The following is a 568676-nucleotide window of genomic DNA, read 5'->3' as shown; positions in this document are numbered from 1 at the left end:
ATACAATGAGAGACAAATACAAGTCCCAATTTGTTCCTACAGGTTCTAGTTTGTCCTCATGGGTTCCAGCTTATCCTCACCAATCCCAATCATTTTTTTATTCTCCCCCATTTCATGACCATCTTTCCTTCCTGACTGTTGTTCCTCCTGACTTCAGGCCCAACACCAGACATAGACTGCTTCAGAAGCCCCTACAATTATGTAAGGGCTAATGCCCATAGCAATCCCATATTCTTCATCATTCATAGGGCTTCTGATTCTGCTTCCTAAGTAAACTCTAACTGATACAGGACTAGTGGTTAGTTGTTAGAGAATTAAATTATTCTTTTTCAGCTTTACTTAGACTCGAAGTCATATAAATTGTTTGTGCACTGCAACTCTATTATAAAGATACATTAACACTCAGGTTAGAGGTATGAAGACAATAGAATGGGATTACAAGGAGAGAAATATTACTTATAACTGAGATGATTTGTCTGAATGCTAAGCAAAGAGGTTTGAGCTTTATTTGGAAGTTGTAGATAGTTCCTAAAGGCCTTGGACTAAGACGATGACCTGATCACTCACAGAGTATTATATTCTCCAGTACTGTATTAGGATGAGGTTCATATTTCACCACATGATATAAATAATCTGTATTTCAGATGGCAACTAAAATCAGAGAAATTTCTGAGGGAGATGGAGGAAATCTACCAGATTAAAAGGATAAGTGCTAGCCACTGGAAGGCTGGCCACAGGATGATTAATGTCACTGACAATGACACCTATTTATAGACTTCTGAGAGATGAAACAGCAAAGATACAATACAATTGAAAAAAGGTAAATTAGCTACTGTGACAAATGAGAATATTTTGAGAATAAGTTATAAAATGATCACCCAAAAAGGAAATATAGCAAAACTCATCAAATCAGACTACTTGAAAACAGAGCATTTCAAGTAATAGATAGCACACTGTCACCAGTCTGCCTGGACTATCCACAGGATAAAAGTCATACAATAGGACTTCCCATGTTTAATAGATGTGACCTCAATGAATAATAAATATGATAATAATACCCATGTATATAACATTATCTATTTGTGAATAGAAAGTTGATATTTATGCTATAATCATTTGCCCCGCCCCTCTTATAAACATTTTGTGACTTTTTTCTATTTCACATGTGCTAAAATGGAAAATTTGGCATGAGCTAACACCTAATATTAGCATAAATAATTTGTATGGCTGAAAAAACTATATTTCTGAGCTTCAATTTTTCATTGATAAAAATAGGAATAATAATGATAAATACTAATAGAGGAAATTCCCATATTTTAAAAGAAAAAATGGGAAAAATTAAAATAAGAAAGATTTTTTGGCTTCCAAAAATCCTAAACTTGCCGTTACTTGTCCAATCACTATTATACCATTCTACATAGGCAAAACAAAATGTATATTCTATGGACAAAGGAATACTTCTTGATTTTTTTTAAATGAAGACTACTAATCAATAAGCAAATTCTGAAAAGAATTGAAATGTAGATGATTTTAGGCAATGTGTGATAAGGTAGTTAGCCAACTCACCTCACACAAAGATTAATTTAAAATGGATTGTAGAACTAAATCTAGAAGTAAAAACTATAAAGCCTCCAGAAGCTTTTAAAACATGTTTTCAAACATAAGAGAGAAATCTTGTGATATTCAGGTTAAGCATATATTTCTTAGGACACAAAAAGCATAAATTATTGAAGTTAAAAATGTGATAAATGGGACTTTATCAAAATTTAAAAGTTTTGCTCTTCAAAAACACCATTAAGAAATGAAAAAGAAAGACACAGAACAGGAACAACAGCTCCACAACCCCCTTGATTCCTACCCATTTCCAAGTCTTAGTTTCCCAGTTCCCATTACTCCGTATGCTTCCTAACCATCTTCCAATAATTCCCTTCTCCTTAAGATAGCTCAAGTCAATATCTGTAGTCTTGTCTGCTTACAACTTTGTAAAACAACTAAAAGTCAGACTAGTGTGGTGGCATACAATGAGGCTATACATCTTCCCATCCCATTATCAGAGAATAAACTTGAGCATTAAGGAGAAACACTTAAATCCTAGCTTTAGTTAGTCAGGTGGCTTAAGCAGAGCCATGTGCAATTAATGTGAGGGTCCTTTGAAATGAAAACCAGAAAAAGAAAGGGGCAAATGCCAGTAGGAAGATTAGACATTTCTAATGTAGATTAGATTGCATAGTCCTAGAATAGAAATCAGTCCTCATAAGAGCATACTAAATTGAGGTATTTTAGGAGAAAACCACCTGCAGCTGGGAACCACTCAATGGATTCCCCTTGCTCTCCCCCACTTTACAGAACCTCTCTGCCTGCAGAGAAAAATGGGGGAGAAAAGAAGGACCATGTGTATACATCTAATGAGTAGATTATGCAAGAGAATTTATGAGACACAAAAGAAACTAGGGGTTAAAACTTCTTTATTCTGTGGATTGAAGAGTGGCTTGTTCAAAAGACAAAGAAACAAGGAGGATCTCTCCTGAGATATTCTATTCCTTTAGGTTTATGCAGTTAGGTCTAGCTCTGCTCTTGTACACGGCAAGGGAGTTAACTAGACCAAAAGCCTAATGCCTGCTCCCTGGCTATGGACTCCATATGACTTTGAAACAGTAAGTTGACCTGTTAATTAAGAACAACGTAAAGTTCTATAAAGGTCTAATGTGTACTCAGAGAGAAGACTGCATTTGGTATAGGGAAACAGAACTCTACTCCATGACTGCTGACAGCTTATCAAGTCTTTCTTTCATGGATCATGCCTTTGGCATATCTAAAAAGTCATTGCCACACCTAAGGTCATTAAGATTTTCTCCTATGTTGTCTTCTAGGAATTTCAGTTTCATACTTTGTATTTAGGTCTATTATCCATTTTAGGTTAATTTTTGTGATGGGTATAAAGTCTGTGTCCAGATTCTTTTTTGTGTGTGAATGAGCAGTTGTTTTGGCACCATTTGTTGAAGAAACTATCTTTGCTCCATTGTATTGCCTTTGCTCCTTTGCCAAAGATCAGTTGACTGTATTTCTGTGGGTCTATTTCTGGGCTCTCTGTTCTGCCTCACTATCTATTTGTCAATTCTTTTGCCAATACCACACTGTCTTGATTACTATAGCTTTATAGTAAGTGTTGGAGTTGGACACTATCAGTCCACCAACTTTGTTCTTTTTTGACATTGAATTGGCTCTTCTGGGTCTTTTGCCTCTTCATATGGACTTTAGAATCAGTTTGTTGATATCCACAAAGTTACTTGCTGATATTTTAATGGGATTGCATTAAATCAATAAATCAAGTTAGGAAGAACTGACATCTTGACAACATTGTGTCGTCCTATCCATGAACATCCTATTTTCATACTATTTCCTTTTCTTGTCTTATTGCATTAACTAGGACTTCCAGTACAATTGAAAAGGAGTGGTGAGAGGAGACATCCTTGTCTTGTTCCTAATCTTAGCAGGAAAGCTTCTAGTTTTTTACCATTAAGTATGATGTTAACTGTAGGGTTTTTGTAGGTGTTCTTTATCAAGTTGAGGATGTTACCCTTTACTCCTAGTTTGCTGAGAATTATTATTATGAATGGATGTTGAATTTCGTCAAATTTTTTTCTATACCTATTGAAATGATTATGTGATTTTTCTTCTTTAACCTATTGATGTGATAGATTACATCATTTGATTTTCAAATATTGAACCAGCCTTAAATACCTGGCTTAAATCCCACATGGTCATGGCATATAATTCTTTTTATACATTGTTGAATTCATTCACTAATATTTTTTTGAGGATTTTTGCATCTGTGTTCATGAGGGATGTTGATCTGTAGTTTCTTTACTTGTAATGTCTTTGTCTGGTTTTAGGATGATGCAGGCCTTAAAATGAGTTAGGAAGTATTCCCCCTGCTTCTATTTTCTGGAAGAGACTGTAGATAATCAGTATAATTTCTTCATTAAATATTCTATTGCAGGGCGCCTGGATGGCTCAGTCATTAAGTGTCTGCCTTCTGCTCAGGTCATGATCCCGGGATCCTGGGATCGAGCCCCGCATCAGGCTCTCTGCTCAGCGGGAAGCCTGCTTCTCCCTCTCCCACTCCCCCTGCTTGTGTTCCCTCTCTTGCTGTCTCTCTCTCTGTCAAATAAATAAATAAAATCTTTTTAAAAAAATTCTGTTGCAGACCTCACCAGTGAACTCAGTAGGCCTGGTGCTTTCTGTTTTGGAAGATTATTAATAATTTACTTTCTTTAATAGATATAGACCCATATAGATTGTCTATTCTTCCTTTTGTTTTTCTCCAAATTGACTCCCAAGTTTTGAAGGACTTTTATCTACCACTATCTTTTCCATTTTTCTCAAACCCCAAGTACAAATACCACATGAAGGAAATAAAATTCCAAACAAGAAATATATATTATAGTTGTTCTAAGCAGCCTCATTATTTATGCAATTTCCTTTAAATATACAATACATACCTAGTATTCTAATAGTTATCAGTCATTTCAGCATTCAAAAGAAGGCCAAAAGGTATGACAATTTGTTCTTTGAAGCTGGTATATGATGGTAGGTCACTTCATCAATGAGTGACCCTGGCTGATACCCCACCTGGTAGATTTTAATAATTTGATTTCTGATACTTAGTGAACACTTAGTATATGAGTTTTATGTAAATTAACTCATTTGTACCTTACAATGTGCCTCTAAGGTAGATACCGTTGTCACTTCATTTTACAGATGAGAAAACTAAGACACAGAGAGGCAAAGTAAGTTGATAAAATCACATCAGTAAGTAAATGGTAAAGCCAGGTTTTGAACCCCAGTTATGTGGCTCTAGAGGCCATTACCTTGACCACTTTAAATGATTCAGTTTTATTGTCCTCTATGCATCCTTGCAAAAACAAAAAGCAAAGCAAAACAAAACAAAACAAAAAACAGAAAACAGAAACAAAAACACAACTTTGTGTCTTTGGGAAAAGAAACTGCTAGTGCTAAGAAAACTGTGGCTCCTGGCTGGAAAATATTAGGTTTTTATCAATTAAATACAGAAAAGTTGAATCTGGTGATGGCTCAGATGTCTAATACATATTGGTCCACAATGGGTTCTAAATGGAAAAAAAGGAACAGTAGGTCCTGAAACTGTTTCAGTGAGTGTTTGAGCCAGAACATGTATAAGTAAATTTTATTTCACATTTAAACTTATTGTCTGACAGAGGCAATTAAATTTCTCTTTCATCTCTGCATTTGCCAAAGGGAAATTAAAATGGAGTTCTATAGTCAAATAAGCTAGAAAAACATCAAGTTAAACAAATTTAAATAGGTTTCTTTACTAAGGGTTTTGCAGAGACTTTAGTATGTAACTACATAGTAACATGAATTTTAAGAGGTGGGAAGATTATGCTGTGTTTCTTAAACTATTTGATCATAGAAGCTTTTCTTCACAGCATCTAGCAGACTTAGTGTTTTATGGTATGCATATTAAAAAACATATTATGCCATATTCAATAAATTCGTATTCCATGTGATACTCATATATCATACTCAAAAAACTGGGAATAAACTGAGGTCTTGGAAAGTATCATTCCCTAGTGAAAACAAAGCCCAAAACACCTCTCATACCTCAATTTCTTCCTTTGTGGATCCTTCTGAAACTCTAAAGTTGGAAGCTACTAGGGAAGCTTAATCAGGGAAGCACTCACATCTCCACAAAGCATACTGTCTTCATATCTTGTTCACCCTTTCAAAAAAAAAAAAAAATCTATTGAGCATCTACTATTTGCTAACAATTAAAAAGATAGTTCCTGACCTCAAGAAGTTGACGGTCTATCCGGTTAAAAAGACAAGTAAATAGGCACTAATAATTTAGCATGATTAGATGCCACAGAATGCTATAGGAGAAAAGAAAAAAAAGAAAAGAAAAGATTATCTAGTCTTGAGGAGTTAAAGAAGGCTTCTCAGGGAGAGTGATATCAAAGCTGAGACCTAAGGAGGGATTATAGGAACAAAGGGAATGGAAGAAGAGCATATCATGCAGAACAGAAAAACACATGCAAAGACCCCTTCAAACCATACACACACAGAATATGAGCAAGTTGGGGTGGGGAAGATGAGTATTAGGAAATAAAGCTGAAGAGGTAAGGAGGATCTCTAATGAATCCCTACTTCATTCTGAAATCGAGAAATTGAAGTATATTAAGCTAGGAATTGAGATGATCAGATTTACATATTATACAGATCACTCCAACTGCAGTGTGGCAAACAGGTTAGAGGAAGGAAGGATTCAAAGCAGCAGAGAGACTCTTTAAAAGACTCTCTCCAGGAAGGGTTTACTTCTTATTCAAAATGTCATCAGTGCAACCGCAGCAGCAATGGCAGCACCACCTGGAAGCCTGGAAGTGCCGGCCCATCCCAGGCCTACTGAATCAGAATCTACATTTATTTATAAGGGCCCCAGAAGATTTGTTGGTACAGTAGAGTTTGAGAGGTACTGGCCTAAACTGCACAGTAGATGTAAAAATAAAGAAGTAAACACATTTAAGAACTATTTGGAGGAAGACATAATAGTACTTAGCATAACCATTGATTGGATAGGGCAAGGAGAAAAGAGAAATCAGTAAGGTAAAGAAGCCTGATAGAAATTAATGCAATTTCCTAAAATAAGGGACACTGGGAACAGAGAGACAGAGGAAAGAGATGAGTTCTGTTTTGTATACAGTTGATCCTTGAACAACATGGGTTTTAACTGTGCAGATCCATTTATATATGGATTTTTAAAAATAAATACAATACAGTGCTGCAAATCTAATTTCCTGATTATTTTTTCTTATGATTTTCTTAATAACATTTTCTTTACTCTAGCTTACTTCATTCTAAGAATATAGTATATAATACACATAACATACAAAATATGTGTTAGTCAACTGTTGACAGTATGGTTTCCAGTCAATAGTAGGCTATTAGTGGCTAAGTTTTTGGAGAGTCAACATTTATAAGTTTTCGACTTTTATTTGACCGGGGGTAGGGGGACTTGGTGCCACTAACCCCTGCATTATTCAAGGGTCAGCTAAAAATCAGTACATTCTTAAGTTCCTATAGGACATGAAGCTTTTCAGGAAACAGCTGGAAGTAAAACTCTGGAGTTGAAAAAAGAGATCTGGAGTGATCAGAATGTGTTGAAATAGATTAGATCACTCTAGAGCTGCACTTTCTAATATGGTAGCCTCTAGCCTCATGTGAGGACATGAAATGGGATTACTGTGACTGAGAAACTGAATTTTAAAATTTTATTTATTTTTAATTTAAATTTAAAAGTCGGGGCCCCTGGGTGGCACAGTCGGTTAAGCAACCGACTCTTGGTTTTGGCTTAGGTCATGATCTCAGGGTCATGAGATCGAGTTCCGAGTCGGGCTCCTTGCTCAGTGGGGAGTCTGCTTCTCCCTCTGCCTGCCACTCTCCCTCTCCCCCTCTCTGTCAAATAAATAAATAAAAATCTTTAAAAACAAAAATAAAATAAAATAAAAGATTTTATTTGACAGAGAGACACAGCAAGAGAGGGAACACAAGCAGGGGGAGTGGGAGAGGGAGAAGCAGGCCTCCCACAGAGCAGAGAGCCTGATGCGGGGCCCGATCCCAGGACCCTGAGATCATGACCTGAGCCAAAGGCAGAATGCTTAACGACTGAACCACCCAGGCACCCCTATAAATAAAATCTTTTAAAAAAAATAAAAATAAAAATAAAGGGAACATATACAGGCAGAATCCCTGAGAAGTTAAATCAGGATGGGCTTTGAAATGAAGATGAGCCTTGGACAGCTAGAGAGAGCACTCCATCCCCAGTGACAGGAAGAATGGAGAAAAGGATAGGTACAGATGTTGGGCTGCAGAAAGTAGCAAACATTCCCATCTGATAATGTCTACTTTCTCAGAAAGTGACCGGTTGTCAGCTGATGAGAGGGATGTAATGAGTAGGAAATATATAAAGAGATCAGGAGAATTTTAAAAATTGTCATGGGACTTCTGGTGTCCTTTTAGGGATGCAGAAACCTGGACAAAGAGATGCTGCCAAACTTACCATGAGCAAACAAACAAACAACAAATTCAGAACTTTCTTTAATCCATCCAAGTGTTGAGGTTGCCCGGTAACCAACAGAGAGACAAGACGTGACACTGGCTTATCTAGACAAAGCTGAACAAGAAGAGAAGTTCAGCTAAGATGATTGGTTAGAAAGGGTGAAGCCTCTGGAGCTGCAAACACAGGGAGTCTCAACACTCTTACGAGCTTTTCCTCCATGAACCAACTGGGTGGTCACACAAAAGATTTGGAGAATACTGGGAAGGTCTCCTTATTGTGCAAAACTTGGGAGAGGAACAGTAGCCCTTGCTGGAGGACTTGCTGCAATAGCTTGCTAGGACTCTCCACTCCTATCTTCGAGGGAACAAAAGCCTTAATTTGTGGCAGACAAAAACTGTCACTCTTAGGGCTCTTGTAAAGAGAAGGCCAAGAGAAGAGAACAGGAGGAAAAAAAAAAAAATCTATCCCAGGTACAGAGGCAGAAAAATGTGTTGGGCTTAGAACTATGCTAGTGGAGGCAGGAGCACTGAGAAAACCCACACCCCCAAGAGCCAGGGATGGTGACTGCCTAAGAGTGAGTCTTAATTAGAACAGAGAACATCTCCACCCCAACTCCCAATCCCCACTGTCAGTTAACTAGCATCAAGCAATAATTAACTTGTAAGACTTTCTCTGAGGTGCAACAAAAACTGCAAATCTAAATGTGAGAGTGGAGAAAAGTAAACCTCTGGTAAACTACCCCTACCCCAAAATACAAAGTACAGTTAGAGAAATTTTAAGCCTGTGGTACACTGACAGTAATCTCAAACCCAGCTCAATTACTAACTCTATACTAAAGGCCTAGTAGAAGGACAGGTGTGCTTATTTCCAGGCACACAAATTATTTATCTCAGTCTCTATGCTACAGTAGATGTCTGGCTTTCAAAAAAACAAACAAAAAAAAATGATAAAGAATACAAAAGGTCCAGAAAAAAACAATACCTTCCTACAACAGTACCTTCCTAAGAGACAAAGTAATCATCAGAATTAGAGTTAGATGAATGGATAAAGAAAATGTGATATATATATATATATATATATATATATATATATATATATAATGGAATATTACACACCCATCAAAAAAGAAATCTTGCCACTTGCAATGATGTGGACAGAACTAGAGGGTATTATGCTAAGCGAAATAAGTCAATCAGAGAAAGATAATTATCATAGGATCTCACTGATATGTGGAATTTAAGAAACAAGGCAGAGGATCATAGGGGAAGAGACGAAAAAATGAAACAAGATGAAACCAGAGAGGGAGACAAACCATAAGAGATTTTAATCTTAGGAAACAAACTGAGGGTTGCTGGAGGGGAGGGGGGTGGATGGATGGGGTAACTGGGTGATGGACACTGAGGAGTGTATGTGTTGTATTGAGCACTGGGTATTATGTAAGACTGAAGAATCACAGACCTGTACCCCTGAAACAAATAATACATTATATGTTAATTTAAAAAAAAAGAACTAGAGTCAGATAAAGTAAATAGGCACATATATGTTGGAACTGATAGGGAATTAAAAATAAGTATGTTAAGTCTCCAATGGAAGAGATGGACAATATATAAGATCAGATAGATAATATCAACAAAGGAATGGAAACTATAGGAAAAAAAATGAATGAAAATACTAGAAAGGAGCCCTGGGTGGCACAGTTGGTTAAGCATCCAACTCTTGTCTTTGGCTCAGGTTGTGATCTCAGGGTTGTGAGACTGAGCTGCACGTTGGGCTTCATGCTCAGCAGGGAGCCTGCTTGAGATTCTCTCTCCCTCTCCCTCTGCTCCCACCCTCTGCTCACGCAAACACTTTTTCTCCCTAAAATAAATAAATCTTTAAAAAAGAAAATACTAGACAAGAAAAGACCCCGAATAGCCAGAGGAATGTTGAAAAAGAAAAGCAAAGCTGGGGCATCACAATTCCGGACTTCAAGCTCTATTACAAAGCTGTCATCATCAAGACAGTATGGTACTGGCACAAAAACAGACACATAGATCAATGGAACAGAATAGAGAACCCAGAAATGGACCCTCAACTCTATGGTCAACTAATCTTTGACAAAGCAGGAAAGAATGTCCAATGGAAAAAAGTCTCTTCAACAAATGGTGTTGGGAAAATTGGACAGCCACATGCAGAAGAATGAAACTGGACCATTTCCTTACACCACACACAAAAATAGACTCAAAATGGATGAAAGACCTAAGTGTGACACAGGAATCCATCAAAATCCTAGAGGAGAACACAGGCAGCAACCTCTTTGACCTCAGCCGCAGCAACTTCTTCCTGGACACATCACCAAAGGCAAGGGAAGCAAGGGCAAAACTATTGGGACTTCATCAAGATAAAAAGCTTTTGCACAGCAAAGGAAACAGTCAACAAAACCAAAGACAACTGACAGAATGGGAGAAGATATTTGCAAATGACATATCAGATAAAGGGCTAGTATCCAAAATCTATAAAGAACTTCTCAAACTCAAAACCCAAAGAACAAATAATCCAATAAAGAAATAGGCAGAAGACATGAACAGACATTTCTGCAAAGAAGACACCCAAATGGCCAACAGACACATGAAAAACTGCTCAACATCACTCAGCATCAGGGAAATACAAATCCTCAATGAGATACCACCTCACACCAGTCAGAATGGCTAAAATTAACAAGTCAGGAAACAACAGATGTTGGCGAGGATGCAGAGAAAGGGGAACCCTCCTACACTGTTGGTGGGAATGCAAGTTGGTGCAGCCACTCTGGAAAATAGTATGGAGGTTCTTCAAAAAGTTGAACATAGAGTTACCCTATGATCCAGCAGTTGCACTACTGGGTATTTACCCCAAAGATACAAATGTAGTGATCCAAAGGGGTATGTGCACCCCAATGTTTATAGCAGCAATGTCCACAATAGCTAAACTATGGAAAGAGCCAGGATGTCCATCAACAGATGAATGGATAAAGAAGATGTGGTCACACACACACACACACACACACACACACACACACACAATGGAATATTATGCAGCCATCAAAAAAACAAAATCTTGCCATTTGCAATGACGTGGATGGAACTAGAGGGTATTATCCTAAGCGAAATAAGTCAATCAGAGAAAGACAAATATCATATGATCTCACTGATATGAAGAATTCAAGAAACAAGACAGAGGATCATAGGGGAAGGGAGGAAAAAATGAAACAAGATGAAACCAGAGAGGGAAACAAACCATAAAAGACTCTTAATCTCAGGAAACAAACTGAGGGTTGTTGGCGTGGTGGGGGGGGTGGGAGGGATGGGGTGGCTGGGTCATGGACATTGGGGAGGGCATGTGCTATGTGAGTGCTGTGAATTGTGTAGGACTGATGAATCACAGACCTGTACCTCTGAAACAAATAATACATTGTATGTTAAAAAAAAAAAAAAGAGGATAGTAGGAAGGGAGAAATGACGGGGGAGAAATTGGAGAGGGAGACGAACCATGAGAGACTATGGATTCTGAGAAACAAACTGAGGGTTTTAGAGGGGAGGGGGTGGGGGGATGGGTTAGCCAGGTGATGGGTATTAAGGAGGGTGAGTATTGCATGGAGCACTGGGTGTTATACGCAAACAATGAATCATGGGACACTACATCAAAAACTAATGATGTAATGTATGGTGACTAACATAACATAATAAAATAAAATAAAATAATTAATTAAAAAAAAAGAAAATACTGGAAATTTAAAACTCAGCCATAGAGATGAAGAATGCCTCCACCAGCTTATTAGTAGACTTAACAAGCCAAGGAAAAATTTAGTGTACTTGAATATAGGTCTGTTGAAAATTACCAAACTGAAACACAAAGAGAGAAAAACGTGAAAATAAACAGAAAAGAGCTGTGAGACAAAATCAGTGGTCTAACACACACATAACTAGAATCATAGAAAGAACGAGACAGGGATGCCTGGGTGGCTCAGTTGTTAAGCATCTGCCTTTGGCTCAGGTCATGGTCCCAGGGTCCTGGGATGGAGTCCCATATCGGGCTCCCTGCTCAGCAGGGAGTCTACTTCTCCCTCTGCCTGCCACTCCTGCCTGTGCGCTCTCTCTCTCTGACAAATAAATAAAATCTTAAAAAAAAAAAAGAACGAGACAAAAAATTGAAAGATAATACTGACCAAGAATTTTCCAAAATTAATTATAGACATCAAATCACAGATCCAAGAAGCTCAGAAAACACTAAGCAGGACTAAAAAAAAAAAAAAACAAAATAAAAAACGACTTAGGCAAATCATTTGCAAACCGTTGAAAACAAAAGACAAGGGAAAACCTTAAAAGCAGCCAGAGGATAAAATAATGGTTGTGGTGAATGAGATAAAAGTTTATCAAAAAATATAAGTTAGAGATTGTGGTTACAGGTTTTCTTATGCAACATTCACTGGCCTTTTACAAAAAAAAAAAAAGGCACATATATTGGACTTATTCAGAATTCAGGTTGATAGGTGATAGAAGGTGATAGAAAAGGAATGGGACAAGCGTACTGAGAAACCGAATATGCCAAATAATCAGTTGAAGTAAAAAAATGTCTGAAAACATCTAACTCTACAGGCCACAATGTAATGCAAAATATTATCTCACTATACTTTCAAGAAACTATTTTTAGTGAAATTAATTTTTTATTTCCTTTTAATGTTGAGCAAGAAAGGATGCAATACATGGTAAATTGTGAAGGAGGATAACATTCTGTGGTTTTCCCAAAGACTAATTAGAGATTAGATTGATTTCAATATTTAAGTAACGAAAGGATCTTTTAAATCATACAAGAATTGGTAAGCAGCAGACACAACAATTCTGCCAACATTATAAGGCTCTTTAAACATAGCCACCACTGAAATAATAGTCCTTCTCTCCATTTCCATTAATGCAGGCCAGAGATCAAGTAAGGAAGATAAAGTACATAAGCCTAACCAATTTCACATGCTTTAGTCTAGATTTAATACCTGACTATTGTAATGATCGTAGGAAAAACCCTGAAATCAATATGAACTAGCTTCAATAACAAAACAAATCTCAGTTAAGAAAAATAGAATCTATAAAGAGAAAAGTGCACATAATGAAACCAAAGGAGATATCCTCAAATGTCACCAACAAATGTTCATAATTCCATGACCTGATGCATTATTAAGATACCACTGAAAATCTAAACTAAGACTAAAATAATACCCAAAAAAATATGCTAAAGACCACCACTCTAAGTTATGCAATAAATGTCTTAGTCTATAAATGTTGTCTTTTTGAACTATGGATATTTTCTTGGAGTACTGAGAATTCAAACAGAAACTCCAACTTGCCAAACATATATACATGATTCTCAAGAGAGAAACTGTATCAAACCTTAACATGCAAAACAAATCATCTAAGCTCATACAGACCTATATATTCTAAGACCTCAAACAAACTGGTGTAACATTAACCTTACCTGGGTTCATGTGTTCTAAAGACCACTGACTTTTCCTTCCTCCAAATTTGTATTTAAATTCCAGTTAGTTAACATACAGTATATTAGTTTCAGGTGTAGAATTTTGTGATTCATCACTTACATACAACACTCTAAAGACCACTGTTTCAACAGTGTGTCCCTGCCAAAATAATCCAAGACTAACTCTAGCTCCCAAAACCCCCTCCCAATTCTTCCCATTTGAGATGCCCTATTGTTCCCTTAGTGTACACTCTCCCTTGCTACAGCATCCTAATAAACCTAACTTTGAGTAAGAGTTTATGCCTAGTGGTCTTTGTATTATAGACCTTAATAGGTTTTAGGTTCCCCTGAGATCCTTGGTATTGTGGTGTGGACCATCAACTGGTAGCAGTGTGCACGTCTGAACCCCCTTTAGCTTCCCCTTGCTCAGAGTCAATCTTGAGCTGAAATTACATTCCAGTTATTTCAATGAGTTATTCAGTGTTGAGTTTTGGGTTTTGTCCTGGGAAGAAATTCCCCTGGGACTCCTTGGCTAGCTAATTAGATATTTAATCATTTTCCTTGGTAAAGATCTGACAAATCTTTGATTTATCATTGGCCATTTTGCCTGTCTATTGTCTATAGTACTGTTGCATGTCCAAAAAAGAAGTTCATGGACAGTTAAAGATCCATTAAATCTGTCTTCCAAACTTCCCTCTGAAGGACTCATGAATTCACGAGATCTTAATAATCTGGCATCATTTAGGCAAACTTCTTAAAATTTAACCTTTTTAAGACCATATAAGAATGCTCTTTAGTCTTGTCTGTGTGAAATATTGGCTTTAGGAAAGATACTCTCTTAATATTCCACTTGCCAGGAGGCTGTTGAGCAATGACCCTAGAGACTCACACAAGCAAAACTTTCCCTTTCAACCTAAGTCAGCCTGGTTGTCTTATGGCTCATCTGCAAAACACCTGAGCTACCTCTTGGCAGAATTCTGACCTCTATGTTCTCATTTTTGCACATACCTTTCTCAATGACAAATTCACCAAAGGCAATTTGGAATTACAAGTGGCCACTTAGGGAAATTTTTGACATGAACAAAATTGTTTATTTGAGAAGCACCCTAAATCAGAAGAGGAATGAATCAGATAATAAGGGATTTTTTAAAAATCTATAGAAGCTCCTGTGCTAATTGGTTTATATTAAATACCCACATAAATTTAAAGAAATAATTCAAGAAACTCCAAAAAGGGGGGAAAAATCTCCTAATTCTTCACATTTTTGGTTCTTCTAAGGAAAAACATCTGTTACATCTGCAGCTCTGAAAAAAAGATTTTAACTGTCATTAGTTAAGCCAATAGTTATGAGAAAAAAGAAAAGCAAAGCAGAGCTTTTAGCCGTAATTTAAAGTCTTTTAAATTTGATTTATGAACACAGGTTTATAAATTACATTAGAAAATTTTCATTTAATATTCTTGAAATATAGATGCTTCTGTACAAACTTGAGTTAATATCACTTTTCTTCCTTACTTTACCACAATGTAAAAATATTCTAGTTGGGGGGTGCCAGGATGGCTCAGTTGGTTAAGGGGCTGAGGTCATGGTCTCAGGGTCCTGGGATGGAGCCCCACGTTGAGTTCCCTCCTCAGCAGGGAGTCTGCTTCTCCCTCTGCCCCTCCCCCCTCATGCTTGTTCTCTCTCTCAAATAAATAAAATCTTAAAGAAATATATTCTAGTTGGTACAAGCTTAGGGTTTTTTCCTCCCATAGTTTAAAGTGTCTATTATATTTATTATATAGGTTTATTATTTATAGATTTATATCATTTATATTATTTATAAATTTATTATACAGGTTATATGGGTTAACATCGTTTCCACAAGTCATTTAAATTACAAAAAACTAAAATGTGTCTAACAAAATGAAATTATATAATAAAAGTCTTTTTAGAGATTTTAAATTTATGGAATTCTTACGCTACAACCAAAAGGACTTCCTCCAGCAGCTTAATTTGTGATTTCCAGAGTGTTAGTTAACTTTAAGAATATAAATATATATTTAATTAATAAATAATCTTTAACAACTAGGCAATATAATTTTGCCAAACATGCTTCTTATTTATAAATTTTATTTATTTATATGAGAGAGAGTACACGAGCAGTGGGGGTGGGGGGGAGGAGAAGAGGGGGAGGGAGAAGGAGAGGGAAAGAATAGCAAGCAGATTCGGCACAAAGCACAGAGTCGGAAGCAGGGCTCAATCCCACGAACTTGAGATCATGACCTGAGCCAAAACCAAGAGTCAGATGCCCAACCAACTGAGCCACCCAGGTGCCCCACATGTGCTTTTATTTAATAAATGGAGTAGAGGCCTTTAGATTATGTTCATTTTGAAGGAATATAAAAGAATTTGTGTAGGGGGGATGCGCAGGTCATAATCTCAGGCTTGTGAATACATTCATTACATTTAACCAACTTTGTCAAAAGTTTTAACACATTCATTGATCCTTTCCAAACTATTACTTGTACCTCATTATAAACCCAGATGAATAAAGTTTACCCCTCAAACCTTCTACACTTTCTGTACACTCTTAAATTTGTCTTTCAAAAAAGTACTCTTTTATAACCTCGCACAACCAGACTCTTTTTAAGGCAAAATAATTTTTTTATCTAGGTAGAAAAAGTGTTCATTACTACTCTACATATACATCCTCTTACCTATACAAATTCTTGTGCTTTTTTTAAAGATTTTATTTATTTATTTGTCAGAGAGAGAGCACAAGCAGGGGGAGTGGCAGGCAGAGGGAAAGCAGGCCTCCCGCTGAGCAGGGAGCCTGATGTGGGACTTGATCCCAGGACCCTGGGATCATGACCTGAACTGAAGGCAGATGCTCAACTGACCAAGCCACCCAGGCATCCCCCTTACAAAAATTCTTCACGACAGGCTCGTGAAGCCGTTACTAGGTGTTGTTACAAAAAAAATAAAATGAGTAATACTATAATTTGGATTTTCTTTCTGGTAAAACAGCAAAGCTATCACTGTGCTGAGATCAATGAGGCTTCTTTTCACACTAAATATTCTATGAGCACTTTGATATATACTGTTAAATCGTTTTTGAAAAAAGCTACCCACTTTTGAAAAGATTAAAGTTCCTGATAATCCTAGTCACCTATTCTTCCATCTTTTATGCTGGTGCACCAAAATTAGCAAAAGTAGACAATGGTATTAGGACAACTGGATATCCACCTGCAAAAGAGTGAACTTGGAGCCCTACCCAACACTGTTCATAAAGATTAACTCAAAATGGATCAAAGACCTAAATGAAGAGCTGAAACTATACAACTCTTAAAAGAAAACGTAGGAATTGGGGCGCCTGGGTGGCTCAGTCATTAAGCGTCTGCCTTCGGCTCAGGTCATGATCCCAGGGTCCTGGGATCAAGCCCCGCATGGGCTCCCTGCTCCACGGGGAAGCCTGCTTCTCCCTCTCCCACTCCCCCTGCTTGTGTTCTCTCTCTCACTGTGTCTCTCTCTGTCAAATAAATAAATAAAATCTTTATAAAAAAAAAAAAAGAAAACGTAGGAATAAATCATTACAACCGTGGGTAAGTCCTTTGTTTCTTCAATATGACACCAAACGCATAAGTGACAAAAAAAAAAAAAAAGATAAATTGGTCTATATCAAAACTAAAAACTTCTGTGCTGCAACTAATATTATCATCAAGAAAATGAAGACAATCCATAGAATGGGAGGTGATATTTGCAAATCATATATCTGATAAGGGATTTGTGTCTAGAATATATAACAGTAAGAAAACAACCCAATTAAAAAATGGGCAAGGAATTTGAATATTTTTTTCAGAGAACATAAACAAATGGCCAATAAGCACATAAAAATACTCAACATCATTAGTCATTAGAAAATTGCAAATCAAAACCAAAATGAGATATCACTTCATACCCACTTGAATGGCCACAATCAAGAGACAATAACTAGTGTTGACAGGATGTAGAGAAATCAAAACCTTCATACATTGCTCATGGGAATGTAAAATGGTACAAATGCTCTGGAAAACAGTCCAGCAGCTCTTTAAAAAGTTAAACAGTTACCATATAATCCAGTAACTCTTTTTTTTTTTTTCACTCCACTCTTCTATACCCAAGAGAAATGAAAGCATAAATCCACGTAAGAATTTGTAGACAAGGGCGCCTGCATGGCTCAACTGGTTAAGCATCTGCCTTCAGCTCAGGTCCCAGTCTCAGCATCCTGGGATCGAGCCGCATGCTGGGCTCTCCACTCAGTGGGGAGCCTGCTTCTCCCTCTGCCTCTGCCCTCTGTGTGCTCTCTCTCTCTCAAACAAAATCTTAGAAAAGAAAAAAATTTGTAGATGAATGCTAAAAGCAGCATTGTTCATAGTAGCCAAAAAATGGAGGGGGGGATGTCCATCGACTAATGTATAGATTAAATGTATATATTTATACAATGGAATAATATCAGCAATAAAAAGGAAAGAAGTACTGATATCCTGTAACATGGATGAATCTAATGATGGGTATGGAACTTCTAGGGGATATGAAAATGTTCTAAAATTAGATTGATGGTGGTTGCACAAACATGTACACTGAATTGTACACTTTGAGCAAATGTGATGGTATGTGAATTATATCTCAATAAAGCTCTTTTTTTAAATAGGCAAATGCTGAAATAGATGTGTACACAAAGTTATGGAAAGAAATAGGAGACACAGAATGAAAAATTATTTGATCATTCTAACATGTAGTTATAAATCTAAAAATGATAATGTCTTATAACTATGGAGCTAAGAAGACAGCCACTCTCTTTTCAACAAAATCATTTGCTGTCAGTTTTCAATTAATTCTTCAAGTATTTGCATTTTGCTGATACAAGAACCAGAAAGTAATGATAAGGTAGACCCTATTAGAGATGTATTTGAAATCTAAAATCAACATTTACAAGATGGACATGTTCCAGGTTCATACATAACAACTGAGTTACATTCAGGAGACAATGCCCTTATCAGGTACATATGGCAACAAATCTATGAAAATATGAAACATAGTTTGCTCCTTTCTCATTATTTAAAATTCTAATAAAGTTGTTTACCATCCTTTTACTTGTTCAAGTGACTTAGAAGCATTTATAAAAAAAGATCCATGGGGCACAGATGGTAAATGGTGTTACTCTTTTTCCTAGTATACTGAATATAGATATTGGCTGAGATTATTTCTTGCCTTTGGATATTTTTGACTCATGTTCATATCTTGTCTCCTCTGACATCTCTTTATGATTTTGCCTTTCCCAAATTCAGGCATAATAAAACTGTTAAGATGTCTTTTTTGCATGAACTCTTTGGGTTTCCTTCACTTTATAGAAGAAAGAATAATAGGAAAAATTAAGTTTAATTGACATTCTCCAAATTTTATTTTTTTTAATTTTTTTTTTTAAGATTTTTATTTATTTATTTGACAGAGAGAGATAGCGAGAGCAGAAACACAAGCAGGGGGAGTGGGAGAGGGAGAAGCAAGCTTCCTGCCGAGCAGGGAGCCCGATGTGGGACTCGATCCCAGGACCCTGGGATTATGACCTGAGCTGAAGGCAGACGCTTAACGACTGAGCCACCCAGGTGCCCATTCTCCAAATTTTAATTAATTCAAAACTATTGTTAAGTTTTTAAAAATCAAAAGAAAAAAACTTGGAAAATCAAGAGTTCAGCCTTCCTAGATTAAATTATGCATAAGTAAAATGTGTTAATAAAAATGTTTCAGGGTGTCTTAGTCCATTCTAGCTGCAGTAACAAAATACCAGAGTCTAGGTAGCTTATTATCAACAAAAATTTGTTTCTCACAGTTCTGGAGGCTGGAAGCCCAAGATCAGGGTGCCCAGTGTGGTCAGGTGAAGGCCCTCTTGCAAGTCACAGACTTTTCCATGTATCCTCACACAGTGGACGGGGCAAAGGAGCTCTTCAGGGTCTCTTTTATAAGGGCATTAATCTTATGACCTAATCATTTGCCAAAGGCCCTAGTACCATCACACTGGGCATTAGGATTTCAACATATAAATTTTGTGGGAACATACACATTCAGACCAGAGCAAATGACTGTGTACATTTCAGGTAAAAAGAAATATGCTTACATAAAGACTGATACAAGAACTGTCTCTAAAAAACATATACTTTATGGGATAAATTACAGGCCTAGAAAACTGTCACTGTCCATAATACCTTTGTCGTCTAATAATAATAATAATAACTTACAATAATCTTATATTTGTGCTATACCGCAACAGTGAATTCAACTCTCCTCCATTCTACAAAAACATCAATGTTCGTAACATCCTCAATCTTCGGCAAATATAGTCTTCTGGAAGAGACATCAGAGAAATGAAAATTGCCTTCAATGAAAAATAAGCTTATCAGATACTGTAACTAGGATGGCAGTGAAAGTCCAAGACAATGACTCCTGGATTCATGTTTCCCAACTAAATGACAAGTATCTTCTCCAAACAGCTGGACAACCACTCCATCAGGAGACTTTCAGCGAGTGATTCTCAGGGATTCTCCAGAAGCCATTGTATTTTTTTTTTCCTTCCAATTTTTAATTTAAATTCTAGTTAGTTAACATACAGTTTAACATTGGTTTCAGGAGCAGAATTTAGTGATTCATCACTTACATATAACACCCAGTGCTCATAACAAGTGTCCTCCTTACAGAAGCCATTATCTTTGAAGGAAAACTGCTAATCAAACCCTCAAGTCAAGCAGGTAACAGAAAATGAACTGCTTCTGCCCAAGGCAAAAAACATGATCAATTTTCTGATACCTTTGCTCTTTTCCCCTCTTTTGCTTACTATAGTTTGGCACCTCCTAGAGATAAAGGTTTCTCAATATGTTCTTACGTATTTAAGGATTTTATTCTAACATATTTAAGGATCTTATTCTTAATCCTCTGTGGTCTTTTTTGGCCACCTTAAGAATGCAAAACTTTTCCGTTTTCTAGACCACAGCTACTCTTTGAAACTGTCAAATTCCACTGTAAAAGATGTAATATCTATTCCTTTAAACTCCTGAGACCAATTTCTTCCCAAAGGTCTCTTCTGATATTTGAATTTTCCTCTTAATCGGTAGCCGCAGCCTTCATTCTTGTAAAAACTGAGTTTACTCCAAGTCAACAAAATGCTTCTACTATAATCATAACAGCATTGTCAGCAGAACCAGATTCATCAGGGAAGGGAACAAATGCTATTCTCACTGCACTAGTCATTTTCTCCAAAGATCTTCCAAACTTCTATGCAGGAACTAAACTCCACAGACAATGTGGTCAGCTCAAGGAAACAATTATTCGACTCATGCTGTGGAAGCCCAAGAAACCAGTTTAAGTTCACTACCCAGGATTGTCATGGGCAATGACATAGTCTTCTATTTCCTTGTGGCAAGCCAAAGGGCAGTTCCATTTATTATATATAAAGGTCTATAAAAATCATTAGACAGGTACAATAGTCTTTGACTAAGCTAAAGAAAGAAGCTACCTGACTCTATAGAATAGACCCACCTGGACTTTGGGATATGTTTTTGTAGCTTGGGTTTTGTAACCTAGCCTCCTGGCTTTGCATTCTAGTAGGATACTCATTTTGCCTCTGATAATTTTATTACAGTTGGCAGATGCTTTCTGTTCTGAGCCTTAAATGCTGTTGTGTAGCCACTCCCAAGTCACATGATTTAACAACAATCAACTATTATTAACATGAAGACCTGAGACTAAGAACTACCATTGGATACTTGATACTCAATTCTAACCCAGTAAAGAGCAATACTAATCTGTCTTGATCACAACTCCAGAAGATAATGGTCTATCCTTCAACACAGGCTGAAGAAAGACCAGAGGAGAATTGAGAATTGAAAGAGAAACTACAATTTGCAAAAATGTACAGCTTGTAAAACGCCTAAGTCTACCAAACTTTGACAACACAAGAAATTGCCCAAGCCCGGGGCGCCTGGGTGGCTCAGTCATTAAGCGTCTGCCTTCGGCTCAGGTCATGATCCCAGGGTCCTGGGATCGAGCCCTGCATCGGGCTCCCTGCTACGCAGGAAGCCTGCTTCTCCCTCTCCCACTCCCCCTGCTTATGTTCCCTCTCTCACTGTCTCTGTCAAATAAATAAAATCTTTAAAAGAAAAAAAAAAAAGAAATTGCCTAAGCTCAAACTCTTACTGCTAGTTCAGATACATGTTTCAAGATAAAACCACAAACTGATATAATAGTAATTCTGCATAGGCTCACGTGTCCTAATGATACTAACTGTACCAGCAACTCTCTAGTTTCCAAATTTTCACCAATCCTTACCAAAATGTTTCAAAACTAACCTGAGGCCCCAAACTCCTATATGTACCCTTCCTTTGGAGACACCCCACAGTTCCTCTGGTATTTGTACTTGCTTGGTGCAGCAAGCTAATAAGCCTAGCTTTGATTACTTGGTGGTTTTTGGTCAATGGATGTCACTAGTATAAATGAATCAAGTGCTCCCTTCTGAATGAGACACAATGGCTTCAACTTAATAGGCAAAGGTACTAAATCCTATATTCTACACACAAATGCCTCACAACATTACCAGTATTAAATAAAACCTTATCAGTATTAACCATGGCAATTTTGTTAAACAAATAATAATGTATGAATTTGCAGATATATAACTGACAGCCAACCTGTGTTAATGGAAAAACTTGTAATCTTAAGAAATACTAACTGAATATAATTTCTCTGTACATAAAAATGTATATTCGATATGTTTTCCAAAAGGCCCCCAAATTTTGATATAGTTGATTTTAAGTTAACTACTCTAGCAAACCACTATAAAAATAAAGATTATAAATGCAATGGCATGTGGCACACTATTGTTGTGAATATGCTTTATTTTTAAGTAAAAAATGAATCCTAGCCAAAACAAAGTGTTTTGCCTCTGAATATTTTAAGCTTAAGAGAAAAACTCATTAATAAGGAACATATTTTCATTTTTCCATATTTTTAATTTTTTATAAAGATTTTCATTAAGTTTCAGTCAATAAGCAGTTTTTAAACTTAGGCTTCATGATCCTTTTGACTTCATACTTTTAAATGGAGGCATTTCTCTTCAAAACATGACAAATTTCAGAATCCATTAAAAATTATTTTATTCAAATTATGTTTTCCAAAAGAGAGGGTTCTGTGCTAGCCGTCTTTGAAAGTTTTCATACCTACAAAAGAAAAAAACATATTAACAAGAAAATTAAATCTTTCATAATCTACCAAATGACTTCTCAAAAAGCATACAACCTTAAATGTCACTTCTAAAAAGCTAAGATAAAAAACCAAAAAAGCTAAAAAGTTAATCTGGCAGTTTAATTATTCTTATAAAAGGACAGTAAGCACTGTGATTTAAGTATGACTGGCTTGTACTAGAGAGCACAAATCATAATAAATTTTATTAATTTTTTATCTTCTGCAAGCCTGACACCTAGACCTAAGAAAAAAATCAAATCTCACTCCTCCTCCCTCATTTCACAGATGAGTAGACGAGAGGAATTTGCTCAAGGTCATATACTTACATTTTAACAAAGCTTAAACCTAATACCTTCCAGAGCTATCCATGCTACACCATGCTACCACTGCTCAACAAATTCTCATGTATCCCCCACCACTGGGATATTCAAAGTGAAAAGAATACCTATAAAACAGAATTATGGGAAAGCTAGGGAAATAAATTTTACTAATCATTTAAGTACAAGGTACAGTATATATCATCCTGATGCCTGATGTATATCTACTTTAGACCAAGCTTTCTAAACTTACAAAAAAAATACTGCTTTGTATTTCAAGACTCATATATGGTTACTTATAAATAAAAATATTAAAAAATTTACAGCCTTAATTGTGGTCCCTACACATAGGCAATTGTATTTTCTTGTCTTTATAAATTCAAAATGGCTACTATATAACAATATTGAGGGTAAGAACATTCCTTGATGTGAACTCCATAGTATACTTTTTAATGGCATGCCACTGTAAATGTATGCTGATGTTCACAATAAAAGAATATGTTTAGATGTCAAAGAGGAAATACATTCACCGGCAAAAAATATATATGGTTACTAAAAGCCTTAATATTAGAGATACAAAATGTCCCATACCATTTCAGAACCACATTTGCTGGAATGAACATTTCAGATGGACTTGGTGTCATCTGAGCCTGAGAGACAGCAAATGATGAAGCAAAATTGTAGAAGTTGTCCAACATCTTTTGTGTGAACTGGAAAGTTAATAATGAATAGATTAATGAATTATACTGAATATTCCACTTAGACCTTAACATTTTTAATTAAAAATGTTCCTGCAGGATACTTGGTTTTAAGGACTGTGAGTTCTAAAACAGTCTAATACCGCAAGTTAAAGAAAGTCATAAAATGACACTGTGACACAAAATCTTAACAACCTGCCTTTAGTACTTTCTTCATATCTCAAAGAATTTCTGTGGTTTTTAACAATTTTAATTTCCTAACATATTAATTTGGGGAAAAAATTGGGCAAAATATATAAACAGTCAATTCCAATTACAAAAAAATACACATGAGGTCAAAATGAGAAAAGATGTTCAACTTCACCAGTGGCCAAGAAATATAAACCAAAATAATAGTGATATTCAAATTTCATCCATCAGTTAGGTAAAAATTTAAGGTCTTAAAACAAATATTAGTGAGAATATCTATCAATATGGAAATGAAAAAACTGTCTTATTCATACAATGACATACTATACAACAATTAAAATAGACTAGATTTATTCCATGTATCAACACAAGTAAGTCTTAAAAATAATGCTGAGTGAACAACACCAAGTTGTAGAAATTTGTACAGTATACCATTTATAATTATTTTAAAAACACACAAAGGGGTAAGTCAACAAGAATGGAAAAGAGAACAGAAATAAAAGGAATTTCTACAATAATGGTTAAAGAAAAGAATACCTTGACTACAGTTATGCAACAGACCCAGAAAATAATCAGTCCACAGAAGAACAAAAAAGAGTTTCGAAGAACAAAGAAAAGTTTCAAGAGGGATGTTTCCAAAACAAATTTAAAATTGCTTTTTAAAAATATACTGAATAGGAATTTATACTTGGCAGAGTTTGGGCGTAAATTAGACATGGAAACAGAAATCCATGCAAAGGAAAAAATGAAGCATTTATTAACCAAGAAAAATAAAAAGTAATACAAGAAAGGAAACGTAATCATAGTACTACACCTGGCTCAGTTCTGAAAAATATTTACCTGATCATAATACTGAAAACTCTGAATATTAATTTAGTGAAAATCTGTAATAAAAAGGTGTGGGGGTGCCTGGCTGGCTCAGTCAGTAGAACATGCAACTCCAGGTTGTGAGTTCAAGCCTCACGATGGGTGTAGAGATGATTTTTTTTTTTTTTTGTTAGATCTTTTTTTTTTTTTTTTAAAGATTTTATTTATTTATTTGAGAGAGAGAGAATGAGAGAGAGCACATGAGAGGGGGGAGGGTCAGAGGGAGAAGCAGACTCCCTGCCGAGCAGGGAGCCCGATGCGGGACTCGATCCAGGGACTCCAGGATCATGACCTGAGCCGAAGGCAGTCGCTTAACCAACTGAGCCACCCAGGCGCCCTGGGTGTAGAGATGATTTAAAAATAAAATCTTTTAGGGGCACCTGGGTGGTGCAGTCAGTTAGGCGTCCGACTCTTGGTTTTGGCTCAGGTTGTGATCTCGGGGTCATGACATTGAGCTCTGTATCAGGCTCTGCACTCAGCCTGCTTGAGATTCTGTCTCTCTCTTTTCCCTTTCCCTCTGCCCCTCTCCACCGCACATACTCTCTCTCTCTCACACTCTAAAATAAATACATAAATCTTTAAAAAAATAAATAAATAAAATCTTAAAAACAAAAGGTGGGAAGAAGAGACAACTCTGTATGCTGGAAAGCAGAGGAGTGAGAGTGCTAAATCACATTAGGTATTGGAAAGTTGATGGAAAACACCTACAACAAATAAACTGGTTAAGATTAAGCAAGTTTTTTCTGACACATGGAAGTAAATACAGGAAGAAATAGGTAAAGAAAAAAAATGAGGGAGAGGTTGAAAGTGACTGCTTTTGAGGAGCAGAATAAGAGCAGAATATAAGAAGTATAACAGGACAACTGTTTTGCATGTAAAACCATCTGATGTTTAAGCCACGTACATGTACTATTAATAAAAACGAAACGAAATAAGAGTAACTACGAGTATGTATTAGAAACATGTTTAAACAAATAATGCCATACATATTTTGTGGATATATACGAATGTTTCTTTTAAAGTACTAACATAGGGGGCGCCTGGGTGGCACAGTCTTTAAGTGTCTGCCTTCAGCTCAGGTCATGATCCCAGAGTCCTGGGATCAAGCCCCACATCGGGCTCCCTGCTCAGCATGAAGCCTGCTTCTCCCTCTCCCACTCCCCCTGTTTGTGTTCCTTCTCTTGCTGTCTCTCTCTGTCAGATAAATAAATAAAATCTTAAAAAAAAAAGGTTTATTAAAGTACTAACATAGGATGGCAAAGATACATGAAGTTAGAAGAGTAGCTACTTGGGGAAGAACTGGAAGAAGAGAAACAGTGAGGCTAGCAAGGTGTATCAGAAATGCTTTTTTTTTTTAATTAGTAGCAAATATGGCAAATATCAGTTAAATCTAGGCAGAAGACACTCAGAAGTCTTCATTTATATTGCACTATAAAGAGAGCTCCACAAGGATAACTATTATTTTGTCTACCTATTTTTATTTGTGCTTAGAAAACTCCTGGCACACAGTAGGCATACAATAAATACTGGTGGAATGTACTTTCCTAGATATGTAAAATATTTCATAATAAAATGTTTAATAAAAAATACATACGCTTTATTTTAAAAGCTCAAATAATTTATAAATATATAAAGTCTCCTTGCCCCTTTACAGGGATAACATCACTTTGGCATGTATTTTTCAGACATTTTCTAATACAGTCATTATGGGATACTATTAACTACTGCTTTACAATTTGTTTTCAGTACAGCAGTTTTTTAATTACTGGGGGAAAAAAAAACATTAAGACCCAGACTCTGTCATTCTTAATTCAGCCTGTTCTCAAGAGGTCATGTGATAAGTCTGACTTTAAATTCATGGCCACAACCCTCAGGAGTATGCTGCCCAGCAAACTCATAAGGGGTTCCAGTCCATTCACCCTCCTCCTCCCCCAGAGGACTTATTTAATAATCTTTTTTCTTTAAATTTCCAATACTCCTTTCCCCTCAATCTTAGCTGATGACCTTGTTTCCTGTTTCACTGAGCAAAGAGAAGGTATCAAGAGAGAACGTGCATAGTTCTCATCACATTTATCAACCTCCTGCATCTGTATCCATATAGCCATTACTATGAATACTGTCCATTATCCAACCTACTGTGCTCTCATTTCCTGTTCAAGGAGTTCAGCAATTCTCCCCACTCTCCTGCATTATCAGTTTTTCTTTAATGCTTCATTCTCATCAAACATGTAATATCTCCCATTAAAAATAGTAAAAACAAAAAAATTCCTTGTCCCCACTGCCTCAAGCAACCAAACCATTTATCTGCTATCCTCTGTAACTACATTCATCAAGAGTCATCTATATTCACTGTTTCCACTTCCTCCTCTCCAGCTCACTCCAAATTCCCCTTTTACTCTCTGAACTCTTATCTTTTTAATGACTTCCATCTTGCTGAATCCAGTGGATACTTTTTAGCCCTCATCTTGACATCAGCAGTGTGATACTACTGAGGCTTCCTCCTTCTTAAAAACCAGTCTTTGGGGCGCCTGGGTGGCTCAGTGGGTTAAGTGACTGCCTTCGGCTCAGGTCATGATCCCAGGGTCCTGGGATCGAGTCCCACATCAGGCTCCCTGCTCTGCGGGGAGTTTGCTTCTCCCTCTCCCACTCCCCCTGCTTGTGTTCCCTCTCTCGCTGTGTCTCTCTCTGTCAAATAAATAAATAAAATCTTAAAAAAAAAAAAAACAGTCTTTGCTTGGCTTCCAAAACACCACTTTTTGGGTCTCCTTCCACTTCAGGCTGCTCTTTTTCTTTCTCTTCATCTCTTAAGCTTCTCAAATTTGAAATGGCCCCGAGCTCAGTCACTGGCCAACTTTTCCATTTAGTTACTAATCTAGTAATCACACACCCTTCAAAACTTTAGATACTGTCTTTACACTGATGACTCCCACATTTTTATCCATATCCCAGACCTCTCTCTTGAACTCTACACTTGTCGTCTCCAGCTGGATGTCTAACAGGTATCCCAAACATAGTACAACCAAAATCCAACTCCTGATTCCACTCCCAGCCCATACTTGCTCTTTTCATAATATTCCTGTGTTCAAGTTCCTCAAGCCAACATCCCTGGGCTATAATTGATGTCTCTCTTTAATCTCAGACCTTTCATGTGATCCACATCATGAAACACTATCGGCTCCATCTTCACATTTTCTCCAGAAATCAACTACAGGCATACCTCGGACATATTGCAGTTCAGTTCCAAACCACTGCAATAAAGTGAGTCAAATGAATTTTTGGGTTTCCTAGTGCACATAAAAATTTTGTTTACACTATACTGTAGTCTATTAGGTGGGTAAAGAGCATTATGTCTTTAAAAAATGTACATACCTTCATTAAAAATACTTTATTGCTAAAAAATGCTAAACATCATCTGTGCTTTCAACGAGTCGTAATCTTTTTGCTGGTGGAGGGTCTTGCCTTGATGTTGATGGCTGCTGACTGATCAGGGTGGTAGTTTCTGAAGGTTGGGGTGGCTGTGGCAATTTCTTAAAATAAGACAACAATGAAGTTTGCCTCATGGATTGACTCCTCCTTTCACTTAAATCCTTAGAGGCCATTGTAGAGTTATTAACTGGCCTAATTTCAATATTGTTGTTAACAATATTTTTCAGGAAATAGGGAGGCCCAAGGAGAGGGAAAAAGACACAGGAATAGTTGGTAGGTGGAGCAATCAGAAAACACACTTATCAGTTAAGTTCTTCATCTTTTATGGGTGCAGTTTGTGGTGTCCCAAAACGATTACAATAGTAACATTAAAGATCACTGATAACAGATCACCATAACAAATACAATAATGAAAGAGTTTGAAATGTTCCAAGAATTACCAAAATGTGACACAGAGACACAAAGTGGCAAAATGCTGCTGGAAAAATGGCACCAACAGATTTGCTCCATTTGGGGCTGCCACAAACCTCTGGTATGTAAAAAACAGTACCTGCAACACTCAATAAAGTGAAACGCAATAAAACGAGGTATGCCAGTACTTTTAATCACCTTCACTTCCACCTCCCAAACATCCCTGGTTCAAGTCATTATCATCTGTCATCTAGATGTTCACAAGAGCCTCCTAACTGATCTTCTTCCTTCCACTACAGTGTCTGTCCAAAAATGCAAAAGTGATCCTTTTAAAATATAAGTTAGATCCTATTACTCTCCTGCTCAAAACTCTCTTATTTCTTCTCTTCCAAACAGAATTTGAGTCAAAGTCCTTATAGGGCCGCCTGGGTGGCTCAGTCAGTTAAGCGTCTGCCTTCGGCTCAGGTCATAATCCCAGGGTCCTGGGATTGAGCCCCGCATTGGGCTCCCCGCTCAGTGGGGAGGCTGCTTCTCCCTCTCCCTTTGCCCCTCCTCCTGCTTGTGCTCTCATGTGCCCATGCTCTCTCTCTAGTAAATAAATAAAATCTTAAAAAAATAAATTAATTAATCAAAGTCCTTATAAAAGCCAATGAGGTACCATATGATTTTATCCTACAGCCCCCTCCCCAATTATCTCCCATCTCTCACCCTTGCTCACTCTACTCCAGTCACAAAGACCTTCATATTATTCTTCAAACAACAGATTTCTACCTCAGGGCCTTTGCTTTAGTTACACCTCTGCCTCCATCATTCTCCTCTTCAGGCCTTTGCCATACAGAGGTTAAAAGTCAACCATCATGGAATTATGCCACATTAAGCTCCATGAAGACAAGGATCTTGCTTATCCAGATAACAACTGTAAACCCACAGCCTAGCATACTAACTGTGGGAGGGAAAAAGAAAAAGCTAATATTTAATCTCATTTTTAAATCACTTTGAGCTATTTCATCACTATAAAAACAAGTCTCATCAAAGCATTTACAAATTTTAAAATACCTATAGAAGAAAGCAGGCAAGCCAAATTATCCATGGAAGCTAGTAACTTACGCCATACATGTTTTTACCTTCATTTTTACATGTTTTCTACCACCAGGCTAATTTTTTAAAGTATAGAATCTGGAGGGTGCCTAGGTGGCACATCGGTAAGGCGCTTACCCTTCAGCTCACGTCATGATCCCGGAGTCCTGGGATCAAGCCAGGACTGATCCTTGCTCAGCTGGCAGCTTGCTTCTCCTTCCGCCCCTCCCCCCTGCTCGTGTGCTCGCTCGCTCTCTCAAATAAATAAAATCTTAAAAAAAAAATGAAGTATAGAATTTGGTTTTAAAATATTTTTAGAAAATAATGTGTATTGCATTACCTGAGTGAATGAGTCAACTGAGGATACAGCAGCATTGCCTACTGGAGTCTGCTGAGCCAAACTGTCCAATAATTCCACTGAAATTCCAATCTGAGCAACAGATGGAGTTCGGACAATATTCATGGCTCCAAAAGGGTGTTGGCTTCCTTCTCCTGAAAAAAATTAACATGTACCACAGATTTCAAATTTAACTTGTAGCCATACAAATTCCTTTGTAAATACGTGAAAAGCTTCTGATCTACACGCACTAAAAAGTTGTTATATGAACGTTTGTCTCTTTTCAAAAAAAATGTAAAATGCTAGGTTTTACCACATTAACAAAGAGTAAGAAAACTAAAATTTTCCCCACCAGAAAAACAGCTGTTACTTCTCAAACATTAAAATTACTGTGGGTAGAAACGGAAAGTAACAGAATGAGAAAAATAAATGAATAAGCATTAATTACATTTAAAAATTCTCAAAGCTAACTGCAAAGAAAGGATATTCTTTAAGTTTTACAATTAGTTTTAGCGTTTTCTTATTATTCCACTAAAGAAAGATCTTAAATTACCATTATTACTGATAAATGACATGGCATATTTTACTAAATGTCATGGATCACCCCATATAACACTTGATGTTATGTCATCAAACAGGCAATAAAGAAGCTTATCATAGGGGCGCCTGGATGGTCAGTCATTAAGGGCCTGCCTTTGGCTCAGGTCATGACCTCAGGGTCCTGGGATTGAGCCCCACGGGCTCTCTGCTCAGCGGGAAGCCTGCTTCTCCCTCTCCCACTCCCCCTGCTTGTGCTCCCTCTCTCGCTTTGTCTCTGTCAAATAAATAAAAATCTTAAAAAAAAAAAAAAAAGCTCATCATAGGAAATACTGAGTAACTTTGTCCCTTTCAAAATCAATGTGTCATTAAGTATACACCCGAGCCTATAAATGCCATCTAACTTCTATGGGGAAAATAGAGGCCAATTTCTTTAATCCACATAAGACAATCAGAAACGTTAGTCTGAAGGAAAAAAACCATACAATAGATTTTTGGTTATCTGCTGTTTTCATAGGACTATAAAATGTTTAATCAAATACTGAAGAACAAAAATCTGGAGCAACACATATTCCTAATAACTAGAATACTCCTTACAAATATCAAAACTCTCCTTAAATTTTCAAGCATATGAATAAAAACTTACAATGTATTTTTCTGTGATTTAAAAATACACACACACACCTCTCACTAAATAGGACTAACTTAAAATAGTTTTAATATTTTTAAATTAACTGTTTTATTAAATTTCCACGTATTAATAAATTTTCCAGATTTGTTATTTCTATCATTGCAGTCAGAGAACATACTTTGTATGATTTCAGTCTTTAAATATATCGAGACTTGTTTCACAGTAGCCTAATATATGGTCTATCCAAGAAAATGCTCCATGTGCACTTGAGAACGTATCCTGTTGTTGGGTAGAATGTTCTGTGTTAAGTCTGTTAGACCTAGGTGGTTTATAGTGTTCAAGTCTTCTATTTCCTTGACGACCTTCTGTCCAGTCATTCTATCCATTACTGAAAGTAGGATATCAAAGTTTCCAAGAATTATTGTTGAACTATTTTCTCCCTTCAATTCTGCCAAGCTTTGCTTCATGTATTTTGAGGTTCTGTTGGTAGGTGCAAACAAGTTTATAACTGTTATTAACTTTCTGATAGATTGACCCTTTTATCATTATATAATGTCTTTATCGCTCATAATAATTTTTGTCATACATCTATTTAGTCTGATTTTAGTCCATCCACTCAAACTTTTAGTTACTGTTTGCATGTATCTTTTTTCATCTTTACTTTCAACCACTTTGTGTCTCAATCAATAGTTGGATCATGTTTTTTTTTTAATCCATTCTGCAAGTTTCTGCCTTTTAATTGGAGAATTTAATTTTCTGTTAAATAGATACTTGCTAGTGTACCATTTTAATTCTCTTACCATTTCTTTTACTATATATTTTTTGTTATCCCCTTAATTGTTGCAGTAGGGATTAACATAAACATCTTAATTATAACAACCTAGTTTGGATTAATGCCAACTTAATATCAGTAGTACATAAAAACTTGGCTATGTAATTTCTCTCCCTATGTGTTGTCATAAATTATTTCTTTATACATAGCATGCCCATAAACATAGGTTTACAGTTTCCATTTTTTTAAGATTTTATTTGAGAGAGCAGAGCAAGTGAGCGAGAGAGAAAGAGAGAGAGCAGGAGTGAAGGGAGGAGCTGAGGGAGAAGCAGACTCCCCCCTGAGCAAGCAGGGAGCCCAATGCAGAGCTTGGTCCCAGGATCCTGGGATCATCATGACTTGAGCCAAAGGCAAAGATGCTTAACCGACTGAGCCACCCAGGCACCCTACAGTTTCCATTTTATGAAGTTGCCTTTTATATCAAATGGGGGGGAAAGAGTTACAAACAAAATGTACTATACTGATTTTTATGATTAACTAGTTACCTTTACCTGTGTTCCTTTTTCCTTCATGGGAATTCAAATTACTGTCTCATGACCTCTTTTTTCAGCCTGAAGGGCTCTCTTTAGTATCTTTTGTAGGCTAAGTCTTTGAGTAATGACTCTCACAGTTTATCTGAAAATGTCTTCATTTTTTTTTTTTAAGATTTTGAGAGAGAGAGATAGAGCACACGCATGCGGGGGGAAGGGCAGAGCAAGAGATTCTCAAGCAGACTCTGAGCTAAGCGTGGAGCTCAATGCAGGGCTGGATCTCACGACCCTGAGATCATGACCTGAGCTGAAATCAAGAATCAGACGTTTAAATGACTGAGCCACCCAGGCACCCTTCTCCTTCCTGATGGATACTTTCAGTAGAGAATTGACAGTTTTCCTTCCAGTGCTTTATACCATCCCACTGCCTTTGGACTTCATTGTTAATGGAAACCAGCTGTTAATCTAAGAATCCTTGTTATTTGAGGAGTTGCTTCTCTTGCCATTTTCTCTTTGACAGTTTGATTATATGTCTTGGTATGGAGTTTATCCTACGTGGAGTTTACTGAACTTAAGTGTGTAATGTTTTTCATCAAATTCAGAAAGTTTTAGGGCATTGTTTCTTCAAATATTCTTTCCACCCCATCTCTCTCCACCTTCTGGGACTCCTACTGTGCATATGTTGGTATACTTGGCAGTATCTCAGAGATTGTTCATTTTTCTTCTTTCAGCTTTTCAAAGTAGGTATTTCAATGGACCTTTCTTCAAGTTCACAGATTCTTTCTTCAGCCTACTCAAATCTATTGAAGCCCTCTAGTGAACTCCATTTGCTACCATACTTTTCAACTCTATCATTTGTTTAGTTCCTTTTTATAATTTCTCTATTAATATTTTCTATTTGATGGCACATCATTCTCCTGGTTTCCTTTAATTCTCAGTAAATCCAATGTTAACCCTAGGGACAGCTTCTGTTCATTTCTTCTCTGAAAGGGCCTTACATTCTTATTTCTTTGCACGCATCCTTTTTATTGAAAACTGGATGCTGAATATTATAATGCAGCAAATCTAGAAATCAGATGTTTTCCCCTCCTCAGGGTTTATTGTTAGTATTTGTTGTTTCCTTAATAACTTTTCTGAACCAATACTTTGAAGTCTGTATTTTTTGTCATGTGCAACCGGTGACATTTCTATTAGCTTAGTGGTCAGCTACTGATTGGAAAAACATTTCCTTAAAAGCCCGGAACCCAAAAATTCTCCCAGTCTTTGCAGGCAGGTCGGTTGTGTTTGGGATATCCCTTTAATACTAGCCAGGTAGTTTTCAACTTAGTCTTCACTTCCTGCTTATGCACAGCCCCAAAGTCAGCCAGAAGTGAAAACTTAGAACCTTCTTAGTTCTTTCCTGAGCATGTGCACAGCCCTGACTGTATACTGTCTTTGAGTTTCCAAAAATTTCCAGGTCCAAGAACTCAAAGCCCTTATTCCCCAAAGTATCTTATTCCGGGGTTCCTGGGTGGCTCAGTCAGTTAAGTGCCTACCTTTGGCTTGGGTCATGATCTAAGGGTCCTGGGATCGAGTTCTGCATTGGGCTCCCTGCTCAGCAGGGGACTCTGCTTCTCCCTCTGCCCCTACCCCCTGCTCGTGCACTCTCTCTCTCCCTCTCAAATAATCTTAAAAAAAAAAAAAAAACCCACAAAGTATCTTATTCCCAGCCTTTCCTCCCAGGCTTTGTAGTCAATTTTTGCCCCAATCATTGTCAGTGCATCAGGCAGCAGTGACACATACATTCGCAGGTAAATATTTTTGACAAACACTCCCAGGTTGTCACTTTACTGAGATAAAGGAAAGTCTTTTCAATTAATCTTCAAGGGAACTACCAGAGAAACCAAAACAAATTAGTGTCTACCCTTGAACAACACAGGTTTGAACTATGTGAGTCCACTTATACACATTTTTTTTATAGTACAATACTGTAAATGTCTTTCCTTATGGTTTTAATAATATTTTTTCTCGAGCTTATTTTGTCTCTTACTATACATATGGTATATGTAACACATTTAACATACAAAATACACATTACATACATAACTTTTATGTTTTCAGTAAGGCTTCCAGTCAACAGTAGACTATTAGCAGTTACGTTTTTGGGGAGTCAAAAGTTATATGCAGACTTTCAACTGCACAGGAGATTGGTGCCTCAACCCCATGTCGTTCAAGGGTCAACTTTAATTATAATTTGTTGTGAATGAGGTCCATTCTGCTCCCTCTGGTACCAGTACCAAGAACATGAGCTATTATTTCCAAGGCTACCACTGAACTAAGGAACAGGGGATGGGTCCAAGGTAAGTTAAAATGTTACAAAGCTCACTGTTCTTACCAAGATTTAGTGGTTTTCTTAATTAAATGCTTCCCTGGTTGCTACAAAGTTTTGGTTAGTTTCCAGAGTCCTGAAAAAGATTCCGACGTTTTTGCCAGTTTTTGTTGCTGTTGTTGCTTTTATGAAGAGATGGACTTGTGAAGTTCCTTACTCCATTAAAACTTTGTTTTAAACCTAGAATTATGCTAAGTCCAGAAAATGTACTGCTATTTTTCTGTATAACAGGCTTCAATGACCTCAATCAAGGAAAAATGTTCAATAGAACCTTTTATTGCCTTAGTTTTAACTACTCAGGGAGTGATGTGCCCAAGCATCTCTAACCCCTTCTTTTATCAAATGCAAGCTCCCAGCAAATTACTAAGCAAAACTGGCTAAGGCCCATTTTAAGAGATGGAACTACAGAAATATTCTGACTTCATTTTAAAGGACTCTGGGACTAAGACAACTTAAAAGAAAAAAAAAAGACTCAAAAGTCTTCAGCAATCTTCGTATTTCAAAGGGATCCACTGTTCAATTAAATCATTCTTTCAGTCACTCTTATTCTCAAAATGGGCTTGACACAGTAGTTGATAACCTTCAAGTACAAAGTTTCTTGTTTGTAAACCATAAAATACTGGGAAGAAACCCTGGAACATAATATAGAAACTTAGTGTTCACGGACGCCTGGGTGGCTCAGTCGTTGGGCGTCTGCCTTCGGCTCAGGTCATGATCCCAGGGTCCTGGGATCAAGCCCCGCATCAGGCTCCCTGCTCGGCCAGAAGCCTGCTTCTCCCCCTCCCACTCCCCCTGCTTGTGTTCCCTCTCTCGCTGTCTCTCTGTCAAATAAATAAAATCTTTTAAAAAAAAATATATAGAAACTCAGTGTTTAATTTTGGATCTGAATTCATGACAGCAAAAGTAAAAAGAAAAACATGATCGGGGCGCCTGAGTGGCTCAGTCGTTAAGCATCTGCCTTCGGCTCAGGTCATGATCCCAGGGTGCTAGGATCGAGCCCTACGTCGGGCTCCCCACTCAGCGGGAAGCCTGCTTCTCCCTCTCCCACTCCCCCTGCTTGTGTTCCTGCTCTTGCTACCTCTCTCAAATAAATAAATAAAATCTTTAAAAAAAAAGAAAGAAAAACATGATCAATTACATTGAGTCTTAGTGTCAAAAAATTAAACAAAAACAGGGAAAGTAAAACATCTGACCTGGTCTTGAAGAAACAAATTAGAATAATTCCTCAATAATCATTCTAATAGTAAAAGCAGAAAATCTTTCAAAGGTGTTCCTCAAAGGGTCCCTCCTCAATGCAAGTCAAGAACCTAACATAAGGCACACCTCAGAGGAAGAAATCCTACAAACTAGTCTTTTACTGCTAGTACACAAGGAAAAGCAGTCTTCATCACTTACTGTCTGGGTCTAATGGACTTTTTAAAAATATATACATTTTAAGTCATTTTAGAAAAAAAATTTTACAAGAAGAAAGATAGTGAAAAACAACTTTATTAGAATTTTTAGTAAGTACTGAAGTTCAATAAATCCAAATATTCATTGCACATTTCCCAGGTTTTTAAGTTATAAAGAACCAAAATGAGCCACATTCTCTGAATACCACTGTTCACTGTCATGAATAAATGTGGAATATATCCATCATATAAATCTGACTCTTGATTTTTTTAACACATCTTCTAATAGCTTCTAACTTATTACTTCTGGTTCTTTTTCTAGCAACTGCATTATCAAAATTCAATACTTCAAACCCTGAAATTTTGAGAACTTTTAATGGCTCATAATTTGGACAGGCATCTTCTTTGATCCATAATTTGCAAAACACTGTCATTTTTAGATTTATAAAATTATTCAGAATAAACAATCCAATTAATGTTTCATTTCTACACCTATTGCCTTCTAATCGCCTTTGTTTACACACACCCATTTTCAGCAATGTCCACTTAGAAGCTGTATCCAGTCAATTTTAAAGCAAAAACATGAAAGAATACCAGCATAAAGATGGTGTCTCCAATCTCCTTTTACCCTTCCTGAAAGATGACATAATCTTTTAAAAACAATGCAATATGAAGACTCTAGGATAATGCAATGGTAACTAAGGTGCACAGGCCAAATTTGGCCCACAACCTATTTTCATATGACCTGTGAGCTAAGAATAGTTTTTACATTTTTAAAGGGTTATTTAAAAAATATGCTACAGAGACCATATGTGGCCCACAAAGCTTAAAATATATACTATCTTACCCTTTACAAAAACCCATGCCAAGGGCACCTAGGTGGCTCAGTTAGTTAAGCGTCTGCTTTCGGCTCAGGTCATGATCCCAGGATCAAGCCCTACATCAGGCTCCCTGCTCAGTGGGAAGTGTGCTTCTCCCTCTCTTTTTGATACTCCCCCCACTCCCCGCTCATGCTCACTCTCTCTCAAATATATAAAATATATATATATTTTAAAAGTTTGCCAACCTCTGCTCTAAGCTCGTCATTCTTCCATTTTCTTATTATTTCAAACTTTTTTTTTGCAAGGTTGAGAGCAACTGATGAGTAATGATGAAATAATTCCTTGGATGAAATAGCAAAATGTTTCACAATATAGGAAAAATAAGATTACTAGTATCATCAAATGCATCTTAGATTTGTAAGATGGTCTAGTAGACCCATATGGTAATTGATTGCAAAATAGAATGACTTTTAAAAATATACAAGCGGCGCCTGGGTGGCTCAGTTGTTAAGCATCTGCCTTCGGCTCAGGTCATGATCCCAGGGTCCTGGGATCAAGCCCTGCATCGGGCTTCCTCTCAGCAGGAAGCCTGCTTCTCCCTCTCCCACTCCCCCTGCTTGTGTTCCCTCTCTCCCTGTGTCTCTCTCTGTCAAATAAATAAAATCTTAATAATAAAAATATAAAAGTAAATAAAAATATACAAGCAAATGTTCTCTTTATTCTTTAGAAGACTTCTACAAAAGAATAAAACTCATGAAATATCAGTCTTTCTAAGAGTTATGAATGCCCCCCCAAAAGAAACTAAAAAACCTAAAAGTGAGTCCACTGGTGAGGATATTGCATGTGTGCATGGCAGAGATGACTAAAGAAAACACTTATGACAAAAATAAGTAATTCACCATAAATTGGCATTTAAACATGACATATGCTAAAAAGCTACATAAAACAGCTTAATTATGCCTGCATAAAAGCCTTCTTGGTATTGAATTACAAATCAAATATATATTTCTAAAACCTCTTTACTTCATTTCTATTGAAAGCCTGATAAGCCTGAAATTACATTTTTTACTCATGCATAGTTCAAGAGCAATGTAACTACCAAAGGTTTATCAACAATAAATATTTTAAACCAGATAAAATTGATAATGTATCTGACATTACAATGTCTTGAATTTGAATGTCTAAAATGTATTTAAACAAGCAATATTTACCAAGTACCTAAAAGTCCATCACTGTGCTCTATACATTCTAAAGAACATACAGTAAAAGATACAAACAGCCCCTACTCTCAAGGAGCTTACATTCTAATGGGAACAGTAACAGTTCCAGTTCCAGTTAAGTAACAGTAACAGTTACTTAACCTTTCTGAATAGGCTTCACTTTCTTCATAAGATCTTTCCTAATCTTTCTATGATTTTATAAAAACATACTATTCCTTGAGTACCAACTATATGCCAGGCACTATCATACATTTTGCATTCGTTATCTCTAATGCTTGCAAAAACACTTGCACTATAGGTATTATTAAATCCATTTTACCTGTAATCCCCTCTAAAGTGAAATAACTTGGTCAAGACTACACAGCTAGTAACTGGGATTCAAAATAGGTCTATCAAGCTCTAAAGCTGATGCTCATTCTAGTTCATTATCCTATCGGTTTATACCAAATTCCATGATATGAACTCTTCACTGATTTTTATGCATTACTTACTTCACAATAAGCCATTCAAGAAAGCAAGCCAAGAAATGTCAGGAAGTAAAAGGTTCCCTCCCATTCTGGCTCACTAGCTCTGTTTCATGTGAATAGACTGAGTAGCATCTTGAACTCTTGTTGTCCTTCCTAATCCCCTTGACAAGCTCAACCCAGTTTTAAAACAAAAACTAGAATAAGTTTAAAAGCTTCTTCCTGGCAACTGAGTTAAATGAAATTAGAGGAGACTATATATGTCATGTGCAGAGAAAGCCAAAGTGATGACATTAAAATATGTCAGCAAGCCCAAAAAGAAGAGAATTATAAAGAAGAAATTCAAATGATGATTTATAATAAACTCTAATTTTAACATTTCTTAAAAATTCCTCTTGGGTGCTAAGCCTTTTTATATGGTTATTTTTAATGACACTGTCATAATAGACAAAGAAAAGCTGAGCAACTGTGCCAGATTAAAGACAAAAGACAATTAAATATCTTAACAATCCTAGATGGAGGGAATAATGCCTGTTACTAATGGCATTATTAAGAAAATTGGCAAAACTTTATGCATACTGTATATTAGACAAGAGTATTATATTAATACTAAATTTGCTAAATTTGATAATTATACTATGATTATATAAGAGAGTATCTTCGTTCTAGGAAATACACTCTGATGTATTTAGGAGTCAAGGAACATAATGTCTACAACTTATTCTCAAAGTTTCAGGAAAAAAAAAATATATCCATACATGCACATTTAAAGATCTCGGAGAATGATAAATAAAATGTAGCAAAATTGATGAATGTGGGAGAATGTAAGAATTCTTCACACTATTCTTGTCATTTTCCTTTAATTTTAAAATTATTTCTAAATAAATAAATAAGTAAATAAAATATTTCAAAATAAAGTTGTTTTAAATCCCTAATGCAAAAGAGAATTTTTAAATATCTGAATGGTTTACTTTTAGAATTTCATTCCAAACTAATACTACCTCATAGTAGGGCCAGGATAAAATAAAAAAAAGAAGAACAAAAAGAAGAAGAAAAGAGAAAGGGGAAAGAAAGAAGGTAAAACCCTTCCATAACCCTTCTATATACAAGGTGCCCAATTTACTCTGAAGGCCTAAATCATTGAAATATTACCTTTTTTCCTAACAAGAGTATTCTACAAAACTCTACTACATTCAATACTCTATTTTATTCATATAAATACACGATCTCTCTTCTTTAACCACAGGTGATTTGAACAACTATTTCTTATTCTTCTATTAAGTACAATCACATGTTAGAAGTGCTACAGACACAATAAAAAATACTTGTCAAGTTCCACGTAAGTTTTTATTATATCTGACCTAATGTCCTACTCCCCCACCTGCTATTCCAATCTTGGCCTCTTCTGTTTCCCATTCTCCATATAATTCTCCACTGCAGATGTCACTGGAATTCTCCCTGACTGAGGCATTGAACCACCTCCTCATTGTCTTGTGAAACACTTTACAAATAGTTAACCTACAGAGAAAAGGAAGGTTTTAAGTTGAACTCTGTGTGTATGAGAATACGTGGATGTGGCTTAAACAAACTCTTCAAATAATATATGATCTCCACAAATATTTACCTTTGACAGACATGTATATAAGTATGCATAAATGTGCATAATATAAATTCTTTCAGTTACATATTTTTGGTAAGAAAAACTGCTTCAACCTTCCAAATTCAGAATTAAAATTTTAAACCTTTATTTAAAAGATAGTGTACTCATGTTCCTTATATATTGTGAACCAAAACTTCTTAAAGTTAACATTACATGGCATCTCATTATTCACACTTATTACAGGTTTTAACAGATGTTTAAGTCATTATAAATGGACACGAGCACATACTATATGAATGCTGAGTTTTCTTAGTATTCTTATAGTTAAATGATCCTACTAAGACTAGATAACACTTTCAGAATTCAAGTAAGACAATTTAAGAAAAAAATTCAAAAAGCACTGTAAAATCTGACAATATTAATATAGAACTAGAAAGAAATACTTTAGTATACGTGGAAAAATGGGATTTCCAATGAAATGGACACACATCAAAAACATAAAAATAAAAATAGCCTATCTCACAAAAGACTTCATTGAGAAAATTAAAGATGCAGTCTACTGAAAAAATTTCCAATATTCCACTATATGTTAACTAACTAGAATTTTTAAAAAATTTGGAGGGAAAACAAAAAAAGAAAAAATTCCACTGCAACCTGGACTTGATCATGAAATACTTTTCTCAACCAGATTAAGTCAAAGCAAAGGTGAGTAAATAATCCTGTTTGCCTCTTCTATTCAACTCTGAAAAATGTGAAAATTCTGAACTCTGGGGAAAATATACAGAGTATTGACAACAGACCTTTGGGCTTCCAATTATCCAGATCTGACTCACATGCTATTAAGAGTTGCAATGTTGGGGATGCCTGGGTGGCTCAGTTGGTTAAGCGTCTGCCTTCGGCTCAGGTCATGATCCCAGGGTCCCGGGATTGAGTCCCATATCAGGCTCCTTGCTCAGTGGGGAGCCTGCTTCTCCCTCTGCCTGCCGCTCTCCCCTGTTCGTGCTCTCTCTCTCTCTCTCTGACAAATAAACAAATCTTTAAAAAAAAAAAAAAAAAAAAAGAGTTGCAATGTTGAACTGTGGTATGAAGATGATAAAAATGGGAGATAAATATCTTTAATTCACAATAAATCACCAAGGGGCACCTGAGTGGCTCAGTCAGTTAAACAACTGACTTGGGTTCAGGTCCTGATCTCATGGGTCGAGGGATCAAGCCCCGCTCAGCGGGAGTCTTCTTGGATATTCTCTTCCTCTGCCCTTTCCTGCCACCCCCCACCACCAAGTAAATAAAACCTTTAAAAAAAAAAAATCACCAAAATGTGATTTTTGCCATACGGTTTTTATCATTATATTCAGAATTTCACTAATCAGACCAATATAGCAAGGAAAACTGGAGATGAAGCCCTATAAAAATGGCAAGATCCAGTTTCATAGCTGTCAAATTATAGATGTTTACTTTGTTAATATTAATTTACGGTACACTATGAAAAGTTAACAATCCATATCATAATCCCTAGAGGAAGCACTAAGAAACTAATACACCTACGGGCACCTGGGTGGCTCAGTTGGTTAAGCATCTGCCTTCGGCTCAGGTCATGATCTTGGGGTCCTAGGATCAAGCCCCACATCGGGCTTCTTGCTCAGTGGGGAGTCTGCTTCTCCCCCTTCCTTTGCCCCTCCCCACCACTCATGCTCTCTCCCCCACCAATAAATAAATAAAATCTTTTTTTTAAAAAAGATTTTATTTATTTATTTGACAGAGAGAGAGACAGCGAGAGCAGGAACACAAGCAGGGGGAGTGGGAGAGGGAGAAGCAGGCTTCCTGGCGAGCCGGGAGCCCAATGTGGGGCTCGATCCCAGGACCCTGGGATCATGACCTGAGCCGAAGGCAGATGCTTAACGACTGAGCCACCCAGGTGCCCCAATAAATAAAATCTTAAAAAAAAAAAAAAGAAAAACAATACACCTTTGCAAAAAACCAACAGAAATATGGATTAAAAAAAAAAAAAAACTCCAAAGAGCAAGGTAAAAATTTAAACCTAGCATTATCTATAACGTTAAATATTAATGGACTACGCATCTCATTTTAAAGGCAGAGAATGTAAGAACAAGTTTTTAAAAAGCAGCACCTAACTATATACTCTTTATAAGGGACGCACAGATTTATGTCAAAAAGTAAAAAATGTAGGGTGCCTGGGTGGCTCAGTCGTTAAGCGTCTGCCTTCGGCTCAGGTCATGATCCCAGGGTCCTGGAATCGAGTCCCACATCGGGTTCTCTGCTCAGCGGAGAGCCTGCTTCTCCCTCTCCCACTCCCCCTGCTTGTGTTCCCTCTCTCACTGTCTCTCTGTCAAATAAATAAAAAAATCTTTAAAAAAAAAAAAAGTAAAAAATGTAGAAAAAAATATAGCATGTGAACACTAACCGTGAGAAAGCCAGAAAAGTTATATAAATTTTAGACAAAGTAGACTTCAAGATAATAGCATTACCAGAGATAAAGGGCATTTTATATAGATGAAAGGGCCAATTCACCAATTTCATACACTCATAAAACAGAGGAAGAGAGAACAATTGTTACGTCTTTTATTTCTTTTTCTTGTCTCACTGCACTCTTTACTACCTGTATTCAACATGGTGCTTGAAATAAGGGCAATGCATTAAGGCAATAAAAAGAAATAAAAGGCGTCAAAATTGGAAGGAAAGAAGTAAAAAGTCTTTTTCAAAGGCATCATCTATATAAAAATCCTGGGCAGCACTAGAATAAGGGAGTTTAGCAAGATAGTCAGTATATGTTACCCTTTCCTTCATCCTTCAGGATACAAAGTCAATATACAAAAATCAGTTGTGTGACAACGAGAAATGGTGTTGAGCATGAGGAGCAACAGAAACTCATTCCTTGTTGGTGGGACTGTAAACACACACAGCCACTTTGGAAGAGAGTTTAGCAGCTTCTTACAAAACTAAACATACTCTTACCATAAGATCCAGCAATCACGCTCCTTGGTATTTATGCAAAAGAGATGGAAACTTCAGTGCACACAAAAAACTACACATGGATGTTTAAAGCAGCTTTATTCATAACTGCCAAAAATTGAAAGCAACCAAGATGTCCCTCAGTAGGTAAATGGATAAACTGTGGTATATCCAGACAATGGAATATCATTCAGCACTACAAAGAAATGAGCTATCAAGTGAAAGAAGCCAATCTGAAAAGGCTACATACTGTATGATGCCAACTACATGACACTGAAGAAAGGCAAAATCAGAAAGACAATATAAGTTAAGTGGCTGCCCAGGATTGGGGGTTAGGGGGAATGTGAGATGGGGGAGATGAATAAGCAGATTTTTAAGGCAATGAAATATTCTGTGCGAAAGTGTAACTAGATATCGGTCACTAAACATTTATCCAAACCCAAAGAATGTACAACACCAAGAGCGAACCCTAAAGTAAACTGGACCTTGAGTGATTATGATGTGTCTAAGTTCATCCTTGGTAAAAAAACAAAACAAAACAAAACAAAAAACCATTCTGGTGAATGATGTTAAAATGGGGGAGGCTATGCCTGTGTGGGGACGGGGTATATGGGAAATCGGTGTACCTTTTCTCAATTTTGTGTAAACCTAAAACTGCTCTAAAAAAAATAAAGTCTTTTAAAAAAATCAGTTGTACTTCCATATACTAGCAATAAAACAACTGAAAATTTACAGGATGTTCAGAGACTTATGAAAAAAAAAAAGCCAAGGGGCGCCTGGGTGGCTCAGTCATTAAGCGTCTCCTTCAGCTCGGGTCATGATCCCAGGGTCCTGGGATCGAACCCCGCATCGGGCTCCCTGCTCAGTGGGAGGCCTGCTTCTTCCTCTCCCACTCCCCCTGCTTGTGTTCCTGCTCTTGCTATCTCTCTCTGTCAAATAAATAAAATCTTAAAAAAAAGCCAAAATGTCCAACAAGGAATAAGTAATCAAACCATAACTTATCAACAAAATGTAATACTATACTATCATTTAAAACAAACAAACAAAAAAAAAAGAACCATATCCTCTACATCAGTGTTTCTGAGAGCCTTTTAACTCATGTCACCTTATCTCTTTAAAGAAACAGGGCGCCTGGGTGGCTCAGTTGGTTAAGCGACTGCCTTCGGCTCAGGTCATGATCCTGGAGTCCCGGGATCGAGTCCCGCATCGGGCTCCCTGCTCGGCAGGGAGTCTGCTTCTCCCTCTGACCCTCACCCCTCTCATGCTCTCTCTCTCATTCTCTCTCTCAAATAAATAAATAAAATCTTTAAAAAAAAAAAAAAAAGAAAGAAACATAAAAATCTCATCTTCTATTACCAGTCCAGCCCATCTGAAGATCAGAATGTGTCTGTTTCTCACTTTATTTGGTTACTAGGGAAAAAAGGATGGAAAAGAAGGAAAAACTAAATACTTCATACTTTTGGAACACATCAAAATTTCATAACCCATTATGAAATACTACTAAATAAAAATGGCAGAAAACAGTAGTTACAGGCATAGGAACTATATATATATACACGTAAGACAATGGAAATTTGAATGTATTTTTCTCCTTAAATTTACTTTGGGAGGAGAAAAGACTTACTATGCTTAGAACAGTGAACTAAAAATCTGAGTATCTAGATCCTAATTCCTCCTCTATTTTAGAAATGCTATAAAATTTCTAAATCTCAAGATTCTCAACAGTAAAACTAAGGAGTAGATTAATTTTTTTTTTAAGTAGACTCCATGCCCAGCATGGATCACATTGAGGGGCTTGAACTCACGACCCTGAGATTAAGACCTGAGCTGAGATCAAGAGTCGGATGCTTAACTGACTGAGCCACCTAAATGCCCCAGATTAAATTATTTTTAGGGCCTTCCATTCTAATACCCCATGGCTTACTCTGTTACTATACTTGGAAAGGATATGTTCTATTAGTTTTTTTATGTAGTACCAAGTACACTGTACCTTTATTACGACTCTCTAAAAACTGCCATGAAAATCATGATCCATTATCCACATTCAGTACCCTTTCTCCAGGCCTCCTATACCATTTGTTTTAAAGGCCATTTTAATCCAGGAATTCAGTTCCACTTCTAGGAGTTTCTCCTACAGAAATACAGTGCTAGAAAATATGTACAAAGATATCTGTAAGAATATTTATTGTAGCATTGGTAATAAAACAATTTAAAACAATGGAAACAACCCATATTTCCATCAATTGAGAATTAAACAAATGATGGTATTGCCATACAACATTCAACTGTTTCAAAGAGGCTGATCTACACATAATACGTAAAAGTTAACAGACTCTCTTCTCTGAGCAAAATATTTTAACTTCTCTGAAATCCAACCTCTTAAGAACCGGACACTAACAATACCCCCTTCTAGGCTTTCATGTGTATTAACTATTTAAACACATCAAAGCCTAGTACAATGCACTGCACAAGCAGATATTCAGTATATGTAACCCTTTCCTTTATCCTTCAATCATTATAAAATCTTCCTAACTGAATTCTCTGGCTCTAATCTCAACAGATTCTCCAAGCCATTCTGGACAGTAATTTTCCTAAAATATCATTTTAAATAGTATCACTCTCTTGCTCAAACACTTGCCTACCAGAAAAAATTTAAACCCCATATAGCTTAACCATCACACAACAGCTCTACTTTACTTTTAAAACCTTAGCCCCTCCATACCTCTCAAATAGGAGCTTATCATGCCACCCTTAAAAGTCTGCCTCCTCACTGCCATTTGGAAATGCAGTGCATATTACCTTTATGACTCTCATCATTTCTTTTTTTTATTTTAAAGATTTTATTTATTTATTTGAGAGAGAGAATGAGAGACAGAGAGTATGAGAGGGAAGACGGTCAGAGGGAGAAGCAGACCTCCCGCTGAGCAGGGAGCCCGATGTGGGACTCGATCCCGGGACTCCAGGATCATGACCTGAGCCAAAGGCAGTCGCTTAACCAACTGAGCCACCCAGGCGCCCTATGACTGATCATTTCCAAATGCAATTCTCATCCTTCCACTGCCATCCCATCCGAATCTATTCATACTTCAAATACCTACTGCAGACTAATCTTCCACAAAGCCATTTCAAATATCTCAGTTTACTAATCTGTTTCCTTTGAACACTGACTTGAAGTGATTTGAATATTCACACATTCACACACACACATACACAACCTAATAGAACAGTCGTCAACTTGACACTCTGCTAAGAGTGGAGTAGATTTTCAATAATTAGTTGAGGAACAGGATATACAACAAAGTCTAAACTACATAAGCAGGTACTTTTCTGTAATTTATTTAACAGAAATGCCTAAAGTAATTGCTGGTATATTTCCCAAACTTTCACAATGTAAATAGACAACTTGAAAATCCTGGTACAGAATTATTGACTATATATTCCCTATCCTGTCCTTTTCATCTCTGTGACCTATTATAACTGGAATTCTGTACTTCTTAATCCCTTTTATCCATTTTGCACATCCCTTCACCTACTTCTTCTCTGGTAACCACCAGTTTGTTCTCTATATTTAAGAATCCATTTTGTTTGTTCAGTTGTGTGCTTTAAGATTCCACATATTAGTGAAATCATATGGTATTTGTCTCAGTCTTACTTCACTTAGCAGAATACCCTCTAGGTTCATCCATGTTTTGCAAATGGCAAAATATCATTTTTTTATAGCTGAGCATTATTCCATTGTGTGTGTGTACACACACATCTTCACCTATTGATGGACACTTGGGTTGCTTCCATAAGAAGCTTCTAGATGAAAAGCACAGCATAAGGAATATAGTTAGTAATGTAGTAACACTGTATGGTGACAGATGGTGACTGCACTTATCATGGTGAGTACTGAGTAATGTGCAGAATTGTCAAATCAATTATGTTGTACACCTAAAACTAGTACAGTATTCAATAAAAAGAAGAATACAAGATAGTCCCTGAAAAAGGAACTGAGAGCCACAGTGTGAAACAGGCAACAAAAGGAGCAGCAGCTATCTTAAGCCTAGACATCTACAAAGTAGTCAGCCGGCTACCAGCAAGTGATAGAGCAGCAGAGCACAAAATCCGAACTTTAGAAGTCTGCTCTGCTGAGGGACGTCGCTCCAGTGGCTAAGTGGGGGGTGGAACCCTCACTGGGACAGTGTGGTCTCAGGACCCTCGGGGTCACAGAAAGACCGGGGGTGCCTCAGTGCAGCAGAGCTCCCAGGTATCGAAGCAGGGAAGCCGGCTGCAGAGACGGAGCCAAGGAGTGGGCTCTCAGCTCGGGGTTGCCATAAACCGTATTCCGCGGCACAGTCGGACCACTGCTCTTCCAGCAGGGACCCAACAAGCAGCAGATCCGGGGAGACTCCCCTTCCTCCCCCGGGAGGCACGGCAGCGCACCACAGGAATCTGCTGGGTTTGAGACTCCAAATGGGGTCGTGTGCCTGAGATAGAAACACTCGGTCACAGGCCGGGTGAACACGGAGTGCGGCCAGAGACCGGGGAGACAGGAGTGATTGACTGCTTTTCTCTGAGGGAGCACTGAGCAGTGGGGCCCCAAGCTTTTGGCTCCAGGGTCAGAGACTGGGAGGCTGCCAATTTCATTCTCATCCTTTAAAGCTGCTCGGAAAGCCTGCAGGGAACAAAAGCCACATACAGCAAACCCAAGCAGATTACTTAGCCTGGCCCCTGGCAAAGGCGATGTAATTCCACCAGGGGCAAAGACATTTGAGAATCAACCCAACAGGCCCCTCCCCCAGAAGATCAGCAAGAACATCCAGCCAAGACCAGGTTTACCCATCAATGAGAATGGCAAAACCCCAGCACTAGGGGAATACAGCACATAGAATTCATGGCTTTTCAAAATATGGAAAAGAGCCCAGATGTCCATCGACAGATGAATGGATAAAGAAGATGTGGTGTATATATATGTGTGTGTGCGTGTATATATATATATATATACACGCACACACACAATGGAATATTACTCAGCCATCGAAAAAATGAAATCTTGCCATTTGCTACGACATGGATGGAACTAGAGCGTATTATGCTAAGCGAAATAAGTCAATCAGAGAAAGATAATTATCATAGGATCTCACTGATAATGTGGAATTTAAGAAACAAGGCAGAGGATCATAGGGGAAGAGAGGAAACAATGAAACAAGAAGAAACCAGAGAGGGAGACAAACCATAAGAGACTCAATCTCAGGAAACAAACTGAGGGTTGCTGGAGTGGTGGGGGGTGGGGGGGATGGGAGTGGCTGGGTGATGGACACTGGGGAAGGTATGTGTTATGGTGAGCAATGGGTGTTGTGTAAGACTGATGAATCACAGACCTGTACCCATTAAACAAATAATACATTATATGTTAATATAAAAAATAATAAAAAATAATAATTCTGATACTTTAGACATCCAAAAAGTGCTTTTCCAAACTTACTAGTAAAAAAACAAAAATATTTAACAGCATTTTATCATTTGCTTAATGTTGATATGCACTAAATCTCTAAACATTTAAGCTGCTTTATTTTTCTTTAATAAAACGTTGTGCTTTACCCATCATAATACTGCCTTGAAAATGTTTTAATGGACAAAATTATCAATAGCCATGTTATAATGGAAATGATGACAGATCATTTATTTTTAAAAAGGCAGGAGAATAAAGGACTAATCTTATTATCATAATGGATCCATTTTCTTGTATTGAATCAGGTATTACTCTGGGATTGAGTTTTAGACTATTTTACCTAACTCCAAAACAGAAAACATATCTCACTGAGTTATTATTGGCCCAGTTATAGCAATTGGATTAACCCATTTTTGACTGTTGAATATTCTCCAAATTCGATGAAATAACACAATAAGGAAATGTCTGGGTTCTTATGACCCCAAATGCCACCCTCACCCCAAGCTCCAACCTGTTGGTTAACACAAGAGAAAAGGGAAAAGACAGCCAAAGGCAATGCAAAAAGGATAAAAGAAAACACGCCTCACTATTCCCAAAGCCATGTCCTGCAAGGAATACAGTGATGATCACAAATAAAAAGAAACACAAAATGTTGGCAAAGTTGGGGCAAAGAGAAGAGAGAAAAAGGTGGGCATTAAATTGACAATATAATTGGTATGTCTCCAAAACAAACAATGGGCCCTGGTCTACTGGCTGCTGGCTAATATTTACCTTAATCAAGGCATATGAGTCTGCGTACAAAATAAACCTGCACTTTCCAACCATGAAAACGGTTAACAGTTAGCTGGCTACTAGCCTATTGCTATACAAACAAAACCTACCACTTTATATTTGAGGCACTGCTATCATGTCCCAGAGGCTCCTCAAACCCAAACCAAAAACATCACCTCTCTTCCCCTCAATTACCTGCTCCTCTTCCTATATTGTTAAATATTTACCAGTATCCATCTAATCTTCTAGCATGTCTTCAAACTAGTAATTTGTTTAAAAAAAATAATAGTATCTATTTCCATTTCTTTGTCTTTTTAAATCAATATATAAATATTCATTTATGTATGTTCGTATTTTAAAATGGAGCACTTTGGGAGCCCCCAAATGAATATCAAAGTGAACATGCTTGATAATGGATGCAGAAAAACGTGCCATTACTTTGTCTTTTCAACAAATGGTGCTAGAACAGTTGGCTATCCATTTGAAAAAAAAAAAATTGAACTTCAATCTATACCTTGCACTAAATACAAAATTAATTCAAACTGGATCCCAGATAGAAGTATAAAATCTAAAATTAAAATACTAAGAGAAAACCTTGTTGACCTTGGATTAGGCAAAGACTTCTTATTCTTAGGCTCAGTACCAAAAGCACAATCCATAAAAGAACAAATTGAAAAACTGGACTTTATCAAAATTAAAACCTTCTGCTCTATCAAAGACACTGTTAAGAGAAAAGACAAGTCAAAGACTGGGGAAAAAACATTTTCAAATCACGTATCTAATGAAGAACTTGTATCGAGAATATATACAGAACTCTCGGGGCGCCTAGGTGGCTCAGTCGTTAAGCATCTGCCTTCAGCTCAGGTCATGATCCCAGGGTCCTTGATCGAGCCCCACATCAGGCTCCCTGCTCTGCAGGGAAGCCTGCTTCTCCCTCTCCCTCTCCTGCTCCCCCTGCTTGTATTCCCTCTCTGGCTGTCTGTCAAATAAACAAAATCTTAAAAACAAAAAAAAAAAGAATATAGATATACAGAACTCTCAAAACTCAGTAATAAAACAACCCAGTAAAAAAAACAGACAAAAGACTTAAACAGACATTTCAACAAGGAACATATATAGATATGCAAATAAGTACATGAAAAAGTGCTCAACATCCATAGTCACTAGGGAAATGCAAATTTAAAACACAGTGTATACCTCTACACACCTATTAGACTGCCTAAAACTGACCAACCAAGCGCTGGCAAGGATGTGGAGAAACTAGAACATTCATACACAGCTGGCTGAATGTAAAATGGAACAATCGTGTTGGAAAATAGATTGGCAATTTTTTAAAAAGTTAAACATACAACTACCATATAATCCAGCCATTCCACTCCTAGACATTTACCCAAGAGAAAGGAGGGCATGTGTCCACACAAAGACTTATACACAAATGTTTATGTATCAGTTTTATTTTTATGAATGAAAACCCTTAAACAATCCAAATATCCATCAAGAGGTGAATGGAGGAACAAATAGTGGCACATTCATACAATGGAATACTACCCAGAAATAAAAAGGAACAAACTACTGATATATACTACAACATGGATGACTCTAAAAATAACTCAGCTGAATAAAAGAAGCTAGGCAAAAAAGCATACCGCATGCTTTAATTTATATAAAACTCTAGAAATGCAAACTATTTTTTTAGTGAAACAAACTAGGAGACAAGAGGAAGGATTACAAAGGAGCACTAGGAAACTTCAGGGGTAATATGTTCAGTGTGGTATTTCACAGCTGTGTATACATGTATCAAAATTCATCAAACTGCACCCTTTAAATATGTGCAATTTATTATATGTCAATTGTATCTCAATAAATTATTAAAATTGTTAACAAAAAGTAAATTTTCTCTGTTCTTTAGAAGATTTCTTAAGAAAGGATAAAAACTACGAAATATTAGCACTTGCCTAAAAAAGAAAATGAAAAATTAAAATTAGGGGGCACCTGGGTGGCTCAGTAGGTGGAGCATGCGACTCTTGATGTTGGGGTTGTAAGTTCAAGCCCCATGTTGGATGCAGAGATTACTTTAAAAAAAAAAAATCTTAGGGGCGCCTTAAGGGCTCAATGAGTTAAGCGTCTGCCTTCGGCTCAGGTCATGATCTCATAGTCCTGGGATGGAGCTCCGTGTGGGTCTCTCTGATTAGCAGGGAGTCTGCTTCTCCCTCTCATTCTCCCTCTGTGTTCTCCCCTTCTCTCTCTCAAATAAATAAATAAAATTTTTTTAAAAATTTAAAAAAATTAAAATCTTAAAAAAAATTTTTTTAATTAGGTCCAATGGATTCTGAGGGTATACCAATGGTTAGAACACATCAAACATAAAATAAATATATACACACACATCACCATGATTTTATAATCCTTTAAAAGAAATTTATGACTTTAGGAGAATGTTAGGGAATCAACTCATTTTTTGAACATTGGTATATGAAGAGGAACAATTAAGCACTGTTATGCCTTTCCTATGACCCTACCTCTGGGTAACCAAATAGTGTATTCGAGGGTCTCTTTATAGCTAATAAATGAAACAACAATTAGAATGTGATCATTTGAACCCCTACTGAATCAACAAATGTCGGTATGGCATATATACGGCTGCTAATTTCACAAAAAGAGATAACCATATATATACTTCCTGATCAAAGAACATACCATTGTCTATAATAATCCCACCAAATTTTTTTTCAAAATAAACTCAAATGAAGTCTGATCAAATCTCTAAGTCCAACTAATTTACTGGAAATAGAGGACAGAGAATACATTTTTACCTTTAATTTTTATGAAAGATACTTGGGACATCAACCAGTTGCAATGTACAATGTAGACTGAAAATACTTACAACTTTAAAATATATAAACAAAAAACTTCTCAGATCACTGGAAATCTGAACACTAATCAGACATTCAATTCCCTACTAAGGAATTAGTTTGTTTTTAGATGTGATAACAACATTATAGTTACGTTTAAAAAAGCAGAGAGAAAAAAAAGACCTTGTCTTTTAAAGACACATACTAATGTATTTATAAATTACATGTTATGATTCTGGAATCTGTTTCCAAATAATACAAGAATGGAGAAGTGAGTGGGAATACAAAAGAAGTAACACTGGGGCGCCTGGGTGGCTCAGTCGGTTAAGCACCTGACTCTTGATTTCCGCTCAGGTCATGATCTCAGGGTCGCGAGCCCTGCCTTGGGCTCCACAATAGCTCAAAGTCTCCTTGGGATTCTCTCTCTCCCTCTGCCCCTTCCCCCACTTGTGCGTACGCTCGCTCTCTCTAAAATAAATAAATAGGGGTGCCTGGGTGGCTCAGTCAGTTAAGCCTCTGTCTTCAGCTCAGGTCATAATCTCAAGGTCCTGGGATGGAGCCCCGCATCAGGCTCCCTCCTTCTCCCACTCCCTCTGCCCCTACCCCCACCCTCTGCTCTTTCTCTCTCACTCTCAAATAAATAAAATCTTTAAAAATGAATCAATAAAATCTTAAAAAATAACATTATCCATGAGTTGGTCATTTTGGGTGATGAGTAGAGAGCAGTCCAATATTCCATTTGGTCTGCTTTTGTATACTTGGACTTTATGTATAATGAAAAGTAATAAAAAATAAGATACCTTGTTGAATTTACTTTGTAACTATTTTATGCACATTGATATAAAAATCCTAAATAAATAGGTCATATTTCTTCTCTTATGTTGTCCTTGTCCTTTTTGGTTAGAAATATAAACTGGGTAACCATCTTCTTTTATTCTCTAAAAGTTTATATAAGATATGAACAGTCTGTTTCATAAAGGTTTAGCTGAATTTTGTAAAACCCTCTGGGCCTGACAGCTACATGCTGAAGGGAGGATTCCTACACATAACAATGTTTTATCTTTTGACGTGTAATTACATAGCACTGTAGGCTGCATACTGATTATCTGCCATTTACTGCAACTTGCTTCATGACTTGGTATGTGGTCAAATTTCATAAATGTTCTATGTACTTAAAAATGTATATGATCTAGGGCGCCTGGGTGGCTCCGTCGGTTGAGCGTCTACCTTCAGCTCAGGTCATGATCCCAGGGTCCTGGATTGGGTCCCACGCTGGGTTCCCTGCTCAGCAGGGGAGCCTGCTTCTCCCTCTCCCTCTGCCTGCTGCTTCCCCTGCTTGTGTGTGCACTCTCTGTCAAACAAACAAAAATCTTAAAAAATAATTTAAAAAATGTATATGATCTAACAATTAGGTGCAGGGTTCTATAACTGTCCATTGGCTCAAACTTGTTAACTCTTTTATTCGAATCTTCCATTTTACTAATATTTACTTAGTATATTATCAAGAGGTAAATAAAATATTAACAGCATTTATCATTCTAAATGTCAATTTTTTAAATATATATTGAAGTTATACATACACACAAATTCATGACTTATCTTTTCCTAGAAATATTTTAGTTTTCCTAATGGATTATTTCATTCCTACTGAATGAATTTCTATATCCCTAATAATGTTTTTGTCTTAGTCTAAATTTTCATAAAATTAATATACCTATGACAGCTATTTTTTTTTTTCTGTAGGGGAAAGCGCAAATACAGTCCCCCCTACCAAAAATTATGCAGTCGAGTTTCCCACATTTGGGGAAATCACAGGGGTCAGAATATCCAGAGTACAATGGATAAGCCTCACCCTGGGAAAACCACCTTCGTGATCACGGTATCTCCCCTGCCAGTAAGTATGACAGCTATGTTTTGGTTGCTTGTGTTAAAATGTTTTAGACCCATTAATCATTAGCAGCAATGTAATTATTTATTTGCTCTCTTTAAAAGAAATCCTATCCTGGAGTCTCCATGTTTTCTCTGGCAAGTGTACTCTGTTTACATTTCTCCTGATAACTGATAGAGTTGAAATTATTTTCACCATCTTATTTTATTTTTAATATACTATGCCTATATACTATGACTTTACTTTTTCTCTTTTTTAACTTTTCCTTAAACTTTTAACAAGATTACCTGAAAGTATAATTAGGATTATTATTCTCTTTCTAAAGAATAAGACCTCAGAAAGCTTTAATCAGTACCCCTCCTGTCTTATGCATTATTTTCTAGGACAATCTTTAATTCTTGTGCATTTAAGTTATTTATTGTATTGTTTTATACAATCAGGTTGCCAGATTAGGCTACATGTTTACCAATTCTTTTTTTTAAGATTGATTGATTGATTGATTGATTGACTTGACAGAGACAGCACAAGAAGGGGGAGAGGGAAAAGCAGGCTCCCCGGGGAGCCGGAAGCCCGATGCAGGGCTCACTCCCAGAACCCTGGGATCATGACCTGAACTGAAGGAAGATGCTTAATCAACTGAGCCATCCAGGTGTCCCATGTTTACCAATTCTTTAACTTTGCATCTTGCATGCTCTTCTACAACCTGGGTTCAATTTCCTCTTATAAAGTACAGCTACCTTCAGTAGTTCTTTCAGTAATGGTCTATGAGTAGTAAACTTTCCATCTCCATCTGCAAAATATATTTATTTCTCCATCACTTTAGAATAACAGTTTTGGGAGTTATTTTATTTTTCCTTGGCACTTTGAAGATATTAATCTATTGGTTTTGGCCTCTATTCATCCTCATGATAGTAAGTATGCTAAACTAACTGCCATCCAGTTATAACTGACTTGTCTTTCTCTCTGGTTCCTTTATTACTTTCTCTTTACATTAAATGCCCAGAAATTTAACTAGAATGTACGGAATTGTCCATTTATATCCTTCTACTTATAGATTATTTATTTTTAGGCACGGTCACATAAAAAAGTGATTTGAGAATGACTATTCTCTTAATTCTCCCAAAGATTATTCAAAACTAACTCCATGCTAAAGGTATGAGACATTAATTCACTACATTTAGTGGATGACCTAGGGTAGTGGTTCTCAAACTTGAGCATGCAAAACACCTGGGGAACTGGACTCTACCCATGGTTTAAGAATCACTGTCTTGGGGGGCGCCTGGGTGGCTCAGATGGTTAAGCGTCTGCTTTCGGCTCAGGTCATGAATCCAGGGTCCTGGGATCGAGTCCCGCATCGGGCTCCCTGCTCAGCAGGGAGCCTGTTTCCCCCTCTGCCTGCCACTCTCCCTGCTTGTGCTAATAAATAAATAAAATCTTCAAAAAAAAAAAAAAAAAGAATCATTGTCTTGGGGCACCTGGGTGGCTCAGCTGGTTGAGTGTCTGCCCTCGGCTCAGGTCATGATCCAGCTCAAGTCACGATCCCGTAGTCCTAGGAGCCCCATATCAGGCTCCCTGCTCAGTGGGGAGTCTTCTCCCTCTCCCCGGCTCCCCCCGGCTTGTGCTCACTCTCTCTTGCTCACTTTCTCTCTCTCAAATAAATAAATTAAATCTTGAAGAAAAAAAAAAAAAAGAGTCACTGTCTTAGGGATTGGGATAATTTATCTCATGGAACCCCAGTTGATAAGGACCACAGGGATTTGTCCTGCTTCTTAAATCTAGAGATTAGTATTTCTCATCAATTCTAAACAGAATTTAGCTTTAAACTGTCTCCCGTTTCTTCTTCTAGAATTCCAATTATTAACTGCGCCTAACAGTCCATCATCCAGCCAGAACTGCTCCAGTTCATTCTTCACACAGCCCTCAGACTAAAAACAAAGCTTGTTCATATCACCTCCCCTACCCAAAATTGTTTACTGGCTCTTCTACACCTATAAGAGCAGTTCTTTATGGGGAGGGATACATGGATGGGCTTTAAAGTACATGCAAACTTTTGAGTATTTACATTATGTTACACTTATTTTTTATAATACCACCAACAGGTCTGTGAGATCACTTAGATAAGTACATTAAAAATTGCTGACTTAAATTCAAATGAGTCAGTATGGCACATAAAGCTTTTCCTGATCCATGCCAGCCTAACCTACCCTTGTACCATCCTATGCACACCATGCTTTCAAAATTTCTTCATTGTACACATACTACCTCCACCCAGAAAAGAATGCCCAACAGGCCTCTCACAGGCCTAATTAACTACTCCCCAAGAGGTCCAATATCACCTCCTCCAGGAAACCTTCTCAACTCACTTGAGAGTTAGTTGCTCCCCTTTCTATTCTCTCTCAGCATCTGGTACAAACATCCACGATTACATTTCACCCTTCAAATCAGTGGTCTACAAACTATCATCCTTTATAAGAATATGAGTTATCTCCAGTAAGTAAGAACTTAATCATTATCTTTAAATCCTCATAGTAGATACATTATTATGTCTGTTTTCATGTAGATTTTCAAGGGAACCAGAGATTCAATGGGAGTAAACGGCACCTAATCTAGTTTTGTTCTCACATTTCTCCACAAAATACTTGAAACCATCAATGCAATGATTATGCCCCTGTAAGGTCTGACGCCTGCACTGTCAATACAACCAAGAGAAAAACATCGGAGGGATAATCAAATCTAAGAGTTCAAAAACACTGGAGGGGTAATCAAATCTGAGAGTTCAAAAACCTTCATTTAAAAAAAAAAAGGACTCTCATTTTAATTCCTATACAAATCTACTTATCTGTTTATTTAATACACAGAAGTGCATATTACAAATTCTGAGAAGATTCCTTGTCACTATTTGTTAGAACACCCAATAAAATCCCTTTACAAAAGTATACAAAATCTGTACACAAAAGTAAATGGCTCTTTCCAGGGACAGAAGGTGGAAATGCGAGAAGCTGAGGAGATCTTTCACTTATTACTTTTCAAATGTATCAGTTTATCATCTGAATTTTTTAAATAATATATCACTTTAGAAACCAGCAAAACATAATGGAAAGTTAAAAAAAAAAAAAAAAAGAGCCATATCCTATGTCATGCTATTAAGAAAACAGCTTAATTATGTAATCATTTTAATATTATTTCTTACCAGATTTAAGACCTGAAATTTTGAAGATGGCACTTGGTTTCCCATTTGTGACAAATCCTAGGAGTTGCCATACAGGCATTCCATTTGAATCAGGATAGGAAAAGTAGACAGATCCTCCCATTCCCTCAGGAAATGGGATTGTTCCCAGCATAAAAACCACAACATGGTTGATACTTTCATAATCAGGCAAGTCAAAAACAAATTTATCCTCTGCCACTTGCTGTGCAGCTGTTTGCACCTAGAAAATAAGAAACTCGACTTAGTTCAATAGTTTGATGAGTTTCTATAACCCTTACAGTATTCCTGTAAGCTGTTATCAAGTATAGTCAATTATACTCATTATACCCAGTATAACCTTGGGTTAATCTGATAGTCTATATGGAATTTCCAAATATACCAGTGTTAAATTTAAAAAGAAAATCCAAATATATATATATTCAGCCTTAAAATGATCATTTAATGAATGCAACCTTTAAAAAAATAGAACTAAATTATTTCAGAAGTGCCCTGAAAGGAATTTACTTATATAAGTAAATCACTACAGCTTCAGAATGTTAAAAAAAATGAAAGGTTGTGCAAAATACCACACCACCAAAGCCTTATCCTCAGTATGCAAAGTAGAGGAAATTAAAATGGGTAAGCAGTCCAGAAAGAATTAGTTAATCTTCATTGTTTGCAGATTCCATATTTATTAATTTGCTTAGTCACTAAAATTTATTTGTAAGCACAAAATCAATATTCATTGCACTCTGGTGGTCATTCATGGACATGTTCATGCGCAGAGCAGCAAAAATTTTGAGTTGCCTAATGCACAGGTTCCCAGCTGAGGTGGAGAAAAGTTAGCTATGCCTTCTTTCTTTCAGCTGTCATGCTGTACACAAATGTGTTTTTCCCAGTCAATTCAGTGCCATGTTTGTTTGTATTTTGTGCTTTTTGTTGGTGATTCTGATGTTTAAAATGGCCAAGCTGAAATGCTGGCTAATATTCCTAAGTCTGAAACTGTTGTTATGTGCCTTACTGAGAAAATATAAGTTTCATTCAGAAATGAGTTATGGTGTTATTGGCTGTTCGATGTTTATGAATCAACAACACATAATTAAATAAGAGTCTTTAAACAGAAACATACAGACAACACAGTTATGTAATGATAGGCTGATAAAAACTGTCATCAGAGGCTTGAAAAAACCTAACTCTGTATTTCCCCTAAGGGCAATGATTCAGTATTTACCAACTGAGGAATTGAGTGTTCACACTGACTTCATAGATCCGAACTACTGTGAATAACGAGAATCAACTGTATATAAAAAGCAAAAATCCTACCTTGAATGTGCAAAGTGGGAACCTGTAAAAGTTTCCTCTTGACTCATTTCATAATCTAATTTTCTGTTCTAGAATTGAATGTCAGTTTCTAGAATGAGATCTTATCTTATTTTGAAGTTTGAGAAGTTTGAGAAATCGACTTCCAAAGAGAAAATTCCTTTTATCCACTTTCAGAAAATTAATGATAATTGCTATATCACATCCATTAGCAAAAAGAAGTATTAATTCTGAGGGCACTCAGGTCAAAAGGCTGTCAAGAGTTTACATGATGCACAGTTTTTTGGTTTTCTTTTTAATTGCTATTGCCCCTCTATTCACCAAAACACCAAATCTGAATTACTACCAGTATTTTAAGACTTTAAATGGTCAAATCTTACTACCTAGAATGCAACTTCGTTTCCTTTGCTAATAGTTGCTGTTGTTACTAAAATGCTTACTTTTTTCTTTTATAATATCCTAGCTACTACTACAAAGAAACTTAAAAAATTCATAGCTATGTATATGAATTGTCCTAAATTTATTCCCAAGAGACCAAGAATGAATGTTCTTAAAATCAAGTTCTAATTCTCTCTTCTGAAGTTTTCCGACCTCATTAAAAACTGTCCAGTTTAAAGAGAATAAAACAAAAGAAAAACATAAAACCAAACTGCCTGTATTAGTATTAAATTCAATTTCACCAGTTTTGGGCATGCACATAATCTTAAAAAACATATTAAAATGATGGTATTCACAAGCCATGAAATAACCATAAGGCAAAATAAATATCTGTTAAACATCAACTCTACCAAGCACCAGACATCTTATAAATCTGTATTATGACACACTAATCCCTAACCTTAGGGAAAAAGATAACTCTTTAAGAAAAAACCTTCAAGGAATGAAACTGAGTTCATAACTTTAGGTAAGTGGACTTTTCTAGTTAGAGAATAATGAAGTTTTGGATGTCTCCAGGTCTACTTGCCCTTCATTTTGATGAACATGTTCTCTGGTTAACAGAGTTAGACACCTCCTAAAAGTCTTATCTTTAAGAAACTCTACTGGGTATCTATCACAGAGGTTAGATGTTAGGTAAGTAGACACAGGTATTGCTATAATTAAATTTCCACGCTAGTTGACAACATGAGATACATGGAATCCATGTGGCCTTTTCTTTAAAAAACACACAGGGGCACCTGGCTGGCCCAGTCGTAAAGTATGACTCTTGATCTCAGGGTCGTGAGTTCGATCCCCACGTTGGGCATAGAGATTACTTAAAAATAAATAACTAAAAATAAAATAAAACACACACACATTTTAAATGTCATTCATTAATGACACTCACTCATCCGAGTCCCACACTTTAGCCCAGGCTGGTCCTTTCATTTTCCCTGCGAACAGCAGGGGCAATTCAAAGTTATCTCACCAATATTACCAATTACCACCATCACCAAAGTGGCCTCCCGGTCTTTGTGGTTTCTTAGAACTGTGTACAGAATACATTACCAAAAGTTGATGAAAATTTAATTCAACAAATGGGCTGCAAAATTTAACAAAGCAAGTAGATAAAAGAAAACTCTGGGTGAAAGGAGTTAAGTCTAAAAAGGATTTCTGGGTGGTTTCTAAGGAGGCAAGCAAGATTCATCCTCTAAATTATTCCTGAACAATTCCAGGTGCTGATCTCATTTAACTCTAATAATCTGGCAAGGCAGGGTATTATCTCTTCTGACCAATAAAGATTTTTGCAGCTCATACCCTTCTGGGGTATCTCGGCCATGACTCACACTTAAGTTTAGGCGTTTCTATCAGCCAACTTCCAATTACTTTAAGCATATTTTTTACCGGGGTCCTTCCAAAAGGACCCCAAAGGTACACACTGCCCCAGCACCTTAACCTTTCAGAAATAGTATGTTACAGACTCGATTCAAATGCCAGGTTTACCTCTAATTTACTGTATGAGCTCAGGCAAGTATTTAAACTGACGACTGAGCTTAAGTTCATCAACTACAAAATTAAAATTAAAATAACCATCTCACAAGTTAGGAGGGTTAAATTTGAGGTGCTAAATAAAAGCTACCTAGAAGGCTGAAAATTATCCGAAATAGACAAAAGGCGTGCACTGCCAGGCATACAGATAATGCACACTCGATAAATAGTAGCTAACGTGGCTACTATTCAAATGACTGAAAAGAGCCGAGGGCAGAGAACGAACACCCCAGCACCCAATCTCCACCCTCACATTTAGCTGGAAAGTACACTTGGGGGGGTGTTCCCCACATCTCCTGCACCCGAGCACCCTCCCCTTCCCGAGGCCTCGCCCTCGGGTGTCCTGCCCCCTTCCTGATACCACCCGGCCCCATCCTCACCAGCCTCCCTGCCACCAAGCAGCCAAACATGGCGGCGACTCCGCTCAGCCGGCAGGGACCCGAAGCCGGCGACTAAAAGTCCTGCGGCTACTGCCCTAGTTGAGCACAAAAACCTTCCAGAACATGCAGGAGCACGCCAGCCCCTCCACTACATAGCGACTAGGCCAGCGGCAGAAACGCCTTCTGCCCCCGCGACCTCTGACCCCACTTCCTAACCAGCACGCCTCTCAGGTAGCGAGTACTTCCGGGGCTTACCCCAGCCTCCCCAACTAAGGGAGAAAGTCAAGCCAGAGCCAGTACAAGACTACAAGTCCCAGACTGCCCTGCGCCGGTTTCCGGGAGGAGAGTGAAGAGGACTTACGTTTCGAGATTGACTGTCCAGATCCCAGATTTTCAAATTCGGTGCCAGTAGATGTTTCTCCCATTTGTGTAACATTTTAGAGATTACAGTGCGCTTTACAATAATCACTTCACTAGGTCTTGGCAAAACCCTTAGGAGGTATGCGAGGAAATTGCCCAGAGTGACCAGCTCCCAATCTTTACACAGCACAAAATGTTGGAGCCCGAATCCAAGTCCTGATCCAAATCCAGGGCTCTTTCTCCTACGTAGTATCTCAAAAGTACTAATTTTTAACCAGCCGTTTAGTACTTACTGACAACTTTATTGTAGTTCTTTCAGCTTCACTTAACTCCCCCATTTATTTTCTGTAAAACTGTAAGCAAGATATTATAATAACTTTATAACTTTGTGCTTTAATATCTCCATTTGCAAAATAATAATAATTAATTGTACCTATCTTATAGGGTTGCTGAGAGGATAAAATGAATTAGTGTATATAAAACAGAATAGAGTGGCAGCAGTTAATTTATAGGGGTTTTAAATGTCTTATTTTTTTTTCTATATGCATTTGCAGTAAAGGTTCATAGGAAATAAAAAACAATAGCCAAAAGAACTGGCATCAACTACTGATTGACACCAATACTCATTCTTCTTTCACAGCTTTAATTATCTTCTTAGATAGAAAGGTAGGATATCCCCTCCCCAACAGTCTCTGCCCTGATTGAAATATATGAGTTTAGGGCACCAGTCATCAGCAGGTCTGTCCTTCCAAACCCAGGTTATATATAGAGGATCAAAAAGTTTGTAACAATCCTCTGGCCTCCACTCTGGTTCCATAAACTGTGACCATTTATATTATTTCAGATATTCCTTTTAGATAGCCAAGCCAAAGGTGAAGAGATAGAAGATGTTTCTATCGATGTCTCCAACTTTCTACCTAAAAAGTCCTAGAACCTTCAAAATAGAAAGACCATTTATGATAATATCACTTCATGAGGGGCAGATACACTGCCTGGGTTCAGAGCCCATCTCTGTCATTTATTAACTATATAATCTTAGGCTAGTTAACCTAACACTCCCATTTCTCATTTTCCCCATCTGTAAAATGGGATAATAATAGTATCTGCATCATATGGTTGTTATGAAGGTTCTTGCATGAAAAGTACTAAATAGTAGCCAGAAAATACCTTAATAAAATGTTGGCATTTAGCATTATTACCTCTCCTGACAGATTTTCTGTCTTCATAGAAATAAAAATAAATATATTGGTCTCTGCCCCTAGTTCCTGACACAGGACACTGAAACCCTTGTAAATTCCCAAGTGATAAGAGCACTAGGAGCATCTTTTATTCTAATGAGGTGGCTCTGGGTAGACTCCTAGTTGGGGGCTGATCACCAGAAAGACCGAGCCATGATTAGAGGCTTGGAATTTTCAGCCCGACCCCCATTCTCCAGAGAAGGAAGAAGGACTGGAAATGGAGTTAATACTGGATCATGCCTATGTGAGGAAACCTCCATAAAACGCCAGTAGTAAGGAGGGTGATGCACCCCAACTCTATAAGGACAGAAGCTCCTGCACCTGGGACCCTCCCAGACTTTGTCCTTTGTATCTCTCCATCTGGCTGTTAATCTGTATCCTTTATCATATCCTTTAACAAACTGGTAAACATAAGTAAGTGTTTCCCAGACTTCTGTGAGCAAATAATTGAGTCCAAGGAGGAGGAGATCATGGGAACCTCCAGTTTGTAGCCATGTCAGACAGAAGTTGTGGGTAACCTGGACCTATTACTTGCAATTGGCATCTGAAGTGGGGGGGCAGTCTCATGGGACTGAGTCTCATGGGACTTAACCTGTGGGATCTCATGCTATCTCCAGGTAGTATTAGGATTGAGTTAAATTGTAGGATACCCAGCTCGTGTCACAGAATTGTTTGGTGTGGGGGGGAAAAAAACCCACACATTTGGTGTCAGAAGTGTTGTGAGTATGGTAGTAGTGTGAGAATGAAGGAGAAACACAGAAGAAAGACCAGGTTTTTTTTTTTTACATACCCTTACTATGCATTTGATTGTCTGAACAACTCATACTTTTCAATCTTTTTGTGCTTACACAACTTGTTTTACCTACCTATAATATTCACTTGGCAACTTATACAACCTCCCAGTTGTCTCAAAATATTTTTTTAAGATTTTATTTATTTATTTGGGGAGAGAAAGTGAGCAAGTGAGAGAGAGAGAGCATCAGTGGAGGGAGGTGCAGAGGGAGAGGGAGAAGCAGACTCCATGCTGAGCAGGGAGCTTGATGCGGGACTCAATCCTGGGATCATGACCTGAGCCAAAAGCAGATGCTTAACCAACTAAGCCACCCAGGCACCCCAAAATATTTTCTTCAGGAATCTTTCCATGATCTACCTGATAATTAGTTACACATTATCTTACACAACAATTTTATTTAATGGTTTGAGAGCTGGCTAGCTTAGAAATTATTTTTATGAAGTAAAGTTGCTGTTTATTAATTATCTCAGTCTTTGTTATGTGGGATTTCAGACTTTTCTCCATTTTTCTGGTGAATAGTCTAGTTCTAACATTGGACAAAGAATTAGAAGCAGTGGGTTTAATATCTTTTCTCCAGACTATAAAAGCCAGCCTTCGGGCGCCTGGGTGGCTCAGTTGGTTAAGCGACTGCCTTCGGCTCAGGTCATGATCCTGGAGTCCCGGGATCGAGTCCCGCATCGGGCTCCCTGCTCAGCAGGGAGTCTGCTTCTCCCTCTGACCCTCCCCCCTCTCATGCTCTATCTCATTCTCTCTCTCAAATAAATAAATAAAATCTTTAAAAATAAAAAAATAAAAAAAAATAAAAGCCAGCCTTCTATTCACCAAACTCCGTTATTTCTACATACAATAGTTCTTTGTAACTAAAGAGGACAGAACGAAGGGCCCCTGGGTCGCTCAGCCGGTTAAGCATCTGACTTTGGCTCAGGTCATGATCTTGGGGTCCTGGGATGGAGGCCGGCCTTGGGCTCCCCACTCAGTGGGGAGTCTGCTTCTCCCTCTCCTGGGGCTCCTCCCCTAGCTTATGCTCTCTCTCTCTCTCAAATAAATAAAATCTTAAAAAAAAAAAAGGACAACTCCCAGAATGGGAGAAAATATTTGCAAATTATATATCTGATAAAGGAGTCATATCCAAAATACATAAGGAATTCTTTCAGCTCAAAAAATTTTTTTAAAAAGCAATTTTAAAATGGACAAAGGATCTTATATTAGTTTCCTAGAGCTGTCAAAACAAATTACCAACAACTAAGTGGCTTAAAGCAGCAGAAATGTTCATATAAAAACTTGTACATAAATGTTTATAGCAGCATTATTCATTATAGCCAAAAGGTGGAAACAGTGGAATGTCCAATAATGGATGAATGGATAAACAAATGTGGTATATGCATACAACAGAATATTATTCAGCCATGAAAAAGTGAAGTACTGATATATGCTACAATATGGATGTACCTTGAAAACATTATATTAAGTGAAAAAAGCCACAAAGGTCATATATTATATGACCCATCTGTATGAAATATTCAGGATAGAGAAATCTATAGAGACTCAAAGTAGATTAGTGTTTGCTTAGGACTGGGGTGGGTGGGGATGTGGAGATAGGGATAATAGATAGCTAAAGAATACAGTTTCTCTCTCTCTCTTTTTTACCAACTTAGCCATTTTTTAAGTATACAGGACAGTAGTGTTATCTATATGCACCTTGTTGCAACAGATCTCTAGAATTTTTTTATCTTGCAAAACTGAAACTCTATGCCTGGTAAACAATTTCCGTATTCCCCTCCCCCAGACTTCTTGAGGTGATGGAGATGATCTAAAATTGACTGTAGTGATAGTTGCTTGTATATTGAATATACTAAAAACCATTGAATTATATCTTAAGTAGGTAAATTGTATGGTATGTGAATTATATTTCAATAAAACCGTTTTTAAAATCAGTACCATTTGGGGCACCTGGGTGGCTCAGTCGTTAAGTGTCTGCCTTCAGCTCAGGTCATGGTCCCAGGGTCCTGGAATCGATCCCCGCATCGGGCTCCCTGCTCCGCGGGAAGCCTGCTTCTCCCTCTCCCACTCCCCCGCTTGTGTTCCCTCTCTTGCTGTGACTCTCTGTCAAAAAAAAAAAAAAAAAAAAAAAAAAAAAAATATATATATATATATATAGAAAAAATAAAAAAATAAAATCAGTACAGTTTATAATAGCATCAAAAAAATTTATGTAAAAGTGCCTATGAGCAAGTGGGCCATCCTGGAATGGGATAGAGGAATTACATGAAAGCCTTCCTGCTCCTAGCTCCACAATACTGCCTTCAAGGCTCATATCCCCCAGGTAGAAGACTGGGAGATCCTTCTCAGGAAAAACTGAACACTCCAGAGATACCGTTATCTTGAAATCTTTGTTGACAAAACTGATAGGCTGCCTAATCCTACTGTAGTGAAACATTCCATTTAACAGCTTTCCCCATATTTTTTGCTTATAAATAGAACATGCCACTAAGGATCACCAGATATTTGAGGAAAACCACTATCAAGAAAGAGAGTGACTGGGGAGGAGAGTGGGGGGATGGGGTAACTGGGTGATGGACACTGGGGAGTGTATGTGTTGTAATGAGCACTGGGTATTATTATAAGACTGATGAATCACAGACCTGTACCCCTGAAACAAATAATACATTATATGTTAATTAATTTAATTTAAATTAAAAAAAAAAAGAGAGTGACCAAAGTAAAGAAGGGGGGAGGAATTCAGTAAATACAAAAACAATACAAGATGCAGAAAAAAATTAATAAAACCCTATGGTGTTATCCAAAGACAGAGAGAGAGAGAGAGAAATAGAGAGATTGTACCATTAAAATAAAAATAGAATACTATAAAAGTAGAAAATCAAAGAACAAGAAAGAACCCATGAAATTTAAAAATATGCGAACTGAAGAGACAGTTTTTAGTTTTGTTGTAAGATAATGTCAAGGAACTATCTCAGAGAAGAAAGCAAAAAGAAAGAAATGGAAATCAGGAGAGAATACAATTAGAAGATCAATACAGGAAGTTCAATATGGGAATTCCTGGGAGAATAAAGAAAACACTGGACAATAAATTGTCAAAGAAATACTATTTTTAAAAATTTCCTGGGGCGCCTGGCTGGCTCAGTTGAAAGAACATGCAACTCTTGATCTCAGGATCCTGAGTTCGAGCCCCACCTTGGGTATCACAATTACTAAAAACATAAATAAAAAAAGAAACTTAAAAAAAAAATTCCTGAACTGAAGGACATGGGTCTCCAGAAAGAAGAGGCTCATTGAATGCCCAGCAATACAAATCAAGACCCACCAAGGCTCATCCTTATCAATTTTCAGAATACTGAAACTAAATAGATTCCATAAAGCTAAAAGAGAAAGTTACATACAATGACTGGGAACCAAAGTGAATTGACCTCGGTACAGCAACAGTGAAAGCCAGAAGACAAAGGAAAAATGCCTTCAAAATTTTCTGAGCATAAATTATGTCCTGTCTCAAATTCAATATCCAGTCAAAATTCCACTGAAGTAAAGGATAGAATAGATATTTTCAGACCTGCAAAGTTTCAAAAAAAAAAAAAATGCCTCCTTATTCTCAGGAAATTACTGGATGTGCTCCTCCCAGTAAAAACCAATAAAGAGGGGCACCTGGTGGCTCAGTTGGTTAGACATCTGACTCTTGATCTCAGCTCAGGTCTTGATCTCAGGGTCATGAGTTCAAGCCCCATGTTGGGCTCCATGCTGGGCATAGAGCCTACTTAATTTAAAAAAAAAGACAATAAAGAAGAAGACATGAAATGAGATTCAGAGTACAGGATAGTCAACTAAGGGGAGTGATAAAGAGAATTTCAAAGGTGATGGCAAAAAGAAGTCCCAGGACATATGCAGAGAGCTATAATCCAGTAAGCCTGTAGAGGGATTTGTTTTTTCAGGGGGAAAAATGGAATAGATTACTATTTGATGCTTTTGACATGAAACATTATACAGAGAGGTGTTTTACGGAGCTGGTGTGGTGGATGGATGAAGACTTAGCCTCAGTCAGATAGTCAAACTAAAATGGAAAAAGAGGCCATTATTTAGGCCAATAGAAATAAAATTGTACAGGGCGCCTGGGTGGCTCAGTTGGTTAAGCGACTGCCTTCGGCTCAGGTCATGATCCTGGAGTCCCGGGATCGAGTCCCACATCAGGCTCCCTGCTCAGCAGGGAGTCTGCTTCTCCCTCTGACCCTCCTCCCTCTCATGCTCTCTGTCTCTCATTGTCTCTCTCGCAAATAAATAAAATCTTAAAAAAAAAAAAAAGAAAGAAAGAAAATTGTACAATAAAGTGACATAGCACAAAACAATATATACATGAATGTATCGTTCCCTATGGCTGCTGTAAGAAATTGCCACAAATTTAGTGGCTTAAAAGAACACACATTCTTTTACTGTTCTAGAGATCAGAAGTCAGACATCAGTTTCAACTGGCCACAAACAAAATGTCAACAGGGCCACAGTTTTTCCAGAGGCTCTAGAATAAATTCCATTTCCTTGTCTTTTTCAGATATTAGAGCTCCATTCCTTAGCTTAGAGCCCCCTTCTTCCACCTTCAAAGTCAACAACATAGCATCCTGCTCCAGTCCTCACATTGCCTTCTTCTCTGTCAAATATCACTCTGCCTTCCTCTTATATGGGTATTTGTGATTGCATTTAAGATCCACCAGGATAATCCAGAAAAATCTCCCCATCTCAATAGCCTCAACAATCATACCTGTAAAGCCTCTTTTTCCATATAAAGTAACATTCACAGGTCCCAGGGATGAGGACCTGACTATTTCAGGAGGGCATTATTCAGCCTACTATACTATCTTAATAAAAACTCCAAATGTGGATTAAATAAAAATTGTTATTTAACTACACTAAGAATATGAGAGAAGAGGAAGAAGAGGTATGGACAGCTAAAATCTTCCTCATATTCAATATATATTAAAATGAATGAACGAATCAAAAGAGAACAGCAATTGCATATTAGAATGATAAGGTAAACACAAGAAGAAACAACTAAAAACATAGTGCTTGCGTCTGTGGAGTAGAACATTGAGCAGAAAACTACTGTGTTTTTTGTTTTTTGTTTTTTTGCTTTTAAAGCCTTTTTACCCTGTTTCACTTTTTAAACTATGTGCCTCTATTATTTTAATAAAAAATCTAATTTTATAAAAGTGAAAAAAATGAAGGACTTGGACTAATCTCTAAAATTCCTTGCATTGAATATGCCATGATTTTATGTCTCTTTAACATTATTGTTTTAAAACACCAGCATCACAGCCTCCGAACCTTTGATGCCTAAAACAAACACAATCAGGAAATCATCAGTAACAATCACACTGGTATAAGAATGTCAGCTCAGAAAGAGACATATTGGTGATTTCAAACTTTCCAAGTGATAGTTCTTTCTTTTTTTTTTTTTTAAAGATTTTTATTTATTTATTTGAGACAGAGAGAATGAGAGAGAGAGAGCACATGAGAGGGGGGAGGGTCAGAGGGAGAAGCAGGCTCCCTGCTGAGCAGGGAGCCCGATGCGGGACTCGATCCAGGGACTCCAGGATCATGACCTGAGCCGAAGGCAGTCGCCTAACCAACTGAGCCACCTAGGCGCCCGATAGTTCTTTCTTGAAGGGAGATCTGAGTGGCTTTCCCGTTGCCTATCTTATCACCTATAGCAGATTGCAAAAATAGCACAAATTCTTCTTCTCCCTGTGCCCATGACTTTGCAGTGCGACTTTGCAGCTTCTCACATCAAGAGATGGAATCTATTTCTTCACCCTCCAGGCCTTCTTACCTGATTTGATGGAAAGAATGCAGAAGTGATGTGCCAGTTCCAAGCCTAGGCCTCAAAAATATTTGCAAGCATCTGTTCTAGTTCTTGGAACTTTGCCAGTCTACCACAGGAACAAGCCAAGGATTGCTTGCTGGATAATGAAAGACACCTGGCCCCTGTGCCTCAGCCAACAACCAGTCAAACCTTAGGAACAGAGCTACCAAGCTGATTTGCAGCTGACCAGACATGAGTGAATCCAGTCAAGACCAGAAGAACCTCTCAGCCAAGCTCAGCCAAAATAGAATCATGAGTTAAATAAAATTTGAAATGTTTTGTTATGCAGCAAAAGCTAACTTCTATGTAGTTCCTCCACAATTTGTGATTGCATTTTATTCATTAATTTTCCTTCCCTGTAACAATTACTGGTAGTTTTCTATTTAACATCCATTCCCCCCTTCTTCTTTGTTAACAGAACCCCATTTTTGTTCAGGAATGCATCCCTCCTCCAGGAGGCTCAGAGCCCCAGAGGAAGGCCCTACTTAATCTAACTAACAATTTTCCTGTCTCTTTGCAGTGACTGGTTTAGGATCAATCCCATAACACAATTCTGGTCAGTGAAACCTGAAAGGAAATCTGCTGGGGTGCTGGGATAGGTTTCTCGGTCTTAAGAAAATCACATGAAGAGATGATTTCCTTCTGCACATAGACATAACTGAAAGTGACACCTGAAGTTGTAGCAACCAACCATCCTGGAACTTCAAAAACAACCCGGCAAAAAAATTTTATACAAAATTTTAGCAGTTTAAATTTTAAAATTTTTAGCAGTTTTAAATTTTGCCTCAAATAAAAAAACCAAATAATGGCCAATACTCAAAATCAATGACTTTCTGACAACCTACAATGTAATGGTTTTGGAATTAAACACATACACACTCCCTCAACTTGTTGCACACAATATAACAGAAATCACCCAACTTGTTAAATTTCACATGAGCCTGGGGTAACTGAAGCAGGGAAAGTGAAATGAGTCTGCTTTCATTCATCTAAAGTTTTGTTCTGTATCAGAAAAGAACCACAAAATACCAAGAATCTTTTTAGAAATCCATCAGTTCAATACCAAAATGATAGTCATTTTCTACCTAACAGGGGAAACCCCCAGGTAATAAATGAAAGTAGGGGAAGTTACAAATTTTATAGTGTTAGAGCTATATTTTATGGTTAAAGAGACCACCTAGCACTTTTTTTTTAAAGATTTTATTTATTTATTTTGACAGAGAGAGACAGCGAGAGAGGGAACACAAGCAGGGGGAGAGGGAGAGGGAGAAGCAGGCTTCCCGCTGAGCAGAGAGCCCCGTGTGGGGCTAGATCCCAGGACCCTGGACACCTAACAACTGAGCCACTCAGGTGCCCCCCCCCCTTTTTTTTAAAGTAAGCTCTACATCCAACATGGGGCTTGAACTCATGATCCTGAGATCAAGAGTTCATGCTTTACCGACTGAGCCAGCCAGGAACCCCTAATGTGGGTCTTGCTCTCAATCTCCTTGGTAAAAACCCTCTAGACTAATTTCCCCTAGATCAGTGTGTTTCAGACTGTAGGTTGAGATGATTATTAGGTTGTGCAATCAACTTAGTGAGTCACAACTGCATTCCAAAAAAAAAAAGAAAGAAAAGAAAAGAAATAGAAAATGTCGGAATACTTTATACATGGTAAATATATTGTTTCATGGAACTTCTTGTTTTGGTTATATATATATATATATGTTTGTGTGATTGGGATATTATAGTCTATTTCTTACCATGGGTGGCATTAAAAAAATTTTTTTTTAAACTACTGTCCTACATGATGCAATTAAGCAGAATGACTATCTCCTTTACCTCAAGTGAGAGTTTTAATTCTTAAAGCACTTCTGGACAATCTGACCATCAGTTCTTTAGACCTCTGCCCTTCTCAGGCATTTCTTAAAAAAAAAAAAAAAAACAAAAACAAAACTTTAAAATCATTTAATTTCTATCCAGCCCCTTTCCAATATTCTGTAGGATATTACACCTAAAGTCACATCCCAGTCTTTTCTTAGCCAATTTTGTTTTCCCAAGACTTCATTGTACTTGTCATCTCTACAACAGAAACCATCTACTCTGCTTCATAGATTTCTTCAGACTCAGGTTCCTGCTCACAGAACACAATATGGCTCCCAGCCTCTGCCTTATTTCCTATTGCTGAAATTGTTATTTTTCTTTTGGGGGCAAATGTGGGGAGAAGGGGAGAAGGTGGAGAATCATTCTATTCATTTTATTTAAAAGGACCAAAGAAGACCAAGATAGAGCCAGAAAGAGACTGATAACAAGACTAAATAGTTTAGAAAAGAAATGAGAACCTATCAACAGAGTTGTCAGTGCCAGAAGGAGCTTCTAAGAAAAGGGAGGCACAGGACCTCAGGTCAGCCCCAGGCAGGATCAGCTTCACAGGTGTGTGACCAATGCAGTAAGTAGTACGGGGCCTGGGCTCAGAAAGAACCCATGCTTAGTTCAAAGCCTCCTCTACTCCCATCTTGACATTCTTGGTAATTTTTTTTTGAACTTGCATTTTGTAAGTCCAGTGGGACAAGGCAGCATGTATGTGAAGAGGGGACTTGTGCAGTATGCGTATCTGTCTACTGTTCCTTGCCTCTCTATTCATATGTAGCATTTTCGATTCTCCATGAGCAAAGAATTCCATTATAAGATTCAAAATGAGTGCCAGTGTGTTTCATCTATAATTGAGTGGGCAGGGGTCTGACAACCCCCCAAGAGGCTGTGCTTTCAGTTTGAACCAGAACTTGGTTTAAACAAAGAAAAAGCATTTTAAGAAACTCAAACAACTAAGGAACGCTATTCTTGATTATGTTACTTCTTTACTTCCTTGTGTTAGTCAACCATTTATACAGACGATGACACAGAAGAAAAGGGAAAGATAAGGCAATGGATGGTTGTTTACCTTTATCCTAAAATTAGTAGGTCAAATGCAGAGAATGTTGGTAGAATGTGTGATATCAAGAAGTGAAATAAAAGTTTTGTCCTGCATTTTCACTGTACTGGCAAGAACTAAATACACATGAAAGTACGAGTTACAAAATACCAGTTGCAAAATTTCAATAGGAGTTAAATGCTTTTATGTTTGCATTGGAAACTGTCATCATACAATATGAAGATGAATGGTAAAATTCATGCTAATATGCAATCTTAAGATGGCGTTTTTAGTTAGAATAGCATTAAAAGCAAATATAAAAATATTATAAGTTGAGAAATCACAAAAAGAAAAAAGCTTTTGTATTTTTCAGTACCTTTAAGGGCACCTTTCTCCTGCTTTCTAAACAAGAGGCTTGCATCTACGAAAAACCCACAGCAAATATCATTCTCAATGGGGAAAAACTGAGAGCTTTCCCCCTAAGGTCAGGAACACGGCAGTGATGTCCACTCTCACCACTGCTATTCAACATAGTATTAGAAGTCCTAGCCACAGCAATCAGACAACAAAAAGAAATAAAAGGCATCCAAATCGGCAAAGAAGTAGTCAAACTCTGACTCTTTGCAGGTGATATGATACTTTATGTGACAAACCCAAAAGACTCCACCCCAAAACTGCTTGAACTCATACAGGAATTCAGTAAAGTGGCAGGATATAAAATCAATGCACAGAAACCAGCAACGAGACAGAAGAAAGAGAAATTAAGGAGTCGATCCCATTTACAATTGCACCCAAAACCATAAGATACCTAGGAATAAATCTAACCAAAGAGGCAAAGAACCTGTACTCAGAAAACTATAAAATACTCATGAAAGAAATTGAGGAAGACACAAAGAAATGGAGAAACGTTCCATGCTCATGGATTGGAAGAACAAATACTGTGAAGATGTCAATGCTACCTAGAGCAAACTACACATTCAATGCAATCCCCATCAAAATACCATCCACTTTTTTCACAGAAATGGAACAAATAATCCTAAAATTTTTATGGAAGCAGAAAAGACCTTGAATAGCCAGAGGAATGTTGAAAAAGAAAAGCAAAGTTGGTGATTACAAAGCTGTAATCATCAAGACACTATGGTACTGGCACAAAAACAGGCACATAAATCAATGGAACAGAATAGAGAACTCAGAAATGGATTCTCAACTCTATGGTCAACTAATCTTCGACAAAGTAGGAAAAAATATACAATGGAAAGACAGTCTCTTCAACAAATGGTGTTGGGAAAATTGGACAGGCACATGCAGAAGAATGAAACTGTACCATTTCCTTACACCACACACAAAAATAGACTCAAAATGGATGAAAGACCTAAATGTGAGAAAGGAATCCATCAAAATCTTTGAGGAGAACACAGGCAGCAACTTCTTCTTCCAGGACACATCGCCAAAGGCAAGGGAAGCAAGGGCAAAAATGAACTATTGGGACTTCAAGATAAAAAGCTTTTGCACAGCAAAGGGAACAGTCAACAAAACCAACAGAATGGGAGAAGATATTTGCAAATGACATATCAGATAAAGGGCTAGTATCCAAAATCTATAAAGAACTTATCAAACTCAACACCCAAACAACAAAGAATCCAATCAAGAAATGGGCAGAAGACATGAACGGACATTCCTGCAAAGAAGACATCCAAATGGCAGACACATGAAAAAGTGCTCAACATCACTTGGCATCAGGGAAATCCAAATCAAACCCACAATGAGATACCACCTCACACCAGTCAGAATGGTGAAAATTAACAAGTCAGGAAACAACAGATGTTGGCAAGGATGCAGAGAAAGGGGAACCCTCCTACACTGTTGGTGGGAATGCAAGCTGGTGCAGCCACTCTGGAAAACAGTATGGAGGTTCCTCAAAAAGTTAAGAATAGAGCTACCCTACAACCCAGCAATTGCACTACTAGGTATTTACCCCAAAGATTCAAATGTAGTGATCTGAAGGGGCATCTGCACCCCAATGTTCACAGCAGCAATGTCCACAATAGCCAAACTATGAAAAGAGCCCAGATGTCCATTGACAGATGAATGGATAAAGAAGAGGTGGTATATATATACAATGGAATAATATTATGCAGCCGTAAAAAAAATGAAATCTTACCATTTGCAACAACGTGGATGGAACTAGAGGTTATTATGCTAAGTGAAATAAGTCAATCAGAGCAAGATAATTATCATAGGATCTCACTGATACGTGGAATTTGAGAAACAAGGCAGAGGATCACAGGGGAAGAGAGGGAAAAAAATGAAACAAGAAGAAACCAGAGAGGGAGACAAACCATAAGAGAATCTTAATCTCAGGAGACAAACAGGGTTGCTGGAGCGGAGGTGGGTAGGGGCGTGGGGTAACTGGGTGATGGACTGTGGGGAGGGTATGTGTTGTGGTGAGCGTTGTGTATTGTATTTAAGACTGATGAATCACAGACCTGTACCCCTGAAACAAATAATACATTATATGTTAATAATAATAAAATAAATAAAAAATAAACAAGAGACTTGCAATTTCATTTTTCAATGGGTCCTGCAAATGACCACTAGCACCCTGTTCCTCTGGAATTATTCTACATTTCTTTCCCAAAGAGCTGAGTGTGGGGTCCATCGAAGTACAGGGGGCTCCAGGAAGACTTCATTCTGAAATCCATAGACAAGAATTCTGTGACACTCACCCAAGCTCTGGAGCCTATCATGACTTTGGCTCTCTTGGAGGCAATGAGCATTATCTTGACCTACATGGACAATGTTACAGTGCTTAATACCTCCATGTTAACACATACATTTATTTCCCACTTTTTGGTTGGAGATCCAGGTGAGTTAAGTATGCACTTTCTAAAGTGTCCTCACTATTCAAAGTGCACTTTCTAATCCAGAAAGAAAATAGGTTCCATGATGTGGAGTTACATAGAGAATTTGTGGCTCATCATAGCACTGGAATGAATACTTGTAGTGAATGACAGGAGAGTTTAGATCAAGCACCAGGCTCTGGGTAGACCCATAGGGATGCCAGTCTTTGGTTCCTACCCAAGGCCTTCCAAGTCTATTATAATTCAAATTGTTCTGTAGAAGGGCTTGGAAGAACTTGCTGGTGAGCACCTTACGTCACCACAAAAGGCTGCAAGAGGGATATGGCATCAGCTGAGGCCCCTTATGAAGCTTGAGATCAACTGGGGTGGGGATTTTTCTCAGGACTTAATAGTTTGGGGCAAAGTTCTGGCCTGGGGGTGACTAAACAGACTGGCACATTAGTGGCTGGGACTGCAATGGAAGTGGTAGACATAATGGTAAAGAACATGCCAGAACCACCATCTCTCTTCCTGCCCACTTGACACTCAGGTATCATGGTATATTTACTTCTTCAAGTATTGCCTTGCCTTCCTTTTTTTTGATTAAGCAATTACCACTGGACCTTTTCATTTTATGCTTTATAGTTTGTAACTCCTCATATTCTCAATTTCCTTCTCTTTAACACATTCCAAGTAATTTCTTAGGCTCTCTTCCAGTTCACTTATCTCTATTATGTCTAATCTTACATTCACTTTTACTTCAATCATTTTTCACTTCTGAAAGTTCTAGTTGTTTCTTTTATAAATCCTCCTGGTTAGTCTTAGTATTCTCTAATTGCTTATTTTTGTGACTGCAACTTTTATTTTCATTCATTCAAGTATTTATTGAGTACCTATGTGCAAGGCACTGTTCCAAGTGGTTATACCAGCAAAATAAACAAACCACAATCCACTCTTATAAAAGACTACACCCCAGTGGGAGGAGAAATACAACTAACCAAAGTAAATTATGTAGTATATTAGATGATCATTGAAATGTTCAATAAGAAAGCCAGAAAATGGTGGAATATAGGTAAAAAGCAGCAATTTTAAATGTGGCTCTTTTACATTTTCTGATAACTCCAGTATCTGAAGTCCTTGGTGGTCCAAGTGTATTATGTACCGTTTCACCTATCAGTCATAGCATGTGTCATTGCCTATCTGGTGATCTTTGTGAGCTATTTGGCTGACCTAAATTTTCAACCACCTTAGGGGCCTCCTTAAGTGTTTAGTTTCAATATCTAGTATCCATAGCAAGAGTGGGCAAAACTATGGTTTATGAACCAAATATGGCCCACTGTGCGTTTTTGTTAATTTTATTGAACACAGCCAGGCCCATTCATCTACGTATCGTCTATAGTTGCTTTCACACTATAGTTGTAGAGTGAATGTGACAGAGAATGTATGGCCTCCAAAGCCTAAAATATTTACTACCTAGCTGTTTACCAAAAAAGTTTGCCAACTGCTTATCTACAGATATACACAGGAATTAGTAACAAAAGTAAAATGGGTACCAACATACACTGTTGGAGCAAGTGAATCTGGTATAACCTTAATAGAAATACCATTTCATTGACTAATTCTGAAAGATGAGTGTGGAAATAATCAGAGGGGTACACAAAGACTTGTATCCTGTGCTAGAAGTCTAAATATTGTTTATAATAGCAAAAACCAGAAGCAATGAACACATCCAGAAAGGTATTAAATACTGGTGTGTTCATGGAAATGCATAAGATTTATAAACACGAGGCTCATGAATCTCAAAATCTGATAAAATTCAGTCTTAGATTTTACCCGGCACCCCTTATTTTACTTCCTACCTTCTGATTTACTCATGTTTTCCTTATTCCCTCTTCTTCAGGTCAACTCCTCCACATGTCATGTTGGTTCTCTTTGGGGATTTTCTGGTCTTTTTTTTTTTTAATAAAGATTTTATTTATTCATTTAAGACAGAGAGAGCATGAGCAGAGGGAGAGGAGAAGCAGACTCCCCGCTGAGCCAGGAGCCCAACGTGGAACTCGATCCCAGGACCCTGGGATCATGACCTGAACCAAAGGCAGATGCTTAACCATCCAAGCCACCCAGGTACCCCAATTTTCTGGACTTTTATATCGGTCTCCTTCTTGCTGTTTCTTGTTCATAAATATATACAAAGCACCTTATGTTTGGAACAAAAAGACCCAACTACTCTCAAGTCTGATTACCTCAATCTACTTATTTCTTTTAACCAATACGTTTCTAGAAAAGCAGACATAACACTGTACATACTCCCCATTTCTTTCATTTTTCAATTGCCTGCATTCAAGCTTCTCTGTCCTCTTCTCACTTGCTCTAATGGTAATTATTTCCATTAAGATTTCTAATGGTCGGGTGCCTGGGTGGCTCAGTGGGTTAAGCGACTGCCTTCAGCTCAGGTCATGATCCTGGAATCCCAGGATCGAGTCCCACATCGGGCTCCCTGCTCAGCAGTGAGTCTGCTTCTCCCTCTAACCCTCCCCCCTCTCATGCTCTCTCTCAAATAAATAAATAAAATCTTAAAAAAAAAAAGATTGCTAATGGTCTAGCTGCAAACCAAATAGCAGTATTTTTTTTCAACTGTGTGGAAAGCTTAAATCATTGTATGTCCCAACTATAGAATTTTAAATATAATTACTATCAAGTTATTACAGAAGAAATACAAAGACATAGTTAATACAATTTCCAATAAAAAAAGTAACAATGTATTTAGGGTTTAGTGTATGTCAAGTACTGTTCCAGCTGCTTCACTTGTTTAATCATTTGATCCTTAATAACCCTATGAGGTAGGTATTCTTATCCATGTTTCACACACGAAGAAACTGAGGTAGATGTTCAGTTATTTAGCTCAGCTCATAGTTGCAGAGCCAAGACTTAAATTCAGCTTAGTTCTAGAGCTTACACTTAATCACTGCATTATATAGCTTTCTTCAGTTAAAAGAACTACAAAAATGATCATTACAAAAAGGGCGTACTTTTATTACTTTCAACATTTCTTTTTATCACAATGAAAATAAACACACAGCTTTACAAAAATAAATTTTTATTAAAAGCAGTAGAGTCTGAGCAGGAGACAGTACAAAGAATGTAAACAATGTAAACACTACATTCAGCTCAGCCTGATTGAATGCTGAAAGACAACTCTAAATGCTCTATGTGCCCTTACTAGCAAGATACAGTAATTCTATTATACACAGAAAACACACTCTAATTTTGATTAAGAAAAAGTATTTTATCGAAGTCGATCCCAGCGCCAAATACTGGCATCATCACAAACAGCTATAAGAATACTGCTATCCCTGCTAAAACTGGTTTGTCGAATAGCAGCACCACATTTATGATGAGTCAGTGTTGTACATCTAGGAAAAAACAAGACAACAGGTTAAATGCCATTCATAAAAAATGTATCAAATTAAACCAGTGAATTACAAAACAAAAAGATGTTCCAAGTCATATGGAAAGCATTTAAAACATCACTAAGAGAGCTCAATTTCTAATTTCATAAAATTTGGGTGTATTTTATATTTTAAAAAAAGAAGCAACTTGTCACCAAAGTACTCACGATAAACAGTCATTATGAGAATAAAAAGTATTTTAAAATAACTGAGTCATATAAATGTTAAAAATGATTTAAGAATGGTAGTTCAAGTATCAATTACTTCCTATCTATTGGCATAACATTTGAGAAAAAGGCAGAAATTATCAATAAAAATTTCTTTAAAAAGATTTTATTTATTTTTACGAGAGAGAAGGCACACAAGCAGGGGAGGGGGGCACGTAGAAGGAGAAGCAAAGACTCCCCACAGAGCAGGGGGCCTGATGCAGGACTTGATCCCAGGACTCTGGGATCATGATCTGAGCCAAAGGCAGCCGCTTAACTGACTGAACCACCCAGGCATCCCTAATCAATAAATATTTCTAAATACTTACTTGGCTTTATGAGGATCTTCTACTTCTAAATCCCAAACATAAAGTTTGCCAACCTGATTGCCCAATGCAAGCATCTGTATAAACATATTTTTAAAAACACCGAATTATTAAAATAGGTACAGAGCCTTCAAGCATTCCTAAGACATATTCGTATTTCAGAAAAACCTCAGCTCCAGCCTTTGGCTATGCTCATGATTGGTTCTTTGCATCTTATATTTCTGATTTTTAATGGGGTAACAGCAACTAATACTTCAGAGGTATCCTGAGTAAATTAGAAGGCATTCTGCAAACTTACAAAGGACTTTACAATTTGCATTGTTAGCATGTACTCTTTATTCTATTCTGCCTTAAAGAATTATAGCAAAAGCTACAGACAGACAGCTCCTCCACAGTTTTCTGATAGAAATAAATACCCAGGTAATTTGTTACTACAAATTCCTAACACCAATCTCTTTCAAATTTTAGATAACTAGTAGTTTGCCCCATCTTCCATGTTGATTTTTCTCCAAGCTTTTCTACAAAAAAAGCTACCTTAATAACAGATGTTATGGAAAGCAAGCACCTCACCGCCACCATTGACACCTGTCAACTGCATTTATACTAAGCATTGCAGATGGTATGCAGAACCACAAAGGTAGAATAAATAACATCACTGGCCAAAGTAATCAATATAAAATACCAACGCAGATTCTTAGAGGAAACTGAACATGGATGCACAACAGAGAAAAGTGAAATTACAATGGTCTTAAGTTTAAAATGTAAAAATATGTTGCTACCTTTTGCCAGAAATCCATAGAAAACCTCATGTACCAAATGTCACACTGGCTGTAATCGAATCGCCCAAGAATAGTCACATTAGACTCACTGGGTTTAATTTTATCTATATCATCTTCCATTTTGCCAGGTTTCCAGCACACAATGGCATTTTCACAAGACTTTAAAAGAGAGAAATGAGAAAAAAAGAAATGTTACATATAGAACTGAATTTTAAATATTAAAAACAAAGCGCTTTTTTATTATTTTTAGAATCAACAGTCTTAAAACCTGGTTATCCATCTACTAAATACAGTGATATACATTTATTTATATTACAGATCATTTATATTTACAGAGTCAATGTCCACACTTGAGGACAAGAAGTCGTATTACAACAGAATTTAACAATATTCAAAAGCATTATATTATCTGGAATATTCATTTTGAAGTCACAATTTCTCTTCTAAACCCAATCCATCTCTAGATACTGTGTCACCCAGAAACCGGAGTGTTTTATAACAAAGGTAAAATTACAAAAACCCTATACAAATGCATGGCTCTTCAATATGGCCCCTGCTTAGAGGCCTTAGAGATCAGATTATATAGAAGGCAATAAACTCAGGGGTTTTAACATTAAGACATTGATATGGGATAGGACTGAACTAGACTAAGTTACACTACACCTTCCTATTCTAGTATCATTATCTTTGCACACATTCTAGTTAAGCAGCAAGTGATAAGGAACACAATGGAAGAAAAACTGCAACACAGTGGGCACTATTCGTATTATACGTCAGTGGTGTGCCAACTGAGGGACATTTGGCAATGTCCCTGCCCTTTAGTAGGTTAGAGGCGAGAGATGCTGCTGGATGGCCCCTCCCAAAAAAAAAAAAAAAAAATGATCTAGCCCAGTATCTCAACAGAACCTGGACTGAGAAACGCCTGTGTAGGGAAGAGTGCCTCCTGGAGTTTACATGACACAGCCTACACAGTCCCGTGGGGCAGCTCTATCCGGTTCACTGACATACGAACAGTTTAACAGCAGGGCTACAGGAAGATTAGGGAGGGGAAAACACCCCTCCCCCCGTTTTTCTTCTCTTGTCTTTTTTAGATTATATAAAATCCCAGGGCTATATATCTGATACACAAGTTCTTTACTGTAAAGTACCTTAGATTAGAGATCACCTACTTTGATGACCTAACTAAATGCACAATTGGATTGATAGCCTGTAGACTTCCCTCAAAAGACTCATCTTGGTCCCAACCCCACTGAATCAGAATTCTCTACAAGGGAAGGCTGAAGCAGAACAATTATGACATAGTTCTTCAAGTGCCTGTCACCGATTACACTGGTAAAGGATCCTTAATTAGTAGAGTCCCCTCATGAACTAAAACTTAAGGAGGTAAGGAGAATTTGTTCACTGTAATGGATGACTGCACTTGAAAAATCATCTAGAGAGCTTTTTAAAATTACGAATTCCCAAGTCCTTGTGCCAGATTTAGAAAACTGTGACTGAGGCCTAAGAATCTATTTTTACAATGTTCTCCTAGTGATTCTGATGCAGAAATAGATTTGAGACCACCAATATAGTTCATTCAGGTCAGCTTCCTGAAACCTAAAATGCAGAAATCCTTTCCTTTCGTCTGATTAAGGTCTAAGAAAAGAAATTTTAGAGCTAGTGGCTTTTTACTTCTACTTCCAAAACGATGAAGTAGATGTACTTTCCCCTATTTATCCTCACTATAGCTTAAAAGACTGAGTATCAAATATAAAGCAAACATAAGACTTTGAAAGGTAGAGAGAAGGCAGGTTGGTTTGGAACCTTGGGACTTCAGGACGTTGAGTTCCTTGGTTTTCTTCTGCCTCATTTATGTACCCGACTGGATACTAGACAAGGCAGCAGCTCAGCAATACCCATGGGTTAAGTCCAAAATACCCCCAACAAAAGCCTGCTCTCTCTAATAACCAAAGAACCAGGAAAGTGACAACCTAGCAGGAGAGAAAATTTTCTAACACTCTACTCCAGCCAAACACCAGAGAAAAAAACTGTGGGCCCATGCTCGCATGAACCAGCAAAGGCCCAGTGGGGAGCACTTCTCAGGTGTAACTCTGCACCTAAAATGCATACCTGACCCTCCCTACCCCTCACCCGTAATGAGGTAACTTTCTCCTCCTCCTCCTCTTTGCCTGGGGTGGTATCAGAGGAGGCCTAGCAAAGTTAGCATGTTTACAATCATCCATGACCCCCCGTGTCAGTGGAGACCACTTTGGGGAACAGTAATGAGACACCACCATCTTGACTTCCCCACCACCTGCCAATCATGAAGTAGTGCTCCCCTTCCCCAGCTGAAAATTTATCAGAGGAAGAATGTGCAAAACACCTAAATAAAATAAGACGCACAGTCTTGTAGTATAACACTCAAAATATCTAGATCTCAAAAATTCACTTGTCATACCAAGAATCAGAAAAATCTCAACTTTAATGCTAACAGACAATAAATGCCAACAATGAGAAGCATAGGTGTTGGAACTATCTGACAAGGATTTTAAAGCAGCCATCATAAAAATGCTTCACTGAAAAAAATGCTTCAATGAGCAATTATAAACACACTTAAAAACAAGAACAAAGTCTCAGCAAAGAAATAAAAAGAATCAAATGGAAAATTTAGAACTGAAAAATACTATAACCAAAATAAGAAAATCAACCTAAACGTTCAACAAGAGTCAGTAAATTTAAAGTTAGAAAAACAGAAAGTACCCAATCCAAACAAAAGGAAACAAACGAAAAAAGATAGTCCCAGGGGTCAAATAAAAGATCTAACATTCATATCATTAGAGTTCAAAAGGAGTGGAAGAAGAGAGCAGTTCTAAAAAAGAATCTCAATAGTGGCTGAAAAGTTTCCAGATTTGGCACAACTATATCTCCAAAAGACATAAATTTACTACAATTTAAGAAGGTGAGTGAACTCTAAAAGATAAAATCCAAAGAAAGCAAGGTACATCATATTCAAACTTCTGAAAACTAAAAAGACAAAAAAGCAAGTAAGACAGAACACCTTATGTTTAGAAGAAAAACAATTCCAACGATGGCAGGTGTCTCATCAGAAACCAGACCCTGGAAAGAGGGAACACAACATTTTTCAAATGTGTAAAGAAAATAACTGTCTAGGTAAAATCCTACATCAAGTGAATATACCTTTCAGGAATTAAGGAGAAATGAAGACATTCTCAGACGAAGAAAAACGAAGAATTTGTCACCAACAGAACTACCCTAAAGAATGGTTACAGGCAGTTTTATAAACACAAAGGAAATAATATGAGAAGGAATCTTGGAACATCAGGAAGGAACAATGGAAAAAGCAAAATGAGTAAATACTCTCCTTTTCCTCTTGAGTTTTTAAATTATGTTTGATGGCTGAAGCAAAAATGGTAACATTTTTTGATGTTTTTCTCAATTATAAAGGGAATATTTAAGACAAACTATAAACGGTGGATAAAGTAACAAAGGAAAATAAGGTTTCTACACTTCATGTCAAGTGGTAAAATGCTGATACACAATAGACAGGCTATATAAATATGTTTTTATATTTATTATTGCCTGATAGGCATATCTTTAGGCAATTTTTTACTTTTAATCTACACCTATTTTATACCTAAAGTGACTTTCTTATAGATAACATTAACAAAAATAAATTATAACAAAAGGTAACAAAACAGTTAATAAATATACATATATAACATCTAGAGGAAACACCAAAAAGCTGCATAAAGAAATGTACTTAGGGGCGCCTGGGTGGCTCAGTCAGTTAAGCGCCTGCCTTCGGCTCAGGTCCAGGATCCTGGGATTGAGCCCCTGCATCAGGCTCCCTGCTTACGGGGAGCCTGCTTCTCCCTCTCCTCCCTGCTCATGCTCTCTCTCAAAAAAATAAAATCTTAAAAAAAAAGGTACTTAATATTACAGATAAATCAAAATGGAATTCTAGGGGCACCTGGGTGGTTCAGTTGGTTAAGCATCTGCCTTCTGCATAGGTCATGATCTTGGGGTCCTGGGATCAAGCCCTGAGTCTGGCTCTCTGCTCCCACTTATGCTCTGGGGTGCGCTCTAACAAATAAAAAATCTTAAAAAAAAAAAAAAAAAAAAAGTGGAATTCTAAAAAATATTCACATAGGGGTGCCTGGCTGGCTCAGTCAGTAGAACATGGGACCCTTGATCTAGGGCTTATGAGTTCAAGCCCTACACTGGGCATAGAGCCTACTGAAAAAAATGTTTATATAACCTATAGGAAATCAGGGGAAAAGCCCAGATAGAAGAAAAAAAGGAAGAAAGAAAAAAAACTAAAAGGGTCCCGTCACCAAGACACAGCAATAACAAACAACGCACAGAGCTGCAAAACATCATAAAACTGAAAGCAAAAAGGGAAAAAAATCCACAATTACAACTGGAGACTTCCCCATCTCTCAATATTCGATAAAATAAGTAGACAGAAAAGTCAATGAAGCTATGAAAGAATTCAACCACACCACTGACCAATAGCACCTAACGGACACTTATGGAACACTCCCCACAAACAGAATTACACATTCCTTTCAAGCTCCCACAGAACATACCCAAGATAGTGCCATAAAATAAATCTCAAAAAAGTTTAAAAGAACCCAAATTACAAAGAGTATGCTCTGACCACAATGGAATCAAATTAGAAATCATTAAGAGAAAGGTAACAAGAAAATCTCCAATACCTAGAAACTGAACAACACACTTCTTATCAAAATTAGTGAGATGCAGCTAAATAAAGGCAGAGAGGAAAATTTATAGCATCTAATACTTATCTTAGAGAAGTCTCAACTCAATAATCTGAGCTCCCACACCTTAAGAAACTACTGAAAGAGCAAAATACACCCACTGCAAACAAAAGGAAGAAGAGAGAAAAAATTGAGGAGCCCCTACCAAGACTTAACAACAAAAAAAAAGAAGACAAATTACCATTTCAGGAATGAAGCAGGGCTATCAATAGAGACCTTGCAGTTGTCAAAAGGAAAATAAGAGAATATTACAAACAACTCTACACATAAATTTTACCTTAGATGTAATGGATCAATTCCTCATACAACACAAACTACCATAACTCACATAATATGAAATAGTTAATTTGAACAGCTTTTTTTTTTAAAAAGATTTTATTTATGTATTTGACAGAGAGAGACACAGCGAGAGAGGGAACACAGCAGGGGGAGTGGCAGAGGGAGAAGCAGGCTCCCCGTGGAGCAGGGAGCCCGACGCGGGGCTCGATCCCAGGACCCTGGGATCATGACCTGAGCCGAAGGCAGATGCCTAACAACTGAGCCACCCAGGCGCCCCTGAACAGCTTTTTTAACTATTAAGGAAATGGAATCTGTATCTTTAAAACTCTTAAAAATTTCTAGGCCCAGATGATTTAACCAGAGAATTCTAAATAACCATTTATGAAGAATTTCTTATCATTTCTTCCAGAAAATAAGAGGGAAAACTCGCCAATTCATTTTATGAAGCCAGGATTATCAATACCAAAACCAGACAAAGACATTACAAAAAACTTCAGACTAGTATCATAACCTCATGAATACAAACAAATCTTTGACAAAATACCAGCTATTAACAACACATATAAAAAATTACACTATGAACAAATAAACTTATTCTAGGGATACAGGACCAGATCTATCAAAAAAAAAAAAAAAACAATTAAATACACTCCATTAACAGGCTAAGAAAAAGCTACATGATCATATCAACTGATATAGAAAAAGCATTTGACAAAATTCAACACCCATTCATGATAAAATTCTCAAAAAATTAGTAAGGGGGATAGTTCTCAACCTGATAGAGAACTATAAAAAACATACAGCTAATATACGTAATTGTTAAAGACAGAATCCTTTCCCTTTTAATATCAGAAACAAGTCAGGAATGTCTGATCTTAACACCGCTATTCAACACAGAACTGGAAAGTTTGCCAGGGAAATAAGGCAAGGTCAGAAAAGAAGATATAAAACTGTCTCTATAGGCAGATGACATGATGGTCTATGAAAACATTCCCAAGTACTAGACAAAAAACCACGGGATTCAAGGTCAATATTCAAGGTCAATATACAGCATTCCTGTATACTAGCAATAAACACATAGAAGTAAGGAACACCATTTATAATCATTCAAAAAAGGGAAGTACTTAGATATAAATCTAACAAAGCATGTACAGGACTTGTATGCTAAAAGCTACAAAATGCTGATAATAAAAATCCAAGATCTAAATAAATGGAGAGACAGACTATGTTCATGAACTGGAAAGCGGAGCAGACATTAATTCCCCATCAAACTGATACACAAATTTAACAAAATACCAAACTCTTCACTGCCCAAAAAACCCCCAGCAAGATTTTTTATAAAATGTAGACAAGATTATTCTAAAATTTAAACAGAAAGGCAAAGGAATCAAAATAGCTAAAAACAATTTAGAAAAAGAATAATAAAGTGGAAGAAAACACTTAACCAATTCCAAGACTTATTACAGAACTACAGTAATCAAGACTGTGTATATATAGTAGTGGTATAGGGAATAGAACAGAAAAACCAGAACAGCCTCACACAAGTAGGCCAAACAATTTTTGACCAAGGTGCAAAAGCAATTCAAAGGAGAAAGAAGTCTTTCAACAAATGGTGCTGAGTAACTGGATATCCATAGGCAAAAAATGAACTACTACCTAAACCTCATATAAAAATTAACTCAAAATAGATCATACATTTAATAAAACATAACACTATAAAACTTTTAGAAGAAAACATAGGAAAACATCTTTAGGATCCAGAGCGTGAAGAGCTCTTAAACATAACATCAAAAGTGCAATCCATAAAATTTTTTCAAAAATCAATAAATTGAAATTCATCAAAATTAAAACATTTGCTCTGCAAAAGACCCTGTTAAGAGGATGAAAAGACAAGCTACAGACTGGAAGAAAATATTTGCAAACTACATATCTGACATAGGATTCATATTTAGAATATATTAAGAACTCTCAAAACTCAATAAAAAAAACACAAAACCAATCCAATTAGAAAATGAGCAAAAGATATGAAGAGACATCATCAAAAAGGATATATGGATGGTAAATAAGCATATGAAAAAGATGTTCATCACTAGCCATCAGGGAAATGCAAATTAAGACCATGATGAGATATCACTACACACCTATCAGAACAGCTAAAATAAAAAATAGTGACAATACCAAATGCCGGCGAAGATTCGGAGACACTGGATCTTTCATACATTGCTGGTGGGAATGTAAAATGGCACGGCCACTCTGGAAAATAGTTTGGCAGTTTCTTAAAAAACTAAACGAACTTAACCATGACCCAGCAATTGCCATTCTAGGCATTTATCCCAGAGAAATGAAAACTTAAGTCCATACAAAAACCTGTACACGATTGTTCATTAGCAGCTTTATTTGTAATAGCCCCAAACTGCAAAAGGACCAAAATGTCCTACAACAGATGAATAGTTAAATAAACTGTGGTATATCCATACCATAGAATACTACTCAGCAATAAAAAAAAGGAAAACTATTGATACACACAACAACTTGGATGGCATTATACTGAGTGGAAAAACCAATCTTAAAAGGTCCCATACTGTAACATTCTTGAAATGACAAAATTCACATGTGATAAAATGACAACATAGAACTATACACACACATTGTACAATGTCAATTTCCTAAATTTGATATTGTATTACAGTTATGTGAGATGTATGTGGGAGAGATTGGGTGAAGGGCAATATGGGACCTCTCTGTACTTTCTATGAAACTTACTGAGAATCTAATTATTTCAAGATCAAAAGTTTAAAAAAAAAAAGGTGAAACTATACCCGTAAAGCCAAGAAAAAAAATAAGTCAGGCTCTGTCCAAGAAAATATGAAATGCCCTGAAATCCACATCAAGAAAAGAAATTGGATAGCAATTTTTCCAAATATGACAATCCTAAATGTTCAGATAACATCACCAACAACTACTCTAAATTATCAGCAAAAAATATGTAAATACACATCAACACATGAGAGAGAAGGGGTTGGCAAACTACAGCTATAGCCAATTCCAGCTGTCTGTTTTGGTAAATACAAATTGACTGAAATGGACACAAACATAACAAAAAACCCATTACTGGCTTTAGGTATTGGTTATTTTAAGGTAACATCGGGTATCAGAGAAGAATATCATCTTACAAGTTAACATTTTTCCTGTTATTGCAGCACAAGTTATAATAACTCATCAGGATGTTATATGCCTAAAACAAGTTTCCAAATCTATGAGGCTTTAAGGGAAAAAAAAGGAATTTCCCATCTGCCATCCAATTTACCAAACTGTATAAAAAAATTGTGCTCCCTGCAAGGTTCCAACTCACACAAACACAAACAACAGAAGTACAGCTTAACAGCAGTTAGCATACCTTGGAAAGTATCAAATCACCTAACCATCGCACACAATCGACATAATTCCTATGTATGTCTCTGGTGGAAAAGTCAGGAAAGTGTATTTTCTGAGAAATAAATGGCCTGCAATGGAAATGTCAAAAGTTAAAAAGAAAAAAGAATAGTAGAATCACACTAATTTTAACTTTCATATTTATATGACTATTAATTCTGTGTTCCTAGAAAACTGCATACCTTCTTATGTGTTTATTGAGACTTTTATTTCTGTATTTTTTCCATTATCGGCTCTCATTTCAATTTTCTTATGAAATTTCATTTACAAAAATTATAGCTTCTTATCTTACTATGGAGACCAAAATAAATCACTTCAAATTCTGGCTATCCCAACCAATGATAAGCAGTATCATCTGATTACAGCACTAAAAGTTTCTCATAGAAAACATTATAAACTATTCAAACCTTTAAATTTAAGCATTAACAGTCTATCAAAGTCAACATATCTACATTATTTCAAAAGATGGTCACCTTTCTAGGAACAATGACACATCATTCCAAAGGCTGCTAAAGACAAGGTTAGATGAGAGTCCTCCCTTGAGCAACAATTTCTAAAAATGGTATCTAACAGGAATTTGGCATTTATTAAGACTTTTCCTGTACTTAGGAAAGTGAAACATAGTGCTATTTTTTCTTTAAAGATGTTTTTGAGAAGACCACTAAGCAGAGAAGTCGCTACCAATTCTATAGTTACTTAAAAGTATACCTAACATTTCTAATCTAGTGATTCAGATTTATACTGAAATAACTGTAGAAGAATGACATGATGCCATGAATTAGTTGTGTCTTGGGCAACTCACATGTCCTCTCTTTACTTTTCTCTCATATGTAAAAAGGATGTTGGGCTGAATCATCTCAAACATTCTTTCCAGTTCAGATTCTGGGAGCTTTTCTTTATTAAAACATTAAAATGTTATTAATGATCTAATACAAATTCTTAATTCTGCTATAATTATATTAACTGCTTTTTTAGCCAAATATGTTAGTGCATTGAAGTATTTGTTGATGGTTATAAATTTAACTGATAACCTATTAATAATCTGGTTTGATAACCAGAAAATAAATGCTTTTTGTTAAAACAGAAGTGCAAACGAAGTTAATATACACAGACATACCATAGTGACAGTGAAAGTGTTAATAGCCTGATGAGATTCTGAAAAGACAGTTATTGAATTAAAAATTAAAGCATTTCAAAAATATATTAAGGGGGTATCTAGATGGCTTAGTCGGTGGAATGTGCAACTCTTGATCTTGAGGTTTAAAATTTGAGCCCGTTGGGTGTAGAGATTACTTAGAAAATAAAAATCTTTATATATATTAAAAATATTGAAATTATATATATATATAGATATTTTAGGAAAACTGCACAGTTCCCACTCATAGTCAGTCCCATAAAGCAAGGCTCCTGGTTTTGAACTTTCTCCATCTAAAAAGGGGATCATTTAAAGGAAAGCATTACATTATCATGAAATAAAGCCAAGAAACCCATTTAAAAAAATCATGATTTACTGTCTTGACTTTGAATTTAAAGTGTTGACAAATAATACAAGTAATACTATTCTGAAGGGTCCTTTACCCTATCCCACAGAACAAGTTTAAGCAGCTTAAAATTGTTAAAATGTAAATAGTCAAGCATATGCATACCTAAATAAAAATAAGTGAAACATGCTACTAAATTAAGATGAAGACACAATTTAAAGGGGATTTTGAAAAATGAGCCACAAACAGACTAAAAATAAAGGGCTTTGATTTAAAAAATCTTATGGCATATAAATTGGTACCTAAAACTTATTCAAAGAAGGGCTTCTAAACTCAATGTTGGGGGATTATGTAAAAATTTTGGAAAAAGTAAAATGCACCTATCCAATAGTATGAAAAAACAAACTGTTTTCAATAGCACAATTGTTACCTGTTAGTTTTATTTGGATTATAATCGTAAGATTCCTTAATTGCATTCATCATTCTCTTTGAATTGATCCTCCAAAGTTTAAGAGAGTGATCCATACCACAGGACATTATTTTTTCACCCAAAAGATCATAATCCTGTATGTAAAACAGAAAAGCTTAAAATATACAGAACTGCCCAAATTAGACTATCCAAATTTCATCTGATGTACAGCATAATGAAAATTCTATTTCAAGTCACACACATTTTGAGTTTATCCATGTAGCCCATAAATCAGTTGTTACTGCTTCCAAGACTTTTTTTCCCCAAGATTTAGTTTTAACTGATTAGTCATAACCACACTATATGAGCTTATACAATATGTAAGTCAAGAAAGTAAACTGTTTGAATTCAGTTTTATCTATTCAATTACCTTTAATTATTTCCTTTGCTTGATTTTGAAGGTAAACTGAATGAAGTAAAACAATTATTCTGACACAAAGACCTGAGTTTGTCAGTATTCTTTGTCCAACCCTGATTAAACAATGAAATCGACAGCTGTAAACTATACAGTTGGTCCTTGAATAACTGAAATTTTACTTTATCTGTAGTCAAAATGCTTATTATATTGGTTTTAAATTCACTTTTAAAAGAAAGAACAGTAGAAGGGGGCCTGGCTGGCTCAGTCAATAGGGCATGCAACTCTTGATCTCAGGGTTGTGAGTTCAAGCTCCACACTGGGTGTAGAGATTACATAAAGATAAAATCTTAGAGGCACCTGGGGGGCTCAGTCAGTTAAGCATCTGCCTTCAGCCTTCAGGCTTGTGCTCTGTCAAATAAATAAAATCTTTAAAAATAAATAAATAAATAAAATCTTAAAAAAAAAAGGGAAGAAAACAGTAGAGTTCTATTTAAGGAGGAGGAGATTTTCCTTATTAATCTAGCTATTCTGTGTTAATCCAACCTTTGAATTGATCATGAACACTGTTTTTACAAGAGCCTAAGGGCTTTAGGTTTGGTGTTCACTGAATTCAGAAGTCTGGTTGCTGTTACTTCTAATTATCTCACTGTCAATAGCAACAAGACACCCTTAGAGTCAGTAGCTCTAATTTATAATTCTTAAAGGATGGTAGTCATGGTTCTTAGGACACACAAAACCAGATGGAAGAATGCTTCTGCAACTTTTAGAAAATCCAAGGCAACAAGGTAGCTGTAGGTAGGTATGATTCTCACAAAAGCATACAAACTCCAACTACAGAAATATTTAGTACTTCCAAATAAAAAGCTACTGGCTTCAAAACAACGTGCCCCTTTACACAGTTTAATAAAATACTGAAGAACTGTAAAACCACTAGATAAGCTATAAATGGAACGTAAGTAAAGCTAAAATAATGTGAAAATGTGAAAATACTAGCTGACTAAAAATACCAACATCATATCATTCAAATGGATCAATAGATTATAATACATAAATATAAAGACAACACCATGACATCAAAGAGTTCTCTAAAACTTAGTTTAAGCACAACTAAACACTTCCTAAAAATGGATCTTATATTTCAACTTCAAATAAAAGACGAAAGTTGATCTCAATTGCTAACTAGCTTAACCTTTTTCTTTAATAACTGAGAAACAGCAAAATGAAGTTGGCTTGGTGATTTCTGACTAACAAGTTCATGGTATTCTTTCATGAGAATCGAGGTGCTGGTATAAAGTGCAAGAGTACAGATAAAGCATAAAAAGCCTAACTTGCTTTATTCCTTCATCTGTAAAGTAAAAACCTTGTTATGTCACAAGTAAATGAGTGCCTGGCAGGCTATATGAAACAAACCATATGCTTTCTTATAAGAGTTCCATGGGGATTGTTCAGAGCTCTACACCTGAAGGTCACTGCCCTGTAGCTTTCAACTTACAGCACTTAGAACTTCATCTCTGTGCCCTTCTACGCCTCCAAATATCGCCACCAGAGTGTCTGTTTGGATATTCCACAATCGTAATGCATGATCTAGTAAAGACATGAAAAAAAAATTTTTTTAAATGGACTTTTATCATTCACTTACTCTGGACTCTCAAAACCTCTTTAAAGAAGTAAAAACTACAAAAGTTTGGACTTAAGTAACGCACAGTGAGAATTAAGAATGGAATCTACATTATATAACAACTTAAAATATTTACAGCAACATGTAGACTTAACTAAGTATAAGCTCAAACTTTCCAGATCAAAAAGAAGTATTTATGTGGTCTTAAAATATGTTTAGCTTATTTGCCTCAAATAATTTCCTTTAAATAACATCCTAATTTGATGGGAGTTATGCTCATTTACAAATTGAGGGGACTACAAGGTTTCTAAAGTAACCCCAAAATAGGATTAAAACATATATTACAACTTACTTCTATAGTATTATAGACCTCTTAGAAATATAACTAATTTGAACAATCTCATTTTCCACTAAACATTAGCAACAAAAATATACAGCAACATTAATATAAAAATGTACAGCTTGAAATACAACAATGCCCATATTGTACATGAATATTAACATATTCCATACACTAGAAGAGGCAGTAATAAATGGTTTACTAGTGGAAATTAACATTGTTATAAAAATTATTTCTTGATTCTAATTGTGTGCAAGTTTTTACGTGGACATCTGTTTTCATTTCTCTTGACTACATATACACACATAGGAGCTGTATTTCTATGTTTAACTTTTTGAGGAACTGCTAGACTGTTTTTTAATGTGTACATTTTACTTTCCCACCAGCAATGTATGTGGGGGTTCAAACTTCTCTACATCCTAATCAACTTTACACAGCAACACAGGTTACTGTCTTTTTTTTATTACAGTCATTCTAGTAGGTATTAAGTGGTCTCATTGTGTTTTTGATTTGTATTTCCCTAATGATAAATGATACTGAGCACCTTTTCATGTGCTCACTGGACATCAGTGTATATTCTTTAGAAAGTCTATTCAAAACCTTTGCCCATTTTTTAAAGGGTTGTCTTTATTGTTGAATTGTAAAGAGCTCTTGATACAAATCCCTTATTAGATACATAATTTGCAAATATTTTCTTATATCCTATAGGTTATCTCTGCACTTACTGACACAAAGTGGGAAGAGCAGGGTTAGAGAGTTGTGGTATTTAGAAAGAGTGAGGAATTATGACCTGTATCACTTGTAAAGAAATACCTGGGCCCAGCTACTATTATCCAGAAAAGAGAAAAAGTTATCAGCTCTTAGGTGTTGACTTCCAAACTTAAGCCTTGGTAGGTAAAGAAAAATCACACTGAAGCATTTTCATGGAAGAGTTTTGATTTGAGGACATCTTTTAGTATGAGCAGATTGTGGGGGGAAGGTTATACGTTTGACAAGCCTTTAAGAATAAACTTGACTAGAATAATAATGTAGAGTAAAAAGAGAACAATCAAGAACAGAATGTAGAAATAACAACACAGATGATTTCAGAGAGCTCAGAAATTAAGAGGCTTGTCTGAACCCTGAATAAATTTATAATGCCAATATAAGCATACAGAGGAAAGCAAGGCTTTCTTTATACATACAGGAAGTATTTCAGAGACCTTATGCTGGAGAACTTAGCATTTTAAGGAATTCTATTAGGGAATCCTTTATAAAATAAAAACTATATATGAAAAAGCAATACAGATTTTCAAATGCATTATTTCTCATTACATGACTGGTCAGTGATAAGGAGATTTACAAAACTATTTTTAAAATTCTTAAAAATGTCGTAACTTTGGTGGATCTGCGACTTAAAATTAATAAAGCTTAATAATGTAATTCAATTGAGGATGAACGATCAGAATACACTATTGTGAATAAGGGTGACACATACTTAATTTTCAGTACCAATTATTTTATTTATGTCTGATGTTAACAGTCCATTTCACAGTCCTTTTACCTAATTCTTGGTCTAGGGATGCTACTGTAGCCTGAGATTTTTCTACTAAAAACGTACTTTATAAATTCTAAGTCTGGCTTTTTTTTTTAATACCTTAGAACTCTTTGTCCCTTAAAAAAAAAAATCATTCCCAAATAAATAGGACTAAAGAAACATTTGCTTTTCTTACCTTTACTTACTGACAGGAGAAGATTTGGATCTCTTGGGTGGAATTTCAGCTCATTGATAGCATTTCCATGGCCAACATAATGCTACAATAAATTTATAACATTCAACTTTCATTTTAAAATCAATAAATTCTTTCATTAATCTTAAAAGAATGGAAATACAGTTTCACTTAAAGTAGTGGTTCCCAACCCTGGCTGCATATTAAAATCACCCAACGAAGTCAAAGGAAAAAAAAAAAATGCTCAAGTCCTATACGCAGGTATTTTGATTTGACTGGATTAGTGGAGACCCAGACAAGGATTTAAAAGATCCTCAGGTGATTCTAATGTGCCCCAGGGTTAAAAACTTCTGATTAAGTGATCTGCAAAACATCTTAGTATCAAATTCCCAGGCTTCACCTTTCAGTTCTTTACAAGTCCTTGACTCTCTATCTCTAATTAGGATGTTTGGAAAAAGTACTCACTCTTCCCCTATAGTTCATTAGAGCATCTCAGAATAAGGCAAAGCAGGAGGGAAATTATTCTTTTTTTAAAAATTGCAAATAATAAAAACCTCCCGCTTATTCCCTAGTTTGTATTATCAAATGTGAAAAAGGTCTCAAAAGATTTGTCTAAAGGAAGCAAAAAGCAAAGTACAAATCAAATTAGAAATTGTACAGATATTGAGATTCCACTAGTTTTAAATTAAAAATGACAAGTTTTCACAAATGTGTATTCAAAATAGGGCAGTTGCAATTTAACCAAAAACCCACCTTTATGCACTGCATTGTTATGGGATTAATTATCCTAATTATGCCTCTAGATCCAGCCACAGCCAGCAAAGGATGGCTTGTATTGCTATCATACGTCCATGCACAAGTGTAAAAGTTTTCATCAGCCCAAGAAATGCCAGTTAAGAAATATAATTTGTTTTTGAAAAGTAAACATGTCAATGACTATAGTATATACTACACGGAAACTTCTATAAAGAAATACTCAAGTTTTTGACACCAAAGTTCTCATTTCTCCTTATATTACCATATTTAAACAATGGACATTTTAGGTCTACAATCTACACCAAATGGTCAAACAGAACCAGTCCTTCCATTCAATTTTGATTACTATTTAGATGCTTGCATAAATACTCAACTCTGTCATTTGAAAGCAACCATAGACAATATGTAAATGAATGGGTATAGTTGTGTCCCAGTAAAACTTTATTTACAACAACAGGTATCTAGCCCCACAGGCTATAAATTGCTGACCCTTGTTTTATCCCAGTATGTCTGACTATGCATCTCTATTCAGTTTGATAGAGTTAACTATTAGTTTTCCACCGTTTCCTGTGAGACTTGCCCAATATGGCTATAGGTCACTTCTTTCCATATAAACTATTGAAGACTGAATATCCTTGTTCCCTAGGTTTCTCAAATGATCTGAAAGAAACACTATCACCAACCTTTGTCTAACCTTTTGGCTTTTTAGACCTTTCTTTTTTTTATGTACTTATGTTTTGCAATACTTTATTTCCTACACAAACTGTGTTTACTTTTTCCCTATAGGCTTTGTTGTTCAAATACTCGGTATGACTGCCAGTCACAGCTTCTGATCAACCCCAATTCACTATTAACTACCCTGAAGTGATAAAATTCTAAGCAAGGTCAAAGAAACGGGAGGTTTTAGCTACTCTTCGCTATCATTTCCATTACTGGATTTCCAATGCTCATCTCTAGCCACTTCTCCCCACTCTCTCATATCCACCTTACAATGCATTTCTAGGGATCAGGAAAATTAGATAAACTAGATACGAGGAATCTCTTGGGGGATAGTAAAGGAACAGCACTGGTTAAAGGACAGTATAACTTAAGGGAACTAATTAATTTAGAAAAGTTTTGGTGTACTTATTGAAAGTCAATTTCTTTAGCCAAAGATATTAAAAACTCAAGAAAGGATACATCCGCATCCACATAAGATTGCAACAACCGGATTTCTCCTTGTGAGTGACATTCATATAAGGTAACCTAATAAAAACAAAAATATAGTAAGTTTTATCTCAAACACAGAAACCACATTCTCTTCACCTCTTCACAAATGTGTCTTAAAGATACTACAGAAACTCTTTTAAAATAGCTTCTTTAAACTTAAGGAAGCATTATAAAGCCTAATGTATTACATAATTTCCTGAGTATATTAAATATTGTAGTAATAATAATGGTTTCTATTTCCCATGTTTTAAATTTAGATCTCATCATGTAATTGCACCAAACCGTTCAAAGTGAATACAGCTGAATACCTCAAAGTAAAGTTGCAGTTTATCATTTTTTAATTAAGTTCTTAAAGTCTTTGGGTAGTTTAAGAATATTTACATATTAATTTACATATAAGAAAGCCTATAATTTGCCTAAATAATGTTTTTCTCATGGACACAGCTCGTATTTTTTTTTTTTTTAAGATTTTATTTATTTGACACAGAGAGAGAGTGAGAGCAGGAACACAAGCAGGGAGAGTGGGAGAGGGAGAAGCAGACTTCCCACCAAGCAGGGAGCCCAATGCGGGGCTTGATCCCAGGCATGACCTGAGCCGAAGGCAGACGCTTAATGACTGAGCCACCCAGGTGCCCCAAATATTAACTTTCTGATGTATGGTGGTCCTTTTTATTTGCCATATATTCTAAAGTTAATATATACACTATGTACAATTAAACTTTAATAAGTTTCTTTCCATTTTTCTTATAGCTTATAGTCATGTTAGCAATAACTTATTAATTTTAATTGAAGTATATAAGAACTCCATAAAGATCCTATAAATTATCACTGCCTATTAAATTAATAAAATCGCTCCATTAATAGTTAAAAAATTTTCCTTATCAGGGAGCCTGCGTGGCTCAGTCATTAAGCGTCTGCCTTCAGCTCAGGTCATGGTCCCAGAGTCCTGGGATGGAGTCCTGCATCGGGCTCTGTGCTCGGCAGGGAGCCTGCTTCTCCCTCTCCCACTCCCCCTGCTTGTGTTCCCTTTCCCTGTGTATCTGTCAAATAAATAAATAAAATCTTAAATAAAAATAAATAAAAAATATTCCTTATGACTGCTAAAATAGGTTATGTCCTAGAAGATAATTTTTCTTAAAAAAAAAAAAGTCCAAACAGCAGAACTTTTTATAATTCAATTAACTATGTAATGGCCTTCCATGACATTTTAAATGAAATTACGGATACTTTTTGCTACAATGACTGAGCATTTAATTTAAATAAGGACACTGAAGCACAAATTATAACTAATTCTGATATTATCATGGCCAAGTTAGTGAAGTATAATCTTAGGTTTACAGTGATGTCTTAAAAGTAGATTCAAATTAATTAATGCACTATGTTCCCAACTAGGAAAAAATAACCTAGTATTTTCTTGAACCTGTATCATTTTCCCCATGAATTTTTTTCCCCAAAGAATTTAAGAACCAGACTACATGTCACAAGCCACATTTGGCTAACCACCAAGAAAAGCTGTTATCCCATGTTACCAACTGCAGTACCCAAGTTTCAAATTTTCAGGATTTCAACGACCTAGTAAAAGCACCAGAGCCTTAACCTTCCTTACAGGAAATTACCTAAAGCCAAATTTTACTTTTTTTAGAAAACAGGAATAGAAAGGATCTAGCCCAGAATGGATGCATGTGTGCTTGATAACAATTGAAAATACTGAGTTGACAACTCCCTTGTTAGGAGTTAACTTTGTTTGAGAACAGAATACCAACACTGAGAAACAAAAATACAGAACACTGTGCATTAAAACCACATTCTTGGGGCGCCTGGGTGGCTCAGTCATTAGGTGGCTGCCTTCAGCTCAGGTCATGGTCCCAGGGTCCTGTGATCGAGCCCACATCGGGCTCCCTGCTCGGCGGGAGGCCTGCTTCTCCCTCCCCCACTCCCCCTGCTTGTGTTCCCTCTCTCGCTGTCTCTCTCTCTCTGTCAAATAAATAAATAAAATCTTTAAAACAAACAAACAAAAAACCCCAAAAAACCACATTCTTTTATTGCCTAAGAAACTTAGTACAACTAATAAAGAAGCATAAAATTTTATTTTACTCAAAGTAACAACGTATGTACCATCTCTCAGATTTACTCCTCTTCACCTCTTGGGCTAAAGGCAGAGGAAATGACTTGTTATTTGTTGCCAACCTGTATCTAATTAGTCTATCTCCTCTGTTTTTCTTTTTCCAAATACAACAATAAATTTCTACGTTATTCCTCATAACTCCTAGTACAGTATTAATGGATAACCAGAAATGTTAGCTAATGCAAAATTAAGAGGACAATTTTTCCCTGAGGTGATTTCAATTTAATAACTAACTCCAAAGACTCCCAGGAAAGCACTAAGGACTCTTCCTGTTCTCCATTTATTTAGAAGTGAATAGAATAAGTCTTTGCTGTCCACCAGTTCAGCCACTGGCTTAACTAAAAAGTTAAATAATGGTTTATGTTAAAATGTGCCAGCATGCTTCTTCCCTACACTTCTCTCAGTTCAAGATACTTTTGGCTTCCTTAAATAAAAACAAATCTAACAGATGTTTATCACAAATAGTTAAAATATTTTCAAATAACTAATATATAAAGCCACTGGATTTATGCTTTGCATTTACAGAGAGCCACTACGCAAGTTTATTATTTTTAAGAAACTACAGACTTTATATCCTAATTTGAATGATAGACAACTATTAAAACTCCTTCCAAAAATAGGAGTCAATTCTTTCAGTCACACAAAACAAGTAAGGACAAAATACAAACAGAAACAACTGAGAGTAATATATGAAATAAAGATGTACTTTCAGTAGTGAATACCAGGTTCTAACAATGACAATTTCTAGAATATTACATAAGGAGTACTGTTAAATCAGCTATGCCAAATTTACTTCAAAATCATTACACTGCAGTATTATAACACCCGAGTCTAATAATCAAGCCAAATGCCAAAGAGACCCCTGAACACTCACTCTGTTGCTTCCTACAGTTGCAAACACTAATGGATCTCCTTCTTTACTGTGCCAGTTAAACTGTACTCCAAACAATGGTTGATTATGATCTTCCTGTAAAATAATCATAAAATAGAACAGTTACTATACTTTAGAGACAAAAGAATGATGAACTGACCATTTCCCCCCTGAAACTTTTTTTTCAAAATGTAGGCCACTATTTAAATCAGATCAGGTAACAAGCACTCATCTAAGAAAACACTCTGATATTTGCCTTCTATTTTCTTAAACCCAATCATATTCTTCTGATCAAAATTAAACTGGATAATTGTTATAGATGCATTTAATCTCTTGGGACATAAGGACATAACTTATGTTTCTCAAACAGGAAATGAACAAATACACCAAGAGTTAATATAGCGTCTCTAACACTAAACTTTATTCAGTTTAATTTCTCCCTTGTAAAGTGAAGCATATCAGACTCCATTCAAATCACCACTTTCTATTATTCCTATAGAAACAATTTCAAATAATCTTGAATTTGGGTCCTTAAAAAAAAAAAAAATAATCCCAGTAAGTTTTATAATGAACAAGAATACCTGAGCAGTGGGGGACCAGGGAAAGCAAAGGACTGTAACTTCAGTTACTTCAGTTACCAGGACCGCTATAAGGAGGTGCATAAAAAGCAAGTACACGTGACCCTTGAACAACAGGTTGGAACTGCACAGATCCAATTAAACACGGATTTTTTGGATACAGTACTGTAAACATATTTTTTTTCTTTTCTTTTAAAAAAAATTATTTATTTATTTATTTGACAGAGAGAGCACGAGTAGGCAGAGGGAGAGGGAGAAGCAGGCTCCCTGCTGAGCATACCCTGGGATCACAACCTCAGGCGAGGGCACATGCTTAACCACCTGAGCCACCCAGGCGACCCTGCAAATGTATTTTCTTCACGTTTTCTTTGCTCTACCTTACTTTACTGTAAGAATGCAGTATATAATACATACGACACACAAAACGTGTTAATCTACTTTATGTTACTGGTAAGGTATGGTACTGACTTCTGATCAGCAGAAGGTTATTAGTAGTTAAGTTCTGGGGGAGTCAAAAGTTAAACTTGGGATTTTCAGCTGCACAGGAGTGGGGCCGGAAGCACCCTCAAGTTGTTCAAGGGTCAACAGTATTCACTTTTTATTCACAAAGTTATTTTTTAGCCTTAAAATTTTACTGGCAATCTCCTGGCACTGAACATTAACTTTCATATTCACTTTTAAAGTGTAACAACTTCCATTTTTATCCTTTGAAAAGCCATAGCTTTAGGCTTTTGAAATATTTAATTGAATTATTTAAACAGTTAAAACCAATACCTCTCAAATATACTATCTAAAAATAGGTGAACATAACTAAATATTAACACAAAACTATAATGGACACTTTGCCTTTTTTTTTTTTTTTAATATACTAAGATTAATTCCCCTCCTTTTAAGAGAATATAAATTTGACACACTGAGCAATGTATTTTGCTACAGACAGGAAAATAATTTCCATATAGCCAGAGCTTCTAATGCTTTCTGAATACTTTACCTAAAAGTATATTCAGATACTTAGAAGATTCTAACTTACATATCTGTAAGATAATACAATGTATATTTTTACTCAGTATAAGAAAAATACTCCCAAATTAAAAAAAAAGAAAATGAATAATATGTAAAGGAAAACATTTTAAATAAATATCACTAATCCTTTTAAAAATAAAAATGCTATTAAGGAAGCAGTAATTTAAATAACTCCAAAACCTTGTTTTCCCCAAATACTGAATATTAAGAAAATGTTAATGTACACCTTTTCCTTTGAAAACAATTTCAAGTAACACAAATGAGAAGAATTAAATATTTAAAAACTGCACAAAGACATCGGTTTCAATTTATGCTGACTGAAAGTTAATGGGTCACATTCAGTTCTTTTTATTAAGAGGTATCGGGAAGTGGCTTTGTTTTTAAAGTTTTATCAAAATATGAAGAATAACATATCCCAAATCTTTTTTTCTGAATACAAATAAAGAAAACCCAGTATGTACTACTAGGTATTACCCATTTAAATTAAAACAAAATAATAAAATCTAAAACAAATGGAGTGTAGTAACTATGCAGTCTATGCTACAAAACAAAACAACCTTCAAAGTACTCTAATTTTAAAATATTTTAAACTTGACAAAGTATCTGAGCAAAAAATGTTTACCACTGAGAACTAATTCTGAAGCCTGGCATTCAGCCCATAGGATCTGTCTTTCTGCACATACCTTGAGACTATTTACACACTTGAAAGAATATTTGCATTTCTTTGACTTCCATTTTCCCTTCCCCCAACTTTTCCTTCCAGGAGCATTTGGTGTATTTGTAGGTGTATCAGGGCGTTCAGTGTTTGTACCACTTTCTATACTGACAGCATCATCCTGTAAGTAGTAAATTAGGAAAAATTACATGAAACAACAATACTGTATGTAGCAGCAAATGACTTTGTGCTGGGTAGCTGCTGATTGACCTTAAAGTAGTAATTAATAAATTCTGCAAGAAATGGAAAAATATATTCCTGTATCCAAATAAGGATAAAAAGCAAACCAACTACACATTAGGATTTATAGATTTTTGATATTTCAGCAATAATATAATCAAAAAAGCTAATCAGAATAATGGTAAGAATAATACTGCCTTTAATAACAGCACTGGCCTATGCCAGCCACCTTAATACACTGGCTTATTTCATCTTTACAGCTCCTCACAGAAGGTACTGTTAGATAAGGAAGTGTTGTTTAGAGAGCTTAAGTGGTCTCTTGCTACTTATGGTTGCTGGGATTTAAACCAAAGCTGTGACTCCTAAATCTGACTGAACTACATGTCTTCATAATTCACTTGACTGCTGCTCAGTCTGGAGTACAGTGGTTAATGGGCCTCTGAGGATGACGGAATGTTGGTGCCTCTTTAGATGTAGTTTCTGAAAATCCTGTTATTCAAATTCCACTTAATTAGAACACAAACCATTTAGAATTTTTAAAAAATCCTACATATTCTGTGCTATTTACAAATGACATTTGCCTCACAGCTCTTATGTAATAATGATACTCATATAAAATTCCAGAAACTCTCTATAATTAAAGTAAAATCCTTCCAAATGTAGAAATGACTGCAGGAAACCATGAAAATTCACTTAGTTTATACGCTATCTCCAGTCCACAAGATACATTCATGGCCCTCTAAGATTTAACTACCTCCTTTGATTACATATTCCAGTGCTTCTTTGGAATAAAGAGATTTATTTAAACCTATCGCCTTAGGGCAATAGTTCCTAAATTCATTCCAGAGGAAGCCTTTTTTCATGGAATGCCTGTTAATATCTATTAGAACAAGTCTAGGAAACACCACCTTAGGGCCTATTTCTAAATGATTGCTTCCTAGTTTTATATTTACAGAAGATTAAAAGTTAACTGGAGTGTCAAAAAGCATATAAAAAATTCATATAAATTCACCTAAAAACAGTATGGTATTATATAGCTGTTGTTGGAGGGTGGTTTTCAAAGTTTCAAATGGTTCCTACCTTTTAAAAAAAATACACTAATTATTCTGGAATGTATCAATTAGGATGAAAAAAACTGGATAGATAATACACAGTAGGTGTTCAATATCTGAACTGTAACTTAATGTAATGTAAAATTCTAAAAGTTCAGTTCCTGGGCTGAAATCATGGTTTATATCTCTATTTCTCCCCCTCTTCATTCACAGTTTCACACAGTTAACACCTAGTGTAGAAAATAACCATATTTCAGTGAAAAACTACGCATTATCTATAGCACACCTTCCCACATAACCAGATTCCAGCCCTCTTCATTGCCTTTGAACAACCTTACAACTCATTTTATACTGTGAATGACTGATAGTTGTGTAAATTCTGTCTCCAAAGGTAGAAGCTCAAAATGTCTTCCCTCCCACTCTGGAAAAAACTTTGTGGTCTCCATCTGCAATTTCACCTCTACATTCCTTTAGCGTATAAATGTATATTGTTTGACTCACACTTGCCCCGTTCCCTCACCGAGTGTAAAATAAACATTTAACATGTTTCACTTACCTTTTTCTGAAAACTGTCCTTTAACACTAGAGAAGTAAAATAATAAAACTGATATTTATTCACCAGCTTCTTTACATTCTGGCCCAAAATTCAACTGCTAATCAAGAAAACACACAAAACACTGTTTTGTTTTTTAACTCTGACCACTTAACTTACCCATCTCCTCCAAAGGAAAATCACCAAAGAATCAAATGGAAATGCAACAGTCACAATGCTTTAATTTTATCTCTAAATTAAAATCAAACCTTTGCTGAGTATCTGTGTATAGGCTGACTTCCACCTTGGCCCCTTCTCAAGGTATACAATGATGATATGCCACTACCATCTTCACTTGCCCAACGAGGAAACAGGGAGAGTAATTTGTCCCTTAATTTTGCCATAGGTTACTTAAGCAAAGTATGTCTACAGATTCAGCCCTCTACTAGGCAACCATTAATACTCTTCAAGAAGCTAAATATCCTGCAAATCATTAGACCTTTAAAAATTCAATAAAATGGCATATACATATACAAAGAACTTAAAATATGTCCTTTCAATTTTTTGATTCACATTCATAGTAGTAATTGCTTAGATTACCTTAACTCCCAACTCAAACACCACATTCTTTCCTCACTTGCTTTTGGCCTTCTCATCACTACTCAGTTCCCTCAAGAGTATGACCACTGCCCGTTACCTTTCTCTGAACCCATTTTTCTAGAGTTCTCTACTGTCTTTCCTCACTGCTTCCCTCTAACCTATGTCCTAGATCTGGGGTGCTTGGGTGGAATTCAGAGGGCCTGTGAACTTAAATGGCCAAATAAACCCACTTAATTTTCACCATCTTTAAATGAAATTTAGCACTTCCATTAAATGAAGGTAACATACGTGAGAATATTACTGTAGCTGTGACTTTCTCATCAGGGAAATCAAGTATTTTCATATCATATTCTAGTAGTTGCAGATCTCAAAAAAACTGTCTTATGCCCATCATTACTACCAGACCCCCTGCTAGATCTAGTTACTTAATGTGCTAATACAGAACCACTTGGGGCGTCTGGCTGGCTCAGTCCAAGGAGCATGGAACTCTCAATCTCCAGGTTGTGAGTTGGAGCCCCATGCTGGGTGTACAAATTAGCCACTTAAACACTTTATATTAAAGCACTTTATTAAAACAAATCTTAAATTTGTTCTAAAAAGCATTTTTATAACATATTTCATAATTTTATTATTTTGTTTGTAACCTTATATACTGTATTTTATATGTTTTAAAATGTTCTGAGAAGGCTACCTGAGATTCACTGAGGTGTCCAAGGAACTAAAATGTTTAAAATCCCTATACAAATGAGTAAACTCAAATAAAGGCATAATCCACTGTTTGGTTCTGAACTGCTTTAGAATGCAAAGAATATATCCTCTTAAGGGTCTACCAAAAAGGCTTTCAATTTATTTGGTCCCCTGAAATTTTCCTCAGTCTAAAGAGATTATTGATATTTTCATTACATTTCTGCTTGATTATTTAGTATGTGCTAGGGCCAGAAGCAAAAGTCTTCACAGTAATTAACACTTGTATAGTACTTCTGGGGCAGAGACCCTTTTAAGAACTTTATCTGTATTATCTCATATAGTCCTCACAAATACTCTTTGAGATAAAGACCACTATTCCCATTTCTAAGAAATTAAGGAAACTAGATCAAGTACCTTGCTCAAGATCAAGCAACCAGTAAGTAGAAGATTAGGAATTTTAACCTAACATGTGGATCCAATCTGTACTCCTAATCGCTAACCGAATCTGCCCAGAAAAAATTTTTCAAAAAGCAGAAATAAAACAGGCTCCAAGGAGTGAAATGAAGTGGGTCAAAAATGTTATTAGAAAGCAATATATGAGATTGAGAAGCACAAACCGGAAAAAGATTAAAGTAACATTCAACACCTAAACTTTCCAGAAACTTCAAGTCCAAATCCCACAAACTGATAATTCCCCAAATATCTTTCTTCTATCCACAAAAATCCTTCCCCATCTCTTCAATGAAAATTTTGGTCATGACACCATGCCATATATATGCTTGTTAGTAAAGTAATGATGTAGAATTTAGAAACTGGGTGAAGATAGCATTTATTCCTAAAACTAGCCAAACTGAGAAAATGAACAACTTACATCACCCTCCTACAACACTTTATATAAAGATTTTTAAAAAATATATTCAGATATCCTAGGAGGTTCACATTTGGATAACTTTGAATGAATTGTCAAGACACTGCTTAACCTTATTCGATGTAAACTTAAAACCGAAAATTAATGTCACTTCAGTTATTACTGGCGACTTACCTAAACACTAGGTGATTACCGAGATCCATTTCAGAGTTTTTTTTTTTAAATCTGATTCCAAAATACCTTACATTTGCGAAGCCACGAGTCCACACCTAAAGACACTTGTCTTTACCACTGCGAAGCCACGAGTCCACACCTAAAGACATCTGTCTTTACCACTGTTGCCTAAAATCTTCCAGGTCATCCCCTCTATTTGAGTAAAAACTTTATAAATAATTACCGACTCTTCTTATTACATCAAAGGTGGTTTCCCCCTCCGATTCATAAGACGACCCTCTTCAATACTCCTCCGGAAGAAAAGCCGACTGTCAGGCACAACCCATCTCCACCCACAGGACAGGAGCAGACATAAAATCCCACCTTTAGAAGAGTCACCAAACCTCTTAAGTCGAAGATCTAACTACTCTTCCCATCCTGGACGGTCTGTAAGGGTCGAAAGTGACACAATCCCTAAATTCCTTCTTAAGAGTCGCTAACTCACGCGTGCTCCTCCTTCCAACTTTCTCAGAAAAACCTCTAACTTGCCTTTTAAACTACCGGAATCTCATATCCGCACTCTCCCAAAATCTCCCAAAGGCCCAAACACTCCCCAACCACGCAAAAGGATCTCAGAGCAGACCCCTTCAGACCCTCCGCCCACCACGCTCTCTCTTAAACCACTCTCCTTCGCCAAGTTTCTGCTTGCTCTCGGCCCCTGCTCAAAATCCCCATAGAGACAAGTTCGATTTTCTCTTCCACGCCCGCGTTTTCCTGAGGGTGACACCTCTCCCTCCCCCCACAGCAGCCCGTCCACCCCCACGCCGAGTTTAAAAAGAATTTAAAACTTTCATTGCAGAGTCCCGTCCGCACTGCTCTGGGCTGCACTCACATTTTCGTCTCCAGAGAGGTCTGGGTTGCTGTTCTCGTCGCTGCTTAGCTTCTGCTTCTTCGCCGCAGGCATGTCTGTTCCCGCCGGCGCTGTCGACACTTCCCTCTCGGACATATTCCTCCGCCTCCCTCCAGGTTCCTGCCGCCTAGGGCGGGGCCTCCGCCACACCGCCGTCAAGCAAGCCCGGCCGGAGCCTGCCGCAAAGTTGCCGCTGCCGCCGCCACCTCCACCGCTCCCCCCACTGTCGCAAACCGCGCCCAGCCGCCGAGGCGGGCGTGCGTGCGACCCCGCCACACTGCTGAAAAAGGGGCGCGCGTGCGCGCCCTCCCGCGCAGCTTCCTGGCTCTTTCCCTTTCCCTGCTCCCGTCTTGCCCTTTTCCCGCCGCCCTCCCGGCAGTTTGCACGGAGAGGTGAGATCCGTTAGCTATCAAGAGCAGTATTTCGTACGTCCCCTCCCCCCACTGCCGTTTCGATAAAGAGGCGGAACTCAAAGGGATGCCCCCTCACCCCCTTCCTCCTTCCAAAGACGTTTCAGCCGCAATCGGCCCAATCCTTCGATCCCCGACCCGCTGCAGGACTCGAAAGTCTGTGGAATGGACTAGACCACCGATGTTCCAGGGGATGGGGGAAGATACGAGAAGTCACCTCTTGCTTTAGCGGCGTATGCCAAGTGTCCTTAATCTTGAACTCGGAGGCCAACACGCTCACATTAATCATGGAACTGTTGAAGACCTAGTGTTTCGTTGTGAACAGGAGTTCGAAAACCGTACGGTGCCTCTCACTGGCCTCCCCCATCTAGGATATGGAAGTTACCAGCTAAAACATGCGCATGCGCTGGGGCGTATTCTCGCGCTGGGTTGTCCAGACCCGCCTCCCCGGGCCCCTCCTCTTTGAAATCTTGTTTGCTGAACCAGGTAGTCTTCCACCGGTTTCCGTAGCTGGGAATCGGTTTCAAAGCACGACCAAGTCATAGTGTCTGGACGCGTTTGAAATTCGTGATGAATATTTAATCTGATGAATGTTTATTTCAATCAATGATTATTCTCACCCAATTGTGCCAATATTGAGTATCATTTAATTTAGGAATATCCTGCAGTTATTCTAGACTCCCAATGAGTTGCCGCCTAAAGTGCCTTTTTTTTTTTTAAAAGATTTTATTTATTTATTTGACAGAGGGTGAGAGGGAACACAAGAAGGGAGAGTGGGAGAGGGAGAAGCAGGCTTCCCGTGGAGCAGAGAACCCGATGAGGGGTTCGATCCTAGGACCGTGGAATCATGACCTGAGCCGAAGGCTTAGCGACTGAGGCATCCAGGCGCCCCTAAAGTGCTCTTTGTAACATAAAAAATTGTCAAGGCCTTGAAAAATGCCAAGGCCTAAAAATCAGTGGTTATCTCCAACTATGTATAAGCCTGAGACTTAAAACAAGGGACAGAATTTGGGGACATACCAGATACAATAAAATTTTAGGGAAGGGCAACAAAATTGTTACACTTCACCAAAATGTTTGTTTCTGTTAAGTGTTAACTGTATCTGTGGGCTTGACAGGTGTCCAGTAATAGTCGCAAACCTTGTGGATTTGTTAGATGGTTCATTGAGTCACGTAATCAAATAAGCAGCAGGAAAAGGAGAACCATGACAAGAAATAACAGCCAGACCCTCACCCCCTTTTTGGTAGATCTTAGTTGTGACTACTTATCTTCCTAGGCTTCATTGTCCTCATCTGTGAAAATGAGGAAATTGGAAGGGACCTGACATTTCTTGAGCACCTACTTGATAATATAAATTTTTTCTCTGTTAGACCTCATCACCCAATGGATTACCTGTATAGAGTGTCCATCCATAAAATTCTTGTGTACTTGAGTTACTTCTGCATGATGCCTTAAGAGGGAGAATATCCGTTTCATTATCTGCAGATTGTGAGTCACTTTTCCTTTGGAAACCAGGAGAGAACTCAGTTGAGGATGAAAAAAAGGAAGGTAAGTCAAAGGTAGGGCAGAGTAAGAGGTCTTTGCAATGCAGACTCAGGAAAAATAAGGAAGCTTAAAAAAATTAAAGTTCAGGTCTTAATAATTGCGGTTATTTATTGAACTCTTCTAATGTGCCAGGCATTCCTCAGTTGGTGAGAAAGAGATGAGACTGGTATGGAGTCAGCCACTGAGAAATTAAGATGTGCTTAGTACGGTATATTCATGCGCAGAGACAAACTACCTCTGTCTGTTGAGAAGATTGTGAAATTTTGCTCTACAATGAAAGGATAGTCAACTAGAACATTTCCAACCCAAATTACTCTGTGTGTCTGGGATCAGTGGGAGCTAGAAAGTGGGAGTCAAATTCTGGTCATAAAATTAGGAAAGTTGTTGAACATTTGAATAAAGGACACACACAGAAGGAAAATGCCTCCAAGCATGCATGTTGTCTGTAACAAAGCAAAAATGTTTTTAAAGAATTTTATTAAAACTTGGAGGAATATTTAAAAAATTTTTTTCTAATGAGACAGGGATAATAATGGAAATTAGTTAATGCTCATTATTACCAATGTTAAAAAATTATTCTGACACTTGTTAAAATAGTAAGGAGCTTTATTTAGGACTATTGTAATAGGTATCAAGACTATTGCCAAAAAAAACCCAAAAAACAAAAAAACACTGCTGCCAATAGGAAAGAGATAGGGCTCAACTCTGAAATGCAGCAAGGACAAGTGGGGATTTATAATCAAGGAGCAGAGTTGAGGATGGAGGAGTTTAAGACATACCACCCACAATATGGTTCTTTGGTATATTGGTTATTTTGAGCTGAAGTCACTTGAACAAAAGGCTTTCTCTGAACTCCTCTTATCTGCCTAAAGACAGATCCTCCAAAAGGAGCTCAACTGTCATAAATCCCCTCCCCAGGAGTCGCATCAACCAGAGAAGATTGACTCTTAACCACAAAAGAGGAGACTAGAAGTCACCACACCCAGAGAGACTTTGTCACAAACAGATTTCCCATCTATTTTAAGGGCCCATTCATCTTTCAAAAAAATCATTTAGGGGGGGCACCTGGGTGGCTCAGTCATTAAGCGTCTGCCTTCGGCTCAGGTCATGATCCCAGGGTCCTGGGATTGAGGCCCACATCGGGCTCCCTGCTCAGCGGGAAGCCTGCTTCTCCCTCTCCCACTCCCCCTGCTTGTGTTCCCTCTCTCGCTATGTCTCTCTCTGTCAAATAAATAAATAAATAAATCTTAAAAAAAAAAAAAAATCATTTAGGGGCGCCTGGGTGGTTCAGTCGTTAAGCGTCTGCCTTTGGCTCAGGTCATGATCCCAGTGCTCTGGGATCCGAGCCTCTCAGCGGGAAGCCTGCTTCTCCCTCTGCCACTCCCTCTGCTTGTGTTCCCTCTCTCGCTGTGTCTCTCTCTGTCAAATAAATAAATAAAATCTTAAAAAAAAAAATCATTTACTCTCCCCTGTGTGACATACATCCTCCAACCCCTTCCCCTATTGAGATGGTATAAGCTCAAAATCTCAGTGCTTTTTTGGGTATTCACTTTTTGTTCCCTGTGGTGACCCTGTGCATGTTGTATTAAAAACTAATAAATTTGTATACCTTTTCTCCTACTTTTGATATACTCAGCTATCCAACCTAGGAGGGTAGAGGGAAAGGCTTTCCTCCCCTGTGGGGAGGTAGGGGATGGATGAAAACTTAGTAAAACTAAACATTCAGGGTAGGAGGATTCTTTATAAACTGACTTGCCTCGGTAATCAGATATCCAGGGTGGGGAATAAGAATTTGATCAGCTACCAAGGGTGGGGATTCTCTTTAGGATTCTTGCTACAACTGGACTAGGGAGACCAAAGACAGGACAGAAGGACAAGGCCTACTTGAGAAGAGGGCTCAAAGGAGCCTGACTACAGTTTGGTCAAGAGGAGAATCTTTGTCACTAATCTAACATATGTAAAATATCATGTGTCTTATTTGGAGTGCTATCGTCATGGTATTAATTTCATAAATACAAAAGACTAGTTAACTAAAAATCATAAGTTTCTCAACACTGAATTACTGTGAGGGATTTCAGGAACCATTACAGTTGGAGAAGTCTTACCACCCACATTTTTACAAATGTGGAAATTATGACTTAGCGTAATTAAACAATTTGCCCAAAGACACACAGCTCTTCAAAGTGGCAAAGCTAGGGATCATATTCAGATCTGATTGGTTGGAAAGCCAAAGCGCTTTTGCCTCAGGATGAAAAACCTAGGCAGCTCTAGATTTATGTAATTCTGTTCACAGATCTTGGTCTTCAGACCACATAATCTTTTATACACTATTGATGAAGGATAGTTGGAAGGCAGGCAGGCGGGGACAATCCCCCATCTTACCCTCCCAGCCCTAAGAGGAAACCACCCTTAAAAGGATTTTACACCACCCTGGAAGGAGCCCTCCACCCTTTCCCATATGATAGATAGGCGAGAAAAACCTGATTGGATGATAGGCACAGGGAGGGTTAATCAGATTAAAACAGCCTGCCAACAAGCCCATAAAAACCCCAAGGACTTAGAAATGCCAGCGGCAACCCTCTCGGCTCCCTTCCCTCTTTTGGAGCTTTGTATTATGATTTGCTGTGGGTCAATAAACCTTGCTTTGCTGCCCACCACTCTGTTTGGTCTACCTCTTTCTTTGAAGCTGGTGACCAAGAACCATGGGCACCTATGGAGAAAAAATCCTGTAATACTATCAAAGAACATTAAAAAGCTACCTAACTTGGGACAGAAAGAAAACAACTAGAGAAACAAGGGAATCCAAATGAAGCCTGGAGTTCAGTTAATAGTTATGGGCATATTTTAGTTTTTTAATTTTGACAAATGTGCCATGGTAATAAAAAATGTTCACAATGAGGGAAGCTGAGTGAGGGGTATACAGGAAGTCTCTATACTATCTTTGCAACTTTCTGTAAAATGATCCCCCACATGCCAAAAATCCTATTTTTTTTTCAAATTTTTATTTAAATTCTAATTAGTTAACATATAGGGTAATACTGGTTTCTGGAGCAGAATTTAGTGATTCATCACTTAAAAATAATACCCAGTGCTCATCACAAATGCCTCCTTAATGCCCATCACCTGTTTAGCTCATCCCCCACCCAATTCCCTCCATCAACCCTCAGTTTGTTCTCTATCATTAAGAGTCTCTTATGGTTTGCTTCCCTCTCTCTTTTTTCAAAAACCCTATTTAAAAAAAAAAAAAACAACTATCTCATTAGACTATGGAAAACACTAGGTAGAAATAGCCCTTAGCCTTCAAATAAAGGGTTCATTTATTTTGAAAAACTTTCAAAGATCGTTTATTTATAAAGAAAAGAAACTTCACAGCCTCCCTTCATATTGTCTTCTAGTATCATGTAAGCTTCAAATCAGGAAATGAGTTTCAAAAGCTAAATTAAATCCTTCCCATTTCAGTTGAAGTCTATTTCTCATTCATTCAACAATTTTTTGTCTCTTCTGCTTCATAAATAGCAGCTGTTCATCATCACTCAGGCACTGTGTAATCATATGCTTGCAGATCCAGTTTTCTATGAACAGAACATCATATGGCTTCTTTGAACACTTTAAAATCAATCAGGAGGAATTTACTGAATGCCATTTATGTGCAAAGCATTATGGTAATTGCGTGGGGGTGTGGGGATTAAAAAGGGAAAAATAGGACACAGTCCCTGCCTTCAAAAAGCCTAATATTCTTCCAGCATTAAAAAATGTCTCATGTAGACTTTGTGCCTGCCTTTTCAAACTAGCTCTTCCCAAGAAGGTGCTGGTGCTGGAGTATAGCCATCATAGTCATGGATTCTTGTTAGCCCTGCCATTCTAATCCTTGGGAACTTGCCTGACTCAGTGTAATCCTGTCCCCAACCTGCTTCTTCTAAAGCTCTCCAGCTGAGGGAGGGGACCTCTCTTCTCTCTTGGGGGTGTTAACAGCCTCAGCATACCCATGCCCAACAGCACACTGCAGGGCTCTTTCCAGATCCAGGAGTAGATAGGGTTTTGCTACCTCATCCCAGCTTTGCAGGTGAATGAAGGAAGTCAGGAAGATGGAGTGAGGAGTGTAGAGCATGTCCCCAGGTGTGAGATATTCCTAGACTGCAATTCAACTTCTCATCAATAGCTTACCTGGCATTCTTCTTTCCAAATGGCCCAAATGTATGTGATCTTAATATCTTTGCCTCAGTTAAAGCCTCTGAAAGGAGATGCCCTATCATTACCAATGAGAGCTGTCAAGTCCCCTTGTTTTCTGATTTGGATAAGCTGCCCATTGCCTCAGTTGGCTAAATGAAGCCAAATGGAGCTGCCTGATTATATTAATATCATTTTTGATTCTTCACACTCTCTTTTTGATTTTCCTAATGTTTTCTTTCCTTCAGCCTGATTCATCCTCTTTTCTGGTTGCTATGGATCTGTAAAATATTTCCCCTTTCATCTGTTAGTAATACTGACCAACTACAACATAAGGCAAAACATTCTCTGATTTCCCTGTACTTCCCCAAGACTTTAGATTAATAGTTGAAAGATTGTGTTCCTATACCACTGAAGAAAAACAGGTCAACCCCTCAGAAATGAACTTATGCTCTAAAATTTAAGTGATTTGCATATAAATTATAATCTATCCAATATCTAGATGTTTTTAGGGAAGACTTAAGCCATAAAAAGAGGTTGACAAATTACAGCTTGTAGAGGCTGCTTTTAGGCAACCAACTCGGGCAATGGAAACCTGAGTACGGTAAAAGGGCCCACACTGACTAGCCAAATCACCTCAAAATAACCATAAACCCTAGCTGACCAATGGGTTACTTACACCTGGGCACAGGTACCAAAAAAGGAAAATTCATAGGTTCCCATACCTTCTCACCTTTCCCCCTTCACTACAGCCCCCCACCACCTGGCAGATAGTCTCTCCTTTGCTGTTCTGCCCACTGTCCCCTTGCAGTGAATTCAATAAACTTCTATGTCCTTTGTTCAGGTGAATTCTTTCACCACCTGAGCCGCTGGCCTCCAACTATTGGGGTCACCACACATTTGGTGGACCCTGCATTTGGTGGGGAGCCTTTGCCAGCCGGCATGCTCCCAGAGTCTCCAGAAATTTCTCAGGACTTTCCCTTTGTGGACCAATTCTAGTACTCCTTGGGGAATTGGCAACCTCTGGCCGAGGTTACTCCTCAGTGAGGATCTGAAGCCCCAGGCGGAACCAGCTGGACTGCTGTTGCCCGAAAGGGTGAGGGATTTCCCCTCTTGCCCTTTGGAGGGATCCTTCCCTCCCTCTCCTTTCTCTTTGCTGCCCTTCAGCAGTCTAACCATGCTTATGGGTCAAATGTTTGATGGTCACCTGTTTTTGTAAATAAAATTTTGATGGAACACAGCCATGCCTATTACATATTATTTATGGCTTCTTTTGTGCCACAACAGCAGAGCTGACAGAAGCTATATGGTCCTCAAAGCCTGAAATATTTGATACCTGCTCTTTCACTGAGAAAGTCTGCTGACGTCTGACTTACACAGACATCAGAGTTTTGCACTTCTGAATAAATACCCAAGTGTAGAGGTGGCCATCTTTAAATCTCTCTGACATCTCCAGAGGCCCTGTGAAATGAATGAACTGCCTTAGCTGGGGCCTGCACTCCAGCGCATGACAGAGGGATCACAGTACTTAGAGGTTTGCTGGGGCAGGGGTGAATGCATCTCCTGCTGAGCTGCTGCATGATTTGAGGCAATTTTTTCTAGCTTCCATGGGTCTGTGTCTTGGAGAAAGGCATGAAATGCTTTGAGTAGAAAGGATCATTCGATACAGGCATTAAATTAGGATAATTCACCCTCAGACTATTTCTCTGATCTCTGGCCCCTTGCGCAGTCTTCACGCGTTGGCTCTTCCAGCAGAATGTGGCTTCTTTGTCTCCAGCACCTGCATTTCAGGGATGCTCCCTAAAGGGAGCAGTAAAGGCCTCTAGTAAGCAAAGCAGAGCCGCTGGAGAGCTAGGAGAGTTCTCTGAAGAGGGCTGGAGGGGAGGGCAGATGGGAGCAGTAGCCCAAGAGGCAAGTTGCCAGCTCAGCCCCCACCTGTGGGACCCGTGGGGCCTGGGATGGAAACTGAACATTTCCAAGACTTGGTTACTTCATCTCTGAAATAAGATAATAGTAATATCTACTTCATAATATATTCAATGCCCCTAGTACAAACAAACCTGTCATAATACATGGGATCTTTTAATATTATTTATGTTGTCATTTAAAAGGCATATTGAAAAAAAAACCCCACAGGAAACTGACTTTAAAAAAAAAAAAAAAGCATAGTATAACACTGTATAGACTTTGGCCCTAATCCTGTTAAAAATATGTACACATCCAAAGACCTAAATGTGAGACAGGAGTCCATCAAAATCCTAAAGGAGAACACAGGCAGCAACCTCTTCGACCTCAGCTGCAGCAACTTCTTCCTAGAAACATCGCCAAAGGCAAGGGAAGCAAGGGCAAAAATGAACTATTGGGACTTCATCAAGATAAAAAGCTTTTGCAAAGCAAAGGAAACAGTCAACGAAACCAAAAGACAACCGACAGAATGGGAGAAGATATTTGCAAATGACATATCAGATAAAGGGCTAGTATCCAAAATCTATAAAGAACTTATCAAACTCAACACCCAAAGAACAAAGGATCCAATCAAGAAATGGGCAGAAGACATGAACAGACATTTTTCCAAAGAAGACATCCAAATGGCCAATAGACACATGAAAAAGTGCTCAACATCTCTTGGCATCAGGGAAATCCAGATCAAAACCTCAATGAGATACCACCTCACACCAGTCAGAATGTCTAAAATTAACAAGTCAGGAAATGACAGATGTTGGCGGGGATGCGGAGAACGGGGAACCCTCCTACACTGTTGGTGGGAATGCAAGCTGGTGCAGCCACTCTGGAAAACAGTATGGAGGTTCCTCAAAAAGTTGAAAATAGAGCTACCATATGATCCAGCAATTGCACTACTGGGTATTTACCCCAAAGATACAAATGTAGGGATCTGAAGGGGTACGTGCACCCCGATGTTTATAGCAGCAATGTCCACAATAGCCAAACTGTGGAAAGAGCCAAGATGTTCATCTACAGATGAATGGATAAAGAAGAGGTGGTATATATATACAATGGAATATTATGCAGCCATCAAAAGGAATGAGATCTTGCCATTTGCAATGACGTGGATGGAACTGGAGGGTATTATGCTGAGTGAAATAAGTCAAACAGAGAAAGACATGTATCATATGACCTCACTGATATGAGGAATTCTTAATCTCAGGAAACAAACTGAGGGTTGCTGGAGTGGTGGGGGGTGGGAGGGATGGGGTGACTGGGTGATAGACACTGGGGAGAATATGTGCTCTGGTAAGCGCTGTGAATTGTGCAAGACTGTTGAATCTCAGATCTGTACCTCTGAAACAAATAATGCAATATATGTTAAGAAAAAAAAAAGAAGAAGAAGATAGCAGGAGGGGAAGAATGAAGGGGGGGAAATCGGAGGGGTAGATGAACCATGAGAGACGATGGACTCTGAAAAACAAACTGAGGGTTCTAGAGGGGAGGGGGGTGGGAGGATGGGTTATCCTGGTGATGGGTATTAAAGAGGGCACGTTCTGCATGGAGCACTGGGTGTTATGCACAAACAATGAATCATGGAACACTACTTCTAAAACTAATGATGTAATGTATGTGATTACCATAACAATAAAAAATTTAAAAAAATATGTACACATCCGTATAGACAATGGAAGAGATACATGAAGATACTGAGAAGCCATCTCAGGGTAATGGGGTTATGAGTCATTGATATTTTTTTGTACCTTCCTGCCATTTTACAATTTTCTGCACAGAGCGTGGGTTTTATTATCAGAAAAGAAAAAACCAAAAGGCTAACCATGACCAAATTTTTCAAAGAACTTCCTAGAGGACAGGGCAGTGAGCCTGTGGAAGCAGCCCCAAGCCAGAACCACTGGACAAGTCACCACTTCGGGGTGTACTCTGCGGTGCAGGGACTGGGACAGCTTGGAATACTGTGCGGGGATCTGCCAGAGCAAGAGGCTCTACTTTCTTGCTCAGTTTCTTCATAGTTCTCTCCGTAGGAAATACATGGCTTTCTCAAGGCAGGCACAACCCTGCTCTGGCTCCCTGGGGCATGGGTCTCTGCAGCCAGACCTATCTTCTTGCCTTGTTGGGCAGACACGATGACAAGTTTGTTGTTTGGCTTCTCTCCAGGACTCAGGGGCAGGAGAGCCAGCTGGCCCTTCTTGAGGATTCTCATGAGGCTCCAGAAGCATTTCTGATGCCTCACAGAACACCTGCTCCAGGAATATGACAATTAAAAGAAGCAGGGGAGGGAAAGAAAAAGGAACTTGGGTGCTTTTCATGAGGGATTGCAGCAAGCCCAGGGGAAGGGTAGTTGCGGGCATGTAGCTAGGTGGCCTCCCAAACAGCAGCCTTTCATGGCCTTGTCCTGCTTGACCCACTGTATTGGCACAGGGAAGTCATCTCTGGGGGCAGCCAAGAGCCCACTGTCTGGGTCTTCCTAGCCCCAGGCTGAGCTCTAGCAGTCCCTCTTTGGGTTTGAAGATTTGGGGAAAACAGGACACATCAACTTCCTAAGGTGACTGGGCATGTCTGGGTTCCCACCTGTAATCGCCACTATGGTGACCTACACATAGGAAGTCTCTGCCCTGTGCCTCTCTTCACTGGGCCACTCAGATCATACATGCATTTTGTTCTCTCCCGGCTGATCATTTTTATTCCCCCAAACAAAATAACTTTATTGTTTTTCTAGTTAAAAAAAAAATTATGCTACTGGGACACCTGGGTGCCTCAGCTGGTTAAGCATCTGACTCTTGATCTCAGCTCTGGTCTTGATTTCAGGTTGTGAGTTCAAGCCCCACGTTGGGCTCCATGCTGGGTGTGGAGCCTACTTTAAAAAATAATAATGAAATAAATTTTAAAATGATGTTAAAAAATTCAACTATTTATGAAAATGTGAAAAAAGCAAGTCACAGAACAATAAATAGAGTGGGGTTGCATTTTCACTTTAAAAAAATAAGAAAAAAGAATGAATTTGATTACATATGCTCAGAAGAAAATCTTAAAGAATGCATGTCAAACATTAACCGCAGTTATACCTGAAAAATAGGACTGATGGGGAAAGAGAGTTTCATTTTTGTCTTTATATGGTTCTCTGTTGTTTGAATTTCTTATAATAAGCCTGTATTACTTTGTAATTTAAGTATATAATTAAAAATGAAAAATAAACATTATCTAACCTCCCTGCCAAATGTCTCATGCGTTTAATAGACATTTACTGATTACCCGCTATGTGTCAGTCACTATTCTCAGTGTTGGGAATATCTGATAATAAGCAAAACCAGACACTTTCCTACTGTCATAGAGTTTACTGCCTAGGCGGGGGAAACAGACATTAACCAAATAACCACACAGATAATTGTAAAATTACAGCTGTGATAAGTACTATAAAGGGGCAGTATAAGGTCAGGGCTGCTGCTAGCCCATATAGTATTTGTGTGATATTTTTTAAAAGGTGTCCCCATAGACAGAAACAATCCAGAGAAGGCATAGTTTAGCAAGCAGACTATGCCTCTGATGAATTAGAAAAAAGCAGCCTTCCAGACTGACACAGCCCTGCTCCATATGCAAGACTTTGTGAGTGGAGCACAAATTGGATTTCATCTACTATCATTTCAGCTGGGAACCCTTATTTATATGAACAACCTGCAGGAGTGTACCCAGCAGCCCTAGAAAAGGTTCCATGGACACATATAATAAAATGAGATTTTAATAATAAATGAGGGTTTCTTGGAGGAACAGACAGAAGAATGAGAGCTGAAAGAAGAATGGGAGTTAAACAGGTGAAAGGGAAGACAGAAACATTCCTAGGGAATGGTAACAGCATGTGCAAAGGCCCTGGGGCAGGATAGGAATATATGCCTTTGGGGAACTGAAAGGTCATTGTTGGTGAAGGACTGAAAAAGTGACAGGAGCAGTGTTAACAGTTAAGTCTAGAAAAGTAGGTGGGAGATTAGATCACACAGGACCTTGTAGACATCTTAAGATTGATATGCAAAAAATCTGCTGATAAGACTTATACAGAAGGAATTAAAATGGCAATACTTTATTTTAATTTTTTTGTTGGTATTTCATTTATATAGAGTGAAATGCACCAGTCTTAAGTATACAGTTTCATGAGGTTTTGTTTTGTTTTTTTAAGTAGGCTCCAACATGAGGTTTGAACTCACAACCCTGAGATCAAGACCTGAGCTGAGATCAAGAGTTGGATGCTTAGCCCACTGAGCCACCCAGGCACTCCCAGGTTTATGAGTTTGACACAGGCATACACTCCTGTAATTTATATCCAATCAAGAGATAGAACTCTATGTGCATTTCTAACAAACTCAATGTGATGTCCATGCTGCTGATCCAGGGATCACACTTTGAGAACCACTGGTCTAGATGATAAAATCAGAAATGCCTCATAAATAATTTCTAGAAGTTTATTCATTCAGTAAGCATTTCCTTTAAGTGCCTGCTGTTTGCCAGGCATCTTCTAGGTTCTGGGGATTCAAAAATAATTAAAACCTCATGCCTCTCCTCTAGTAACTTAAAGTCTGGTGGGGGGACCAAGGTAAGCCAAATGCGTATTTCTAGCTGTCTGAGAAAGTCTGCTCACTAAATAATGGACAAAATATTATATTTTGTGTTTTTTTTAAGATTTTATTAATTTAATTGAGAGAGTGAGAGAGAGCATGTGCGGGGGCGGGGAGGGGCAGAGGGAGGAGATTGATCCCAGAACCCTGGGAGCATGAACCGAGCCGAAGGCAGACACCTAACCGACTAAGCCACCCAGTGCCCTGGACAAAATATTTTAAAAGGTAAAATATTCTTGGTTTCCAAAGTAGATAAACCACTAAGAAGAAAAGCAAGGCTTTATAATGGATCCTATCCTAGACATAGGATTCCTCACTGCCACACTGAATGCACAGATGATCAGTAAGATCTACTTTATTGAGTGTTTTCCATGTGTCCAGTACTGTGCAAAGTACTTTCTATGTAGCTTGACATTGAATCCTCTCAATAACTCTATGAAGCTAGGACCATCTTGCCTACATTTTATGGATAAGGCAACTGTATAGTCCAGAGAAATAAGGGACTAGACAAAGGCCACTCAATGAGTAAGTGAAGGAATCAGAATTCAAACCCAGATCTGGTTGACCCAAGTGCTGGTCCTTTTAGTCACTAAAACTTGCAGCTTTCTAGCAGAAAGCAACCTTCATAAATCATTTTAGTGCTGAAAATACTAACAAGTCCTATAGTAGAAATATTCAACACAGAATACAGTACTATGATAGGACAGGTAGGGCAGTAAATAATTTTAACTGGGTGGAGATATGAGAAGTCTTCATGAAGAGGTGGGAATTAGCTTGGAAAATAAATTTTTGTCAGTGTTTCCCTAATGAAGTCTGAGAGTCAGAGATAATCCAGTGGATGCAAATGCTGTATTCCAAACACTAGAAAAGCACACTCTATCGTGGACAAGGGAAAGTTTATTGGGATCAATTATAGCCAGCATGAAATTTCCCTAGTGATTATACAGTGCTTCTGCTTACTAGGTACTACCTTATGATTGCCACTTCAACTTTCCGGTTTCCTTGATAACAGGAACAAAAGTGCCCTAAAGAGTGGACTTTTGTATTTTAGTCACTGGAGAGGAATATTCCACAACATCACTTTAATACTTGGGTATATGGTTTATAAATAGGTATCTTGTTCATTTGGAAGGAGCCGGATCATGAAAAGCCTTATGCCATTGGTCTGGAAGTAATGGGTGGCCAGAGTCTTCTCTTTGGCAGACATCAGGGAGTAAGACTGGAGGCAGGGAGGTGAGCTCCAAGGCGATTGCAACACTACAGACCTGGAATAAGGCAGTGCCAATGAAGATGGATGGAAATAAGGGGTTGTTTCCAGAGGTATTTAAGAAATATAAACAGGGCACCTGGACGGCTCAGTCAGTTGAGCATCTGACTCTTGGTTTCAGCTCAGGTCATGATCTCAAGGTCATGGGATCGAGCCCCACATTGGACTCCTTGCTCAGCACGGAGCCTGATTGTCCCTCTCCCTCTCCCTTGGCCCCTCCAACCCACCCACCTCCACCGCCACCCCTGCACGCAAGTGCTCTCTCTTTCAAATAAATAAATAAGTAAATAAAATCTTTTTTTTTTAAGTTTTTATTTATTTGACAGAGAGAAAGAGAGAGAGGGAGCACAAGCAGGGGGAGAGGGAGAGGGAGAAGCAGACTCATCGCTGAGCAGGGAGCCCGATGCGGGGCTCCATCCCAGGACCCTGGGATCATGACCTGAGCTGAAGGCAGATGCTTAACCGACAGAGCCACCCAGGTGCCCCTAAATAAATAAAATCTTAAAAAAAAAAGAAAGAAATATAACCAACAGGACTCATGGAATGTGAGGGTGAAGAGGCATAGCATGACTCAGGTTTAGCGTCTGGCTGACTCTCTGTATGGTGGTATCTCTAAATAAGATAGAGAACATAGGGGAAGAAGCAGGTGGAATTTTTAGCTTTAAGCATTGAGCAAATAGACATGTAATTTTATTTCTCCCCAAATCTAAATATAGTCTTCAAGGGCAAATGCAAATGACAATGGTCTATTATTAGTATAAGGGAAGAGGTAGCTCAAAAAATGGAGATAATTCTAATGTCTTGTTCTTTCAAAAGAGTTTTGTGTGAGCATTAAATAAGACAATATGTGTGCAAGAGCTTGAAACATTATTGCATGGAAAATTGCTAAATGATAAATTACTTTTGATTTTTGAAATAAAAGATTGCTCTTGCTTTAAAAACACCAGCCTTGATTTTAAAAATAGTATCATTTTATATGCAATTTTCCCCTTATACAATTTTGAAAAAAAAGTATGAAGAAAAAGATAATTGTGATTATAAGAGACTAGCTTCTGAGACTCTCAGTGCCCTTTTTGAATGTAAAGCAAACCCAGGCACCTCGGTGGCTCAGTTGGTTAAGCATCTGCCTTCGGCTCAGATCATGATCCCAGGGTCCTGGGATTGAGCCCCACACTGGGCTCCTTGCTCAGCGGGAGTCTGCTTCTCCCTCTCCCCCTGCCCCTCCCCCCCCCCCGCTCCTGTGTGCACTCTCTCAAATAAATAAATAAATAAATAAATAAAATCTTAAAAACAAAAACAACAGTGATGTCCCTATTTGAAAACACTAAGACAAAAAGAATCTAGAAAGTTGAACTGATAATTAACAGTCATTGAAGCCTTGCTGTATACAAGACACACTGCAGGATATATTTCATTTAATCTTCACAACATCCTTGCTCCTCTATTTTACAAATGAGGAAGATGAGATGGAGAAATGAGATTACTAGCTCAGCACAGAGGTGGTGAGTGGTGGAGCTAGGTGTGAACACACACAGCCTAGCAGAGTGTACTGAGCTCTTCAACCCTGTAGCATAGGGCTTCCTACTGTGTCGTCAACATGTTTATCCCTGGGTGGATGGACCTGAGTACTATTCTTTATTTCTTTCTTTCCGCTTCTCTGTATTTTCGGTAGTAAGCATACATTACGTTGAGGTTAAGAGAAAAAGGTTATTTTAATTTAAAAAGCAATCAGGTAAATGAAAAATTTATTTTAAATAGCCCAATTCTCATTCATTCCCTGAAAAAGAAAAACCTGTCTATCTAATTTTGATTTGAAGCATTAGGTACACTGCTGTTCGAAGACCAAGTTTTGTCTGGTGCGTGGTTCATGGTGTGTGCTTAATTCTCTGAAAAATAGACGACAGTTATTGCCAGGTTAATTAAGTGTCATTATCTTAGAGTCTGGAGTATTACAGATAAATGTGCAATTCTGAAATAAAACAGCTGTCAAAGCCAGAGAAAGAAGAGTGTGGTTTTTGTTTTTGTTTTTAACATTTGTAACCTTTAAATTGTCTGAAAAATTGTTAATCAACCTTAAGAAATTCACTACTATCTACAAGTTAAAGTCAGCTCTTACAGTCCTGAGATCTGATGTTTAAAAGAAATGTGAGGTTAGCCTCTTCGAAGTGCAAAACTGAATTTCTGATTCTCTCTGTGAGTTTTCCTTTTTCCCGTGTTCATATTGGTTTGTTATTGTATGATCTCTCAGGAGCATTAGTTTGTTGGATCAGATAGTGCTGTTTTTGTTGGAATAAGGCAACATCAGGGATGTTTTTCTGTTGAAAGGATAATTAGATAGATTAAATTAAATGGACTTTGCAAAACAACATGAGGCACTTAAAGGGAAACAAAAAACAAAACAGAAAAACCCCTCTAAAACAGGTTACGCTTGGATTCCCTGAACTTGACACTAATCCGCCTTTCATAGATATAACCAAGGCACGGAAAGAAATATACTTGATGCAAATATACTTTATTTACAATTACTTGCTGTTTTTGGTTTGAAGATATGTATGTATATAAAAGTGTCTGAGAGAGAACTTTGAATAGGTTTAAGGTACACAGCAGTTTTTTCCAAATGAATATGAGTAAAAATAAATGCATTTAAAAAGGGAATAGGAACTAAATTAGAGATTGTACCTTCTGAATTTACTCCAACTTGGGTTCTTACTTTATTTTATGTCTTCAGTAGAACAAAAGGTGACTTCTGGTTCTTAGAACAAAGACTTGATGGAGCTAAGTTGAAGCATCCAGAAGGCTCAGAGTGAAGACTGAGAGGCGAGATTTTGATGAGTTAAGTGTAAATGAATCAGAAACATAGGGATTATGTGCACATGAGGTTAAAGTGCTCCTTATTATTATTATTATTATTTTTTTGGTGGGCAGCAAAAGCAAAGTTTATTGAGTGATAGCAAAGTGATGGTACAAAGCTCCCAAGGAGGGAGGGGACCCGAGGGGGTTGCCTAAAGTGCTCCTTAAAGTGCACCCGAGTTTAAATGTGCAGAGGAAAGATGCTCAGTGAAAAGCTCGGGGGCATTCTAAAACTCAAATACTTGAAATATTTGAGATTTGAGGTGTGTATTAATGAAGCCATGACTATCCATCTCCAGGGTAAATGTGATAATATGGCAAATGTGGTAATATGGATAACTTTGTTACTCCATTCTACATTTTGTATATCTTATGCCCATGAATAAGGATATTGTAGGGTCGCCTGGGTGGCTCAGTCAGTTAAGCGTCTGCCTTCAACTCAGGTCATGATCCAGGGATCCTGGGATCGAGTCCTGCATCGGGCTACCTGCTCCACAGGGAGTCTGCTTCTCTCTCTGCCCCTCCTCCCACTTGTTCTCTCAATCTTTCCCTCTCTCTCAGATAAATAAATAAAAATCTTAAAAAAAGAAAAAGAATAAGGATACTGTATTAGTCAAGGTTCTCCAGAGAAACAAAACCAATATAGAGAGAGATAGAAAGAGGGGTGGGGGGAGATTTAAGGAATTGGTTCACTCAATTATGGAGACTGGAAAGTTTAAAGCCTGCAGTTCCAGTTCAAAGGCTATCTGTTGGCAGAATTCCCTCTCACTTTGTGGAGGAAAATCTTTTGTTCTATTCAGGCCTTCAAGTGATTGGTTGAGGCCCACCCATATTATGGTGGGCAATCTCCTTTATTCAAAGTCCACTGATTTAAATGTTAATGTCATTACAAAGCTGTCATCATCAAGACAGTATGATACTGGCACAAAAACAGACACATAGATCAATGGAACAGAATAGAGAGCCCAGAAATGGACCCTCAACTCTATGGTCAACTAATCTTCGACAAAGCAGGAAAGAAAGTCCAATGGAAAAAAGACAGTCTCTTCAACAAATGGTGTTGGGAAAATTGGACAGCCACATGCAGAAGAATGAAACTGGACCATTTCCTTACACCACACACAAAAATAGACTCCAAATGGTTGAAAGACCTCAATGTGAGACAGGAGTCCATCAAAATCCTAAAGGAGAACACAGGCAGCAACCTCTTCGACCTCAGCCGCAGCAACTTCTTCCTAGAAACATCGCCAAATGCAAGGGAAGCGAGGGCAAAAATGAACTACTGGGACCTCATCGAGATAAAAAGCTTTTGCACAGCAAAAGAAACAGTCAACAAAACCAAAAGACAACCGACAGAATGGGAGAAGATGTTTGCAAATGACATACCAGATAAAGGGTTAGTATCCAAAATCTATAAAGAACTTATCAAACTCAACACCCAAAGAACAAAGAATCCAATCAAGAAATGGGCAGAAAACATGAACAGACATTTTTCCAAAGAAGACATCCAAATGGCCAATAGACACATGAAAAAGTGCTCAACATCTCTTGGCATCAGGGAAATCCAAATCAAAACCTCAATGAGATACCACCTCACACCAGTCAGAATGTCTAAAATTAACAAGTCAGGAAATGACAGATGTTGGCGGGGATGCGGAGAAAGGGGAACCCTCCTACACTGTTGGTGGGAATGCAAGCTGGTGCAACCACTCTGGAAAACAGTATGGAGGTTCCTCAAAAAGTTGAAAATAGAGCTACCATATGATCCAGCAATTGCACTACTGGGTATTTACCCCAAAGATACAAATGTAGGGACCCAAAGGGGTATGTGCACCCCGATGTTTATAGCAGCAATGTCCACAATAGCCAAACTGTGGAAAGAGCCAAGATGTCCATCGACAGATGAATGGATAAAGAAGGTGTGGTATATATACACAATGGAATATTATGCAGCCATCAAAAGGAATGAGATCTTGCCATTTGCAATGACGTGGTTGGAACTGGAGGGTGTTATGCTGAGCGAAATAAGTCAATCAGAGAAAGATATGCATCATATGACCTCACTGATATGAGAAATTCTTAATCTCAGGAAACAAACTGAGGGTTGCTGGAGTGGTGGGGGGTGGGAGGGATGGGGTGGCTGGGTGATAGACATTGGGGAGGGTATGTGCTATGGTGAGCGCTGTGAATTGTGGAAGACTGTTGAATCACAGATCTGTACCTCTGAAACAAATAATGCGGGATGCCTCGGTGGCTCAGTCGGTTAAGCCTCTGCCTTCAGCTCAGGTCATGATCCCAGGGTCCTGGGATTGAGTCCCACATCGGGCTCCTTGCTCAGCAAGGAGCCTGCTTCTCCCTCTGCCTGCCTCTGTCTCTCTCTCTGATAAATAAATAAAATCTTTTAAAAAAAAAATGAAACAAATAATGCAATATATGTTAAGAAAAAAAAAGAAGAAGAAGATAGCAGGAGGGGAAGAATGAAGGGGGGGAAATTGGAGGGGGAGACGAACCATGAGAGACAATGGACTCTGAAAAACAAACTGAGGGTTCTAGAGGGGAGGGGGGTGGGAGGATGGGTTATCCTGGTGATGGGTATTAAAGAGGGCACATTCTGCATGGAGCACTGGGTGTTATGCACAAACAATGAATCATGGAACACTACATCAAAAACTAATGATGTAATGTATGATGATTAACATAACAATAAAAAATTTAAAAAAATTAATGTTAATGTAATCCAAAACACCCTTACCCAAGCAACCAGAATTTTGTTTGACCATATATCTGAGCACCATAGTAGCCCAGCCAGGTTGATACATAAAATTAATCATCACAGATGTTGAGTTGGCTGATTTTGTCTTCTTGTTAAAGCAATGCCATTTCAGATGAATGAATAAAATCCACCAACAAACTTTTATAGCTGGAAAGACCACTGGAGACCTTCTAATGGTACTTCTCAATGGGGATGCTACTAGCATTGGGGGCCAGTAATTTTTGTATGTGGGCAGTTGTCCCAACCATCGAAAGGCATTTAGCACCCCTGACCTAAACCTCTGGTTGCAAATAGCTCTCCCAATCAGTGTGCCAACCGCCAAACCATCCCAAAGGTTTCCAAACACTCTAAGGTAGGTATAACACTCTTCATTAAGAATTACCCTTTACTCTTTTTTAGAGTAGGAAATAGATTTGACAAGGTTACCTTTTACTGTATTTCATATGTAGACTATTCCTCTTTTTTTCTGATTTGACAGTGTAATTAATCATATCAGATTATTTTGTAGTAAATAATGTGTGAATCTATAATTTCACTACCTAAAATAAGGTTTAAAATGTAAACTCTGATTAGTATAACAAGTTATACTGTACAAAATTGGGAAAGATTTCAGTCATAAAACTACCAGGGTTTGGTAAACACACTTATGTATTTTTGGTATTAAACCAAAAGCATGGATAAATTTTAAAAAACGCTATTTTGAAAAACTTTTTGAAAAATTGATTAGTTGGGGAAGCATTAATTCAAAGCTTGTATACATGAACATATTGACTGTCAACCGTCCATTCTGTGTCCCTTCTGAAAGGGAGCATTTCTGGGGTGACAGTTAGTTTTATTTTGGTTAACTAAACCACTCTTCAGATACGAACTTAGATGTACTTGCTACAGGAAGTGGTCACCAAGCAAATGTACTTCATTGACATCTCATATTCTTCTGCTCATAGAAGTCATCCTCAAAACTATAGTTGGCCTTACCACCTCCCTCACTGAACTGAAGGCTCTGTGAGGTCAGGAACCGTGTGAAGATCGTTTGCCTGTCTTTGTACTCTCAACGTGGAGTCAAATGCCTGGCACACAATAGAAGCTCGCTAAATATGTGTTGGATGGGTGAATGAGGAGGGGGCAGCATAAAGAAAACAAACTTCTATCTTTATTGAAAATTATGCACATCATTTTCAATTGTGAAGCCTAGGGAACAGTAATATTTTATCATCTGTGTGTTCTATCACTCCTTAGCATTGCACCTGGCATGCCTAGCGTCTCTCATGCTTTATCGAGGTATAATTTATATACAATAAACTGCAATCATTTAAAGTATAGAGATCAGTGAGTTTCAACGCCAGTGTAACTCCTGCCACCAAGACACAGAACGCTTCCATCATCCCAAAAGTTCCCTAGTGCCCCTTTGCATGCATCTTTCCCTCTCTACCTCCAACCCGGGTAAATAGACTTGCTTCTTGTCAATATAGATTAGTTTGCATTTTCAAGAATTTTATATAAATGGAATCACACAGTACGCACTTCTTGGACGTAGATCCTTCTTGAGATTCATCTATGTTTTTGCATGAGTATGTTGTTTGCTCCTTTTTATTGCTGAGTATTTCATTGAATGAATATGTAATAATTTGTTCATCCATTTCCTGTTGATGGACAATTGGGTTGTTTATATTTTGGGGCTATTATGAATAAGGCTGCTATGAACATTCATGGACAAGTCTTTGTATGGACATATTTTTAAATTTCTTATGGGTAAATTGCCTAGGAGTGGAATTCTGGATTATATGGCAAGTATATATTTAACTTTATAAGAAACTATCAAACCATTTTCAAAGTGTACCATATTTTTATTACTACCATCTATGTATGAGAGTTCTATTTGTTTTACATCCTTTCCAGCACTTGATATTGTCAGTCTTTTTAATTTTAGCCATTTTGGTGGGTATGTGGTGGTATTTTACTATGGTTTTAAGCTGAATTTCCCTAAAGACTAATGATGTTGAACATTTATTGATTATCCATATATCTTCTTTGGTGAAGTGTGTGTCCAAGTCTTCAGTCCATTTTTTAAAAACTTGTTTGCCCTTTCTTTTGTAATCCTTTGGCTGATATACAAAAAATGTTTTCTCTAGTCTACAACAGTTTTTTTCACATTCTTAATGATGTCTCTTAAGTAGCAAAAGTTTTTTTAGTTTTGATGAAGTTCAAATCATCAACTTTAATATGATTTCTTCTTTCTTCGGTTCTGTCTGAGGTCACAAAGATTTTTCTCCTGTGTTTCCGTCTAAAAGTTTATTGTTTTAGCTTTTACATTTAGATCTATATGACATTTTGAGTTAATATTTACGTATGATGTGAGATGAATATTGGGGTTTGATTGTTTTTCCCCATATGTATATCCAGTGGTTCCAACACCATTTATTGGAAAGATTTTCCTTTCCCCATTGAATGCTTTGGCACCTTTGTCAAAAATCAACTGACCACCCATGTATGGTTCTTCTTCCAGGCTTTCTATTTTATTTGATTGGTCTGTATGTCTATCCATTCACCAATACAGCATTGTCTTCATTACTGAAGCTTTACAGTAAACCTTGAAATCGGTTACTGTTTGTCCTGAACTTTGTTCTTTTCTTCATGTTTCTTATGTCAAGCGTAATCCTGCTTCCTTTCATATCCCCTGATGCCTTAAAGTATCTATGGAGTTATAAAAATAAAGGATCATGCTTTCCTTACTCTGTTATTTCTAGTTTCTTCCCTGCCCCAGGAGACCACTCTATTCTTTGACTTACCAATGGCTAAAACTTGTGGGGTTTTCTTTATGATTTTATTTTTTAAGCAATCTCTACACCCAACATGGGGCTTGAACTCATAACCCCAAGATGAAGAGTCACATGCTCTACTGACTGAGTCAGACTGGCACCCCTAAAACTATTTTTTTTTTTAAAGATTTTATTTATTTATTTGACAGAGAGAGACACAGCGAGAGAGGGAACACAAGCAGGGGGAGTGGGAGAGGGAGAAGCAGGCTCCTCGCAGAGCAGGGAGCCCGATGCGGGACTCGATCCCAGGACCCTGGGATCATGACCTGAGCCGAAGGCAGTCGCTTAACCGACTGAGCCACCCAGGCGCCCCTAAAACTATATTTTTAAAAAGATTTTATTTATTTATTTATTTGGGAGAGAGAGAAAGAGAGTGCACACTCGCACTTGAGTGGGGAGAAGGGCAGAGGGAGAGACAGAATCTCAATCACACTCCACCCTGAGCTCTGACGCAGGGCTTGATCCCAGGACCCTGAGATCAGGACCTGAGCTGAAATCAAGAGTTGGACGCTCAACTGACCAAGCCACCCAGGCATCCCCCTAAAACTTGGTTTTAATAGAGAATGTGGAAGGTCATGAGATGGACAAATAGGGTACTTGTACACATGCTCAGGTGAATTGCAAAAAAGGGATTCCCGTGTGATGTTACAGAAGTTATTTTGGGATGAAAATTATAATAGATGGGCATGCCTGGGTGGCTCAGTCAGTTAAGCGTCTGCCTTTGGCTCAGTTCATGATCACAGGGCCCTGGGACTGAGTTCCACATTGGGCTTCATGCTCAGTGGGGAGCCTACTTTTCCCTCTGCCTGCAGCTCCCCCTGCTTGTGCTCTCGCTCACTCCCTCTCTGACAAATAAATAAATAATCTAAAAAAAAAAAGAAAATTATAATAGATGAAACATGTCCTTATTATCCATAAGCTAAGTCTAAACTTGTTTACCTGGTATTCTTATCTCCTAAAGACTTCTTCATATATGTGATGTTCCAGGAAAACTGTTGAACACCTGTGTTCTACAGCTTCCTCACCTGTATGCTCTGATGCTGCCATCACCTGAATGCCTTTACCCCTCATCTCAGAATACCTAAATTTTCTCCTTCTACAAAGCCTTTTGCAATCTTCGCAACCAGAAGTAGTTGTGTCTTTTCTAGATCTCTCATAACACTAATTTTTATCTTTGTATTGTATTTATCTTAGTAATATAATAGCTCACATTTATTGATTACTACGTGCCAGACATTGTGCTTAGTACCTAACATACATTATCATTTTTAATAATCATAGAAACATGATAAGGTAGACATTATTATGATCTAATTGACAGATGAGGAAATTGAGTCACAAAGAGATTAAGTAATGTACTCCAGACCATATGATTAGTAAATTTTAGTGTTAAGATTCTAAGTTCTGACTCCAGCGTCCGTGTTCTTACCTAATATGCTGTTCTGTTCCAAATAGTGCCCATGTTGGGGTGCCTGGGTGGCTCAGTCGGTTAAGCTTCTGCCTTCGGCTCAGGTCATGATCCTGGGGTCCTGGGATTGAGCCTCGCATTGGACTTTTTGCTCAGCGGGGAGTCTGCCTCTCCCTCTCCATCTGCCTCTCCCCCTGCTCATACTCTCTCTCTCAAATAAATAAATAAATAAAATCTTAAAAACAACAATAACAACGACAAATAGTGCCTATGTTGCTGGCCTCTCTCAGAAACTCTGGGATACTACCGAAGGCCATCAGTAGTGTATTTGCACATGGCCAACTGGTATACCAGAAGAGATGGTGAAGACTTTAGCATTGCTTGTGAGGCCCCAGGGATATCATAATTAAAAACCCTTGAACATAAAAGATGTAGGAAGACTCCCTGCAGTTCCTGAGGAGTGTGCCCCAGACACTTTTCTTTGCCTATTGATAGAAGTGACACTTTTCTTTGCCTCTTGATAGAAGTTCTGTGAGTAAGATTTTGAGTTGGCACAGTTGGTGTCACTAAAATAGCCTTCCGTGCCAGTCCTTGGGGAATTTGGTAAAACTTCTTTGTCAAAAAAAGCTACAGAATAGGAAGAGCTAGACTACTTTTTGGTCTTTTTTTTTTTTTAAATATAATTTGTTTTGAATAATGAAAGTAACACATGTTCATTTTGTATAATTTGGAAAATACAAGAAAACCACAAAGAAGAAAACTCTTTTATAATCCTACCACCCAGAGGTAACCACTATTAATATTTGAGTCTTCTATTCTTCTAGTCCTTTTCTGTGCACCTACAACACGAATATACACATATTTGGAAAATGTAATGATACAATGTTATGGTTTTGTAAGCAATTTTTATAACAGCATATGGTGAATATTTTCTTAAAACATCATTTTAACGGATCCATAGTAATACATCATAGAGATATCCATACACACCTCAGTTATTCAGCATTTAAATTATTTCTGATCTTTTCATATTTATGCAAATACATGTTTATATCCATCCGTGATTGTTTCCTGAAGGGGGAGAGAAACTAAATCATTCATGCAAATTTACATTTCACTCTGGTAAAGCTGTATAAGTTAACACACAGTGGAGTTGGGTTACTAATTGATGACTAAAAGATCAATAACCCCAGGATGCCTGGGTGGCTCAGTTGGTTAAGCGTCTGCCTTTGGCTCAGGTCATGATCCCAGGGTCCTGGGATCGAGTCCTGCATCAGGCTCCTTGCTCAGTGGGGAGCCTGCTTCTCCCTCTACCTGCAGCTCCCCCTGCTTGTGTTCTCTCTCTCTCTGACAAATACATAAATAAAATCTTAAAAAAAAAAAAAAAAATCTGTAATCCCTTAGGGGCCAGATCCTGAAAGGGTTGCCAGAATTGCAAGGGAAGACCCCTCCACTGGGAGCAGGAAAAGCAGGGGTTCCAGGCAACAATGAGAAAATACCAACCAAGCTTTCAACTTTCATACCAGGACACTAACTTTGGGGAAAAAAAAAAAAAAAGAATGCTAACTTTGCCAAATGCCACCTGTTTCTTGGTCTATACCTCAAAGTCCACAGATCAACAACACAAAATACATGTACTTCAAGTTCTCAACAGTGATGTTAGCCCTAACCCAGCTAATTAGCTGTGCCACACCCCCGCCCCAGGCTGGATGATTTGTGGGCAGAATCCATTTCTGATTCATCTTGCTATCCCCAGGGCCTTCACACTCAATAAATATTTTCTGAATGAATGAAATCAATTCTATCTCTGCTTACTACCCTAATTTAATTGACTTTTTTAGAGGCTTTAAAGAAAGTAGGCTCCTGGAGTTATCACAGGGATTGAGATTTTACCTGCGGTGAGAAGAGAATTGAACCAACTGAAACCATTTTGACAGGTTGGAGCTTCTGGGCAAAGATCTCTCGCACAGGCTCACTAATCCACCTAAGTAAAGAGATCTTGAAATAATCATGTCCAAACCTGCATTTGGAATCTGTTCAATTGCAACACACTTGTATAACTTGGTTTTATAGTATACATATTAAAGTTTTTAAAAAATCCGTTTGTATCAGCAGGAGAAATGTACTCTTTCAACAAGACTGATGTTGAAACTTGGTGACCAAGTTCTATTCTTTCAGGTCAAATTCCAGTAAAATAGTTTTCACTATCACAAGATGGATTATAGTGAAAAATTTTCCAAGCTTTTGCAGACCCATAATAATAATGTTTTGCCAACATCCACTATAAGAAATGTTTTGCCAATATCTACTTATCTCTAACACTCACTCACATCATGCTCCTGAAAACCACATGGAATCTCTGTCACAGCCAGTATATTTGCATAAAATAAAGAAATTATGCAGGGTAGAGCAAGACCTTAAGAAGTCCCATAGTTTTCTCTCTAATGATTATAGTACAGAAAAGATACTATTTAGTTTCTGATGCCTTTATTTGTTTAAAGATTTTATTTATTTATTTGAGAGAGACAGTGTGTGAGCAAAAGAGCATAAGCAGGGGGAGCAGCAGAGGAAGAGGGAGAAGCAGGCTCCCCACTGAGCAGGGAGCCCAATGTGGGGCTGGATCTCAGGACTCTGAGATCATGACCTGAGCTGAAGGCAGACGCTTAACCAACAGAGCCACCCAGGCACCCCATCTGATGCCTTTATTATGAAAGCCCTGGGTGCATGTACCTTTATGCAAGCAAAGAGTTAATGTCTCTTTCCTGTGAATGCTAAAGGGTGGGATTGGGGTTTTAGGTAAGTGTTAACAAAGACTGGAGTTTTAAGGTGATGGGTTTTTAAAACTTCTCTGAGCCTGAGTTTCCTACTGTGTCAAAAGCATAGGAATAGGGAGAGTTGTGGGAGGTTGATTGTACTAGTATCATTTCTTTCCTACTTCTGCTTTCCTGGCTTTGCTAGTCTGCGAATCATAAGAAATTTGGAGCCAGCATGGTGGAATGAAGATCTGTGGAATTTGGGAAAGACTAGCGTTAAAGTCCTAGCTCTGCTATTTAAAAACTGTGAAATCTTGTGTTGGTCATCTAAATGAGCTTAGGTTACAGATAATATGGAACTCTGATAATATCTGCCTTAAATAGCTTGAGTTTCAAATAAAATGAAATTACTTGAATCCCTGTTGTGCCAGTTTATTCAATTTTCGAATGTTCATGAAAGGACTTTTCTTCTTTGCTTGGCTCCTTTTCCTCCACCTATTACTTATCTGCCCCTTTTTCTTAGGGTTCTGCCATACCTTTCTTTTGTTGTATCAGTGAATATGTAACCCTCAGGTGACCTATTCTATTCCCATAGCTTCAGCTATTAAATATATGTTGATGTTTGCTATTGGTGTGTAGCATTCTCGTTGAGCTTTAGATTTACATATTATACTGCCTATTGGATATAACCACCTGAGAAGGTCAAGGTCAAATGTTTGGCCTGCATACAATTTTAAAACTTTGAACTAGTTCTCAACATTTCAAAATTGAAGCTCATCTCTGGTTTGCCTTGAGAAAGCAAAGGCACGGCAGCCCTGAGGCCACATTCTGGCAAAGGAAAATCAGCAGGTGCCTGGGACTGCTCATCCCCGTAGCTGGACTCGGCTCACCTCACACCTCACACTCCCGTTCACCTCAGGTTCTACCCAGCCAGCTGTACTCATGGTAGGTATTTGAGTTTGCCACCCTGCAAGTTAAGGAATTAATTTAATGAATTAAAGAATAACCCAATGGAATAATTAAATGGATTAAGGAATAACCCAATGATCAAGTGACCAGACTGAAATTACCTCTCCTGACCACTCACTCCTTCTGGCGTGTCTGAAAGAGTTGATGTGCCTTGGCTTGGATGCAGAGCTTTGTATTTATGAATGTTCATAAGTAGAAAGTATTTGAGTAAAGACCTGCAGTGAATTACTTGTAGTTTACTGATTAGGCTGTGAGCTTTCTCATACATATGTTTCCTTTTGCTTAAAATACCCTCTTCTTCCTAATTCATCTTTTTCTCTTAGCTCATCCTTCAAAATTTAGCTTCCTGGGAAACCTTCCCTCATCCCCCAATCTGATTTGGTTGCACTTTTCCCCACATTTCTGTAGAATGCTTCCTTTATCTTAGCCTCCAATTGTAGATTTTGTTCTAAAATTTGTTCTATGATCTTTTGTTTGAACAAGATTGGGAACTTCTTGAGGGCAGGTTGTGTATTTATTCAGATCCTATCGACCTCTTTCACTTCCTCATGGAGGTCTCCTGTCTACCTAGTGTCAGGCATGCAGAAGGCTTGCAACAAATACTCGAGGCGATGAACGATTGAAGGTCTCCATCAATAGATTGTATGTGATTTGCTTTCTGTTACCCTGTCAGCAACCATTTTGTCAGTGGTGGTATGTAGATTGACCAGGTCTGATTTATTACCTTAAATGATCAACTTATTTTTAGTTTGTGCTGGAAAGTGGTTTTTTTTTTTTTTGATATGCTAAGTGTTGGAGAATAGGAGAAACAAAGAAAGTTCAGGTCTAAACTCTTAAGTCTTGTGTGGGGCCCAAGGTTGTTAAAAGGCATCCACTTCTCTCTTCCGGGAGAACACAGTGCCAGAATATTTAATTCAGCCACACATTCTCATGAGTGTCTGTAACATCTGATTATCAAATAAATGACTCAGAGTAAGATGGTATTGGGCTTACATAAAGTGGGGAGGGGAGGGCTATAATTACTAAGTGAAGAATATACTGATGTCATTAATTTGCCTATGTAAGAAGTTAGTGAGAAATAAATTGAGATGAAACGCAAGGGTAACCTAATGACTTATTATTACCTTTGAAACTTTGGTTAATATCATCATTACAATCTACTCATTAACTGTATATACCCTTACATTTACATCCTTAAATTCATTCCCACCCTGTGGTATCACAGAAGGATCTTTGGTTTTGTTCATTCCTGGCACAGAGCTCCTAAAACCCTTGGAATTTCTTGGGATAAGGGTGATAGGAGCGTCTTTTAAAGAGGCTAGTCTTGGCGAGCCTCTAGATAGCTTTAGCAAGGGGGCAGGAAGCCAGAAAGACCAAGTCTAGCTTGGAAGCTTGGAAATTTCAGCCCCACCTCCTCAGAGGGGAAAGGGGCTGGAGATTAAGTTTAATCACCAACACATGGTGATTTAGTCAATCATGCCTATGTAATGAAACCTCCATAAAAACCCATCAACAGGGGCGCCTGGGTGGCTCAGTTGTTAAGCGTCTGCCTTTGGCTCAGGTCATGGTCCCAGGATCCTGGGATGGAGCCCCACATCGGGTTCCCCGCTCAGCGGGAAGCCTGCTTCTCCCTCTCCCACTCCCCCTGCTTGTGTTCCCTCTCTTGCTGTGTCTCTCTCTGTCAAATAAATAAATAAAATCTTTAAACAAAAAAAAAAAACCCATCAACAACGAGGTCCGGAGAGTTTCCAGGTTGGCAAACATTTCTAAGTGCTGGGAGCAGGGCACATCCAAACTACATAGGGACAGAAGCTCTTGTGCTTGGGACCTTTCCAGACCTCATCCTATGTACCTCTTCATCTGGCTGTTCATTTGTATCCTTTATAGTAAACCAGTGAATGTAAGTAATGTGCCTTCTTAAGTCCTGTGAGCCATTTTAGCAAAATGTCCAACCTAAGGAGAGGGTCATGGGAATCCTCAATTTGTATCTGGTGGATCCAAAGCATGGGTGGCCTGGGACTTGTAATGGGCATCTGGAAGTGGAGGCAGTCTCGTGGGGGCTGAGCCCTTTAACTTAAGAGATCTGATATTAATGCCAATGAAATAGGGCCGGAACTGAATTGAATTGAATTGTTGGTCACCCAGCTGGTGTCGGAGAATTAGGGAGGTAGTGTTGGAAAAGACATCAGATATATGATGTCAGGAGGAAAAAAACCTCTCACGCCCTTGATCGTTATATTGATCACATCATGCTGATCGTTAGCAGCACTGCTAAGTTACTTTAAATGGTCCCTTTAAATCTGTATGTCAATTCCCTCTCCCCATTGCCTTTCATGCAACATTATTCATTTACTCCACAAATATTAAAATCCCATTATGTGCCAGGCCTATGCCAGGACCGAGGGAATAGTGGTGAGGAAAACCAGATATGAGTCCCTACTCTCAGGAGCCTAGTGATAAAAACAGACATCCATCAAAGAATCACATATACATAGAGATTTACAACTGTGGTAAATGCTGTAAGTGAGAGGTATAAGATGCTCTGTTTGTTCTCATCAGAAAAAGCATGACACGCTTTCCTAAAGAGGCTGAAATCTAAAAACCTGTAGGAGGAGAACTAAGTGAAGGTGTAGGAGTGGGCAAACTTAGACCTTGCCTCTTGCAAAGTCTTCTGAGACTGAGGATTCTTTTCCTTTGCCCTCCTCTTTCAGCACACTCCTCCTCTAGATTTTTCCCCCCACAATTTGGCTTCTATTAAGAGCCTCTCAGAATACACCCAGAACAGCATCAGAAGAAAACATTTCGTAAGGCTTCTTTTTTTTAAAAACAGATAACAGCATTAGACACTCAGTAAAGAAAGGCCCCTAACTTCTCATAATTGAGCACAGTACTGCTCTCCTAATCAGTTTCCTCCTCACTTCCCAGGTGGACCCCCAACTGGGTGCACCTGGCATCCATCCAGCTAGGGCCCCAGTGATTGCAAAAATTATTAATAGAGCTATGAGCCAAGACTATTGGATGGCAGTGGGAGCAACTTACTTTGCTGAGTGGAGTCATAGAGATTTAAAATAGGTTTTGAAGGGTGAGGAGGAGAGGGGAGGGCAGGAGGAGTGAGCACTCACAAAGGCACAGAGGAGTAAAAGAACACATATTTGCAGGGACTGAGGGCAGTTGGGAATTCTCTTAACTAAGTCAGGAAAACATCATAATAAAATAGTGAAATTAAATCCACTTTCTAAAAATACAAAGAATTAAACTTCAGTGAACTCTAAAAGTCCCATAGGTAGAAGTCCTCATTTCTCTAATGAGGTAAGTGAGTTGTTGCTACACATATTATCTAAACATCTGCAACTGTCCTAGGTTCCAGAATCTTTAGCTCAATTCCTTGGAATCTGTGTATTTTCCTGGCATAACTTATTTAAATTCTTTCCCTTTCTTCATTGTCTTCCAAGTGTTACCCTTCTTCTTTCTTGCTTACCATGTAGAACTATCTTTGTCAAATGATTTCCACATCTTCCCAGACCGTGATATAGTTGACTAAGAGTTTCTTTTGGCATAGCTCTTTCCTTTTAGTTGCTGGACTGGAAGCTTCTACTCAAATGGCACATGGCAAGGGCTAGAGGAAAAAATGTCAAGAAAACATGTTCAGCCCATGGAGAGAACCAGCCACCGAAAAGTTCTTCCATAAGGTACACATCTAGAGGGGAAAACAAATGTTTCTGCAGTACTTGTGATTAAGCAAGTTGTACAGTTCTCTATTGTCATATCACCAGGCAAATATTCCTATGTGTGTCTGTTTTCAATGGATAAAGAAGGCAAACCTTACTTAAAATTGAGAATGTTGCAGAATGTTTCCATTGTGTGTGAGGAAAAGAGGAACTAACATGTATTAGCACACATCTTATGCTAGGCCCTGTGGCAGGTGCAGTCTGAATGCTATCTTGTTTAGTCAGCTATCAGGAGCCTAAATGGGGGACTGTCATACAATTTCATCGTGGTGACAAACTTGAGATGTAGCCTACTGCCTTGATTCTCTAGAGAGTAGTTTCCTGGTCATTTAGGTCATTAACAGCCACGTGGGACTTGAGCCCAGGTTCCTGATCCTTCATCCAGTGTTCTTTCTACAGCATGGCTGAGATTCTCATGACCTTTCTCTTCCAGTCCTGTTTCTCTTCTTTTTGTCCTTTCTTTTTCAACAGTGTGGTTATCTCTATTCTTTGGAAATGGGTTGTTTGAAATCATCCTTCAACAATTTAATTCAACATTTATCAACCGATTATCTACTGCACACTAGACCTTGACACTATGGTAGGCATTTGGTTGAATAGAATAAGATAAGCAATGTAGAGATAACCAAAATACAAAGGAGCATACATAAAGGCTTTGTAAACAAGTTCTACAGGATTTCAGAGGTGGGTGTGGGGAAGCTGACCTGGGACTTGGGCTTTTAATGAATGGAAAAGATTTTCATAAGGAGACGAGGGCCTAGGGTAGGAAAAGAATTCTAGGTAAGATGAAGAGCAATAATAAGGATAAAGAGGAAAGGAACATGTTGGAGAGATGTCAGGTAGAATCATATGACTAACAGAGCGCTTGTATTAAAAGAGAAAAATGTGAGACAAGATGGAAACATAAAAAAAAAAAAAGATGGACTGGGTGGATGAGTCAAGAGCGAGGCCAAGGAGACTTACTAGCATACTCCTACCTCCAGGGGGAGCTCAAGGTTTCTATCCTTAATTCCAAAGAAAAAGGAATTCTGAAGTGAATTTAGAACAAAATGGAGATTTTATAGAAACAGTGATTCTGCAGGAGATTTTGTTAGAGGGAGAAAGTCATTATAAATGGAAGTGGGCTGAGAAAATATTTTCCCCATCAATCATCTCTGGGGATCCTTAGCTTTGTTTAGATCTTGTAATGTACTTATCTTTTCACTTTTCTCTGCCTTGTGTTTGGTGTCTGGGACATTCTGAGTCAGAAGGGCAAAAATATCATTGGGGAGTCCATATCGTCCAGCTTGATAGGATTTGGAGCCAGCATGAGCTGGCAATAAAGATAATGGGCGGAATGCCCCAGTGTCCTTTGTACATGTGTCTGGTGAGAAGCCTGTAATAGCTACGTGCATGATTCAGGACCTGGTCAGATTGTTTCCACGGAACTGTGTAAGATCTGCATCTGGTGTGCTTACATAGGTCACATAGGTCACTAGGACTTAGGAGGCAGGATCTCAATAGGCAGAATTCTTGCTGAGAGAGTTCTTGCTCAATGCTTCAGCTACTGATTACCAACAGGCAGAGATAGAGGGCTATTTCTGACACCAGAGAAGGTATCCTTGAAAGGCTGAGAATACCAAGGCACCTAACTGCACAGTGGTGCAGCTCCGTCCCTCATGGTGAGGGAGAACCTGCTCTTGGCCAGGATTCACTTCTGGGACCAAAATAGTCTCATCAGCAGAAGCCTGGAATGTGAAGAAATGCAAAGCCAACTGTGAGGTACACACCTTCTCTAAAATGAAGGCTCTCTTCTTGGACAGACTTGGCCCTCACTTAATTGAGGAGTGAGGAGCTGGAAATGCCAAGAGTGACAGCATGAATCTCGGACCCTGGAGAGGTGTTTAACCTACGGGATTTATAAAGGAGACCTGTGAATGACTTACGGAAGAGAGATGACAATACCGTAAATTCTTAGTTTCACTAGTTCACAGTGGTGTTTAGGTGCAGATCTCTGGGAAGGCAGGCAGCCTACACAGGTGTTGGACTTACCCTAGCTTGTGGGTATGTCAGAATGGCACAATTTTAACCTTATTTTTTTCTTCATACATTCAGAGAGCATTTTTTTTAAATTGTCTTCTATGGTCCAGTTATAGGAGCTACATTATTATTCTAGCATGCCATCTGATATTCTTATATGAAGGTCTAGGTGTTCTGGCCCAACAAATCTTTTATTCTAGCATTTATGTACTCCTAACTTCTCTTATTTAGTAATAATTTTATTTCATTATAAAATCCATAAATAGCTAATGCAGAATATTTGAAGACACAAAAAACACAATGTAAAACAAAAATTAGCCATAATTGTATCAAAGATAATTTTGATGTATGCACTTTTACTGTTTCTGACTATATATTCGCATGTTTTAAAATAAAAATCACCATCATATTTACACTGTTTTGTAGCTTTTTCTTTCTACTGACTAATGTATATTTGTGGAATTTTTTCAATGTCAGTAAGTGATCTACATCAAGATTTTTTCTTTATAATTTTTTTAATTTTATAAGTGTTAGCTGTACATTGTTGTGAGCTTAGAAAATGGAGAAAAATTGTACAGAAGGAAATAAGTCATTGATAACCCTATCAGCCAGAGATTAATTGCTTTTGATATTTTAGTCTACATCCTGGCAATGTTTTTTTTAATAAAGTCATATATTTTATTTTTTAATAGTTACATATTTTAAATTAAACTAAACTTTAAAGGTCTGACAGAGAGAATTTCAGATATTCATGTTTGACCTGTCTGACCCCCGTGCATTTAGTCTCACTGCTCCAGCTAGAGTTTTGTCCTCAGCAGAGAACAGTGAGGCACAACGGTGGTCCTGGCAATCTGTTTTTAAAAGTTCTATAAGTAATAACTAAATGTAGTCTCACTATAAAGTTTTAAATAATACAGAAGTATCTTACTTTTACTTTGCATGCAATAAAAATCATTTCATTGTTTCTTTAAGTAATCATTTTTTTTTTGTTTTATTTATTTATTTGTCAGAGAGAGAGCACACAAGCAGGGGGAGCAGAAGGCAGAGGGAGAAGCAGACTCCCTGCCAAGCAGGGAGCCCGATGTGGGACTTGATTAAAGGAACCTGGGATCATGACCCAAGCCGAAGGCAGATGTTTAACCAACTGAGCCACCCAGGCGTCCCTCTTTGAGTAAACTTTTAATATGTTTGTATATATCTTTAAATGAAACACAGAAAAGTCTAAAAGAAGGCATAAATCACTGGGCTAAAGTCAAGGTGTGAGCAAGGCCACTCTCCTTCTAGGAGAGGGCTCTATGGGACAATCTGTCCCTTGCCTCTTCTAGCTTTTGAATGACTTTCAACATTCCTGGTTTTATGGCTGTGTCACTCTAATCGTCAAGGCCAGCATCTTCAAATCTCTGTGTTCCAACTCCTACCACCTTCTTTGCTCTCTATGTCAAAGCTCGCCCTGCCTCTCTCTTAGGAGGACACTTGTGATTGCATTTAGAGCCCACCCAAACAATCCAGGATAATCTTCTAATCCTTAACTTAATCACATCTATAAAGGCTCTTTTTCCAAATAAGGCAACATCTTTAGGTTCCAGTGAATAGGGTGCCACTATTCAGCCTGCTAGAGCTCTCATCATTGGGTAGGGATGGAGTTCTGTGAGTCAACAGGAAGAAGGGATAGAGGAGAATCCTCTAAGGGCACCAACCCTAAAGTCCATTCCACTCCTGGGGAAAAAAAAAAAACCCAAAACAAACCACATGATAGCCAGAGTCAAGAAGAAGAAAAAGAAAAAGACAACCACACCGAGGGAACTTCAATACAGATTTTGGACTTCCTATCAGTTAAGAGTTTGAGTGTTCTGCATGCAGGCTGTGGATCTCAAAAATTTTAAGCTGCTGAATGCTCAACTGAGAATGTGCCTGAGATGGCAGAACTAGGAGTGGAGCCCACAGCTGAGGTCCAAGGCCAGAGCCAGAGGCACAGATGGATCAGAGGACAGGAGAGGAGGCCATAGACAGAAGCCCCTGCAGAAAGATTCCTAATCTCATCATCAGCCACAAGAGAGGTGGAGGGCATTCAAAACATGGGACTTTGGTGCCACAGGGAATTTTCAGCTTTCACAATCCATCTGCTGATTTAATACCTGCTATTGATTGTATTCTGCAAGTTAAGCTTTTTGATAAACCTGTTTTAAGTGACCTGGTAAGGGGTTGAGCCAGACCTGCCTGTCTCCTCATGAATACTCAGGGGGTGAGGGAGGGGAAGTAAGCTGTTGGGATGATAATCTTTAATAGGTGACTGGTGACTAGCCAGGGGACCTCATGGAAAGACTATACCAGACATTAAGTGTTCCATGTAAACACCCTTCTGAAGGCTGAGTCTGTCATTCTGACTAATTTGGGGGCTTACAGGGATGGTATATTTTCCTCTGAGAGGATAGAACATTTTGGAGAGTTTGAGTAGATGAACGTATGAGTGTTGGTTGTGGGTGGGGACTGTTGCTTCAGCCAACTCTCTTCACCAAAAGCAACCATAGTGGAAGATCAAGCTTTAATTCGAAAGTCTTCAGAGATGACTGGGCTGGATTTCCCCAGCCACATACAGGAGAAGCCTCAAGGAAGAGGAAAGGGAGAAACACTGTGGTGACATGGAGGCTTTCACCCAGTTCTCACCCCTGCTCTGGGCATTTCCTCCACTGTGAGCTGTGCTCTTGCTGCCCTCAAAGGGCCTCAGCTATTTTCTGAGTAAGATGGAGAAAGTGTTTGATGATTAAGTTGAGAGAGGGTTGAGCTGGAAGAGTGATAGGCCCCTTGTTGGGACATTCCAACCGTGAGAGACGGGGAGCTGAAAGTCAGTGGGAGGGGAGAGGAGAGCACACAAGACCCAGAGTAAGGGCATTTCTCTCCAGAAATTGATAGTTCATATGGACAGATGCTAGTCATTTAATAAATGAGTCTTCTAACCCTCTTCCATGAGGATATTAGTAAAAATGATACTGATGAATTCAAATGCCTTAGAGTTAGGCATTATGCTTTTCCTTTTCCTGGAGTTCTCTTCTCCCCCTGGCAAACTACTCATCCTTCAGCATTTAAACCTCCAATATGAAGTCCAACCAACACTTCCAGATTCCTATCACCTTTCCATTCTCAACACATCCTGCAGTTCTTCTTTACTCTGGCTCTTCAGTAAAATCTTTGAGGAAGATTTATAAATTTTATATATCTGAGTCCCACCCAGATATACTAAATTAGGTGGGACATAAGCATTTGTAGTTTTTAAAACTTCAAACAGTTCTAATTCTGAGGCTGAGAACCACTGAACTATCACATCATAAGCACAATGTGAATTACTGGAGTATTAAGACTGTACCGCTTTCATTTTGTTTCCCCGGCTCGCAGCATGTTGTAAGCACTCAGTAAAAGTTTGTTGAATTTATTGAAAAAATTAGAAAGCAGACAGAGCTGGAAAGTATATGATGTGGTGGAGTAAGTTTAATGAAGGACATGTTCTAGGGCAGGGCAGGTCAGGAGTGGTGTGAGTTCATGGCATTGAATGAGCTATGAGCCCAGAAGGGGTTTCAGGAGTACTAAAAGAAGTGGGTATCAAAGACCAACTTGGCCTAGTCTACATTCCTTTGACATAAGATTGCCATACAGTTGGAATGGGATCACATTTGAATAACCTTCTAGCCAGGACTAGGGGGCAGACATTGTATCAGGTACCCTTAATGGGAAATAAGATGCTGACAAGAAAGAGTTTAAAAATCTAGCTAAGACCCAACTGAAAAACACTCACATAACAACACAGCAATTAAATTTAATGGTTGCCATTTGTGAGTGCTTACTACGGTGCCAGTCTTTACACTAAGCACTTTATAAACATGACTTAATTGAAAACCATTACTATAGCCCTTCATGAAGAAATGCAGGTTTAGAGAGCATAAGTAGGTTGTTTAAGGTTATAGAGCCAATAAGTGTTAGAAACTGGATTTGGACTCAGGTCTAGCCAACTCCAGAACCCATGCTTTCATGCATGACACCTCTAGCCTCCTTCCATTAGATCTATCTTCTGCATAGCCTCTGGTCTAAGTGATTACCTAAAATCACATGGTAAATCCTACCATGTCTCTGAGGCTTGAAACAATTCCTGACTCTTCACTGCCTTACAGAATGTGTTAGAAAACGGAGTATCTGCAGAACCAAGTAGAGAGGTAACCGAATAGGGTGGCATTGATATCGGCTTCCAAAAGTGATGAATTAACTTGAAGTTTACTTGAAGGAAGTAAGGAATATGGAGGAGAAAGAATAGAGCAACATTAAGACCTGAAATGTTTGAGGGGAAAAAAACCCAGATCCATCTCTATACCTACCAAAGTCATTATTCCAAACCTCACCTGATAGCACATGTGCACGTGCGTGTGTGCACACACGCACACGCACGTGCACACACACACACAACCTCTAAGATTTTGCTAAATACTAATTTTTCAGCAAATAGATAAAATAGTAAAAGTAGAAAGATATATTTAACCAGGGGTGAGCTGTTTTGACTCACGACACTTCTGACACCAACTGTATGGTTTTTTTTTCCTCACACCAATTCTCTGATTCTTTGAACACCTACTGGGTGTCACACAATTCATTTCTAACACTAACTATCTGAAGTTAGTTAGACCTCACAGGTTTAAGGGCTTATTTTAAGATGCCAACTGCAAGTCCCAAGCCACCCGTTTGTGCTTCTGAACAATCAGGTATAAATTGGAGATTCCCACTATGCTCTTCTTAGGTTCAATAATTTGCTGGAATGGCTCACAGAACTCTGGAAGTCACTTTATTTGTGTCTACTAGTTTATTATAAAGGATACAAATGAACAGCACAGGTATATAGAGCAAAGTCTGGAAGCATCCTGAGTGTAGGAGCTTCTGTCCTTGTGGAGTCGGGGTGTACCACCCTCCCAGCACCTCGATGTGTTCATCAACTTGAAAGCTATCCAAACTTCATCTTTTATGGGTTTTTATAGAGGTTTCATTGCATAGGAATGACTGATAAAATCATTGGCCATTAGTGATTGAACTCAATCTTTGGCTCCTCTCTACTGCCTGGAGGTTGGGGCTTGGTCTTTCTAGCCACCGCACCCCCCACCCCCATCCTGAAGCTGCAAGGCCCCAGCCTTCAGTCATCTCATTAGCATACAAAAGACACTCCTATCACTCCAAGGGCTTAGGAGCTGTGTGCTAGGAACAAGGGACAAAGACCAAATACTTATTTTTTATTGCACCCCAAGGGATATCTTTGCAGAGAAAGAATGCTGCTTTCTGTTCTCTGGTGATGTTAAATATGAAGGAATCATCCTGAAATTTGAGACAGAAAGTTCATATAAATAATTGAAATCACAGTACAGGTAGACATCCATTCAGATATTACATATGCATATTTGTAAGGTATACTTGATGCCTGTGCTGCGGGAAAAGGGTAATCCTCTGCAGTTCTTACCAGTTTTATCTTCACTTGGAGTATTTCCTTCCTTGATTTTTATGTTACATGGACTTGTCTCATGATGGCACCATTGTGACATGGGTACAGGCTGGTCACACCCTGTTCAACTGTTATTTATTTAAAGGCCTCTCTCCTGATGGACTGGGCCCAAAGCTTACCTGTTTCCCCCCAGCTTTAGAATGGCAGGCAAATAGTGAGGCTTCTCCCCAGGAGATTCCACCTTTTGCTATTGCCACCATTACTTCTAGCCACCCAACCTGAGTTATGATCGGCAACTCACACATATATACATACAAGATTTACGAGCAGCATTGTACTGTTTAAACTTATGTTTTATAATTATCTCAGCCACTGTTTCTGGATGACTATTGTTATGGAGACTTATACCACATTACTGCTAGACTACTTGTGTTATATTGTTCTTATATTTCATTTGGTTCTCCTTTTGGGGGAGTTTCTTTTCTATTGTCTTATTTCCTAATGCATAGGATTTATGTTTGCCTACCTGAGACACTATTGAAGAAAAGGTTAGTTTTACATATGAATGACTGGTAAGTAACATGATTTTAGTTGGCATTTATTAAAATAAAAGAAATCTTGTGGGTTTGTGTGAAATCAGTTTTCTTGTGGCATTATACTCACATAACATACGAATAGACTAAACAAAAGCATTTACGTGCTTAACAATTAGCAGCAAGTCCATATTACTCACTAAATGTTTACTGAGGACTTACTCTGGACCAGATACATACAGGGGAGGGCTCATAGGACACAACAAGACGCTGTGTGCTCACGTAAAGAAGACAGAAGCAGTCCCCATCATTCTTTTGCTTGAAATCCTTGGAGGCCTTGGGTCTAAATTGGTTTAGAATATTCCTCTCCTGCTCAGCGAACAGGCTGCTGAAAGAGCCCAGAAAGGGAAGAGGAAGCTTTAAGAATCCACACTAGGCTGTCCTTCTGGCCCCTGCTTTGACTTCTTTGCTCTGTCCTACTCCCTTCAGTTCATGTTTCATATTAATTATTGCTGGTTTCTCTTCTCAACTTTGAGTAAATCCTGGATTTGTCTCTGGGTCCCTACTTGAAATCCTCCCAGTACCATTCTCTGCACCTTAAGAAGTCTCACCCTACCCATAACCAGACCTAGTTTCTGGAACTACAATCCCAGAGCGACATCCTAGATCCCACCTGTCTGGGAGAGGACTTCAGACATGATCCATAGCTTTGGAGTTAAAATTCCTTAGTTTAACACACGAACCCCCTTTAGATCTGACACCTGCTCGTCTTTCTAGCTTTGTCCCCTGCCATCCTTCAACTTGTGTGTTATGTTTCAGTTGTATTGAACTTCTTGAGCAGTTTCTGGAACAAGTAATTTTATTTCCCATCTCAGTGTTTTTTTTTCTAGATATGAGCAAGACCCTAATAAGTGCCACCTGCTGAATCAAGATGTATCCAAATGTTACCAAAACCAATGGTCAATTCAGTCAAATATGGGATTCACCGTGAGTCAACAATTATTGAGTATCTATTACATGAAAATTACAGCTTAATCTATAAGGCTGTTATGATTTAGGGAGGGAGCATATACAACCCTGAGGCAGGGCAGACTGTGATAATCATATTAGAGGTTCAAACAACATTCTATGGGATTCTGATGGAAAAAAATATTAATTCTGATTAGAATAATCAAGTCAACAACTTATGGGATGAACACAGGCTGTGCAAATCAGGGCAACCATCTAATTAATGTTGGACATAATAGAGAGTGGATTGAGTAATAACAATTATTGTCAGCTGGTTATTTTGCCCTGCAATGGCCTTAAGCTCTGAGTGATAAGGAAGTGAGAAAGTAGAAGAAGGAAGTGTGGCAGGACCCAGAGGGAAGGAATTTATTCTTGTAAAAGAAGGGGGAGAAGTGGAACCAAAGGCAGGAGAAAGAGGGGTAAAGATCATGGGTGTAGCACCTTCCTGAGTCTCTTTAGTTCCAAAATTGGGGAAGGAAAGAAGAGAGCCAACCATGGAACCAAAAGAAGGCTTAGTGTCAAAACAAGGAGAAAACAAAAGAAATAGAATGTTTCACGTAGGAATTTTGCTCTGGTACCGCTGCTTATAAAATGTTGATACCAGGAACCTTTTGCTGATGATACAGATAAAAGGGTGGCGAAGACATGGTTATAGAAAGATGTCTGGGGTGCCTGGGTGGCTCAGTCGTTGACAGTCTGCCTTTGGCTCAGGTCATGATCCTAGGGTCCTGGGATTGAGCCCCATGTCGGGCTCTCTGCTCAGCGGGAAGCCTGCTTCTCCCTCTCCCACTCCCCCTGCTTGTGTTCCTCTCTCGATGTCTCTTTCTGTCAAAATAAATAAATAAAATCTTTAATAAAAAAAAAGAAAGATGTCTAAGGGAAAATGTTATTATGGTTATTATTAGAACTATTCGCAACAATTCCCATTCTCCATTAATGCACAAGAGAGTATTGAACTTCCCACCTCTTTCAAAGATTAATGTGGCTACGTGGCTTTCTTTGGCTAATAAAATGTGAGTGGGAGTGACAAACATGTAGAATGAATGAGAATTACTTTTTACGCATTGAGATTTGGGATTTAAGTATAAGCTAAGCTATCTTTCCTAATGCAATTATCCATAAATGAAAAGATTGCTAATATTTATGTAAAGAATGAGATTTGTGGGACAGGTTGAATGGGTACTACAAGAGATGGAAATAATATAATGCAAGACTTATGATTCCTTTTTTTTTCTTCCAATAATTTACCTATAATTTTTTTCTTTGTAATATTCTTCTTCATACACAAGCAACCATTTTTATGGTTTCAACTGCTGCCTTGGTATGAATCATTAAGAGCTCTATGTATCTAGCCCTGAGAATCATATTCTCATTTCTAACTGCCTACAGAGACATGCTCATCTTAGAGGACAACCACTTAAACTATTCAGACATGTTCATGTCTAAAAATGAAACCATGAAACTGCCCAACAAACCAACTGTCCTCCAGAGAAAAACCCATCCACCCTTTGTGGCGAACTTAGCTTGCTTCCCCATCTTTTTCCTCTTTATTCAATTTCTTCTTCAAAATGCCCCCCACATTTACCCCTTCCCCTTCACTCACACCTCAGCTACCTTGCTCCAAACTTATTTAACTCACACCTGAACCATGGTCACAACTTCACTTCCCCTCCAGCAATATCCACCCACCAATCCATCCCAGACACTCTTCAAGGATCCTCTTTGTGTCCAACATTCTCTGCAGTGTACTCATTCAGTCCTCTCCCATTTCTTCCCAGCTGTTGTGCTTAGGTCAGCTTCTTTGCTATGCCGTGTAAATCACTCTGCTCTGTCTTACCTCACTGCTTGACTAATGATTTTACTTCCAACTGGGCAAGTAGTCTAACTTGCATCTTCCCAGCCAAAAATCCCATCCATCCTGGGGCACCTGGCTGGCTCAGTCAGTTAAGCTTCTGACTCTTGATTTCGGCTCAGGTCATAATCTCAGGGTGGGATCAAGCTCCTCATCAAGCCCACATCGAGCCCCGTATCAGGCTCCACACTCAGTGGAGTCTGCTTTTCCCTCTCCCTCTGCTCCTCTCCCCATCCCCGCTCTCTCTCGCTCTCTCTCTAAAACAGATAAATAAAATCTTAAAAAAAAAAAAAATCCCACCCATCTTTAAGGATCATATTAAATTCCTTTTTTTTTTTTCTTTCTGGAGGACTTACCCAACAAATGTCATCCAAACAGATCTCTCCCTTTCTCCACCCACACAGCCCTTAGTCACAAAGTTCTAAGTTCTCTTAGAAATCATACAGAACAATCCCCTAATTTTATGGTTGAGGTTCAGAGAGTTGGCTAGTCCTGCAACGAGTTAGTGGCAGCTAAAACTAGAAGCCAGGTGTTCTGACTTTAGTGTCCTTCCTGCTATACTTTTTCTGCCTCTTTTCTTTCTTTCTTTCTTTCTCTTTCTTTTCTCTTTCTTTCTTTCTTTCTTTCTTTCTTTCTTTCTTTCTTTCTTCTTTCTTTCTTTCTTTCTTTCTTTCTTTCTTTCTTTCTTTCTTTCTTTCTTTCTTTCTTTCTTTCTTCTTTCTTTCTTTCTTTCTTTTCTTTCTCTTTCTTTCTTTCTTTCTCTCTCTCTCTTTCTTTCTTTACCAACTAATGTATTTTAGAGTTTAATTCTATCCAATCTTGCATTTTGCTTAATGTTTATTAATCATGCATCCCTGATTAGATTATAAGCAGCTTAGAAACAATGAGCTCAGTCCATATTAGGTACAAGCCCTTATTTTTGGCTTCTGAGGCTGAGGTTCAGAGTAAGGTTGAAATGCAGAGCCACGCCATTAAACCAGTAAGTTTTGGAACAATTGGAAATCAGCCAGGAACATGAATAGGACATTAGAGGAAAAAGGAAAGTAGTAATTTAAGGTCAGGATTTTAGATGACCAGAGTCAGGAGAATTTAAGATTCCAAAGTACAAATTCCTTGATTGAATTATAGATGATCAGAAAGAGTTAAATAAAGCAACAGGTCCCTTCTCAACACCTAGAATAGGAGAATAAGGAGAAGGAAAGGAAAGAGACTCACCAGAGAGCCCCAGAAATTTCCCCCGTCTAGCTAGAGAAGGTGGCCCTAGAAGAGGATACCAAGCATGAGATAGCCTGATTTTTTAAAAAGATTTTATTTATTTATTTTAGAAAGAGAGAGCGAGAGCAGGGGGAGGAGCAGAGGGAGAGGGACAAGCAGACTCTGTGCTGAACATGGAACTTGACTAGGGGACATGGGGGCTTGATCCCACGACCCTGAGATCATGACCGGAGCCGAAATCAAGTCGGATGCCCAACCGACTGAGCCACCCAGGTGCCCTGAGAAAGACTGATTTTTATTTTATTAAGGTATAATTGACATACAACATTATATTAGTTTCAGGTATACAACATAATGTTTTGATATTTGTATATATGTGTGAAATGATCACCATAATAAGTCTAGTTACCATCGGTCACCACACATAGTTACAGAATTTTTTTTCTCATTCTCTTAGCAAATTTCAAATATTCAACACAAGGATAACTATAGTTGCCATGCTATATATTGCATCCCCATGACTTATTTATTAACTGGAGGTTTGTAGCTTTTGAGCCTCTTCACCCATTTCACCCACTTCCCATCCCCAAGGCTGATTTTTAATTATGGACGATCTGGCCAGCCAGAGATGGCTTGAGCAGGGAGGGCAGAGCTGCTCTGAGCCAAAAGGCAGTAGATGTTTCTAGCTGGCTGTTGGCACAACCCCAGCCATGCTTCTCTCAGGAAGCCTTGCCAGATCCCATCCCTCCTGAATACTGGCCCGGACCCTTGGACTGAGGCCTGTGCCTCTTTACTTCTGTCCTGGCTATAGGACAACAGATCCCATCTACCAGTGACTGAGTTTGCCGACCAGTGCAGACTCCCTCTGTATCTTCTTAACATAAACCACTTAGCATGGAGTATACAAGATACTATATCCATTTATCTCACCTTTCCTTCCCAATTTTATTTCCCCCTTTACATAATCTTACATTGCAGCCACACTGGCAGCCACCATTCCTCACAAACAATATATATTGTTTCATGCCTCCGTGGCTTTGCTTGTGTTATTATCTCTGCTTAGAGTCTTTTCCTATTGCCTTTCCAATACTGTATCTGACTGACAAAATTTTATTTGTGTTTTTAAGACCCAACTCATATGCTCTCCCCTTAGTCCAATATTCTAAGAGTCTCCCTAATTGGGAGGCTAAGTCTTCAATTGGTGTTCTTTCATCTTGTATATTTTAAAACAGAATTTATTCTTTTAGGGCAGTATTAGGTTCACAGCAAAATTGAGAGGAAAGTACAGAGAATTCCCACATCACCCCACCCCAACACAAGCACAACCTCCCTCAATAACAACATCCCCTACCATGATGTTACCCTTGCTACAATGATGAACCTACATTGACACATCATTATCACCCAAATTCCATAGTTTATTTTATTTTTTTAAAAAATTATTTATTTATTTAAGAGAGAGCACGTGCAAGCAGGGGGAGGGGCAGAGAGCGAAGAAGAAGGAGAGAAGCAGACCCACCGCTGAGCAAGGAGCCCAATGACCCGATCATGACCTGAGATGAAATCAAGTCAGACGCTTAACCAACTGAGCCACTCAGGCACTCCCCAAAGTCCATAGTTTACATTAGAGTTCATTCTTGGCATTAGACATACTGTAAGTTTTTTTTTTTTTAATTTTTTTATTGTTATGTTAATCCCCATACATTACATCATTAGTTTTAGATATAGTGTTCCATGATTCATTGTTTGTGCATAACACCCAGTGCTCCATGCAGAACGTGCCCTCCTCAATACCCATCACCAGGCTAACCCATCCTCCCAACCTCCTCCCCTCTAGAACCCTCAGTTTGTTTTTCAGAGTCCATCGTCTCTCATGGTTCTTCTCCCCCTCCGATTTCCCCCCCTTCATTCTTCCCCTCCTGCTACATTCTTCTTCTTCTTTTTTTCTTTCTTAACATATAGACATACTGTAAGTTTTGACAAGTGTATAAGGACGTGTATCCACCATCATAGTTTCATTGTCCTAAAAATCCTCTATGTTCCAACCATTCATCCCTCCCTTCCTCCTAACCCCTGGCAACCACTTATATTTTTACTGTCTTCCTAGTTTTGTCTTTTCCAGAATATTATGTAGTTGGAATCATACAGTATGCAGCCTTTCCAAATTGGCTTCTTTCACTTAGCAATATGCATTTAAGTTTCTTTTCACAGTTTGATAGCTTATTTCATTTTAGTGCTGAATAATGTTCCATTGTTCAGATATACCACAGTTTATCCGATTATCTACTGAAGGACATCTTGCCAAGTTTGGGCAATTATGAATAAAGTTGCTATAAACATCTGTGCGCAGGTTTACCCAACTCCCTTGGGTAAATACCAAGGAGCACTATTGTTGGATTATATGTTAAGGGTATGTTTAGTTCTGTAAGAAAGTGCCAAACAACCTTCCCAAGTGGCTGAACCACTTTGCATTCCACCAACAATGAGTGAGAGAGTTCTTATTCTCCACATCCTTGCCAGCATTTGGTGGTAGTAGTGTTTTGGCTTTTTGCCATTCCAATATGTAGTGGTATCTCATTGTTTTAATTTGCAATTCCCTAATGACATACGATGTTGAGCATCTTTTCATAAGCTTACTTGCCATTTGTATATCTTCTTTGGACAGATGTTATTCTCTATTTTTAACACAATAAAAATAAATACTTGCCAATTATTCAAACAATATGTAAGTTTACAAAGTAAAAGTCGGGCTTCTCTTTCCCTCAATCTTATTACCCAAAAGTAATCAATGTTAACATTTTCTTGGTCTTCCTTCAAGGCATTTTTGTATGCATTTACATACCTACATATGTATATTTTTACACAACTATACAGTTTTTCTTTCAATAGTATTTTGCGAGTTACTTTTAAAAATGAATGTTAAAGATATACTACTTTGATATATCTTGAAAATCTTTCAATATCAGTAATGGCTGCTGGATATACCAGAGGATGGATGTGCTATAAAGTAATTAATCAATCCGTTAATGGACATTTAAGTTGTTTCTATTTTTTTTTTTACCTTCAAGCAATTCTGTAACAAACCACCCTACATGTATATGTCTTTGTACAAACATGCCTGTATTTCTGTAGGACAGATTCTTAGAAATGGGGTTGTGAGTAAAAAATCACATAATTTGAGAACATGATAGAAATTGCCCTCAAACTGCCAAATCGTGCCCAAAATGGCTGTTTCAATTTACACTCCCATCAACAGTGTTAGAGAGTGTATCAAGTATCCAGAAAAGCCTTCAGGACTCCAAATAGGTGTCTTAGGAGTCATCGGGGGACAAGAAGGAGCAGGAAAAGGGCGGGGAGTCCATGCAGGAACCTCCTACCCCCTTCAATCAGATTATATCTGCTTTGATCAATATCACTTGGGGTTAGTGTAGAAGTCCTCTTGAGGGGAGGTTTCTGGTACTGATCCAAGCATATTAAAAATTACTGAAATAAGAAATTACTTCTTTTGGTTAACAAACATTAATTCATCAATTACTTAGGAATGTTTTCAGCTGCAAGTAACAGATAATCTAGCAACAGAGATTGAATTAGTAGGGCTTTATTTTTCTCCCATAATAAAAATCTGGAGAGATTCACGAATCCTTTGGGGCTTTCCCTTATGGTTGCAAGATGGTGTCATCCCAGCCCCAGCATTATATTTGTATTCAAGGCAGGATGCAGGGGAGATAGTTTGCACCAGTTACTCTGGCCCTTTTATGAGAAATGCAGAAGTTCTTCCAGAAGCTCTTCACTCCTTCCCAAGACCTCTGCTTGTATCTCATTGGCCAGAACTGTTTTTCCGCAGAGTCCCTTATAGCTGTAGGGAAGGTTGGAAAAAGAGAATTTAGTTTTTTCCAGCCTTTATAGAGGAAGCAGGCAAAAGATAAGCAGGTTAGGAGTAGATGTTGGGCTAATAAGTAGATCAGGTTCTGCCCCCAGGTGCTCACCATACTAAATATTAGAACTTATAAATGAGATAGTCCTTATGCTTAATGTGCTAACAGTTGAAGACAGGTGTGTAAATAAACAGTCTTATTGCATAAATGGGAGCAATACAAATGTTTTATGTCCCCATGCAAAAATATGTAGAGGAGGTCTTAGAGGCCCAAAGGACAGATGGGTTGATATCTAAAGTGGGGAAGGCTGGGGGAGGACAGGTAAGACTTCACTCAGGTAGTGACATTTAAGCAGTCTTAGAAAATGAGTCGTTGCCCGCTGGATACTCAGAAGGTGAAGTCGTGCATTCCGGGCAAAGGGAATGGGGGCACAGAGGCACAAACCCAGAGGGCGCATATCAGCAACTCCAAGTACTTATTGTGACTGGAGAGAAGGTTTAGGGGTAGGTGGTGGCAGGGGAGGCCTGATAGGAGATGACACTGGAGATTTCTGCCAGGGTCGAGTCACAGAGGGTCTCCTGTGTTCCACTGTAAGTAATCTGGACACCCTTCTGACCTGATAGTGTCATGGAGATTGTGTCCTGTAAGCTGTCGAGTGCAACCACAAAGTAGAAAACATGTGAAAATAGTCCTAAATACCTACTGCCCTTGGTGGATTTCCCTCTTTCACCTGGATGCAGCCACGCCTTTATTCCTGAGTGATCTGCACACCTACTTGCCCCAGTGAGTACTTGTTGGATGAAAACTTGCCACCAACTCCTAAGGGAAGTTGCTGCTCTTCTCTGGGCCTCAGTTTCTTCATCTATAAAATAATAATTATCCTCTGTGGTGTAGGACTTTACTTTTTTTCCCAAAATGTTTTCAGATTGCATGAGTCCTGAGTGTCAGTCTGGTATAATTAAAGGGAAAACAAGAAAAGCATAGTAGGAAAGACCTGGGTTTGAATCCTGGCTCTCTGTGTGTTAGCAGAGTGACTATGTGACATGGCCTTGAACCTTGTATAAGCCATGTATAAAACAGGGGAAATGCACTTACCAGTGTTTGGTGCATAGTTAATGCCCAATAAGGCAGTATTTTTTATATTCTTTGGAAAAAGTTTACATCCACCCTAAAAGGTAAGTGGAATAGGTCTAATCTTACCCTAAAGGTGAAGATCTAGAGGCTTACAGATATTGGTGGTTTGCCAAAAGAGCAGCCAGCCAGGTAGGTGGGCTCAAAGCCAAGTCCTGACTCTAAAGTTAGCACTGTTTCCACTAAGCTCTGCAGCTTCTCTCCTGTAAGTAAAAGGATGGGATTCAGATCTCTGTGATGCCTGTCAAGTAAATGATTTCCTGAATATATTAGAGAGCACTGTGCCTTCCTCAAGTCTGAGCTCAAGGAGCACACAGGCCTGAGTTACTTCATACTCCACAATAATTCCTGAGTGTGTAACTGGGACACCCTAGCCTCGTGTCTAGCTTCAGCGTGACTGCAACCTGGAAACCTGCAGGGACATCGCACATTGATGCAAAGGTTCCAGATATCCTGGTGACTTAAAGGGCTGCAGTACAAGGGGTTAAAGGAAGGGTGGGACTTCCCTTGTTACAGGTAACAATAGACAGCTTTCTGGGAAGCGTGCAATAATGCAAGTTTTGGGAAAAAAACTGTCACTATTTTAAAAAAAATTAAAAGATGGGATCATGACACAGAAAGAGATGACTTTTATGAGGAGGAAGTAGAAAGAAAAAAGAGGCAGTGTCTAGAACAAAGGAAGACAAAAGGAAATTTGGCACAGGAGTAGTTTTGTTAGTGGTTCAATGTCCACTGGAGTGTTTGATGCATGTAGGGGAGTAGAAAGTGTTGAAACTAGAAAGATCACAATGGGCTGTTTGGACTTTATTCTGAAATTGCTGAAGTATTAAAGAAGGATTTAACATCACAATAACAAAATAATAATAACAACAACAATAATATTGTTATTGCAGTAGGTTGAATAATGGTCCCCCAAAGATGTTCACATCCTAATTCCTGGAACCTGCAAATATGCTACCTTACATGGTAAAAGGAACTTTGCAGGTGTGATTAAGTAATCTTGAGATGGGGAGATTTCCAGGAATATCTGGGTGGGCCCAATGTAATCACAAAGGTCCTTCTAAGGAGAAGGGAGGTGGGTTAGAGTGAGAGAAGGAAGGGTGCCAATGGAAGCAGAGGTCAGAAAGAGAGAAAGAGATTGGAACATACTATCCTGCTGACTTTGAAGATGGAGGAAGGGACCATGAACCAAATGCAGACAGCCTCTAGAAGGTGGAAAAGTCAAGATAATTGATCATCCTTTAAAGCCTCCGAGAGGAATGTAGCCCTGCTGACATTTTTTTTTTTTTAAGATTTTTATTTATTTATTTGACAGAGAGAGACACAGCGAGAGAGGGAACACAAGCAGGGGGAGTGGGAGAAGGAGAAGCAGGCTTCCCATTGAGCAGGGAGCCAGATGCGGGGCTCGATCCCAGGACCCTGGGATCATGACCTGAGCCGAAGGCAGATGCTTAATGACTGAGCCACCCAGGCGCCCCCCCCTGCTGACATTTTGATTTTAGCCCCCTACGACTCCTTTTGGACTTCTGACCTCCAAAACTATGAGATAATAAATTTGTGTTGTTTTAAGTCACTAAGTCTATAATAATTTGTTATAGCAGCCAGAGGAGGCTAATACAATCACTATAGCTACAATTTAATGTGTATCTATACCATACAAAGTATCTCATAGACATTAACCCTAACCCCAGGGCTGACTTCACAGGCATTCAGCCTATGGTTTAATGCCTTGCTGCTGCCTTGAAACCCTTAATTATTTAACAAGAAGCCGTCCTGCATTTTCCTTTTGCACTAGGCTCCACAAATTACATGGCCATTCCTCCCTATTCTTTTTTTTTTTTTTTTAAGATTTTATTTTATTTATTTATTTAAAAGAGTGAGAGAGAGCACAGAGGGGGTAGGGCCAGAGGGAGAAGCTCACTCCCTGCTGAGCAGGGAGCCCGATGTGGGGCTCGATCCCGGTACTCTGGGATCATGACCTGAGCCGAGGACAGTTACTTAACAAACTGAGCCACCCAGGCGCCCCATTCCTGCCCATTCTTAACATCAATCCTGAAAAATAAAGGTTATAACCATTTTACAAATGAAACTGGGAATCTCAGAGAGAGAGAGTATAGCCCAGTGATAAATGCCTTGAGTCAGATGGTAGATTCTGCTACTTACCAGTCATAGGCACTAGGACAAGTTTATTAGTTTTTTCTGACTCAGTTTCCTCCCCTTCACAGTAATTATAATATGCACCTTACAGAACTGTCACAAGGAGTAGAAATGATATACGTGAAGTGCCTACACAGCATTGGCAAACAATAGGGCTTCAAACAGATAGATAGATGATGGTTATAACTGCAAACTCCAGACTTAGCAAGAGCCAAAGTGGATTTCATGCCCATACTTTCCCCATTGACTTGTATTTTGGAAGATTACTCTGGCAGAAGGGGATTGGTGGAGGGTAAGACTAGAGGCAGGGTGAGCAGTTCCGAAACTGTGGCAATGTAGAGACAACTTTGGAAAGACTGCCCATCTCATGCCCTCTCTTTGTCTCTGGTAATTGCCTCCCATACATAAAGGTCATCCTCCAGCAGCTGTATTTCCATCATGTGACTTAGCCTCTCCACTGTTCTGATCTTTGTTGGTCCCCTGACTCTCCCAGAAATGTACTAGTTTGAACTGAGAGATGCAGATGGTGAGGATTGTTGGAACCAAGTCACATCCATAGCAGACCCTCTAGACAAGGTCCATGGGCTACCTGTTTGCCACTTGGGTCCCTAGAACACCCTATAGCCTGCCTTTCCACAGTGACTCTTCAGTTCCCCCTTTCATTCCATGCATGTTTCCATTCAACAAATCTTTTCATTTGCCTTCCTAAAGTGACAAAATTACAATCAATAGAACCCTAACTCATACATGTAAAAATACCACAATCATTTGGAGAAATAATGAAAACATGAACCAAATTAGTGTGATAGGTTTGGAGAAAAGAAGTGCTTGAGAGACATTTAGGAATATGTAGGGTGGGGAAGGAGTTTGGAGTGACTTCCAGGTTTCTGACTTGGGTGATTGGGTTGCTATCATCATAAAGATAGGGAAATGGGAAAAAAAGGAGTGGCTGGAGGTAGAAATACTGGACTTGAGATGCCCAGGGGCCATTCAAATAGAGATGTACATTTGGAATTTAGAGAAGCACATCTGGAATTCAATTTGAAGCAGGAGATAAATATTTGGGAGTTTCCAGCATTTACATAGTCATTACTGCCATGGGAGTGGATGAGATTGCCCAGAGTGTTAAATGAAAAAAGAAGAATCCTGAGAATGAAATCCTGGGGAATACCAATCTCTAAGAGGCAGATAAAGGAAAAGAAACCTCTCAAAGGAGATAAAGAAGGAATGGTCCCAGACGGGGGAGCAGAACCAGGGGAGGGGCTAAATGAGGGGAAAGTTAAAAAATGCAGGTGTCTAAATCAGCTGACCATTTTTTAAAAAGATTTTATTTATTTATTTGACAGAGAGAGACACAGCGAGAGAGAGGGAACACCAGCAGGGGGAGTGGGAGAGGGAGAAGCAGGCTTCCCGCGGAGCAGGGAGCCCAATGCGGGGCTCCATCCCAGGACCCTGGGATCATGACCTGAGCTGAAGGCAGACACTTAATGACTGAGCCACCCAGACGCCCCTAAATCAGCTGACCATTTAAGGAGCATTCTCTTCATCTATGGCTGAGGCTACAACCATCCTATCAAACATAACTGAATCCATGTTCCCAAACCCAGAGAATTCCTTTAATCTCATCTGCTACCCTTTGCTTCAACCCCTAGATTGTCTTGCACTACCTGCCCTCTTTGGATCAATGATTCAGTTAGAGTGACTATGTGATGGCCCTTAAAATATTGTAAGTTTCCTAACAGTAAAAGAAATGCCAATCAAAACAACCTTCAAGCTCTATTATATACCTACAGTATTAATGCACAGGAATGAAGCAATAAAGCCCTGTGGGGAAGTATTAGGCATGAGCTTGGCAAGTGGCATTTTATACACAGTCAACCTTTGCAGAGTAACCTGGGAAGCAGCAATAGAGCTGTGTGTGCCCTTTGTTCCACATTGGAATGCACCACAAGGAAATAAACCAAAGGAAAAAAGGGGTAAGTGGCACAGATCCTAGTTCTACTATTTATAACAGCATAAAACTGAAGACAATATAAATCCTCAACTTTAAAGTAATGCTTTAACAACATCAAAGTAACTGCTTTGGAACACTGTGTATAACCATTAAAAATGACAACAATGTGGATATGAAAATGTAACTAAGAAATAATGCTAGGTGAGAAAAGCAAAGCACACCAACTCCGGCGAGGATGTAGAGAAACTAGAACCTCATATATGGTTGGTCGGAATGTAAAGTTATTCCTAGATGGACAGGAGTGAAATCTGACCCAACAATTTCACTCCTAGAGAAATGAAAACATACGCCCGCACAAAAACTTGTACACGAATATTGATAGCAGCATTATTCATAATAGCTCAAGGTGTAAACAACCCAAATGTCCATTGAGTGATGAATGAATAAACAAAAGGTGGTGTATCTAATGGAATATTATTTGGCCACAAAAAGGAGTGAATTATTGTTACACGCTTCAGCATGGATGAACCTTGAAAACATTAAGCTAAATGAAAGAAGCTAGTCACAGAAGACCATATATTTTTTATACTATTTATATGAAATGTCCAGAATTGGCAAATCTATAGAGACAGGAAGTAGATTAGTGGTTGTTTTAGGCTGGGGTAGTGGGGAGAATGAGAGGATTGGTGGGTCACTGCTAAAGGGTTCAGGGTTTCTTTTTGAGATAAAAATGTCCTAAATTGATTGTGGTGATGGTTGTACAAATCTATGAATATACTAAAAACCATTGACCTGTACACTGTAAATGGGCAGAATATGTGATATGTGAATTAAATCAATAATACTGTTGCAAAAATTCTTTTATTTTATTTTTTTAAAGATTTTATTTCTTTCTTTGAGAGATTGAGTGCATGAGAGGGGGGAGGGGCAGAGGGAGAGGGAGAAGCAGACTCCTCGTTAAGTAGGGAGCCTGACATGGGACTCAATCCCAGGATCGTGGGATCATGACCTAAGCAGAAGGCAGATGCTTAACCGACTGAGCCACCCAGGCGCCCACAAAAATTCTTTTTTTTTTTTTTTTTTTTAAAGATTTTTTATTTATTCATTTGACAGAGAGAGACACAGCTAGAGAGGGAACACAAGCAGGGGGAGTGGGAGAGGGAGAAGCAGGCTTCCCACTTAGCAGGGAGCCCGATGCGGGGCTCAATCCCAGGACCCTGGGATCATGACCTGAGCCGAAGGCAGACGCTTAACGACTGAGCCACCCAGGTGCCCCAAAAATTCTTTAAGAAATCATTGAACTGTATGTTCACGGTAAGTGAATGTTATGAAATATAGATAATACTTCAATAAAGCTGTTTTTTTTTTTTTTTTTTAAGCAAAGCACAAATTGGTTGCTCTTTTATATACATCCGTATTTTCCTAAAATAACAAAGGCAGAAAGAGACTGGGAGTCAGTAGAGGTTTGACAGCAAGACATTTGATTTGGGATCTAAAGGCCTGGTTCCATTCCTCATCCTGCCATTTCTAACAATGTGACCTTGGGCACATTATGGCAATTCTAAGTTTTAGTTCTTCCGTTTGTACAGGGGATATTAGTCCCCACCTCACGTGGTTATTTTGAGGCATAAATGTTTAGTGGGTTCATTTTCTTGCCCTTTTGGATTGCTTAAACATGAGGTTAAAAAATGTGGCAATAAAAAGTGAGATAACATATGTGAAAGGCATTTGAAAGTGAAATCTTCCATAAAAAAATAAGATATTCTGGATCCTGATTCTATACTGTGGCTTAGGAAACAGCATGAGCAGAGGCTCAGCCTTAAAAAGAAAGGACCCTCCCTTTGCCTAGTGCCTTGGAAAATGCCTTCATCACTGGCTGTGTGGAAATTAAGAAAAGCTTCCCATGATCTGAAACACTAGTTATAAAGGTAATTTGGGGGCGACATAAAGGAGCTAAAGGTGTGTTAATGCCAAGTTACCATAGCAACATGCTCTGCTGCTCTATCCCTCCCATTCCTGAGCCTACCCCCAGATGAGAAGAACACGGAACGAAGCCATTCTACATGAAATTATTTTCTTCATATGCAGATAGGGGAGACATTTACACTTCCCCACAAATAATGTTTAAAGGGAGAAACCCTCTGAATTTTTACAAAACAATCCCGTCTTCTTTCTTCAGAATCAAATTCAAGATCCTAATCACCCATCAAAATGCCTACCTTGTAGCAAGTACTCAATATATAATTGTGCAGTGAATGAATGATCAGAATTTACCTAGAAGTCCAAGGTTGGAATAGAACACCTTTGTTTGTTAGGAAGGCGAGAGTAATGAAATGTACACCAGGAATTTCAGAGAGGAGATTTAAATTCATACTCCACATAATTTGGTGTCTGTTCCAAGCCACACAGCATTTCCGCATCTGGATCTGCCCCACTGATGAAACTGCTTCAGCCCGTGGCAAATTCCCCTCAAGTGTCATGCTTATTATTCTGAAAGGACACAGTGTTACCCCACCAGGGTTATTCAACCTGTTATATTGCACACATTTTCGAATGCTGTGCAGGAACTATACGTGAAAATGACCAGTTAATGGATGTGCTGTTATTCACCCTTCCGACTTTTGTGGCCTGATCTTGACAGAGGAGGGAGCCTGATCGGGCCCACATCTGGGTAAATCGTTTCCTCCTCATAATGGGCAGAGGCAAACATCCCCAGTGCCAGAAGGGCTGTTTCAAAATCATTCTTCAGGGGTTGGAAAACCTTCCTCAACTCCAGGAACCAGGCTCTCAGTTCCACCACGGAGTCAGGCTTTGGAAAGGGTGCAGAGCTCAAGAAGGGCTTCGTATCCGTTCCTTCCTCACACGAATATTCTCACATTTTTGACAACTTATGGGCCACCTCTTTCCCAGGAGACATTTCCTTCTTGTGATCTCCTTGGCCACATTGTGAAACTCCTCAGGTCAAAGAGGAAGAACAGAGAGGAATCCTCATCATCACCAGATTTGCAGTGAACTTCCTTGAACCAGCTGAGTGATGGCACTTTGCAAACATTATCTCAGTTAATCCCTAAAACAGTCCTGGAGGGCAATTAGTTTTGATTTATTTTACCTTTGAGGAGGCCTTATAATTAGTCAATGGCTGCGCCATTATTTCAACTCAGGTCTGAGTGAGTATATGGCTGGGTGCATCCAGAAGAGCTAAAAACAGCGGCAGCAGCAGTAAGCTGGGGCCAATACTACTAGGCACCAGAGATCTGGGGGAAAGCAAAGGGAGAAAAACTTGGCGTTGACAATATCCTAATAACACTTAGACCTTACTAATTTTAGACCTTAATTGGAGTAGCATATGTGTTGTGGTTGATGGCAGTAAGAAAGGAGTAAGCAGGAAATGCCAGAACCAGATGCTGGCTAGTCAGGAAGATTAACCCATACCAAAGGTGGCTCTGCCTCTAATGCTCTTTCTTCCCTCCCCTTCCACCCTTCTAGACCCATCTTTTGTGTAAAAGCTCTCCTGACCACCCACGTGATCCCCAGCCTTTATCCTTTGCTCTCTGTCCTCTTTCTACTTTGTGGTATCTCAGGTATAGCCTTTCTTTATCACATTTTATTTTCGTATTTTATTTATCTTCCCCCCACCTGGCCAGAGCGCCTTGAAGCCAGCACCTGTGTTTCAGTCATTTTTTTTTGTTTTTTAAAGTAAGCTCACAACCCTGAGATTGAGAGTCGTGTGTTCTACCAACTGAGCCAGCCAGGTGCCCTTGTCTTAGTCATCTTTGTACCTAGTAGCTTGAACAGTTCCTGGTAAATAAAAAGTCTCACGCCTTCTAATCTTAGTTTTCCAGTTGTAAACCAGTATCCTCACTTTCCCAGCCTCCTGACTTGACTTGAATGGGCCTTTTGAGTACCTTAGATAGGATATTTGTCAGGGATTACATATTTTTATTGGCTGCCCAGCATCTGACGCCCCCTTTCCTACATCTGGAAAAATGGCCATCACATGAAACATGGGTCTCATGGAAGACAGAATATGTCTTCCCTTTATGGAATTCAGGAAAGATGCCAGACAGTTGCCCTCCTCGATCCCTGGCAGCTGGACTGCAAGCATATGACCTAAGCTCGGCCCAGCTGATGGTTCTGCCCAAACCTTGAATTTGAATTGAATGACCCAAGAAATAGGGACAGTTTAGAATTTGGGCTGGTGGCAGCACTGGTTCCACTGCTCAGTGGGAGTGTCAGCAGCATCTTAATTGAGATGTTTCTGTAATACAGTCTTTCTGTCTTCTGAGATGGTCTCCTTTGCTTCATGTCTATCTCCTAAGCTTGCTTTTCTAGCCTTCCAGCCACTTCTTTGATTTGCCTGGTATTTCTCAAATAAACTCCTGTTCTGATTAAAATAGCCAGAATTGGCTTCTGTTATTTGCATCCAAGAGCCCTGACTGATACAGCTGATGGACCCATAGTAGGTGGTCCTGGATCCTGGGAAGCCAAAGGCCAATAAGTAACTTCTCCCTGTTCAATCCCAAGATCAAGACACAGGATTACCTTTCAGTCCACTATATTCATAGTTTTCAATAGCCATGATCAGACTTTGTCCTCTTAACAGCTCTACCTATAGGCAGGTGGGTGAGTAGTAAAACAAGATTCTTTTTAATGATTTTATTTATTTATTTGAGAGAGACAGAGAGAGAGTACACGAGCAGGACAGACAGAGGGAGAAGCAGACTCCCCACTGGCACATAATCAGCACTCAATTAGTGTTAGCCACTGTTATTGCCTGCAGCACTTTGGGCTCTCAGAGAACTTAAGCACACATTCTTTTGCTTCTTCCTGCACAATCAGGGAGCCTAGCTTTCTTCTCCAGCTTCACCTCTAGCCACCCCACCAGACTTCCTGCCTTGCTTGATGACAGATGCTGTTTTTTACTTCAGCCCTGCTCTCCCATGAGCACATCTCCAAAATGACCGATCTCTTTCACGTATTTGTGATTCAACACGTGCTGCCCTCCTTGCCTGGACACACTCCCCCCTTCCCCACATTTATCTCCCAGTAACGCCCACCTGTCTATCAAGCTTCCACCCAGCTTTCCCTCCTCTAGGAAGTGTTCCCAACCTATCCTTCCTTCCTCTTCTGTTTGGTCCATACCAGAGACCACACGCACCACACACACCACACACACCACACACACCACACGCACCACACACACCACACATACACACAAATACGTATATACCTCCGACAATGAGGCCATGCAAAGAGAGCACCTAACCCCGGAGTGCTGCTCTCCCTCATGCAGAGCACCTAGAACTGTAATTATTTGCCTTCTTACCTGCCTTCTTCACTAGTTTGTGAGCATTTCTGCAGCAGGTGCTGTGACTTTTATTTCTATATTTCTGGTGCCAAGGCCATTCCCCATCTCAAAAAATGTAAAATTATTTCTTTTAAATAAGTGAATGTAAACAAACCTTTGAAGTAGGGGTGTTACCTGCATTTTTCAGTTGAGGAAACAACTTAAAACTTGAGCTGACTCCATTCAAAGTCATACAATTAATACATGGCAGAAGAGGAACTCAAAACCAATCATTTGCTTCAAAGTTGAAGATATAGCTGAGGGGTTTTGTGCTAGAGATGCCCTTCATATCCCTCCTACTTTCACATCCTCTGCTTAGAAAATAAACTCCATCCACAGCCTTGGAAGAAGAGCAGTTTTCCACTCAAAATGACCCAGTCCTCACCCACGGTTGATGGGCTCAGGAGTAGACATCTGACTTAAGAGAAAGCCTGGGCAGCCCATGTCTCTTGGGAATCCAGAGAGACTGCATCAGTTGGCTGCATGCACTGGAACTACAAGGTGGCAGAGAATAAGGGCAACTGAGGCTGATATTTGGAGACTTCTGTTTTGAGTCATGTGATTATGGTCTAAACCCAGTTGGCCACTAGTGTGGTCAATTGAGGTCATATGAGAGAATTCATGCTTTGCCACCTAATGATCTGTTTTTAAAAATAAACATTTTATTCTTTTTTTTTTTAAAGATTTATTTATTATTTTAGAGAGAGTGTGAGAGAGCATGTGTGAGCTGGGGGAGGGGCAGAGGGAGAGAAAGAATCTTAAGCAGACTCCTTGCCCAGTGCAGAGCATGATGCAGGGCTCGATCTTATAACCCTGAGATCATGACCCGAGCTGAAATCAAGAGTTGGACGCCCAACCGACTGAGCCACCCAGATGCCCTCCAAATTTCATCCTTTTAAAATTAGCTATGCATCAACACTATAGATTAAAATAGATCTAAAGAGCAAATGAAAAATTTAATTGTAAATATTAGTATTTGCACAATTGGGTACCTTTCTCACTAGTTCTTATGATTACTTCATCAACTTAATTATCATCTGGGTTCTTCTATACATTTCCATTCAGCCATAAATAAATACAGCACACAGTTACAACTATACATAAACTTATTAAAGGGTAAGTCAGATTATGTCACTTCTCTGACCTATAAGGCACTACCCGATCCACCATCTGTTATGTAACCTCTCTGATTCCCTATTAGTCCCATCTTTGCTACATTGGCCTCCATATTCCTTCAACATGCCAGGCACATTCCTGTTCCTTGGCTGTAATAGTTTCCTAGGGCTGCCATAATAAAGGACCACCAACTGGGTGGCTGAAAACAACAGAAATTTATTGTCTCACAGTTCTGGAGGCTAGAAGTTAGAAAATCAAGATGTTATCAGGGCCATGTTCCCTCTGAATCCCATAGCAGAGACTATTCCTTGCCTCTTCCTAGTTTCCAATGGTGGCCATCAATCCTTGGCATCCCTTGACTTGCAGCTGCATCACTACAATCTCTGACTCTGTCATCACGTAGCACTCTTCCTAAATATCTGTGCCTCTGTGTCCTCTTATAAGGACACCAGTCCTTCATATTGGATTGGGCCAACTCTGATGACCTCATCTTCACTTGAGTGCATCTGCAAAGTTCCTATTTCCAAATAAGGTCAAATTTCACAGGTACCAAGGATTTAGGATTTCAATATATTATTTGGGAGACATAATTCAACCCACAACGATGGCCCTTGCGTTGTTCCTTCTGCCTGAAATGCTCTTTCCCCAGATGTCTGCATTACCACCTTCTCACTTTCTTCTGGTCTTTAACGTCACTTTCCTTGTGAGGTCTTCCATACCCCTTATCTGAAATGGCAACACCCCTTCCCCAGCATTTCCAAGTTCCTGCCTCTGCTTTATTTTTCTCTTTATCATTCATCATAGTATCTGTTCTGTTTCACTTATTTATATTGTACATTTTCTGTCTCCCCTGGTATAATGTAAACATCCACTTATGGAAGGCAATCCGTGAAAGAGAAATTCATGGTGTTTGTTGAGAGTTAGCATGTTCTGCTTCCTGTGAAAAAGTAAATCTCTGGCAGCATGTTTTTTCTGGTCCTGGGCCTCAGTTCTAAGACTGAGAGCCTCTGTGGAGAAGGGGGTTCACAAAGGACAGAGAAGATAGAGTTCCAGAGAATGAGGAAACTCTGGGTTATTACTAACAGACCATGCTTAGTTCAAGAACCAACAGGGCAGGAAAATACTCACTTTCTCCATCAATCAAGAAGCCAAGAAAGAGATTTACTGAGTTGGGACAGAAGGGAAGGAAGATAATGCTTTTTTTGGCCTCCTGGATAACTTCAGATCAGGATCTTAATTGAAAAGTAGAACTATTTTCTTTATCTGGCTTTGCCATGGACTAGCCGTGTGACCTTCAGCAACATTTTACCCCTCTCTGAGCCTTCATTTTCTCACTGTTAAATGAGGCAGTTGAATGAGACAGTCCCTTCAGTCTCTTTCAACCACGCCAGTCTGTGTCACCTTAAACTCTAACCTCCATGAAGCTGGATCACCTCTTGTTTTCTTCCAGGTACCTAGCACCTAACATAGGGCCTAACATGTAGTAGCACCCAGCATGATAATGGACCCTCAAGACATACTAGCATCGAATGAATAGATGAGGATTACACAAACTATCTAGGTAACTTTTGAAGGAGAGGAAAGAGAAATCAAGGAATCTCATTCCATGGAGTCATATAGAAGATGTTTTTAATAAACTTGAAACCTTTATTGTAACCAAAAAGCCATTTCCTGAGATTTGTTTTAAATATTTAGAGCACCAGACAGTGGAGTATAAAGCTATTTAAACCAACTGTGCGCCCCTCCCCACCCCCAGGGCCTTACCCTTTTGTTGGGGAGACAGGAAATGCATACCACAGATGCTAAACTACGGAAGAAATCTTCAGCAGAGCCTGGTCAGTGGTACTTAGGCTCTAAGAGCTCACAGTTTGCAGGGTTCATGGAGAAGTCTGAGAGGGAGAGACGAGCTGAGCGACCTCTTGGGGTCCCAACTCTTCCGCTCCAGCTCCCGGAAACTTTGTCCATCCTAAGCTGGGAGCAAAAAGTACAGCAGCAGGGGTCCTCATCCGCTGTCCTCTATACCCCCTGGAGCCGAGGCAGGTGAAAAACAAACCACCCTCTGCTCTTCTGTCCTGTCCCAGAATCTTGAGTCAAGTCCGATTTTTGCCCAGTTCAAGCCAAGAATTGCTCTTTATCGGCCAACTCCCTGCTCTTTATCGGCCAACTCCCTGACTAATGGTTTTCTATCTTGATTTGAAAACAGCCTAGAGGGGCGCCTGGGTGGCTTCAGTCGTTGAGCGTCTGCCTTCGGCTCAGGTAATGACCGAAGGGTCCTGGGATCGAGCCCCGCATCGGGCTCCGTGCTCAGCGGGAGGCCTGCTTCTCCCTCTCCCCCGTCCCCCTGCTTGTGTTCCTTCTCTTGCTGTGTCTTGCTCTGTCAGATAAATAAATAAAATCTTAAAAAAAAAAAAAAAGAAAACAGCCTAGAAAAGCCTTGAGTTTAAGGAGAGTCCCTCTGAGTCATGGCTCAGAAAAACCTCTACATGTCATCCAATTTGATTTTATAAAAGCATTCAGCTTTTAGACCACAGGAGCTGCCTCTCCGTTCTTAAATAAAGTGAATGTGGCTCTGGACCTGGGACAGGCAGGCTTGTCTTCTAGTTCAAGCTGCCTCACTTAAGGATAGTTGGTGTTTGACATGTCACTTCTCTCTGAGCCGGAACTGTCTCCTCTGTAAAGGAAGGACTGTAACAACACGACACACACACTCACTCCACCACCACCCCCGCCTGGGCACAGCGTTATTCTGAGAGTTAAATGAGATCACTTCTGTCACGGTATTCTACACTATACAAGTATAAGTTCTCTTCATTATCAGATTTCAGCTTTGGTGAGTCATTTCGGACATCAGTTCTTGACGTACGTGTCCTTCACTTAATCCCACCGCCAACTATTTCTCCTTCATTTCTTTTTCCTAGAGAAATTATAAAGCTGGTGCTGTGCATACTCCTGATGGAGTCTACTCCTATACTTTACCTAACATCACTCGGGCTCCACTCTCCCTTCACAGTGGGACCTACCAGCTGTTACTCCCTCCCTCTGTCAGTAATTATTCAGGAAGTCTTCTCCCAGCCCAGACTATCACCATGCACACCCGCATATCTGAAACTGACATATTTAACCTTTGATCTAGTTGTTGTCATGTGTAGAAACCCAAGTAACGATGGCCTATAAGAGTCAAGAGACCTGTGTTCCAGAATTAGCATTATTTTTGATTACCCAGGGAGCTCTGGGCCATTCCATTTGATAAACATCTATTCAGGTCAAGGGAGTGGGGGGGGGGGGGTTGTTGCCTGCTGCGCAGAAACTCAGAAATTTTGTAGGTCACACGGAGAAGTAAGCCTCCACGATGAACAGTGTGCTATAAAGTGGCACACATATACACATAATAAGGGCACACAGAGGAAGGAACAATTTCATCAACCTTCAAGGGTTATAGAGGTACCACTTCAGAGAGGAGGTGACATCTGAGCTAGGCTTTGAAGGAAGACAAAAATTTTGCAAGGCTAAGAAAGAGATGCAGAAGGAAGAACATTAAGACGTGAACAAAATTGCGTGCCGAAGAAATGAAAAGAGTTTGGATGGTCAGAGCATAGGATGTATGGTAGGGAGGGTAGGGAATGAGGCTAGAAGAAAGTTGGGCTGGGGTTGCATGGGACCTAGAGTGCCAGGCTCGGCCATTTGGGCTTTATTCTCTCCAGCCCTTCTCAACAAGGGTTTCACAAGAAAACTAAGCCCTTTTGACCTAAGTCATCCATTGTACAAATGAATTTCTCCCCTCTGTACCTAGAATGACACAGGTTATGTACCATCCTGGAGAGAACTGAGAAAAGAGTCACTCAAATCATTTTCTGTAAGGCTCGATGGTCACATGGAAGCCCAGTTGAGAAAGCCTGCTAGGCGATGGCAAGTCATCCAACATTTATAGAAAGCAAGTGACAACCTCAGGTATCATAGAAACATTACTCTGCTGACAATGAGGAGAATGATTTAGAAAGAGTACAGGTAGAATAAAATTCTACTGCAATAATTCAGCGGGGTGATGGCCAGGGCTCAGGATGATGACAGTAGACACAGAGGAAAGGGACATCCAGAGACATTGGGGAGGCAGAATGGATGGAGTGATTCAGTGCTGTCTTCCTTGGCTTCCTAGCTATGGCATGAAGTCACTTGCTCCCTCCAGATTCAGGCTGGAGCCTTCCTGAAGAGCGGGAAATCCATCAGCCACAAACCACCACAGGGGTGGTGCATGCTGCCACTAAATCTGGACTTTATCATGCTCTGGTGAACTCTGCACACCCTGATAGGCTCCGAGTTATGACTTTTCTCTTATACCCTTCCCCCTTCTTGCCAAGTCAGTCCAGTCCTCCTAACTGACCTGCAGCCTAATTCCCCTGCCCGGCCCCACAACTCCCTGCTGGGTGGGACACAAGCCTTGCCCTGAACTCCAGACTGCTTGCCTGCTCTCCTAACACTCTGCTTCCCTATTCCGCCCCATTCTTCCAGGGCGCTGGGTCTGCTCCCTGTGCTCTACCCTGGGCCCCCAAATCCCACAGCAGCGTTAGTACTGCCAGCTCTAGTGCTGCTTGATCCCAGCTTCCTCCTCCTGCCAGACAGGCCCATGTCACTGAGGTCCCCTCCTATCTCACCCCTAAACCCACCCGAGTTTCAGATATCACCAAGCTGTCTGTGCTCTCATTTGCAACATAGGGGGTCATACTAGGTGACTTCTAAGGGAGCTCCCTTCCAACACTAACATCCTGTGTTTCTAAGTAAGCCAACTGTAGAAGAAGTCTGCACTGGCACAGGACAATTGAGGCTGGGAGCAAGTGAATCAGACTCAGCCAAACTGTCAACTAACTGTGAAGCCAGGAGATTAGAGTGTAGCACGCCACTGGGCAGACAGCAGCTGAGACTCAAACCACAGATTAGCTGACCCAGACAGCTGTGTGGACGAGATGACTGATGCCATACTTAGTTTATTAGTCACATTCATGTTCAAGGAATTAATGACATCATTTTTATCCCCCCAAATAGGACAACATTCACTTATGACCTAAAGCTATTTCACACGATGATTAGAACTCTACCTTTTCTCATGGTTAGTGCTGGTGATTTGGGATTAAATATTATCCCATTAGTATTTTTTTTTTCCCTTTCCTACATGCACTCCCCGAGGGTCAGCTTCACTCTCAAGACTTCCTAAGCTCCTCCAAGATGCTTCTCACGGTGTGTGCAAGAGAGAACACAGATCTTTGAAGACCTAGGTTTGAATCCCACAGCTACTTACAAGTCATGTGGTTCTGGAAAAGTTAGTTAATCTCTTTGAGCTTTGGAAATAGGATAATAATACCTGCCTTGCATAGTGGTAGCCTAAATGAAAAGTGCCTGGCCTGCAGAAGGTTCTCAATAAAGGAGTTCTCCCTCACACCAACCCTGCTGTCTTCCATGTCTTCACATCTCTTTGCTCTCAGAATTGTTTCTCCCGGGCTTGCCTAGATTCTTCCTCTCTTTCCTACTGGAGCCTACAAGGTTCCTGCCTGTCCACACAAGTTTCTGCTCCAAATTTCAGACCTAAGGCATGCTGAGTCAGCACTAGCCCTTCCTGGAGTAGGGGCTCCTCCTGCCCACCCCTGGTTACAGCTGAGCAATCACAGGCCAAGAAAAATCTTGATCAGAAGATGAGATCATAACTGAAGTCTCTAAGAGCTCCATTGTCTCAGCTCCAGGATCTGATACATGGAAGATGTGAATGCTAGTGCTGTAATTCAGTGTAGGGCCAGGCAGGAGATTCCAAGAGACAGTGCTGAAGTGGGGAGGGGGGTAAAGTAGGATGCCTCGAAGTTGCTGAGCGCATGATTTAGCTGTGGTACACATATCTGTGGCTGGCTAGGGGGCTAACACTCTTGGTTCTTCCTATCAGGGACCAGTATACACATGGGCTGTAAGAGCCTTTGAGATCATTTAGATCTACTTTCCTTTATACAAGTGGAGAAACTGAGGCTTAGAGGAGGGAAATTACTTCCCCAACCCACATAGAAAGGGCCAGAGTGGCACCTGAACCCAGGTCTCCAGATTCTGTGTCCATAACTGTGTCTGTTATCCTATGAAAAAAACAGTAAATTCTTAAAATTCAACCCATTGTGGACGCTCAATAAATTGGATTGTTGAATAACATGTGGAGGGAATGTTTGCTAACAGGGTTTCTAAGGAAGAGAGCATTCACTGATTGACTAAATATTTGTTGAGTCCCAGAAGGTAAGGAAGGGCCAAATTATGAAGGATATTGAATGCCATGCTTAGGAGTGTGAATTCTACTTGAAAGGCAACGTGAAACCATCAAAGAGTTCAGAAGAGAGGATTGACATGATCGGTTTGGGAAGATTATTCTGGTAGCAGAGGGGAAGATGGATTAGAAGGCATCAGGAAGGTGCATGAGGACGTAGGAGGTTTTAGAGTAGTCCTGGCAAGAGGTGATTGATGGATGTCTAAAGCAGTGTAGTGCCAGTAGAATGGAGAGGAGGCAGGAGAGCCAAAGGCCATTTCCTAAGTGCAGTGAATGGTACCTGTGGTCAGTGGAATGACAAGTAAGGCCAGGTGGGGTAGAAGGCTGGGCCAAAGTACTACCTCTCAAGACTCTAGACCCCTGCCCAGGATCCCAGGCTAATTAAGCAGGCTCCACTCACAGCAGGGCAATGTTTGATGCTCACAGCACCGGGCAGGCCATAGGCTGCTAACAGTCATTCACGGTCACTGACATTCTGACTGTGATAAACCACGGGCATCTGCTTTCCCAGCAAAGTGCAGCGGAAGTGGTTGGTTGGGACACACAGATAAGAAGTACTGTTAGAAGTGTTACCTGCCTAGAGGTTCCAGTTAAGGGTAACGTTTCTTAAAGATGAAAGCTTAGGGGCGCCTGGGTGGCTCAGTTGGTTAAGCGACTGCCTTCGGCTCAGGTCATGATCCCGGAGTCCTGGGATCGAGTCCCACGTTGGGCTCCCGGCTCAGCGGGGAGCCTGCTTCTCTCTCTGACCCTATCCCCTCTCATGCTGTTTCTCTCTCTCTGTCAAATAAATAAATAAACAAAATCTTAAAAAAAAAAAAAGAAAAAGATGAAAGCTTAGTGTTTCTAAACCTTAGCTGGATAATTTCAATTTACTGGTTCAAGGTAGGTATCATCCACTCCTAGCTATGGAGGTTATGTCTTTTAACAGTTAATAGCAGTGTCAGGAGGTCTGAGTCCAGACTGGTCGTCACTAGCTGTGTAAGCTTGAGCAAGTTACTAAATCTCTTTAAGTTTCCTCAACCATAAAGTAAGGATAACAGTAGTACCTTTGTGAGGCTTGTTGTCCTAATGATATGAGATAATGCATTGTAAGTGCTCAGTACAATGCTTGCCACAGAGCAACTGCTCAGAGTCAGCTAGAGTTAACTTTAATAGCTCTACTGAATTCGTTTGTAGCATGGTAGATATATTTACAAAGATCACTTTTGTAAATGTAAAAAAAAAATTTGTGTTCTAATTTTTAAAAACCTCCTGTTGGAATGTGTTTTAACTACATTTCAAAGATTCATGGATGAGGGGTAGGACAGAACACGGGATACATTGTATATACAGATTTTGTAAGGGGGTCATAAAAGCTTTTTTTTTTTGGCTTCCCCCAAATTTTGTGCTCAAAGACTTGATTTTGCTATTGATTTGCTGGGTGACTTTGAATAAGTCCATTTAACCTTCAAACCTCTTTTGCTTCTTCTGCAAAGTAAGTGGGCATAGTCTACAGGGTTTCAAAAGGCCTTACCAATTCTAAAATAAGTATATGGACTTATTTTTTTCTTTTGCATAGCTATAAGAGCAGGTCAAACCCCAATTATTTCTGATGAAGCCCAAGAACTCTTCACAATTATCAGGAATTATTGCCAAGAATCTAACTATCATCTTTATTACGATGTATTCATTTATTTATCTAGTGGTTTGACAGGGTATAGTTGACCTGGAACATTGGGAAGGATATTCACAGCTGACAAGCAGAAAACTGGAACCAGGGGCTCCTGGTGGCTCAGTTGGTTAAGTGCCTGACTCTTGATTTCAGCTCAGGTCATGATCTCATGGTCATGAGATCAAGCCCTGTGTCGGGCTCCATGCTGAGCATGGAGCCTGCTTAAAATTCTCTCTCTCTCTACTTCTCCCTCTGCCCCTCCCTGCCAAAAGGAAAGCAGGAAGGCAGGAAGAAAATGAACCAGAACTTGAGTTTCCTTGTGCTTCCTGGTCTTTGGGGGAAAATGACTCTATTTTTCCTTAAGATTTTTTTTATTTATTAGAAAGAGAGAGCACAAGCAGGGGGGAGCGGGAGAGGGATAAACAGGCTCCCTGCTGAGCGGGTAGCCCAATGTGGGGCTCGATCCCAGGATCTGGGATCACGACCTGAGCTGAAGGCAGACAGTTAACCGACTGAGCCATCCAGGCACCCCTGGCTTTTTTTTTTTTTAAACTCTATCATCTGTTCATTTTTAAAAATTTTTTATTGTTATGTTAATCACCATACATTACATCATTAGTTTTTGATGTAGTGTTCCATGTTCATTGTTTGTGTATAACATCCAGTGCTCCATTCAATATGCGCCCTCTTTAATACCCATCCTCCCACCCCCCTCCCCTCTAGAACTCTCAGTTTGTTTTTCAGAGTCCATTGTCTCTCATGGTTCATCTCCCCCTCCGATTTCCCCCCCTTCATTCTTCCCCTCCTGCTATCTTCTTCTTCTTCTTCTTCTTTTTTTTTTTTTTTAACATATATTGTATTATTTGTTTCAGAGGTACAGATCTGTGGTTCAACAGTCTTGCACACTTCACAGTGCTCACCATAGCACATACCCTCCCCAGTGTCTATCACCCAGCCACCCTATCCCTCCCACCCCCCACCACTCCAGCAACCCTCAGTTTGTTTCCTGAGATTAAGAATTCCTCATATCAGTGAGATCATATGATACATGTCTTTCTCTGATTGACTTATTTCTCTCAGAATAACACCCTCCAGTTCCATCCATGTTGTTGCAAGATCTCATTCTTTTTGATGGCTGCATAATATTCTAGTGTGTGTGTGTGTGTGTGTGTGTGTGTGTGTGTGTGTGTGTGTGTATATATATATATATATATATATGTATATAACCTCTTCTTTATCCATTCATCTGTCGATGGACATCTTGGCTCTTTCCACAGTTTGGCTCTTGTGGACATTGCTGCTATAAACATTGGGGTGCACGTTCCCCTTCGGATCCCTACATTTGTATCTTTGGCAAGGGCAAAAATGAACTATTGGGACTTCATCAAGATAAAAAGCTTTTGCACAGCAAAAGAAACAGTCAACAAAACCAAAAGACAACCGACAGAATGGGAGAAGATATTTGCAAATGACATATCAGATAAAGGGCTAGTATCCAAAATCTATAAAGAACGTCTTAAACTCAACATCCAAAGAACAAATGATGCAATCAAGAAATGGTCAGAAGACATGAACAGACATTTTTCCAAAGAAGACATCCAAATGGCCAACAGACACATGAAAAAGTGCTCAACATCGCTCGGCATCAGGGAAATCCAAATCAAAACCTCAATGAGATATCACCTCACACCAGTCAGAATGGCTAAAATTAACAAGTCAGGAAACGACAGATGTTGGTGGGGATGCGGAGAAAAGGGAACCCTCCTACACTGTTGGTGGGAATGCAAGCTGGTGCAGCCACTTTGGAAAACAGTATGGAGGTTCCTCAAAAAGTTGAAAACAGAGCTACCATACGATCCAGCAATTGCACTACCGGGTATTTACCTCATCTGTTCATTTTTATTGTCAAAGTTTCTCTGAGATTGGTTTTTGGTGATAAGTTCATCAGTTTGGCAAAGTGCAGGGAATAGATGAGTAAAGATCAACTTTGTGAGCAAACATTTCAGGTCTAGCCCCAGTTGTCCCTGCAGCCCTTTCCCGCTCCTTTGTTTTCACACATTCTGATACAACCAGACTGACCTTGGCTGTTTCCTCAGATACTGTGTATTTACAGCTTCGTGTTTTGCTAATACTGCTCTCAACCTAGAAACCTTCCTTTCTGAATTTTTCCTCCACTCTCACTGCCAACATTGTTGTGTCCAAATCCTCCCCATCCTTCAAGGCTTGGTAATGTTACATCTCTACAAAGCGTAGATAATCTTTCTCCAAGGGTGCAGTGAATATCTCCATCAGCTGTGCCCCTAGAACTCAGATATGTGCTTTTGATATGCCGCTCTCAGATGGTCCCGGTGCCCACAATAGCACAGTTGTCAGACACAGGATCTGCAGTCACACCCACTTGAGTTCAAATCCTTACTGGAGCCTGAGCTGTGATTTTGGGCAAGTGGCAAGCCTCTCCATGCCTCAGTTTCCTCATCTGTAAAATGGAGCTAATAGCACCTACTTCATGAAGTTTTTGTTAGGTTTAAATGAGCCAGTACATGTAAAGCATTTATTTATTTATTTTTTTAAGTTTTTTATTTTATTTTTTATTTTTTATTAGAGAGAGAGAGAGAAAGCACAAGCAGGGGGGAGCAGCAGGCAGAGGGAGAGGGAGAAGCAGGCTCTCTGCTGAGCAAGGAGCCTGATGCGGGGCTTGATCCCAGGACCCCGGGATCATGACCTGAGCCGAAGTCAGACACTTAACCGTCTGAGCCACCAAGGCGCCCCACATGTAAAGCATTTAGAACAGTGCTTTGCCCATAGTGAGTGTTTAGTAAATGCTAGCTATCATTACTACTTTCTCCTTCTACCTTATTTTATAGGTACAACATCACTGTCTTATGTTTCCTCCTAGACTCTACACTCCTTGAGAGCAGGAGGATTTGTGCCTGTTCATTTTTTGTAGCTCTTTATGCCTAGAACTTAGCACACAAAACTAGTTACCTGACAGATTTTGGAAAACTTAGGTCCAAATCATTTCTATCTTTTCATCCCTAATATTCACAAGGTGACTTTAACCATGGAATAAGCAATTCCATGAATTAAAGAAGTCTATTATAATTAAATGTCACATTGTCACTGGGGCATCTGGGTGGCTCAGTTGGTTAAGTGACCGACTCTTGGTTTTGGCTCAGGTCATGATCTCCAGGTTGTGAGATTGAGCCCGGTGTCCGGCTCTGCACTCAGCGTGGGGTCTGCTTGAGATTCTTTCCGTCTGCCTCTCCCTCTGCCCCTCCCCGTACTTGCATGCGTGTGCACATGCACGCTCTCTCTCTAAAATAAATAAATAAATAAATAAATAAATTAATTAATTAAATAAACAAAATCTTTACAAAAAACAAATGTCATATTGGACATTAGACTAAACAGTCTGTAGTCAGTTGCATGCTAATGCATGTGGCAGGCCAGGGCCTTTTAAAGAATGTTACATGTGGTGCACAGCTATGTGACTCAGGGCCCCCAGCTCCTGTTCCTGGTCCCATTCCACTGCTCTAAACAGCCAGATTCAATTACCTTTACTTCCTATGGCTGTGGGTCAGCCTGGTTCCAGCTGGCTGCGCACAGTGATGACCGAGGCTACCATAGAGAGCAGTCCACTTTGCAGAAAGCAGCCTCACCCATGATCCATAGACCAGTTGGTGAACAAACATGTACTAAGGGAAAACATCATGTATTACTCCTGTGGGACAAAGTTCAGTTGTAGTCAAGATTACAGGTCAAAGTCAGATCTGTTTCTGAGATATTTTCCACATCTTTTCCTGATATTTCTGACATTTTTGCAGAGACACTTCTTGGTCTATGATCATGGATTTGTGCCAAACAGCAGTTTACCCAACACTGTGATTCATTTATTTGTTTTCTATACACTGTTTGACTTTTCTCATATTTGGCTTTGGCTGAAGACACTCAGCATATGCTTTATGTGGCTAACCAGTCAGACTTTTTAGTATTTTTGGATCTTAATACAAAAAAGAAATTAATCTGGGAATATATCCAAAGGTAACAAAAACATTAACACGAAAAGATATCTACATCCCCATGTTCATAGCAGCATTATTTGCATTAGCCAAAAAGTGGAAACAACCGAAATATCCATCAATGGATGAATGGATAAAGAAGTTGTGGTATCTATATACAATGCAATATTATTCAGCCATAAAAAATGAGGAAATTCTACCATTTGCGACAACATGGATGGACCTTGAAGGCATTATGCTAAGTGAAATATCAGACAGAGAAACACAACTCTTATACAATCTCACTTATATGTGGAATCTAAAAAAAAAAAAAGAAAAGCAAAAAAAAACCTTGTTAAAAAAAAAAAGATCAGACTTGTTACTGAGGTGGGGGGTTGGTAGGGAGAATGAGAGGAAGGTGGTCAAAGAGTACAGACTTCCACTTGTAAGATAAAGAAGTACTAGGGACGAAATACACAATACACTACATGCCACCTCTAGCTAACACTGTTGTATCACATATAGGAAAGCTGTTAAGAGTATAAATCCTAAGAAAAATTTTTTCCCCTTTATTCTTTTTTTTAAAATTATTTATTTATTTATTTGACAGAGAGACCTAGTTGAGAGCAGGAACACAAGCACGAGTGGGAGAGGGAGAAGCAGGTTTCCCACGGAGCAGGAGCCTGATGCGGGGCTCGATCCCAGGACCCTGGGACCATGACCTGAGCCGAAGGGAGACGCTTAATGACTGAGCCACCTAGGTGCCCCTCCCCTTTATTCTTTTCTTCTTCCTGTATCTATATTAGCAGATAGATGTTAGCTGAACTTACGGTGGTCAGGACGTCACAATATATGTAAATCAAACCATCACGCGGTACACCTCTGAAACCTATATAGTGGTGTATGGCAATTATCTCTCAGTAAAACTGGAAAACAATTCAGACCAAAGGCTGGGATTTTTCTAATAATAAACCAGGGACTACTCATTTTCTTTTTAGTGAGTATTAACTTCAGTGTAGTTCTTCTCCTCTGTGAAATTTCACAGCATTAATGTTAAAACATAATTCAGGTCAAGTAGAGGATCAGCTCCTTGTATGTCATCATTAATACTTCCAAGTTCGCGAGTAAGAGCCATACAAAGTAGCACAGGCCCACAGAAATGGGCCTGGAGAAATTAGGCCCGACGGGGCTCAAAGAAATTAAGGTAGAAGATACTGCCTTCTCTTTGCTCTCAGGGGCATTATTTCTTTTCTCACAACTAACCTTAGACCCAGGCAAAGCAGGCAGTGGCCTATAGCACAGAGGGGTACTGAAAGTCTCCAAAGTCGGTTCTCCAACCTGCCTCTTACGTTTGCATTCTTACGTCTAGAGTGGCATTCCATTGGCAGAAGTTTGTTCCAGAGACTGCAGTCCATTCCCTTACTAATTCATTTGTTCATCCAATGCTTATTCGTGCCACTAAGTGCAGGAACTGGGGAAAGAAAAGTAAGACCAGAGCTTTTTGTCTTGTAGGAAGACAAAAATAGGGAGATGGGTAAAACTCTGTATGTTTGAGAAGTGTGGTGATAGAGCTTTTCTACGTATGGGGCTGCCAGAGAAGTAGGAGGTGATCCCAGAGAAAGGGATTTCATAGAAAACCACGGTAGAGGAATGATGAAGTCCTATCCTTCACGGAGGACAAGTAAAGTGAGGAAAGACAATGTTGAGTACAGATATCTCTGACGGGGGAATGCTTTAAGCTGGCTAGTGGTTATGAACAAGTAAAGTACATGGTAGCCTTTCAGGTTCACAACGTAACACCATCCAAAAGCTGGACAGAATTTGTCCCACAAGCTAAGACTTGATAGGAAAGTGAGTGAGAGTAGATAGATTGGGAGTCTGGGCTCCTGGGGGGGTGGGAGGGGAGGTGGTTGAAGAGGGCTCTTGGTTCTTGGAGGAACAACTTAGCGCACTAGGGCCAGAGTTTGAGGTGTCCTGAGACAGGCACTGGAAGAGGACGTCAGAAACCACCAAGCAAACTTTGCCTATTTGGTAATTTGGGGGAAAGTGGGCACTGGCTTAGTTTTGTGCAGTGAGGTACCAGAAGGAAGCCATCAGTTAAATCTGGATTAATGCGTTTATTTGATTAAAATAGGCAAAGCATGTGTTTGGCTTCGGGGCTAGAAGACCCTTGAATTCTCGAATTCTAATCATTCCTGCCACTGCACTGTAACCCTAAGCAGCATATGCTCTTCGTTCTAATTGGAGTACCTCTGCACCCTCTTCTTTGCCCTTCAAGTCTTCAACAAGTGTCCCCTACTTCCTCGATGGCTCAGACTATTAAGTGTGCCTGTTCTAAGCTCCCGTAACAGTACCTCTCTCTCATTAGATGAGCACCCACCACATTGGATTGTCCCTGTCTATTTACTTTTTGGTCTCCCCCTTCAGTAGGCTGAGCTTTCTGAGGGCAGAGATTGCCTTCCATCTCTCTATCCCCAGGACTTAGCCAGACTAGAATACAGTAGCTGAGGATATATTTCTGTGGTTCTGTGGATGGATAAATGGATGGATGAATTGAGCAAATGGATAAATGACTGGCCCAAGTCAAGAAGAATTTGCATTCTCCTTAGGAGTACAGACCTCAGGGAGTAAATGCTCAGAAAAATGTTGAACCTATTTTAATGCTGTGATGAACCATGGATAAAAAGCATGTGCCTTGGTCCAAATAAAACTTAGTTGCGATCTGGCATGCTTTATTTTCCGGTTCACAGTGAGCACTGTAATTTTAAGTCAAGGTTTGCTTAGTAGGCAGTTTTCAAAGATGTGGCAGGAGAAGCAATCTAATCGAAAAAGCTCACACTAGGAGCCAAGAGGTCTAGCCTCTCTTCCTGAGACCCCACCAACTTCCTGATTATGTAACCCAGATGAGCTTCTTATCTTCATATGCTTCCAGTCTCCCAGCCTCTAGTCTTTCCCCTTTGCACCCCATCCACCACCCACTTATCTTTCCTGAAAACAAATTAATCATCTTGTTTTTTTACTTTAAAACCCCCTTTGACTCCAGAGCAAAGTCCTAGCCCTTTAGCAGGCAAACAAGGTCTTTTTAGTATCTCTCAAGGCTGATGGTCTTTTATCATGTCTCTTCCATCCAGTGACTCCATGGTTCCCATTCCTCTAATCAAACCCTTTCACGCCTCTGTGTTTTTGCCACACACTGTCCCCAGTGTCAGCAATGTGTTCTTCTACACTCATTTTACCTAGTGAACACCTGCTTGTTCATCTTTCAAGACTTAGCCAATGGAGCCCAACGGTTGTTTCCTCAGCAAGGCCTCTTCTGACTTCTTCAGATAATGTGAGCACCTCCTCCACTCTGCTCTGACAGCATTTTCTATCCTTTATCTTAGACCACTTGTAAGTTCCATAGAAATTGTTTGCTTACTTATCCATCTCAGGTACAAAATTCTGAGTTCTTATAGGTTGGGACCATTGTTCCTATATCCCTAGTCATTAGCACTTAGGAGGTTCCCCAGTATATGCTGGTCAAGAAAATCAAAGGAGTTATATCGAATATTACATGTACTGTCTTCCTTACTGTGGCTGTTTTCACTTCTCATCCATCTCCGCATGAAATGTAATAATAAAGATTGGTTTATTGAGCACTGATCAGGCAGCAGGAACTTTTCTCTACCCTTTACATATGACAACTTCATTTAATCCTTACCTCAGCCCTGCAGAGCAGGCATTACCATTACTTTATTACTCTTAGTTTACAGATAAAGAAACTGAGGCCTAAAGAGGTTAAATATCCTTCCCAAGTCATACTTAGTAGATGGTAGAGCTAGGATTCAAATGAAGACTCCAACTTCAAAGCCCATGGCCTTTCCACAATGTCGCCAGAATGTAGGTTCTCACTTGGTTGTTTAATTGCTCTGAATTTCATTGAACAGGATTGCAAGAGTCAGGCTCACTCTGATTTCCAGCTGGGGACTGGCCATCTCCACAGCCCATCCATGAAACCCTAGACAGCCATATCTAAATGCTGGCGTGCATGAAGACAAAGCCCAGATCCTTTTCCTGGCAGGAAGCTGTGTCTTCTAGCACATGGAACCAGGACTGCATTTCCTGGGATTAGATGGAGCCCTCAGCACAGAGGCCCTCTCATGGGTTTGTCCTCAGTGTCCAGCCCAGAAACTGTCTGTTCCCTGGCTCCCTGGAGAATGAAAAATTATTGGCTTCTGGAATGTTTTTCTGGTCACTGAGCCCTCAAGGTGAAAGGTCTCTTGGATGGAAACCAACAGGCCAAGTTTACCCAACCCAGCAAGGCGTCAGGCAGCCCCGAGGCACATTCCACTAGATCCCACAGAACAGCTGGGGCTTCTTCTCCTCAGCATGATACCTGCCCTCGAAGAATGGAGGTCTTCCTGCCCCACTGCACAGCTGACATAAAGCAGAAATCCCACTGCAGAGCACCCTTCAGGCTGGAGACTGCACAGAGCCCTCAGAAATATTCTCTTCTCCCTCTGCTTTCCACTGTTGCTGCTAAGACTTCAGCTTATGGGGAGAAGAGAGGCTCACAAAACACTATGTGCTCCTGTCCTAAAAATGTCCCATAGGAATAGAGCCAGAAGGGAGCAGAATATTTACATGCTTGTGAACACCATTACATGCCAGCCATTTTATATACATCATCTCATTTAACCATTACTACAATTATTTTTCCCATTTTAAAGATGTACAAACTGAAAATGACTCTAACCACAATAGTGGCATATCTCCCTTCTTTGATAAAAGGGATCCTGTGAAACCTTGGACCTTGGGCCTGAAAATCAGTGACTGGAGCTCAGCATGAGGGTGAAGTGTAACGTAGCCACACAGGTAGTGTCCTTGCATTAGTCATGTCTGCTCATTGTCTGAGACTCTGTGATACCTTGCCCTGTGTATCCCTGCTGGAATCAGGAATTCTATCTGGGCCCCAAACCCAGCTGTACAGTACTAGGAAAAGGAAGCAGTTTGAGTTTTACAAGAAGAGCCTTGAACTAGGAGTTTGAATACATTTGCTTGAGTCCCAGCTCTACAATTTAATATATGAGATCTTGCCTTGGTTTTCTCATCTGTGAAGTGGGAATAATAATGATTGATTTCCTACTTTGGGTTTCTGATGATTAAATGAAATATTGCATGTGTGGTGTGGGGAAGGCCCAAAGAGACTTGGCCTATTCATAAATGAGCCATGTTCTTGTCCACTGCCCCTTCTATGGAGCTCCATCATGACTGGACAGCACTCCAGAAAAGAATAACTTTTCTCCTACCCTCTTCCCCACAAGCTAAATGAAGAGCAGGTTGGTTTGGAGGAAGGAGCATAGACTAGGAATTCAATTACTTGGGTTTGAGTCCTGGTTTTATTAACCATTGGCTATGAGATAATTGAGTCACTGAGCCTCAATTTTCTCATCTGTTGAGTGGGGATAATATCAGTATTTATCTTCTAGGGGTGCCATGAAGACTATATGAGTGCATCAGTGCTTTATAGATTCTAATGTGCTATACAAAGGCAAGTTATTCATCTAACAAAGTTTTTTGACCATCTGCTATGGACTAGGCATGTTCCAAGTGATGACAATCCAAAGACAATAAGACATGGTATTCATTAAGCTCACAGTCTGTGGAGGAGATGGAAGCATACACAAGTAATTACAACACAGTGTGGTAAGTGCCATGACAGGGAAGCATAGAAGAGGGGCACTGTATTAGTTATCTATTGCTGCAAAACAAATTACCCCAACATCAAGTAGCTTAAAACAACAAGCATTTATTATCTCACATATATTCTAGGAGTCAGGAATCTGGGAATGGCTTAGCTGGGTAGTTCATGAGGTCAAGCTGTTGGCCAAGGCCATAGTCTTTGAAGACTTGACTAGGGCTGGAGAATCCACTTCTAAGCTCATTCATGTGGCTGTTGGCAGGAGGCTTCAGTTCCTTGCCATGTGAGCCTCTCCATAGGTCTGCTCAAGATATGACTTTCTCCAAGGGAAGTCATCCAAGAGAAAGAGAGCATGTGTGAGAGAGCATCCAAGAGTATAACCTAAACTTAGACATGCCATGCTATCACTTCTGCCATTTTCTATTGGTCACAAAGACCAACCATGGTACAATGCAGAAGGGCACTACACGAGGGTGTAACTTGCAGGAGGTGGGGATCATTGGGACCCATTTTGGATGCTTGCTGCCACAGGTACTAAACACACTAGGAGAGAGGAGCCAGGAAAATTGTCTAGAGCTTAAGCTCCGGTGTATTTTTACTGCTTCTTGTAGTTTCTGCTGAATGCTGGACTAGTAAGAGAAAACTTCCTTTTCTATCCAGATTATTCTGCTATTAGGTGGAAATGACATTGTACAAAATATAGAGCAAACACAGACTATCAAGAAATGGTAATGACTCATCAAAATAAAAAGCTTCTGCACAGCAAATTAAACAGTCAACAAAACTAAAAGGCAACCTACTGAATGGAAGAAGATATTTGCAAATGATGTATCCAATCAAGGGTTAGTATCCAAAATACATAAAGAACTGATACAACTCAACACCTCAAAAAACATAATCCAACTAAAAAAATGCAAAGAAGACATGAACATTTTTCCAAAGAAAACATCCAAATGGCCATAAACAGTATGGAGTTTCCTCAAAAAGTTAAAAATAGAACAACCCTATGATTCAGTAATTATGCTACTGGGTATTTACCCAAAAAATACAAAAACACTAATTCAAAGGGATATGTGCACCCTTATGTTTATTGTAGCATTATCTGCCCAATCATGGAAGCAGCCCAACTGTCCATTGATAGATGAATGGATAAAGAAGAAGTATGATGGATTATTATTCAGCCATAAAAAAGATGGAAATCTTGCCATTTGCAACAACATGGATGGAGCTAGAGAGTATAATGCTAAGAAAATATGTTAGTCAGAGAAAGACAAATACCGTATCTCACTCATATGTGGAATTTGAGAAACAAAACAAACAAGCAAAGGGTAAAAGAGAGAGAGAAAAAAAACAAGAAACACTCTTAACTATAGAGAACAAACTGATGGTTATGAAAGGGGAGGTGCATTGGGGGATGGATGAAACAGGTGAAGGGGATTTAGAGTACAATTATCATGATGAGCACTGAGTAATGTATAGAATTTTTGAATCACTATATCATACACCTGAAACTAATATACCACTGTATATTAACTATACTGGAATTAAAACAAAAAACTTAATAAAAAAGAAGTGGTAATGACTTTGATGGTGGGAGCATCTTCCAGTTCTGTCTTCAGAGCAACTGCATCCTGGTAGGTCAGTTCCCCAAAGGCCCTAGTATAGCCCTTCAAGTTCATAGCCTTCCCAGAGCTGACCACCAATCACTAGTACCCACCCCTATTACAGTGCAACTCACATTGTACCACAATTGTGTGTTTATGTGTCTCACATCCCTTTAAACTGCCCTGAGCAGGCAGGGAAAATGTCTGTCTGGTACACAGCTTGTCCCACATCTAGCATGGTGCTTGGCACTGTGCCTAACTGTTTGATAAAAGAATTAACAGAAACTGAATGAATACGGAATACACTGTACATGTTATAAGGTCCATGCAGGTAAGTAATTATCACAACATTTAAGAAGCTATGCTTTGTGTTTCCTGAGTGTCAGGTCCTATGATACATGCTTTATGTATATTACTTCATTTAACACTCATCACAGTCCTATGATAGGCTTTATTATCCCCATTTAACAGATGAGGAAACCAAGGTTACACAATTAGAAAATGGCGGAGTGTGGATTTGACACCAGGTCTGTCAGACTCCGAAGCTTGTACAACTAATCCTATCATATCTGGTAGCAGATCTTCTCAAACACACAAACAAAAAATTTCAGATCTTAAGGACTTTGGGTAGTTAACAAACCAGGTAAAAGAAAATTAAATAGTCTTAAGGAACAATTTGATCAATATCTAAAAACCAGGTGTTTCCCTTTCTCTCTCTCTCTCTTTCACACACACACATACACACATCCCTTATTTTTCCAGGAAAGCCCAGTTTAAGTTCCACCTCTTCCAGGAAGCCTTCTTTGACTCACAGTGATGCTTGTTGCCCCTAAATTCCTGCAGCACTTGTGATAGAGCCATTCAGTTGATACAAACTATGGTAGTCTTTTTTTTTTTTTTAAAGATTTTATTTATTTGACAGAGAGAGACACAGAGAGAGAGGGAACACAAGCAGGGGGAGTGGGAGAGGGAGAAGCAGGCTTCCCACCGAGCAGAGAGCCTGATGTGGGGCTCAATCCCAGGACCCTGGGACCATGACCTGAGCCGAAGGCAGATGCTTAACGACTGAGCCACCCAGGCGCCCCAAACTATGGTAGTCTTGATTTGCAGTATATCCTTTTTTACAACTCAGGCCCATCGCTTCCTTCTTAACACAGTGAGGGAGTTGGACTACTTCTTAAAGTCCTTTTCTGGCTTGCACATTGTAGGAGGTATTTCCCGACTCCCATTGGCATAATCACCTCCTTGCAGGGAGGACAGACAGCATGGTTGCATATGGCAGGCCCTCACCGATAGCAGAGCTTTTACCTGATTGTATTGGAAGAGCCTGCTTTCTACCATCTCCTGACGTCCCCGTAAGCTCCTGGGGACTCTTTATAATGTCCCAGCACCTAGCACAGGGCCTGGAGCACAGTAGGCTTTCTATAAATGTTTCCTGGATAAATACATGAATGAGTGAATAAATGAAGTGGTGGTGCTGACTGCTACATTAATGAAATCCTCTAATGTCATTGGCATTACTAAATTAACTAGTAATTTCTTTTGCTTGTTGGGTGCTTTGGCCTTCCCCAGGCAGCATCTCCTTCAGACCTTTCTCATCCCAGGGCTTTCTGCCCAAAGAACCAGTATGGAGCATTTAAAATCAGGGTGGACAGAGCTGTAGACACATGGGCAAACTTTAACTTGGCTTGTTCCAGACTGCCTGCCAAGTCATCACCCTTCTGTTTGGACTCAGTTACCACATTCTTTATTGCAAGATACTTTCATAACACGAGGCAATGCCCTTGCCTACAGCTTTATTTGCACTGGTTACATATGTGATCTGCTTGCTTTCGGATGTCACCACCCATCTCTGGCAGTTGGGGAGGGGGTTATGACTTCATTTCAGCAGTGGCGTCTCTCCTGGATCAGATGGGAACTCTCTGGGAAGCTTCCTACGGCAGCTGCTTTCACGCAGGGAAACAGGGTAACAGGAACCCTCCTACTGATCTTCATCAATGCCTTGGACAGGACCTTTACTTGTTTAACCTTTTCTCTATTTTCTGCCTTACTAGTGGGAAGGAATATAATGCAGTGGTAAAGAGCATGGATTTTGCAATTAGAGCTGGATTTTCATCCTGGTTCTGCCTCTTATTAGCTATGTCTCTTGGGCGAATTACTTCTTTGAGACTTGACTTTCTCACTTGTAAACTAGGACTACCAATATTATCTTCTTTGTAGGGTTGTGAGGATTGAGGTAATGCTGCGAAGAGTTTAGAATAAAGCTTGCAAATAATATGCCCTCAACCAATGTTAGCTATCATAATTCACTATTATTTAGTGTGTCCACTGCTCACACTGAGGATGGAGTGGGTAGTGAGAGGGTACAGGTAAGTTTTCATCGTCACCATCAACATTTTGATGAAAGGACAAAGAAATTCAGCTTTACTGAATGCTGGCCTGAGAGCCTTACTTACCTGAATCCATTTAATGTTTAGAAGGATCCCAACTTTACAGATAAAGCTGAGGGGATTAAGGAACTTGCTTGATGTCACACAGCCAGGGTGGGGAGCACATCTTCCTGACACACATTCTTTCCCTGTTCCCCCACAGAATGCTCTGGGGCCCATGGGGGCCTTTCATTTGGTCCTTCTCAGTGATGAATATTCATGCATTTACCTTGACTTACTTCTCTCCCACTTCCTTAACTGGCCCCAAGATATTCTATGAGTCCTGCTCCAACTTCTCTTTTCCACTCAGCTCACGTCAGTCTGGTTTCCTGGCAGAGCTGACTGCCCTGGCTAGAGGAGCATTCTTTCCTGTTTCTCTGGGTCTATTACCCTCCTCCTTTCTGTACCCAGCCATTTCATTTTCACAGCCTCAGCTTATCCTGTGCCTGGGATTGCCTGTGCTAGTATCAGCAGGATTGGTATCAATAACCCAGGCCAGACTGGCTCAGCGACACACAAGGAGGGGGGTGGAGAGGATGGGAGGGATAGTGGGGATGTGGGGGGTGCAGGTGACTGGGCTGGGGGTGGGGAGGCTAGTAGGGGGCTGATAGAGAGTCAGGAAAACAGCTGCCTTTTCAGGTGAGGACAGACAGTGTGCCTGGGGATCCTGCTGTGGCAACTGAGAAGTTAGGAGTACTCCGCCAGCTCTCCTGGCAAATCTCAGGGGGAGCAAAGACTTCAAGGCCTTGAACTCAGGGAAGTCAGGGTAAGGCAGGCTGAATGCTAGGTTTTAAGCTGATATCCTATCAGGAGGAGTTCATTTCCAAAAGGATCCAAAAATGGAGTGGGATTAGGGATTCATGGACAGACCTGGTTTCAGACAGTCTCTTTGTAATAATAAACCATCAGATGGTCCCAGAAATTCCATTATATTGGCACCCAGATTGGATGTCCCAGGCTGCCTCTCCTACTCAGAAGTTGTACCAAAAATTCTTTGGCAGAGTGGCTTCCAACTTTTAGTTCTGAAAATGCAGTCACCATACCTAACCCATATTCCATAATCTAAAATATTTGGAGGAATGGTTATAGGCTATTGTTGGCTTCCATTTTTTCTGACTTCCTGTAATAAATCTTTTTGTCTCCATGTTATTTTTTTTAATTAAAAAAGCGTTAACTATAGAAGTGCAAACTGTAAGTAAATAAATATATTCTTTGCAAAAAAAGTTTAAATGAGTAGCAAGTGAAAAGTAAAAATCCTGCTCACGCCCCCTCCCCCCCCTCCCCCCCACTTAACTCCACTTCCTTTTGTAAATTATCCTATTTAGTCAGTACCATCAGTTTCTGCTCTAAGTTTTTCTATGCACTTGGGAAGATGCAGTAGCATCTAGGATTACAGGCTGGGGGGACAGGAAGAGCTGACTGCCCTGGCTAGAGGAGCATTTTATCACTGACATTGTTTGTTTTCATTGTTCATGGTGATAATAAGAAGCAGATTAAATAGATTTTATTGTCATCTATTATTGTTTTCAAGTTATTCCTTAAAATTATTGTTTTGTTTTGTTTTTTTAAAGAATTTTTTATTTATTCATTTGAGACAAAGAGATACAGAGAGAGAGAGAGCAGGAGCAATGGGGAGAGGCAGAGGAAGAGGGAGAAGCCAGACTCCCTGCTGAGCAGGGAGCCCGACGCAGGGCTCCATCCCAGGACCCTGAGATCATGACCTGAGCCGAAGGCAGACGCTTAACCGACTGAGCCACCCAGGCACCCCTAAAATTATTGTTTTAAATTATCCTCAGTTGCTATATCCCTTTACTGCCTGCACTCAGGACAGACAGCTCCCCCTGCTTCACCCTACAGTGGTATGTCTCTGTGTACATGTGCAATATGTACATTCATGTATTTTTTTAATGGGATAATCTATATATATTGTTCAGCAATTTGCTTATCCTTCCTCACCTTCATTTAGCAATATGTCCTTGGGATCTTTCATTGATAGCACATGGAGTTAGTATAATTCTACCACCTTTTTTATTAACGGCTGCATAGTATTCCATAGTATAGTTGTACCATTCTCCTATTTATAGATATTAGGTCCTCCAATATTGTGCCACATCAAACACTGCAGCATCATGTATTTCCGGTGGCACAAAATTGGAAGTACTTTACTGTTTAATGTCCTAAGATAACATCTAACTTCTCTCTATAATACATGACAGTAATACTCATTTATCAAATGCTTAGTCTGTACAAAGATCTGTTCTAAGCACTTTGCATGTAGTAACTCACTCAATTCTCAGAACAACCTTGTGAAATAGGGAGTACATATTATCATCCTCATCTCACTGGAGAGGCACTAAGGTAATCTTACCCAGTCTCATAACTAATAAGTAGCAGAGCTGGGATTTGAACAAAGCACTCTGACTCCCGGATCTGCACCACTCACAGTGGTACAAGACAGTGCTAGACAAGGCTTCTGTGCATTTGTAAAAGCTCTTCTCCAGGTTAGATAGCTGGAAAAGAAAAATGCTGGTACATACTTCCAAGTAGCCCTGTCAAAACGGCAGTATCAAATAACACTCCCATGGAGTCTGAGGGGGCCATTTTCCCTAAAATCTTGCTAGTGTTGGATTTCATCAAGTTTACTCACTTTTGAAGACCTGGAGGGTAAAAAGAAAAGGTCTTGATTTTGCTACCTCATTGGAAAGCTAGTTTGGCTAGCATGGTACATAATTCTGGGTCAAAATTATTTTCTTTCCAAGTTTGAAGTGATTGCTTCATTGCTGTCCAGCATTCAGAGTGACCTTTCAGAAGTCTGACAGCCAATTCATTTTTGTTCCTTGTAGGTAACCTGTTTTTCTTCTTTGAATACTTTTAGAGTTTTTTCTTTGTCTTTTTGATTCTGAAACATCCCAAGTATTTGTCTAAGTAAGCATCTTTGAAAATGTTCCTTGCCTGCCACTTAGCAGGCCCTGTGAAGTATTGAAGCCTTTCTTCGGGTTGGGGAAGTTTTCTTTTAATATTTCTTTGTGGATCTCTTCCCCACCAATTCTCAGTTCTTTACTGGCATTTCTTTTGAATGAAAGGAGGTACTTCTGAATCGATCCTTTGTGTCTCTGTATTACTCTGCTTGGGCTGTCATAACCAAATTCCATATACTGGGTGGCTTACACAACAGAAATTTATTTTCTCACAATTTTGGAGGCTAAGATCAAGATGCTAGGCAATTCAGTTTCCAGTGAGGGCTCTCTTCCTGGCTTGTAGACATCTGCCTTCTGGCTGTGTCCTTGCTGTGTCCTCACATGGCAGAGAGATGGCTGTGGTGTCTCTTCCTTTTTGTATAAAGGCACCAGCCCCACTGAATTATTGAATTGACCTCATTTAACCTTTATCACTTCCTCACAGGGCCTATGTCCAGATACAGTCACACTGAGTTTAGGGCTTCAATATATGAATTTGAGAGGAACACAATTCAGTCCCTAGTAGTCTCTCAGTTTTTCTCTCAAATTTTCCATTCCTGATCGTTTCTATATATTCAGGGACATCTCCTCACACTTAACTTCTTAACATCCCCAGTTTTTGCCACACTGATCTTATTATTCATCCCATCTACTGCTTTTTTAGTTTTACTATCATAATTTTTAATTCCCTGTTTGTTTGTTGTTTCTTTTTCATAGCAGCCTACTATAATATCCTTGCGGATCTTTTGAAGGATGATGCTATTTAGATTTCATTTATTTATTTATTTATTTATTTATTTATTTATTTATTTATTTATTTTTGTTAGAATTTTTTAACTGTTTTTTTTTCTGTTCCTTTATCTGTCTTTTCTCCGGAGTCAGTTTTCAGTTTGTTTATATATATTTTTAAAAATTTTATTTATTTATTTGAGAGAGAGAAAGCACAGCAGGGTAGTAGAGGGGCAGAGGGAGAGGGAGAAACAGACTCCCCCCTGAGCAGGGAAGCCTGGTGCAGGGCTTGATCCCAGGACCCCGAGATCATGACCTGAGCCGAAGGCAGACGCTTAACCGACTGAACCACCCAGGCATCCCTCAGTTTGTTCATCTTAATCCTTTTCTTTAGAGCTGTTTGAATTTCCTCAGCTATCTGGTGATCCTTGGTTTTTCATCATATCTATGTTTGAAGAATGGGCTAATTAGCAGGTATTTTGTTTAAGTTTTCACTTCAGTTTTGAGCTGTCCATTTCCCCTCTAGTCTCCTTTGGTGAATGGAGGGTTACTAGGGACTCTGTGAGTAGGTCATTTTGACTGCAGACTTCCCAGTAAGGTGCTTAGAGCAGGCAGAGAGGCAGGCTCGGGGACCACCCTCCTCCCTACTTGGTCCTTTGCCCATCCCCAGATGCTAAAATATGGAGGCCTTTACTTCAGTGAAGCCACAGTTGACAGGCTGGGCAGGAACAGCTTTGCCTTCTTCCTCTCTGTGTCCATGGAAGTTGGATAGGATTACTTCCAGCCCTGCTTTTCTCACAGGCCCTTACACACCAGCAGACACCCTCCCCAGACAGGGGATTTCCCTTCTTAGAGTGAAGCTTTGTGTTTTAGTCCACCTTCCTGACCCCTACCCCTGACCTATAGCTCCCTGAAGTGGAGGGAAGAGGAGAGAGGTCTGTTGTGCACAGGGCAGTTTAAAGATGAATAATCCTGACGAGTGCTTTCCAACCCCTCGTATTCTTTCTATTTGCTTCCACTCAGCTAGGAGATTCCCTGCCCCCACCTTAAAGAAATTTACCTTACAAGTTTTGGAGTATGTTAATACTCATCCTGAGTTGTCTATCGGTGTGATCCTAACTGCTTTCTATCCAGATTTTTATCATAATTTCTGCTGCTTTTTCTGCTATCTTTTCTGTCCTTTAAGGGATTTATGGTGGTAGGGCAGGTCTATGTTCATGTTTAGTTCTCCATTTTGATTTGAGTCCTGTTTCACATGATTTTTCCTCTTGATAATGAAATTGCTGACAACAAATTGTGCTACTGGAATACAGCTCTTTGTTCATTAAGATGATTTCATTTAATAAAAAGTGCCAGACACTTACGTATAGTATTGCTCTGAAGCCTCACAACAATCCTGTAACATAGGCATCAGAATCCACATTTGGTTGATAAGGAAGCTGAAATTCAGGAAGGTTAATTGAATTAATTGAGGTCAGATGGCTAATAAGAAGTAGGCCTAAATCTGACTCCAAGACCACTTTATCCCGCTACATACTATTTAAATGTCTCTGCTGTATTCGTTTTCTCTAGTTTTCAGTATGTTTATCTTTACTTCCCCCATTAATATATACGGGCCTTGAGAGTAAGAGCCCTGGCTATAGTTCATTATTTCCATTGTGAGATGCCTGACTTCCTGTTTTACGAGCCGCAGTCAGTTTAAATTTTGTAAACCAACTCGATAAAGCAACTAATTACAATATGCTATGATAACAACATATTGCAACTGTACATTACAGGGGCAGAAATGCTTTATTTGGGGTCTTTAAATGTTTTCTTACATCCACTGAATTAAGGACTTGGTGGCAAGTCGGAATTAAAACTGGAGGAAAGGTCAAAGTTCAGCTCTGGTTGGAGTTGTTATGGCAATTCTCTGAGCTATAAGTCTGCATAAACAAAAGAGAGCACAAGAGGAAATACCTATTGATCTCTAATATTAGCTCTAGCTAATTGTTTTTCTGTTTCTTCAATAGAGCAGTATGTTGAGATGATGAGAATTATATTCTTTCATGTATTCCATTACATTCACTGTCATATCATTCTTTGGAAGTCTGCCTCAGGAAATAACAAACTTTCTGAAGGGGACAAAATCATGCTTTGACATTCCTAAGGATGGTGTCACCTGTGTTGGTTCCTTCTGATCCCATTTGGTTCATCTATTCATCTATTCATTGAGCACCTATGACTTTGGAGGCAAAATAAAACTACCTGGGAACTTTCCCCAAATACCACGATCAGTTTTCACTCCTAGACCAATGGTGCCCAGATTCATATATTTTTAAAGCTGCTCAAGCAATGATGATACATACGAGGGTTGAAAAACCACTGCCCCATGATATATTACAAATTGTGTTAACAACTGGGGATACAAATAAAAATAATAATTGCTAATATTTATTGAGTACATACCATATGTCAAGCACTATTCTATGCGCCTTATATGTATTAACACATTTAATCCTGATAACAACCCTAGAAGGTAGGTATTACTCCCATTTATAGATGAGGAAACTGAGACACAGAGAGATTAAGTAATTTGGCCAGAGTTATACATTTAGAAAGTGGTGGAATACGGTGCTGGGGTCCATGCCCACTGCTCTATAAACTATCAGTAGTATCATGGTCTAGTAAATAATGATAAGACAGTAGATACCTATCAAGGACACCTAAAGTGGGAGGTGAGAGAAGGAGGTAGGGGCAGGAAGGCTTCCTGTAGGAGGTGGTACCTTAATTAAGTAGAGGAAGAATGGGAACCAACAAGAAAAGTGGAGGAAGAGCTTTTTTGGTTCCTGTCTCCCCTGCCTTGCTAGACAACCTGCCTCCTCACCTCTCAGGAGTTTCCTCCTCTCTCTTCCCCATGCTGAAAACACTGGAATGTCCACAATCATCCTTAACACGCCTAACATTTCTACTGGGAAGACTGAAGTCATGCACAATTACTCATGCAATTTTTCCTCCTGACAATAGGTCCTTCTGTGAGCCTCTCATTCACATATATAAAGCTCCACTCTGTTTTTTTTTTTTTTTAAAAAGCCTTTGTTATAGGAACAATTCACAAACGTGTCAAACACACATTGGTTCCCCACCCCCTTCTCCTGTCCCCTCACCTGATTGGGAGACTAGAAAATAATCCCCTGGCTTGCCAGGCACCTGTGCCCACTTGCCAACTCTGCCCCAATGGAAGCTAACCCTGCTTTTCACTTTGCTTCTCATCAAGTGTGGCTCTAAGCTGAAGTTTGAGGTTAACCTCAGGGAGCGCTTAGCCACACCTGCCACCCCTCTGCCTGGCCCCAGGGGCAGGAAAAGACTTTCTGTTGAGGAAAGGGAAATGCTCCTATGCTGCTCATTAACTATGGGAGGAAAGGAAGCTCTTTCCAGACACCAAAAATACCAAGGACCAACATAAAAAGCAGTCTTTGTGCTAGCCAGCCCCATCATTCAGCACAGCCTAGGCTGGGGCCGGAGGGAAAAATAACTCCTCTCGCAGCCCACAGGGTCCCTGCATCCCAAATGGATGCCTCAGGAGGCCATGCCCTGAGTGAATGTCTGCTGGGGGACGGGGTCTCAGGGAACATGGATGGAGGCTGCCTGCCCTTAAACCACAGGAAGCAGCCTGACGCTAGCATGCTTATGGATGACTTGGGAGTCTTTGCTAGAATAGCCGTAGGCCCGTTGAGTAAGTGAAAAGGTGAAGAGTGCAGGTCTGTTGGGGTGTGAGGCAGAACTGTAGGAGATTGCCCCAGAGTCTGGGTAATCTCACCACAGCAGGTCCCTTTCCCACCCTGTGCTTATCAAACTAGGGGCCGAGCCTCCCTTTGAGCATAGGACGATTTTAAATGTAGAGAAAGAAGTGTCACCATCTGGCCTTTCCAATTCCCTTAGGCTTGGCTGCTATAGGCCCAAAAAGAGTCTGCAGCATGTGGGAGACTCAAGTCCAGAGGGTGATCTTGGGGGAAGGGTTGAGTTGCTGCAAAAATTGGATTTGGCCACAGGCTGGGAATTGGAGGCTTTCACAAACAGGAAGGCAGTAGGGCCATTTGGCTGAGACTGTAAGCTCAAGTGGCTTCAGAATTTGGCTGCTGATCAGTGTAGGGGAATGAGGTAAAACATGAGGGTGGCCCCAAGGATTGAGGACCTTAGAATCTGAAGGCTGCCAGAGCCACACTGAAGTTCTTAGAGGGCCTGTTTTCATGGTCTGTCTTACTTTACAGAGCCTGGGACAGATTCCCAAGACTAAATTGCCAAAACCAGGAAGTCAGGGTACTAGGATTTCATACTAGGCATGTTTCCCAGTCTCTCACTCCAACATTTCTGCATCTGGGCAGACAAGGGAAAAATTCTTCCATTATGATACCACATGTACAGGATCCTTGGCAGCTATGTGTGTGGTGGCGCATCTTTCTTTTCTTCCCTCCTGTTGATATAGGCTCTCTTTATAGACTCAAGTGTCAGAGCCGAAAAGATTTTAGAAGCCAGGTAGACCAAGTCTTTTGACAGGAAAAGAGACGGAAGACTGAAGAGAAGTGACTGGCACAAAGGCACACAGCTGGTTAATGAAGCCAGGTCTTCCGACAACCGGTCCAGGGCTTTTTCCATAATGCCACACCCTTTCTAACAAATACCATTTGTGTCTCAGGGGCTCCTGCCCATTCCCTATTCTGTTTCCCATTTTCCTCACTTCCGTGCATAGGGCCTTAAACTGGACCTTGTATATGGTAAAATGACTTTCTGAAAAGCTTCTGCTATTGGGTATCCTGACAAAAAAATGTTAGGTTAGAAAGAAAGAAGTCATGGCCAGTGAAACGCAGACGGACCAGGGTGGAAGAGCAAATTCCCTGACTCCAAGGCCTTGTTGCTCCAAGTTGTCCATGGACCAGCAGCCTGGGCATCATCCGGGAGTCCCAGCCTAGACTTGCACTTTCACCAGATCCCTAGATGATCCAAATACACATTAAAGTCTATGCAGTACTACTTTTAGGTAAGGCTCTGCAAAAAGTCCTCCCCTTCCCCTTCCTGCCCAAAATCTTAACCCCCCACCTCCCCCCTGCTCCTCCACCCCTCTGTCCTCCATCCTAAATTCTGACTTCTCTTGAAATTTAAAGCCAGGACGGGGTGGAGGTGGTGTTATATTTTAAAAGGGGACTCAAAAGGGGACTTATTTTTTTAGAAAAATAAAATATAGCCAATTCGAAAGAACTTTTTGCAGCTCCAATGTCATGTTGTTAATGTAGAAATATAAACATCTACTATGTTTATATTGGGTTGCTTGTAAAATCATCATCTTTGGTTATATTTAGAAACTTGATGGCTTGGAAAGTATACTGAAAAACTCTGAGAACAAAAATATTTTTCCCCTTAACTCTCTGGAAAAAAAAAAAAAATCTCTTTAAAAAAATCCTCTGGGCGCCTGGGTGGCTCAGTCGTTAAGCGTCTGCCTTCTGCTCAGGTCATGATCCCAGGGTCCTGGGATCGAGTCCCACATCGGGCTCCCTCCTCCGCGGGAAGCCTGCTCTCCCTCTCCCACTCCCGCTGCTTGTGTTCCTGCTCTCGCTGTCTCTGTCTCTGTCAAATAAATAAATAAAATCTTAAAAAAAAAATCCTCAAACATCTTTTCCCTACTTTCTTTTTTTTTTTGATTTTAACATGTTCTCAACTTTATTGAAATCATCAATATCCCAGACACATTTACCATTTTTAAAAATCAATTTAATGCTATCAAAAGGTGATGTCCAATCTAACCCTGTTTGCCTTCACGCCACTGTCGTGAGCCTTCATTCCAGGCCACATAAACAAAGAGGGCCAACACCATGTGGACGGCGACCACCGCAACAATAGCAGCATAAAAATAGCTGTCCCTATTGGACATCCCAAAGGCGCCTTTAAAAACATAAGATTTAGTCGTGAAATATAACCCAATAGGTACAGTGATCATTAGAGCTGTGAAGAACAGGAGCGTTTTCAGGGTAGATGCTAGTGAACTTTCATTTCTGAACTCGGGCGGCTGCAGCGCATTCAGCGCCCTTTTATCAAGGCGCTGCATGGTGTAGCCGCGCCCGCAGCAGGTGCTGGGGGCGGGCTGGGCTCGGGTACCGCACTCGGTCCACTCGACAGGCGACCGGTAGAGGCGTGCCGCGCCCGAAGTACCCTTTTCCCTACTTTCTTATTCCCATCCACCATTACGCATTTTTTCCTCTTACCTTTCTCCTAGTTCAATTCCCTCATTTTGTTTACATTTTTTAAAATACAATTTTTCTTATTACACACTTATTTCTTAGGGAAAAATTAGGGTATACAGAAGCAAAACACAACCAGAATCCCATTGATGTAGAAACAACTATATACCTTTTATAAAAAATATCTCAAACTTTTTTTATATGTATTTGTTAACAAAAATGGGATAATTCAGAACATCATAATTAGTATGTAGTTCCTTTTAAGTGGAACTATGAATTACTAACTTCTTTACATCTGCAAACATAAAAATGAACATTTTTATCAAGTTCTGCCATGTGGATTGTACCATGATTGATTTAATAATATTTCTATCGCTATTAGGTAGTTCAAACTTTTCACTACTAAAAATAGTACTGTACATCCTTAATGATTTTCTTACCTTAAAAAAATTCTTTCAGGGGCGCCTGGGTGGCTCAGTCGTTAAGCGTCTGCCTTCGACTCAGGTCATGATCCCAGGGTCCTAGGATCGAGCCCCGCATCGGGCTCCCTGCTCTGCGGGAAGCCTGCTTCTCCCTCTCCCACTCCCCCTGCCTGTGTTCCTTCTCTTGCTGTGTCTCTCTCTGTCAAATAAATAAAAAATCTTAAAAAAAAAAAAATTAAAAAAAATTCTTCCATTAAATCATAAATGCACTATTACACTTGTGAAAAAAAATTTAAATACAGAGAACACTAAATTTCTTTGACTGTCATTCCCAGTCCTGGTTCCCAACCCACCTTCCCAGAGGTAACCACTGTTACCAGATTTGTATGTATTTTTGTACATATTCTCCCAGACCATTTTTTATGCATTTAGTGCATATGTATATAGCTGTAAGAAATAAATTACTATTTCAGGATTTTGGTTCATTGGTGGTTATTTTTCACACCAATGGTATAAGACCTATCATTCTTCAAATTGCCTTTCTCACTTAAACAATTTGGAGTGCTTGCCGCATTAACACTTATAGATCTACTTCATTTATTTTGGCTGTTGCCTAGTATTTTGTGTCACGAACAGAACATGGTTTATTAGCATGTGTTGGATGAATTGACTTTTAGGCTATTCCACTTTTTTTTTTTTTTAAAGATTTTATTTATTTATTTGACAGAGAGAGATGCAGCGAGAGAGGGAACACCAGCAGGGAGAGTGGGAGAGGGAGAAGCAGGCTTCCCGCTGAGCGGGGAGCCCGATGCTTGATCCGAGGACCCTGGGACCATTACCTGAGCCGAAGGCAGATGCTTAACGACTGAGCCACCCAGGCGCCCCTGGCTATTTCCACTTTTTATCTCTTATATAAAATACACTTATACATACTTCTTCATGTACACTTGGGAGTGTGTCTTTAGGGTAGATTCAGAGAAGTGGCATTGTTGAATCTTAGGATCCCACTGACTGCTTTCTATGTATGAATGAGAGGCAAAACTCTTTTGAAGATCCTGGAGGAAAATACAGTTCTTAAAAGCCTGAAAAATGATTTTTCCCCCTAGCTTTGTTCTTGGCTTCCAATATTATCTTGAGGTTTCTAGCTGGGGTAGATGGATGCGACCGAACAAGGAAAAGGACATAACAGGCTTTTGGGTGAAAATAAGAAGGAGGTTTGGCTGAGTTTAAGATGTTGCCTTATAGGAGGGAAGAGTGCCTGTGGTGCCCGGCAGATGGGGAGTACTTTCCCACTTCTCTTGTTCCAGCTGCCCCACTCCCACCGCAACTCAGTGAATCCAAAGGTCAACCCAACTTTTGATGGGTGCATATGGATACAGAGCAAGGTGTTACAAGGATTTCAGTAGATGACATGGTCTCAACCCCCCTGAAGGTGAACAGACATCCATTCATGGGAAGATGTATTAACACTTACAAGCCATACCCTGTACTACCAAGTAAAACTTATTGTCAAGCAAACTGAGTACAGCCACCATTACTCCTGAGGGAACAATAAGTCCTTTGTACCTTTCACCTGGATTATTGCCCCAGGTTTTCACTTGGTCTCCTTACCTACAATCTCTCCCTTCCAACCTATCTAGCTGACTGCTGATAAAGTTATATATGAAAAGGTCACTTTTATGGTATCTGTGATCTTATTCATTCCCTACTCCTCTTATTGTCTGGTAGGCTTCCCTTCATCCTTTACGACTCAGCTCAATAATGTTATCGTAGTAGGGGTGCCTGGGTGGCTCAGTCAGTTGAGTGTCCAGAGTCTTGATTTCGGCTCAGGTCTTAGGGTTGCAAGATCTAGCCCCATGTTAGGCTCTGCACTCTGTGCAGAGTCCGCTTGAGATTCTCCCTCTCCCTCTGCCTTCCCCTCCCCCGCTCACGTTTTTTCTCTCTCTCTCTCTCTCTCTCTAAATAGATAAAATCTTAAAAAAAAATGTTATGGTAGTAATCATTTGCAATATAGAAGTGTATTAAATCAACACATGGTATATCTTAAACTCACACAATGTTATATGCCAATTATATATCAATAAAGTTGGGGGAAAAAGACAGCTCAAACTTTTCATTCAACATGTATTAAGCACATACTATGTGCATATCACCTCTACTAAAAATTTTCCCTGACTCTAAGCTCTGTAAATAACTCCCTCCCTGCTTCTTCTCTTGTAGTAGATCCTACTTTATTGTCATTACTTTTTATGTATGTATGTATGTATGTATCTATTTTCTTCCATCCCTTTTTATTTTATTTAAAAATTTTTAAATTGGAGTATAGTTGACACACAATGTTATATTACTTTCAGGTGTACAACATAGTGATTACTTATTTTTTTTTTCTGCTATGTCTACCCCAAACTGTGAGTTCTTAAAGTATAGGGTCTGTATCTTATCCACCTCTGAACCCCCAGTACCTAATATGATGCTGGGCATGTGGCTGATGCTTAATAAATATTTGTTTGACAAAAACAATGAATAAATGAGCTCCCTAGAAGTGTGTACACTGGTTCTCAAAGACTTTTAAGATCTGCAGGTTAACTTTTGCTTAGAGAAGAAACCATGTTAGGTAGCAAGAGCAGAGATAATCTTTGAGGTGACTTGTCCTAGATTCTGAAAGTAGTAGAGGGAGGGGCTGGTACTTGCCCCAGTCTAAATCTTTTCATTTTATATTTCAAACGCATAGTCTATATCACTGTTGCAATGTAAGGGGTGCTAAAGATGTGTTTACTTAAAAAAAGAAAAGAAAGCTTTTAAAAAGATGCCAGCTTTCCCTAGTTTGGAACTGGACTTTTTATTTATTTTTTATTTATTTATTTTTATTTTTTTATTTTTTGGAACTGGACTTTTTAAAGCTCTCATCTAATGTTGCCCCTTGCTTAAAGCCTTTCCATGACTTCTCATTGCTCCTGGGTTAAAGTTCAAGACTTTTAACTTGTCTTGCAAGGCTCCACATGGCCTGGAGATTGCCTATTTCTCCAGCATCCTTTCACATCGTTTTTCCTGGAGCTCCTTACACTCCAGCCACAGAAGTCATTTCTCTGATCTGCAAGGTCACCAAGCTTCTTCATCCATGCTTCACTGATGCTCCTCATGCCTGGAACACTCTCTGCTACAACCCACACCTGCCCCCCACCCCCCACTTCTCTAACTGCCACTCATCCTTCAGGTCTTAGTTTGGCTGTCACTGCTGAGGGAGGCCTGCCCTCAGCCACACGGGAGGATAGCTCATCCTATGGTACACCTACAGAGTGTTCTGTCTTTTCCTTTATAACACTTATGATTATTGTAACTTGATCATCAAGTTGTGTAATCACTGAACGTTTGTTTTTTCACCTCCCACCATCCCGATCCATGAGGACGGGATCTACATCTATTCTGTTCACTTCTTTATTGAAAGGGCTTTACCTACATTACTTGATCTAGTTTCACAGTCCTGTGAGGTAGACATCCTCATCCCTTATTCGACAGAGGAGAAAATTGCAGGCTCTGAGAGATGTGTGGTAGAGTCAAGATTTGAGCGCAGTTCCATCTGTATTTTTGAAGGGTTAAAAGGGCTAGAAGTTCATTTATTTGGGATTTGGATTCTCAAGACTAGAACTTAATAGGATGATGATTCTGGGTGTGCCTCTTCATCTGTATAATAGAGATAATATTACATACCTTATCTACCTCACAATTTTCCTTAGGATCAAATAAAAGAATATATATGACATGCCTGGTAGCCATAACACAGCCTACAAATATAAGTGAAGTAAGTAGTATTTTTCATCAGACTCAAGTCTGTAACGGCTGCTGCTTATCTGGTCTGCCCACTCTGGGCATCGGTGTCTTCAGTAAAATTGTCAGTTTGAAGACACGGAGTCCAGATGTCCCTATATATTATCTAGAGCAGGTTTTTAGCCCGGACTTCTGCTGACAACTAAAAGATGAGTTGAGAAGGATAGCATTCATCTTACAGGATGAGAACTATACATTTAGCTTTTACATAAATAAAAATAAAGCAATAAATAAAATGCAGTACGTGTCTAGAATTTAGCCTCCAGTATTGATTGCCAAGAACAGATTCAATGGTTAGGCAAGTGTGGTTAATGATTAGCATGAGTGGTTAAGAGCTTAGACTTTGGAGTCAGAGAGGCCTCAATTCAATTCCCTCAGCTCTACGTTTACCAACAAGGAGGCCTTGGGCAAGTCACATAACTCCTCAAGCTTCATTTCTACATCTTTTAAATGTACCTACCCCTCAGCCTGTTGTAAGGATTAAAACAAATAATGTAAGGAAGCGCCTGGGACATAGGAAACACTGTATAAATGTGGAGAGTTGTTATTGCCATGTCAGTCTTTCTTTCCTGGCTTGCTGATCCTCCACACCTATTTGTTCCGTGTGGCTTCCATTCCAACTGGAATGATGACTTTCAGGTGTCAGAGTCTTAAATACTAAGGCCAAGAACTCTGTCTCTCAATCTGCAACTGCTCCAAGTGAGGCCAACCTTGTATAAAGGGGAGAGATTTACTCCCATGTGTTGTGCACAATGAGTTCCCACCAGCTTTTTGTGAGTCTGGGAAGCTTCGGTATTTGTGCAGAGCTACAAGTTCTTCCATCCGTATTCAAGCAATGGCGTGTCTCTGCTCAACTACTTTTGAGTGTCACACTAAGGATGGGAAGATTTTATTCTCTCTGGCTTTGGATAGCTAAAGGATGTGCAATTTGGAGCTGCAAGAAAAAAAGGGGGGGTTTCATTGTTTAGTCACTCTATGGCTACTATCACATAGGCACGATAAGATGATTTGATTCATTATTAATTTTAAATTTTTTTTTTTAAGATTTTATTTATTTGCGAGAGAGAGAATGAGAGACAGAGAGCATGAGAGGGAGGAGGGTCAGAGGGAGAAGCAGACTCCCTGCTGAGCAGGGAGCCTGATGTGGGACTCGATCCCGAGACTCCAGGATCATGACCTGAGCCGAAGGCAGTCGCTTAACCAACTGAGCCACCCAGGCGCCCTCATTATTAATTTTAAAATGGGAGCCTTTCTGTAATTCTGAAGTAGGAGTAGAGAAATTCTAGTGATAGCACTGTATTCTGGTTCGCATGTGTGTGTTCTCACTTAAAATGTACTTATTGAGAACGACTATGTTCTGTTCTCTGGGGAGAAACACAAAGATGAATAAGTTCTCTTTCCTTCACAGGAATTGAAATCCTATGTAGGAGATAGAAAAGGCCACAAACAATGGACGGGAGTGAACACGTAGGCGAGGAAGGATGCTCTGTGCGTGGTCCCCTCGATTCTGGATTGGGATTCGAGTGTTTGGGGTGGTGGGTAAGAGAGTAAAGAGATATAGACATTCAATTGGGCCCGAATCCTGGCATTTGTATTTATTTGTTAAATTAACCTAAGCAAGCCATTTACCCTCTCTGAACCAGTTTTCTCATGTGAAAGGAGAAAATGCTTACCTCAAAAGATTGCAATGAGGATTAACTGAGATAAAGTATACGTCAGGCACGATGCTGGACTAACTATAGCTAACAAATATGAGCCACTATAAATATGAGTGTGATTAATACCAAGACATGGATAGTATCTTAAAATCTTGTCAGCATATAGGGTCAGTGGGGGAGGCTTGACGAAAGAGATCTTAACTCATTTCAGCAGCATGGTACAGACGTGGAGCACTTCTCAGATAAGCAAATGTGAAACCCTCCTTGCTAAATATTTGCCACTCTTCTGACACGGAGGATGACATCCTGTGGTCACTCCCCTCCCCTAGTGAGATATTAGGTGGTGGTTTCATGCTCACCCCACCCAAGATGGTGGATTATCTGCCAGTAACAGAGAAACAGGAAGATCAGTGGTTTTAAATGAGCAGAGACTGGGTGTTTTACAGTAAGTAACTCTTCCATTTCTATCAGTTCCTTGACCAAATGCTGAACAAATTATGATATAAAATGATGAGGAAGCCAAGACACAACTTTTGGAAAAGCTGAAAGCCTCTTTGATGGTGGAAGCATATCCTGTCATCCATAGTGTACTGAATAAGATGATGGCTGAAGACGACTTTTACGGACAGGATAATTGTTCCAGCAGACAGAAGGAGGAAGGGAGCCTGGCACTGTACCTACAAGTGCAAGTGCACCTTCCTTGATGAAGCTGCTGTTCTGCACTCTAGAATCTCTCATTCCGTTTGCCCAAGTTAAGCAAGTAATCCACATTTGAATGGACAGTCACTGTGTGGACACTAACTCAGCTCATTTATTATAAAACTCCTTGATTTATAGGAAATAAGTGGTTTATAGGATGAGAATTTGAGACAATCTGTGATATAATGGTTATTATTCACAAGAAATGCCACTATGGTCTTTGCTCTGTTTCTAAAAGCATTATTCTCATAAGGAAATTGTAACATCCAAAGGTTTATTGGCATTAATGTGGTTGTATCTATGTTTATTATTATGATAATCATAATAGTGGGTACCACTTTTGAGCTTCCAGGTTAGGTCATTGGAAGGGAGAATTCCAATCAGCTTCAGGGAGAGTTTGAGCTGGGCTTCAGTTCAAACTATATGACCCTTGGAGAGCCTCTCATATTCAGTCTCTAGGCTAGAAATTCCATAAAGGTAGAGGTCTTTCCTAACATCTTTAGGACTATATTATACCCAGAGTCCAGCGGAATGTCCAGTACATGATGGGTGTTACATCAATATTTGTTGAAATATTTAATTCAAACTTTGTTATCTATTTTAATACAACAACCCTGACAGCTCAATATAATTAGCTTTAGTTTGTGAATAATAAAGTTGACCTGCTTGTTTCAAAGCTATCTACAGAGTTATGCATGTGATGGGGTGTTGCAGGGATGGGAGAAATTTTCTCTATGGTCACATGATCTCTGAGCTTAACATGGGAGAATCAAGGAGAATAATATTGTTTATGTAAAGATGCTTTTCAGGCTTTTGCAGAGTGGGAAGAAGTAGCTCTGTTGGCCATTTGACTAGAGAAGGAGCTTGAAACCATATTTATGGGGACAGGTGGAAACAAGTGGATATGTTTGGTCTGGAGAAGAGAATGCCTCAGGGACATAGTAACCATGCTTTCACACCCAGGGCTGACTCAGAGCAGAAGAGACTGTCTTGACTATGTAGGCCTAAAGGCCAGAACACAGTGCAAGCTTTAGGGAAACCAATTTTGGTTTGACATAGGGAAGAACACTGTAACTCCTCCTGCTGTTTAGAAATAGAATGGATCACCTTGGAGGCAGTAAATCCCATTATTGGCAGTGTCCAAAGTGGGACCACATGATCACTGACAGGAATATTGTAAAAGAGATTTAAACATGGGCTAAGGGGAGAAAGGCACTAGAGAAGCAGATGAGTTTGAGGGCCATTTAAAGCAGTAGAGTAAGTAGGTCTACATGTATAATTGGACATGGGATGTGAATGGTGGGGGGAGGGAAGTGGTCAAGGATGACTCCTAGATTTCTAACCTAGGCAGCTGGGTGCATGGCAGCGATGTTTGCTGAAATAGGAACAAGCGAGCAGGAGTGGGTTTGAAAGGAAGCTGATGAACCACACCTTGCGCCCCCAGAAGCCCACACACTCAGAAAGATCCTGGCCCTTTGGCTCTTCCCTTACATCCTTGTGTGAGAAAAGGCCCACAGTGTGAGAGGGTGGGCAGACCAGGTAGCTTCAGATGTGACAGAGCCACCTGCTTATGCTTCCTGATGTGAGAATGCTTCAGGGGCTGGTGTAACTCAGCCTTAAATCCCTACATTCATCTTTTCTTATTGCTAAGGCAGCAGCTCCAGAAGGCAAAGATGGAGATCTGGGACCCACAAACCTAAAATTATAAAGAAAAGAAGAGAACCAGGGGACACTTCAAGATTAGAAGCTGGTTTTCTGCCAGAACTTTGCTTTATTTAATACACTCGCCCACACTCTCCCTGGTTTCCAGACCAACTGCGGCTTGACTCTCGCAGCCTATGTCAGCGCCTCCAGGCTTTGGTGCTGAATGAATGAAACGAGTAGGATTAAGAAAAAAAAAATGGAGCTCCCTGAGGCCTGGCAGTGTCAGGATGGGGATCGATGTGTAATGGAGAGAACAGAGCTCCCGTGGCACTGAGTCACCACTGACCTCAGCCCCATCTAAGTACCACAGGCCTGGGTACGCTGAGCTGACCCCCTTAAAGCCATGATGCAGTACAGACAATAACTGACATCCCACAGCATCCTCTGAATATTGCTGGGTGGAGAAGACCCGTTTTTATATATAACAGAAAGGGAAATGAAAGAAGCAAAGGTGAGCAGAGCAAAGGTGAAAATATGAGAAATTATGTCTGTCATTTTAAAAAAGAGTAAGTTTTATGTTTTTGTTTCTAATTACAAAAGCAGTATACATTCGTGGTAGAAAATTTAAGGAATACAGAAAAGTAAAATAAAATCTTCCATTGTAATGCTACTAACCACTCTTGCCATTTGATAAATATTTACTGAAGGCTGACTAGCTGAGGCACAATTTAAGGCCCACAACAACCTTGAGACTTAAGCAATATTATCACTCTCTTTTAATCCATGAAGGAACTGAGGTTCAGAGGTTGAGATTCACCTGGCAAGTGGTAGAGCCTGGATTTGAACCTGGCTCTGTATCCCAGTTTTCTCACAATACTTTCTCTTGATCCATGGAAAATACCAGAGGTGATGCCACTTGGTCAAATAATCCCAAATTTCAGATGGGAAATACTCCACAGCAAAAAGATACTGCATGATATTTAAAAAATGTGTCTTGCCTTTCCTCAGCTGCACTAAGGTGCTTGATCCTTCTGAGGAAGCTAAGGCCACGCTGGGGTGAGGCCCTCACTTCATCCAGCAACTACACCGTGCCCAGCAGCGCCAGCCCAACACTCGCACGCCCTTCTCGGAGCTCGCCTGCATCTACTCGGCCCTCACCCTGCTCCAGGATGAGGTGACGGTCACACGGAGGATAAGAGCAATGCCCTCATTAAAGGCCGGGTGTAAGTGTTGAACTTTTCGGGCCGGGCTTGTTTGCAAAGGCCCCGGCCAATGTCAACATCGGGAGCCCCATCTGCAATGTAGGGGTTGGTGGACCTGCCCCAGCAGCTGGACCTGGCCCCCTCCCTTCCCCCTACAGCACAGCTGCCCCAGCCGAGGAGGAGGTGGAAGCAAAGAAGAGTCAGAGGAGTCTGATGATGACATGGGCTTTGGTCTTTCCAACTAAACCTCTTCTGTAACCTGTTCAATAAAAAGCTGCACTCTTAAAAAAAATATGCCTTGTCTTTCAAGTCTTGTCACACTTCCTGCAATTTTGTAAACTCATCCATTGCAAAAGTGATGTTTTGATTCTTTGCCCTTTCTGACAACCAGAACAGAAAGTGACTCTCCTTCCATTACTTGGCCTGAGGCTTTCTTCTGCTTCTGCCCAAGGCAGGTTGTGGTTAGCACTCACTGCTTAACCTCTTCCTCCTGTAAGTCCCATTTTGAAGTAGAATCTTTTTTTTTTTAGACCACTTTGACACCATGGACATTCTGTAATCCTAAATATCAAGCCAATCACTTAAAAAAAAAAGAACAAATAATGCGTGTCACAACCTTACCCCATTTCTAGGCTTCATCGTCTCTTACCACATCTCTGACTCCCCAGCCTTGAATCCCCAATCTGACTCTCACTTCATCCAGACATTAGAATGAGTTTCTGCTGCACAGAGTACTTGATGATTTTTTAAGTTGAAAGTTTAATGCTTTATTCTTCACAGAAATGAATTAAGTGTGAATGTCAAAATAGCACTAGGGTCAAAATGACCATAACAAAACATCGTATTCACAGTACCCAATCCTGACTACCCAGCTTTGTCCCCAGTCAGTCACGCACTGTCAGCTTTAGACACTTCCTTGCATCCCCCACTATTAACTGGCCCTGTCTCTTCTGGAGAACTCTCTAGTGGTTCTTAATCTAGGGCTGTCATTCACAGTGGGAGCTTTGGAATCAAGCTGCCCCAATTCAAACCCTACCATTACCACTCCCTGGGTGACCTTGGGCAAGCTATTTAACTTCCCTGTGCCTCAGTTTCCTTGTTTGTTAAGTGTGGAAAAGAATGATACCTATTTTATAAGCTTGTTGTGAGATCAAATACTTGAAAGGCTAATGCTTGTAAAGGTCTTAGGACATGGCCTGCATATTGTAAGCATGTAGTAAATGTAACCTATTAAGACAAATGGAGTTGTCTGTCCATCTTGTCACCCCAAGGGCCAGTAGTCAGGATCTATTTCTTTCTTTTTTTTTTTAAGATTTTATTTATTCATTTGAGACACAGAGATACAGAGAGAGAGAGAGCATGAGCGGGGGGCGGGGGGGCAGAGGGAGAGGAAGAAGTGGGCTCCCCGCTGAGCCAGGAGCCTGACGTGGGGCTCGATCCCAGGACCCTGGAATCATGACCTGAGCCGAAGGCAGACACCCAACCATCTGAGCCACCCAGGCGCCCCTCAGGATCTATTTCTTAAAAATAATTTAAAATTTTAGTGGTTTTCCTGTTGTATTTATTGGCATTGCTGAATAATTTTTTAAAAATTGCACATGCACAGTAGTTTGCCTACAATTATATATTGAATAGACTTGTGGGCTTGCCTAGAAACCTTAATAACCACTTATAACACTGTGTGTGTGTGTGTGTGTGTGTGTGTATACATTTATCTATTTACATGCATACACACATTCTTTTTGCAGATTTTTGGACAATAGCTTTTATGTAATATATCCAGTTTATCTTATAAATTTGTTCTTCTTGAATAGATTTTTCATTTCCAAAGGCTGGCTGGTAAAGCACTGGCAAGACTCAACATGGTCTTGAACAGCATGCCAAAGATTTTGTATTTTATTCCCTGTATGATGAGGAGCCGCCCATGGCTTCAGAGGAGGACAGTGTCAGTCTTAACATGATTAGGGAGCAGTGCAAAGGCTGCTCTGATTAGGAGATCAGGGAGGTCAGTTAAGAGGCTGATTGAGAGCCTCAATTAAGGTGGCAGACGAGAGGAGATACATGTGAGGATAATTTGGGGTAGATTAAGAGGACTCAAGAAGGAAGTGGTGAGAGAAATAGAGGAGATCTAAGGATTTTTATTTTGGGTGAATGGGAGAATGATAAAACCATTAAGACAGGCAGAAGGGATGCAAAATCTTCTAGGAGATAGAAATAGGCTGTGAAAAGTCAGAATATAATGCAAGCCTCTTCCTCAACTCAAAAAAAAAAAATCTATGTGCACCCAGTAATTTTGACATCTGAATCTAAAGCCAAACAAAAATTGAAGGACAGTGGAAGAAGAAGAAGGAGGAGGAGGCGGAGGAGGAGAAGGAGGAGAAGAAGAGGGAGAGGTGAGGAAGAAGGAGAAAAAAATGAACATTATAGGGTTGATAATGGTTTTCACTGATGACCTACTTGATAGTAATAATCAAGCACATTAAATGTTATATTTCAGGGAGTGCTGGGCAGATGCTAAGTTTGTAACAACACCCTCTTTCATTTCTGCAGATGTTGGAGATTTCCTCTCCCAATAGGACAGCCAGAAACTTGTTTGGAAAGACCCATACAAGGCACAAGCACCCCAACTACATCCTTTTCAGGATGCTAATGCTTTCTACTTTCATCCAAGACTCCCAAAGCTTGTGTGTTCATTGGGCAAAGAATGAGAAGGAGAGGCTGCTCTTGTCTGAGACCACATGGGCAGCCAACCATGCAGAAGGGAGTGGTTGAGGCCTCCAGCCCAGAAACGGTATACTCTACATAAAACCATATTCCCTTCCCATATCCCTCCCAAATACCCAAGCTGGCATAGGGAGTTTTTGACAATGACAATGAAGCTTTCCTATGTTGTATCTACGAGTTTTGTTACCATATTTTCTAAGTCAGAACTCCAGATGCATGACAAATATAGTTGTACTAATGGCAACTAAAGGACGGGATATTTTAAAGACTCTGGAAAATCTAGTGTATGTGGTTGCCATGGTAAAAACACATCATTTAAAAGACTGATTCTATGAATATTTATTTGATACCTACAAGGTGCCAGGCATGGTTCTAGGTGCTGGCAATAGAATGGTGAACAAAATATACAATATGTTATATAATGGGAATGGGCATGCCACTGGGCAGTGTGGTGGGATTTAGGATCTGGTCTATTAAGTTAAAGATATGATCCAAAAAGAACACGACTGGGTATGTAATTATACTGCAGATCTTTAACTTCTACTTGAATCCCCCAAATTTAAAAGGACCAATTTTAACTCTGCCCAGCTAATCAGTGATATAGTCTCCAACCACTAGTGGGAAATCATCTCTCCCTTCTCTGACTCCCTTGCACTTCCTTTGGTGGTCTGAAAAGCATTAGATTGTTCTATCATGTGTTATAATTATTTATGTATATGTATTATCAATCTTTGTAGACTCCTTCAAAGCAGGCTGCTTTTGCTTCTCTCTCCAGGTCCCTTTCCTGATACTGTTCTTTTTTTTTTTTTTTTAAGATTTTATTTATTTATTTGACACAGAGAGAGAGAGCACAAGTAGGCAGAGCAGCAGAGGGAGAGGGAGAAGCAGGGTCTCCCCTGAGCAGGGAGCCCGATGTGGGGCTCGATCCCAGGACCCTGAGATCATGACCTGAGCCGAAGGCAGTCGCTTAACCAACTGAGCCACCCAGGCGCCCCTCCTGATACTGTTCTTAATCCCCTCCCTTCTTCTCCTCCATTTGCCACATATCAATGTTCCTTCCATGCAGAACTCTTTGCTAGTCCCTTTATATGCCAAGCTCTTTCAGACCATACCTTTGCACACAGTTCCTTCTGATAGAATACCCTTTCCCTTCTTTGCTTTGGAGACCCATAACTCTTTTTTTTTTTTTTAAATTAACATATAATGTATTATTTGTTTCAGGGATACAGGTCTGTGGGAGAACCATAACTCTTTTTGGAACAATTAGCTCAGAAGTTAAGCCCTCCTTGACTTCTCTGGATCATGCCCTCTGGCCCTTGGAGGGCTCTAAGCATATCTCTGTTAGCTCACTTATCATCTTACTTAGTTTTTCACTGTTTACGGGTCTATAAGTCCTGGGGCGGAGTCCTTATTTTATCTATCTAGATCTCTGGGGCCTTGCACCTTCGCCTGAAAGAGGCCTTCAGTGAAAGTTGCTGAATAACTTACTTGCCTTCTGAATTGACAGGGAGACTCTATGACTCTAAGGCCCTCCTATATTCCCTCCCTCCTGCCTCCCATACTCATTTGTCCTTGCTAGAAATTTCCCCCAGTGCTCACTCCTTGGCTTGAAGGCATTGTAACTTCTATCAGAACGCAAATATTATGTAGTGGATAAGCACTGGATGAAGAAACTAGAGACCTATATTCTAGTTCCAACTCACTTTGCAATTAGTTCTGTGACCTCTGCCAAATCATATCATCTTCTTAGGTCTATGTTTCTTCATTAATAAGGTGGAAGTTGAACTCAAACCAGAATTATATCTATTTTTTTTTCCTTCAGTGATAATTTTAGTCAAATGATAGTGGCCTTTCAGAGAACTTTGTTGAAGATTGTGAAGCTCGGATAAAAAAAGACACTCAGCTGGAAAGACTATAGTGACTGTTTTGGATCATTTAGCACAGAAGTGAGAAGTGGGGCATGTCTGCCTATTATTTGCTGACAGTAAACTGAGTAGGTCTTTGAGCTCCTTTTAGTTCAAACACTCTACATGTCATGATCCATGTAAGATTATGTGTAAAGTCAGTTCAATTTTGTTCAGACACTTGCCAAGTGTCTACTGCATGCTATGTACTGAGCAGGGCAAGATAAAAAGAAGAATAAATAATGCATGATCCTTGCCTGTAAGGGACTCTAGGTGATAAGTAGAGTAGGTAGTAAGTATCATCTTCATTAAGCGGATAATAGGAACAAAGACTCCACCAAGGATCAGAGGAACTGGATCTCAGACTAACATGATTTTCAGTGCTTTGCACTTTTCCACTATACCTCACTACCCTTCATTTTAAAAACAAAGGGAAAGGAGATACTGCACTAAAAGTTTGGGTGTTTCCCATGCCTGGGGCATCATAGCAGAGGCCCAAGATGAATGGACAGTGTTAGAAACTTGGGGAAGAAGTAGAAAAGGGAACAGAATAGTCCAGAAAACAAATTTCACCTGTTGCATGAGGTCTGGTCTTGGCTGCTGAACAGGAAGCCTTCACTGGGCCAAACTTATGGCAAGCATGCTTCCTCACATCCTATGTACCTCAATTCTAAGATTTTCTGTCCCCTTAACAGTGATGGGGTTGGGGAGAGGCAATGACCCTTCTGGGATGAAACAGTGCAAGATAATTACTCAAATCAAATCCCACTGACAACACATCAGGCCATATAACCTTTGTGCCATGACAGTGTCCACCAATCACCACCTGAGGGCATGGCCGTGTGCACTTGTGAAGTTTGGAGGAGAACTTTTATATCCATTTGGTTTGAAAATGCCACTATTTTCCAAGTACTAAATTTTTCTAAGTAGTGAGATTTTCTTTTTTTTTTTTTTTTTAAAGATTTTATTTATTTATTTGAGAGAGAGAGAATGAGAGAGAGCGAACACATGAGAGGGGGGAGGGTCAGAGGGAGAAGCAGACTCCCCACCGAGTAGGGAGCCCGATGTGGGACTCGATCCAGGGACTCCAGGATCATGACCTGAGCCGAAGGCGGTCGCTTAACCAACTGAGCCACCCAGGTGCCCGTAGTGAGATTTTCTAAGTAATGGCAGATGGCTGTTTTCTAGGCCATGTGGATGCATCTTGATGGAGGTGGGGGTTGGTCATAAATCCAGAGTGTGGTCTCTGGACTCCACATGTTCAGATTCTTAATAGTGACCAGGCCTTGAGAAAATCGTTCATGTCACTAGACTCACATAAGACAGGCAGCCATGAAGAAAAGGAAGTTATTGATTGATAATGAATTTCCACACAGTAGGCAATGCACACAACACTAACATCATATGATCCAGTAAATTCATGGTACTGGCAGACCTGAGAAACCAGCCAACATTCAGAAAGTCACTAAGGGAGAACACAAAGTTATAAAAAAGAAGATTCAGTGAACTGAACATGATATTTATTTTTGGCTGCAGTAACCTTAAAACATAGAATGTTGGAACTAAAAGGGACCAAGGTCACCTTAGCCAACTCTTTCATTTCACAAAAGGGGAAACTAAGGCCCAGAAATGAAAAGTGACTTGCCCAAACCCACATCATTGATTTATTTTTCTTTTTATCCTACAGACATGCACAGAGTGCCAACCCAGAGTAAAGGTTCATTCTAAGCAAAGGAGAGCCTTTCACAAGCTCCAAAATCTAGTTTAGGAGATGAATATGCATAGAGCCAGTTCTCATACAGTATGATTAGTGCTCTAAGACAGGGGTTGGCAAAGATTTTCTGTTAAGGGCTGGATAGTAAATATTTTAAGCTCTGCAGGCCATATAATCTCTGTTGCAACTACTAGACCCCATTGTTGTAGCACAAAAGCATCCATAAACAAGATGCAAATGATAAAAGTGTCTGTGCTCCACTAAAATTTTATCTATTGCCACTGAAATTAAATTTAATATAAGATTCATGTGGCATGAAATATTATTCTTTTTTTGATTTTTTCCAACCACTTAAAAATGTAAAAACTGTCCTTAACTCATGAGCCTACAAAAATAGGCAGTAGGCTGGATTTAGCCTAGAGGCAGTGGTTTGCTGACCCTTGTCTTAGATGAACAGAAGTTCCAAATGATTTTTCACCATCCATGAAAGTATGGTCTAGTTAGTGATCAGATTCTTTCCCCATGAATAAAAGGGGGGGAAAAGAGTGTATGCTTGTCAGTGCCACTCTGAAGAGGAAGGGTCACTGTGGTGGGTGCTTCTCACAAAGAATAGTAAAAGACAGGATGAGAGGAGTCCTGAAAACCCCTAGTTCATCCCCATCCCACCTCTATTTCCAATTAAACTCTGAATGCCTCCATAATCCTGAGCCAACTTTATTTACTTTTCACATTACAGAGACTCTAAGTTTTGTGTAGTTTATTTATTTATTTATTTTTAAAGATTTTATTTATTCATTTGACAGAGAGAGACATAGCAAGAGAGGGAACACAAGCAGGGGGAGTGGGAGAGGGAGAAGCAGGCTTCCCGCTGAGCAGGGAGCCCGATGTGGGGCTCGATCCCAGGACCCTGGGATCACAACCTGAGCTGAAGGCAAATGCTTAACTACTGAGCCACCCAGGCGCCCCTAAGGTTTGTGTAGTTTAAAATGTAGATTCCTCTGCAGAAGAGCTGGCCCTTTCTAAGGTTTCCACAAAACCATGTTTAGAGGGCGTCAAATGGCTACATGGAACTCAGTCCTTTCAGGAGTCAGGTAGTGTTTTGATAGCATTAGGGATGCCCTGCGGGTGGCCTTGGGGGAAGACTGACAACCTTCCTCTCAGAGAGGTGAGCACATGGGCAGCATCTTACCAATCTTTGAATGCCTAGCCCTTCAGAACAGCGTTTGGCATTTCAGAACCACTAGGCTTTGTCATGGGCAGTTTCCCCGATGAAAAGGTATGTGCTCTTTCTCCTTATGGGAGAATTCTCTGGGTCTCAGTTTCCTCCCCTGTTAAAAAAAAAAAAAAACAAAAACAAGAATCATAATAATCTCACCTACATCACACAGGTTTTTATGCGATCACATGCGTGGTAACACTCTGTAAACTGACTAACACTACATGAGCCACCACTTGCTTCCATCCACACTGTCTCCATAGTCAATAAGGCCACTTTATCTTTCTGGGCCTCATTTTCCTTATCTCAAAAGCCAGAAGGGTGAATTCAATGCTTCTGAGTTTCCTTCCAATTCTACCACTCTGGCCCTGTGCCTTGTTAGGAAAGGAGCTTTTCATTGTATAGTGAGCAGTTTTACATTTATGATTGAAGGTGAAGGGCAGGAGCAAAGAGGTCAAATATGGAAAAACAACAACAACAACAAAAAAAGAGAAGACTAGAAGGGAACCTTGGCCCTATACAGGGAGTAACACTAACTGCCCTCCTCGTTTGGTGTCCAGGATAAAATGTCTGCCTCCTTAAAAAGCAAAAAGGTCATGTTCTTTGGCATAGTCTAGATTTGCTTTACATGTGGAATACTGAGTTTGAGAATCCCATCAATCTTTCTTTTCTCTCCTTATCAGAGTCAATCAATAGTTGGAAATGTTAACGAGATGGTCCATCCAGCAATTTTTAACAAGGGGCTCACTGCCCAGGTAATTTAATGTGGAATATACACATTGCTCACATTGCTACGTCGTGCTTTTTTTTTTTTTTTTTACCTCTGCTGGGACTGATGGCTTCCACAAAGCAGACTATGTCCTATAACACCAGGGTCCTGCACAGATTTTTCCCTTCTTCCTCTCATTTTCCACTTTCATAAAGGAGTATGTAAGTCCATTGACCAGTTAGATGAAAGGCTGTCGTCTTTCCCTCTGAGGAAAGTGACCTTGTTTTTAAGGAGCCAGTGTGGGATGGGAGTGGGCATAGGGCTGGGCTGGCAAATGAGGGGCAGGTGAGGCAAGTGGGGAGATTAGAGAAACCTGTTTCTCTCCTTCCTCCACACTCCCGGCTTGAGGTGTTTAAGGAGAGGCAATGAGGATCCAAACCCAGGACCTATCCCGTGGCTCTAAAAGTTGTTTTCTACAAAGGAGAATGGATCTTGGTAGGGCTTTCTGGTGTACCAGACACCTTTGGTGTCCAAGAAATGATTCTAGGCCTCTAATAACAGGCAAATTGGAAGCCCTATGAATTCTCTTGTGACATATATATTATAGGCCCACAGAGATAAAATAATTTACAAAAGCATGTATGGTAGATGATAGTTTCCCACAACTACAGGAGCCTGAGAAACACTTTTCAAGACATCTGGCTATTCAGCACATATTATCAAAAACCAGGAATGTCCCAACTAAATATCTTTTGTTAACCTTAATTATCTCTGAAATGAACAACTTATGGTCCTCTGGCTATACCCCAAGCTTCCCCATCCCTGTGCATTTAGTCAAACTATTCCCTCCCTCCACTTTAACGACCCTTCCCTATCAAACATTCTTCTTACCACTGACCATGACTGGTCCAAATCCTACATGGTTCAAGTCCCATTTCAAGTACTGAGTTCTTTATGAAGACTTCTCTTTTTCATTGGCTCTTGGCTATAGTTACTTTTTTATGAGTTTATGTTTTGTCCCTCCCCCCATGAGGCTATCCATTCCTTAAGGCCTCCAACTAATCTTCATATTCCCTCATGTTCAAAACAATGCCTGCTTCAGGTCGTTCAACAAACTAGTCCTTCAAAGAAAAAAATCTGTTGATCATTTGTTTAACCAGAACACAATATCGAATAACCTCATCTATAAATGGAATGTTTGCACTATTTAGAAGTCTGAACCACAAAAAAACTGTTAACAAAGATTTCAATTCAAAGTAAATAACAAACTTCTAGAAGATTTCCTGAGTTCAACACATTCCAACTAAGTTTTGCACCTTCTGCGTATTTATCCAAGCAGCTGAATAAGTTCTGAATAATAAGCCTGAGGCATGGCAAGGTCTTCAATCATCAAGAAAGATTCAATTATATTCAGAGTGTGTGGTTTCCAAAGGAGGAGCATGGACCAATATTTTGAAAAGGCTTTCAACAAGACTGATTGAAATAAAATGTTTTCCCGAATAAATATTACTTATACGGAACATGCAGGCCCCATCCCCATCCTGGTTCACGAACTCTTTGCTTTAATTCCTTATCTCCCCAAATCATTAAGAAGGAGGGAGATGTGAAATGTGAGATGGACTGTACTAGGGACTGAATGTATCTTCCTCAAATTCATATGTTGAAATCTTAATCCCCAGTGTGAAGGTATTAGGAAGTGGGGCATGATTTGGGGAATGATTAGGTAATGAGAGCACAGCCCTCATGAATGGGATTAGTGTCCTTATAAGCAAAGGCTAAGAACTAGCTAGCCCCTTTTCTGCCATTGCAAACCAGGAAGTGGGTTCTCACCAGACACCAGATCTGCCAGAGCCTTGATTTTGGAGTTCTCAGCCTCCAAAAATGTGAGAAGTAAATTTCTGTTAGCAGCCTGAATGGACTAAGAATGTCTGTACCTGCTATGACCATGATGCTTTATAGACACAATTTCAATCTGATCAGCAATCTGATAAGGCAGGTATTATATACACTTGTCTTACAGATGACAAAATGAGACTGAAGAGGGTAGTTAAGTAGCTGCTCCAAGGTCACAGACCTAAAAGTAGACCTACATCCAAACCCAGGTCCCATTGGTTTCAAAGTTTATGCTTTTGCACTGCACAATGCTGCCTTATGCAGTGTTTTCATAGCAATCCAAATAGATGAGAAAAATTAGTTGAAATAAAAAAAATTTTTAATGGAAATACGATGAGAAAAATTAGTTGAAATAAAAAAAATTTTTTTAATGGAAATACAGTGTGGTGTCATGAAGCAAAACACTGGACCAGGTGATATAGAACAAGTAGATCCTACTCTGCTATGAACCACCTAACCGTATGACCTCAGCCAAGATACTCCATCTCAAAATCATAAAATCAGACTGTAAATGCTAAAAAAAAATGCATATTGAAAATCACTTACCCCTTCTCAATCTTCTCCCTCTGCAGAAGAGGAATTTGAGGCTCAGATGAAGCCATTTGTCTACAGTCACACAAAGGCACAATTTAGGTCTATCAAACCCATCTAGGGCTCCTTCCACTGGGTTGTGTCTCTCCTCCCTAGGTCTTGGTCTCCTTGTTTACAAAGCAAACCTCCAAGACTGTATTCTCTTAGTTTGGGCTGTTAGAGAGGAATACCATAGACTGACTGGGTGGCTCCAACAACAAACATTTATTTCTCATAGTCCTGGAGGCTAGAAGTTCAAGGTCAAGGCCCCAGCAGATCTGGTGTCTGGTGAGGGAACTCTTTGTGTTTGCATATGACTGTTTTCTCCTTGTATCCTCACACAGCTGAGAGAGAGAGACAGATAGCATCTCTCTTGTTTTTTTTTTTTTTCTTCTTGTTTTTAATTTTTTAAATTTGAGTATAGTTGACACATAATGTTACATTAGCTTCAGGTATACAACATAGTGATTGAACAAGTTTACACATTATGCTATGTTCATTGCAAACGTAGCTACACTGTACAATGCAATTACAATACCATTGACTACATTCCCTCTGCTGTACCTTTTATTGCCATGACTTATTCATTCCATAACTGGAAGCCTGTATCTCCCACTCCTTTTTATCCATTTTGTTCATTCCCCCCAGCCCTCTCCCCTCTGGCAACCATCAGTTTGTTCTTGTGTTTCTTCTTATAAGGGTACTAATCTCATTCATAAGGGCTCAGTGCTCAAGACTTAATTACGTCCCAATTACTGCCCCACCTCCTAATACCATCACGTTGAAGGTTAAGGATTTCAACATATGAATTTTACAGGGACACAAACATTTAGTCCATAACACGTGTGGTCCACTTAGACTGTGCTATACAAATGTAGAGGATTTTATCACGATTTCTTAGTGCGTAACGTAATGTGAGAGGTCTCAGAGATACTATGAGAGAAAGACCATACAGCCTCTGGCCTATGGAGGGGGGGGAGGAGGGGAGTGGGTAGAGAAAGAGAGAGAGAGAAGGGGAGGGAAAATGGGTCCTAGAGAGAATCTTGTCCTTAGGGCTGCCTCAGATCCCAATAATATACATGAGTGAGTTTCTGTTCTTTATAACAAAACCAAGAAAACTAACTAGAAAATGGAGAAAAATCTTTATCTAAATTAACTTTTTCCAGAGCATCAAATGATACTCCAGTGTAGTGTATATAGGTAGAAACACCCAAATGCTAGCATTTTAGAAAAAAAGTTACATAATTCACCAAAAAAAGAGCATTTCCTCCTGGACCTCTCCTCAGACCTTCAATCTCACTCCTCCACCAAAATAACTATTATTAATGTAAAAAGGCGAAAAGAGCCAGCATGTGAGCTTTGGCTCAGTGAAGCGATGGTGGAACAGCCTTCCTTCCTTCTGACTGCATTTGGCTCCTGTGTGCTTCCTGCAGGTACATTTTTTGGCTTGGATCATCAGCGCAGTGTTTTGCTTAGCAACTGATGGGCTTTCATTGAAATACCCCTCTGCTTAGAGGGAGAAGACTTGCCTATGTCACCTTAGAAGTTAATATATTATGCTACAGTGGAGTGTAGCTAGAAAGTTATGAACAATATTTCCCGAAATGCTTTCACTGGGACCCTATCCCTGTGAGATGCTATGTGACAAAATGTCCCGAGGTCAAATAAGTTTGGGAAATGCTGCCTTCTGTATTGCCTCATAAGGAGTCATTAATGCACATGAACATGTTAAAAGTCTTCTCTGCTGGCTCCTCCTCTGTACCAGATTTCCCAATTCGAAGTGCCTTTGGGGGTTGGCTTTGGGCCTTAACTCCTCTCTACACTCTCCCTAGACGATCTCGTCCAGATCCATGACTTTAAATACCACCTCAATGCCAATGATTTCCCAGTTAATATCACAGACCTTTCTCCTAAGCTCCAGACTCCTAGATATATCTGTCTACTTGATAGCACCTCTTACATGTGTAATAGGTATCTTGAACAGAATGTGGATAAAACAATCTCTTGATTTCCTTCACCCCTGTAAGTCTTTGCTTCCTTAGTCTTTGCTTGCTCAGTTAATAATTCTACCTTTAATTAACTGCTCAAGCTCAAGCCCAAGAGCTACAAGTCATCACTGTCTTCTCTCTGGTCCCTATTTCCCACATTAACCCATCAGGAAGCCCTGTTTTCTTCACTCCTGAAAAACATGCTGGCACCATCCACATCTCTCTACCTGTTCTGACAACCCCAAAATCATCTCTCAGGTGAGCTACTGTAAGAGACTCCTAACTGGTCTCCACCTGTAATCATGGCCTTTAAATTCCATTCTCTACACAACAGCCAAGGAAATTTCTTTTTTTCAAATTGTAGTATTAGATTGTGCTAAGGCTTAAAGCCCTTCATATTGCTTTCCACTGCACTAACGGTCAAATCTTCCTTCTTACCACGTCCTCTAAGACCATCTCCTGACATGCACTTTCCTGTTTGGTCAGTTTCTCAGCTCCAGCACAGAGGCTCTCTTTCTTCTTCCAACATGCCAAGCTTTGTCCTGCCAGGTCTGTGGACTCATTGTTCCCTCTGCCGTCTGCATTTCCCCAACTCCAGTTCTTCCCTGTAACATCACCCCTTAATGTCTTCACAGTCCCTACCATTATTTGAGATCTTACTTGTTTGTTTGGTCATTCACCTTTTTTGGGGAACCACCTAGAAAGTGAATTCTATGAAGACAGGGTAGGGGTCTTATCTGTTCTGCTCATTCTTCATCAGGATTTGTTCAGGGCCTGGAGCAGTGCCTGGCACATAATGGGCTCTCAATAAGTATTTGCCAACTGTATGAAATGATTTGAAAAATTATGTATTGGAGAAAACTGTGAAACTTAGTTTAACCCTACATTCTTCAAATTTATTTGAGCTCAGAACCCTATCTGCCATTGTAAAGAATATTCACTATCTCAGGGACCATTTCCTGGAATGCAGTTTGTTCTATGCTGATTTAATATCAGAATTGAGAAGAGTTAATGTTGGAGACCCAGTGGCTCTTCAACATCAGAACTTGAAAACCTCTTGTAAGCAGGCATTCTGGCAGGTCTTTGGGAGTCCAGGGTATTTTTATTAGGAGAACGATAGTTTTAAAAGTAAGTTATTGGGTATTTTTTCCTTGGGATATGGATTCAAAAAACTAAGCTAGCAGCTCAAGATTATAGGGCTCAGGGATAGATGAGGTGTTGGAGGTGGGAGAGAAGGAGTCCAGACAGGATATAGCAAAATTAAGGGATGTGGTTGACTAAGGGTAAATGAAATTGAGGCCCAGTAAAACTTTCCTACTTTTAATGGAATTTTTAGAAACAGAAACCTGCAGTTGGAAACTTGGCTATTTTTATATCATGTATGTTTTCTGTAATTATTTGTTTTCTGTTTTCCCTCATGTTTAGTAAAGCTGTTCTTGAAAATACCAGCCTGTCTTAGTTACACCAAGGAAAAACATTTTTGTCCACATTGAAAAATTTAAAGGGGAACCACACAGCTTTAGATGACATATGACCAGGTGATGTAGTGACATAGAGAATCTGGAAAACAGAAACCCAAAGTGAAGATGAAAGTCAAGCACAGAGTCAGGGGGAGTTGTCCTTCCCTTCCAACCTAGAAACACTCTTGATTTCAAGAGTCTGATTTGGTTCAGCTCTGATCTGTTTAAACTTTGGAGGGTTTTGTGCTGAGTCCTAATTAGACAAGGCTAATTCTTTACAAAGTCACACGCATGAAATATTAAGCTATAGAAGGAATTATCTAGTTGCACAAAAAGCCTTAGATGGAATGAGATGAGGAGAACTTGAGAGGTACTCTATGATTTGACATGTATGCAAAGAGTATGTAAGAAGTTCTGGGCATATAGCAGAGTGCTCTGAGTTTGGGCCTCAGTATTTCTTTTTTTTTTTTTTAAAGATTTTATTTATTTATTTGAGAGAGAGAATGAGAGAGAGAGAGAGAGAGCACAAGAGTGGGGAGCGGGAGAGGGAGAAGCAGACTCCCCGCCGAGCAGGGAGCCAGATGCGGAACTCGATCCCAGGACTCCAGGATCATGACCTGAGCCGAAGGCAGTCGCTTAACGACTGAGCCACCCAGGTGCCCCTGGGCCTCACTATTTCTTAATCCATGATTGTACTAAAATTGAGAGCTGGATTTTGTCTTTGGGGCAGGCTCTTGGAGAGACCAATGGGGGAGCATTTTTGGTCATAAGAATGAGTGAAACTTAGGGGAATAACCCAGATATAAAGGCCTAAGATTGGAGGATTTGGGTACAGTATTTAGTAAGATAAAGGGCTGGCCCTGTATCAGATAGATTGCAATCCTGAAGGGATACTTAATGTTATTTGTGGTTGTTCTTTATTAGGTAGGATGTGGTCTTAGGGAGCATATTAGTCAGGGTTCTCCAGAGAAACAGAACCAATAGTGTACCTGTGTGTGGGGGGTGGGAGGTAGGGACATGCACATTCTATAGAGCCAGTGTCCCAGTTGAGTCTTAATCTGGAAGCTGCTGTAGAACTAGGAAGAGCTGATGTCCCAGTTTGCAGGTTGTCAAGTAGGAGAATTCTTTCTTATTCAGGGAAGGGTTAGCCTTGCATTCAAGTCAGGCCTTCAACTGATTGGGCAAGGCCCACTCACATTATGGACAGCAATACACTTTACTTAGCATACTGATTTAAATGTTTGTCTCATCCAAAAACACTCTCACAGAAATACTCAGAATGTTTAACCAAATATCCAAGTACCCTGTGGCCCAGTCAACCTGACACATAAAATTAACCATCACAGGGAGAGAGGCATGTATACCATCAGATTTCCATCCAGGATGGTGAGCTGGCCCTGGAAATATGATAGTTTGGACAGAAGGATAGAGAGAATCAGACTCTATGCCAGGCATAGCCAATAGATTCTCTGACAATGACACTTGAGATTTAGCTTAAGTTTTGTTTGTTTGTTTGTTTTTTTCTGTTTTGTATTTTCTATGTGTTATCTTTAAGCATTAGTGTTATGGGTTGAGTTGTGTCCTAAAACAGATGTGTTGGAGTCCTAACATCTGGTACCTCAGAATGTCACCTTATTTGGAGATAGGATCATTATAGAGATAATCAAGTTAAAATGAGATTGTTAGGCTGGTCCCAAATCTAACATGATTGGTGTCCTTATAAAGGGGGCAATTTGGACACAGAGACATGCATAAAGGGAAGACAATGTTAAGAGACACAGGAAGAACACAGCCATCTACAAGTCAAGGAGAAAGGCCTAGAACAGATCCTTCCCTCACAGCTCTCAGAAGGAACAACTCTGCCAACATCTTGATTTCAGATTTCTAGCTTCCAGACTTTGAGACAACAAACTTTTGCTGTTTAAGCCACTCAATTTGTGGTCCTTTGCTATGGCAGCCCCAGGAAACCAACAGGCTTAGTAAAATCTACTACACATAATACTTTGTGTTAACAACGCTTGGAAGGATGAAAACAGGAGCTGATGCACATACAGAGATTAAAGCTCCAGGGGTAGGGGGCAGGTGGAGAGGTGGGAGGGGAGGTGACAAGGGGAGGAGAGGTGATGAGATGGCGCAAACAGGGAAGAAGTCTGGAGCAGTGAGCTGTGAGCAGAGTTTCCAATGAGGTGTTGAGGATGATAGTACTTTGCATACAAAATAATATTATAAATAAAGGTAGATATCATTTAACTGTTGACAATATCATCACCAGAAAAATTTACTGGCTCCCTACTGAAAAAACTATTAATATGACTAGTTCATAGTGATCATTCCTGTGTTTGATCAGCTGAGAAGCATTTAATGGAGTTTATATTAACTTTAAAATGTTAAAAATTAAAAGGTTTAACATTGATGATGTTGAAAAGCAAAGGGCATATATTAACTTTGACAATGTTAAAAATTAAAGAAATTAAAGGGATAGTCTTTGGTGACATCTACATCAAACATGGAGGCACAAACATCTTGAGAGAGGACATATGGGAGCAGCAGTGACTACAGCATCACGCGTTGCAAATACGCCTCCTTGTCTGAATGCTACCACACAAGCATTTGGCACAGTTTCCCGAGGTACCCCTTCCACTGAAATGTTGCCCTGGTATAGACACAGTGCATCATAAGGCCATATGAGTGCAAAAAGGAAGAATGAATGGAAGGAAGGAAGGAAGGAAGGAAGGAAAGAAGGAAGGAAAGAAGGAAAAAAGGAAGGAAGGAAGGGAGGTGGGAAGGGAGGGAGGAAGGAAGGGAGGAAGGGAAGAAGGGAGGAGGGAGCAATGAGGGGAGAGATACAGGACCTTTTCCTACTCCACAGCCAAGTTCCTATACATTTGAAACAACCAGATTTGGTTTCAGATAACACTATCTTTGGGATATTTAACAAATGTTGTGACTAAATTATTAATGTGGGATAAAAATGTTATTTAATAATAATCTGCAAAAATTAATGCTTCTTTAGTGTACTCATTTCATGGTTTACTTCTAAAATCTTTGAAGCAGCATCTAATTTCAGAAAATAGAATGAAGATTCCTTGGATGTCTAGAAACTAGATAGAAGGGAAAGAAATCCAATGACAGTATCTTGACATCTTTAATACAGAGTGATACTAATATGATAACAACAGCTATTCCTTTATTCTAAGGATTTCCATTTTAAAGGCTTGCTGTTATTAATTTTCCCTGCCTAGCTCCTTTTTAATTATAGTTTTTAGGGCTATGTGCATGACTTGAATTCTACTAAATACCAAATGATTTCCCACATATCTTAGTTTGGAATCTGTCTCTTTTAATAGACAGAAATTACTTCCCCCCAGAAGAGTGATACAGTAACAATGTCCAGACAGTCAAAATGAATGTCATTGTCCTTCTTCCTTATTGATGAATAACTACTGATGCTTCTAGTCTCAGGTATAGCTAGGAAAGAAATTGATAATGCATAACTGGGAATAGCTTTCTTTCCTGGGGCATGGAGTTGAAGGGTGGGGGTGTGGGGGGTCCTTTTACCTTAAGGATCTGTTAGCATATCTGCAAGAAAAGTAGTTGATGTGTTTTCTAAAGAAATGTTTGAAAGATTTTTCCTGGCCTGGGATGGCCTGTATATAGGATATACTGTCTTTATGTCTCTAAATATTTTGCAAAAGAGTCTGATATCCACTCTACTTTGTGAAGTCATTTTTGTAAAGGACGTCCCAAATGCAATGAATGGCTGGGGCAATGACTTTGGGAAGGTCTAAACCAGTTCTGATGTAATGCTTCTTCCAGGAAAATCCCAGGACTTTTGGGGGTGCTTTTTTCTGGTTCCATTTCAAAATATGACAGCCTTGGGTAGACTTAATCCAGGTGGACATGATTATGCAGCCCTGTTCCACATTATTAGTGAGAGTAAATGCCTCTGCCAGAATTCTGCCAACACTGTTTCTAGCCAGACATCCATTAGTAAACATTGCAGTCTTAAAATATTGGTTGGCTTCTGTGGTTTGTCTGCATAATGAAACTAGGTCCAGATTTTTTAAAGTATCAACATGAATAATCATAGAAATGCTGTTCTCCAAGAGATATAGTTAGAAATTTGAGGCATCCAGAGTAGAATTTTGGTAAAGATCTGTTTAATTTCTTATTTTTTTTAAATTTAAAATATTCTTAATTGAAAATAGAAAAATATTTCTGGTTTTGTGATAATGCCAGTTAAGGAGGTAATTCCTTAGCTCTAACTTTGCCTTGCTCAGTATGGCTCCTTTACGTTCTGTATAGACATCAGCATACTTTGAAACATCTTTCTTCATTGTGAGTAGTTGATATTCCAAAGTAGGTATTTCTAACAAACTGAGAGGATTTAGTTGAAATGCACATTACAAGTAATTGTCATATTTTACACATTTTTAAAAATGACAATCCTTTTAGTTAGCATACACTCCACAGTTTTAAAAACTCGCCACCCTCTTTTCTCTCTTTTGATCCTTGATGGCCCTATGAGGTGGAAAGGGAAGGCCATATCTGCCTTTTGTAAGTGAGAAAACAAGCTCAAAGAAATAAAGAGCTTAGCCAAGATCGTAAGTACATTAGGCTGCTTTCAAGGTCAGCCTGAAGGTCAGTGATAGTATTTTCTTAGTATTCCTGTTGAAGAAGGAAAAACTGCCAGTTAGGTGGGAGGGTTCTAAACTCTGTAACTTGCACGTAAGTCCTTTGATCTCATCTAGCTCTAGGTCCCCCATGTTTGCTAGAACTCAGTTGTGATAGTTTCCTTTATAACATGTCTACAATGAAAGGAGTTTAACCTTAAAAGATTTACCACCTGCAAGTAGTAAGAAGTCATAGTCCTCTCAGAAAGCCAATGTGCTAAGAAGTTTTTGAGGCTATTTCATAAACCTTGACATGGTTACAAAGATGAACTACATTGCCTTCTCAAATGAAGGACAACAAATACATAGGGATGATAAATTGTAGAGATCACCTTGGAAGCAATAACATCCTTGGTGGGCATTTGTAAATAACATATTGAACTTGCTGAGTCTCCTTCCCTGGAAAAACCCTGTGAAAGTCCACATGTTCTTTTTTACAGTCATCACAACACCCCCACTGAGAGCTGCCCAGACAGGAATGATCATCCCATATTACTTACGGAAAAGCCAAAGGTTCAGAGATCAGTGGACTGATCAAGGTCCCAGAGTGAGTCATTAGGAGAGACTAACCTCAGGGCTTATTTCTTCTTGATGATTTAAATGACTTGCTTGAGTTAATCAGAGGAAAATATTTGGAGAATGAGGACATTTACAGCATAAAATATGCAGGTAATGAGGATTCAGCGTTATTCCTCATTCTGCTTCTAACTAGTTATGAGATTTGGACAACTTACTTAACCAGACTGGGCCTCAGTATCATTCCTGGAGAGATGAAGCAGTTGAACTAGATCAGGAGTTTTCGAACTTCATTCTTTTTAAAGGAAACTCTTAATGACATAGACATTCATTGAAAATACATTGTAATGTTATAAAATTAATTGATAAAAACTGAGATGCATACAATACTACCTCCTCCTTGGTTTTCCCCACCTCCTACAGGATTCCTTGGATACAGTCTAAAAACCATTATGTAATCTGAAAGTTACTTTCTGTTCTAAAATTCAATGTTTTTATGATTGGAAGCAACTAGCTTTCTAATCTGCTACCTGCTCCCATCCCCTATGGCATCTTGTGGTATAAAAGAGCTCCAGACTGGAAGTCTGGAGGAGCTGGGTGTGGACCTGTGCTCCACCCACCAATTATCTATGTCACTTTAATCAAGTAGCTTCACCTCTCTAAGTTTCTGTCTCCTCATCTATAAAATAGAAATAGTAGGGGCGCCTGAGTGGCGAAGTCGGTTAAGCGTCCGACTCTTGGTTTCCACTCAGGTTGTGATCTCAGGGTCGTGAGACTGAGCCCACATCAGGCTCCGCGCTCAGCACAGAGTCTGCTTAAGACTCTCTCTCCCTCTCCGTCTGCCCCACACCCTGTCTCTCTCAAATAAATAATCTTGAAAAACAAAATAGAAATAGTAACCTTTCCCAAGTAAGAGTGCTTTGTAAACTGTAAAAGATTGCATAAATGTATAATGTCGTTAGTATTATCTTCTGTGCACAACACCCTTCCATGGGGAGATGGTTTTATCTTCAGAATGATGCAGAGTCAACATGGGTTGAGCTGTTCTTTGGCAAGCTTGCCTACGAGTAGGGGTGGTATCTATCATACTTCAGCTTCATCTTCTCTGAGAGCTGAAAGCTAAGTCAGTAGAGAAGGTGCGAGCTATCGACACAGCAAATAATTAAACCAAGGAGGCACCATCGTTAAGTTTAAAGGGAAAAATTGTTCCCATAATCTGACCTTGATAACAGGACCTGGCTATATTCCCCCTCTGCATAAAGCTATGACCCATTAATACTTGTTGTCATTCAATGAGTGCTTACTACATGCTAGACACTGAATTTTACATGAATTATCTCAATTTATAAGAATCCTCTGCAATGATGTTATCCTTATTTTATTGTGACAGATAACCAATAAAATGGGGTATTATTCCTATTTTGTAACTTAGAAAGGCTAAGTAATTTGCTCAGGTTCATATCATGGGCAAGTGGCAGAACCTGAACTCTGAATTCAAAACTTGGAACCACTTGCCTCTCTATCTCCCAGTTGGAAGAAATGATTTTTCTCACTCATCATGAGGGCCCAAAGTCTCTATTCCTCTTTGTCTTTGCAGTGCCTTAGTCAGCTCTATCTCTTCATTTTTATTATCATTATTTTTATTCCTCCGTTCAAAAGTGCTCCATTCATCTTCATAAAACTCAAAGGTGGAAAGCACCTATTAGTCATTGATGTCTCCCCCCTCCCCCCCCCATCTCCTGCTTGTCCTCTCTAGCATGTCTTCTGCTCATGAGTTAGGGAATGGAGCCACATCCCTTACCTTGGGGAGTTAGTCCCATAACTAATTCATCTCTGTCAGGAAGATTTTCCTCTTAAGCGCATCCTCTTCAATTTTGCATTCTACCCCATTTTTTCTCTCTGTAGGCTGCACACTTCAGCTCTTCAGATCACACTGCCTAAGTCTGCCCAGGTTCTCAGCAGTGATTTTGCTGAGCTGCCTCTTCCCCTCACACTATGGCCAGAGTATTTTTCTTATTAGTACCTGGAAGATGCTTTCCCCAGTGGACAGAAGCAGAGGTGAGCTACAGGGGTTGCTGGGAAAGAAAGGGAGGAGGAAGAGGAGTGAGCACAAGACTTGAAACCTGCTTAGTCAGCAAACCTTGGACCCAGCTCAGCTTGGACATTTAGGTGCCCCCTCTGCGGGCAGCAGAGGCATTTACTGTCCAGCTATGCATGATTCCATGAGGATGCTGTGCCAGGCTCTAAACTTGTGCCAGGAGTCACAGAAATAAATGGAGTGCATCATCAGAAGAAGACCGTGTGGGGCAGTGGACAGTATGTCAGTTTTGGGATTTGAAAAATCTAGTTTAAGTTATTGCTCTTGTTTTTACATAGCTATAGGGAAACAGTACCTACCTACGCTGTTTCTGTAAAGATTCTAGACAATGACCGGGCATACAGTAGGCATTCAATCAATGAGAACTCTTATTTTTCAAAGCCCTGATTCTAAATAACTTGTTATAACCATGTCCTCATAACTTTGTATCCTATTTGGTGTGTCTAGGCAGCTATCCTTACCTCTTATTCTTCCATTCTTACTGTGCTGCAAATCAGTTTAGAGTAGGCTCATATTCTGGTTTCACCTCCAGCATCAGCAACTCCACAAGGTTCACAATTGCCTAGAAAGCAGAACTCAGATATTAGCTATCAGATCCAAATCAACATTAAATTTGCTTTTCAATTTTCACTTTGATGTGAACCTTTCCATTGACATGCTGAAATAGATATAGATATCAATCTATTTGCCATCTTTGCTACAAGCTTTGCATGTATGTTGAACTTTCTCATTTGTGTCAAGGAACCATTCCATGTGCACGGGTATTGGCAGTAGTATCTTAATATGCAAACGGAACCCAACTTGGGCAAAATATTTCACTAAACACTCTTTTCAAATGAATGCACAAGACCATTCTCAGCCAAAGGAAACAACCTCTTTTGGGCAACTGAAATCTACTCATTTAACAAATATTTATTGAGAGTCTACAATGTACAAAAAGGCCTTGTAGGCACTGGGATACACTGGCTGACATGGCAGACATGCCTCATTGAAACAAATCTCCTCTCTCATGGAGCTTAAATTACAGTGGGAAACACACAATAAACAAGAAAACACATAAATAAAGAAAATTAATTTGAGATAATGATGATTGCAATGAAGAAAGCAAAACAAAGTGATATACGGTGATTAGAGAAGCGTTTTTGTTTATTTATACATTTATTTTTACCTTAATTTACAAATCAAACTAATAGATGCACATTGATTAAAAAAAAAAAAAATCAGAACTCTCCCCCAAATCTAATGAATAGGGAGAGAAAAGGTGGGAAGGCTTTTCTGAGGAGCTAATAACTGAGCTGAGACCTAAATTGGGAGGAGACATCTATAAGAAGGCCTGGGGAAAAGCATATCAGCAAAAGGAAACAGCAATCCAAGGGCATTGAGTGAAAAGTAGCATGGTGTACAGGTCCATCGGAGAGAGGAAATGACAATTTAGTTAGGGTAAATTGAACAAAGGGTTGAGAGGTAGGAGGTGAGATTGTAGACGTAAGCAGAGGCCAGACCATATAGGCTCTTGCAGGGTATGGCAAGACTACTGGCTATGTTCCAGTTACAGTGGGAGGCATGGACAGGGTTGGATTAAGCCAGGAAGAGATTTATGTTTTTAAAAAGCTGATTCTGAAATATTCCATGCTCATGGATTGGAAGAATAAACATTGTTAAAATGTCTATGCTACCCAGAGCAATCTATACCTTCAATGCCATCCAGATTATTCCAATGACATTTTTCAAAGTGCTGGAACAAACAATCCTAAAATTTGCATGGAATCAGAAAAGACCCCAAATCGCCAAGGAAATGTTGAAAAAGAAAAACAAAGCTGGGGGCATCACGTTGCCCGATTTCAAGCTATATTACAAAGCCGTGATCACCAAGACAGCATGGTACTGGCACAAAAACAGACATATAGACCAATGGAACAGAATAGAGAACCCATATATGGACCCTCAACTCTATGGTCAAATAATCTTTGACAAAGCAGGGAAAAACATGTAATGGAAAAAAGACAGTCTCTTCAATAAATGGTGCTGGGAAAATTGGACAACCACATGCAGAAGAATGAAACTCGACCATTCTCTAACACCATACACAAAGATAAACTCAAAGTGGATGAAAGACCTCAATGTGAGACAGGAATCCATCAAAATCCTAGAGGAGAACATAGGCAGTAACCTCTTTGACATCGGCCACAGCAACTTCTTTCAAGATACATCTCCAAAAGCTAGTGAAACAAAAGCAAAAATGAACTTTTGGGACTTCATCAAGATAAAAAGCTTCTGCACAGCAAAGGAAACAGTCAACAAAACAAAGAGGCAACCCACAGAATGGGAGAAGATATTTGCAAATGACACTACAGATAAAGGGCTGGTATCCAAGATCTATAAAGAACTTCTCAAACTCAACACCCAAGAAACAAATAATCAAGTCAAAAAGTGGGCAGAAGATATGAAAAGACACTTCTCTGAAGAAGACATACAAATGGCTAACAGACACATGAAAAAATGTTCATCATCATTAGCCATCAGGGAAATTCAAATCAAAACCACATTGAGATACCACCTTACACCAGTTAGAATGGCAAAAATGGACAGGGAAAGAAACAACAAATGTTGGAGAGGTTGTGGAGAAAGGGGAACCCTCTTACACTGTTGGTGGGAATGCAAGTTGGTACAGCCACTTTGGAAAACAGTGTGGAGGTGCCTCAAAAATTTAAAAATAGAGCTACCCTATGACCCAGCAATTGCACTCCTGGGTATTTACCCCAAAGACACAGATGCAGTGAAAAGAAGGGCCATATGCACCCCAGTGTTCATAGCAGCAATGTCCGCAATAGCCAAACTGTGGAAAGAGCCGAGATGCCCTTCAACAGATGAATGGATAAAGAAGATGTGGTCCGTATATACAATGGAATATTACTCAGCCATCAGAAAGGATGAACACCCAACTTTTACATCAACATGGATGGGACTGGAGGAGATTATGCTAAGTGAAATAAGTCAAGCAGAGAAAGTCAATTATCATATGGTTTCACTTATTTGTGGAACATAAGGAATAGCATGGAGGACATTAGGAGAAGGAAGGGAAAAATGAGGGGGCAGGGTTTAGAGGGAGAGATGAACCATGAGAGACTATGGACTCTGAGAAACAAACAGGGTTTTAGAGGGGAGGTTGGGGGGGCTGGGTTAGCCCAGTGATGGGTATTAAGGAGGGCACGTACTGCATGGAGCTCTGGGTGTTATACGAAAATAATGGATCGTGGATCACCACATCAAAAACTAATGATGTATGGTGACTAACATAACATAATAAAATTTAAAAAATCAAAATAAAAAAATAAAAAGCTGATTCTGTCTTCTGGCTAGAAGGTGGAGTATAGAAAAAGAACAGTGAAAACAGGAGGCTTTTACAGTAGTCCAGATGCATGATGATCGTGGCTTGGAGCAGGATAATAATCGTAATGATGGTGAAATGGAGGATTTCTTTCAGAATAATTTGTTCAGAATTTCCAGAATTTGTTCATAAATTGGATTTGGGGAGTGAGGTAAAGCAGGATAAGAACTTTTGGGTGTATGGTGGTGCCATTTACTGAGACAGGAAAGACTGCAGGTAGAACATTTTTGGGGCAATTGGCTTTGATTTTGGAAAGTTAAGTATGATAGACCTATGAAACAGTCATGTGGAAATGTCTAAAAGGACGACTTGCTTGTCCTCTCTCACAATGCACAATCAAATTGTTGGCTAGGTTAGAGGTATGCACGAAAAAAGCCAGACACCAATGCCAGTCCCAGATGCCTCAGTCATCAATTTGCAATTTTTTCTAAGAAGTTAATTCAGGGGCTTAAGGGACCATGGTGGGTATTCCTTGGATACCTATACTACATTCTAAGATGTGTCTGAATAGCTGTGGTTGGTAAAGGAAGTAGTTTCCCAGAACAGAGTTATATTTGGCCAAAAAACATTTCCAACTACATTTTCCACTTGGCATGTAGACAGAATATGGCATGGTATGAAGAAATAATACAATCTGGTTTGAAAATGTTTCTTAGGCATAGACATACTAAGGAGAAAAGGGTTTATTTTTCTTCTCCTTCAGATTCTGGTTCATAAATTTATAGTTCTTAGAATTGTGAGGATCTTTAAGAACAGGGGATTTAGCCCCCGATCTCAGACACATAAAGTATTAAGGCAGTCAATTCCTAGAAGAATCATTATTATTCACTCTGTTATTAACACTACTAAATTCAGTAATGATTTATTAATCATTATTCTATTTTTGTAAAAGAGCTTTCTGCCTTTGACAATTAGGCCTTTTCTTCAACCTTCTTACTTTATACATTCAGGTCTTCAAAACTTATTTTCAGCTAAAAAATTAAGTGTAAATAAAATAAATTCAATAGAGATAAAACATTAAAATAATTTATAATCACTAGGATGCTTCCTCATATGTAAAGTGTGCTTTGGGGGTAAAAACCTGCCCTAGGTTAGGTTAATCTCCCTGCCCTAGTGTTTAAATATCTCCCCTGGGATATCATTTTGCTTTTCTTTATTTTTAAAGATTTTATTTATTTATTTATTTGAGAGACAGAGAGAGGGAGTGCACGTGCATATGCGAGTGCGGGGAGGGACAGAGGGAGAAGGAGAGAGAGAATCCCAAGCAGACTACATGCTGCGCCCGGAGCCCAATGCAGGACTCGATCTCATGACCCTGAGATCATGGCCTGAGCAGAAATCAAGAGTTAGATGCCTAACTGACTGAGCCACCCAGGCACCCCTATCATTTTGCTTTTCTAACACAAAGCTGTTAATTTCTGGCCTATCCCATCTATATAAGAAAGACTAGAATTAAAATGGTTTTTGATGTTGCTTTATGCCAGGCCCTTTCAGCTTATCAGATTCTTTTATAATGGCCACCTCATTATATAGACTCATGCCTATAACTGTCCTCTTACTGGTTGATGGGTCTGTTACTTTTTTCGAAGCTCCCCTGAGCTAAGTTCATCTATACTGTGTTCTCCCTTAAGCTATAAATACCCTCCACCCCCACATCTATTCCCAAGGTCACCTCTCCTAACCTTAAAGCAGAAATAACTGTGATACATTGAAACAAAGGAACCAAGGAAGTAGAATTTTTGAAAGCCAAGGAAGTAGTCCCATCCTATAACAAAACTGAAAAATAATCACCATTGTCTACATTCAGACCAATACCACAAACTAAAAATGGGAGGGGCATTAATTTCAATAACAATTTGCTGACAGAGTCTACCGTTTCTTGTCATGAGCTATCTGTCCCATTTCTACATCAAAGGCCTGAAGGTTTTGTTTGCTGGGCCTTTCAAGGTAACATTAGAGCTGTGTTCTGTACAAAAACTAGCTCAACTCAGCTTGTGTTCTCTGAAAGTTAGCTCAACTCAGGTCAATTATTTCTTGCACTTGTACAAGATAACCTGATTCTCATAACTAGGCTTGTTTACCGAGAGACTTTGGAGAATCTCCCTTCTCAGCATCACTATTGCAAAACAAAGGTTGGAGGTACGGACTGTACGTTACTTTTGCCTTAATTCCTTCAGTCAAGATTAAGAGTTGCACCCACCAGAAAAGAATGTTCTCCTTATCGTTTAAATTGCCAACTTCAGAGAAATAATACACCAGATCCCCCTATGTATCATGACCTACTTACTCTTTCTTCTACTTCCTCAACCAGAAGGGGCTCTACGCTTCCTAACAAAATATCTACCTTAACACTAATATAGAAATCAACTATAATCTTTGATTTATTTTATGACCATCTACTCCCTTTGGTCTTCCCCTGGGACATGATTCTTTTTAACAATTTTACATTTCAACTGGAGAATGTAATTTTTAACAATTTTACATAATTTAGAACAATTTTAAAATAAATTTTAATAATTTTTAATAATTTTACATTTCAACTGGAGAATTTAAGGTGGATTTAACTTTTTAATAATACACTATGTATATTCAATAATCTCTTGAAAAGCTTAAGTGCACTTACTAGAATTCTGTTTCCTTCTTTCCCCTTCTCCCTTTTTGTCTTCTCTGAGATGCAGGATTTGGCAATGTGCAGAAGAAAATACATGTTGATTAGGCATTGGCTAGGGAGCCAGGTAGACCCGGCTTTGTGATTTTGGTCTAATTTTTCCGTTTTTCTTTTGATCTAGTTATTCAGCTTTTCAGAGTTTGATCCTGGAAATGGGTATCTTATGGAATGCTATGAGGATCAAAAGAGAGTGGAATGTCTTAAGCCCAGTGCCTGATGGATTAATTATACAAGTAAAGTTTGAATGATTATAAAGTTTGTATGTTCCAAGTTTCTATGGGGTCCTGGAGTTGGATACCAGTTCACAGAAACTACTGTTTCCTGATGTTCCCTGATAATAAGAATTTCTTATGGTACTGGTTACAAATACAATTTCCCTGGTCTCATTCCAGACTTGATGAATCAGAAACTCCAAGCCTTGAGAGCTAAGGAATTGTACTTTTTACAAACATTCCTTGTGATTCATATTATCTGAAAAGTTATAGAAACACTGATATAGACTATCAGTGTCTGTTACGTTCTGTAATGATAAGCAACATTTGAAATAAAATAACATTATTTTAATAATTTGATTTTTTTAATGTGTAGAGCTTCACTATGCTCCAGTTAAATTACACAGCTGAGTATTTTAAGTGAAATTTACATCAAATATTTAAACTTCTAGTCCATCTGTCTTTTTCTCTGTAGGTTCCACAAAACAGTCAAACTTCATTTTCATTAGTGAATAAAAATGATACTGCTTTTGACTTTGACTAATTTTAAGCACTTTTTTTTTTTAAAGATTTTATTTATTTATTTGAGAGAGAGAATGAGATAGAGAGAGCATGAGAGGGGGGAGGGTCAGAGGGAGAAGCAGACTCCCCGCTGAGCAGGGAGCCCGATGCGGGACTCGATCCCGGGACTCCAGGATCATGACCTGAGCCGAAGGCAGTCGCTTAACCAACTGAGCCACCCAGGCGCCTTAATTTTAAGCACTTTAGTAATGTACAGCACTACATAAATGTTTACTACGATATTATTAAATGTTGTAATCATAATGGTCTACACTTACAAGACTTGACTTGTGAGTTAACCAGCTACCTGCATTTTAATATGCTTTTAGTACATCGAAGCTTCATAGAGGCAAAGCTTGAAATATTATGCATAAAAACAGCACAAACATCCCTGCTTGCTTGAACCCAGATTACTTTTTATTCTTTCTTTTTTTTTGGATGGGCCTCTAGCTAAATGCACATTTTAGGTTATGTTTTGCAATGTATTTTTAAGTCTTTGGCATCCAGATATACATTTAATACTTCATTCAAAGACGACATTGTGCATGGTGCCTATCCTCTTCTGGTGTTCTGGTTGTGTGCGGCAGGGGCCCAGAGGAGGGAGAAGATGCGGAGGAAATGGTGAGGGGAGGGTTGGAGAAGTAAGAAGAGCAGCAGCTCTTTCCAAATGAAGAACGATTCTACAAGGAACATTTACCGAGTCCTGAACAGAGCCACTAACTGCTCTGTTGGTTCACTGTTCTCAGTTTTGTCTCTGAGCCCTGTGACCATCTAGGGCCATGGCAGTTGGTGGTGACTGGTAGACACTTTCCTGTTAAAAGGAGCCGGGCTCTTCTTGGTTGCCCTGGGCCACAGCTACCACACAGTGGTTGACACTCTATTTCAGAACTGCCTGCAAGTCTTCTATTTTATGTCTATGCCTACCACATATGAATATAACACAAAAAGTGCTGATGGTTTATTTTGTTCTCATCCACTGGTTAGTTTGAGATGAACATGCTTTAGGGAGGTTAAACCAGACATTAGAGACTATCTAGAATCTAGATTATACCATCATGTATTTGTTTATAAGTTGCTTTCACATGATTCTTTAGTCGTTTCCTATTAAAATTATCTTTTTTCTTTAGCTAGTACCCTTCTACATTTTTTTTTCCTACAACATAGTTCCTAGGATAAAACTGTACATGTGGAAGATCCTCAAATGTTGTTTGGAATGAGTAAATATAAACATATTACTTCATTAGCTGCATTACAGGAGCTGATTGGTGACCATTTCTCTTCATTTGACATACAGTAAGTGAAAATGATGAAAATTTCTATAATTTAAGAAAATGTGACATGCAGTGTTTCTCAAAAGTCTGAAACTACCAGCCATCTGAAAGTCTGAACATGGTCACTAACAATGATCAATTATAGTCCCAATGAGTTGGATTAGGAAAACATAGAACGTATACATAAGAATTTGAAATAAAGGATTTCAGTAACATTTATCTTTATTTTCTGTCTTTTATATCAAGTACATCTATTCTATATAACTGTCATGAATCTGTTTATATTTTCTTTGGAATTATTCTTTCTTTTCCACTGTTTACGTTTTGATATGTAGTCTTCCAAACTTGCTGTTTACACACCTTTTTTTCCATAAAAATATGTGTATACTTACTTTCTATTGTAATAAACACACTATCCCTTTTTATAAAGATGCTCATTGTTGATTGAATGGATGACTGTTGAGGGCAAGGGATAGAGATGGCGGCAACATCCACAGGGAGATGACATTTGATCAGGAACTTGGAATTATTCTTCAGTTTCATAAATAAGATGTTTTTGCTTTTCACTTTGATTTAAATCTGTTTTGGGGTACAGACTCTATCTTTACATCGGAGTTTGTCAGACTTCAGAATACTTCATAATTATCTGAGAGCTTGTTTAAAAAATGTAACCCTCTGCCCCCAGTCTCACCCTTAGAAATTCTGATTTAATAGGTAACCAGGCATTTGTTAGTTTTAACCCCACTTCTCATTTTCATCCTAATTTCCCTTTAGAAGAATCTCCCTTTGTGTACAGTTTTAGGGAGTGTCACCTGGGCCTGGGCCCGAGGCACGATCATTTGGAGACTCTATTTCAGAAATTTCAGTCGAGAGCAGTAAGACAACAACAAAGTTAGAACTGGAAATCGTAACAGAGTCAGTGTGAGGACCACATTGTTCCTGTGTTATGATTTTTGTTGTGGTTCCTCTGAAGCTCCCTCAGTTCCAATTTCTGGTCAATTATGTGAATCCCTGACATCCTTCCAGGCAGTTCCTTCTTTGTCGAAGGGAGCACCAGCTGGTTTTTGTTGCCTGCTACGGGGAACTAAACCAATAAAGAAAATCTATATTAGCGGGTTCTAGCAACTTACATTTTTAGCAATTTCTCCAGATGATTCTGTTGCAGGCAGGTCCTCAAACTACATGTTGAGAAACACCGTTCTATTTTTTTAGTATTCTACATAGTTCCTCATATCGTGGTATTCATGTAGAAGGTACTCAGTAAATGCGTCTTAGATGAATGAATGGATAAATGGATGGATAGATGATGGATTCTTTGTAAAGATGCCTGACCTCAAGTCTACTAGTGTTAGACTTTTCTCAAATAAATGTAGGTTGATTGATGTTGTTCCCTAAAGTTTTCTCTTTCAGCATATGTGCTGATTTTACTTTGCTGTAGTTGAAAACCACAAAGCAGTTTAGAAAAGACAATGAGCGGGAATGCAAAAAATTTCATGTTAGAATCTTACTAAGAATGAAGAAATGAGATTTTGTAAGGTATGGCCATAGTTTTTTGTTTGTTTCTGTTTTTGTTGTTCTTTCTGGATGATGGCATAGATCTTTGAAATCTTATATATTTCTTCAGTATTTTATATGCTAAAGAAAAATAATAAGCGCATGAAGACAGCTAACTAAAATCTCCCTTTCGGGGCGCCTGGGTGGCTCAGTCATTAAGCGTCTGCCTTCGGCTCAGGTCATGATCCCAGGGTCCTGGGATCGAGCCCCGCATCGGGCTCCCTGCTCCGCGGGAAGCCTGCTTCTCCCTCTCCCGTTCCCCCTGCTTGTATTTCCTCTCTCGCTGTGTCTCTCTCTGTCAAATAAATAAATAAAAAAAAATCTTTAAAAAAAAAAATAAAATAAAATAAAATCTCCCTTTCTTGCTTAAGTAGGTTGAAAAGTATGCTAGCAGCTAATGGAATTTTTCATGACTTTGACCTTCATGGCAACTTCTTCAAAAGTTGGAGTAAATACCATGCTACGTATGCTTAGTTTGCAGGACTTTTCCTCAGTTAATACTCAGTTAATACTCAGTACTCAGTACTCAGCTAATGTTTACTTAATGAAGCTTGAATGAATTCTTAAACTTGGGCAGCTCACAGTCTTTCTGGATTTCACATCTGTCATTTGTAAAATAGACTGGTTATTCTCTAACATTATTTCCAGGTCGGACATTCTGTGATTATATGATCTGTGTATACTGAAGCCAACCTCCATATCTCACTTGTTTGGGGGCATTGAGAAACGGCATTGCATTAGTTGCTTTGTTACAAGTGGCTTCTTCATCTCTGAGTCATTCTTACTGAAAACAGTGTCAAAGAGACTGCAGCGTTGCTGTATATTTAGCGGTGAACAAATTGGAGAATTGCCCATTCAGTATTTACTTTTATAGTTTCGGCAGAGTTCTCTGCTCCATGAGCACTGTTGAGATATTTCACGTAGCTTCTTAAAGACATCTTCCAACTCAAGGAGTTTGGTACTCACATGATTAGACTGACTTGGCTGCATTTCAACAAATTTGTTGGTCAGCTAACAAGAGTTCAGATGTCTGGGCATCTGTCCATCCATACCATCCTCCAGCTTTGCTCTACTCCTTTACGGTAGAGTGACTTTTGCTTGAAGAATCATAAAACATAGGTCTGGGATCATAACATCAATATTACAGAAGGTTAGAATGGGAGGATCTAAGGCTTGTTGTAAGGGACCTCAGGGGCTGCCTGAATGGGATAGAGTGTGTGTGTTTTGGTGGATGTCTAATTAGGCAGGACTCTGAATTCTCATTCCAGCTTCAACCATCTCAACTAAGAGCAACCTTGCTTTTGTTCATTTTACATGCTGATCTTCTGAATAAGTTTATTTAAAAAAATATTCTCCTGCTAAATAACATTTTGACCTATCAATCTAGTCCAACCTCTCATTTACAGATAAAGAGTCTCAAGAGGACAAGGGATTTGCTCTTGAGAGAGGCCACTAGAAGATCTAGATTGGCTCTTAATTTAAAAAAAAATTTTCAGTAGAAGAAATATCATAAGTAGAAGGCATAGGTAGAAAAACATGCAGTAGGAGAATGCTTAATTTTTATAGTTTACAAAACACTAATACATATATGTCATTTGATTTTCACAACAGACTTGGAGGCAAGTAGTACAGGTATTATGAACCCTAATTTACAGATGAGGAAATCGACACTGGGGAAGGTCAAGTGGCATGCACAAGCCCATAAGTGTGAGAGCCTGGCCTACAGCTCAAGTCTTCTGACCTTGAACTCAGTACTTATACCACCTCAGTATTACACCACCATGCAGACTAAAGAATTACACCACCATACAGACTGAAGAAAGACACATGACAAATAAATGTGTCAACATATCTTAGAGACAGGAATCGGTAGTGGGTAGAGGACTCACGCAGTCTGGTGCCTGAGGATATGATTTGGCAATTGTGTGCATTTCCCCAAAGTCGTCCTATGCTGTCATTGCTCACAGTCTGAATCATGCACATTGTTCCCATTGGGGGATCATCTGAGCATACTTTTCCATGTGTTATTTTAGTAACATCAATTTGCTAATTATGAAGACAAAATTATCTTATTAGATCATAAGGAAACCTGCCTTTTGGTTTTGTCAAGCCTTTGTTCCCGCTGGTTAAAAATCTTTTGGTATTCCATAAGAACTGACCTAGCCAAAAGTTTAATGTGCACCTAGATAAATTTTCTTCTGTGTTAAAGTCTGATTTTTTCTTTCATTTTCTTTTCTCCTCCCATCCTCTACTCTTACCTCACTAATAATTATTCACTATTGAAAATGTAAAGTATCTTTTCAAGGGTAAAAGGAAAACTTAAAAGGAAATGAATTTAAACCTTATAACATAGGACTCAATATATAACAATAGATTGAAATATGTTAGAGATTAGACTATAAAAATGAGGGAAGATTAAAAAAAAACCTAGGCTTTCTGGGAAAACAGCTATGCAGTACTTTTCAGTGTAATAGATAAAGCAGTTTGAAGTTTGAGGTTAAAAGTCACATTTGGCTACTTTACCTTTCTTGGTACTCTAGGAAAAGGTTTTAGGGCCCTTAAAGGTATATAATTAATGAACTGTATAAAGTGCAGGAAAATCATTTAAACCAATTTCACAGAACAAAACCCAGTGTATTTAATTAGGCCATCTTGGAGAATATAGGCATATTATCTGAGAAACTGCTACTGTATTCACATGCTAGGGTTAATTAACAAGTTCCCTTTTCTTATAGAAGTTGTTTAGGTGCCTTTGGCTTCGACAGGTCAGATGGAAATAGGATCATATTTGGTGTTGGGAGTAGAAAAAGAAGATGAGCATGGAGATAAGGTCAGATCCTTCTCTTTACTTTGCCCAAGAGAGAACAACCTATGAGGACTTTAATAGATCCCCTCTGTTGGGATGAGGTAGAAGTGAGAAAGACAGAAAGCTACAATTAACAGTGGCTTAAATGAGATATAAATTCATTTCTGTCTTTCATAAGTGAAATCTGGAAGTAAACAGTCCAGGGTTGGTAAGGCAGATTTATAATCATCAAGGACACAGACTCTTTACCTTGTTACTCTCCTACCCTCAGTATGTGGCTTCTACCTAGTGGCCCAGAATTACTGCTGGAGCTTCAGCCATCACATTTGATTTTCAGCCCAAATGAAGTAGATAGAGATGAAGAAGGCTGCAAGATCTCCCCTTAAGGAGATCTCAAAGGACAATCCTGCTAACATCTCACCAGACAGAATTTAATCACATGGACATAAGCAACCGCAAGGGAAGGTTTTTTGTTTTCAGGGTGGCTATAAACTGAGCTAATATCAAGGTTCCTTCACCAAGCAAGGATGAGGGAATGGATATTTGGGATTGTGTCTGATACAAGTCTTCTTTCTCTACCACGACTGCCAACCACTTGGGCTTAGGTTATATGAGTTTGCCTAAAATCGCCTTATCTTCCCAATCTGGACTAAAGTATAAATAAATAGCTGATGCTTCTCGTCTGGTACAAGAGAGGTGAACTTGATGGAGTTCATATTTTCTCCCTACAATTTGCTGGGAAATGCATCTTAAAATGTGGTTCAGTACTAGATGCAGGTTGCTCCTTGTGGAACCCCAAAAGAACTGAAACTCAGGATAAAACTCTATAGCATCACCATCATATCCCTAAATATACAACCTAAATTTAAATGTTATTGAAAATGGTAGATGGGCCAAATAACCATATTCCAGGCTGGTATGAACCTGTGTGTCCCATGAGAATTTTCTGAGAAAAAAAGCCCCATGCAGTTAAAATCTAAACAAGGAAAACATCTTCAAACATTCCGTAATTTGTTTTCTGGCAAGGACCATGGGAATAATAATGGAAGCCAGATAAATTTGAATAAACTGAGTCTTCATTTCAAAAAGATTCATGGAAGAGTCAACCAGATGCCATGGTTAAAAATGTCAAAATAAGATATAAGGGTATTGAGATGACTAAACTTTCAAAAATATTAGTTAATCATATAAAATTTTGTTACATGAAGTAGAGGGAGTACTGTAGTTGTCTCAGTGAATCTATTTTACAGTTAATTAACAAGATATTATATTAACTTCCCTAGCCTGTTTTTGGCCCCAGATTAATCATTATTGGTTTGACAAACATTTATTGAATGTTTACAATGTTCCAGGCATTATGCTGAGCTCAATAAAACAACCTGTGTCCTTAAAGAGCTCAAAGTTTGGTGGTGGCAAGTTATTTGTAATTTTCATCCTTACCAATAACAGTACCATTGTACTCTATGATCTTAGAATTAAGAATTTGGGATTAAGAGACATGGTTGGTCCACCAAGAACAAAATGAAAAGAGCTTAGGTTTAGCACTCAGAAAACATCCATTTGAAGTTCAGTCCCGTCACTTATTACCTGTGCCCTTGAGCAGATCACTTAATCTTTCTTAATTTCAGTTTCTTCCTCTGAAAATGGAGGATGTCTCAGGATTGTTCTGAAGATTAAATGATATAATGTAAATGCTGTGCTTGGCCATAAAAGGCACTCAAAGCTGGTTGTAATTATTATAATTATTATTAATTATTACACTGTTTCCAAGAGTGAATTGGTTCTACAAAATGCTTTGAAGGATGCACATAATTTTATATATAAAGATATATATATCTTTGTCTAGCCAACATATGCACACATTTAAGAGTAATATGAGTTGTTTTACATTGCAAAATATCTTTTATATTTACTTTACATTTTTAAAAAAAGAGCTTATTTATTTATTTGAGAGAGAGAGTGCGTGAGAAATAGAGCACAAGTGGGGAGAGGGGCAGAGGGAGAGGGACATGCAGACTCCCTGCTGAGTGGGGAGCCTGATGCGGGGTTCGATCCCAGGACCCTGAGATCATGACCTGAGCCCAAGAGAGATGCTTAACCGACTGAGCCACCCAGGTGCCCCTACTTTACATTTTTTTGATGGAAAATATATTCACTATATATTCTCTCACCTGTATATTCACTCACTTTACTCAGTGAGATGGGTGTTTTTTAAACCAAGGCATAGAAAGGTTACATAACTTGCCCAAGGTGACTTACAACTAAGTAGCAAAGTTGGGATGTGAATCTAGTCACTGTCTCCAGAGTCTGTATACTGTGTCACTAAAAATAACTTAATTCTTTAACCCATGAATCCTATATGGGACTAGAAAGAACTTTCTGACATTTAGTGATTGACTTTTGGCACAGTAGTACAACCAACCCTGCCACCCAGGCAAGATGGCCCTGCCTTAAGCCCCGTGTTTTAGAAGGCCCCACAAATCAGAAACACATAGCATATGGGCACCTCTGGCACTTGAGATCTGGTGCTTAGCACTGGCACATGTGTCCTTAAACATCCAGTTTCATGCTTAACCGCATTCAGGCCTCAGGGAAATGCTTCTTTACATCTCTTGTCCTATGTCCTTGAGTGAAAAAGCAACTGTGTCTAAATGCTATGAAGTCTTATGGATTGTACTGCCACCAAATTTGGAGATGAACACCAGCTATTTGGGTGGATTTGAATAGCAGAAGCAGCTAGAGAGGAGAAAAGAATAATTTTTCATTTCCTTCCTTTTAGAGAGCATGAGTGCAAGAGATTTTTACATAGTGCAGTATCATTTTTCATTGCATCCAGCATCCATTTTCTTGCTTTTCTTCATATTTTGTGTTTCCAGAAGTACTCATGAGTTAGTACATTATTTGCAGTAATTAAACGTGATTGCTTAGGGACATTCTGCAATATAAAATATTTCATATTGCTCTTGAATGTGTGCATATGTAGGCTAGACATAATATACATGAAGCATGATATCAATTCTTCCCATTGGCCACTAGACAGTCAATGCAAGAATCAAGAATAGTTTTTTTTTTTTTTCTTTTTAAAGATTTTTTATTTATTTATCTGAGAGAGAGAATGGGAGACAGAGAGCATGAGAGGGGTAGGATCAGAGGGAGAAGCAGACTCCCTGCTGAGCAGGGAGTCCAATGCGGGACTCGATCCCGGGACTCCAGGATCATGACCTGAGCCGAAGGCAGTTGCTTAACCAACTGAGCCACCCAGGCGCCCCAGAATCAAGAATAGTTTTAATTTTATTAAAATATTTAAATAGAGGAGTGCCTGGGTGGCTCAGTCAGTTAAGCATCCGATTCTTGATTTCAGCTCAGGTAATGATCTCAGGGTTGTGAGACTGAGCCCTGCGTCAAGTTCTGTGCTCAGCGTGGAGTCGGCTTGAGATTCTCTCTCTCCTCCTCTCCCTCTGCCCCTTCCCCTCTGTTTACATTCTCTCTAAAATAAATAAATAAAATATTTAAGAAAATTTAAATAGATGAAAGTAAATTTTAAATTTTTTCTATAATTTTGAGTTAAAATTTTGATATTCAATAATTATTTATTTTTTCCTTTTCAATTTTAAGAATTGAATTTAAGAATTCAATTTTGAACTCTTTAGAGAAGTCTCTCTTTTTTTTTTTAAGATTTTATTTATTTATTTGACAGAGAGAGAGAGAGAGAGAGCACAAGTAGGCAGAGAGGCAGGCAGAGGGAGAGGGAGAAGCAGACTCTCCACTGAGCAGGGAGCCCAGCGCGGGGCTCAATCCCAGGACCCTGGGATCATGACCTGAGCCGAAGGCAGCCGCTTAACTGACTGAGCCACCCAGGCACCCCGAGAAGTCATTTTTAAACATATAAAATAATTTTATTCCAGTTTTATTGAGATATAATTGGTATATAACATTGCCTATGTTTAAGGTATACAACATAATGGTTTGATATATGTACATACTGTGAAATGATTACCACAATGAATTTAGTTAGCATCCATTACCTCACATAGTTACAAATTTATTTTTCTTGTGATAAAAACTTTTAAGATCTACTCTCTTAGTAACTTTCAAAATATACAATACAGTATTATTAACTATAGTCACCATGCTGTATATGATATCCCCAGAACTTACGTATCTTACAACTAGAAGTTTGTACTTCTGACCACCTTCACCCAAAAATAATTGTAATTTTTTAGTTCCTTATATTTTCTTTCATTTTTTGGTGGAAAATATATTCACAATTTGAATACTTTGAATGTAATTACATTTGTTTTTTAATCTTTTAGAGCATTAAGAATGAGTACAAGTTAAGGCCAAGGCAGAAATAGAAAATATGAAAGTGAAATTCAGAAAAGAAAAAAATATCTGTCAAGGTAGAAGGATAGGATGTACTTTTTCACCAAAAGTTTGAGAGCTTGATATGTAACTTTTTTTTTTTTTTAAGATTTTATTTATTTATTTGACAGAGAGAGAGATAGCGAGAGCAGGAACACAAGCAGGGGGAGTGGGAGAGGGAGAAGCAGCTTCCCACCAAGCTCTCCCACTCCCCCTGCTTGTGTTCCCTCTCTCGCTGTGTCTCTCTCTGTCAAATAAATAAATAAAATCTTTAAAAAAAAAAGAGAGAGAGAGCACAAGCAGGGAGAGTGGCAGGCAGAGGGAGAAGCAGGCTCCCCGCTGAGCAGGGAGCCCAACATGGAACTCAATTCCAGGACCCGAGCTGAAGGCAGACGCTCTACTTACTGAGCCACCCAGGCGCCCCGATGTAGAGACTTTAAAACAACATCTCACGCAGTTTCTGTGCGTCAGGAATTCGGGAACAGATTAGCTGGGTAGTTCTGGCTCAGGGTCTCTCCTGAGGTTGCAATCAAGATGTTGGTCAGGGCTTCTGAAGGCTTGGCTGTGGTGCCAGACAGAGGATCTGCTTCCAAGATGGCCCACTCACAAGGCTGGCAAGTTAATGCAGGCTGGTGGCAAAAGGCCTAAGTTCTTTGCCACGTGGACCTCTCTATTGGAATTTGAGTGTTTTCATAACATGGTGGCTGACTTCTGCCAGTGTGAGAGAGCCAAGAGAGAGTAAAGTGGAAGCTTCAATATTTTTATGATTTAGCCTGAGAAGTCACACACCATCATTTCCCCAATAGTCTATTGGTTATACAGGTCATTCTTATTCATTGTGAAAGGGGATTATACAAGGGCACAAAAACCAGGAGGTGAGGATCACTGAAGTCCATCTTGGAAGCTGGCTATCACAGGTCACAAATTTTTCAAGGTATATAGGGAGCCAGAATATTTTCTACACAGTTACCTGAACCATGTATATTTGAAGCCATAACACTTAACTATATAAAATGCTCTTCACAGTGATGAACTTGAGTTATTACAAGTTATTAAAATATTCAGTTCAGTTTACTTTCATATTTTAGGCTGAGCCATATGAAATTTGCTGTTTTTGTGAGTAAGTAATTATCCAGTATCAGCCATTTTCTGGTTTCAACCTACTACTTATAAAGCTGGAACTATGAGGTAAAATACCTTAGATCAATTTTTAAGAAATTATAAATAAAAACCACTTTTCTTTCACATCATTAGTTAATCATAAGTTTCAATGAACTAGAATAAACTATTCTTCAAGCACTCTGGTTATTTGAAATGTTACGATAGCTGTGATGTTCCCATAAAGTTTTTGAGAACCAAAGGATCTGTGAGGGCAATGTATCAGTGTTATTTTATGAAAGTAATTTAACATCCCTGGGACCAATTTTCCTCATCCATAAATGAAAGAATTTGATTAGATGTCATCTAAGCAGACTTACTGTGCAAAATTTTTTAACATGTCTTTATATGCTGTGTATGAGCCACTAGCAGTTTCTTTCTTCAACTCATGGTAAGAAATACTGCATATTTAATTGAGTTGTAGAAAAATGTCTTTAACCAAATATGCTTAGTCATTAGCATATAGTATTTATGTTAAACTCAAGGTCCATCATGTTTTTGAGTCATCCAGAGAGTCTTCCTCTCTCCTTTGTTTTCTAGAAAGCATAGACTGCCCTTCAGTAAATCAATTTTCTTAATTTGACTTGCTATATTTGACAACATTTTTTGGGTTCACATATTTTTTCTTGTGCCAAGTACTGCATTTTTCATTTCCCACAGAATCAGGACAAACTGTACATCCCCTGCTGTGTCCAGGGCAGGTCTGGCTAAATGTCAACTATGTTAATTGGTATAGAGAAAACAGCAGCCCTATTTTTATCTGATTAAAAATCCCCACAAACATTCTCCTCTAAAATAAAGCTATGTCAGTACAAAGTGATTTAATTATAATATAAAGTTTGGCAGATGTGTCCCTCCTGCCTTCATTTTACTGTAGCATGCAGAAATGCAACTGGTTCTTGGAGTCTTTCAGTATCTAAGATTTTAATCCTACTTTTGGAGGTTTAGAATTTGGTACTCAAAACTTTCTCTGGACTGCCAATTGGAATAAAATATCTTTGCTTTAAAGTGAGATTTTTAAACAGAAGATATAGAACACTCTATAAAACCTTATTTAAAAGGTAGTTTGAAATATTTTATTCTACTTTTGAAAAGTCTCCATGTTAACTATTGCCCCAGGATGAGCAGATTATGTAATATAATTGCTTTAGTTAATTGGGGTGTGGGAGGTGTGGGTGTAAAAGAATAAAAGGTAATGAACTTTGATAAATTTATATGAGCAATAACAAGGTATCTGTGAAAACTTAATTTTATCAGAGAGTGACTATATCTTCAGTGCTCTTTCAAAATTGTATGCTGCCTCTTTAATGTTAGAATTCCCCAGGATTCTGTCTCAGTCTTGGGAGCTTACTCCCAGGTTAACTTCATATACTCCATGATTTGTCAACTACTTAAACACTCATATTATTTGGATCTGTACCTCTAGCTTATCGAAAGCCATATTAATATCCTTTGGTATACTGGATAGCTCCATTTGGGTGTCTCCTGAGCACCCCAAAGCAGTATGTCCAGTCTTCTGGTTTCTTGTCCCATAGCACCACTCCAATGTAACAACAAGTAGAAACCTGGGCAAACTGAAAAATCAACTCTTTTTAGATCTGTCTGAAAAGTGAGGTTACAGGACAAATCATTGCTCCCCCCCCACAAACTGGCGAGACAGACAGGTGAACACAGAGAATCACAACTTACAAGGGCACAACCCACAAGCAGAAACCATCACAGGAACCAGTCCCAGGGTGTGGAAACCTAAACTGTAATTGACAAATTGCTGGAGGCTCAATGTGGACAAGGTATGGGGAGGTTCCCACACTTTTGTTAGTTCTATCTATGGGAGCACTACCATGACATCTTAGTGAATACCAGAGAAAATTCCCTTGGTGTTTCTAGCAAGAGGAGGGGAAAGGAACCCTTTCAATATATGCCAGAGCATTCTGTTCTTCTTAACAAGGACTACCCTCAGGAGAAACTACTTTACCAGAGTCTAATCTGCTGCAATTTTATCAGAGGCTAAACTACCTGGGAGAAAAAAAAAGACAACTCAGCCCCCTCTGTCTACCCTGTCCCACCTAAGCAAGAAAAACAACAACAACCCCTCCCCCAAAAAAACAAAACTAAGAAGCAACCTACTGAATGGAAAAAGATATTTGCAAATGATATATCTGATAAGGGATTAAAATCTAATATATAAAGAATTTATGCAATTTAACACCAAAAAAAACCAAATAATCTGATTAAAAAATGGGCAGAGGACCTGAAAAGTCATTTTTCCAAAGAAGACATACATACAGATGGCTAGACACATGAAAAGATGCTCGATATTACTAATCATCAGGGAAATACAAATCAAAACCACAAGATATCATTTGCAGTGAATGGCTAGTCAGAATGGCTAGTATAAAAAAGACAAGAATAACAAGGGTTAGTAAGGATGTAGAGAAAAGGGAACCCTTGTGCACTGTTGGTGGGAATGCAAACTGGTGCAGCCACTGTGGGAGACAGAATGGAGGTTCCTCAAAAAATTAAAAATAGAAATACCACACAATCCAATAATTTCAATACTGGGTAAAAAGTGAATATACTAATTCGAAAAAATATATGCACTCCTAAGTTTACTGCAGCATCATTTATAATAGCCAAGATATTGAAACAACCAAAGTGTCCATCGACAGATGAATAAAGAAGACATGGTATATATACACAATAAAATATTAGTCAGCCATAAAAAAGAATGAAATCATGCCATTTGTGATGACATGGCTGGACCTAGAGGGCATTACGCCAAGTGGAATAAGTCAGACGGAGAAAGACAAATACCATATGATTTCACTTACATGTGGAATCTAAAAAACAAAACAAATGAACAAACAAACAAAAGAAAAAGACCCTCTCTAAATACAGAGAACAAACTGGTGGCTGCCAGAGGGCAGGAGGTGGGGGGATGGGCAAGATGGGTGAAGGGGAATGGGAGGTACAGGATTTCCAGTTATGGGATGTATAAGTCACAGGGATGAAAGGTACAGCATAGGGAATATAGTCAAAGGTAATGTAATAGCATGGTATGGTGACAGATGGTAGGATGGTAGCTACAACTTGTGGCGGGCATAGCATTAAAATAGAGTTGTAGAAGCACTATGTTGTACATATAGTACATAGTAACTAATGTAACATTATGTGCTAACTACACTTCAATAAAATACAACAACAACAACAACTGAAAAGCACTGGTAAATTTCACAATCCATGGGCACAAGCTCACCCAAAGACAGACTGAAACATGGCACTACTGAAAACCTATTAATCATAAAAATCTGGATTTGTTGAAGTTGCTGATAAGGGGAAGCATCCCAGTAACACAGTCTCAGTAATGTCTCAAAATGGGGTAGTTAGGGAAAGATACTTATAGGATTTGGGAGGGGACTGGTATTAATCATAGGGTGCCTTTATATTGGATGTTATTAGCATGGGCAAGGATTTCATAAGAATTTGTAAACTAAGTGAATTACTAGAATATAGGAGTCTGCGCAGAGTTACAGTTAAATAGTTTGTGGTCTTGTAACATATGAGTCTAAAGCTCCTGTTAAAACAGTAAGAGTTTGAATTGTTTGTGTTGCGTATCAATAGTACAGTTGATCATTTTACTTTTTGCTTCATTTCTCAGTATCCCCCCCCCCCCCAGTCTTTTGGTCATTCTTTAGCCTATGCTGGAAGAAAGAATATTATTTTTCTGGGAACATAATCAATTCAGATCTGCATGGCTATTGAATAAGTTGCAGTTATGTATTGACATTTTCATGGTAGTCTTATTAACCTCTATAAGTATCAGGCCTTCTTGTTCTTTTTTGTTGGATAATCATTTGTAAATCATCTAGTGCAGCAGTGGCTGTGCAGCAGCATTTAAGACTCGAAAGATCATATACCTGGTAACTGCAATGCAGACAGACACTAAGACAAAAATCATGGGAGTTTGCAAGGCATTTCAAAAATACATTCCTAGATTTTAAAAACTGGACAACGGATACAGAATTGTTGTATCACTATATTGTTACATCTGAAACTAATATAACACTGTACATTAACTATACTGGAAATAAAAACAGCTGGACATGTAACATAATCGTCCTTATATAATCAAGTTTTTTTTTTCCTTTAATTTGGGTAGGGTTTGCTCAACCTTACCAGTGAATGAAGAATTAGTCCTATGTCCAGTAATTTTCAAGGATACAGGTCTTGGGAATATTATGTATTTAGTAAAGGAAAACTGTGTCCATCAATAATCTAGGACCTTGATCCAGAAGAGGGGAAAGAAAATAGCCAAGAGGATAAAGATGAAAGCCAAGGAGATATGCATATGTAGAAGAACATGGTAATCAGTGGATTCTTGTTCCAGTGGTGTTGGTGGGAAACAGCCTACTTCATGCAGTCATCAGCTTGCTCCAAAGATCTAGGGCTAGCTGTCCATTCTCATGGTACATCTACCTCTAGATATTTTCCAGAGTCTTTAACATGCCCCTCATGATCTGGCCACATCTCTGAGCTCATCTCCTAGTTCTCTTTCCCTTCTTCACTCTTTCTCTGGCTACACTGGCCTTGCTGTTCTGCAAACAAGTTAATCTTGTTCCTGCCTGAGAGCCATTGTACTTATTGTTCCTTTTCTGCCAAATGATATTCTCCCCAATATTTGCCTTGCTGACTCCCACAATCCACTCAAGTCACATGTCATCTCCTTAGAAAAACTTTCCCTTGTCATCCAATTTAAAGTCCTCTGTCATTCTTGATTCTTTTACCCTGCTTAAATTTTTTTCATAGCACTCTTCACTCCCTGTATTTGTTTCATATTTATCTGTTTATTATATGCCCTCTTGAATGTACGTACCATTCCAGAAGGCAGAAGACTTTTCTGTTTTGTTCACTGATGTGTTTTCAGGACCTAGTACACTATCTGGCATAAAAAGTGCTCGATAATTACTTGCTGATCGAATGAATAAATAACCTCACACGTACCATAAAACTAGTTGCAGTCGTATTGTATTTGCAGTCGGGGTGTCTGGGTGGCTCAGTCGGTTAAGCGTCCAGTCCAACTCTTGATCTCAGCGCAGGTCTTGATCTCTGGGTTGTGAGTTCAAGCCCTGCATTGGGCTCCCTGCTGGGTGTGGAGCCTACTTAAAAACAACAACAGCAACAAACTATTTGCAGTCCTCAAATGACTCCTTTTTTTTTGCATATGCGATTTTTCCTCTGCTTAGAATAACTTCTCACACAATTCCTCACAACTGATTCCCTCACAATTCCTAATCATCCTTTAAGACTTTTATGTGTCACTGCCCCTGAGAAACCTTCATTGATCCCTCCAGGAAGAACTAGATGTCCTTTTTTCCTGTTCTTATAGTACTCTATGTATATCTCTATCACATTACTTAATACATTCTGTTAATATTTTGTCTAAGTGACCTCTGTATCCTGGGAATCTAGCAGAGTGCTTTGCCCATAGTGAATTCTGAATAAATGTTGAATGATTTTATTTATTGAGTGACAACATTTATTGTATGTCAAACATTGTATTAGTTTTTTATGTACATTATTTTAATCCTGATAAGAAATCTTTAAAATAGGTACTATTATCCCTGTTTTATATATGAGGAAACTGAATAATTTGTCCAGAGTTTTGAACCTAAGTGTGTCTAACTCCAAATCCAGTTCTTCCCCCATTGCCTTAAATGAATTACTAAATCTCCTTCATGTTATTGATATATCAACCAAAACTCAATATCCTAATTTTAACATTAACATTAACGTTATTTTAGTTCATTTGTTCTTATTTTAGTTCAGTGTTGCATGTTCTAATATGTTTGTACTTGATTCAGCCTCTTTAGATTACAAAGAATGGACCCCAGATATCTTAATAGCTCAGGTATCGTATTTTTATTCTGCTCCATAATTAACGGTTTTTGATGATGATTCAGGGTCAAGGTTTGGTTAATCTTCCTTTTTAAGGGAAGGATGAAACTTAAAAACTACACATCATTTTTCAACAGGTATATAAGGTCCAAATACATTGTAAGTCATATTGAAATTATAAAATTAATATACCCAAAAGAAAAGAAAATGTGGCAGGAATAAGTTAAAGAAAGTAAGAGAGCATCTTATATATGAGAGAACCTGGAGGTCACCCTGATTATTTCATTTTTCAGCATGCTAAGAGAAGCAGTGGATATTAAAGGCCATATGAAACTTTTTTATTTTTATTTTTTTAAAGATTTTATTTATTTATTTGAGAGAGAGAGAATGAGAGACAGAGAGCACGAGCGGGAAGAGGGTCAGAGGGAGAAGCAGACCTCCCGCTGAGCAGGGAGCCCGATGTGGGACTCGATCCCGGGACTCCAGGATCATGACCTGAGCTGAAGGCAGTCGCTTAACCAACTGAGCCACCCAGGCGCCCTGAAACTTTTTTTTTTATAAGAAGCACCACAAAGTCTTCTTTTTTTTTTAATGTTTTATTTATTTATTCATGAAAGTCAGAGAGAGAGAGGCAGAGGCAGAGGGAGAAGCAGGCTCCCCGCCTAGCAGGGAGCCCAATGCGGGACTCGATCCCAGGACCCTGGATCATGACCTGAGCTGAAGGCAGATGCTTAACCATCTGAGCCACCCAGGCGCCCTTTTTTTTTTTTTAAATTTTTAATTTATTTATTTGATAGAGAGAAAGATCACAAGTAGGCAGAGGGGCAGGCAGAGGGAGAGGGAGAAGCAGACTCCCTGCCGAGCAGGGAGCCCGATGCGGGGCTCGATCCCAGGACCCAGGGATCATGAGCTGAGCCGAAGGCAGACGCTTAACCGACTGAGCCACCCAGGCGCCCGCCATATGAAACTTTTATGAAATTTTTAAAAGTACATAAAATAGTATCATGAGAAACTTAAGTGGTGAGAGCTCAAACTAACGTCAGACAGACCTGAGATCTATTCCTAGTTCCCCCACCTAATAGCTGAGCAAATTTAAGCAAGTTACTTAACTTTTCCTAAGCCTCAATCTCTTCACCAGCAAAATGAAGATAAGTGTATTAGGCAGGGTAGCTAATTATTGTAAAATACAGCATCATAATTTCAGAGGCATAATTTAATAAAACAAGTAAAATCCAACACAGGTGTTCCTCACCATGCTTGGGATGACATTTCTGCAAGGATTAATTTGGGGCCCCAGCCTTCTTGAGTTTGGTGGTTTTGACCTCCTCTAAATTCTCTGAAGTTTTCATTCAGCTGATAAGTGTGGAAAGAAAGAGAATATGGAGCATGTGTAGGATGTTCTAGAGGTTTTGTGGGCCAAACCTTAAATGGCTTTCATCATTTCTATTCACATTCCACTGGACAGAAATCAGTCACATGACCCCGAGTAATTACAAAGGAGGCTGGGAAATACAAGGTGTTAGGTGTGGAGTAAAGAAAACAGACTTTGGTGAACACAAAGTTGTCTCTGCCACTTAAGGTCATGAGGTTTTTTTAGGGTTTAACTGAGATAATGCATGTAATGTGCTTAGCACAGGGTATGTCACCAACAAAGTTATATGTTTCTATTCTTATCACAAGTATGTATGCTGGGACTGTGAATAAGGGTCTCACAGTTGGAAGTAGAGTATTTGCTTGGAGGTTCTACTAAGAGAACTCAGATACATTCAAAGAAAAATCCTGACCTTTTAAAGGTTATGATCTTTAATTCATTTGGCAGCATCAGAAAAGATATAAACAGAAAGGTAAGGGAGGAAGGGGATGCCAAGGTGTTCATATCAGCTTAGCTAACAGAATGTCAGAATATTATAATTTAAATAACCCTAATTTCCAAGAAGAGTGGGAATAGGGTAAACTGGTAGATTATTTGGCTTTGGGAATGAGTTTAAGTGAAGTAGTAAGGGGTAAAAATTATGGTTAGTTCTGTCTTCCAAATTATTTTTCTCTCTTACTATCTTAAAGTTTAGACATCCTCAAGATTCTTCATGTGCAGTAAGTTTTCTTCACCCCACTTATTTCTCCTCTGTTGCCATTTAAAATATTGCAAGCTCTGAGAATAGAGACCATGTTTGTCTTACACACTATTGTATCTTTGCATTTAGCAATACCTAGCATAGAGTATGCAGGCAAGAAGAATTTGTTGAATAAATGTCATCTGTATTGGTAGTTGCTTCAAGTCTTGCTGAAAGGGTCTAGGTAAAGTAATGGAAAGGCAAGTTTTTAAATCTTGCTTATGCCACTATAGTATCTGTGGGATTCTGGGCTTCTAAGACTTTAACTTTTTTTTTTTTTTTTAAACAATAGAGAAAAATTATATAAGCACTTAACTCCTAAAACTTGTTTTTTCCCTTATATTAAATGGTACAATACTTTTTTACAGTAATGAGAATTAAATGAAAAATTTACAAGTGTTCCAAACACATGAAAGGCACTAAAAAATGGTTTTTTTCCCCCTGGACACCAACCTCTCTACAGCATATTTTGTAATTTGAGAGCCTAGGAAATATCAAGTGCTATTCAAAATTTTCCTTCTGTTTTTGTTTCTATTCATTTGTAACTAAAGCACATAGGCTTTTAAGTTGGTGATCACAGTAAAGAGCTTATTAGTTCCCAAAGGACTAATGAATTCATTGTTATAACAGTATTCAGCACCTAGAACAGTGCTTGACACACAGCGGGTATTCAATACATATATTTTTGTGAATGAATTAATAAAACACTGAAATAAGGATGATCCTCCAAATGGATAATTACGGAATGTACATGCTGTAAGTATGAAAAAGTGGGCAGGTTTCATCCAATGAGAGGTTTGGAGTAGTGTTTCCAAATGGGTGACTTTTAAGTGTTTTCATTCATTCATTCATTCAACTAGCATTATACTGTGTGCCTACTATGGATCAGCCACAATATTAACAAGAAGATATCTCTGTGCCTCATGCTAGCACAATAAAATAATTACAAAAATAATTAGTAGGAGGATGTATAAGATACTACATGAGTAACAGAAATAAACCACTGACTACTTACGAGGGTGTGAAACAGCATGGCATACCCAGTAGTGTGACACTGGCAGGAGTGCATGTAGAGGACTGGAGAGAGATAAGGCTCAACAAACTATACTTAGGTAGGGGCTAGATCATGAAAGGCTTTATATGCCAAACTAAGAGTCCTAAATTTTATCCTCTATAGTAGTGCATGGGGTGCTACTGAAGGGTTTTAATGCAAAGAAAAGATAAACACATTTTAGGTTCAGAAAGATCTGGATTGGAGAGTTGAGGTACGGGAGACAGAGAAATCAGCTAAGAAGTTATTAGAACAGTCTACATGGGGAAGAGATCATAAATCATAAAGGCTAGAACTAAGGCAATAGATGTGGTGTTAGAAAGAAAATGGGTTTGAGGGATATAACTAGATTAGGTGAGGTAAGAGAAATAAGAGAGAAGGAGGGCTAAGAATGAGTTACGGTTTTCTGACTTGGACTTCTGGGCAGGTGGTTAAGGCCATTCCTGGAATAAGGAACAAAGAAGAAGATCCACATGGATTAGGGATACGGAATGGGCCAGGACAAGAGAAGTCATTTTTGGCCATAGTGAACCTGAAGCATCTGTGGGACAAGTAAAGATATTTCTTGAACAGACCAAGGAAAGTAGAACACACAGAAAACTTAAGTATATAGGACAGGGCAGGCCGGTCAGTAATTCCTATCCTTAGAATACGTCCCCATCATCTTCTAAATTTCTTCATATCTTTCAGTTCACCAATGTACATAAACCTCTATAATGATCACTGATTACTTATTTAGAAACTTGTAAAATGCATCCTTGAAAAAAGTACAGTGATATTATCCTATAATGTCATTCATAGTAGTGCAGAAAATACAAGTTTCCTGCTGTGTACTTAGGAATAACTTATACATTTTTCCTAAGGTTGAAATATTTAGCTATTGGCAGCTAAATGCCATGCTCATGTTGACTTACTTCAGCAGGAGGATTATTAGTGCAGACACTCAGGCCAGTTGGTAATTCACACAGTGGAACCCATAAAAGGGTAGCAAGGATGGCATACATGTCTTGACGATTGGGTAACTGTACTGCACAATGGACATGGGGCAGCAAACTGGGCACCAAACTGCAGGTGGACTGCAGATGCACTGAAGGAAGTCATTAACATTTTGTGAAATTTGGGACTGGCTTGACAAAGATGAAGCCTGCTGGTTTAAGACTGTATGTTCTTGGCAAACCATGGTGCTGCAGAATTTCACCAGCCATAGTGAAACAAGGTGGGGAAGGGAATGGGAGGAGACCACAAAATCTGTGATACGATACATAAAATGTTAACTATTAGCATTGCATCTTCTGAGAGTCACCAGATTGAAGCACGAATTTTGGATTTGGCTGGCAGATGGTGTACACAGACTTTTGGAGTATGTTAGCATTTCATTTGAAACTAGCAAGATTACGTAGGACTATCACGGTAATTTAACATTCACAGTTTTTTTTTTTTAAGATTTTTAATTAATTTGACAGAGAGAGAGATAGCAAGAGCAGGAACACAAGCAGGGGGAGTGGGAGAGGGAGAAGCAGGCTTCCCGCCGAGCAGGGAGCCCCATGTGGGGCCCATCCCAGGACCCTGGGATCATGACCTGAGCTGAAGGCAGATGCTTAACGACGGAGCCACCCAGACGCCCCAACATTCACAGAGATTTTAAAATTTATCCCTAAACCTGAGTTAAATGTGAGGCCCTAATTACATTTACAAAGGCTCTGTTAAAGATATGGATCTCATTGAACAGATTCACAGGATATAGTAATTCCTCTAAAATGTGTACAAGTCAGTGTCAGTGTCTCCTTTCCCTGAAAATCTGGTTAGCCAAGAGAAAAAGGGCCAAAGGGAAGAAAAACTAAACCCGGGAAGATGGCAGGTAGTGATGTCTCAATTCTTTGAATGGGACTTCTCCATTTACCAGCCTTCTCACTTCCTTCTATGGTCTGGACCTTTAATCACCTCGGCAGTCAGCCTTGTAGGGTCAAGCTAATCTCTGTTGACATCATCCTACTACTTCCCTTTTCAAATTCCAGTGAAGTTATGTGTTTCCTGTCCTATTTGACACCCTAGGGAAAGAATAGGGGCCGGTTAATACCTAAATTTAGTCCAGCAGCAACGTGTCTGAGTTTTCAGAGGAGAGATAAACGAAAACAGGTGACATTTCCAAGCCTTTCAAGAAAATGGGGGAAAAAAAAACAAAACAGAACCCAACCCTTCTGGGGTAAGTAAGCAGGGATAGCTTCAACAGTTCCACAGTAGGGAGAGGCCTGCTGGCCAGGCTCAGAAAATGGGCCGACTTAAGCGTTTTCCTTTTCCTCAAAGCTAGGAGGACGGCTTGGCGGGGGGGCCCTCAACACAATCTTGACTCAGCCACTAAAGTCCGGGGAGCCGGAGCCCTGACAGCCCCTTCCTCACGCCAAGCTGTAAAGGCGGCTGCACCTCCTCTTTGTCAAGCCGTTGGTTTCTACCACAGGCACGAGGAGACCCTTCGGCTGGGAAACGGGAGAGCCAGACGCCACTCCCTAGCCCGCCCCCGGCGCGCCGCACTCGCCGCCCTTCCCCCGCCCCACCTCCCCTCTGTGACCCCCGCGTCCCGCCTCGGGCGACCTGTTGGCAGGGAGCGTCACGTGACGCGGCCGGCCGCGCACTGCCCCAGGGCGGGCCTCCTGTTGCGCCCGCCGGGCGGGTTCCATCACGTAACGCGCGGGCGCCGCCCCGCTCTTCCCTCGCAGAGCGAGGGAGGGCGGGCGTCGAAGAGGAAAGGGAAGGGAAAAGGGGCGGGAGAAGGAGACGGAGGGGCGGCGCCTGAGTCACGTGACCCGGGACAGCCCGGAAAGCTCCGAGGAGGAGCCTGGCGCCGCCATTTTCCTGCAGCTGCCTGTCCCTCTTGCCCTGCCCGGCTCCAGCTGACCAGGGAAGGGGTGGGCTGAGCTGAGGCGGGGGCAGGGGAGTGCCCGATACCGTGCCTGACCCCGCGGGTGACACGAGCCTGTTCTTTCCGGGCTGGGTGGCAGCGCGCGGCCCTGAGCCCCGCCCCAGGCCGGCAGGCGGACAAGGAGCCGGTGGGGGTAGGGGGTGCGGTGGGGGGGGGTGGGGGTCCTCCGGCGCTTGGGGGTCCCAGTCCCCGCTGGCTGCCGAGCGGGAGGGGTGGCGGAGGAGTCGCAGAGATGTCCGGACAGAGCTTGACGGACCGAATCACCGCCGCCCAGCACAGTGTCACCGGCTCCGCCGTATCCAAGACAGTATGCAAGGCCACGACCCACGAGATCATGGGGCCCAAGAAAAAGCACCTGGACTGTGAGTGAAGCCGACCGCGGCCCGTCCCCGCGACCCGCGTTCTTCTCCCCTTCTCTTTTCTTACCCCTTCAGCTGCCTCTTCCTTCCCTGCGTCTTGTCTGGCACGGCGGGTCCTGTGCTGCTCCGAGGTGTGTGCTTTTTGCTTCCATCATACCTGCCTTCACGGCTTCCGTTCCCTGTCTAAAAATCCCTCTTAAGCCACTCCCCCCCCCCCCCCCGGGTACCTAGGGGACCCTCGCTTTCCTGCCCGATGCGCCACGAAACCCCATCACACCGGACCAACTTGCCTCTCCACCTAGCTTCTCACCTCCCTGCCGCCTCTGTCTGCTGCAGCCTTCTGCTCTTTCATCCCACCCATCCCGTGCTGCCTAGTCGCCCTCTCCTGAGCGTTTCTCCGCTTGTTCCCGGTCTCACCGCCCCATTGTTTCCCCATTAGCCTTCGGGTTCCGTAAACGCCCGGTTCCGTGGACCTAGATCCCTATTGCTCCGCAGTCCTTAAGGCTGCCTCCCTTGAAGTGATTTCCAGTTCCTTTGCTCCACTAGCCTCTTCTGTCCATTCCCTTTTCGGGTTTCTCTTCCAGCTCTCCTCTTCCATTTGGGTTATATTTCTTGGCCTCTGTAGCTTCAGTTAGGTTCCTTCGTCTCATTTTGTGTCATATACATCACACTCAATATCCGACTCTTATCCCAGATTACTTTCTTTGTGGGAGTGAAAGTAAAGGTATTCCGTTTGGTGTAGGGAACGCTTTGTGGGAAGTTGGGATTTTTAATTGCTTTTGGTGGAATTTAATCATTATGTTTTCATGCTTTTTAGAGAAGTTGTGAATGTCAGCCCCCCCCCCCCCCGGTGTTTCTTTTTCTAATGGGGATCTGGAAAAGGATTGGCTGAGAGTGGTATCATTTCCTGGAACTGTTAACCCTGGTAGTTTGAATTTAGAAGGTTGAGTATGAAGTGTAGATTATTGGAATAAAAAATGGATTAATATCAAACCTACAAATAACATACATCTTTTTAAAAATGCTAAAAAGGTGATTGATGATACTTGAGTTTGGACTCCTTTTTAATTTATGCTGGTTATCTCGGGGGACCAGCTTCTCTTATCCGGCATTATATTACTCCATTCACTAACTTACATACAATTACTATAGCTAACTCCTCCCAACTTTTTCCAAACCTGGAAGCCACTTGTAATATCCTCATTTTTCTTTACCTGGAGGTACAAAGCTCAGTGGATTACTCAAGCTTTGACTCAGTGGAGTGACCTAAAACTTTTCAGGAAAAAAAAAAAAACAGGGAAATAGGCACAATAATTTCCTTTTTAAAATGGTAACTGGACACATTAGCCTGACTGACTTTTATTCTCATGAAAGTCACTTTGCTTTACTGTTTGAAGCAAGAGTGAGCATGTCCTGAAAGGGAATTCACTGACAGGAGTCCTGTTTTCCTTTCTCATTTGGACTTCGGCTGTAAGGTCTGCACTTAAAAAAAAAAAAATGTACAAAATGTGAATTCTTCCAGGATACTTTGCTCATGAAGTGCTGTTAGAACAAGTTATTGCTACAGACAAACGTATTATTCATTGTGACTTGTTCATTCACTGTGGAAAAGTTAAAAAAAAAAAAAAATCATTACTGCTTGGTTCTCTTAAGCACTGGTCATGCAGGCTGCTTTTAACTATCAGTCCTTGTCTGTTTAGAAAATGCAGAATATATTTAAATGGTGACACTTTTATACATGGAAAATTCTTTAAATTGAATTGTGAAGCCATACGTGGTTTTTTTATTATCTAATATTTGGAGTAGACAGTTTTACTGTTTACTGCCCTTCAAGTGAGTACTTGGCTTGCTGTAGCCAATCTTATGGTTTGACCTAACACTGTTAATTCTTGTGTTTTATTTTTCTTTTGGATGATGGGGGGTAGGTGAAAAAACTACTTGTTACTGTAAGAACTATTTTCCTCTTCCTCAAATTTATCAAAATGATAAATTAGAACAAAAATATGTATAGCTTTTTAAAGTCTTTATAAAGGTTTTTGCATTATTTCAAATGTAGCAGTTCTTTTAACACATTGCCAAGAAGGGTAGAAAATAGGCTAGATATGGCTAGGAGGGTGGTCTTTGCTTGTGGTTTTGTTAGTGCTAGCCTTTTTCTCTTGTAGTAACAGCTACTGCAGATGCCAAATGGGATTAGGTTTGGAGGGTAAACTCATCTCTACCACTGCTGTTGTGTTTATAAGCTCCCACTTTAGAACTTGAATATTCCTGGTAATGTGTGATTTTTTTTTAAGTTGCCACTACTCTAGTTCTTTTCAGTGAGGTTTTAAAATACTCTTTTCCTTATATTGTTTTAAATGCCCTTGTAACAAGTTTTCAGTAATGACGTAAATTAAGTAAAGTCTGGCCAATCAGTGGTTTTTCTAAACACCTTCCTCCCCCACACACTTTAACATGCTTCCAGAAAATTAAAAAGGCTTTCACAGACAGTTCTGTGTCTTGACATCATGAACTTCAGGCTTTAGTGTAGAGATGATTTTTCCTCTTTTAGGAATTTTTCTTTCTCGTGAGGGCTTGGTTCTGTTGCACCTTTTAATATCTTGAATGACTGTTGCCTAATTAGTTGAACTTAGTGAAAGCAATTTCATTTTTTAAATGTTAGTCTATAACAAAAATATGCCTAGGACTGTTTTTTTTCCTATGGCACTGTGGAGGTTGTTTCTGTGTACTTCACCAAGGTGTTTCCATATTAGGAAGTGATTATTATAATCTATGAATTATGGCTTAATTCATACTACATTATATACTTTAAGAAAGATCTTTTGCTTTACTTCTAGGTGTCCTTAGATAATAGTGTTAACTAGGGTCCCTAGTGTGAACAGTTGTCCAACTTGAAACGTGAAAATAAACATGATTTGCATTTAGTTTCAGGCCTCTAATGGTCATAATCAAGGTAGGAGAATAGCAACCCTTAAATTGGAAGGACTTGAATTTGCCAGGCACTTATTAACCATTATCTGATTTACTCCTCTCATGGCTATGGGAGAGGCAAGCCATATGCTTAGGAAGTAGTTTCTAATTCCATTTAAAGAGGATATAGAATGCTTCAAACATCCGTAATTATTAAAGTATAAACAAAACACAATTTTTATTTTTTATTTATTTTTTAAGAGAGGGGTGGAAGAGGGGCAGAGGGTGAGGAAGAGAGAATCTTAAGCAAGCTCCACGGCCAGCGAAGAGCCCAACAAGGGGCTTGATCCCACGACCCTGATACCGTGACCTGAGCAGAAATCAGGAGTCTGGGCGCTTAACTGACTGAGTCACCAGGTGCCCCAAAACACAGTTCTTTAAATTTATAAATTCTTAATTTAAAAACCATTCTTATCTGACTTCCTAACCTTTCGTCTTATTTTGTTTTTTGATATGAATACTTAATTTTCTTTTTTCTATGTTTGTTTAATTTACTGTCCTTGGGCATTTACATTGTAGCATGTTGCACTGAAATACAATATTTATGTTAATGGTAATAATGGCTTCACTTTTTTATCCGTATTTTTTCTCACGTAATTTCCAGGGATACTTATTCCATCTACTGCCTTAGATCTTGACAACAAATAAAGATCTTGTTCTTACTAAGCACCCATTATAAGTGTATCTCTGTTGTAGATACAGTGTGGGATTTGTATGTTGTGTGCTGGATCTATACCCTGCCTAAAATTGTGGAAACAGTTTTTTTAAAAGTAAGAATTTGTGAATGTATTGAGTATGTAGAAGGTGGAATTTGTATTTGGATTAGTGCTTTGTATAACCATTGAAAATGTATGTAAAATATCAAAAAGTGCCTGAAATAATTACCTTTTTAATCAAATGTATTGGTTTGTGACTTCCATTGGGTGCTTAGTTCGCATATTGTTGAGAAGGTATCTGGTAACTGGGATCTGATTTGCAAGAAGATGCCTGTGAGGAAGATGCTAAGCGGGAAATCTGCCCCAAGATGTGTCTTGTCGAAATAAAGTAACTGAGGCTTTCCAAATGGATCTTGTTTTAAAGAGGCAGTTGTTTTGTGGTTAATGTATGGACTTACTATTCTTCTAAGTATTAATCATATGATTTATATTTTCCCTTTTCATTATTTCACCTATTCTGTCCCTTACTATTTAGTCTTTAATAGTTCTGAAATACAGAAAGTGGTAATGGAGTCAAATATGTCAAATGCCTGAGGTATGTAGTAGAACTACACAAGTGTAATTTTTTTCCTCCTTGATATATATAGTTATGTTTCTGAATTGTATGTATTTTAAAAGAGAAACTCAGAAGAGAATTTGATATATAACCATTTTGGTAGCTGTCTTATTCATAATTAGCAAATTAATTCTAAAATACCTTTAAAAAGTACTTAGGCTTCACTAGTGGACTTGTTATTTTTAAAAACTCTTAATATTAGACTCTAGGCATCTATTTTTTATCCTTATAGCAAGGCTTTTTATTTATGTTTACTGTATATTTTATATATCTGGATAATTTTTAAAGGTGTTTTCGAATTTAGAGTGGCAGATGAGAAGTAACACTTCATAAGAGGTGACTAGGCTTTTGTTTTCCTCATTTGATCTGTGAAACACTTGTATGAAATATTTAATTAGATGTTTTAAAAGTACATTAATAGTTAAAAAGTAATCTATTTTAATTAATTACCAGAATTGCATTATTTTAAATAAAATTGTTTATTTTGACCCTGATTATCATTTAGAATATTTGATGTAAAAGTTTACCATGATGGATAGAAGAGTGCTTCTCTTCCATTTTTTTTATTTCCAAAATGCTTAGTTTCATGATTTCCCCTTTAAAATCAAAGATGTAAGAAAAATAAACTTAAAGGCTTCTTGGCAAGAGGTTAGAGCCCTACCAAGAAGAAATAGGGTTAGATTTTCAAAGTACAGCCTTCGTATTTGCTCTTCCTGTTCTTTTGGTGGCTGAAGTGGCATTTCCGTTACTTTGTGTTCTGTCTCAGTATGTTCCCTGTTAAACTGCTTTATACATTTCTCTAGAGAATTGAAATTCTTGTGTATATGGTTCTTTTAATGGAGAAACATTTCCGGGTAGTCAGATTTTACTAATGATGTTCCTTTAGAAGAGAATTCTGATGAACCTAAACTTTTGTATTAATATGGTCAGAGTTATAATTTGCCAGGTTATCGGAATACAGTATTAAGGATTTTTCAAGTTATACTAGAATGTGGTGGCAGTACAGCAACGCATGTTCTTTGTATTTATGCATTGATTTTATGTTTATTTAACTAATATTTATTTGTGTTTACTTTGTGCTGGGCACCCACTGTACTAAACACTTTACTTCTATTAACTTTATTCCTTTCAACAACTTTGTGAGCAGGGTTTTATTATTCTCACTATTTTACTGAAGAACAAGCTAAGGCACTGAGAAGTTCAGTAACTTGCTCAAGGTCATAACCAGAAAGAGGAGAACTGGGATTTGAACTCTGGTAGTCTAGCATCAGGTTTGTGTTTTCATCTCATTGTGACGTTTTATGTAATGCTTTTCTGTTCCAGGGAATGAATAAACCATATATATTTATTCATGGCAGTGGTTCTTAAACGTGTGTCGTCTTGGCACTTCTGGGAGTTCGTTCCTAAGACGCCTTCAGCTTATTTGTGAGGTCAAAACTATATTCGTATAACTAAGACATTATTTGCCTTTTTCATTTTTGTTCTTTCATGAGTGTTCAGTAGAGTTTTTCAGGGGCTATGTGATGATGTATGATACTGCAACAAGATTGAATGTAATACCAGATATGATAAGCCAACAGTTTTCTATTAAACCAGATAGTAAAAAGTTTTGCAAAAAGGTAAAACAATACCACTGTTCTAAATTTTACTTTTGGAAAATATAGTTACTTTTCATGAAAAATGTTAGGATGGAATGAGATTTATTATTTTAAAAAGAATTAATAGATGATTTTTAAATTCTCAGTTTTAATTCCTAACACAGTAAATACCGATTGAGAAAACCCACATAAGCAAAACCTTATCGGGGTCCTCAATTTTTAAGATTGGAAAGGTTCTGAGACTAGAAAATGTAACCCTAAGGAGGGAGTGTATATTAGAGAGGAGAAAAGGATACTCAGGAAGTAGATTTAAGAGGTCCTTTAAACTGAGTAATTTGGTAGGTAATAGTGACCCAATCTTTGGAGGACTTTGAGCAAAAGATGTGGCATAATCCTTTATGTTACACTGTTAAGTAGATTGGAAGGAAGTGCAGTGTGACTTGGAAAGGAGACCGGTGGGAGCAAAAAGACTTTTAACAGTAATACCTAATTCTTTTCCTAAAAGGCCTTAATAAAGTTCGTTATTAATTGGGACTCCTGGCCCATTTTTCCTCACCTTTTTTTTTTTTTTTTTAAACATCTTAGCTATTCCTTTTCAGCCAAGCACTTTAGTTACCAGTTGTGCCAAAGTAAGTTCTTGACCCCCAGACTATTACCAGTTGCACATACCATTCTTTGGACACAAAATAGCTTCTTCTCTGTCAAAACAGATACCTCCCTTCTTTTAAATGTTGTAAAAACTAACTTGCTTTCCTTAACACTCACAGTTAAAGTAACCTCTTTTCCTAAAGACATTACTGAATAACTCCCCCTGATCCTGTCATTCCAACCTTATTATCACCATTTACAGTTTATAATTTTATTTAAACTATAGTTAGTATCATGCTTTTATATGTTTTGGGTTCACCCGTGTTTTCTCTGTAGAATAGGAACTGTACTTTTCTGTACTGTTGTATATCTCTTCTCGAAGTACCTAATCAGTGACCCTGTGGGTGCTCAGTAAATATTGGATGATTACACATCTCCCTTCACAGCTCAGGCTATTCCATGAACAATTTTGGGACACAGTATAGAGATCTCTTCCAGTAAACATTGAATAATATTTTTATGGTGATTTTCTTAGTTGCAGTGAGTGGTAATTACTTGGTTTCAAAATTAAATGTAGGGGCGCCTGGGTGGCTCAGTTGTTAAGCATCTGCCTTCGGCTCAGGTCATGAACCCAGGGTCCTGGGATGGAGTCCCGCATGGGGCTCCCTGCTTGGCGGGAAGCCTGCTTCTCCCTCTCCTCCCCCTGCTTGTGTTCCCTCTCTCGCTGTCCCTCTCTCTGTCAAATAAATAAAATCTTTTAAAAAAAAAATTAAATGTAAAAGTTAATCGGTAGCATTGATAAAAAATGTAAAAAATTGCTATGTGTTTCATGGAACCCAGCAGGTACTAAGAGGGTTAGTTTTCTTGAAACAGTAGGTGATATTTTCAAAATATTGTCCCAGAAAAAAAAAAAATGGAGGTTGCATTTGTTCAGTTTGAAAACTGTATTGAGGCATGTTTTTGAGGATATGTTCTTGAAAGTAGAAGTTAATTTAAAGAATTAAACAGGGGACCAGAAATAGATTTGAAATGTTTATCAGAGTTGCTTTCTCATACAACTCCAGAAGGTGGTGATCACATTGTAGTGTATGTGCAGGGGGCCTCCAGAGTACTAACTGTATGGCAGACTCATTTTAGATGTAAGGAAGGATAAAGTATACCTAATAATGTCAAAATGCAAAAGGAAAGAAATGATTGTTTTAGAATGAATCTTTATGAGATATGAGGCAACCGTTGGAGAGGAGTAGTGATGGTTGTGATAGTAGGACCGCTAAATCTTGGCCATAAGTTGATTGTAGGGGCAAGTGGGGATTGCTGAAAGTTTTCTCTGAACACTTAGAATTCTGGCAGTAATTTCCAAAATGGTGCTGATATTTGTAGTCATAAACTTACTACTTGAAAGCATCCTAGGGGCTCTAATCTTACTCAAGGGACACTTCTTCCAAGTCGTGGTTGAAGCAGCTAGCACTGCTTTCCAAATTTCTTCTCTCACTAAAGATTATAGGCATACCACTGTACAAGTGACTTCATATTTCTACTTAATGTACATGTTTCTACTGGTTATAGATCTCTTCATTTGACTATATGCTCTGAACAAGGGTTGTGGTATGTGTATGTGATGTTAAAAATTTTATGTGTTGTAATAGAGTCAGTTATCTTGTGGATGCATAAATACGGATGCACTATATTTTAAATACATCTAATGTGTGAAAATCTTACTGTAATTCAAGTATATGCCAAAAATTTAGTAGCAGGATGGTATTCACATCATTCACGCAGGGTTGGCAAACCCCTCTTTTTTAAGAAAAAGATTTTATTTATTGATTTATTAGAGAGCAGGCACAACTGGGTGTGCACATGGACAGGGAGAGGAGCAGAAGGGGAGGGAGAGGGAGGAGAAAGAATCTCACACAGACTCCAGGCATCCCACAACCCTGAGATCATGACCTGAGCTGAAACTGAAGAGTCAAATGCCTAATCCACTGAGCCACCCAGGTGCCCCAGCAGACCTTTTTGATGTCCTGGAAACAGTTTGCAGAAATCTGATTCATGTAGGATACTGAATAATTTGAAATATTGTTTAATCCAAATCTAATGTGAGAAAGGGGGTTAGGCCAAGTGATTTTTTTTTTGCAATTTTTACATTGAGAGGTAATTCATACAACATAAAATTCATTTTAAAGTATACAAATCAGTGGTTTTTAGTATATTCACAGTGTTGTGTGCAACCATCACCACTATCTAATTCCAGAACATTTTCCATTGCCCTCAAAAGAAATCACATTATCTGTTAGCAATAACTTCCATTTTTTTCCCCTACCCTCATTCTCTGGCAACCATTAATCTATTTTCTGTCTATGGATTTTCCTCTTCTGGACATTTCATGTTAATGGAATCATGCATATGTGGCCTTTTATGTCTGACATCTTTCCCTTAGCTTAATGTTTTCAAGGTTTATTTATGTTGTAGCATATAACAGTACTTCATTCTTTTTCATAACCTAATAATATTCCCTTGTGTAGATATGCCACATTCTATTTATCCATTCATCCATTGATGGACCTTTGGGTTGGTTACCACTTAATACTGCTATGAACATTTCCTGTATAAGTGTTTGTGTGAACATGTGTTTTTAGTTCTCTTGAGAATTGCTGGGTCATACAGTTAATTATATTAAACTTTTTGACAAATGACCAGACCTTTTTCCACAGCCACTGCACCATTTTACATTCCCAACAGCAATGTATAAAAGTTTCAGTTTTTTTACATTTTGCCAGCCCTTGTTATTTTCAGGTTTTTAAAAATTAAAAAAAAATTTATAATGTACCCATTCTGTAAATGGGTATTAAGTGATAATCATGTGATTTTGGTTTGCATTTCTCTAAGGACTAATGATGTTGAGCATCTTTTTATGTGCTTCTTGACCTTTGTATGTCTTTGAAAAAATGTCTCTTCAGATCCTTTGCTCATTTTTAAATTTGGTTCTTTATATATTTGAATACTAGAACAGTTCTTTACATTTTCCGGATGCTTGATCTTCATATGATTTGCAAATCCTTTTTTCCCGTCCTGTGGTTTGTCTTTCCACTGTTTTTGATATTGCCCTTTGATGCACATTTTTAAATTTGAACTTGCAATTTTTGTTTTTTTCTTTGATTGTGCTTTTGGTGTAATAGCTAAGAAACCTTTGGCTAATCTAAAATTATTCAGATTTATACCTAAACTACTCTTACAGAGTTTTATAGTTTTTAGCTCTTATGTTTAGGTTTGATCAATTTTGAGTTAATTTTTGTATATGGTGTGAGGAGGCAGGGTATGGTATTAAGAAAAATTAAGGATATTTTTTTCCCTTCTTTTGAAGTTGTCACAGGGTGCAACTCTACTATGCCCCTGTGTAATGTGGATATAGAGATCAGTGAGGGAGGAAAAAAAGATTTCCTTGTTGGTACTGAGTTATATAGTTCATTGATAAATGGAAATATTTGAGTCAAACATTCTTTCAGCTGGATGGACCACTTAATCTAATCCAGCACACATTTTTTTTTTTTTTTAAGGTTCTCAATATAGTGTTTTAAGTATGTGGAGAGATAATACTTAGTTGTGTGAGTATCAATAAGCAGTTACTTTTGTCTACACAAAATAGTGTGTGTGTTTCCATAGTATCTTGTACTTCCCTGTAAACACTATGTTGTTTTAATTTATAGCTTCTATAGTTATAATTTTTTTCATAAACAACCCTTGCGTGTCCGTGTCTTCTTTACTGTGCTACAAACAGCATATAGCAAGTATGCAGTAAAAAGATGCTGAATGAATAAAGGGGGAATGAAATTTTCATGGGGGGGAGGTTTCTAATGTGTTTTCAAACAATGTTTTGGGGTTTTTTAAATAAAGGAAGAGGATGATTGCTGTAGAAGTAATAGTCTTTGCTATGAGTAGTGGTTATTTAAACTTCTTATCTTTCCATGATCAAGTAAATTCTTTATTGGTTGAAGATGTGAGGAATTACGGAAGTTGGGAAATAAACTTCCAGAGTTAGATTATGTAAAATTAGAGCAGTTTAACACAGTAAAATATTACTCATTGCAGGACCTACCTATAATTGGTATATTTAACTTCAAATAGATAAGTTCAAATTAATCAAATCTTGGGTTTTCTTCTTTCCTTTTCTTTCTTTCCGTTACTATTATTATTATTTGCTTATGTGTGATTGTTAAAAGTGAATTCCAAGGCAGTCCTTGATTTTAAACTTTGTGTTATATGTGATAGTCCACGTCTGATAGCAGAATGCCATAAGGCCTTGTTTGCTAAGCGTTGTGTGCTTTGTTTTATAAAACATTAGCAAAACATTTAAAGTGCAAATAAAGATACCCAGAAATGAAGTATATGACTTTAATAAGCTATGCTGAATGAGCCAAGCAATGATCTTAATTGATTTTTTCCTACTCCCCCCTTCAACTATGCCCTTTCTTTCCTGGTTTTAGGACTCTGTGGTGAACTGTCTGTGAAAATCCAAATTAATTTTCTTTTGAAAGTGAAATGTAGGTAAATCTTAATTCATTTGTGAACCTAATGACCTAAGAGTTAATTATTTTGTGTGACTTTTTTTTCTTGGAGAAGGTCTGAGTAGAGAAAGGAGAATTGTAAGAGCAAATATGTATTTTTTAAATTTTGTGTTACTTTATTAAAATTCTCGAGGAGCTATGAAAATCTTTTGCTTGCTCTATGAGTAAGAATATGGGGCAAAAGTTTTGTTTGGGGCAAAAGATGGAGTTCTGTTTAACGTTGAGCAGTACCAACAAAAATTCTAGTCAGAAGCAGTTAGTGGGGTGCTGAGAGAAAGTGATCAAGATCGAGAAAAGAATGTAAAGATGAATGACACTTGATTCTTACCTTAAAAGGAACATGAGATCTAATAGTGAAAATGTGTAAACAAATAATTGTAATACATCAAGATAAATGTATAATACTTTTTACATAACATTTCAAAGTAGGGGCTGGATTAAGTAATTTTGAAGGTTAGTCACAGCTTCATAGAGGAGCTAACAGGTATTTTAAGGATGAATAGTTATTTGCCAGATGGGACAAAGGAGTTTCTTTTCAATAGGTTAGCACATGCAGTGACATAGAGGCAAGAAAGAGCATTATGATATGTTTGGGGGAAACTTTCAGTAGTTCTGTATTGTGGAATGCAAAGTGTTAATAAAAGAGGGAAATGAGGCTGGAGAGGGAGACATTAAAGGTCTTATAGGGGCAGAAGTTATCTTGATAGATCTTTAGCCCTCCTCCCCAAATCCTCATTTTAGAGTCCCCTTTCCTCCTGCTTATTAGCTGCTTTCCCTAGCTTTAGATATCAGTGCTGTGGAACTGGGGAAGTGTTCTTTCCTTTTCCTAGGTAATTTGTGGTAGGGTTATTGAAAGGGATAGGAAGAAAGAAATGCACAGTCCTGTTGACCACTTGTGCAAGGGTTTAAATGAGCTTGGCATGTGAAATTGGACTTCTGAATATTGTTATACATGGTGTTTGGGTTGCTAAATAAAATCAGCTACACTTATCTCATGGCTTTTGTGGGTTTGTCTGGAAATTGAGTTTTTTTGAGTTCCAAATTTATGAATGAGCTTAAACAGAAAATGCGATGATGGTCATTAGGAATACAAAAGATTTGATAAACCAGTTAAAGTTAGTAAGATTCTTGGGGATCTCAGAGAAAGCAGAGGGACTCTGAGATAATGCAACAAAAGCAGAAGGCAGCTAATGAGAAGAAGTCTATGCACACGAGAGAAAAATGATGACTATTTGGAAAAACCTGGGTGTTATTGCCAACTAGGTGTATCATAAGCTCTAAGGTCAAAAATTTTGTGGAGCAGTCATATGTTATACCCTTATAAAACTATTTTAAACTTGACCTTTCAGCCTGACTTAGTGTAATGTTTCAGAACCATTCTTCAAAGAATAAAACCATAACCATTCATGTAAAAAAAAAAAAATGTTTGATTTATGTGATTTAACTACTGATACCTGTTTATCTGCAAATGATACATTAATTATTAGTCATTCATAAGTTTTTTTTTTTTTAAGATTTATTTATTAGAGAGAGAGAGAGTGAGCGCACACAGGGAGAGGGAGAGAGAGAAGCAGAACCTCCCCGCTGAGCCGGGGAGCCTCATGAGGGGCGCCATCCCAGGACCCTGAGATCATGACCTGAGCGGAAGGCAGATGCTTAACCAACTGAGCCACCCAGGCGGCCCAGTCATTCATTGATTTTTAAAGCTGGATTTCTACCAAATAAGAGTTTATTAGTCTTGTGGAAATTAATGTACTCATTAGCAATTGCGTATTGTCTACTGTGTATCTGAGTTACTGTGTTGAGATTATTGAGAAATCCAAAAATGACATTTCTGATCATGTCCTCAGTCTAGTAGAGAAGATGACATATACAGATAGTTGTATTATCAGGCAATGTGAGATAAAGTTCATATCAAATGACATTGAAAATCACAGGAGAGAAAGATACTGCTTTTGATGCGGGGGAGAACTGGACCTTAAATGATACATAGTCAGGAGCAGTAGGCATTTGAAGTGGAGGAAACAGCTCCACATTTGCAGGTAGGAGGGCTAGAAGTGTGTTTGGGAACAAAGGAGTCTAATTAATTGTAGAGGGTGAATGGGGTCCTTTGGGGCTTCAAGAGGGATAGGTTTGGGAGTAAGGAGAAGTACAGTGGGAGCAGCTGAAGCTAGATTGTGGATGGGGTATGGATTTTAATCATAAACTTTAGATATATCTCACCTCCATGTAGCTTTTGACTCCTGTGGGTAAAGTTGGACCATAGCACTGATTTTCAAAATTATACTATATCTTTATTTTCTGTCTCTAGTGTTAAAATATGGAAGACAAGGAGTTTTGCTGATCTTGAAGGTGAAAATGAGATTTTGCTGCTTCATGCTTTTTATATTAGCTTTATTATTATAGACTGCATTAATAGTGGCAATATCTGAGGTTCTTGGAATTTCTGAGTCCATAGATTATGCAGGAATTATTGAAAAAGTCTTCTAAACAGAAATGATATATACCTAATTTTGATTTGGACATAGAGATTTTATGAAAGTTTAAGGAGACTTTTCAGGCTTCGGTGTTCTACAAAATCTGATCAGATCAGTTTAATTAGGACATAACCTGCATTATAGGGATAAGAGCTAATAAGATTTAAAGAACCCTTTCTGTCTTGAACTATAACATAATCCTTCTAAAACCTATTGAATATATAACTTATTTAAGCTGTATTGTATAAATACATAAATTGAGATTGCTAGTAAAAGGATATAGAGACTAAATTTTACCATTAAAATGCAATGAAGAACCTGAAGTAGAAGTCAGGCAGTTTTGTAGGGAACGGGATATTGTTGGGAGAAAGTCTTTCTTTCAGAAGTATAATTTCATAAATATGTAAAATTACAGTTGGAAACAGCAACTTCCTGTACTTCTTAGAGCAAATTATTAATATGCTTCAAGGGGAATAATCCCTGAACTGATATATGGGAGGCTGCCCCAGCTACATTTGACCTTAGGAACATCCCTTACTCACTTAAATTGCTTATTTTCTAAATTGCCTCCCTGCTCTGCTGTTCTGTGATGTTATATATTTGTGTCCCTCTAGCTTTTGGGTTCTTGGCTTAGTACTTTGGAAACTAAGATTATGGAGAGTTTCTATATGAGCTTTTGCTTCATTTTCCATTGGAGTGTCCCACCTACCACTGTATTATCATTACTTGAAAAACAATTTGAACTTGCATATCTTACTGTCATTAGGAATGAGGGGCTGCATTGTTTTATGTGGCTTTGTTTTAGAAGGAAATTGCCAAAAAAATGTGCCAGGATTATAAATTGATACCTGAAAAAGGGTGAGGATGGTAGTCACTTAACTAATGCCATAGACTGAATGATCTACACTGGCTAATGTCTTTTTTTTTTTTTAATATTATTTTATTATGTTATGCTAATCACCATACATTACATCATTAGTTTTTAATGTAGTGTTCCATGATTCATTGTTTGCGTATGACACCCAGTGCTCCATTCAATACGTGCCCTCTTTAATACCCATCACCAGGCTAATCCATCCCCCCCACCCCCCTCCCCTCTAGAACCCTCAGTTTCTCAGAGTCCATAGTCTCTCATGGTTCATCTCCCCCTCTGATTTCCCGCCTTTCATTTTTCCCTTCCTACTATCTTTTTTTTAACATGTAATGTATTATTTGTTTCAGAGGTACAGGTCTGTGATTCATTAGTCTTACACAATTCACAGCACTCACCATAGCACATACCCTCCCCAATGTCTATCACCCAGCCACCCCATCCCTCCCACCCCTACCACTCCAGCAACCCTCAGTTTCCTCAGATTAAGAATTTCTCATATCAGTGAGATCATATGATACATGTCTTTCTCTGATTGACTTATTTCGCTTAGCATAATACCCTCTAGTTCCATCCACGTCATTGCAAATGGCAAGATTTCGTGTTTTTTTTTTTTTTTTATGGCTGCATAATATTCCATTGTATATATATACCACATCTTCTTCTTCTTTTTTTTTTTTAAGATTTTATTTATTTATCTGAGAGAGAGCATGAGAGGGGGGAGGGTCAGAGGGAGAAGCAGACTCCCCGCTGAGCGGGGAGCCTGATGTGGGACTCGATCCTGGGACTCCAGAATCATGACCTGACCCGAAGGCAGTTGCTTAACCAACTGAGCCACCCAGGCGCCCCTATACCACATCTTTTTTATCCATTCATCTGTTCTTGGCTGTCTTTTTTTTTTTTTTTAATATTTATTTATTTGTCATAGGGAGAGAGAGAGCACAAACAGGGGGAGCAGCAGGCAGAGGGAGAAGCAGGCTTCCCGCTAAGCAGGGAGCCCGATGTGGGACTCTTTCCCAGAAACCTGGGATCATGACCTGAGCTGAAGGCAGACGCTTAACCCAGGCGTCCCATGGCTAATTAGTCTTGATGGCTGTTGGTCATAATGGGAGATCAGTTGTGGGTATATAATGGAGCATCACTAATCTCTCACCGTATGCACATATGTATAGTAACATCATCTTAAAGTTATTTGGTTATGTGATGAATTTGTGAATTATTTCTCAAACCTTATTTTTATCCCTTAACTTCAGAGAACCATAGAAATCTAAGCATTATTGTTTCAAAGATTCTTAATTTATATGTTTGTTGGAAGGACTTTGTTTCTGAAGTGTATGTATACTGTATATATATTGTAAATGGGGGTTGAATAGATCTACTTATTAAAACTAGAACTCTAGAATAGACCAAGTTTGCATCAGTTCTTCTGATTAGCTGCTTACTCATGTTTGGTCTCAACCTTTTTACTCACAGTACTTGTACATGTAGCTAGTTTTGAGTTGACTTTCAAATACTTGTCAAATACAGTGTGAGCTGTCTTTCTCTTTGGCTTTTTACCTTTTGTGTCTTGAAATTAAATAAGAAACTTATTGGTGTAGTTTAGAATAATCTTTAGTTGTATTCAATTCATAATTATATGTAGGAAACTTGTTTTAATAGTTGCTTGTACCTTTTCTAACTGCTAAGTTTGTCTGCAGATAGCATCTTTGGAAAGAGGGGTGCAATTTTGGAAAGGTGTAGCATTTATCTTAGGTGAGTAGCAAACAAAACCGATTTCACTAATTTTGGTTATTAGCTTTATTTCATGTGATCTGTCATGGGGGGAATTGGTCTAGTTTTGATTTTATAAGGCCAGTGTGAATATTTGTTGGTAAATACAAAATTGAGTCTGTTGCTCTGCAATTAAGTTGTTTTTAAAAACTGCATATTCAAGAGGGTTTTAGGATAGTTGCATTTGATCTTTTGGTATGAAACAGGAGGAGAGATCTGGTTTGTTCTTTATATGATCACTTTTTCAGATCTGGAAGATGTAACCACATTATCCTTGTACCCATTTATACTTTGGAAGTAAAACTAGTTGTTTAATGACTGAGAAATTAACATTTAGCTGACAGTATTTGCTCCTTTATTTTTATTTTCTTAGCATTAGCTTTTGTAACTTTTTTTGACAGACTATTTTGTATTAGTTATTAGGTTTAGAATTTGTGTTAGGTATTAATTCAGTATAAAATTTTAGACTTGGTACAGTATAAACATTCATTTATTTTTGCTCTTCATATTTTTGCAAAATATGTTTTGAATTGGTGACTTAGAGTGCACCAAGGCATTATTTGCAGATTTTTCACACATCCCGGAAACATCCCACAACACACCTGAGTGGCAGTAAAGAACACACTCACAGGTACTGAATTAAGAATTAGTTATAGAGTTGCAACTGACAGCTAAGTTAAGAGGTATTTATAGAGCCACTCAGGAGGCTGAGACATTCCCTGACTAACTGTGGAAGGTGCTGTGCAGGGTGAAAACCGTTTCTTATCACAAGATGGAAAACTTTTAAGCTGCTTCCTAACTTTGGGCTTGTAGACTTAACCTAGGAGTGCTTTTTTAGTTTCTTCATCAGAGTTGTGTTTTTCTAACTTGGTGACCAACCTGTAGCTTTTTTTTTTTTTTTTTAAAGATTTTATTTATTTATTTGACAGAGACACAGTGAGAGAGGGAACACAAGCAGGGGGAGTGGGAGAGGGAGAAGCAGGCTTCCTGCGGAGCAGGGAACCCCCTGCGGGGCTCTATCCCAGGACCCTGGGATCATGACCTGAGCCGAAGGCAGATGCTTAACGACTGAGCCACCCAGGCGCCCCCCAACCTATAGCTTTTGAGGCCTTTTTTTTTTTTTTTTTTTAAAGAATTGGAAATGATTACGTCTCTGGGTCAGATGACTGAAAAACTGCTTTATGTGTTCCTTTAATGGTAAACCATAAAAGCCTTCCTCACCTGAAATCTGGTGTATTGACTTTGTTCTGTAACATTTTATTGGCTTTTTAAAGCTTGTGTGTAAATTAAAGCTTACAATTTCTGAGGCACTTGAAGATGGAGATGTCCAAAACTTTTGAAACATGTTCCTTGTGAACTTGTTTTGAATGAAATGCCTTCCTTATGCCTTGTCAACTTCAGCTGATTGTAGCCAGAGTGGAGATGATGCCAAGGAGCAGAAAATATTACGCCAAACAAGAAGTGGTTATCCCCTGTACTAGGAATTAGATTTGTGAGAGATAAGAAGAGAGATGCATGAATTTTAGAATAGAGAGGGCGATGACAAGACTCAGACTACTTGGAATGAAGAGAGAGAATTTGTGTATCTTTATCCCTCTGGTGGAAAGGTGAGTGTTTTAAAGAATCTCATTTCAGCACAGCCATTGTATTGTGTTACGTTAGATAGGCAAGTATTTAAATCTTTACAAGGGAGATAACAGAGCATCCCTTGCCTTGTCTGTCACAAGGCTATTGTAATAATCAGAAGACTAAGGATATGAAAGAACTTTGTAAAGTATAAAGAGATCTGCATGTATAAAGATTTTGCCACATATTCATGTAACCATAGTTACACTTCCCAGTTGAAGAAATTGAGTTTTACAAACTTTCTAAAGATGGTAGTACAGAAGTCATTGAGTTTGAGGTGGTTTCATAATACTATATTGGAAAAGTGATGAGGGAAAACTCATCAATAAAATAAGTAAAACTAACAAGATCAAATATTTGTAATACTGTCTTAAAGTTTATAAAATATTCTAAGTATGTTCCTGTACTATTTTGATAATTATTCCTATTTTTAAAATGGAGATATTGAAACTGAGTGGCTAACTCACATGCCTTGAAGTTATAATGATAGGTAGTCAATCTGGAATTTGATTCTAGATACTTTCCTCATTCTGATGTCACTTCATCCTGTTATTGTGTAGTCTTAGCATATGAAAATAGACATGGATGGCACCATTCAAAGAAATGGGAGAACCTAGAGCCGAACTTTAGTGATAGTGAGATTAGTGTCTTCATCATAACTGTTTGAAGCAGAGATTGGAAATATAGTACTTAGGATAGACTATCCAATGAGTGGAAGTCAGAAAAGAGCTCTAACAGGGAGAAAAGGACTTTCAAAAAAATAGAAAAAACTAAAAACAGACACACTTTTCCCCATCTGCCAATCTCGTTCATTCTGGAAGGTATCCAGTGCAACAAAAAAGTGTAGGTAATGGTCTCCAGTATTTGTCAAGTTTTGGGAGAGATCATACTTGGAAAATAGTAGTTTCAAAGTAGTAGCCTCTTAGTTGGGTAGAAGGCCTGTTTGGGGAGCCTTTGTCATCATAGCAAAAGGAAAATGGTGAAAGGTTGATATTCCAGAAAAGGGAGAAAGGTGGTTGAATTTTTCTTTGCTATTTGACTAGGCCATTTAAGATTTATATTGCCTTCTCATAACAAACCAAGAGAAAGATATAGTATCTCAGAAATTTAAGGGACTTTTTATATATCCATCTACAGTTAGAATACATAGATTTAAAAAATATATGTGATATTATCTTTTACCTAAAAATAGATAGCTACTTGCATGAAAGCATCAACTAAGGCTTTTCTTAGTCTTTTATTATTATTATTGTTATCATTGATACTTAGAAGCAGAAGAACTAAATAAAAACCCATTGTAAGCATTCTGTACAATACTAAGTGTTAAATTCATTGTTTCTATATTCCCTAGCAGCAGAGGTCTGTTTATCAGAATACCTTGTATTGAGAAATATTTAAAGCGTATATTTAGGGGAGAATAAATCCATAATTAACTATGCATTGTGCAGAATACGTTGTGATCATGTCAACTTTTAATAGAAGAGATAATCCTCAAAATATTTTGTCTTAAATTTTTGCTGTAATATACTTAGGTTGATGACTTTAAATAGATTTAATCAAATAATAACTTTATTTTGGAATTAAAATAAAACATATCAAACTTCCTATAGTCATACATAGTTCTGAAAAAGTTTTTTTAGATCAGCAAACAGTTTATGGCAAAAAGATTAAAGATTGAAACTAGTGGGAGTTTTTTTTCCTTTAACATTATTGAGGCATAATTTACATGGAATTTTTAAGTTAAAAAAAATAACATCTTCAGTCTTAATTCTGGCAGCTTATAAAGCAGATTTTTTTTTTTAAGATTTTTATTTATTTGACAGAGAGACAGCGAGGGAGGGAACACAGCAGGGGGAGTGGGAGAGGGAGAAGCAGGCTTCCTGCTGAGCAGGGAGGCTGATATGGGGCTCAATCCCAGGACCCTGGGATCATGACCTGAGCCGAAGGCAGACGCTTAACGACTGAGCCACCCAGGCGCCCCTATAAAGCAGATTTTTATCTCGGAAGATAGCCTTATAAAAAGGCATTTGTCAGAAAATGAAATTATCAGGGTTTTTTTTTAATGCTGAGAAATAAGCAAACATGGGTTATAATGGCATTTTATAAGAACAGTTGTATAGTTATGAAATTTGTGAGGGTGGACATATTTTTTGTTGAAACACTTCTAGTGATTATTCCTTCTTGTAGAAACTTAAAGGCTTAAGTTTAAAACTTTTTGGGAAAAATACTTCTACTTTATCTTATGGTGATTTATTAATAATTACTCATATTTTCCACTTACAGAGCATTATTTAAAAACTTAAAGCTGTATAGATAGCTTATTATTTGGTGCTTATCTATTTCTGACTATATTTGTCATTACTGTTTACAGCAGTTTGAAAAAAAGTTTTTAGAAATGGCCTTCATATGTTAATGGTTTAGAGGGGTCTTTTGACACCTACTTGCCACAAGTGTGGGACTTAATGAACTGTAGCAAATGGCTGGTGTAATTTTGTTACACCAAGGTCGCTTTTGTTCAGTTGTGAAGTGTGTGAATAAATAAATGAGATTCCCAGTCCCTACTTATTATCTACATGAAATTGGAGGCTTTGTAGAATCAACAAGAGAAGATTCTGTTCAGTAAGACTTTGGTTTGGCAAGGGTGAAGCAGACGTGTGATGTGGAATTAATAGGATACCTCCATACTTCCCCACTCTCTGGAAAATGGTAGTTGATCATGGTAGTTAATTCTATAGGCCTCCAGGCCACGGGTGACACACTACCATTGTTACTGTAATTTTCAAAAGTCTCTTTATCCAAAGACTCCTGATTATCATGTATAATTAGCAACCTCTCCAAAAATATGTCCCATCCTTCTTAAGTGCTAAGAAATCCTTAGCACTTATCACCATCTGCCATATATTTGTTCATTTGTTTACTGATTGTTTCTCCCCACCAGTATGTAAGCTTCCTGATGGCAGCAGCTTTGTCATCTGTTGCCTTTTTCTAAGTCCTAAGCCTATTTGGCATATTGTAGTGTATGATGAATATTGTAGAACATACAGAATTTCTACTTGTTCATACTAAGGTTTGCAAGGCTGTAGGAAGATGGATCATAAAGATTCTATTGCTCTAATTGCATCTGGGACATGAACTTGTGTTTTCTGGATGAGGTAGACTATGGCAGAAAGTCTAACTGCAATTCATTATTCACTCTGAGTAGGCAGAATTTAAACTGTTAAGAAAAGCCATGAAAATCTTTTGGGTTCCTACTTACTTACTTATGTTTTAGACATAGGCTGACAGTATCACTTAGCTATGAGGAGGACTTTTTGCCTATTATTTTCCCTCTACCCCCACCTATCTTTTGAGTGGAGAGATGGGCTTTTGTTTCACCTATAAATCTATATGTATAGCATCATGTCACACATTGTGGAAGATAGAAGAAAACAAAAGATAACTGAATTTATTTTAACAGAATGAAGAATGAGTCTTGATTGCTTAAAACAGAAAAGGGACACTCAGGGTACAGTTGAGATTATATTCCTGATATTTTTGGATATAGAGGTGAAAATTTCTAGTATCTCAAACTTCCCAGAAGACCTTAGGCTGATTTTCAGAGAAGAAATTTGAGAATCATTTGCCTAGAGGTTTTTGTTCAAGTTAAAAGATTATTTTCTCAGGGTGAAAAAAAACAGAATCAGAGATTATTAATGTTAGGAAAATGCCCACGGGTTGGGGGATGAGAGGACAAAATGAATAGAATGGAAGCTTGTTTGTGTTTTAGGAAGGCTGAGGAAGAACTAGAATATAGCACCCCAGAAAGAAAAATGCAAATATGCCAGGAGTACGTGGTGGTAGTATATTAATTCCTTAGTTACATGTAGACTTTTATTAGGTCTCTTATAACTAGGGTGACACAGAATTTATATTCCAAACTGGGTCACTTTTGAGAGTGAAAAGGTGTGCTATCTGAATGGGACACTGGGACAACAGGTGTAAACCAGAACTGTTTCAGGAAAACCAGGACACTTGATCACCTCCTATTAATAACATATTTTCTCCAGACTTAGTCCCAGTTCTTGGACCCCAGATAAATTTTTTTCCTATATAGTACTCTGAACTGCATTTGAGGAGCTTCTTAAGCTTTGATTCCTGTTTCTTGGTCTTTTTGGAATGAAGGAATTCTTTTCATTTTTTCTGCTCCCCCGGACTGTTTGGTGGAGGTAAGTACAGTACTTACGATGAGTTGTTTGTTGACTTTTAATTTTGCTTAGAAAATTGTTTTGGGCATTTTTGGTCCAGTATTAGATTATTTTTAAGAATTCTGGTTTTATCTCCTTAACTGGGCTGATGAAGTATTAGTAAGTTCTTAGAATGTAATACAAAAAGAGTGAATTTGTGATTTTGGCATTCTTAAATTACTTGATACTTACATGTTTCCTTTCCTACAGGTGGGATGGTAATTCTGAAACTTCAGATCTTCAAAGAAGGGAATGAAAACACCTTGTGTTTATATCATGGATGTATTGTTTTTTTATGTTGGATCACTGTAATGCTTTCATTTTGTTTTCCTATAAATAAATCTTTTTTTATTCTTATATCAAGTGATGTTTTTTTATTCTGTTAAGTAATTATATTTTCTGGTAAATTAAAAATTAATAGAAGTAATAGTTGCCTTTGGGGTAGTACTTACTAAAATATGATTTACCTTACCTCTAAGATCCTTATTTGGAATCTGGGATGGGACTGGAGTGTCAAGGTTTGGAAATCATCACTTTGGAATACTAGAATGGAATCCTAAACAGTCTCAAAATTAAGGAGACAAACTTGAATCCCTCTATTCTTGCTACAGTCCTATTGTTTTGCTGTACAGTCTGCCATCTAGTAGTAGGAATGCAGAATACACCAGAACACCAAGGAGAAGCTGTAAGTTTTCACTTTTTTATTATTAAGAAAACTTACATAGCAAGCTAAAACATTCTGATAATGAGGGAAAAAAAAGAATGACTGTTTCACTTGAAAATATAAATCAGTAGTAGTGAATTCTGAGAGTATTCAAAGAGTATGTGTTTTTTTTGTAGAGCATTTTTATGACTTAAACTTTATTCTGCTCTTGTAAGATTTATGTATATGTAACAGATTTGTTGAAGAGGCAAATGCATAAATAATGATAGATGATTTTAAGAGGCAGTAGATTGGACTGATTTAAAAAAGATACTTGTATATTGATTAAAATTTTAGAGCAACTACGTAACGATTCCATTAACTAAAATGATTTATTTTGCATTTTTAAAATTAAAGTACAGACAATTCAGCAAACTTGGCTTGTGTTCAGCTATGACCTAAGAGGCTAAATTTCAGCTATATATTAACAGAGTAGCTTAGGGTTGGCTTTGTTTACCTAGCTCCATCTGAATTGTTTTCTTAGGTAGTCCCTCTTTAGTTCCACTTCTTTCCTCTCCTACAGATATAGAGGAGGTCAATCCTTTCTTTTTTTGTTACTTTCTAAAGTGTTCTGAAAGCACCCAACACTTGACACTTATGTGATCTATCCTACATATACTGCAGACTTAGGAATACTTCCTAAATCTATGTTAAAGTTTTTTTGGTTTCTGTTTTTCTTGTTTTTTTTTTTTTTGACAGAGAGAGAACGGGTACAAGCGGGAAGCAGCAGGGAGAGGGAGAAGCAGACTCCCGCTGAGCAAGGAGCCCAGTGCAGGACTCGATCCTGGGACCCTGGGATAATGACCTGAGCTGAAGGCAACTGCTTAACTGACTGAGCCACCCAGGCACCCTATGTTAAATTTTTTATTCCTCTTTTTAAAAACTGATTTCTTTGGGTAGTCTCCATAAGCAAATGAAATTAGCACTGAGGGGAGGTCTTTTTGGGTTAATGTGTCTTCATAAAAAACTTTGTTTAAAATAAATAGGGATAGCCAGATAATGAGAGAATTTTTAATGGCTTGCTTATAGGAACTTTTCTGTTGAATAGTTTTTAAGGGAAGAAAACCTCTTGTTTTACATGGCGATTAAAAAAATCAGTCGAAAGGAAAGAAAAACTGGGGCACCTGGCTGGCTCAGTCAAAAAAGCATGTGACTCTCTTTTTTTAAATTTAATTTTATTATGTTATGTTAGCCACCATTCATGACATCATTAGTTTTTGATGTAGTGTTCCATGATTCATTGATTGCATATAACACCCAGTGCCCCATTCAGTACTTGCCCTCCTTAATACCCATCACCGGGTAACCCGTCCCCCCACCCCCCTCCCCTCTGAAACCCTCAGTTTGTTTCTCAGAGTCCATAGTAGCATGTGACTCTTGATCTTTTGATCTAGGTGTCATGAGTTTGAGCCCCACCATGGGTGTAAAGATTACTTGAATAAATCTAACTTAAAAAAAAAGAAAAAGGAAAGAAAAACTTACTATGGTATAAACAGGTTAAATATAGTATGTACTATTACCAAAGTGTTATCTTTACATTTCTTAGTTTTCACATGTATGAATCTTTTGTTCGTTCATTTTGCAGAGAACCCAGCGACAGAAATAGCGTATCTACTTGTGTTAACAGATTGGTTTTTCCTGCAGCTGCAACTTATTTTTTTAGTAAGATGGGCCTTTGCCTTTTTTTTTTTTAAAGATTTTATTTATTTGACAGAGAGAGAGAGAGAGAGCACAAGCAGGGGGAGTGGCAGGCAGAGGGAGAGGGAGAAGCAGGCTCCCCGCAGAGCAGGGGGGAGCCCGATGTGGGACTTGATCCCAGGACCCCGGGATCATGACCTGAGCCGAAGGCAGTTGCTTAACCACGTGAGCCACCCAGGCGCCCTGCCTTACTTTCTTTGTGGTTTTTGGAGGTAACTTAAGGTTCATCTACCATGGTGAGAGATTGAACTTATATTCACAATATTGGCCTACCTCTAGAACAGTGGGTACCAGATTTTCAGCTGTTACACCATGCAGCTCTCGTGCGTGTACCACCTCTTCCTCATATGCTTGAAGAAATAAAAGAACACATCATGGCTGTCCTTTCTGCCACTGATCATGGTATTCCCCAAAGGATCTGGAATGTCCTTGTATATTGTGACTTAGCTCCTTTAGCTTCTTAGTATTTTTATCAAAGCCATTTGGATATCCTTATTTCTTTTTAATACTTTGAAATGCACCCTTCTCTCTTTTCAAATTAATTCATCTTTGTAATTCTTTTCCCCAATCCTTGTTACTTGTACCAAGCATTCTATGGTATGTGAGTCTTTCCCCAGTTTTTACCTTCACACCCAATTAATAAGTTAGTATAGGATTGGTATTTGCTGTGTGACATGAAATGTGCTTATTGAGATTTGTAAAATTATGGAAATAATAGTGGTATAGGTCTTTTACATATTGATTTTGGCTACCTATTCACACCTGCTGAATAATTTTGAAAGCGTTCAGTTCTTTTTGCATCAGCCTATTGAGGACATCAGTATGTATCAGAAAATATTACACATCTACAGTTTTTAAAAATGGAATCTTACTCTGTAATGTTCTTTAACATGGCTTTGATTTAATGTACCCTGAGCATTTTCCCGTCAGCCTTTTTTGCCCTGTTTGTTGGCCTCGTAGTATTTCATTGTAAGACTGCTGTCTTTACCATTATTGAACATGTCCTCTCACGTTGTCACTTAGCTCCTTTAGTTTCATTGTACTTTTATCAAAGCCATTTGGATATATTTATTTCTTTTTAATACTTTGAAATGCACCCTTCTCTTTTCAAATTAATTCAATTCTTATTACTTGTACTGAACATTCTGTAGTGTGTAAGTCTTTTCCCAGTTTTTACTTTCACATCCAATTAATAAGTTGGTTAGATTTATTTCTTAAGGTATAAGCCGGTCTATGAAGACCATATTTCTGAATTAATTCTAATGGGAATTATGTAAAAGTATTAACGTTGTGTTTCACATGGGGGACCCCGCAAACTATAAAGTTAAAATGGTAACATTTACCTCTTAATTCAGACTATACTTTGTGACCCCTTACACAAAAAAATGAGTGGAGAAGTAATATTTAAGACTGTTCATTCCATTTCCCAGACATTTGACACTTACGATAAGGGCAAATGTGCCTCTTTTTATAAAATTCTTTTGCCATAAGTCTGATTTCAACTTGTGTGTTTTATAAATACTTTCAAATTTATGCCAAATGAGAAAAATATTGCTGATACTTTTAAAAAAGCAAAAATTCAGAAACCTCTTGTCCTCTAGTGTTTCTTGACTACTGTTTTTGTTGCTGTTTCTTGGAATAGTTGTTCTTACCATTTGTACTCCTACCCAGGAAAGATTTCAAAGATCTGATCAGTGAAGCAACATTTGATGATCCACTTAATTTGCCTTCCAAATTTAGTGTATCTCTAATTTTCTAGATGATTGAAGAAATGAGTCCTTTCAGTGAAATTGTGTCTTTCATAAGCTCACAGTAGACATCATACAAGAGTATAAAGCTCAAATCCTTTCTTCTAAGACCAGGAACAAGACAAGGATGCAACTTCTGTGCCACTTCTATTCAACATGGTACTGCAAATCTTACCCAGAGCAACTAGGCAAGAAAAAGAAATAAAAGGCATCCACATTGGAAAGAAGTAAAACTGTCACTGTTTGTGGATGACATAATATATAGAAGACCCTAAAGACTTCATCAAAAAACTGTTAACTGAAAAACGAAGTCAGTAAAGTTGTAAGATAAAAAAATCAACACACAAAAATCTGTTGCATTTCTGTGTACTGATAATTATCAGGAAAATAAAACAATCCCGTTTATAGTTGCATCAAAAAGAAGAAAATTCCTAGGAATAAACTTAACAAAGGAGGTGAAATACCTGTATATTGAAATCCACAGCACTTAATAAAAGAAATTGAAGAAGACACAAATATAAAGGTACCCTGTGCTCATGGATTGGAAGAATTAGCGTCGTTAAAATATCCATACTATCCAAAGCAATCTACAGATTCAGTGCAATTTCTACCAAAATTCCAATGGGATTTTTTCAAAGAAATAGAACAAATAATTCTAAAATTTACAAAAACAACCAGACACACACACAAATAGCCAAAACAGTCTTGAGAAAGAACAAAACTAGAGGCATTACACACCCTTCTTCAATTTAAACTATATTACAAAGCTACTGTAATTAAAACAGTATGGTATTATCATAAAAGTAGGCATACAGATCAATGGAACAGAATAGAGAACCCATGAATAAACCTGTGCATATATGGTCAATTAATTTATGACAAAGGAGCCAAAAATATACACCCGGGAAAGGATAGTCTCTTTAACAAATGGTTCTGGGACAACTGGGCAGCCACATGCAAAATAATGAAACTCAGCCACTGTCTTACACCATATAAAAAATGAACTCCAAATGGATTAAAGACTTGAATGTAAGACCTGAAACCATAAAACTCCTAGAAGAAAACATAGGTGGTAAACTCCCTGACATAGGTTTTGGTGATGATTTTTTGCATATGTGCTGGTGAAGCGAGCACTGATGATTTTTTGAAATCATTTTGAAGCAACAAAGCAAAACTAAGTGGGATTGCATCATACTAAAAGGCTTCTGCACAGCAAATGAAACCATCAACAAAATGAAAAGGCACCCTACCGAATGGGAGAAAATATTTGCAGATCATACATCTGATAAGAGGTTAATACTTAAAGTATATAAAGAACACATACAACTCAATAGCAAAAAACAAACAGTTCAGTTAAAAAATGACGATCTGAATAGACTTTTTTTTTTTTAAGAAAACATATAGATAGCCAACAGGAATGTAAAAAGATGTTCAACATTGTTAATCATCAGGGAAATGCAAATCAAAACCACAGTGAGATATCACCTCACGCCTGTTGAAGTGGCCATTATCAAACAGACAGATAACCAAATGGAGAAGAGGGAATGCTTGTGCACTGTTGATGGGAATGTAAATTGGTATACCTACTTGGAAAACAGTATGGAGGTTCATCAGATTGAAAGTAGAACTATTTACTGTCTGATCCAGCAGTTCTGCTTCTGGGTAACTTGAAAAGATATATACACCCTCGTGTTCACTGTCGTAGTATGTGCAATTGCCAAGATATGGAAGCATCCTAAGTGTCCACTGATGGATGAATGCATAAAGAAATTGTGGTATGTTTGCACAGTGGAATATTATTCAGCCACAAAAAAGAATGAAATCTTGCCATTTGCAACAACATGGATGGATCTCCAAGGCATTATGCTAAGTGAAATAAGTCAGAGAAAGACAAATACCATGTTACCTCTTACATGAGGATATTAAGAAAAGCTGATAGATACAGGGGACAGATTGGTGGTTGGGGAATGAGGGTGGGAGAATGGGTGAAGGGGTTTATTGGTAAAAAATGCAATTGATATAAAACAAATTTGGAATCATTTAAAATATTTATGTTTATAAATTAATATATATGACATAGGTGTATTATATGTAATAAAAGCACTGAAAAAGAATAGTATTTAATTAGTATTTGTTGAGACTTTCTTAATATATAGTTCCAACAGCATTAGCTAATCCTCAAAACAGTCTTATGATGTAGACACACACACACCAAAAGAAGTATATTTCATCATGATCCTTTTGAAAGAGATAGCGTAGGGGTGCCTAGGTGGCTCAGTTGGTTAAGCGACTGCCTTCGGCTCATCATGATCCGGGCGTCCTGGGGTTGAGTCCCGCATCTGGCTCCTTGCTCAGCAGGGAGCCTGCTTCTCCCTCTCTCTCTACCTGCTACTCCGCCTGCTTATGCTCTCTCTCTGTCAAATAAATAAATAAATAAATAAAATTAAAAAAAAAAAAAAGATAGTATAGCCATTTGGCTAAATGATTATGATACGTTGTGGGGGTTTTGTTTTGTTTTTGTTTTTACTAATACTGTTTTTAGTCAAGTTTATTTATTAGAAAATCTACTTGGGTATCAGCATAGTTTTGATATATATAGTCCAGTGAATGCCTGTATAGTTGGGAACTTGACACCCTCAGCATTCTGCTAATGGTGCATGCCTGACTTGCTGTGGAAGTGAACCCTAAGTGGCTTAAGTTTCTAAAGTTGGTGAACTCTGCCTTGGGAAATGAATCCATCTGGTAATTGGTTACTACTAAGTTTTTGATATTTTGCTGGACATTTTCCCCTGGAAAAAATTCTATTTTGCATTTTTGTTTTAAATTGATTAGAGATTTAGGACTTGCACTAAATTGGCTAATTGGGTATTCACTTGGTATATATGTTTCCAAGCACCCTTACCTTTAAAAAAATTTAATTCTGTTCATGAATCTGTCACTACTATAGTAGTGAGTTTCTGTGACCTGACCTTTTGGAAAGTCTAATTTGTGTTACTACAGGTAATGTCTACTTTATCTACCTCAGACATTGTTGGAGGGGCATATTAGATAATAAAAGTGAGAGTATTTTGTTTGTATAGTAGGGATTGGTTCCTTCCACTGTCTCTGGAAAGATGCTCTTAGGTTTCTGTTGTAGGCCTATTTTCTTCCTCCCTTTCAGTACTAGAATCCTCATAAATTCTCATGTATACCTTAACGCAAGGAGCCTATATCCCATGTAGTAATTTTTTTTAGTGTGGGGTTTAGGAATTATTAATAATGTAATATCAAGAAGGTATTTCAGTTTTTATATTCTTAAGGTAAATAACTAAAAGAAAATATAAGATGTGTTTCCATTTAGAACCCTTTTGATTGCTAAGGGAAATTTAATATCAAGTTTGTGGTTTTTAAGAACTGAAGTCTTCTGAATCGAGAATGGGAAAAGCAGTAGCTATCAAGATTCCCATGATATGTGTGATTCTTGTTTGGAATGATTGGAGGTGGGATAACATTTTCCTTCCTCAGTTGTTGGAACTCAGACTTGGAAGCATTTTCAAGCTATTGTAGTAGAGACATTGTGCAGAGGAAAAATTACTGCCTAGAGAACTGCTTGAGTTAAAATACTATAGGGGAAGTATATTCTATAGAGTCGGTGTAACTATTCAGTGTTTCTTCTCCCAGGAATATTTGTATAACTTTGGTTTTGTATTTGGTCTACTGTGGATTCATAATCTCAACATGAATTTTTTTTTTTTTAAAGATTTTACTTATTTGATAGAGACATGGCGAGAGAGGGAACACAAGCAGGGGGAGTGGGAGAGGGAGAAGCAGGCTTCCCGCTGAGCAGGGAGCCCAATGCAGGGCTCCATCCCAGGACCCTGGGATCATGACCTGAGCCGAAGGCAGACGCTTAACGACTGAGCCACCCAGGCGCCCCTCGGCGTGAATTCTTATTTCTTCTTCCTGTTTAATGTGAAGTGCTGTATTTTAGTTTCTGGAGTTACCTTCAGTTTTTATGTGATTGTTTCTAAAGTATACTGTAGTTTTCATAAGCATTATAATAAAAACCTTCATTTGTTAGATCCTCTCCAACCTGAAATTTGAAAATTTTCACATGTAATGGGCTCAGGTTTGTTTTTTATTCCTTTGGCAATAGCAGATTGTGCAAATAGTCATAGATTGTTGGTTTTAGTCTATGTAAAAATACCATTTTGGATGCTTATTTAAAAAGTCATGCTAGGACCGTCCATATGCTTATTTAAATGAATATTTATTAAAGAAGTATGAGTGACCACTGTACACAAGGCACTATTCTGGGCCTTTGGGGATACAGTAGAGAACAAAACATAGCCTTACCCACATGGAACTTACATTTTAATTGAGAGAGAAAAATATTAAATGGATTAAGATGAGTTAGGTGGTAAATGCTCTGCAGACAAATAAAGTGAGTAAGGATGGATATTGAGGGTTTGGAGGTAGAGAAGTGCCCTGAGGCTTTGTTATTTTGTATAATTATTTGGAAGAGTTCATCTGATAAGGTGACATTTGAGCAAAGATCTGTAATAATAAAGTGTGGGAGCAAAAAGTGTAGATATCTAGGAGAAGAGTATTCTGGGCAGAAGGAACAGCAAGTGCTAAGCACCTGAGGTAAGAGTTCTTGGTCTGTGGGAGGCATTGCAAAGGAGACATCCGTGTAACTGAAGCAAAGTGATGCAGAGAGAGCTGATCACAAAGGGTTTATAGCATTGGTTTATAGCATTAGAATATATATATTCTAATATTATATATAAAATCCTGTAGTTGAAACTACAATCTATACCTTTTGCTTCATTTAAGATCTGACTTAAATCTTAAGTCAGATTTCTGACTAATCGAGCAGTTTATTACTAACTTTGTGATGAAGAGTATGGAAATTGCTAACAAAAATGTTTGCAGTCTCCTTTTAAGGTCTCTCAAACTAGTTAGAAGGTAATGATTTGGAAATAATTACAGTGTAGGATAATTCTATTATGTAGAATTATGTGCTAGCTTTAGTGACTGGGGGGTACCTTGGTATGTGAAGGGAAGACTTGATTCATTTTGAAGAATGAGCAAGAATGTAAAGATGCAGGGGTGAAACAGCAAGGTACATCACAGAAAACTGGAAAGTGGTTTTGTATTGGAAGCTAAGATTTGAGAAGGGAGAATATTGACAAGGATGAAGTGTATGCCATCCTGTAAGGAGTAGGGATGTCATTGAGGTTAAGCAGTGAAAGTGTTGTGTTGTAGATAATTCTGTGGTCAGTTTAGAGAAGGGGGGTGTGAGGTGGGTGAGACCCCAAATCAGGTATCATCAGGTAAGAAGCAGTCAGTCCATTTCTTTGTGGGGACAATTTTGGGTGGAGCAGGTTTGTTGTTTTTATGCATTTATTAAAGTAGGCTCTATGCCCAATGTGGGGCTTGAACTCACAACCCTGAGATCAAGAGTCACATGCTCATTCAACTGAGCCAGCCAGGTGCCCCAGTAGGTGGAACAGTTTTAAAATGTGAAGTGCCGATTGTGCACTTTGCAGGACAATTTATCTTCCTCATCCTTGGTATTAAATGCCAGTAAAATCTCTGTGTTAATCTCCCTCCCCAATTTCTGAATACTTCCAGGAGAGGTGGCACCCCCTAGTTAAGAAATAAATAGAATTTAGGAGCACCCGAGTGTCTCAGTCAGGTGAGCGGCTGCCTTCAACTCAGGTCCGGATATCAGGGTCCTGGGATTGATCCCATGTCCTGCTCTCTGCCCAGCGGGAAGCCTGCTTCTCCCTCTCCCTCCACCTGCTTATGCTCTCTCTCTCAAATAAATAAAATCTTATAAAAAAATTTAAAAAAAAGAAATAGAATTTAAACTCTGGCTTTGGCAATGGTAGTGGGATGGAGAGGAACAGGTAGAATTGCTGGAGATTTAGGAGACTTGGTTACCGATGGGCTCTAGGGAGCGTATATGAATACAGAGAGGTAGGAGCACCTTTGGGGTAATACTGTGACAAGAAATTTTATGACAGGTTCAGTTTTGAAAACTAAAAAAAATACGATTCTGAGGAGTGTGGACTTGATACCATCAAGAGGAAGTAACTTTAAGAATTGAATAGCTTATCAAAACAATTTCTGGAAGGATATAGAAAAATGTAGATATATCAAGATAAATAGAAAAAAAACTAAGAATATAAGTTATAATTGAGTTCAGAACTTGACCAGTGTGTTTGAAGTTTTAAAGGATTCAAAAGGGGGCGCCTGGGTGGCTCAGTCGTTAGGCGTCTGCCTTCAGCTCAGGTCATGATCCCAGGGTCCTGGGATCGAGCCCCGCATCGGGCTCCCTGCTCCGCGGGAGGCCTGCTTCTCCCTCTCCCACTCCCCCTGCTTGTGTTCCCTCTCTCTCTGTGTCTCTCTCTGTCAAATAAATAAATAAAATCTTTAAAAAAAAAAATTAAATAAAGGATTCAAAAGGAGCAAGACAGATAAGCCTTGCCCTCAGACTACTTTTTGAGGGGCAGAGAGAAAGCTTAGCTTTGGGAATAAGGTGTACATAATATATTTAGTGCTGTAGGACAGATATGAAGTACTATTTAAGAAGAATCAGAGAAGGCAGAGATCAAGTTCTTTTTATTATCAGAAACTGAACCATACACACCAAATTGAAAGTACTATTTAATTTTTGTTGCAAGTATGAATTGTGAAAGCCTTGTATCATTCTCCTGTTCCAAGGGTACTCTGACCGTGTTGTGCTTTGTTCTTTAAGCATTGTTGGCTAGGGTAACTGCTTATCTAAAATTCATTTGTTTATTCAATGTTACTTTGTATAATAATTGAGCCTATTAGAACAAACATTTTTGAAAGATTGTAAGCAGATAAATGGTCATGGTTGCATTGGTGTTTCTTGTGATCAAGGCCAAGTTAGGTCACTTGAATTTTTACTTAATCATTATGCGCTGAAGATTAAAAGTAGGCAAACTGCTTATGAGTCATGAATAACTTTAATTTCTTTCCCTTATGGTAGTTATAGCTGAGATATTTATACATTTTTATACATTAAAAGTAAAACAACTCATTTCTTGGTCTTCCTCTCTGTTCTCTAAATTGGATTGTATCTTGTATTTTCTTCATTGAATTTGACATCTCTTAAGTAGATAGGAGGTAAAACTCTGAGGTCTGTTAAGAGCTGCTCCCCCCTACCCCCCCCCAGTTTTGGTGCTGAAACAATTATATGTTAGACCATTTTATAGTAATGCTCTCCCGCTTAAAATATAAAATTGGAACTTACATTGTTTTAACTGTTTTCAGAGTTCCTGGATAATTTCTTACTTGAAAATTTATGCAACAAGAAACTTCAGTTTGTTTCCTGTTTTGTTTGTTAGTTTTAGCTAGTTGATACCAACTGATAACTGAACTCAGTAAAACTGAAGGAGAGAAGAATGAAAATTTATATAAACAAACAGATCCTACCCACTCTCAGACCACATGTTTGCTCTGTTTTCTTAATAGTGCAAACACAGCATTCTAGGGAGAATATTAATAAAGGTAGTTTGACTTTCAGCTTGTTCATGCTTCTATATGTATGATTTTTTTTAAGTTTTTTTTTTTTTGGAATGGTAGGGATGAATAATCCTAGCACTGTTGTTCTGAAGGTTTATGAGTAATAAGAGAATTGAAAGTTCTTCAAGGCTTTGAAATAGTTCCTTTTGAGATAAAATACTTGAGGGTGAATTACTCTCAGAGGAAGTTTACTTTCTGTTATTGATCCTTTATGTGATCCTAATCAATATCCTATTAACTTCTCAGGTGGATTATAGTGGTCTCAGTTGTTCTCCTAAGAGATTTTTAATAACTTCTCCAAATTATCTATTGTTGCTCCATTGTTAGATTTTTCACTTGTCAGTGTGCACATCTGAAATTAATAATAAAGCCAGAGAGTAAATCTGTTTTTTTTTTAATTGCAGACTTAATTCAGTGCACAAATGAGATGAATGTGAACATCCCACAGTTGGCAGACAGTTTATTTGAAAGAACTACTAACAGTAGTTGGGTGGTGGTCTTCAAATCTCTCATTACAACTCATCATTTGATGGTGTATGGAAATGAGGTAAGCCAAATTTTTAATTAACAAGCATATTGCTGTGATGACTGATGATTCAGCTTGATTCTCCTACTGAAATTTCAGGAATGGCTTCAACAACCAAATAATATAGGTTAAAAGGGCAAAGTGACTAGGTAGAAATAAAATTGTAGATTCTACAATGTGAGGAGATGGTCTGTAAGTTGGAAAGCAGAAAGTCGGTCAAAGCACAGAAGACTTCTAATGGATCAAGAAGCAGAGATTAATGCTTAGAGGTAGGTTCTGTAAGCAGCACTGGTCTTTGTAGACCTTGTGTATAGACCGTATGTTTGTCTTTTGCTTTATTATGGCTCAGATTTCTATCTGATTTCATATAGTTGTCTCTGGAACCACTTTGCTTAGTTGAAAGCTGTTATATTGAGGACTAAGATGGCATTTGCTGAGAGGGACTGATTAAAGAGTGCCTTCTTAAGCGGAGGTGTGTCTGAAGTCTTTGAAGTCTTCATTGCCCAGAAGGTTAACAAAAAGATGCTTTTTGCAAAAGCTTTAAGCTTTTGCATTTTAATGTTTGGAGAGAATCTTCTTGTTTTCCATGATAGCCTAGCCAGCTGATTTTTAGTTCTTACCTTAAATGATTTTCTCAGCCCAGTATACTTACTTGCAAAGTTGAGTTAGAAGGAACATTTAAAATTGTGTTAAAAGAATATTTGAATGCAACTAGATAAATCTACATTTAGTATGCACCTTAGAAAAATGCAGCCCACTGGTTGCTGAGAGATGGCTTCTGGAGAAATGGGAAGGGACTTTAATTAATGGTATTAGACTTCTGAGCATAATGACTTTCTGACATCCATCACTACTCAGTTTGGGCTTTTCTGCTATACCAATAGAGAGCATCATTGAAATTCAGAATTAAAGCAAGAATTTACCTATAACTCTTTCATTGCAGCAGATCTTATTGTATGTACATTTTGGTGTTCCCTTCTGGTCCTTGTCTAGGAGTGATTTTTTTATAGCTACAATCATAATTTAGATAAAATATTATATTTAGCTTTTTTATATACCATCACACCATAAGCTTTCCATATTCTATATTTTTTATATTTATCATTTTTAATGACAACCTATTGGGTTGTATAATCCATAATATTCTTAACTTTCCCTTTCCTGGGGCGCCTGGGTGGCTCAGTTGGTTAAGTGACTGCCTTCGGTTCAGGTCATGATCCTGGAGTCCTGGGATCAAGTCCCGCATCGGGCTCCCTGCTCAGCGGGGAGTCTGCTTCTCCCTCTGACCTTCCCCCATCTTGTGCTCTCTCTCACTCTCTCTCTGAAATAAATAAATAAAATATTAAAAAAATATTTTTAACTTTCCCTTTCCTAGAAATTTAGCTTTCTGATTATTCATTGTTAGAGCAGCACCACATTGGATGATTTTATTGGTGGTATTTAAGTTTTTTTTTTTTTTTTTTTAAAGATTTTTATTTATTTATTTGACAGAGATACAGTGAGAGAGGGGAACACAAGCAGGGGGAGCGGGAGAGGGAGAAGCAGGCTTCCCACCAAGCAGGGAGCCCGATGCGGGGCTTGATCCCAGGACCCTGGGATCATGACCTGAGCCGAAGGCAGACGCTTAACGACTGAGCCACCCAGGTGCCCCAGTAGTATTTAAGTTTTAAAAGTTATTTCCAGAAGTGTTACCTGAAATATGATTGCTTAGTTAACAGACTTGATCATTTTTAGGACAAATGTTATTCAGTTGCTTTCTAATTTATTGTAACCAGTGTACAGAGTTAATAGAAATATTTGGATATTAGCTTTACTATAACTTAAAGCATTTTGATCTTAACTAGGGTAATAGTTTATGCTTTTATTGGGACTATGTTTACTTAAGATCATGATCATTCTGAAGAATTTCGGGTTTATGGTATTTTTCACCTTTTTAAAAAATACATATATAGTTTATTCTTTTTTTTTAAAGATTTTTATTTACTTATTTGAGAGAGAGAGACAGAGAGAGAGTATGGCGGTGGGGGGATCAGAGGAAGAAGCAGACTCCCTGCTGAGCAGGGAGCCTGATGTGGGGACTCCATCCCGGGACTCCAGGATCATGACCTGAGCTGAAGGCAGTCGCTTAACCAACTGAGCCACCCAGGCTCCCCTAGTTTATTCTTTAAAAAGAAAAAACCACAAATATAACCAATTAGAATGCCAGATAAAGAGGAAAACTATTAGTGGTGGCTTTTAGAGACTGTAAATAAGATGATAATACTAGAAGCAAAACTTTGACAAAGGCAAAGAAACAAAGTTGACTATCATTCCTTACTGACAGAAGGAGAAAGATGATAGCATTTCTGTGTGGTTTTTAGATAAACCCATGTTCATTTCCCTTAAGCTAAGACAAATGTGATGTTCTTCTCATTGGCAGGTTTATTAGTCTGTAAGAAAGTATGCATATGATTTTACTATGCTGTGGTGATGAGAATACCATAGGGCAGGGAGGAAAGTGAACCCCTATCCTGCCCCTGCCAGGAGACATTTGTCAAAAATGATGGGGATGCTCTTGGCACCCCTAGGTAGAGGCCAGGGATGCTTCTGAACATATAATAATGCATAGGACAGGCTTCCCACAATAAAGAATTACAACAGCTTATGAAAATCATGGAGTCTAATACTGTCTTAGGGTTTTTTTAAAGATTTTATTTACTTGAGGGGGGGGAGGGGCAGAGGGAGAAGCAGACTCCCAGCTGAGCAGGGGGCCCTGTTTGGGGCTCGATCCCAGGCCCCTGGGATCATGACCTGAGCCAAAGGCAGACGCTTAACTAACTGGCCACCTAGGCACCTCTTGTCTTAGGATATTTTAATACCTTTTTGAAACAAGTCATTTTAGAATAAGTGATGAAATGTGAGTCTTCAGTTTACAAATTGTTTTTCAAAATCCTGGCTTGTTAGTTTGGGGTGAATGCAGATGAACAAGATTGAGTTAAGGGAGTGATAGTGTACACCCTAATTGATAGTAACCCTCTGCATACGTTAAAAAAAAAAAAAAAAGGAAATCCTAAGGAGAAGTGAAATTGAAAGGAATTAGCTCTCTATTTTAGAGGGCGTATATAAAGGGAAATGAAGGTAGTGTTCTATGGTAAGCACTTTGGAGAGAATTTTGACGGTATTTTGAGATGACCTTTACATACATGCTGATCCAGCAATTCTACCCTGTTTATATCATGATAAACTCCTGTATGTTTGCACCTGGATACCGAGTACAAAGATGCCTATGAAACATTGTTAATGATAGTGAAATTGGAAAGAACTTAAACATCCATGAAGAAATGGATACATAATGATATAGTAGGTCATTGAAATATTAGAACATCATTTTAAATGAATGAACTGGATTTACATATATTAAAGGGATAATTCTTGGGGAAAAGTTGTTAAAAAGCATATTGGAAAAGAAGTACAGTATGATTTTTCTGTAAATTGAAAATAGAAAACAAAATTTGTACAGTTTATAGGTTAAATATATGGGAAAATAGTAAAAATATGTGTGGGAATGATACCTACTTCAGAAAAGTGATTGATTTTGAAGAGGGAAGGAAATGAGATGGAAGGTGTGTTTCAATAGACTCTTTAATGTTTTGTTTCTGTAAGAAGATTAAAGTAAGTATGGCAGTGTGTTTAATCTGGACGGGGGTAAGGGGATATCTATATTATTCTCTTGTATGATTACAAGTATTTCATTTTTAAAAATGTCATAAAAATTTGGGTCACCAGGTAGCTGTTTAAAGATGCCACTTTAGTGTGATTAACTATAGCCATAATATGCTGTAGTAAAGCCAGAATTGCTGGTTCCAGGGTAAAAGTGCCTCTTTCCTTTTATTTTGATGCTTATACCAAAGCCATGGGCATTAGGCTTTAATAAATTCCTTTGTGCTAGTGAAATATATGGATTATGTTTTTAGGTTTGGTAAGTAATTAGTAGGACTGAGGATGAGAAGTTTAAGCTAGATAAGCTTAACGGAATGTGTTAAATACACCCCCCTCCCCATTCTCAAATTAGAGTTTGTTAGATGGCATTACCTTAATTTGACATAATTATTTGTTTGTTTGTTTTCCAGCGTTTTATTCAGTATTTGGCTTCAAGAAACACGTTGTTTAACTTAAGCAATTTTTTGGATAAAAGTGGATTGCAAGGTAAAGACAACTTATTCATTATGGAAAATCAGCCTTGTATGATGATTACTGCAGAGTTAAACTCTGTCTTTTAGCTGTGGAATTTACTAAAGTATTTACTAAATACTACATATTTAGTAAAAGGTGTGGGGAAGAAAAAACTCTTTTAATGTGAAGATTACAATTGACTTTAGTACTTGACACCTAGAAGTCTAAGAAATAGATTAAGATAGTGGTTTCAGAGCATGGATTCTGGAATTGAATTGCCTGGGTTTCAGTCCCATCTACCACTTACCATGAGTCCCATCTCTACCACTTACCAGCTGCATGAACTTGAGCAAGTCACTTCACCTCTCTGCATCTATAACGTCAGGAATAACGATAGCACCTACCCTATAGGGTTGTTATGAGGCTTAACTTAATTGATAAATGTAAAGTGCTTACAACAATGCCTGGCACACAGGGAACACTGTGTAAGTATGAGCTTTCATTGTTACTGTTATTATTTTATGCTTTATTCTGAGAAATGTAGCTGGAAATATTATATATTTTAGTAGCAAAGGTAAGTATGGTATGTTATTCAGATGAATTGCTCACTGATGCTCACACCTGTTATTTCATTTATTTTACTTCTAATTCCGTAACTTGAGATTGCTATACTATGTTGTAGTGCTCCATGCACATTCTGTCTTACTGGGATCTGTTGTACTTAGTTCCAGAACTAGGCTGTTAATATTATAGAGGGCCAGCTGTAGGAATAAGGGACATACCAAATGACTTGGGAATATTCAACAGTAGGGCTCAATCTGGGAAATGTCTTTGGAGAAGGGGAGATTTTGTGCTGGGCTTTGAAAGATGGACAAGGACATGGGTTAACTTAAGCAAAGGCACATAGATGTACAAAGATGTGAAAGAGTATGGAATATTTAAGATTTATAGAGCAAATGAATATGAACAGAATTTACGGGTGATGTATTGCAGAGCATGTAGTGGCAAATAACCTTCAAGAAGCTGTTTGGGGCCAAAATCAGACATGGAAGATTTTTATAGTGTGGGATTTTATAATGCAGTGAGAAACCATCAGAGTTTTTTGATTTGAGGAAGAAGGGGAGAGGGGGTGTGTCTTATAAAGAAAGTGCCATAGCTCAGTAAAGGTTGGGTTAGAGTGATAAAGTCTTAAAGACATTAAGACTGTTTTGGTCAAAAAAAAAAAAAAAAAAAAAGACTCTTTTGGTCATTGTTCTGGTCATCTAGTAGAAAGGTAATGAGGACCTGAATTATATCTCTTGTTGGAGGTAACATCAGTGGAATTTAGTGACTAGCAGTGTTTGGGTCAGGGACTGCCCAGTTCAATACTTGTTCACTTTTGGCAGATGGAAGTATTAATTAGAATGAATCCAATACCCTATCTTCCAGAGATTTTGGAAGGCCAGTAATCTGTACATAGGGCTAAGTGTTACAAGATTGATTTTAATAAGAGGAGCAGTGCTCTGAGTAGTTAAAAATAAATTAAGCAGTGGAATACCTTTTTCAAATAAAACCTTAAATAGAAACCAGAAATATGTAACAGATAAAACTGGAGTTGGTCTTTCTTTGGGGATGTGGAAGAAACTCTACTTGTTCGTATTTTTATTTCTGCTTCCCCTCATTCACTTCATTTGAAGTTAAGAGGCTGTGGAAAACAATTTGCAAAGCACTACTCAGAAGCAGAGTATAATGCATTTGTTCAAATGGGGTTTTTTTGGTATCTTATTAGCTACTGATTTTCTACTTTCTTAAGATGGAAATTAAGCACTTCTAGTAATAAGGTTTTAGAACTGTTATTCCTTTTATGTAGAGAACATTTTTTAGGCCTTTTATTTGAAGCTCCTATTCTGTAGAGAAAACTCAGAAAATAATTAAAAGCATGTAATTCAATGGTTTTGACAAGTAATTTTGATTGCACATGTATTTTGTTGGGTGGAATCTCATATATACACACTGGATGTTATACTGGGTGTATATAAATATAAATAAGCCTCTAGTCTAGTGAGTTAGACACTATGTACGTCAAATAGCTAGGAACTGAACGTAGAATAAGAATAATGTGGGAACACACAGAGTTCAGGCAAAGTTTCAGAGATTGAAGGATGGTAGTTATTTCTCCCAGCAGGAGGATGGAGTAGAGTTGATTAGAGGGAACAATATAAACTAAAAGAGCTAGGAAATGTGAGTATGTAACACCTTATAAAATGCAGTAGAAGTTACGAGAATACATGAGGGCAGTCATTTTTTTTTTTCTATTTTGTTCATTGTTTTTTCTCCAGCAGCACTTAGTAGGCACTCAAGAAATATTTGCTGAATAAATGAATTGGTAATGATGTTAAATCCAGTCACTTTACATTTTTGTTATGGTTTTGGTATTTTTAAAGTTGTAGAGATCATCAAAAAAGTGAAATTTGTTAGATGAAGACGAGCTAAAATAAGATGGACCTGCTTTTTAATGAGTAGCAAAAATTTATAGACTTCCTTGAGCAAGGCAATAATTAAAATATAAGTTGCTTTTTAAATAACATTGATTAGATCTTATGTTGCTGAAGTTTTCAAATCTCATGAATATGATGAAAGAATATCTTAGAGAAAGTTTAAGTATGAAAATTATAAAATTGCTTAATGATTTCAGTAGAGGGGCTTACGGTTCCATAGGATGTTAAATTTGAGTTATGAGGTTATCAAATAGTGTTTAAGAGAACATGGGATTTTAATAATTTGTGAAAACATTTTCTGTTTCTTACAGGATATGACATGTCTACATTTATTAGGCGGTATAGTAGATATCTTAATGAAAAAGCAGTTTCATACAGACAAGTTGCATTTGATTTCACAAAAGTGAAAAGAGGGTGAGTTAAGCTTTCCCTTTTTTTGATATCTGATGTATTTGACTATTTTAAAATGTAAACCATAGAAATTACTAGATTATGAATTGTGAAATGTTAGGCCAGTTTTAAAAGATGAATTTTATTTTTCTTTGAAGTACATCATATGCTTTTTGTGCTAGGATTTTTTAAAGTTCTTTTTAATTTTATAACAGCTTTATTGAGATACAATTCACACAACCTAAAATTCACTTTTTTAAAGTATATAATTAAGTGGGTTTTAGTATATTTACAAAGTTGTGCCACATCACTGTCTAATCTCAAAATATTTCATCATTCCTGTGAGAAACCTCATACCCATTAGCAGTCCTTCTCAGTTCCTTCTTCCTCCAGACTGTGGCAGCTACAAATCTACTTTCTGTCTCTATGGATTTGCCTATTCTAGATATTTTATGTAAATGAAATTATACATTGTATGGCCTTTTGAGTCTGGCTTTTCTCACATATCAAAATGTATTCAAGTTGTAGCATCCTTGTTGTAGTGTGGATTGCTACCTGATACAGCCTGGTATACAGATTTTTCTTAGGATATATGAGATCTCAGGAAAAAGCCACTAAAGACATTCTTAAGGGGCATTGGTGACCCTTGTAGCTCTAAAGGACTGCCCTGACGGGAATCTGGCTTCTGCAGAAATATTTTGGTGAATGCCTTTCTGAATTTCCTTGCTGCTCAAATACCGAAGCAATTAATGTTTTCTTTAAATTGTTCTCTTGAAATATTAAATTACCAGACTGCAATGGAAAATTTAATACAAATGTAGAAATAACCCCTTAGTTATTTAAGCATTATTTTTTTAAGATTTTATTTATTTATTTGAGAGAGCCGAGTGAGTGTGTGCTCGAACAGGGGCAGGAGCAGAGGGAAAGGGAGATAATCTCCAGCGGACTCTGCTGAATGCAGATCCTGAAGTGGGGCTCCATCCCACAACTGTGAGACCATGACCTGAGCCCAAACCAAGAGTCGGATGCCCAACCGACTGAGCCACCCAGGTGCCTCAGCATTTTTATTTTTTAAATTTTTTTTTTTTTTTTTTTTTTAAGATTTTATGTATTTATTTGAGAGAGAGAGTGCCTGCACACACAGTGGGGTGGGGGGGAGCGGGCAGGGGTGGGGGAGGCAGAGGGAGAGATTACCAAGCAGAGTCTGGGCTGAGCATGGAGCCTGACTCAGCTTGATCCCACGAGCCAGAGATCATGACCTGAGCTGAAACCAAGAGTCAGACACTTAACCGACTGAGCCACCCAGGCACCTCTAAGCATTTTTAGAACAATCTAAATGTTCTTTGTCACTATTCAAAATTAATCAGGAGGTGATTAGTTTGAATTTACTGAAACTTAATATCCACAGATTTTGTTTCCTATATTTAAGTACTTTGTCATTTGTGAGATGATAGTGGAGGGGTTCATCTTATAAATCTGGTTCTTAATTCCAGTGTTCTGTCCCATGAACCATTTTCCATTTGGACTTATATTAATATTTCACTATAAAGTGTGTTCAGTAAAACTAATCTTCAAGATATTTGTAGATTTCAGATTAATAGATTTTTAAAATAGTAACTTTTTTTCTAATCTGAAGGGCTAGTTTTGAGATTGAGGAGAGTTGCTGCACGCTGTGTTTAAGAGAACAAACTTTTATTATTTGGCTGAGAACAGCCCTTGATTATGCACAATATATTTAGTATTGACTTAAAGGAAATTACTCTTAAAGGGAAAGGAAAGTAAATCAAGGAGCCATAATTGAGTAAACTAAGAAGCACAAAATTTGACAAGCACACATAGATACATACACATAGTATATATGTATCAGATTATATATATATATATATATATATATATATATATATATAAGAAAGAAAAAGTATAGGACATTAGGGTGTGAGTTGAGAATGTGACAGCACTTAAAATTTATTATATAATAAAAAAAAATTTATCATGGCTAAAGCTCAGTGAACTGTTTTAATGTTGGAGAGGATTTGTGTGGTAAATAGTAAAGTTTTATTTATTAGGGTAATAATTTTGTATGTTTGGTATATGTAAACTGGTATATGTAACCTATAATTAGAAATAAGTATATATATGAAGGCACAGAGAAAATCATATAACAAATTGGATTATGTTATTTGAAGACTGCTTTCCTTCTCTGTTGTGTATTTTAAATATTTTCAATCAGTACTTCTGGATCTATTTCATTCTTCTGAATGGCTATAGGATTATGTTCTAGATGTACATTTGATTTACTGTCATTTTTTTGTCTCATAAAAGCAATGCATTGACCATCCTTTTACATGTTGTTACATTCTTTTTTTTTTTTAATTATTAACATATAATGTATTTGTTTCAGGGGTACAGGTCTGTGATTCATCAGTCTTACACAATACACAGTGCTCACCACAACACATACTCTCCCCAATGTCTATCACCCAGCCACCCTATCCCCCCAGATGTTGTTACATTCTTAAGTGAAGTTTCCTGTAGAATAAATTCTTGGAACCGATAAGTCAAAGGATATATATATACATTTAACATTTTAATAGAAAACACCAAATTGCCCTTTATAAAAGTTGTACTGCATTATTGACTTAAATATAGTTATAGATACCTCTTTCACTATATTCTTCCATCCTCATCAAAAGGTATCTCATTAGGTGTTCATTTTACATTGAGTCATTGAAAATTCAATAAATGGTGTTACTGAACCTCTTTCTCTCTTAAAATGCCATTCATGCTTTGTTCATTGCCTTTCAGTATCTTTTGCCCCCTTCCCTATTGGGTATTTTCTTTCCTATTATGTTTAATGTTAAGAGCTCACAGGCTGTTTGGTTTTTTTTTTAAGATTTTATTTATTCATTTGTCAGAGAACGCGTGTGCATAAGCAAGGGGGAGTGTCAGGGCGGAGGGAGAAGCAGGCTCCCCTGCTGAGCAAGGAGCCTCATGTGGGACTCAGTCCCCAGACTCTCATGACCTATGCCTAAGGCCGACACGTAACTGACTGAGCCACCCAGGCGTCCCTCACAGGCTGTTTAGTCAGATTAATCTAGGTTTGAATTCTAGCTTCACTTCAGTTAGGTGAGGAATTTTAATAACATACTTCAGCCAGCTTGCTGACTTTTGAAAAATAACTTTATTTTGAAATAATTTCACTTCCAGAAATGCTGCAAGAATAATATAGGTAACTCCTATACACTTTACTCAGATTCATCAGATTTTATTATTTTCTCACATTTACTTAATTATTCTCTGTGTGTATATACTTTTTTTCCTGAGCCATTTGAAAGTGGATTGCATACCTCTTGCCTTCTATATCCCATAATATTTCAGTGCTTCTTTCTAAGAACAAGGATCTTTTATTACATATCCATCAGCTTGCTAATTTTTTCTACATCGTGGCACATAAACTGATACCACTGGACAGTGGGTTAAATTAAGAACACTTCTTGAGGCTGAAGGGTTAAGGATTAATGTCTTGGTACATATATAACCAATTTGTACTGTTTGTTCTGCGCAATGGGGAAGCTTTGATTTAAGCTCTGAATTATTTCATCTATAAAATGTAAAACAGTGATGTTATTAGCACTTGTCTGTTAGAATCATAGTGAGAATTAAATATTGTGTGTAATGCTTATTAGCACATGGCAAACACTCAAATAAACTTTTTGTATATTAGGAAAATAAATTGTCATGAGTTACAAATATTTTTCTTTCTTTTTTAAGTGTTACTAAAGTCTTAAAATCTTACGTGATCAAAATTGTAGTCTTTATTTTTATGGCTTTTTTCTTTTTAAGGACACTCAAAATGAGCTTTTCTACCCCCAAAATGATCAATTACCTATTCATGTTTTCATTGTATGTATTTATGGATTCAGTATTTTAAGTTTAAGTCTTTGATTCATTTGTAATATATCTTGGTATAAGAAAAGTGAGGTGGAGATCAGCTAGAATTTTTAATAGAATATAGGATATTAAAAAATTAAGATTTATTGCCCAGTAATGGTTAAATGACTTTTTGCTTATAAGTACTACTTTCTTTTAAATAAAGCCTCTTTTTTGTTATTTTGGTAGATACTTAGTCATTCTTCAAGAATTCACTCAAACAACATTTGTTTGAGGAAATCTTATTTCTATTGTTAGATTTTATGTAACATGTCACCTACATGAGGGCAATATAACCTTAGTCATATCTTCAGGACTTCCACGGTGTCTAAACATAGTAGGTGTTTAGCAGTTTTTGAAAAGATGACTAGATCACTTTGTAAACAGTGTATTAAATGGTTCTGTGGAAAATGAATCCAATAAATTGCCTGTAGATTTATCTTTTCAGTTGGTTATTAAACATCACTCCCTACGTTTTCTTTTTGTTTAACATTCTACTTTTTGATCGTATTAACTTAATATTGAATTATCTTGAATTCTAAATTGGTTTGATTCGAAGTATCAAGACACCATTACATAATAAGCAAAAGACAGAATAATCCAGGTATTTTCTGTAAATAAGGACATGGATGACCAGCCTTTAATCCATTGCTTTTTTATTTGAGAAACAAGTATCTGAATTTAATTATAATGTATTTAAGAAGTTGTAAAACTTGGTGTTCTGCATGGAGTATGAATTGTCATGTATTTGGTCTGAATCATATTCAAGCACTTGGGTTAGTGAATTGAGTCTTTTAAAATCTAAATATAAGCATTTGGTAGCTGTTAAGATTTTTCTTAATTGAGAAATTTGAAGTTCTTTGGAAAGAAATGATGTGGGGGCTAGTTGGGGGGGGAATCAAAATTGTCCCCAGGCTTTCTGGTGTAAGTCCCTGGGGAGATGGGCACCTTTTACTGGGAAGATTTTGGAGTGGAGTAGGGTTGGGCATAGTGGTACAAAATTAAGGATTTAGTTTTGGAAATATTAGTTTTGACATGCCTGTGATTCGTATAAGGTGAGATATCAAGTGGACAATTGGACATACTAACTTGGAACTTGAGAGTTCTGATCTAGGAGTATAAGTCCGTCATTGGCATCTTTGGTGATTTCTGTCTTGGGAATGACAGATCACCTGGGGGTTTAAGTACAGAATGAGAGGATAGGGCCCAGGAACACCTTAAGATACAAAACATGTAATTTAGAGGATGTGTAGAGGATGAGGAGCCAACAAGAGACTGAAAAAGTGATACTGCAGAAAACACTGTGTTAGACAAGTACCCATTGGAGAAGCAACATGGAATTTCTACTATATGACCTAAACTAGAACAATTTAACTGGAGTTGATAGGAGAGGGGCCTATATTGGGATGAATTGAATAATGAATGAAAAGTGAGTGTAGAGCTCTTTTTGAGAAGTATGCTTGGCTTTGCAAGACAAATGGTAGCTGAATGGGAATATGATTTTAGTGGAGTGTATGTGTTTAAAGAATGGTGATCATAGAGACTTTGCCAGCATGTTCATGGGAATGGTGTAGTATAAAAGAAGGGATTAATGAGCTGCACTGTCCAATATGGTAGCTATTTGCCACATGCGGCTAGTGAAATTTAAATGAGTTAAAGTGAAATAAAATACAAAATACATTTCTTCAGTTGCATCAGCCATATTTTGGATACTCAGTAGCCCCATGTGGCTAGTGGCTACCATATTGAATGGTACAGATACTGAACATTTCCACCATTGCACATAGTTCTGTTAGTTCTATATTAGAGGAAAAAAAGGACAACCAAAGGATTGTGACAAAGTGGGATCCAGAGGACCTGTGTTTTTGGATATTTGGCTTTGTATTTCATAGAAAGAGAGATTCCTCCACTGAATAGGACCAGACCAGATAGATGTAGTTTTGTTAGCGAGATGACTAGACAACCTCTTCTTGTCATTTTCTATTTCTGTATGAAATATTTAGGAGTTACGAGCTGAGAGTTTGTGTGTTGGGCGTAGGGAGGCAGGGAAGGACGAGTGAGAGAATCAGGTTTGAAAGTACTTAGAGGAATTCACTGGAGAAGGCTAAGAAGATTGCTGACAATGATGAGTCCCCATTTGGGGTTGATAATGAAATTTAGTTTGACTAGTTTGCTCTGTTAAGTGGTTTTCTTCACCAGCATTCAGCTGCTTAGCCAGGATTGTGAATTTGCCAAGTTACTGCAAGAGAGTTGAGAGTATTTGCAAGGTAGTGATTACAATAATGATCTGTGGAATTCTAAGCTAGATAAAGGAAGTTAAAAATGAGAAGGGTCAATGAGAAGGGTAGTGGTGGGAGTTGATACATTGAAGTTTATGATGAAGTCAAATAGTTTTTGCCATGGGGGTACTTGGCCAAAGCAGCTGGGAGGTTGAAGGGTTATTGCCATAGGATAAGATATCTAAATTTTATCTACTTTTTCATACTGGTGGTCGGGGTGGAGGGTGGGAATAATATGGTTTCTGTGGGGAGTAAGGTCATGATCTGACTATAGGAATAGGGACTTTGATCAGGGGATTTGAGATCAAGATGTTGGATTGGTTGCCCATGTAGATGTTGAAATTAACCAAGAAGCCAGGATTCAGGTCTTTGATAAAGAGGAAATAAGCAGCAGGTCAGAAATGACTTCAGCAAGGAGAGGAGGGAGAACTAAAAGGAGACTAATGATGACTGATAAAATGAGAGTGAGGTGTATGAGAATAAAAAAATGGTTGTAGAGAGGAAGTGGTGTCCTCATGCCAAACTGCAGCAGCTAGTAGCAACCAGTGGACTACAGTACTTGAGGGGAAGCGGGCATCCACGGGTTAATACTTCTTACTGGAAAGAGTTGTTGGACTAAGGCTGGTAATAGTTGCCTACCTAAGGCAGTCCAGTGTGTGTTCTTTAAACTCATTTTTGTCTTGCAAAGCGCTATTGTTGATTTTCAGAGCTTAATTGTTTTTCTGGCACCTGGAGTTGTGATTGAAGGGGTAGCCCAGGGTAGAGTGGCTATTTATAAGTAAGTGTAGGTCATTTGTAAATTAGAGAAAGTCTACACACTTTCTGGAAGTGATTGTTTTTTTCTGACAAAAGGTTATGAACAGCACTGTTTTCGAGGCTAGGTTTACATAATGACCCTACCACCTGTTAGTTCTTTGACCTTAGAGAGAGTCATATAATCTCAGTGAACCTAGAACTTCATCATCAACAAAATGGGAAAAGTCTATCTATAGAGGATTTGAAAAACATACACCAAACCCTTAAAATGGAGCCTGATGTTCGTTGTGTACCTTAGCCCCAGGTACCTCTTATCTAGTGTTTTTGGTACTACTTTTGTAAAATTGTAGTTTTTTCTGATGCTGCTAATATTTCTTGTATCTTTAGAAATATCTAAAGCAATATTTAATAAATCTTTTTGGAAATTTTAACAAAATATTGAAAAACAATTCCTCTTAAGTATCATATATTTTAATGGCTTACAAGTCATTGCTGTTTGAGTCATAAATAAAATACCTTAAATAAAGCAGTTGCTTACTATGACTTGAATTCAACTGCTGGCTCCATCATGTCCTAACTGTTCAGTGATTTGAGGCCAATGATTTTTTCTTATTAAAAACAAAATCTGTAGAACTGCCCTTTACACATATGAATGGTGTGAGGATCAGATGATTTCCTCATGTGAAGAATACGCTTTAAATCTGGCTGTATAATATAAACTTTTATTTTTATGTCTCATGTTTTTACACTTTTTTTTTTTAGCTCTTTGATGTTGGACATACAGCATTTCTTGTTTTTGTTTTTTTCTGTATAACTTTTGCTTGAAGTGTCAGGTTCATTAATGATTTAAAAATATGTGATGTTTCATAGCAACTTGTTCTCTCTTTAAATAGAGAACCAGATGAGAGCTTAAAATGTAGATTTAACAACAATTATTTTTTTTTTTTTAATAAAAACAGGGCTGATGGTGTTATGAGAACAATGAACACAGAAAAACTCCTAAAAACTGTACCAATTATTCAAAATCAAATGGATGCCCTTCTTGATTTTAATGTAAGTTGATTGCACAAATGCTTTTATAAAAATTTAAGATTTAAATATATTATTGGTCAGAGTCTTTATTCTTAAGTTTTCATAAACTAAGTTTTTCACTTTAATATCCTATTTGGCTAAAGATTTTCTGTAAATGTGGTCCCAAATCAGATTACTTTTTATTTTTATTTTTTTAGATTTGCTCTGATTTCTTTGGTGGTGTTTCTCTAGCTCTAGAATTATAGGGTATACTAGCTAAAGAAAGTGATGGAGAGGTGAAGGGATTGATCTGAAAATCTGCTTTCTTTTGATAATGGTTTTTAGATTTTAAAAATATATAAAGATTTCCTTTATGAATAGTCAATTTAATATTTCACTTTTGTCTGCATTATAGAACTGAATGCATGTCAGTTATTAACAAATACAGGGAAGTTCAAGTACACTTGTAACAGCTTGTTATATAAATAGCTGTTGCTGAAGAGCATTGTGTTCCCTGAAAGTTTTGTTTCAGTGACCATTATTTAAACCAAGTTGCCAGCTTTGTCACTTGTTTATAATATGTTAGGTGTTAGCATTTTCGAGTCTGTTCTTTTTGGGGGCATCTATCTTTAGATATTTTATTTTAGAGCTTGTAAGTGCAAGTTAGTGAATGAAACTGTGACAATTTCATACTCAAATAGATTTTTCCTTTAACATGTGCTATTAATTGGTAGTCTTTAAGTTTCTTGAGGGCAGGGACCAGGTCTGCTTTTTTCTGCTGTGTCTCCATTGTCAGGAGTGTGTGGCAGATAGAGTGCATGTTCAGTAAACATTCGGTAAATGAGTTCTATAGATGCTTCATAGACTAGAACAGGTTATTAAACTATGGCTTACTGCCTGTTTTTATATGGCTTGTGAGCTAAGAATGATTTTTATATATTTTAAATGGTTGAAAATAATTTTAAAAAAAGGAATATTTTTGACAGGTGAAAATTATATGAAATTTCAATTCAGTTTCTGTAATAGTATTTTTACAGTACAACCGGGCTCACTGGTTTACATATTGTCTGTGGATGCTTTTTTGATGTAATAACAAGAGTTGAGTAGTTCTGACAGATACCATACGATTCGCAGAATCTAAAATACTCACATTTAGATTTTTTGCAAAAGACGGTTGCTGATCTCTAGTGTGGAAGACGGGATTGGTGTAACTATGGAGCTTTATTTTGTTTTTTATTAGAGGGTCCAACCATGAAACTTTTTTCACCTGATATATTATGAATATTTTTATAAAACTGTGTTCTTTTCAGTGTCTGTATTGTCCTTCATTGCATGTAACAATTTACCTGATCTTCCTATTGGCAGAGATTTAGAGTTTTTCTGATTTTTTTATTTTTTTTTTAATTTTTATTTATTTATTTTTTTTTAAGATTTTATTTATTTATTTGAGAGAGAGAGAATGAGAGAGAGCACATGAGAGGGGGGAGGGTCAGAGGGAGAAGCAGACTCCCTGCCGAGCAGGGAGCCTGATGCGGGACTCGATCCAGGGACTCCAGGATCATGACCTGAGCCGAAGGCAGTCGCTTAACCAACTGAGCCACCCAGGCGCCCTCTGATTTTTTTAAATTCAGAAAATGAATGGGAAAAAACCAGAGGAGGGGACATACTAAATACTAATTGTGTGTTAGTGTGTGTTAGCTGCACATTTATAAATTTTATAGGGTTAATGCCTAGAAAAAGAATTTGGTAGAGCAAAGGACATAAACATTTAAATTTTTAATGAATATTGACAACTTACATTACAAAAGGATTAAGCCCAGTCACTTGTAAATAGGTGCCTGTTTTTCTTTATCCTTGTTGGCACTGAGTAATATAGCTTGGTTTTGAGAAAGGATAGTTTTAGTCTAATTTGATTATTATATTTTAATTTACCTGATATGGGAAGTCTTTTCAACATGTTATGTGAATTGTCTGTCATTTGCTTTATTATTAGGATTCTCTACGATGGAAATCAACCTTGTTAGAGATTTTACAAGTATTTACCAGTTTGTTGCTTACTGTTCAACTTTGTGCTTATGTTTTTATATGCCTAAAAACAAGTTAATTGGTTCATCCTTTTGATTCATTTCTTGAGATAAAACTAAAGGTATTTCTAGTATTCTTGATAGACAAATAGGTGCTTTTTTTTTGTTACATCATAATTCAGTAATAGTAACATTCTTTATGTGTGAGGGACTGTGCTATTTATAGTCAGTATATTAATTCTCCCAGTAATCATATGAAATAGAAATATTATCATAGCCATTTTGAAGGTATTTGTTTATAATATTGGAAAAAGGTGTATTTAAAAAAAATACGTTTCTTCTGCCTAGCTTAGCTTTGTATCTTGGTGATTGCCTAAGAATTTCAGAAGTTAAAGGATATTTTTGTTCTTTGTGACTTATTTCTGAATTAAATTGAATGTTATAGAGTTTTTGCTTGCTTGTGCCTTTTACATTAATCTGAACTCTGACAGATTATTGCACTATTTGGATGTAACTGATTGCAAGAAATAAATGTCATTTTCTGTAATACACTTAATATTTGAATTTACAGTATTTTAATTTGAAGGAAGTTTTTGTCATTTAATACATAAGATTAGCTTATCTTTTTTTCTAATTTTTCCCCAGGTTAATAGTAATGAACTTACAAATGGGGTAATAAATGCTGCCTTCATGCTCCTGTTCAAAGACGCCATTAGACTGTTTGCAGCATACAACGAAGGAATTATTAACCTGTTGGGTAAATATTGCTGTGGTTTGTTAATTGTTGTTGCTGTTTTTTAAGATTTTATTTACTTATTTGAGAGAGAGAGAGAGATAGAGAAAGCACAGCCAGGAGTAGGAACACAGGGAGAGGGAGAAGCAGACTCCCTGCTGAGCAGGGGGCCCAATGCAGGGCTCGATCCCAGGACCCCAGGATTATGACCTGAGCCGAAGGCAGACGCTTGACAACTGAGCCACCCACGCCCCACAATACTGCTGTAGTTTAATAACATTTTATTTTTTTATTTTGTGTTCTATTGATAAATAATATTGTCTGAGTTGTTATTTAGGGCTGCCTAACCACTCACTGGGATATTCATTGATTATAACAATTTATTTGGAGAAAAGATTTTTATACCTGATTATGTATGTTAAGTAATTAAATACTTATTTTTACAACTAGAATGTTCAGCTGGATGAACTTCGTTTTATTTATTTATTTTTAAGATTTACTTATTTATTTTAGAGAGAGAGAGAGAGAGAGATGCATGCAAGCGGCGGGGAGGGGAAGAGGGAGAGAGACAAAGAATCCCCAAGCAGATTTCCCACTGAGTAGGGAGCCCTATGCTGGACTCAATCCCAGGACCCTGTGATCATGACCTGGGCCAAAACCAAGAGCCAGCTGCTCAACCAACTGAGCCGCCTAGGTACCCCTAGATGAACTTTGATTTTTAGATATATCTGTGATTTTTTCCTGTCAGTTTTATTATTTTTAGAAATATAAAAATCCCCTTAAAATTAAGTTGGATTTTTTTCTCTGCCAGAAGAATCTTACTTCCTCACAATTTACTCCATAAAGAATTTTAATTATAAAATAGATAATTGTTCTAAGCCTAATTTTAAAATTGATAATTATTTTAAATGCATTAAACATTTATTTTTTAGGATGCCTTTTACTTTTGAGGCATTTTAAGAATGTGTATGTTCAGTGTATATAGAATGCAGTTAATTTTGCCTAGAAATGATCATTTTTTTCCATGGGACTTGGATGGAGTAGATAAGTTAACAGTCTAAAGAGTACTTAAGTATCAAGTGTCAGATACCAAATGTGTTCACTCCATTGTGCTTGTTCTCCCTCCCCTCCCCATTTAAAAAATTTATTTAAATTTGCTTTTTATAGGCTTATTCACAAACTTATTTAGGAATGTCTTAATTTATGAAGACAGGGAAATTGGGCCTATTTTTTACAAGTAAAAAGATAGAAGGTTTATTCTACATAGTTTTGGAAGTCAGTCTTTTTTTTTTTTTTTTTAAGATTTTATTTGACAGACACAGCGAGAGAGGGAACACAAGCAGGGGGAGTGGGAGAGGGAGAAGCAGGCTTCCCCGCGGAGCAGGGAGCCCAGTGCGGGGCTCCATCCCAGGACCCTGAGATCATGACCTGAGCCGAAGGCAGACGCTTAATGACTGAGCCACCCAGGTGCCTCTTGAAGTCAGTCTTAACACCGTTGGTGTATTGGTATAAATGAAGCTCTTTATTGCTGTTCATATAACAAGTTTAAATGAGCTTTCCAGGTGACATTTGGACATGATAAAGTTGCCATCTTTGTTAATATGTTATTAGTAAGTTGGTGCTGTTTTAAATGGAGAAAAGTATAACATACGTTAACAAAAAATGCAAATTATATTTAGGGAATTCTGAGGGAAGAAATATTATAGAACAAACTAGTAATATGGGGGAAGTCAAATGATTTTTCTATTTTAATATAATAGCATCTCTGTTTTAATTTGCTTTAAATGTCTAAACTAACACTGATATTTTTCCTTTGGGTGAATGTGTTCTCTGAGACACCTGTATGACCTCTTTGGAGCTATTACTTAATACTTTTCCTTTTTGAGTGTTCTGTTTTGATGTGAATAAATGCATTTTTACATTTACTTTTGGCAGAAAAATATTTTGATATGAAAAAGAACCAGTGCAAAGAAGGTCTCGACATCTATAAGAAGTTCCTGACTAGGATGACAAGAATCTCAGAGTTTCTCAAAGTTGCAGAGGTAAACTGTCTAAGTTGACTATCTCTTAACTTGCTTTTTTTGTCATTAAGTGTAGATTTTAAAGAAATAAGGCATTATCCAAATGAAAGAAACATCTTAAATATAATGAAGTATATATTCAGTCATATCCATATGCTGTATTGAATTCTTTGTTATGGTATGAATATGATGTGGTATTGAATAAGATATATACCGTATATTTAATTCAGTATTGAATATTGAAAGGTAATCTATTTTTAAATTGTTTATTTCTCTACAAAATCAGGTAGGTGGCACATAATGGTGGCAGAGATTTTTATGTTTGGCATTAGCCATGTATTTTAGCATATTTATCCTGTTATGTAGTAGAGAATATTCAGTGTGAGTGCAAGTCTTTTTCCTCCAGTGAGATTTGCAGCTAGAGTCACATGGTTCATAGTGTTTTGTTCCCCTACAGAAGTGAATTTAGTGTGTTTATTGTTCGTCATTGATTCTGAAAACCATGAATGTAGGTTCTAGGATAATTTTATAGATCTGTTTAAAATACAATTTTCTGGATTTCTAGAATAGCATTATACTACTTTACTTAAATTGTTCTTTTTTTCATTATTCAGTCTACTGTAATAATGGTGAATATAATTTAATTAGAAAATTTTCCTCAAAAGATATTTTTTTCCTATAAGAAAGCACGGAATATTTTAAAACAATGTTAGTCTGAGCCAACATTTTAATTTTTTAGTGAGCTCATTAGAATGATAAACTTTAAGATGATTCATAATAACATTTCTATATCAATCTATAGAAATTGTTCTTAGCCATCCACTGATAACCTCTCCTCATTTTCTCCCCATGACACCCAGAAAACATGTGTTCTCTAGTGTGGTTTTGATTCTGCAGTGGGGTGTTAGAAACTTGGGTGCTTATGTCCTGAGTTTGAACCCTGATTTCAGCTATAACAGCTTGGTACAGGTCCTTAATCTTGGCATCCCATGGTTTCCTCCTCTGTAAAAGTACTTGCGATAGTGCTTACCTCACTGGGTTGTTGTAAAATTGCTTAGAACAGTATCTGACTTCTAGTTTGTGTCCTGAAGACATTTGCTATTATTTTTATTCTCCCCCACCTTGAGAAAGCACATATTGGAATGCAAATGAATGTCAATCTTGGTCTTTTAAGGATAATTAATCTAATATATATTTTATAGGAATATTGTATTATACATTTATATTTTCTAATGAAAAGAAAGTAATCTGTAACCTTCAATTCAGAATCCAACAGATGTCCTATTTTGAGAACTGTTCCTCTAGGTGATTTTCTTTTCTGTTTTGATGTGTACAAAGGATTTTAACAGGTAGCTAAATGATGTTTGAAAAGCATAGTTCATTCATTCTGGCCAATAAAATAATTGAAGGATTTAATTAGTTGAGACAAAAATATTTTACTTTTAAGATGTTCAAACTGTTCGAAACATCTTATTGAAGAATTTATCTTTTGCCGGAAACCATAATAAAAATAATAAAAAGCTAATAAAACCCTGCTTTAAAAAAAATAATTTTCTGGCATTGTCACAGAAGGCATTTATGTTGTGGTAATGCTTGCAGGCATTATCTTGCTTGCCCAGAGGCAGCTCTCAAAGAGTTTTTGTTTTCACTTTCTCTGCCCTCTGCCCATCACCAGTAGAGATGTCTTGCTAGGATAATTTTGGAAGATGACTAGGCTATAATTGATCAATTATATCAAAGCAGTTAATCTGGAACTAGCAAGTTGGTGATTCTAGCTCTGTTACCATAGCGGTATTTCAACCTATAGCAGATGGAGTAGGATAGAATAGGACGATGAGACATTTGAAGAAAATAGCTTTACGTTAGCTATTTTATGAAGTCTACTGAAGATTATATTGGATTTAAAGTATCTCTCAAGGAGAAATCAATTTTTTTTTTCCATTTCTTTTGGGTCAGTCATATACTAAAACAAGAAGGTAGTGTTTATACTATGTTTCCAGTAAATTCTTTAACTGTTTTAATTTGTCGACTTTTTCCTTTACCCTCTTACGTTCTTTGCATTTGATAGTTGTAGTTATTGACTTAAATTTTAAGCCTTTATTTACCTCCAGTTCTTTTGGTCTGAGATGAAATAGACCATCTGCTCCATATGATGTGAGAAATAAAATATTCTTTCATGACACTGTCTTTGGGCTTGCAGATTGTGACAGCTTAGCTTACCTAGGTGCTCAGAAGATGTGGAGATGGTAACTTAGTAGTCTTATTGAATTTACCACCTCTAGATCTCCTCCTTTTATAACTTTCAGAGCCATTAAAGAACATCTAAGCCCTTGGAAATATTGAATGATACCTCTGGAGATTAAATATTCTTCTGATTTTAAAGATGTCTATCTAGAATATTGTTCACAATACTTGCCGTAAATTTCATTTTCTAAATTTTATTTTTATTACTTCTTTATCATTAAATACAATGCTTCTGCTTCTTACAGCAAGTCGGAATTGACAGAGGTGATATACCAGACCTTTCACAGGTAAGTATATTGCATAATATCAATTCACTGTCTGCTAGCTTTCCCTGTATTGCTAGGTGTGAACAGTACAAAGATGAATAATATGCAGCTCCTACTGTCAAGGAGATCAGTGTAATTTTTCTTGACAGATTTTAACATGATACATTGCTGACTGTTGTTTTAGCATTATGATCTCTTCATCTCTTACGTTGGTGGAGCCACTACTAGCCACTACTATACTATTCCTTTAGTTTATTTCCTTTAATCTCTCCAGTGCAAAGCCCAGTTTTAATTTAGGATTCTGTAACATAGTAGTTTATCTAAACTTTCAGCTTAGATATACTTTAGACTCTGTGTTGGCTCCTGCTCTATATCAGATACGTGATCTTAGGCAAGATATTTACATTTCACTGTCTCAGGTTGTTCATTTGTAAAATGGGTATACTACTAGTACCTTCCTCATAGACTCAGTAATTACATACAAGGTAGCTAGCATGTTGCCTGTTGTGCTGTAATAGCTTTTTTTTAATTTATTTATTTATTTTTTTTATTTTTTTTAAAGATTTTATTTATTTATTTGAGAGAGAGAGAATGAGAGACAGAGAGCATGAGAGGGAGGAGGGTCAGAGGGAGAAGCAGACTCCCCGCCGAGCAGGGAGCCCGATGCGGGACTCGATCCTGGGACTCCAGGACCATGACCTGAGCCAAAGGCAGTCGCTTAACCAACTGAGCCACCCAGGCGCCCGCTGTAATAGCTTTTTAAATGTTAATCACTGTCAACAACATTCTCATCATCATCTCTGACAAGAGCTCTTGGGAGTCTTAGACATTTTGTTGAGATTAGGGAGTGGTGCACATGTATTCTCAGTTCAACATAGACGTTAATGTTATAATCTAATATTTTTGGCTTTAATTGGTTTTCTACTGTATCTTTCTTGTACTAAGGTAAGGTCTTATATATAGAGAGAAAATGCAGAATGAAGGAGATTGTTCAAGTCATAATTGGTAGATTTAGATACCTGTAATCCAGTAACTCTTTATCTCAAATCCTAAAGAATATTTGGGGCAAGTAAATGCCACTGATGGATTTGTTTCACTGAAAGATAGTGAACAATTCCTTTTCAGCTCACTTTGTTTCCTCTTGAAAGTAATTAGCTCTTCATATTAAGATTTGATACATAGCCTTTAAAGGCCAGTCTTTGTTTTTTAAAACAAAATTGAGCTAAATATCTATTTCATTGGAATTTGATTAACTGTAGACATTTGTGTTATCAGCACACCATCCAATATATAGATCAGTTCCATCACCCCAGCTCTCAGGTCCCCTTCTGGCCACTCCCTAGTCCTCTCCATAAATCACTGTTTTGACTTCTAATAGCATAATTTTATTAGATCTTAAATGTAATATAAATGGAATCATCCAAGTGTTTTTCTTGTATCTGACTTCTTTTGCTCATCACAGTGTTTTGAGCTCTGTCCATGTAGTGAGTGTGTACCATTAATTCATTCCTCTTTATGTAGCTGAATAGTATTTCATTGTGTGACTTCACAATTTTGTTTATCCGTTTTCCAAATGATGGACTTTGGGATTTGTAGTTTTTTACTGTTGTAAATAAAGCCACTTAAAACATTCTTGAACAAGTCTTTTCTTGTGGAGATAGGTTTTTATGTCTTTTGGGTAGATAATTAGGAATGGAATTGGGTAGTTAAGCTAGGTGTATATTTAATTTCATAAAAAAAAAAATTCAGATCCTTTTTCAAGGTGGATGAATTTCAGCCAACATTGTGTAAGAGTTCCATTTGTTCCATATCTTCACCAGTGTTCGATGTTGCTAGTCTTGTCTTTAACTTTAGCCATTCTAGTGGGTAAAAAATTGTATCACATTGATAATGTTTGTGCACTTTCAGTTACTCAGCAAGTATTTATCAATTACAGGGAACATTGCCCAACAATATGTCTAGCTTTTAGGAGTATGTTTTTATTTAAAATTCAAATAAGTTAAATATTAAAAAAATTAATTACTTGCAGGAACCTCTTAATGTTTCATGTTTCCATAGTCTCAGTTTTTATATTTTTGGTTATGTTTATTAATACCCCTTATTAGGTCATGCTTATGTAATAAAAATAATGTTATTCTTTGGTAGCTAAAACTCCGCTGTTAATTAGTTCATGAGGAATATACCTATTTTTGTTACTCATATGTTAGATGATACTTAATTTTTTTTGACCAGTGGCCTAATTATCATGAAAATCTTAATATTTGTACAATTTTAGGCCCCGAGCAGTCTTCTTGATGCTTTGGAACAACATTTAGCTTCCTTGGAAGGAAAGAAAATTAAAGATTCTACGGCTGCAAGCAGGTACATTATTCTTTGTAGGGCAAAGAGCAGGAGTGATGTTTCTGAGAGAGTTGATGAATCCAGCTTAAGTTCCAAGTTATTTGACTCCCCCTTATCTTGATTAATCATTTATAATTAATAGCATCTACCTCATAATGTTGCTGCCAAGGATTAAATGGGTTAATACATGTAAATTCTTGGAATAGTTCCTGATCTTCAGTAGATGTCAGCATCTCTTAAGATGATAACACTGACTGCATGGTTTGCAGTTATATTCATAGTGTCAGTATTTCTCTCAAAGGTGATAGTGCGTTGGGGCACCTGGCTGGCTCAATCAGAAGAGCATGCGACTCTTGATCTTGGGGTTATGAGTTTGAGCCCCACGTGGGGTGTAGAGATTACTGAAAATATATAAAACTTAAGAAAAATGATAATAAATTTAAAAAATAAATGAAACTTTTTTAAAAAAAGTGATAATACATTGATTCATATGGTGTCTTATAATTATAAGATGCCCTTTTACAAATTTGATTAACCCCCACTATAGGCCAGTGAAATGTATGCAGTAGTAATTCTGGGACTCAAACCTATGATGTCTGACATAAAATTCCATCATTTTTCTCTAATGCCAATTCATGTGGTTGATTATTGACATATTTTAATCAGTCTATTGGGCTTTGAGCTGATTTCCAAGACTAAAACGAGTTAACCTACCAAATTGAATATAGCACAGATCATCTCATATTGACTGTGTAACATGAGTTTTGTGTTGGGTAGTGACTGGAGTAATTCTCATTTTTTTTATGACAATTTTCTCTTAATAGCATGAAAAAAATTTTGTGTAAAATATTTATAATGAGAACCTTCCTTCTCTGTAGACTTTTTGATTGTTTCAGAACTTTTTTTTGTGGCAATAAAATTTAAGTAATTTTTAAAGGAAAGTGTTATTACTGGATTTTAGTACTTTATAATTCAGATTTGTTCTTTGAATTTTCTAGTAGGTTTTTAGAAGCATAAGCCAAATTATACGGCTCACTTATTTGAGAAAGTAATGAAAAATAAAGTCAAGTAGTTCAGGTATATTGACTTAACCTCATACTTTATCATAAAATTTGCTGAGTTTCTTGCGTTTCTATCACAACTATATTACTCTTCCCTTGTCTTCTAAGTTGTATCTTTATAAAGTTGATTTTACATAAAATTTGAATAGTTTTGCCACTTGTATGCTTAGAGTAGAAATTAATGATGTTTGGCGTGTGATAAAAGGAAAATGAGTAAAGGTCACTGAGGAGTAGTTCTTCAGGTTAGAATTCTTTACTGCATGTGTTTATGTTGCTTAGAATTAACATTTGGGAATTTAATGTTGTTTGGGTTTATGGTATGGATAAAGTTTTGATATAAGGGAAAGGAGGTGACTTGCTGTGTATCTGCCAGAGAGAGATGATGCATTGTGCACGTGTGACATGTTTGAAAAGGAAATTCTAGCTTGGCAAAAGACTAGCAGATAGAAAGGAGGTGCCAGGTGGACTAATGACTGAAATAAAGTTGATCTTCCTTTGAAGGAACCTGTGGTCCTCTGGGAGCGACATTTTTGGGTGTTATTATAAGGGAAACATCTAGACACACATTACTTATTACTAGTACTCATATTTTAGTGTTCCTGTATTAGTACTGCCAAAACCTGGGCTGTAAATTAGCAGAGTAATTTCCTGTGAGAAACTCAAGCTTTTCCTGGGAGCACATGAGCTCTTTCCTAATTGCATTGGTTCCCTCCCTTGGGACTTAGAAGAAGCAGTGTCCCTTAATGTTATTGTGAACCCTTTCCAAAGCCTAACAATTTAAAAAGCAGTAAATGTTTGTATAAATTAGCTCATTACTAATAATCCTGTGGGTAGAATATATCATCTAAAGTACTGATTTTTAGTCCATAAGGTAAGTTCATAATTGTAGTGGTTATCCATGGCTGTGTTGCCAGACCGTTTCATAACTAGTTTGCAAAAAGCCAAATTACCTTTGTCCAATTACTCTAGGGCGACAACACTTTCCAATGCAGTCTCTTCCCTGGCAAGCACCGGCCTGTCTCTAACCAAAGTGGATGAAAGGGAAAAGCAGGCAGCATTAGAGGAAGAACAGGCTCGTTTAAAAGCTTTAAAGGTAGGTGTTGCATTCTCTGTATTGGGAAAAACAAGTACAGGTGTTCATCAAGTAATTGGGACCTCTAAATAACAGTATTTCAAATGGGGTGAGACTCAGTAGTCTGATTTTTCATACTGACATTGAATGGCTGATGAAACAGGGAATACCTTTCTGTCATCAGAACAAAATTAGGTAATGCTTTTTTTCTGAAGCCTTAACACAATTCTGCTTTCTGGATTCCTTATGCTAGTATCTTTTCTCCATAGGAACAGCGCCTAAAAGAACTTGCAAAGAAACCTCATACCTCTTTAACAACCGCAGCCTCTCCTGTGTCCACCTCAGCAGGGGGTATAATGACTGCACCAGCCATTGACATCTTTTCTACCCCTAGTTCTTCTAACAGGTAGGTGGAAGAGATAAAGATTACCTTTGAAAACTTAGATCTAAAGACAGACTTCTCATAGAAATGTTACAGAACTTTTCAGATTTAGTTTATGATTTTGTATTCATAAATTCACACAAAGGAGGTGGTAATAGATGGTGATAATGGTATAATTAAGAGTTTATATTTTGCATTTTTAGGACATGGAAGATGGCTGAATTACAAATTTATACTAATTGGAATGTAGTGGGTTATCTCTGGGCAGATGTTTCATTTATGTACGTGGATATGTAATCTATTTCACAGTATTCTTTCATTGGATATTAAATTAAATGTCTTTCATGTCTGTTCCCAGGTGTTAAACTCAGTGATCTGGAACATAGTAAGAGTTTAGTTGCCAGCTTTCTGTGGCATTGAAGCCTACCAGACCAACTTCAGTACTCTTGTTGCGTAAAGCTACTTAACAATGGAAATTAATATTTCCAGGCAAATTAGGATAATTGACTTTTTCTAAATTTGTCCTTTCTTTTACCTCAGAGTGGTTTAAAGTCTCAGTTTGGAAGTCAGATTCTGGTTGGAATCTTGGCTGTTATTTCTTTTCTTCTCTTTCTTCCATCTTTTTTTTTTTTTTTTTTTAAACTGGTTTCCAAATAAGATATATGGTATGGTACAAGTCAGTGGTACTCAATCTTTAGTAAGCATCAGAATCACCTGGAGAGTTTCTGAAGCCACAGATTTTTGAGTCTGACCCTCAGAGTTTCTGATTCAGTAGGTATAGGGTGAGGCCCAAGATTTTTCATTTGCCACAGACTCCCTGGTGGCTAGTATAGGATTTATTAGCACAATGCTTAATTAGCTCAAGGTAAATGCTCCACAGAGAGGGTTTTCTTTGATTTTGTTCTTGTTGCTGTTTATTTTATTAACTCATTCTTAAAAGGTCTTGCCTCCCACCTACTGAGTCCTCTCATAGCTCAGTGTAACTTTTACTTAGTTGTTACCTCTTCCCTTTATAAAGACAGAGTCTGTCTTAGGAGAGATAAATGGAAAAGATGTTGAATGTTTGAGAATTAAATTATTAGATAAAGAAGTAATTTGACTATGTTCTATTTCACTTAATACACTCAAAGTTTTTACCTTTTTAATTGTAATTGAGGGCAAATCTTACAGCCTATTTTAGAATGCTTATTGCCTATTCTGTTTTTTTTTCCTCAAGGCACTAAATGCATTTGTATTTTTACTTATCTATCAAAACTTTTTTATGTCTAAAAGACATTTTGTTTTTGAGTAAGTTAAAAATAATCTGTGCTGTAGTACACACAATGCTTTAATTCATGGAAACTCTAGGATCTTTTTTTGAGTTGTTATTCCTTAATCACATAAAAGTCTTAGAATATCCTGTAAGTAGTGCCCCCTGGAGTGTGTAATAGGGTGGCTCTGTTTTAAGTTTATATGATATATGCATGTATAATTTTTTCCTGTATTGTTGGTATGTTTGGATATTGAAGCAATAGAATTGAGGTTAACAGGTATTTTACTTTGCTAGGGGTATTAGTATTACAAATGTAATTGAAGTTCTTTGAAGATTAAAAGTAAGAAAACAAATTTCCTTACAAAAATTAAAATTGCCAGGATGTTTTGTATTTCAGAATCATGTTGTTTAGGTTCATTTCAGTAAGGAAATCAGCATTTTCCTGGGGCAGTCACTGATCTTTCCAGAAGGGCTGTAATTATTTGAATCCTATATAAACAAAATACGGTACTTGAATTTTTTCCAAACCTCCTTAGAAATACACTGTTCTAAATAAAAATCTATTTCATATATATATATAAAGGATATGCAACTGTTATCTTGCTGAAACTGTTCCTCCTTTTGGAGTTTACATTATTGGGGACTTTTTTCACTTTTAATGTTTTTATTTACTGGGCAGGAAAAAGGGAGTGGCTGATATAGCAATATTTACCTAATAAATAAATAAATCATCTTTTCAAAATATTTTCCTAGCACATCAAAGCTACCAAATGATCTGCTTGATTTGCAACAGCCAACTTTTCACCCATCTGTACTTCCTATGTCTACTGCGTCTCAGGTAGCAAGTACATGGGGAGGTAAGCATTAAGGAATTCTGCTTTATATGTTGTATAGGCCACTCCCTTCCCATTCTGTAGTATTTCACTTATTTGTGTAGTTTTTAGTTATACTTGATACGTGAGAACTTGAAAAATATTACAATGGCAAAGAAGTCATTTTGTTCCTTGAAGACGTTTTCATGTAGTTGTAAATGTAATTTTGGAATTTCTGTTTCAATTAAATTATGAAATGAAGTTTTAATGAAGGTGAAGAGGGAGGACCCAGTGTATGTTGAAGTATGAAATCATTCTTTCAATGTTGAATATCTGTTCCATAATCAGAAAATGCCTAAGGGTTATTTTGTTTTGGGTATAGAAAAAAAAGTGACTTTAGGGAGAAAAAAACTCATGTCATGTAAATATATGATAAGGTTCTAATAAAACTCATATAGTGTTACCAAGCAGTGAACTATGTTCTGACTGGGAATGTCATGACAATCTTTATGCTACTTGTATTTAAAACTTGTATTTAGTTCAGACCTATAAGATTTTGGTATTCAAAGAATTTTCCACTAATAGCAACAGGAATGTTTGCTGCCCTGGAGTAGTTACTGACCTTAGGGTGACTATATCATGATCATTGACCTGGCATCTTCGAAGGATTGAACCTACTAGTTCATGTCAGTTTTTAAGCAGTTTTGTTTAGGCATATGATATGTTTTCAAATTACTTAATTTGGTTGGTTGTGGTGTTTGTTTGTATATATTATTTTACGAACACTCAATTATTTGGGAGTAAAAGGGGAGATATTCTGAGCAAGGATATTGTCTACAGAAATATAGAGAATGGCCAGCTACCTTAAAAGTTTTATTGGCTCACATGTAAAATCTGAATTGATCAGCTTACCTTTCATAGCAAGATAAATTAATTGTTCTAGAGAATTTTTATGTTAATATGAATTAGACTTGTTTCATCTCTATTTTAATGATTCGAGTTTTAAGAACTTTATTCATTATTTTTTATAGTTACTTCTTGAGGTTCTAAATTAGTAATAATAAGTTTGTTGAATGAGTGGATGTTTTCTTTTTTTCTGGACAGGTTATTTCTGGTTCAAGATATGGCAGGGAACAGGAATAGTGAAACACTAAAATACTAGATTTCTAGACTAACCTTGTGAGCCATGACTTGATTAAAAAACCGACTTAGAAGATTAATTTAGCTAAATCTTAAGATCTCAGAGTTGATTTCTAAAACTGATAAGCTAGTTTAAAGTCAGTAAATATTTTAGAATTATCTGAATGAAATGTAGACAGCAAATTAAGGTTAAGAAAGTAATTTTTTTTTTTATAAGATTTTATTTATTTATTTGACAGAGAGAGAGAGCAGGAACACAAGCAGGGGGAGTGGGAGAGGGAGATGTAGGCCTCCCGCCGAGCAGAGAGCCTGATGCGGGGCTCGATCCCAGGACCCTGGGATCATGACCTGAGCCGAAGGCAGACGCTTAACGACTGAGCCACCCAGGCGCCCCAAGAAAGTAATTTTTAAAGAACCTAATGATATGTCCTAATTTTAGGATTTTTAATCTGGCAAAATTTACATGCTTATTTTCTGCTTATTGTGAATTGTTTTAGAAGTTTAGTGGAATTGACATGACCATGTAAGCAGTTTTAGCTTGCTTACCCCCTTTAAAAAAAAAACACAGACACACTGTTTAGATTTCTAAAGTTAAGGCTGAAAGTTTTCTTTTTTTTAAAAGATTTTATTTATTTATATGACAGAGACACACAGCGAGGGAGGGAACACAAGCAGGGGGAGTGGGAGAGGGAGAAGCAGCCTTCCCACGGAGCAAGGAGCCCGATGTGGGGCTCAATCCCAGGACCCTGGGATCATGACCTGAGCCAAAGGCAGACGCTTAACGACTGAGCTACCCAGGCACCCCTGAAAGTTGTTTTTCTAAATGGATGAGAAATTTTACACAAGTCTTAGAACGAATACATTTCAAAGAAACTGAACTGTGAAGTTGTTTTGTTTGGACGCCATGTATAATTAGTTCTAATAATAACAAGTTAAAGTTTTGGCTTGGAATTATTGAACTCATATGAAGGCAGATAGACTGTTATTGTGGGAGAATAATTTCAAGTAATTTCAGCCTGTAAGAGTTGTTTAATGTCCTGTTAGAAGAAATCATTTCAGAGCAGTCTATGGGTGAATACTGTATGTTGGAATATACTTAATCATGTTTTATTTTTCTGTTTTAGGTTATTTTGCTCTTGGTACTATTTCCATCAAAATTTCCTTCATATTTTAACATTAGGCTTTCTATGTAAAAGTGAGACCATTAAAAATATTAAAAATACAAATCAAGTACAGTGGGAGCAGAGGCTATAGCAGTTGACCATTATTTTTCCAAAAGCTTATCATTATATATGAGGAAAGGACAGTGATATTTACTGTGAACCTCTCAACTTAAGAATTAAATCTTGTCTTGGCTTTCGAAAAAAGATACTTGATTTCTGAGCTGGTGATAATTTCAGAGTTTTGACTTCTGTGTAATTGGATAGCTGAAGAGTGTTTTAAGTCAAGAACTTTGAATACTTTCTAAATCAGTCAGTGTATTTTTTATATCCAGGACATTTGGGTTAAGATTTTTTACTTTATTTTTGAAATTAAAGTTAGACTGAGATAAATCAATAAGTCATATAAATAAAAAGTTTTGATCATAACATTGTTAAAAGTTTTTTGAAATTAACAGTTTACCTAAACATTTGAAATATGTAACGTTTTACATCATGCTGCTTTTATAGCATGTGGCAAACCAAAGGTATGATTTTTTTTTGATAATCCTAAAATCTTATTCTAGGTTTGTCTTGCTTTCATATGCTAAAATGGTTTTTTAATAGCAGAGTTGGTATTTTTTAAAACAGATTTGGTAGTTCTTATAAAGCACCACAGAGATGTTGTGTATTCCCAATCACAGATAAGTTAGGATGTTGAGTTAAAGGGAACTAAGGTTTGAATGTTTATATAAAAGGCATTTAAGATTCCACCTAAAAATGAACATGAAAGAGAGAACACAAGCTCTTCTGTTCCCCTCATTGCATTATTAATGAGCCTTTGATCTTTCAAGAAATGGTCTGGAATCTGAATAAGCACTTGGTGTTGAATACTAATATGTGAGAAGATTTAAGTTTATATCACCTTTAATTTTAAAAACTTTGTATTGTGTAACAAATCTAAAAATGAGCAATATTATCAGCTCAGTACACTGATGTGTATCTTAAGCTAGATTTCAAAATTTAATTCAGGCGAAAAAGAATTATCCATTCTGAAGTTTAATTTGCTTTACTCTCAGCTGGCATGAAACACACAATGCTTTATGAAAAACTTACTTGTGTCAGTGTAGGTATCTAGTATCTAGGACCTCAACATTACAATATGACTGCTGTTTTAATCCTCACCTTTTTTGGATTATTTTTCTTCGCTATTGTAACATAAAATTAAACTTTCAAGTGAATAATGTTAAAAATAATGGAAAAAAATGATTTTTTTAAAGTTTAAGGAAGTTAGAGTAGTTGCCAGTCTGATGAATAAAGTTTAAGTTGGGATAGCTGGAACATTATTTCTTTTTTATCTTAATGAATTTGTTTTTATTATTGATAGTATAGTATCCACTAATAGATTAACATCATCTAGATTATTTAATATTTTGTCAAGTAGATTACGAACTTTTTTCTTACTGTCTAATGGACCTAAATACAGATGCACTTGCATGTTTCTGCATAATCTTTTCTAGGGTGTTTCATATAATAGAGAATGATTGATAATAAGTACCTAGGTAAAACTTAATCATTCATCAGAGCAGCAGATCACTAATGACTTTTCCCAAACATGTCTTTTCTCATAAACTAATAGATCTGTAATAGAAAAATGTGTTTTTTCGAATGACTTCTTTCATGGCTTCTTTTGCATGGAAAAACTAGAGATGTTTTGGGTCCAACCATGTATAACATACTTTAAAAACGTCATGCCACTATTCAATATTTTAAAATAGTACTTTGAACAAATTGATCAGCTCTAAACAATGCATCTCCTTTACGCAGAAAGGAGTTAGAGTGGTCATCATTACAGTTTTATTTTAGGACAGAAAACCTTTTTCTTGTATCTATTTTCTGCTTCTTATTTCTCAATTAACTTTTTTGGATTCTTTTTCCCTGTTCCATTTATTGAGGAGTGGAGAGATGGGAAAGGTGTTAAACATGATCATTTTAGTTTGAATACTATATCAGTGAATTTTGATCATTTGTAAGACTTTATTTTTGGGTGTGAGTTGATGTTCCATAGGAATGCTTAATTCCTTGAAAAGGTCCTGTGTGATAGAAAAATTAAAATTTTTTAAAAAGATTCTGTATAAGCCAGTGACCTCAATATTTTCTTGATATTTTCCTTTTTTAAATAGTTGTAGGGTTTGTGGAACCCCTGCTTTGAATTTATTGACTTTAGGGGAAAGTGTGTGTAGTGAATGAGCTGGTCCTTAGGCTATTTTTGTGTTCTTATTGTTTTATCGTACAGTCTTAGAGTAAGATACAATGCTTAATACTATATTGTTAAGTGAGCATCACAAACTAGACTAGAGTAGACAAGAACAGACTGCTGGTTTAAAGTACAGAATGAGGAGGTTAAGAGTGTTTTTGCTGCTAATGATGAATGGTTTTCAATCATTAGAATGATGATTATCTTGAATGAGGTATAGGTACAGTAAATATCTGATTCTAAAATAACTTTAGAGGTAGGATTTGATAATAATACACATTTGGTACCATCCTAATACGGAACAGTACTTTTATCATTCCTTTAGCATTATTAAAGCCTTAATGATTTGGCTTTAGAACTCTTAACTGGACCTTCAGAGTGGTTCCCAGTCTGCTAAATGGCCACCAGTCTTTTGTCTCTATTCTTAATTTTTCTAAAATTCCTGTTTCTAAATCATTAGACCTTTCCTTCATCTTTATTTTTTTTATTTCCTACCTCTGAACCCTTTATAATACTTACCCCACATGTTATAAATAGCCCTTTACCACTAATTCTCTTTGTTTTTTTGAAATTTCACTTGTGCCACACACATATTGGTTGTTTATATCTGTTACTTGAATAAACATAGCTATGCCATGAAAGCCAATACATTCCCACGTAGGGTGGGGAACATGGTCCAGGGTGGGTGGCTCTTTTATAGATGCATTTTGGTTATTCTCTTTTTTACCTGACTATTGGCTTCCTGATGTTGGAGAGCAGATCTATCCTTAGTATGCTACAGATGTTAATTAGACACATAAATGTTTTCTTCTGAGGATTCATTTTAAAAGATGTTAAATGTAGTTCTTCCATCTTGATGATGATTAGGTATTTTGCACTTAAGATTAATAAACAATAATATAGCTGCTACTTTTCACTTTGCATCTTTTGACTAATTACAATACTAATTAATTTACTTCCTTTCTTCATTTTGCTGTAATGCACTTGGACTGCACAGATCCTTTCTCTGCTACTGTAGATGCTGTTGATGATGCCATTCCAAGCTTAAATCCTTTCCTCACAAAAAGTAGTGGTGATGTTCACCTTCCCATTTCTTCAGATGTATCCACTTTTACTACTAGGACACCTACTCATGAAATGTTTGTTGGTAAAGTACCATTTAACCTTTCTTTCCAATTAATGTTTATACTGCCTAAGTATTTTTTACGTATTCATTAATTATTTTTAAGGCACTGCAATAAGTATTTTGGATTTTAATATCAAATTTTAAAATAAGAGCAATAATGTAGTGACATTTTTAAATTAGTATCCCTAATTTTATTTAATCCAAGTTTTTAGGAAAGAAAATTTCCTTTGAAGTTGTGTTTTTTTCTTTTAGTGTTTTGTTCTCTATCGTATTATAGTGTGATACGCAAGTTGTCTAACATCATTTGCCACATTTTTTTCCCCCACATTTTGTTTATTAATTCAGAGAGTTGGTTATAGGGTAACATCTCTTAAACTTACTGATATGTATGTGCTTATATCTTTCCCTCTGTGTTTGGGAGAGAGGGTGTTTGTCACTCTCAGTAGCTATCTTCATTTTTTTTTTTTTTTAAACTGTGAATAGTACAATTTTAGATTGTCTCAAATCCATACATACCCTTTGTCCCATTCTTAAGGATTTCACTTCATTGTTAGCCTGGAGATAAAAGACAAGTAGAAAATGAAAAACAACTCATCTAAATTGCCTTTGGTTGTGGTATAAAAATCCATAAAAAGGTAAAGTTTTACTCCAGAGCTATACAAGGAAATGTAAGTTTTTGAGTATATACTAACCTGAAATTAATGTTTTTGAACCCTGCTGAAAAGATGCTGAACACCCCTTAAAAGATGGTGAAACTGCTTTTATTCAGTTCAGAGAATAAGGTGATGCAAATTTAAATCTTTGTTTAAAGCAGCATGCAGAAAGTCATCTGTGTACCCTAAATAGATCATGTAGCCACATTCTGAACATTCTGTTTGATACATCTGAGGGGGTGGAAGAGAGGTGACTAGAAAAGAGTAGTTGGAGATTTGAGAAAGATCCAAGGCAGGTGCTGTCGTTATATATAACTCGTCTCATAGCTCCAAATTGTAATAATTAATTGCAGGCATTCCTTCATGTCATTGTAACACATTACAAATTAAATAAAAAGTGGTTGAAACTAAATTTCATATTTTGCTACTCTTCAGAAAATTTGTGAAATGCTGTACCTTATTTGCTTGGTAATAAAGGGTTACTCGAGTTATCCTTGGAATGTGGTTTTCTAATAAGTTTATATTTTCTTTGTATTTATTGAATATGAACTAGAGTATATTCAGTGAGTATGGCTTCTTGTGTCTTTTTAAGTCAGTTGCTTTAATTTGGGGTATGAGACGATATGTCTTTACTTGGGGGCTTATAATTCCCATCTTTTAGGTCAGAGCAGTGCATGTGCTTCAGTATGTCAGTCTTCTATTCACCCCAGAGGGACAGAATGGAGGGTGGTAACCTTAAATGCTAAAGGCCTTAGCTATTTCACATTGAAACAGCAGCAGAGTAAAAATATAAAAAACCATTGTGAGAGAGCTTTTAAAAAGCTTTAAGCTTTTCAAGGAAAGCCTGTAGCAAAAGGAATATACTAGAAGTGTCATTTTCCTAATGTTTTTTAAGTTTAAGGCCTGTGGTTTGGGGCAAGAGGAAGACCAAAAAACAAAGAAAGATAGTAAAGTTGATGGCCATCAAGGTGAGTAGGTGTATTTGAAGATTAAAATCCTAGAATTGGTGATTTTAGGCTTGTGAGGACCTCCGGAGAATATTTGGTCAAGTTCTCAACTCTCATATTGATAACAGAATTACTACCATTTTTATGGATGGATCACGTGAGTCCGAAAAAAGTTAATGTACTGAGACAGCCCAGCTAATAGGAGCAAAAGCTTGAAGCAGGAATCCGGCAGCTTTGCTTTACAGTGCCCTTTCCTTATGGAAGTGTAAACTTTATTTAAACTCTGTTTAGTATTTATTTAAACTAAGATTTAAATAATCTTTATCTAAACTCTGTTATTCTTTGACTGTAAATAGTACAAATGAAAGTACAAAGTATACTTTTTTTTAAAAAATCACATCTGCCAAGTTTTGTCATTAGCAAAAACTTACTGTTCAGTACTTAAACGTTTTTGTAAAAGTGAGTACAGAAAGGGAAAATATAAATCACTGTTGTCAACCTAGGCATTAGTCTGGAACAAGGATCAGTAAACCTTTTCTTAAAGGGTCAGATGGTAAATATTTTTGGCTCATGAGCCACATAGTCTCCATTGCAGCTACCAGCTTTGGGATTATAGCATGAAGATAGCCATAGGCAATACATAAATATGCGTTTGGCTGTGTTCCAATAAAACTTTATTTACGAAGACATGCAGCTGTAGTTTGCTGTCTATCCTAAGAAGAGGCTTTATAATAAGAAGCCTTTTAATTCACATTAAAAGTTCTGAGAAGTAGGGTTGTATAATAAAAATTGCAATAGTTTCTTACTCAGAGTATTAAGAGCAGGAAAGAACGACCCAAGGTATGTCATTCCTAGAGCTGTGTTGTCTAATTAGCCACTAGCTATTGTCATTTAAACTCTAATTAATTACAAATAAATTTTTAGTTCCTTAGTTGTACTAGCCACATTTCTATTGCTCAATGTGACTAGTGGCTACCATATTGCACAGAGCAGATTTATAATACTAGAAAGTTTTTTGGATAGTGCTTCTCTATAACAGTGGTCAGCAAACTTCTTGTGTAAAGAGCCAGATAGTAAATATTTCAGACTTTGCAGGATACATAAGATCTCTGTTGTATATTCTTTTATTTTCTTTCATTTTTTTTTAAAACAACCCTTTGAAAATGTAAAAACCATTTTTAGCCATATAAAAATAGGCCTCTGGCTGTAATTTGCCAACCTCTGCTCTAAAGGATTAAGAATGACCCAGAAAAATCAGAGAACAGCTACATAGACACCCTCTAACCCTTCCAGAGGAGGACATTGATCTGATGATGTGAACCTCAGTGTACGAAATAGCTTGTCCTCATTAAAGCAATTATAAGTCAAGAAGAGTGGGGTTGTGGTCCCAGCTATGCCATGTCTGTGACCTTGTTCAGGCCTGCTTACTCATCGGTAAAAGAAGACATCAGAAGATGTGTTAATATTGACTAAAAAGCCAACTGCTGCTTATTTCTCTAAGGAAATACATGTTGGTTATTTTTAAAATTTTGTTGTGAATATATTTTAAATAGAGTATTCATAATGGAGACTTACTTACTTTTTTAAGTAAGTTGTAATTTGAAGAACACTAAGAGCTTGGACTCTCCTGTTTTTGTTTTTGTTTTGTTTGTTGGTTTGTTTTTTTAATTACTCCATTCCACTCTTAACTGTTCCTCCTCATTTTTCTCTTTTCCTTTTTTTCTGTCCTTCCTCCTCCCCCTCCCCCCCCAATGTATGCCTTGTCAGATTCTTTTTGTGGCACTCAAGCTTATCCTAATACTACCCTTATGTGCCATGAGCCTTCTACCGTAGCTGGTTTATTCGGAGGTAGGTAATGGTATCTCTAAAGTTTATCAATTTATTTATGCAGGAGGGAGTTCTTTGTTTTCTTTAAAATGAGTTTTTTTTTTTAATTCGGTAAGAAAAAAATACTTGCCTTTGAAGAACAGATCATTTTTTTCCTAATTTTGTTTGTCTTGATTAAACACAGGATTGTTTTGTGAATGGATGCTTGTCATCTCCCTACTTTAATCTATACTCAAAAGGTTCACGTTTTCAGATGAGCTTATAACATTACAAGCTTATGGAATTTCAAGCTCTTTGTATAGATGTTAGTGATAGAACACTAAATAATTTTGACTTGAGCAGTTGTGGCATTCTCCTAGAAACAAGGGTACTTTTTCAGCACTGCAAAGGCAGAAGAAATAGGGCACAGTTTCCAGAGAGGCATGGCCATTTTGATACTCATTCCTATCTTTCCAAACATGTTCTAGGCCATTGCAGTAGTAATGAAACCCCAAAATTCAGCTGATGTGTTTTTTTTCTTTTTTGGTGCATAGGAATTGATTACCTTAGTTCAGTTGGCATGAAAAAGTAGGTCTGACACAACTGAAGAATTGAGGTTCTTGACTAGCAGACTTGGGCATGATTAAAAGTATTTAAAAATGGAATTTATGAGGACATTTGATAGAAAGTGTGTGTTTAGAATCCAGTGAATTTGCATTTGAATTCCTGTTTGAATTCCAATTCTACTTCCTTACCTGTGTGACTTGAAACAAGTATTGAACCTTTCTAAGCCTATGGAAATTGGGATGATAGTAACTTCTGGGATTGTCATGAGGTTTACATATATGACTGTATAAAATCTAGCACTATGCCTGGCACGTAAAATTATCATTAAAACTACCATTGAAAACCATCTTGTGTATGCAAATCATTTTATATTTGGAATGTAAACTTTTTACCTAAATTACTATATAATCATCAGATACAGCCTTGAACACTTTTTTCATTGCTTTTAGACTTTAAAATTGCCATGGTTGTTCACTTTTTTGGCCGCCCAGCATTTGCTGTGAGAAGCTCAAGAATTTCATGTAACTTTAATAGCTGAATAAATATAATTAATTATTATGATAGAATTTTCTTTTTCTACCTACTAGTGTATATAATACTTAGGATAAATACTTAAGATAAACTGAAAACCCCTAAAAGATTCTGGAATCACACAATTTGGGGTTTAAGTCTTGGTTTTGCCACTTAATAAATCTTTGACCTTGAGTAACATTGTTTAATCTCTTTGTTTCCTCATCTGTAAAATGAGGATAATAATGACTATCACAATAGGGTTATTGTGAGGTTTAAATAATATACTGTTTATAAAGCTCTTACATTGTGTTTAATAGGATTTAATAGTAGAAGTTACCTTCACAAAAAGTATGAGATCTAATTTATTATGGAACTACCACCAAAATCCCTTAACAAAACAGTACATTTTTCTGGAAGGTGTTTGGAATGCCTTTCTGTCCCCAAAGCTTGTTCATCTTGTGCCTTTCAGTTAATTTATTATTGTCCTCTTGAGATTTGCTCTGCCAGGCAGTGGTTTCTAAATGTTAATCTATCAGTTAGTGATGCTCAATGGCAGAGTTTTCACTGGGCCTTGGTGAAATGAAAGAGTAGTCAGTTCAATGTCATGATTATTTTAAACAGTTAACCTTAACTCAGAGAGCCTGTTCATCTTTTTTTTTTTTGTCCATAAATTTTCTTTTTGAAATGGTGATAGTAGCTTTTTATCTTTGTTTTAAGTAACTTTTAAAAAATTAAATCCTAACAGTATCCAAAAAAATGACTTGGGATAAACGGCCCTTAAGTTGATAATGTTCATTGAAATGAAAATGCAGAATTCTTACCTTGAAGATGTGTTACTACTTGAAGGATTGTTACTTTGAACTACATTGCTTGCTTCCCTGGGAGTCAGTCAGCTATTACAATTTTTTAAAAATTTCTTTTTACTTTTTGCATACCCAGAGGTGTTTTAAATTTGAGGTGCTAGCTCTGGATTACTTTGTATCCTCTCAAACCTATTATACTTTTAGGTAATAGTCTTGTAATTGCACAGATTGATGCCCCTAGGGACCTCAGGAAATGGCTCCTCTCTTTACAGAAAGTAATAAATGGATTACTATAAAAGATAGGCTTATCTCTGATAATAACCAAATTCTAGAAAGCTAGGATAAAATAGCAGGAGAAAACAGGAATTTGATATGCTATCCTAGTTATAAATTATTGTTCTGTATATTTTCTAAACTTTGGAGACCAGCCAAGGTACTGTATCCAGAATCATTTAAAGAACAATATGTGTACTTCTTATACTGTGATGGTAGCATGGGCACATAATTAAGCACGGTAGATTTTTGTCTTCCTTGAGTAGATACATCAGTTCTTTTTGTAAGGAGTAATGAGAAGAATCAATGGGCCCGTGGTGTAATTCTCAAACAGCTTGTACACTTTAAAATGTTGTTAAATTGGTAAGTCTAGAAATCTGGGAACCTCTTGATGAATGGTCAGATTTATATACTAAATTATTTTGTACTTTGATAGTGTTTGTGTTCTCATTGTATGACCATTGTGTTTTTTTTTTTTTTAAGATTTTATTTATTTGAGAAAGAGACAGAGAGCTGGAGAGAGAGGGAGAGAGAGAGCATGAGCAGTGGGGAGGGGCAGAGGGAGAGGGAGAAACGGACTGCCCGCCCCTGAGATCATGACCTGATCTGAAGGCAGATGCTTAACTGACTGATCCATCCAGGTGCTCCTGACCATTGTTTTTAAGAGTGGTTTAAGAATTAATTATGGAATAAAAACTTTTAAAAAGATTTATTTATTTATTTGAGAGAGTGCATTCGCGTGCGTGCACGAGCAGGGGGAGGGGCAGAAGCAGAGGGAGAGAGAATCCCAAGCAGATTCCCCGCTGAGGGCAGAGCCTGGACTCTGGGCTTGATCCTAGGACCCTGAGATCATGACCTGAGCCGAAACCCAAGAGTCCGCAGCTTAGTCGACTGAGCCACCCAGGTGCCCCTGGAATAAGAACATTTTTAAAAATTTGTGCCCTATGGAATACTCATGCTAGATCTAAAATGCTACTTTTAAAGGGGGAACCTAAGGATTAGTGGATTGTAACTTTCAGAATCCTGTTACTTCTCAAATGAACTTAAACCATATTGCATTTAATTAACCATTGAAGGGAGAAAGGAAGGTGAGAGAAATAATGGAAGGTGGGGCGGGGGGAAGACTCCTGGATCTAAGTAGAATCTAAGTAGATTCATATTTTTTAAAGTACCATAGAATACTTAACTTGATTACCAAGTGATCATTTACATTGTGTATATATTTGGCTTCATGCAAAGTCCTGGAATTTTAGATGTGTTTAGTTTTTTAAAAATCATTAGTATACAAAATTAAGGTAAAAAGATAAGCAAAGATTTTACTTTTGTAATGAAACAAACTTAGTAGTTCAACTTCAGTTGCTCTTTTGTTAGTTTTCTTTGTCAGTAGGATGATTTTGTCATGGAAAATGTCATCACCACAAAAAGATACAGTAGTATTAAGAAACATTTTGCTTAAAGGATTGGTCTTGTTTCTCATTGAGGGAATTTATTGCTTTTTCCATTCTATTGTCATCATTATTAAGAGCTGTAAATGTAGAAGTATGAAAGAATTGAGCTTTTTCCATTTTGGTTTTTCTTAGGATTCACTCCATCTCCAGTTGCACAGCCACATCCTTCAGCTGGCCTTAATGTTGACTTTGAATCTGTGTTTGGAAATAAATCTACCAATGTTATTGTAGATTCTGGGGGTAAGAAAAAATTATCTTATTAATATCACTATAATGTTCTCATTTAGATTCTGTGCGAGGACAGATAATAATACTCTTTTGAACATATGTAAATAGATTAAATTGGCGTAGCCAGTGAAGTTGTTCCTCTTCTCCCAGCCACTAGATGAGAACTTGAAGGGATTATTAACTGTTACCCTTTTCTTAGTGGCAGTTTTGACTCTGGGAGGATTTTGTTTCTCCCAGAGTTTAGTGAGATCTTGCTCAGATTAGATTGGTAAATTGCTAATGACTTTGTGTAGAATGTTGTGCTTTGTAGTCATTACAATTTTTACCTTTACTGAAATGAAATTGGCTTTTTTGAAAAGTAGGAAAATAAAACCTTTGGTACCTGACTTGTTGAGACAGTCTGTACTTAAATAGCTAGAATGTATTAAATATCAGAGCTGTGGGGGCTTTTTGTTATTTTAAGGATGATTCTTTCTGTAGTATGCTTGTTCATTTGTTTTAAAAGAACTTATATAAATTTGTAGAGCCAGGTTTCCATTTGTTTTCATTTAATATCTTGTTAATTTGAAGTTTGTGAAGATTAAGAGTTTCCATAAAATTTACTATTCTTACCATGGGATGACCTTTGATTTTGGTTAGTAAATAAGTTCAAGTCATTTAAAGAAACATATTGAGGCATTTTTGATTTTATACTATATAATTATACAAAAAGTAAGCAAGCTTATAGAGAGTATGTGTGGACTAAGAATTTTTTTTTTTCTGTGCAGGTTTATAATTACATTTTTTGATGCATTTGACTTTTTCCTTTTGAGTTTGTCTTGGAAAAAGGATAAAGTAAATAGAGATCAACTGTTCATATTTTGTAAACCACCATTTTTAGTGACTTTCTTTTTCAAATTCTCTATTATTCCTAGATCTTGCTATTGAGTCCTTTAGTGGGTTTGTTTGATTGCATTCACGTTACCTTCTCACTTTGGTAGAGAACCTTAAGGGATTTTATTATTTTCATTTCTAAGTAGTGTCCTAGTTTAGTAGATGGTTTAATGTAATTGGAGCATAAAGTTAGCAATTTCTTAGGTATAATTTAGGTTAACTGTTTTTAGAAGAAAAGTAATAATCAAATGGATCATTTTCACTTCCTTCTAATGTAGTGGTTTACATATACCTTACATTCTCCACTCTGAAGAATGTAAAGAGGTCTATAAAATATTTCTTAGAAGAAACATTTTTCAAAGGAACAGAGATGTATTTTTTATCTCTATTTCTTCAGGTATAAGTGAATCTTCAGAAAATTTTGCCAGTGAGGGGGAGAATTACATTCCATTCCCTTCTCTTTCACAACTTTGGAATAAGGATTGTTTCCTCGAATGCTTCTTTCTTCATCCCCTTTAACCTTAATATACTTTTGTCATGAAATAAGACATGATTTCTCCCAAAGCAAATTTGCCTTTTCAATCAGTTCACTCTGAAACGGTGAATTTCTCCCCTTTCCATTTAAAGTCATTAATTAATGCCCAGTGTCGTAGAGGACTTTTCCAGCAAACAAGTAGAAAAGGCAGAGATCTCCTATAGAAAGCTGTAGCACCATAAAGTCCCTCACAAATCCTGTTTCATCTGTTTGTAACTTTAAGGCTTTGATGAACTAGGTGGACTTCTGAAACCAACAGTGGCCTCTCAGAACCAGAGTCTTCCTGTTGCCAAACTCCCACCTAACAAGTTAGTATCTGATGACTTGGATTCGTCCTTAGCCAACCTTGTGGGCAGTAAGTAGTCTTTGGATTCTTTTAATCTTCTTTACAATAAATTGTATTATAAAAATGAGTCTAGTTTTTAAATGCTTTATTTCCTGTCCTAGATCTTGGCATTGGAAATGGAACTACTAAGAAGTGAGTGTTTTATATGTATTATTTCCCCCATGTACCATTTAGAGGTTGATTTGGCTTTCATCTCAAAAATATGTGTAGAGCTGTCGCATCTTAAAGGCTTTTTGTTCACTCTATAGTAAAGAAGCTTTATAATTACAGACATTTAACGTTCTCACTTATGTTTATTTAAAGTGATGTAAATTGGAGTCAGCCAGGTGAAAAGAAGCTAACTGGAGGATCTAACTGGCAACCAAAGGTTGCACCAACAACTGCTTGGAATGCTGCAACAATGGTGAGTTGAAAAAGCTCACAGTAACATGACTAATTTGGGAGAATAACATGAAAATGTTTTTAAAGTGATAGCTGTAAGTAGGAAGATTGTTTATTGAGTTTTAGATATATAAGTAATTTGTTTTTTTTTTTTTAAGGAAGCTGATTGACTATATTTGCCAGGTATATTTTAGTAGCTAATATTTATTTAAGGATTACTTTGTGCCAGCCATCATTCTAATAAATAATGTGTGACTTTGTTTTCTGTAATCCTCAAATAAACTTAATGTGGTAGTAACTATTACTGTCCCCATTGTGCAGATGAAATGGAGGCACAGAGTTACTACATAATACACCTAGGATCCCAGAGTTCTTAAGTGATTGGGTAGCTTTTTAGAACCCAGGAAGCCTAACCTCAGAGCATAAACTCTTAAATCATTACCCTCTACTGCTGATCTCAAATTTATTATTTATTTACCTAGAATATAAAACCTTTAGTGTTTTTCTGATCTCACCATTGGTAAAGAAACTATACGTGCTTGGTTTTGTTAATATTGTTGAATAGTTCATAGAGTTGATTTTCCTTACTTGCTGTAGTTATATTCTTAAAATCCCCTGAACACTGAACCATTGCTAGGTTCATACATACATACATACATACATACATACATATATACATACATATTTCCTCTAGTAATGGCTCATGGTTCACTGATTTAGCGTTGGGTTGCTTTAACAACGTAAGTGCAGCAAATAAGGAGAATCAACTATACGTGTGTGTGTGTGTGTACACACACACACACACACACACACACACACACACCCCTTACGTTCATTATTATCTTAAATCCTAAAAAATTCTCGTTCTAGTAGATGCCTTTTTTTTTTTTTTAACAAAAAAGAAAATCCAGTTCGTAAGTGTTAAGTGACTGACTTACCTGAAGCTGCCGCACTAACAGGTGCTAGACTTGAGAATCTTGCTCTATCAGGCTGGCTCCACAGCCAGAGCAGCTTGCAGTGCACTGCACTGTTTCCTGCCTTCTCAGTCCCCTGTGGTCATCGTTATATCCGAGCTGAAACAAGGCAGAACCTCACTTTGTTCAACCTCAGCTGAGAACGAAGGTGTTAGGCAACAAATTTTTCACCACTCTATGCATGTCTGTCAGTGACCTCGAAAGCACCGCAAACATTGATTTTGGGGGTCACAAATTTTAGCAAGTAAGCAGATTTATCCACTTTTTTTTTTTTTTGTAAATTTAACCACCTTTTTAAGGCAACAGCTCTTCATTGATAGAGTTCACTGCCATTACTAATAATAAATCCTTGCATTTAATTAGCTTGTTAAGTTTTTTATACATACCCTTACTATCTTGAGTCTGTTAACAGTGCATTCTTGGGGAAGTTTGAATGATAGCATTCCAGTTACAAGAATAAAGTTATGCAGTTTTTCTTTTGTAAGTATAAAGCATCTAGAAAGCAGATTTTAGTTGAAATCCATTCCCTCTGATCTGAATCCAGTGTTTCTCTGCACTGTCACATACCTCACTGACCAGGGGATGACAAGAGGTTAGGTTAGTGGATTTTATGCCTCAGGTGTGAATTATACATTGATAATACATGAAGACTATTATAAATCCAAATGCTAATATGAAAATACAGTGAATATTTTCTTATTTTGTATTAAATTGGTATTAACCTATATGAAATATTAGAAGTTTGTAGATAGCACTTGACTTAAGATTGACTACCAGAATATAACAGGCGTTTAACCATTTAGAATTTGTATGTAAGTTGATGATATTTATGGTACTCTGTCAATGTGTGTCATCTCTTAAGAATTTTGTTAAAATATTTGTATGTATGTATTTCATAGAGTTTCTTTTTAATGACTAACATATAGGGCTGGTGATGTGATTCACTACTTAGATAAACTGCTGCTTATGACGTTTCTTTACATTTCTAACCTTTTTATTAATCCATAAACACTGTCAAGGTTTTTGAACTTTTTTAAGTTAAAAAATTCATTGGTATTTTATTAATATATATGATGATGTTATGCTACAAATTCTTTTAATTACTGCTTGCTTTTTTCCTGAATGGTAGACATATGATGCAACCCTGTTTATATGGGATGCACTGAATTTTGCAGTGTTGAATTACTGATAGATTTTATGTTTTATGATACTTGTAATAAACTATTAGATATGTAAGGGGATTATGCCAGAGACTAAATTTCCCTTGTCAACCTTGATAGTGTTTTAGTATAGGTGTTCTTCCATTAGATATCGGAAATACAAGGGATTTTAGGTAGTTAGTGAATGTACATGTGAACTAAAATGCTCTCTGTGTATTTTCTGTTGTGTAAGTACTTGTTCTAATCCAGTGTTATTGCATTATGTAATTGTTCTCCCTGGGAAAAACAGAATGGCATGCATTTTCCACAATACGTAAGTGACCAAAAACTAGCCTTTTTGCAATAAATTGGCATGCTATTAACCACTGCTGTAGCAGAATCTCATAACCTTCCAGCTATTACTTGTTTTCACATTCAGATTTTCAATGTGCCAAAAATTCTTTCTAGCATCTACTGATTTCATGGATGTGTTGCAGAATTGATTCTGATGGTGGCATGGGAAAGACAGATTTTTTTTTCTTGCTTAATATTCTGCCATTTGCTGCCAGATGGCTGGGTGTCTGTGTGTGTATCTGTGCTGCCACTATGCACTTGATGATTTCTGAATGAAGGGAAATGTTGATTGTGGTAATGTTGAAAATAACAATTGCATGAAATCTTACAGGCTTCTGCTGTACTTGGCAGTTTGTCTACTGCTCTTGCAGCTCTCGGTTTTTAAGTAGGGAGAGACCAATAAGTCCTACATGCTCACTCAAATACTAAACATTTAACTATTCACTTTAGTTATGCTTCATTTAACTTCTCCATGCATATGTTCAAATTGCCATATAATTTCAGTTATTTTTTATGTTTCAGCAGTGTTATTGGTCTTTCTCCTGTATTCAGTTTCAGTTTTCATTATAAGATAACACACACACAGGGAATGTTAAGACAGCAAATATATCTAAAATGATTTTGTGCTCAGATTGTGTATTTACGGAGCATGAGGTAGGGTAGAAGGCGGAGGGGAACTTGAAACATCTTAGGGCTAGGTGGCTCTTTTAAGAATTAAAGCATAAGTAGATTTAAGAATTTCTTGCCCCTCCAAATTGGTGCTTTGCAGAAGATAGTTTAAATAATTTACAGAGTAAATTAGAAGGAATGCTAATATATGTACTCTGTATAAGAACTGTGTGCGTCATAAAAATAGTCATACTCAGTGGTGTTTTGAAATCTTTGGGGTTCTTTGAAAAAAAGTGAATTGAGGTCCTTAGAATAATTTTTTGGAAGATCAGATTATTAATTGATTTGGGATCTTTAATTTTTTTTTCTTGCTCAAAATACTGAATCACCTAGGAAAACATTCACTAATACTTCCTCTGGGTAAACATTTTTTTTTTTTTTAAGATTTTATTTATTTATTTGAGAGGGAGACAGCGAGAGAGAGCATGAGCAGGGAGGAGAGGGAGAAGCAGGCTCCCCACTGAGCAGGGAGCCTGGACCTGTGCTCCATCCCAGAACCCTGGGATCATGACCTGAGCCAAAGGCAGACGCTTAACTGCCTGAGCAACACAGGTGCCCCTGGGTAAACATTTTTTTATGAGAGTGATAGACTTTAAATTTTAGAATTTTCAGTATTTTTTTTTTTTAAATCTGAAGATCTTTAAAGCTGTAAAAAGCACATTGTAATTTTAGATCACTGTTGTATCTAAGTTTAAATGGTATTTTTTTTCTAATGATTCTGCTTTTCTGCTAATTTCGAGACACTCTTTCATTGAGCATTAATTGACACAGTTATTAATGATCACAAGTGTCACATTTAATCACAGCTGTCTTAGCAATTCTTTTTAGTGGAACTACAGCTATTGATTCCTTGAATTCAGTCGACATGAGTTACACATCCTTGTTTATTTTTTCTCCACCATGTCAGGCACCCCCTGTAATGGCCTATCCTGCTACTACACCCACAGGCATGATAGGATATGGAATCGTAAGTATTTTTCCAGACATAACTTTTTGAAAATAGATTGATTCATATTTAACATGACTTTTTGACGTATTTAATATGACTTGGTGACACACATACCTTTAGTGCCTAACATAGAACCTTGTATCATAGCATTGGTTTCATAAATATCTCTAGAATAGTCATTATACAGCAGATACCATTTATGAATGTTCACAGTATTACTTGGCTTATTTTTCCCCTCATAACTTTGCTAAGTATTTTATACTTCATTACAAACTCATTTAAACATCAGTGTTAACTCCAAACCTTTATTTGTGTGACCTTACATTAATACCATTGAAGTCTTATAACCTTAATACTGTAGGGGAAGGGAGGAATTAACATTTCTCAAATTGTGTAAGGGTAAATTTAGTCCAGTACAGGCCAGAGAAACTTTCCTATGACAGTGATTGCTACCATGCAGAAATAGTTGTTTTACTTTTAAGCTGCCCACAGTCCACAGTCTACACTGCCCTTACTCTCCCAGCTGTCTTAATATATAGACCCACTTAGATAAGAAATGGAGGGAATGGCTTCAGCCCGGTGTATGTGTGGGAGGAACTGTTGCTGGTAGGACACATCCCGTCACATCCCGTGGGGTTGCCACTGTGCTGCTGTGCTGCTGCTTTAGTTACATCTTAGGAAGTAGCTTGGAGTTGAACTGAAAGGTGGAACCTGTAGGAAGGTGAGATTTTAGAGTATGGCATTTTAACCAAAATAATGTAGCGGTGTGTATGTTCTGTTTGGTTACTTATTTGTGTTAATTTTATACCATGGAATAGTAGTATTTAAACAGAGAAATGGTTGAGATTCTATTTTCAATTACTAAAGAATGAACTAATCTCTTCGTGTGTTATTTACACCTCTTCTTGGTTCTCCCTAACAATAGATGAAACAAAAGGAAAAAACCATAGAGCGTAAACCTCTTCAAAGAATCAACTGTATTCACTTCAGATCACTTGCATAATGGCATAAGAACTGATAAAGATAGTTTACTTTGAAATATCTTAGCCATTTTACAGTTTCAAGTTTTCCTATGTTTGCAATTTCAAAATTGCAAATTTGAAAATTTTGGATTGGTTAAAATTATTTTGTCTGCCATATTGTAGAAAGGTTTAAATTTTGCTTAAATTTAAGCTTTTTCTTTTTTTTTTTTTTTACAAACCTTAGAAGTGTACACATTTAAGACTTAAACTCTTAAGAATTTATAGCTGTCAGTCTCATTTGTATTTAAAAGAATTCTTCCTTTGAGTTAAAGTAAAAGTACTAGTACATTCCATTCCTATCATCCTTCTTATTTACTACTTAAGGAAGATGTTAGTCGACATTAACTAAATTAATATTTTTCTATTTTTTAGCCTCCTCAAATGGGAAGTGTACCTGTAATGACACAACCAACCTTAATATACAGCCAGCCTGTCATGAGACCACCAAACCCCTTTGGTCCTGTATCAGGAGCACAGGTACTAATGTGCCACATGTAACTCTTAATGTACCTGATGTGAGAAGGATAGAATACTAAAAATTCCTTTTATACAACTTAAGAAACAAATTATGTTTTTCCCCTTGACGGTGGATGTTATTTGCCTCCTATCTTTATCATCTAAAAGAGCTTTTAAGAATATTGATTATTTGGAAGGAACGGACAAGCAGATTACAAACATTTAGAATGGAAAATTCTTGACAACTTGTAGTTGGTCAGTGCAGAGGATTGTTTTTCTGAGGTTAAGGAACCTATTTTCTGTTCATGATTCTGGCTTGCTGTCCTTTGTGAACCCTAGAAACCTTGAACTCAGAGCTCCAGTGTTTTGGCTTGAATGGTGCTACAACAAAGGTGTTGCCCTTGAGATATTTGTGAAACGTGGCAAGTCTACAAAAAGTTGTGAATGTTATTTTTTCATTAGATAACTTCCTGCCACTGAGTATTGTATTTAAAAACAAATTAGTGGGGCGGGGTTGGGGGGGTGGGAAGGCAAAAAAACCTTGAAATGCCATGCTGACCTAATTTCTTTAAAGGAGAGACTTTCGTCTTCAAATGTTTCTAAGGCCCTCTCCCAGTTCCTGAAATTTCACCCCAAATATTCATACTTCTTCATCCCATTATTGTTAGCATTAGGGGAATCTGGATTTAAAAAAAAAAAAAAAAAGCTTTTCCCCACTATGGTTAGAAGATATGTGCAGCTTCTTTGTTACTTGTGGCATACTAGTGGATGAGACACTCAGGAAGTGATGGAATGGCTTCTCATTCTTTGTCTGTGGCCCTGCTCCTGTTGTGTGACACTTAGAAATAATTATGCACAATTGCTAAAGTACTCCTTTCTTACACTGCTTCTGATGCCAACTGATTGGTTACTTTCATGTGTTTAATACTTAGTTGAAAACATTGGTGTGAGCATTTGATAATGGGCTTGTTATTCCTTTCCCACTTGAATACATGTAGTATTTACACTTGCCAATGCCTACAGTGTTAAACTACCAATATTAGTTTGTATTGGTCCAGTTTGAATCTAGTCTCTATGTATTTCATAGACTCATGAACCACTGGCAGTCAATCCTTTCGTTTTTTAGTCTTTTTGAGTATTTAACTCATTTCATAAATTGGCATCTCAGGGAGTACCAGTAACTTGAAGTGGATAGTGAATTTAGTTCTGATTAAAAGGTAAAATCCATGTTCTTTGTAATTCATGCATTTGCCCAGATGCCACTTTTTTCCCCTTTTGTTCATGTTAAAGTAACTTTTTCTTCCTGTTCCTTAGTCAAAAGTATTTACAATGAAGATAGATGGGAGTGAGAGTAATTGATGCAGCCATAACTTTTTTATAAGTCCATTATTTTGTATGTGTTTGGTTTTATAAAGTGGATTATGGATGTATATATAGTTTACTTTGTCTTCTGTCTTTTACCACTAGTAGTTCTAAATACTGGCTTTGCTAAAGAAATATACTAGATTTTATAATCTTTTAAAATGTTGATGATTTCCCTAACTATTGGTGTAGATGTTTTCTTGAGATTTATGTCTTCCTCATGTCCTTTATTTTTTCTTTGTTTTTTTCTTTGTTGTTTATACTTTTAAGTCAGATATATATCATTTATTTTTTTTAAGATTTATTTATTTATTTTAGAGCACATGCGAGTGGGGGGGAGGGGCAGAGGGAGAGAAGCGGACTTCCCATTGAGTGTGAAGCCTGACGCGGGGCTTTATTTTATGACTCTGAGATCATGACCTGGGTTGAAATCAAGAGTCGGATGCTTAACCAACTGAGCCACCCAGGCACCCCTATCATTTATTTAAAAAAAAAAATTTTTTTTTTCCTGTATAGACTAAGTGACTACCACCTTAAATGTATTTAAGAGAAAAAGCCTTAATCCAATGCTATAAATTTACCAGGAACTGCTGACTACAGTAAGTTTTTCCCCGATGTGCGGCTGACCTTATATCCCCAGTCTGGGTCTTGTCTTGCAGGTTCCTGTCTCATAAACAGAATACATTATAACCTTAAGCTTGGATACCTCAACCTGACTTTTCCAAGCACTTATCATCTCACCTTCTTCTCAAAATAATTTTTAAGGTAGATGGGCCTACTATCACTATCCCATTTTATAGATAGAGAAAGCTGAGACTTGGAAAGGTTCTTCAACTAAGTAAATGCTGAAATGCAGCTTATCCCCAGGAATCCCTGGTTTCTGGTCCAATGCTCATTTGTAACACTTTGCCTCTCTACTAATGGGATTGGGCCCATACGCCTACTACACTAACACTGTCTTCCTTTTGGCAGCAGTGAACCACTCTGCAAATCTTTGGGTTTCCTGCTGGATTATAAACTACATTTACACATTTCAGAATATAACTTCTGTAGATGTCAAGAACATCTTCTGTAGTTTTGGGAATGCTTTTAACCTTATTCAAACATTTTGTATGAATTTTGCTTTAAAAAGAAAAAAACATGGTTTAAAAAATCGTAGTAAAAAATCTGCCTTTATAAAAAGTAGTGTCCCCCTAGCATCTGCTCTTATTCTAGGTTTTATATCCTGTTGCCTTCTAAAAATCCACATAACTCACTGAAACACCAAAAAAGTACAAGAGTTTCCATGGGCATGAAAAGAGACAGTGACAGAAATACCTTTTCCTAATGAAATTATGCCAGAAGAGAAGAGAATGAGAACATTAGAGTAATAAGTTTCAAGTTAAGAAATAAAATTTGATATTAGTACTTAACTCTAAATATAGATTGAAGAAAGCACATGAAGGAAGCAAATGGATAACTAGGAAAAGAGAAAATCAGGTGGCAGTGAACTGGCTCAGAAAAGCTTCAGTCAGTTTCAATCAATTGAAAATCAGACTCTCAGATTTTTTTTTTTTTTAAAGATTGTATTTATTTATTTTAGGGAGAGAAAGCACAAGCAGGGGGAGGGGCAGAGAATTTCAAAAGGACTCCATGCTGAGACTCTCATGACCCTGAGATCATGACCTAAGCCGAAATCAAGAGTTGGATGCTTAACCAGCTGAGCCACCCAGGCTCCCCAGGATCTCAAATCTTTTAATGTTACTTTTCGTTCCTTTTCCCCTTTGTTCTCCAACTGTTCATCACAAAGCCCCATTAATTGTTTCTCTGCTATCATTAGATCCATCCTTCTTGCTTTCTACAGCCTTCACCCAGATTGGAACCCTTTATCTCATGCTTATTTTACAACAGTCTCCCTGTGTTTCTTGCCTTTCTAATTTAATCCATTCTGTAGATACTGGAATAATCTTCTATGGGCAGTATTTTTAGCATCTTATCTCCATATTTAGAAATCTAAGGAAGTGAATCTAAATATAACAACATATAAGCCATCCCCTTAGCTTTCCTTCTTTCTTAACAGCTACCTCACAAAGTCTCCATATTTGTAAGAGTAATAGTGAGTAAACAGACCATTCAGGTTCTTCAATTCCCATGCCTTTACAATTCTCAGTAAGTATCCAGTGTTTTGCTGCTTGTCTTTGCCAGAAAGTCTTCATCTGTCATAAAGTAGATTTATTCTTCATTCTTTTTTTTCCCTTTGATAATGTTTTTAGTTTTTTTAAGGTTTTATTTTTATTCCAGTTAGTTAACATACAGTGTTATATTAGTTTCAGGTGTACAATATAGTGATTCAACACTTACATACCTTACCCAGTGCTCATTCTTTACTTATTCTTTAGTCCTCTCTCATCCCTTTCCAGTACTTCTGAGATCTGAAGTTCTTTTCCTTATCCTGCATTATTTTTCTTTATAGAAGTTACTGTATTACCTGACATCTCTTTGTCCTGTCTGTCTATCCATCTATCCATCCATCCATCCATCCATCCAGTCTTGCAAGAGACTCCTGGAGTGGATTATAAGCCTCGTAGAGGCAGGCTTCTATGTGTTTGTTTACTTCTGTGTCCCTGGTTCCTAGAACAGTGCCTGACTCGTAATAGTTTTGAACATTGTCAAACAAGAATATTGTCAAACAAGTGAATCTGGTTGAAAACTAACCTTTTCTATTATGTAACTTACTTGTTCTTCATTGATCTCTCTTTTCACTTATAACCATTGTGTAATAATTTATAGCCATATTTAAAATTGGTTTAATTTGTTAGCTAATAGTTACTGTAAGCTAAAATATCAGATTTCAGTCACCTAAGAAATGAAGATACACCTTTAATTTCATGATTGAATATTTTTAATAATTAAAAATTATGCTGTTTATTTTTTTTTTTTTAAGATTTTATTTATTTATTTGACAGAGACACGGGGAGAGAGGGAACACAAGCAGGGGGAGTGGGAGAGGGAGAGGCAGGCTTCCCGCAGAGCAGGGAGCCTGATTCAGGCTCCATCCCAGGACCCTGGGCTCATGACCTGAGCTGAAGGCAGATGCTTAATGACTGAGCCACCCAGGCGCCCCTAAGCTGTTTATCTTTGAATTAGGTGAGATTTTTTTCATGCTTTAGTGTTTAATGGTTCTGAGCCAGTCCCTTGGATTAATTTTGCCCATTCAAATGCTAGTTGTAGGGGCGCCTGGGTGGCTCAGTCAGTCGTTAAGCATCTGCCTTGGCTCAGGTCATGATCTCAGGGTCCTGGGATCAGCCCGCATGCTCGACAGGGAAGCCTGCTTCTCCCTCTCTCACTCCCCCTGCTTGTGTTCCCTCTCTCGCTGGGTCTCTCTCTGTCAAATAAATAAAATCTTAAAAAAATAAATGCTAGTTGTAACCAGAATAATTTTTCTTAGTGAATTACCTTTTAGTTCTCTCATTATTTTCCTCCCTTTTTTCATTTGGATTCAAAATTCCTTGAGGACAGAGAAAACATGGTAAACAGTAATTTAAATGTAAAATGAAATCCCATCAAAATAAAATCTTTTAATCAAATCCCAGTTCTACGCCTATTGCCAAAAATCTTTCCCTGATCCTTGAAGTGCTTTTTGGGACCTATTACTTACCCAGGGCATAACTTGTATCTTCTGGTCTCTTGCTTGCTTACTTGAAATTAATATTTTTGAGAGTATTTCAGCCCTACCAGATACGTTTATCTTATTGCCATTTAGTGAGGCATTCCAAACAGTTGTGTTCTGTGTCCTACATTATATCTAGGTTACTCTAAGTGCTGCATTAGTGTTAGCTAATACATTCCAGATGGCTCTTAGCTCAGACTAGACTACTCTGTTCTTTAGGATATTGTCTTTAATTTAATAGACTACAATGTAGTATTGAAATTATGCCTTCCTATACACTCACACTGTTCTCCCCTCATTTTTTGTGCTGGCTTATTCTGTGATTTTTAGGTATTTTTATGTAACTGTTAGTTGCTTAAAAAGATGGGGATTATGTTCTTCTGTTTCATGCCCAGTATTTTAGCTTTTAAGAAAAAAAATATGTTTTGCATTAGTGTATCTTCCTAGATGTTTGACTACATGGAAAATACTAGATCCCTGTGGTTAGTGATTTTTTTTTTCCCTCTTTCATGCTTCCTCCCAGTTTTGCTCACTGTTTGATGGCTTTTTATGAGTCTGTTTGTTTATTAACTTGAGGAGAATGGGGACTCTTACTCCTTCTCTTAATAGTGTTTTATATAAATCTTACTGGTACTTAATGGTATATACATTGAAATGTCCATTGCTGACCAATAGTTTATTAAACTCATTCTGCATTGCATTATGCAGCTTTTCTGTTAAAAGCATGAAGACAGTTAATCTAGTTAGTTTCAGTTTTCTTTTGAAGTCACTATGATGTGCAATAATATTCTTTTAGTGGATGTTTATTAGGCAATTTAGATGTTGTTGAAGATCTTGGGGGGAGTGGGTGTTATGTTAGTTATATTCTTTTTTTTTTTTTTTAAAGATTTATTTATTTGAGAGAGAGAGAATGAAAGAGAGAGAGCACGAGATGGGGCGGGGGGGGGGGGGGAGGGTCAGAGGGAGAAGCAGAGTCCCTGCTGAGCAGGGAGCCCGATGCGGGACTCAGTCCTGGGACTCCAGGATCATGACCTGAGCCGAAGGCAGTTGCTTAACCAGCTGAGCCACCCAGGCGCCCCTGTTAGTTATATTCTTATCATTTCCTTATATGAGAAACTTACTTTGATCCCATACCAATCTGTTTCCCCAAAAGCAATATAAAAACCAGAGTGTTACGTAAGGGTATTTAATTTTTAAAATAAGCTATTAAAAGTTTTGTTGGTTTTTTGATTGGTATTGGTTTTTGTTTCGTTTTGTTTTAGTGGAGGGTTGCCAGTTTTATTTATGGAGGATATGGCTAAAGACGCAAAATGGCTGCTGTGTTTTGTTTGTAACAGCTAATTTTAAGTAAGTCTGACATCAGTTAAGTGTCTGAAAGGAAACAATGGCTTGTTGTGAGTGCCTTTTACCCTTCTAAATAGGGACACTGTTAGATATAAGAATAATTCAAGTCTTACAAAAAATTGCCTTTTTAATGACTTTCTTGTGTGTCAGAACTAGTGGCTCTTTTTGCTATTAGGCTTAGTTTCTTAGTCTTTTCTCTTTTTCTTTCTTTTCTTTTTTTTTTAACTTCCCTGGTGTGTTAATTGTGGGTGTTGGCGGTGCCTCTGCTGTCAGCTGATCTGCCCACTGGATTTCTGTGAGGAAGGTCTTTGCCTTGTCAGCAGTGCATTATGCTCATTTATCCTTGCCTCCTAGAAGAGATCGTGAGGGAGTTTACTTTGGGAATTGGGGATTTAATACCATAGGTGAGAGTGGTTTTGTAGTCCCTGGGGCATACCTGAATCAGTCAAAACAAAAATTTGAGGAGTCCCATCTGCTGACAATTAATGTTAATAAGACAACCTATAGAATAAGGCCTTTTTACTGGGTTTTTGCTAAGGACATTCTTTCTAGAAGGTAGAGATCTAATTTCTTGTCTTAAACAAAACCAGAACATATTCTTAAAATCTTGAATGACTGTAAAGTTCTACCTCCGTGATGAACATCAGTGACCATATACAGCACTGTGTGGATAGAAAATATAGGGGTGTATTGACTGTCTAATATTTACTGAAGTCCCTTTAAAAAAATTATTTCTCTCTTATCACTTTAACTTTTACCTGTATGTTAAATATAGCCATAAATTTTAGCTGAGTTGAAATTAATTGGGATAGCAGATTTTAGAGAGGAAACAAAAGCACCTGCCTTGGAGTCAGCAGATCTGCATTAGAGTCTACTGTTCGTGTCATGGGGCTGCCCATAACAATGTATACCACAAACTTGATGGCTGAAAACAGGGCCCCAGGGCCATGCTCCTGCCAAATCCTCTGGAGGAAGATCCTACCTTTCTTCTTCCACAGAGGGAAGGAGGTAGCCCCAGTCATGTTTTGGTTTGCAGCTCTAGCACTTCTAGCGTCTTCCTGTGTCTGTCTTCATGTGGCATTTCTCTCTTATAAAGACACCAGTCATTGTATTAGAGCCCTTTTAATGACTTCATCTTAACTTGATTACATCTTCATAGACACTGTTTCCAAATAAGGTCACATTCATAGGTCCTGGGGATTTTTGTGAGAGGACACAATTCAACAGAGTGTCAACTCCTCACTAACCAAGTGTTTCAGGGCAAGTTCACTGTGTAACTTGGATGAGCCTCAGTTTCTCTCTTTTTTTTTTTTTAAGATTTTATTTATTTATTTGAGAGAGAGAGAAACAGCATGAGAGGGGAGAGGGTCAGAGGGAGAAGCAGGCTCCCCGCTGAGCCGGGAGCCCGATGTGGGACTCGATCCCAGGACTCCGGGATCATGACCTGAGCCGAAGGCAGTCGCTTAACCAACTGAGCCACCCAGGCGCCCAAACCTCAGTTCCCTAATCTTTAAAATGGTAATTTTACTTTGTGTACTTTATAAGTTTGCTATAAGGATCAAAAAGAAATATTTGAAATTGACTTAGGAATGTGGAGGTTTGTTTTTCTTTATTGATTATTATAAGGAACTTTTTTGTTTTTAGAAGAAAATTATATAAGGTTGCCTTATTTTCAGTGCTTATCTCTGTTCCCAAATTCTAATTTAATTTGTTCTAATCTAATACAGTTTATATTTCTTTCCATGCATTACAGATAATCTTGATTGTAAATAATTCATGCTTCATTATTTTGAAACCTTAATTATAACTCTTATCTGACAATGTCAGATAAATACATGGACACAAGCCACAGTGGTGACAGGGTGGCCCTGCTGAGCATGGTCTGCTTTAGGGCGTGAATCATCCATATGCACAGTAGACTGTGGACACTGTTCACAGGAACCAAGCCACATCATTCTTCAGGAATGTATCAGCAGCACTTTAATTGGTTCAACCTTTGTGGAATGTAGTGTTACCGAGAAATACAAAACTTTAGTTTATAATAATTAAAATATTTATTTGGACCAAATAAATAAGTTCATCTGTTTTGTGGGGAGGGGTAAACCTTTTTTGAAATGTCTAAGTCTAAAATTCTCTCCTTAGACATTTTTAGTGGAAATTCAATATATAAATCAGGTAAAAGCGGGTAGCCTAAATAAAGTTCATATGGAACACAGTTTGGAAATTTTTTTTTTTAACCAAGCTGGAGTGCCATATTTCCAATAAATGGCAAATAAGGGGTGTATTATAGGCACATTTAATTAGTACTTTGTCTTATAGTAAGAAGTTGATATAGTAGGAATCAGCAGTTTAAGTGGGACTTTAAAAGGACATCTCTCTTTTTTATTAAGATTTTATTTATTTATTTGACAGAGACACAGCGAGAGAGGGAACACAAGCAGGGGGAGTGGGAGAGGGAGAAGCAGGCTTCCCACAGAGCAGGGAGCCCGATGCGGATGTGGGACTTGATCCCAGGACCCTGGGATCATGACCTGAGCCGAAGGCAGATGCTTAACAACTGAGCTACCCTGGCGTCCCTAAAAGGACTTCTCTTATCCTTGGAAGCACTTCTTATATACAGAAGATATTTATTTTTAGCTATGTCAGTTAATATTTTCTCCCATCAGTTTACGAAATCTTGTGATCTATTTCCCTCTCCCCAGTTTGGTTTTCTTTAACTGTCAGTTTAGGTTGCCATAATTCTAATGAGATGACTTTAGATGTCATTTTAGAATAACTTACAGCTTCTGTGTTAACAGTTTTTAAATTATTATAGACTCTAGCGGTAGTCTGATGCCCCTAAGATGAGTAATGCTTTGAGGGTGACAGGAGTAATGTTGGCATAACTTTGTGATGTTACTGATGGACAGAGGCCCAACATGGGGTTACGTTAAACACAAACCCAAGAAGCAGCTGTTAGAGGCAGTAGACTTAAACCTACATACAGGGCAGGCCCTCTATATACAGTAGAGAAATCCTCTCTTTTAGCCACACTTCCCAGAGACAGCTGAGGAATAGCATCATCTTTTAAAGATTTTGTTTATTAGAGAGCAAGAGAGAGGAAGAGAGAGTGCACTAGAGGGGGGAGGGTCCGAGGAATAAGCAGATGCCCTGCTAAGGAGGGAGCCCAATGTGGGGCTTGATCCTGGGGCTCAGGGATCATGACCTGAACCAAAGGCAGACAGATGCCCAACCCACTGAGCTACCCAGGCGCCCCAGAGCATTGTCTTTAATAATGCTACACTGTATATTTATATCTCTATGCAACTGGATCCAATTGTGCCACTAGTGTCCTGGCCATGTTCTAAACATTATCCAAAAACAACTTCCTGTTCTGATGTTCTCTAACTCTGTGTTCAGTTTATAACAAATATTTCTGTCTCTTAAATGTTTTGATTGCACAGCATTATCAGGAAAATATTTTTTAAGCATGTACCCTTGTACATATAGCTAATGTATATATTATAAATTATATATTCCTACAACAATATATTAGGTACGCTTAAAAACAAAAATAGAAGTGTTAAACAGGTAAAAATTAAGAGAGAAGTTCTAGTATTTTCTTCTAATGTCCTACTTTGGAGATTATTTTTATTTTTATACAGAGCTTGTTTATATGCTGCTCCTCTTTCACTGTTTCTCAATATTTTATTTTCCTATAAAATGAGAAAGGAAGACTAAGTATGTCTGTATTAGACTTAACAGTAAGAGTGACTGCTCTTTAAAAGCATATTGAGTTGTGGTATAGGTCAGTTTAATTTGAATAATAGCTGTGCTAATTTTTTAGCTCTGTGGGAATTGGTGTGGAGGATATTTGAAATAAATGAATAAAAGGCCATGTTTTATTTAGTTTTTAAAGATTTCATTTATATATTTATGGGCAGGGAAGAGCTCAAGTGGGGGGAGGGAGAGCAAGAGAATCCTCAGCAGATTCTGCCCTGAGCATGGGTCTCAATCCCATGACCCTGAGATCATGACCTGGGCCGAAATCAAGAGTCTGACACTCAACCAACTGAGCCACGCAGGTGCCCCTGGATTTTTTTTTTTTTAAATAGGCTCCTTGCCCAGCATGGAGCCTTACATGGGGCTTGAACTCACCACCCTGAGACCAAGACCTGAGTGGAGATCAAGAGTTGGACACTTAACTGCGTTCCCTCCCCACCCCATGTTTTGGGTTTTTTGTGATGGCATATTTGTAGTAGGATTTTTTTTTTTTTTAAGAGAGCACACACGCCTAGTACTAGCAGCCCTACATAGTCTCTAATTTACTCATAGAATGATAAGTAAAGGAAGGTCAGCTCTTTTACTTACAGGTGACTTTTCAGACTTTTCCAGTCCCGCTGCTTCTCACCCACCAGGATTCTGTTGGCCCCTTCATGCTCTGCTGTTCTTCCTGCTTTCCTTGAGCAGTAATTGGGCTATTGCAGCATATTTCCTTTTCTTTTTCCTTATTTACTCTCAGAGCTGGCTACTTTCTCACCAGTGCATGGTGTGCCCGTGCTTTGATGCAGGTGCCAGGAAGAGGTGGGCACAGGTGGTCAAGGGCTGCTTCATGGCCCTGCCTTTAGCACTCCGCGGTCAGCCAAACCAGTCTGGGCCATTGTTTCATGTGCTTGAGATGAGTTTGATGATATGGAGCTTATTACAGGGGTATTAGGTCTTTTTTTTTCATGTTTTAATTTGGCTACATATTTATAAATGAAAGTTATAGGTGTGTGGATTTTTCCAATTTAAGTGAGAATAGAAGCGTTAGTTAGAAACTGGCACTTTTTTCTCCCCAGGGAAATTGATCCTCTAACATTTGTAAGCCTGTAGGACTTCTCTCTAGCAGTATGCGCTCACACATTGAGAAGAATAGAAAAGTGTTCCCTTTTAGCATATTCTTCGTGCATTTTCCTCTGGGACTGTCGGGTCTTTAGATTGCCATCCTCATGAAAACATGACTAAGACATTTTACTGTGGGGCTCTCGTAAGAGACTTGAGATTTTGGATGCACTCTATCCACAATAAGGGATTTTTGGTGTTTTTGTTTGAACTTCAAGTGAAAGAGAAAATCTGTTTTGTAGAGAAACCCAGTTAGTCTTAGACTCTGTCCAGCTCAGTGACTGGTGATTACTTTACTTAAAATCATTCTGCTTCTGAATGGTCATCCATGGTTGGTCTGAAGTGGGGAGGAGGAGACATCCTTCCAATTGTGTTGCACCTTACTTTGTCTCTACTGGCTGTTACTTGAATCCCCAAATCCAGACTGCTGCTCCGTCCTCCCATTTGTAGCTGCCTGTGTAAGTTCATCATCCTTTCCATTGTCTCTTCCCATTGCCTTTGAACATTTATTTTTGAGAACAAGGTACGGATTAGGACAATAGCTCAACCACTAAAATAACTGAAGATGATTTACAAACCTTTAAATTGCTTTTGGCATCACAACAACAAATTGCATATACTTGTGATGTAATATTTGCTGAAAGTCATTGGCTATTCATTCTCTGTAGTGCTTTTCTTAAACAAATCAAAAGGTAGAAATGAGATCACTTTGAACCAGCAAAAGCAGATGGTGAGGATTGAAATCCGTTACAGGATTCGAATGTTGGAAATATGAATTGAAAATATTCCCACTTAGTCAACTTCGATTTAATACTCACTTGAACATCCCTAAAAGGACAGCTCATTTCATAACGCTTGCATGCCTCTGCAGTCTTATGCAGGGGGGAGGAAAAAAAAAATTAAAAGTTTGTTCCAAACTAAAAGGATTTGTGTTTGGTTTGAAATATTCAAATTAGGTTTGGTGAAGGAGCTACACATATGAAAATGAACATTGTTATTCTTCAGGAGCTGGCTGGCTTTGAGGGAATACTAATGATACGTTATTGAGTTTAACAAACTATTTGCCTCACCGTATATTCAAATTAAACGATAGCTAATTCCAAGAATCAAGCAAATGTAATCAAGTAGAAAACAGAATCAGTGATCTGAAGTATTCCCTATTTTCGGGGCATATGTGGGCAGTTAGACTAGGTGACCTCTAAAGTCACTTTTACCTCCCAGAGTATATGCATCAGCTATAGCACATCCAGAGAAAGAGCAGGAGACAACTCCATGTGAAAACAGTATGAGCACTGAGGACAAGACTTTCCACCTCTTAGGAAGGAAGGAAAGAATATTATAGATGGATGTATTGGGTCTGGCCTGAGGTCAGAGTTTGCATAGCTTTTGACAAATAGCCTGGACACAGGAAGCCATCTTTCCTCAAAAAGAAAAAAATCACAATTATGTACTTTCTTCCCCTCTTACCCCACCCACAATAGAAGTCTTAACTGTGGGTCAGCTTTTATCAACCTTTTTGAGTAAAAAGACTTTATTCCTTTGGAATTTCAGAAACAAGAATTTGTTTTCTGAAAAACACATGCCATTGGATACCTTTAACTTGACATGTGATTGAAACTTTTGTTTTATAATAATTCCATTTTCTACAAAGGCTGCCTTTATATATATTAAAGATGACAAAACAAAAACCACTTCTTCTTTCATTACATTTTCTGCTTTCATGTTCTGTCATTCAGAGATCTTTTTTTCTTTCCCTCTCTCTGTCTTCTTTTCCCCCAGCTGTCGGCAGCATCCAGCCCCTCCAGTCACAGTCCTCACAGAGCTTCAGGAAAGGACCCTTTTGCAGAGCTCTCTTTGGAGGATTTCTTATAAATCACTTTAGGTATTGCTGATTGTTGGGTGAGATGGGGACTTAAATACTTTAAAAGTTTATCAAATATTAAACACATTTCACTCTTCTCCTTTGTTTCTTTAAAGAACTCTAGGTTCTTGCTCTTCCTCCTCCTCCTCTATTCTTTAGGTGAAGAATAAAAATAGATCAAAATAGGACCTAAGGACAAACAACTTTTGGAAAATACCTTTAACATAATTAGAAGGTGTGAAATCAAAGAACCATCTCTCATGTTTACATACAAGCATCCACTGCTCACAGCAGATGGATGGGATCAAATATACCACCCTTAAAAACTGGGTGTTTTCGTCAGTCTTATAAGTTGTATGGAGAACAATGCAATTCTACATGTTGGATTAGAGCTTGACTAGGAGCATCTCTAGTTTGAATATAATGTCCCTGAACATGATTTATGAAGAATTCATTTTAACACTTTCTTTAAAGTGTTATATTTATGTGTGCCTTTTCATTTAAAAATAGTAGCATTTTCCCCAAAACAGACTTTTTTTTTTTAAAGTTAAGGGCAAGCGAATACTTTATGCCCTTTTTGATAGAATTCTGTGTTTGATCCACACTGCCTCTTTTTGCTGGAAGGTGGTGAAATTTGTTCTTCTTGGTGCTCTAGCCCCCAGTGTAGATAGAGCTTCTAGATCTTTGAAAGTTGAAAAATCTTCTGATTTGACAAGTTTATTAGCACATCTACTTCAGTAATGTCTTTGGATGAACAGTTTAAGGGATATCCTGAGTGAAATATTTGAGCAAATAGTGAGGCCCTATTGAAAACTATTCCTTTGTAGATCTTTCGGATTTTTATCTATATTAGTAAAGAAATGATTTAGTAAGCATAATATTACTCTTCCCTTAATTATCTAATTTTATGATATCATTTGGAAATAATAAGTCAGATTGTGCTTCTCTGAATGAGATTTTCACATGGAATATTTGTGTTCATGGACAGATGTTCTGAACTTGTGATTGAAAAATTGTTCATTTATTTTCTTTCTTCCCCTGTCTCTTGGTTTTTAGTAATTAGAAAGATACATTTGGAAGTCCCTCTAATTAGGCTTCAGATATTGAGTTCTGGCACATGATGAGCTGATACTGACTTGGTTTTATAATCAGGGTTGTGATAAATATTCAGTAAACATTTCTGGGCCAATTGAATGGTAAAAGCCACGGAGCATTTTTATTTGTGAGAAGACATCTTAAAATGCAGTGAATGAACTTACACTCTTTTTTTTTTTTTTTTTTCAGATACAGTTTATGTAACTAAATGGAAGAGAATGGAATTATTTCAAAAAGACAAGTGCTCAAGCAGCAAATACTTTTACTTCCAGCAAAATCCAAACTGCTGTCTCTTAAAACTCTCTTCTTCCATTAGAATGCTACAGTAACCCAGTGAAGGCCCATGAAGGAAATTGGGACTAGTCTATAGGAGAACGTATCAATACAGTTTATAAAGCCAAGAATTGCCATGATTTCAGACTAAGATCTGTCTTTTTGGTGACTAACCCTTCAGTTCTTTCAACTCTTATTAATACCCATAATCAGTAACCTACCAAGAAAAGCCCTTATTTGGAAAGTGTGAAATTTGTATTTGGAAAAGCTGCCTGGAGAGAAGAGCTGTGTCCTTTACTGTAATGCAATAGGACTCTTTTGGGGGGATCAAAATCATAATTCTTAATTATACAGTATCTTTCTTTTCTCCGGTCCTCACAGATACAGAAACAGTAACTAAAATTAACTTTTCTTTTAAAAAAAATTATATATTCAGTTTGCAGTAGACATTCCTTAAGTATTTGTATTTATTTATGATTATCAATTTACGTAACATTAATATTGTATCAGACCTCCTTATGAAAATGAGTATGGATGTACACAGTATGTTTGATTTTTATCCATAAAAGTGAATCTGATTCAGAATGCTTTTCAGCTGACATACAGAGCACTAAATATTTTAAGGCAAGTCCATAGGTCTGAATCGCTTAAGAATTCTCAGTCTCTATGGGATTTAGGGAAGCATTATAAATGCATTAATCCTTATAGTCAATTCTGTGCCTAGGATTTTGCAAGGGAACAGTTCACTGACTAGGAAAAGCACTACATTTTAAATTCAGCATTAGTGCATTGGGAAGGAACTTTACTGCTTGTGCTTGGCATGTCATTATTTTCCATTTGACATTAGGGCCTTTCCAAAATGAATGTGAGGAATTGCTTTCACTTCAAGACTTTCCTTCTTTTCAGTAAAACTCTAGGAGGTGTTATGGGGGGAGGGAAGGGGACAAAATCCTTGAGACCTTTTATTTGGCTCATGCCTTGTTATGATCATGTACCTTTTAAATAAGGGGAAATAGTATCTTTAAAGTTAATGTCTAGCCAACAGTTTAGTTAACGAAGAATTAAACTGCACTGTTGATCGGTGCTTTGTGTAAATACATCTTAACGTTTTGGTTGAGAGGGGCCTTAAGAAGGACAGTTCGTTGTAGGAAAGCAATTCTGTACATGAGTTTAAGCATACTTGTTGCATTGTCTCTGCAGATTCTATTTTTGTTTACAATATTAAAATGTATGTTAGCAAAAATGGGTGGATTTTCAAATAAAATGCAGCTTCCACAAAACTTTTTGTTATGGTATTCTGGTCTGAGGTGCCTTTTTTTTTTTCTTTATCATCAGTATCATTATTTTTTGCTAGTAAAAATATACACACGTGATTATATTTGCTGATTTAATAAAATGTAAATTTTATGTTTTAACTTAATTTCCTAAAAGATTTATCTTTGTACCTTTTGTTACCTTCTAGATTCTTATTGATAAACTAAACTACTTATTAAAATTGTTGATTTTTGTCTTTGATCAGATGTCTTCGGTCAGGTAAGTATAAAGGGAGAAAATGCTTGGTCTGGCACATTGATGCATGTGATTATTCTGCCAAAGACACCTCTGACTATATCATGTTTCATATTAAATAGTAAGTAGGATTCAGAGTACATGATGGAGGGATTAAAGACTTTGCATTGATAAGTGTCTGCATTATATTTGCCATGGTTGGAAAAAAATATCTTTAGCCAATATACTTTGTTAATTTTACTAGTTTCTGAGTTTCACTATTATTAAACCATTTTCATATAAACTGGGAAACTGTACTTTCGTAGTTAACTTCCTTAACATTATCACAGATTTTGATTGGTCTCTTGTGTTTGAGTGGATCTTCTGTTTCAGGTCTATGGCTTGTTCCTTTTATAATTACTTTATTATTATTATTATTATTACTATTTTGTATGTTTGTGAAGGTGCTTTAGATTTTCATCCTATTGTTGAAACAACTTTGGGGCTTGTTGGATAGGTGTTATCCACATTTTACCCATTTTATAGATTGGAATCAGGAACTGGGAAAGGAACTTGCTCAGGTCGATAAGTTAATATATAAAGGAGTCAGGTCTTTGGTTTCATGGTCCATTGTCCTTTTTATGACCTGCTGTTTATTCTGATGTATGAACCAAAAAGGGACTTGCGTCCCTCTGCATTGAGACTGATAACCACACTTCATTCCCGCATGGTCTTCTTCCATGAAGCACATTTCCTGCTTCCTGCTCTGATGCCCAGACATCATGGGCAAGGAAAAATACAAAACACATGATCATATTAGGTTTAATCACAGTATAACAAGTGAGGTAAATTAGCTGTTGTATGTTTAACTGTATTAGGTTCTAAACCTGCACATGCCCACACCATCTTAGTACCCAACTACCAAGTTGGCAGTGGCTACAGAGGGAGGTAAGATTATTAGCTGCAGAGGGCAGCTGTACTCATTGCAAATCATTTTCAAAATTAGTTTTTTGCTGTTTACTTAACATTATCATTCAAAATTTTCTTAAAGATATCCTTTTCTTAACCAGTGACTATGAGAGTCCATATTTAGGAAGAGGCCTTATGTTAGATTAGGAATTTTTTCTCCACAAACAAAACATGACCCCTGGAAAAGAGGCCTTTATGGGGTAAGTTTCTCCTTGAACTAAAACAATTTTAAGTCTCTTCCCTTCTTCATTGTCATCAACAAACATGTTTCCAAATTCTGAGAATTCAGAGTACTGATACAAATGCTTATTTAACACTCAGTGGAGAGAAAAACATCTCTACATTCAGAATGAGTGTGGTGCCATGTGTTCGGCAGTGGCTGGGTCACAGAGTGAATGGAGAGGCGACAGCACTCAGCCAGATGAACTTATTCTTACCTTACAGAAAAGATAGCTTCACAGCTTCCATCAATGGCCACTGCAAATAGCTTAGTTCTTTGTTCAGCCATACTTGCTACCTTCCATGAATCTGACTGGCCTGGAATTCAGGTGTCTGAATAGGCTCTGAATGGAAAGGCTGCAGTATCATCTTCCATTTTGGTGTGTCACCAATCAGAAATGTTTTCTAGGGGCGCCAGGGTGGCTCAGTCGGTTAGGCGGCTTCAGCTCAGATCACGATCCCAGGGTGCTGGGATCGAGTTCCACATCAGGTTCCCTGCTCAGCGGGGAGCCTACTTCTCCCTCTCCCTCGCCGCTCCTCCTGCTTGTGCTCTCTCTCTCTCTTTCTCTGTCAAATAAATAAAATCTTTAAAAGAATGTTTTCTAAGTCTCTAGCTAGTATTTCTAATTTTGGTGTAAGCACTTAGTAAATGTCCCGTTTGTTATTGATGTGTGGCATACAGGTGTAGTATTTATTCAGGATGAAACTACCCACATTGTCAAAAGTGTAAAATTCTTTCTGTGGTATTGGGGGACGGAGCAGGTATGACTGTCTTCAGGCAGAGTAGTAGGTTACACGGATAGTAGACAGCTATGAGAGAAAAGGGAAAGTTTTATAGAAGCTTCATTTTCTAGTAAGTTCTTATTTAAAATAGCTCTTCCTTTATCTGCTACCAAAAATAATTTTAAGGTTGGTTTTGAAATAAAAATTGCTGTGTGAGAATCACCCGGGATGCTAACCCTAACCCAGTCTGACCATTCCAGTCAGGCACCCTCCCTGTCTCCCTTGAGCCTGGGCACTTGGCAGCTGCCCTGTATTCCCAATTAAACAAGCTCTGGGTTATCATGCCCTTGACCCTTGGCTGGGACTGTAGGGAAGAAAGTATCAATAGAGAAATAGACAATCCCCACTCCCCACCATGCACCTGGACTCCAGACTGCACTAATGTGCAGAACTTAATGATTTGATTTCCTTGGCCTCTCAGGAACACTACATGGAAGCATCTGGCACACCACATTGGCGCTGCCAGCTAACTTAGTGGCCATCTTAAAAGGCACAAAATGAAATCTGCACTTCGTTGGTCATTTATGTCCTGAAGTAGGGTAAGAACTGAAAAGCTTTTTGCTTCCATGTGATTACATATTAAAGGAGGCTCAAAGGGCCAGGAAGAGGCAGGTCGAGGCACTGCAATAGGAGGGGAAAGATGCCAGATAAGTCCAGCAAGGATGGCTGTGCCCAGTGCTTGGTGTTCAGAACACCTATTGCTAGGAGCTAATCTTTGATAACTGCTCTGATACGCAGAACTTAATTTATGATGGACAGAATTTATATCACATGTGGGTCCAAAGTGGAAAGATACGACAGTTTATCTTACAGAGGTTAAACTGGTGTCATACTGGCCTAAAAAACAAGAATACAATAGGATAAAGAAATGATAGAAAACATATAAAAGTCTCTGTCCCCTGTTCTTGGCATGGAGCTCCTAAGACCGCACTAGGAACATCTTTTGTTTTAATTGGTCTTTGACCCTGGTTCCTGATACAAAATTACTGAATTTCTTGGAATTTCCTGGGTGACAGGGGTGTCTTTTAATGAAGCAGCTCTTGGTGGGCTCCTGGATAGCTTCAGGATGAGGGCTGGTCGCCAGAAAGACCAAGCTGTCATGAGAAGCTTGCACTTCAACCCAACCACATCCTTCAGAATAGAGGGACTAGAGACTGAGTTAATGATTTAACATGCCTATGTTGATGAAGCCTCCATAAAAATTCCAATACTAAGGGATCTGGAGAGCTTCCAGGTTGGTGAAAAAAATCCACTTGCCAGGAGGGTGGTGCATCCCACCTTCACAGGGACAGAAACTTACTCTCAGACTAGGTATCTACATCTGGCTATTATCTTTATCCTTTATTATGTCCTTTATAATACTGGCAAACATTTGGTGTTTCCCTGAATTCTGTGAGCCATTCAAGTAAATTGCCAAACCCACAGGAACCCTCATTTATAGCTAGTAAGTGAGAGGTACAGGTGACAACCTGGACTTGAAGTCGGGATCTGGGGCATTGGGGAAATGTGGGCCTTCTTGTAGGACTGAGCCCTTCACCTCTGGGGTCTGCACCAACTCTAGTTAGTGTGAGAGTTGAATTCTAGGGTACCCAGCTGGTGTCCTATAATTATTTGGTGTGGGAAATCCACATGTCTGGTGTCAGAAGTATTTTATGAGAGTAAAGGAGAAATACAAGTGTTTTTCTCATGCATTTAGTAAACTTAGTAACTGAGGTGTCCATGTGGTAGAGACCGCATTTCAGAAGAGTAAAGATAAGAAGATGGACTATTTAATAAGCAGTTTTAACTGACACCATATATCTGGGGAAGGGTGACAGAATTCCCTCCAACATATACCAATATAAATTCCAAATGGGTTAAAGAGTGTAAATGTAAAGAATTAGAAAGATGAAGAGAATATAGGTGACTGTCTTATAGCAGAAGGGAAAGGATATGATAAAAACAGTTCATCAAAGAAGAACTGATGATCAATGAAAAAATGAATCTAATAGTAACTAGAAAATTCAAATGGGAACAATAGAGCTTTCCAAGTGTAAGGACATTCTCAGTGCTTTTGTATGTATTTGTTCATTTAATCGAGTCTATGGAGAAGGTACCTTTGTTATATCTATTTTATAGATGAGGAAACTAAAGCCTAGAGTACCTCACTGTGTGATCTTTATCAACTAAGTGAGCTGCAGTCCTGAGCCTCTGTGGTCTGGCTATAGGTCTGCTCATAACCACTTAGCTGTATGCTGGTGTAGGAGGATGCCATTTTGCCTATCAAAAAGCATTTATGTAACAGCACAGGCAGGAGTGCATGGGGTTTGATTGCTAATTTAAAGCTGAGGTGAGTATAAGCTATACAGCTTTTTTGGTTGGAATTTAAGAGTTGTCAGAAGTCTTGAGAGTTTCTACCCCTATCCAATAATTACACTTTTACGAAATTTACCCAGGGAAATAACCTGGGGATGGGGTCTTGCCTAGGGAACTTGCCTTGAATTGTTGCATAGCACGTAAGTTTAAAATCAGGAATTGCCCATATTGAAGAATAGCAAGTCAGATTAGTAGGTAGGATGCCATACTTTGAGACCATCTGTGAAACAAAACAACCTTGCTCTCATGGGTCGGTTTACATCAGCGGATAGTAGACAAATAGAGACTCAGTGCAGATTTTTATTGCTATCATTCCAGATTAAAAACCAGTCTACACTACCAGGCTGTGCCAATTCCCAGGCCAACCAAAAGTAGGAAGAGCTGTTTTCCCCCTCAGGAGTGTTTGTCTGCTGGTGATGAGGTGGAGAGAGGGAGTTTTCACTGAAGACAGGAGGAATACTGGTCCAAGGTGCTTAGGAGAACAAAATTCTCTACCAGTCACCCAACAGAGAAGAGGGCTTTACATTCATCAACATGAGTTTTACTGTCCTAGAAGATTTAGGAGGTAAGTGGAACTCTCCAGTTTCCTTGTCCTGTGTTAAGGGAAACTAGAAGACCCACAAGGCATTTTTAGTTTCACATTTATCAAGCAGCTTCTCAGACATAGTTTCATGATTGCAAGCCTTAACATACATGTTTCACAAAGTTTCTACACTTGGTAATTTTCTCCCCAAATGTAGCATGGGTGATCCATCACATGGGGATTCGTGTGTCTGATTGGCTGCAGCGCTCCCCTTCCACCCTGCACTTTGTTGCAATCCTTCAGTGTACCTGTGTGGCTCAGTGCTCACCATGTGGTCAGGGCCTATAGCAGTTCCAACTTTTCTCACACCTCCATTCTTGAAACTTCTGCTCAGACTTTTCCTCTTTACTGTCTCTTAATAGAATTCTGGAGTTCCCTGCCCCTTTGTCTATATTTTTTACCTATTTTGCCCGTTTGAGTACTGTCACTCCTGGTAGGGAAAAACTAGCATCTCTTCATTTTTAGGGGCATTGTGAATTGGAAAGCCCTTTCAGAAAATCATAAAAATGCTTTTATACTTTGTAGTTCCATTTCTGGAAATCTGAAGAAATTAAACCAAAGTATGGAAAACAGTTTATGTGGAAGAATACCCATCACAAGTGATTGAGATTACCAAAGAAACAACCATGAAGTAAGGGGAAGTTCAATGATGAGTCCCCAGAGAATATCTCCATTTTTAAGGGCTAGTAAAGGATTAATGGAGACCAGGAAAAGAACAGAGCTGGAGATTAACTATTTTCAAAAGGACAGGAGCTAACATGCTGGTGAGGATGTGGGGAAGGAGGGAACCCTGTGTGCTGTTGGTGGGAATGTAAACTAGTACAGTCACTGTGGAAAACAGAATGGAGTTTCCTCAGGAAATTAAAAATAGAGCTATCCTAGGATCCAGCAATCCCACTTTTGGGTATATATCTGCAGGTAACAAAACCATTATCTTGAAGTAATACCTTACTCTCCTGTTCACTGCAGTATTGTTCACTATAGCCAAGGAATGGAAGCAACCTGAGTGTCCATCAGCAGGTGAATTGATTTAAAATTATAGTATATATACACAGTGGAATATTACTTATTCTTAAAAATGAAGGAAATTCTGTCATTTTTGACAACATGGATGCTAAGTGAAAAAAGCCAGACAAAGAAAAACTAATACTGCATGGTCTCCACTTATATGTGGATTCCAAAAAAAAGTGAGGGCAGGGGGAGCCAATAGAAACAGAATAGAAAAATAATAGAAACAAAATGGATTGAGGAAATAAGGAGAGGTTGGTAAAAAGGTGCAAAGTTTAAGTTACAAGAAGAATAAGGTCTGAGGATCTAATGTATAACATGGTGACTGTAGTTGATAACACTGTCTCATATAATCGAAATTTGCTAAGAGAATAGGACTCAAATGTTCTTCCCCACCGCCGACAAAAAGGTAAATATGTGAGGTGAGGGATGTGTGTATAACTCTGGGAGGAATCCATTCACAAAGAATATATATATCAAATTATCACATCGTATACTTTAGTTTTAAATGTTGTCAGTTATACCTCAAAGATAAAAGAGGATGCACTAGTAATGTTAATTCCTTGGAGTAGAAGTTAAGGACGTTAAAAAAAGAGACAATGAGCTAAGCAGCTCGCAAGAGAAATGCTGAGTGGTTAGGACTGGAGATGAGACGGGGTAAGTGAGGAAAGAGAGCCTGGGGTAGGAACATACACAGAGGACAATTTGCATGAGATTCCTCGATGAAGAGCATTCTTCCCTTCTGAGAGCATTTCCACCACTGAGTGAGGCCCCTGCTGCTTGATGAGACAGTGGGAACAGTGGGGACCCTGCAGCCATGTGTAGGTGTAAATCTGAGTTTGGACGGCTTATATACTCTGCCTGTGCCTCAGTGTCTTCATCTGTAAAATGGCATAATGATGCCTACCTCACAGGACTGTTGTAGCTAATGGATTAATAAATGGAGGCATTTAGAACATCCTGTGATAAAGTTTCAATACACTTAACTGGGATACAGACTAGCTTGTGGTCAAGAGCCTGGATGTTTTGAGGGTAAAAATCTGTGTAAATTCTGACTTAATAGCTGGGGGACTTTGGGAAATTTACTAAATTTCCCTCTGCCTGTTTCTTGTTGGTAAAGTGAGAATAATTGTAGACCCATCATTATATTATAGAAGGACTGACTAGGTTAATATATGTGAAGTGCATATAATAAGCACATTTAAGTGTTTGCTATTGTTAATATTACTGAAGAGGCTTTTAAAACGTCAGTGTTTGGGATTGTTCACCCTGCCCTGTTTGCATTGTGCTGATGTCAGCCCAGTGCTCTGCTGGAGGTAGCGGGAGCAGATTCCAAAGCAAAACTCCGAACCTCTAACCCCGCACGTCCTCACACAAGCAGGAGTCCTTGGTTCTACGGCAGCTGAAGTAAATCTAGAGTCTGGTGTGACACACACATTTTTGAAAACAGCCAGCCCCACTCATTTGAGCGTACTTAGGTCAGCAGCTTTAGATGCCCTCAGATAAAGCAGAGTATTTTCTAAAGTCATTGGAGCCACCTCCCGCCACTTTTTTCTTTTTAACAAAACATAAATACCTAAGTTTTGCTTAGTGTCTTAGAGACTATGTTTTCCTATCGGAAACATTGACTTCTTGTGAGGTAAATACTCACGTTTGTCCCTGTATTAGGATTAGAGTTGGCTTGTGTATCACAGAAAATTCACACTAACAATGATTGACACAGGACAAATTTATTTTCTCTCTCACGTAGAAGTCTGAGCCGACATAGCTGCTTTGCTCACCGGACTGGCAGGTGTCTACTTTCAGGTACAGGTAGGTGTCTTGCTGCTCCATAGCCCTTGAGGCCGCTCCATAGCCCTTGAGGCCGCTCCTTGCATCTTATAATCCACTGCAGCAGGACGGAGGACGTGGGGAGAAAGGGAGAGGAAGACAGGACCCAGAAATTGTGCGCAGTTTCTCACATTTCATTGGCCACAACTTTGTCATGTCGCTGCAAGGGAATATGGCAAGTAGTCTTTAACTTCAGTGATCATGTACTGAGCTAAAAATGGCTAAGCCAATGCATTATTACAGTGGGAGGGGGACAGGAGATCTGAAGGCCCACTAGCAGGCACTGTCAGTCCTACGGTTTTTATTAAAAGAATTGCTAACTTCTTGAGCCTTTTTCTGATCAATGACTTTAAAACCTTCCCATGCCACATATTGTAAGTTGAGATCTGAGATATACTAAAAGAAGAATTATAGCTTATAGTTTTAGAATGGAAATAGTTCAAAGAAATTAAATTTAAAAAGTGTCAAATGCTTAAAATGAGAAAGAAGCAAATCCAAACTGCTAGTGCTCAGTATGTGTTAGCAGACGTGCTGGAAATGTGCACCTTCCCCCAGATTTTAGGCCCAGCAGTAGTCCACGTTGACAGTTTTACATATAGCACAAAAGTCACAGAAGTCACTTCTTAAGTGGCCAGGAGAAAATAACTGATGCAAAGATGAACTCTAACAGTCAAAGGACATCAAAGATTGAAGTGAATCTCACACTTGGGCCGTGTGAAGCTCACGTGAGCTCAAATGAGGCCAGGGCATGCCATCCCTCTGATTTGGTGTCTGAGGGCTTTAAGGTAAAAATGCCTCGCTGACCTCAGTTAGTCATACAGAGGGGAATCCAGCATAGTTCATTTTCATTCCTCTTAGGAGGGAAATGTTGCAAGGCCTAGCATATTTTTATAGCTGAGACTATACAAAAAGATGGCCCAAACCCAAGAAGGCAAGAGGTCAGTGAGTTGAGCACCCAGCTTGAGGAAGGAAATGCTGACAAAACTTTTTACCAAGAATCTGAGGATATCTGAATCTGCAGTCCCTTTCAAACTCATTCACTCTGCTGGAAACCTCAAAACATTTCTACGTGAAGAATCTTTAAAAGCATCTTGAAGGTTTTTAGCGCTTACTCAGATCATGAGAACAGAATGACCGAAAACATAACCAACCGAAAGAGTCATAGTTTAAAAAAAGAAAGAAAGAAAGAAAAAGCAGCCTTTCTGGGAACTTGAGCCTCATAAAGTCACAGGAATAGGAAATGGAAATACTTAATCTAGTTAAAGTCACTAATATTTAGAAAGCCTCTGCTGCTTGAGGGCACATTTCCTTGCATCTAGTGCTAAAGCCAGTTTTATTCCAAGAAAAATACAGAGAACTGTTGTGTTGAGCTCTAATAAAACAAGGAAGGATCAAGCAGGCCTTTAACAAACAGCCCTTTATTGCCACAAAAATCCCCTGGCCTCCCTGTTCCCTGAATCGCTCTAGTGTCTGGCTATAGGACTCAAAAAGAAACAAAAATGTTACCACTGACACACGGTGTCCGCCCTGCCTCCCCCACACTCGTAAGAATTTTGGAATTGGGTTTACTACTGGTCCTTACAGCCTGATGTAGATCAGCAGATCCTGGGTAAGGCCTCTTAGAGCCCTCACACCAGGCGGCAGCTGAGTGCCTCTCCCCCAGCCAGCTCAGGACAGAATGAACCCCTTCATACAGCCATCCTCAGAGACTGGTCAGCGCCTCACAGCATGTGATGGATGGGGCACAGGCACTCTCTATATCTTCACGTGAGTGCACCACAGAGACAACCAGACATCCTGGGCCTTACCACCGGAGACTCCTGTCAAATGCCAGTCATTATTTCAGCTGTCATACATTGCATGTCTAGTGTGTGCAGGTTATAGGTCCTCTTTAAAAAAATTTTTTTTTAATTTTTTGAAGATTTTGTTTATTTGAAAGAGAGCAAGAGAGAGAGAGAGCACAAGCGGTGGGGAGGGGCAAAGGCAGAGGGAGAAGCAGGCTCCCCACTGAGCAAGGAGCCCGATGTGGGACTTGATCCCAGGACTCTGGGAGCATGACCTGAGCCGAAGGCAGATGCTTAACTGACTGAGCCACCCAGGCGCCCCACATGTCCTCTTTTTAATCCTTGAAAAAATCCTGCAATGTGAGAATTAGGTTCATGTAATATAGAAGCAGAAACCAGGCTTAAAAGAGGTTAAGTGACTGCCCAAGATTCAAGGTAGCCAGCCTGACTCCACAAAATGTGTTTTCCCATACTCTACCTTATTTCGTTACATCTCTTTAATTTCTTCAAATTTATCTAATTCCTGGCCCCAAATAAGCAATTTCCTAGCCTAAGGCTAAAGCTGCTGACACTCAGTCTCTACCCTTCCGCCCCCAAAATCTTGAATGGCAGCATATGAAACTCACATGCTTGGTTATTCTGAAAACTGAAACCACTACATAAAATCCTTCCAAACTCATCTTAAATTTCTTTTCCACACTTATCACTAAGGGTGCTAAAAATAGAATATTTCAAGTTAAATACAACCACCCGCCACACCTAGAATATCTTGTCCTGCCTTCTCCCCCCCGTTCTTGCTTCCTTCTTTGCTGCTGGTATGAAGAGCGAAAGCAATTTTCATAGAGCCACTAGGCTCTCTTACTGGACCATTAGCATCTTGAAGAAAAGGACAATTTCATTTTGCCTCCCTGATGCCTTACACACAGTGCCTGGCTGGAAGGACTTGTTTGATAAACGCTTGCTCGAGTGAGTAACACTGATAGAAGTTCACAGTGGTACAGCAATTTGTTGAGATTTGCTTTGTAATGTCTCACAAAGCTACCCACCCTACACTGTTTAGAATTTGGGTTGTTCAAAAAACCCTGCAGATTTTTTAGAGACAGTGCCATTCTGCAAATTCTTTTTTTTTTTTTTAAATATTTTATTTATTTATTAGAGAGAGAGAGAGCACAAGCAGGGGAAGTGGCAGGCAGAGGGAGAAGCAGGCTTCCCGATGAGCCAGGAACCCGATGTGGGGCTCGATCCCAGGACCCTGGGATCATGACCTGAGCCAAAGGCAGCCACTTAACTGACTGAGCCACCCAGGCGCCCCCATTCTGCAAATTCTAAACACAAGAAATGATATTAACAGAAGGAAAGAACATTCTTCCCTTTCCTTTTCCAAAGGATGCCTTTTCTTCTCTGACATCTTCTTGGCAACAAACAAGACTTTTAGCCATTTGATATTTTCTTCCGATTCAAATTCACATTGTGAAGTAAAAACTGCCACAACTAACAAGTTAGTGGTGGAATCCTACCATGTTATGCCTGGCTTGTTTTCATAATCTCATGGTCTGACCTTTCCAAGAGTGAGAGAAAAACAATGTCAGTTTCTGCTGACCTACTAAAACCAGTGGGCTGTCACATAGCCTCTGTTTGTTGGTTTACTGGAAGGTCTTTGATTTGTCCCAGTGGAAAGGCAGTAAGTTTTTTTTTTTTTCTATCTGAGAAAAGTAAAGATAAATCTTATCTATAAAAAGTTTACCTTTCTTTCTTAAAAAGAAAATTGGCAAATCTGCTCCATATTGTTACTAACTTTTCCAAGGACATTTCTGTTTCTGTTGACCTCTGAAAGACCACCCTAACAAAGTCTTCTGCCTTCCTGTCAGGAAACACTCTCACTGCTGTTCACACTGCAAGATGTAAGCATGGACTTTCCACTCTGTCACTTTATGGAATGGATTGGAAGATAGGTATTTGGGGGACATTTTGGGGGGTAACTTTTTAAAGTATAAAACATATCAGTCAAGTATACAAATCTTCAGTGTCCTGCTTAATGTTTATGAAGTGAATCATCCATGTTAACTGCCACTCAGATCAAGATTACCAGAAAACTCCTTCATGTACCATCCTAGTCATTCCCTACCACAAAGGTAACCACTATTCTTTTTTTCTGGGGGGTGGGGAGAAAAATAGACTTTATTTACAAGTAATAACATTTAGAAAAGATCCATCCCTGGCCCTTAAAAACCTTCCCATCACTCCAAGTCCCACCCCAGTGTAAGTCTGGGGAAGGTGGGGTATGAGCTGTAGCTGAAGGCTGCCCCCACCCCCACCCCCGCTGCTGCACCCAGGCTTGGGGCCCATCTGTTCTGGAAAAGAGCATCGTCTGGGCATCTGAGCCCTTGGGTAACCACTATTCTGACTTCTGTCATTAAGGTTAGTATGCCTGTCCTGTTTTGTGTAAATGGCATCATACCATATGTGCTCTTTTGTGTCTGCCTTCTTTCATTCAATCTTACGTATATAAGATTGAGCTATGTAGCTATATTTGGCACTAGTTTATTCTTTTTCATTGCTGTATAGTATTCCACTGTGTGACTCTATATATAGATTTTTATATATATATAAATATGTATGTGTACGTATGTGTACATATACACATTCTACTACTGACAGCCATTAGGGTTGTTTCAGATTTTGACTACTATCACTAAAGCTGCTAGGAATATTGTTATTGTGTCTTCTGGTAGACATAAGCACTCATTTTTATTCCATATTAAGCCAAGAGTGGAACTGCTGAATCATGACATATATGTATGTTCAGCTTTAATAGATACTGCCAAACATATTCTTTGGAATAAATTTATGATTGCACCAACGATTATATGAGAGTTCAAGTTGCTCCATATTTGCTGAAAAACAAGACTTGTTTGTCAATATTTGCTGTTTTTAACTTAATTTTAGCCATTCTGATGCATGTATAATTGTATTTCATGGTTTTAATTTGCCTTTCCCTGATGAGTAATAATATCAATCTTCTTTTATGCTTATTAGTCATTAGGATATACTCTTTTGTGATGTGCCTATTCAAATCTTTTGCTCATTTTTCCCTAAAATGGTTGTCTTTTTTCCTATTGATTTGTAAAAGTTCTTTATATATTTTAGATATTTCTTTGTTAGATATATGTATAGAAAATATATTCTCCCAGGATGTGGCTTGCCTTTTGACTCTTAACGGTATCTTTTAATGAAAAGAGACTCTAATTTTCATGAAATTCAATTTATCAGTTTATGATTAGTGATTTTTATGGCATTTCCCCCACCGCCCCCCGGGGAGTAGGTGACACAGGAAGGAGTAGACTTGGGGGAGGGGGCATGTGGAGCACAGCCAAATCCACATTTACCCACCTACCAGATATAGATGTCAATTCAAGCATAGGCTTTAAGGATCTATTGGGTATGTAAAGGGGAACACAAAGACATTCTGTTATATTTCCTACTTGAAGCTTTATTGTTTTACCTTCCATGTTTAGGTCTCTGATCCACTTGGAATTGATTTTTGTGTATGGTATGATGTAGGTGTCAAGGTTCATTTTTTCCCTATGTAGATATACAGTTGACTCAGCATCATTTTTTCTTAATTGCAAAAAACTCCCCTCCCCCCAAATTATAATGGCATGTTTGTCAGAAATCAAATGATTTTGTGGGTTGGTTTCTGGAGTCTTCATTCTGTTCCATTGGACTTTTTCTTTATCCTTGGGCCAAAACCATACTGTCTTAAATATTTAAAGTCTTGCAATTTGGTAACAAATTCTCCAATTCTGTTGTTTTTCTTCAAGATTGTCTTGGCTATCATAGGTCTTTTGCCTATGTTATAGATTTCCATAATAATGTTAGATTATTAATTTCTATGAACAAAAACCTGCTGGAATTTTTCTTGAGATTGCACTGAATCTACAGATATAGGAAGAACTCGCATCTTAACTCTTTTGAATCTTCCAATCCATGATGATGGTGTATGTCTCTATTCCCCATTTATTTAAGTCTTTAATTTCTCTCAACCATGTTTTACAGTCTTCAACATAGAAGTCTTCTTGCTCATATTTCATTAGACGTATTTCTTGATTTTGATGTTTTTGATGTTATTATAAATGATTTAAATTTTTCCCAATTGTTTGCTGCTAGTACAAAGAAATACAATGGATCTTGTTGACCTGTACCCTGTGACTTTGCTAAAATTCACTTATAAATTCTATTAGTTTGTAGATTACTTTGGATTATCTACGTACAGAAACTTGACATCTATAAGTAGTAGAGTTTGCTTCTTCCTTTCTAATCGCTATGCTTTTTTTTTTTTTAAAGATTTTATTTATTTATTTGACAGACAGAGACACAGTGAGAGAGGGAACACAAGCAGGGGGAGTGGGAGAGGGAGAAGCAGGCTTCCCGCAGAGCAAGGAGCCCAATGCAGGGCTTGATCCCAGGACCCTGGGATCATGACCTGAGCTGAAGGCAGATGCTTAGCGACTGAGCCACCCAGGCGCCCCTCTAATCTCTATGCTTTTATTTTCTTTTTCTTGCCTTTATTGAACTGGCTACAACTTCAAGTTCCATTAAATACTGTTGAGTAGAAGTATGATAGTGAAAATATGTGTCTTGTTCCTGACCTCAATGGGAAAAGGTTAATATTTCACTATTAGGTGCAATGTTAGCTATAGTTTTTTTTAAGATATTCCTTGTTTGCTAAGAGCTTTATCATACTATTATGAATTTTTATCACAGTATTGAATTTTATCAAATGCTGTACCTATTGAGATGATCATATGAGATCATCTCAATGATGATTACCTATGTTCCATTCATAATACCCTTGATTTTAAATTTTGAGATATAAATTCACATGCAATTATAATGGGCATTAAGGAGGGCACGTAATGTGATGAGCACTGGGTGTTATACGCAACTGATGAATCATTGAACACTGCATCTGAAACTAATGATATGTTGGCTAATTGAATTTAAATTAAATTTAAAAAGATAATATGACTTCTTTGCAGAAATGTCTGTTCATGTCTTCTGCCTATTTCTTTATTGGATTATTTGTTCTTTGGGTGTTGAGTTTGAGAAGTTCTTTATAGATTTTGAATGCTAGCCCTTTATTTGATATGTCATTTGCGAATATCTTCTCCCATTCTGTTGGTTGTCTTTTGGTTTTGTTGACTGTTTCCTTTGCTGTGCAAAACCTTTTTATCTTGATGAAGTGCCAATGGTTCATTTTTGCCCTTGCTTCCCTTGCCTTTGGCGATGTTTCTAGGAAGAAGTTGCTGCGGCTGAGGTCGAAGAGATTGCTGCCTGTGTTCTCCTTTAGGATTTTGATGGATTCCTGTCTCACATTTAGGTCTTTCATCCATTTTGAGTCTATTTTTGTGTGTGGTGTAAGGAAATGGTCCAGTTTCATTCTTCTGTATGTGGCTGTCTAATTTTCCCAACACCATTTGTTGAAGAGACTTTTTTCCATTGGACATTCTTTCCTGCTTTGTCAAAGATTAGTTGACCATAGAGTTGAGGGTCCATTTCTGGGCTCTCTATTCTGTTCCATTGATCTATGTGTCTGTTTTTGTGCTAGTACCATACTGTCTTGATAATTATAGCTTTGTAATAGAGTTTGAAGTCTGGAATTATGATGCCACTGGCTTTGCTTTTCTTTTTCAACGTCCCTCTGGCTATTCGGGGGTCTTTTCTGGGTTCCATTCAAATTTTAGGATTATTTGTTCCATTTCTGTGAAAAAAAGTTGATGGTATTTTGATAGGGATTGCGTTAAATGTGTAGATTGCTCTAGGTAGCATAGACATTTTAACAATATTTGTTCTTCTAATCCATGAACATGGAACGTTTTTCCAAGATGAAACCAGAGAGGGAGACAAACCGTAAGAAACTCTTAATCTCAGGAAACAACCTGAGGGTTGCTGGAGTGGAGGGGGGTGGGAGGGATGGGGTGGCAGGATGATGGACATTGGGGAGGGTGTGTGCTATGGTGAGCGCTGTGAATTGTGTAAGAGTGATCAATCACCTGTACCCCTGAAACAAATAATACATTATATGTTAATTAAAAAAAAGATAATATGAACAGATAGCATGTACTCTCTATCCAATTTATGTAATTTTTTAAAATTATAGTACACTATCACAAGCAGGATATTGACATTGATTTAATCCACTGGTTCTGTTTGTATTTCCACTCTGATTTCTGAATGTTAAACCAACCTTGCATTCTTTATTCATGAAATATGTATAACTGGATTTAATAAGCTAATATTTTATGGGGATTTTGCATCTATATTCATGAAGATATTGGCCGTAATTTTCTTTTCTTGTAATGACTTGCCAGGTTTTGGTGTTAGGATTATATTGGCCTCATGGGATGATTTGGAAGTGTTTCTTTTTTCTCTATTCTTTGAATGAGTTTGTGTATGTTTGCTACTACATCTTTTTGAAATCTTTGGAGAAATTCACCAGTAAAGCAAGCCATCTTGGTTTGAAATTTTCCTTGTGGGAAAATTTTAAGTACAGATTAGATCTTTTTTTATAGATTGGGGACTATTCAGAATTTTTGTTTCCTCCTGAAAGAAATGTTTTTCAAGAAATGTTTCCATTTCATCAAAGTTGTCAACTTTATTGAGAAAGTTTTTTCCTTTAATTTCCTCTTATGATATTTTTCATAATGTTAGTAAAATCTGTAGTGATATTTCCTTTTTCATTTGTTTTTTGTTTTCTTTTTTGATTAGTCTTACTAGGGGTTATCAACTTTAATTAACCCTACAAACTGGCTTTTCGCTTTGTTGCTTTTCTCTTTATCTTTGGCCTTATATTTAAAAGATATTCCTTGTAGAAAGCATTATAAGTAAATGTAGCTTTAAAATGGAAGGTTGATGTCAAATTCAGGCACAGTCATAGCCTTGGCTTGTGGCACTCATAAGAGGAAGTGGTAATGGTCTTGAACAGGGACTCAGCAGTTTAGACTTTTTTTTTTTTAAGATTTATTTATTTGAGAGAGAGAGGGTTGGGGGGCAGAGGGAGAGGGAGAGAGAGAATCCCAAGCAGACTCCCTACCAAGCCTGGAGCCCAACGCATGGCTCAATGTGGGGCTTGATGTGGGGCTGGACACGGCACTCCACACAGGGCTCCACATGGGTCTCTATCACAGGACCCTGAGATCATGACCTGAGCCGAACTCATGAGTCTGCTGCTTAACCAACTGAACCACCCAGGTGCCCCCAGCAGTTTAGACTTAACAGAACTGAGAGGAGAGGGATCTCACTCTTGGAATATTTTTATATAATAAATTACCACTCTCAAATTCATTTGTTTCTAAAGTGTTTTATATTTATTATAAATAGTGTTAGGTTAAAGAAGAATAGGCTTGAATTGTGGACTGGCTGTCTATCATTCAGTGCTCTCAGAGGCAAAGCTGTGTAGCCAGTGCTATACAAGTCTCTGAATTTGTCTTAGAAAGCTTCTAACTGAACTGTTTCATATTGGAACCATAGATGAAGCAGCAGATTTTAAGTGGTAAGGAGACTCATCTTGGGCCCATTATCATTTTTCTGAATACTTGGATATGGAAATATAAAGTGTACTCTCATTTTTGTCATGCAGGTAAATGAACAGCTTGGAACTTTGATTTTAAATGCCATTATGACCTTTAGAAATAACAACTGGCTTAAAAACAAACCAAAATGTAAATAAAATGGGCAAATAATACACTTCAGTTCCCAATGAACATTTGTAAGGAAAAGTTATTTTTACTTTGCAGCATTTGGTCTTAGAGAAAAGACTTCATCATTTTATATGTGATGCGGCTTTCTGGGCTCCTGACATCTTCATAGCATTTGACTGGAATTTCTTTCTCTTGAAAATGAATGGGCATTTTCTTGCTCTCCACACTCATGAGCTTCACTTGCAAGGGACCCAGGTTTACATAATCCTATGGTGAACAGACACATAAGAGAATAGGAGAGGTTATCCAACCAAGTTACCAGTCTTAATAGTTAGGTTTCCTTTATTATAGTTGGCCTTTATCTGACAGATTTCATTGTCCTCTTAATTGCCTGAATAACATGTGAAATATGTTTATATACCCAGTGGGGTATGGTAGGCAAGATCTCCCAAAGAGCAGGCAGCAAGGCCAACAAGGCTTGTCTTTTGGGGAGTAGGGTGGAGGGCACCAATTAGAGTGGGGAAATACATTCTCTCAAAGTCTTTAATTGGTAGAAGAAAGTGTTGGCTGTATATATGTAGCCCTCTGCTGGCCAGGATATAACCACAGCAGACTTTTCTATATTATTCAAGAACAATGGGAAGGATTTGTAAACATCACTTTGACTATATATATATTCTAATATTAAGCAAATTCTCCATGAATTTTTCACTTTTCACAGGACCATTGGCTACTGTATAGGTAAAACTGACCATATTCTGCCAAACTAACTATAGTTTAAGATATCAGCAAATGGAATTAGAAATGTAATTTACATGAAATACCAGCCAACCCAATACTGGGTTGAAACAGCTCAGACCCTACCCAGCATGCCTTCCTCTTAGAAGCCTCCTCAAGCCATAGCTCTCTCTTTTGAATTCCTTCAACATTTCAGCAAACCTTTCCTGAGTGCCCACTTTGTACCAGGCCCTGTAACCAAGTGCTGAGGTGCAATGATAAGGTCACAGACCGACTGGTCAGGGAGACAGATACAGGTGCTACATTCCTCTTGTACAGTAATTAGTGATTTTCTAATCTGTCTTCTAGCATGTAAACAATTTGAGGGGAGGGCCTGCCATATAGGCATCTTTGAAACTTCATTTCTTCCTGTTCTCCCCATAAATTCCCAAACATCTAACAAGTACCTGGCATGTTGTGGGGTTTTCAAGAAACATTTATTAGAATTTAGGAAAATCACAGAATGAAAAAGGAAGGCATTGTTTTATTTCTCAAAAATGCTTATAGTTGTATTTACTGTTTTTTTTTAATTTACTGTGTTTTTAAAATATGTAATTATAGAGCTACAATTAATGTAAGATAGGAGAAAAACAAATTGATGGATGTCTCCAACATATTTCAGAGTCTGCTCAAGCTGTCATGACAAAATATCGTAGACCAACTGGCTTACACAGCAGACATTTAGTTCTCACAGTCTGGAGACTGGGAAATTCAAGATCAGGGTGCCAGCATGGTTGAGTTCTGGTAAGCGTTCTCTTTCTGGCTTGCAGATGGTTGCCTTCTCGCTGTGTCCTTACAAGACAGAGCCTCTTCTTACAAGCCACGGTCCTATCAGATTGGGGCTCCATCGTTTTGCCCTCATTTAACCTTAATTACCTCCTAAAGACCCTATCTCTAGATTGGGTGTTAGGGTTTCAACATGTGAATTTGGTGGGTGTAGGAGTGGGGATGGGGATCCAGTTCAGTCCATAGCATACACAGTGCCATTTCCACCATCAAAAACCTCCATGGAAAATAAGAAGGTCTTTCATTCACCCAAATGGTATGTGATTTTGGAATTTTGTAGACAACTGTCCACTAGCCTGAGGTCATGATAACATACCAAGTGTCATGATTTCAAGACCCCCATGGTGGTGTTTGAATGCAATAGAGACTAGAACTTTAGTCTTTAAATTGTCACTTGATGTTAGCAGGACTGAGTTGTGGTTATCTAAAATGGCTTTTATTGATTTTTTCAGTTTCTTCTGTTTTCATACAGCACTCTTTCTCCTACCAGACTTTAAGTTCTAGGAGAATTTTTAAAGTTATTGGTAGTACCAAGAATGAAAATGTCAAGGGGTGGATATGGGAGTAATTGGAATGTAGCAAAAAGATTTTAAAATTAAAAAGCCTTGATACTCCAGTTTTCACCTAATATGGTATATGTGGCAGTTTGTACTTTCCAAAGAGGGCCATACTAATAGATATCCTGTCCCACATGCCTTTCCTACAATGTGGTGCTCCTTCCTCTTCCAGATGCAGGAGCTACATTCCCTCCCCTTGGGTGGAACTTTGTAACTACATCAACCAATAGAATATGAGGGAAGGGATGGTGTATGATTTCCAAATCTAAGTCATATAAAATATTGCAGCTTTCACCATGGTCTCTGGTATTGCTTGTTTTGGGAGAAGGCAGACACCATAACAGAAACAATAAAGGCAACCCATGGAGAAGCCCATGTGAAGAACAGAGGCTCCCAGCTTAGCCAGCATTAGCTTGCCCAGCCATGAGTGAGCCACCTTGGAAGTAGATCCTCCTGCCCCAATCAAGCCTTCAGATGACTGTTGCCCCTGCTGACATATGACGTATGACTGCAACTGCCTGAGGGCCCAAGTGAGCACTGTCCATTGGAGCCTTTCCCAAATTCCTAACCAACAGAAGCCATGGAAGAGAATCAATGATAATTGTTATAAGCCACTAAGTTTGGAGGTAATTTGTTATACAGCATTAGATAACTTACATGGTATACTAGGAATGTAACTCTGTTAATGAATATATGTAGCAAATTGCACAAGGGTAGAAGTGAAAATTCTATCTAATGAGAGATGTGAATGGTGGGCAAATTTTACTAATAAGTGCAAATAGAATTTTTCAGTATCCATGTTTTAGGTTAATTTTCTCCATTGATTAATAAAACGGCATTCTCTTAGTACTCAAAATTTTTTCATGAATCTTACCTTGAAATCCTGCTCATCCTCATATGGTAAGTATTTCATATCAGAGGTCCCAAAGTCTACACATGAGTTGTTTTCTTCATCTGTCTTCAGTTGCTTGGCATATCCAATACCATGCTCATGACTGACATATAAAGCACCACTCTGCACTGATGAGCTTGTGATGTCTCTACCTTTTACTTCTGCAGGTTGCAATGTTGGGATGAATACAAAGAAATTGGTTATTTGGGGACAGATAAAAATGAAAATACATTACACACTTTGTCACACTTTTAATTTGAAAGAGCTTTGAGAAATGTAGGATCTATGTATTAAGGTGAGAGTGAGTCCCATGTTTAGAATCTCTATCTAAGTTGTATTCCCTTCTGTTAGCAGATAGCTTTTGGTAATCATATGGTAACTTATGTGCATGTTGGTATTTTGGTTGGTTGACTGAACTGGAACCAAAAACACACCAGTGTAGACAGCACCCCATCCCTCCCCACCAGTATTTATGTAGTTCACTGTGAAACATGGTGACTTTAATTTGAAAATAGGACTAGAGAAAGCTGCAAGAAGAGAAATATGGAGAAGCTAGCCTGTATCCATTCCCTGAATAGCTCTTGGGTATGAGGTACCTGTCTATAATAGATGCTCAATAAGTATTTGTTAAATTTTTTTAAAAAACCCTATCACCATTAAAATAAAATAATACCTTCATATATTTCTGGCAACTCCAAAGGCACTTCAGGTGGCACTGTCAGTCCAGCAGCTTGAGTAAGATATAGTTGCCTAAAAAGAACAAATGAGAAAAGCAGTCTGTCAGTCCACAAATATTATACCATCTGCTCACTGGTGTCTATCTCTCTGGTAGGTGTTGGAGACACATAGATGAAAAATGAGACATAGTTTCTACCTTTGAGGAGCATGAGGCTCAGTGGGGTGGCAGACAGGCTTACAGTATTTTAGGGTGATGGTCTCTACCCTGATGGTGAGTGGTGGAGTGTGAGAAATGCTAGGGGGACAAAGAGAAGAAGCACCTGATTGAGCTTTAGGAGGTCAGGGAAGGTTTCCAGGAGGAGACGGTACCTGAGCTGAGTCTTGAAGAACCAGGGGCTCTTTGCCAGGGAAGGGCTTGGGGTGAGGAAGGGCAGTGAGTGATAAGGGAATAACACACCGGGAATGAAAGTGAGCATGACACCCATTAGGGTGCTGTTGTAGTAATCCAGGGGAGGAACAGGTGTGGCCTGCATGGATGGTTTTAAAAAGAAGAGAAAAAGAGAAAGACGGCGAGCAGCAGGAATCCCAGATGACATGGAGGTTCCAGCTTGATGATATGGAAAATACTTAAAGAATGTTATTTTATGAAGTTAGTGTTAGATTTGTAGGTATTGGTCCACTTAGCCTCAGTTCTGTGGTGCTGGGGTCCCTGGGCAGTCACCTGTGGTGGACATTTACCTCATCTCCTGTGTCTAACAGATACTATGATGTTCTATGTGAGTTGTGAAGGGAGAAGACTGGGGAGCATCGGATGGGAAAGGTAGTAACTCTATTAGCTAAAATACCCCATTCTTCAGCCAAATAGGAAAACAGATTTTTATGTCCTTTGGGCACAGTTTATGTCTATTTCTCACCCCCTTCTAGTATTTTATGAGACTGAGTTCTCAACAGAAAGGTGAAAAGAGAAGTTGCCATAAAATATGCAATATGTACTATATTTCTTTGACTTGAAAATGGCTTATAGTCAAAGCTCCTGAATACACTCAAAGTTATCCTTCTGGAGAAGTAGTGTAACAGATAATTGAGGGTTTACACATTTCTGTTCCTTTATGCAGATCTTTCTAAAATTTCCTAAATACTTGCCTCAAGGAATTTATAATCTGGCAAGGAAGCAGACATTAAATAAGTAATCACGAGTGTGATAAATGCCGGTCATGAAAGAAAAGATTAGGGTGTTACAGAAGCATATACAGGGGTTCCTAACCCGGTTCTCATGAACATCGCCCATGCTTTCTTTTTGATTGGTCAGCTTTTGAACTCATCTCTCCCAACTCGGAAGCAAGACTAAACACTCAGGTCTCTCACTAAAGAAAAACCAACCCACAAGGCACTGATGAATACTGTCAGTATTACTGAAGATTTTTTGGGGGGCTAGGGGTTAAACATGAAACAACTTCACGAAAACTTCATTGAAAGTTTCTCATCTCCTTGCCGGTCACTACCAAGTTCTCTCTGGCCAGTGAAAGGATTCCCCTTTGTATAACTAGCCATTCCCATCCGTGGCAGCACCAAACTAGATACCGCGGACTGAGCCCACCAAAGCGGCAAGTGGGGTTGGCACTTGGGAGGGTAGCTCCTTCCTAAGGTTGGGCCTGTTCAGAAACGAAGGAAGGACGACAGTGGAGGCAGGTAGAGCCGCGGTTGTGAGCCCCGGCGCCAGCAGCGGCTGCAGAGATCAGACCCGCGGGCTAAGAGGCGGTGGCAGCAGCTGGAGCACAGGAGCCTGGAGCTGGACACCTGATCAGAGAGGAGAGGGCTGGCAAGAGCGCGTCGCCTACTGGGGGTACAATGAGGCCCGCAGCCCCTAGGACTCCTCGAGGGCATCAGCTCAAGAGACTGGGAATTCAGGAGTCCAGTCAACAGTCGATTCCTTCAGCCCAACTGCCCGCCACCTCTGCACTGGTGTCTGCCTCTCCAGGGCAGCATGCAGACATGGTGCAGGGGAGCTGGTGGCCCCTTGTCTGTCCTGCCCCGTGGGACTTTCAGCCTGTAATGCAACTGCACTATCTCCCTGTCTCCATCCTTGTATCTCTTAGCCCAGCAAACGGAACCCCACAACTTACCTGTAGCTACCCTTCTTGGAACACATCGGGAAGTTTGTAAACAAAAGATACTCTATTATGTCACAAACAGTATTTTTCCATGCCACACAGGTGGCAGGAACTACTCAGGAACTTTTTGTGGCCCTTTCACCGCGTTGAATTTCTCTGCTTTAACTCCTAGACCAAGACATTTGTTTCCCATCTTCCACATGTACACCCTGCATTAGTGTGATCCGTTTCTCTTCTCTTCCTAAATATGCTACTATTCGGTTTGGTTCTTGTTTCTGATGACTTGCCCAAATAATCATCACCACTCTGAATTTTAATTCCATATTCCAGGGCCCTAGTTTTCCTCCAGACTGGTGTGTTAAGAATTCTTTTGTCAGGGCGCCTGGGTGGCTCAGTTGATTAAGCGACTGCCTTCGGCTCAGGTCATGATCCTGGAGTCCCTGGATCGAGTCCCGCATCGGGCTCCCTGCTCGGCAGGGAGTCTGCTTCTCCCTCTGACCCTCCCCCCTCTCATGTGCTCTCTCTCATTCTCTCTCTCTCAAATAAATAAATAAATAAAATCTTTAAAAAAAAAAAAATTCTTTTGTCAGGTCAGAAAAAGAGAGAACCTAAAATACACATTTGGTTTCTCTTGTGCAGGAATAAATGTGACTTGGAATGCCAGGCTATTTTCTCTACCTCGAAGGTAGTTTGACTCTTCCACTAACTATCAAAGGAAACAATGTTAACAGTCCACAAGGTAACCGGAAGCCCAGAAGACCTCCAGGAAGCTACCACAAAGCTGATCACTTCCTCCTTTGGGCTAACTCCACACCTCATCCATCTTCTGCTGCACTGGTCTGCTTTTATTTTTATGCCCATTTTCCCTGCTGACCTGGAGGCTTTTGAAGGTCAGCAGTTGTGATGTTCCTGTTAAGTGTTTGTTATTAAGACTACAGTGCATTGTTAAAAAAAGCAAGCCAAAGTTTGCACTGTACCAACAGTTGACATTCACCATGGCCGTTTTGTGAGTCCCTTCCTTTGCAACTACTGCCATCCAGCTAGAACATTAAAAAATTAAATCATCTTTTAAAAATAACTTTTTACAGATACAAATGTTTACAAACTACTTTCTAGATATGCTAATGACTTTCACCTGGGTATTTTGAGATCCACAAGTCTACAGTTGAATAGTTGATCAATAAGCACCAAATTTTCTTCTTCCAGTTCATGAATAGTATTTTCCAATTTTTCAACTTCCTTCCTGTGATTTGCAATCTGTTCTCAGAAGAGAATGGAGGGATGTTGGTACTTGTTGACTTAGTTCTACCTAGTCTTCTGTAAGAAATTCAACTCCTAAAAGTCCATTTGCCTGAGGGGAAGATCTATCCTGTATTATTTATTACTGGGTTTGCTTTGTCCTTCCTCTCTAAGAAGGAATGGGTGGGTCTCTTTTCCAGATTGTTTGCAGAACTTGTTTGCATGGTTAGGCAGTTATTAGTGAATGGCAGGAATTGTCCTTTCCTACCCTTCAGAAACATCCCAGGACCTCTCTATGTGCTGGAGGTAGAGATAAACATGAAAATAAGACTAATTAACTTATCATTGTGGTTAAATGGGGAAGATGGTGATAAACACAAAAAGCAGTATGATCAAACCATAATGGAAGATGCTCAGGTACTGTGGGAAGTTCACTGTAGGTCTGGGGTAGGGGGTAAGGGAGAATTAATAGAGGAGATGACATCTAATCTGGATTTTGAAGACCAAGTTGGGATTCTCCAGGCAACAAAAGGGGGTATACTCTACGCAGAAGGAACCACATGTTAGGCACAATTATTTTGGTGTAGATAGATACAAAGTGGAAGTGGGGAGAAGTAGGAGAGAAACTGGACAATTAGGGAAATAATGCTAAAGGGTCTGGTTTTTATTTTGCAGATGATGGAAGGTCATGGATAGACATAGCAGGTTTGATGTTTACTAAAGAAATATGGCTAACTTAATTAAAAATGAACAAAATTTGCTGCTTCTCTTGATGGAATTCCCATCAGTCTTTAAGAAGTGTATTTTGGAAACTTTATCTAAAAAGGCTTGGATAGTGGGAAAGATATATAGGATGTTACTAGACAGAACTCCCGTCTCACCTCTCTGCCCGCCTCATATACATATACATATACATATGCATATGCATATGCATATGCATATACATATACATATACATATGCATATACATATACATATACATATACATATGCATATACATATACATATGCATATACATATACATATACAGGTGCTGCATTAAGAGGTGCTCACGGAGAGAGGTCAGGACGATAGAAGAATTAGAAGCAAGAGTATAGAAGAGGGCACCTGGGTGGCTCAGTCGGTTAAACAACTGACTCTTGATTTCAGCTCAGGTCATAATCTCGGGGTTGTGAGATCAAGCCCCATGTCTGCTCTGGGCTCAGCGAGGAGTCTGCTTGAGATTCTCTCTCCCTCTCCCTCTGCCCCTCCCCCCAAGCATACTCTCTCTTTCTGTCTCTAAAATAAATAAATAAATAAGTAAATCTTTTTTTAAAAAAAGAGTATAAAAAAGAAAGTGATAGGCTGATGGGAGTAATAGAGATAAACTGGAAAAAGTAAGTATATCAAGGGAATATGATGAAACAAAAGGGTTCAGGGGTTTAGATTCAGTATCTCTTGTTAGGCGTTGCCAAGAATGTAGCTGAGATGAGAACTTAGATAACTAACATTTTTTATTTGTACTTGAAATTTATTTATTGTATTTTGGAATCTGGAAACATTCTGTAAATTACCACATGCATATCTCTATCACATAAGTCATGTATTAAGTGCTTGAATTCCTACTATGGGCAAGGTTCTGTGTGAGACATAGAAGGATACAAAAGTGAATAAGGCATGGAAAGTTTCCCTCAAAGAGGTTTACAATCCAGTGAACAAATACACAAATAACTGTAACATAAAATAATATTAATGCCATAGAAAAGGCTCAAATATTGCTGGTGGCTTGGAGTTTGAAAGAAAAGCATATATTATTTACCTGCCTTAAACTACTTAGCAAACCATTTAAGTCCATGATACTAAATTAGAAAGCAAGGGGTTGGTGCTTTAGCATCTCGTGTGTTGGGAGATAATCAGCTTGATTATAGGCTTGAATGCCTTAAGGAAAAGTTAATAATTTTCAAATGTCAAAGGATGAGAAAGAAATTATATTTAGAGGTTGTAAACAGAAGGAATGGATAGAACATTTGGAAATGTTTGACCCAAGGGTTTGACATGCTTGGGAGGCAGTACACACAGTTCTTGGTCTCCTTCCAAAGCTGGGAATGAAGAGGGCCCTTTCGGGGATTTAAGTCCGATCTTTCAAGCTAAGGATATCTTGTGGCATCACTTACCCCTTTGGACTACTAACTAAGGTTCTCAACAATTACTATCTCCTTTCTAGCCTTTTGAAATATTAGGGAAATGAAAACTAGTTCTTTTTTATAGCCATATAAATACCTTTAAATTTCTAGGGTAAGAAAGTAAAAAGGAGGAAGTAGAAGACTGCTTTTCCCTCCCTATCCTTGCTTCTCCCCAGATACCCAAGAAACGTACTTTAGAAATTGAGAAAGATAATTTAGTTTAAACTATTGTAAGTCAGAGACCTAGGATCCTGAATTAAATGTGTGCTCTTGAAAATTTCCCCTGCAAGATCCAAGTTAGCTTCATGCCTCCTCACACTTGAAACTCTTATTGCTAACCTCTTTGAATCCCTTTGTCTAGTTTTATTGGCTTTCTATTTGTTGAGTGAGTCTAAGTCATTTGGAAATTTCAGTTTTCTTCATTTCCTTAATAAGCATGCTAAATAAAACCAGATAATGGAAGTCATGCATGGGACGTTTCATAGCCTTCCCACAGGTCTAAGTTTTTGCTTATTGTTGAAAGATAGTTAAATGGAGAAATACTTTCAGGAGGTCCATTATTGAATATCCCTTGTTACTCATTCTAAACCTTCCTCAAAGAAATTAATTGACATACATTATTCCATTTCCAGGCAATTTTCAATTCTTGTGATAATACTTATAACCAGAGATGGTTTTAATTAATTTTGTGAGTAAATGTAATAATGCTAAAATAAATACTTATTGAAATAAGGAGAAATTAAATCTATTAAATTTCTTTAAAATTATTTGTTCTTTATTACTAAGCTCTTTTGCTCATGATTTAATTAAACTTGACATTTTTTTCTTGTCTTTTATTTCTACTGAATCATGAGAAGTAAAAAATAAAACGAAACAGAATGTAATTTGTGGCTTTAGTAGGAAGGATCAAGACACCAAAAAAGCCTTTATTATCAGTCAGATATAAATTTTTACAGTTATTTTCTCTGAACCTAATATCTATGACATCTTATAAGATTTAAGATTTGAATTGTTAAATTATTATAATTAGGATTATGCTGTTATATTCAATAAAAGTACCAAAACTAAACTCCTCCCTAATATTCTTTAACTGTTACGCTCACCTTGAGTTTGTTTTTTTTTTTTTTAAGATTTTATTTATTTATTTGAGAGAGGGAGAGAGGTGCATGCACATGAGCAGGGGGAGGGGCAGAGGGAGAGGGAGAAGCAGACTCCCTGCGGAGCAGGGAGTCCAACACACAGGGCTCGATCCCAGCACCCTGAGATCATGACCTGAGCTGAAGACAGACATTTAACCAACTGAGCCACCCAGGCGCCCGCTCACCTTGAGTTTTTTAAATCAATATTCATTTTTTAAAAGTGGGGATTCATCTTGATTTATTTTCGAAGTAGTTTGGATTCCTATTTACCATGACTTTATAAGGGCAGCTTAAAGATAATTGTCAATATCATAGAAAGCACATTAATTTTTAAATTCCTTGTTTCCTAGACTCACCAACTCTATTCAGCCTATAAATAGGGGGCAAGGAAAAGAGAAGAGAAGGTGACAGTGACATTTTTACTTCAGGTATCTGAGCAGATGGTGAAAAAGGAGATGCAAGAAGTGAAGATTTAAGGAGAGATTTAATGAATTCTGCTTTAGCGATGTTGACTGCCTTTGGGACATCCATGTGGAAATATTTGGCAGGCAAATAAAAATATAGGTCTAGAGTTATGGACATGCATGTTAGTGCTGAACATGTACATTTGAGAATCATGTACATGTATATAACTTACTAACAAGAGCTGTGTGTAGTTGAAGTGAATTCTTTCAAAAGATAGTGAGTTTTCTTTCATAGATAATATCTGAGCACAGGTTGGGTGACTACTTGTCTGGATATAAAGGGAATTTCAAAGTGGTGAGTTTTGCACATCTTCTGTAGCACCCTGTAACATCTAGGCCAAAGACTATCTACCTCTTGTATCCAATAACGTGCTCTCACACTTCACCCAAGAGCTAAGCCATGTACTTGATTAATCTCTCCAATGAATATATATATACTCATGGACATCCTTTCATTCAATAACTATTTATGAACATAGATTATTTATTAGTTCTCATGGACATATAATTGAAAAGGCATAGCCTGCTCTGTGCAATGAAGAGACAGATGCATAAACAGCCAATTTCAACATATTTTAACAAGAGTTATGAAACAAGAGAGCACTGAGGAAAAGGACTCAAGACTTTCTGGGGGAAATACAAAATGATTCAGAAAGAAATTAATCACCAAAGTCTGTGCCTAAAAGGAGAGTTGGAGTTTTCCAGGTAGAGGAGTGTAAGGAGGGAGGCAGAGGGCCTAGTCTGTACAGTGTAAGGAAAGCAGGGCAGTGCCTCATAACAAAGAAGGTCTAGAAGTCCTGCCATGACCACATTCAGCGAGAGCAGGATTGCAGCGCTAGTACAGGGAGACAGGGGGAGCTGAGTCTCAGACAGCACACGGGGCCCACTCGTTCCCACATGTTCTCCAGAAGGAGGTGTGAAGAGAGCCTGATGACCAAGCTAGGAGAGGACGTCGAGACTGCAGTGGGCAGGGGCATCTTGACTACTGACAAATGGCTGTAACTGTGGATTCAGTGTTGGCTGCAACACGATGTCCCAAAGGCCAGAGCAGTCTGTTCAGAAGTCACCAGTGCAGGGAGCAGACAAAGGCACGTCCTATACAGATGAAAGGCAGAGGGAGCAAAGATCCAAAGGAAACCCACAGATCTGAGCCCTCTTTAATGACATGCCCCACAAGAGGGCATGTAAGCCCCACCTCCTTATACAGTAGGGTCCATCTTGGAGAAGAGCAGGGGGAAGTAGGGAAATCTAAATGACTGAACATTTATGCAAAGGAGACCACGTGTCATCCCGAAAGGCAATTTAAAAACAGCAGAGAATGAGGTTAGAATGATCCTTTAGCCTTCCTCCCACCACCCAGAAGGAAGTACGGTTTTGAGGAAGACCAGATCAATTTTAGGGTATAAAGAAGCTTCATATATTTGAGTATATTACATGAATTAGGATGCCAAAAATGATTTCTGGTTGTTACTGAAATTATTGATGGTATTCATTGAGTAACGGTTTGTTGTAAGATTAGGATTCCACTTGAATTTTACTTTACCTCAGCTAGTCACAATTCTATGCTTTTCCCATGCCTTCAGCTCATAAATAAAAGTCCTTTCCAGTTCAAAAAAATGAGAAAGAAGAAATTGTTTTTTAAAATTCCACCTACCTCTCTTTTCAGCCAATCATTCTCCCAGATCTCTCGGTAACTGCCCTTGTCAATGAACCGTATGGCATTCTAAAAGAAAGTTTCTGTATTAAGGGAGACTTGCAACATGGCGATTCACAATCAACTCATCTGATCATTTTACATTATGTTTTGCAATTACTTTGGAAACATATCTAAGAACTTTTGCTTCAGTTTTTCTTTGCTCTCATATTATTTTTTGCTGATTCACACTGCCTAATACAGGTGATTCAGAGAACTGGACAATAGTTATCCTTTCAGTTTGGCTTCCATTGTGACTTAATCTGATTGCCATGGTGAAATCAATCATTAAGTGATCTGCTCCATAATTAAGGTGGCTGAACTGCAGGGGTCAAATATTCTTCATGTTTTTGGTCACAGACATAATCCAACATAGAGTAAAAGCATGAATAGATTCTATTACTACCTTTTTAATTAGAAAGACTTCTGTATGTCAATAATAACAATATACGTGTTTATAAACTTAATAGCAAATAATTTCAGGGTAGCTGGACAGTTTCCTGGAAAAAGGCATTTTAGATGAAGAAAACAGGAAAAGCATTACTTTGTCAATAGGTTCATAAAATGTAAATTCATTTTCAATTCTTGTTTATTTATAGTTTTCCCTAAGGGAACTTTATAAAGGATGAAAGATTGTATTTATCTGTGAGATACTTTTATATGGATACCACATTACAAATTCCACATTCAGTAACTAAAGGGCACAACCTAAGGAAGAGAAATTAAGAAAAATCTTATAGATCATAAAGGCAGACAGAAATAACTGAAAAATATGTTAAGAATAAGTTTATCTAAGTCTTAAACGAGTTGGAAGATTTGCAATAATTTTTTTCTTCAAATCATGGTAATTAAACTAAGGGTGCGCCTACATTCCTTAGGAACCAGGAACTTTTATACTGCAGCTGCAACTGGTAACTCTAAAGTGTCCTGGAACACAGAATTTCATTTGAACGAAAGCAGGACACAGCTCATAACTGAAGTTGGCTAATGGCTTAATTTACTAACAGTGGAGCAGGGGTTTTCAATGTTGGGCGCATGTTAGAATCTCCTGGACACTTGGACAAATCCAGAAACCAAGGTGACATCGCAGGCCAATTACATGAGCATCTCTGAGGCACCACATGAGTTAACCAAATTTCTTGGTGACTCCAGTACGCAGCCAAGGTTGCACAACAGTGGATTATCAGAAGCGAAACATATGCTAAAATAGCCAGATAAAATGGGGAAAATTCATTTATGTGTGTGAGTGTTAGGCATTATGTAGAGAAAAGAAAATGTATAGGGTAGTGATTAAGAGCAATGATCTGAAGGAAACATCTGGAATGGAATCTAGATTCTGCCACTTGCTCTGGGAAAGCCACAAAAATTTCTCTGTGCTTCAGTGTTCTCATTAGCAAGTCCCTGCCTTATAGGATTGTTGAGAGACATAAATGTAAAATGCTCAGAACAGTATCTGGAACAGTCCTCATTATATATTGAATATGTATATTTGAAATATATTTGATCTACAGATGCATTTTTAATCATCTTAACTATGTTCAGATCATTTTATTGTTGACTTCACCATTTAGTCATATTCACTCACAAAGGGGCTGAATTTTATGGACAGATAAACTATTGGTCAGTTCTCCGTAGTCCTCTATATTTGTATAAATCAGTAAAAATCATGCAGTAGGATAGTAACTGAAAGAATAACTGAACTAACAGTTAAGCAACAAACAATAGCAACTGAAATTCAGTGAAGAACTTTAGAGAAGACCAGATGTTTATGATTCTGAAGAAGAGAGATTCTAGATGAAGAGACAGTCCCAGTGGGGGCCTCACTAACCGAGGAGATAGTCTACAGACAGGGAAGGAGAGTGAAAACAAAGGGATTAGAAAACATATAAAGTTGGAAATTATATCTCAAACTTTTTTTTTAAAGATTTTTATTTATTTGTCAGAGAGAGCGCTTGTGCGTATAAGCAGGGGGAGTGTCAGGGCGCAGGGAGAAGCAGACTCCCTGCTAAGCAAGGAGCCCAACGTGGGACTCAATCCCAGGACCCTGGGATCTTGACCAGGCTGAAGGCAGACGCTTAACCGACTGAGCCACCCAGGCGTCCCTCAAACATTTTTTTATATCCCAAAATGTTAAAGCTCTGGCCATGTAAAGTGTACTCTTTTAGGTTTGGATATATATGACAGTACTTTTTTTTTTTTTTTTAAGATTTTATTTATTTATTCGACAGAGAGAGACACAATGAGAGAGGGAACACAAGCAGGGGGAGTGGGAGAAAGAGAAGCAGGCTTCCTGCAGAGCAGGGAGCCCGATGCGGGGCTCGATCCCAGGACCCTGGGATCATGACCTGAGCCGAAGGCAGACGCTTAACAACTAAGCCACCTAGGTGCCCCTATGACAGTACTTTTTAGACAAATCATATTTCATTCTATAATGCATCCAAAACTTTTATTTAATAATTTGTTGTAGCCATTATTATTACTTAAAAATAACTGAATAATAAGTTACTGAGCTCTTGTTCCTTATGAGACACTATGCTACTTAAATCATCTCATTTAATCCCCATACTATTCTTTAAAGGTAAATATCATTATTGCCCCTTTTTTTAAAAATTAGGAAACTGGAGCCCAGAAAAGTCAAGTAACAAATTTAGTTTATATTCCCAGTAAGTGGAAGAACCGTGATTTAAACTAAACTGCCGAACTTCAGAACTCAAGTTCTTAATCATGATAATATACCACAGGAAAAAATAAGGAACAACTTTTGTTTTGTTTTTAAAAAAACTGAAATATACCTGTGTGGCCCATTCCTTCTTTTGATCCAGTTGCAACAAAGTTTCTCTGATTATTCTCTTTCTAGCATCTTCCAGAGTGACTTTATAGTGTTCTTTAAAAAGAAAATTAGAAGCTTTAACAAGACTAATCCTAGGTAAAGCTATGCTGCTTGTAAATTTTATTTCCATGATCCTCTCATCTCCTTTCTACATATTTTTCCCCCAAATTTTCAGGGTAAATTTTTACTGAAGTATCTAGTACCTCCAACTAGAAGAAATGCTCCAGTAATTTACTAACACCTTAATGTGAATTAGCTAAAATGGTATCTCTCCCAAGAATATTTGTATTTTCAAAGGATTGTCTCTCCAAAGGGAAAATTCCCAATACTTTAGGGCAGCCATCTACCTTGCATATCACACACTTCTGATTCCACAACGGAAATATAAAGAAGATTTGATTATCTGCATGAGAAGCATCCTGTACCTCTGACTCCATCTAACTAAATTTCCAGTATTCTTGGCAGGCGTTTTCTTGGGCAGGAAAGACAGAGTGAGAAAAGGAGAGAGGGGTGACGGGGCCATGAAAGTCAGCCTCTGGTTCTGAGTTGGGCTCAGGGCAAGAGAGGGGGACAGATATGAAGAAGTGCAGGATTCTTTATTCTCTCCAGATTTTCTGATATCATAGTCAGGATTGAGAGAGCAAAGGATCATAAAATTTTAGGCCTTGAAAGATGCTTAGTGATCATACCCTCAACACCTCTGTTTAAGGAAAAGTGAGGTATAGTGACATTAAGACTGCTGTAGAGAGTGGAGAGGAAGAAAACTAGTCTAACTTGACATCTGGAGAGTAAGAAAATGGAAGTCTTCGTTATTCCACCCCACATATGCCCATCCATACAACCTGTATACTTCTTATTCCCATTCAGAGTCATCACTTGGATATTTTAATCATTCCAGTCTCATTTCTGATAGAATCTGTTTCAATTCAGGACCTAGTCCACTAGACTAAGGCTGGATGTTTATTGGAAACTTCTACCCAACAAAACACAATAGGCAATCTAAAAGTTGCAATGGATCAGGAGTTTAGTTATAATGGATTTTTCATTCTTAGCATCTGAAAGAAACCATTAACCTGGAACTTGATAAGATTAAATATTAATTCTTTGCTGCAAATCATAAAAAATAGATGATCAAATATGCTCTGACTAAAGTTATAGCTCTCTCTAGTGCCACATTAACACTGACAAAGCAATAAAAATACCCAACTTGTTCCAAGTTCCATATAAAATTCTATGGACTGTTTATCTTCTGAAGAGCAGAGTAACCAGCACAAGGGAGGATGTAAAAATCTCATTGCTAGTTTTTGTGATTCACCTGCTGCTTTCAGAAACAACTGTTAACCATGCATTTGTGAATACAGCCAAAGAAGCTGGGAGTATGAAATGTCTCCTTCTCATAACAGTTGGGGACGTTGCTACTGGGAGCACGGGAGACTCTGGCTTTGTGCCTTTAAAGTCCTGGCTGCTCAGATCCCTGTCTAATGTGGCCACTTCTCAGAAGCTGATGGCAAAGCCACGCGGGCTGAAGATTGCTTTGCATTGTTCTGCCTTCCCTGCTGTGTCTGGCTCCGTGTTGCTCTGCTCCCCCACAGTTTTCCTGGGAGTCTGTGCCCACTTTTCACACACTTGTCAGTGTCACACGACCTCATTGTGCTGACCCTCTTCTGTGGGGAGGGTGGTGGTAGCCTCTCTTGTGAGTTCTCTTGGAGATTACCAAGGGACTCCCATTTTACAGATGAAGAAATTGATGTTCAAAGAAGTAATGTTACTTTTTTGTAAGTGCATTTGAACCCAAATCTTTTAACTCACGATTAGTGTACAAAGAAATTTTAGAGATTCCTGTCCTGTGTGCCTGGTGAAGGACAAAAGTAAAAATGCTCTGTGACCCTGATATCTAATGACTTATCATACCCCCACACTTTCTGTATTGCTGGGCCTCACTAAGGTCCCCTTTCCTTTTACTGAGAGATAAAGCCTTGTCTTGGATGGATTAGTGACTGTGTTTCCTATACCCACTATCCCCAAATCTCCCAGCCAAAGTTCAGGGAAGCAGCTCTAGGTGCTTCCTTCCCCTTCCCCCCAGAGCTCAGGGATGTTCCTGAATAAGGCAGGGTTGGAGAGCTGACCACAGAATGGCTGACCGATGGCCCATGAGGAGGCATGGACAAACGTCTTCGCTCATCTTCATTAGGTAGGTGATGACACCAGCTCTTTAGAATCTGGGCTGGAGAAAACTGCAAGAACTGGTGTGTGGGAAGCAAGAAGAGAATGAGGACGGGACAGAGCAAAACAGAGGCACTATGAAGGGGACACAGACCATAAAAGACAAATGTAGAGAGGAGCCATCTCTAGGGCCACCACTGATCTGATGGGCTTCTGTTTCCATCTTCAGTCTTCCCATTCCTCACTGCAAGTGTTATATTCAACAAACATGACCATGGGACATCAAACAAACTTAGCTTTATCTCTTCCCTTTAAAATTCATACGGTGAGGCTAGTAACTCTCTCAACAAGATATATGGCAAATTTCTTACTTTTCTGGATCCTTTGTGATAATAAGAGGCCCTCCAACCAGTAATTAATGTATCCAGTCTTTTGTAATAATTAAAACTTTAAACTCCATTCAAAGCTATGGCTATTCCCTTCCCAACCTGGACATACAACTATTTCCTCAGATTTGAGTTTCTATGCCTCCTCCCTCAGGGTTGAAGAGAAGCATGGAAAGGGGCAAGAAAGCTCTCATTTGACAGATACTATCTCAAGCTAAAGTGGCACTTTCTAGTTCTAGCTGGCACTTAGGGTTGATTCCTTTTCCATGGGGCTGTTTTATAGGTTCTTCAGAGGACCACCCTCCTCATTGCTAGTTATTTCACCTGTGGTTCCTTGGTGCAGGGGCTGTACTGTCCTTGAGGCTGGCTGACTTTTCCTTTGGCCTCTGGCTCTCCATCTATTGCTCCCTCCCATACATGCAGGCTCCTATTTCTCTGTTAGGACCCTATCACGGAGATCTAACAGGACTGTGTACTAGCTTGCTCTCATAGCAGATTCGTAGGAAACACTTTCATGCTTTGCCGTGACAAACTCTGAGAGTATAGCCTGCTGCAGACGGAATCTTTGTGCCCTCCTACCCCCAGTTCATGCGTTTAAACATAATCCCCAGTGTGATGGTATTTGGAGATGGGGTCTTTGGGAGGTCATTAGGTCAAGAGGGGGGAACCGTCATGAATGGGATTAGCACCCTTATAAAAAGAGACTCCAGAGAGCTCCCTTGTCCCTTCCACTGAAGATGGCTGTCTATGGACCAGGATGTGGGTTTTCACCAGACACCAAATCTGCTGGCATTGATCTTGAACTTCCCAGCCTGCAGAACTGTAAGAAATAAATTTCTGTTGTTTATAAGGCACCCATTTAAGGTATCTTGTTATAGTAACCTGAATGGACTAAGACACAGGCCTAGCTCAGGGCAGCGGCCACTTTGCCTTTGCCCTGCTGTCAGAATGATTAGTCAGTCCCTCATCCCCTAGATTTCCCAGAGATGGGTCATAAACTAGACTTCCATGTCTCCCAAACTGCAGAGGGCACATACTGAACAATCTGAGGAATTTCCTTAAAGACTCTCCATCTTGATTTGAGGTGATGGAAGAAATTACCTTTCACCTGCCCCTTTGTGGGACAGCATGGGACTTACAGCACACCAAGATCTCTTTCTAAACACTGTCCCCTAATTTCCAACAATCTTTTCTTGACCTGTGCAACTTCTTTTATAGACTGGAATTCAGTTTTCTGTCTCATCGGCATGGCAGTATCTCAGTTTACTCTGAAATGTGGTGTCTGTTAAATAGCCACCCCAGTTTAAACTGAGACTAAAAAAGTTTTGCTTTAATATCCGGTTTCAATAACCACTCCTTTCCCTAAAATACTTGTACCTTGCAAGTAGACCAGTCTAATTACCACAAACTCCATGATCATGGGTGTGAGAGGAATATTCTACAGAAATCATGGAAGAAGGGAGGAAAAAGGGCGATATAATAGTAAGGCTTCAGATAAATCGCTTTAAGTGTCCTGCTCATATCCATTGTCCAATTACTGGCCCCCAGGGTATTTTAATCGTCCCTGAGCAGATTGCTGCTGCTACCGGCATGGTTAGGAGAAATGCCTAAAACCAATGACAAATAAGAAAAGCCCATAACAACTATTTTCCTATGACACCTAAAGTCAGCTACAGACTAAGGTTTAACCAGCAAGTAATTCAATATATTAATGTCATTATCACCATCCCAAAGCTGGATACACAGCATGACAATTTTCAACTCAAAGAAATCATCCAAATTTCTGATCAAGATAATGGGTTAATAAGTTTATCTGAGAAGGTGACTCCTCCTAATTTAAAAATATAAAGAAATGTTGGGGGGATTTAAAAATTTTAAACTTCCCTGAACAATAACTATTTTAAAAGTACAGTACTGGTGCACAAATACATAGGTCAGTGGAACAGAATAGAAAGTATAGGGAGAGACCCAAATACACATGGGAAACTAAAGTATGATAAAGTCAGCATTTTAAATCAGTAGGGTTAAAATGAATTATTTGATACATGATGTTAGGACAACTGGAAAACCTATCTGGCAAAAAATAAAATTGGTTTCCTACCTCGTAGACACACAAAAAATCAAAGATGTAAATATTAAAATGAAGCCATAAATATTCTAGAAGAAAATATTGGACAATTTATTTATCATCTCAGATATCATAAAATAAAAATCTAGGTTGGACACTCTAAAACTTCAACATGTCCCCATAAATATACTCCACAAAAAAAGACTCCCCATAAATATACTCCACAAAAAAAAAGACAAATGGGGGAAATATTTGTACTTTGTATCACAGTTAACGAGCTAATTTCCTTAAAATGTAAAGAGCTCTACAACACAGTAGAAAAATGGGCAAGGGATGTGAACAGATGGTTCACAGAAAAGGAAATATAGTTATATTTCCTATTACATTTCCGGAACTTATGAAAAGATATTCACTATCACATAATAAGAGAAGTGGAAATTAAAGCTATAATGAGATACCACTTTCTACTTTTAAGACTGGCAAAGAACAAAAAGTTAGCTAACGTCCCTGTTGTTGAAGATGCAGGAACATAGGGAGAGGTTGGGGGTGGGGTGGTGGTGGTTAGTAAACTTGGTACAAGCTCTATGGAGGGCCATGCCTATCAAAATAACAATAAATAAATGGGCACTTTGGGCCAGCCATTCCTTCCTAGAGATACACAAAAGTGAACTTATATAAATACAAGGATATTCATTGCAATAAAAGGAGGTATTTAAGAAAATTCATTGCAGCATTATTTGTAATAGTAAAATACAGGAAACAATCTAAATGCTTATGAGTAGGAGACTTGTAAAAAGAAGTATATTACAACAAAACAAAGTAGTCACTGGAAGAATGAAGAAGTACTAATATATACTGATCTATAAGAATGTCCATATTGTTACATGAAAAAGCAAGTACAAAATTGTATTTGTAGCATGCTTTGTATATACTGATATAAAATATTTCTGATAAAGATTACACAAGAAATTGGTAATAGTGGTTTTATCTAGAGAGAGGATCTGAGTGGCTGGGAGATAGACAGGGGTAGGTAGGTGTCCCCTCTGTCTTTTTTTTTTAAAGATTTATTTATTTATTGTTAGAGAGAGAGTGGGCAGGAAGGAGGGGCAGAGGAAGGGGGAGAGAGAGTTCCAAGCAGGTGCCCTGCTAAGCGTGGAGCCTGACTCAGGGCTTGATCTCAGGACCTTGAGATCATGACCTGAGCTGAAACCAAGAGTCGGTCGCTTAACCAGTTGTGCCACCCAGATGCCCCAGAAGATGTCCCTTTTATTCTCTACTTTTCTTCTGGGGAGGAAAACCTTTTGAAAAATTGGAACTTTAAACCCAGTCTGATTTGGAACCAAATTTACACTGCCTTTGTGGTGCAGAAGCCCTGAGCTGAGAAACTTACAGAAAACTTGGTCCAGCTGTGGAATATCCTGCGACAGGGCCCCCACAGGGGATAATGGAAATGACCCCACATGAACACCTTCACCACTCAGGGCACCATCACCAGCCGGGCTCAGAGCTGTCATCTGGCCAGTGTTCTTCTGAGTCATCAGATTTCTCCATTTATTCTACTCTATGACTTTCCTGTCTCTGGGTTTCTGATGTTTTTTAAGCCACTGTGCTTAGCCACAGTGACAGACAGGTGGCCTCATGGTTCCCAGAACTAGTCCTGGTAAGCTTCATCACACCTGATGCCATCCCGCTCCATACTCTCTCCATTTCCCATCTTGTGTTTGTTCTTCAGTTCTTTCTGACTATAACCTAGCGTTTACTTGGGCGTTTCTCTACAATGATTCTGGTTTTACAGCCTGGTTAATTTGTTTTTAGCTTGCCTCAGGTAAATTTCTTTTCAATATAACCCCGGCCCAGGACCTTCCTACCTCGGTGGAATTGCCCCAGACGTAGGTATGGGAGCAGGCAGACACCACCCACTGAATGAAGCTTCTTTCTTTCTCCAAGACAGTTGGTCTCAGGGATTCTCCGCTCCCCCTCCCCCCCATCCTTCTACTTCTCCTCAGTTCCATTGGTGGTCCTGGGAGAGTTTCTCTCCTCTCTCCCTCCACCTTTACCCTTTGGTTCATAGCTGCTTGTGCTGATAGAGAGTAAAGAATGATTTAGGGAGTACACATTTTTCTCTTCTACAAAAGGGCTGCTCTCCAAAGATTTTCTATTGAATTTGAACTAGCTTTGTCACAACTGACCTGACATTTTCTCTGCATTTTCTTTAACTCTATTGATGTCATTCTGCAAGGAGGTAATGAGTTTAGCATGTTGTTCACTCCCTACATTCTTATATTCTTCCCAGTATTCCTTTTCACTGAGTTTCTCAAGAAATAGTTTCTCGGCATTATTTATTTGCACGCGCATATCTGTTGAGAGAAAATCAAGACACCATGTCATTGCCATTGTTCTTGCAACCATGATACATTGCAATCTGATTTTATGAAGTTAAGGTCTGAAAGGCCTGCTACTAAAATGCTGTTAACTCATAAATACAATTTTTTATCTACAATGAAAGGAAATCTAAACTATTTCAACTATTGTTTATCCCTCATGATGCATAATCCAAGTAAAATTAAGCTTCCAATTATAAAATAGATGTGTGGTTTTAGGCTGTGACTGATGATAGGTTAATAGACTACCTATATGCTTAGGAACCCACAAGCTTAAATTATTCCCATGGTGGCTTGATAAGTGTCCTATTTTGTACATTATATCACATAGACTTTTTATTAATAAATTGTCACTTTTCTGACCATTGTGCCTCTGGGCAAAGCGAGTTCAATATATATCCTGTGCTGTCCCTGGCAACCATTTTTGTAAATAAATAGGTTGCTTCCATCATCTAAAGTTCAGTGTTTGGGCTTCCCTTGTGTGAGATGATACCATACAACAGTAATCTCAACATGTCTTCCCTGGCCCCTGCTTACAAACGCCTTCAGAGTGAAAGATAAATTCTCTAGTAAAAAATGTACAAATACTGAGCTGTGTCACCCATATAAACCTTCAGTTTGCCCTGGGACACTTGCTAAACATGATATTCTACTCCATCTTTAGGCTGGGTCTCATGCTTCTAGATATTTTGGAACTGGAAGTACTACAAGGAGAAGGGTACATTGAACTTAATGGCCCTTTGGCTCAGTGCCACACACCATCTTGTTTGAGAGCTCCCTGAAGGCAAAACCACGTCTTATTCTTCTCAACAAAACCAGCACTTAGCACAGAGTCTGGCAATTAGTTGGTGCTCAATAAATGTTTATGGAATGGCTGAAGCATTGCAATCAGGCCGGGGGAATGTTCTTGAATATAGAGGAGTCCAGAAGGACTCCAGACATGTCTTTTTCCAAGGCTGTAAATAAGATCATGTATTTTTAAATCCCTTAATAAATGACACTTGCTATTGCCATTAAACAATGAATACCGCCGTAGCCTGCCCGATGAGCTGCCCTCCTATCTGCTTAGATGGCTGCTGTCTCAGCCCTGTACCAGGGTGAGCCTTTGAGGGAGGGGTGCTTACTGTCACTGAAGTCTTTGAAAGAGAGGTCCATGTCGTGGCTGTTGTTCTACTTTGCCAGAGCCCATGTCCCACCCCTTCTCCTACCCCTTGTCAAATACGTAGGCCAATTACAGTGGCCCCTTCTCCTGGCTGTAGGGATTTGTCCAGTGGGGAGCATGTGTCTCAAGCTAGGCACATGCTCAGAGGCCTTCCCTGGACACACATTCACTGAAACTGGTGGAAAACATGTCTCTTTTGTCTCCATTTGGAGGTAAAGAGGATGTAAAGTGAGAAGTGTCCATGGTCTGAGTTCCAGCCTCATGAGGACAACAGCCTCAGAAAAAGGAGCCAACTTTCGGGGGCAAGACAGAGAGAGAAGAGGGGTAAGAGACAGAGGAGGGGGATGGCGGGGGGAGAGAAGGAGGGAGAGGCAGAGGAGATTTAAAAAAAGAAAAATGCTGAGATCTGACAGCACGTGAGGCTCTGGGTCCAGGTCCAGAGCACCCTGCCTTTTTTCTGTTTGGTTTTATGAAAAAATTAACACCCTCTTTATGTTTAGGCTAGTTTGGGTTAAGTTTTTATCCAGGCAACTGAAGAGTCCTAAACAAAAGGTGAAAAAAAGCGGTTACATCAGTCTTTCTCGAACCTTCCTGTGCATAGGAATCCCCCAGGATCTTGTCCCAGGTCAGAATCTAAGTCAGTAGACCTGGATGGGCCTGAGATTCTGTACTGCAACAAGCTGCCAAATGAAGCTGCTGCCGCTGCTCCCCAAACCCAGTCAGGTTACGGTGACTCCCTGGGACTAACAGAACAGCCTCACAAAGCCTTTTCCCATCCGCCTGTCCTCCGGCTTTCCCTCACTCCCTCGGCATCTGCGGACTCCTCTTGTCCTTGGGCCACTGCACATGCCCAGGCCTCCTCTGCTGTGCTCGGTCACCCAGCTTGGCCCCAGTCGTGCATGACACACACGTCCCAGCACTCAGCCCAAACTGTAAACAGGCACACCTCGGCTAGCTGGGCCTATTTCCCTGCGAAGGCAGTTTAGTGAGCGCATCTGAGTATCCTCTGTGGTCTCACTCCCATCTCAAGGGACTTATTAAAGTCCTCCTTCCAAACATAAACAGAAGTCTCCTGGAGAGGCGCCCTGCAAAATACACTATCTACCACCTCATGACATCACTGCTGCCCATCAAGGGATGGGCCAGAACAGGCTTCTGGGAACAGTTGTGGAGACCCCTAAAAATGAAGTTTGCTGATTGATGGTTGATCTTGGCAACTATTTCATTCAAAACCACAAATATTTACAGATGGTGTGCTTGCTCTGTGTAAAGTGCTTGGGTCGGTAGGCTCTCTGAACTACTTGGAGAAATTCAGGGAATCTAGTCCTCATTTTGATTCCCAGCTCCTAGTACTGCTTCCTGAGAACACTCACATCTCTTCCCCAAGTTTTCCGGCTTCCTAGCTAGATGGTATGTATAGAGGTTCTGGCAAAAGTGGCTTGGGAAATCTTAGCAGCAAATTTAGGATAAAGGAATGAAAAATTTTTTTTAAAGGAATGCATGTGTTAAAACGATGTATGACTTAACCCAAGGGACCGTGGTATTTCCTAAGTCCATGGCAAGAGAGGTCATGCTCTTTCATCTTCTGCACCTAGCATCATTTCTGTCCATGTCCTCCAACCTTCCCCCTTGCCAACTCTCATGCCTCTTTCCCCACCGAAATGGGGGGCTTAGCTCCCTTAATGATACTGGTGTGGGGGGGCAGCTTCATGGCAATATTCACCCTGTTCCCAAGTCTGAACTGAGTTGGAAGCCAAAGAAGCTGCCAGACAAGAGAATTTCCCCAAAGAAAGAACAAATCCCCCCTGTGAGGACTTCAGGGTGGTAGCTAGCAGGCTGTTGTCTGGTGTCAAGAGCCAGGTGGTTTTCCTCTGCCTTGTTTTTGATCAGTGCCCTTCTTCTTCCTCCTCACTTGGCTCTAGTAGCTCTGCCCACTTGTTACTTCCCTCTCCTGCCCATTTACGCACACGTGTGTGTGCTTGCGGTGGTAATGCTCTCATCTGAACATATTAGGGGACAAAAGCATGAACACATTCAAGAAATAACTTTAAGTTCCTAAGTCACCTTTCAAGTTTTCTTCCTGGTCTCTTTCAAACTTCCATTTTTCCTTCATTGCTTTTTCAACATCTTCTCTTGTTACAACTGGTAACCCGTCTGACTTCTCTTCACTCAGCTCCTTTAGTAGGTTCCGTATGTGCCAAGTCTGTTCATCCTTCAAGCGTTTGTTCTGTCGTGAAAATCAACAGTATGTAACTGCATCTGCTCAAGTATTTACCTTGACTTGCCTCAAAACCAATTCACACACTGAGGCTTGCAAAGTGAGAAAAAAACATTTAATGAAATAAGTTTATACAGTATCTCTAAGAGCTTATGGAACGTGGAAGATGCAAAGTAAAATTAAACCCATCAACACAGTAACTAATGGATAGAAAGTTACATTTAAAAAATTGTGTTATTAACCTCCCAGTCTATCACCCTAGGCAACAATCGCCTCAAAATCAACTCCAGCTCTAAAATAGGCAAAAAAAATCCAAAGATAGTGATCATTTAAAAACCAGTGAACATTAAAGTTAGACCTTGGAAGCTGATTTCTTCAGTCTCCCACTAAAACCTTCTTCTCCAGTGATCGTCACTCATTTGGTCAGTATTTATGAAGCATCTACCAGGCGGTCGTCTAGATATTAAGAATACATCAGTGGGGGCGCCTGGGTGGCTCAGTTGGTTAAGCGACTGCCTTCGGCTCAGGTCATGATCCTGGAGTCCCTGGATCGAGTCCCGCATCGGGCTCCCTGCTCGGCAGGGAGTCTGCTTCTCCCTCTGACCCTCCCCCCTCTCATGTACTCGCTCTCTCTCATTCTCTCTCTCTCAAATAAATAAATAAAAATCTTTAAAAAAAAAAAAAAGAATACATCAGTGAACACTATATACAAAACACAGTGGCCCCCTTCTCTTAGCCATAGGGTTTTGTCCAGGGGAAGCATGTGTCTCAAGCTAGGCACATGCTCAGAGGCCGTCCCTGGAAATACACTGAAACTGGTGGAAAACATGTCTGTTTTGTCTCCATTTTGAGGTTAAAAGGATGTAAGGTGAGGGGTGTCCATGGTCAGAGTTCCAGCCTCATGGGGACAATAGCCTTAGAAAAAGGATGCTTCCATTGCAAAGATAAAAAATTAACCCAAAGTAGCCTAAGCATGAAGAGGATGTTAATTTTTTCACATAACCAAAAGGAAAAGGCAGGGTGCTACACCTGGCCCAGAGCCTCACGTGCTGTTGGATCTCAGCTTTTTCAAATTTTTAAAAATCTGCTCTCCCCCCCTTCTCTCTCATCCCCTCTCCTCCTCTGTTCCCTTCTTCCCCCCTTATCCCTCTTCCCTCTCTGTCTTCCCCATGAAGGTTGGCTCCTTTGTAAAATGGTACAGCTACTCTGTTAAAAAGGATGCCAATTTCTTATAAACATCTGCTGACCATACAACTGAGCTCTTAGGCATTTATCTCAGAGAAATGAAAGCTTATATTCACATAAAAACCTGTACACAAATGTTTCTAAAAGCGGTATTTATCATAGCCAAATACAGAAAATAACTCACTTGTCTTTCAATAGGTAAATGGTTAAATAAATTGTGGTACATCCATATCACAAAATAAAAATGAATAAAAGGAACCAACTAATGATACATGCAGCAAACTGAATCTCCAGAGAATTATGCTGAATGAAAAAAGTCAATCTCCAAAGATTACTTACAAAGATTAATTACTAGTAAGTTATTTATATAATATTCTTAGAACAGCAAAATTATAAATATGAAGAACAGATTAATGGTTGCTAGGAGTTAATGAAGGGGTGGAATTGGGAGGGAGTGAGTGGCTGTAAAAGGACAATATGAGAGATGTTTATATTGATGGAAACGTCTGTGTCTTGACTGTATCGGTGTCGATATTGTTCATGTTAATATCCTACTTGTGATATTATGCTATATTCCTGTAATATGTTATAGGAAACCAGGTTATGGTTACACAGGATCTCTCTGTATTATTTCTTATAACTGCATGCCAATCGATAATTATTTCAAAAAAATTTAATTTAAAAAATCAAGGTCAATCAATATTAGCAACTGATAAACAATATATAGCTCTTTCATCAATTCTCAAATGTTCCATTTTCTTGAATGAAATAGATTCAAGTTTTGTTTTCTTATAAATAAATTGAATTACTTTGGCTTGACATGAGTTATTTGAAAATGAAATATTTGTAGAAACTTGAATAATACCAATGGAACTATCCCTTGCCAAACTATTGCACTAATACTTTTTCCACATACGGACTTTTCCACTTATTTTTGTTAGAAGTGGAAAATTCCTTTATCAAGTATAATCTGAATACTAAATAAATCTTTATCTGATTTTATTTATGTTAGCTAATGTTAGTAAGGCGACAATCACCTCAAAATCAACTCCAGCTCTAAAATAGGCAAAAAAATCCAAAGATAGTGATCATTTAAAAACCACTACATATAATTCATAAATAAATAATGTGTAATCAATCAACAAATTCTCCTCTTACTTTCCATACTTAGCACAATACTTGTCAAAGTGAATGCAGTCCTCTTTGATCAAACTTTTAACACATTGACTGTTCTTTTCAAACATATGATATTTTCATTTGTAAATTAAAATAGTATCATATGTTCTAAAAATGTAATTGAATGTTGCATAAATATGACTAAATCACAATTGGCATTATATGTAAATTTAATAACATCCATATTAAACTTCCCAAATCTCATAGTGAATTTCAAATGGATGGGAAATGTGTTTGACAACATGTTACAAAATTCACTATATCTGAAAAATTATTTTGAGTGATATATTGAAATACAGTTTAGTTAGCTATATTCACCAATGTGTTAAAGAAGAGACAGTTATCCTATAAAGTAGACAACTCTTATCCAAAGTAAGAATAATTGTCACACTATCAAATAGAAGAAAGGAGATTCAATAAATAAACTACAAAGAAAGGACTGATTTTGTTTTGTTATAAGGCCATCTCATGAACTTTACCTTTTTAAGTCTTTAAGATTCACAGGAGCAAGAACAGAAGTTGCCAAGATAGTACACAGATTTCTCCCTTACTATTTTCCTGCTTTCCCCAACAATGTCATATAACCACAGCACATTATCAAACCGGAGAAATGGACATTGGTACAATGTTATTAAGTAAATTAGAGACTTTATTTGGATTTCCTCAGTTTTTACATGTGCTCATTTTAATTTTCTTGTGTGGGTATAAGTATTATGAAAATTTGTCATATATATATATATATATATATATATACACACACACACACACACATATATATGTATATATGAGAATTACCACCATATAGATGACATTTGAAGTTGTGGTGTTAAGTAAGATCTTTAGAGTTAAAGAGAAGAGTTGAGATCAGAACCCTGGAAAATACTAATTTAGGGGTGGGTCCAGGAAAAGAGCAATGAGTGAAAAACAAGGAATGGTTGGTGAATAGGGGGGAATATTAAGGGAGAGTGATGTCCTGGCAGCCAAAGAGAGTTTCAAGATGACAGGGATGACTGCTGAAGGCCGGAGGGGTAAAGTGAGGACTACAAAGAGGCCATTGGACCCAGCTACTTGGTCATTAATAACTTCTGCCCTAGTAGTTGTGGTGGAACAGCAGGAGTGAAAGAATGAACCAGAGGTAAGGAAGTGGACACAGTGAACTATGAAATGTCTAATGAGGTAAGTGGAGCAGTGAATGCAAACAGAACAGTCCAAACAAAACTCATACAAAAGAAGAGATGATATGTAGGAAGGAAGAGGGGTATTTCTGATTTTGCCCTAACTGAAGAGAAAAGTATGTCTTGCTAATGAGTCATGTTTAACTTAGCAATTAAATATCCATGACCTCAAAAATTTTTCCTTCCACTGGTGTTAGTGTGTATCAACTCAATAAATATTTATTGAACACCCACACATGCTGGGCCCTTCTGGAGAAACAAACGTAAGTAAGATTTGACTGCTGCTGCCTAAAGAGCTTTCAATTTAATAATGGTGCTTTCAAATTAATAACAACATTTGTATGTAGCATTCCAGCTTAGTTTGGGGGAATGAAAAGGAGCTAGCCAAGAGAAGAGCATTCCCGGAAGATGAAACAGCCTGCATAAATGTACAATAACGAGCGAGACTGGGTTTTCCAAGATTTAAAAGAAGCAAGTGGTAAACAGATAAGGTTAGAGAGGTGAGCAGAGGTCAGATTTTGTAGGGCCTCAAAGACTTTAGTAAAGAGCTTGGATTTAATTTTCTGTACAGTAGGAAGCCACTGTAGGGTTTTAAGCACTGAAAGGTTTACAGTATTCGAAAGGTTGCACCTTGGAAAATGTACTGAATTGAAGAAGGATGGGTAAGAGATGGTGGCGGCTTAAACTGGGGCAGTAGCAGCATAAATGGAAAGAAACAGATACATACAGTGGGAGCTAGAGTCTGTCTCTCCATGCTCCTCACTGCTGGGTCCACTGATGACCCCAAAAGAAGACATAGGCCTATCCCATTCTTAGGTGAATCCTCATGAAAATAAGAATTTTGTTTCTGGCTTCAAATGAGGGGCTATGGGAAAGCGATTTTTCAGTCCTGGTCTGTTGTCCTTTCCACAACCAAATGGAAGTCCAAGGCTGACCCAGGAGTCCCAGTGGTGACCCCTGGGGTATGTGGATTGGTCCCTTGATGGCAGCTCACTCCTCTCCCATGCTGTGGATCTCATCATGTGGAACTGCATCCCAGCACCTAGACCAAAGTTCCTCTTTCCATTCTCATCCACAGACCTGAGTTTCTGTTTGAGTCTGATAAACAGACTTTACTGACTGATCCTGGAGAATCATGACAATGTCAGGGTCACAGTTATATCACCACCATGGCATGTCTGGCCCAATAAATGTTGCTGAATGAATGGCCAAATTAGCCCTATTTGGAAGACAGGAATGCCCAGGCTACAGGAGGGAAACTGAGCCTCCTACCAGTTTGGGCCAAAATGATACCAGCACTAAGTTGTACAGTCAGGGTGTAAACCCAGGTCTCTGACCCCAGACTCCATTAAAACTTGTAGATATAGGGGCGCCTGGGTGGCTCAGTCGTTAAGCGTCTGCCTTCGGCTCAGGTCATGATCCCAGGGTCCTGGGATCGAGCCCCACATCAGGCTCCCTGCTCAACGGGAAGCCTGCTTCTCCCTCTCCCACTTCCCCCGCTTGTGTTCCTGTTCTCGCTGTCTCTCTTTCTGTCAGATAAATAAATAAAATCTTTAAAAAAAAAAAAACTTGTAGATATAGTCATTTTAGACAAAAGCCAAATAAAACAGTTAACTGTGGAAGTTTTAGAGTCCATATAAATGCTTTAATAGGGAATAGTCTCAGTATTTCCTCATTTATGAGACACCTTAAGGGATAAGTTGTGTTAATTATCACTTACTGCTTCCAAACTGTATTTCTGCCAGTCTTTAGTCATGATGGTCATATACAGCATGACTTTGATATTCATTTTAATCTGATTTTATAAAAACAATGTATCATCTTAAACATTAAGTGAGTCACTTTAACAATTGAGATTATACTTTTCAAATAATATTTACATAAGCACCCTCTGAAAATCTAAAAACAAAAAGATACAGAAATTAAAAACAGAGAACCAATGTTTTATACTTTGGCTAAATAAGAAGTTAAAAGATAAATGTGATTTCAGAGCCTTAAAATTTTGAACACAAGATTCAGGGTCATCATGATCTAAATAACACAGATCAAGCTGACTTCCTTTGACATGGTAATTAATATAATAGGAACAGCAGTGCCCTCTTGCCTTAAATGTACCAAAAACTAAGATTGTAAATTAATCAATTCCAAGCACTAAAGAATTTCCTAGAATACATGTCATCATAATTCACAATTTTTTAAGGCATTTGTGTAAATGTTTAATAACTAGATATAAGCTTTATTTTTTTAATTTTTTAAGATTTTATTTATTTGTCAGAGAGACAGAGTGCACAAGGAGGGGGAATGGCAGGCAGAGGGAGAAGCAGGCTCCCCGCTGAGCAAGGAGCCCGATGTGAGAATTGATTCCAGGACCCTGGGATCATGACCTGAACCGAAGGCAGATGCTTAACCCACCGAGCCAGCCAGGTGCCCCTAGATATAAGCTTTAAATGTTATACTTACTCTTTCATGATACTTTTGGTTCTTTTCTCTAAGTCTCCTTATTTGAGCCATAAATCGTTCTACTGCATTTTCTTTTATTTGGCAGCTGATAATAAACAGAAATGTGTTACAATTACTTATCAAGGAAAATTAATGAGAAACAAATTTAAAAATTAAACTATTTAGATTGAAATAAAGTATTAAATATATTATAAAAACGCACTTAAGGATAAGATACCTTCTTAAGTGATTTTTTTGTGTGTGTTTCTGAGTATATTTGACTCACTAAAATATATATTGGAGAGATAACTTCAAGTTTTTTTCCTAAATCAATCCCCATTTGCATTTCACAGTCATAATTTTTATACTTTCTAATTATCTATAAATAATTCAGCTTAAATGGAACGTAGGGAAGCGCACACAGAAAACATGCTTTCTAGAATTCTAAAAAATTCAGACAAAAATAACAAAACAAAGACTTTATAAGGGCAGGCACATCTTCTTGAAATAGTAAGATAAATGAGGCATACCTTTGGTTCAAGTTCGTTAGTATGCCATCTCTTCTATAAATAATAAAAGCTTTCCTGACACAAACACATTTCTTTAATACCCAACAAGATTTGTTGAGCATCTGTCAGGTACAAAGGAGAGATAGAACAGTGCAGAAAGACTTTGGTATAGGCCGTTTGACAGCTATTTGAAGTGCTAAGTATATCTCTATCTCTCTTTTACCCAGCAAATCTTGTAACTTTAAATCTTGTTACCAAAGTAACACAATGGAAACAGCTCTGCGTAAATACCTTGCCTCAATTAAAACAAAACAAAATAAAAATACAGCACCTCTGTGGTGTAGTGAACAGAGAGGTCGTTACAGAATGAGAAACTCTTGTTTGCCATCTTGTCCCTGTCACTTCTCACCTGTATGATCTCAGGCAAGTCACTTCTCTGAGCATCACGTTTCCAAGCTATCAGTGGTGATAACAATACCTAGCTCTAACCCTATAAGGATTAAAATAAGAAATTGCATGTGAATGTTTCTAGCATAAAGTGCTTAGTAAATTTCAGTTGAATTTGAATCTTATATCATTCCTGCTTCTCCACTAACTGCCTAAGGACTCTCACCCTAGTTAGGCTGGGGCTTACTCCTCTGTAGGTAAGACAATTGAAGGGAAGACCTTGATACTGTTTCAGTTCCAAAATTCTGCAGTTTACATTGATCATTGTTCCCTTTCATGTAGTCACACAGACAACACATAACAGCACGTACAAGATTCAATGAACCGCTGCTCTGTGCCCAGTATTGTTTATGGCATTATGGAGTTGGTGTTGAACAAGACCTCCATGATCCTTGCCCCCAAGGAGCTTACATTTTACTAGACAATGAAGAAGTAAACACCCAAACATACTACTTACCCATTATTATGGGGGAAATAGCAGGCTATGACAAGGGTAGTAAATGGAAGGGACTACTATAAACAGGGTGATTTCCACACAGTAGTAGGTATAAACCATCTTTTTACTTCTCACCTAAAGCTTAGATGTGGGGGCGCGTGGGTGGGTCAGTCGGTTAAGCATCTGCCTTCGGCTTGGGTCATGATCCCAGGGTCCTGGGATGGAGCCCCGCGTCGGGCTCCCTGCTCAGTGGGGAGTCTGTTTCTCCCTCTCCCTCTGCTGCTCCCCCTGCTTGTGCTCTCTCTCTCTGTCAAATAGATAAATAAAATCTTAAAAAAAATAAAGCTTAGGTGTGCAAAAATTCTGAAGGAGTGCCTTCTCTATCTACCATTTTTAAGGAGAAAAATTAAAATATTGTAAATGAGAATTATCTGAGAAAGGCCCATGCGAATGTATGAAAATTATGCCATTTCTGCAATTATAAATATGGTAACCTAATTCATTCTCTGCATGGGCGAAGCAGGCAAATGAACCTCAAGTATATGGTGTCCCTTGGTTGAGACCAAGTCTTTGTGTGGTCTGGTTAATAGACTTACTCCTGGCTTCAGCTGAGAGGCTTCCTTGGTGATGACTGAGCATGCAAAAATGGGTCTGGAGACTCCACCCAGCCCCAACCCCAGATACTGCATGGCACACACTTATACTAAAAAAATTATTTCTCATTTATTTGAAAATCAAATTTAATTTGGCATCATATAATTTTATTTGCTGTACCTGGCAAGCTGACACTTAAGTCTACCACCCCTCCGCTCATAGCAGTTAGGAGCAAATGACCTGGGGCTTTGTCTCGTGTTCCTTGGGAGCAGTTCAGAAAGATCTGGTGGCACCAGCAGGCCTCAGGGGCAATTCTGAGGTGCCCTGAAGGTTTTGGTGGCTTCGTTGCTCCAGTTGTGGCTCACACGGTAGTTGTAGGTCTAAGTTAGCTGAGCCTTTCCTTGGAATTTACTTCAACCTCCATGGGTCTCATGAAGATGAAACTGAACTTCAGAACTCAACACTATCAGCCACTTGGGAATTCGAGCTTCACTGTTTTCTATATACTTTTTCCTTTTCAGATCTCCCTCAGATGCCATTGTACGCACATGTCACACTAAATATTGAAGCAAGTGGGATGATAAGCCAATGAGATAATATATATTAACGTGGTTCGAAAAGGATACACACTATTCTAAAGCACAGTGATAGGAAATGGTTAGTAATACAACAGGTCACATTTTCCCTTCCCTCTCTGTATTACTAAGATGTTACTAATGTGTCAACTTTCTCCCTCCAGGCAATTTCACTGAAAATTCAGAGAAGGAAAACAAATAAATCTGGATTTTTTTTTTTTTTTTTTTTTTTAGAGAGAGAGAGAGTGAGAGCATGGGGTGGGAGGGGTAGAGGGAGAGGGAGAGAAAGAGTGCAGAGTCTGACATGGGGCTCGATCTCATGACCCCAAGATCACGACCTGAGCTGAAGCCAAGAGACAGATGCTTCATGACTGTGCCACCCAGGGGCCCCTAAATCTGGATTTTTAAAAAGAATTTATACTTTTATCTATTTTTTAACCTATAATCACAATCACACCTATTTCTATATTCATACTCATTGTAGAAAACTGGGGGAAAAACAAGTATAAAGGAAGAAATTAAAACCACCTTTACCTAGAGATGATGATTACTTTATAGATTTAGCATTGGCAGTCTCAGCTCTTCACAAACAACCATAGAGGATCATGACTTTATCTTTTGGGGATAGATTAAAAAAATGTTTAGTTGTTCAGAAATCATTGACTACCTACTATGTTCTCCCAGCTCTTTGTTAGATGAGATTGTATAAGAGAATTATAAGATGCTGCCAGGGGATCCTTGGAAAATCCTTTCTCAGAAAGTGAGGGGGATGTTTTGGCTATTGGTCATGTGACAAAAGTTCTGTCACCTGGGAACACATGCAATGAGTCAAGTGTCCCTAGCAGAGTGACAGTGTAAAGCAAGGCCTTGACTGTTCCAGTCCACAAGATTATTTATTTAGTCTTAACAGAGAGAACAAAAGCATGAGATGTTCAATTTATATCTTGCACTAGATCATGAGAATTTTTAAATGTCTCTTTGTAAACCTCTGTGAAAGAACAGAAATACTGGCCTCTGACTGACCTAGAAGAGAAAGAAGCAATTGTGTCTGGATGTGACCAACGTAAACCATAGGAGCAAATTAGAGACCAGATTGTATTCACAGAGCCTGAGTTTTTGTCCCACTCTCCAAAGATGAGACGAGGGAAGTTTTCGGTTATGCTGACAAATGAGGGCAGGTGGTTTCTGGTTATAACTTAATGTCTCAAGTAGAAAATAAAGGGGAACTTTGTTAAAATTCCCTTCCCATGCGTGTTTCTCTCTTAGTGTTCTGACCCTTTCACTCACTGAAAAGAATAGACAGATAGATTTGGAGTTTCTCAAGGAGAAGGAGATGGATTTTCTCTGAATGTTGTTAAGAACAAATCTCTTAAAGACCAGCGTCACCAGCATCACGGGCTCTGCACATGCAGCCTTTTTCCCCTCCAATAAATAGTTTCCCAGTCCCAAATCCCAAATGCTTCACAGGGCTTGGCTTATCTCACCCTTGCCCATGCCACCAGTCTGCTCTTACCCTTTCTCCCGCACTCTGCCTTCTCTCTGTTCCTGGACTCTGTAAAGCTCTCCCTCACCCCAGCGTCCTTTCCATAAGCCTTTCTCTCCTCCACCCTATGTCTCCATAACACCTTCCTCTGCCAGGGATCAGCTCCAACGTCCCTCCCTCAAACAAGCTTTTCCTGACCTCTCTGACCATATCAAGTCCTTTAGTTAAACCGTTACACAGGACCCTATACTTTTCTTTCATAGTGTCTTAACTGTAGCTATGCAATTTTTTAAAAAAGCTTCAAGTATTTATCTAATGTCTGTCTCCTCTGCCTCATCAAGGCAGGAACTGGGTGGTCTGTTTGCTGTTGTCCTCCAGCACTTGCCTTGGACTTGGTAAACATTCAAGCACTTGTTCAGTAAATGCATGAAGTACATGTTTTTGTTAAAAAATTATTTTTTAAAAATGCTAATTCCAGTATAGTTAGCGTACAGTGTTATATTAGTTTCAGGTGTACAATATAGTGATTCAACAATTCTATACATTACTCAGTGCTCGTCATGGTAAGTGTACTCTTAATCCCAATAACCTATTTCACCCATCCCCCCACCCACCTCCCCTCTGGTGACCATCAGTTTGTTCTCTGTAGTTAAGAGTCTGTTTTTGACTTGTCTCTTTTTTTCTTTGTTCATTTGTTTTGTTTCTTAAATCTCACATATGAGTGAAATCATATGGTATTTGTCTTTCTCTGACTGACATTTCACTTAGCATTGTACTCTGTAGTTCCATCCATGTTGTTGCAGATGCTAAGATTTCGTTCTTTTTTATGGCTGAGTAATATTTCATTAAATTATTTATATATTATATTATTTATATTTATATATAATAATGAGATATAGTTATAATAATATATAATTATATAATTTTATAAATATACAATTATATATATTATATATAATGAAATATATATATATGCATATCTATATATATTATCCATTCCTCTTTATCCATTCATCTATCGAGGGACACCTGGGCTGCTTCCATAGTTTCACTATTGTAAAGAATGCTGCAATAAACAGGGATGCATGTATCCCTTTGAATTAGTGTTTCTATATTTTTTGGGTAGTGCAATTACTGAGTCTGTAAGGTAGTTCTATTTTTAACTTTTTGGGGAATCTCCATACTGTTTTCTACATGGCTAGATCAGTTTGCATTCCTACCAACAGTTGACGAGGTTCCTTTTTCTTCACATCCTCACCAACACTTATTGTTTCTTGTGTTGTTGATTTTAGCCATTCTGACAGGTGTGAGGTGATACCTCATTGTAGTTTTGATTTGCATTTCCCTGATGATGAGTGATGTCGAGCATCTTCTCATGTGTCTGTTGGCCATCTGGATGTCTTCTTTGGAGAAATGTCTGCTCATGTCTTCTGCCAATTTTCAGCTGGATGTGTGTGTGTGTGTGCGTGCACTGAGTTGTATCAGTTCTTTATATATCTTTATATATCTTATTCTATATGTCATTTGTGAATATCTTCTCCCATTTAGTAGGTTACCTTTTAGTTTTGTTCGTCGTTTCTTTTGTTGTGCAGAGCTTTTTATTTTGATGTAGTCCCAATAGTTTATTTTTGCTTCTGTTTCCTTTGCTTCAGGAGACATATCCAGAAAAATGTTGCTATTGCTGATGTCAGAAAAATTACTGTCTCTGCTCTCTTCTAGAATTTTTATGGTTTCAGGTCTCACATTTAAGTCCTTAATCCATTTTGAGTTTATTTTTGTGTATGGTGTGAGAAAGTGGCCCAGTGTCATTCTTTTGCATGTAGCTGTGCAGTTTTCTCAACACCATCTATTGAAGAGACTGCTTTTTTTTTCCATTGGATATTCTTGCCTCCTTTGTCAAAGATTAGTTGACCATATAAGCACGGGTTTATTTCTGGGCTTTCTATTCTGTTCTATTGATCTATGTGTCTATTTTTGTGCCAATACCATATTGTTTTGATTACTACTGCTTTGTAGTATATCTTGAAATCTGGGATTGTGATACCTCCAGTGTGGTTCTTTTTTAAGATTGCTTTAGGTATTTGGGGTCTTTTGTGGTTCCATACAAAGTTTAGTATTATTTGTTCTAGTTCTGTGGAAAATGCTATTGGTATTTGGATAGGGATTGCATTAAATGTGTAGATTGCTTTAGGTTGTATGGACATTTTAACAATATTTGTTCTTCTAATCCATGTGCATTTGTTTGTGTCACCTACAGTTTCTTTCATCAATGTTTAATAGTTTTCCAAGTACAGGTCTTTTACCTCCTTGGTTAAGTTTATGCCCAGCTAGGGGTGCCTGGGTGGCTTAGTCGTTAAGCATCTGCCTTCGACTCAGGTCATGATCCCAGGGTCCTGGAATCGAGCCCTGCATCAGGCTCTCTGCTCAGCGGGAAGCCTGCTTCTCCCTCTGCCACTCCCCCTGCTTGTGATCCCTCTCTTGCTGTCTCTCTCTCTATCAAATAAATAAAATCTTAAAAAAAAGAAAAAATTACGCCCAGCTATTTTATTCTTTTTGGTGCAATTGTAAATGGGATTGTTTTCTTAATTTCTCTTTCTGCTACTTCATTATTAGTGTATAGAAATGCAACAGATTTCTGTATATTGATTTTGTATCCTGCAGGTTTCTTGATTTCATTTATCATTTCTAGCAGGTTTTTGGTGGAGTCTTTAGGGTTTTCTATATATAGTGTCATGTCATCTGCAAATAGTGAAAATTTTACTTCTTCCTTACCAATATGGTTGACTTTCATTTCTTTGTCTTTTCTGATTGCTGTGGCTCGGACTATGTTGAATAAAAGTGGTGAGAGTGGAGATCCTTGTCTTGTACCTGACCTTATGGGAAAAGCTCTCAGTTTTTCACCACTGAGTATGATGTTAGCTGTGCAGTTTTCATAGATGGCTTTTATGACATTGAGGTATGTTCCTTCTAAACCTACTTTGTTGAAGGTTATGGAGTATATTCTTATGTGGAAAAGACTGAAATGAATTCATTCACTCCCTAAGAATTACACATTAAAACACCTACTGTGTGCCAAAAACTGAGGTTCAAAATCTCTCCAGAGATTTACTGTTTATGAATTGGATAAAACATAAACATAGAATATCTTACCTCTAGTTTTGTCTCCAGCTCCTGGGAGTGAGACACTAGGAAATATTTTTATTAAAAATAATTGCATCATTTGGATTTGGTCTGTAGCCACTGGAGATAATATTCATTGGAATGTCTAGAAATGAAAAATCGTTTGCTCTTCTATAAATGTACATGAACTATTCTATATTGTACTTTAAGAGATAAGTCAGCCAGCTGTTACATACAAACTGCGTATACAGCATGTGGGAAAGTGACCAGTGATCCAGTAGAGGGAGAGAGGGAGTCAAAACCACATTAACGAATGCTGTTTCATTGCTACTACTTGGAATATGTTATAGTCAAAGTTTCAAAAACTTTAAAAAAGATGTACATAGCACAAGAGTGCATTTATGCTTCCAATCTAACTCCAGTCTAGCTCTCTTGACAGCTTTTGAGTACATCACTTTCCATTTGGAGTTACATGAATCTTAACAGTGATTTCCATTTACATATGGGAACGTTTAGATTCCATAATCTAAGCTTACTGGTAGTCTAGAAGTGCTTCACTGGTAGGCAATTTGACTTCTTTGTGTGGCCCATCTTGAATATCCTTTTTATTTGCTTTCGCTGTGTTATCCATTGTGTTGCTTAGTTAGTAAGAAGCATACCTGTTTAGAAAAGAAACAGGGAAAGTAAATAAATTCTGTCTTTGCCCCTCTACTTGTGCTTACTCAAGATGAGGAACTGCTGGGACTTAATTTAAAACTGTTTTTTCCATTCAGGTTTCCATGTCCCCAGACCTATCATCCACCACAATGCTGGGACATCACGAATCAATGGATTCTTGAGTCTGGTAAGTTCCATGTTTGGCCAGGTACAGCATTTCCCCACCCAAAACTTTCTAAGAGACTCATCCCCTTATGTTATCCATCTACATCTGTTGTCCCTATCGAGATTTTTTAAGAACAAGGACTAAACTTTTTCAGTCATTTTTTTTCTCCGCAGTGTTTGGCAAAGTGCACTGCATGTAGTAGCAGCTCAGGAAATGTCTGTTACTTTTTTTTAAATTAAGATAAAACAAAAGCACAACTTTCTATGGGCACCAAGAAACTAGAATCCAAAAGATCAGGTTTGACCAGGGTTGTTATAAAGAGCAAATAAAAGCACATATTCAAATGTTTTTTAAATGGCTAAGAGGTTTACAAATGAAAAATAATAGTAATAATAATTATTATTAACAGTAACTGCTCATCAGCTATTAATTGCTTTTTAATCAATAATAAAAAATTATCAAAAATAATATATTTTAAAAGTAAAAAATTAGGTCCACTATTCACAGATTTTTATAGTAAACAGGAATACCTCATGGATTTTGTATAGGTACTAAAGTACTTCTTTTCAGATTATATAGTCTTCTGTAACAGATTTTTATCTAATTTCCATTAATCTCAAAAAAATGAGTGTCTAAACTTTAATCAATGTATTAGTAGTTGAGTATGGTAGAAAGAATTTAGCCTTTTTAATGATTTATTTAGATGGCTGGAAACTCCATGAGAGTGGGAATGATATAATTCTTGTGCATTAATCTATTTCCCCACCTAGCACAAGTAGATGCACAATAAATTCTTGTCAAATGAAAAAATGGATGGATGAATCAGGGAGACATGTTTTAATCCCAGATCCACCACCTATTGTCAATGTGACCTTGAGTAGGTTACTTAATATTTTTGAGCTTCAGTTTCATTATCTGTAAAGTGAGAGCAAAAATCTTACTCTAAAAGCCATTGTAAGGATTAAATAAGCTAATATTTTAAGCACCTAGCATAGTGGCTGATATACAGAAAGAGTTTAGTTAAGTATTATGGCCATTTGGTTAAAGCTCCAGATCATGCTTCTTCAAACTCCAGGTAACTATAAAGCAGAGGATGTCTGCTTGCTGCCAAGTATGATGATATATGGAAAAACTAATCCATGCGGTCTGCTATTGTCAACCTTCATCATTGATTTGGGTCACTGAATCGGCAATCCACATAGATCACTGAGATCCACAGTGGAAAATCTCTCTGAAATGAAATACGTTTTCCTAGACTTCGAGCCAGGCTCAGTCTTTGTGTCTCAGACTTTTCCAGCCAAGGGTGTTCATCTCTCTATTCTAACAGATTCGAGTATACCTGAATGCAAACATACTATAATACCTTCCCGCTGAAAAGCACTCAGGTGACACAACAGAAAGACTTAGCACATTAGGACAGAATAATATATTAAGTAGTATCTTCTCAGATATGAAAGTATTGCGAACAATTCCATAAACGACACACTAAAATGTGTCATTATACCATCACGGTTCACAGAAACTTATCAGCTGAGAAAAAAAGTGCTTTCGTTTTAGATGCAGAGTTGAATTTTAATATTATTTTCTATTTTAGAATTAGACTTTTTAACTTGACTATTGCACAAAAAGATAACATGCTGACCAGTGTTTCATTTTACAACAATAAGTTACTATTTAACAGTGATTTTTACTATAAATATTTCATTTAAAAGTTAAAACAAATTCTAACCTTGATCTCTCGTTTTCTTTCTGAGCCATATGGAAGAGATCAAGTGTAACAGTTTCCACCTACAGTACCCATCTGGTGCTGGGGGAAAAATGACCTCATCTTGTTCAATTACCTCAGTTACCTGGCTCTTAGGTTTTCAATTCTCTGCCTAAAGTATAATTAGTTATGTAACTGCAGCTCATGGCAAAGGACTTTAATAAAATATGAGTGAAAATGTGGATCCATGAAGCACAAATGATTGATGCATAAACTCTATTAATATTCATTGTTTCACATACTTTCCAGAAAATTAGTAAGCATTGGCTTGCCCTCTTATTAGATGTATTTTTGCAATGAGCTAATGACTTCACTTCAGAAAGTACTTCTACATTTGATAAGGTCCTACAAGCAGTGGGAGTTTCATAAACATTTACAAGGATTTACAGTTCCTGACCATCTAGAGGATTTCTAACTCTGCAAAGGGTGAGAATCGTAGAAAAAAATTTTCACAAAGTAACATAATTATCTTCCAGGCAGGTTTCACATAGAATAATTCTTGACAGAGGGACACCTAATCTGTCTATCAATAACTGCAAACAGCTATTCGGCACCAGCTCTGTGCATGGCTTTACCTGGCCCTTAATTATAAAATATGGAAGAGACAAGGTCTCCACTCAGACAGATGGGAAGAAAGAAGCATACTCCAGCAGAACTTTAAGAAAATAATGAGCAACTTTAAAAGACTAGCAAGATTGTGCAGGTAATGAAGGCTCCGGAGATCTCTGCCCACAGTGTGACCTTTTGTGCTGTTTTTCCTCTCCCAGCTCTGTTTGGGCATTCAATAACATACGCCATGGAGGGAGGGCAGGCAAGGAGGCTGGGTTTGAAAGACTCAGGTCTCCAGCCTTTTCAGAGACCACCCCATAATCACTTTCCATCAGAAAATGTTTCAAAATATATTCCCTGAGTGCTACTCAGTGAAAAGTAAGAAGTCTGTTTGGATAAAATGGACATATAATAGCCATCTTCTTCAAATGTGCTGTTACCCCAGAATGCTTTACTTGACTCTGCAAAATCACCCAAAAAACAAACAGTGCATTGTCAGGATCCTGGCTCAATATCTAGAAAGTCCTAATGACTTTTTTCATGACTTTGTGGAGCCACGAATATCCAGAAGCCTCCTAATGACTCTTTTCAAATTTTGTGGGGTCTGGGAGGGATGGCAGTTCTGCCCTGATACCTTTCTGGACATTTGGAATGAATTCTGATGTTTGTTAGCCAATGTTTTTACATAAAAATGTAGATTAAAATGGAAGATATTTACTTAATAACATTAGTAATGGCAAAAGTTCTGAATAAGATTCCATCAGAGGTTTAGTTAAAAGATCTCTACATGGGTGTTGGAAGTCTTGAAGTCTATCTAGTGCTGACTCTGCCATTAACTAGCTATAAATGTGTAACTCTAATAAATAATAATGTCTAATATCTCACTATAGTGTTAATTGCAATATATATTTGAAAACATTCATGGCATTCATCCTCAACAAAACACAACTCCTTTAATACTGAATAACAACTAATCACTTCAACAAACCATCTTTGGGTTTTCAAAAATATATGTTGGCACATAGGCCAGCATCTCCCATGGATGCAAACTGGATGTTCAATAAATGTCTAATTTGAATGACTGACTTGCAAGTAATGTGTACTCACTTTCTTTACCAATGGCCCTATTTATTTGCTCATAATATTGTATATACCCTTAATTTAGAAAGTAAAATAAATAAATTTATTTATTTATTTATTCATTTATTTATTTATTTTAAGTATGCTCCATGCCCAGTGCAGAGCCCAACGTGGAGCCCAATGTGGGGCTCAAGACCCAAGCCAAGATCAAGAGTCGGATGCTCAACTGACTGAGCCACCCAGGGGTCCTGAAAGTAAATTACTTTCAAATTCAAATTCTCACTTATGGTAAAACATACTTTTAATACAATTTTTAAGTGTTTTAGAAATGTTCTTCAGTGTATCTTAAAAAACCCTGAATTCATTTAAAGCTTTTTAGTAGTGAGAATATCACCTAAGAGTTAGCTTAAAACAAATTCAGTTCTCCTTTTTTATCGATTATGTATATACAGCCCAAAGCAGCTTTAAAATGTAAAACACAGCCAGTTTGGAGATATGTTAAACCACCATATATTCAAATTAAGGTATTTAAAAATATTTGGATAAAAGTGCCTGGTTGGCTCAGTCTCAGGGTTGTGAGTTCAAGCCCCATGGTATGCAGCCTACTTAAAATTAAAAAAATAAATAAATAAAGTTGTATGGAGCCTACTTAAAATTTAAAAAAAAATAAAGTTAACTATTATTAATGTACCTTATATTTTTAAAAATAATAAATAAATAAATAAATAAAATATCTGGAGAAATTATATTTTTAACTTCACTTGCCTAATTGATGATTTATGTTACATTACCATGTATTTTCTTTACCAATGCAAATCCTTTGGTCAGTGGCACATTTCTGAACTGCAGTTCTCAAATTATACTGGATTCTTACCTTAAAAATTGGTCTATCTTCTGATCCAGAATTGCTCATGACATAGTTTGAAAAGCACTATATTATACTAACTTCTCTAGCAACCAGAACTACATTTCCCCCCCAACTCCTGCTGTCTTTCAAGCTTAGAAATGTCACATTTTCACATTCATCGTGAAAAAATATTGTGAGGATAATGGAACTACATGTAGTATTTTCATCCTCTGATGGTGGAGGAGAACAAAAAGGCTTCTAGCTTCAAAGAACAGTGGTGAATATGAAGAAAATCTATTGGAGCCAGGTCTTGGGGTGGCAATAAGGAAATCCATGAGGGGTTATCACACACGCAGTGATAAATACCCAATCTTGTTATTTTCCTTCTCTGCCTTCACAGAAATATATATGTGTATATATATTTTTTTCTTCAATGGGACCTCCCATTGAATTCCACCTCCCAACCACCTCCTCAACTCTCTTGCCCAGCAGAAAATTAATCATGGAGTAAGAAGGGGGGTGAAGAAGCAAGGTACTATACAAATCTAACAAATTAATAAAAGAAATAAACTAAGTGTCCTGTTCAGAAGGATGTTGCAGCATCCAGGGCAACGAGCTGAAGCCAATCTGTGGATTGGGAGGGTGAGGGTGAGGCCATCAACAACACTCGGGGCACTCAGGAAGTACCCACGCGGGAGGGCTATGTACTCGTCCGGAGAAGGACGCAGGATGTGTGAGCCTTCACTCAAAAGGCGTTCACAAGACTGGGAATGCAGTGAGGAGAGCACTAAGCAGAGCAAGACTTGAGTCTAGTCCTAGCTCCTCCACTAATGAGTTTTATAACCTCGAACAAGCCTCGAAACCCCTCTGACCCTGGGTTCTCTTCCATCTTTCCTGCCTCCTGGCAGGGTTATCAAGAAAGCTCAAATGATTTGGGAACACTGTGAAGCATAAAGCTCCATACAAATGGAAGGATTCGTTTACTGAGCATCTACTGTGTGCGAGAGGCTGTGAGGGCACCATGAAAGTTACAAATCTGAGTCAAATTCAGATCCTGTCCTCCAGGAGCAGAAGATCTAGAAGGGCAAATAAGCAACGCATCCGGGGGTTCAACTGCAAGGAGGAAAGAGAGGTTAGTATTTTGATCAGATCAAAAGATCTCCTTCCCTTTCGATCTCCTCCGTGAACAGGGGTGGGCCTATGAGAACCCCTCCTGGCGGTTTCCAACGGTCCAGGAGCAGGACTTGGTGGAGGACGCCAGGAGGGCGCGACCCCAGGCCCATTTGGGCTCAGAGCAGGCCCCAGGGCTGGTGGGGGTGGGGCGGAGATGTAAAGCCTTAAGAGTCAGACTGGAAGGAGTCAGCGGCCGAGCGAGGGGTCCAGCCAGTCTCCCTACCTCCCCTGGACGGCTGCCAGGTGCGGATGCACTGCAGTGGACCCACAAGTAGCACTCGCATCCGGCCCGCGGACCAGGCCCACACACTCCGCGGCTGCCGCCGCACCCTCCGTTTCCAAGGCGACGCGCGCGCGAGGGCTTCCCCCTCCCGCCACCCTGCGCAACCGCTACCCGCGGGCCGGGCGCGCCACCTGGTGGCCGCAAGGGGAAGAGTCCAGGAGAAGGGGACGCGCTGCCGCCTTTTGCCCCCGAGGTCCCGCCCTCCCGCCTTCTCCCTGAGCGATTTTCACTGCCACCGCTCACCCTGCTGATTGCACAAAACTCACGCCCCCTCCTTGCCTGCCTCGAGTGGCAAACCCGTAAGTAGTGAGTTGTGTGGAGACGTGATATCCGGCTCTGCACTGTGACCGTGAGACACACTTGGATCTGTGTGTCTGTTTCTTCCGCTTCAAGTGAGACATAGAGACGGCTCTGTGGTTTTCCAGAAGCTCGCAGGACGGGGAAAGGGGTTTGTGCGCATGGCCGGGTTCTGCCCCACTCTGCTCTTCAACCACCAAGGCTTTTCTTCTCTCTTCTCTTGTTTTGTGTAAGACTTCCTTTGGGTTTGACTCTAAACAGAATTGCAACCCCCTGGACTAAGTGTTTATATGATAACGTCCAGCTCTGAAAGATCCTTGATCCTATTTTGCTTTTCCCTTTACTTTTTTGCTCCTAACCTCAAGAAAACCAACACAAATTTCGATTCCGTCTTTCCCCCACTTTCTACGTTTTGCAGCTCTGTCCTACTTTGAGGGGAAAATACATCAGACCCCTACAACCTTTGAAGTTCCCCTTTTCTCTCCTGCATTTTTCCCTCGTTCTCTGCCTCAAGACAATTTCTTACATCCTGGCAGCACCTACTTAAGCTAATAACACCCTAGTCAAATAGTTCTCTCTCTGTCCCTGGAAGACAGAAGTGAGGCCCTCTCTTGAACCTCCACTCTTCATAAGTCACCTGTTTGGCATTCTTGAATTTGATTTTTAAAAAATAGATTATCTGGTCGCCTGGGTGGCTCAGTTGGTTAAGCGTCTGCCTTTGGCTCAGGTCATGATCCCAGGGTCCTGGGATGGAGCCCCATGTTGGGCTCCTCCTCTGGGAGTCTGCTTCTCCTTCTCCCTCTGCCCCTCCCCTGCTCGTGCTCTCTCTGTGTGTGTCTCTCTCTCAAATAAATAAATAAAATCTTTTTTAAAAATTAGAAAAAGTAGATATTAAAAAATAGGTTATCATATATTTTCTGATTAGTTCTGTGTTATATTAATAAACAAATTAAGAACTTAAAAGAAAGGAATTGAAGCAGTTAATACAAATATTAGCTTTTGATTGAGGGAGTTTTTCTCATCAGTAAAAAGTCATCCAAAAAATAACCAGTCTGAGATAATTTATGTGTTCTAGCTCATTTGAACCTTCCTTTATTCCATCAATGTTATGTATTTGTTAAATGCCCACAGTTTGCTGTGATCTACACATCTGATAAAGGATTTTTAGGTACTTGGTCTTTCCTAGAATAACAACAGGTGGGATTGTGGGGTAAAATTATTAAATAGAGTACAGATGCAGGAGGGGAAAAAAAAAGCTACCACCAAAAATTTTCAAGTGAGCGGATTATTTCTGTTAAATGGAAAAACAATTTTTGTGATTATTCAGCACTTTGAAATCATTCCCAAATCATTTCCTATAAATATTAGCCTACTGCTTTTATGAGAGCCTGGGCCCAGGGTCAAAAATGTACTTTTACCCTATCATTTATCTCCTGTACAGTTTTTCTTATGGTATTTGCCAGTTGGTGGTTAAACAGTGAAGCCAGATAAGCATTTGCCAAGTTTCCTCATTTGACTTTGATTTTCTGTTAGCCTTGCCATGTTGAGTGATGTAGAAATACAGGCAGGAGAGGGGCGCCTGGGTGGCTCAGTCAGTCAAGATTCTGACTCTTGATTTCGGCTCAGGTCATGATCTCAGGGCTGTGAGATGGAGCCTGGCCCAGGCTCTGCTCTGGGTGTGGAGCCTACTTAAGATTCTCTCTCTTCCTCTCCCTCTACCCATCCACCCCCCCACCTAAAGAAATGCAGGTAGGAGAATTTCTGTGGTAGAAAAAGCCAAATATATTGTCTACTTTGGCAAAATGCCAAATAACCTCTTTGGTATGCACAGTTGCTAAACATTTTATACTTTTTCAAATTTTTCACCTGTTTTCATTGAGGATCACTCTTTCTGCAAACAGACCCTAAAGCAATCAACTAAATGTATTAATATTAAATCTCAATAATTTTTAGAGACCTGAGCTGTTGACTTTGTAAACCAATTCAAATTTCTAGTAAATCAGAAAGTTTACTGACAACAAAGTTGCTTTTGAGAAACAGAAAAGCCCTGCTATGACTTCTTATCCAAAAACTTTGTTCCTGACAAATAGGAAACAATTAAAAAGGTATTTTGCAAAAAAAAAAAGTCATGAAGTAAAATATTCTCTTGAGAGGGAAAGTTTACACTACCTTTAAGCAGGCGCTGTGACAGACTCATAAAGGGGATTATGTTTTGATCTAACATCCATTGGCATGTTTCAATATTAAAAAATGGGATTGTTTCCCACCTTACTTATAAGGGTTGTGACTTTTTCTTTTAGCTGGAGACATGGCTCTGCAATCTACCCCATCTCTTCATCTCTCCGTCTCTTGGAACCAAGTTTAACTTGAATGACCAGAACTCTGGCAAAAAGAGATCACATCGCTTTCCCCCCCACATATCTCCTCCTCCTCCTAACTAATTTTTGAAATTACTTTTATGATCTCTTTGTGCTCTCTGAGGGAGAGGAGCTCAGAACGGTAAGCTGGAGCCAGAGTGTCATCTCCCAGAAGCCTGAGCCAGCTAGTACGGACTGTGCCTGAGGGCGTTAGTGTATGATGTCATGGGAGCGATTCAGCTCCAGTGAGTTGCTACATGCTTTTGGCAGTTTTAAAATATGACTACATAAGAGAAACATACAAATCAATAGAACGTGACAAAAACATCCAGAAATAGATATGTAAAAACATATATACATATATATTTACATATATTTCATTATCATATTTGATTTTATATATATATGTATATATATACACACATATATAGACAGTTGCTTCAGACAGAAGTGCCAAGGTAAATAAATGAGGAAAGGATACTATTTTCAACAAATGCTACTGTAACCATTGCATATGCCTGGAAAAAAAAATGAATCTTGACCTGATTATACACCTATAAAAAATTAACTCACCTATAAAATTAACTACACCTATAAAAAGTTAATCATAGGTCTGAACAGAAAAGCTAAAACTATAAAACTTCTGGAGTAAAACATAGGAAAAAAATCTTCGTGATCTTGGGTAGGCAAAGTTTTTAGTTTATAGGTTTTTTTTTTTTAAGATTTTATTTATTTATTTATTTGAGAGAGAGAATGAGAGAGAGAGAGAGAGCATGAGAGGGGGGAGGGTCAGAGGGAGAAGCAGACTCCCTGCTGAGCAGGGACCCCCCCCCCGATGTGGGACTCGATCCCGGGACTCCAGGATCATGACCCGAGCCGAAGGCAGTCGCTTAATCAACTGAGCCACCCAGGTGCCCCAGTTTATAGGTTTTTTTAATAGGAATTTAAAAAAAGAAAATAATAAATTGAACTTCATAAAAATTAAAAACTTCTGCTCTTTCATTAGTTTTAAGAAGATGAAAAGGCAAGCCACGGTCTGGAGGAAAATATTTCAATACATATACCTGACCAAAGGCTGGTATCCATAATTTATAAACAACTAAAGCTCAATATGAGAGAATAAAACAACCAATTACAAATGCCCAAAGATTTGAACAGACACTCCACAAAAGAAGACATATCAGTGGCCAATTAATACATGAAAACACGCTCAACACCATTAGTCCTCTGGGAAATGCAAATTAAATCCCTAATGAGATACCACTACATACCCATTAGAGTGGCTAAACTTAAAAAGACTGACAATACCGTGTGTTAGCAAGGATGGGGAGCAGCTAGGACTTTCATATATTATTGCTGGAAAAGTAAGATGGCACAACCATTTTGGAAAACAATTGGGTGGTCTTATAAAGTTAAACACATATCTCTCGTATGACCAACCCAGCAACCCCACTCCTAGATATTTGTTCAAGAGAAATGAAAATGATTGTTCATAGCAGCTTTATCATAATAATCTAAACCTGGAAACAACCCAGATGTCCATCAACAGGTAACTGCTAAAACAAAAAGTTTATAGCCATACAATAGCAACTACTTAGCAATAAAAAAGAGATGAACTATTGATACACGCAATAAACAACAGGGCAGGTCTCAAAAGAGTTTAGCTAAGTGAAAAAGTCAAATGTGAAAAACTGTATACTGTATCATATAAAATTCTAGAAGAGTCTGAAAGCAGGTTAGTAGTTGCCTAGTGCTGAGAGGGAGAGGTGAGGGGCCCGACTGCAAGGAGGCAGGAGGGAACTTTGGGATGAAGGAATGCTCTATAACTTCATGGTGGTGGTAGTTGCAGGGTATAAGCATTTGTTAAAACTTGCCAAATTACATATTTAAATGGGTGCATTTTATTGCATGCAAATTATACCTTAATAATTAGTTGACTTTAAAAAAAATAGCTACAAATTCTTTGATACTCCTCCTATCAAGAGGTGGAGTCTCTTTCCTCTTCTTGAGTCTAGGTGGTCTTATGATTGTTTCAACCAAGAGAGATAGCAGAAATGACTGTACATTATTTCCAAAGCTAGATCATAAAAAGTCATGCAGCTTCTTCTGGGTTCTTTTGGGATACTTTTTCTGAGGGAAGCCAGCTGCCATGTAAAAAGTCCATCTGCTTTGAGACAGCCATGCTGGAGAGGCCAAATGTAGGCCCTATGGTCGTCTGTTCCAACTAAACCTATCTTCTAGCCCAAGAAGTGCCTGACCTGTGAGTGAAGCTATCTTGGAGCTGCCCAACAAGCCCACCCATCAGCTGAGTATTGCTGAGTTGTGCCACAGTTGATGTCACAAGGACCAAGAGATTGCCAATTACTATCCTGCAGAATCTGAGATATGGTTGTTTAAAGCTGCTAAGTTTTGATAGTGTATTAGTTATCCATTACTCTATAACAAATGACTCCAAAATTTAGTGATTCAAGACAACAACAATCACTTATTGTCTCACAGAGTCTATGGATCAGGAAGTTTGGGAGCAAGTTGATTGGGAAGCTCTAACTTGGGGTATCTCATGAGGTCAGATGTTGGGCAGATTCTGTCTCTGTCTGAAGGAGCTTTCAGTATAGGGGGAGTGAGGAGCAGACAAGTTAATAGGCAATCACAACACAGTTGGATAACCCATAGAATAGGGGTAAAAACCCCTGGAAGGGGAAAACCTAACCCAGTTTTTTTTTTTTTTTTTTTTAAGATTTTATTTATTTATTTGACAGGGAGAGACACAGCAAGAGAGGGAACACAGGCAGGGGGAGTGGGAGAGGGAGAAGCAGGCTTCCCACAGAGCAGGGAGCCCAATGCGGGACTTGATCCCAGGACCCTGGGATCATGACCTGAGCCGAAGGCAGACGCTTAACGACTGAGCCACCCAGGTGCCCCAACCTAACCCAGTCTTGAGGGTCAGGGAAAAATTCCTAGAGGAACTGAGGTCTGAATTGCGACTTGACAATGAGCAGGCATTAGTCAGTTTGGAAGGTTGGATGTGAAAGGGGCTGGAACAGAGAGATAGGCATGGACAAAGGCCTACAGGTAAAAATGAAAATGATGACTTTCTTGTGGAGCTGAAAGAAATTTACTAATGCTTAGAGAATTGGGTCCCAGAGAGAGGAGAGGAGGTAGCCAGCAGGCTAGAGAGAAGTGAGCAGAGACAGATCGTGATGGGTCCTCTGAATCATCTTTCATGACAAAAGTTCACTCTGGCTACAGTATGGAGGGGTTGGGAGAGGTCAAGGTGGGGACAGGGTCCAGAATGAACTCCACTGATCACACTTTCCATCTTCTTCTGCCTAAGGGCTTCTCACATAGGTTTAGTTTCTGGTCCAGGAAACATGTCACCACCTCTGCCTTTTGCAAGATTGCAATGGTTGGCAAAAAGAATGACCTCATCTCCCTGGCTCAAGTTATCAGCTTGCCCAATCTCTGGAACTTTCTATGACTCAGGTGAGATGCCCACCCCCACACCAGGAAGTGGTCTGTGAAACTCTGCCTCCAACAAACATATTAAAGAATTAGAAGATAGGGAGTGACACTACCTCACATCTGGAGAATGAGGCAGTATAGATTCTGACTTCTATCTATGAAGAACTGTGTTTGTATAATTGTTTTCCAGTTAATTTTTTTTTTTTTTTTACTGTGGTAAGAACACAACATGAGATCTACTCTCTCACAAAATAAGTGTACGTTGTTGTTAACTGTAGGCACTGTATTTAACAGCAGATCTCTACAATTTATGCATCTGACGTAACTGAAACTTTATACCTGTTGAATAGCAACGCCTCATTCTCCCTCCCCTGAGCCGCTGGCAACCACCAATCTATCCTCTGCTTCTATGAGTTTGACTATTTTAGACACTTCATATAAGTGGAATCATGCAGTATTTGTCCTTCTATGACTGACTTATTTCACTTAGTATAATGTGCTCCAGGATCATCCATATGGTTTCAAATGACAGGATTTTCTTCTTTTTCTAAAGCTAAATAATATTCCATTGTATGAATATACCATGTTTTCTTTATCCATTCATCCATCAATGGACATTTAGGTTGTTTCAATATTCTGGGTATTGTAAATAATGCTGCAGTGAACATGGGAGTGTAGATATCTCTTTGAGATCCTGATTTCCATTCTTTTGGATAAATACTCCAAAATGGGATTGCTGGGTCATATGGCAGTCCTATTTTTTAATCTTTTGAAAAGCCTCAATACTGTTTTCCAAAAATTTTGTACACAATTCAATAGCTTTCCTGTCTATCAGAAATAATGATTTAGAATAGACCGTGGGGAAATGTGCCATATAAAAATAACACCAGTAAAGAGTTTAATACAGATAATATATGTTCAAAACCTAAATAATAATTTTTTTAAAGTTCTTGAAACTTCCGACTTAACAGACTGGATTAGAAAGGAAATACTATGTACCTGGAATTGAAAATATATAACATTGAATAATGTCAATGTTAATCTTTCCAAATGAATGTATAAGTTTAATGCAGATCTGCAAAAAAAATACCTGTTTGCAGAAGGAAAAATAATTAGGGCATTTTCAGGACTGTGTATCAGTATTAGCAAATCCAAGATCATGTGTTTTATATATATATATATATTTTTTTTTTTGGTGTGCAATATTTTTAAATAAAAACAATGAGGTTTTGGGTGTTGAGGAAATACTAAATATTTTACCTTTTATTCATCACACTAGCTGAGAAAACCATTGCAAAAGACCACCTTATAAGATCCCATTTAAATGATATGTCCAAAAAAAGCAAATCTACAGAGACAGAAATTGGGAGAAGACTTCAGGTGGGACTATACCAGAAGAGGGTCACCAGCAGGGGGACCACTTGGAATGAGAGTTGTCCAAATGAGGGAAGATTAGCTGAACAGGGATGTGCAGAGAGAATAGTCTTGGGACTCTGAAATCGAAAGACCCTCCTAGTGAATGCACCTGACTGTGGGAATTGCTCATTGTGGAGTCTGGAGTCTAAGACACACAGGATACAGACCGTGCTTTGCTGATGCTTATTTTCTTTAACAAAAATTTGGACTAAGACAGTCCAGAGCTTCTCTCTGAAGCAGCTGACCAGCTGTGAACTTGGATACATGACTTCTCCTTTCTGTACCTCAATTTCCTCATCTTAAATGGAGATAATATTGCATACCTCTTGGAGCTGTTGTGAAGAATAAACACCTGGTCCAATTCCTGGAAAATAGTAGGTTCTCGGTAAATACTAGTTCTCCCTCATACTCCTTCTAAAATATTATTATTATTATTTTTTAAAGATTTCATTTATTTATTTGACACAGAGAGACAGCAAGAGAGGGAACACAAGCAGGGGGAGTGGGAGAGGGAGAAGCAGGCTTCCCGCTGAGCAGGGAGCCCGATGTGGGACTCGATCCCAGGACCCTGGGATCATGACCTGAGCCGAAGGCAGACGCTTAACGACTGAGCCACCCAGGCGCCCTCCTTCTAAAATATTATTTTAGAGAGAATGCCAGAGAGCAGAAAAATGTGGAGCTCTTCTGGTCACATTTCCCATGTGGCTGGAGAGGGCTTGCGGGACTCAGTATCTGTATCTGGTGGGACGCAAATATGCATCTCTGACCTAGCTTCAAACCTGTATACTCAGCTGCCTACTCAGCATCAGTTATGTGTCTCACAGGCACATCACACCCAGAACTCATTATCTCCCACCCTTCCAACTTGCTGATCCTCAAGGCTATGATCCGTATTCAGTAAATAGCACTGGCGTCCACCTAGCTGTTCAAGCCTGAAGACCTGGACTTGTTCTTGACTCTCTCTTTTTCCTCAAATGTCAGGCTCTGTCTTCACTGCCTCCTCCTTAGCACTGATCACAGTCTTCTCCTGATTTGAGTGAAGAAATAGCTTCCCAGTTAGTTGCCTTGAATCAGCGTTTTACTTCTTTGAGTCCTTCCTCCACATTCTGTCCGAGATTCATTCCTTTGCTTAAGACCTTAAGTGGCTTCCCACAGAGCCCTTAGGAAAGAACTCCCGACACAGCTGGTAAGGCTCTCCAATATCCAGACCCACCAGGCACATGTCAGGTCCCTGGTATGAGCTCCAGTCATTGGTGCAGTTCCTGGAGATTGGGATTTGAGTACAAGTGGTTTATTTGGGAGGTAGTCTCAGGAAGCTGTGGTAGGAAGATGGAGGGATGAGGAGGGAAGAAAAAGAAGCCTGTTCAGAGTGCCTTAGTGAACAGGCTATTGGGAGATGGGTCACGGGCTCAGCCTCACTGGGGAACCCTGGGAGACAGTATATGCCATAGCCTGAATTGTGTTTCATATGTTGAAGCCTAACCCTCAATATGACTTGGAGATAGGGAAATAAGGAGATAATTAAAAATCAAGGAGGACCTAAAATGAGATTGTAAAGGTGGGGCCTCGATACAGTAGGATTCGTGTATTTATAGGAAGTGACACCAGGGAGCTCCCCTGAATTCTTTCTTTCTCTTTCTGAGAGAGTACATAGAGAAGAGTGCTATGGTGGCCACCCACAAGCCAGGAGGAGAGGCTTCACCAGAAACCACCCATACTGGCCTCCTGATCTCAGCCATCCAGCCTCTGGAACTGTGAGAAAATACACTTCTGTTGTTTAAGCCACTCAGTGGATGGCATTTTGTTATGGCAGCCCAGGCTAAGACGGCGTAGAACACCCCCAGAGCTGTCCCACCCACAAGGTGAGGAAGCTGGGTGGTTAAGTCTCCATTCTCCCTCTCCATTGGTTGAGGACTGTTCCTGAGGACATTGACTGCCTGGCACTGTTGGCCTGCACCATGCGAGGGCTGGGCATGCTCCTGCCGGCTGTGGGCCAGAGAAGTCTTCACTCAGCCCAAGAGTCTCTTGCAGGAAGAAGCCTTCGGCTTGCCTGGTGAAAGCTGAGGGGATGTGAGCAGGGCAGTGGTGTCCACCCCAGCTCCCTCTTTACCTTCCTTCTGTAGCTCTGCTTACTCTCGTAATGACTCATTCAGCTAATGTGTTAGCTCTGTAAGGTTAGAGACAATATCTCTCTGCTTCAACAGTATACCGCCGATGCCTAGCACAGAGCCTGACGTGTAAGGGGTGCTCAAGAGATATTCAATGAATGTTTGGATAAATGAATAAATGTGATCCTTTTCAGAAAGCAACCCAGGCATGTCATGCTCTGTATTTGACAAATAAATGACATGTGCAGCCTAAAATCTCTAAGTTATTATGACACCTAGATCTCCACATTCACATAAGTCACTGAAATTTCTTTATAGTAGCTGATTAAAAGCCTTACTCGGCTTTCTAAATAAAGCTTAAGGGGTAAATTTTTATCCCTTTGCAACAAATACAGTCCTAACACTGTTTTTCTAGACCCAGGCCTTTCCACATGTTGTGCTGGGGTAGGGAAAGATAAAACATACACAGCCCAGCCTGCACAACAGCAGCTGGGCTCAGCCCCATGACTGTCTGGAGATGGCTCCCAGCTGCCCACAGCTGGAACCCAAACAGGTGGGGCACACAGAGATGAAGGTGGCGTTAGGGAACTCAGACCTTATCCTGTGAGCCTGGGGAGCTGTGGAAGGTTTCCCAGCACAAAAGCAAGACTTCAGAAAGATTAATGAACAGTAATATTTAGGTGGGAATGGAATGGGGAGAGACTGGAGGCTGGGAGACTAGTTGGGAGGGAGGAGCCCTGAGACAACATGGCTGACAGAAACTTATGGGCTGTGTGACACTTTCCATAGTAGGTCAGTGGACTGGTCAGAGACAGAAGAATCACTGCAGGGAATGAATCAAAGTATAAACAGTATGCAAATGTAGTTTAGGTTTTAATCTAACTCCCTTACAAGCCCTCTTCTGTTACTTTATCTTTGAAGTTATTTCCTAAGGCACCAAAGAGGTATTTGTAAAAAAATAAAAAATAAAGGGAGAAGCCAGTCACAAAAGTTCCCTGTAAATAATCAAGAATGTAAGTTCTCACAGCTGTGTAACTTGAAAAGGGAGGTTAAATGGCATTCAGTTTTGTGTGTTCATGGGGTGATGCTTGAATGTTGCATGCATACAGCGCATGACTTTCTCTGAAACTAAGAAGCTTTGTGTTTCCCTTAAATCTTTGCTTAAGTTGAAAATATTCCTTTTCACATGTTCTGTATCTTGACTCTAGTGGTGATTACATGATGATATTCATTTATCAAAACTTCTCAAACCCTACATTTAAAACTGGTGACTTTGTATGCCTCAATAAAGCTGATTTTTAAAAATTGAATAAAGGTCAAATCTATCCAGAGATGAATGAATCCAGACAAATAAAAATGCATATGTGTGGTTGCACTTATATAAAACTCTCAAAAATGCAAACTAATCAATAGTGACAGAAAACAGATCAGTGGTTGCTTCATTGAGGCTGGTGTTTTATATTGTGCTATCTATACATAGTGCTATCTATACATACATATATGGCACTATGAGGTTGAGAGACTTTCAGTTAAATATAGCTGAGTTTATCTCCTCCTGTGGAAACATTATTAAATAGGGAGAGGTGGGGCGGGATAGGGTTGGAGGGAGTATAAATCCACAAAGACAGAAAATTGGAAAGGAGATGTGAGCAAATGAGAAATTTCAGAAAAAGAAATTGAAAGGTGGAAAATGAGTGGAGGAGCAAAATGTGATTTAGAGCAGAGGAAGCTGCTATTGAGAGTCCACAGAGGATGCAGGACTTGAGGTGGTACCAGGTACACTGAAGGTAAGTGAGGTGTAGGGATTGGTTGAAGTTTTTATGTAGATATTAAAGCCCTTTTCCCCATCCTTTGATATCAGGGAGCTACCTTCCACAGGCAACAGGAAGCATGTTCTCTGGAGATAATGAGCAAGAGAGACCCAGACAGACTCAGGGACATGAGACATATCTGGGTGAGGTGGGGTTAGGTTAATGGCAGGAGACTGAAACATGCTGATCATGGGGAAGTTCAAGTAATAAAGAGTGGAACCCCCAGCCTTCTTTCTTAGATCTCCTCCCACAAAGACCTTTCTTCCAAATAGCCACCAGGCATATGTCCCCTAGGTAGGAGACTGGAGGCTGCTTCTCTAAAGACAAAACACCTGCACATACTGACATTTGAAGGATCCACTGGGGGAAAGCTCTAAAGGGAATTCCAGCTGACAGCTGTGCCATAGGCCTAGGAAGTAATTAGCCTGAATGGAGCAGGAGAACTTGAGATTTCTGAGGGGGAGAGTGCCAGGAAAAAAAATGGAACAGAAAGATTATTTGATATATTTTAGTGTCTGGAAAATAATAACAATAGGTGTGTTTGACAAGTCCAATCAAGCATTTGAATAGATTCATAGGAAACTTTGCAACTGAAAATAACAAGATGATTGTTAACTCCTGGAAAAACAAAAATGTGTTCGAGAAAGGAAACATAATCATAGTAATTACCTGCATCATCAGTGTAATATTTGCATGCTTTTTTGTTATATAAGAAGTGACTGATGATTTAACCCAAAATTGGGAGGATGGGGGGAGAGTAAGTGAGATCAGAAGTTGTAAGAGAACTAAATTCTCATTGATTAGAACAAGAAATTAGTTTATGTTAAAAGTGATATTTCAAATTAGTGAGAAAGAAATGTCTATTTAATAAACAGTGTTGGAATTTCCCAATGCAATTTATTAAAAGCAATATTGGACTCCTGTGTTAATATAAAATCCAGATGAAAATGAATTAATAAACATTAAAAAATAAGGGTTCTTAAAATAACTTCAGAGTAGGGAAAATATCTAAGCAGGAGGCAAACTGCAAAAGCCATAAAGACAAATGATGGATAGATTTGACCTCGAAAAAACAAAAAATAGAGGAGTGAATGACAAGGATCACCACAAATTAAACAGAAGCAACAAACCTGGAAGAAAATATGTGAAACATATTTAAGAGAGAAAGGATTAATAAAAATTTACACATATAATTTTTAGTAGTTCTGTGTTGTTCTTTTTCAAATCTATTTGATCAGTTTTTAAATACCTTGCTGCTGCTGCTGCTGCTTCTTCTTCTTCTTCTTCTTCTTCTTCTTCTTCTTCTTCTTCTTCTTCTTTTAGTTTCAGAGGTAGAATTTAGTAATTAATCAGTTGTATATAACACCCAGTGTTCATTACATTGAGTGCCCTCCTTAATGCCCATCATGCAGTTACCCCATCCCCCCACCTCCCCTCCAGCAACCCTCAGTTTGTTTCCTAGAGTTAAGAGTTTCTGATTTCGTCTTATTTTTCCTTCCCTTCCCTTACCCTATGTTCTTCTGTTTTGTTTCTTCACTTCCACGTATGAGTGAAATCATATGTAAAATATCTTGCTTCTTAATTATACTTTTGATGTTCTTATTTCTTTAAATATATCAAAGGAACTTATTTTATATTCTGAATCTGATAGTTCTAATCCTATCTGCAGTCTCTGCAGTTCTGACTCTGGTATATTTCATTGCTTCTGCCAATTCTTGCTCATGGCAGCTTGTTCCATGTCGGTGGTATTTTGATTGTGAATTCATGTTCATTGAAACCTTATATGGGTGAACTTTTTGAAAGATGGTTTAAGGTTTTTTTTTTTTTTCCTGGACGTTTGCATTTACTAACCTAATGCCTGAGAGCATTAACTAACCCAGAGCCACTTTTAACAATATTAAGTATGATGAGGTTTTCTTGCGCTACATAGGAATGTAGGTTCTGGTTCCCACCCTGCCTGAGGGTTGAGCTTGTAGTTGGCAATTCTCAAGGAAGACATTTTTCCCTCCTTCACTTCCCACTACTGTGTAAGTCTTGCAAATCTGATCATGTCACTTCCCCTGCTTAAAACACCATAGATCAACTCATTTCTTGGGTCTTAGCTTAAACATTACTTCCTTATGATTGCCTCCTCTAATTGCCTGCTCCCAAACTAGATCAGGTCCCCAATTCATGCTCTTAGAGCACCTTCTACTTCTCTCCGTAGACATTCACAACAATTGTAATTGATTATTTGTGTAATATTTCAATGAAATAGTAAACTTCTTCATTACTGGCTATAAACTATGTTGTTGGGGACCATGTCAATCATCTTCACTGCTGTATCTTCAACATCTAACTTAGGGTCTGGTGTGTATTTGTTGAATAAATAAAAAATAAACAAATTTACAGTTTGGGGAATATTACATAGTGTAGCAAATGTAGTTCCCAGCTCTGTCATGTTCTAGCCCTATAAATATCTCTCTCAGTTGCTCACTTATAAAATAGAATTGGTAACACTTACCTCATGGGATTTTTGTACGTGTTACAAATGATGTATCTAAAGAACTACAAAATTGGGGCGCCTGGGTGGCTCAGTCCTTAAGCGTCTGCCTTCAGCTCAGGTCATGATCCCAGGGTCCTGGGATTGAGCCCCGCATCGGGCTCCCTGTCCACGGGAAGCCTGCTTCTCCCTCTCCTACTCCCCTTGCTTGTGTTCCCTCTCTCACTGTGTGTCTCTCTGTCAAATAAATAAAATCTTAAAAAAAAACAACTACAAAATGGCTCTTGGCAATGATAGATCCTCGATAAGTGGTAGCTTTTATTATTACTTGCCAGCTATTCCTAAGTTCTAGGGAATTGTGCCAACCAATTATTTTGAGCATACTCATATAGCCACTTCAAATAGGGAGTAATGTGAAGAGCTTTTAGCCCACAGTGAATCACTGCATCAATATGATAATTAATGGATTATTCCAGAAATTGGATTTCAAGATAATATAGACTTAAAACTCAATAATATTGCTTTCAAAAATAAGTCAGCATGATGGTTTCATGGGTGCATACATATGTCAAAATTTATTAAGTTGTACACTTTATTATTTTTTTTAAGATTTTATTTATTTGAGAGAGACAGCACACAAGCAGGGAGAGGGGCAGAGGGAGGGGAGAAGCAGTCTCCCCGCCGAGCAGGGAGCCCAACTGGGGCTCGATCCCAGGACCCTGAGATCATGGCCTGAGCTGAAGACAGATGCTTAACTGAGCCATCCAGGTGTCCCTAAGTTGTGCACTTTAAATATGTTCAGTTCATTATATGTCAATTATCCCACAATAGGACTGTTTTTTAAATAAAGAAAAAAATTAAGCCATCAACAATGAGTGGAATGAAATGCATGTAATAGCTCTATTATTTAGGATGAAGTTTGATTCATTTCATTGTTTTTTTTAACCAAGAATCTATTTTTTTGGCTTCAATTTAAGAACAATTTAATTGTTTCTCACATAGTCTTTTTTTTTTCCATTGAGGTTTGCATGCACTACAGTTTGACAAATGTCAGTGCCCTCACTGCTGAAACTCCACTCCTCAAATGTAAATATTTGCTGAAGGTTAATCTTACTTTAACAGATTAACCTTCAAAAGGAAATTTATTTCTGTTTTAGAATGAACTGTTTTTAAAATATTTATATTTATAACGATGCCTTGCAAAATATGCATAATGCCACTTTTTTTTTAAGCTGGCATCCTTCACAGATCTGACTGATGAACTTGGGCCTCTTTCTGAAGAGTGACTAGTTAAGTATACAGTTAATGATTCATAAGTATCCACACATTCGACAGTCTGTATTTCTGCTACTGTTAAGGCAACAACAATCGGTATATCATTTGCTTATTAACATCCATCCAGTACACCCTAACTTGGTGTTAGTGGTGTTATTGGAAGACCTGTGGACAAAACCCCAGGGCCTAGATCTGAAAGGTGAGCAAGAACAGGTGTGGGTCAGCTAGGAGGTGATGCTTCTGTGAATTTGGTGAACAACTATGAGATAGAGTGTCTTGGTTTGTGTTTCCCCAAAAGCAGATCCTGAGATAAGAATGTGGGACGCAGGTAGTTTATTTAGGAAGTGATCTCAGGAAGCACAAATGAGGAAGTGGGGGAAGTGGTTGGGAAAGGGAGAAATGCCAGTAAAGGGTGATGAATGAATGAGTTACTGCTGTGTAAAGCTGGGGCACAATCTCACTAGGGACCCTCTGAGGAGTCATTTGAATAAGCTCCAAAATTATCCCACCGACAGATAGGTTAAGCTGGAGTATTTATCTGCAGATTCATATCCTCACTGTCTGAAGGATGCCCTGGAAAGTGGGGGCATTAATTACACACACACACACACATGCACACACACACACACACACACACACGTGGACTGAGCAAGCTCCTGCTGGCTAAAGAAAGTCCTCAGACAGATATACCAAAGAGATGCCACCCATTGAGATAGAAAGCTGGCTGTGTGCATGGAAACTGCCCATCCCAGAGATGGGGGACTATGAGCTGGGACATCAGCATCATCTGCTACACAGAGGCTTTGGGATCTTGAAGTGATAGAATAGCAACATTAGGTGTTAATGAATGTGTAGCAGCATGGTTAAAGCCACGGGTTTATAAATTCTGGAGGAGAAATTTCCCTTTACCACTTTTCCAGAGTGAAATAAAATTGAGGAAATGCACAATTATCTGGTCAATTCAGTAGACTTTTCAGTTGTTTTGTATCCTGTAGATAGGTGGTTCAGCAGCATTAGCGTCACCTGGAAATCTGTTAGGAATGCAAATTCCCAGGCCCCACCCCAACTCTATTAAATCAGAAACTCTGGACACGGGACCCAGAAATCTGTGACAAGCCCCATAGGTGATCCTAATACACACTCAGCTTGGGGAGCTTCAGCTGGACGTAAAACACTGTCCTGAGAGACTTAACTCTTGTCTCACAGGGTTGTGGACTGAGTGTGGAGGGAACCATCTGGTGTCTGATCTTAGTTGGGTGTGAAAATGGACAAATTATGTGATCTTTGTGGGTCTTTTCCAATATATAAAATGAGAAGTTTGGACTAGTATACTGGAGTTTCAAAAAAAATTTTTAAGCAGAGGAATACTTTCTTCCAAAGAAATTTTATTTGAAACATTAGTATATGAGACATGAAAACAGAGCTCCTTTTTTTTTTTTTTTTTTTTTTTAGATGTTATTTATTTGAGAGAGAGAGCAGGAGAGAGAAGGAGCAGGGGAAGGGGCAGAAGGGGAGGGAGAAGTAGTCTCCGCTGAACAGGGAGCCCTATGTGGGGCACGATCACGGGACTCCCAGATCATGACCTGAGCCAAAGGGAGATGCTTAACTAACTGAGCCACCCAGGCACACAGAGCTCCTTGATTGGGATATTATCCCAGGATCCTGTCTTCTCAATTTCCCTATGGTGGCTTCCTAAGCATCACTATGGACCTTTGGGGTTCTAAGAAGTGTAGTTTGAGAACAACAGCAACAAGAAGACCTTCAAGGGCCCTCTACAATATGATCTAAGACATCAGGCAGACTTAACCACAGTTTACCTGCTGATGATAGCTCTGAGATAGACCTGTGATCACAAACCTTGGATTCAAAGCCTGGCTGAACTGCTACTAGCAGGGTGACCATGAGCAAGTCTCGAAGCTCCCATGGCTTCCAGGGCATCCTCATTTCTAACCTGAAGTTAACGCTAATTCTTGTTATATCTGCCATACAGGGCTGTTGACAGGAGCAAATGAAATCATGTATAAGTTGCTAAATCCTGTCTAATTGGAAGGGATTATTATGGGAGAAATTATCCTTCCAGGTAGTTTTCCTTTGTAACTGGTGCCAAAGATAAGTAGAGACAGAGAGTGTAGATAGTGAAATAGTCTGTAGTGTTTCCTTTATCTTCGAGGGATGCAAATGTAATTTTCCTTTTTAATTAAAACCTGTTTACCAGGAAGTGTCATTTTAAATAAAATGATGCTTAAGCAGAGACTTGATTTAACCTGTTGACTCATTCTATGAAGCTTATAAAAATAATGTTTGGGGTAATACTATCTAAAGAGATAATTAGGGGCACCTGAGTGACTCAGTCAGTTAAGCATCTGCCTTCGGCTTAGGTCATGATTTCAGGGTCCTGGGATCGAGTCCTGCATCAGGCTCTCTGCTCAGCAGGGAGCCTGTTTCTCCCTCTCCCTCTGCCTGCCACTCCCCTTGCTTGTGCTCTCTCTCTCTCTCTGTGTCAAATAAATAAATAAAATCTTTTAAAAATAAATAAATAAAGAGATAATTAGTGTTTCTTAACAATTTACTGCCCACATACTAATAGGGAGAGCCAATTTTGGAATATGTTGACTTAGCATTTGTAGCTGCTTGCACATTCAGAAAAATTTTAGTGCATCATTACCTCATATTTATTTGGCTTTTTTTTTTTTTAATCATCAGACAGGTGTTCCAGGAGAGATTCATGCATCCACCACAGAAATGCCTGAGATATACCAGGTAGCATGTTTTATGGCTGTGTTTTGTCATCAGTGAAGTCGTGAATAATTTCTTATGGAACTTTTGGAAGATTATCTACTAGTAATATCAAATATAGTTCCTGGGGTTAGAAGGTAGTCTGATTTAAGACCTATTTTTTTTTTTTCCTAAACCTTCAGGGTGGCAGGTCAGGATGCTATCTGAAAACTGTCATCATAAGAAACAAATATCTGCCAATAACTCTGTATAGCCACTTTGAAGGCTGCTATCACATGGACCTACCAACATTTTCTAAGTGTGTCTCACTTTGTACTTCCTTCACATTTTTCCCATTACTTGGATTTTCAGCCTCACATTTTTATACACCAATCAGAACACCCTGAGAAGGAATCAACGTGGACTGGATGAGGATATGCTCACAACCACCCCATATTTGGATGGAGGGGCTATCAGCATCTCTGCACCTTCGAGCCGGAGAAGCAGCGGTGGGGCAAGGCTCCTGCACATGTGCTTGTTCACTTCTTGAACAAAGAGACATGCAGTACTGACTACTGATCAGGCACAGTGCTGGGCACAGTGAGCAGAGCAAACAGGACTTTGCTGGGATCCGCAGGTTACTGAGGAGTCAGGCAGGCAGGAATGGAGTGGGAAGCCAAGGAGACATGAAGAGGAGCAGAGAGTGTTTCAAGCAGAGAGAAGAGTATATAGAAAGGCCCAGAAGAGAGAGCATGGTGTTTTCTGAAGACTGAAGAAAAGTCCACAATGGCTAAACCATAGGGAGTCACATGGATAGTGAGATGAGCTAGTGGCAGGTCAAGGAAGATCTTGTCAGCCTGGGCCTCCTTCTCCTCATTTGTGTAACAATAGGACTGGTGCAGAGCAGTGCTTCTCAAACTGTCCTGTGGAACCAAGGGGGTTCCACCCAGGAACCTCAGAGGGCCTTGGGGTGGAAGGGAATGGCTCTGGGCTCCAGCTTTTGTTTCAGTAAGAGCAGCTTCATTCATATCCATTTCAAATATTGGAGATCCAATAGTGTTAGAAAATAGGGTTCCATGGATTAAAAAGTGATTGAAAACTACCAAGTCCCCTCTAGGTCTGACGTCTTTGGATAATAGGATTCTGTGCTGCCCCCCTTGAGAGAAGGCTATCCAGGTTACTAGGGGTGTGAGCGTATTGTCTCCTGAGGAGTGGCCCATTCCTTACTGAAAACACACAGGATTGTGGTGTGGGCAAAAGGTTCTGGGACTTCCTGTTGACTTTTTCACAGAACTTTCCAAAACAGTCCCTGAAATTTCCACTTTCCCATCTTGACTGACGTCTCTTTATGTTGGCAGGTCAGAGGAACCTTCCAGCAAGCCTCTTATCTGCCTTCCTAAGGAGCCAGTGTGTTGTAATGCTGGGTCCCCCTCAGGCTACACCCACACAAGGATACATCCACCTACATGTGAAAGAGCGTGAGCCCGAGAATGAGGACCAACCTCTCCTAAAATGAGAACTCATTCCCTGTCTTACCCATAAGTGGCACTGTAAGTACTGGTTGAATTGTCTGCTTTCTTTTTCTTCCAGACTCTTGTCCTTTAGACTTTGACTCTGTAGACCAGCATAACCCATTTTAGCTTCTCACTTACCTGAGTCCCCTGGACTTGGCTTCTTGCCTTCAAGTCCAGGCTGAGGCTCTGAAAGTCAACCTTTGCTCACACATCCATGGAATCTCTGCACTATCCCTGCCCAGCCAGATTGGGGTCCCCGCTCCTCTGAAGCAGAGCAGCCTGGCCCTCTGCTCAAACCCTGAGAGACGGTGGTCACAATTTAAGGAATCTGTTTGGATACTCACTGACGGCTCCTGCCAGCACCCCCCCTCCACCCCTCCCAGCTGGAGCCATGAGAAGCCACCCACCAGGAGACTCAGACTTCTGCATTCCTCCAGTCAATCTTGACTGAGCAGTGCTTCTTCAAGTTTAATGTGCAGACAAATCATCTGGGAATCAGACCAAAGTGGATATCTGATATTTGGGTCTGGAGTGGGGTCAGAGAGCCTACATTTCTAAGAAGTTCCCAAGTCATGTCAGTGGTTCATGAGCTTCACTTTGAGCAGTAAAATGAGAACATGTAGACTAGTGACCTCAGCCTCACCTGGAGATAGGACCTGGAATGCAATGTTTTCCCCCATTTATTAGCAAACAGTTATCAAACACTCTCTCTCTTTGTAGTCCTTGCTGTGCTGCTAAGATCCTTTCTTTGCTTTCAAGGATAGAAGAAAAACCTATATATTTGGGGCCTCTATACGTTATAAAGCTTCATTCTCACAACGTCCCTGTACGATTCCTGTCTTATACCTGAGGAACCTGCATCTCAGAGACGTTAAGTAGCTTGGCAAAGGTTTTGCTAATGGGAAATGACAGCCCGGATTCCAGCTTACTTCTCTGGCTCTGAGCTTCATGCTTTCTGGGATATCTCAACCATCTCTTCCTTAATTTTCTTGTGTTGTCAAAATCCATACAGTTCGGCTTCTGCCTCAGCTTCCTTGCCTAACACTTTAGTTTCTGGCTTTCTGGCTTAGGCTGAGCCCTGCTCCAAACCCCAGCCAGCTTGGCTGGTGATCACACATCCAGCTCTTCCCAGTCCCTCCTCACCCACCCATCTCCTCATTGGGATTCGGCTACAGATAGTCCAGTTGCCTGGAAACACAAAGCATTGCTCCATGTTGCAAAACAGCTTCTAGGAACTAGAATGTTTCCTTTCCTCTATAACTCACCCTCATGGTGCTTTGAAGTTTCACACTCAGCATCAAGCACTTCAGAAAGTAAATAAGCTACAAAATAGACACGGTGAAGAAAGGAGAAAGTGGCATGAATTTATGCAAATTTCATTCTCTGACCTCTTAAGCCCAGAGCTGTATTCCTAATGGTCCAGGCATCCTTCTAGGGACAGATGTAGCAGCTAGTAGAGCTCATGATTTGACTTGTCCCAAACCCTATCTCTGCTTTGCTGAGGCTTTGGGGTGAGCAGAAAGAGTGGGGCAGAGTCTGGGGGAGTTGTCTGTACGGGATGGATGTTACCTAGACCGCAGAAGCTCTGGCCTGTGGGTCATGACTTTGACTTCTCCTGGGGCTCCCCACTCCCTCCCCACCTGCCCCTCTTAGCCAGGCCAGCTTTAAGCTAGGAGCTGACTTCCTATTGGCTCATTTACTCCCATTTAATTACCCCATGCAGGGGGAGGGAAAATATTTGCTAATTCTTCAACTGCTTCATCTTACTTAGAGTGGCAGAATTGAGCAAGAATTAGAAATTGAAAGGTGTCATGGTCCATTCTCACTGACCGATGCAATGTTTTCTCTCTTTGTTATTCAGGGTAACCCATTCTACCCCAAGACACTATGACTTTCAGTGAAAAATCTTTAACAGAATTTTGTAAACCATTCCCCGTGCTCAGACTGACACTTTCGATAATCATAAACTGGCTTCAGGCAATCTTCTGTCGGCCCTATATCATTTTAAGTGACATCTGTTACTTGTTTGAGTGTTCTCCCCTCCGCCCACATACCCAGCAGATGGCAACTCCTACCCAACCCAAGCCCAAGTTAGTCAGGGGCCTTCTGACCCTCTGACTGCGTGTAGCTGGGTCCTCGATCCATATTCCCGGGTCCTCTTCCCCTCGACACTGTGTGGCCACTTTAACCACACCTCCCGCAGCAGCTCTGTAAGTCCTCAAAACTCCTTCTGCCCTCGCCCCCAATTGGACAAAATGTAAACATGTTCGTGGTCAGCGGTGTGGTAACTTGCGGTTTCCTTTAATTCAAAGTTCGAGTCCCCCCTCAGGGTTTGCCATGGTTTCTGTGCAAGTCCCAGAGTTGCTTTTTGTTTACTCTGAGCATGCAGATGGCAGATGGAGCTTCAGCCGGACTAACCACAGCATCCTGTAGTCAGCATGTAGAGTTTACATGCATCTTGAAAACCTTTGAGTGTTCTTTGGTCTAGTGCCCTAAGAAGTATGCCAAAGTAAAATTTTAAAGCTTTGCATCAATATTTTCCTTTTGGGTCTAGAAATTTTGTGATCAAATGCCATAGCTTTTTTACCTCCAATGGTGACTGTGTAATTTTTGGCAATCATCAGGCATTCTTTGTTGCAAACTCTTTTGAAACCAGTGGCAAATGCTTAGTAGCATTGATAGTACTGACCAAAGATTAGTTTGGAAATTTAATAAAAGGGAAAAATAAATTACTTAATGTTCTAAAACATGACTTAGCTGTATTTTTACCTTCTCTTGAGTCTACGTGCTATTTCTTATCTTAGAAAATTTTAAATGATCTTAGCATAGGATATGTCTGATTACAAACTTTACATGCTGACAGATGAAAGCCTATTTTATTGTTGGTGAATACAAGCAGATAACATGTTTGGCACTCTATTAAAGGTTACTGCCACAACTTGGAAGATACTCTAGGACACTAAATATTTTCTGATCACTCATCAGTTTTTCATTCATTCAACTAATATATAGCTAGTGCTTACTATGTGCCAGAAATTGTTCTGTATTGTAGGTCTTAAAATGATGAAAAAGGTAGACAACATTTCTGCCTATGTGAAGCTCATATCCTAGCGGTGGCTCAAATGTTTGTTAATTGAATAAGTAAATGAATGAATGTGGGTGCAGGGAGGGAGGAGGCTGGGGTTGGGTTGGATGCTTGCTACTTTCTCTCCTCAGATTCCTACTTACCTCCACATCCTAAGCCATGGGCCAGCTCTACCTCAGTCTGAGCCTAGCTCTAGTTTCTAAGTTGGAGCCTTAGACTGACCTAGCTGGCAAATCATATCTCAGGGATTGGGGCATAGCAGCAGGAATTTTCAGACAGGGGTGGTGCTCAAAACCAAGCAGGAAACAAGGTTGGGGTACAGAATTTATCTGGTTCGGATCAGGACCATGATTGGAGGAAGAGACTGGCGGGAGAAGGTCAAAGGGTCAGGGATTCAGGGTTGGGTCTCTGCGTGGCAGAGTAACTAAAGTGCAAAGCAAGGAGTTAAGGAAAGTTCCAGTCTTATGGAAAGGCAAGCATGTTCCTGACAAAGAGTTAGGGACAAGGCTGTAATTTGGTGGGCACGTGGGTGCACACTAAACCCAACCTATATTAGTACTAATTCCAGACTCTTTAAGTGGGGGTCTGAAACATTGATCTGGCAGTCGGGTTAGGGCCGAGACTCATAGAGAATATGGGTTCAAAGAGCAAACCTTGAGAGGAGACAGAGGAGGGTGTGAATCCCAGCTCTGCTACCTTGGGCAAATTGCCTCACCTCTGAGCCCTAGTCTCTTTACTTGTAAAATGGAGTTGGTAACAGCTACTTCACCTGGATGTGGCGAGGATTAAATGACGACTTTGGGAGGACTTTGAGGCTTATTCAAAAAGAAGACAAGTGTTTGAGCAGCTAGGGCTCTCCCTGAGGCCCAAGTGGAGAGGGGGCGATGGTCAGCAGCCCAGCGCTGGTGTGGCTGGCTCTGGGGCCACAGGAGTCATTCAGGTTTGGCAGCTGGAGAGCAATAATAGCCAGTGGGCGTGCTCTCCCCCGGGGTCTGGGGGAGCACTAGGGCGTTGGCTCATGTGTATGTAGTTCTCATATTTGTCACACGCTTGTGTGTATATAGTTCTCGTATTTGCCATGGCTCTGCCAGGAGCTCATAGCTTCTGAGTCTCAAGTCAGTGCATCTCCTTCCTTCAAGCTCAAGCAGTGATGACCAAAAATTGAAAAAACAACAACAACAACAACAAACACAAACACACACATATATGTATAGATAGATATGTATAGATATAGATATGTATAGATATAGATATAGATACAGATATAGATATAGATATATAGGTATCTATCTCCCTGTTGCTGAGTCCAATCCACATACCAACTTTGGACTTAACCTTTCATTCTTCTGCTCAGAAGTCTTTCATTGCTCCTTACTTTTAATTGCATCATCTGCTTAATTTTCTAGGTCTTTTATAATCTGATTTCAAGTTATTAGCCACTCAGCTCCCTTGCTTCCTCACATCCCCCTTCTCTGTCTCACCCAGGCCTGTGCCTCTCAATTACAGGTTCTCCTTTCTTTTGGATGTCTCACCTCCACTTGCTCCTGTTGTTCTTCTCTTAAAAATGCTACTCTGTCTTCCACCTGGCTCAGGTCTCACCTTACCCTTGAAGCCCTTTTTGACTCTTGGAATGCTTAGAGATCTCCATATCCCTGAACTCCTGTGATACTTAATAGTTTAGAATATATCAAGTTTCACAAACTCTAAGATGCCATCGACTGAAGATGCACTATTATTTTATGTACCATTAGGAAGACCCTTCTAATAAAACTGGCAACTATAAAATGTAAGATACATCCTTATTTCGGAAAGGTTAAGCTGTGAAAAAGTTTGTCTTAGGCTCAGTGAAATGCTGTAATTATTTAGTGCTATATATTGTTCATAATTATGATGGACATTACCACTGTTTTATAACTGCCTGTTTATTTTCTGACTCCTCCACTAGAATGTATACTTCATGAAGACAGATTTCATGCCTGGCTTATTCACTGTTGCAGCCCTAACCATCCAGCACAGTGTCTGGTCCTCAATAAATGACCGAATAAATGGACTCCTAACCTGAATGGAAAGTTCCTCAAAGGCAGGGATAAGGTATTATGTGCTTATGTATAGTTATTTTTAAAACTGACATGTAATATACATATAGTAAAGTGCACTAATCTTAAGTGTACAGACTAAAGTCTTTTTATATATGTATATATCTACATTATAACACTGAAATTAAGATATAGAGCATTTTCCTATAGTACTTTTCCCAAGGCTGAGGAAATACAGCTATCCATCAGTATTTATCTATACTCATTGATTGATTAAATGGTCTCCAGCTACCCTTGTATATAGCTCAGTTTCAATTCACTCCTGTTTATCCTGGTTCAATGGTTCTCAAATTCTTTCCTGCATCAGAATCACCTACAAGGCTTGTAGAAACACAGATTACTGGGCCCCACCCCTGGACTTTCTGATTTAGAAGGTCTGTGGTAGAGCCTGAGAACTTGCTTTTCAAACAGGTAATGTTGATGTGGTTCTAGTGAGGTCGGGAGGGAGGGTCTTCCCAAGAGTATTAAATGTCTCCCAAGTCAGGTGCTTATTCTAATCAGGGGTTCTTTACCTTTTCTTTGCGACAGACAGCCTGGGAGGTGTGGTAAAGCACATGTACTCCTAAGAAGAATATTTCTAAATGGAATAAAATAAAAAACCTAGGACTACAAAGCAAAACAATTGTTCAAATTATTTTAAAATTATTTTATAATTGCAATATTTACAGTATCTACAAGTCATCTGTATTGTGATATGAAACATTTGTGGTTTCCATTGGTGGTAAGCTCACACACCTACTCATAACACTACTGTGGTTGTTGCTTACATTTATAACTGAAGGAAATGACAAACTGCAGATAGAAGTTAGTGAAAATAAAGAGCCTCGGTTAGGAATCCTTGCCCTGGTGCTATCTGAAATGAGATGCTCTACCTCTGGCCCTGGGTGAAGATCCAAAGAATTCAAGTCTGTGTCGTTCAGTGTTATTAACTAAATGACTTCTATGTGGAGACACTGTGATAGACGCTCAATATTCAGAGAGGAGTAAGCCACTTTCTCCTTCCTTATTCACAAATGTCCCATTTGGGTGAGGGAAGATCAAAATATAAGCTGATAATTAAAGTGGAGTGTGATATATGCAGAAAGGGAAGTATGCACAAAGCACAGAAGAAAAGAATGGAACGATACATGCAGGAGCATGAGAAATGGGGGTAAGAGCTCTGTTAATTAGAACTCAGTTGAATGGAAGGTGTGGCAGTAGACTATGACACTGGTGGTCCCCAATGAAACAGTCCTCCAGATCCTCAGGCTCCCCCATATTGACTCTGAACTTGGCCACAAAACTTACTTTGGCTGAAGGAACAATAGCCAATGTGACACGAATGTTTGCATGAATGCTTGCTTGCTTCTTGTAATGTTTGGGCTTCCGCTGCCATGGAAGGATTCTGGGCTTAGATTACTGAATGAGGAGAGGTCATGTGGACCACAGCCCTGGAGAAGGAGAGGCCACCTTCAATGTTTCAGCCTCAGCTGAGCACTCGGCTGAATGCAGCGGTGTAAGGAACCCCAGTCAGGGAGTGAGAAGCAGCAGAACCACCAACCCACAGAATCATGAGAAATAATAAATTGTTTTCACCACTGTGTTTTAAAGTGGTTTGCTACACACGAATAGGTAACTCAAACAGTCGTTTTTATCTCTTTACAATTTTTCCTCTCCTATTTGGCTTTTTAAAATGCAGAGGGCAAAACACCCTGTGAAATATGCCAATGCAGAGATTCTTCTGCAAAAAAATAAGCACGATTTCCAGAGAAGCTTCCAGTGTTTCATACATTTAAATCTTTTAAGATCTATGGCTAGAAAACAGATCTAATCATGACGCTAGTAAATTGAATTGCTGATCTTCAGAGAATGATTACTTTAAAATCATAAACTCCTAAAACCTGGAATTTTCAGCAGGAAGAGATCTTGGGATCTCTGCACCCTAACCTCTTAACTTCATTTTATTTTTAAGTTTATTTATCTTTTTTAGTAATCTCTACACCCAGCGTGGGGCTAAAACTCATGACCCTGAGATCAAGAGTCACATGCTCTTCTGACTAAGCCAGCCAGGCATCCCCTAACCTCTTAATTTTAGAGGTAAGGACACCAAGGTGTGAGAGGTTAAAGCTACAGAGTATTTTGTTAGTAGGGTCCAGAGGGGAAACCAAATCTTCTGACTTCTGATACAGTGTCTTCTAGTAAGTAAGAAATAGCAATTTGTGGATTATCACTTCCATTATTTTATTTTTGCAGTAGGCAAAGTGGATATTTTTATCCTTTCTAATTTTGTGGGTGAGTTAGATTAAAAAAGACCTGCTTATTTCACATAACTCATAACACCAGGACTAGACTGTGGGTCTTATGTCCCCTGGGCCAGGGCTTTTTCATTATATCAGGCTGCCTGTGATGTTCAGCATAAAACACAAGGAAATAAACTAATATATTTTTGAAAGAGAATCAGCAGTAGACATCTGGTTCATCTCTGAATTTTTTATAGCCGTGTACCATGTACATAATGTGTCACTCAATAAATATTTGTAATATGAAATGAATACATGAATGAATAACTGAATAAACAAGGGATAGGACGAGATTATGTTTTATTTTTACCAGGCATTCCATTCTTGAAGTGTATGGTTAATCAAGATTCCTCTGTACCTGAAAAGGAATAGGGGATAAAAATGCCACTCAGTAGTAATGACAACATTTTGTAATTACTATGCTTCAAAAGCAGAGTGATGAATACAAAGGCAAGGTCTATCCATATGTGTCTCCTATCCTGTATGTAGTAACTCAAAAGTTATTTGCCCCTTCTTCCAAGGGGGAAACTGAGGTAGAGAAAGTGACTCAGGCAGCCTTGAGCAGCCTTGTCCTGTAGAAATATAATGAGAACCACATATTTAATTTAAAATGCTCTGGCAGCCACACTAAAAAAAGTAAAAAGAAACAGATGAAATTAATTTTGATAATATATTGTACTTAATTCAGTATGTCCAAAATACTACCTTTCAACATGTAATCAATACAAAAATTGTTGATGAGATATTTTACTTTTCTTTTCTTTTTTTTTTAGTGGGTATTTTACACTCATAGTACATCTCAATCCAGACTAGCCACACTTCCAGTGCTCAATAGCCACATGTGGCTAGTGGCTACCATTTTGGAGAGCACATAGGACACAATAATTCTGTAAAGAGAAGTTAACAGTAATTACAGCCCAGAGGAAGTAGTAGTGTTTTAAGGAATACTTGAGGAAATTGCCCTGCATAACCCAGACCACAGTACCTCGAAGGCAGATTCTGCTACGCCCTGGGAAGTCAGCTCCAGAGTTTTGACAGCCTTTTGGGAAGATGTTTGGCCGTGTAGCTCTAGGTAAGTAACCTAGTCTTCATATAACTTGGTTTCCCATCCGTTACCACTTAGAGCTGCTCCCACAATTACATGAAATAATAGGAAAAAGCATTTGGTCAATACCAGCAGGTAGGAGGCACTTGATTAATAGGAGCTCTAATAATCTACTAGGATCTCATTTTATCACACAAACCTCAACCCCATTTTGGATTTTTTAAAAAAGGTTGGTAGGACTACCTACAGATCACTATCTTTTCTGCTACAGCAAGTGTAAAAGGGCTCTTAGGTATGGTAAATTTCCAAAAGTCAAAGTCAAACAAAAAAGGTCATGAGTTACATTATAACTAGCCTTCTTCTACTAGACGGAATCTCATATTAATAAAACTAGATGGTCTTCTACTCTTTTTTTTTTTAAAGATTTTATTTACTTATCTGTCAGAGAGAGAGAGAGCACAAGCAGAGGGAGAAGCAGGCTCTCCACTGAGTAAGGAGCCTGATGTGGGACGCGATCCCAGGACCCTGGGATCATGACCGGAGCCGAAGGCAGATGGTTAACCGACGGAGTCACCCAGGTGTCCCTACTCTTTTATTGTGATAAAATATTCATAACATAAAATTTACCACTTTAACCATTTTTAAATGTGCAGTTCTGTGTCTTTAAGTACATTCACATTGTTCTGCAAGCATCACCATCATCCATCTCCAGGACTTTTTCAACATCCCACAGTGAAACTCTGTACCCAATAACCCCCCACGAACCCCATCACCCCCTTCCCGCAGCCCCTGGTAAACTATTCTACTTTCTATTTGTATTTGACTATTCCAGGAATCTCATCTAAATGGAAGTTTTCTATTTTTTGAAATAACCTTTGTTCTTTCTTTAAACATTACAATAAGAAAATTTGTTTAAAAACACTGACAATAAACCTAGAGGTTTTTTAAAAGGATAATTAATGTTGGAATGCATGTTGATATGTGCAGATGAAAGGCACTGAAGAAATAAGTCATAATTATTACAGATGATGATCACTACAAAAGTTTTTCTTCACTTTGTAAAAGGAACCCTGCATGAAAATGTATATATGTGAATATAAATGAAGACATGTCTGCATAAGATTACTGCTCATAAAGATCATAAATAATGATACCAAAATTTTAATGAATATCAGAAATCTCGCCAGTATAGTAGATTCTTGACTTTGTCACTAGCTTGCCACTTGGCCTGGGCTTAGTGGCTGATCCTCTTAAGTCCCTCCTATCTTCATCTGTAAAATGCAGATCCTAATAAGAGCAGTCCTTCCTACATCATAGAGTTGATGGGAAGATTAAATAAGATCACTAAAGTGAAAGGGTTTTGGAAAATACGAAGCCCTGTAGAAACACGGGGCATTATTAAAGACTGCAGAGAGATTGCTAACACAATTTGATTCAAGGCCAAAGTTTTGTACTTCCAAAAGTTAAAAAGATATTCAGTATTTGCAAATTACTTAGAAAACCAAATTCCTGCTTTGGTGACCCAGTACCATGACTGAACTGTGTTCTAAATGCCGTACATTTGATACCTACTGCTCTACGTCATCTAACCACATTACCACACTAGATTAATTGTACAGCATTTCAGCAGTATCTTCCCCATTTTTGGTGGGTAAGAAGTTATAAATCCACATAGCTTAAAGTCATGTCTCCACAGGAAGCTGTTTATGTTTTTGTTTTTTTACTTTTCCATGGTGGCAACAGCGCTGCTCTCTGTAACATATCTACTATGGGCGACCGGCCTGCAATGTGACTGAACAAGCATTTATTGAGTGCCTATAGTGTGCAAGGCATTTGCGGTAGAGATGGTGCCAAGGGAAGGATGGAGGTAGTGAGAGAAAATGCAAAGAGAAAAGGGGTATCCCTGAATTGGGTGAGCTTTAATGCTGGTGGGGGATGGCATATCCTGTGACAACTAACTAGAAAGAAAATGAAATCAATGCCAAGAAAAGCCTTGAGGACCACACCGTGGGAGTTCCAGAGGTTCAGAGGGTTAATTCATTCAACCTAGGAGGGCAGAACCTCATGACATTTGTCCTAGGCCCTGATGCGTGAGAAGGATTCCTTGGTTCTGAAATAGAGGGGAGCTATTTCAAGCCTGAAGGAGCCATAACTAGTATCCCACAAATAAATATTCACCTACTAAACCACTTGGGTAATGCGCTTGTGACTCTACAAAGTCACAGCTGGGTGGTATTAGGGGTTAAATCCCAGGTTCTCATTTGAAAGCACCAGCCTGATGGCATTCCACCGTTCCAGGAGGACCGCTCGGAGAGCAGGCATACACACCCTGGCAAACGGCACTCCATTTCAGCTCCATAGAGTTGCAAAAATTGACCAGATGGGGGTTCCAGATTTAAACACCCCACGCCCAGCTAGAAAACTCTTCCATGCCACTGTTCCACCTGCAGGTTTCTAAGCTCGCTTCTACTCCCATCCCAGTTTTCACAGATGCAACATTAATCTTTCCATTTAGAGTTTGTTTTTTTCTGGGATTACATTTTCCCTTTCCAGTGCATTACTATTAGATTATTTTTCCCTTTCCCAAGTGTATAAGACCGTTCTTCTAACCATTATCATACTATTAGCTAACATTTATTGAGATCTTACCTTGGGCCAGGCAATGTGCTTTGTATATTGCAGCATGTCCCTTACATGGGGCAGGTAATATGACTACAGTTGACCCTTGAACGACTCAGGGATTAAGGCACCTACCCTCCCCACACTTCCCTGCACAGTCAAAAATCCACCTATAATTTTTGATTCCCCCCAGACTTAATTACTAATAGTCTATATTGACTGAAAGCCTTACCAATAACATAAACGGTCATTTAACACACATTTTGTCCATGTATTATATACTGTATTCTTAGAGTGAAGGAACCTAGAAAAAAGAAAATGTTATTGAGAAAATTGTAAGGAAGAGAAAATACATTTATAGTACTGTATTTATATAAAAAAAATCTGTGTATTAGTGAACCTGTGCAGTTCAAACCCATGTTGTTCAAGGGCCAACTCTATTTCTATTTTATAAAGAGGAAAAGAGGCCTACAGAGGTCAAGTGACTTGTTCTAAGTCAACCAGCTAGTTCCGCGGTGGAGTCCAGTGTTAAAGTCAGGACACACACCATCTGTACACTAAACCCTGCACCGCATTACCCCTATCCCCTTGCTTTTCCCTTCAATATCAACAGAGAATTTTTGTGAAATTTGCATGTCATTTACATGCAAAGTATTTTGAAGAATGGCAGTCTACTACAATAGGTTAAGAGGAACAAGCTTCTGCTGATTTGATATGATCATGTTAACTAAGATTTATTCAGTACTTCCTCTGTGCCAGGCACTCTGCTATCCACTTTCTCATTTTAACCTGCACAGTAGCCTTAGAGAGGAGCATTATCACCATCTCTTTTACAAATGAGCCAAGTGAGGCACAGAGAGGTTAAGTAACTGGCTGAAGGTCCCGTTAGGAAGTGGAGGGGGGGCAGTATTTGAACTTTGGCCATTTAATGTCAGGGCTCCAGCTTTTAACCTCTGAGCTTTCTGACCTTTTGCAATGAGGGCCCCAGCAAGACTCTTCCTCAAAATTTCTCCCCCACCTGTCTTGCCCAGAGCCTGAAGTGAGACTCCGTACACCCTCCCTAGCAGGTGTTGCTATTTCTCTTCTGGGAGGAGTGACACTTGGAACAGGGAGAATTGAGTTCCTTCAAAGCCTTGTACCAAGAATGCAGGGCACCCAAAGGTGAGCAAGATCCAGGGCCTGCCTTCCCCGTTGGAGAGGGGCAGGAAGGAGATAACCAAGGCACACACAAACAACATTGAAAGTGAGATAGCAGATACATGAGGTCAGACCACTCCCCTGCTTAAAGCCATTCACCAGCTGCCCTCACCAATGGACACAGTCCCTCAGCAAGGCAGGCATGGCTCCTCTTCTGCATCTACCTCTGTAGCTTCATCTCTGTCTCACCGTCACACCCCCTGTGCAACATAGGACAGGCATCTGTATGTCCTTGCCTGCTTCTCTGCAGCTCCCCCGTCTGCCTCGCTTACAGCCTTCCTTCAAGACTTACCTTGGTCACGTCTGTATTTAAACGTCGCCTCCTCTTCCAGTGTTTGTGACTCTACAACACTTTGCACACCTATTCTAGCTGTTATTACACTAAATTGAAATTATTTGCAAATATGTCTCTTCAAAGGCAAGATGAGTGATTATTCCTCTTTTGCATCCCCAGTGCCCACCCAGCACAGGGACAGAGGAGACTCTCAAAGCTTGGGTGAAAGCCAGAATACACACATAACGCAGCGCAGGGATTCCTGGGCCAGGTGAGCAGCCCAGCACCCAGCACCCAGCACTGAGGTCCTTGGGGATCAGCATTTGCAAGTTTGAGAGAAGGAAGATTTTTGGAAGAACTGAAGGCAGACCTGGGCCACCCTCAGTTGGATGGACAACACAAATGGGGGAGATGAGGAGAAAGGAGAAGGCCTTAAGGTTTACCTCTTCCAGAAGTTTGCTTGAGCTGGCCCCATCATTGGTAACATTTTTAAATTGGCCCTGATATAATCCAGGTATTATTGGCTACTTTTAAAGCACCACTACATTTAATCTTAACAACTTGTGAAGTATTTTTATCTATTTTATACGTCCAGAGCGGTTAAAGCATCTTGATCCCACCCGCTTTCCGGTGTGATGGTTGACCTCGCTCTCTGAACGGAGGGGTTCTTTGCGCGCCACCTTTTTGGGCTTCGGGGACTCCTAACGCACAGCGGTCAAAAAATAACTGCTGAACTCTTTATGTGCACAGTAGAAAAGTTGTTTGAGGCCAAGGTGCACTTGAGGAGGCCGGGCGGGGAGGGCCAAGGGGGAGAGAAGAAACAGCACCAGCGCCGGGCAGTGGGAGAAGGGCAGGGGAGCCGGCTGGAGTGCCCGCGCGCCGGGAGCGGGGCGGGGCGGGGCACGGGCGCCACGCCATTGGTCCGCGCGCCCGGGAGCCGCCCCTGCGTGCCCGCCCACCGCCCGCAGGGGGGAGCCTGCACCCGCAGCCCGGCGCTGACAGCGGCGGGGCAACACCTGGACCGGTGCGGGGCGGAGCCCGGGCGCGCTTTCTCGGGGAGAGAAGGCTCCCCGAGCCGGGTCCGGAGGAAGGTAACGCGCCGCGCCGAGGGTTTCGGGGTTTGCATCACCCTGCTGGGTCTGCGGACTCGAGGACGCGGGAGGCGGCGAGACGCTCTCCCTGCCCCGCTGCGACTCACAGCAGCGGGGTTCTAGTCTCTATTTCTCTCCCCATTCGTTGTGTTATCTCGGGCAACTTTCTTTCCCTCTCCGGGTCTCTGTTAAATGAGGGGGTGTTGGTGTTGACTGATGCTTTGTCGTGTTCGGAGTTCTAAACAGCGAACAGCGTTTTGGCATCCGGCAAGCTCCCTTCTTCAGATCCCCACCTATAAGAGCCAGCTCCGCTGCCCAGGGAGCTCAGTCTTCAGGAAGCCGAGGTACCCGGTAGGCGGGGGTTCTGCTGGGCTGTCGCGTTTCCCGGGGCTTTTGAGGACTGACCCTGGGCTTTGGGCTGGCTGTTGGCGGGACCTGACCGCAGAGTAACCGCCCCCAGGTTGCTCAGGTGAAGTAAAGTAGGGCGTTAGGACCTATCTACAGGTGGGGTGCTGGGAAGGGGGAGTTGGGGGCTGATGATTTTTACTTGGAAAACAAGCAGTTTTTGTTTTGGAATTATTTTCCTACACCCAGACCTCGTCCCGTCGTGAGTTCTAAACCACAGGAATGGGATTTATCATCTTCCAGGATGGAAAACCAACTGCTTCAGCAACCAGGACATAGGGCTCCATCAGCAGTGGGCCTCTCTCCCCACCCATCCTGTTTCCTCCCTCTTCCCTTTCCTCCCTCCTGCCTTTATAAATCCCCTTGGACTTTCAGGGGCTCCATTTTCTGTCCGAATGAAAAGTGCTCATTTTCATTTAGTGCTGGTTTGTGACCAGCAGCCCCTAGAGCTCTGGGCTCTGGGTTGAGATGGAAGCCTGGATAAGAGCAGACTGTGGATCATACTCTCAGCCTCCTGACCCATACAGCCTGGCAGGGATGTGCAGAAGAAGCCCAGTAGGCTTCAGACAGACAGACATGGGAAGGTAGATGGACTCAAACTGCTGTCCAGCTTCCTGTCCCCTTCTTGGCAGCCATTCCCAGGGAGGGAATGGTGGCCCCAGCAGCCAAACGGAGGATGACTGAAAGGAGTTGAGGACTTTGATTGGGGGGGAGGGGTTACTGTGGAAGGTCTCCAGGTGCTCCCTCCCCTCCCTTTACCCCTGTAGTCCTTCTGCCCCCTTAATGTGGTGTCTGGGTGAAATCAGATGCCAGGACCTGTCGAGAGTGGTGGGGAAGGAGGCAGGGCAGTGACAATATTGACTGTGTTTATTGGGCATTTATGGGCCAGACATTCTTCTTTGCATATCATGTGTCTTTAGTTCTCACAAAGCCACATGAGGAAAGATATACTGACATTTACCCCATTTTACAAATGAGAAACTGAGGCTTAGAAAGATTGCTTCCCTTAGCCACATAGCTAGTAAGCAACATAGCTGGGATTCAAATCTAGTCTCTGTGATTCTAAAACCTGTGTTCTTTCCACCTTTTCTGGTGCTGCTTGAGTAAGGGCAAGCTGGAATCATAACAGCAAGAATGATTATTACTGAGTTCTCAGTAGGTGTCAGACACTGTTCAAAGCATTTTTAGAGGAGTTACGCCATTTATGGTGCAGGAGTTTCGGTCATTCTGGTGGGAATTAGGGACTGCCTTAGCCTCTCTCAAGTAGCAGTCCTGTTCCAGAACGCCTGCCTGATTCCCCGCAGCTGCTAGTGAGTGAGTGGGGCGGGAGCCCTGTTTGCTTTATCCTAGAGGTGGTTTGAGCTAATGAAAGATTGATTGTCCACATCTGATCCGTTGGACCTGACCGTTGGCTTGTGAATGATCCCACTGTCCCCTAAGAGGCCTTTCAGGCTTTGCCCAATAAACATTTGTGGAATGAATGAATTAGCACCTTGTGCAGAGCGGTCTGCTATCCTGCCTTAATGGGGCAGCCCGGGCCCCACCATCCTCAGAACCCAGGGTGCCAGGCCAGGCAGTTCTCCCCTCTGGGCAAGGGAGGTAGAGTGAACTATGTCCCTGTGAGCTTCCAGATTTGCCTGCTAATATGTTTTCTGCCACCTGTTTTATAAAGAATTTTAAAGTTATAGTAGATGAAGAAAAAATTGATTTTTTTTTAAACTAACAGGAAAAGTGACTTAGTCTCTCTCAAAAAGGGGGGTAAATAAGATGGTACTGTTTGCCTTAGGGCTTCTCAAACTTCTCCATAGAAGAATCTCCAATAACGAAACTGACAAGCCCTTCTAGGGGTTGGGGTATTGACCCCAGCAAGATTGAAAATTGTTTTAGGAATTTATGTGATTTTTTTTTCATGTGGTTTCATATGTTGAACTTGGTTTCAATATATAAAACAAGTTTTTTCCCCAAAATATTTGTGTAAAATTGGTGTCCTGGCATATTGTTTTATATTCTTGGGGGCTGAGAGTATCAAATGGAGAAGTAGGGCAAAGGTTCTGCTCTGGGGGTTTGGGTACTATTTATGTTTTTCATGCACTTAGTTTACAGTAATAGAGCTTCCCAACCCCTTGTGGAGATAACCCCTTTCCTATTTATCTGAATGAAGAGTGTGTTTAAAAAAAAAAAAAAATCTTTATTGTTTGATCCCCCCACCAGCTTTATTAAGATGTAAGTGGAATATAACATTTTGAGTCCATGATGATTTCATACGTGTATATATTGCTACTATTTTTTTGTAGTGAGAACATTTAAGTATTACTCTCTAGCAACTTTCAAATATATAATACAGCATTGTTAGCTATAGTTGCCATGTTGTGTATTAGATCCTCAGAACTTAAGTCATCTTATAATTGGAAGTTTGTACCCTTTGATGAACATCTCCCCATTTCTCCCACTCCCTGGTGTCTGGCAACCACCATTCTATTCTCTGTTTCTGTGAGTTCAGCTCTTTTAAGATGACACATACAAGTGACATGTGAGATCATTATTTGTTTTCTTATTACCAGAGCTATATATATATTCATTGTAGAGAAAAACAAAATACAGATTAATAATAATAAGAATACATCCATACTCAGAAATAACTAAGGCAAAACTTGGGAGCTAGCCTTCCGAATCTTTTTCTCTGTGTCTATATGAGTAAAGTTAAAAAAAAAAAAAAAAAAAAAGGGAACAAACGATGAGGCCCCTGGCTGGCTCAGTCAGAAGAGCATGTGACTCTTGATCTTGGGGTTGTGAGGTCGAGCCCCACGTTGGGTGTAGAGCTTGCTAAAAAATAAATAAATAACTTAAAAAAAATAAAAAGAATCGCTGGTGTCTGGGTGGCTCAATCAGTTAAGCATCTGCCTTCAGCTCAGGTCATGATCCCAGGGCCCTGGGATGGAGCCCCGCATCAGGCTCCCTGCTCAGCCTGCTTCTCTCTCTCTCCTCTTGCTCCCCCTGCTTATGCTCTTTCTCTCTCCCGCTCTCTCTCTAACAAATAAATAAAATCTTTTTTTTAAAAAAAAGAACTTATAAAAAATAAGTAAGATCATCATAAAGGTTAATCCTGTTTGTGAACCCCAAAGTCTACCCGCCTCATAATGAATTCCCTGGTGTCATGGAGTTTCCAGCAGAGGGAAGTGCCTGCTGTGTGTGGGGCTGTTGCTGGCATTCAGGATCAAGCTGTGTTTCTTGTGAAATGACTCATGTGTCTTAAATGTCTCAAATGTAACTGAAAAGGTAGCTCTTCAGTGTTGTTGAAGTGCAAAATGTGAGCAGAAAACTAAAGCTAAATTGCACAGGGAGGAGCCTTAGATAAGATCATTGCTCCTGCATTGCATTTTATTACCTGTGTGACTTTGGGCAAGACAGGTAGCTTCTCTGAACTGGTTTTCCCTTCCGTAAATTGGAGATAATGACACCTCTTCTACCTTCCCCTACCAGAGTCACTCTTGAGGACCAAGTGTCAGGTGTGATTGTTACTTGAATTGCATGCAAGTGTATATGCTATTTTTAAAAAGATGTTTAAATGTAGAAAGATCAAAAGTATTGTAGGTCTTTATAAAGTGCTGGAATCTAACTCATGGGCTTAACATTTCAGTAGGGCTTAACTATAATGCAAATGCTCTGTTGGATTCCTACTCTAAGTTTTCTTTGAAAAATGTGATTCCTTGATGGCTAACATCTCGTCGATTGTCATCACAATCCTGAACTGAAAAAAGGACAGGAAATAGTCCCATTTCACAGAATAAAAGCAGGCTTGCCATTCAAGGGAGCTGTTCATTGACACAGAGAATCCTAGAATCCCAGGGCTTTCTCTAATTGCCTTAAGCAATGTAGAGGTGTACAAGGAAGAAGCAGTGAGAGTAGCTGGAAAGACAGGGTGCTTGTAGGGGCATGGCTGAATACCAGCCCTTGAGCCACTGCCTCAAGGGCTGCTCCCAGGCATGCATGCTCTCAGATCCTGGCAGTTCCGGAAGGGGCCCTGCATTGGGAGGCAGGTGTCTCAGCTTCTGTTCCTGCTCCAAAGACCAGCTGTGTAATCTTAGCCATATCTTCTCCTTGAGCCTTGGTTTCTTTATAAAGTGGAGGGATTGGGACCAGAGGAGGTACCTTCGAGTCTTAAAAATCTATGATTCTGGTCGTTTTTCATCTATGTCTGCCCAGATGGAACTTTGGTGGAGAATTACCACATCCAGATAAATCAGGTGTGGGGAAAATGTTTCCACTTTCTGTTGCTTCCAGCTTTTGGTGCCCCTCATGATATTCTAAGCGTCTCCCCAGCTGACACCCTCATGCAGAAGACACGATCCATAGATCATTGAGAGGAGAATTGTTTCTGCTCATCTATTTGTTACTATTAATCTAAAACCTCCTTAGATTTTTGGGAGGGAGAACTACTTTTGGTAACTTTGGGGAAGGTTGGTTGACAAGTGTATAGTGAAAGCAGGTTATTTCTAGCAATAAGGCTATGTGTGTACTTGGCCTTGTGCCATGACTTTTGCAGAATGTGGGAGAAGCACACTCTTGAGTGGCTCAGAGCTCAAGGAGAGGGAGATTCAGGGAGGAAGGAGGGAGAGAGACAGGAGAGAACAGAGAGTACCAGGTGTGGCTGGAATATAATGGAGATGAAAAGACCAATTTGGGAAAAGACTGAGCCCCCACAGACTTAGACCGTCTAGTTTCATTCTGCATTTACATTGCCTAACACTCAATGGGAAGTTAGTATTTTTAATGGATTAATAAATGAACAAATGAAAGAATGAATGATTCTTCTGAAATGAAATTTTTGCTGAAATATATGGTACAGTGACTGCCAGGTGGTTGGAGTGGTGTCTTTATATATGTGAAATGTTTACTTACACCCTATGAAAACACTTTCCTGTGCATTATCCTGTATAATCACAATAGAGATTTTTTTAAAAGGCCAAAATAAAAGCATTTCCTAATGCCATACTTTCTAGACACTTCAAAGCCACTACTAGTAGAAATGGATTTGGTTTATTATTTCTAGATAAGTCTTCTTTTTCTGTAAAAGCACCAAGAAATACTTGAGGGGTAGGAGTATAAGACCCAGTAAACAGTTCCACAAATTTGCATTCCAAGTCAGAGGGAGAAAGACAGGCATTGCTTAACATCTGAGTGACTAGACATTTCTTTTTTCCCTTGCAGAAGCATTGTTTTACCATAAATCTTGACGGAACTGATGCCATCAGCTTCTGATTAGACAGATGTGTTTTGTGCCACCATTACTCACGGCCACAGGCGCCTGGGCTCTCCTGCCACTGGCTGAGTCAGCTGATTAAAACATAGGGCTGCGAGGCTGAGGGCAGGGGCTGGATCCCAGGCCAAGCCAAGTGGCTCAGTCAGATCCATGCCTCAGCCACTCCCACCCCTTGCACCAGCAGTCTGCACTGGGAGAAAGACTGAACTATGTAATGTTAGATTTATTAGGGAAGATTCTTTACCATTGCTTGTTTTAGACTAGTCATTTGAGTTTTAGGAGTAAGGGGTCTCCATTTTCAGTTTAATTCTTTGACCCTTGTTGGAGTGCGTTCTAGGGTTATTTCACATTTCCCGTCTTGGCACATGCTCACGGTGTGCATCCTGAGACATTTGCTACCCCAAGTCTGCAACTGTCTCCAGGGCATATCATTTCTCCTGTGTGTCTAAAATGGGAATGATCATACTTACCTCACAAAGTTGCTCTGAGCATTAAATGAGGTCACATTTAATCAATGAAACAGCAAAAATGGATTGAGATGCTTTTGCTGGGTGGTTGGCCAGACTCATCAGCCAAGGGCTCACCACCTCATACCTGTCTGGTGCCATTTTTGATGTAACTACTGTTTCTATGTGACATGTATTCAAGATGCCTTGTGAATAGTTGAAACCACAGGCATTCAGGGGCAAATGCTATGGATCGACTGCATGGACAGCCCCTGGGGATAGTAATTGTTTAGGTAGGATTCATCTTCCTCAAAAGTTATTTCAAAAGTATTTTTGTCTGATCTGGTACGTCCTTTGTTGCTAATATAACATATTTCATTATATCTAGTTGCTTCAGATTGCTTTTTTAAGTCCCGTGAGGCAAGTAAATGATGATCATATCTGAGCAGTTACTATGTACGAGGCGCGTTCTAAGCACTGTACCTGCGTCCATTTATTTAATCCTCGCAGTAGCCTATTATTGATACTATTTTGAGTACTATTATTTTTCCCCTTTGATGATGATGAAATTAAGGCACAGATGTTAAATAAGTTACCCAGGATGACATAGCTAATAAGAGGAGGAACAGGGATTTGAACCTAGGCAGTCTGACTCTAGAGCCCATGCTTTGGATCATTAGAAGATAATCTTTCCAAGCAAAAATGTCACTTTCATTGTCTGTAAAGTAGGAGAAGGTCACATTCACCCATCCTCATAGCTTTCCACTCTCGTTCGTGGAAGGAAGAAGCTAAAAACAGTTCTAGATGCAGGATGAGGATGCATAGCTTGGCAAATGTTTTGACCATACAAGATAATACTTGAAAATGAACTTGTTGCATGAAATTCAGGAAATTTTATTACCTAGAGACAGCAGTCATTAAGTTTAAGTCTTGCAGGAAATATCTGGGGGTGAGACTGGATTACAAAGTGACGAGTCAGCAATTTAACACCCCATTTCAGTATCAATCCTGGGCTGTAATATAGTAACTGAAGTGCTGTGTCTTAGGAAGTAAGGTAGTTGCTCTGTTTACATCAGGTAAATCACATCATTTATGGTCTTTTGCTTAGAAGAGAGAAACTGTATCTTTTCCATTCCTTTTGGGGATGTTATGAATAATAACAAGAACATGGTGATAAAAAGAATGCTTACTATCTATTGAGTACATACTATGTGTCAGTCCCTTGCCAGGCCACTGCTCATCTAATTGGAAGGACAGTTCTCTGAACTAGATGATGATTACCTATTTTACCGATGAGGAAATGGAAGCAGGGAAGTTAAGTACATTGCCCAAGGTCAACAGTTAGTGAATGGCAAAACAAACATTTGAATTCCAGTTACTTCCCTTGGCTCAAAACCTGTGCTCTGTCCCCTTACAAGTACTGCCTCTTTCTGGGTATTCTTTAGAGGGAGGATGTTATATCCACATTTACCGAATCCTGTATTGAAGCATATTGCTTGGCATAAGGCTCATAACAGGTTATTATATTTGAAACTGGGACTGTTCTAGGAAACCTGGAACATTTCTGTTACCATAGAAACAGTAATGATGGACTTGATATAAGTCTTTCAGGAGAAAAATCTGGTTTTCCTAACATACCATAGCCTAAGGAGACAGGTGCCTACTTGGCAATTAAGAAGCAGGATTGCCTGGGACCAGAATAAGTGAAATATGATCTAGAGAACTGTCAAGTAATTATTTCTTTATGCTTAATTTCTGGAAGACCCCAATTACATTTTATTTTGGGGTATTATAACTTGATAAATGAGAAGGAATATGTGAAGAACTTAAGTAAAAACAAAGTTGGTCTTCATATTGTACATGTTGTAGAGATTTATTACAGAATTCTTTGTACCAGGTACCCTACTCAGACGACTTAAATATGACACTTTTTTACTCTGATAGCATGCATATGTAGGTGTTTTTGAAATAGCATCATACCACCTTTCTGCAAATATAATCCCTGTGTTGTTGCTAGAAGGTAAGTAGCAGATGGATGAGGTGCAGTCATAGGTGGAAAGTCAGAAGCCAGAATCGTGGGAAGCACAGTGGCCAGCATGGTGATAGGGGAGGGGCTATAGCAAGGAAAGTGTTTCTGGATTGTGTCCATGGGCAAGTGTGAGTCTGGAAGTGCATGTTCCCTACAGAGGCCACTGTCGTGGAATCAATTTGGCTTTGCAGTCAGACAGTACTGAGTTTAAACCTGGGATCCATTTATTAATTGTGTAATTGAACAAGTAACTTAACCCCTCTGAATCTGAGTTTTCTTTTCTGAAAAAATTGCATCTGTCTTCCATCTCTCACAAAGTGGCTCTAAGGAATCAATCAGATAATGGATATATTAAAAGGTCTAACATTGTGTCTTGCACAGAGTCGCTGTTCGGTGTCCGTTCCTTCCCTCTCTCTTCTCTTCCCCCTCGATGCCTCTGTTGGCTCCTGAGAGTTCCCGTTGTACAAGCTTTGCCATTATCCAGCTGTACTTCTTCAAATCTCTTAATTTTACAGGTGCTTCCACTTCTACCTATAGAAAACAGGGGCTGATGATAGTTGCCCCACTCTTTTATAGGGTTTTTATCTAATCATTAGGTTGACAACCAGATTCTGGGGATTAAAAAAAGAACAAGAAAATGCCCATGATAAGGGCGACAATGGTAAAAAGTTCTTACAGTTCAATGTAAATGTTCTAGTGGAAATACATACAGCTTGTTGTGAGATTGTAGAGAGCACTGCCTGGGAACGTTGGAGGGTGACAAATGAGGTGGAACCGTGGCCCACGAGGAGTTTGCTAGATTGAGAAGGGGATGGGGTAGAAAGGACAGGTTCAAGGACTTTCGTGTTCAGTGGCACAGAGGCGGGAAGGGCATGGGATACCAGGGGAGAGACCATGGTGTTGGCATGTAGGGCCGAGAAGTTGTGGCTGGAGGGACTGCTCATGTGTTGGGCTGCAGCCCAATGGTGAAACCAGGCCAAACTCAATCTTGTGAGTGAGATAACTGGATTTCTCTTTAGGACAAACAGCCTAAATTATGGAAATGATTAACACTGCCCAAGTTAGGGCACCTGGGTGGCTCAGTTGGTTAAGCGACTGCCTTCGTCTCAGGTCATGATCCTGGAGTCCCAGGATGGAGTCCCACATCGGGCTCCCTGCTCGGTGGGGAGTCTGCTTCTCCCTCTGAACCCCCCCCCCACCTCGCTCTCTCTCTCTCACTCTCTCTCTCTCTCTCATTCTCTCTCTCTCACATAAATAAATGAAATCTTTAAAAACAAACAAACAAACAAAAACACTGCCCAAGTTATGGAAGATGGATTTGATTGAAAGCACAATCCTTTGGACTTATGGGTCCAGATAAAGTAATATATTTTAAAGCTTTTTGTAAAAAGTTCTTATAGAGATGGGGCTGCTATTTAATTCAAGACTTCTACAAGAAGGAACAGATGTATAGGAAAATAGTGACTCCATATCCTAATTTATGGACTGGACCACTTGGAGCCGTATTATTCCAAAAGGATAAATATGCTCTGCTTTGGAGCTAAGTAACCATTTTTCAGTAAAGGACCAGGGATGTTTTTGGCAAGTGATTGAGCTTAGATCCAGAAAGATATTAAGACTTTTTTTTCAAATCTCCAGAATTGAGTTTAAGATTCAGTGCATGCTGAATTTGGGTAGTGATTTGTTGAATGTCTTGTGCTCCGCATGTGCTGCTGTGGTTATCAGTCCCTGAATTTCCTCAGGGGACAAGCAGGGAGGCTTGGGCCACAAAACAATCATTTATGGACAAATTGCAAGAAACTGGGTGGCTTCAGTAGTCAGGGTCAAACACAAGTACACACAACTGTGTTTGTGTGTTTCTAGGTCTGTGTTTATGTTTTCCTGAGTGTTGTCTGCTTTATCCAGACCAGAGGGAAAACTTGATCTATACCCAGAGTTCCTCGGGGAGAGCCACTGGGGAGATTTGCCTTGGTTACTAGAGATGCCTAGATGTAGAGAAGACACTTGCTTCCCCACATGATCTGGGTGGTGGCTGGGAACCAAGGGTGTGGGGAGATGTGGCTCTAGCTGCCAGATTCTGCAGGGACACGTGTGACCCTACCATGCAGCTGAGCACCAGGGTTTGCTTGGTGTGTGAGGAAGTGAGGATGGAGTGGATGTGCTTGCTTTTTCCTTCTCTGATAAGCTTTCCCCAGGATCACTCTCTGAGCAGTCAAGAACTGAAAGCAAGTCTTGGGCTGACATGTGGTGCGCAGGGAGCAACAGGTAACGCAAAACTCCTGAAGGCATTTCCCCTGGGAGTGTTAGGGTATGAGATCTTTGAACCTGTCTTCTTCTTAGGGCAAGTGCAGGTCCTTCTCACTGGGTTAATGGAGCCTAGGCAGAGTCCTTGATAGATGTGGGTTTGGTCTCTTTCCTTTGAGACCAAAGGCACAAGGGAGGGGTCAGGTCTTTGAATGGTGTATTTGTGTGTTTCACTATTTCTAGTTACGATGACCAAGTGTTAGTTTTAATATTTAAATGCAGTATGATTGGTTGATTTTTGTTTCTCCTCTTTTTAGACTATTACTAAATAGTGAACGTTTGTTGATAAAAGGGGAAGCATGCACTAGCGGGAAGAATATCAAGTTTGGAGGCAAGAGTTCATTGGACAAACACTTGCTGAGTGTTTATCATATGCCAGAAATTGTTTTAGGCTCAGAAATCAATGGGGAAGACAGACCTCTGTGATTACCATGCAATGTGTTGTTAATAGATGTAAGGAGAGAGGAAGGAGGTGGGGTCATGAGGGGAAGGGGGATCAAATGCCAAGGGCTTCCTGGAAGAGGCAGCACTTGAGAGGAGATTGATGGATGAATAGGGATCAGAAAGTTAAGGGCAGGAAATTGTGTGGTGGGCACAATTTTATGTTCAAAGCAAGACTGGAAGGACCTGAGGCCAGAGAGGTAGGCAGTCAGCTGATCGTGGAGAGCTTTGTGCAGCTTGTTGAGGAGACTGGGCTATTTTAAGATCCTGCCTTGTGTCCTGTTCTGTGTGAAAATTAGGCAAGTATTTCCTCTCTGAGCCTCAGTGTCCTTATTAGTAATAGATGTTAATGATTACCTAGCTTTACTTCATGGAATTATAGTGAGACTCAAAAGAGATAGTAATAGCTAACAGTTATTGAACACTCACACAGATTAGCTCATGTAATCCTCACCACAACTTTATGAGATAGGTACTATTGTTAAGCCCATTTTATAGATGAGAGAACAGAGATTAAGAGATGTCTCAGATCATAAAGCTAATAAGTGGTAGAGTCAGGATTTGAACTGAAGTAGTCTGTCTAAAGAGAACTTCTCAGTGTGTGTGTATGTATGTGTTTATAAGTGCTAACTATTTGTCAAGCTCAAGAGCCAAGTTCTGTTGGCTCGAGGCAAAAGAAATGCATAGCTGTGGACTTGCCCTGTATAGTCTTTGGCTTCTCAAAAATGCCTGTTACCAATGGGTCTGTGTGTCTGGGGAAAAATATTGTGCCTGCTGGTGGATACCGACAGGTAGGCTTCTAACAGTGGAGAGGACCACTTTTCCTCAAGAGGAACATTTAGTGACCTGCAAATGATGAATTCTGGAGTAAAGTGGACCATCTGCCTCTGACAGGGAGGTTTTTCTGTTGATACATCTGATACTGAAGATGGAGGCTCCGCCACTCTCACACCAGTGTCCCCTTGGAAGGGCGAGGGCGGTTCTGCATTTCATTTCCTCCTACATTCTGCCATTGTCCACCGTGGCTGGCTGAGGAAGTGGCTGCTTTGCACAATCATCCCTGTCCTTTGGGTTGTGAGGAACACCTTTGACTATCCCTGAGCATCTCCTCATTTCTGCCCACCGAAAGAGAAGGGGCAGGCAGCCATGTTGAAGGGGCAAACAGCCAATGCCACTGTTGTTCAGACCCCGTGTCTCTATAACCATCTCTTCTTTTGAAGGGTGGGTCCTCTTTCTACTACTTTCTCTAGCCCCAGAACTTCATCTCACCTTCTTTTTCACAGTGACAAGAGGCCTTGGCTCTCACACAGTTTTCTGTGGGATGGTCTTCTGTCTTTGATTGGCAAAGGTCACTGGTGACATGCCCATTACCCAGTCTAGCGAGTGCCCCTTTCTCTGCCCCACTCAGCCTCTGCTCCTTGCGGCGCTTGGCTAGGTGGACAGCTCCCTCTTTCCTGGAATTCTTTCCCCAGCTTTGTGACACACTACTGTCCATTTTCCAGCCTGACTGCTCTTTCTCTCTTCACTTGACAAGCACAATGTCATCTGCTTTCTTCTCTGTGCTTTTTTTGTTTGTTTTTTTAGAGATTTTATTTATTTATTTGACAGAGAGAGGGAGAGAGAGCACAAGCAGGGGGAGCAGCAGAGAGAGAGGGAGAAGCAGGCTCCACGCTGAGCAGGATCCCGACACGTGGCTCGATCCCGGGACATGGAGATCATGACCTGAGCTGAAGGCAGTTGCTTAACTGAATGAGCCACCCGGGAGCCCCTTCTCTGTGCTTTTTCTTTGCATTCTTTCCCTTGTTGAGTTCAACCACCCCCAGTTGAGACTCTAGGTTGGCAACTGCCGTGTTTCTGGTTCCAGCCACAGCCTCTCTCCTGAACATTGGTTCCTCCTCTCCATTGGAGTTCTAGACATGTCTTCTGAATTTTCTGCCATGCTATTAGTTTTTACCTTTACCTTTGCCTGTCTTTCTCAGCATTCTTGGGTTGCTGCACAAATTAACTTAGGGAAGTTAATCTTTGCCGAGAGTCACACAGCTATGAAATAGCCCTGGAGCTCAAGCCCAGGTCTGACTCCCAAAGCAGTGTTTTTGGTTTTGGTTTTGTTTTTTTACCTTTGTGCTGCCTGAACACATGCTGTGACTTCATTCATTCATGCATTTCCTGAGGCATGTTGTTACTGCTTCCTTCCCAGTGTTCTTCCCAAATAATATTTATATTTCACCTCCTCTGCTACTTCCAGCCTTCTTTGACTGTTGTGAAGTTTACTGAGAAAGTCTTGGCCCTTTGGCTTATAGTCACTAATCATGCTAAAGTAGCATGATTAAAAAAGTAAAAACACAGACACGCACATGAGCTCCCCATTACCTACCACATAAAGGACAATCTCAGTCTGACATTTGAGACCTTCACTGATCTGATACTAGCCTCTGTTTTTATTTTTTATTTATTTTTAATTTTTTAAGATTTTGTTTATTTTGAGAGAGCAAGAGAGCACGTGAGCAGGGGGAGGAGCAGAAGGAGAGGGAGAATATTTTTTTAAGATTTTACTTATTTATTTGAGAGAGAGAGAACACAAGTGGGGGGAAGGACAGAAAGAGAAGCAGACTCCCTGTTGAGCAAGGAGGCTGATGCGGGGCTCAATCCCAGGACCCTGATATCATGGCTTGAGTCAAAGGCAGACGCCACCCAGGCGCCTGGGGGAGGGAGAATCTTAAGCAGACTCCCCACCCATTGTGGAACCGGATGAGGCTCGATCTTACGACGCTGTGATCATAACCTGAGCCAAAATCGAGTCCGAGGCTTAACTGACTGAGCCACCCAGACCCCTCCAGCCTCTGTTTTTAATTCTTATCTTCTATTACCTCTTTCTATGAACCCTGTCTTCTAGTCTAATCATATTCCCCTTTCCCTCTAGCGGCCTCTGTACTTTGTTCACATAGCTTCCTGTGCCTGGAGTGACACTTTTATTCTCCTTGTTGGGCTCTTCCTAGCCTGTCACTTACTTCCAAATCCTACCTGTCCTTAAAACTGCAGCTCTATGGCAATTCTTACCAGAACTTCCTGGTTCATCACAGCAGGAAGTTTCCTCTCCCTGCCCTACCTGGCCCAGTTTATACCTCTTTTATGGCCATCATCCCATGCCAACTTGTGCTATCACTCTTTACGTACTTCTCTTATCTTTCCTATTGGTCTGAAAATTCTTAAAGGAAGGGGACTAAGGGACTTGTCATTTCCTTAATGCCTGGGGCACAGCAGGCTGTCACCATACAAATATGCTGAATGAATATATTTTGAAGCACTGAATTATGTTCACCGTGGTTTTTTTAAGGATTTCAATACATCAATTGGCTCTGAGAATTTAGTGGTCAGTGGATGGGTATTAATTAGATATTTGGATTTTTGTTCCCCTGTGTGCAGGAAAGAATTCACACAGCAAGTCTGAGACTGTTTATCCTTAGGCCTGCTTGCAAGCTTGATCCTTTACTGGTGTCTGGGAACTTGGATTTGAGAAGGGTTCACACCACTCTAAATGGTAAGTGTAGCTCACTCTACCTAAAAGGTTTGTGCAAACAGTGCAGTTGAAGCTGAGCACCTGCTTTCCTTCTGGGAGTCTGGAATTTGGTTACATGCCAGGCAGGGAGTGTCTACCTGACCAGTCTCCAGTAAAAATCCTGGGCACTGAATGTCTAATGAGATCCCTGGTTGGTAACATTTCACACATGTTGTCAGAACTTGTGTATCCTGGGTGACTGTTCTGGGAGAGGACTCTTTGAAGCTTATGCTTGGTTTTCCCCAGACTTTACCCCATCTACATTTTTTCTTTGCTGATTATGTTTTGTATTCTTTCAGTGTAACAAATCATAGCCGTATGGCTATATGCTGCCTTATGAGTCCTCTTAGTAAAGCATTAAAACCTGGGGCTGCTCTTGGGGATTCCCTCAACACGCCATGAAATTGTTATAGGATTTTTGTCCCCTTAGTGTCTGTGGTTCTTGGTCGTGCCACTTCAAAGAATGAAGAGGTAGACCAGACAAAGAGTGGTGGGCAGCAAAGCAAAGTTTATTGAGCAAGAGTATAAAGCTCCCAGAGAGGGAGGGAGGCCCCAGTGAGTTGCCCCCGGAGTTTCTAAGTTTAGGAGTTTTTATGAGCTCTTTTGCGGAACTTCCTTAAGCAATCAGGATGTGCTGAGTCATGCCAATCAGGGCTTTGGTCACGTATCTATCTACCTATTGGGTTAATGTCCATGTGCTGATGGTCTTTTTTTGCTGACATCTGGGGGCTTAGGTCTTACCTGCCCCTTGCCCAAGATATTGACAAATGCTTTTGTGGTTAATTGTCTTATTTTAGGACGTTTTGCAGAAGTCATTTCTGCAAAGGCTGCAAAGCAGAATGTCAGTGTGGTCCTGTCTAAGCTGCAAAACAGGATGTCAGTGCTGTTTTATCTTAGCTGTCCTGACTCCGTATTTTCTCACTGGGGACTCTGACCCTGACTACCTATCTGTACAACTAACTCCTAGTAAAATGCCACAGATGCAGAGCCAATACTTTTTTTTTTTCTTTTTAAAGCCAAGACTTCAGAGATATGAAACACTCAGAGAGGTTATTGGTTTTTACATAAGAGGAGCCCAGTTCATAAGACCAATATGTACATGGTCTTGTGAATGTATATGGTACTCTGCAGAATAAAGCTGAAAGCTTCTTGATTGCCCACTCTAAAATCTGGGTGAGAAAGAGCTATTGGAGAAGATTTTGTTGAATTTTTTAAAATGACATCTCAAGTACTGTCAGAGTCCCAAAAATATCAGTTATCAGAACTAGGCTCTTAGAAAAATTAGGGGCAATATTTGCCTGGGATCCATTCTCATTACTCCTCTAAATCAAGGGTTGAGTTCCTTGGGACATTTTTTCTTCCTGAAAATGAAGGGTGGGCAGAGCATCCAGCCTGTTGGCTTTCTGTTGTGTCAGACATGAGCTAGGTGTGTGGTGTGAATCATTTCCTTTAATCCCCACAAAGACCCTCAAAGGCAGGAATTTTAAGCCATATACTATAGATAAGGAAATGAAACTTAGGGAAGTTAACCTTTGCCGAGAGTCACACAGCTATGAAATAGCCCTGGAGCTCAAGCCCAGGTCTGACTCCCAAAGCAGTGTTTTTGGTTTTGGTTTTGTTTTTTTACCTTTGTGCTGCCTGAACACATGCTGTGACTTCAAAAATTAATAATTAATCATCATATCACTTCATCATCCTATCACTTTAACAAGTGGCTAAATCTTATCTGGGTCTCTGTCAATGTTAAGTTTTGAGAAGTGTTCGCTGCTGGTGCCCGGCCGGAAGTTTGAGAGGAGGGTAGCTTTCAAGTATGCTCCGTACATGTGTGTGCCCTTCCTACCCAGTCCCGGGGTCTCCGGGCACAGCACTAGCAACCTTCTTGCCTCTGCTCATGTGCCTGCCCAGGGAAGGCCGGGGAGGGTCTGCTCCGTCGTTTTGCCAAGTCTCCCTGAAGTCTTCCTCTTGACAGATTTTGGGCAAAAACTTATTTTGGAACAATTGGCTTTATTAAATTTGAAAGAAATGGAGAGTTCATTTTTTAAAAAAATTATTATTAATACAACTATAGGGAGGAAAATAGAAATGGAGAGTTGAGGGTGCCCTCTTGTATTCTTGTTAATTTCATCCTGGGAAATGCTTTTATAGAACATTTCTTTAAGATGATCAGCACAGTTCAATAAGGAGACAAGGGTTTGGGTTCCAGAGACGGCAGTGGCAGGTGCTGACCATGAGCAAATAAAATCAGCATCTGGTATGATGCTCGGCTCAGACTAGGTACATGGTTAACGTTAGCTGAATGAATGCAGTTGGGCGTAAGTATCTTACTTCTCTTGCTGCTCAAAGGATGCAGTTCCCATGAGTGCGCTCTGGCTGAGGAAGGGAATATTCAGTTATTGTTCAATCAGATGTTGAACCTGGGGCCGGGCCATCCATCATCTTTCAGAGAATGAAATGCAAATGGTTTCTCCTTGGTAGGATATAATTTTATTTGGATTACGGAGAATAGATTTAGTGGCGGTGATAGCAACAACAGCAGCGAATATATAGTGTTTACTCCACTAGACTAAGTGCTTTACACATGCAAACTCATCTCATCCTCACCTCACACTTTCAAGTAGGTATTTTGTGGATGAGGAAGCTGGCATGTAGAGAGGCTAAGTCGCTTGCCCAAGGTCACAGAGTGAGTGGTAATTCAGAAACATAAATGTGGATACCCGACAGCCACTTGACCTCTCCCTAGTGGTATTATAAGGAAATAGGAATGTAGGCGTTTTCCCCATTTTTTAAAAATGTTGGTAAAATACACACAAAATTTCCCATTCTAACCTTTTCTACGTGTACAGTGGCATCACATCCACAGTTTTGTGCAGCCATCTCCACCATCCATTTCCATAACTCTTCCTGTCACTGGCTAGACCCCAAGACCTGACCTTACTGCCCACCTGCTTGTCACTCACTAACCTTTGTCTTAACGTTTTTCCTTAAACTCTTCTTTCCAGTTTTCCTCTTACCTCAGGCAAATGAAACCTGAAACCACACTTCAGGTGATGCCGACTGCCTTGATGACACCTGTGGGCCAGACCACCCAGACCTTTTGAGCTAAACCCCTGACTCCAGTGGCCTGACCCCTGGAATGACCGTCAATTACCTTTACCTCATTGTAATACTAAAATCTCTGCCCAGAGAGGAGCCCCGGTCTCATTTACACAACATACAGTACAGGTATAGGCATGCTTCCTTAAGGCACAGGTACGCCCATATGCCTGCTTCTACATAGGATGACAGAGCTTCCCTATCTGAATATTCATCCTAACCCTAAACCAAAGGTACCCATTCTCTCTCTCTCTCTCTCAGAGTCATGGCTTTGGAAGCTTCCATGTGATCTCCTTATTTGCTGCAAATATGGTTTTTTTCTTTGTGTGACAACTCACCTGGTGTAGTTTCTGTGACTCACCAAGGAGTGAACTCACATTGGTTCAGTTACATTTGCACTGAAATTCTATATCCACTAAATAATAATTCCCTGTTCTCTCCTTCCTCGAGCCCCTGGCAACCACTGTTCTACTTTCTCTCTCTATGATTTGACGAACCACCTCATATAAGTGGAATCATACAGTATTTCTGTTTTTGTGACTGGTTTATTTCACTTAGTATAATGTCCACAAATTCATCTATGTTGTAGCATATACCAAAATTTCCTTCCTTTTTAAGGCTCAGTAATATTCAGTTTTATGTATATACCACATTTTGCTTATCCATTCATCCATCAGTGGACACTTGGGTTGCTTTCATGTGTTAGCGCTTGTGAATAATATTATGAACATGGGTGTACACATGTCTTTGAGACCCTGCTTTCAATTTTTTGGAAATGGGACTAATGGATCATATGGTAATTCAGTTTTTAATTTTTTGAGGATCTGCCTTACTATGTACCACAGCAGCTCTACCATTTTAGACTCCCACCAACAGTGCACAAGGGTTTCAGTTTCTCCACATCCTTGCCAATACTTTGTATTTTATGGGTTTTTTTTAATAGTAGCCTTTCAAGTGGATGTGAGGTAGGTATTTATCCTTTCTGATGGCTGAGTAATATTCCGTTGTATATACGGACCACATCTTCTTTATCCATTCGTCTGTTGAAGGGCATCTCGACTCCTTCCACAGTTTGGCTATTGTGGACATTGCTGCTATGACCCCAGGAAACAAACTCAGGGGTTCAGAGGGGAGGGGCGTGGGGGGAGGGGGTAACAGGGTGATGATGGGCATTAAGGAGGGCACGTGTTGTGATGAGCACTGGGTGTTATACACAACTAATGAATCATGGAAACTACATCAAAAACTAATGATGTACTGTACAGTGGCTAACTGAACATAATAAAAAAATAAAATTAAAAAAACAAATAGATGTGAGGTGATATCTTGTTGTAGTTTTAATTTAAACTTTCTCAAGTGATTAGTGATGTTGAGTATTTTTCATGTGTTTATTGGCCATTTGTAGGTCTTGTTTGGAGAAATGTCCCTTCAAGTCCTTTGCTCACTTTGAATCAGGGTTTGTTGTTGTTGAATTTTAGGAGTTATCTATATATCCTGGATATTAATCCCCTATCAGATACATGATTTTCAGTATTTTCTCCCATTTTGTGGGTTGCCTTTTTACTCTGTTGATAGTGTCTTTTGATTCACAAAATTTTTTACTTTCATGAAATCCAATTTGTCTTTTTTTTTTTTCTTTTTGTTGCTTGTCCTTTGGTGTCATAGCCAAGAGATCACTGCCAAATCCAATGTTATGAAGCTTTTTTCCTGTGTTTTCTTCTAAGAGTTTTTTAGTTTTAGGTCTTACATTTAGGCCTTTGATTAATTTTGAGTTAATTTTTGTATATGCTGTTAGGTAAGGGCCCAACTTCATTCTTTTGCATGTGGATATCCTGTTTTCCCAAGACCTTTTGTTGAAAAATCTGTCCTTTCCCCACTGAATGGTCTTGGTGCTCTTGTCAAATATCATTCGAGGGAGCCTAGGCATTTTTAAAGGCCATCTGTTTTGTGGTATTTCTTGATTTTATTTATTAAAAGGAAATTGCAGATGAAGGACTCCACTTTTCATGAATTCCTGGAGCAATTTCTGGAAATTCTGCTTTTTCTTTTGCTTCTAATAATTATTTAAATTTTTATCAGAAAGAAGTGAGAATTCATATTTGAGTCTTGTCCTCCCCCCAATAATATGATTTTTTTTTCTTTCCTCAAATTATCAAATAGTAGAAATCAAGCCCACATAAGCAGATTAGACTTTGTAAACTCAAGTTCCCTCAATGGGGAGCCAGTTCATGGAGATACCTATGATGCCTATTCGGGAATTTGGATTCTTTTGAGTTTGGGGCTATGAAAGTCTACTCTGTGACCTTGAGGAGGTAGGGGGTTTACTGCTTGTTCTATTGTCCTTTAGAGTTTAAATCTGCACTTTTGAGTCATTGGAGCATGGGGATTGAGGAACTGTGAGCTCTTTTCTCTAATGAATTATATAGCATCATCACTTAAAGATAGCAAAGGATTAACTTCTTATTTTGACATGTTTCCAGTTGTGCTGGACTTGTTTTATAGACCACATAGTTATTTTTATTTTTATTTATTTTATATTATTTTTTTAAAAGATTTTATTTATTTATTTGACAGAGAGAGACACAGCGAGAGAGGAGACACAGCGAGAGAGGGAACACAAGCAGGGGGAGTGGGAGAGGGAGAAGCAGGCTTCCTGCTGAGTGGGGAGCCCGATGTGGGGCTTGATCCCAGGACCCTGGGATTGTGACCTGAGCCAAAGGCAGATGCTTAACGAATGAGCCACCCAGGCGCCCCTAAAACACATAGTTATTTTTAATTAAATATTTTGCAGGGTTCATATTTGCATTGAGGGAGCGTACTGACTAAAACAATATGAAAATGCAATTGCTTGCCAGCTTCCAGCCACAGATTCTCCAGCCTTTTTTTGGTAAGAGGATTTTTCATTTGTGCAGAACTAAATAATGTGACAGCTGTGAGCCCTTAACCATGGAAATGCCTATTTATTTGCCTGTTGCAACAATTTCCATGACAGAAAGTGTTGAGAACCTGCCCTTGATTTTTAAGGACAAGTTTATAAAACACTGGTTGTGAGATATATCAGTTTACATTTCATGGGTGTTATCAAAATTTGAGATGGCTGAAACTTTTCTCCGTGTCTGTCTACTGGAGAAGATTTTTAATTCAGTCTCAAAAGAAAATGACTCATCTTCGAGACATAGAGTTTGATTAATAACAATTCTCAAATGAGTTCCTTCCTTATAAGTATTTATATTTTGTAATGAAGAGGAAACAACAACTCTGAAACTAAGAATCTGGGTGGGGGGATGCAGTTTATTAACAAACAATTTGCTTTTATGATTACTTTTCTTGTGAAATTGTTTTTTCTCTTTGGTTTATTGTTTCTAAAAGGTATTTGTTTGAAGAGGAAAAAAAATCCTTCTGGAGACTTGAGGGTACTTAGAGTGACACATTTCATAGGATTCCCATTTAAAAATGGTTTGCATTAAATGGACTAGAAAATCGAGCTACAGGTTAAGAGAGAAATGAGCAACCCCGACTTGGAATAGAAGACAGAAGGGCAAAGGACACTTGGTTGTCAGCTGCCTCCGTTCCTCTGAGAGGTAGCTGATTCTGAACTATGCCAGAAGAGTAGGTTTGAGGGAGCTCTCTTGGTAGAGCCCAGGGTCACTGCTCATTTGAAAACCACTTCCGACTAGAGGCTGGGCTGGTGACATGGTTTCCCTGGCAAGTGAAGTCTTTTTTGATGGTTCATAGAGTTTAATCTTTTATAGAACAATAGACTTTCCCTGGAGCAGACTGTACCCCCTCATCTGACTTTGTTCATCTCGCTTTCTTTGACTCTTACTGGGTATGCACCTAAATGTAGCACATAATGGTAATCTGTCCTGTAGAATTCACTAGTTCCATACTGTGTGCACATTCGATCTCAGCTAGACTGTCAGCATGTCAGGGTTATTAATCCTCTTCTCTTGCAGCTTTTGTATTCCTATAACAACTGGTAGAACTCCCAGGGAATGAGGTTGAGAGTGTTGGGTCTCAGTTTGAAGAAGTTGAGAGAGCAAACAGTATTTGCTGCATGTATTCTCTTCCTTATGAGCTCAAAAGTTTAGGCATATGACCCCACTTGAGTTACTCTCAGTATCTTGCTAACCCCACTTCATCCCAGGACTTTGATTTAGGCCAGATGAGAGGCAATGAAGTGGGCACTCATAAGAGTATTCAAGTATGTATTTGAAGAGCTATTGTAGGCGTGGTGGAAAACAGCTGTTTGCTGTGTCCACAGTGGACAGGGCAAAGGGAACAGAAGGCAGATTAGATGGTAAGAACATTGATAAAGGGCTGGTCAACCTTTAGAATGGGAAAGATGTGGAGAGATGATTTATCCCAGTCTCTCTTCTACAGATGAGGAAACTAAAGCAGAGGCAAGTTGAATGATAAGTCCAGACGAGGAGTTAGCACAGCCAGGTATGGAATCAGTCTCCAGGCCTACAGTAGGTGTTTCTGAAACGCTCCACTCCCAGTCCTCAATCATTGCAGAGGTTGGGACTAGGTGCTCAAGTGCTCTATCCAGCAAAGCTGAGGGCTCTTCCTTTCTGGAGTTTTTGTTTGCTTGTTCTTTCATTTTAAACTTAAATTTCTATATGACTGTCTTCCTGAAGAGGTGCAAATGAAGTTCAGAAAGGAGTGGAATATTTTTCGGAAGTCCCTGTGAGCCACAATATTTACTGAGAGTTCTTTGCCTTGGAAGATACACGTTTGTTCCCATGTCCCATTTCTTCTTCCACATCATACTTCATCTCTTTCTCCTGAAGTGATTTCTGGGTCCTTTGGTTTTCTCTTCCACCATGGAAGTGTGATGGGGCAGGAGCTGCCCACACCATAGGGCACACCTCAGTTTCCCTAAATAGCAGACTAGCAAGGATCTTCAAACTGTTCTTTCTCTCTAACATGTGGGAACCCAGGGATCAGAGGAAGCTGCTGGGAGCCTGTCCTTACAATGCAGATGAATTTAGAAAGAAAGAGAAAGCACAATGTTAGGTAGTAGTCACTTAATAAATAATTGTTGGACAGATGAATTACGGTGCTTCTCCCCCTTGTTCTCTTGTAATTATAGAATGGAAAGGGACTAAAGATGCATTCAGCTCAATCTCCTCATTTTATGTGGTCAAGCAAGTGAAGACTACAAATCTTAAATGATTTTCCCAAAGTCATACAGCTAATTAGGGTCTGTGTGGGGGCTAGGCACTTGCCATTCTGTGTCTTCATATCATATTAGGTTGAACCAAGTGAAATTACCATTTCCGTGGGACAAAACATTTGTATATTGACAGTTTGTGTGGTGCAACCTAAATATGTTTGAAAGATCAATACCGTATACTTTCTTAGTTCAGTAATAGCAATAATAACCTTGGCCTTCTCTAAAACAAGCAAGCGTATAGTAGTGGAGCCTATTGTGAAGGTCAAGAATACTGGTTCTGAATCAGATGATTATGGTTTTATATCCTTGGTGTTGGTAAGCTGAAGTTTCCTCGTCTACAAAATAGGAAAATTGTTAGGTACATCACTTTTGATTGTTTTAAAAGTTAAATGAGCTGATTTTTTGAAGGGCTTAGTATAGTGCCTGGCACATAGTAATCATTTAGTAAGTTTAGGCTATCATTCATTGTATAAATAAGGAAAAGAATAAAATTCATAAAACTTTAAAATTTATAATTCTTCTGAACAGCACATTCATCTTTTCTGAAATCTGTGGGATATGCCACACTTCATTGTTTAAGATGGACATACATTTATATACATATCTTTATATATTCTCTATTTCAGACGCTTCTGTTAGTTATAGAGAATGTGCTTGGAATGATGTTCTATCTATTTTTAAGATCTTTTCTTTGACAAAATGTGCTTTCGTGTCAGGCGAGATCATTATGGTAGAAGTTAAGCAAACACGTGTGAGTATGCATACTTAGACACAAGCTCCATAAAGGAAGGGGAGCTTTTCTGTCACAGTCATGCATGACTCTTCCTCAGTTTCTAGCAGAGGCCAAATGTATAGTCAAGGCTCAAAATGCTATTGACTGACCAACTGAGCTAGTATATTCTTTTAAAATGTGGACCTTGGAACCATATCCAGTGTTTGTCCATCTCTGCTTCATGGATCAGCAAGTATCTCTACTGCCTGGGCTTGGAGACACCCATGTGTAAAGTATTTCTCAGAGAACTCCTCATGACCCAGTGACACATCCAGAGCAAATATGTTTTCAGAAAGCTACACACTTAGGGGAAAAGTTATCACCCTCAGGATAAGAAGGGACCAAGGCACTCCCAGCCCCGAGAAGGAAGCAGTAGACTTACCCTGAAAACAAATACTTCCCTAGCAGAGAAAATAAACATAGGTAGTTCCTCCTTCCCTTCAGGACCACCAGCCTATCATTCTTGGGCTCAGCAGACTTTGTGGGTGTCTTCCCCAAGTGTCTAAGCTGCCTTTGAGCAGGACCACTGCATGGAACCATGGGGGAGGGGAGCCAGCCCCAGACAAGCCCTCTGTAGTGATTTACGGGGAGAGGGGCTTGTGGTACCCTAACAGCTACCCATAAGTGCCCTGATTAGCTTCCACTCAAACTGGCCTCTTCCCATGTAGTCCACCCTCCAGCTCCATTTATTTTGTCCATGTGACTGCTGCCGTTGTAAATGGAAGCAAAGTCAGATCTTCAGAGAAAGGTGCGACATGAAGGGAACACTTGCTTACTTATTTAAAAAGACATAAACTTACTCAGAATTGGCTACCATTTTGAACTATGAAGTGAAACATTAGTGTCTAGAAGTATCTGTGGAAGGATATAAACATTTCTTGAGCTTCTACGTAGGTTGGCCTTGAGCTTGGCTGTTTTTGTACGCCATGTCTCATTCACATAGCTACCTTGCAAAAATAAGTATTATCCTCCATTTTACTAACGGGAAAACTGAGGTGCAGAGAAATGAGCTGCCACAGGATCACACAGCAAATAATCAATGCAGCTCTGACAAAATCTATGCATGTGCTTGCTACTACGTCGCCCAGCTGCAGATGGCCTTTAATTTCGTGACAGGCCTGTAAGGCGGTGGGCACAGCTGTCACTGACCTCTTGAAGTTCGGAAAATTGGAGCAGAAGCGTTGTGAATTTCTGGTTTATCCAGCTCCACGATGGGGAGTAGAAAATGTATACATTCTTTCATTCACTTATTCATTTATTCAAAACACTTCTATTCAGGCACTAGGCTCAGCATTGTGCTAGGTACTGAGAGGGTATCAGAAAGGTTTAGGACATGGACTCTATCTCAGGAGCTTTTATTCATGGTGAGGAGAGAAGAGTACCGAAATAGTTATCCTTAATGTAAGAACAGGAGTTAGACTGGGTGACAAAAAACAATTGGTATGAGGTGGGAGAAATCTGTGTAGGTGGTTAGGAAAGGTTTCATGTGTTAACCACACACACACACACACACACACACACACACACACACACAGAGTCTCAAATTAGTGGTGCCGATGGTGGCAGAGGAGAGGTTGCTTGAAGATATTTTTTTAAATTAAACTTTTTATTTTGAGATAATTGTAGATTCTCATGCTGTTATAAGAAATAATACAGAGAGATCTGTGTACCCTTAACCTTGTTTCCCTCAATGGTAGTAACATCATGCACAACTATAGTATACTATTCACCTCCAGGATATTGACATCAATATCATGTGTGCACAATATCATGTGTGCCCCTGTGTATTAAGTTCTATACAATTTTATCTCAGGTATCCAACACCATCACCAAGATACTCATTGGTTCCATCCCCACAGGGATCACTCCCATTTTTCTTTTATAACCATATCCATCTCCCTCTTACCTATGCTATCTACATCCTTAACCCCTGGCAACCACTAATCTGTTCTCCATTTCTATAATTTTGCCATTTCAAGAATGTCATATAGATGGGACGATATAGTGTGTAACCTTTGGGGACTGGCTTCTTACATTCAGCATAATTCCCTTGAGATTCACCCAAGTCATTGCATGTAGCTATAATTTGTTCCTTTTTATTGCTTAGTAGTAGTATCTGATGATATGGATATACCACACTTTCACTATTCACCTGTTGAAGGGCATCAGGGTTATTTCTAATTTCTGGCTATTGCAAACCAAGCTGATATTAATAGGACTTTTTTTCTTGCTATTTAGGTAGCATAGTTGGGTCCAACATTAGGCCTTCCTTGAGGCAATTTTATTTTTTCATTTAGCCCTCCTCATTCAGCGGGTACCTTTTGAGCTAGGCATTGCACTACTTATATCCTACTAAGAGATAGATAAATGAAAATTACCTTTGGCTCTTAGACTTCAGTGACCTAGAGCTCTTAGTATATAACCTCTTTGGAGAAAAGTCCAGACTTCATTTAAGCTCCTGTGGCCTCTGATAGATCTCATAATTAAAATTCGGATGTTTTACTCTCTCTAATTCTCCTGGACCAATTTGGACTTTCTGTAACTTTGTGTGATCATTAAAAATCTCATTTAAAGTCTTAAAAATCAGGGACGTCTGGGTGGCTCAGTTGGTTAAGTGTCTGACTCTTGATCTCAGCTCAGGTCTTGATCTCAGCTTAGGTCCTGATCTCAGGGTTGCAAGTTCAAGCCCCACACTGAGGTCCATGCTGGGTGTGGAGTCTACTTAAAAAAAAAAAAAATCTTAAAAATGAGTCTTTTGCATTATTTCAGAAACAGAAGAATGGAAGAAGTTTCTGCAAAAATTGTTTAAAGATCTGCTTTTCTTTTTATAAAAATGGTAGACAAGGACTTTTACTCCTAGGAGGATACTCGACATTTGCCAGATAATGCTCATTTAAGGAAGAAATGAAATCCCACTTTTTCTTCTATTTTCTATCCCTAAAGAGGGTTTTTATTTCTAGCTGCCCTCAAACAAGCTGTGTTGTTTGCTTGAGCTCATAATGAAACTCCGTCCTGTCCACTCTAGTATTTAGTAAATGTCTTTTTGTTTTCATCTTGTTTCCAATTACAAAAACCTCTATCCTCAGGTGAGACTGAGTCCCACAGAGTAGACCTCTTTGATACTTTTGTCTTCCAGCTTTCAGGGGCACTCACGTGCTTTTCACTGTGTGGGGGGGAGCAGGCTGTGACTGCAGTGTGGAGTGGGCGTGGGATTTCTCCTGGCTTCAATTGCCCTTTCCTCACCTCCCCCTACTTCCCAACATACCTTGACTTCTGATTGGCTCAAATAAGAAGTAATACCCAAATAAGAAGATACTGCCTTCAGTACATGCAAATGCTGCATGGTGCAGCAGGCTGAGAGCTGTGGTGTGAGTAACTTCTCATTCCCACGGCTGATGGAAACTAGTTTATAAATCTAGGTGATGGAAACATGGTTTTCCTTACCAGCTCTGTGGGATCGTCGGAAGAAATGAAAACTAAGATTTAAGCTGATGGGGTTTTCTTGTGTAATTCTTTTCTTTTTAAACGAATGTTGAAGTCTGGTTAATTATCTGTGCTTCTGATGTGTGTAAATTTAATAAAATGAACATGTAATAAAGTTAAGCCCCATGATGGTATCATTTATTTCCCTTGTATCTCAGCCTAGGTAGTGGTGGTGTTTGAAAGACATTATTTTGGGGAATAAAATAATTACAGGCCCAGAATTGGAAGTGAAAAAGCATTGCAGGCTGAGGAGTTTTCCTTGATCTTCTTGGTGTTTTCTTTCACTCCCCTCCCTTCTCTTGTATCTAAGATGAAAAAAAAAAAAAAAGAGCAAGGCAGAGAATATCATATTTTTAGAGAAGATTTTTGTCTTCACATTTCTGTTGACTTACTCGTTTTTTCAATACATTTGTGAGGTTCACCACACTCTTCTTTTTCCTCTTGGTGGCTTTGGCCTTCCTAATGGAAGAATAAGGCAGAAGGAATTTGAAGTTTAGTGGTTAAGCAGCTCACAAAGCCTGAGCTTTATTTTCAGACCATTTTGTTGCACCATCTCTGCCATTAAACTTTTACAAAAGTTTAATCTCAATTTATCTGACTTCTTCAAATGCTTTTCTTGGGGAAATGTTTCTTTTCTCCTCTGGCTGGGCCCGAGTTCTCCCTGAGTTTAAGAAAGATGAATTTCCGTTTACTTTGTGGGGGTTGATTGTAGGACATTGCCTCAGGCCACACCAAGAAGTTTGCCCAGGGGCACATGGCTGTTGAGTCTGAGTAGTGCCCATCAGGAGGCTGGAGGCTTCCAGGGCCTCATCATTTTGGGCCATTTGGGGAAGTTCATTCTGAAGAAATCTGTGGGCTGAATCTGTCAGAGATTAGAACATGAGCAAGCCAGAGAGTCTGAGAGGGTCAGAGAGAAAGAAGTAGGAAGAACCAGAGACTTAAAAATAAAGCTACTACTAGGAGGGGAAGAATGAAAGGGGGGAAATCAGAGGGGTAGACGAACAATGAGAGACGATGGACTCTGAAAAACAAACTGAGGGTTCTCGAGGGGAGGGGGGTGGGAGGATGGGTTAGCCTGGTGATGGGTATTGAGGAGGGCATGTTCTGCATGGAGCACTGGGTGTTATGCACAAACAATGAATCATGGAACACTATATCTAAAACTAATGATGTAATGTATGGGGATTAATATAACAATAAAAAAAATTAAAAAAAAATAAAGCTACTACTAAGGCCATCTAGAGAATGACTCTGTGCTTTGTGACACCATTATCCAAGAGAGGCAGGGTGGTGTGCAGGTCCAAAGTGTGAACCCTGGAGCTGGGCTGCCTTTGTAGAGTCCTACACTGCCACTTACTAATTATTTTGTTTCTCTGTGCCTATTTCCTTAGCTGTAAAATGCTTACCTTGTCATGTTGTTGTGAGAAATCATCGAGTTAATGATGTAGAGTACTTAGAACAGTGCCTAGCATATATATAGTAAGTTATATATATAAGATATTGTTATGATTAACTAATGATAAGTAATTTCTCCCAGTTTGCTGTTTACTGTTAAGAATTGGGATACTTAATTTGGTTGTAAAATACCACACTCTTTAGAGGAGCTTGAGCACTACTGAAGGACTGGCTCTGTTAACTTGCTCCTGCAGGGTTGGGATGGAATTATCCAGGCTTTGAGGTGAAATGAAAGTAGTACTCTTGAGTTACTGGGCCATGGTCCCCGTAGCCAAATGGACATGGTCCACTGTAGCCAAATTCTGCTGTGGTCTGAATTTTGCTCTTTCACCAATATAAACCTGAGCCTTGTATTTACTGGCAGGGGTCTTTGGGAAAGCTTGTCTTCCTCACCCTCATTTTGCAAATGAGAAGAATGAAGCTCTAGAAGGTTAAGTGATTTGCCCAACATCACATAGCGAGGGAGCAACTGAACTGGGAGTAAAATTGACCCTGCCTAAGTCCTAGCATGTTCTTTCTCCAACACACACAGGTCATCATCATGGTCCCTGTGTGGTGCGATGCACCTGATGGGTCTCTCTCACACACCATGTCTTTAGGAGGTATTTACTGTCGACCTTTGTTGATTAAATATTTGAGAGTTTATCTTTTTCTGAAATCAAAGTTATGGATAAATTGTTTTACCTAAATATTTTCAGTTTTCTGTTACAGCTTGGCTATTTAAGATTTACCTCTGCTAGGAGAAAGAAAGAAAGAATGATGAGATTTTACGAGTATTATCTGACCCATCTGTTTTTAGTTTTTGAAATGAAAACTTGAAATTCTGTTATCTCAGTTTGTAATTGATATCTATAATATACAGATATACGCAAATATGACATAGTATTTAAGAAGACAGAAAGGGCTAAAGTTACTCTACTTCTCTGAGCCCAGTTCCTTTTCTGAAAAGGAGGAATGATAATGGCACCTTCCTTCCAGGGTGGGCCTGAGGGTCTGGTGTGACAGCTATGGAAATCTTCCAGCATGGCGGATCTGCATAGAGACAACAGCAATAGCAGGGACTTGGCATATAATCCTGCTACCTCCCTCCCAATAAACAACTACATCTGAACAAAAACAAGCCTTTTTAGGACATCTTTTATGGGGGAGGGTGCCTGATTTTACCCACTATTTGGGCACCAGAATCCTGGTTTCGTAGCCAGTCACTTAGCAACCATCCTGCTTAGCTTTCTCTATGTAACTTCAGAGAAAAGAATTCTCAGGATTTCATAAATTGATTGCAAATGACTAAGAACTCAATATGTATATATATTACATATATCCCTGTATGTATGTGTATCTATATCCATCTTCTGTGTTTAGAATATATAGTGACAAGTAGAGTGTATATGTGTCTATCCTGTTCCTCTTAGTCATCATTAGGTCCTTGCCTGAGGACAAGTCTTCAAGTCTCCATCGGTGGATGTCTATGGAAGGCTTTGCCGTGTTCTGATGAGTGCCTCAGGATGTCAGAAAAGCTGAAAAGATGCTGGAGAAGGTTCTACTCTCTTACTTGGTAGCTCTCTTTCTCTCTGGTCATTGTATTTGTTCTGCAAATAGTACTGGGTTCTGATGTGATGGAAGAGAAGGTTTAAATTCCCTTTGGTGGGGGTGCTAGGGTGGCTCATTTGTTTAAGTGTCTGCCTTCAGTTCAGGTTGTGATCCCAGGGTCCTGGGATCAAGCCGCACATGGGGCTCTCTGCTCAGCTGGGAGCCTGCTTCTCCCTCCCCCTCCGCCCCTCCTCCCTGCTCATGTGAGTGCTCACTCTCTCTCTCTCTCTCTCTCAAATAAACAAATAAAATCTTAAAAAAAAAATTCCCTTTGGTGGAAAGAGTCACTTCTAGCTTCGAGTCCAACATCCAAAACCACTTCCTGGGTACCGCCATCAGATAGTCCCTGCTTTCACCCCATCCCTACTGCTTGTCTGTTATTTGGGGTTGGGAGTGAGACAGGATTGATTAATCTCATCATACCCTGTACCCTGTGAATTTCATCTCAGAACCCTTGATGAAATAGATGTTGTTAGAAATGTTACCTGATTTAAAAAAAAAAGTGGGGGGGTGGACAAGAATTCTGGAGGGTTGACTGAAGTCTTACTAGTCAGACCTGTAATTCTGCTAGGAGTAACCCTTGGAATTCGTGTCACCTAAATTCCCTTCCTGCAGGTCTGTGGTTTAACCTGAATCTCACTCTTCTTTGTGCCTGAGACTTCCCCTCTCAAGGACCTTTAGTCTGATTCCACAGTCTCCCCAATTCCTGTTTTTTTGGCTTAAATCCCATTCTGTATGATGTACAGAGCCTGGGCCTGCTTTATTAAGCCCTTCTGTAATTTTAAGGCTCTATCATCACCTTGAAATCTTTCCCAGCTATTTTCCTCCTTCTCTTCCCACCTTAGGAACGGGTCCAGGTTGGTCATTAATTACATTCTTGAGCCTTGGTAGCAATGAATACAGTCTGGGAAGGCTGGCTTGCTGTACAAGCATGTGATTAGTCACACCCACGGAGAAAAATACTTGACTGAGAAGGCCATTAGCTCAGGTAGCTACAGTAATGGCCAAAAGTGCCAAGGTCAGGGATTCTCACCCTAGCTCAGTGGGTACAGATCACATATCCCTAACACCATGTGGCCCTCTCCCTGACACCCACCACGAGTGCCAAAGGAAAAGGCTCAAAGCCACCCATTTGTGCTCCTGGGAAAAACACTCAGAGCACACACATGCTGATTACTGATGACAGCTAAAGAATCACCACGTCTTAAATGAGAGACAATGTGCTTCTGTGTGTGTATAAATATAGACATCCTTATGTTTTTCTGCACTCCACCCTCTAAAGTAGTACTGTGTTGTCTTCTGCACTGAAGTCAGTGAGCATGGGGTGTGAATTGTCTAAATCTTCCCTCATGTTCAAAGGTCACTTCAAGTCTCACTTCTTCCCAGTTCTTGCTCTGATCTCTTCACTTCCCCACTTATCACATAATTGATGCTGAAGTATGCCCCCTTTGTTTGTAGTCCTTTTCCCCTTTTGGAAACATATTCTTTTCCCAGCTCTGTCACTTAGCAGCTGCGTGATGTTGGACAAGCCACCTGACCTTGCGGAACCTCAATTTTCACATCAATGAAAGGGCGATATGAGGATGCTTACTCCTACCCACCCTCTCTACCCGCCGAGGTTGCTGTGAAGAGTGCATGTGCCCGAGTATAGTGTGAACCCCCAACGTGGTACAAATGGGAGCCATTATTATTGCCGTGAGCCAAAGTCTTCTTGACAACACAAGCCAGGTCTTACTACCTAATAGTTGTCCCAATAGTGCCTAGCCCAGTCCCCAACAGGGGACACTCTCAGTGAGCTAAAGGAAGGGAAGGAGGGAGCGACAGAAAGAAGGGAAGGAAGACTTTTGTCAGTTTTTGTATCTTGTTTTCCTCATTAACATTCCCTCCCTCAATATAGCTCTATCTTATTCAAAATGTTTAGTTTCTAAAAGGTGTTTGCACTGGGCAGCAGAATAATTTTTTTTCCTCCAGTTTTCTTCCTCTGCATCTCCTTCTCCCTCAGCTAGCTTGATCATGGTGTTGGAATTCATTCTGCCTGTTTGCTTTTATGCCCATGAGGAAAAAAAATTATACATTTGGAAGATGTCTGAGTGATCAGAGACCACAAGCCCCATTTTACAGGTGAGGACACTGTGAGAGCTGAGGGACAGCAAAGGCTTTCAGTCATTTATGGCGGAACAAGGACCTGAATCCTGGTCTTTGGCTGTTCCTCCAGGCATGGCACAGGCTGACCCCAACTAACAAAGTGTCGATGATCATCTCTGGGCTTTGGCTAATCCTGTAAAGCTCTTTCCTAGATCAGTGCAAGGATTTTTTGTTGCTCATGAAGGTTTAGGAAAATAGATTTGCTGATGCTGCAACATCATACTCCCTGCCTGCTCTTCACACTTCAGGAGTTTGTTTTATGTTGATAAATTGGGATCATAGAAAGAATAAAAATCCCTTTGTAACTGGTTGCTTCACACATCAAGTTTCACAATATTCTGTACTGCAAAGCTAGTGTTTTGTGTGTACAGGGGCTTGAGGGAAACCTCGGCTCTTCTTTGCATCTTTGGGTTCCTTCTCAGGGCACTGTGTGTGTGGCCCTTCCTTTCTTCACTTTTACCAGAGCTCTTTGTGGTGTGTTGGCCAGAACTCAGAGTTAGGCAGCCCTGGGTTCAAATCCCAACTCTGCAGCTTAGAGGCAAGTCCCTTAACCTCCAGGAACTTCAGTTTCCTCATCTGCAAACACAGATGACATTGCCTGCTTTGCTGGTTTCCTAGTGCTATAGCGATAATGTGTATAAAAATGGAAGAAGGTACTGGAGAAAGATAAAATGTCTGTTTCTTCTACTCTTTCGCCAAGTCCGACTCCTACCTATTAATTTCATTAATTAACTTAGTTTTTTAATCTTCTATAATACATGCACATATATGTGCCTTTTAATGTTATTAGTGGTTAATAAGGCATTTTGCTTTTCTGATACAAGATCACATTCTTTCTTGCTGATTTTCATCTGATTTTCCAGAGCTTGGCTGAGAATTTTTAAGAAAGCTTGGTGTATAATTTATCCCTTTTGGAAATTTTCCTTCCTCTTGGTAAAACACACACACACACACACACACACACAAAACCCCAAAACCCACCAAGTTGCACATCATTTCTAAATTTGAATCTTTTTTTTTTTTTAAATTGTGGTTCAGATGGTTAAAAGAGAGGTTTCTCAGGGAAAATGTAATGTATATTTTTCTACTCTGCAAAGATGATATCACAGTTCCTAACCACTGTATGTGTTTTTTCCTAATAAGGCAAGGGTTTAGAGAGAGTTTATTTTCTCGCTTTTTGAATAGAGAAAACAATACTTAAAAAAATCAATTTCTGGTCTTTGGACAAACACTATAAAATGCAGTACTCTGGTGGAATGCAGTACGGTATCAGCAAAGAGGCAGGCACAAGTTCAGATAGTGGGAATATGGAGGAGAGGGACATGGAGTCTCTACTTTCAAGAGGCATCCAGGCTTATAAGGGAGGTAGATAAGGAGATAGACAATCGTTATATAACGCAGGGTTTTGTGAGACCACAGAGGCCAAGACTCTAACCCAGCTTCTGAGGAAGGGGCTAGACTCACCTTACCGGAGGAGGTGATACCTGAACTATGACTTGAAAAATGAGTAGGAGTTTATGAAGCTGGGGAAAAGCATTATAGGCAGAGAGGGGTTCATATTCTGAAGACACAAAGGTAAATTTAAGGAACCTCAAGGTATAGTGTAGGGGCAAATGGAGAGGAAGCAGGGGGCAGATCTGTAGGGGCTCATGTAACAGTGAGAGGTGTGAATGAGGAACCATGGAATGTACCTTCCAGGGAGTCTTACACCGGGAAAAGGCCTTAGAGGTCAGAGTCTAACATTTAATTTCACAGCTTTGGAAACTGAGGCCAAGGAAGGGGAAGTGTCTCACTCATGGCTACAGAGGTAGTAGGTGGCTGATAGTGTTCATCTTTATCCAGACTCGGTGGTACCTGGGGAGTAGGGCAGGGGAAGCCTTGACAATGAAATTTCAGTGTTGACCTTGTAAAGCAGATTCTCATAGGAACACTTGGCCAAGGATCTATCATGGGGATTGTATGGTTTGGGCTATGACCCCAGCATGCCTTGTTGCATATTATGTCCTTTAAAGGAAAGGCCATCACTAGCTAGAAATGCTCGTTGGCTATTTTTAGGCTGTGTGGTAGGGGGAATTAGTGGAATTCCTAAGGTCAGCTCCAGCTGTTTTTCTCCAAAAGACCAGCTGAATTTTTCATGAGATTTGCTCATTAGAGTTTTTATCCTTCTGTGAGGCGTTGTACTGAGTCTGAGTCAGGCTGTCCTGGGAAATAAGTAAAGGGACTAGAGTTTGGGGAAAACTAAACTGGGATTAGGATAGTTGCTGTCCTTTTTAATGTTAAGTGCTGTCTTAGATGTGGTTGGTCATCTCTCATGTCTTCTCAGTCATGGTGAAGGTTCTTCTGGATTACAGCAACTAGCTTGGAGGCTGGTTGGATTTTGAAGATTTTGATGATTTAGGGATGTCATATCTGTAAAGAGTCTGGCATGATGCCTGGGCAGAGGTGATACTGATTACATGATAGTTACACGAAATAGCACCTTTCATTCAGTAATATCACCTCGAAACACTTTATGGATATCAAGACAGATATTTCCTAGGACTCCTGTGAGGGGAACTTACCTGTAGTTATTTGGCATCTAGTTACAACACTATTGCCTGTTATGTCTCAGGGCAGGTGAAGTGTCAATATGAAGGCAGGCAGAGTGGAAACATTCTTCATTTCTTCTAGACTGCACTATGCACCCTTCCTCTTCTTTAGTCTAATGCGGTCTGATGGAGCTCATGCTGTTAGGCAGTGAGAGGATAAATATAATGGTATAGCATTTTGTAGTTGATAAAATGTCTTTCCATATATGGTGTGGATTTGTTGTGATTCAGTGAGGGAGATGGGCAGTGGTTAGTCTCAATTTTAGAAATGAGGAAACTGAGACTCAGGTAAGTGCCACATTTATGGCCACCAAGATATTTAAGTAGGTAACTAGATTTCATACCAGATCTTATGACTTTAAATCTCATGTTCTTTCCCCTTCGTGTTGCTGCCAATGTGATCAGAAATAAAGGGCCAAGTTTCTCCTCCATAAAAGTGGTTTAAAGGATGCCTTTAAAGGAACATGATTCTGTTGCATACCCAACTGAGGAAGGAAGGAGCATCTCCAGCATGAGGTATCTGAACATGATAGAGTAAACGTGAGCTCTGTCCCACTAGCTCTGGAGTAACAGCTGTTTTCTGAGCTAGAATTCAAGGACATTAAAATAACAGTGTATAACAGTGTCATGGCAGGGAGGGGTGGTTAGAGGAGGAAGAGATCTGGGCATGGCTAATTCTTTTTTTTTTTTTTGAAAGCTTTTCAGGTTGATTCTAATGTACAGCCAGGTTTGGGAACTCCGGAGTTAGGACATTTAGAGAGAGTCCCTCACATTCCCAAGGAGGAATGTACACGATTTTACCAAAAGTGAGGCTTTATGGAGTCCTTCTTAAAGTCTGAGTTGCTGATTGCTCCAGTTGAGTTAACTTTATGATCCTGGGTTAATTCCAGCCTAGTTAATAAATCAGCTGGTTGCTGTACTCCCTTCCTCTGAATGTGAAACCTAGAAAATAATTAAATCTAGAATTCATCTGGAATGCCTGCTATTATCAATGTGCTGGTTTCAGAGGCGCTCTGAACTGCGGCTCAATCCACTTCTTAGTTCATGTGGCAATTCTTACTCAGGTTGAAGATGCTTTTGTCCTGGAGGATAAAGGAGGCCCCCTCAGGGTGTCCCAGCTCTCACACTGGGTAGCTGTGTGACTGTAGGAAGTTGGTCTAACCTCTGCAGCTCAGCTTCCTCATCTGCACAGAGAACTAGTGATGACTATGATTCAGCTGTTACTCCCATTTTCGGGTTTGCTGTTGTTACAGCTGGAAAACAATTGATTTACAATGACATGTTTCACTTTGACTAGTTGCTGTGCTCTTTAACCAGTCATAGGTGGTTTCTACCTCTCAGGAATCCTTCACAGCTGTGATTCCCAGACCTGACCAAGCATCTGGCATCATGTGGGAATATCTTAGAAAATGCAGATTCCTGGGCCTCGGCCCTGAAGATTTTGATTCAGTAGGTCTTGAGCAAAGTCTGGGAATCTGCTACTCCTCAGCCACATTTGGATACAAACGATGATGAATTTAGTTAAAGTGACAGAACTCCCAGTTTAGATGTCACTACAGAGCTTAGTTGATAGAGATTGCATTTCTTCATGGAGGCCGTCCCTGGCCCCCAAAACTACATTAAACCCTCTGGTTAAGAGTTTTATAGCAGCCTCCTCTATTGTAGGACTTCTCGAGCTTGTTCAACATCTGCCCTCCTTTTCCAGAACATCAACTCTCCGAGGGCAGGGACTGGCTATACTATCAGAACTTTTGGAGCATACAACTTACCCTCTTCCAGAACTGATATCTGGGACTGTGGTGGGTGCTGCCCTTTCAAGGGGGGGAGGATGTTTCTCTGGAATTTTGAACTTAGGCAAGGCTCCTGGTGCTTCCCACGCTGGGTAATCAATTACAACCCATGGATATGTTGGCTTTTACAGCAGGTCTGTGCAATGTCAGATGAAGCTTGTTCTACTGTGTGTTAAAGCTCCTTGTGGATAGGTTGTCAAAGGTAAATCATCCCTTTTGTAGACTGTCATCCTTTCTGAAAGATTTGAGTTTTCTGCCCAAATATGAAGTTTGTTTTATTTTTTTAAAGGTTTTTATTTATTTATTTGAGAGAACACGAGCAGGGGAGAGGGCAGAGGGAGAAACAGGGAGCCTGACATGGGGCTCGATCCTAGGACCCAGGGATCATGACCTGAGCTGAAAGCAGACACTTAACCGACTGAGCCACCCAGGTACCCCCAAATATGTAGCTTAAAATGAATTTCAGCTGCCTGTTTCCCCAGCTCCTTTTTTTTTTTTAAGATTTTATTTATTTATTTGACAGAGAGACAGTAAGAGAGGGAACACAAGCAGGGGGAGTGGGAGAGGGAGAAACAGGCTTCCCTTGGAGCCCCCCGATGTGGGGCTTGATCCCAGGACCCTGGGATTGTGACCTGAGCTGAAGGCAGACACTTAACGACTGAGCCACCCAGGCACCCCATCCCCAGCTCCTTTCTTTCTTCACTGTTTTCATCTTTTGGAATCCTGATATACCAAGGAAATACAGATTTAGAGGGTGGTTCTGGCATACTTATCAAGACTGGAAAATGTGAAAAATTCAGGTTCAAATTTCTCTTCTCTGGCATTTTAGGCGCTGTGGGGTCTGACCCCGGGTACTGTTTCCCTGTTCATACCCTATACTCTGGTTACCGGCCTTCTTTTTGAATCCCTTCATGGTTTTGTGGCTCAGTACACTGGTCCAGAATTCCTGCTCTCATCTCTAATTCAGCCATCAAGGCTCACTTCACTTTATTTCCTTCCTAAATTCCTGTGACCCCCAATACTTGGTTTGGGCCTCCTTTATTAGTACTTCACATAGTACTTGGAGGAGGGTTAGTTGTGTGTGATCCTGTCATCCTCACATGGCCCATTATCTTGTCCTTTGTTGGGGCTTGATGCAAATATTTTGTTTCTGTGGGTACCACAAGTCCAAACTTACCTGGGAATGGCAGAGGTGAGTTTTTCAGAAATCTGGAGACATTATCATTAGGTTTGAATGTGAGATTAAGGGGTGGGGGAATGGTCACGTGTAAAGGAATATTTCCTTCTCTCTGTCTCCTTCATTCTTAATTTGAGGTCACCAAGTTAGTCTGTGGGAAACATGAGCTGTTGGCCACATCAGCCTGGAGCTGGAGGAGAAGAATGAAGTAGAAAAATGGTTTCCACCTTTGGAATAATCCTCACGAAAGTGAAAGCTTTGTATCTTGAAGGTACCCATGAGTTTTGATTTTTCAGTTGTTCCCTAAGAAAAAATAAAACAAATTTATCATTGGATAAAAACTAACATATTCTATCTATAACCTTTCATTTGTTCACTTACTCATAGGCTTATTTCATTTAGTCATTTTATTTATTCATTTAATTCACATTTTTGAGCAGTTAACTTGAACCAGTCATAAGACAATGAATTATGCTTTCCTCTCAAGAAGCCCTATTTAGGCAACATATTAGGTTGAGTAATTTGCATATTTTTAAATAGTGTGATAAAAGCACTGACCACACAGAAACAAAATAATCATGTGGCATTGTTTCTGGACAGTGCTGTGGACAAAGTTTGCTTTTCATGTAAACACATCTCTATGTAAGTATATGACAACACATTCTGATTGAGTTTAAGCACATAAAGGTAGGTTTTTTAGTAACAATTTCTGGTTCCCAGGGTCTCTGCTATTCTAAAGAGGCTCAGGGCCATGTTATAAACTCCTGCATGTTGACACAGGTGACTTTTCCCCTCTGTCCTGTACTTTTGCTCCTTTCCATGTCTGTCCATAAAACAAATCAAAAGGGCCCAATCATTTTCCTATTCCTACAAATTGTGCGTAGGGGAGCCTGCCCTACTTTGAGGGCCAATGCATGTTGCTCAGAGCAGATGACAAAGAAGAAAGTAGAGAATGTACGGAAAGAGGAAAGCAGGGTGAAAACAGACCTGGACTGGGCATCCGGAAACTGGGGTCTAGTCTCCTCTTTGTTCCTGACTAGCTGTGTGATCTCTCTGAGAATAAGGGGTGGCAATGTAGTGAAAGATGAAAAACAGTGGCTTTAGAACCTTCCAGCTCTGGCCTCAAATCATGTTCTGCTTGAGTGACTATAGATGAGTTATTTAACTCCTTGAGCCCAATGTTATCTGCCATGATGTGGAGAATACCTGCCTCGCTGGGTGGGCAGAGAGATTCAGTGGGATCACATAGGTAAGGCACTTAGCACCACCTGCTCATTTTTCAGTTCAGAGAAAAATGAGCAAGATCTTAAAAAGTTTAGACAACGGCATGTGAGGAACAGCCGAGGGAAGAAGGAAGCTCATCTTCCCCTCAACAAAGGAGACTCAGGGAGAACAAGAAAGCCATCTTCCTTTTAAATTGTTGTTTGAAAGGGAGAGTGAGGGGCACCTGGGTGGCTCAGTCAGTTAAGCGTCTGCCTTCAGCTCAGGTCATGATCTCAGGGTCCTGGGATCGAGTCCCACATTGGAGCCTGCTTCTCCCTCTCCCTCTGCCCCTCCCCCCCTGCTTGTGCTCTTTCTTGCTCTCTCTGTCGCTATCTCTGTCTGTCTTAAATAAATAAATAAAATCTTGAAAGAAAGAAAGAAAAAGAAAGAAAGAGAGCAAGCTGAGGGGGCCAGGGCAAATTGGAGGCAAAGGGTAAAAATTAGGGACAAGTTCAACCATAGTGCAAAGTAAGCCTGAGAAGTGGAGAAGCCCCGCAGGGGAATGAGGGCTTTGGGCATGGGTGCCCTGGCAGGGCGGCCTGTGGGTCTGATGACACCAGTTTGGTATGCAGCAAGGAGAATTGCGCTGGGCGGGAGGTGAGCAAAGTTTCTCTGATTGTTCCATTCCACTTGCTCCTTCCTAGGCATCCCCTGAGCCATCTGTGGGTTATTCCATTTATGCCTCGATGCCACTATGATCTGGGAAGCTTACAAAACACTTGGTTTGATGTGTGATGGTTTGTCGCTGCTGGGGGTGAGTCCCTTAATTGATCTGGGCTGTTTCTGTCAGTGCTGTTCTCCCCAACTCCACCCTGACTCCAGCCTATTTATTCCTGCTCTCCTTCTGCCTCCCAGATTTTTCTTCCCAGCCTTGATTCTAGATGTCATGGGACTGTCAGCACAATTTGCTTCTCTTCTAAAAACCTTATCATGTGAGAGTCACTACTTACTTGAGGTTTCCTCCCCTCGCTTGGGGTCTGCAGGCTTTGGTACAACAACAGTCACGTGGGGAAGGAAGAGGGGCTCTGTGGGCCTGCCCTTGCACCAGAGCACAGTGGGGAACAAATATTGTTAATCAGGCTCCAACCAGGGTTTGGTCAGTCACAATGACTGGGCTTAGACCTATAAGTCTAGCTCTTCTAGTTGTGATCACCAGCAGACACCAACTGTCTGGGGCCTTGGTTTCCCTCTCTAGCTTAACTTTGGACACTTGACAAGGAGAAGAGCATTGGCTTTCATAGATGTGGCACAGCAGGGCTGACACATGGAAAACTTGAATTCAGCACAATCTGCATTTGGAGCCTATAAATTTCCCTTCCATGCTGCCGCTCCCACTGCTGCTCACTCTTTGTTTATTCTCCATAGTGTCCTGCCTTCTCGCCAGAGCATCACCATCATCTCTGTAAGAAAGGGGAAAGTGGGAGTAAAAACACCTGTCACATAGATGAGAAAACTGAGACTTGGGGAAGTCATGTGATTTATTTAAACCACACAGTCATGTGAAGGACTAGGGGCTGGAACTCCTTGAATAATATGGACCTGGTTTTTCAGTGAAGGAAGAAGTGGAAGCTCAGTCCTCTTCCATCTGTATTCATGCATTAAATATGTGAGTGCCTAGCAGATGTAGGGCACAGTGGCAAGTGCTGGGGTCACAAAGCACTCAGAGGCCCAGGCCTTGCTCATAAATGAGTGGAGGATGAGCTTGAGTAGATAAGGATTCGAGACGGTGTGATGAATATCCCGACTCAGAAAGTCGGGTGCTAATGGAACACACCAGAGGGATGCCTAACCTGGCCTTGAGAGGTTAGGAAAGGCTTCTGTGCAATAAGTGACATCTAACTTGAGATTTAAGAGGTATTAGCCCAGGAAAGGTATTCCAAGTAGAAGGAATAGCATATAGAAAGGCCTGGGGGGCAAAAGTAACTGAAAAGTTGTGTGTGGGGAGCCTAAGGAAAAGCACTTGGGGAAGAAAGCTGGTGCCAGGTCACGTGAGTCCCACAGGCCACGGTAAGGAGTTTGAGCATTAGCCAATGGACAATGGGAAGTGGTGAAGGGTTTTAAACCTGCGAATATGGCTTAGTCAGATCTGACTTTCAGAAAAGTCACTCAGCAGCATAATGAGAATGGGTGGGAGGGAGGCTGAAGCTTAGGAGAACTTTTTGCTCACCCTGGGAGCTACTCTTTCTGTGAACACATCAGGAATCCCTGTGCCCAAAATTTATCCCTCCCAATTTTTGCACAGAAATTGCTCTGATTGCTGACTGCCCCACTGTGGGCCAGTGATTTTTCTATGCTTAAGCAGAGAATGAAGGTCCACAGTCAGACAAAAGAGTTTCGTTCTGCTTCCCAGTTTGAGGAATCTGTGGAGGGGAGAATTAAAGGAGAGGTCAGCATTGGGGTGGATTAAGCTGACAAAGCTACTGACAAGGGGAGCCTGGGTGGCTCAGTCAGTTAAGCGTCTGCTTTGGCTCAGGTCATGATCGAGCCCTGCTCAGCGGGGAGTCTGCTTCTCCCTCTGCCCTTCCCCCTGCTTGTGTGCGTGTGCTCTCTCTCTCTCGGTCGCTCACTCTCTTACTCTCTCTCTCAAATAAATAAAATCTTAATTTAAAAAAAAAGCTACTGGAGATACTAGCCCCACCACACAAGCATGGTGGCAGACACCACCCTGAGCCCTACTCTCCTCATTTGAAAAACACAGATCATAAAATACTTGCCTCAGATCTTTGTGAGGATCCTATGAGATAGTGTTAAGTGCCAGGTGTGTAGGAGGTACCCAGTAAATATTTACTTCCTTTTTTTCTGCCTTTCCTTAATGCTGCCCCATCTCAGAGTAAAAGCCAGAAATTGTACAGCGCTAATGTAAAACTTAATACAGTACGATCTACTTCTTTCTGCCCTGCTCTAACCTGTCCTCCTCTGGGCACACTCTGCTGTTCCAGCACTGACTTCTTTGATGTTCTTTGAACATGCCGGACACGCCTCCACCGCAGGACCCCCTGATACCAGTGTGGCTTGTTAACTCACCTCTGTCAAATTTGTTCACATGTCATCCTCTCAATGAGACCAACCCTAACCACCCCCTTAAAACTCCCAACTCCCCCCTTCCCTTCTCTGCTCTGTTACCACCTTCTGGCAAGTTACATAATTTAATTATTTGGGCATTTATTATTATTATTATTATTATTATTATTATTATTATTATTTAGTTTGATGTCTCCTCTGAGGGGCAAGTAGGCTCCACAAGGACTGGACATTTTTTTCTGTCTTACGTATCACTGTATCTCCAGTGCTTACAACAGTGCCAGGCACATAATAGGCTCTCAATAAATGTTTGCTGAATGAAATGTTTGATTAGCTCCTATGATAGATAGCATCCGGAGTATTGGGAATTGGGAAAGCACCTGGTATTGAAGAGTCTTGATTGCCATCCAAGGGCTCTGCTGCTGTCTCTCCCAATTAGGAGTCAAAGGTTCTAGCTCTTCCCTCCTTTCTCTGTAAAATGAAGACATTGCCCTTTGTCTCACTGATTTTTAGGAAAAACCTTCAACCCTTAGAAGCTCTTATGCAGAAGCACTGGTTAGCTTGTGGTTGTACATGAAGATGTAGAAACCAGCATTTCCTCCTTTAGCAACACTCCCAGTTACCACTGCTGGACAACCTGAGTTGTTTTTCTCCTTTGTTCTCTGCCTGTCCCATACTCATTGACTTTAAAACAGTCTCTCACTGAACCATATGGCAGCGTCCATGGTTCTGCGAATGTGGCCTCAATTTATTTCTTTGCTAGCCTCTGAGATCTAAGGAGGTTATTATGCTGGAAGAAGCTATTCTGCATGAAAGAATAGACAGCCATCCCCTGGTGAACTTGTATACTTGGATTAGGTTCATTCATCTACTTACCTACTTACTACATTCAGAGACTCACAGTCAAATGGGAGTGATTGAAGGAAGATAAATAATTATAGCGGTGGGGGTATATATACGGAGAAGAAAGTTTTTGTGTTAGTCGGGCTCTTGCAACAGAAGTGTTATAACAACCCCAAACTTCAGTGGCTTCCAACAACAAATATTTATTTCTTCCCATAATCTCCAGGTCAGCTGGGATGGCCTTACTTCGGGTGGCTCAGGGTCGGGTCTGACCTTATATCTCCTTTTCTGGGACCCAGACTGGAAAGTCAGAAGCTACCTAGGGCAGGCTCTTCTTGCAGCCAGTGGCAGGAGTATAAGCAGCCAAGCCAACCCACACAAGCCTATGCTTGTATCACATTTGCAGCATTCCATTGACCAAAGTCACAGGTCAAGCCCAACAACAGGAAGGTTGGGATGAATACGCTGCTTACTCTAGTGGTGACATGGTTGCATAGCTATTTTGGGGAGGGAGTGAAGAGTTAGGAGCAATAAGTGAATCTACTTTTAATTCTAGCTGAGATAGTTAGGGAGGGCTTCTTGGAGGTGGTAACTTTCATGTTTGAAGGATGAGTATTTTTCAAGATGAACAAACAGGCACCAACTTATACAAATGGGTGCACATTTTAAAAAGAGAGAATAAAATAGTGTCTTAACATTTATTTGAGTAGTCGCTGTGAGTTATATGCAGAGAGCCACAGGAATATAAAACAACGGTCATCAGAGTACCTGTTCTTGAAGTCCATACTTCATGGGGGAGATCAGAAGGAAACATAATACAAAAGAGAAAAGGAAACGACATGACCAAATACACTCTTATTTAGAGGTATAGAACAAAAGTGTGAACTCAGAAAGGAAGCTAGAATATATTTTTAGTAGCTATTTTTGGTAGAGGATGCAAGATACGTGCTATTTGATTTTCATTATTTCACTTCATCTTTACAACCGGTGAGGGACATCCTACTGGTAGGTAAGTGGGAATGAGAAAACCCCCCCGAGCCTCAGAGTGGGGGGTCCCTTGTTAACGTGACAAAGGGAATACTTCCCAGGGGTTCTATTTGCCAAAGTGAAGTATTTGAATAAGTATATGAGTAAGTATTCATAAAAAGCACTCAGTCATGCACGTACTGTTTTATTCTTCAGTGAGGCTGCCTGAAACCTACTGAATCCTAGGTTTTTAGTGTCTACTGGCGTATGTAGCACTGTGTTTGTTAAAGGGCCCCCATCCTGGAGTAGGTGACCTCTGAAGTCCCAAACAACTGTGAAATTCTTCATGTCACCTTCTCATTGCACATGAGTTTGGGTGGCCTCAAAGAAAATAGGATTCTTGCCCAAAGTCCTACTTAAAATTCTCATTTTGGATGGGGGAGGTTGAAATTCTGCCTCTTCCTTTCCCCTAGTTTATATACACACACCAGTAAATGTTCTTTCTCCTCAGAAATGAAGGGAGCAAGCTTGGTGAGTTGCTCTAGAGCCAGCAAGGGTTAGAGGTGGGACCAGGTGAAGAATAACATTTCCCCCTCTTGTGCACACTACCTTTACGTGATACCTGCTCATCACCTGTCATTACAGAGCCCAGATATGTTCCCGTGCAATATTCCTACTCACGGAGATGTGAGCACTTGTGAATTTTTATTTCTAGTTTCTTACCGATGATTGCTTGATGACTGGAATCACGTCTCCCTGATCTTATTGACCTTGAGTGTGACTTTTTAGCCTAGCATGCCGTGAGTTTGGAGAGAGAGAACCAGCTCCTTTTTTTGCAGCCATCCCTTTCCTCAGCGGGTTGTCAAACATCAACAGGCATTTTGTGTGCTCTCCATCTTGGCGGTCTGAAATTGAGTAGAAGCGTGTTTCATGACCCATTTGCTCAGGAAGCTGGCCGAACTGGTTTCCCTGATCTCAGAGACCATCTCACTGGTCATTCTCTTTCCCTAGGCACGTTTTAATCTTGTAATAATGAGCAATGCTTACGGAACTGCCTCACGCTGTCTTGTGTTTACTGTCTCGTGATTCCCCAGGTATCACGAGATGCTCAGGTGCTGCGGCCTCTCCTCGAGTTGATGACCCGGACACAAGGAGAGTCTACTGAGTCTGAGACTGGTCCAGAGTGGGAGTGTGAGTCGGAACGCCAGTGTGGGAACAAGTGAGCTGTCTGGCAAGGAATGCAGAGTCCTTCTGAGAGCCTCCTCTCCACGTCGTTCCCTGGACCACCGCTTCCTCTCTGGAAGGGCCGTGGAGGACTTTGCAATCAGCCACCTGAAACTTTTGCCGGGCCAACGTAAGACTTGTGCTGCAGAACTGAACAAAATATTACTTCATTTAATTTTTTGCATCTTCTAATCATTGAGCAACAGTCAGTTGTTTTGCTTTGAGAACTGTAGGCCAGATTGGTTGCTCTTATTTTTGTGTATGCTTTTCATAATGATTGACTTGAGCTTCCTGACAGAGGAGGAGCAAGAAGCCATCATGAAGGTTCTGCAGCGGGATGCTGCCCTGAAGAGGGTTGAAGAGGAGAGAGTCAGGTAAGGGGCCAGGAGGTCCTTGGGCATGAGGGAAGGAGGGACAGTCTGTAAGAAGAGGGGACACCTTCTTCCCTCAGCCGTAAGTGGTATTTCTGACTTGGAGTCTGAACTTACAGGTTTTAGGTTTTAGGTTCCTTCCTGGATGGGATTTTTTTCCGTCTTCGTGTCTCTTAATTTATCCCTTAGGACTCCTGCCAGAAATAGTCTTGATAAACGAAACCCCTTTAATTTATTAAATACTGAATTAAAAATGAAATCTATACAAACATGTACATACATCTACATATGCATATTTGAATGTGTGCATATTTATATCCACCTTTTAAAAAATGGAATCATAAACTAAATTGTATTTTTTTTAATTCCTAAGATTTTTATTTTATTTTATTTTTATTTTATTATTATTTTTTTTAAGATTTTATTTATTTGACAGAGAGAGACACAGCGAGAGAGGGAACACAAGCAGGGGGAGTGGGAGAGGGAGAAACAGGCTTCCCACCGAGCAGAGAGCCCAATGTGGAGCTCGATCCCAGGACCCTGGGATCATGACCTGAGCTGAAGGCAGACGCTTAACGACTGAGCCACCCAGGCGCCCCAATTCCTAAGATTTTTAAAAGAAAATAAATTGGGAAGTAGCTCACGTTTCTGCATACTTTGAGAAATGTTTGAATTGGTTTCAACAGCAATTGAAATTGGCTCTGACTGAGCCACTTTTTCATTTGTGTCTCACAAGAAGGAGTGGCAGCTTTGACATGTTGTTCTTGCTGAGAGGAACCCACATGTTCCACGTCAACATTCGCTCCACTTTCCACTCACCACAGGGTCGGTAGAAGGAGCATGAGAGCAGGATGCCGAAGAAGTGGGCTTAAGCCATCTATTACCTGTGTAATTCTGGGCTTTGAAGACAGTGGAAGGCTTCTGGAATGTACGTTAGTAGTATTAACTGCATAATCCCCATACCAGGAGTTACCTGAAAGGAACATAAGCCATGTTCTTATTTCCTGGGACACAGGACCATGAGTAATGGATTTATTGGCACCATTTCCCATATTTTGAGCCTAATTGAGCATAGATGCTTTGTAAACATGCTGAAATTCACTCCAAGCACTCCGGAGCATCTGTTTATGGCTACTAATAATAGCTCATAGAGACAGTACTTAACAAACTAACAAATGATTCCCAAATGACAGTGATGAACAGATTGCAAAGGGCATTTTTCTGAGTTCAAACACTCTTGTGCAGTTGGTAGGGGCTCAGAGTGGGATATAATTATGCCTCCTTGATGTGTGAGGAAGTTAACTTTGAGACAGGTCAGGTAACTTGCACAAGCTCATACAACCCGTAGGTGTCAGGATTGAGAATCACATTCTGGTCTTCGGGTACTCATGCACTAACTCTGCCTCCTTTTTCTGAGAAAACAGTAGCAGACTGGCCATCCTGGCACCTGGCCATGGAGAAGGGGGCAGCTGCTTGATAGCTAGGACACTGAGCTGTGATGGTGACAGGTACTGGAGAGCCTGAGAATGGGCACTTTACTTGTCATGTGCCTCCCTACAAGTCGCCTGTAGTGCTCTGTGCACTGAAATGGGGGTGGGTGGCTGTTCTCCAATCTCAGCAAATGGGGTGCCTTGAGCATTTTACCCAGGAGGGGCAGGAGATTTACCCCAGTCCTCCCTCAGAGCCTTTTGGTAGCATTGATCCTTTGCCCATGTACAGTTTATAAAGCCCTTTCATGAATGTTGTTCTACGTTTCCTCACAACCAGAGGCATGTGAGATTTGGCAAGGCAGGACTGTTATGCCCATTTTAAAAATAAGGAGTGAGGGCAACACAGAGAAAATACTAGCTGATTCTTAAAGCATCGTGGGAATTCCTTTATCCTCTCAGAAGACAAGACAGGGAGACTTGGAAAGAAAGCAGTGGGGCGAAGATAACACTGGGCCCCTCTTCCTATATCAGGATGTGGGGACTGTTACTACTGGGTTGCTGAATACCTTCGATTCCTCCATTAATCGGGTGTTATATGTGGGCTGCAATTCTACGTCCTCCATCGCGCCAGGTTAGGAAGAGAGATTTGTCCTCCCCCCTACCCCCCTCTAAATGTCCTTGGTCCCTTGGACTGCAGGCTGCTGGGTCTTCCCTGTAGTTGTGTGTTTCCGTGTGAGTGGAGTGGAGGTGTTTCACGGGCATATGCAGTGGCTGATGGAAAAATCCTCCAAAATGCAAAGTTCTGGCAGGAGCCGGGCTTTGTAGGGGGTGTGAGCATACAGCCTCAGGGACCAGCCCGGCTGCAGCTGCAGCAACAGTGCAGTGAGTCCCTTAGCAGCAGTGGGTTTGCAGACTCCCCTTCCAGTCGCTGTTTCTCAGGGTGCCCCAGCAGCTGCTGCTTCTGTGAACTGATAGCAAGAAGTCTTGGGGTGGCAAGAAATCCAGTGTGAGTCAAGCCCTGTGTACTACCACCATGCTGAGGGAATTCTTAGATGTCAAGCACCTGATGGTTGACTCAACCACAGATAGATAGGTTTAGGACTCTGGGCCTGGGGAGGAGTGATGGCGCACGTGGGTTGGGGGGGGGCCCATAGCTGGTGGACACAAAGAGGCCCAGCCCATGGTCTGGCCTGCTTCACATAAAGAGAGTTGAACTCTGACCCCTTCTTTGATTTAGGACTGAAGGGACTTGTGGGTATGGGTCTGAGGCTGTTCTGCTCCTGGGCTGGTGGAACTAGATCTCTGGTCTCTGAAAATGCTGTTCCACGGGCTTTTGCTGTCAGCCCCTTTGCCGTCTCCACCTGTTTGTCTTTGACTCTTCCATCAGCTTTCCATACAGCCTGACAGCTCTGGGAAGATTTTTTGGTCCCTATAAATCATTTTACAGATAAAGAAGGTAAAGCCCAGAGAGGGGAAGCGACAAGCCCAGGGCCACTCAGATAACCGCTGCCAGAGTCGTGGTAAGGAAAGCTCTTGGTCCAGCACTATTCCCTCTACCCCATGCTGCTATTATTGCCTTTTGCAATTTGTCAAGCTGCAAGCCGTCATTTGTTAATCATTTGTTAATTTGTGAAGCACTGTCTGTCTATGAGTTATTATTAGTAGTCGTAATCAGATACTCCAGAGTGGTTGAAGTGAATTTCAGTATGTTCACAAAGCATCCATGTTCAATTAGGGTCAAAATCATTGGTATTATTCCTACACAAGGCTAGGGAAGAAGTCCCCTGCTTAACCTTGGAGTCAAAACTGACATGAGTTTGAATCCTCTCCTTACCACTAATCAACTGTGGTTCATTGGACAAGTGACTTAACCTCTCTGAGCCTTAACCCAGAGACTGAGAATGACCATAATACCAAACTCAAAGGATTAGAGTCAGGATTAAGTAAGATAATTCTTAATCTTCTTAGCACGAAAGAGGAGATGGATACATTTGAATTCCCTTATTCTCTACTCCACCTTTTGTCTAAAAAAGGGCGAAATTCTATGGTTGGTAGTCTGACGCCTTAGGAGGAAAGTACTCTTAAAACCCTCAATTATTTAATGCAGTGAAATTTAATTGAGCATCTATTAAGAATAAGGAACTTCTCTGGACAATGATATGAAGAGAATTCTATGGTAATTAAAAGGAAATGACCTTTATCCATTTAATGGATTATCAATTGCAAATTTAAAATCTCAACTTTGTTTCCCTAACATGATTTTAGAGTTTCCCAGTCCTTCTCCTAGTTGGTATGTGGTTTTAGAAGCACACATCATATAAACCTAATATTGGCCTAAGCAAAACATCATTAGAAAGGCAAACCTGCCACTATAAATCAGACTGATCTTTCGAATGCTAATTATTATGGACTCTGGAGTATAATCCTCCTACAGCTATGGGAGGGTCTCACCAATGCCCTGGAGCACTGTTGCAGATGCTGCCTCCGAGTCCTTTTCGGCCGGCTGTAAGTGAGATTTCACATTCCCACTGAAATCCGTTTGCCTTTCCTGATATATCCAGGGCTTGGAATTGTTCACATGCATGCTCATTTGAGACATTGTGGAGATGATTTAATCTATATGTTACCTCTGGTCTGATTTCATGAATGAGAAAGATGAGTGTCATACAGGGGAAGTAAGTGTTCAGCTCCCAAATCTGTTCTACCTGTTCATGGTAGAACATGGACTCGAACCCAAGGGAATAGCCACTGTGGTGTCTCAGGAGGCAGCTAGAAGATAACAGTCCTAGGTCACTGTCGCCCCTGCAGCTGGGTTTCGCGCTGCCTCTCTGCCTGCAGCCCCAAGTGCTGGGCCCGGTCATCACCACGCGTGTGTATTCAGCTTGCTTCCCTGACTGCCAGCCAGAGACATTTCACAGACCAGCAGGGAGGCAGACATCAGGATAGATTCTTTCTCTCTCCCTACCCTCTCTTCTTTTTAAGAAACACCATCCTGCATACACATATGTAATTTTAGTCTTATAGTTTGAAAATGAGACACTCTAAAGGTGGTGTTTCCTGTGCTTCGCATCATACTGTCAGCAGGAAGTCTTTGCCCATGTGTGTGTCTGTACACCACCAGCACCACGCCTACCACCCCCGTGCACACAGAACCACATCGACGGGATGGGCATTCTTGCCACAGATAACATCTCAACCATGACCACATCTTATGATTCTTAGCTCGTCCCCTAAGACCTAGTTTTGTTTTGTTTTTTTTTTAAGTGAAGGCAGTTGGCATTGAAGAACTGCTTTCCAGGACCTCTGGGGTGTTTTCTGTCAAAGCAAAGAGGAAAGGAACCAACATTTGTCAAGGAACTATATTGTATACAGAATTCCACATACATTTTCCCCTTTCATCTACATAGCAGTGTAGCTGAACCTGCTTAACACTGAGGAAATGAGGTAGAAGAGGTTAAGCTCCCTGCAAGACTGAAGCCTTGCTCCTCACACTGCAAAGCCTATGCTTTCCACATGCTGTGCTGCCTCTCAGCAGAAGGTGGGGATTTATGATGTGTCCGTGACACAAGGGACACACGTTTCCTCTCATTTTCCACTGTATATGTGCTGCCGAAGCGAGCACTCTCATTTTCCACTGTAAGGAGCATTTGCAATTTATTTCATTTTCACATGTGTTGGTTTTCAGATTCTCTTTCAAAGGTTGAATTCCTTTGTAGAGTGAAGTGTGTTGACCATCTTAGACACCAAAATCATGTTTGGCTCTCTCAGTAGCAGAGTGAGTAGCAGAAACAGCATCTGGATGGCTTCTGATCCTGGCTCTGGGTGACTTTGGGCAAACCTCCTAACTTCTTTGGCCCCAGAGTACTTTCAAATCACACAGTCTAACCATCTTGTCCAATGTACTGAGGGGTTAAAAAAAAAAAAGGCTGGGGAATGGGCCAGTCAACCTCTCTGGACAGCCGCCTGGTTCTTATCTAGTTGACTAGATAACATCAACCAGGTAGGCCTTTGTCTAATCATGATGAATAGTTGGAAGCCGGGGTGTGTTGCGTGAATAAAAGGAGGAAGAGAGGATAGGCTGAGGGAAAAGTGTTGAGGCCAGCCTGGAGGGTGTCCCTACTCTTCTGGTTTTCATCTGGAAGTGCTCACACTCTCTCTCTGCAACACAGGAATTGAGACAGGCGTTTAGGGCCTGATTTTTTTATGCATAATTCTGAGCATATGGCTGGTACATGATAGGGGATTAATGAATTAATGAACAAAGGAATAGATGTGGCCTTTAGCATAAGGAGGCAAGATGGCTGTCTTTTGCAGCTGACTAATTTCTTTGTATATGATGGTGAAAATGTAAGTATTCAATGAGATGATTCATGTTAGGTGACTAGCACGGGGCTAGTACAAAACACATGCTTTGTATGTATTAACCAAGGGAATGGGGGCATGACCTGCCTGGAGGGCCAGCAGGACAGTGTCCTGTCTGGGCCGAGTGCTCTCCCTCTACCTTCACTTAAGGCCACCAGCCCATGGGGGTTTAGCGGGCATCTTCTCTCTCCTCAGCTCTCTCCTACGCACAATGTGCCTACGTGCAGAGGATGGTAAGGGATGAAAACCGTGATCTCAAGAAACATCTTTTTCTCACTTCACCTAAATGGTATAAGAATTAGAGAATCAAATGCCATTTTTATTGGTAAATTAGAATTGATGAAAAATGACAAACAATCCAGGCTGGTAGAGAAGATTTTAATAGCACCATCTAGATGGTGGGATTTTTATTTTTTTAAATGATCGTACATCTTTATAAAACCTGGGTTTTATACACATATGTATTCATCTATGAAATATTCCAAATGGCTACGATCGAAACAGGAATTCATTGATTAAACCTAGCAGGGATTATCATGTGAGGAAAGACATAAATGGCACTTAATGAATTTGAATAATCTCTTATTCTTTAGCCACTTAAATGATAAGCCAGAAACCCCCTCCTAATTCTGTACTGTAATGGCTACCAGTCTCTCCAGGGCCCATGTGTTTTGGGGAGCCTGACTCACCCAGTGTGTGCGCATGGTGCACGGAAAATTTAGCATGATCAGGGCTTACAGACAGTCGTTTAGGCAGGAGCAGATCCGGGGTCGCACCGGGCCCCCTACAAAATGCCTTTCCGCCGAACACCAAAAATAAGTAAATAAACAACCTCCTGAAGAGAAATCGAGAGTTGTTATGCTAGGAGGGTTTGTGGTCTCTTATGACAAGATGATGGCTGATGCCAGATTTCATCATGTTTGTTCCTATTCTGCCAAGAGCGAGGTGTCCTGCCTCATCAGGAGAAGTCACTGCCATTTGACAGGTATGGTTCACCTAACCCCAGCAGTGACAGGGTCACTCTTCTCTTTTGCCTGACTCAGACTGGGGTGGCTGTGGAGCATTTATTTGTTCTTTAATTTATTCACTCGCCAAACAGTTGTTGTGTATCAGCTCTGTGCCAGGCTTGGTGCTGGGTGCTGGCATGACAAAGGCGATTAAGATGTAGTCCTCACCTTCAGGGAGTCTGCGGAGTTGACAGATTAGTCAATGAGACAGATGTGCAGATAGATCATTGGAATATGGTGTGGTCAGTGCTGTGGGAGCCTGGGGAAGGGCAAGCTGCTGACCTGTGCCTTGGCAATCAGGGAAGGCTTCCCCCGTGCAGTGGTGCACAAGCTGGATCTGAAGGATAAGGAGCAATGTGCTGCACAGAGAAGTGAGGAGAGATATCCTGAGAGACTTCACATTTATTGGTCTCTTACCAAGATCTAAGCACGGTTAGGTGCTTTCAGGTAAATACTTCATTTAATCACCTCAGAAGTCCTGCAGAGTAGGTCTTCTCTTCCCCCGTCTCTACAAAGAACTGAAGCTTCAGGCGGTTCAGTAACCTGCCCGGGTAGCATATAGGAAGGGTGAGAACTGGGATTTGGACCTGTTTGGGAGAGTCTAAAGCTCATAGTCTTTCTGCTTCTAATGTTTAGGGAGGTCAGAAAGAGCAGTTTGGAGAATAGTAAGAAGTCTATAGTACTGGCAAGTAGAGTCCAGGGGTAAGTGCTGGAAAATGAACCTGAAAAGGCAGCCTGAAACCACGTAGGTGGTCAGGGGCCTCATATGCAACTCCTTCACTCCACAAGCACTGAATAAAAACCCACTATTTTCCAGAGACACTGAGCAAGGATATACGGAGTAGAGACTCTGCCCCTAGGGGCTCACTTTCTAATCAGAAAATTCTGAAAGGACTTCTCTCTTCTGGAATTGAACTCAAACTTGGTTCTTTGGGAGGAGAAGGCAAAAGCTCCATCAGCAGCCCATAGGAGATTGTTTGCCCTGCGGAAAGCCTTAGGCAATTGGAAACCATTAGAAATGTTTAATAAGAATCATGATCTTCTCTGGTGATTCAAAACCATGTCTTTGTCAAAACCATGTCTGAGTGTCTTTGTCAGGATTTGGTGATGACAGTGTGTGTCCAAGTGTTGTGATTGGGTATGTTTGGGTTGGAGTCACTTCTTCCTAGGTAATTGGGAGAGGAGAGAACGTTCCAGCAAAGAGCTGGACTCTGGGTAAAAAGACACTCCCCAGATACACTTAGGAGAGAGGAAATATACTTGCTAGAATCCCACTCCCAGGTATGCTGATGTGCATCCCTCACACACAGCCCTGCCACCACCTTGGTGTGGCCATCATACATGTTCTCTAGCTAAGACACATAGAGTTGTTACTTTAGGAAGGTGCATATTAACTTGAATGACAATCATGAAACCTCCTTGGATTTCATAGCACATTACCTTCCAAAAGTTCAAAGTCAGCTTAAGGCTTTTATACTCCTTTATTCTGTGACTACGTTCTAGAGTCTGTGATTCTCATTTTATTGACATAGATGGAGAGATGTGGAATTTAAAAGACTTGTCAAGTAGAGGGTTGGCTGGGAAGATGGCAGAGTAGGAGGACCCTAAGCCCACCTTGTCCCATAGATACAACTAGATAACACTCATGTCTGCATAAATAACCCAGAAAACAACATGAAGACTGGCAGAACAAATTCCACAACTAAATGGTGAAGAGGCCACATCAAAAAAGGTAGAAAGGGCGAAGACCTGGTCTGGGAGTGAAGTGGACTGGGGCCGTCTGCCATGCCGAGGGAGCTGGTAACACAGAAAAGGGTGAAAAACAGACTTTCACATGGGGAACCCACAAACTGGAGGATGAATCCCCATAATATTTGCCTTTGAAAGAGGGGCTGAATTTGTGAGTTCTTAAAACCAGTGGGACTTAAAGCCTGGAACTTTAAAAATCAGGGGCTTGGCTCTAGGAGAGCCTGGAGGACATTAGGAAGCTGAGTCCCCACCATTAAAGACATAGCACACAAAGAGCCCAAACATACAGCTAGAACTGGCAGTTTGAAAAATACCAAGGGAAGACAGAAGGGAGTGATTTGCTCATCTCAGAGCATGGCTTGTGGCTCCGAGAGACAACAATCATGGGGCAACCCCTCCAGGAACAAAGGAGCTGGCAGGTGCCATTTCCCTCCCCTGCTCCCCAGCATAAACAACAGCCACCTGCGGGAACCAGCCTGGCTCTGACACTTGCTTACCTAACTTGTTTACACCAAGACACGCTACCCTACACTTTGCTGGATCCTCCCTTTTCAGTCACACTTGCCTTATTCTCAGCACTGTGGGCCCCTCCCCAAGAAGACCAGTGCAAATCTCTCCAACGTCACATCTCCGCACCCAGGCATTGTGTGGGACATCAGTTCCAGCCGCAGTGGGGGCAGGTCTCATTTTGTAAGCAGACCACTACACACTTTGTTAAAATGTGCCCCACTCCTGCTGGGGAGCAAAGACTGCCCATGATAGGCAAAGAGAGCCTCGGCAGACAACTGGAATGAAGGAAAAAGAGGTCAATACTCAATAGCAGAGGATATGAACACCTAGGAGACATTCCCTTTGCCAGGCCCTGGCGAACGGGACATGCACTGCAGGGCACTACAGGACCTTTTCTTCATAAGGCTGCTATTATTAAGAACAAGAGAAGTAGCTGACTTTCTGAACACAGAGAAACCGACACAGAAAGTCAGTCAAAATGAGACAGAGAGATATCTCTCAAATGAAAAAACAGGACCAAACCTCAGCAAGAGACCAACGTGAAATGGGTATAAGTAATACACCTGATGGAGAATTTAAATTAATGATCATAAAGATACTCACTGGACTTGAGAAAAGAGTGGAGAACAGCAGGGACACTCTTAACACAGAGATAAAGAATCAGAGATCAAGAACACAATAAATGAAATTAAAAATACATTTGATGGAATAAATAGCAGGCTAGATGACGCAGAGGAAGGAATTAATGACCTGGTAGACAGAGTAATAGAAAGTCACCAAGCTGAGCAAAGGAGAGGAAAGAAAATTATGCAGATCGAGAATAGTCTTAGGGACCTCAGTGATTCCATCAAGTGTAATAATATTCACATGATAGGGATCTCAGAAGAAGAAGAAGAGAGAGAGAAGGAGGCAGAAAATTTATTTGAAGAAATATCTGAAACTTCCCTAATCTGGGGAAGGAAATAGATATCCAGATCCGGGAGGCACAGAAACCCCCCCAAAAATTTCAACCCAAGGAGGTCCACACCAAGACACATAGTAATTAAAATGGCAAAAAGTAGCAATAAAAAATGTTAAAAACAGCAAGAGAAAAGATGACAGTTACATACCAGGGGAAAGCCCATAAATCTATCAGTGGATTTTTTAGCAGAAACTTTGCAGGCCAGGAGAGAGTGGCAGGATATATTTGAAGTGCTGAAAGGGAAGAATCTGCAGCCAAGAATACTCTATCCAGCAGGGCTGTCATTCAGAATAGAAGGAGAAATAAAGAGTTTCTCAGACAAACAAACTAAAGGAGTTCATGATCATTAAACCAGTCCTGCAAGAAATAGTAAAGGGAGTTCTTTGAGTGGAAAGGAAAGACCATAAGTGAGAGTATGAAAAGTGAAAAACACAAAAGTGGTAAAAATAAATATTTCTGTAAAAATTAGTCAAAGGATTCATAAAAGGATATAAAATATGATACCATATACCTAAAACATGGCAGAGAGAAGAGTAAAGAATGGGTTTAAGCTTAAGTGACCATCAACTTAATATAGACTGCTATATGCAGAAGATGTTATATACAAACTTAACAGTAACCACAAATCAAAAACCAGTAATAGATATGCAACGAATAAAGAGAAAGGAATCCAAGTATATCACTAAGGAAAGCCAACCATGAAAGAGAGCAAGAGAAGGAAGATCAGAGAAAATCTATAGAAACAGCCATAAAACCACTAACAAAAATGGCAATAGATACATACATATCTATCAATAATTACTTTGAATGTAAATGGACTAACCACTCCAATCAGAAAACACAGGGTGACAGAGTGGATAGAAAAACAAGACCCATCTATATGCTACCTACCAGTGACTCATGTCAGACTGAAAGACCTCTGCAGTTTGGAAGTGAGGGGATGGAGAAAACTTTATAATGCAAATCGATGTCAAAAGAAACCCAGGGTACCAATACTTATTTTGGACGAAATAGACTTTAAAGCAAAGACTGTAACAAGAGACAAAGAAGAACACTATATCACAATAAAGGGGACAATCCAACAAGAGGATAACAATTATAGGGGTACCTGGCTGGTTCAGTCAGTGGAGCAAGCAAGTCTTGATCTCAGGGTTGTAAATTTGAGCTCCACATTGGGTGTAGAGGTTACTTAAAAAATAAAATCTTTAAAAAAAGAGGATATAACAATTGTAAATATTTATGCACCCAATATAGGAGCACCCAAATACATAAAGCAGTGGATAACAAACATAAGGGAACTAATCGATAGACACATAATAATGGTAGGGGACTTTAACACCCTACTTACATTGATGGACAGATGATCCAAACAGAAAATCATCAAGGAAACAGTGGCTTTGGATGACACACTGGACCAGATGGATTTAACAGATATATTCAGAACATGCCATCCTAAAACAGTAGAATACACGTTCTTTTCAGGTGCACATGGAACATTCTCCAGAATAGATCACATATTAGGCCACAGAACAAGTTTCAACAGATTTTTAAAAATCAAAGTCTTACCATGCATCTTTTCTGACCACAACACTATGAAACTAGAAATCAACCACAAGAAAAAAATCTGGAAAGAGCACAAATACATGAAAGTTAAATAACATGCTACTTAAAAAATAAATAAATAAATAAATAACATGCCACTATACAATGAATGGGTCAACCAAGGAATCAAAGAAGAAATGAAAAATTACATGGAGACAAATGAAAATGAAAACACAATGGTCTAAAATCTTTGGGATGCAGCAACAGTGGTTCTAAGAGGAAAGTTTATAACAAAACAGGTCTACCTCCAGAAGCAAGAAAAATCTCAAACAACCTAAACTTACACCTAAAGGGGATAGAAAAGAACAAATAAAACCCAAACTCAGCAAGTGGGAGAAAATAATAAAGATTAGAGCAGAAATAAATGACATAGAAACTAAAAAAAACAGATCAATGAAACCAGGTTCTAGTTCTTTGAAAAGATTAAAACAAAATTGACAAACTTCTAGCCAGGCTCATCAAAAAAAAAAAAAAAAAAAAAGGACCCAAATAAACAAAATCACTAATGAAAAAGGAAAAATAACAATCAACACCACAGAAATACAAACAATTGTAACAGAATATTATGAAAACTTGGGGTGCCTGGGTGGCTCCGTCAGTTAAGCACCTGACTCTTGATTTTGGCTCAGGTCATGATCTCAGGGTTGTGAGATTGAGACATGTGTCAGGCTCCACGCTGGGCCTGGAGCCTGCTTAAGATTCTCTCTCTCCCTCTACCCCTGCCCTCTGTTCGCTCATTCTCTTTCTCTCTCTCAAAAAAAAAAAAAAAAAAAAAAAATTCTGAAAACCTATAAGCCAACAAATTGGACAACTTAGAAGAAATGGATAAATTCCTAGAAACATATAACCTACCAAAACTAAAGCAGGAAGAAATAGAAAATTTGAACAGACCAATTACCAGCAGTGAAATTGAATCAGTAATCAAAAACCTCCCAACAAAGAAAAGTCCAGGACCAGATGGCTTCACACGTGAATTCTACCAAACATTTAAAGAAGAGTTAAAGCCTATCCTTCTCAAACTATTCCAAAAAATAGAAGAGGAAGGGAAACTTCCAAATTTATTCTATGAGGCCAGTATCACCCTCATATCAAAACCAGATAAGAACACCACAAAAAGGGGTGCCCAGGTGGCTCAGTCAGTTAAGCGGCTGCCTTCGGCTCAGGTCATGATCTCAGGGTCATGGGATTGAGCCCCGCATCATGCTCCCTGCTCAGTGGAGAGTCTGCTTCTTCCTCTCCCTCTGCCTCTGCCCCCCACTCATGCTCTCTCTTCCTCTCTCAAATAAATAAATAAAATCTTAAAAAAAAAAAAAAGAACACCACAAAAAAGAGAACTACAGGTCATTTTCTCTCTTGAATATAGATGCAAAAATCCTCAACACAATAGTAGCAAACCAAATCCAACAATACATTTAAAAAAATGATACACCATAATCAAGTGGGATTTATTCCTGGGATGCAAGTGTGGTTCACTATTCATAAAACAGTCAACATGATATGTCACATCAATAAGAGAAAGTATAAAAGCCATATAATTTCAATAGATGCAGAAAAAACATTGGACAAAGTATAACATCCATTCATGATAAAAAACTTACTGTAATGTAGAGGGAACATACCTCAACATAATAAAGACCTTATATGAAAAACCCACAGCCAACATCATACTCAATGGTGAAACCTGAGAACTTTTTCCCTAAGGTCAGGAACAAGACAAGCATGTCCATTATTAGCATTTGTTATTTAACATAGTACTGGAAGTCCTAACCACAGCAATTAGACAACATAAAGGCATCCACATTGGTAAGGAGGAAGTAAAACTCTCACTATTTGCAAATGACATGATACTGTATATACAAAACTGCTAGAATTGATAAATGAATTCAGTAAAGTCACAGGATACAAAATCAATGTACAGAAATCTTTTGCATTCCTCTACACTAATAATGAAGCAGCAGAAAGAGAAATTAAGAAAACAGTCCCATTTACAGTTGCACCAAAAACAATAAAATATCTAGGAATAAACTTAACCAAACAAGTGAAAGACCTGTACTCTGAAGACTATAAAACACTGATGAAAGAAATTCAAGACAATTCAAAGAAATGGAAAGACATTCCATGCTCATGGGTTGGAAGAATAAAGATTGTTAAAATGTCTATACTACTCAAAGCAATCTACATATTTAATGTAATCCCTATCAAAATACAACAGCATTTTTCACATAACTAGAACAAACAGTCCTAAAATTTGTATGGAACCACAAAAGGCCTCAACTAGCCAAAGCAATCTTGAAAAACAGAACTGGAGGTATCACAATTCCAGATTTCGAGTTATATTACAAAGCAGTAATAATTTAAACAGTATGATACTGGCATAAAAATAGACACATAGATCAGTGGAATAGAACAGAAATCCAAAAACAAACCCACAGTTATATGGTCAATCTTCAACAAAGGAGGAATGAATATCCAATGGGAAAAAGGCTTTTCAGCAAATGGTGTTGGGAAAACTAGACAACCACATGCAAAGTAATGAAACTGGACCACTTTCTTACACCATACACAAAAATAAACTCAAAGTGGATTAAAAGGCCTAAATGTGAGGCCTGACATCATAAAAATCCTTGAAGAGAGCACAGGCAATAATAACTCTGACATTGGCCATAACAACATTTTTCTAGGTATGTCTCCTGAGACAAAAGAAATAAAAGCAAAAATAAACTGTTGGGACTACATAAAGAAAAAAAAAGTTTCTGCACAGGAAAGAAAACAACGAAATTAAAAGGCAACCTATGAAATGAGAGAAGATATTTCTAAATGACATAAAGCATTAGTATCCAAAATATATAAAGAACTGGTACAACTCAATACCCAAAAAACAAATAATCCAATTAAAAAATGGGCAGAAGACATGAACAGATATTTCTCCGAAGAAGACATCCAGATGGCAACAGACACATGAAAAGATGCTCAACATCACTCATCATCAGGGAAATGCAAATCAAAACTCCAGTGTGATATCACCTCACACCTGTCTGAATGGTGAAAATTGAAACACAAGAAACGTCAAGTATTGGTGAAGATATGGAGAAAAAGGAATCCTCTTGCACTGTTGGTGGGGATGCAACTGGTACAGCCATTGTGGAAAACAGTGTGTAGTTTCCTCAAAACATTAAAAATAGAACTACCCTACAACCTAGTAATTGCATTATCAAGTATTTAGCCAAAAAGTACAAAAACACTAAATCAAAAAGATACATGCATCCCTATGTTTGTTACAGCATTATTTACAATAGCCAAACTATGGAAGCAGCCCCAGTATCCACTGATAGATGAATGAATACAGAAGAAGTGGTAAATATATACAATGGGATATTACTCAGCTATAAAAAAGAATGAAATCTTGCCATTTGCAACCACATACATAGAGCTAGAGAGTATAACGCTAAGCGGGTTAAGTCAGAGAAAAAAAATGCCATGTGATCTCACTCACATGTGGAATTTATGAACAAAAGAAATGAGCAAAGAAAAGAGAAAAATCAAGACATAGACTCTTAAATATAGAGAACAAATTGAGGGTTATCAGAGGGGATGTGGGAGGGATGGGGGAAATAGGGGATGGGGATTAAAGAGTACACTTATCATGATGGAAAAAAAAACACTTGTCAAGTAGAACAATGTTTTTTAAGTGTAAATTAGGGAGATTTTAGGGCTGTATTTGTTTTGTTCTACAGGTGTTAGCTTTTCAGTGAGCACGAATGATTGTGGAACCCTTGAAAGCAGTATTTGCACAATCAGAATTTGCCTCTGCCTCTATTCCCCATCCCCCTACTTCCATAAATTTGAACTTGCCTGCTTCCAGCCCACTTTTTCAGTATTCATTTCCTTGGCATTAAGAACCAGGGACATCATTCACTACCCCCCAACCCAGAAAGTCTCTGATAAATGCATTTCACTGAAACAGAAAGGATTGATGAGCTGATAACTTCTCCACCAGATATTCATTGGGTATTAGGTGCCAGGCATTGGCAAAGGGCATTTTACATGCATTAGCTAATTTAATCCTCAAAGCAATACCATGAAGTAGATTACTATGATGAACCTCTTTTTACAGATAAAGGGACGAAGGCTTAGGGACACTTAATAGACCATCATTCCCTGGGGTATTTACATCTGAACAGTGGACACAGAAGACTGCAGCCAAAAAGTGAATCTGCTCTTGAGAAATTCCAGGCATCATGTGGAGGTCATGGATGAAGTCTTTGATTTTTAAAAAGTGTTAGCCTTGTCTTTCCTGATTATTCAATCAAAGAGGAATATATATATTTCTTGGTCGTCTAGGAGGCTTGTGGGGTCTTCTAAAATATTGAGAGCTTTATTTGTATGTTTACAGATTTCTTTATACACTGTCACAGTGAACTCATTTATTTACTGTGGGCTCTCAGCAAAGTAAAGCTCTTTTCCTTTTGTAGACATTTGCCTGAAAAAATTAAGGATGACCAACAGTTGAAGAATATGAGTGGCCAGTGGTTTTATGAAGCCAAGGCAAAAAGGCACAGAGACAGAATTCATGGTGCAGATATCATCAGAGCATCCATGAGAAAGAAGAAGCTCCAGGTAGCAGGTGAGTTGATTTGGCTAGGACATTTTGAGCCAGCATTTGTTTGGGAAGGCATTGTCAGGAGACCAGAAGGATGTTAGAATCATTACTGGAATCTGCTGAGGGAAGTAATTTAGAGGTGCGCTTTGCATAATGCATAGTCCTCCAGCTCAAAATCTTCTTGTCCTGGATTCAGATGGATGAAGGCAGGGCTAAGGGACTCAGGGTAATCTAGAAAAACATAGGAAGTCCTTTAGATACTGTGTTGAGTTATAGTAGTATAGACAGTTGGGGTTATGAGGCATTTACCCCCTTCATTCCTTTGGCTTTTAACTCTGAAGATTCAGAACCATTTCCTCTGAGTAGGGTGACAGGAAGAGATTAGCTTCCCTTTCAACAACTTTGACATATGGTATGTCTTTAATCAACCAAGTATATCATTTAAGAGACTGTAAAGACAGTACTTTGAGGGCTTCTTTAGAATCCTGTTGGGTTTATTAAATATGTATGATGTGCCTTCTCTTTCACTCTGAGCTAGGCAGTGTAAACTTTTACACCTGAGAACACCCTCTGTCTAGATCTAGCCTGTGCCCAATAAGGAAAATAGCTGTCACCTTTTGAACATTTAATACATGATAGGCATTTGCTCTCTATTATTTCTAACTATAGCAGCGATCTTGTAAGGTAGGTATTCTTATCCCTGTTCTACATATGGGACATGTAAAATTCAGAGAAGTGAAGTTACTTGTCCAAGGTTATATCATTGGCAAATGGCCGACCTGGGATTTCGTTCTTTCTGACTCAGAGCCACACCCCTTGCAAATAAGGGGTAATGTTTAGTGGGTGCCCTGCATTGCTCGCATCCCTCTTGATTTTCAAAACCATCCAGGCCTTCAGAAATCTCGGGAGGTATGGATTAGTATTGTGGATTCTATTTTGCAATTGAAGAAACTAGACTTCTGTGTAAAGAGACCTGTGGGGAATACCACCCTGGAATGTGAGTATTTGGAAATCGGAGCCCTCGTATTGCTTCATCTTAACATCGATGTACAAGCATTCCTAGCACTTACTGGCACTGGGGTCAAAAGCAAGTTTCCTGAACTTTTTGATCCTTGATTTCCAAATCTGTAAACTTGGAAAATAACACCTTCTCACAAGGTAATGCATGCAAAAAACAACACTGTGCCTGGCACTTAGCATAATTACTTAATGCTAATTATTTGAGAGGTGCTGGTAAAGAGCCCTGGGTATTGAGAGGCAAAAAGAAGTTACTTCCTGAAGAGGGAGCATGGAGGTTTTATTGGGGGGCTTTGGCATCTGAGCTGGGTATTGAGGAGTATTGTAGAATTTGGATGTGTAGAGGCTGGGGGAAGGAAGAGGCAGTGGAGAGAAACATTCCAGGCCAGAAGCGTTTGTTCCCCTTTGGATTCCAGAGCCCAGCCTCAAGTCAGGCACATTGTTGATGTTCAGTAAATGCTTGGAAATGATGGTGTCTCTGTCCCATGAAGACTAGCTGCCCTGACCATATGTATTTAGCCCTGACCTCAGTTCAGGGAGATTCACCTAGAGGTGGTCAGAATTTTGCTGGAGTTATCTCTGGAGTTACCTGCACATGTAAAGGTCCACTCATACTCTCAGGAGATTCTGCTTGGGGGAAGGTAACATCAGATATAATTTTGCAGATATAATTCTGACCCTGGGGACTCAGACTCATGAGTGAGTGCCTTGGTGCTCCAGGAAGACCTGAAGTTCAGGTTTGAGCTTCGGTGATAAGAGATGCTAGGAGAGTCATAGGTCACGGAGGTGAGAGATGACCTTCCTGTCTTCACTGTTTCCTCTTTCAGCCGAGCAGAGTAAGGACAGAGCAAATGAGGCAAAGGCAAGTTGGGTGAATAACGTCAACAAAGATGCTTTCCTCCCCCCAGAACTAACTGGTGCTGTGGATGAGCCAGAAGATGTCGCCCCAGCAAGGCCAAGGTAAGACACAGCTCACAAGGACAGTCCCTACATGTGGGATTCATGGCTCGGTGTGCTATGAGCACAAACACCAGACTATTCTCACAGGCACTGTGAAGTACGTATGAGAGAATTCTGGGCCCTGATGTGGACAGAGCCTGAACAGTACTCTTTCCCAGCTTCCAGAATTTCTAATAAATCTGAATGTTAAGTAAAATTAAAATGTTAAGTGGAGATTTCTTCCAGCACCAACAATAGCTGGTTTTTATTTGTATTAATGATTTTACCTTAGAGTAGAATGAAGAGGTACTTCAAAATAAATATAGTCACTTCAGAGAAGAGGTGAATTATGATCAAACTGTCATAATTTGGTGTGATGGAAGAAGCTCAAGCATGGGAACCAGACATGAATTCAAATCTTAAATATGCCATTTATTAGCCATTTGATGATAGCTTCTCTGAGTCTCTTTTCTTAACTATAGATAGGAATGATAATATATACCAGGAAAGGCCATAGTGAGAATTAGTGATAACATATGTAGAATACCTGACACATAGTAGGTGCTTAGTAAATAACTCTTCAGGATGCAGGTTGTCCTCAATATTTCAGTCTTGATTTTGTTGGTATTTTCCATACCTGTTATCATCTCGCCAAAGTGTACATTTGTGTGTCTTTCCTAAGAAGTACCTGATTGTGGAGCTACATTGCCACAGATGTTTAGATGATTTTCTTTTAGGTATTTAAGGATCTTCCCATTGGTGTGCATCCCTTGGAAGTGTAGTTGTTACCCTTTGGTGGGAAGACAGTTGCATTTTATCTGTAGCTCTTCAGTGAAGACAATTCAATTCAATTGAAGACAATTCTCCTATTGGAGAATAGGGCTGAAGTCAACAAATTTGCTGATGATACAGTCACCAAGCCAGGTGTCAAGTCTGAGGCACCTGGGAATCAGGGATGTTTCCAACATAGTTTACAGGTGAGGGAGAGGGTCCATATAGGCATCCATAGGCATTTCAGAGCCAAATATGACTGAAGTTATATCACATGGATAGTGGAATACTGATTCTATTAAGGTACCCATTGTCTATTTCCCTGTTGGAGAGGACTCACTTTGTTTTCCATGGGTGGTAGCCTGGATTGTTTCCCCTCTGGGATGATTTGTAATGTTCTGTTATGTCTGTAGAGGCCATGTTGGCTAGAAAAGTAAGTAGCCACTAATTGATTTTGTGACCTTGCACTAGAAGTGACTTAACTTCTTGGGTCTTTGCTTCCTCAACTGTAAAATGGGATGATAAGGATTTGCCAGCAGGATTATTGAGAATTTAATTAGCTAGTAAATGTAGAATTCTTAACATGGTCCATAGCACATAGTAGGCATTCAGTGAATGGAAGTATGGGCTCTCAAAGAGGGTGAGAGCCTACCCCTACCACCTCCCCTGGGTGACTTCCCATTCACCAGCACACCCCCTAATGGGATAAAAGATATCCTTCAATAGGGAAAGAGGAGACCTGAAGTATTAGAAACTCCAGGAGTGAGAACACAGTCATTTAGAATCACCATCAAGAAGCTGACAGCAGCTCCTAAGAGCCAGTTTGATAGGGGACAGGGACACCAGAACACTGCCTGACTAGGGGAGGTGGGTACAAGTCCCACAGAAGGGGAAAGGAGATTTGGGGTGTCAGAAGCCATCTTAGCTCACTGCACAGTTTTGTCTGGGTCAGACTTCTTGTCTGTCTCCCAAGAACTCATTTCATTTCAAAGGGTTTGGGGGACAGAGACACCACTGCCTTCCTAGCCCAGCTCATTTTCTTTATGACCTCAGGCAGGCTGGTGGGTGTATCTCCCCTCTTCCTCAATTTGAGGTTGCTAATACAGCTTCAACAATTCATGTCTCCATTATTTCCTTCACTCCTTATGTGACCTCAGATGAGTCTTTCTGGTCTCATCTATAAATCAGAGCAGAGCTGCCCCACCAGGATATTATGAGATTAAATGAAATGAGATGTGGGAACCATTTAGCATTTCACAGGAAGAAAGAAAATTGGCAATTTCCAGTGGCTTTATAATTATGTTATTATAACATAGATGAGGTACAGTCGAGAAGGCAAGAATAAAAATGTTAGATGCATCTAGTCTGCTTCACTCATTACGTGACCTGGGTGGTACTCATCCAGAACTGTGGAAGGGGCTGATGTATACTTCCTCCTTCCCATGTCAGAAACTACTACTTGACTCAGTATCAGGTTCTTGCGGTGTTTCTCACTTATACTTTAACCTTTGGGAACTGGGTGTGTTAAGTGTATTTTGGGGCCTGTGCTTTTAGAGGAATTGAACTTCAATAGAATGACTCAGTACCTGTCAATATTTTCTTAGGCAGGAGTCAGGTGTCTGGGAGTGTTGTGAAGCAACAGTGACTAGATATTGCAATTTCTGAAGAAGTTTTTCTTTCTTTCTTTTTTTAATTTAAATTCAATTAGCCAATATATAGTACATCATTAGTTTCAGATGTAGTGTTCAATAATTCATCAGTTGCGTATAACACCCAGTGCTCATTATATCACGTGCCCTCTTTAATGCCTATCACCCAGTTACCCCATCCCCCCACCGACCTCCCCTCCAGCAACCCCCAGTTTGTTCCCCATAGTTAAGAGTCTCTCATGGTTTTTCTCCCTCTCTGATGACTTCGCATTCAGTTTTTCCTCCCCTCCTTTTATGATCTTCTGCACTGGAACTGGAGAGTATTATGCTAGGTGAAATAAGTCAATCGGAGAAAGAAAATTATCATATGGTTTCACTCATATGTGGAGTATATGAAGGAGTTTTTCTGATAGGCTCTGTGGCAAGATTCCTTCTTTCTATGGGCACAATTCTGTTTGGTCCTGCCTGGGAAGAACTGAAATGCTATGGGTGCCCGGCATGAGCTCAACCACCATCCTGTACCTGTGTTCTTTCACAACTCATCTTTGTTGGGACACCTGGGTGGCTCAGTTGGTTAAGCATCTGCCTTTGGCTCGGGTCATGATCCCAGGGTCCTGCGATCGAGTCCCACATCGGGCTCCTTGCTCAGAGGGGAGCCTGCTTCTCCCTCTGCCTGCCACTCCCCCAGCTTGTGCACTCTCTCTCTTTGACAAATAAATAAAATCTTAAAAAAAAACAAAAACAACAACTCATCTTTGTTTGCACCTGTCATGTGAGGAAGCAAAGTGAGGTTTGACAAACAAAGGAGCAGAGAGTGAGGTTTTCTTTAGAGTAGCAAAGGGAAAACTCCAAATGCTCACAGTTCCAGTGCTGGTTGCTGAATTTTAACTGGGCAGTATTGGCACAAACTGTGGTAAAAGACTAGTGTTTTGGTTTCCTAAACAATGTGTATTTCTAGTCATCACAGATTGGTACCTTTTATAAAATATAACAAAGATGAAATACAGAAAACAACAAAGGCATGCAAAATATGAACCCTTGATCATGTGCTGGGATGTCTCAGCAAATTGCTATAAATGATTCTAAATGCATGCTTTCAATTTCTGTATTTAGCTCACTGTGAACCAGTAACAAGCAATTCTCAGACTGGTGCTGGTCCATGAACCACACCTTGTAGCACATCATGTCCTTTCCATAATAATCCATAGAGCATGGCTGAGCCAAGGTGGGGAGTATACAATAAAGATGTGAGAAGCTTTTCCCATTGGGGTCAGGACCCTGCCCATAAAGGAGGTATAACATGTCTTGACTATAGAGGTGGACTTGCTCTGGGATGAGAAGACCTTCCTTTGTTACTTGAGAACACGTGTTCTGTGAAACAAGGTTAGGTGCCCTGGGCAACACTGAGAGGTCTAGTAGCCTCTCTATTGACAGGGCCTTGGATGTCCCCACTGTTGGTGCTTCTTTGGTCTGAAGGAACCTGAAAGTGGACTGGCCTTGTAGTTTCTGTCTCTCTCTCTCTAACTTCTTCCCTGAAGACTGCCTCTCTGAGGACTGGTCCCTGTGGTAGCTTATATTGTTTTAGCTCTGTGGTGTCACACGGGGCCAGTACTCTAAAAAGAGATAGTTTCTCAAGTGTGTTCCAAGCTTCCCAAGTCTTTCCTCCTTCTGGTTCCTCTTCCCATGCCCTTCCCCCTCCCATATCCCTCAGTTGCCTGGTAGCCTCTCCTTTCTCTTTTAAGGGGATCCAACATGCATTCCACTTTAAGAAATACTTGACTTTTTAATAACTTAAGCCTGTATGGATGGAAATGTGGAGCTTCTTGTCTTTTCTCAATGGTCACCCCACTGAACATGAGTCTGAGCATTTTTGTGGCATCCTAACACATAGCCCAAGTAGTTCTTAATATCTGGTGTGTAATATGGATGAGGGCATTTCAATGAAAGGAATCAGAGATCTGTCACATGCCTGTCTCCCACACTGTGCAGACTTTCTGCTGGGAGGACTTCCAGTTCCTGATGGTTTCTGAAGATTAAAGAATTACCTTTTGAATACAAAAAGGTCAGAGCCTTCAACCAAGGGAAGCAAGGTGTTAGGTGCAGAGAGGAGTATGCTAGGGGCAGTGGGCATCTCAGTGCCCTGGTATCACACCAAGGATGTGGTTGTTATACTCTGACTCTATACAGACCAGCCCTAGTGATAGATGTCATCAGTCAAAGGTCAGTGACTACTTTTGCTGGAGCAAAATTAGCAGGGCATGCTGTGAGCCAGCCTGGGCCACAGGCAGAAGAGTTCAGAAAGGCCAGAAGAAAGGCAGTTGCAAGAGTGGAATGTGGAGAAAAATAAGAAAGAGAAATAGGTATGAATGGTTAGAACGGAACAATTAACCCATAGGTTGACTGGGCAACTCAGGCTACTTACTGGAAATAAAGTGCTTAAATGTCCTTGTTTGCAGTTGATTGGAAACACTGATCTAATGTCTTGCTAGCACCCAATAGAATAAATCATTCCGTAGGGTTACTAATTCATTCATCATTCAGCCATTTATTCAGTCAGTAGGTAATTATTGTTTATTGTATACGATACGGTAGCTAGGAATTTAGAGATGAACAACATAGGGTTCCTGTTCTTAGGGAACTTACTGTTTGCAAAAAGGGCTGACATGTATAATCATAAATTGTGATGTGATATGATAAGTATAATTAAAAAGCTGTGGGAGCACAGAGGTAGCAGCACTGACCATGTCCAGGGTCAATGGGAGGGATTGTCAGGGAAGCTTCTAGAGATAGTTATATGTAGGGCAGTTCTTGAAAGATGAGAAGGATTATGGCAGGTAGACATGGGGAGAGGACAATACAGGCAGAGGGGATGACATGGGGGTCTGGCAGGTCTGAGACGTGGAAGGGGTCTAGTCTGGTGGGTATGCTGTGTGAGTGGTGGGCAGTCAGGCTGGAGGAAGAGGCTGGGCCCAGATTGTCAAGAGCCTTGAGTGTTGGCTAAAAGTCTGGACTTTTTCCTTAAGTCACAAGAAGCCATTAAATGACTTTTTGATCAAGTTTACTTTTTGGAGTGATTATTCTGGTAACTTTGCGGAAGATGGGGTTAGACAGTTCAATTAGAACATTGTAACAGAAGTTTAGGTGAGATGGTAAGAACATAATGAAGGGAATGGAGAAAAGAGAAAACATATGGTGGAGTTTTAGAGATGAAATTAGAAGAAAGGGTTGAAGGGTTGGTAGGACACAGATATCTGATAATTTATAAAGGATATGTGGGTCCACTTGATGAGAAGTTCTCAACTGGGACCTGTAAGTCAGAACTGCCCAAGGGACTTCTAAAAATCCAGATTCCCAGGCCCTGCATTTCTTTCTCAGGGACATGGACTTCACCACCATGTCCCAAGCATCTAACACATGGTAGGTACTCAGGAATAAGTACCTATGGAAATGAATGAATGAATGAATGAATGCATGTATGCATGCATGCATACCAGCACCCTCTCTTACTGTCCTTCAGCACACTTCTCACTACCTGACATCGTGTTATATATTTATTGTGTGTATGTATTGTGCCTTCCCCCCAGATCCATGAGGAACAGAGCTTTTTGTTTATTGCTATATTTTGTTTGGTTCACTGCAGTATTCCTAACACCTACAACAGTGCCCAACAAGCGTCTCGTGGAATGAATGGAGAATAGATGGAGAGTGAGAGTCTGACCAACTGAATGAAAATAGTTGATGAGATAATTGTGAAATAAAGAATAACAGTGAATGAAGGTTAACGAACAAACTAATGAATAAATGAATGATTGAAGTGGTTTGCAACTCAGGAAGTGAGTAGAAAGAGGACAAGGGGAAAAGTTAAATTACAGGAACAGGACTGACAGCCTTCAGACTTCATTGCTGTGCGTTACTGAGAATCTCTCAGTTCAGTGGTATCACCGTGAGCTCCGGTGATTACAAAGATGGAAGAGAATGGGAGGGGTATTCTCACATTTGGACAACTGCAAGATAGGGACATTCAGGATAGAGAACTGGAAGGCATGGAGGCAGGAGGGAGCTTGGCTGCTCCAGAGGTTTGTGATGTCCATTAAATCAAAAACATCCCTAGAGAATGAATATCTCCAAAATGAGTTCAGGGAGAACAAGATAAAGCCTTCCCTATGGTTTTTCCTTCCGTGGCATTAGCACTTCCCTGTGACGTGGGAGAAAGCAATGAGTTTTCTTACAAGGGAAGCTGGGTGTCCTCACCTCACTTTGTCTTTGGTGGAATTAAAACACTGTTTTGTTCTAAGTTGTCCTAATGAATAAAAATGCTAGTTTTGAAGCTTTGCTGCCTGTGCTTCAGCAATACTTCTGCCGCGGATCTCCCTCTTACCTTCTGCTGAATGGGAACCAAGCAATTCAAACCATGTCTTTAGTTCTGAAATAGTATTATTTTTTCTACTAATGTTCTTTTCCCTGGAAGGCTTTTGTTTATCTCTCTCTCAATCTCAGTCTCTTTTTCTCTCTCCCTCCCCCCACCCATCTCTATCTCACAGCAGAATTAACTATTTACCTCCATCCCCTCAATAATAAGAGCAATGTGAGGCACTTGGCTTGCTCCCAAAGTCCAGGTAGAGATGAGCCAATCTATGGACAGCACATTTGATCTTTTGTCCTTGGATATGTTGCCTCTCCAGTGATGTGACCGTTTCATTTCTTAGAGGCCTGCCCCACAGAACCACTTCTGTGGAGCTCTTTAAAACAATCTTTCTTAACCCAATAGGATCTTAGATTTACCCAGATCACTTATGGTGGAAATAGCTGCACTATGACATCAGAGTGTCTTACATTTGGCTGAGAATATGCGTGTGAGAGAAATTCTGTAGCGTGCAGTGTGGTGCCCCCAGAGAAGTAATGTTTTAAGAAAATACCGACTTGAAAGTCCTGGCCTAGCATATTTTCTAATTTACTTCCCTCACTTTATTCCTGAGCCATTTCTTTTGTTTATTCATGTATTGGAGCGTCACAGAGTGTAACATAGGAGAGCATGGTGCTGGACGCCGGGGATGTGATACAGCATTCGCTTCCAAGGATCTCACCGTCCAAAGGGAGAGGCCAACAACAACAACGACATGTGAAAAAAATCACTTGCCCAATTTGCTTCTGATTCAACACTGTTAGTATTTAAGCTGCAAAATGCCTCAAAAGAAGGCATAAGATGTTGGCTGTTACTTTTCACTTTTTTAGAGAGAAAGGCCAGTTAAGGTTCAAAAGCTTTTAAAAGTTGCTTTCATGTGCTTTGGAGCACTTTAGGGCTGGACGCAGAAGCAGATGGGAGTGTCCAGCTGCCTGTGTGGTGTGATGGGAAGCCCCACCTCTTTCCCCAGTGTCCCTGCAACAGTACCTAACATGATTATTCTTTAGAGTGAAGTCTTCAGAGACTCGTGTTAAAATGCAGATACTTTGAACCCTAATGCCAATATCACAAGTTAATATTTTAATAATTCTTTTAACAAAGTAAACCTATTTTGTCTAAGTGTTCCTTCTGGTCTTGCAGGTAGTTTTTGAAAGGTGCCTGAGGGAATAATTACAAGCACAGGGTGGGGAATTTGGCTTGCTACAGTTTAAAAAGCTCATCTTATGGAATGTATTGGGTATCTTTTATATGCAGGACACAGTCTACTGCCTCCGAGAGGGATTTCAAGAAACAAAGACAAGGTATCTGGCTATAAAGAGACTATACTCTCGTAGGAAAAATTATGCATCCGTATGTGGATGTCTGATCACATGATAACAAATAGTGCCAGGCCGAGAGCAAATTCCTACTCCAAAGTACCAAGGAAATGTGCTGTAAGATGGGAAACAAGGAGACCCACTTCCAGCTGGGCTGATAGAGGAGCAGCATCATAGGGCGGTGAGATTTGGCTGGGTCTTGGAGATGACAGCAAGGATTTGGGCGGAGAGCACAGCAAACACGCGAAGGCAGGGCTGGGGGATAGGCGGAGTGCAGATAGCAACCAGTCGAGGGAGTTTGGGGGATAATGAGTAGACAGGCAACTTCGTGTGGCATGAAGGGTCACCAGGAAGGAAGAGTGGAGAAGTATATGGGGTAGATGGTGGAGGATCTCCAGTTCCTTCCTGACAAGTTCAGACTTCATTCCACAGGCCCTGGGGATCCAGGGAAAAGAAACGAGCAGAAGAGCGACATGGTCAAAGTTGTGTGTGAGACCATCCCAGCTTAGTGGCGGAATGCTGAGTGGATGAGAGGAGTGGAATTTGAGAATCAGGAGGTTGGATGTGAAGCTAATCGAGTCCACAGAAATTCAGGAGGTGACAGTGCAGGTGGAAAGGAAATGATGAATGTGAGAATCCCTGGGAAGGAAGAATCACCTGGACCTCAGCCCTCTTGCTATGAACCACTGCTTTATTAATGTGAGAAGTCAGAGGCAGGATAGCCTAGCCATGACTGTGATTGTCTTTGGGGTCAGGGCCAGACACCTGGCTCAAATCCCCAGCTCTTCATTAACTCATTTTGTGACATTGAGCAGGTTCCTTAGCCTCCCCAAGCCTCGGTTTTCTCATAAGTAAAATGGGGAGAAGGGTACATACCTCATAGGGATGTTGCAAAAACCAGTTGAAGATATGATGGTTGCAGTAATGATGCTTCCCAATGAATAGGCAGGCACGCAAAACATTGCTGTGCTCCTCAGGAGGAGTAGAGACAGAGCTTAATCTAAGAAGTCGCTGTATTTTCACAGATAGACTTTGAGGCCTAAGATTCTTGTTTTCATTTTTTCTGAGTAAGCAGACTAACCAAGTAGCTAACCATGTGTCCCAACCCCATCTCATTTTCCCCTCTCCCAACCACACGGTAACCCGGTGAATACTGTGTGTTTCTGTATTTTAGTGACTGACCATGTGCTCTGAATGTGTTGTTCCTTCCTCTCTTTTGCTTTCTGAGCTAATAGAAACAAAGGCTTTAAAAAAAAAAAAACACCTAAATAATGTGCCTCCTTGTTGTTTGGCAAGTAACATGAAAAAAATAAAGGAAAAATCATGGTTACCTATCTGCTGCTGCCTTCCCTGGCCCTGGCTCAGTGGCCTTCATCTTTTCAGTTGTTCACCAGTTGTAGTTTTGTACCAGCTGCTCTACATGGCATCACAGGGGGTTATGAAGATGGTCAAGATGGTACTCCTGGGGGATCTCCCGTTTACTATGAGAGATAAGGTATGTACGCACAGAATGAGGTTGCATAGTAGACATGAGGCACATTGCTGGATAAAGTTTAGTAAGAGAGAGACTGGTTTCATGTCTGGTTTTATGATGTGAAATATACATACTCAGAGCTGGGGCCCGGGAGGCACGGGAGCTGGGTTTCCAAGGAGCAGAGAGGGCAAAGTGTCACATCCCTGCTTATCCTTCGTTGTTGGTGAGTGGGAGGGGAAAGGAGGAAGGTGGCAGGAGAAAATGGGTGTTCCATGGACAGCCCCGACCAGCAACACTGGGTTCAGGTCGTCTGATCATGTAACTGCTTTATTTATAGGGAGATGACATAAAACATTCTAAAAAACAGGCTGGCATGTGCTATAAGGTTCCTCATGTCACTCCGTGGTTCCTTAAAATGGCAGTCAAGAGAAATAGCTTTCTAGTCCTGGGCTCTTGGCTGTTTTTATTGTACGGACAGTGTGAGTTCTCTTAGTGACCAGGTCCTTTTTTCACAGTGGCTGCTAGACAACTTGATAGAAGTGTGTGCCCATCTGTTGTAAGAATCACCTCCTATAATGTGTTTTTCTATTAGCCTTAATTCTGGCTGCATTATAAATTCCCATTCTTGTTCCCTGCCCTTCCCTGCCCTTCCCCGACCCATCCTTTTCCCCCTCTTTGTCACATCCACCTGATAAAGATGTATTTTATATACATCTGCCTCATCTGCTGTAATTCCTTTCTGGAACAATGTGGAGGGTAATGAAAAGAAGAACGGCTTCCTCAGAAGTTCAGCCTCTTCCCGGGACTAAGTCTGTGCAAAAAGAACAATTGATGTGCAGAAGGAAGGAAAGGAAAGGAAGCCGCAGGGACTTGTTGCTCACCATTGCAGCCACCATGTTCTTGGGCCAGGCTCTGTGGCCTTGGGGCAGGTTTCTCTCCTTCCCCAAGGTCCAGTTCCTTTGCTGCATGGTGGAAAGCCTGTGCCTTCCAAGGTATTTTCCAAGTTGTTGACTCTGTGATGTCACTAAGAGAACAGGTGGAGTCTAAGTGTGTACAGTGGTTTCAGCCAATACTGACTTCACCTGTCATGCCTGAGGCAAGGCCCCTGGAGCGGGAAGTCTGAGCAGGTGGTTTTCCTTCCCCTCGAGAGCCGCTCTGACTCTTTGTCCCTTCTTCCTCAGTATCCATGGGACTGGTTGTTCAGGAGGGAGGCCTGCTCAACTCACTTTTCTCCATTTACTCCCACCTTGCTCTCGTCCTGGGGCTGCCCAGTCCCTTGGGTAGAGAATCGTCTTCCTTCTTCTGAGCCAGCTCCAGGCTTCTATTCTCTCATCCTCTTCTGGCTGCTGTGCTTGGCCTTATTCCTCCGGTATTTGGACAAGACCTCGCTGGCCAGCCTGGAGAGTAGGGTTGAGAGTCCTCAGCAAGTTGCCTGGACGCACCAGCATCCCTGCACAGCATCCCTTAGATCTGCTGTCAAGTCACTGGTCTCACCTGAATCGTTTCTTCGGTTATTTCCTGCCTGAGTTAGCGTAAGCATGCTGTTCTGTGAAATCGAGCCCTCCCTGAAACTCTGGGGCTTTATTTCAGCAATGACGTCCACCGCTGCGCCACCCCACACACACACCCCACCTCCGACCCTGCCTTGAGATGAGTTGCTCCCTGTCATCTGCATCTGATGTTAGCTTCTGACTTGGAGATGAGTTCATTTCTACACATTTACATTGTGAACCTCTCCTGTGCTTGGTACCATGATAAAAACTGATGGCTTCCGCTGGATGGTTTTGCCTGCCTCACCCCTGTCTTTCTCCTTTCTGCTCTGCGCCTGCCTTTGCTTCACTGCTTAATCATCTCTAGGCCCCAACACCCTCTCCCTTCCTGGCAGTTCAGTTTTACAAACGTCCTCTGCTGTCCTTCCTTAATAGCTTTCAGCTTCAGACGCAGGGGGAGGGCTTATTCTCTGAATTATTGTTTCTTTTGCAGTTCTGGCGTGGTAAATCAAGCCTCCACCGTGATGGGTACATCCCAGGAAAACACAAGGAAGTCAGCTGTGTCTCCGGCTAAGGTAGATTGAGATCAGACTCCGAATATCTCATTTTTGGCAAGAATGCCGTTTTTCTCATTTTAGCAAAGCACCATGAAGTGAAGAGGATTTTTTTTTTTTTTGCAACAAATACAGATGATTTTTACTGTTTAATGTAAGAAGTCACTCTTGTGGTGGAAAAGTTGATGAATACCATGTTTCTGCATTGCTGAAGACTCTGATTTCTTGCCCTAGAGAATAAAAAGTCTCATGCTATTGGGGACTGCCGCTTTTTAAGCATTTGGAATGTGACTTGTTAGTCCCATATCAGTCCATGTTCCTGTTCTTAGCTTCCTGAATCTTTGTTAGAGGTCTGCTTGTGGGAGGGGATTGCCAGTTTATGAAACTCTAGGCAGTAAACATTGATACTCAGTTTTATATTAGTAAAAAATTTTATTACTGATCCCCTTTGTGTCATTGGAATTGATGATCATAATAGTGATAATGAAGCACTTCAAATACCTTGGTAAGTATCTTTTAATTCTTTATAAGAAAGGTCATTTACAATTACATTTAGTTCAGCTTTAATCTAGTACAGCCAGAGTCTCGTATGGTAGAAAGAGCATGGGGGGGAATCTGCCCTGATTAGTCTCAGGTTTACCCTAACCTTGACCAGGTCCAAATTTTCTCACTTTTGTAAAATGTGAGGTTTAGATTCAAATGCCTGGTTCTGGTTTAACGTTATAGGACTCTGGATTGAGTGTATTTTATACAGTTTAATTTTTCTCTGGCATATATGGTAACTCTGTGCCGGCCACATTAACCAGGACAGCAATTTTTCAAACAGGCCAGATAGAGTTTACTGGATAAAACTATCAATACTGGAGATAATAGGCATTTGCTAATACTGAGTTGCTGCTGTGACATTTAAAATGAGTTTAATAAACAATATTTTTCCCCAGCAAAGGAAAAATCCATTTAATAGCTCCAAGTTGCCAGAAGATCACTTATCTCAACAAACCAAAAGTGAGCCGTCACAAAATGGAAAGGCTGGTTTCTCTCAGACTTCAAAAGAAGGTAAACATTATTTTTATGGACTAGATATTTTTATCTTTGTTATCTGTGGGCTGAGGGAAATTCTCAGAGTTCCTTTAACTAAAATAACTTTCAAGAGAAAGTGAAAAGTCCTGATAGTTTTCTTATTGTGCTATGCCCATTGGTTTCCTGCCTGAGGGAAGGAAGCAGACATTTTAGAAACTGGAAGTTCATGCATTCCAGTCTTGGAGCTGACACTCGTCATTTGACCTCCGGGCCTTAGGTTCCCTCTCAGTGAACTAGGGAATTTTTTGACCAGAGGCATTCAATCATTCATGTAATGGCGCTTATTGGATGTCTGCCACATGCAGACATGGTTTGTGTGAAATTAAAAGAGTTTGCCTCAAGAGAAAAAAAAGCCACTTGACGAAGTTGTGATCCTCTAATTTGTAATTATCAGCCTGGTCCCTGAGGAGGCATTTGATCAGGTTTGGTGGCTTAATTGATTTAAGTCTGCCTGTTATGGAATTTTACCATTCTTCCATGCCATTAAGAAGAAATACTAGACAATTCAGTCTCTTCAAACACAACTGTAAGAAGATTCCACACGCGGGCGCCTGGGTGGCTCAGATGGTTAAGCGTCTGCCTTCGGCTCAGGTCATGATCCCAGGGTCCTGGGATCGAGTCCCGCATCGGGCTCCCTGCTCAGCAGGAAGTCTGCTTCTCCCTCTCCCTCTGCCATTCCCTCTGCTTGTACTCTTATATCTCTCTGTCAAATAAATAAATAAAAAATCTTAAAAAAAAGATTCCACACGCATTAAAGATTGGATGAGGGATAGAAAATTAACATTGTACAGTGGAGTTGGAGTTTCAGTTATCCTGTTTTTTTTTTTTTTTTTTTTTTTTTAATTTTATTTATTTGACAGAGAGAGACATAGTGAGAGCAGGAACACAAGCAGGGGGAGTGGGAGAGGGAGAAGCAGGCTTCCCGCGGAGCAGGGAGCCCGATGTGGGACTCGATCCCAGGACGCTGGGATCATGACCTGAGCCGAAGGCAGACGCTTAACGACTGAGCCACCCAGGTGCCCACAGTTATCCTGTTTTAATATTAGCATATTTCCCCCTCTCTATTGGATACACATTATATTATGTAAAATATTTTACAGAAAAAAGGCAATGGAACATGCTACCTGTTTTTTTAACTTTCTGAAAAAAATTAATTTTTGTTTTTATTTTAAAGATTTATTTGAGAGAGAGAGAGAAAGAGAGTAGGAGGGCAGGGGCAGAGGGAAAGGGAGAGAGAGTCTAAAGCAGACTCCATGAAGAGCGCAGAGCCCAACCTGGGGATTGATCTCACCACTCGGAGATCATGACCAGAGCTGAAACCAAGAGTCGGACACTTAACCAACTATTGCCACCCAGGAATCCCTGAAAAAATTAATTTTTGTTTTAGAGATTTTCTTTTTAAAAAATTAAGATTTTTTTTTTAGAAATTTGAGTTCCTTGGGGTGCCTGGGTGGCTCATTCGGTTAAGCATCTGCCTTCAGCTCAGGTCATGGTCCCGGGGGTCCTGGGATCGAGCCCCTCCTCTTGCTCATGCCCTCTCTTTCTCTCTCTTTCTCAAAAAATAAATAAAATCTTAAAAAAAAAGAAAAGAAAATTGAGTTCCTTTTTCTGGTTTCCATATGTAAATTTTTAAAGTGGCTTCTGTGTTTTTCCTTAGCCTCCTTAAGGAATTTTAGAAATCTTTTCTAAAAACTATTTTATTGAGTATAAAAATACCACAAAGTATGTATATAAGGCACAGGAATCTTAAATGTACAGGTCAATGAAGTTCATGCTTGAATTTTTAAGTGCTTTTTAATTAGGTCTACACTTACGATAATACTTTATTTTCTTTAATATTTTACTGCTTTTGCTACATGTAGATTAAGTTTATGTGAGGTGTTTTAAGTATTAGAGCTATTCTCCATTTGACATGTCACCTAATGTGTTTTAATTTACAGGTGAATTGTCAGAGTCAAAAGAAAACTCATCTATCCCAGATACTTCAAGCCAAAATTTAGAGAAACCAAAGCAGACATTTCCAGGCTCCGAGAATGGATCTCCGGTCAAAGCTCCGATCCCCAAAGCCAGGAAAATTCTCCCCAAATCACATGAGTTAAAGCAAGAAGATAACCAGTCTTTTCCTCGACAAAGGACAGACTCCCTGAGCACGAGGCGGCCTCCCAGGGGGATCCTGAAACGCAACTCCAGTTCCAGCAGCACAGACTCAGAAACAGTTCGTTTTCATCAGAACTTGGAACCCAAAAGCAAAATTGTGTCCCCTGGCCTCACCATCCATGAGAGAATTTCTGAGAAGGAGCATTCTTTAGAAGATGACTCCTCAAACTCCCTGGAGTCATTGAAGCATGTGAGATTCTCTGCAGTGAAGGATGAGCTCCCGCAGAGTCCTGGGCTAAGCCGTGGCTGGGAAGTAGGAGAATTTAGTGTTTTAGAATCTGACAGGTTAAGGAATGGAACAGAAGATAATGTGGACGTCGATGAGTTTTGGAATGACCCTAAGCTTTCCCAATACAGGAAGCCTTTGCCTTTACATCAGTCAGCCTCAAGCCCAAGTGCATCAAAAAATCGAACACAGCAGCCAATGACTTCTGGTTCTTTTCCAATGAATGGGCACCATTCTCCCTTAGAAGTTTTAACTCCAAGACCAGAGTCTGTTGAAAATTCATCCACCACCAATGAACACAAAGCTAAACCATCAGAATTATCAAGGCTTGAATCAGAATTGTCTAAAAGCCCTGCTGGTAAGAGAATTGTCACTACCAGACTATAAAAACCAAACCAATGGGCTTGGAATGGCCAGGCCAGTCCTATAGAAGCCCCATTTGGCCTCCTAGACACTCCAGCTACAATTCAGGCAGGTGCCACTGGGGAATGATTATGCTGCCTCTTAATGGGTTTGGAGGTTTTCCTTAATCATCAATAACTAAAGGGATAACTAAAACTAAAACCGGGATAGTTTCTGGTCCATTATGCTTTTCCCTAAAAATTTTAACTATCAAATATTTAACCAAACAAATTGCAGTGTTTTGAATTAAATCAAAGTGTGTATATAGAGTAAGAATTAAATATATGCTAATACCTTTGTACAGAATATATTATTCACCTGATGCATATTTATCAATTACTATTTAATCAAACTTTGATTTTTTTTAAAAGATTTTATTTTTAAGTAATCTCTACACCCAATGTGAGGCTGGGATTCACGACCCCGAGATCCAGAGCTGCACACTCCACTGGCTGGCCAGCCAGGCCCCCCAGATTTTTTTAATCTCAGAAGAACCTTCATTTTTTTTTTTTTTTTAAATTTGAGAGAGAGACAGAGCATGAGTAGGGCGAGGGGCAGAGGGAAAGGGACGAGCAGACTCCCTGATGAGCAGAGAGTCCAATGCGGGGCTTGATCCCAGGACCCTGAAATCAGGACCTGAGCCAAAGTCAGATGCTTAACCGACTGAGCCAGCCAGATGCCCCAAACCTTCATTTTCTTAGCCATTTGTTCTTAGATGTTAAAAGTGCTGATGGAACTTTCTCTTTCAGCTGCTGTGAGCTGAGAGGCAAAGAGAATATTGCTTTTCCCTGCTACCTAGCTAACTAGCCCTGTCTTGGAGATCTTACACCTCTCAAGGGATGAGACACTGTTTTCCCATACCCATACGATTATTTCATAATTCTTATGTTTTAAAAAAACAGGAACAATGGAAAAAATCATGCTGTGTATTCTCTCCCATCTTCTCTAAGTCTTCCTCCAGCTCTATGGTAATTTCTTTATAGTCAGGAAAATTTACAGTGGCAGCAGTCACACGTCTGATGCACTTGGTCTCCTCCTTCCTTATTAGTCAATATTAAGTTAACCCTGGGTCACTTTTGCTCAGCCCTACAGTTTTACACTTGTTCAGATCAATCCACTTCTTAAAGAGCAAACCACTTCCAATTATCCCCCTGTGCCCCAGACATTTTAATCATTTGAACAGGAATATTTTTTTTAAAATTAAAAATTAGCAGGTGCTTCTTCAATGAAAAAAACCCCTCATATTAAAGAAAATTCCTAAAGTTTGATAAACATGGCCAAATAACTGGATGGTGCTTACTTAAATGTTTATTCAAAAGATGAAAAAATTCTTTAATAATATTTTCCTTTACTATCCTTTACTATCATCCACAGAAAAAATTTGGTAAACCTTTCCTGTTTTTCAAACTGTACCTGCTTTCCCACAGACTAAAGACTATCTTTATAATTTTATAAACTAACTACTTATTTGTGCTTTCTGATTTTTATTTTTAAAGATTTATTTATTTTAGAGAGGGAGAGCAAGCACATGAGTTGGGGGGCAGAGGGAGAGAGAGAGAATCTCAAGCAGACTTCCCACTGAGTGCTGAACCCAACACAGGGCTCAATCCCATGACCCTGAGATCATGACCTGAGCAGAAATGAAGAGTGGGAATTTAACCACCTGAGCCACCCAGGCAACCCTGTGCTTTCTGATTTTTAAGTCCCAGCTGACCATGAAATTTGGGAGGAAGACATCATCAGCTATATTTTTTTTTTTTTAGATTTTTTTTTCTCTTAGAGAGAGAGCATGGGCAGGGGCAGAGGGAAAAGCAGACTCCCTGCTGAGCAGGGAGCCCAACAAGGGGCTTGATCCCAGGACTCCAGGGATCATGACAAGAGCCCAAGGTAGACGCTCAACTGACTGAGCCAAGCAGGCATCCCCAGCTACACCTATTTTGATTGACAGGCCTCCTAGCTTTAGAGCTTATATACAAAGTTCTGCTTACTTATTAATGCCCTGTTTACCACAAAAATATATAAAAGTAAATAATGAAACATAGAAAGAAAACCAGGCCCCCAAAAATGGTAAATGCAAAGTATGTGAATTATAAGGGTTTGACTTTAGCTCTGACCTTCAGGACAGTCAATATCACATTCATTACTACACTGCAAAATACAGAGAAGATGGAACACTGCCTGGCATCAAATCTTTAAAATAACTGTTCTTATTTTAAAAGTAATACACTTTTTTTAAAAAAGATTTTATTTATTTATTTGGCAGAGAGATACACAGTGAGAGAGGGAACACAAGCAGGGGGAGTGGGAGAGGGAGAAGCAGGCTTCCCGCAGAGCAGGGAGCCCGATGTGGGGCTTGATCCCAGGACCCCGGGATCATGACCTGAGCCAAAGGCAGACGCCAAACGACTGGGCCACCCAGGTGCCCCAAAAGTAATACACTTTTGTTGTAAAACATTTGAAAAGAAGAAATGCACACAGAATAAAACAAATACCATCTGTGATGTCATCATCCAGCACTAACTACAGTATTGCTGACATTTAATTGTAGAGTCTTTCAATAATTTTCAAGCATGAATATAATCTTAAATTATGTTTATACTGCCAGAATTCTTTTTTTACTAATAGTATATTATAAGCATTTTTTCATCATTGTCTTCTGTTAAACAAATGAACACAGAATTCTTCAAGATATCTCAAAAGAACTTCGCAATTATTGACATATATTCAATAGTATGATGTGTAGTTAAGGAAACCAAGATCTGCCACGTGCCCATTATTGTATAACACTTTGTTGTTTTCACACTTAGCCAGAGTTGATGATTAAAATTAAAGATAGAATTTTATTAACTGATATGTCCTCTAGTGCATTTGAAATGTAGCTGACTTCATAAAAGTTCAGCTGACATAATTTTCAGCAACATGCATTGCATGGCTTAGCATTTGTAAGGAAGAGGGAGGAATGCTGAAACACCTGGGTGTTAACTAAAGGGATGGGTGCCTAACACTTATCTAAGTGTCCCATGTGCCCTTTGATTAAGGCTCAGAAAGGATTCTCTCTGCTTTCTTGATAGCTTAGAGCTTAAATAACCTTTTCTAGCATCTTAGCCATTGGTCGGCCAACATCAGGGAACGGGTGAAGATCACATTCTGCATCAGTCTTGTTTCATTTATTTGGCTCACAGAAACTACTTAGAAACTCACAAACTGTAGAAGGGAAACAGGGGATAACAGAGGAGCCTCTTGAGATCATGGTCCTCAAACTCCAGTATGCAGAACAATCTCTGGGATAGCTGTTAGTAAAGATTCCTGGGCCCCTCTTCCAAGATTCTGGTTTAATCTATCAAGAGGAAGGCCCAGGAATACAAATATCCTCATTGTACCATTCTGATATTATGGAGGGAGCTCCAGAAAGTTGTTTTCCCAACTCCTGAAATTCTCCTTGGTCTTTGTTCTTCAAACTCGGTATAAGCCACCTCTAGTGTTTAGGAGTATGCCAGTGGATGGGTGGAGTCATAAAATCAACATGGCACATCTTCCTATGGTGTCAAGTTTTATGCATAGATTTGAGAGTAGAAGAAAAGTAATATTTAAAAGTAACATGGATCACAGGCACCTGGGTGGCTCAGTCGGTTAAGCATCCAACTCTTGGTTTCTGCTGAGGTCATAATTTCAGGCTCATGAGATCCAGTCCCATGTTGGGCTCCATGCTCAGTGGGGAGTCTGCTTGGAATTCTCTCTCCCTTTCCCTCTGCCCCTCTTCCCATTATTGTGCACATGCGTGTGTGTTCCCTCTCTCAAATAAAATCTTTTAAAAAAGTGTAACATGGATCAGAATACAAAATCCACGTGAGTTTTTTTTAATTAAGCTTACACCCCATGTGGGGTATGAACTCATGACCCCGAGATCAAGACTTGCATGCTCTACTGACCAAGCCAACCAGGCACCCCCATATGAATTTTCAGAATAAATCAGAGACGTCAAAAGAATTTCTCAACTGGGTCTATACCCCATACCTCAGGCGTCTACATTTACCTTCCTTTACTGTCAGAGCAACTCTGGTAGAATATCTTAATTAGGATATAATTAATTAATTAATATCCTGAAAAATGCTGATAGAAACAGCTAGTGGTGTGGAAAATATAAATACAAAGTGCCTCTTTAAAAGATAATGTGAGTGATTGAATAATAATTCTTTAAGCATTCTCTTTCCTTATTTAGAAAAGCATTTCTGTGTTGCAGATGGACTGTCTTGTGTTGAGCCTGAGCCATCTCAGGTGCCAGATCACAGTTCTAGAGACCGTCAGCAAGGTAAGCCCCCTCTTCTCAAGGCCCTAAAAGCTAGGACGTCCTCACACTCTGGTCCATTTGCCACTGAGATAAGGAAGACAACTGACGATTCCATATCTAAAGTCCTAGACTGGTTTAATCGAAGTTCTCATTCAGAAGACAATAAGTCATCTCTCCAACATCCCCAAGGAATAGAACTGAAAGAAGAAACAGAATCACCGATTGCTACTGCCTTGGTGAGAGATGACACCATTCTAAAAGAAAATGGCTCAAAGGCTCTGTTACCCACCAAAGTTAAATTGATGCGTACGGAATCTGATTCAACGTTCCAGGGAAAGGTAAATACACTGCCTTCTAGGACTTGCCAAAATAATAATGTGAATATCAAACCCAAATCCATTAATTTGTCCCAACAAGGCAAGGAAGGTCCAGCCATATTTCAACCATGTGAAATCTATGGCCCAAATCAAGGGAGTAAAACTATGGACTCTAGCCAAGTTTCAAAAAACAGAGGAGAAGGAAATCGAGTACTTACCCCAATCAGTAACAATTCCTACAGTGCTCTCAAAGGACCTGATGCAGAAGACCAAGTTCCATGCAACATTAAGGATGTTGGCAGCTTAGATGAAGAAGAGCCTAAGCTTCATGTTTATGAAAAAAATAGAGGAAACTCAGAAGTGAATTTTGACTCTTTAATACTTGTCAAAAAAACAAGTTTGAAAGAGAACATGAAGGCAGAGAGAAAGAGCAAAGGAGGAGATCCACACATCCTGAAAGCTTCTTTAGAGCCAGAGAATATTGAGTCACTACATGGGGCTACCAAAAACAAATCTTGGGAGAAGCCTGAGGTCCAGTTACAAGAAGCTGGTGAGGTTCCCAAGAACCAAGTGCAAAGAGAGAAATACAAAAGAGTAAGTGAAAGAATATCTTTCTGGGAAGGTGAGAAAGCTGCTGCTAAGTTAACTCATAAAGAACCCACATTGTCATGCAGTCAAGGGCAACCTTCGACTAAAGCATATCAGCCTGTGAAGTCCATGGACAGTTTATCTACAGGCCAGTGTGAATATAATCAAGTCACTAGCAAACAAGTGGTCCTAGATGAGAATGGCCACACAGCCCATCTCTCCAGTTTTTATTCCTCAAATAAACCTAAAGAGACCAGGCCCCAGATATCCGGTCCATCCAAAAATTATCCTTCAGTTGACCAATCAGGTGAAGTGTCTCCCTTTCAGAATAAGATAAATGAGCCTATAAAAAGATTGCCAGTGGCAGAGAGTTGGCATTATGAAAGGGATATTACTTTACTGGCTGGGCAACATCCTTCAAATATTGGGAGTGGAACGCATACTCCTTTGGAGAAAGACAAATCTCTAATCAGTGAATCAAATCCCAACTTTAAAGTTAAGTCCCTAAAAGAAAGAATGGATGAATCCAATACAGAACAGGTCTATAATCACTCTCAATTTGAGAATTTGAGAAAGTTTTGGGACTTAGGAGCCAATCCAAACAGTCAAGAAAATGTTGAGAAGAATACTAACATGATAAGCCAAAAATATTTGATGCCTTTTAATAGCCAGAAACACAAAGAATTCAGTGACATTAAATCATCAGGAAAGAATACCCATGAAATAGGGATGCTTCCAGGTAAAAAAAAAATTCTGGTAAGAGAGAAAATAGAGAAATTAAATTCAAAGTGCACACGCCAGGTGTTATCAGATGGAACCACATTTCCATTGGGACCATCCAGAAAGTCTACTCGTCATTTGCCAGGAAATGAGTCATCAAAGGAAAATGTGGAAAAGAATACGAAATGGTTTGTTACGCCAGTGTTCGAGGAAGAAAAGGATTACTCAGACCAAGAGATTCAAGAATCCATAGTTAAAACAAGTGTTTTGTCTAAAGACTACAAAGACACTTTTAATGACAGCTTACAGAAGCTACTTTCAGAAGCTTCATCACTAGCCATGCCTCCTTCGGGTGGAAAAGTTCATGGAAAACAAATGTCTGAACCAGATATTTCTGGAAATAAGAGATGGCCTCAAGATACAGATTTTGCTGAGACTGAAGAAGATGACACAGGACATAAGGAGACCATTAATGAGCATGTAGACAAAACAGTAGCTCCTCCAAAGGTTAAGCCGAACACTTTGACTGCTAGTTTAGACAAACTCCTAAAGGAAGCACCTGTAACTTCACCCTGTCCCTTGCCAATTGTGTTGGAACCTGTTACCACTAGGATCAACTCTGAACCTGAAGAGGATAGAGTTTATGAAAAAGGGATAGAATGGAGTCGCAGCACATCAGCCTATCAGAAAGAGATAATAGCTCCTTTTCCAAAGGGGAACGAAACTTTGGTAAATACAGCTCTCCCCCAGAAAACTGAAAGTGGTGAGTGCCAACTAAGCATGGAGGACTTACGTCAGGTGGCCGCAGAAGGTTCTCACCCATCGGGTCAACCTTCCCATCTTTACAGAAAAGATTCTTTTGGGGATGTGGCCAACTCTCCCCAAGAGATGCCTTCTTCCAGGGATGCTCATCTTGCTCCCCAGGATAAGGCATTACCTTTGCGAAGGGAAATTTCAGAGACTGTAGAAAAAGTCATTCTTCCTCCTAAAACTGCCTCGAATGATATAAATGCTGTATTACAAAAGCTACTGAGAGAAGCTTGTTATCCAGTTGGGAGGGAAGTAGTTCCTGGAGAAGTACAAGCAGAATTTCCTGAAGGAGTACAGGCAGCAGGTAGCCCCCAAAATTCTACACCATGGGCTACAATGGACATTACAGTGCCAGACAGAAATGATTTCTATTCCTTCAAAGTAGTCCCTGATAAAACTCATAACGTTGGATCTTATTTAGCTGCCCGAGTACCTCCATCAGAACAAACCTGTCGCTCATGTGGTTCCACTGTTAGTCAGCGTGGCAAAGAGTTACCTCAGGAAATGGCAGAAATTGTGAGGGAAACAGTTACTCAACCTAAATCAGAGTTCCTAGAATTCAGTGCTGGCTTAGAAAAACTACTGAAGGAAGTAATTGAAACCCCCTCCTCAAAATATGAAAGTGATCCAGGGACTCTTTCTCCATCAAAGTTAACAGGTAGGGCTGAGGTGTCCAGGCAAGCTGCTTCTGACTTCCAATCTGAGGAAATCAAAGAAACAGTAAAAAAGTCTGAGGCTCCATTAATCACTGAGAGTACTTTTGATATTAGTTTTGAGAAACTTTTTAGAGAAGCATCTGAAGCTCCTTCTTACCAGCTCCAGGTGTCAGTGAAGGAAGAAAAGCCTGAGAAGGAGCCTTCCCAGTCAGAGCAGGCCAGTTTCTTGAGGACAGTACCCCATTTTGACTGGACAGCCTCAGAGGCCTCTGAAATGAAGCTTATGAGTAATGTTTTCAAATCGCAAGTCAACCAGTGTGATGAAGTGTTGGGAGGTGACAAAGCTGTGACTGATTTATCAGTAGATCTTTGTGGTTCTGAAAGTGGGCTTGAGATCCCTGGAGCCCTGCAGTTCTATGTGGAACATAAAATAGGGATCACTGAAACTATAAACCCTGCAGAAGACAGGGATAGTGAGAGTGAGGTTGCAGGGGTTCAAGAAGGGGCTTCTCAGGAGCCTGGCTTGGAAGAGGCTCCTAAAGCAATTAGTATGTCCAGAAATGGGCAACCCATTCCTCTCCTGACAAACACAGAAAACGCTAGAGAAACAAGTAACGTCGAACTGATGCTGGCATCACCATGGAAGAGAATAGAGAAAAAAGAAGAAAAGGATTTCTCTGACTCTGATTTTTCAGGTGGCGACGAGAGTTCCAATGCAGAAAGCTGGAGAAAAACCTCCAGTGAGCATTCTGAATTTTTTAACCCGTTGGTTTAATGAGTTGATTTAGGGAATGCTGATGTAAAGGATGATAGGGCTTTTAAAATTAGGATTAATATGACACATGGAAATGGTGGTAAATTCTTATCATCAGTTCTACCCACGAGGCAGTGTTTCAGAATCTGACTTTATTCTCATTAACAATAGAATTTTTAGGTTTTAAAAGTATTTTTTAAAGAACTTTTTGGGTTTAGAAAGTACTTCTGAAACATTCAAGCTAGTTTTCCTCCTGGAAATAATTTCTTTCTTAAATTGGCAATCCACACAGAAGTCTCTAGTAAGATTTGTGGCCAGAAAATGCCACACACAAATAGGCACAAATTTCCCTTTTAGGATGAATATCGTACCACAGTAGTGGCTAAATACCAGGAACAGAGGGCAAGGCTGGAACTTTCTTTCCCTCAGATACCTTGTGCTGTGGTGTTTTGTTGGCACTCTTTTCCTCTTGTTTTCAATTATCTGCAGAATCTCCCCCTTCTCTAGAGTATGACTTTGGTCAGATGACTTCACCTGATTCCACCTGAGGGCCTTGCCTGGCCTGTTGCATTTCTTTGGCTCCTGCCTTGGCTAAGTGAATGAAGATCTTAATTGATTACCACATTCATCTAAGTGGGCTTGGGGGCACTGGTTTCGGCCAGGCTGGAAACTACAGGCCTTGTCTCAGTTTGCTATGGTGATCAACATGGGCATTTTAGCAGAGAAACCCAGAAGCAAATAGGAATGCACAATTACCCGATTATAGCGATGAAATGATAAAGGATGCTCTCTGGTTGGAACATTTTAAATTGCACGACAGCTGGTGTCGGTCACCCTCCTAGCAGTTTAGAAAATTTGTCATTTTCTAGCTCCCCTCAGTATTGATGAGAATGAATAAGCTTTCCTGGGTGGATGACTCGTGAGGTTTGGTCTCCTTTGCAAGTAACGGTAGGGCCTCTTCTTGAAAACGGAGCAAACGAACCACCTTTAAATCCTATTAATCAAGTTGAAGCCCCTGCTACAAAGGTTGCTGGTAAGAAAAGGAAAGTGGAATACCAGTCTCTGAAACCAGACACATGCAGGAGTATATGTCAGCATGTTCAACTTGCTGAAGGAGACTTTTACTAAACTACCCCGTGAGTGAGGAGGGTAGACTGACCCATAGGAGAGCTTGTAAATTTGTAGTCACTCTGGAGACTGTTGCCCCTAAGGTACATAGCTTTGTTTATGGTGTATCAGCATAACTGATTGAACAGCAAAAAACCTATCTAAAAATGAAATCATCAGTGTTAAATAACCACCCAAACAGAGCCCAGAGAAGATATTTAAAAGTTAGAAGACAACACGAGGTATAAAATGGTACAGTTGTAGTTTTATATACCCTAACCTAAATTTTTATTTTTAAACAAGCGGGTGTGGGTGGGCTGGAGAGGGGAGGAACCTACCTACAATGGCACCACAATTTTGGTGAGCAACCTAACATGTTTGACTTGTGGCTGAGCTCCTAATCAACCAATACCTCAGTATAGTCCTTAAAAATTGAAAAAAAAAAAAAAGTCTCCATGGTCAAATACTTTCGGAAATGCTGGGAATTTATGCACATTTTTAGCATATTAAAGTCTCCAAGAAGATCTGTAGTAAGAAACCTTTAAATTTGAACAGAGTATCCCAAATGTAATTCATCTTAGAATCCATTTGCTCTAGAAGGCCTATTAACATTGGGGAGAACTGGGATGCATTTCAGGAAAGTATTGTGTAGAGAAGTGGTTCCCAAATTCATTGACTCATTAATGGAATCATTCATTGATTTAGCAAACTTTTTTTTTTTTAAGTAGGCTCCATGCCCAATGTGGGGCTTGAACTCATGACCCTGAGATCAAGAGTCATGTTCTGTACCAGCTGAGCCAGCCAGGTGCCCCTAGCAAACATTTTTGAAGTGCCTATTGCCAGTCACTGTTCTAGGCACTAATAAAACAACAGTGATGAATGACCATATTCAGACCAGAGCTAATCCGTCCATGATGGAGTTTTCGCTGTCAAAATAAAAAAGTTAAGAACCGTCTAGAGATATTTTTTTGTACTGTTAGATGTATTTAATTTAAAAGACTGTTCTTATTTTGAGGTTATGCCCTTTTTCTTTTTTCTTTTTTTTTCTTTTGGTCCTAACACGACCTTTTTTTTCTAACATGCCTTTTTAAAAAAATAAGTAAAGTTATTAGTACATGATAGAGCCCCTCCCCCACACACACTTTAAAATGACTTAATAAAATAAAAAGTTGACTACCTCATGTCATTTCCCAACATTTTGTTGGAAATTTTACTAGCTCATGAATCCCCAAAAGCCTACAGTCCGTTGATCTGGAGAATTCGCCCATCTGTGTACCTGATTATACACAGATGTTAAACATCTGAATCTTGCCTTCTATGGTTTTCAGCTAATTGTTTTTATGCTCCTAAAACCACTTTGTGGTTGTCTTCAAAAGCTAGAAGTGAAGTGGAAAGATTCAAAGTCTGGCACAGAACAAATCATGTGCCTAAAATAGAGGTGTAGACGACTAAAAGATCACTTTTCTATTTATGTGGTTATCTTGTTCCTTTATGATTTATGCTTGCAAATGTTTCTTGACCAGGAAAATGGTTTTTAAAGGACATACGAAGCGTGGAGAATTTTTACTTTTTTCTGAGAAGTGCTTCATGGAGTAAATAAAACTATAGAGGCTTCTGACATAATGCCACCTCTCAACCTACGATACCAATGTCCATTGGTTAAGAGTTAGGATTTTTGGATCTTTTTTGTATTGTGCAGTGTTCATCAATTGTGTCTCGTAACAGGTTCAGAAGAAGAACCCAGTCCTGTCTTGAAAACTTTGGAAAGGAGTGCTGCTAGGAAAATGCCTTCCAAAAGTCTAGAAGACATTTCATCAGATTCACCAAGTGAGAATAAAGGTTGCCGCACTGTTCATGCCCCCCCCCCCCGCCCCGCCCGTCTAAGCTTAAAAATGCTCATGTGCTTTTCTGGGGCCTCACTGCATGCTGTTGTGCACTGAAGCCCCTAAAGCGGGGGTTAACAGATGACAATAACCTTTCCAAAGTGACCAGAAGAAGCTCATCTTAAATTGACTGGAACTTTTAAAATTGTGCATGAGTTTTGGTTACTAAAACACTAGGTTTCCTTGAATTGAAGAATCCCAGTTCGAGTGCTTATTCAAGTCCAGTGATTTTTAAAAGATTGGGGTAACTGGAGGTTCTAGTAAGAATAGCTAACATTTATTGAGCACTGGGTGCCAAGATGTGGCTAAGCATTTCACATGCAGCATTTCATCTAATTGGCGTACAGAACCCTGCAAGAGAGGATGGTTATTCCCATTTTACAGATGCGGCAAATGAAGCTCAGAGAGGTAAAGTACCTCGTTTAGTGTCATGCAGTAGAGCTGTGTATCCGAATCAACAGACTACTCTCAAGAGCATTTATGAAGTGACCGTGTTATATATGACAATGTTGGATGTCTGATGAATTTTGCATGATATGGAGATGAGTTGGTTCCTAGCTTCAAGGACTGTCCTTTCTCTTTTATCCCTTCTTTTCACACATTTCTTTTGGATACTGGAACTATTAGCCCAAAAACTACCTGGCCTGTAACACTTTAGGCACACTGTTCCCCCCAGCTGCTGCTTTAATTGGTGAAGGACTTCTTGAGTACTAACATAAAGCATAATATATATATATATATATATATATATATATATATATATATATAGGAGAAAGCGAGAGCTCACAAGTCTATATATAGTCTATATAGACTTGTGAGCCAGACAAGTGGACTTAGAAATCCTGACTTCTAGGGGGTTTGCTCTTAATTGTTTTTAAGCTAAGAGGCACCCTTGGGAGTACAGAGGGTCATGAGAAAAGTTATTGAATGAAAGTTAACCACTGCCAAACTCATATGCTTGAAAGTTGAACATTGTCATGTTTAGAATATGCTTTAGGCATCTTCAATTGAGACTAAAAAGTCAGAATTTAAAAAGGAAAAGGGAAAAGCCACTCCATTAAATAATTCCTAAAAATCGGAGATTCTCAGGGCTCTGAGAACAGTATTCCCATTTTGGAATGCAGTTCAATCCCTACCAGAGATCTTGGAATCTCAGGGTTGGAAGTGACCTTGAAGGTCACTCATTTTAAATACCCTCCCCAATGCAGGAATTCCCTATAAAGCCTCCTCAACAGGTGGCCAACCCCCCCCCCCACATCCGCCTGAATGCTCCCACAGAAAGCGAGTCCCATCCTTTGTTGGACCGCACTAATTGTTCTTCCTGATGTTGGTAATGGGTCCTGAAGAAAAAAAAAAAAACAACTCAGCAACAATTGTCCAGTTTGGCAAACCTCTTGCCTGTGAAGCATAGGGCTATTTCCATGGTGCAGCTTTAAAATACTCAGGAATGTGCAGGGTTAAAAAAAAAAAATCACCATCAGCTGACGGTATTCCTGCACGCTCCCTTCCAAATACCGATACCCACTCTCACACTAGCCTGCCAAGATTCCACTTAGCAGCTGGTCCCCAGTTACATCTCTTCAGTTGACTTCCCAAGCAAGGCTCCCAGAGACATACACAAATGATGATGCATGCACAGAAATATTTGTTAATGACCATGGGTTTGAGAAGGTGTTAGTCATGGCTAGCATCTTACCCTTTCCAGAAGAATAGAGAGGCTGTTGCCGCCCTGTGTTTTCTCCTGCTGCTGGCCGATTGCTTGCTCTTAGCTAACCCTCTAACCCTGGGGAGTCCATGTGCAGCAGTGTGCTGATGTAAGCTGCATCAGGGCTGAAATGGGAGCTCCCGCTATGGCACTGCTTCAAGTAGCTAATCTAAAGAGAAAATATTATGGGGAAGACATCTTGGTTGCACCCCTCACTGCATCTTGACTAATTGCTTCCAACTCCGGGGGCTTCCAGGGACAGTCTCATTGTTCTCTCTCGCCAAGGGACAGCCGTGATAACCATTTGTTAATTTCTCCTGAACAGATCAAGCAAAAGTAGATAATCTGCCAGAAGAATTAGTACGTAGTGCTGAAGATGGTAAATATCTTTATGTATTTGCATGTCTGTCTGTGTGTTAGGTTCTGGGCGGTTTGGGAAGTCACTGGGATGCAGCTGTTGGATAAATAGAAGAACGTCATTTACCACTATGTGATGAATGGTGCCTAAGTTATTATAAAACGGTTCTGACTCGGTGCATTTAATACTAACTGTTTGTATCCTCAAGGCTTCTGCTGGTGATACCGTTGTGAGGATTGCATCAGAGACCCTTGGGAAGTGAGGGTTTCTATAAATAGGAAATTGTATTTCTATGGGTATGAGCTGATTTTTGCTATTCTGACTTGCAGAACTCCTTGTGAGGGCAGGAAGCATCGGGTGGGTTCCTGGGTTAAGTTATTCCTGTATTTGTCTCATGTCTCAGCATTTGGAGCTCTCTGGGCATAGCTGGTAAAGCTTTAACTTCAAAGGGACGAGTCCCAGAACCAGAGTCAGGATCCTGCCTTGGCTCATTTAAATAGCTAAATATAGACCGAGGTAAAATTAACTGGTTCTGAATATTAAGGAACCAGAAGATCTTGAAGTTTGTCAGTGGATTGAGTATTACATGATTCACATAAAATTATACAGGGTAATAGTGACTTGGTGGGGGAAGGGATGGAAATGAGTCCAATTTTTATAGTTCAGCATTTATGCAAATGTGTAATTTATATTTGTACACTGGGATTGTGTTTTCTAATTTGCCTTTATTATAATAATAAAAATGTATATTAACTGAGCTTTCCCCATAAAATATAGCATCAGAACTCCTCAAAGGTCATTCCCTACTTTTGTGTCATAGTTTTGTCTTTCTCATTCTATGCTTGCAACAATTTCGTGGAATTAGGCGGGGCAGGGATTTTCATTCTCATTTACAGATAAGAAAAGCTCAGAGAACTGAGGTGACTTATCCAAGGTCCTGTAGCTAGTTGGTCAGTGGGGGGAGGTGGCAACTAGAAGCTCAGCTTCATTACTCCTAGTTCAGTGCTCCTTCCATCCGCCAAGCCATGTGTGGCTCAGTGACTTAGCGGAAAGATGCCAAATATCTCCTATCCTGGATGTTGGATTTTTAGTTGAATAGGAGACCCCTAAAGTGGCTAATGAAGAGTCATTCTGGGGAATGGATAAAAGCAAACTGAAAACCTGTCAGATATATTCTGCAGTCTCTGTTGTGAAACTGACGTGAGCTTTACTTTCATGTCTCTTTAATCCTTCTTGTAAAACGGTATTTATTCTCAATATTGCTCTTCTGAGTAGATCAAAAAGCAGATCAGGAACCAGATACAAATGAATGCATACCAGGAAGTGAGTAGCAGGATCTTTCTCACAAATGACTAAATGTTGCCACTTTACATGGTGTTAAATATACTGAAATAACTAACACTATTAATCACACAGTATTTGTTATTGGTACTAAAACTCTTGCAGCTTACAAAACTATTTCATTCTGACAGGGGTTTTATTAAAAACATTTTACTGCTGCCAGTGTTGAAAGATTAATTTGTGGTTCCACTGGGGGAGAGTTACGTATTTTAAAATTTTTTATGTAGACAGATTTATGTACTATATATAAATATATATGTTATTGCTGAGTATTATTATACTTCTATAAGTCTCTCTGCTCTTTGAGTCTTTTCTTAGAATGAGGTTGGCACCTTCTGTTATCACTTGGCTTTATGTTGCAGTCTGGTCTTGAGTATTGGATCTCTTGTGGCCTTTACACAAGACTGTAGACATGAAATAATTTATAATTTATTTGGACCTAAGAAAGAATTGTACTTTTACATTTAGTATGCATTATGGTTGTATATGCCTCTCTACATACCTATGGAAGCAAATTTTATTATGTCCAGGGTTTAAGCTCTGAGGTTCAAACCTGGACTCAGTATATATTCAATATATAAAGCAAGTGAACATCTGAATCTTAAGAAATAAGTGTATACTTGTGGTGGCTAATGTCCATCTGCTAATTAATGTCCACCACCAATCAAAGATAATGATTGTTTACTCTTTTCTGTTCAATCTTAAAATTGCTCTACTTAACTCTGACTACTGTTTCGAGGACAAATAGCACATTAAAAAGGTGTCTGTGGGGCCTAGCAAAGCATGAGATATGCATGTGTGTCATCTTAGCTTCCCAGTTTCAGCCAGTTGTGTAATGCTAGGCACTGGATGTATGAAGATAATGATACACATGTCTGCCCTTAGGAGAGCACAAGATTTTTATTAACAGTTTCCCAATAGTCTGGATTTGCTAATAAGTCTTAATGAGAAGAGCAGCTAAATGAAGGAGCCATGTGATAGAGAAACAAAATGCTGACACTAGAGGGCCGTGACATCTTGTCTGAAATCTGAAACTTGGCTCATGAGGTCCACCTGCCAGAGATGAAGGTGCTGAGCTTTGGCACATGACCTGACCAATTCTTAAGAAGTACCTAAGCAAAAAGACAATCCAGGTGTTGGCCCCTGATGCATGTTCTCTGTCCAGCTGCTGCAGAGGAGCCAAGACTTCTGTCTCTCAAGGGTGTTGGGTAAAGAGGTTTCTCCAGCTGCTTTTGAACTTGCAGATACTTAAGTTTGGTCATCTTGTTTTAGCTTGTTACGTTTTTCATTTAGCCCGAGGAGTGAAAACAAAGCATAGACATGGACATATATGCCAATGTATCTGTGTCTTTATTCATGACCTAGCTTAGTTAGGTCAAGCCAAATAGGCTCATCATGTGCTGAATTCTGGATGAATTAATTTCTCTCTTTTTTTATGGTATTTTCCAAGATGACTCTTAATGTATGGGCTGAGATTATTTCTTTTCTCTAGCAAAGAATGTATTCTTATCACAAAACAAAATTGAAATACATGATCAAAACATAAATTACCAAATCCTAATAAATGTAAAACTGACTACATTTGAGTAGCAGATATAAATTTTGAAAATAATAGGGAGCAGTATTATGATAAAAAGTTTTTGCATACTCATTGGGCTCTACTGTGTCCTCATGGGATCTAACCTTATACTACTGCAGTGTAAGTCACCCAAATATACCCACATACACATTATTGTTTAACGGGTAATGATTAAAGCAGGTATCATCTCGTGAGTCACTGTAAATGTATTTTGATACATTTGTGAGCCAAAGGCTAGATGAGAACTACCATGTGAATAAGCAAATATTTGTTATTATAGTTCAATTTTCAGTTTCCCTTCATTAATTTTGTTTTAACTGAAGATGAATTTAGCAAATGCTTAAGGCTGAATTTGAGCCTTTTGAGTTATATATAGAAACATAATTTTATTTTTATCTGTTTTCCTGGTATCTCTTTCACTGGTAGAAAACCAAGTTTGTATATTTGTATCATACTGAAAAGGTAATTTAAAGATTATCAGATAATATTTACTTTTTAGCACATACTTATATAGAGCATACTATGTGCGAGGGTACTGTTCTAAGGGCCTTGAAACATATTAACTCATTCAGTAAGCAATCTCGGATTCACCGTAAGAAAAGCTTAGACACCAATTCTTAGATAAAGAAGGAAATAGGTTTCTAACTAGAGTTACACAAATGAGGAATAGAATTCATCATTTCACTGTGACTTCCACACATATCCTTACTGTATCGAAATGTGTCTAAATAAGGTGTCTGATACCTCTCTATCAGAAAAATATCTAAATAGTTTGTTTTAAAAAAATAATTAGTTTGAACTCATAGTCTTTCATAATTCTGAGTGAGAAACAGCATCAGAGAAGAAATCCCCACAATCACTGAACAAACAAGCCTTCCCTTAGACACTCAGTAGCCAGGACACCATTATGATTGAGTTGTGTACGGAGATCCTTGCTGTCCAATGAAATAGTTTTTCAGCCTGCAGCATGTTTTAAAAATACATCCCAGGGAGATGAACCAATAAATCACACATCTTGTGGTTCAAATCTCTGGTGTGAAAAATAAGTGAAAGCCAATTCACAATGGCTGTATGTTTTAATATAATTCAAATCCAGCTTCAGATTAATAAAAACTAACAGTCTTTGTTATATTCTATTGGTTCAACTCCTTGCAAGTTCTCTCTGTATAATTTATGAAAATTGCTTGTTGCTTATCTTATCCTGTGCATGTTAACCTTTTTGCAAAAATATCTCGTTCATAGATGAAAGAAAAGTGTGTTTTCAACTTATGTTGTATGTTTGTCTGATAATTTGAGGATAATTTTGAATGGAAACGCTGCTGTTTAGTTTCCACAGTGCCTTCACAACCTGATAATCCGTTTTCCCACCCTGACAAACTCAAAAGGATGAGCAAGTCTGTTCCAGCATTTCTCCAAGATGAGGCAAGTTTGTCTTCTGTAACTTCAGAAAAATGGAACCAAATAGGTGGATTTGCTATGCCGAGGTTGGTGTGTTTGTATTCAGCGGTGGCAGAGACCAAAGAGGTCAGCAGGACTGACCCCTGCCTTTCCTATCAATAGAAGCAGTGTTGTTGATCCTGGAACAAGGCAAGGCATATCTCATTTGACTCAAACAGTAACTCATTTTGGTGGTGAAGTCAAGTTGCATTGATTTTTGGACTGTGACTTTTGTTTCAAAGTGGGTACAAAATAAGAAATCCAGGCAGAAATATGTTGGCATGAACTAACCACTCTGTAGTTTCCAGTAGAGTTGATTTGTGAGAGCTTCGTCTAGGTAGCATGAACAGTTTGAAAGCATTTGTTAAAGTAGTAAAGTGACAATGACACAGCAAACTTTAAGAATATCTACTGGGTGTAGGCAGTTGACATACATTATCTCATTTAACTGTCCAACATATCTGGAAGGCAGGCATCATCGTTATTACCAGATATTACAGATAAGGAAACACTGGGAGAGGTGAGTAACCTCACTCAGCTAGAAAGGGGTCCAACCAGCACTGGAGCCTGGATCTGAGTATTGTGGTTATAGCCATTAAACCTGCTGTCTCAGGTCGGAACAGGATTATGATCTTTCTATTCACTCAGTACTTCGTAAATACCAGACACTTAATATTCATTCTGATATCTAACTCTCACCAACTAAATGTGGTAGGTACTGTTTTCTCCATTTTATAAGAGAGGAAAAGTGCTTGAGAGAGGTCAAATCACTTTCCCCAAATCCAACAGCTGCTAAAACCTAGATCTAGGACTTTAACTCAGGTCCTTTGACTTAATTAAGATACCATGTTATGGGTGGAGGGATGGGTTAAGTAGGGTGATGGGGGATTAAGGATTGCACTTGTGATGAGCACAGGGTGATGTATGGAATTGTTGAATCACTATATTGTACACCTGAAACTAATATAACACTGGCTGTTAACTAACCAGAATTAAAATAAAAATTTAAAGAGCCAAAAAAAGAAGAAGATTCCATGTTCTCGCCAGGGTAGTTAGGAGCTTGGAGTCATTCCTAGTGCTGGTTATGCTACTAATCTGGTGTGTGGGTAAGTTCCTTAATTTCCCTGAGTTTAGTTTCCTGGTTCTACTTCATTAGGTTGTGAGGAGTCAGGGAGATAATGTGGGGGAAACGTATGGCAGAGTGCCTGACACATAGTGAATACCCAGTAAATGATAGCTGTTACTATTTACAGTTTGGGTCTGATTTTTGATGGTGAAATAAAAAGCATTATCCTCAGGCATTCTCTTAGTAGATGAAATGTGAGGAAAGTTCTAGACAGCATATAAATTACATACCTCCTCTCTGACCTCCCGGGCACCCCTCTGTCTATTCTTGGGCCTTAGATGAACTGTATCTGCAAATATACACCCTTGCATATGCTTAACAGCCCACATTACAGTTCCTTTGAAAAGAATCAATCATTCTTTGAAACTAAATCATTAGTTGGAAGCCAACAGTAGGCAACCTCATGGAGTTCCTGCTTTTACACCTTTGTTAATAGGCTTTGGTCTTGGTTGGTCATATGAATAAGCTATATAATAACTTAAGAGGCAAGTGACACCAGTTCCTGGTTTTTCATTTTTCTCCTCCATCAGTTTTAATGTGCTGCCTCATAGCTCCACACGAAGAGAGTCCAAATCATTTGAGTTTGTGCATCAGAGATGCCAAACAAAGCTGTAGAATTTTACCTCTCAAAGCACGTGGGTCAGACCGAATATTAAAGGAAGCGGACATGAAACAAGGCCTTGCACCTCCGTCCACTCTCCCTTCAAGGCTTAGCATCAGTCATGTTCATTGAGTACCTGCTACGTGAAAATTGACGTTACAGGTCCACAAGACAGGATCCCATCCTTCAGTAAATCACTAGTGATCTGATACGCGGGGTAGAGCACAGTGCATGCTGTAATAGAGGGAAATGGGCTGTAAGCACGTGGGGAGAGAGGGTGACAACAGACACACGGTGGTGTGGGTTTTTTTAATCCTTGAGGGAGGATTTTTTTTTTCTATCCATATAAGTCATGAATTTTGTTTTTCTTTAACTCCTTCCTTAATCTGCAATAGAATTGGCATCTGTTATATGATACATAATTGCATGGCCCTGGAATACATTGGCATGTACTAACTACTCCATAAAGGTGTTTCCCTAACTCCACTGAACTGCTCCATAAACTCTCTAACCCCCAAAGGAGCTCATTCTGAATCATGAATTTTTAAAGCTACCATCTAATAAGCTTTAGCTCTAGATATAATAAAATGTATTATTGCCACTTTTTTTTTTGACCCAGGTAAATATTTCCTGGGACATATTTAAAATAAGTATCTTTGGTCCTTTTTTTTCCCAAAAGTGTGTTAAAATCTAATTTGGGTAGAAAGATAAACACAATAGCAGTATGGAAATACATAAGAGGTGGTTTAAAATTTTAAAAATATGTGTGTATCTAACTTTTAGTTTAAATGATGAAACTAGCATTTATTTTTTCTAGTTTAATAGTGTCTCCAGCAAAAGATTTGATTTTTAGGGAAGTTAAGGCTATGTTAATAATGAGAGGAATTAAGCATGACATTTTATGTTTTGACAGTAAATCTTAGACCGTTTGTTGTCTGGGTAAGGTTAATTTCTCATATATGTCAATAAAGTCCCCCACATTACATAAATTCATAATGTTAAGAGAGTGACAAGAAAGCTCACAGCAGTGCTGCCTTCTGTAGCACCTTGGGCCCACCTTGGAGGTGAAAAACCAAATCACTGTTCTTTTGGTAGCTAAGCACTGCTGTCCTCCTTAGGTGAGGTCCACGATAGACCACCCACTTCATCCTGATTCCCGTTCCCTGGTGATTAGCACGAGTGTCCTTTAACCTTCGGAAATGTTCATAGATCCTTGGGATACGAAGGTATCACGTTTTTCTAAATAGAGATGCTGATCTTCACTCATTCTGAATTTAAATTTTGTGTATATTATGTGATGTTTTGTAGAGTGATGACAGAGAAACAGATACAACCTCAGAGAGCAGTTACCAGCTCAGCAGACACAAGAAGAGCCCAAGCTCTTTAACCAATCTTAGCAGCTCCTCTGGCATGACGTCCCTGTCTTCTGTATGTAAACAAAGGCTCCGTGTTAATAGCTCTCTGCTTTTGTGAACCTGGCTCTACCATGCTCCTGCTTGCTAGAAAGTGGCTGCCTATTCTATTTCCCAGATTCCAAGGGCACGAGCTTTTTCTCTAACCCACAATTAGCTTCTGGCTAGCTAAATCTTTGTTTTTCTTTTTTGAAGCATAAAAAGAGTTCATATCCTTTATAAATGAATATTTTTTTTGAATGTAAGTACTTCAGAAATAAACCTAAATTACCAACAAGATGAACTGCTATGTTTTTCCATGCAATAAATGGGGTAACTTTTGTAAAGTCTGCCTATATCAGATATGTTTTATATTTCTGTTTGCAGGTATAGAATTGTACCTCTTTTAGCAAACCTGATGAATAAAAGTACTGATTCACTTAAAAGAATAGGAGAAGTGATTCTTTGCCTTACAGAAGTATTCAGAACAGGATTTTAAAAGGAAAGCTCCTTAAGTCTAGTTGTTCAGGTTTGATGGAGAAAATTTGACTTTACCTAGAACTCCTTTCATAAAGTGAGGTCATATTGTGAGCATGGATTATGTGTGTAGAAATATATATATGGAAATATACCCATAAACACTTATCCAGATAGTTCTATGATATACACTCTATCTCACCAGGTATGCTAACCAAATGATAAAGCTGCACTTAAATTCTTAGTAGCCTCCCATTTTTTAAACTTTTAAAAAAATCTGTTTAAATTGAATTTCTGCTGATGATCCTCAAACGTATGGCCTTGGGAAGGCTTTCAACTGCCTTCATCAATCATCCATTCTCTACCCTTCCTGACCTTTAAAGGCGTATGGCCCACTAAGCATTTTCCTAGATTCAGTGGATGGGCAACATAGTAAGATTCCTTTTTAGTGCCTTGGAAATTTGATAGAGCAATGTGTCACTGTGATTTGTGTGCCTGGGGTTTCTCACATCCTCTTTCTTTAACATCTTAAATACTAAGCATGCCTAAAAATGGAACTCTGAATGCCCCCTACCATAAAATCCCCCTGCTTTAAAATGAGCCAGCATCTAAATAACTTTGCATTTCACTTGTCATTTGTATCTTTTAGAGGCAATTTTTTAAAAACACTAGTCGTATCATATATCATGTCAGGTTGTCTGTGTTGGTCTGTCTTTATGCCCTATTAACTGCTTTAAATGCAAACTAGAGAAATAATGGCAAGCCAAGGTTATATTCGGGATCCTTGTGTTGGGTCCATGCATGAGACAGAAACAAACACTGCGTGTTTCCAATGCCTTCAGGTGAGCGGCAGTGTGATGAGCGTTTACAGTGGAGACTTTGGCAATCTGGAAGTGAAAGGAAATATTCAGTTTGCAATCGACTATGTGGACTCACTGAAGGAGTTACATGTCTTTGTGGCCCAGTGTAAAGACTTAGCAGCAGCGGATGTTAAAAAACAGCGCTCAGACCCGTAAGTACAATTTGGAGTCCCTGTTTTCTCTTAGTTCTTCGTAATCTTGTAGAAGTTGGGAAAGAAAGTAACTGAAGGGAGGCTATGTGTGTGACTGTGTCAAAAAGAAAAGTTTGAGAAGAAAAATTGGGGGAAAATGGTGTTTTATTTACTCTATAAACATGCCAAACTTATTAAACTATAAAAATGTCAGAGAAGCAGAAAATGTTTCAAGTGGAAGCGACCTTTGAGGCCATCTTGTCCCATTCGTTCTTTTAACAGATAAGGAAACCAGGGCCAGAGAAGAAAAGTGACCTATTTACATAAACTCAGAAAGTCAACAGCAAAATGGGCAATGAGGGCTTGAACCCCACTCTCTTCCCATGACATTCTCAAACTTCTCTAAAATTAGAGACATGTCAGGCCATACTTCAGAATGTTCAGTGGTGCAGAAACAGTTAAGATTCTAGAATGAAGTAGTTTCTAAATTTAAATTATATTTTACAGAAGAACTTTAGGGGGAATTACCAGCTCATCTTTTAGATCACAGACTTAATTGAATTTGTTTATTTGCAAAAGTTGAATGGTATTCTTTGCTTTCCTTCCCTATGCAGAAGTCAGATTCTTAATTATTTTGCTAGCATAGGCCCAATCCTTTATGCTTTTATTATCAAAACAGCTAGGGTCAGTATCCCTTTTTCCCCCATTGAATATGGCTTGCTTAGATGTGTGCTAAGATCAATTTTTGTTTCCAAAAGGCAGTAACAAAACTTTTTAAGAAAGTTCTGCAAGCACCAAAGCCTTTTCTCAATAGGAAACAAGCCAGTAAAATTAAGCATTACATTAGAGGTCTGTCCCCTGCCACCCCCCACGTCAGGTAAGGCCAAAGGAAGAAAGGGATTCAGGAAATATCCTTTAAAATTTTTCAAAACAGTATAAAATGACCAATTTTGTTGCACTGTGTTTAAAAGTTTAAGTATAAAAGGTGTTGTTGAGAACATTCATTACTTAACTGCTTTTCTCAGTGTCATGAAATAATTATTTCTGTCAATTACCAATGCATTTTTCAAAGCAGAGATGGAAACATCACTTTTATTTTCCATGACCTTCTTGTCTACTTTTCTTTTTAGATATGTAAAGACCTATTTGTTACCAGACAAGGGCAAAATGGGCAAGAAGAAAACACTTGTAGTGAAGAAGACTTTGAATCCTGTGTATAATGAGATACTGCGGGTATCTATGAACTGTCTGTCTAGGAAAATCCTAAATGATGAGTTGTGTGTCGATAGCCATATCTTCTTGGGTAGTATCTCTACAAATGAAGTCAGTCATGGATAGAGAAGAAGGGAAGGGATAAACATGTTCTGAGAAACTGCTTTGCATGAGACCATACACCATGAACGTTGTATGCCTTCTCTCACTCACTCCCTACATACTCCACCAGGAGGAATATTATCTGCCCCTCACACATGAGGCTTAGAGAAACAAAGGGGTTTGCTCAAAGATACACAGTTGAAAACATGGAGCATTGTAACCAAAGGAGTTACCAGAAGTATAATTCTGATCATGTTATTTCTCTACTTAAAATCTTTTAGGATTCCCATTACCCTTAGAGCCAAGTCCACCTTACCATGCCACCAGTCCCTTCACAACCTGAACTCCAGCCTCATCCTTCCACTTTCAGAGTCTTTGTTCAGGTCACCCTGAGTGTTTTCTGTTCTTTGGAGAAACGAAACACATTTTCTCACACTGCTGGACCTGGTGTTCCATCAGGCTGGAGAACTCTTTCCCACATTCTATCATGAACTACCTCCTCCAGCCTTAAATGCCTCTTCCCATGAGAGGCTGTCCTTAACCCCTCAGTTCCCACCTGGGTCTGCTGCCTCAGGCACCTTGTTTTATATTAGGCTTTTAACTACTGGCTTCATTGTCTGCTTTCCCATTAAATTATAAGTTTCAGGCAGGCAGGGACCAACTCCATGTCATTTATCAACTGTGTGCCTTTGGGCAAATGGCTTACCTGTCTGTTCTTCAGATCTGCAAGAGAGGTAATAGTACCTGCCTCTTTACTTCAGTAGTTGTGAACATTAAGAGTTAATATGTGCAAAGTGATTAGTATACATTAAACACATAAATGTTGACTCTTAGTACAGTGTCTGGATAGATACTCAAAAAATGGTTATTGGAAGGAGAGATGGATGGACAGATGAATAGAAAGTGTGCCTGGCTTAAATACCTGTATTCTTTTTTCCCACAGACTGCATAAGGCTGCCTTAGTCATGATAATATAAAACTAAAAATATAAGAAATGTTCTTCATTTCCCCTTTCTGAAAAGTCTGTCCCACTATTTGATTATCCTCTGAGGAAAGAAGCAGAATTAAATTAATTTCAGTCCTTCATGGGTCAGTTTTTTATGGATTTTCTGTAGCCACTTTTTAATTACAGTTTGACTATGATATACCTCAGTACCCTAGCTATTTCTGGGTCAGCTACTTCAACCCTATACTCAGCAAAAGCCAGCTAATTTAAATGGTAAACTCAGAGAAAGGCAAGCCTGCTACAACCAAAATGGATATTCAAGTAGTATGTCATAAAGCCAAATAGAGATTATTTTTAGATTAGAAGTACTATTATCCCTTCCATGATTATATATAATCTAGGATTGACTGCATTTTAGATGAAAAACCATTAGGATGCCAAATATTTTCCACTTAACCATATGAAGCAAGAAAAGACAAATATATCTTTTTTTGGAAAATACTTTGTCATTGCAGGATATCTATAGTGGGAGATGTGTGTAAATGGGGGCAAGTGATATATGGGGAATTCTCTGTACTTTCTGCTCAATTCTGCTATAAGTCTAAAACTGATCTAAAAAATAGAGTCTATTAGAAAAAATACCTTGTCCTTAAGTAGAAAACAGACCACAGGATTAAACTTCATTAGTATTTTTAGACTGAATTGGATTTCTGTTATATCTAGTTTGAACTAAAAACATCCAGCAAAAAAATGAATAATTGGCTTTTGTTTTTAGAGAGTGATTACTGGCTATGATATTTCAACTGTGGTTTACTTTTCCAGAAGCAGAAGGAAAATCAGCTTTTGTGAAAGATGGATTTAGCTCTTTGAAACAAGACACTTAGAATAAGATGACTTTGCAATATTTTTGAGACTTGAAACCTAACAGATGAGAAAACCTGATCTGCACAGATGACTTTTCTCTTCATCTCTATGTCATAACTTTGATATAAAATAATGTTATTCACCACTTTAATTTCCTTCTTTGATCTGCAGTACAAAATCGAAAAGCAAATCTTAAAAACACAAAAGCTGAACCTCTCTGTTTGGCATCGGGATACATTTAAACGCAATAGTTTTCTAGGAGAAGTGGAACTTGACTTGGAAACTTGGGACTGGGACAACAAACAGAATAAACAATTGAAGTGGTACCCTCTAAAGCGAAAGGTTCGTGCAGACTTGGTTGGTTGGTTGGTTGGTTGGTTGGTTTGGGGCCTGGTGTATAGGAGAAAGCTACTATAATTGTATTTTAATTCATAATGATTATCCATAGTTTGGGATCATTATGTCTTTTCACTTTGTACCATATGTCTCTCTCTCTTTTTATTTTATTTTTAGAGAGAGAGAGACTGTACAAGTGTGGAAGGGAGGGATAGATAGAGAAGGAGAGAGAGAATTTTAAGCAGGTTCCATGCTCAGTGTGGAACCCTACACAGGGCTTGATCTCATGGCCCTGAGATCATGACCTGAGTCAAAATCAAAAGTGGGATGCTTAACTGACTGAGCCACCCAGGCACCTCTGTCCCATATATCTATTATGCTCTTTTCTGTATTTTCTATTCTTTTTCTTTTTTCCTCTCTAGATTTCAGGCTGGCTGTTTTTGCTAAACTATCTTTCAGTTTAATAATTTTCTTATCTGCTATGTCTAAAACACCCATCTTACAAGTTCTCAACATTGTATTTTTCAGATTTATATTTTCATTTGATTTTTTTATAGACCACTTCTCTGCTAAAATTCTCTATCTTAACATTATCTTTATGAACATATTAATCAAAGTTATTTAAAGTATATATCTGAAAACCCAATATCTTAAACATTTGTAAGTCTCCTTTATCTAATTTTTATCTTAGTTTGGTCATTTGGTCCTTTGTCCTGGTATGCCCGTTTAGTTTTTATTACACGCCTCACATTGTATATGAAAAACCCTAGGGATACTTTGAGAGGATTTACTTTTGTTTCCGACACACAGAGTAGGGACAGACTACCTTAATCTAATCTGAGAATGAACTGACTAGAAGCTGGGGTTCAGTTTTCATGTGGTCTGATGTAGTTTTGCTTGCCCATATTCCTAGGCTATGACCCTTCAGAGGTTCCAAGTGAAAACCTAGGGAAGTAGTTCTCAAATTTTAGCATGCATCCAGTTCACCTGAAAGACTTATTAAAACACAGATTTCCAGGCTCTATTCCCAAGGTTTCTGAGTCAGTAAGATCTGGGCCTGAGAATATGCATTTCTAACAAGTTCCTAGGTGTGGGGACCATACTTTGAGAACCACTGATCCTAGGGTATTTTTTTTATTATTATTATGTTATGTTAATCACCATACATTACATCATTAGTTTTTGATGTAGTGTTCCATGATTCATTGTTTGTGCATAACACCCAGTGCTCCATGCAGTACGTGCCCCCTTTAATACCCATCACCAGGATAACCCATCCCCCCACCCCCCCTCTAGAAACCTCAGTTTGTTTCTCAGAGTCCATAGTCTCTCATGGTTCATCTCCCCCCTCCGATTTCCCCCCCTTCATTCTTCCCTTCCTGCTATCTTCTTCTTTTTTTTTTTTTTTCAACATATAATGTATTATTTGTTTCAGAGGTACAGATCTGTGATTCAACAGTCTTACACAATTCACAGTGCTCACCATAGCACATACCCTCCCCAATGTCCATCACCCAGACACCCCATCCCTCCCACCCCCCACCACTCCAACAACCCTCAGTTTGTTTCCTGAGATTAAGAATTCCTCCTAGGGTATTTTCGAAGGCTATTCCTTCCATGCTGGCTGTGGACTCCAATTTTTGTCTCTCCAGCCCCGCGAGACTGGCAAAAGCCCTGCTCAGGCTTCTTAGTCTCTTTCAGTTAGGCTTTTATGCTCTAGTTTGGCACTACTTAAAAATCAGCTGATGCATCAACATGAAAAGCAGAGAATGTCAGGCTCAAAGATCTTGTCCATTTGAGTCCCGTCTATATTAATATTTCTTTAGCTCCTTCAAATAAATTTGTTTAATCCCGTTTTTTTAATTGTTCTCCGTGTGAGGGTTGGTGTGATCCCAGCTAGAAGTGATAAATAGCAACAATACAAATCATTGTTTAGTATCTACATAATATAGCACTTTCACTTAAGAAATGGTTCCCAAATATTGCATCAAAATCACCTGAAGCATTTATTTCTAGTCTTACCCAAGACTCACTGGGTGTGAATTCCTCAGAAGATGTCAAGAGCTTTTTATTTTAAACTAATTTCCCTTATGTTTCTGATGCATAACCATGCTTTGGCAATAAGGCTCTAAAGGACCAGAATCTGAAAGAAAAGCCATCTTTCTTATACTCGAAAATAATAGACATATATTTTTAAATTATTGTCCAGTCTTTGTTATTCTTAGAGACCTCACATTATATGATCTGAAATAATCAGGTGAATGCAGCTTTGAAAATGTAATGTTTGGCTTTTCTTCCCCCAACTTTCCCACATTCTTCATACTCAAAGAAAGAGAATAATACAAATAAATAGTTTTATGTGCTGGCTGGGTGACCAACAAAAAATACGTGTGTTTTTATAAAAACCAAAGCATCCCAGAACATTTCTTCTCTCTCCAAGAAAGCCATTCTGATTTCTCAAATATCTCTGAGACTAAAGGCCTTGAGATGTTTTCTGGGTACCAAGCAAGTTTTTTCAAGATACACGATACATAGCTTTCCCAGATATAAAGGCAAGAGTTTAGCTCTGATGGGGAAGGAAATTTTAATCCAGGGCACGCATGGGTGATACATAGTCGCAGAATTGGGGCAGTTATGGTCCTAAAACAGAGTAACCAACAAACAGTAAAGTCATTTGTGTCTTACACCTACTGACAGTCCTTCATTCTCCAGACAGCACCCGTTGCCCTTGAAGCAGAAAACAGAGGTGAAATGAAGTTAGCTCTCCAGTATGTCCCAGAGCCAATTCCTGGTATGTAATGATTTTCCATCCAGATTTATGCCCCTTCCTGAGCCTTTCCCTCTCCAAGGATTTCTTTGGACTCTGTGATATTTTCAAATGTGAAACCCTAAGCAAATTTATTAACTTAATAATTCTACGGACCAAATGAGTCAATTTACAGTTGACAAATTCTTTTTTTTATTTGGTAAAAACACAAAACATAAAATACCATTTTAGCCATTTTTAAGTGTACCATTTGTAGTATTAAGTATATTCACATTGTTATGAAGCAGAACTCTAGAAATTTTTCATCTTCCATATCTGAAACTCTGTACCCATTGAACTATACCCTTGACTTATCCTTCTCCCAGCCCCCGGTAACTACCATTTTACCTCTGTTTCCATGAAAAAAACAAACAAACAAACCCTCATTTTACAAAATTCCCAAGTTTATAGTCCTTGTTCTAATTTTCATCTCACTTTCCAAAAAGTTGGTATCTGTACAACATGAATGGCCTTTTCTGTGTTCAGAATTTGGACCTATTGGTAGTGTTATGGTAAGAATGGAACCCGAGTATTCTTCACAGGTGAGAATTAGAAGGATTCATATGGAGCCTCTAGGAGATTAGAGCTCATTGGTTCTCCATTCACAAGGCCTCAGCAGGGTAGAAAGCTTTTCCCTCAAGGTTACTAATTGCATCCTTGATGTTAGGGCCTCAGGTCTACAGCCCAGTTAAAGAGCAAGAGACTAGCAAGAAATGAATGCCAGCCCCCTCTCATTTCCCAAGAAGTTCCCCAAGTTTTTCTTCTTAAGAATCTGTATGATATCATGACTGAAATCAGAGGTTGCAACTCAAATGTTTTCAGTAACTAGGCAGTGAAACTCATGGGATGAAAGAAATAATGGATGTTAAGGGCAGTGATTGAAATGGAGAAAGGCATTTTAATTCAGCTAAAAAAAAAAGAATCGGAAGGCAAGCAAAACATATCGTTAGGCCCATATGGCTGCCAAACCACCTTGTTGTTACTTCTGGATCTTCCTAAAAGGCAGATTTCCTTAATATATATAATTTGTATCCTATCATTTATGGTCCACATGCATAGAAATTCTGCCAATCTCTTTTCCTCCACTATCATTTCTTGGTGGTGGGGGCAAAGGGGACCATGTGTTGTGATGGGCTCCACCTTGTCTGACTTTTTGCTCATGTAGTTTCTCTACCCTGGAATGGCTTCCCCTTCTCCAAGTCTTTGGATAGGTTGAGAAGAAGTCCCATCTTAAAGTCCCATCATAAAGCTTTTCCTGGCTATATTCTTTCACCCTCACTGATCACATCATCATCTAGAACATTATGATAATAACTTGGCATTTCATTCTGTATTACATTTTTATAGTTTTTATGTGAATTACTCTTTTTAACTTAAATGTAAACATTTTCCAAGGACATAGATTTCTTATATTCCTTGTATATCCAATGACATTCCTAGCATAGGCCAAAGCACATCATAGATGCTCATTAAATTCTGGTTGGTTGACTGGATTAACCTATTCAGAAAAATATGGTAGTGGCCCTCTGTCCATGTGCACCCAGTCTAGCCAACAACTGAAGACTAAGCCAACTTCTCAGTATTCCCTGTGCATAACATTAGTTACTGTGTGTATGTATACAGTATTCCCATAAAGTATGTAACCACAATTAACAAGAAGAGTGGCTATACCTTAGCCAGTACCTGTTTTGATTATTTTATACTCAGTATGTTTCAGATGCCTCCCATTAACAGCAATTGATGTTAGTATTAATATTTGAAAGGAATATGCATTTCATTGAGATGTTTTTAATATAACTATAAATGGATGATTTATATACCTGATATCTTTAACTTGTTTTGAAACAAGCCAAACCCAAAAGAGTAATATAGTACTCTGTACTTGGAATCAATGTGAATTATTTTCTTTTTCTTTAATTAAAAAAAAAATTTAAAGACTTTATTTATTTATTTGTTTGTTTGTTTATTTAGAGAGCAAGTGAACATGGGCCGGGGGAGGGGCAGAGGTAGAGGGAGAGAGAGAATCTCAAGCAGACTCCACGCTGAGCACAGAGCCCATTGCCATGATCCTGAGATCATGACCTAAGCCAAAATCAAGAGTCAGATGCTCAACCAAGTGAGCCACCCAGGCATTCCCCAGGCAGGCTTTAAGTACTGTATGATACAAGAGTTCAAATGATATCCCCAAACCTACTTCCTTTTTCCCTCTTTCTCTCTTCATCTCTCAGTTCACTTCCTTTGGGTTGTTACCATTCTTTTTTTTTTTTTAAGATTTTATTTATTTATTTGATAGAGAGCACAAGCAGCGGGAGCGGGAGAGGGAGAAACAGGCTCCCCCTGAGTAGGGAGCCTGATGCGGGGCTCAATCCCAGGACCCTGGCATCATGACCTGAGCCAAAGGCAGATGCTTAACTAATTGAGGCACCCAGGTGCACAAATATGAATTATTTTCATAGAACTCTCTGAGCTCAGTGCAGCCAGACTGTGGAAGATTTAGTTAAAAATCAATAGATTTAACCAATTAGGATCATATCCTCAAGCTCTAGCTAGTATCACTGTGCCAGACCATTTTTTTTTTAAGATTTTTTTTTTTATTTATTTGAGAGCGAGAATGAGAGAGAGAGAGAGCACAAGAGGGGGGAGGGTCAGAGGGAGAAGTAGACTCCCCGCTAAGCAGGGAGCTCGATGTGGGACTCGATCCCGGGACTCCAGGATCATGACCTGAGCTGAAAGCAGCCGCTTAACCAACTGAGCCACCCAGGCGCCCCGTGTGCCAGACCATTTTTAAGTTGGCATCTTTGGATGTAGTAGTACCAAGAGAGGAATGGCAGTGAAATTTTATTTTCTTTCCTTTTCCAATTACAGGTAAAAAGCTTCCTACAACGGGAGAAGTGCACATCTGGGTGAAGGAATGTCTTGATCTACCACAGCTAAGGGGCAGCCATCTAAATTCTTTTGTTAAATGGTAACAGCTTTGATAACTCTGCTTCTCTCAGTTCTACCATAGCCTGGCCTTTGCTGGTTGTTTTTAGGTCTCAATATCTGTGATGGTGAAACTCATCATTCATGGTTGAAATGACATAACTTGGGACAATGGCAACATGAACTAGAGGCATCTGTGACATGAACCCCTAAGGCTTAGTTTAGTTTTAAAACCATAAAGAGGGCATACATACAAATGAAACCAGGCACCATGTACTCAGATATGGAATGCTTTCTAGGAGATATATCTGCTGGTGAGGATAATATTCAGTATAAAAAAACTCATCAAATTGCTAATGCCATACCCCTGACTCCTTTGTGGAGTGGGGAGAATTCTTCCTCCTGTACCTTGTCCCACCTTTGTGAACTGTTTGCAAAAGGTCTTTTGCCTCATCCTGTAAATATGTAGAAAATGACTTGCTAAACAGACCCCTACTAATAGTTTGTCAGAGGAGCTTACGACAATTTGAGTTTCTAAGTGGCAAACTTCTTTCTCTGTTATAAATATAAATGCCTGGCATCTAGTCAGTAGTAACTAAACAGATATTAGTATGTGATCTCTTAGCTCCCTCTGACTAATTTTATCTATATAGATTCTTCTAGAAGACCAGTGTTAGCTGTTTAAGTGTTTAAGGCATTATTTGTGATTTTCCCTATAAATATTATTCATAGATGTCAGCTGGTAAGATTTTTCAGCTCAGGTGAGTCTCTCATTCTGAAACAACTCTCAGACCTTCTTGTGTTTATAAGAGGTGTGGTGGGTTAAAAACAGAAAACAGATAATCAGGAACGCTTCCAAATTTTAAAGGAATCCTCAAGAATTTGCTACCACATTAAGCATTTACTAAATGAAAGCACTAAACTAAGTTGTTTACTTCATATGTAATTCTAATGTTAACCTTATGAAATAGGCATCACAATTCTCATTTTAAAGATGAAGAAACAAGTGTCTGAGAGATTATGTGACTTACCCTACAATACACAGCCAATAAGTAACAGAGTCAGGATTCAAAGCAAGTCTGGTCCACTGTAATGCAGTCTCTCCAGCAGGATGCTGCCATCACCACCACCATCACCACCATTATCACCACATCAACACCACCACCACCATTACTGCATTCATCACTACTACCACCACCATTGCCATCACCACCACCATCATTACCACCATCACCACCATCATCACCACTCTCATCACCACCACCACCACTGTCACCACCACCACTACCATCAACATCACCATCACCATTATCACCATCATCACTATTACTACCACCACCACCACCTCCATCACCACCACCATCATGGCTGCCACCATCACCACCACTACCACCACTACCACTTCACCATCATCATGGCCACCACCACTATCACAGCCATCATTACTGCCACCATCATCACCACCACCACCAACACCTCTGCGTCTCTACACTGTTTTTTTCTTCCATTTCCTTCTGCCAATCTTCAGTAGCTGTGTTGAAGTGCACTGAAAGCATAAATGTTCACCGTCTTATTAAAATGCTTTCACAATAATGATTCCTTTTGTAGTATCATCCTTCCAGATACAAGTAGGAAAAGTCGTCAAAAAACCAGAGCTGTAGGGAAAACCACCAGTCCTGTCTTCAACCACACCATGGTGTATGACGGGTTCAGGCCTGAAGATCTGACAGAAGCCTGTGTAGAGCTTACTGTCTGGGACCATTACAAATTAACCAACCAGTTTTTGGGAGGTCTTCGGATTGGCTTTGGAACAGGTAATGTTTGTTACGTTTTAAATTCTCTATGAGCCAAATGCTTCTGGGGACAGTAGAGGTTTGTTTGTTGTTTTGCTTCTTCCTAATGAAAACAGATACTCTATTTCTGTGAAGTGTAATGGAATGAACGAGTGAAGGAATGTCAGGCTGTATGCCAAGGGCTCTAGATATGAAGATTAACAGGATGTAGTGTCTGTCCACACAGAGCTTAAGTTATTGTGTGTGGGAGGTACAGAAAAGCTTTCATCACTACTCTTCCCTGAAAAAAACACTTATGTCTTTTCATGACTAAAATTGTGCTTTAAATAATCATGGTAAATAGTATTTATGGGGCACTAGTCACTGTACTGAGTGCTTTATTTATATTATTTCATTTAATCCTCACAGAAATCCTGTGAGTAATTACTAATGTTATTCCCAGGGGAACCGATGTTCCAAGAAATGAAGTAACAGAGCTAATAAGTATCAGAGCCAAGATTGAAAGTTGAGTCTGTTAGACACTAAACCCCAAACTACTCTTCCTTAGAGATCATCTAGTGTCACTTCCAACCCAATGCCAGGCTTTATCCCTACTACCCCACTCTGTCCCTGACAGGTTGTCAGCCAGCTTTTCTATGAACACAAAGAGAAATCTATTTCTCTGTGAGTAGAGGGAATAGTCCCAATTATGGAGTGCCCCGTTGTTGGACATTTCTGGTGATTAAACAGTTCTTTCTTATAGAAAGCCCCAGATCTGCCCTCCTGGCGATATTTTTTTTTTTTAAGATTTATTTATTTATTTGAGAGAGCGAGAATGAGAGAGAGAAAGAGTACATGAGAGGGGGGAGGGTTAGAGGGAGAAGCAGGCTCCTCGCCAAGCAGGGAGCCCAATGCGGGACTCGATCCCGGGACTCCAGGATCATGACCTGAGCCGAAGGCAGTTGCTTAACCAACTGAGCCACCCAGGCGCCCCCCTCCTGGTGATATTAAAACTACCCCTCGCTGTCTTCCACTGATGATTATAATTAGGGGATGATCCATTTTTTTTTTTTCCCCAATGAACTATTCTGTTCTAACTGCAAAGCTTCCTTTTTTTTTTTTCTTTTGCAGGTAAAAGCTATGGTACTGAAGTGGATTGGATGGACTCTACCTCGGAGGAAGTTGCTCTCTGGGAAAAGATGGTAAAGTCCCCCAACACTTGGATTGAAGCAACGCTGCCTCTCAGAATGCTGTTGATTGCCAAGATTTCAAAATGAACCCAAAGTCGACTGGCCCCTCCACTGAAAACTACTAAACAGGTGGAATCAGATCTTGAAAATCTGACCGCGTGGACAGATGCTCACCTGCTGCCCCTTGCCACTAATGGAGGCTACACAGCATGTTAAAGTCAACCTGCATAAGCTGCTTTGGTTACAAGCCCCACAAGATTTAAGTAAGAATCAAGTATGTAACTTATTTGTGACTTCAACATTAAAGGAGATACTTGAGAAAGCTAGGAAAATCAAACGGTTGATGCTGCTTCAGAGAAAAAGCCGTCAAAGATATTAAATGTTGGGTGCTTTTAACCAGCAAAATATTCTAGTTTGCCGTCCTGTGTTTCACACCACATGCCATGCTGCAGTTAGGAGGGCCTGCTACTCAGTGGTTGAAGATCCTCGCAGAAACTGAAAAAAGGGACAGAAAAATACACCTAGAAGGAGGGGGAAAGGCAGAATATCCATGATAATAAAGCATTTGACTATAAGAAAACTATTTACTTTGTAATCTCTATTAAAATATGGAATTCCGGGTTAGGGCCATAGGACTGAATCTACTGCATGTATTTCTGCCTTTGAAAGTGCTTTCCCCTTTCCCGGCGTCAAAGTCTCAGATATGCTTTGGTGCCACCCACTGGCTCATAGGTGGAATTCAGCTTTTGGCTTAATTTTCTCCTAAGATCTCAAGCCTGTATTTTCTAATAGACTGTAAAAAAACCCAAAAAACAAAACCTTGCATATATGATTCTGTTTTTCCTATCACTCTACTATATGAAATTAGCATGAGAGTGCTCACAGACAAGCTTTGCAATGAAGTTTTAATTAGAATGTAAAACTGTACTTCCTATGTATGTGTAATTTTCATAAAGTATTTTGTAAAAACCCTTAGAGTAAATTATTATATGATTTAGTTGTGTTGTCAAGTTAATCTGACTTCTTATTTTGAATGAAATACTTTATGTTAGGAGTCCTAAAATTTAAATTCCCTAGCAAGGCTAAAGAACTGCTGAGCTAATATTTCTCAAGTCTTCACTGCAACTCTGGACATCATTTCCTCTAAGTGAGAAGCTCTGACTGTGTTATTGAAAGTGGAATTTTTATTTTAAAAAAGTAGTTGAAAAGCATTGAAGGTAAGCCAACATTTATTTTTGAAAAGCTTCCCATGGAGACAT

General features: G+C 39.2%; 5 protein-coding genes, 4 long non-coding RNA genes, 1 other non-coding gene and 2 pseudogenes across 45 annotated transcripts; 5 read left to right on the top strand and 7 right to left on the bottom strand.

The window, feature by feature from the left end:
* Positions 1-22721: 22721 nt before the first annotated feature.
* HIKESHI (heat shock protein nuclear import factor hikeshi) lies at positions 22722-61459 on the bottom strand. 2 transcript variants are annotated; one of them, XM_036082146.2, is made up of 5 exons: positions 61250-61459; positions 57588-57825; positions 30152-30303; positions 23735-23853; positions 22722-22801 (listed from the first exon to the last, which is right to left on the bottom strand). In XM_036082146.2, exons 1-5 carry the CDS (start codon positions 61277-61279, stop codon positions 22747-22749), a joined length of 594 nt encoding a protein of 197 aa, XP_035938039.1. In that variant the 5' UTR covers positions 61280-61459; the 3' UTR covers positions 22722-22746. The 2 variants fall into 2 exon arrangements, with proteins under 2 accessions (XP_035938039.1, XP_077914779.1); XM_078058653.1 differs by lacking the exon at positions 22722-22801 and adding an exon at positions 28267-28424 and having other exon boundaries at positions 23738-23853.
* On the bottom strand, positions 54250-54411 carry LOC118529380 (U1 spliceosomal RNA). Its single transcript, XR_004914089.1, has one exon. It is a non-coding gene; the product is annotated as a U1 spliceosomal RNA (small nuclear RNA).
* Positions 61460-78310: 16851 nt separating the features above from the next.
* EED (embryonic ectoderm development) lies at positions 78311-107496 on the bottom strand. Of its 4 annotated transcripts, XM_036082149.2 has the most exons (13): positions 106699-107493; positions 101703-101855; positions 99422-99514; positions 96393-96458; positions 95211-95336; positions 94461-94542; positions 92283-92374; positions 90394-90527; positions 88448-88553; positions 87229-87303; positions 79991-80149; positions 79215-79288; positions 78311-78643 (listed from the first exon to the last, which is right to left on the bottom strand). In XM_036082149.2, the coding sequence occupies exons 1-13, from the start codon at positions 106810-106812 to the stop codon at positions 78517-78519; spliced, it is 1401 nt and encodes a 466-aa protein (XP_035938042.1). In that variant the 5' UTR covers positions 106813-107493; the 3' UTR covers positions 78311-78516. The 4 variants fall into 4 exon arrangements, with proteins under 4 accessions (XP_035938042.1, XP_035938043.1, XP_077914777.1 ...); XM_036082150.2 differs by lacking the exon at positions 87229-87303 and having other exon boundaries at positions 106699-106998; XM_078058651.1 differs by lacking the exons at positions 99422-99514; positions 101703-101855 and having other exon boundaries at positions 106699-107496.
* A 37738-nt stretch (positions 107497-145234) lies between these two features.
* Positions 145235-245669, bottom strand: LOC118529351 (uncharacterized). 6 transcript variants are annotated; one of them, XR_013442509.1, is made up of 4 exons: positions 245332-245669; positions 228566-228666; positions 172503-172706; positions 145235-146376 (listed from the first exon to the last, which is right to left on the bottom strand). It is a non-coding gene; the product is annotated as an uncharacterized LOC118529351 (long non-coding RNA). The 6 variants fall into 6 exon arrangements; XR_013442507.1 differs by having other exon boundaries at positions 145235-145331; XR_013442508.1 differs by lacking the exon at positions 145235-146376 and adding an exon at positions 153646-153919 and having other exon boundaries at positions 172507-172706.
* LOC118529348 (vacuolar ATPase assembly integral membrane protein VMA21 pseudogene) lies at positions 196636-197118 on the bottom strand (annotated as a pseudogene).
* Positions 206328-206925, top strand: LOC118529349 (large ribosomal subunit protein P1 pseudogene; annotated as a pseudogene).
* On the bottom strand, positions 236430-239083 carry LOC144379533 (uncharacterized). The gene is made up of 2 exons (XR_013442691.1): positions 238725-239083; positions 236430-237288 (listed from the first exon to the last, which is right to left on the bottom strand). It is a non-coding gene; the product is annotated as an uncharacterized LOC144379533 (long non-coding RNA).
* A 12302-nt stretch (positions 245670-257971) lies between the features above and the next one.
* PICALM (phosphatidylinositol binding clathrin assembly protein) lies at positions 257972-358127 on the top strand. Of its 17 annotated transcripts, none has more exons than XM_036082168.2 (23): positions 257972-258420; positions 292464-292606; positions 296695-296770; positions 299526-299628; positions 307529-307622; positions 310250-310361; positions 312273-312379; positions 314848-314889; positions 317144-317229; positions 319239-319362; positions 319611-319747; positions 321729-321832; positions 327342-327470; positions 330817-330897; positions 334592-334699; positions 336319-336450; positions 336543-336573; positions 336745-336844; positions 339246-339269; positions 340866-340925; positions 342302-342406; positions 355383-355485; positions 356749-358127. In XM_036082168.2, the coding sequence occupies exons 1-22, from the start codon at positions 258291-258293 to the stop codon at positions 355473-355475; spliced, it is 2121 nt and encodes a 706-aa protein (XP_035938061.1). In that variant the 5' UTR covers positions 257972-258290; the 3' UTR covers positions 355476-355485; positions 356749-358127. The 17 variants fall into 17 exon arrangements, with proteins under 17 accessions (XP_035938061.1, XP_035938060.1, XP_035938062.1 ...); XM_036082167.2 differs by having other exon boundaries at positions 327321-327470; positions 336334-336450; XM_036082166.2 differs by having other exon boundaries at positions 257973-258420; positions 327321-327470.
* On the top strand, positions 274516-280728 carry LOC118529353 (uncharacterized). The gene is made up of 2 exons (XR_013442511.1): positions 274516-280353; positions 280582-280728. It is a non-coding gene; the product is annotated as an uncharacterized LOC118529353 (long non-coding RNA).
* Positions 358128-375590: 17463 nt separating the features above from the next.
* CCDC83 (coiled-coil domain containing 83) lies at positions 375591-420964 on the bottom strand. Its single transcript, XM_078058647.1, has 11 exons — positions 420857-420964; positions 414933-415055; positions 407254-407338; positions 401104-401266; positions 397686-397853; positions 390842-390933; positions 388011-388079; positions 382488-382609; positions 379237-379313; positions 378546-378748; positions 375591-375818 (listed from the first exon to the last, which is right to left on the bottom strand). The coding sequence occupies exons 2-11, from the start codon at positions 415025-415027 to the stop codon at positions 375657-375659; spliced, it is 1236 nt and encodes a 411-aa protein (XP_077914773.1). The 5' UTR covers positions 415028-415055; positions 420857-420964; the 3' UTR covers positions 375591-375656.
* LOC144379452 (uncharacterized) lies at positions 420374-448640 on the top strand. 2 transcript variants are annotated; one of them, XR_013442503.1, is made up of 5 exons: positions 420374-420592; positions 438828-439348; positions 440198-440389; positions 445384-445529; positions 448587-448640. It is a non-coding gene; the product is annotated as an uncharacterized LOC144379452 (long non-coding RNA). The 2 variants fall into 2 exon arrangements; XR_013442504.1 differs by lacking the exons at positions 420374-420592; positions 438828-439348 and adding an exon at positions 421144-421215.
* A 5286-nt stretch (positions 448641-453926) lies between these two features.
* Positions 453927-568414, top strand: SYTL2 (synaptotagmin like 2). 10 transcript variants are annotated; one of them, XM_078058644.1, is made up of 21 exons: positions 453929-454039; positions 468348-468462; positions 498940-499443; positions 515534-515685; positions 517506-517638; positions 529213-529294; positions 530215-530329; positions 532294-533094; positions 537379-537447; positions 544104-544205; positions 544646-544669; positions 546292-546345; positions 550572-550666; positions 553717-553836; positions 555119-555288; positions 556398-556500; positions 558563-558733; positions 561440-561518; positions 564399-564498; positions 566064-566269; positions 567359-568414. In XM_078058644.1, the coding sequence occupies exons 3-21, from the start codon at positions 499331-499333 to the stop codon at positions 567502-567504; spliced, it is 2835 nt and encodes a 944-aa protein (XP_077914770.1). In that variant the 5' UTR covers positions 453929-454039; positions 468348-468462; positions 498940-499330; the 3' UTR covers positions 567505-568414. The 10 variants fall into 10 exon arrangements, with proteins under 10 accessions (XP_077914766.1, XP_077914770.1, XP_035938046.2 ...); XM_036082153.2 differs by lacking the exon at positions 544646-544669 and adding an exon at positions 547600-547647 and having other exon boundaries at positions 537379-541257; XM_078058646.1 differs by lacking the exon at positions 544646-544669 and having other exon boundaries at positions 517587-517638.
* Positions 568415-568676: the final 262 nt, after the last annotated feature.

Source organism: Halichoerus grypus, chromosome 11 (genome assembly GCF_964656455.1).
Source record: "Halichoerus grypus chromosome 11, mHalGry1.hap1.1, whole genome shotgun sequence".
NCBI lineage: Eukaryota > Metazoa > Chordata > Mammalia > Carnivora > Phocidae > Halichoerus > Halichoerus grypus.
This window is presented reverse-complemented; position numbering and strand designations above follow the sequence as displayed.

Bases quoted from the DNA above. Each gene is read 5' to 3' on its own strand.
- HIKESHI (XM_036082146.2), bottom strand. From the start codon at position 61,279: ATGTTTGGCTGCTTGGTGGCAGGGAGGCTG. The intron at 57,826-61,249 runs GTGAGGATGGGG...CTTATTTTCTAG, and splicing joins GCTTGGTGGCAGGGAGGCTG to GTGCAAACAGCTGCACAGCA. The intron at 22,802-23,734 runs GTATGGGACATT...TTTCTTTTGTAG, and splicing joins GCAAATGTGGTTCTGAAATG to GTATGAAAACTTTCAAAGAC.
- EED (XM_036082149.2), bottom strand. From the start codon at position 106,812: ATGTCCGAGAGGGAAGTGTCGACAGCGCCGGCGGGAACAGACATGCCT. The intron at 95,337-96,392 runs GTATCCTTTCTT...GGCATTTCTTGG, and splicing joins AATCTTATGTGGATGCGGAT to GCTGATGAAAACTTTTACAC. The intron at 80,150-87,228 runs GTATTGTCACTA...TCTCTTTTAAAG, and splicing joins CGAATCTTCGCCGGCATTTG to TCTTGTGAAAATGCCATTGT.
- PICALM (XM_036082166.2), top strand. From the start codon at position 258,291: ATGTCCGGACAGAGCTTGACGGACCGAATCACCGCCGCCCAGCACAGT. The intron at 296,771-299,525 runs GTAAAGACAACT...TGTTTCTTACAG, and splicing joins GGATAAAAGTGGATTGCAAG to GATATGACATGTCTACATTT. The intron at 317,230-319,238 runs GTACATTATTCT...CAATTACTCTAG, and splicing joins GATTCTACGGCTGCAAGCAG to GGCGACAACACTTTCCAATG.
- CCDC83 (XM_078058647.1), bottom strand. From the start codon at position 415,027: ATGGATAACACAGCGAAAGCAAATAAAAAGGATATTCAAGATGGGCCA. The intron at 382,610-388,010 runs GTAGGTGGAATT...TTCTGAGAACAG, and splicing joins ATGATTGGCTGAAAAGAGAG to ATTGCAAATCACAGGAAGGA. The intron at 379,314-382,487 runs GTGAAAGTCATT...TGTTCTTTTTAG, and splicing joins GTGGATCTCAAAATACCCAG to GCAACTATATCTTACTCAAG.
- SYTL2 (XM_036082153.2), top strand. From the start codon at position 499,331: ATGCTTTTCATAATGATTGACTTGAGCTTCCTGACAGAGGAGGAGCAA. The intron at 533,095-537,378 runs GTAAGAGAATTG...TCTGTGTTGCAG, and splicing joins ATTGTCTAAAAGCCCTGCTG to ATGGACTGTCTTGTGTTGAG. The intron at 541,258-544,103 runs GTGAGCATTCTG...GTCTCGTAACAG, and splicing joins AAGCTGGAGAAAAACCTCCA to GTTCAGAAGAAGAACCCAGT.